The sequence below is a fragment of the Symphalangus syndactylus genome, chromosome 4, assembly GCF_028878055.3.
Source record: "Symphalangus syndactylus isolate Jambi chromosome 4, NHGRI_mSymSyn1-v2.1_pri, whole genome shotgun sequence".
NCBI lineage: Eukaryota > Metazoa > Chordata > Mammalia > Primates > Hylobatidae > Symphalangus > Symphalangus syndactylus.
In genome coordinates, this window is record NC_072426.2 from 17,085,406 (window position 1) to 17,654,728 (window position 569,323).

At 37.5% G+C, this 569,323-nt stretch overlaps 2 protein-coding genes and 2 pseudogenes across 15 annotated transcripts; 2 read left to right on the forward strand and 2 right to left on the reverse strand.

Moving 5' to 3' along the window:
• Positions 1 to 64,333: 64,333 nt before the first annotated feature.
• Positions 64,334 to 406,961, reverse strand: BCKDHB (branched chain keto acid dehydrogenase E1 subunit beta). Of its 12 annotated transcripts, none has more exons than XM_055274173.2 (11): positions 406,685 to 406,961; positions 387,985 to 388,062; positions 386,383 to 386,451; positions 340,987 to 341,120; positions 339,764 to 339,919; positions 337,407 to 337,515; positions 307,697 to 307,794; positions 305,516 to 305,626; positions 231,282 to 231,368; positions 160,441 to 160,589; positions 158,011 to 158,303 (listed from the first exon to the last, which is right to left on the reverse strand). In XM_055274173.2, exons 1-10 carry the CDS (start codon positions 406,875 to 406,877, stop codon positions 160,449 to 160,451), a joined length of 1,176 nt encoding a protein of 391 aa, XP_055130148.1. In that variant the 5' UTR covers positions 406,878 to 406,961; the 3' UTR covers positions 158,011 to 158,303; positions 160,441 to 160,448. The 12 variants fall into 12 exon arrangements, 11 of the variants coding, with proteins under 11 accessions (XP_063493916.1, XP_055130148.1, XP_063493915.1 ...); XM_063637845.1 differs by having other exon boundaries at positions 158,011 to 158,668; XM_063637844.1 differs by having other exon boundaries at positions 158,011 to 159,746; positions 406,685 to 406,956.
• Positions 129,800 to 130,419, forward strand: LOC129480424 (large ribosomal subunit protein uL22-like; annotated as a pseudogene).
• Positions 406,962 to 470,704: 63,743 nt separating the features above from the next.
• Positions 470,705 to 511,556, reverse strand: TTK (TTK protein kinase). Of its 3 annotated transcripts, none has more exons than XM_055274180.2 (22): positions 508,959 to 509,097; positions 507,700 to 507,840; positions 505,651 to 505,873; positions 505,191 to 505,297; positions 502,714 to 502,857; positions 502,107 to 502,221; positions 501,855 to 501,927; positions 501,676 to 501,770; positions 500,284 to 500,371; positions 499,081 to 499,189; positions 491,230 to 491,378; positions 487,204 to 487,337; positions 485,691 to 485,817; positions 482,176 to 482,268; positions 478,278 to 478,435; positions 478,003 to 478,154; positions 476,826 to 476,950; positions 475,433 to 475,513; positions 473,615 to 473,791; positions 473,207 to 473,291; positions 472,499 to 472,596; positions 470,705 to 471,122 (listed from the first exon to the last, which is right to left on the reverse strand). In XM_055274180.2, exons 2-22 carry the CDS (start codon positions 507,836 to 507,838, stop codon positions 471,039 to 471,041), a joined length of 2,556 nt encoding a protein of 851 aa, XP_055130155.1. In that variant the 5' UTR covers positions 507,839 to 507,840; positions 508,959 to 509,097; the 3' UTR covers positions 470,705 to 471,038. The 3 variants fall into 3 exon arrangements, with proteins under 3 accessions (XP_055130155.1, XP_055130154.1, XP_055130156.1); XM_055274179.2 differs by having other exon boundaries at positions 487,204 to 487,340; XM_055274181.2 differs by lacking the exons at positions 485,691 to 485,817; positions 487,204 to 487,337 and having other exon boundaries at positions 508,959 to 511,556.
• A 51,864-nt stretch (positions 511,557 to 563,420) lies between these two features.
• LOC129480427 (glyceraldehyde-3-phosphate dehydrogenase-like) lies at positions 563,421 to 564,527 on the forward strand (annotated as a pseudogene).
• The last annotated feature ends 4,796 nt before the right edge of the window (positions 564,528 to 569,323 follow it).

Here is a 569,323-nt window from a genome sequence, read left to right on the forward strand (position 1 = left end):
GAATGTCCTGAAGGAAAAAAAAAATTTTCAAGATATATCGTAGCCAGACATGTTAGTTTAGGAATAAGGGCAACACTCAGACATTCTGAAATGTAAGAGAACTTACGAAACATTATGCATGAGAACTTCCTGAGGAAAAAAAAATGCAAACAAATAAAGCCCACCAAGAAATGACTGGAAAAGCCATAGCAAAATGACTAGTTCAGTACTCAGTGCCATGAAATGATAATGCAATGTCAAAAAAATTCTAAGGCTGGAGTTGCCAACTCTAATGCCTATAGGGATGAGACGAGATATAAAAGTAATTGAAACAGGTTGGATTCAGTGAAGTGGAGAGCATATGTGTGCTATCAAAACAAGGTAGCCGCAGCCAATTTTCTGTTAAGAAAATGAAAAATGTAGTTAACAAGATGTCATATTACTACATCATTGATTTTTTCAAGAAAATTCAGAAATCCAAATTTTTGTATTAATTCTCCCAACTTTTGAATTCCAGCAACAAAATTAACTTTATTCAATTTTATTGAGGAAAAAATTTCTCTGTTGGCTGGACAAACTGGTAAGTAACCAGTTTGTCACCTATGGAAAATAAAATAAGACCCCAAAATGGTGCTCCCAGTCAGTTTAACTTTGGAGAGAGACAGTAGACCCATAGCCACCAATGTGAAATAATTCAAAAGATAGCAGTACTTATGGACCTGCCTTGAAAATTCTACTTGATGATAGAAAGTGGGCAATAAATGAAATGGAGAAACTATGATAAGACTGTTGGTGAGCACTAAATCAATCCAAATATAGAACTAAACTTAAATGACTATAGGAATTATACTTACTGCAAAACAATATAAATATTGACAGTATAAAAGCACACACACATATATGACTAACAGGTGGTAGGAAGAAGTGTAAGCATACAAGACTAATCTATAATTTTTAGAAAGATATTCCAACATCCTAATGTTTACACAATCACTTTTTCTTAACCCTTGAAAGAAACTCAAAGGTTAAGAGATTATAATATATTTTGGTAAAGAACCTGTTATGGGCTGAATTGTGTATCCTTCCCCTCCTCCTAATCTCAGAATGTGACTGTTTTGATGGTAGGGTCTTTAAATAAGTAATTAAGTTACAATGGAGTCATTAGGGTAGGCCCCAGTACAGTATGACTGGTGTCCTTATAAGAAGAGAAGATTAGGGCACATACGACACAGAGAGATGACCATGTGAGAACACAACAGGAAGGCAGCCATCTGCAAACCAAGGACAGAGGCCTCAGGAGAAACCAAAGCTGCCAGCACTTTGAGCTTAGACTTCCAGCCTCCAGAACTATGGGCAAGTAAATTAAATTTCTGTTGTTTAGGCCACCCGGTCCATGGATTTTTTCCTGGAAGTCCTAATGCAGAACCACAGTCTGATGTTGAGCAATCCATTCAATTTTACTTAATTTATCATCATTTCTTAAATGCAAAGAACAAAGAAAATTAAATAGCATACAGAATATGATTAAAATTTTAAAGGTATTTCTACTCTTTTACTCTATTCCTGATACTATTACAGAACACCTCAGACTGAGTGATTTATAAACAAATTTATTGCTCCACAGTTGTGGAGGCTGGGAAGTCCAAGATCAAGCCACCAGCAAATTCAGTATCTGGTGAAGGTTCAGTCTCTGCTTCCAAGGCAGCACCTTGAACAAGGGGCCAAAAGCTTTGTCTTCATATGGTAGAAGGGATGGAAGGTGATAGGTGGCTCCCTCAAGCCTCTTTTATAAGAGAATTAATTCCATCCATGAGGCTCCACATAATCACCTCCCAGGGCCTCACCTCTTAATAATACAGCCTTGGAGATTAAGTTCCAATGTATGAATTTTGGAGGGACATATACAATATAACCATAGTATCTGCTAATATATCTTTCTAATTATATGTTTACTATACATAAGAGATATATGGAATGATGTTAACTTATTGTTAGCAACGTTCACTTCTGGGTTGGGATATTAGAAGAACTTCTCATATTGAGTATATGCAATTTTTAGCAAAACATCTATAACATCATTTTTCTAAAAAATAATATGAAAACATAATATAATCTGTATTTATCTGGAGAAAACTCATGCTGTAGTTATAGCATAGATCTTTCCAAATATATGTATACACATGCATACACACACACACAGACCCACTTATTCACACACAAATGTGTTCACAGACCTCGAACACTGACATACACACATACAAATGTGCTTTTAATGAGTTCATTCAATATTTACTACTCTTTTACCAAATAATATAAACATATTAGGAAGTATAGCTTTATAACATCATTTTGTCTGCTTATTCTCCATTGGGGATATGTGCCTTAATTTATTTAAGTAATATCTAGTTTGGGACATTCAAGTTGTTCATAAATCTTTGCTTTCATATACACTTCTGCAATAAACAAACGTTCTTGTAGCTACATCCCTGCCTGCATTATATTTAGGAGCTAGTTCAGCAGAATATTAAACAAATAAAAAACTAGGGCCAAAAAAGATTTATCAAGAAATGTAATAATGACTTAATATGAATAAATATATTAATATAATTTATCATATAAGAGATTTAAAGAATAATCATATTATGATTATATAAGCTAAAAAAGCTTTGGTTAAGCTTAATATCCAAATGCCCTTAACCAAAAGAATAATCTTTTCCTGGAATAATATCTCTTAACTGAGTAACTGTTACAATTAACAAGTGAAAATAACTAATAGGTAACTACTAAGTAAATACACAAAATTAATAGTTTTTTATATGCCCTCAATGATGATATAAAAAATTCAAGAGAAAAAAGATGCTTTTCACAATAGCAACAAAATATAAAATAGCCAGAAAATTTTAATAAGAATGTGTAAAACATAAATAAACTATTGAACTTCCCTGAGAGATGTAAAGATTACTTAAGTCATAAAAAATGTAGCATGATGCCCAATAGCAAAACTCAATGTAGCAAAAATAAAAATTATCCCAAATAAATGTATACAATGGGGTTATTTTGGAACCTAAGTAATATCAATCATTTTGTAGAATGTGATTAAACAATAATTCTTATATACCGCTGGTAGAAGTGTACATAGAAATAATCTTTTTGGAAGATGATAGTGAAATTTATATCAAAAGGCCTTTTTAAATATCCATGTGTTTGCCCATCAATGATGGATAAATTTATATGTATGAAGAGAGATTTATTCAAAAAGCCTACTATTGCATAGAATGCAAAAATAAGCATTTCACAGTAGCTATGCTCAAAAATCTCAGATCAATACTAGAAAAGGAGGTATATACATAGTTAATTGATGTATATATGTATGTGTGTATGTATAGTCACACCCTTAAGTATTATAAAGAAAGCAGTGTAAGTTAATTTCCTCTGTAAGACAGGTGCAAACAACATACTATGAAGGTCTTTATGGAGAAAAAAGACCACATCATTAGAGAAAAGGGTGGGTCTGGGAGTAGAGAAGTGGATTTACTGTGAAGCTAATGAAACCAAAACCTCAGGGTTCCTCACACACACACAGGATCCCTCCAAGGCCCTGGCAGGGAGGATTAACAGTGTGTTCACATAGTCATATTTTTTAATAAAATTTGCAAACATGGCATATTTTAACCTCAATTAGTAGGCCTTCTACCTCTTTCTGCTTAGTTTCCCTGCTGGCTAACTTCCCCTCCTCATGGTAGTGGCCGTGAGTATTTGTGGTTCAGTTTGGTTAAGAAGTTGGGGGTGCATTTATTGGGTTTACTAGGCTATATTTATGTGATTCACAGTCACTTCTACATATTGTTAAGAATACTGCTCTCCTTCATTGCATAGAAATGGCGCCCCCAAATACTCCTCTCATCCATCGTGCCAACTCAGTTATTATTCTGACACAAACATGCAGGCTTATAGGATATAAGCATTCCCATGGCCCACAACACAGGAATTATGTGAGTCATATAGGGAGAAGAAAGGCTTCAAATGTATAGACTCAGTCTGCAGTCAAAAATTATACCCGGTTCACTAAGGAGCAGGAATTCAAACCAAACACACACACACACACACACACACACACACACACACACAGACACACTTAACTAGTTATAGAATTATGAAGAGTCGAAGAGTCTCTCACTTATGGTTTCTGGTTTTGCTTTTTCTTTTTAATCCAGGCAGAATGCCAACAACCAACGCAAGAAGAATGTGAAAAAGGATTCAGTATGTTCAGGAACCCCAAGCCTGGCAACTTCCTTAGTGTACACCATTATTTACATAAACATCAATAAATTCAGAAGATTAAAGATTTGAAGCAGTAGTAAAAATGACCATTGTTAAATATGCCTATTAAATTAAAAATAGTTATAGCAGTATTGAAGTTTTTACCTAAAAACATAACAGGAAGTCATTCTAGAACTTTCTAATATAGATACCATTGTAAAGCTCAGACGTAAGATCGCTGCTTTAAATTTTCACTGAAAACTCAATACGTGAAAGCTGGTTGCAATTACTTTAATGTTTTCCAGGATTAAAAAATAATTATTAGTACAAAAAAACTACATGTGCTTATAAAATGTTAACATTTAATATTTCTTAATTATTTAAGACATCAGTAGCAAGTAGGATTATGCAATGCCAGGATATAAATGGCTCAGCTACTCTTTGGTGTATTTTAAACCTATCTCCTACTGTTTGATTAAAAGACATGTTATTATCTAAAAGTCACATGTGGAGGTCTTAAATCATTGTATCTACAACTTCAAAGAATAAGATGTCTATTAGTGAAGAAGTCATTTAATTGTATACATTCCAAGACATGAAGCTTCCAGCTGGAGTTGCCTAGTCCATCACTCTGCTTCAAAGAGCACAGAAGCTCAATATCTAGTCAGGAATGGAGGAGGATGAACAGCAACGTGTTTGGCTAGATGCCACATCAGGAAGCTAGTGCAGTTTTGAAGTTACCTATATCCTTCAAACAACATTCACTAAATAGTAACTGAGCATCTACTATATCCCAAAGACTGAAAGAAGCTGAAACTAAATATATATATGGGGAATGTAAATTTTCAGTTAGCTGGGACTGGCTCTGTCACTTACAACCCTAGTGGCCTCAGATAACTCAGCTTCTTGGGGACCTGATTTGCACTTCATAAACACTGTTAATAATATCTACTAGGGAGTGGTGTTGTAAGGGTGAAATTATTGATATAAGTATTATCAAAACAAACCCTCAAAAATGGTTTCATCTATTTAAAAACTGTGCTTGACTACAAGCCTAACAAGAATCAGACTCAGCATTACATTTGAGTGCCCCCGTGGTTTCTCCAGAGTAACACACTGAGTAAGACCCACACTAAAATTGTTTTCAGGATTGGAGATGCGAAAGTGACCACATCAAAATGGAGAGAAAAGTAAAAGGTGAGTGAGAGAGAGAAAGGCCAGCCATTTTCTTGTGTTCTATCCTGTGCCATTTCAGAGCAGAATACTATGCCTCTAACTGTAGATTATTCTCATCTGTAAAATCTGGAAGGAGAAATGGCAGCCACCTTTCAAAGTCTATTCACTTGCTGTGGTAAAATACATGTATCTCTGTGGGACTGACTGCAGCCTTTATTAATGTGCTCAGATTTCTCCTTGGAGTAAATGCTTATTAATACATAAAAACCTGTTGAAAGCTCATAATTATCCACATATATTGCACACAGTTTGTAGACCATCCACAGAATATTCAGGCTGGCGTTGCTCCAGCAACTTACCACAAATATGGCTAACCAACAACTGGTGCGTTCTCAAGAAACCCAGATTTCCACATCAGCATAAGGCAAAAGAAGCTAAAATGAGTTTTACAAAGCCAAAGAAAAATGATTTGAGAATTATCCATTGATTGTATTTATTATCTATGCCAGTAAACTCTTCTCTTATTTGGACAATTAAGAGTTGTCATTGTTTTGCTTTGTTTTTTCTCTCTAATGTCGAATGCAGATAACAAAAATTACTTCAAAAACTGAAATTTAGAGATGGCCTGTTCGGTTTTCTGATACCCTAATAGAGTTCTTTTTCCTTTTGGACCTCTTCAGATTGTATGTAAATATGTGTGTGCAAATGCCTGTCGGTGGGTGAGCCTACACAACATTTCAAAAGCTTTTCTTAGTCTCTAAGTTCATTATTTTAAAAATAATTAAAAATGACTACTTCTTATTTATCCCAAGGTTTTAGTGCCTTCTTTTTTGGTACTTGATTTCCAAGACGAATGTAATGAAGCTTTTTCACTTTCTTTTACTAGTTGTCCTCTAAGCCTATTGTATTTTCAAAACTTAATTTTAGAAAATATACAACAACAAAAATATCACTTAAATCAGACTCCTGCAGAAAGGATTTCCTGGCTACAGAAGAAATAAATGTAAATTTTGCTGTAAAATCTTGCTATCCTTGAGAAATCACTTGAGTTTGAAGCATGCAAATTCATGCATCTTGTTCAATAGAACCAGTGGCCCTCAAACTTTTAAGGAGCAAAAGTTTACTATCTGAATAGCACAAATTTGCAATAACTACAGAGTACTCAGAGAAGTTGGTACCATTTCTAACCAAATATAATTAGAGGACACACCTAAAGTGATGGTGGAAATATCTTCACTTTTCTTGGAGTAAATTTTAGAGCTGGAAGGCTAGAAAGTACATAAATTAGACATTGCAATGTTCACATTTAGTGAAAACTGAGGCCTCTAAAAGTTAAATGAATTTTCCCAAAGTTGCATTGTTTGTTAGTGTCAAAAATCAGGACTATAACCCAATTTTCTTCCTTCTAGCCCAGTATTTATAATTTAAAATAGTGGAATAAAATATAGTCAAAGATAATGTGAGCCATCATTAATGACAAAGATTAGTGATTGTTAAATTCACTTCTAATCAAGTTTTCCAAAATCGGTTTTTTGAAATTAAACTTGTAAGTACGTATTCTGCTCCAAACCACCCAACTTCTTCGAAAATGTAATATCTGAACACCCATCTTAACTTTTTCTAAACCAAGAAACTTAAGCCTACTAGCTACTGATTCTATTCTTGTGATCTACTCCATAGATTTTCTTTGGCAGCCCAGTAAAAACCTCACATGTTGAAATAATTTATTTCTGAACCTAATATCCCTCTGCAAATTCTTCCATTTGATTAACTTTTTTCTCTTTATCATTATCTCATAGACATTCTAACAGAATAGGAAAATTGCTGATTTCTCCAATTATGAAAATAAATTAAATGAATGAATTTGAGAGAGAGATGGAGAATTAACTTCTATAAATTTCTTGGATATTATACAAGTTTTAACTAATTTAAAGACAGCTTCTTGGGGTTTTTAATTGTAATCTAGTTACAATCTGTTTAAGAAGAGGTGAGGTTCAAAATAGTTGTTTCTCAGCCATTTGTCTCAACTTTTAAAATAAACATCTATAAGCAGTCCCTAAAGCCCTTGGGCGGTGGGTGCTGGCAGAGTTGAGCCTTTGTGGTGTGCTGTAGGTATTTTTTTATACCTGCAAAGTTTTCACGTTAAACATTCGTAAAAGAAACTTTTTTTCTGAGTGCAAACAAGGGACAAGGTACAAGGCTGATCTGGTGGTAATTAAGGGAAATTAACCAGGAACAGATGTAGTCATCAGTTCTCCCCCTTGTCCCTGACTTTCAGAAGCACTTTTCCACCAAGACACTAGTGGGCAGTGCCTTGCACAGAAGTTGCTTGTTTATCTTATCTTCATTGCAGCCACTCAGGAACAAGAATGGAAAAGAAATCCCCTGCAAGCTCTGTCTCCCAATTCTCTAGCTCTCAACATCACTGTCAGGAATGGAATACTAAGAGAGGCATTACTGAGACCAAAGTCAGTCATTCTTGGCCCCTGGAGCACTATGGCAAGAACTGGGTACTTAGCACCAAATGACTTAGTTTTGAAGGGAATGAATTGGCAGTACTGAAAAGGGAGAGGGTTGTTTATAAATAGTTGATGGAGTTAATGGAAAAAGTACTAAAGAGAAGCAAACACTGTCACACAATGCACCCGGTAGACGTGATGCACCACCTGAGGCATTTTCCAGTTAGCTTTGCCTTTTTGTACGTTGGGTTCTAGGAATCAAGTAAGTTCTTTTCTTTTCTGATTACTGTCGGTAGATTTGTTTCACTATTTACATTCCTATCACCAAATATGTTTGGCAGTGCCTTTTTGTGAGAAACCAAGACCACGCATTTTCTGGAGCTGCTAAAAACCTCTCTGACCCAGGGTACATCTGTAGAGATTTTGAAATCTGTATTTACACATAAATGTACGTACACTGTGTAGAGCAGTAACTAAGCAACTATCAGGTAATCTGATCCTGGAAGAGAACAAATGACGACTGTTTACTCTCTCTCATCCCACTTACATTTTTGAAAGCCCAAATAGAAAGTACTTATAAAAACAGCATTGAACCTGAATAGATAGGCTATTGGTGGTAATGACTTATTCACGTGTTGCTCAAACTTAAGAAGACCTTAGAGTGTTTTAAAATGTTTCCTCTACACAAGTGAACTTTAATCTTGATAAAGCTCACAACAATTATTTTATATAATTCAACTGTTCAAATATATGCATAACTAGTATGTGGATGTGGAGTTTAGTATGAGTGACAAATCTAAAAATGCAGCATGCTATTTCATAGAGTGCATTCAAAAGTAAAGCCAAGGAGAACATTCTTCATGGGAGGCCTGTTCAGACATCAAAGTTCTGGATAATATTGACAAGGCTCCTAAATTTGGAGGGGAAACCCAGTGTGTTGCCTAAAAACTAAATCAAATATTTGGAAATAATTGAAAATATTTGTACAACTATGATCGAATATCAAAAATTAATCAACAAAAGAAATAAGAAATTTAGCCAGAGTAAGCAAACTAACATGATTTGAAATTCAGACAATCCCATTTGACAAGGAAAATATAAAAAACAGATTTTAATTCAAGTCCAATCTCTGGGACAAACCTCCACTTTTGATTTATCCATGGAAAGCTCTTCAACTGGGAAAGAGTAAGGACGGAGCAAAAGGTGAAATAGCAAGAAGAGTACTGAGGGAAGAGTAACTTACGGGTCTTCTATACAGTCATAGAAGTCATGGACTAGTGATGGACTGCGCCTTTGTTCTTTGGGTCCCAGAGAACCTAAAAATGGACAAGTTGTGACCAAAGCTTAGCCCTGATTCATTTCAGCACCCTGCTGACACTTCTTGCAGAATAATTCCAACTGTGTTGCATAGGGTTTGCCAGATGAAAAATGTAACATGTCTTCCACATTAAGATCACATGTGCTGTACAGAAGTCATTGAGTTTACTGAAGCTTTTATTAAGCAGATCTGATAGCCCAGAAAGAATTTTCAGTTACCAGTCTCTTAAGGACTGTGCTTTTTTCTAAGCTATGATAACTGAAAAGGTCCAAGGACATTTAGACTTCTCTGGGAAAAGTTCTAAAGGGGAGAAATACAGGTAATTCAGTGCATTGTTGATGTTCCAGCTACAAGAGTTTCCAGATGAGAATGAAAGTATCTACATAGAAAATACTGGTAATTCTAATTCTAGTGTTCAATTTTAGTGATTTTCCAGGCTCAGTGTCTCATCCCTATAATCCCAGCACTTTGGGAGGCAAAGGAGGGCAGATCACTTGAGGTCAGGAGTTCGAGACCAGCCTAGCCAATATGGCAAAATCCCCTCTCTACTAAAAACAACAAAATTAGCCAGGCATGGTGGCACACGCCTGTAGTCCCAGCTACTTGGGAGGCTGAGGCAGGAGAATCGCTTGAACCCAGGAGACAGAGGTTGCAGTGAGCCAAGATGGTGCCACTGCACTCCAGCCTGGACAACAGAGTGAGACTCCATCTCAAAAAGAAAAAACAAAACAAGTTTGAGTGATTTCAGAGCAAACAATTAATTACTGAATAATGTACTTATCTTCTTTTGTTGTGAAGAGATACTGAAACCATGAACACATGGGAAAATATCTTTTTCCTGAGGATACGGCCAGCCATGCTCCTTACATGGGGGCCTGTTGGAAAAATTGTCCCGCAAAAGCCCCTGCTCTGGTTTCCAGAATGTCAGAAGCCATTCTGTGGTAGCTTCAAAAAGAAGCTTTTCTTGGAAAAGAAAAAGAAAAAGAGGCTTTTCTTGGAGAAAAGCCTCATGTGCCAGTGAACAGTTTTTAAAGAGATTTCTTCACCTTTCAGTTTTGATGAAAAAATTCATAGTGTTATAGCTGTGACACCAAGAATTTTCAAACATGCCAATATCCACTATTAGAAAACCTATCATATCTGCTGCTCCTGCTCCATATCACTCTTTGGCCTCTTTTCTGCTTTACATTCGTATGGCACATTTTTAAATCACTTAACATACTACGTACTTTTTACATATGTTTATCATCACAGCAAAGACTTTGTTTTATTCACGTTGAATAAAACATCTCTAGTGCTTAGATTATGGAAGAAACATAATTACTCGATATGCTGTGCATATCAAATTCATATTCTCATTCCTATTTTATAAGAAAAAAAAAACCCTGAGGCTCAGAGAGATTAAGCAATCATCTACCCAAGGACATACAGATGTAGATAATGATGTGGCAGATTCACTTGCTTTTTCCAAAGTGTTGACAACTTTAGCTACTTGGAGAAAAAGGTTTTCAGCAAATTAATGCTGTATTTGGAAGAACACATAGTTTAGATATCTCATATTCACTGCATGTATTACATTTACTGAGCATTTCCTAGCCTATATACGTACAGATAGATATATATATATACACTATGCTTTTATATATATATACTATGCTTATATATACATATTTTCTATGCTTTTAAAAGAGAGATGCCTCAAAAGGGAAGATTTGCAGGAAAACTCTAGAATGATTTTTAGACCTTCATTTTGTGTGCACATCATTTTGTGTGCACATATTCTCATTTATATTTTATACGGAAAAAAACCCCTGAGGCTCAGAGAGATTAGGTAATCTACCCAAGGACATAGAGGTGTAGAATAGTAATCACTGGGTGTCAACATAGGTTAAATAGCAACAGACCATGATGTGATCAGTGTTTGGGGAGGATCACTTGATGATGATTATGACAATGACAATAAGAACACACACTTGGGCAGTACTATGGACTCCATGCTTTCTGAGCACATACAGTTGTCACTAACTCATCTCATCCACACAGAAACCCTCCGAAGTATAAACTATTATTATCCCCACTTTACCGATAAGAAAACTAAGGTACAGAAAAGTAACTTACTCAAAGACATACAGTAACTGTACATAGTTAAGCCAAGATTAAAACTGAGGCAAGCTAGCTTGAAAGTCTGTGCTTTAGCTCCCTACTCTCTTGACTTGAAAATGACAAAAATGCGTCTTTATTCAGCAAGCCACTTGGCAAGTCTTGATCTTGAAGACAACAGAAGATGTGTGGATTGAATTGGAGCAAATTAGCAGGGTTTATATTTTATTAAACAAATTATGGTAAGCAATACTGATTAATTAAAGTGTCACCTTAGAGGAAGGTTCCTAGACACATACCACAAGGTCCATTCTGTTCAGTATTTACATCACTTGACTGGATATACAGAAGACAAGCTCACCCAGTTAGCTGATGACAGCAACCTGCAAGGCTCTGCAAAGGTGTAGAATGGCATAGCTTTAAAATAACTGTGTTGCACCCTCAATGGAAGGAGAGTGACAGTGTTCAGAGAAGGGCAGCAAGGCTTCTCTTGAATCCTCCACCAGTATTAATGCTCTTCTTTTCCTCTCTCCTCCTTCAGCCCCACTTCCTTTTCCTGTTTTAAGCTACAGCCTGTATCATGGTCTGTTGGCGAATTGCCACTTGCAATGGGTTTGCTGTAATTTAGAATCACTGATGATGGTAACCTTTCTGTTACCCTGCTCCCTACCAAATACTGAATAGTCCTCCTATATCCAGGTCGATAAAAATAAAAACAGCTAAGGCAAAGTATCTTTCTAATTCCCCACCTTCTCACAATACCTTTAAAATCATTCTATCGTAGTTACTTGGTAAACAGCGTTCTGCTCCCACGTCATTCACATTCATATTTAACGTTTGATTGATTTAAATGCATAGAGTTGCAAAGTGCACTCACAAATTCTTGGTAGTTTCCATTTGAAAATAGAAGGATGACTCACCAGGCTCTCCTTTTCCTGTAAACAAGCTTAGTGCAAAACACTTGAGCCCTGTGTGTTTTTAATGTCCCTAACTTCTGAATGTTCCTGCGTGATAGGGGCGGATTAACGGCTCAAGCCATATAACAGTAGGTTGAGAACAAGCCTTCCAACTGCAAGCGGTGTTGTGTTTCCTACAGACAGGTCAAAGCCGCCTCGGCTTCCGGCTCAGGGATGCGCCCTCTGCTGGCTCTGGGCCTTCTGCGCCTTTGTTCAAGGGCTTCGGCATCCACAGCTGGAGAGAAAGTGGCAAATACTAAAAGGAAGTAGCTAAAGAGTTCCGGAAATTCTGCCATTTCCTTAACAGAGGTCCGCATACATAATAGAGCTCCTTCACCCCACCACATTTGCCCTGTCCATCTGACCCTCCTGCGCCATGAAAGAAAACATACCCAAGACCCAATGTGGACCGCAGAGAAATTTGTTAGAGCTATTGTTTCACTGGGTTTGACATCGACTTGAGGGAGCAGGACATCTAAGCTACCTTTAACAAATAACATCATTTATTAATGCCGCTCTGTGCCTGAAGCAGCTCATTTGTTACAGTGCCTGGGAACACGGCCGTTGAGCTCATTTTCAAAGAAAAAGGAAGGAGGACACTGGAAAATGTTTCCTCTCGGGCAGACATGCTGATGAAAAGTTGCTTGGTATACATCCAGATTTCTGTCTCTTGCTGAATTTTTAATCTTGTTTCTCTTGGATAAGCCTCACCGCTCTGGTTTTGACCACTGATACATGTGTAGGGGTTATGCTATTCTGAAACTATAGATTTTGTTTGAGAGGGGTAGCACCTGGAAAAACTGGCTAGGGAAATAGTGGTATTGTTTTATTAACTCCCTTAGCACAGTCTCTATTCTTTACAGCTTTCTTGAGAAATTGTGTTAATAATAAAGCACGTTTGCAGTGAGCAATTATAGTTCATAGACTTTTCCTTGCTTTGTTGAAAAGGCATTACCTTCAAATGGATGCCAAATAGCAATGTTGTACATTCAAAGAGGATAAGGGGGTTATGTGTCTTAGAACTACCTAAATCACTCCTGTAATTTGCAGTGAGGAAAAGGGAGTAAATGTCCTCATGTAAAATTCAAAAGAAATGCTGGGACAGTATCTCCCATAGCAACAGCTGTTTTAGAAGTTCCAGCATGATTAACAAGCGTCTGTTTCATCTTTTTTTCCTTTGTTTAAAATCAGACCACAGCCTGCTAAATCAGCAGGTCAAAATAGTACAAAGGCTTTCACAAAAGAAAAATGTGACTTCTATGGATTTGTTTTATTTTTCTGTTGAGATCAATTATTTGCCATATTGTTCAACTGCTTTTAATTAATCATTAGCTAACCATGATTAAGTGAAGAAGCTGATTGTTTTAAAAAATCAAAAAATATTAGTAAAATAAAAATTCTATATCTTCATTAATATTTGCGTCGATTAACTGACCAGAATACATTTCAATGCAATAATAGCTGCTTGAATTTACTGTCGATACACAATGACGTTTGACTTCTGAGTCAGTAGGCACATTCCAAGCTTGAGTTCTTCCGACAGTGCACCCTCAGGTGGAGTGTTTATTTGAGAGAGCTCTTAGTGTCAATACCTGTGGAAAGCACAGGTAAGGAGCAGAGTTTAACAGTGGCCCTGAAATACCAACAACAGCAACAGCCTCAGCAGGCCCCACAGGTTGCTCTGAAGCTAAAAAGCCCTTCAGAGACGGGCTAGGTCTTCCTACTCTACAGTGATCGATGTTTGAATGTGGGCTGCTTCAGACAGGGGATGTGATACCATCACCAAAGAGGATTGATAGCTGATGACCTTCTTCCAGCAGCACTATCAGCAACTGAAAGAATAATTCCTGTAATCCAGAAGAGGGATTGGGGTGGTATGTCACTAGTCCACCATAGTATATATGCATAAAATCTAACACTCATCTTTTTAATAAAAGTCATAGAAATTAGGGAATATAACACAAAAACTAAACGCAATATTACTCAAAAATTATTAAACATTTTGGAGCTGAGAATAAAGCACTTGATCAGAGTTATAGTACCTATTAGTTCCTTAACATATCTGGAAAAAGAAGAAATTTAAACACATTAAATTCCCATGAAAAATAAATGAAATAACTACTTCTGGGAAGAAAAGAATATTCCAATACAATTACTCAAAACATGAAAATTAAAAGATTTCCTGTGTTAGTTTCTAAAGTAAATCTCCATGCAGAGGTTATTTTAATTATCCAGCATCCACATGTGCTATAAATGTACTTAACTTGATAAATGTACCTTCTATAAATGTCTTGCATTAGTGTAATGTCAGTTATATTAATTATCATTTTAGAATCTGCTTTTGATTAAACTGTGTATGCTTAAAATAAAATTAGGATACAAAAACATGTCTCACTTATGAATATTTATAGATGTCATTTTTAGCAATTACTTGTATCTTTATTTGATAGCAATAAAACGTAAGCATTCAAGAACACTGGGAGTTTCTATACAGATTTTTTCTGTAAATAGCATTTGTAAAGACTAAGCATAATAGTTTCATTAACTGTATACTTGAATCATCATCATGTGCGTGATATGATTAAGAATGCATTACATAGTATTGTATTGAATAGTCAATTACATGTAATTAATGTATAAATTGCATTGCAAGATAAAAAAAGACATGAAGAAAATGTGTGACTCTTTTGTAAGCTCCAGGAGGCCAGGGCAGCGTCTGCATCTGTTTTGCTTACCACTGAATCCTTGGGTCTTAAAGCAGAGGGCATATAGCGGGCTCTCAGTTTTAAGCATTTGGTGAATATTGAGGGATTATAAATCTCAGTTTTTAAAAAAGCAAGGTTTCTTCCATTTCCAAAAATGAAGGAATCTGGTTCGTGGTTGTTTTCAGGTTTAGATAAAAAGTTAAGAATAAACATTTTAATGGCAAATTTGAACTTACATATTTAGGTTAATACATTCCTTTCTTTTTGTATTATTTCACAGATTGAAACAGATCCTCCTTTTACTTAAAACAAAAGATATTTTCATTGCAAGATATCAAAATGAGACCCAATTCCAATTTTAATATCATATTGCCTAGCAAACATACTACGCAGCAAGTGCTAAATGTTTTGGAGAAAGAGCTATTAAAATTTTGTCAGCAGGATAAATAAATAAATCCTTTTTACAAAAAGGATATTTTAAAGTTTTACATATTTGCTCTACACTTCCAAATTTCTCCAAATGTTCTTAGAACCCAATTGAGTTTCTCCAAGAATAAGTAGGAAAAAAATTAAAGAAAACATATAGAATGTGTATATAAATGGAATTGCCAAAGCCAGCCATGTTATTACAAAACACCAAGATAAACTCAGAATGAAAATGACCCTAAAAAGTTGCAAATGAGTATGTTTTGCTGATTTGGAAATACCCAAATCCAACCACCCCCATGTCTTAAGTACTATAGTTTACTACACTTTTTTCTAGAAATAGAAACATAGCCACTCTATATTTATGTTCTATTAGTGGCTGAGTTTTGGCAGTCATACCAAGAGGATTCCAGAAATGAAAAAAAAAAAAAGATTTTGTATGAGTCATCTATTATGAGCCTCCATAAATCTACATCATTACCAAAATATGACCAAAATTGCTATGTAAATACCCAAGAATTGGAAGAGATGAGAGAAACAGGGTATTATGTTAGAATTCAATTAGTTCTAATATGGTAAGAAAGCTACATCCATCTTGGAGTCCACGAAAAATTTTTTGCTGTTTTGGGGGATCTTCTTTTTAATGATATGTTGACTCGAACAGAAGGCTGATGCAGGAGAAGATCTGTGGCACAGGCTTGTTAACCACTACCGTAACCACAACAGTATGTGATGGCATGCTCCATCCTCCCTGCATTTCAAGGCTTAACTTTAAATGGTCAATACTTACATAGAATACATGAAGACAAGACTGTAAATCATTTGAATCACAGTCCTCAGAAGAATGGCTTTCCATTATTTTCTAACATATGTTGGACTAATATTCCTCTAGGAGTTCTTTAACCAAATTATAGTCGCACTACAGTTTTGAATACAAATAAATATCTCATTTCCTTGGGTCTATGCCTAAAAGTCACTTTAAAAAAGACATTATTTTACACTATTTTAATAATATTTTACTTCTAATTTTATTTGTTTCAAAGATTTCACTGAATAATCCTTTTAGAAAAAGCTATTCTAGAAATTCAAGTAGTAATATTTCATGTCATTTCCATTAACTAGTTACACATTACATATTCCATCTACTAAAAACCTAATGCCATTTCCCCAAAACACACACATATGCACACATGCCAATCTGGAACCTAACAGGAGGTTAGTAAATGTTACATCAGAAGATAGTGGCAATTCCTGCTAGTAGCTTGTATTAAAACCAATTGCTACAGGCCTAAAAGTAGGAAAAAGAGTTACTTCTTTAACTGATCATCTGAAATGTATCACTCTAAAACAATTTTTTGAGAGACAAGCACTTAAACACAGTTCACTAGCTCAGTTCTAAGACCAGAGCAATGTTCATGAAAATGTGACAGAACCACATATAAAGGGTGATTTTGGAATAGAGTATAAGACTAAATGCCTCATTAAGACAAAAAGTCCTGAGCACTTTACATGTTTGTTAAATTTTGCCATGACCTCCACTTTACAGATGGTAAATCAAAGCTTAGAAGAGTTAGGTAACCTATCCATAAATCCACTGCTTACAAATGGTAGCTTCAATCTAAGCTCAGGCCGTTTGACTCCAGTGCTCACATTTTCATACTGTGGCTATACAATAGAGAGAAAGACACACACGCACACACACACACATTGTCAACCATTTCTATTCTGTGGTATTTTTATTATTCTAGGATTTTAAAAAATAACAGATGAAACTGCCTTTTCATTGGCACATGCAATTTTTTAGAAGATACCACAAATATGTGGAACAGATAAATAAAATATAAAGTACTATATAATTAATATCCATGGTAAATAGTATAGACTAAGAATAACATAGAGATAAGAAAATGAGGCAGTGATGTGGACTGAAATAGTTAGAAAAAGATTTTCCAGAGGCAGTAGACTTGAAATGGATTTTGACATTTGAGTGATAGTTGGACAGTCGTATTTGAGAATGGAGACTATTCCCATCTGAAAGAAAACCGCACAATTAGCTGTACAATAAATAAAAGTTATAGTGGATCACCTTAGTTGTATAAAATGTAAAGAGCACATAAAGTTATACAGCATCATAATAAGATTATTAATACTAATTACACTTAAAGGTTATCTACTTTGAATAACACTAACAACTAAGTGAAAGAATAGTGTGTTTGAATACTTTGTGATTTATGAATATAAAATTCAAGAACAGGCAAATAATTAATCAACTACTAAAATAGAAGTCAGGCCAGGCAGGGTGGCTCACACCTGTAATCCCAGCACTTTGAGAGGCCCAGGGTGGCATATCACTTGAGGTCAGGAGTTTGAGACCAGCCTGGCCAATATGGCGAAACCCTGTCTCTACTAAAAATACAAAAATTAGCCAAGCGTGGTGGTACATGCCTGTAGTCCCAGCTACTCAGGAGGCTGAGGCAGGAGAATCGCTCGAATCTGAGAAGCAGAGGTTGCAGTGAGTCGAGATCACCACTGCACTCCAGCCTGGGCAACAGAGCGAAACTCTGTCTCAAAAATAAATAAATAAAATAAAATAGAAGTCAGACTAGGTGACTACTAGACAAGAGGGTATTGACTGGGAAGGGGCACAGGAAAACCTTCTGAAGTGCTAGAAATATTCTGTCTTGATTCAGGTGATGATTAGAGAGATGCATGTGAAAATTCACTGAGCTCTCCACTTGAGATTTGTGCACTTAACAAACTTCCTCTTTGTGAGTTATACCTAATTAAATAAATCAATAAAGATTTGAGTCTTCAGCAGGAAACAGGGTTATTTAGTGTAATATACATTTAACATTGGAAAAATCTTTACTGACCATATGGACTACAGGGTAAAAAATGAAAATAAGAATTAAAAAAAATCTCTCAAGGTTACCAATTCCAACTCTGGCCTTCACAGATAAGAAAACTGGCACGAAATAGATGCAAAGGGTTGCCCTGGGTCACATGACATTCAAAGGCTAACATGGATTAACATTGTTGAAAGCTTTTCTATCCTTTCATCACGCCTCCATAATATATTTCATGCACCACCTATTTCTAAAAAGAAGCCTGATACACTGTTGAATTCTTAGTAATATTTATTTCCCAGTTTCCATATTATTTCTTGCTTTGGTCACACTTATTTTTCCTCCTTATTCTTGACCTCTCTAAACTAAATTATTTCAATCTTTCCTTGAAATTGAATTTTATTCATTTTATAGAAATTTGGCAACTGTATTTGTTCTGAGACTTCAAAAAAAATTCCGTCCGTTACTGAGGAGACTTTCACCTGAGTCATTTTGTGCTTATCAGCATTCCTTCATGTGCATAATCTTTGCTCCTTTGCTCTATAGGTAGAGAAAGGGGTGATGTCGACATTGATGCAGACAACATTGCTCCAGGTAGATGTGTTCTCCCAGATCCTTTTGCCTAATTTACCTACCACTGATCTCCAGAATAGCTCTTCACAATGGCATTCCCTACCCTCCCCCTAACAACCATCCTCCTGCTATTCTCAACTGCTTCTGAGACTTCAACAATGAAATTTGCCTATGAGAAAACTGCTAAGTGCTTTTTCTTTGTATGTTTTTCATTCATATAGCTCTCAACTCAAAACAGCATTCTCTAAATTTTATATGTGGGACACAAGTGTCTTTTTTGTAGAGATCTTGACACTACTTAGATATGTTAAGGTTTGCTGAAAAACTTCAGGCAAATTCACATGCCATGCCATAATTGAATTGCCTGCAGAGCAATCCCTTGGCATATTAATAAACAACTGTAAATGGCCCAAATACAAATATTCCTGAAATAACTAGATGCAATGTATGGGTACACTTGTTGTCATCATATTCATGGATGAGTACAATCTAAGTTTCTCTTTTTTTTTTTGCAAGTCTACTATTTTACCTATAATTAGAGACATAGCAATCTGGTGAGCTTTAAGCTATTCCAACAATCTTCAGAACGGTTTATAGTCAAAGGCAACAGATCCCAGAACTTTGTTATTCACTGCCAACCTTTCCATGGGCCAACTTGGTTCATATTCCTCTTTGTTGACATAAATATGACAATTCAGATGAAGGCAGATTCAGAGACCTCTGATCCATAACAGCCAAGAAAATTCTGTCATCACTCTAGATGGGCTGTTCCAGAATTCTTCCATCTACCATTTCAGATCAACTTCCACCCTGATCCATCCTGCTCTGTGTTCCAAGAGGCTGATTCGAATGGACCTTTTCAAAGAGTCCCCTTGCCTTCTAGCTTCCTGTTGTATTGGCCAGTGGAGAGCACCAGTAAGACACAGGAGGCAGCTCTTCACAGAAGGCAGCCTAACAGAAAAATGATCTTCATTCATGGGATAGAGAAAGTTGAGCATCTTTTCCCCCGGCTTCTTGGAGGGAGGATCACCTCAGGTTGCTCTATCCCGTGAATGAAGATCATTTTTCTGTTAGGCTGCCTTTTCCAGACAATTTGCTCTGTCTCTAGATTCTGTCACCACTTCCTTCCCTTACTCTTTGGGCCTAAGAATAACAGTCTCCACTAGTTCTGGGTTCTTGACTTCCCATATGGTTTTCCTTGCCCACGTCTTTTCAACTGACCCCTTTATTATACTTTCTTCCAGTTACTCAGTTTGAGTGTATATGTTTTGCGCAGGGAACTTAATGATAATTTAGTTCCAATAAGCCAGTGAAAATAACTTTGGAAATGTGGCCCATCTGGAAAAAAATGTTTTGTTTGCTTTCTTTCCACCTCTAAGCACGCAGAGTAGTGGAGTATGAAGTGAGCACCAGACTGCCACATCAACCTGATTGTCAGTCCCAACCTTCTGCCCAAAGTCTCCTGATAGTAACTGTCAGGCCTCTGAGCCCAAGCTAAGCCATCATATCCCCCGTGACCTGCACGTACACATCCAGATGGCCAATTCCTGCCTTAACTGATGACATTCCACCACAAAAGAAGTGAAAATGGCCTGTTCTTGCCTTAACTGATGACATTATCTTGTGAAATTCCTTCACCTGGCTCATCCTGGCTCAAAAGCTCCCCGCTGAGCACCTTGTGACCCCCATACTGGCCCACCAGAGAACAACCCCCTTTGACTGTAACTTTCCGTTACCTACCCAAATCCTATAAAACGGCCCCACCCCATCTCCCTTCCCTGACTCTCTTTTCGGACTCAGCCCACCTGCACCCAGGTGAAATAAACAGCTTTGTTGCTCACACTAAGCCTGTTTGGTGGTCTCTTCACATGGACGCGCATGAAATTTGGTGCCGTGACTCGGATCCGGGGACCTCCCTTGGGAGATCAGTCCCCTGTCCTCCTGCTCTTTGCTCCATGAGAAAGATCCACCTACGACCTCAGGTCCTCAGACCAACCAGCCCAAGGAACATCTCACCAATTTCCAATTCGGTAAGCGGCCTCTTTTTACTCTCTTCTTCAACCTTCCTCACTATCCCTCAACCACTTTCTCCTTTCAATCTTGGTGCCACACTTCGATCTCTCCCTTCTCTTAATTTCAATTCCTTTCAGTTTCTGGTAGAGACAAAGGAGACACATTTTATCCATGGACCCAAAACTCAGGCGCCGGTCATGGACTCAGGAAGGCAGCCTTCCCTTGGTGTTTAATCATTGCAGGGACACCTCTCTGATTATTCACCCTTGTTCCATTGGTGTCTGATCTCTGCGGAGAAGGCTGCCTTCATCATTCACCCACGCTCCCTTGGTGGCAAGTCAATTGCAGGGATGCCTGCTTTGGCTGCTCACCCATGTTGCAGCCCAGGGCTGCTCCCCATCCCCTTCTCCGTGTCTCTACCCTTCTCTTTAAACTTGCCTCCTTCACTATGGGCAAACTTCCACCCTCCATTCCTCCTTCTTCTCCCTTAGCCTGTGTTCTTAAGAACTTAAAATGTCTTCAACTCTTGCCTGACCTAAAATCTAAGCATCTTGTTTTCTTCTGCAACATCGCTTGACCCCAATACAAACTCGACAGTGGTTCCAAATAGCCAGAAAATGGCACTTTCAATTTTTCCATCCTACAAGATCTAAATAATTCTTGTCATAAAATAGGCAAACGGTCTGAGATGCCTGAAGTCCAGGCATTCTTTTACACATAGGTGCCTCCTTAGTCTCTGTCCCCAGTGCAACTCATCCCAAATCTTCCTTCTTTCCTGTCCACCTGTCCCCTCAGTCCCAACCCCAAGAGTCGCTGAGTCTTTCTAATCTTCCTTTTCTACAGACCCATCTGACTTCTCCCTTCCTCCCAAGGCTGCTCCTCACCAGGCCAAGCTAGGTCCCAATTCTTCCTCAGCCTCCACTCCTCTACCCTATAATCCTTTAATCACCTCCCCTCCTCACACCCAGTCTGGCTTACAGTTTCATTCCTCGACTAGCCCTCCCCCACCTGCCCAGCAATTTCCTCTTAAAAAGATGGCTGGAGCTAAAGGCATAGTCAAGGTTAATGCTCCTTTTTCTTTATCCCAAATCAGTGTTTAGGCTCTTTTTCATCAAATACAAAAACCCAGCCCAGTTCATGGCTCATTTGGCAGCAACTCTGAGATGCTTTACAGCCTAGACCCTAAAAGGTCAAAAGGCCATCTTATTCTCAATATACATTTTATTACCCAATCTGCTCCCGACATTAAATAAAACTCCAAAAATTAAATTCCAGCCCTCAAACTCTACAACAGGACTTAATTAACCTGGCCTTCAAAGTATACAATAATAGAGTAGATGCAGCCAAGTAGCAACATATTTCTAAGTTGCAATTCCATGCCTCCACTGTGAGACAAACCCTAGCCACATCTCCAGCACACAAGAACTTCCGAACGCCTAAACCACAGTGGCCACGCATTCCTCCAGGCCCTCCTCCCCCAGGAGCTTGCTACAAGTGCCAGAAATCTGGCCACTGGGCCAAGGAATGCCCGCAGCCCAGGATTCCTCCTAAGCTGCATCCCATCTGTGCAGAACCCCACTGAAAATCAGACTGTTCAACTCACCTGGCAGCCACTCCCAGAGCCCCTGGAACTCTGGCCCAAGGCTCTCTGACTGACTCCTTCCCAGATCTTCTCGGCTTAGCAGCTGAAGACTGACACTTCCTGATTGCCTCAGAAGCCTCCTAGACCATCACGGACGCCGAGCTTCAGGTAACTCTCATAGTGGAAAGTAAGTCCGTCCCCTTCTTAATCAATATGGAGGCTACCCACTCCACATTACCTTCTTTTCGAGGGCCTGTTTCCCTTGCCTCCACAACTGTTGAAAGTATTGACGGCCAGGCTTCTAAACCTCTTAAAACTCCCCAACTCTGGTGCCAACTTAGACAATACTTTTTAAAGCACTCGTTTTTATTTATCCCCACCTGCCCAGTTCCCTTATTAGGCCGAGACACTTTAACTAAATTATCTGCTTCCCTGACTATTCCTGGGCTACAGCCACATCTCATTACCACCCTTCTTCCCAATCCAAAGCCTCCTTTGCATCCTCCTCTTGTATCCCCCCACCTTAACCCACAAGTATAGGACACCTCTACTCCCTCCTTGGCGACTGATCATGCACCCCTTACCATCTCACTAAAACCTAATCACCCTTACCCCACTCAATGCCAATATCCCATCCCACAGCATGCTTTAAAAAGATTAAAGCCTGTTATCACTCACCTGCTACAGCATGGCCTATTAAAGCCTATAAACTCTCCTTACAATTCCCCTATTTTACCTGTCCTAAAACCAGACAAGCCTTACAAGTTAGTTCAGGATCTGCGCCTTATCAACCAAATTGTTTTGCCTATCCACCCCGTGGTGCCAAACCCATATACTCTCCTATCCTCAATACCTCCCTCCACAATCCATTATTCTGTTCTGGATCTCAAACATGCTTTCTTTACTATTTCTTTGCACCCTTCATCCCAGCCTCTCTTTGCTTTCACTTGGACTGACCCTGACACCCATCAAGTTCAGCAAATTACGTTGGCTGTACTGCCACAAGGCTTCACAGATAGCCCCCATTACTTCAGTCAAGCCCAAATTTCATCCTCATCTGTTACCTATCTCGGCATAATTCTCATAAAAACACACGTGCTCTCCCTGCTGATCGTGTCTGACTAATCTCTCAAACCTCAATCCCTTCTACAAAACAACAACTCCTTTCCTTCCTAGGCATGGTTAGTGCAGTCAGAATTCTTACATAAGAGCTGATACGCACCCTGTAGCCTTTCTGTCCAAACAACTTGACCTTACTGTTTTAGCCCAGCCCTCATGTCTGCGTGCAGCAGCTGTAACTGCCTTAATACTTTTAAAGGCCCTCAAAATCACAAACTATGCTCAACTCACTCTCTAGAGTTCTCATAACTTCCAAAATCTATTTTCTTCCTCATACCTGATGCACATACTTTCTGCTTCCCGGCTCCTTCAGCTATACTCACTCTTTGTTGAGTCTCCCACAATTACCATTGTTCCTGGCACGGACTTCAATCTGGCCTCCCACATTATTCTAGATACCACACCTGACCCTCATGACTGTATCTCTCTGATCCACCTGACATTCACCTCATTTCCCCATATTTCCTTATTTCCTGTTCCTCAGCCTGATCACATTTAGTTTACTGATGGCAGTTCCACCAGACCTAATTGCCACTCACCAGCAAAGGCAGGCTATGCTATAGTATCTTCCACATCTATCATTGAGGCTACCTCTCTGCCCCCCTCCACTACCTCTCAGCAAGCTGAACCAGTTGCCTTAACTCAAGCCCTCACTCTTGCAAAAGGGCTACACATCAATATTTATACTGACTCTAAGTATGCCTTTCCTATTCTGGACCACCATGCTGTTATATAGGCTGAAAGAGGTTTCTTCACTATGCAAAGGTCCTCCATTATTAATGCCTCTTTAATAAAAACTGCTTAAGGCCACTTTACTTCCAAAGGAAGCTGGAGTCATTCACTGCAAAGGCCATCAAAAGGCATCAGATCCCATTGCTGTAGGCAATGCTTATTCTAATAAGGTGGCTAGACAAGCAGCTAGCTCTCCAACTTCTGTCCCTCACAGCCAGTTTTTCTCCTTCACATCGGTCACTCCCACATACTCCCCCACTGAAACTTCCACCTATCAATCTCTTCCCACACAAGGCAAATGGTTCTTAGACCAAGGAAAATATCTCCTTCCAGCCTCACAGGCCCATTCTATTCTGTCATCATTTCATAACCTCTTCCATGTAGGTTATAAGCTGCTAGCCCATCTCTTAGAACCTCTCATTTCCTTTCCATCCTAGAAATCTATCCTCAAGGAAATCACTTCTCAGTGTTCCATCTGCTATTCCACTACCCCTCAAGGATTGTTCAGGCCTCCTCCCTTTCCTACACATCAAGCTCAGAGATTTGCCCCCACCCAGGACTGGCAAATTGACTTTACTCACATGCCCTGAGTCAGAAAACTAAAATACCTCTTAGTCTAGGTAGACACTTTCACTGGATAGGTAGAGGCCTTTCTTACATGGTCTAAGAAGGCCACCACGGTCATTTCTTCCCTTCTGTCAGACATAATTCCTCGGTTTAGCCTTCCCACCTCTATACGGTCCGATAATGGACTGGCCTTTATTAGTCAAATCACCCAAGCAGTTTTTCAGGCTCTTGGTATTCAGTGAAACCTTTATATCCCTTACAGTCCTCAGTCTTCAGGAAAGGTAGAACGGACTAACAGTCTTTTAAAAACACACCTGACCAAGCTCAGCCACCAACTTAAAAAGGACTGGGTGATACTTTTACCACTTTCCCTTCTCAGAATTCAGGCCTGTCCTCAGAATGCTACAAGGTACAGCCCATTTGAGCTCCCGTATAGACGCTCCTTTTTATCAGGCCCCAGTCTTATTCCAGACATCAGACCAACTTGGACTGTACCTCAAAAACTTGTCATCCCTACTGTCTTCTGTCTAGTTATACTCCTATTCACCATTCTCAACTACTCATACATGCCCTGCTCTTGTTTACACTGCCTGTTCACACTGTTTCTCCAAGCCAGCACAGCCGATACCTCCTGGTGCTATCCCCAAACCGCCACTCTTAACTTTTAAAGTAAATAAATGATCTTTGCTGGCAGGACTATGCTGAATCTCCTTGGGCACTCTCTAATTAGATGTCCTAGGTCTTCCCAATTCTTAGACCTTTAATATTTGTTTTTCTCCTTCTCTTATTCCATTTAGTTTTTCAATTCATACAAAACCATATCCAGGCCATCACCAATAATTCGAAATGACAAATGTTTCTTCTAATAACCCCACAATATCACCCCTTACCACAAAATCTTCCTTCAGCTTAATCTCTCCCACTCTAGGTTCCCACACCACCCCAATCCCCCTCGAAGCAGCCCTGAGAACCATTGCTGATTATCTCTCCATACCACCCCAAAAAATTTTCGCCACCCCAACACTTTACCACCATTTTGTTTTATTTTTCTTATTAATATAAGAAGACAGGAACGTGAGGCCTCTGAGCCCAAGCTAAGCCATCATATCCCCTGTGACCTGCATGTACACATCCAGATGGCCAGTTCCTGCCTTAACTGATGACATTCCACCACAAAAGAAGTGAAAATGGCCAGTTCCTGCCTTAACTGATGACATTATCTTGTGAAATTCCTTCTCCTGGCTTATCCTGGTTCAAAAGCTCCCCTACTAAGCACCTTGTGACCCCCCAACACCTGCCCGCCAGAGAACAATCCCCTTTGACTGTAATTTTCCTTTACCTACCCAAATCCTATAAAACGGCCCCACCCCATCTCCCTTCGCTGACTCTCTTTTCAGACTCAGCCCGCCTGCATGCAGGTGAAATAGCCTCATTGCTCACAGAAAGCCTGTTTGGTGGTCTCTTCACACGGATGCACATGAAAGTAACCGCCTAATATAAACTGGAGTGTTTTGGCACCCGATAAAGCAACTGTGACATATTACAAGCTTGTCTGAATTTCTGTTTGAGAGGAAATTGCTTTAAACCATAACCCCCCGAAGTTAAGTAGTATGTTAGTTGTTTAATCTTCCCTGTAGAGTAGATTTATGGACTAACTCATGATGATGATGATTGATGAGAAAGTGAAAATAAACCTTGCTGATAATTAAACTGTGCTTCTCCTAATAGAATGTTTTCAATTATACCTGAGCAAGGTCAATAAAAACAATGTTTTCAGTATAGCTCCAAGTCCGTGAATGTTAGTCATTTTATAGCTACATCTTCTGAGTCAACTGTTGCTTTCCCACCAATGACATCTCAGCCCTACTGCATTCTTTTGCCTCTCAAACAAAGGTCATTGAGGTATCCAATTGCTGAACTGCTGTTGCTCAACAGCATCAATAGAAACATGATGGCCACTTCCCTAAGCCCTCCTGAGAATCATTCAGCACAAGCCTGAACCCTAGAAAGAGCCCCTTCCCATCCTCTCTTATTGAAATACCCCACAGTCCCTTTTGCAGTATGTGTGCCCAGGCTGTGACAAGCCAAATAAGCCTCACTTTTTTGATATGGCAATATTATGGAACCATCAAGAATTGAATCCAGGAACTGATACTCCAGTCTTACTCCCTTGATCTCTTTACCATTATTGTGCAACTCTTGTGAAATGTGCTTTCACTCACAAAAGCCAGTACCCATTTGCCTGTTTACACAAATGGCTGAGAATTTACATTGTACTGGAGGTTAGCCCTTAACAATAACTGCAGGAAGCAGAACTATAACTACTTCAAATCCTTCATGCCAATCAAGACAACTCTGAGGTGTGACCTATACTTTTTTTTCAGAGCTTCCCTGTGAGACTGAGCCAAAGTTACCCTCTGTAGAATTTTACTCAATAACACACTTTTATCTGTCTGCTTCCTTTTCCCTATTAGTCCAGCTCCCTCATTTCTCAGTTGATTTTTCCAGGGAATGCTTCTTAACACTTTTCCATGAATTCTCCTCTGATAGAGTGCTTCTGAAGAACCCAAATTATGACAAATGATAACAGAACTTAAATGGCAAATCAATACAATGAAGACTCCTGGGGGAAGTGATCATCTCAACTAAGATTTAAAGAAGCTGTAGGATTTAGGTATGTGTAGAGGTAAGAAATGGCACAAAAGTCCAAGGTAACAACAACAAAAAATGATACAGAAAAGTAGTTTGCTGTGTACAGAGGCCCAGAGGCTGCTGCATAAAACTGGAGCACCCAGGATGGACCATGAGTGTGCAGTCAGTAGCAGATCATGGAAGGCTTTTTGTGTCACCCTAAGGATTTGAACTTTACCTTATGGCTGAGAGAAACATAAGATTTACATTTCAGATCCACCATTCTGGTGGCTGTGTGGGGAATGGATCTAGTTAGAAGTCTACTGAAAAAAAAAAAAAAAGGATAATGCATGGAAGTTGGATCTAGACTAGAAGGCACAGTTTCAAGAAATAAAAAGTAAAATTGTCAGGTCCTAATGGATGTGGAAGCTGAAGAGGAGGAGAGAACCACAGAGAATTCTAAGTTGAAGAATAGATGCACAGTGATAACACAGAATCTACAGAGATGAGAGTTTGCTGAGTTGGTACCACGAAGATTTTAATGTGACATGCACTGAGATTGAACAGCCCATGAAACTCATTGACAGAAATAATACAACCAGTTGGAATGAAGAATGTGTGTGTCAAGGGAAATATCTGAAAGGGAGATATAGGTGGTAATGAAGATTCTGAGAGTAAATGAGATCATTCTGGAGTGTGTTTAGTGAGAAGAGCAGTGGTTTAAGGAAGGAACCCTGGAAATCCCCATGTTTAATGTTCTGAGAGAGGAACAGGACTCTACAGGAGATGGGCCAGCAGAGTCAAAGAGGTCTGAGGAAAAAAACAGGGACACACCTTCTTTTCATTTGTCCAATCACCACTCTGCTTTGTCCTCCTAATACATTGCCCATATATTTATGGGACATTGACTCAGAATAATGGTAAAGTTCCCTTAACAGTTTTGTACCCTGAAATTTTCTCATGGCCTACAAACTCATTGTCCCCTAAATTGGACAAAATTCAGTCATGTTCTCAAAGTCTAGCTAGGTCAACAAACTGGGTGGACTGCTCAATTATTTCTATATAGGTGGATCCTATGCCCTGAGAGGTTAGGCAGTGTCACTTACATACTAACATGCATGAACCAAAACCAATCCATCTGCTAACATTTTCATACCTGATTGTGAAGACCCAGCTTTCCCTTTATTGTCCCTTTAAAGCAAAGTGGGGACCTATTCTGCCAAAGACCCATGTGTCCTGGGAGGGCTCAGAAACTGCCTTCCTCCCTAGCCATCAACAAATTAATTACTTGTCAAATTGCATCATGACAGAAATACATCAGAAGTCTGGAGAAATAAAGAGAAAAGTAGGGCAATACTAGAGTGGTTCTGATTGCCACAGACTTTTAAAATATAAATTAAAACAATACCGCCACTGAACCAAGTAACTTGTATACGACGGAGTTATTCTTTATTGAGGGCTTGCTCAAAACAAATATTTTCACATTTAACATTCAAAATGATGCTTTGAATAGCAATTTATATAATCCCATTTTTAAAAAAATAAGCAACTGAGGCTAACTAGGAATTCAAAGCCAGACAATCCAGCAGTTCCATGACTGACTCATAATAGGTTTGTTTTTGCATTGCTATAAAGAAATATCTGAGACTGGTATTCCTTTTAAAAGACAGGTCTAGTTGTATTTTTCATACTGCTAGAACAAACATATCCTTACATCTCAGCATAGTTAATTCTGTGCTAGAACTTTTTAAAAGGCAAAAATTTAAAAAAATGGATATGAAAACTGTGAATATATGATGAATACCAAGTCAAAACAAAAAAAAAATGGCTATTTCATTGAGAAGGCAGTGTGAGTTTATGTTAAAGTTAATATAGACCAGGAAATTTCAACCACAAACTTCAATGGTGTTATGAAGAAACAAATTTTTATAATGTCAACTGTACACAAAAAAAGGCATTTAATAAAAGGTTATCAGAATAATAAAGAAGAAAATTAGTTAAATACATTAAAAAGGTGATTGCATATTTTTTTAAGCAATTAGCCATGAACTTCGTATGAGCCAATGATGAAAGAAAAAGGTGCCAACACACTCACTGCCCCATCAGACCAAACGGGGGTTAAGTTATGCTATTTATAGACTAAAGTTCTTGTTTTAATAGTGAGCTCTGTGCTTCCAGTGTCTATATGTAAACTACAAGCCTTCATAAGGCAAGTGGAAACCTTGCATATAAAGGGCAATCACCCATTTATACTCCTGGAAGATCCATCTTGTGAGAACATATTCTACATTCTCACCACTCTGGAGAGACTTTTGTTCTTGTAAAATTTGAGAATACGTTTTTACTGCCTAGAGTCAAGTCCTCCTGTGAAGACGGTGACTTTTTAAGAAACACATCAGCAGTCTGTTGTTTGTCTCCTGCCAGTGCTGACCCTTCTTGGGTTTAGGATGACCATTTTCCGAGAATAGAAAATTTGGGCTAAATAAGAAATACTCTTTAAAATTGCTTTATTGCTATGTTGGTTTTTCTTTGTAATTATGGTTGAGTTATTCCATAAAATTTGCTGCTACAATAGTCTTATAATGGCAATACAGTCCAACCAATTTTTTTTTCACTGGAGTAGATGGTAAATGGGCCACGGAATATAAACTTGTTTTGCTGGAGATGCTGGTTAGGTTTTCCAGAAGCTGTTGGTTGGGTTTTCCATAAGAATTGGACTAGAAGCAAGGCTGAATTTGAGGTATCCTAGAAATAGCATGAGAAAAGTGCCTTTTTAGCCATATTTCCATCTTAAATAATGAGCAGAACCGCGCGTTGAAAGGGAATCGTTTGTGTTGGACTCAAGCAGTGCAGGAGGGAAAAAGAAAAAGAAGAAAACATGGAAAGACCAGAACAAAAGTAGGCAGAGTGCCTGGAAATAAATATGAATATACATATAATTTTAAAATTTTAAAACTATAGACTTGAAGAAATAGAACTCTGAAACTCTGAAGACAGGAGTCAACTGGCATAATTTTGCTTTGCAAAGTGATATTGCAGAAAGTGTGGATCCATCAGTACTTAATTTAAATCAGAATTACAGTATATGAGAAATTTGGATCTGTCTATTTTTATAAAGGCTTTTATTCCATTCATAGACAATATTTTATATATCGAAACTTAAAATTTGTTTTAGTTTGTTTGTCACAAATAATATTTTAATTTTGCCTTCATATTCATATCTTCCTCTGTTCTAATTTCCCTCTGTCCTTACTAAAAGTGAGATAATAGGCTTAATAAAGTGTCTAGCTCAGGTAGGTCCTGAATAAATGTTAATTCATTTTCATTCTCCAAATTTATTTTGCTTCAACCTCTGACATTCAAGTTCATAGTTATAAAGAGAGTGTAGTAATAATTGAACATACGACACAGGGCCAAGTGCCACTGTGTCTAAAACAAGTAATAAACATTTTACCCACACCCTCTCTGAAATTTATAGTCTATTATTATAAAGGCTTTTATTCCATTCACAGACAATGTTTTACACATGAATGAAAAAGTAATAAAAATGCCAACTCAGGCATAAATACAGCACTTGCTGTAAATAATGGAGGAAATAATATGTAGACCAAAACTCCGCCTTCTGAAATAAAGCACAATCAAATGCAATATTAGAGATAATCCTAGATATCAAAGATATCAGAAAACTGTAGGTACAAAAAAGACTTCCCTCTTGTTGTTTTTGACACATCATTTGAGTGATCTTGGGAAATCTATTTAACCCTCTGAGGCTCAGAGTCTACTAGTATAAAATGAGAATAATAATGTACATTGATCAGGGTTGTGATAAAGACTAAGTAACTCATGAATGAGAAATCACTTTATTCAACACTAAAATTACATGTCAGTAGTGTTTGAAGTGAGATCTTGCACCAGCAGTTTCAGCAACATGTTATTAGAAATGCAACTTCTTAGGTCCCACCCCTAGACCTACTGAATCAGAAACTCTGGGGATGGGGCCCAGCAATCTGTTTGAAGAAGCCCTCCATGTGTAAGAACCATTGCTTTTCCAAAAATATATATCTTGTCATTTTTATCATGGTGAATCCATATGTCAGGAAATAATAATAGTTCAATTATTAAAACATAAAATATGTGTGGATTTTTATCATTTAATAAATGTAAGAACTAATACATTGAATTTACCTGATTTTATACAATTTTTTTAAATCAATTTTAAAATTACATACACACACTTGTAGAATTTACTCATTGATTTCACTTATAAATTTGGAGATACAGACCTATTAAACAGTAGAAAATTCTTAAAAGGATCAGGTTGAAAACCCTTTAGCCAGTGTCAGAGCCTGCTGGGCACTATGGTCACTTAGTGCCTATATATCACCTGGAAGATGAAGACCTGCCTAGCTGGCATTTCGTTGTGCTAGAGTTTCCAAATTCTAGATTCCCTCCTCTTTCAGCAGTCTCAATTTGTTTCAATTAATATGATTTTCTCTTGTCCTTAATGATCTCTATGTTTTACTCTTTTTTTAATAAAATAGATTTTATTTTTTAGAGCAGTTTTAGGTTTACAGAAAAATCAAGTAGAAAGTACAGAGTTCCCCCATACCCTATACTCCCACACATGCACAGCCTCCTCTGCTGTCAACATCCTGCACCAGAGTGGTACGTCTGTTATCACCAATAACCCTACATTAGCCAATCAGCACCCAAAGTCCATAGTGCTGTACATTCCATGAGTTTGCCAAATATGCAGTTGACCCTTGAACAACAATGCGTTACAGGTACGGGGCCCCTGCACAGTGAAGAATCCATGTGTAACTTTTGACTCCTCAAAAACCTAATTACTAATAGTCTACTGTTGACCCAAAACCTTACCAATAACATGAACAGTCAACCCATATTTTGAATACTGTATGTATTACATGCTGTATTCTTACAATAAAGTAAGCTAGGGAAAATAAAATATTATTGAGGAAAGTTATAAGAAAAAGAAAATACAGTTACTATTCATTTAGTGAAAGTAGACCATCATAAAGTCTTCATCCTCATTGCCGCCACATTGAGTAGGCTGAGAAGGAGGTGGAGGACAAAGGAGGTGCAGGGGTAGAAGATGTGGAGGAGGTGAAAGGGGAGGCAGTAGAGGCAGGTACATAGTGTCACTTTATGAAAACACATAATTTCTCTCTGACATTTTTCTAAAAATGTTTCAATATGGCACCAATCCTTTTACCATTTGCTTTAGATTTAGTGCTAGTATCATAGAAGGGTCTGTGCTGTAAAAGATGTCAAAGACAGTTTTGAATAATCAGGACCCTTCTGCTAGATTGTCTAATGTCAATTCGTTTTATAGTGCTGCTTCTTTTTTTACATCTTCTTCCCCATCCTCTGCACTGGTTTGGAAGTATTCATCTCTATCAGGGCATCGTCTGTTTATTTTTCTGGTGTGGTGTCTATTCACTCTTGATTTTCTCCAAGATTCATATCTTGAAAGTCTTCACCCCATCCCCCAACCTCTTTTGCTGTCTCCACAATCTCTCTCACGATTTCCTTTACTGGCTCTGTTATAAATCCTGTTAAGTCACGCACAACATCTGGACACAATTCTTCCCAGCAGGAGTTTATTGTTTGGGGCTTGACGGCTTTTATGGATTTTTCTACAACAACGACAATGGCAACTTCAATGGTGTATCCTTTCAAACTTTCATTCTATTCTCTCTCTCGGGGTTCTCCTCTATAGCGTTGGCAATCCTTTCCATAGAGGACCATGTGTAATGAGCTTCAGAGATCCTTATGACCCCCTGATCTAGAGGCTAAATTAAACACACTTGGGAGCAAGTAGACCACTTCGATGACTTCAGTATTAAGCTCATGTGGTTCTTAATGGTCAGGGGCATTGTCCAATATCAAAAGAACTTTAACAAGCAGCCTCTTACTGGCAAGGTACTTTCTGACTTCGGGGAGAGAATCAATCCATAAAAAGCATTCTCATTGTCCAGGCCTTTTCAAGGTACAACCAAAGGACTGGAGGATGGTGCTCATCTTTTCCCTCTGAGGCTCATGATTTAGTAGCTTTCTATAAAGCTATCTATAAAAATAAGAGTAGTCCTGATTATGAACACAACTGCATTTGCTTAAAAGAGTAGAGTTAGCCTATCCCAGGCTGTCTTAAATCCTGGCGTTGGCTTCCCTTCCTTAGTAATAAATGTCCTTCTTGGCATTTATTTTTCCAGAATAGGGCAATGCTGTCTTTATTAAAAACCTGTTCAGGCAGATATCCTTTCTCCTCCATGATTTTCTTAATGGTGTCTGAAAACTCTGCTGCCTCTTAGTCAGAAGAAGCTGCTGCTTCTGTTGCCTTAACATTTTTAAAGCCACCTTTTTCTAAAATTATCAAACCATCCTTCACTGGCATTAAATTCTCCAGCTTTAGATCTTTCACCTTTCTTTGCTTTAAGTCGCCATACAATGACTTCATTTTTCATGTCATATTAGGGTCTCTAAGTATGCCTTTCTTTCTTGCACCCACATAATAGCTGCATTTTGAATATGAGATAAAAAGATGTTTTGCAAAAAGTGCAAGGTTTTTACGCCTGACGGCACAGTGCAGCAAGGGCTTCACAAATTTTCTTTTCTTTTTTTACAATGGCCTTTAAGCTGGACTCATTTATCTTGAAATGGTGGGCAAATGCAGTCACAGACCTCAATCTACAGTATGTATCAAGCAATTCAACTGTTTATTGTAATGTCATGGCTTCGCTTCTTGAGAGCACTTGCAGCATTACTACTGGCACTTCTATGGGTCCCATGGTGTTGGTCAAGGTTTACAGTATTGCACTAAACATGATGAAAAATACATGAGAATGACTAGAAGATACTTTTTACTACAATACACAATTTACTGGAGACACAAACTGCCCAAGCAGAGATGATTAGTGACAAACAGTAATTTTAAGTGGATTCTCTCAACACTTGAGCTCACCAAAATAGCAATAGTCATAGGTAATTTTTTTTTTTTTTTTTTTTTTTTTTTTTTTACACTGGGTCTCACTCCCATTGACCAGGCTGGAGTGCAGTGGAGTGATCACAGTTCACTGCAGCCTTAACTTCCTAGGCTCAGGTGATTTTCCCACTTCAGCCTCTCGAATAGCTAGGACTGCATGCGTACCATCATGCCCAGCTAATTTTTCGTATTTTTAGTAGAGACAGGATTTCACCATGTTGCCCAAGCTGGTCTCAAACTCCTGTGCTCCAGCAATCCACCTGCCTCAGCCTCCTAAAGTGCCGCGATTACAGGTGTAAGTCATTGTGACTGGCCCCAAATTTTTATTTATTTATTTACTATAAACTTGGGGATACAAGTGTAATTTTGTTACATGCATACATTGTGTAGTGGTGAAGTCAGGGTTTTTAGTATATCCATCACTTGATTAATGTACATTATGCCCATTTAGTAATTACTCATCATCCACTCTCCCTCCTCTCCCTCATCCTTCAGAGTCTTTATTATCTGTCACTCCACACTCTACATCCATGTGTACACAGTATTTAATCTCACTTATGAGTGAGAATATATTATATATATTTGTGTATATATGTATATAGGCGTGTATCTATACATATATACATACACATATAAATCACATGCATATTCATGATCTATACATGTATACATATACATATGTATATGTATATATGTATATATATGTATATATGTGTGTATATATGTATATATGTATATATGTATATATGTATATATATGTATATGTATATATATGTATGTATGTATATATGTGTATATATGTATATATATAACATTTTCTTTAATCATATGTTGATAGACACTAAGGTTGAATCCATATCTTTGCAATTGTGAATAGCACTATAATAAACATACAGGTTAAGATGTCTTTCTGATATAAGGATTTATTTTCCTTTGGGGATATAGCCAGTAGTAAGATTGCTGGCTATCTATGCTGGCTACGGTAGTTCTATTTTTAGTTCTTTGAGAAATCTTTATAGATTTTTCCATAGAGGTTGTACCAGTTTACATTCCCAACAATGACATATGAGTTTCCTATTCTCCACATCCTTGCCAACATCTTTCACTTTTTGTCTTTTTATTGACAGCCACTCTCACTGATATAAGTTAAGGCCTCATTGTGGTTTCAATTTGCATTTCTCTGATGATTAGTTTTCTGAGTATGCCTGTTGGCTATTTGTTTGTCTTTTTTTAAAAAATGTCTATTCATGTCATTTCTCCATTTTTAATGGGATTTTTTTATTTTTATTTTTATTTTTAATGGGATTGTTTTCGTTGCTGTTCTTGAGTTCCTTTTAAATTCTGGATATTAGTCCCATGTCAGATGCATAGTTTGCAAATATTTTATTTTATTCTGCAGGTTCTCTGTTTACTCTGTTGATTATTTCTTTTGTTGTGCAGATGATTTTCATTTAATTAACTCCCATTTGTCTATGTTTGTTCTTGTTGCCTGTGCTTTTGAGGTCTTAGTAATAAATTATTTGCTTAGACCAATGTTTACAAGAGTTTATTCTTAGTGTCCTTCTAGTATTTTTATAGTTCCATGTCTTACAATTAAATATGTAATCCACCTTGAGTCGATTCTTGTATATATGGTGAGAAATGTGGGTCTAGTTTCATTCTTTTGCATATGGTGATTCAATTTTTCTTTCCCAGTACTTTATTGAAAAAGGTGTCCTTTCCCCAGTGTATGTTTTTGTTGGCTTTGTCAAAGATCAGCTGGCTGTAAATGTGTGGCTTTATTTCTGGATTCTCTGTTCTATTCCATTGATCTATGAGTCTGTTGTTATAGTATCTTGCTGTTTTGATTACTATAGCCTTATAGTATAATTTGAACTTAGGCAGTGTGAGGTCTCCAGCTTTTTTTTTCAGCTTCCATATGAATTTTAGAATAGTTTTTTCTAATTCTGTGAAAAATGACATTGATATTTTGTTAGGAATTGCATTGAATCCATAGATTACTTTGGGAAGTATGGTCATTTTTACTATTTTTATTCTTCTAATCCATGAGCGTGGAATGTTTTTTCATTTTTCTCTGTCAACTACAATTTCTCTCATCAGCATTTTGCAGTTTTCCTTGTAGAGATTCACCTCCTTGGTTAAATATATTTCTAGGTATTTTAATTTTTTGTAGCTATTCTAAATGGGATTGGTTTCTTGATTTGGTTGTCAGCTAGATCACTATTAGTGTATAGAAATGCTAATGATTTTTGTACATTGATTTTATATTCTGACATTGACTGAATTCATTTATCAAATCTAAGAGTTTTGTGGTGGAGTCTTTAGATTTTTCTAGTTATAAGATTGTATCATCAGAGAACAGGAATAATTGGATTTTGAGAGTTTTCACCTCCTTGAAGAACACCAGATTGCACATTCCTTTGAATGCAATGCCTCTTATGATCCTTGAAGAGGAGAGGGAATTTAAAAAGCTGTTGTAGCTGGGTTCCCCTTCACCTGGGAAGATGCTGTCTCCACCATGAGAGTCCAATCCACTGTAGTCTCTTTCAAGCATTTCACCAACCCTGGATGTTGAATTAGCACCTGTTTACTATGACACAGATATTTAAATATTTTAGTTCTTTATAGTTTGTGGTGTTTGTGTTAATAAAGCATTTCTTTAACAGAAAAAAATAAAAACAATTAAAAGTTGGTGGGGATGTGGTGGTGTGCACCTGTAGTCCCAACTACTCAGGAGGCTGAAGCAGGAGAATCACTTGAACCTGGGAGGCGGAGGTTGCAGTAAGCAGAGATTGTGCCACTGCACTCCAGCCTGGGTGACAGAGCAAGACTGTCTCAAAAAAAAAAAAAAAAAAGTGAAAGGAAGGGATTTGGGGAGGGTCAGGGAAGGGAGGGAACTGGGGAAGTGTACACACAGGCCGACACAGACACATGCACCCACACAGGCACAGAAGGAAAGGGTTGGGATAGGGATAGGGTGCACAGCAGGACAGAATAGGACCCCCATATCTTCTAAAACAGCCTCTCCTTCTCCCTTATATCCCCCTTCTCCTCTCCTTCTGCACACTAGAAACATAGTGTATTTATATTTTATGGCCAAACTATTTTGAATTTTGTTGTCCGGCCCTCAGTGCCTTATCCTTATCCTTACCAGGATCATGGTTCCATTTCTCTTGCCACTGGACCTCTCTTATCTTCTCCATGTTTACTTAATGTAGTTGATTCTTTCCTCTGTAGTCTTCCCCTGACCCCTTTCCAGCCTCATGGCCCCATACCTCTCTCACTCTCTGTGGCAGTTTCATATTTTTTTAGATGAATTTGCTCATCAAGCATTTTTTTAAGTGCCATTCCTGATGTGCTCCCAGGTGCAGATAGGCGGCCACCCAACAAAGGTCCTGTGCCTCATTAATATGGTGCTGCCTGAGGAGCTGCTGAACACTAAGGAGAACGAGGAGATCCTGGAGGCCATGCAAGATGAATGTAGCAAGTACAAAATTATTCCAGTTAATTTTATGCAGTTATAATTTAATACTGCATCTTTACTTCTGTTATCTCTTAGAATGGCACCATGTATGGTCTATAAGTGTTTGTATGCATTTGTTTTTATAAATTTTAACTTTTTATAATATGTTTGTGCATATTTAATGATTGTAAATGATAAAATAGACTGGTATCTACATATATGTTTTATATACTCATAAAATAACGTTTTCTTAATTGTTTTATTTTTAGGCTACACACTTCCCCTGTGAGTTTTTTTCACATTGTCACAAAACTCCAAAATGTTTTCAAGATATTTATTGAAAAAATAGTTCCTATATAAGTGGATCTGTGCATTTCAAACCCATGTTGTTCAAGGGTCAACTGCATAATGATACACATTTGCCATTATAACATTCTACAGGGCAGCTCACTGCCCAATCTTCTGTGCTCTACCTATTCATTCCTCCCTCTCCCTAACCTCTGAAAAACACGGATCTTTTTACTGTCTTCATTGATTTGCCTATTCCTGAATGTCATATAGGTAGACATATAGCATGCAGCCTTCTCATATTGGCTTCTTTCACTTAGTAATACACATTTAAGATTCCTTCATGTCTTTCTCTAGCCTGATAGCTCATTTCTTATTAGCTCTGTGTAGTTTTCTATTGTCTGAATGTACCATAGTTTATTCATCCATTCACTTACCAAAGGACATGTTGGATGCTTCCAAGTTTTGGTAATTATGAATAAAGCTGCTATAAACATTCATGTACTAGTTAATATGTACATATAAATGTTTGACTTATTTGGATAAATATAATGGAGCATTATTGCTGGATCATATGATAAGGGTATGTTTTGTTTTATAAGAAACTGCTGCACTGTCTTCCAAAGTGATCACACCATTTTGCATTTCCACCAGTAATGAATGAGGGTTCCTGTTCTACGTCCTCACCAGCATTTGATGTTGTTGGTGTTTTGAATTTCGGCCATTCTAATAAGTGTGTAGTTGCATCTCATTGTTTTCACTTGCAATCCCTTTAGGCATATGATGTTGAGTATCTTTGCAAATGATTGTTTGACATCCCTATATATTCTTTGGTGAGGTGTTTATTCCAATCTTTTGCCCATTTTTTAATTAGATTGTTTATTCCTGTGTTTTATTTTTAATCTCTGTTTGAATGCCATTTAAACGAGACTATAGAATCACACTAAATGTTCCATATTTTAATACAGCTTGAATATTACTTCAAAAAAGCTTCAGGTAAAATAAATAACACCCATACTTCCTCAATGCTATAAATTTATCAAACTAAGTTTTCACTAAGCAAAGAGTTACTCATTGAATGCTAAATAGGTATTACCATATAATAACCCTTTCCATCCACTTTGTATCATTCTTTCTCAACAAGATATAAATGATTGTAAGGGTTTTTTAAAATATAATTCAGCAATCATAGCACAAACTTGAAAAATAATAATCTGGGTTCTAAATACAGAAATTGAAGTTATGTAGAATTGAATTCTATCTCCAAAATCAGGCAAGAAACAGGAAGAAAATAAACAGCAAGAGAAAAATCAGAATCCAGACTCCTTTTATGCTTTATTTTCTAATGTACTAATAAAAGGAACTTCCAAATTTCTATATATGAAAGTTGAGAAAGTGACAAAATAGAAGATGGATTCAGAATCACTGTAATATATCAAGATTTCTCAATCTTGGCACTATTGACATTTGAGACAGATAATTCTGTGTTAGATGGGCTGTCCTGTGCATTGTAAGATGCTTAGCAGCATCCCTGGCCTCTACCCACTAGATGCCAGTAGCATTTCCTTTAGTTTTGACAACCAAAAATGTCTCCAGACACTGCCAAATGTCTTATTTTTGTGGCGGGGCTGGGAGAAAATTGCCACTTTATTATATTAAATAATTATTTCTTCTCCTAGAAAATAAAGGTCAAGAAGTTAAAGCTTAAAGAAAAGGTAATAAAAAATATACACAACACTTTTCACCTTTTATTCTATATCAAGCAAACTGTATGAAATGCATAAGGAGCAATCCATTAAATATAAATCTGTCATTTGATTCAAATAACTGGTCACAACATGTGCGCATGAGAAATGTGGGTTTTGTGGTTTTTCTATGATTGGTGTCTCAGAAGCACAGCTGAGAGGCATAAATCACCAGATAGTGTCAATCACTGGTTTGGCAGTCCAAAGGAACAAGACTGATCTAATACCCAGACAAAAATGACACTTTTCAAAAATATATCAGTTCCTTCCAGTTCTTTACATGTTTTAATTGATGATTAAACTTTTGGTTTCATCCTCCTCAATTGTTATTACTATATTTTACTAGCATAGCTCCAAGGATGTTTCCTGGGAGAGATTATTAGCATAAATGGAGGAAAGTGAATGGGCTTTCAGGAAAAATAAATCTAGCTTTGAATTCAAAGTTCAAAGGTCCTTGGGTCTCTTCTTTTCTCTCATCAGTTTCTTTTTCCCTATTTGAAAAAAAATAATACTAAAATCATGAGTGTACTCGTCAGGGTTCTTGAGAAACAGAAACAATAGGAGAATTGGCTTATGGATTATGGAAGCCAAGAAATTTTCCAATCAGTTAAGCCAGAAAGGGAGAGATAGCAACACTGGTGTAAGTTCTGAAGTCAGAAGGCCCAAGAACCAAGAGGTCCAATGTCCACAGGCAGGAGAAGATGAATATCCTAGCTTGAAAAAAGGGACAATTTGCCCTTCCTCTGCTTTTTGTTCTTTTCAGGCCCTCAATGGATTGGATGATGTCCAGCTGTTTAGGTGAAGGCATCTTCTTTACCCAGTCTACTAATTCAACTGCTAATCTCTTCCAGATATACCCTCACAGACACACCCAGAAATACTGTTTAACTGGCTATCTGGGCATCTCTTAGGCCAGTCAAGTTGACACATTAATTGACAATCACAATGGACATAACCCAGGACTACTTTAAGGATTATATAAAGAACTATTAAATGCTCTTTCACTTAATAAAATTTTACTGAGAACCTATTAGTTACTAAGCATCGTTCTGCTCTTGTGTGACTTACAAAATAGTATCATGGAGAAAAAAATAAATAAGTAAATAAATCAAGAAATGAGTTTTAAATTAAGGATATAGAACAAGGCCAAGTTCCAGAGAGAGAGGGTTCCAGTTGAGACATGCTTTAGATATCATGGTTAGGAAGATCTACCTCCCTGACGCCACTGACTGGCTACCTGACACCAGGTAAGCTCCTCTCTTTCCTGTGTTTCTATTTAAGTAACTATAAGATGAAATAAACTTGCAGAATTGTTGTTAGCACACAATAAGGGGCAAGTAGCACACACTAAAGTATTGTCTATTATGATTACAGTATTAAATTTTATATAATTCTCAATGTAAAGTTTGGATATCATCACTCCCAACAATCTCTTCTGTGGATTTCATAAAGTTCAAGTCTGAAAAATTCCTCTCTGGACTAAATCAATAATTCTATCTTTATATTTAACAAGACCGATTTCTTTTTCTTTTTCTTTTTTTTTTTTTTTTTTTGAGACAGAGCCTTGCTCTGTCACCCAGGCTGGAGTGCAGTGGCGTGATCTCCACTCACTGCAACCTCTGCCTCCTGGGTTCAAGGAATTCTCCTGCCTCAGCCTCCTGAGTAGCTGGGATTACAAGCATCCACCACCACGCCCAGCTAATGTTTTGTATTTTTAGTAGAGACGGGTTTCACCATGTTAGTCAGGCTGGTCTGGAACTCTTGACCTCAGGTGATCCACCCACCTTAGCCTCCTAAAGTGCTGGGATTACAGGCATGAGCCACCGCACCCAGCCAACAAGACTGATTTCTGACAATGTGTTAGATGCCACGGTAACATTTATCACAAGTTATTCAATGCGTGACAGCCCCCTTGGGGACAGTCCATAGGGTTTACAACTCATTTCTTGAACAGGTTTTTTTTTGTTTTTTTAAATGTTGGTTGAATGAACAAAGAAGGAACCACTGACAAGATGAATTTCCTGCTATATTTTCTTTAAGATCCATCTCCATTCCCCTCTAATTTTCTCTTTTTCTCTCTATTCTCTTCCTCCTTTGCTAGATCTTGCAGGTGAAATAGACTCTATTCCAAAGGAGACAAAGTAATTGTAATATCTAATCTTTCCAAAAAAGGCTTCAGTAACAAAACACACATATTTACTAAGAGTTTCCAGGTACTTCCAACTAAGGCGCAGTGTGATCATTAAAGGAAAGACATCAAAAAGTGTAAAAAATATGAGATAAATACAAATCAGGAGGAGAAGACTTAAAATTTTAATCCCATTTTTATCAAGAGTAATCCACTAGGTAAGGCATTCTATATATCTGTATATAAGATGAGGATAAGTAATTGTAAGATGAACTAAATCTATAGAACTGTTATTAGAATTGTCTCATATTATAGACACCCAAGGACCTGCAGGAGAGTTGACCTGATTTTACACAGTGCAACCGCACAGTTGCATTTTGGCCATTTTGACCCTATGACTCTCAGATGATCCATTCTTCATCTTTATGGACTTGTGACAGGATAATAAGCTTGAATACGTACTGTAGTTAGATACAGGCTGTATATACTCTTTTCTTGTACCAGTCAGCTGACCAAAGGGATAACCTAAACATCCTATCTATACTTTAGAAGAGGGATGTCCAATCTTTTGGCTTCCCTCGGCCACACTGGAAGAAGAATTGTCTTGGGCCACACATAGAATACACTAACACTAACAATAGCTGATGAGCCAAAAAAAAAAAATTCAACAAAATCTCTTAATGTTTTAAGAAAGTTTAGGAATTTGCATTGGGCTGCATTCAAAGCAGTCCTGGGCTGTATGTGGCCTATGGGCCATGAGTTGGACAAACTTGCTCTAGAACAACCAGTTGTTCTCATCAGGATAAAGACTATCTAGATGCCCCCAGAATTGCCCTAAGTATAGCTGACTTGCAGTGTCAGCAAATTTCAGTATAGTTAGATACACGAGTACAGTGCCTGCATTAGTAAACCGTTGTTCATGACATCGCCTCCTCTAATTCTGTTAGAAGTTGTGTATTTGAAGGGGGTGCATCAATCAGTGCAATGTAAAAAAATCAAAACACTTTTGTAAGAAGAAAATTTTTTTAAAGTCATAAGTAGTACACAACAAAGTGTAAGCTGTTATGATTGTAGTATTACATTTTACATAATTCTCAACATAAAGTTTGAGTAGTATTACTCTCAACAACTGTTCTGTAGGGGGCTCATGCGTGTAATCCCAGCACTTTGGCAGGCCAAGGCGGGTGGATCACTTGAGGTCAGGAGTTCAAGACCAGCCTGGTCAATATGGCGAAACCCCATCTTTACTAAAAATACAAAAATTAGCTGGGTATAGTGACACGCACCTGTAATTCCAGCTACTTAGGAGGCTGAGGCACAAGAATCGCTTGAAACCAGGAGGCAGAGGTTACATTGACCTGAGATCACGCCACTGTGCTCCATCCTGGGCCATAGAGCGAGACTCTGTCTCAAAAAAGAAAAAAAATAGCAACAACTCTTCTATAGATTTTATTAATTTCATTTAATTAATTAATTCACTTTTAATTCCTAGAGTATTCTAAGGAAATCCTAATTTTAATAATAATTTTGTATTGGACACATGTAACTTACTATGTATGAGGCAACCTTCTAAGTGCCTTATATTAATTAACCATCATGTGGAAACTATTGTTATCTTCATTGTATAACCAAGCAAACAGGCACAGAATGGTAAATAACTGCATCAAGTTCACATGCCTAGAAAGCAGTGAAAGGGAGATAGATTGAAATCTAAGTAATTTGGGTCCTGAGTCGATGAATCTAGCCCCTATACTATTCTGCCTTAAAAAAGCAAATTACTTCAATAACAACTTCAAGTCTTAGTGTTACACAAATCATAGGACTTTTACAACTGGTAGCAATATTGATATTTTGGTCTGAAAAAGCTCCAAAGAAAACAGATATCAATTTATTACTTTCATTGACAATAAAGCAAGTATTTAAAAATAAATGCCTCTAGTCCTTCAAAGAGACCTTCACATGTGGCTTCAGTTTTGCTTTTTGTTTTTCTTTTAACATGGCATAAGTGTAAAGAAATTACATAGTACCATAAATTCATTGCCTTGGGATAGTTTGGCAGAGTTTATTAAGAGCATCAAGTCACTATTTCAGTGTTTTTGTTAGCTGCTAGTATATAGGATTGCTAGGTTAGAGAGGAAAAGAAAGAAGATGTGAAATTGAGAGGAATACAACAGAAGTGAAATGTGACATTTACCAGCAAAGTACAAAACCAGACACTTAAGACATAAAAAGGAGAAAAACCTATTCATGGCAAAAAATATTATTAGGGAAGAAATATAAACAGTTCACTGAAATAACAGAAACTAAGAAATTTTTTAAAGATACTCAGAAAATACTGAGGTTTTTTGTTGCTGTTGTTGCAGAATTTGTTCTGTTTAGTCACACATGTCTTTAAGGCCCTATAGATCAACATAAAGGCTAAGCAGTGTCTGGTTTCCTCTGCCGCTGACCTCCACCCAGTCGTTACCTTTTATGAACCTTTGGGATGTGAAGTAGGATTGGAATGACAGTGCATCATTTCAACAAATCCTTTGCAATATTTCTGGGAAGAGAAGATACATTGGCATACTTCATTCAAATGATATATTTTTTGCATAAGTAGTTTAGAAAAAGGAATATAAACTGGTCCATTTGAAAGATATTTCTGCACAAAACAGCAAATTTTTATGTTACATAAATATCACTGAAAGGAAAGATTTCTGCTGAAAGTGGAGCAATCCCGATGACTTTGGATGAAAGCACATTTTACCTTTGAGAAAGTTACTATGAAGTTAACTATTGGGAATCTCACTGTTATTTGAGATGTTAGCCTCCAAATGGTTTGAAGAAATTGCAAGGTTGAAGGAAACTACAGTGAAAGTTCCAATTCAGTTAGAAGGAAAAACAATGAAGCATAGAGGGAAGAATATAGCAAATATTTCAAAAGAAGAACATTTTCTTCCAAGCTTGGTAGCCAAAGCTAACTTTGCTCCAAAGATCTCTGAGACATGTGACCTGTGGCCTGTGAAAGATTTATATTAGTTACACTTTTGCAGGTTGTTTGAAAAAGTTTCAGTGCAGTGTCAATCCTGGTCAGTATATAGATGTCTGGGTTTTCTTTTTATTAAATAAATCCCAAACTAATTTTGAGAGTACCAATCCCTACTCCTGTCTTCTATTTTTTCATTATTATATATTGTCTTATATGTGAAAAATAAAAAAGTTAAAAACCAGACAAATATTCTCCACCCCAGATATAATTAACTATTTCAATTATTGCTCAATGCATTTGTCCATGCATAAATGAGATCCCACACCATGAAAACTGAAAAAGTATTTTCTGACATCATCTAATAACTGAATGATATCTCATGTTATTTTAATAGGAAATATTTGGTTATTTTCAATTTTTGACTGTAATGTATAAAACGATGGTGAACATATTTTCACATATATTATTTCCAGCATTGTGATTTATTTTATTCAAATAGATGTATAGAGGTGAGAAAATGCTCATTGAGTTCATTCATCTTAAAATCCTGTATTGATGAGTTAGTGCATAGCTTCAAGTAATGTTTAAAGAGGGTATAGTTTATACATTTTTTTGAACCTATGGGAAAAGTGATGTTTCCCATAGGTTCCCAAATGATTTCCTATGGGAAAATGATGTTTCTCTCTTGTCTTCATTCATAGATGACTCTATAGAGATTACTTCATAGTTTTCTGATATTTAGTGTCAGGGTGGTGAAGTTTGATGCCAGCCTGAGTTTTATACCAAGATGCTTGTAAAAGCCTTTTGTAAAATATAAAATAACATAAACTCTGTAAATCCAAAATGTTACAGGATGAGATAAGGTCTATTTTCATTGATTTTTTTTCTTTTTTTTTTTGGAATTTAACTGGTCTTTTTGATTTGTATTTCTAGGTATTTTTACCCTTAAAAAATTCCACCTCAAATATCTTTCTTTATCCTCTGTCTCAATTGTGACTTCTTCAGAAGTATATGTAATTCTCAGGCTGGATTTCCATTATCTGACCTCTGCATCAGCACGTCCCTTCATATTTTACCTTTTTGTTTTATAGTAATAGTTTCAAGGGGTCCTCCACATCAGTGATTCAAATTTTTTAACACTATCAATTCTGTTGTTTCTTCCAGTAAATGGGTTCATTCATGTAATTAATTCTATTCTTGATTTTTAGTTGTTTAGAACTCTTCCTTAAGTCACAAATCTATAGTGGAAAACTGCATAGGTTCCTGAATCCAGCTTTACTACTTCCTAGCTATGTAACCACAGGAAAAGTTTTTAGAGATAATATAAGTTTTCTCTAAACCTTCTTTGAAGAGGATAACAATAGCACCTCCCTAAATACTTTGTTGTGAGGATTAAGTGAAATAATCTCTGAAAATGCTTAATATAGTGCCAGGCAGTTAATAAACAGCAAATACTACTTCTGGTTATTGTAATCATCATTATTGTTATGTCATCGTATCTTCACATGTCAGTGTATTCTTTCTGTAAGGTTTTCTCCTCCCATTTCTGCTTGAGTTTATAATACAACACAGTGATTCTATACTGTTTCCATTTTTATTTTGGAAGTCTATTTTGGTTGCAAAGTCCAAGAAGATAGGTTTGTAGCCTTTCAGCCTGAAGTGTCTACACATCTCCATCTCAGTTTGCCAGGCTTTGAGTAAAATGGAAGGTCACTTGATTCATTTGACATCTCAGGAATTCATTCTGGAGGAAAAATATTCTGTGGCCACCACTACAATTGCTATGTGAATACAAAGTTTCGAGCAAATTAAAATCACCCATTCTACCAAAATGCATTCAATAGAGTGACAAGGAATACATCTAATGTAAAAAAGAGTTTGCCCTGACACATTTATTAAGAGTGGATAAAAGTATACAAAGTATGCTATTTATTTCATTCAATAATAAATTCAGCTAGTATTTATTAAGCACTTATCATTTGCCAACCTGTTAAAGGAGCTTCCTGACTTCATTAGTGTTTTAAGAGACATGGTTTTCTTGTTCTCAATAATTCCTTGAATGTAAACTTCCTGGGACGATTTAAAGCATGTAACTGGCCACCACAATACTACTTGGGACACATGTTTTCCTAAACGTAGCTTCTCCTGATTCAACTAGTGATATGCACTACTTGTTAGAGAGAGAAGAATATCATCATTCAGTTGATTTATTGATAGCACATCGAAGAAAAGCAATAACCAGAGAAAGCTAAAAAAAAAAAAACAAAACCTGTACTTCTAAAGCTCAGCAAGTGTACATGTCTTTACTTTCAAATGACAGAAATACACTTGCAAAGTGGTGATGAGAAGTAGAAACAGACAAAGCAGAAAGATCATAGTCTGCCTTATGGAATTTAAGAAGCTGACAAAGTGGAGACTACTTTAACAATGATAACAACTAGAATGAACCAGAAGATAATACTTATCTTCAAGGCCCTAAAAGCCTCAAATCTTTCTAAATTTAATGAATGTCTACGATCTAAAAATACGTTAGGTCTGCATTAATTCTGGTTTAAACATCATGGGGAACAAGACAGAAAATCTCATAAGCACTCTATAAAATATTCTGAGGTCGTCCAATATAGGATTATTTTTTGCTGAGTCCAGACTTAAATTTGTAAGTAACTGTTCTCTCAATGAGAGAAGCCCTGTAACCAAAGTATATAAAGAAGATCCATTACCAACAAGAGCAAAGAAAATTCTTCATGAGAAATCTGCCGAATTAGGCAATGTGCTAACAATTTAAAACACTTCACAAAGGAATCAAAGCAAATATCATATATTTATGGGATATTGGAACCAAAAGTGACTTTGTAAAAAACATTTAGTCTAATCCTTTTATTTTGCAGGTGGAGTCCCTAAGTAGCAATTGTAATACAGTGCCTTGCTTAAGGTTCCTGTCACTTTGAGTGAACCAGGACACGTCACAAAGTTTCCAGGACTATGAAGTGTAGAGTACACCTGAAGCCACAACACAATTATATACTTGCTATCTGAGGGCATACTTACCCTGATATATCTAAATGGCTTGTGATTGAAGCCTTTGGCTAAATTATTATAACCAGTTCTTGAACAACTATAGGTTGGTAAAGAAAAACCTTCAGAATAAACTGAAATTATATTGCTGGTCTAGAGTTTCAGTATCTTCTGCAAATAAATAGAAAATGCTTAACAACAGAGGGCACTCTAATAAGTTTCTCTAAATATATGTATGTGCATTATCTCCAATTCAGGCTTCTCTTCTGTAACTCATATTTAGAAATTCAAATTCCTCATCAACAACTTCATGTGAAAACGTCCTCCCCTCTTTCAGGTGGTAACTCAGTTGACATCTCTCAGTAAAACCTTCTCTGACCCTCCTTTCAAAAATTGCAAAATACTCCTAGAATCCCCACCCGCCTTCTCTAATTTATTTTCCTCCAAATCACTGATCACCATCTAACACATTTTATATTTTATTTACTTCTTTTATATATTGCCTTTCTCCCCACCTATATTCCTGCACCTAGTACAGGTTCTTTTGTGAGCATGCAAAAAATATGTTTCTGATAAATACATGAGTAAATTAATTAATTTCCGAGTCATATGTTTACAAGTAAAGAGTATTTGATTCTACCATTCTTCTAAAGATTCTTTGTGAATATTAGTTGATCTGATTATTTAAACGGAGTCATTTTTTCTAGATTGTCATTAAAGCAATATTACTCTGTAGATTGAGCTTTAGTACATGACTATGCTATGTAATTACATGATGATATTGAGCCCTTAAAGAAAAAAATTATGCTCTTGATAGAAAATACATAACTAAAATAACAATTTTTCTAGTGCTTTTCCTATTTGATTTCAGTCTAGAGTTAATCTGTCTTCAAACTAAGATGCTATTGCCCAGCTTAGGACCTTACTCTTCATTTATATACTAAACCTAGAATTATCTTCAAAGTATCAAAATATCTTTGAAGAGGTGGTATGTGAAGAAGTACTTATGCTCCATGACAGCACACAGGGTTTTCTTCATGCTTTGCCCACTAAAATCCACAGTGAAATAACAGGAAGAAAAAAGCCACTTTCTAAAAATAACATAATTCAATCCAAATGTCCATTCATTTTCTTTATTCATGTTACAATTTATTTCAAAGCACAATTTTATTTTAGAGTCACAGGAACTTCAATATGTTGGGACTTAGAAAGTTAAAATTAACTTTTTTCATAATACTCCGCTCCTCGCTTCAAGGTTGTTTTTTTTTATTTCTGAAAAAAAAATGTTTGTGACAAGATTTCTCTGAGTAATAAAAATAGCCAAGAGGGCACTAACTATAGATGAAATCTTTTTCCTCCACCAGAACTTATTATTTCTGTAGCTTTATTATAAAAAAGTTTTTTCTTTTATTTGAAGGAAAAATATCAATATTCCATTTCATGAAATCTGATTTGAAATTGAGAAGCTCTCAGATATATAGTTTCAAAAAATATGGAAAGCTTCAGTGGGTGCATAGCTGAGACGCTGAGATCATGTGGAGAGGATCACGCAAGGTATGAATGAAGGGCAATTAGAGTAAGTTGCATGTGAATATGTATGAGGTATATATGCAGATATTTGGATGTATGTGTGTTGTGCATTTGTGTATGTTTTTGCACTATAAAGAAAATGATCCGGCTGGGCACAGTGGCTCATGCCTGTAATCCGAGCACTTTGGGAGGCTGAGGTGGGCGGATCACCTGAGGTCAGGAGTTCCAAACCAGCCTGACCAACATGGTGAAACTCCGTCTCTCCTAAAAATACAAAAATTAGCCAGATGTGGTGGCACACACCTGTAATCCCAGCTACTCAGGAGGCTGAGGCAGGAGAAGAGTCGCTTGAACCTGGGAGGTGGAGGTTGCAGTGAGCCAAGATCATGCCACTGCACTCCTGCTTGGGCAACAGAGCGAGACACCGTCTCAAAACAAAAAACAAAAAACAAAAAGGAAAGACAAGGAAAAGAAAAGAAACGAAAAAGATCCAAGACTGTCACAGGGATGAGGTGTTTGAAAATCAAATTTTTTAAAAAATAACATTTATTGAGCACTTTTTCTGGACAGACAAGACAAAGTACTTTATATGTAATATATTATTTCATTTAATCCTCATATTAGCCTTTTGAATGAATTGGTATTAATCATTTTACAAATGAGGTTTGCATCAGTTTCCGTGGGCTTCTATAATGAAGTAACACAAACTTGCCTTAAAATAACAGAAATTTGTTTTTGTGGTTCTGGAGGCCACAAGTCTGAAATCAAAGTATCGGCAGGGTCATGTCTCTCTGCAGATTATTGGGGAGGATCTCTCCTAGCTTCTGGTAGTTACCAGCAAGGCTTGGCATTCCTTGGCTTGTAGAAGAATACAATCTCTGCCTCCATTTTTACTCAGCATTTTCCTCACGTGATTGTCTTCACCGCTTCTTCTCTGTGTGTGTTTCTCTTGTCTTCTTATAAAGATAACAATCATTTTGTATTTATGGCCCACTCTACTTCAGTAGGACCTCATTTTGAGTTAATTAATTACATCTGAAAACACCTTATTGCCAAAAAAGATTATATTCTGAGGTTCCAGGAAGCACATGAATGTTGTGGGATTGGTGGAAATTTGTCATTTCAATACAAGGTTACTGAGACTCAGAATTGATAATTCTGTTATCTGAGTATTCAGGTAACAGAATCACCTAAACATGTTTTATATGTTTAAAGAAACAAAATCTGAGATTTAATATATGGACTAGAGAAAAAGAGATTATTAAAAACAAGTCTTGAAAAATAAAAACATAAAACTTTTTAATTTTTAATTTTTTTTTTTTTTTTTGAGACAAAGTCTCACTCTGTTGCCCTGGCTGGAGTGCAGTGGCACGATCTCAGCTCACTGAAACCTTCACCTCCCAGGTTAAAGTGATTCTCTTGCTTCAGCCTCCTGAGCAGCTGGGACTACAGGCATGCACCACCACGCCCAGCTAATTTTTGTATTGTTAGTAGAGATGGGTTTCACCATATTGGCCAGGCTGGTCTTGAACTCCTGACCTCATGATCCACCCACCTCAGATTCCCAAAGTGCTAGGATTACAGCCATAAGCCACCGCGCCCAGCCTTCTATTTTTTACTTCAATAGGTTTTTAGAGAAGAGGTGGTATTTGGTTACACAAATAAGTTCTTTAGTGGTGATTTCTAACATTTTGGTGCACCCATCACCTAAACAGTGTACACCATACCCAGTGTGTAGTCTTTTATCACTCATCCTCATCCTATCCTTTACCTGAAGTTCCCAAAGTCCACTGTATAATTATTATGCCTTTCAGTCCTCATAGGTTAGCTCTGACTTATAACTGAGAACATACAATGAAAAACATAAAACTTTAAAAATAACAACTATATGGTATTGCCTAGGTTTTCTTCTAGGGTTTTTATGGTATTAGGTCTAACATGTAAGTCTTTAATCCATCTTGAATTAATTTTTGTATAAGGTGTAAGGAAGGGATCCAGTTGCAGCTTTCTACATATGGCTAGCCAGTTTTCCCAGCATCATTTATTAAATAGGGAATCCTTTCCCCATTGCTTGTTTTTGTCAGGTTTGTCAAAGATCAGATAGTTGTAGATATGCGGCATCATTTCTGAGGGCTCTGTTCTGTTCCATTGATCTATGTCTCTGTTGTGGTACCAGTACCATGCTGTTTTGGTTACTGTAGCCTTGTAGTATAGTTTGAAGTCAGGTAGCGTGATGCCTCCAGCTTTGTTCTTTTGGCTTAGGATTGACTTAGTGATGCGGGCTCTTTTTTGGTTCCATATGAACTTTAAAGTAGTTTTTTCCAATTCTGTGAAGAAAGTCATTGGTAGCTTGATGGGGATGGCATTGAAACTATAAATAACCTTGGGCAGTATGGCCATTTTCACGATATTGATTCTTCCAACCCATGAGCATGGAATGTTCTTCCATTTGTTTGTATCCTCTTTTATTGCATTGAGCAGTGGTTTGTAGTTCTCCTTGAAGAGGTCCTTCACATCCCTTGTAAGTTGGATTCTTAGGTATTTTATTCTCTTTGAAGCAATTGTGAATGGGAGTTCACTCATGATTTGGATCTCTGTTTGTCTGTGATTGGTGTACAAGAATGCTTGTGATTTTTGTACATTGATTTTGTATTCTGAGACTTTGCTGAAGTTGCTAACCAGCTTAAGGAGATTTTGGGCTGAGACAATGGGGTTTTCTAGATATACAATCATGTCATCTGCAAACAGGGACAACTTGACTTCTTCTTTTCCTAATTGAATACCCTTTATCTCCTTCTCCTGCCTGATTGCCCTGGCCAGAACTTCCAGCACTAGGTTCAATAGGAGTGGTGAGAGAGGGCATTCCTGTCTTGTGCCAGTTTTCAAAGGGAATGCTTCCAGTTTTTGCCCATTCAGTATGATATTGGCTGTGGGTTTGTCATAGATAGCTCTTATGATTTTGAGATACGTCCCATCAATACCTAATTTATTGAGAGTTTTTAGCATGAAGGGTTGTTGAATTTTGTCAAAGGCCTTTTCTGTATCTATTGAGATAATCATGTGGTTTTTGTCTTTGGTTCTGTTTATATGCTGGATTACATTTATTGATTTGCATATGTTGAACCAGCCTTGCATCCCAGGGATGAAGCCCACTTGATCATGGTATATAAGCTTTTTGATGTGCTGCTGGATTCGGTTTGCCAGTATTTTATTGAGGATTTTTGCATCAATGTTCATCAAGGATATTGGTCTGAAATTCTCTTTTTTGGTTATGTCTCTGTCAGACTTTGGTATCAGGACGATGATGGCCCCATAAAATGTGTTAGGGAGGATTCCCTCTTTTTCTATCGATTGGAATTCAGGACATAGGCGTGGGCAAGGACTTCATGTCTAAAACACCAAAAGCAATGGCCACAAAAGCCAAAATTGACAAATGGGATCTAATTAAACTAAAGAACTTCTGCACAGCAAAAGAAACTACCATCAGAGTGAACAAGCAACCTACAGAATGGGAGAAAATTTTCACAACCTACTCATCTGACAAAGGGCTAATATCCAGAATCTACAATGAACTCAAACAAATTTACAAGAAAAAAACAAACAACCCCATCAAAAAGTGGGCAAAGGACATGAACGGACACTTCTCAAAAGAAGACATTTATGCAGCCAAAAAACACATGAAAAAATGCTCATCATCACTGGCCATCAGAGAAATGCAAATCAAAACCACAATGAGATACCATCTCACACCAGTTAGAATGGCCATCATTCAAAAGTCAGGAAACAACAGGTGCTGGAGAAGATGTGGAGAAATAGGAACACTTTTACACTGTCGGTGGGACTGTAAACTAGTTCAACCATTGTGGAAGTCACTGTGGCGATTCCTCAGGGATCTAGAACTAGAAATACCATTTGACCCAGCCATCCCATTAATGGGTATATACCCAAAGGACTATAAATCATGCTGTTATAAAGACACATGCACATGTATGTTTATTGCGGCACTATTCACAATAGCAAAGACTTGGAACCAACCCAAGTGTCCAACAATGATAGACTGGATTAAGAAAATGTGACACATATACACCATGGAATACTATGCAGCCATAAAAAATGATGAGTTCATGTCCTTTGTAGGGACATGGATGAAACTGGAAAACATCATTCTCAGTAAACTATCGCAAGTACAGAAAACCAAACACCGCATGTTCTCACTCATAGGTGGGAATTGAACAATGAGAACTCATGGACACAGGAAGGGGAACATCACACTCCGGGGACTGTTGTGGGGTTGGGGGAGGGGGGAGGGACAGCATTAGGAGATATACCTAATGCTAAATGACGAGTTAATGGGTGCAGGAAATCAACATGGCACATGGATACATATGTAACAAACCTGCACATTGTGCACATGTACCCTAAAACTTAAAGTATAATAATAAAATAAAATAAAATAAAAAATAACAACTATAACAACATGTAAAATACTCAATGCACAACACAGTTGCTATAGCTAAAAATAAAATTAACCAAATAATTATCTTAAATTTTCCATAATGTAGCACATCTAAATATACAAATAGAAAATATGATAAAGAGCTAATAGACATGGAAAATAAAGTAGGAAAGTTCAATATCCACTTAAATATTTGTAGAAAAAAAGAGACAGAAAATTAAATGGAAGAAACATTTAAAGGGATATTGGGGAAAACAATTACAAAACTAAAAATTGGTTAATAGTTACAGAAACGGTGATGGATATCAAGTAACACAAATGCAATGAAAAGCACATCTAGTCATGCCATAAAAAAATCTCATGACCAGCCAGAGAAGAAATACAGATCATCTTCAAATGAACAACAATTATGACAACTGATTCCTTAACAGCAACAGTGGAAGTTAGAAGAAAATAAAATAACTTCACTATGTTAGTAAAAAATTAATGTCAAACTAGAATCATTAGTGTTTATGTGTTACATCTGTTTTAAATTCTTTCATCTTCAACCTTTTTGTGTATTCATATTTAAGGCATATCTTTTTAAAACAACCAATAATTGATTCTGTTTTTCTCTACAGCATGATATTACTCATTTATTAGAATATTTAGTCCACTTAACATTTAATGTAAACACTGACATTTTATTTTAAATCTATCATATTACTATTTATTTTTATTTATTCCTCTTGTTTTGTCTTCCTCTTTTACTTCTTTCTTGCCTTCTTTGAGTTAAAAAAATTTTTCCACTTTCTTTCCTCTATTGTTTTTAGTGGCACATTTATTTACTATTCTTTTAATGAATACTCTAAAGTATATGATTTTCATAGCCCCAAACTGGGAGACTAACAAAAGGTTTGCTCAACTTCTCAGCTTTGGTTCATCAAATGCTTTGAGAAGAAAAGTAGTGAGTAACGTTTGGCTCACCTCAATTCAATTCCCTTCTCTTTGTGATCTTGACTACTCACATTTTGGCTGCTTCAGTACCTCTTTAATGCCTCCAAACACATGTTTTATATTTTACTCAGCTTTTTTAGTTGCTCTCAGAGGGAAGATTGGGTTTATACAACCCAATCCATAATTCCTAGAAATAGAGACTTCAATATAGAATTTGATACCTAACAAGAATATACTTTTAAAAAATAATAAGATTAAGAAAGTTATAAACAAGCAAAGAAGCCTGAGAGCATTTAATCTAAGAGAACTTCATTAAAGAAAATTCTAAAGAATGTGTTACAGGCAGAAAAAAGGTGCTATTTCTTCCAAACTCATAGAAATTAAAAGAATATAAATAAAAGAAAACTTTTGATTTATCTATTTTTAAGGGTAGTAAAGGATTTTAGAAACTAAGAAAAACAGAAATACATGAAAAGAAAAACTAAGATGACATAAATAAATCCAAATTTATCTAAACCACAGTAAATATAAATAAATTTAACACCATTTAGACACAAATAGTTGACAGATTTTTAAAATATATCTATATGCTGAAGATATACACCTAAAAGATACAGAGTGGATAAAAGTTAAAGCACAGGAAAAGATATATTTCAATACTAGCCAAAATAAAGTGGGAATAATTATATTTCAATCAAACAAAATAAACTACAAGGCAAAGACATTATTGGGAATATAAAGTCACTATACAATGAGAGGAGACTAGATTTACCAGGGAAATAAAATCATTCTAAACTTATATGCACCTAAAAATATAAAAAATAGAAATTGAAAATATATTTGTAAGCACCAGAAATACAAGAAGAAATTTGCAAAATTTACTAACAGAGTGGACTATTTTAGCATCTTTTTAGTAATTTCTAGATTTAACAGATAAAATGTCACTGAGGACATAAAACACGTGAACATCACTGTATTACTCAGGCTGTGATAGGTTACAGTGTAGAAACCGTGCAGAAACAGGTAAATCTTGAAGCCTCAGTGACTTACAATAGAAGTTTGTTTCTCCTCATATTAGTCATCAAGAATTAAGAAATTGTGATTTCATCCATTTTATGGCACTGTCATCTTCTAGGCCCCATTGGAATTCTATTGAGCCTACTAGGTCTTCTGCATTACACTGGCCAAAAAGAGATGAGAAAGAAGGAAGAACTTTCATGAAATTATAAAGACAAAGACAAAAGTGCCTTATGTTACTTCTGCCCATTATTCTCATGGACAGAATGCTGTCATAGAATCCTAACTTAATTGAAGGAAGACTTAGAACTGCAGTCTTCCTTTGTATCCAAGAAAAAGAGATAGGATTGTTGAACACTTAACCAGTCTTTGCTACAAACACAATTGATAAGTTTGATGTAATGGAAAAACACAGAACATTTCATCGAGGTAGAGAACACACATTCTTACAAGGACACATAAAGCATTTAGGAGATTTGATCTCATACTTGACCATAAAGTAAGTCAAAAAATTCCAAAACACAATATCATATAGATTATACATTAAGACTTCAATTTAAATAAATTAGAATAACAAAAACACAACTAAAACACTCTAAGCTTTTGAAACTAAGAAATGTAAATAACCTATAAGTTAAAATAACTGTAATAGAAATAAAAATATTTAGAATGAAACAGCAACCAAATATTAACCAAATAGCAACCAAATATTAACCAAATAGCAACCAAATATTAACCAAATAGCAACCAAATATTAGTACAATACACACAATAATGTTTCTAGAAATAAATTTGTAGCCTTAAATACTTCTAGTAAAAAAAAAAAAAAAAAATTTGAAAATGAACCAGCGAAGCATTAAGCATTATATATTAGAAAAAGGTCAGAAATTTCCAAAAAATGAAGGAAAGCATAAAGTATAGAAATTAACACATTAACAAATATATGTACCATGTAAAGATTTAAGAAAGCCAAAAGTTGGCACTTCAAAAAGACTAATAAGACCAGTAAGTTTCTAACATGACTGATGAAGAAAGGAAAGACACAAAAAAGGTATAGCCTGTTTGTGCTAACCAGAGAGCAACTCATACCAACTTATCTTGCGTTCCTGTCATAACACAAAGGGAAACTTCCACAATGTGTGAAGCACTTGATGTTCTGTAGATGAAGGAGGAGAATGTTCTCAAATTCCTTACATCAGGAACCTACTTAGGTGGTATCAGCCTTGACTTGCAAATGGAGCAGTACCCACTGCAAGAGGAAAAGTGATAGCATTTAGGTTATAACTCTGAAGAGGACGTGGGAAGAGTTCTGCTGGTGGCTCATGCCATTGAAAACCCAGCTGATGTCAGTGTCAAATCTTCCAAGAATATCAGCCAGCAGCTGTGCTGAAGTGGGCTGCTGCCACTGGAGCCACTCCAATTGCTGGATGCTTCACTTCTGGAACCTTCACCAACCAGATCCAGGCAGCTTTCCTGGAGATACGTCTTCTGGTTAATGAGATAACTTTTCAATCAATGATGCTAATTTGATATGCAGTTAAGAGAGATAAAATTTAATCTCTGCTTCCTACCATACACAAAAATAAATTCCAGGCAGATTAAAGATTTAAGTGTGAAAGGCAATATTCTAATCGACAACATTTAGAAAACATGTTTCCACCTCTATAGTAATGAAACCATATAAAATTTAAAAATACTTTCTCAGGGCTGTAAATGTATGCTTTAAAATTATAAAGTAAAGCTTAAAGATAACATACAGAAAATTTCAGATGGTGGTAATCATTGGGGCCTAGAGAGGAGAAGGCAGTGGGGAATGACTAGAAACTGGTTTTTAAGTTACCAGTAATGTTCTATTTCTGAAACTAGCTGGTTGGGTCTATAGGTTTCGTAGGCAGGATTATTATTTCTATAGGATTTAATGAGATTATTGTTTTATACTATATACATATATATATTTAGAAATATACCTATCTAATTATCTCCAACAAATATTGTTTATTTTTTATTTTTAAAAATATTTTTTTAAAAAATAAACTTTGTTGGCTGGGCACAGTGGCTCACGCCTGTAATCCCAGCATTTTGGGAGGCTGAGGCAGGTGGATCATGGGGTCAGGAGTTGAAGACCAACTTGACCAACATGGTGAAATCCCATCTCTACTAAAGATAAAAAAAATTAGTCAGGCATGGTGGTGCATGCCTGTAATCCCAGCTACTCAGGAGGCTGAGGCAGGAGTATCACTTGAACCCAGGAGGCGGAGGTTGCAGTGAGCCAATATCACGCCACTGCACTCTAGTCTGGGTGACAGAGCAAGACTCTGTCTCCAAAATAATAATAATAATAATAATAATGATAATAATAATAATAATAGTAATAGTAATAATAATAAATAAACTTTGTTAATGCATACAGATATAAATATACATAAAATGCCAAACCAGTGAACTTCAAGACACTAATGATGACTAACCGGAGAGTACAGTGAGATTTAGAATAATGTGTAAATGAGCCATATATATTTATTTTCATAATTGTAAGCATTCTTTACGACAATAATGTATTCAGAGTAAAAATGTATAATATAAGCACATAATGGAATTTTCATAGATATTAAAATTATGCTGTAGAAGATTATATGAAAGAATATTCAAGATGTATTTTAAAATATAATAAAACAGGTTATAAAACTATTACAATGTGATGACTTTTTTTTAATAGGAAAAAACAAAGCATAATAAACTTCCAACATTCAACAATATGGTGGTAGTTTTGTGTGAGGCCAGCGTCAAAAAGGGGAAAGTTATCCATACATTGCTGAATTTGTATATCCTTAACTCCTATTAATCTCAAGTAAACAAACTCATGCTCATCCTCAAATGAGACATTGGACAAAGCTGAGCAGGGTTTTTCACTTGCATCTGGCAGATTTCCAAAAGTCTAACTAGAAAATAAGAAAGAAATAACATAAAAACCACCCCTCTTGCCTGAGCCTGGGAAAACATTTACTCTCTGAATCTACTCTCTGAAGTTTGAGCTCTTAGAAAGCTGTAGGTCTGATACTCTGTTAAATATCAACCAATGTTTGTGCTTCCCCTCTCTACGAAGGACTGTATGGTTCTATTGCACAGACAGATCTATTAGAGACATAGATGTTATCTAAAAAAATAGATAATATCATATTGACCTCAAGGAGGTGACAGTCTTGTTAGGCAGGCAATGTAGATGCAAATTTAATATTGCACAAGAGATACCTTTAAATTAGGAAAATTGCAGGTCACTGTATTCTCATTGTTTAAATTACCTAGATAGTAAATTAGACAAGCGAAATAAACACAATCGAAGGCAAGTTGAAAATGTAACAAAAATATTGTCAGCTGCTGAGCAAAGTATCACATTTTAGATTCCCCCTTGGAAGTTTCTGATAATGGAGACTAATTTGCTTCCTAAACTATGTGTCCCGTAAAAGGTAGATTTTTACCTTATTCAGTTGTCTGCAATAGGCTTCCAGAGTTTTTCATCAAACCTCTGAACCAAAAATGTAAGTCCATGAGTATTTGGTAGTGAGTCTGTGGAAATTTTGTTCTGAAACATGGCCTAAAATGATTCACCCACAATGGCACCTTAGGTTCTCCTGGGTGTTGATCTTCTCTCTGATTCCTTTCAACCTACACCACTGGCTTCAGTTTGCCACAACTCTGAGGAGCCTCTTTGGATCATCTGAGCTTAGAATCGCACAGTTAGATAAGAATAGCATATGAGGGGCCTTCAGCTATGGCATTTTCTCAATTGAGGACAACCTTCCTTAGCATCTCTATATTTCCAATCCTGTCTTTCCTTCAAGTCCCAGAACAAATGCTGCCTCCTTCAAGAGGCCCTTACTAATCCCTTCTACATGCACAGAGCTACTGTATCCCATGAACACCCACTACACATTTTGTGCTCTTCACTCACAGCCTATTAATATCAGGTATTATACTTAGCACTTGCAAAGATTTGTGCCATGTACCGTTGTATCTCCAGAGCTGACCTCAGGAGACAAAACATGCTCAGAAAGTGTTTGTTGAATGAGTAGACAAACCATATACATGTCTTACCACTCTAGAGAGCAAAATCCATGGCACAGTTACCTTTGTAGAGTTCATGGACTTGACCCAAGTGTTGGATAAATGAATTGAGTCTAATTACCCTCATTTTTATTCTGAAGAGACTACTTGGTTTACCCTGAAATGTCTGCATCAGATGCTGCAATGATTGTGCTCAGTTCTAACACTCATAATTTCCATACATTTTTTATTCCCCTTACTCTCCCTAATTTCACTAACAATGCTTGCATAAGTAACCAGTTAGGCATCTTGCTACAAAAGGAAAAAATTAAGGCATCAAGTCCACTCGATGACAGGTTCACTGGGAACATACATTTGGATGAGGTAATGCTCATGTCAACCACAGTTTCCCTGAGGGATCAGAAGCCTAACACCTTATTGGTAGAGAAAATTACATTTTAATGGGAAGTGAATATGTTACATAGAAAAATTATGAAACAAATCTGATTCTAAAATGCCCTAACCTTTAAAATTTGAGCAAGACCCTTTTAAAACACAGCCAAAAGAAAAATTGTTTCTTGGTTCATTAGTTGATAAGTCAATTCGAAGCACATAAATAAACACATTTCTGAAGCTGACCCCAGACAGGGAATTTGAATTTCCATAGCTACACTGAGTTCATCAGGCAGATAAAAAGGCTTTTAGAGATGTTTCTGGCAAAATATCATTTCTGGAGTCTAACTTTCTCACTGAAGATAGGTTTTCTATGAAGAAGCAATTTAATAATAAAATGAAGGAATGGTGACTCCCTTGGAGTAGGTCCCTGAGAAGTAGATTTTGACAGTTGGAATGAAGTCTTGTTTTTTCCAGCTTTATTGGGGAATGGTTGACAAATAAAAATGGTATGTATTCAAAGCATACAATGTGATGTTTTATGTATGTCTACGTTGTGAAATGATTACCGTAATCAAGCTAATTAACGTTAATCACCTAACATAGTTATATATATTGTGTGTGTGTATAGTGAGAAAATTTTAAATTTACTCTCTTAGAAAACTTCAAATGTATAACATATTTTTATTAACTATAGGCAAGGTGTCAGCATTTACTTACCTCTTATGGCAATGTCTAAAAATCCCTAACTCCCAAATCTGACATACTCTTTCTCCTAAAATTTCAAATGCCTACATGTCTTATTTCTACAATCTTCCAAAAATTTTTTGTTAGTAATGTACGTAAATAAGAGAAATAGAAAGTGTAACATAAATATATGTGTGAGTATAATATAGGGAAATACGGGGTATACATATAATATACCTAAAGATGAGAAAAATACATGACTTCCTCCTGGAACTTCTCTCCTGCTTTGTGACAGAAAGCAGAAATTACCTGGTAGGAACTTAAGACATTTTACAAGATGTCAGCACTGGACTGAAGGTCCAAGACATCAACTTAAGTACCTCTGAGATTCTTCTATCAAAAATAGATAATTATGACAAATTAATACATTTCATATCCTTTTAAAACTCTCCTTTGATGTTCTTCCTGGGTCTTTCCATTTTGCCAGAAGTTTCAACCACAGTGGCTTGTGATGTGAGGTCACATCACAGGAGGCAATGGAGACACAAAGCATCTACCCTTCATAATCTCCCAGTGAAAGCTTCTGTGTCCATCCAATGTGTCTGGGTATCTGCAAAACTTTACTCGGTTTATTGTTTTCCTTATTTCCTCTCCTACTTCCCTATTGGCAAACAGCACTTTCCACACAAATGCAGCAGCAAACTGAAAAGCAAACAGATTTACTTATTTTATTCCAACTCTTGCTAAATGTGCAATTTGTGCCAGAGAGTATCCTCATCACTACTGAGAGATTGCTAATATGTTTACTTGATGGGCTTTGCCTATGGGTGGAAGGAGGGATGGAATCAGAGATAATTCTGAAGTTCTTATGTTTCAACCTAAGTTAATACAAGCATTCATGTCTCCATGAAGAGAAATGACAAAAATCAGAGAAGGAAAAGGTTTTGACAGAACAGTATTAGAAAATTTGACTTTAGACTTGTGCTGTGGTTGAGTTGCCAGCATGCTTTCCTGGTATACAACATTTGGACATTTTGACAAGTTGTACTATAGTTTGGAAAGCTGTGATATTTGTGACAGAAAATAGTGTAAAAAGAGAAATAAATCAGATGTACAAGGTGGAAGTGTGTCTGTATGAATTCATATGCCCCTTCTGAGTTTCTCAGGTTTACCTGTTTTCAATTTTCAGCAGCTTACTTCACTTCCACTATCAATGCAGGGCTATGGAGTCAGCCTTTTAAAACAAACTGCTTTAAGCCCACAGTCTCTGACTCCTCTCATCTCTTCTAGATTTGGGGAAATGCCACCACAGGGAGTGCATCTGGCTTCCCAGGAGGCTGCTAAAGGAGCTGAATGACCCAAACTGGAATGCAAGGTAGTTAACACTCTCTGGTGCCATCTTGGCCAAAGAGAGGCAGGGAAAAAACCTGGGCAGATCAATTTCCTCTGTCTTACTTTCTCCAATCTGCCTGCATAAAGAAGTCCTGTATGACTGAGTGTAGGCACCTACCAAATAACAGTAGGTGCTCTTTGCCCTGCTTTGTGAAGAAGCCAACGGAGGGGTAATGCTTCATCTTTCTTGGCTGCACCACTTGCCTTTTCTCTCGTTCTCACTCTCCTGGGATTTAACTCCCAATAAAGCACTAGCACTTACTTCTTATCTGAGGCTCTATCTTCACTATTCTAGAATACAGAAACTGCAAATGTGGAAGAGTAGTATAATGAATATTGTGGCCTTTCTTCTGAGGTGAAATTTAATGGTTATGTTGGAAGAATAGTATGAAAGAAGTGTGGGGAATAAGGGACAAGCAGTCTCCTTTCAACTGTTCAGTGGATGGCCTCCATTGGACAAGACTGAGAAGAGGAATTTTTATTGGATATTAAGGTTTTCTTTTCAGATAAGGCAATGGAGCAATTATTCATAGAAATTCTAAGGAAGTTACTAATTTAAAATTTTATTTCACAAATATTAATTAATAGAGCTAAGTGAATCACTAAAGATTTAAAGATGAGGCTGGGCGCGGTGGCTCACACCTGCAATCCCAGCACTTTGGGAGGCCGAGGTGGGTGGATCACGAGCTAAGGAGTTCAACACCAGCCTGACCAATATGGTGAAACCCCATCTCTACTAAAAATACAAAAAAATTAGCCGGGCGTGGTGGCACATGCCTGTGGTCCCAGCTACTCGGGAGGCCGAAGCAGGAGAATCATTTGAACCCAGGAGGCAGAGGTTGCAGTGAGCCAAGATCACGCCACTACACTCCAGCCTGGGCAACAGAGTGAGACTCTGCTTCAAAATAATAATAAAAATAATAATAAAGATTTAAAGACGAGAGAGACTCAATGTACTTGTCATCTGTGTTTGATGCAGGCAGACTCGGTCTGATAGAAAGTGGCAGGGCACCTAACTAAGACTGGAGTGGTGATGGAAAACCAGAGACTGTGCTTTGAAGGATATAGGAGTTATTCAGAGAAAGTAGGGAAGGTAGGAGGAATGAGCCCCAGGGAATGCTGGACACAATATTTCAGACATAGGGAAGAGCAGATGGACAAGGCCCAAAACTTACTAACAGCATGCCTTTGTGCACATCACTTTACCTGTCTGAGTTTCATTATTCCCATCTGTAAAGTGAGGAAGATAATACTGTAGTGTGACGAGGCTGTGAAAATTAAATGAGACAATATGTGTTCAATGTTATGGCATAGAATAGATGCTTATGGGTGGTAGCTGTTTTCTTTTAAGCCTTGAACACAGCCAAACCACTTTCTTTCTATTAGTTATGGATAGGAACTTTAAACAAACAACAAGGGCTAAGAAATCCCAGAACCTTTCAAATTTTGGAAAAAAAAAAGTATATTGAAAATCAAAATATTAGAAGTTCAAAACCTCAGAGCATCTAATCAAAGGCATTTCTGTATCTTTTAAAGTCCTCACTTCTTTGCTTTGAGATAAATTTCACTCTCATCTGTTGGTTTCCTCCACATCTACCTTATAAGGTCAACAGTTTGTGTGTGAGCCTGTTTGAAGTCTACCAAGTCATAAGAATCAAACATACTTTTCATTGCCAAAGAAAAATATGTAGCCAAACCCTAACACAGCTTGAACTCACATGGAGTATCTTTTAAATTCTGAGAAATTTTTCAATTTGGCTAGAAAAATTAGTACCCCTTCAAAATGCAATACTTACCAAAGAGAAAAATCCAGCAAAGCAAGTCTCTTTTCACTTTGCATATAAGAATTAAACAAAATGGCTGTTTAATAACAAAACCACAATTCATAACAGATAGTTCAAAATATGTTTGCACTTACTTAAAGCTTACAGATAAATCTAATTTAGGGAAACATGCAATTTTTAGTTCCTCACTTACTCATCCTTCTTTTTTGTTTTAATATCGGGTGGGTGTCATTCCAAGCACTCTGAACAGTCCTGTGGAATTCAGAAAGTTCAGCTCTGCTCTATGTTTGACAAGCTCCATTTATCATGCAATGGCAGAAAACTGGAGACCTGAGGACATGTTCACAGTGGCCTGCTCCCAGTGCATCACAATCTGGAGAGGCCTCCGGCAGAACTATAGACAAATAATTTCAAGGTTCATTTGGAAGAAGAAGATCTATGGAAATATCAAGCCCTCTTGGCACTCTGTAATCACTGACAACCTTGATTTGCTTCCCACAAATTCATGGAGATCAGGTCCAACATTCTGGATTCCACTTGAATTCCCAAAAGCCATGAATGTGGAGTTAAGTATTTCCCTGGCTTCAGAGATTATGGGGGCCATAATGCCTTCAAGAACAATAAAAGGTCTCTCTCATACTCCCTTAGAAGGGCACGGAGAAGATTCCTGAAACACTGGCTACGTGCTTTTAGGGCCCAGTTTGTGGCTACCGTAACCTAAAATTAATTGTCTAGTATCTCTCTATCATTCCCATGTCTGGATGTGAGCTGAAGGTACACCAGCTAAGAAAAGTTGCCCAGAAATCCTCATCTGATGCTTAGTGACTCTGAAATAATGCACGATATTTGAAGCACCTTCTTCTTCTTGGGTTATAATTCCACAATTAGTTAATTCTAAAACATATCTGTTGAGTGCCTACCATGTACCAACTACTGAGAAAGACAGGGATATGATGTTGAAAAGATATAGCTCATGCCCTCAAATAACTCTTGAAGGAGAAAGACAAGTAAATAGGCATTGAAAATATTTTTTCATAAGTATCATGAAATATAAATGCATCAGATCTCATAGAAGTAACAGAAAGAACTCCTAACTTAGGCCTAGAATTGAAAAGAAACAATATGTGTTTAATGCTATAGTATATGCTTAAAGGTAATAGTTGTTTTTCTTTTATGCCTTGAAAATAGTCAAACCACTTTCTATTTTTTATGGATAGGAACACGAAATAAACAGAAAGGGCTAGGAAAATCCAGTACCTTTATAAATTTGAAAAAAAAAAAAGTACATTGGTAATCAAAATATAAGAAGTTCAAAATCTCCAAGCATTTGATTAAAGGCAGTTCTTCTCTCTTGTAAACTCCTCATTTCTTTGCTTCATTTTCAGGTAAATTTTGCTGTCATATGTTGGTTTTCTCCACATTTACATCATAAGGACAACTGTTTGTGTATAAGAAGCCAGACAAACAATGAGACCAACAAAGAGATTATTCCAGGAAGAGGGAAGGGCATAGGCAAAGACCCAGAGGAAAGACAGAAAATGGCTCATTGAACAACTTCAAGTATTTTAATATGGCCATAGGGTAGAGTACAAGAGGAAAGATGGAAAACGCTAAAGCTAGACAGATTAAAAAATAAAAAGAAATCAGAGCATCCAGGACTTCTTTACTTGCTTACAAGTTTGACTTTATGATTAGGATGATAGCAAATTTGGGGAGAGTTTTCATCAGGTGAAAGAAATGATCAGATGTCTATTTTGTAACACTCTGTAAAACTCTGAAGCGTAGAGAAAAGAGTCAGGGAAAACCAGTTAGGAGTCTAAGGCAGTGATCAAGAAACAGACAATGGGAGCCTGAACTGAGACACTGACAATGAATATGACCAGAGATGGATAAGATGAGAGAGGATTAGAATATAGACACAGGCTTGGAGATGGATTATTTGTGGGAAAAAATGAAGGTGGACTCAAGAATGGTTTTTGAATGAGGCAACTAGGTGGTAGCATTTATGGAAACAGGAAGAATAGGAGAAGCAGGGCAGAACATAGTGAGCTCAGTATGGACACATTAAATGTGGGATACCAGAAGAACATCCAAGTAAAAAAATCTAGTAAGGTGTTGGAAATAGAGATTTTGATCTCAGAATATAATTGATTTTTAAATTCTTTATGCTATATGTAGTAGTTGATCTCATAAATTGATGACGTCACCAAGGGACTATGTGTTTAGTGTTTAATTCTAACAAGATCACGACAAAATCTCAGCAATTCCAACTATTAAGAGATTGGCCAAGAGCCATCATAAGGTAGAGTGGAGAATCTCTTTAAGAGTGAGGAATCTCAGATGCCAAGGAAGAGTTCAGCTCTGCTGAAGAGTTTCACAGAGAAGGAAGACTTTCACAGAGAAGAGTTCAGTCAACAATGTCAAAGTTTGCAGAGCAGTCAAGTAAGATAAGGTCTAAAAAGTGTCCACTTAACTCAGTGTAATTTCAAGCCAAGATCAGTCTTGTTCCAAAAGTATTAACTCAGCAGAGTTTTGAGTCACTGTGGGATAGAGCTCATCAGGTTTTTACAATAGTAACAAATGCTTCATATCTCTTATTATTCATAAACGAAATATACCACTAAGTCAGCGAGCTCCAAGTCTCTTCAACTTCAATGTTTTGAGGATAAACCTAAAAACTGAACTTTTCCTGAACAAAAAGGGCTTGGGCTATTTTTGTATTGCTTCCTCTATCAAGTTGTGAGCCAGTGCTTGGGCATTCTTTACTCAGAGATGTAATAAATTTATTCACTGTTTAGGGTGGGGTATTCCAGACAGCTTTCCTGCTGTGTGTCCTTAAAGTGAAGGTCAAATAGAGTTCACTGAGAAATGTAAAGCAAGTGCCTCTGCATTAGTATTTGTTTTGTTCAGCAATATCCATTTATAATTAAGAAAAGTTTTCTCCATGTTTACTCCTAAAGGATATCATGGACAATTTTATTATTGTCTTAAATACACTATCTTTGATTTGGAGTTGTACAAGACATGCTCAGTATTACTTGTGATATCTCAATTGGAAAAATAAAATTTGTTTTTTCCAGAAAGTTCAAAGGTTCTGGCTGTTAAATATTGCTTCATCATTTAGATATATCTTGAAGACTTAAAAATGTATATTTAGTTAAGTATATTTCTTACATCTTTTCTAATATGGAAGCCATTGGGGTAAAATCAATACTCTCAAAGCTCAATATGGAACAATCCTCAAAAACTACGGAAGTACATGAAAAACGTATCTTCTGCCAACCTTTTTTACTGAAATTCCAGTTCTATTGACAGTAGATGATCTTTATCTATTTGGGATGGCTTCAGAAATGGCTTATGGATCCAAGATGTCATAATGAATTGGAATTACTCAAATCATCGAGTAATTCCATGCAGTTACATAAGCTTGACATTCAACCTTTGGAAGAGTCAGTAAGAACCTCAGTTACATATTTGGAAATAAAAGTGATGGAACAATTCTATTTCCATAAAATTCTCAGGTTGCCAACTTTCCACAAGGTGAAGCATTAACAATAGGCCAATGAGAGTGTACCAAATAGTTCTATTTAATTTTAATTGAAGGTTTTAAAAATTATTAATGTGGTAAGAACATTTAATATAATATCTACCCTCAACACATTTTTAAGCATACAATACATTGTTGATGATAGGTACAACATTGTACAGCAGATCTCTAGATTCATCTTGCTTGCCTGAAGCTTTATGCCTGATAATTAGTAATTCCCTATTTACCTCCACCACCAGTCCTTGGTAACCATCATTGCTTTCTTTGATTCTATGGATTTGACTATTTTAGATACTTCATATGAGTGGGAATCATACAGTCTTTGTATTTTGGTGGCTGGTTTATTTATTTTGCTAAATGTTCTCAAGGTTCATGCATATTATTGCATATTAAAGAATTTCCTTCTTGTTAAAGGCTGAATGGTATTACATTATGTGTATATACCACATTTTCTTTATCTACTCATTTGTCAATAGACTTTTGGATAGTTTCCACATCTTGGCTACTGTGAATGGTGCTGCAGTGAACACAGGAGTGCTAATATCTCTTTGAAATCCTAATTTCAATTCTTTTGGATAAATACCCAGAAGTGAGATCACTGGATCCTATGGTAGTTCTATTTTTTATTTTTTGAGAATCCTCCATACTGTTTTCTATAGTGGCTGCACCACTTTGCATTCCCATCAACATTGTACAAGGTTTCCAATTTCTCCACATCCTCAACAACACATTATATTTTGTGGGTTTTTTAAAATAATAGACATCCTGACAAGCGTGACTAATAGCTCATTATAATCATAATTTGCATTTTCCTGATGATTAGTGACATTGATATTTAGCTTAGTTTTGTTCACGATAGGTGATTTTTTTTTCTTTTTTTCTCACAGCGAACTACACAGAAATTCAGGTCAACACTAGAAACAAATTAATATATGAATATAAGTCTCAGTCGCCCCATCCCTCAATGTCCACACGTAATCAAACGCTATTAGTAATAATAACTATCACTTATTGATTACTATAGTTACCTGGCTAAGCACTTGACATTAATTATCTCATTTAACTCTAACCACGACCCCATGAGGGATTTCTATTACACATGCTTGATATATGAAACACCTGAGGCTTAAAGAGGTTAAGTGGTGTCACACGTATTCACTCAGTTTGTATGTGGCCTAGACAGGAATGCATTTCGAATCTCTGACTTCAGAGTCCAAGATCTTAACCACCATACACACTGCCTGCCTTCACAGAGCTCCTGCGGCTTCTTCCATCCACTAAACAATAACCGGAAAAATTAAGACATTCATACACGTGGACAAATTCACATAAAATGCCCAGCCTCTGTCATGTGCCCAGATTCCCACAAACACTTTTCCTTTAAAACTTGATTCTGGCTATTTGTTTGACCCATGAGGTGAAATTAGGTTACCGAAGACTGATTTATTATGCATTTCTTCTGTCCAAGAATAAGTGAAGCCTTCCTTTGATGTGCAGAAATTGTGTGGAAAAAATTAAGATGACTGGCAAAATAGTCCTTCCTTCAACACTCCTGGCTTTTCTACGAGAGTTTGCCCCATTCAATTTTTCAACAAGTCTTTCTAAGGCTGCATTGAACTCAACCTATAACTGGGTTCTGTGATAGACACAAAAGAGAATGGTTCCCTGCTTTTAATGAAGGTAGTAGCTTATATAGGAAGATAGTTAGCTTACGTGAAATCTATGTCTATATACAAGCTTCAGCTAATGCACTCCAAAATACACAAGTGCTGAGAATAGCAGAAAAGGGAGAAAAATTGCCCATATTTCCAGATACACAAACCCTTTGTTTCTCATCTTAAGACGCAGATGAAAGGGGAAACATTTGTCTTTGATTGCCTGGCCACTGGCACTTTTGAGTCTTCGCAATTTGTGAGGTTTCTATACACTGGGAAGCCATAAGAGGGCCACAAATAGGATGAGTATGTTAGCAACAAGTAAACCAAGGTAAGCATCTTTGTCTGACTTCCCGGTAGATGAGACAGGTCTCAGCCTTCAGCAGTTTTATGCTTTTCTGCAGGTCTCTACACAACTGTACATCAGTTCAAGCAATTGCATTAGCACAGGAGTGCTGAGCTGTTCCAAAGAGAATGAGTGAGCCAATAGCTATAGCTGGCAGCCAATGAAGGGAAAATGTGCTCTGAACACTCAGTGACTCACCCAAACAGACAGGAGGGAGTGTGTGCCAATTCAGCCTGGACACGCTGCCAGAGCTCACACACTCAGCAGGGTCAGGATTTGCAGAGGAGGTGGGTTCTGCTGCAATCCAAGAGAGGCAAGCGGTAGCTGCGGGGGACTAGAAGGGTGGCATTTTTCTGCTGGTGTCAGCATTAAATTCCCATACTTCCAAGGGTCCAGGGACTCGCCTCTAAAGAAAGCGTAAGTCTGAAAGGCAGTAGAGGTGGCTGACCATTGAAAGTTCTACTCACGTGTCCCAAGCTCACACCAGGTATGCCATGTTCAGTAGTTCTAGTTGCAAGTCACATTCCCCCTGAGGTTACTTCCTATTTCGTTTTCTTATGTAATTTAAAATGCCACCAAATTTATCTGTATGCTTCATGTTTACTCTCTAGCTACTTATCGGAAAAAGGGGTGTGTCAGATAAGTTTACAATATAAGTGGTTGTGTTCAGAAATCTGTTTATGATGAATACGTCTGACTGATTTATTCTTTTAAAAAACAGTTTATTGTGGCCAACATTAAAACAAAACAGAAATGTGTTTGGCTGTCAATACAGCATAATGAACTCATGTTTTCCTTCATGAGAAGGCAGAAGGATGAAGACAGAAGATGTACTAGTCCTAAGAAGGGAAGAATCCTTTTTGCTCTGAAACACATGCATGAGAATGCATTTGCACTACAGCTTTCACACTTTTAAGCATAGGAATCCCTCAAGGAGCTTATTAAGAACGCAATAAGAATCCTCATAGATTGTGATTCAGTAAGATTCTGCATTTTTAACGAGTACCCAAAGTGATGCTGTCATACAGTACATTGAGCCACTTAGCAAGTGGCATTTAAGGGACAACTGGCAGGACCTTCAGGCTAAATATTATCTTCATACTTACTTAGCTGCTTTACTTTGAATCTTGAAGGCTGTTTTGTTTTCTGGTAGGTGATGGAGAAGCGGAAAGGAGTGCTACACATGCTTTACACCTTTGTAAGATAAACTTTTACTGGGTATTAAGTGGCAACCAGCTAACAACAATAGACAGAAATCTGGGAGCTAGGAAAGGAAGTGGGAATGATGGGGCAGGTGAGAGACACCCAAAGCTTCGTCAGAGACACAGCCTCTTACCTGAGCAGGGAAGTACCTTGGATTTTGTTGTTGCATTTGTTCTTTCATTCAACATATAGACATCCAATATCTACTTTGTGAAAAGCACTATGTGTTGTTGTTTTAGGGTTTTTGGTGGTGGTGGTTTTTTTTTTTTTTTTTTTTTCTTTTTTTGAGACGGAGTTTCTCTCTTGTTGCCCAGGCTGGAGTGCAGTGGCGTAATCTCGGCTCACTGCAACCTCTGCCTCCAGGGTTCAAGAGATTCTTCCGCCTCCGCCTCCCGAGTAGCTGGGACTACAGGCGCCTGCCACCACCCCAGACTAATTTTTGTATTTTTAGTAGAGATGGGGTTTCACCATATTGGCTAGGCTGGTCTCGAACTCCTGATCCACCCACCTCAGCCTCCCAAAGCGCTGGGATTACAGGCGTGAGCCACCGCGCCCAGGAAAAGTTTGTTATTTAAAAGAACAGTGACTGAGTCCCACCTGCCCCTGAGGTAGTACTCAGCATGCCCGCTCTCCAGTGTCAATGGTCTTCTTTTTAGCTTGCCTTCTTGACCTGCTACTTTGGGGTGTGAAAGACAAGACACCTAAAATGTGGTTGGAAATGTGGTAAGAGATAGCTAAATGTTTGTTAAAAAATTAAGGATTTTAAGAATTGGAGAAGGGGAGATTTATGTGGGATCGAAGACACGCAGAGAGGGAAGGGATCCGGTCCTGTAGGGCATATCCCATTGCATAGGTGCATGTCTTGTGGAGTTAGCTAGTGAGAAATTTCTCCGTGGATGGGTACTGAAATAACAGTGAAGAAAAGAAACATCTAGTACGCTGTTTGTACTACATGGTATAAAGGAGTCTAAGCCCTACAAGACTTCAACATAGTCTGCTACTATGAATGCCTTACATGAGCCATATTATCAGGAAAATCCAAGAACAGGAGTAGTTTCCAAGTCAGGTAGGTTCAAAGCTGAGATAAGGCAAAGTCTTGAGGAGATGAGACATGTGTGAGATTCAGGACTAACAGGAAATGGTAATGAGGGTAACTATGAAAAGGAGGCTGTAAACCTTCCAGAATTTGTAGAAATCTTGGAGGGAGGCCCTGAATTTCCCAGAAGATGTGAGATTTTATTTATGTTTCAGTAGGTGTGGTAACCTAGGCTGACAACTTAAATACACAAAAGAATGTAAAATATCTTTACATCTCTACACTTCCTCTCTCACTTCCCACACATATGTCTTGGTCTTTAAGGATATTACTCATGGGAGCCTGAGATACATTCACAGTGTTAAATGCAGGATGTTTCTATATGCAGGAAATAAATGGGAGGGGAGGCCGGAATGGTCTCTGTGTAAAATAGGAAATATGAGGCAAGACATTTTCCAGCAGGAGTGATTAGACAGGATTCATAGACAACGTGAGGTCAAAGCTCAATTCTAAAGAATAATTAGAATCAGAATAGTGTGTTGAAATTGATAGGCAAATGTATGGGCAGGAAAGTTCAAACCACAGTGGAGAGTCATTAAGAAGGACAAGTTGGGCATAAACAAGAAAAGACAAGCCAGGGGTAGACTGCAGAACGTAAAAGTCAACTTTGGAGGACCTGGTCAGACAGTGTAGGGAGGGGCTCCTGATTCTGTGTGGTCTTGCATACAAATTCATACACATATTTTTAAGATCTTCTGGGCCTTCATCTCCTTGGGACCCATCTGGAAAGATAGTTATAGCATCCAATGCCTTGCAAACAATACTCAGCTCTATCCAGGTCTCTATGGAAGATCAGAGGCCATGAGGTCTGCAGCTCTGACTATTTAAAAGATGTATCAAGACTCAGCTCATTACCTCCACAATATTTCATGCCTGAGAATCCCACAGCTTCATTACACAGAAAGTGTAGATCCTCAAGAGTGGAGTGGGTCATGCATATGAGCAGCAGCACTTTCCAGCTCAGCAAGTTCACATACCTCAGTAGTGTGTGGCCAATCTTCTGTCAAGCCACCAAGTAAAAAACAAGTGTGACTAATTGTGGTTGGAAAGAACAATGACCCAGAAACACCCTTTGTGGAAGAACCAGTGCTGATTGTGAAGTTTTGCTCTCAAGAGACAGTGTGTATTTCTAGTCGACTCATTGTGCCTATTTTTCTAGGGACCATGTGCTAATTACCTGTAGCTCTGCTTCTCAAAATTTCGTCTGTGCTTGCAGAACTGGTCTTTCCCTTCCTATGTTCACAGTGTTGGCCTCTGGGACTCCCTCTGCGTCCAATTCTGATTTCAAAGCCACCCTTCAAAGAGTTAAAGTGAAATTGGGTCAGGTAGAGTGTATGAGCATATTCCTTTAAGAATCCATGCCATAGCATGTGAGCCCAAATCCTCATGTCACAGGGCTCAACATTAAAAGAAGAAGAAATATAAGCAGAGCCTTTCTCAGGGTTCTGCCTGTGGGAAAAAAAGGCAGCAGTGTGAAGCAGAGTGAAGAACCAGTTATTCTAGGCAGTATTAGAAGAAGAGAATGAAAATGGAGGGGAGAAGGAAATACAAGAAACTTGTCGAATACCTAACTCTCTAAATAAAGCAGGAAGAACAGGAAGAGATCAGGAAAATAATGCACTACAATCCTCAGCACTTTGAGAACTTGCAACCTCCCCAGAGCTGAGGATGTTCACAGGATTCCCCCATCACACACCCCACACTACTCCTTTTTATCTATCATGCCCCATCAAACCTCACCAACACAGTGTCTCATTTCTTCAGGGCTTTATGCAAATATAATATCATAAACAGTCAAAACAGATACAGGGGACATAAGAATATCTCCTTGCTCAGAGCTAGGCAGGCTATCCAACAAAATTGTTCTATATTTTCAGAAGGCCCAGACACATAGGTCCACACTGGGGTATGTGTATGAACTGTTTTTCACATTGTGGTCCTGTATGTCTGGTCATTAATGCATTCCCTAACTATCTCTAATTTTTCCCCTTGGGCATAAGGGAAATTGCATTTCCCTGTCCTTGAAAGGTCCTGTGTTTTTCCCTGCCCCTTGAAGTGGCTTTGTGATTTGCTTTGACTATGAAATGTGAGAAGTGACATGTAGCACTTCCAGGCAGGGGCTTTAAGTGCCTGTGGATAACTCACCATCTTCCCTTTGCTGCTTCAGTCACAGTAGAGCATTTCATTGGCCGGAGATTTCATTGGCCGGAGGCCATGGGCGACTGTAATGAGCAGAGCCCCCAGTTCCCACTTAAACACGTTGGAAATAAAGCATGAAAAAGAAATAAACCTTTATTATTTTCTTCTACCAAAATTTTGGGAGTTATTTGTTCCTACAGGATAACTTGGCCTGTCCATACTGATATATATTCATATGCATTACAATAGTGATTTTCTGAAAACAGCAACTAAATGCATGTGATTTTTATCTATGCATGTTTCTCTTGTGGGAAGGAATGTAATTTGTGGCAGACAAGAAGACAGGGCACTAACTGTAGAAGAAAAGATAGTTTGTTGCATGCTAAGAAGTATTAGGTTGTACAAAGTCATTTGTTCCTAAATCCTCCCAAATAGCTCTGGTTCCTGAGATTTTATGTATCCTTTATTTAGTTATTCTTAAGACTTCTTTTGCTGTTGACTCTTCCTCCTTCATTTTGTTACTGTTTGCCTCCAGTGTGCTCCAGGCCCACCACAACCTACAACATTCTGCTTCTAATCTGCCTCTTAGAATTGTGAGTAAATTAAGAGCAATTAAATTTTGAATGAAGAACTAAAGAATTCCTCTGTGAGTACAAAAGTTAAATTGTCACACACAGACTCTTTAAAATAATAATAAAATAAACATTTCATAATCCTTTCTGGTATATTATGCATTTTTACGTTAGTGATTTTTTTTCTCCTTTAAGCTCTGTGGGACTTGATAGTGATTATTTTTTATTCTTATATCCCCTGCATCTACATTGACTGTTTAGATATTACGTTTGCATAATGCTATACTCATGTCTCCATGTCTATTATGAAGGTTACCAGATAATGGCAATCAGTGATAGCTTGCATAATTTTTCTCAAGTATTTGTTCTTCCCTTCCCTGAAAGAAAACATTGATTCCCTGCCTTTGCCACGTGATTTGCAGGGCCTCCTATTGGAATATACATCTCTACCCCGCTGAAATCGGGCTTGGTCCTATGACACACTATAGCCAATGGAACATGGGCAGATGTGATGTAAACTATGTATACAAGATCTCAGTGACATCATCATATTCCACCTCTCTCTTGCTCTCTCCCCTCTGCCACCAGACTGTACCATATTGTGACCGCTCCAGCAACCTGGGGGTCAGAAGAAGACACATGGAACAGAACTGAAAAGGAGCCAGCAGTCGTAGCCAATTCATAGCTAAAGACTGTAATATAAGAAAGGAATAGATGTTTGTTTCAATTCACTGAGATTTGGGGATTATTTGACATCACAGATATTGGTTATTTTACCAAGCCTTTGACTGGAATGGCATATTTTCAGATAGGACCAGATTGAGGGATTGAGATTGGCTGTATAGAGCCAGTGAAAAGCCCCTTGAAAAGACTGGCCCAGGACCTTGTCTAAATGGTTGCCTTACAAGGTTTCTGACCTGTGATACTGTGATAAATAATGTCACTTCCTTTTTTTTTTTTTTTTTTTTTGAGACAGAGTCTCACTCTGTCACCCAGGCTGGAGTATAGTGGTGTGATCTCCGCTCATTGCAACCTCCGCTTCCCAGGTTGAAGCGATTCTCATGCCTCAGTAGCTGGGATTACAGGCACCTGCCACCATGCCCAACTAATTTTTGTATTTTTTAGTAGAAATGGGTTTTGCCATGTTGGCCAGGCTGGTTTCGAACTCTCGGCCTTAAGTGGCCCACCCACCTAGGCATCCCAAAGTGCTGGGATTACAGCCTCTGTGCCCAGCCAAGAATGTCACTTTCTAGTGGGCCCAGAAACCTCAAGATATTTTGAGACCTCAAGAAGAGCAAAATTTGTATAGATATTACAAGCACGGTCTAATGGCGAATGCTTGGCTTGGCTTCTAGCCTCAAGGCTTGTAAAAAGTTGAATTAGAAATTCCTTATAAAAGTTCTGGTAAAATCAATGTAAAAAGAGCCTATATAGCTGATCACCACTTTTTATATGCTTTATGCAAATAACCAGGCCAAATATAATAAGACCAAAATTTATTTTGCAAATAAATTGGTCCTACTATGATTTATTCTTGGTAGAAATGAGGAAACTGGGGAAAGAAAACTTTAGATTCTAGCCCTGAGCATTGTTTTGAATTTTTGTTATTTGCCTACAATTTGGGCTAATCCTGAATTATTTCCTGGCTACAAGAAGTCTCTAAAAAATAACCAGGTTTTATTTTTCCTCATGACGCTTTTAGTTGACTTCTTATGGAATAGATTATTTTTATTATTGTTCTGGCATACAAATTCTCTTTTGACTGTAATATTTATGTGCATTATATTTCTACTATTTAAATTATTAATGTTATGTATCTCATTGTTTTACTTTTTCTGAGAAAACGGAAGTCATGGTATTCTGAAGACTAGAGATGATTGAAAACCCTGTGAATCTACCCCATTTGGAATCCCACTGGGCCTGTTGTTTTTCATTGCCAGTGTGTTGCTGCTAAAGCTACAATATATTAAACACCATTCCTAAAAGCTCAGGGACCATCATGGAAGAGGAGGGTACGTGAGATTGTAACAGCTGGATTAGAAGGGTGAAGTGCGAAGGCCAAAAAAATTTCATCTTGGGTGCTGATCTGCCATATTGGCTTCCGATTAACCCAAATTACGGGAGTGCCTCTGAGATTTCTAGTTTATCTATTGCCCTTTGTGTAAGAGCACCTATATACCAATACTCCTGCCCTTAAAGGCAAATTCCTATCCCCTTCCTCTGAAGCACAAGTGCCCCTCCCCTAAAGTATATAATCTGGGGTCTGGGGGGTAATGGTGCTAGGATCCACGATCTTGTCTCACTACTGGCCAAGACACAGACATAGGTTCTGTTCATAAACCCCCATTAAATGTTTCTTTCTAAGAAAAAAAGTAAAGAAAAGAAAAGCTGATTAATACACACTCAAAGCAGGATATCACTAAAAAGCAGTATTCTTATTTTTGAAAGTACTTTTACTTCTACACTTCATTTTAGGAAGGGCTGGGAGTAATGGAAGCATGAGCTTTGGCATCAAGTAGACCTGTCTCTTTAAGAGCTGCTTCATCTTGACAAACATAAAACACCCTCCCAATAGCACTTTTTCCTCTGCAGCTCTATCAGAGCCATTTTTTCTTCACAGTCCACTCAGAATCCTGTTAACCAACTTGGGATCAAGAAGACTACTGACTGCAATTGTTTGAATATAACATTATATGAAAGTCCATGAGTTTATTATAATATTCCACAAAAAGGAAATCCAAAAATAAACTCATTAGTGACCATTGAGATTGCCCTGGCAGCAACTTCCTATTGGAAACTAACGGTAAAAAAAAAAAAAAGAAGAAAAAAAGCTAAATGCTTAAATATTTCAATATGAACTCTATGAACCGTTTTTTAGTAACAAAACAAATAGAACTCGTTGATGACGCAACATTTTTATCATGTGATCATATGGATTAATGGCTAGTTATAAAAGGGGAAATACATCTTGACACTGGAAGATTAGGCTGTCCACATCACCATCTCTAAAAGTGGGACAACCAGACATGACGACCCTCGATATGATGTAATATGAAGTTCACACAACATCTATAAAGGATTTTTGTCAGAAAAGATTAACTTGAGTCTAATCAAGCCTTTAGATCTAACTTTAAATTTATAGGAAATATGGAGAATAGAGAACAAGTTAATGTCTCCTCGACATAACCTTGCCTCATTTTTATGCATTAATTAATATTCTTATTTATTTTTACTTACTTGAGAACTTATTTTTATTATCCATGTTCTCTGTGGAATATAAGCTCCAACAGCAGAAGGCCCTGTACTGGTGAGCCAACACTCCTTTCTCAGTCTATTATCACGTTTGGAACATACTAGGTTTTCAACACAAACGTATTAAATGAACAAATGAATGAACAAGTTATTTTAACCTCACCAAACTTGTTTACAAGTTAGGAAGTAATCATCTGTCTTCAAAATTTAGGGCATTCTACAGTAAAATCAATTTCGTTTCTTCAACCAGCACATAGCATGGGAAAAAGAAAGAGAGGAGGAATCTGCTCTAGATTAAAAGAATCTGAAGCAACTTAACAGTCAAATGGAAAGTATTGATTATGGGATCCTGATTCAAGCAAACATTAGAAAGGCATTTTTCTGCGATAACTGGGGAAATTTGAGGATTAGGTACTAATTGATACAAGAAATTACTACTGATTTTGTTAGGAATAATAATCAGGTTGCAAGTATGAAAGAAAATGTTCTCACATTTTGTTTCCTGGTTTCCACTTTTATTTTAAATTCAGGGGGTACATGTGTAGGTTTGTTGCATGGGTATTTTGCATGACATTGAGGTTTGGGGTACAAATGATCCCATCATGCAGGTAATGAGCATAGTACCCAATAGGTAGTTTTTCAGCCCTGTGTATTTAGGTATGAAATTTCATGTCATCAAGGGTATCTCTAAAATGCTTCAGCACAGACAGATGTGATAGGTGAAGCAAATACAGAAACATGTTGATAATTATTCAATATGATGAAAGATATTTGGGATTAATTTTATTTCTTCCACTTTTGTGTGTGTTGAAATTTTTATAGGATATAAATTTATTAATACAATAAAAAATTATCTGTGAATTATCCTTTTTTCCCCCTTGTTCCACATGTGATTCTGTTGACCCTCACCTCCTACATGATTCCTGGATCCTTCCAATTTGCTGTATCTCTGTCATTGCCATCCTGGCCCCAACCACCGTTAGCTCTCTCCTGATGTACTGAGCAACCTCCTGATTGGTCCCCTGAATTTCTCTCGTCTTCCCTAAAATATATTCTTTACATAGCAACCAAAAACTTAATCAGACAATGTCACTTCCTTCTTAAAAATCTTCCAAAGGCTTCACTCAGTATAAAAAACCTAAAAACTGTCTCTGGTTTATAAGATCTGGTCCCTGCCTTACTTCAACTTCCACCACTTTTCCTGTGTCCACATTATTCCAGCTACACTACCCTAAATTGCATTCCTCCAACATACCAAAGTCTTCCAGTCTCAGGGACTTTGCTATCATCCTTCCTTCCTGGCTTGATGCTGGCATGTCTGTACCACTCAGTCATCTACTTAAAGGTATCTCTTCAGATATACCACCCAGTCACATAATCCCAGCACCTCTGTTTAACTCTCTGCATAGAACCTACCATGATACGATCTATTTTTGTCTTATTTTTATTAATTTTACTTCTATGTTTATTTATTTTTACTATCCATCTATTACCATGTTTGGCACATAGTAAGGATTCAAAACAAATGTGTTAAATGAATAAATAAATGAAAAAGTTATTTTAACCCACCAAACTTGTTTCCATGTCTGTAAAATGGTATGACAATACTTGCCTGAGAGGGTTATAAGGGTTAAATGAGGTATTGAACAGAGAGTGCCTAGTCCAGTTCTTGTCGCACTGAAGATGTGTAATAAATGGCATCTATTTATGGCTGAGCAAAAGAAGTCAGACTTCCCCCACTCCCAAAAAAGAATACATAGTGTATAATTCTATTTACACAAATTCTAGAAAATGTAAGATAATCCACTGTGACAGAAACTAATCCATGGATTCCTTGGGATGAAAGGGTTAGGTAGGAGAGCTAGGCATAAGAAATTTAGGGAGATGATGAATATGCTCATTATCTTAACTGTGGTGATGCTTTGTTAACTATAATGTGTATATATCTACATTGTGGTTATATATATATATAAATGGTATATATAAACTGTATATATGTATATATATATAACCGTATATATTTGTCAAAACATTTCGAATTGTACACCTCTAACGTGCAGTTTATTGCATGCTTATCATGCATTATTGCATTTATTGCATGCTTGTATACTCAAAGCTGTTTTTAAAAAGGCAAAATACAAAAAGTAGCAAAAAATAAAATAAAATAAATGGTATCTACTTCTTTCACATACATCATGCATCTGATCCTCACAGTAACAGTATATAATAGGGCAGGAATTATTACCCTCATTTGGCAGATAAGAAACTGGTGGCAAAAAAGTTCACGAAGATGATTCTGGATTGGACTTTGAACTGTACTACACAGTTGATCATACCCGGAAAAAAACTAGTTTTTACTATTTAGCACTTAAAATTATCCTCGCCCAAGGTCCCAAGCTTCATCACTCTTGCTGACAGAGCAGGGGCATTGCCATCTTGGACAAGCACTGCCATTTTAAAGTTCACCTTGATTAAAAACTGCCTAAATCCAAAGGGCATCAGCCTAATGTCTAAGGTCAGCTTGACCATAAACCACAAATGACATCTCCAACCAGAAACATTTCAACCACAAGATAAACCCCTCCTCGACCAGAGACATTGCAACTGTGCCATAAACTTCACTTCCACATGGAAACATTCCAAGCCTGTGATAAATTATCCTACCGAGATCCCCTAAAGACTCTTAGTCTGTAAGAGAGAATGCTCCTGACCAAAAAAAAAAAAAATCGTCCAAAAGCCCCTCTCAGGTTTATTCTCCAAAATAAACCTGTCTTTGACTGTTGAGCCACTTTTTGTGTTTCTTTCCTCTTTCTTTAACTCTTACACTTGCCCCTTCCTCCCACTCTGTACCTGCTTATTCCTGGAGTAGGAGGTGATGGGCCTTCTGAGACTGGGCAGATTGCCCCTCATTACCGAGTTTGTGCTCCATGCTCCAAGGGCCCAGCTGAGTCCTGACTATTGGACTGAGCAGTTCTCCTAAGTGGAGCAGGTCTGTTGTCTTTGTGCCAACATGCAGCTTTATAAACAGGTGAAACCATGTAAAACGTGTTCTGTACCTTCTCAAGAAGGGATGTGCTGGAGCAGTCCAATTATCCCACTACATCAGACAATGCCCACGTGCCTGGCTGTAGAACTAACCACTCTCATGCATACACAGTTTCAAAGCTGAGCAGTTAAGTCAACTTCTCTGGCAATTGTATAACTAATGATCCATCTAAACTGCTTTAATCTCTATGGATAGTGATCCTGTAACTTACACTGGATTTGACAATCACTTATCATGCCACTAATTCCGGAAATTATTTTCACTCCTAGAGCGCCTTAGCTTTTTGTTGTAATTACAGCTAATAAGGCCTGTAGCCAATGAAATTTTACATAATCCATTTTTCCAAACAAATCTCATTCCTTGGCTCTCTGTATACCTTACACATCAGCTGTACTGTACTGCTCCCTGTTTCCTGAACATCCTCCTGAGCATTTGATTTTCCAGACCTTCGCTCCCTTGAATAATCCAGCACAGAGCTGGCCTATGGTATTTATTTATTCACTTATGTGCACCTACTAGGTCCTAACAGTTAGACCTAACAGTTTAACATGGCAGGTTTACTGGGGGAATAATAAAATGAATGTGTATAAAATTTTAAAGAGTATATTTTGTCAAAGGAAAATGAAATATTAATATGTTTCATTTTGTGGACCTCCTCTCGACATCTCTAAATGTTGCCAGGAGCAGGTAGGGGTAGGCTCGAGGCTGATTCTATAGTCTCTGCTATTAAGATGTGTCTGCTACAAGTCTCTGCAGTTTTATGATACTTTAGGTATATTCTCCTTAAAATCAGCCATGCCAGGTTGTGCATTCTATGGAGTGTTGAAATATCCTTAAAATAATTATAGATACAGATATATTTACAGTTGTGATTAGTCCTCCCGACCTCTGCCTTGTAAGTCATTCTTCCTGGCTTCTTTCAATTGAGTCTCACTCAACTGTGGGAACGAGCACTCACCAACAGTCTTACCCTGGCTTGTAAGCGAATCCTTGTGGGTCTTTTCCTTTAGAAAAGAAAACTCACAGCAAAAACAAACCCGGATCTATTTGAAGCAATGGTTTGATATATTTTTTGATGATGTACAGGTAGTTAAATATTTAACCTTGGCACATAGAGGGTAAAAAATGAGTACAAAATTTCTTCAGTCTTGTATACTGAAAGCACAAGAGTTCCTTGTCCTACTAACTGCAAAGTCAATGGGATGTGCCAGGCAAAGGGGTGAACACTGTAGCCCAGTCAGAAAGATAGAGCCAAACAGGATAAGAATCATTTTTAGTGCCAAGGTAGATATAATCAAGAGGCAAAGAAGTGCTTGCCTCATACTAAGGGTGGATAATACTTTCAAATGTACCTTACAGTTTAGAAGACTCGAAAGATTGTTTTGGGCAATTCATTTCTATAGACAGCCCAACCTCGAGAATTTGAGGCCATCTCATTCTCTTAAAAAAGTCTGTATCAAGAAGGAAAGAAAAATGTAGGTAATGTTAACAATTTTTCATATTTGTTAGGTTATATTGCAACATAAGAATATGCACTAACATTTCTGAAACAAAAATTGAGACATGATTTGACAAATATAACTATGTTTATGTAAATAATAAAACACAAAATTTGAAGATATTATTTACTCTCGGAAAAACTAGGTGTCATGGTGGCCATATCTATATGCAAGACATTTTAAAAATTGTTTGTAAATGCACATATGCAGTAGGCATTTAGTAATAAGTTGTTGAATTCAATTCAGCTCATCAGTCAGTAAGTAGTTATTGTGCACCTGCTGGGATGAAGACACTATATGCAATTTCACACGAATTTAACAGTTGTGTGGTTTTGACTAATATAAGAGACGAGTTATTAGAAAATACTTTGACTATATTAAAATCATTTTAAATAGACTTAAATCTTTATTTTTTGTCATCTGTGTCTGCTATTATTATGTTGATAATGTTAGGCAAACCAGAACTACAGGTTAAATTCTTTTAATAAGTATCAAGAATTATATTCCTGGCATGGAATTTCTCTTCCATTCTTCCTTCCCCATAGATTCCAAAGCAATTTTCTTAAATATTAATTTTATATTAATCTCCTATTTCAAACTCTTCCATGACTTCCAAACATCTACAAGTCAAAGCCCATTTTTAAACCCTGGCATACAAGTTTCTTCACAATCTGGCTGCCACTTCACCTTCCTGCAATCCTTTTCCTCCATTTCAATTCCTCTTCCCACAAAAACACTATTTTCTAGCTAACTAAAAATTGTAACTTTTAAAGATTTTGTAATTAGGTCACCAATTTACCCATATCATAATCTAGAGAGTAGTGAAATATGTAATTTCTTTACTTTGACTTCTAATACTAGACAGAGGGGAAAAATAAGTTTTAAATTTTAAATTTGGTTCAATCAGTCTTATGTAACTAAGTCTTGGCTTAGATGACTCCAGTAGACATGTTCATCTTTCAGGTATCTGAACATATGGGATCTTATACAACTATCTGTTAGATGGACCCTCAATAAACTCATATTAACTATCACATGGCCACTCAATGCAATTTGTGGTGAATAGCCTGTAATCCCAGCATTTTGGGAGGATGCAGCAGGAGGATTCCTTAAGCCAGGAGTTTGAAACTAGCCTTGGCAACATGATGAGACCCCATCCCTACAATTAAAAAATATATAAATAAATAAATGAAATAAATTTATGGTGAAAGAGTAAAAGGCTATAGAAAACTTGCTTAGTGACCTCAACAAATAAGAGTTTGTTTTGCATTACCAAAAAAAATCCAAAGATAAGCAGCTGTTACTGTCAACTTACCTGCTCAGTGATAACATGAATAATGGGCAAGGACTTCATGTCTAAAACACCAAAAGCAATGGCAACAAAAGCCAAAATTGACAAATGGGATCTAATTAAACTAAAGAGCTTCTGCACAGCAAAAGAAACTACCATCAGAGTGAACAGGCAACCTACAGAATGGGAGAAAATTTTTGCAACCTACTCATCTGACAAAGGGCTAATATCCAGAATCTACAATGAACTCAAACAAATTTACAAGAAAAAAACAAACAATCCCATCAAAAAGTGGGCGAAGGACATGAACAGACAGTTCTCAAAAGAAGACATTTATGCAGCCAAAAAACACATGAAAAAATGCTCATCATCACTGGCCATCAGAGAAATGCAAATCAAAACCACAGTGAGATACCATCTCACACCAGTTAGAATGGCCATCATTAAAAAGTCAGGAAACAACAGGTGCTGGAGAGGATGTGGAGAAATAGGAACACTTTTACACTGTTGGTGGGACTGTAAACTAGTTCAACCATTGTGGAAGTCACTGTGACGATTCCTCAGGGATCTAGAACTAGAAATACCATTTGACCCAGCCATCCCATTACTGGGTATATACCCAAAGGACTATAAATCATGCTGCTATAAAGACACATGCACATGTATGTTTATTGCGGCACTATTCACAATAACAAAGACTTGGAACCAACCCAAACGTCCAACAACGATAGACTGGATTAAGAAAATGTGGCACATATACACCATGAAATACTGTGCAGCCATAAAAAATGATGAGTTCCTGTCCTTTGTAGGGACAAGGATGAAACTGGAAACCATCATTCTCAGTAAACTATCGCAAGGACAAAAAACCAAACACTGCATGTTCTCACTCACAGGTGGGAATTGAATAATGAGAACTCATGGACACAGGAAGGGGAACATCACACTCCAGGGACTGTTGTGGGGTTGGGGGAGGGGGGAGGGACAGCATTAGGAGATATACCTAATGCTAAATGATGAGTTAATGGGTGCAGCAAACCAACATGGCACATGGATACATATGTAACAAACCTGCACATTGTGCACACGTATCCTAAAACCTAAAGTATAATAATAAAATAAAATAAAATAAATAAAATATATGGACAAATCTCTAAAAAAAAAAAAAAAGAAGCTCTTCCCGCTTTTCACTTCACATCCTTAACATATGGGCTTTTCATCCTCATGTTTCTTGCTCCATGGACAATGGACGTATGCTTCATTCATGTGTTCACATTCAAGGAAAAAAGAGAGTCAGGGATGGTCCCAGCCATATTCCTACCTTATCAAGACACAAAATTATTACACAAAGGACCCCTGCCCACCACCCAGCAAATTCCACTTTATCTTGTTCATCAATACTTAGCCAAATATTCATCCCACTCTATAAGGAAGATATATTAATAGAAAGAGAGTATCTGGTTTTTTTTTTTTCAGCCTCCCTACTGGCAAGGAGAAGGAAATTGGCAATGGATGTTGGTATCTTTCTTGGTGCTCTTGAGGAGGTAGGAAAAGGAATGCTTAGATCCATATGATGGCCTTGACAGTGCCCTTTGTCTGGCTGACTTTTGCTGACTTCATCAGCCTTTCTGGATGACTTAGGCTCATCTTGACCCTGAACAGGCTTCAGACCCCAGCCACACACTGATATCTGTGTCATCCACTGCCCAGATGGCACAGCCTAATGCCTTTACTGTGGAGTTGCTCATTCCCACTACAATAGCTGCTCATTTCCACATTACACAGAAATCACATTACACAGAAGGAGGTGCTGAGATGCACCTTCTTCTGCCTAATCACACTCTGCTATCATGTTTATTTGTAATATGGATCTACCACTCAATTGATCTGGAGACGGCCTGCAAGTTATGTCCCTTTAGAATAAGACAAAAGCTTCCTGGTTCTTGGAATTCCATATTTTGTCCAGTATCCCAAAGATACTCTCCCCTCACTAGCTTAGCCTTGAGTGTGTTAATGGGGAGGGCAGTGAGGGGACTCTGATATCTTCTTTCCTCAACGTCTTTCTCTCTTCTCTATCCTCTCACCTCTGTAATTATTTTCTTCTTTCCTCCAGGTCACATTCTTCATCTTCCAAATTCCATTCTCATGGCTAAGCTTAAATACTGGTCAGATGGTCTCTTCTATACATGTGGTGTTTTAACTATACGGTTGATATATATACATATCACATACACATATACAGGTATGTTCACAACTATACACATATATTAGCAACTATTAAAGAAACAAAAACTGATATGATAATTTAGTATACTGTTGTATAATTTGATTGTGAAATAGGATGGTTTCCTATAATATAAGTATCATATGGTCTACATGTGAATAAAAGTGTTTCAGAAGTTTTGAACATGACATTATACTAAATATTCAAGCTATATTAGCCAAGTATAATTTAACTGTGATGATCTAAAAGGCCCTATAGGCTCTTTTCTCATCCAAGATTATAATTACGAATACTAACTGTCATTGTGTGGTATATCTGTGAATACATTGTTTAGTTGATGTTTTAGATTGACTGAATTGAAGATAAGTCAACTATACAGTTTCGCACACTTATTTTTGAGTAAATAAGTTTTAATATTAAGGTTAGCTGTCTTTTTCTCAGGGACATTTCCCTGACATATCCAACTAAATTATATTTTTCATTTATATGCTCTTATTGCACACTATATTTGTTCTTGTATCATTAATCATATTGTAACTGAATAATTGTTTATGTAACCGTTTAATATTAAGCTCTCCTATTCCACCGTAAATGCCACAACTGTAGGGACTTTATATGTCTACTTCAGCATTTGTTCCTGTCATCTAAATGCAGTGTCTGGCACTTAGGTGCTATTTGGTGTATATTTTTTGGCTGGATAAATAAGAGGTCAAATCAGTTAAGAACTGAGAAATGTCACTTGAATTTAATAACAAACATGATGACAGCAATTTCAATGAATTAATGGGAAAGACATGAGACCACAGGTAAGTAAACACTGCAAAAAAGCACTGAGGAACCAGAAGGAAAACCAAAGCCAAAGTTACTAACTTTATCTAAAATGACAAAATCTTTGTCTGCTTTATTATATGTTATTTTAATTAAAAAATTAAATCTAAAGTGTCAGGCAAAAAATTACTAAATTATTTTTATTAAACTGACCGTGAACATGTCTCTGAGAATCAACACACAGAAGACCTTTATAAGTGGCGGGTTCTCTTGTGATATTAACCTCTTTCAGTTTTGCTTGCACACTTGTTTTGAGCTCTCTAGAGTTTGACAGCCAAGAGGACATACACATCATAGAAGAAGGGAATATGTTCAATTTAGTTACTATGAAGAAATTGAAGACGTGCCATAGAAACCGTCATTTGGATATTTGAATAAAACTCCCATTTAAAATTGGGTGAAGATTTTTCTTTCAGGATCCTATGTGCACATTTTATTTTCTTTCTGTCCTGACAGAAAGGACACTTCTTTGTATGTTTCTTCTCTGCCTTTACAGGTGATGTTATTATTTTAAGTGTCTGTTTTAACCATCATGTGAAGTTAAAGACAAGAATGGAATGAACTTTAGTTTCAGAGCCATAAATATTTCAAAAGAAATAGACCTTTTGAGTTCAGGAAAGGTGTGTCAGATGAACAGGTGTCACTGTAGGTTAATGAGTTGGCTTTCACCACCAGCCACCTGGACTGTGATTTGGGTTGGGTCACACATGTGCATGAATTTGGCCAATTTAATCCTGGCTCTCTTGGAACTGTCTCCATATTAGAAACCATCAAACAAACAGTCCATTCTGAACCTTATCATCAGTCTCCTAAAGAAAGACTGGGATTGAAATGGCAAGAAAATTACAGCCCAGGTCCTTCGGCGGGCAGTTGGCAGGTGCACAGTTTTCTGTCTATACAGTGCTTCTCATTAACCAGCTAATGAGTCCTTAGGGATGACTGAGTGACTCAACTGAAAGCAGAACAATGATAAGTGAAAGGGAGTTGTAGAGACACACATTCAGAAAAAAAAAAAAAAAATGTACCAAGCTAAAAACAGAAGTAAATTACATCTTTAGTTAACAAACATGGGCATGTGGGGTGTTTATGAACAGAGAAGAGACTGATCGGTGTAATCTAAGAAGGGTACAGGATTGAGGTATGAACAACTTCTCCAAAAAACCAACAGAATTTAAATCCATCAGGGATCTTGCAAAAGGCATATGGTAAAGAAGCTGTCCGTCCATTCTCTTCCTGTGATTCTTTTTGTGTGACATTCACTTATTATTTATGACTGTGCTTAAGGAAGCCACCTGGTAAAGTTAGTCATAAACTACCTGCTCCTCTCTTTTTGTTGAGTACTGAGTCATTGTATTACCTTTTACGCAGTCTTTGGGTCATGCATACATCCCAAAGACTACCTTCTTTATGAGGTCAGAATGAAGTAGGCCACAGGCTGAAGTCCTGAAGTTACCTTTATTGGTATTTAATTGTGGGCTCCCATCTCATCTAACATCCTGCTGCCAGGTGTGGTAGAGAGTGACAGCACCTCAGAAGCTATGGTAACGTCTCTAGCAGTAAATCTTGATCACAGTTATGCATCTTATATTTCTGCCATTGCTGTATTTCCAAAGTGTCCTTTTCACATGGCCATTTTATTGCTCCTTTTGAGTTGCCAAAGTTCTCTGCCTTCATCTCACAGTGCCAAAACAGGCATTATACTATTCTGTTGGTCTTATCATCTTCTACAAAACAATAATGGCTTTGTTGTATGCCTTTAGTTAAATGTGTTCATTGTGCCAGCAAGACAGGAGTTAGGCATGTCTTCTAGTATAGACTTAAGTCTAACTAGAGAGGGTTTTGGCCTCCTCTATTCTCTATCCTAGCCCCAGCTTTAGAATTGATTTCCCCTGCTGTAGAGCATACATTTGGTGAATTTTATTTCTAGACATTAAATTCTTCTTAGGCTTACTTGTGTATACTTTTAAAATGTTAAGTAGTTACAAATTTGTTTTTGTTTAGCCCTTTAAAAAGTAGCCCAGGATTGAAGTAATGAGATGAAACTGCTACAAACTGAAGAAGGAGATATGACAATTTGAGGTATCTTGGGAACTTCATTTTAAGTCATTGCAAGATTTATAGAATATTTCCACAGATAAGGAGAAATGCTTAGTTACTTCAGATGACCTAGGATGGACCAAACAGTTGTAAACCCTTTAAAAAATATTATTGGAAGAAAATTTCTATGTAATTTAAAGCTCATAAAGATAAACATTGCCTTTTGAATATGTCAATTTCTATCTTCTCCTGGATTTGCCTTTATGAAATGCCATCTTTTTTATTTAGTTCAGTTATTTGAATATTACTATGACATTGGGGGCAGTAGTAAATGAGACTGAGTTCCACCAAAATCTGTTCTTCCTTTTTCCTGTGAAAGTAAAGTTGTGATTGAGTCGAAACCTCTGAACTAGGTCATATTTCTCAGCCTCTCTAGCAGTTAAATGGACAAGTTCTGGTTAATAGAATGTACGCAGAAGTGATGTGTCTGGGTCTGGAAATTAAAACATTCAGCAAATCTCATTAAGACTTTTTCTGTATGTGGCAGGGGTCCAGCTTCATTTGTATCCCAGAGGATGAGGGAGCAATTAGGTTGCGGGAATCTATCTCTGAATGACTGCATATAGCTGATCTGTCCCACCCATCTGAGCTATTCAGATGGAATCTGTCTCTGAATGACTGCATATAGCTGATCTGTCCCACCCATCTGAGCTATTTACTTCCGCTCTGTTACACAAGAAAGACACTCATTTCTGTATTTGTTAAGCCACTGTATTTTGGATCCTTTTTGTTACAGGAGCTCATCCTCAAATATAACAAACACAGTTGTAACCCCATTTAATCAGAAAATGATATGTGTTGGTTATGTTAAAGTTCATGTGTGCTTTCAAATTTTCAGTAGCAAACAGGCTTTGAAAATGTTACTTCCCTAATTGGAGCTAGAAACACAAGTGTATATTTTAATTTTTTTATTTATATGTAATATAAAGATTTCTCATTTACTATCAAGTGCTGATGAGGGTATGAGGAATCTTGGAATTTCATAGTGTGAAATGTAATTGTTATGGTCTTTTTGGAGTTATTTAGTGGTATCTATTGAAAACAAAAAATTGTATCACTTTTTGGTTCTACTTAGTGAAATCTGTCTTACAGAAATATTTGTATACATGTAAAAACACGCATGTAAAAAGACATGAATTTCAAATACGTTTCTGTAATAGGAAAAAATAGAAGCAATGTAAGCACCTATCAATACAGTGATGGCTACATAAATTATGAAAAATCTATCCTATGAGATCCTTGTTAAGAAAGATGAGGAATGTTCTGATATGGGAAGATAACTAGGATGTAGTAAGAACAAAAATACGTTGCAGAACAGTGTGCAAATTATGACATCATTTAAGTACAACTGCCTGTGTGTAGGCACTGTGTTTCCTAGTGTGTATGCGATCAGAGGAAGAAATCGAGGCTGAGATAATAGTGCAATTTGCCTTTGTATTCCTTCATTTTCTTCAGTATCCAACACATAATGGAAGCCAGATGTTGACCCAGATATAAAGAGTTTCATCCTTTCTATTATCCAGTGTGTAATAAGCAGCATCCACATGAATAAATACATCTGCGAGATACACAGGACAGGCGTAGGAAGACAGTGCACCAAGGTTATTTCTGGCAAGGAAAAGGGGATTTGCGGCATAGATTGGAACGTGCAGGAGAACTATCACTTTTCAATTCAATATACTTCTCTGTCCTTTGGATTTTTAAATATATCCCGTGACTCCTTGACTCAAATATAGCATAACATTAAGAACCACAAAATATTTAGAGTGTTTGATGAAAATGTATGCACCATAGGAGCTTTTTAAGAGTGTCAGATGCTAATGTTGCTGTGGGATTTATCATCTGAAAACCATGAGCATCAAAGAAATTAGTCTTAATCTAAAAGGAAGGCTCTGGATCAGAAAGAAATTTAAATAAAAATGGAAAATATTACTTATGCTCTTTAAGCAACTTTTGGACTTTTTTTGTGAGAACACTGCAGCTTCCCTATTGGTAAACTTAGGAATAATGAAGAAAGCCTCATGGGATGAGTGAGAGCTTCTAGGATGAAAGTAGTAACTACGGCCGGGAGATTATTGTTCCAAAGAGAATTGAAGCCAACACAAGGTTAAAAAGCCGGCAAGCCCTCTAATTGTGACTTTTGAAAAATAAGGCTCTTTGCAAAAAAAAGGCAGCGGATACATGTTAAGATGTTAGATTTTCAAAGAATGGATACATGAGTAATCTTTAAGACGAATGATAATGCTCTGAAGATTGTTTTCCAGAAATAAAAGTTAAAGTGTAATGATATCTTAAACTATTGTTTTAACCATGTAAGAATTTTTTTTCCTTTACTGAACTTTGTGGTGGTTTTAAAGATTTTATTCTGGGAAGTCTATAAGATGAACACTTCTGAGACAGCAGAATTCAAAAGTTTAGAAATTCATAATCAGTTATATTAAATTAAATACTATTTTAAATACTCAAACACTAAATTAATTAAAATAATGACTAAATCTTCTTTTTCTCATCTAATAATATTATGGGTGAGCATATTAAAACAATTCTAAAAAACTAAAATAAAGCTTATACCCAGCAGTTATTCCATAGACTAATTTGGAAAATATCAGTGCTTGGCATGAATGATTCTGTTCTCCCAAAGCATTCAGTTGAGTAGTGACAATCAACCTGTAGTTTGGAATGTACCAGTACTTAAAAGGAAAACATATTCTTAGAAAAAGCAATCATGCTGTCAGGCATATATTCAACATATAATCATGGATCTCTACATGGATTTACAGAAAGAAGTGAAATAAACTGTAGTTCTTCTTCAAAAGGAAAAGAGTATTAATCTAATATTTATAATATGAAAAGCACCATAAGTAATACTATCAAAATGCCTTGGAATCACAAAGAAAAGGCTGAAAAATTCCTCTAAATTCACAGTGGTTTCAAAGAGGAGGTGACACTTAAACAGAGTTTTTAGGAATGTGTAGGATGATTTCTAAACATGGAAAGGGACAGGTGAAGTAAAAACAACAGTACATGCATATAGCATGCTTAAATACATGGGTAAATGCCATAGGGTAAAAACATGAGATTGTAACAGGATAATATTTTGAAAATAAGAATTTTGGCCGGGCGCGGTGGGAGGCCGAGGCTTGTGGATCACGAGGTCAGGAGATGGAGACCATCCTGACCAACAAGGTGAAACCCCGTCTCTACTAAAAATACAAAAGCAAAATTAGCCGGCCGTGGTGGCGGGCGCCTGTAGTCCCGGCTACTCCAGAGGCTGAGATGCGAGAATGGCATGAACCCGGGAGGCGGAGCTTGCAGTGAGCCGAGATCGTCGCGCCACTGCACTCCAGCCTGGGTGACAGAGCAAGACTCCGCCTAAAAAAGAAAAAAGAAAAAAGAAAAGAAGAATTTTTCAGAAAGAATACAAACAAAGTTAATATTAGGTTTTGGGCATATAAAATAGGATCTTGCCAACAGACAATAAATTTGAGAGAATAAAGAGTATAAATTCTTTTAATTTTCATTTAACATCAAGCGCTGGGTCTGAGAGATGTCGTAGTTTTTTCTCACATTGTCAGCCTCTGCCTCCTAGGTTCAAGCGATTGCCTCACCTCAGCCTCCTGAGCAGCTGGGATTACAGGCATGCACCACTACGCCCAGCTAATATTTTGTATTTTTAGTAGACACGGGGTTTTTACCACGTTGGTCAGGCTGGTCTCGAACTCCGGACCTCGTGATCCACCCACCCCAGCCTTCCAAAGTGCTGGGATTACAGGCATGAGCCACTGTGCCCGGCTGAAATGTCTCTTAAGACCCAGGTTCAGAACTCATGCATGTTTCACTTCAGCTACAGTATGTACACCAAAATGAGTCACAGGGTCAGCCCAGATTTAATGAGTGAAGAAATGAACTTTATGTCTTAATGGAAGAGGCTGCAAGTTTGCATTGCAAGATCATGAAAAAAGGTGGAATAATTTGTGGTAATTTTCACCATCTACCACAATGAAGTAGTGTTATTTCTCCCTATTTTATAGGTGACAAACTAAGACTGGAATGTTGCACAGTGACTAGAACAAACTAGACATTCAATAAACATTATAAAACAAAATAATAAAGTTATGAATGAATTGAATGATTTAATTAATACATATATAGATAGAGCTATGATTTGGTCCTGGATTTTCTGTCTCTATGTCCTGATTCTTTCCCATTACTTTACATTGGCTCCTAAATATAAATTTAAACAACAAATAAGAGTTAACAAATAACATGACAAACTTCAGTAAAATCAAATTGTACCCGGCTGTAGACTCCTGTTGCTCAAGGCCATGATAGAGGTTCATGTGATGCAATTGTTTTAAGACATTAGCTAACAGACAGCACAGGACCATGATCCCTAGGATAGGGATAGATAAATAAATGAGATAAACTCTACAATCGCTCCAGTTTGCTGCCTAGAAATAGTTTTCCAAACAGAGCCTGGCAGTCTTCCTAAGTTCGAGATTAGAATTAAAGAAAGCCAAGATAGCAAGAATTTGCAGAAAAGAGTGCTGAAGAAGAGAAGCTGCACAAAGAAAAAAACTCCAAAGATCTATAGAAAAATACCATTGAGTTTCTGGCTGATCACACATCTATGAGTGCATAAAAGGAAACTGCCCAAATCCAGGGAAATAATCCCTGAAAAGCAGTAGGCTGAACAAGTCGTGGAGCTCAAATAGAGCTGGGCATGAACATATTTCCACCAGCCAGAGTAGAGAGATTTCATAATATATAGGAAATTGGGTAGAGTTCCCGAAGGTACTGCCTTAGTAGCAGAATGAAATTAGCTCAAGACAAGTGGCTTCTATTGAAAACAAAGCCCTAAGAAAGCTGAAAAAGAATTCTACAAAGGGATTAAACTGGTTTCAAGTAAATTAATTAGACATCAAAACAAAATTTAACAATCTTTAATGAAATAAAAAACAGTATTTAATAAAAAAATTCACAATATCTAACATCCTATGAAAAATTACCATCATGCAAAACCCAGGAAAATATTTAATTAATAAACTAGAGAAAAATCAATAAAAAGAAATAGACCTACATAGGACAGAGGTGATAAAATTAGCAGACAGATACATTAAAACAGTATTAAGAGTATTATTAAAATAATACTCTACTTTGTAGAGTCTTATTTCAGTCTACTTTGTAGACTGAAAACTATTATTAAAATAATACTCATAATCTGTTGTATGTTTTTAAGAAGCAGAAAAATATTAAATGATATAGAGAGAAATGGAAGATATAAAAAAATCAAAATGGCTCAAATGAGATGAAGAAAAGCAATATTTGAAATTTAATAAAATGTATCAAGTGTGATTATGTATGAATATAATGGCAGAATATAATGGCAGAAAAAAAATTGTTAACCCAAAACAGTTGACATATATACTATATAAACTATCCAAAGTGAGCTCAAAAAAGTAAAACAATTAACTAACTAAAAAGATGCCTCCCAAATAAACAGCAGAGTATCAGTGACCTGTCAAACAATATCAAGTGGTCAAGCATTTGTCCAACTGGAGTCTCAGAAGTGAAAAGTTAAGAGAAAGAGACAAAATATTTAAAGAAATAATGGCCAAAATATTTCCACATATGATAAAGCCTACAAACCCAAAGATTCAAAAAACATAATGATTCGAAATCAAAACAAAGAGAAAGAAAACTGCACAACTGTGCATCACGTACAAAGTACTGAAAATCAGTGGTTTTTAAAAAATCTTAAAATCAGCCAAAGGACAGACATCGAACTAGCTGCAGGAGTTCTTTTTTTTTCCATACACCAGTGACTCCTGGAATGCCAATAAGACAGACCCTTCACTCCCCTGGAAAGGGGCTGAAGCCAGGGAGCCAAGTAGTCTGGTTCAATAGTCCCACCCCCACAGAGCACAGCAAACTAAGATCCACTGGCTTGAAATTCTCGCTGCCAGCACAGCAGCAGTCTGAGATCGACCTGGGACACTTGAGCTTGGCGCAGGGAGGGGCATCTGCCATTGCTGAGGCTTGAGTAGGCGGTTTTCCCCTTACAGTGTAAACAAAGCCCCTTGGGAAGTTTGAACTGGGCGGAACCAATGGCAGCTCAGCAAGGCCTCTGAGGCCAGACTGCCAGATTTCTCCTCTCTGGGCAGGGTATCTCTGAAAAAAAGGCAGCAGCCCAAGTTGGGTACTTAAATATAAAACCCCCATCTTCCTGGGACAGAGCACCTGGGGGAAGGGGTGGCTGTGGACACAGATTCAGCAGACTTATACGTCCCTGCCTGACAGCTCTGAAAAGAGCAGAGGACCTCCTAGCACAGCGTTCGAGCTCTGCTAAGGGTCAGACTGCCTCCTAAAGTAGGTCCCTGACCCCCTTGTATCCTGACTGGGAGGCATCTCCCAGGAGGGGCCCACAGACACCTCATACAGGAGAGCTCTGGCTGGCATCTGGCAGGTGCCCCTCTGGGACAAAGCTTCCAGAGGAAAGAATAGAAAGCAATCTTTGCTGTTCTGCAGACTCCACTGGTGATATCCAGGCAAACAGGGTCTGGAGTGGACCTCCAGCAAACTCCAGCAGACCTACAGCAGAGGGGCTGACTGTTAGAAGGAAAACTAACAAACAGAAAGGAAGAGCACATCCACTCAGAAAACCCATCCAAAGGTCACTAACATCAAATTCAAAAGGTAGATAAATCCACAAAGATGGGAAGAAACCAGAGCAAAATGGCTAAAAATTCCAAAAACCAGAAGGCCTCTTCTCCTCCAAAGGATCACAACTCCTCGCCAGCAAGGAAACAAAACTGGATGGAGAATGAGTTTGATGAATTGACAGAAGTAGGCTTCAGAAGGTGCGTAATAACAAACTCCTCCAAGCTAAAGGAGCATGTCCTAACCCAATGCAAAGAAATGAAGAACCTTGAAAAAAGGTTAGACCAATTGCTAACTAGAATAACGTGTTTAGAGAAGAACATAAATGACCTGATGGAGCCGAAAAACACAGCATGAGAACTTCGAGAAGCATACACAAGTATCATAGCCAAATCGAACAAGCAGAAGAAAGGATATCAGTGACTGAAGACCAACTTAATGAAATAAAGCAAGAAGACAAGATTAGAGAAAAAAGAATAAAAAGGAATGAGCAAAGCCTCCAAGAAATATGGGACTATGTAAAAAGACCAAATCTACATTTGATTGGTGTACCTGAAATTGATGGGGAGAATGTAACCAAGTTGGAAAACAATCTTCAGGATATTATCCGGGAGAATTTCCCCAACCTAGCAAGGCAGGCCAACTTTCAAATTCAGGAAATACAGAGAACACCACAAAGATACTCCTCGAGAAGAGGAACCCCAAGACACATAATCATCAGATTCACCAAGATCAAAATGAAGGAAAAAATGTTAAGGGCAGCAAGAGAGAAGGGTCAGGTTGCCCACAAAGGGAAGCCCATCAGACTAACAGTGGCTCTCTCTGCAGAAACCCTACAAGCCAGAAGAGCATGGGGGCCAATATTCAACATTCTTAAAGAACGGAATTTTCAACCCAGAATTTCATATCAAGCCAAACTAAGCTTCATAAGCAAAGGAGAAATAAAATCCTTTACAGACAAGCAAATGCTGAGAGATTTTGTCACCATCAGTCCTGCCTTACAAGAGCTCCTGAAGGAAGCACTAAACATGGATAGGTAAAACTGGTACCAATGACTACAAAAACATACAAAATTGTAAAGAGCATCAACACTATGAAGAAACTGCATCAACTAATGGGCAAAATAACCAGCTAGCATCATAATGACAGGATCAAATTCACACATAACAATATTAACCTTAAATGTAAATGGACAAAATGTCCCAATTAAAAGGCACAGACTGGAAAATTGGATAAAGAGTCAAGAACCATCAGTATGCTGTATTCAGGAGACACATCTCACCTGCAAAGATGCACATAGGCTCAAAATAAAGAGGTGGACTAATATTTACCAAGCAAATGGAAAGCAAAAAAAAAGCAGGAATTGCAATCCTAATCTCTGATGAAACAGACTTTAAACCAACCAATATCAAAAGAGACAAAGAAGGGCATTACATAATGGTAAAGGGAGCAATTCAACAAGAAGAACTAACTTTCCTAAATATATAGGCACCCAATACAGGAGCATCCAGATTCATAAAGTTCTTAGAGACCTACAAAGAGACTTAGACTCCCACACAATAATAGTTGGAGACTTTAAAACCCCTCTGGCAATATTAGACAGATCAATGAGACAGAAAATTAACAAGGATATTCAGGACTTGGACTCAGCTCTGGACCAAGCAGGCCTAATTGACATCTACAGAACTCTCCACCCCAAATCAACAGAATATACATTCTTCTCAGCAACTCATTGCACTTATTCTAAAATTGACCACATAATTGGAAGTAAAACACTCCTCAGCAAATGCAAAAGAACTGAAATAATAATAAACAGTCTCTCAGTCCACAGTGCAATCAAATTAGAACTCAGGATTAAGAAACTCCCTCAAAACCACACAACTATATGGAAACTGAACAACCTGCTCCTGAATGACTACCGGGTAAATAACGAAATGAAGGCAGAAATAAAGACGTTCTTTGAAACTAATGAGAACAAAGACACAATGGACCAGAATCTCTGGGCCACATTTAAAGCAGAGTGTAGAGGGAAATTTATAGCACTAGAGGCCCACAAGAGAAAACAAGAAAGATATAAAATCTACACCCTAACACCAAAATTAAAAGAACTAGTGGAGCAAGAGCAAACAAATTCAAAAGCTAGCAGAAGACAAGAAATAACTAAGATCAGAGCAGAATTGAAGGACATAGAGACACAAAAAACCCTTCAAATAATAAATGAATCTAGGAGATGGTTTTTGGAAAAGATCGGCAAAATAGGTAAACTGCTAGCCAGACTAATAAAGAAGAAAAGAGAGAAGAATCAAATAGATGCAATAAAAAATGATAAAGGGGATATCACTGCTGATCCCACAGCAACACAAACCACCATCACAGAATACAATAAACACCTCTACACAAATAAACTAGAAAATCTAGAAGAAATGGATAAATTCCTGGACCATACACCCTCCCAAGTCTAAACCAGGAAGAAGTTGAATCCCTGAATAGACCAATAACAAGTCCTGAAATTGAGGCAGTAATTAATAGCCTACCAACCAAAAAAAGGTCAGGACCAGAAGGATTCACAGCTGAATTCTACCAGAGGTACAAAGAGGAGTTGGTACCATTCCTTCTGAAACTATTCCAAACAACAGAAAAAAAGGAAATCCTCCATAACTCATTTTATGAAGCTAGCATCATCCTGATACCAAAGCCTGGCAGACACACAACAAAAAAGAAAATTTTAGGCCAATATCCCTAATGAACATCAATGCAGAAATCCTCAATAAAATACTGGCAAACTGAATCCAGCAGCAGATCAAAAAGCTTATCCACCATGATCAAGTCAGCTTCATACCTGGGATGCAAGGCTGGTTCAACATATGCAAATCAATAACCGTAATCTATCATGTAAACAAAACAAATGACAAAAACCACATGATTATCTCAACAGATGCAGAAAACGCCTTTGACAAAATTCAACAGCCCTTCATGCTAAAAACTGTCAATAAACTAGGTATCGATGGAACGTATCTCAAAATAATAAGAGCTATTTATGACAAACCCACAGCCAATATCATACTGAATGGGTAAAAACTGGAAGATTTCCCTTTGAAAACTGGCAGGAGACAAGGATGCCCTGTCTTAACACTCCTGTTCAACATAGTACTGGAAGTTCTGGCTGGGACAATCAGGTAAGAGAAAGAAATAAAGGGTATTCAAATAGGAAAAGAGGAAGTCAAATTGTCTCTGTTTGTAGATGACATGATCATATATTTCCCCACTACTCAGCCCAAAATCTCCTTAAGCTGATAAGCAACTTCAGCAAAGTCTCAGGATACAAAATCAATGTGGAAAAATCACAAGCATTCCTATACACAAATAACAGACAAACAGAGAGCCAAATCATGAGTGAGCTCCCATTCACAATTGCTACTAAGAGAATAAAATACCTAGGAATCCAACTTACAAAGGATGTGAATAACCTCTTCAAGGAGAACTACAAACCACTGCTTAAGGAAATAAAAGAGGACACAAACAAATGGAAAAGCATTCCATGCTCATGGATAGGAAGAATCAATACTGTGAAAGTGGCCATACTGCCCAAAGTAATTTATAGATTCAATGCTATTCCCATCAAGCTACCATTGACTTTCTTCACAGAATTGGAAAAAACTATTCTAAATTTCATAAGGAACCAAAAAACAGCTCACATAGCCAAGACAATCTTAAGCAAAAAGAACAAAGCTGGAGGCATCATGCTACCTGAATTCAAACTATACTACAAGTCTACAGTAACAAAAACAGCATGGTATTGGTACCAAAACAGATATATAGACAAATGGAACTGAACAGAGGCCTCAGAAATAACACCACACATCTACAACCATCTGATCTTTGACAAACCTGACACAAACAAGCAATGGGGAAAGGATTCCCTATTTAATAAGTGGTGTTGGGAAAACTGTCTAGCCATATTCAGAAAACTGAAACTGGACCCCTCCCTTATACCTTATACAAAAATTATCTCAAGACAGATTAACTACTTAAATGTAAGATGTAAAACCATAAAAATCCTAGCGGAAAACCTAGGCAATACCATTCAGGACATAGGCATAGGCAAAGACTTCATGTCTAAAACACGAAAACCAATGGCAACAAAAGCCAAAATTGACAAGTGGGATCTAATTGAACTAATGAGCTTCTGCACAGCAAAAGAAACTATCATCAGAGTGAACAGGCAACCTACAGCATGGGAGAAAATTTGTGCAATCTATCCACCTGACAAAGGGCTAATATCCAGAATCTACAAAGAACTTAAACAAATTTACAAGAAAAAAAAAACAAAAAACCCCATCAAAAAGTGGGCAGAAGATATGAATAGACACTTCTCAAAAGAAAACATTTATGCAGCCAACGAACGTGAAAAAATGCTCATCATCACTGGTCATTAGAGAAATGTAAATCAAAACCACAATGAGATACCATTTCACGCCACTTAGAATGGTGTTCATTAAAAAGTCAGGAAACCACAGATGCTGGAGAGGATGTGGAGAAATAGGATCACTTTTACACTGTTGGTGGGAGTGTAAATTAGTTCAACCATTGTGGAAGACAGCATGACAACTCCTCAAGGATCAAGAACTAGAAATACCATTTGACCCAGTGATCCCATTACTGGGTATATACCCCAAGGATTATAAATCATGCTACTATAAGGATACATGCACTCGTATGTTCATTGCAACACTATTCAGAATAGCAAGACTTGGAACCAACCCAAATGTCCATCAATGATAGACTGGATTAAGAAAATGTGGTACATATATACCATGGAATACTATGCAGCCATAGAAAAGGATGAATTCATGTCCTTTGCAGGGACATGGTTAAAGCTGGTAACCATCATTCTCAGCAAACTAACACAAGAACAGAAAACCAAACACCACATGTTCTCACTCCTAAGTGGGAGTTGAACAATGAGAACACATGGACACAGGGAGGCCTGTGAGGGGGTGGGGGGTTAGGGGAGGGATAGCGTTAGGAGAAATACCTAATGTAGGTGATGGTGCAGCAAACTACCATGGCACGTGTATACCTATGTAACAAAACTGCACATTCTGCATGTGTATCCCAGAACTTAAAGTATAATAAAAAATAAAAATAAATCAGTCAGAGGAAGGGGAAAACACATTATGTATAAAGGGAAAAAGACATGAACAACTGCAGACTTTTTGTCAAGAAGTAGGCAAGCAGAACACAGTGGTATAACATCTTCAAAGATTTGAAGAAAATTGTAAGCCTAGAATCTATAGTATGTAAAATTATCTTAGCAAATGAAGATCTAATAAAGATATTTTCAGACCAAAAGAACAAAAATTAAAAGCTGAAAAGAATTTATTGTCATCAGTCAGGAACAAAAAGAAATATTAAAGGAAATACTCAGGCAGAATGAAAATTAGAAACTAAAATCTATAGGAAAGAATGAAAATGCTGCAAATAGTAAACATGTGGATAAATGTAAAGTCTTTTAAAATTGTTTTTCTCATTTGCCAATTTTTTAAAATATAATTGTTCAGCAAAAATAATAGCAATGTATCTTGGGGTTTATAACACGTACAAGTAAAATGTATGACTATACTAGCAAAAAGGTTGGAATAGGGAAAATGAAAATATACTACTATAATATTCTTACAGTATATATGAAGTGTTATAGTATTATTGTTGGAAGATAGACTATAGTAAGTTGAATATGGGTACTCCAAACCTTAAAACAGCCACTAAAAAACAAAAAACATATCCAAGAATTAGCACTAAGAAACCTTAAAAGTGAAAGAACAAAGTAAAATATACCATTTAGACCTAAGCAGAAGAAAGCTAAAATAGCTATATTAATTTCAGATGAAGGTAATTTTTAGAATGAATGAAAAATATTACCGGGAATAAAGATGGACATTATATAATTATAAAAGTATTTATTTATCTAGAGAATGTAATCCTAAATGTTTGCATATCTAATAAATATACAAATACATTAGAATTCTAAAGTATATGAAGCAAATATTAATGGAACTGAGAAAAGAAATACAAAAATCCAAAATTATAGTTTAAAGATTTTAGAAGTTTTCTCTCAGCAAACCATCAGATGGTAGAACAATCATACAGAAAATCAATAGGTTATACAAGATGTGGACAACACTATCAACCAACTTAATCTAACTGATATTTATAGTATACTCTCCCACACAACAGTAGAATACACAATTTTTCAGGTACACACTTAGCATTCACAAAATAAACTATATTCTGGGCCATAAACATGTCTCAGTACATTTTTTAAAGATTAAGTTTATATAAAGTGTGTTCTCTGACCACAAGATAATTAAACTGGAAATTAATAACAGAAAGATATTTTTTAATCCCCAAATCTTTAGAAATTTAAAAAGCTGCTTCCAAATAACCCATGGGTCAAAGAAGACATTGCATGGAAAATTTACAAGCATTTTTAACTTAATGGAAATGAAAATACAAAATATTAACATTTATGGGAGGCAGCTAAAGCAATGCTTACAGGAAAATTTATAGCATTGTATGATTATATTAGAAAAGAAGTTCTGAATCAGTGATCTAAGCTTCCACCTTAATATGCTAGAAGGAGAATAGCAAGTTAAACCCAAATAAAAGAGAAGAAGACAATAATAAAGGCACGAGCAAAGGAAAACAGAAAAACAATAAAATAAATGAAGTTAGGTCCCAGTTTTTAGAAACAACTATTCCCAGCCCAAGATAATTCAACACAATGATAATTCAACCCAAAGATAATTCAGCCCAAATGAATTCAACATCCTATAGAGTGCAGTATCAAATCATCTTCATACAAGCATTATTATTAATTACAAAAACATCCTCAGTCACAGGGAGACAACATTCTTACTGTTTTTCCTTATTACTAGAAAATATTTTTCTTCCTGTTTACAGAAAGCCTGGCAGATATAAGAAGACTCTCTCTACCTAGCCTGACAGCAAAGTGTGGTGATTAGGCAAATGAAGCTGTATTTAGAACACTACTCTGCTAAGTATGAGTTGAGATGAAAAGCTCAGTCTCCACCAGACCCATGTCAGCAATAAGTCTTTGCCAGTAAAATTTGAAATGAAACAGAAAAGTCAGTTTTGGTTTTTTATCTTAGACACAAAGTTGAAAAAACTATTACCCTCAGCGTCTGTGCAAAGAAAGCTTCTTGCTTTGAAAACAACTTAGATAGATGTTGCATTTGTCTCATTTATTTTTTAAAAGTGAGAGAAAGTTTTCGTTTCACAACATTATCCCCCTTTCCAAATACAAAACACAGCATGATAAACATTAAGAAAAGTATACTATCATGAGAACAACTGACGTCGTAGCTGTAAGAACCTTGCAGACGATCATGCTAAAGTGATCAGATGTCTTAGGTTTCATTGTCATCAGCTGCTGTGGTGACTAAGTGTTCAAAACTGTTGGTCCTCCTCTAGAACAAAACAACCTTTTTTCACACATGCTATTTTAGATCTTTCCATTAAATGCTGGTTGTGAAAGGACTTATTATCAGATACTCCAGATGTAATTCCTTTCCTGACCACACATAGTTTACTCTGAAAAATGCTGTAAAGAGCAAATTCATTGAATCTATATTTCTTCAGTTGACAAAACCAAGCTGTTACAATTTCTCAGTGATGTGTGGTGGTTGCATCTGTAACAGCTCATAACCAAAGGAAAATCTGGCAGCTCAGTGGTTGCACAATTCATACTTAACCATTGGATAAGTTAAGTATTTTAGTCTTGAATTCCAGTGTGGCCTAAGGAATGTTAGTTGTCTTTTTTTCCAAAACTGTGGTATACATACAACCTAGTTAAGTCCCTTACACAGGGCTTAGCCATTATGCCCTGTATATTTGGAGAATGTTTTTGTGTGGCTAATTAGTGTAAAGTCATCTTTGTTTGGTTTCTTCCAAGCTGTAATTCATTAAATTCTCTATCAGTGAGCTGTTCCACTTCTTCAGTCTGGGAAAAGTCTTTTTCAGACAGTCATCTATAACTGTGGCCATTCCTCTTCTTTGCATTAATACAATTAGTCATGAAACACCACAGAGGGGTACATCCACACTCAGCAGCTTCAAAGCCAGAAAGACTATGACAAGCTTTCCTTGAACTCTTTTCCACTCTATTCCAGATCCGATGGCTTTCCATGCTAGGAACCTAGCAATGGCACCATTAACTCCTGAGAGGAAAAGTCATCGGTCAACCTGAGAAATTCCCCAAAAATACCCTTTGCTAAAAAATTCTAATTGCTTTCTGTAGTACAATACACAATTTGACATGCCAGGAGACCATGTTGCAATACCTTTTGAGGCTAAAAGAAGGAAACGCAATGAAACAATTCTATATGAGGTGTCAATGTATCACTAATGTGAATAAATCAAATTAAATATTTCAAGAATGGGGGTCTTGTGGTTAAAAATAGTATTAAAAATAAATATTAACACATGAAACATAAACTTAGATTTTTAAAATTTTGAATGTTTATAAAATTGGATGCAAATAGCCAAATTAATTATTAAATGAAATTATATAATATCAAATGATGTAGTTGCATTAATCTGGGTTATATTACCAAAAACTAGGAAGCAATTATAAGAATGAGAAGTGAGTTAGGGAAAGAATAACAATATGCAGTATTCTTTAAAACACTCCTTTCAGTCTTGACATCAGAAAGAACTTTAGAGATCTTTAACTTAAAAGCATGCTTTAAAGTTTAAAGCATCACAAGAACAGTTTCAAATGCAATAAGAATTCTGGCTCAAGAGGACTCTGGGTAGTAATTCCAAAGTCACTCTCTCAACTTCTCACTAAATGGCTTCTGAAAACAAAAATAAATAAAAATTCTCGATAACACTGAAAACAAAGGCTGAAAGACAGTCAGAATCTGGGAGGATTTAGTATTAGCTAAAAGACAGTTGTTAGAACTGTAGTTTCTGACACACTCTCACTTTATGCAACAAAATTTCTAAAAATTAATAGATAGATGTTTCATGCCTGTATCACCATACACTCACATCTCAGCATTCCAGAACTGATAGCAACTGGGACACTGCAAGTATCTCTCCCTACCATTTAAAGATGCTTTCTAAACCAGAGTATACTTTGCCCAACTCCAGATACTGAAAACTCCTGGAAAACAATCAGGCATGAAATCAAAGAAAATGTCTGAATGCAGCACATCTTCTGAGGCAAGCAGTACCCATACATAAAGAACTTGGGTAAGAAAGAATGGACGTGCAAGGCATGGCTATAATATAATTTGTCAGACACTGTTATAAGTTCAGATGAACAAGAAAATAATTAGTAGGTGAAAGGATAAAGAAAAAGACTCAGCAAGAATAGAGCAGAGATATATTCCACAAAATCAACCTATATAGTAATTGGTGACTAATTCAAGAGATGTGGATATTAAATATGCCTTAAAGCTACAGATTTGAACAGTGGTGAGAATACAATGGGATAACTATGTAACCCAAATGGTTCCACCAAGTTACACAATGGGTAGGGAAGGAGGAAAATTAAGAAGAAAGCAACATAGGATGTTAGCAAGATGGCGGAATAAGAGGTTCCGACCCATATCGCCTTCAAGAGAAACACCAAATTTCTCAACCAATCACAGATTAGAATATCTTTGTTAGAGCCTGTATTAGTCTGTTTTCGCACTGCTATAAAAATACTACCTGAGACTAGGTAATTTATAAACAAAAGAGGTTTAATTGACTCACAGTTTCACATAGCTGAGGAGGCCTCAGGAAACATACAATCATGGTGGAAGGTGAAGGGAAAGCGAGGCACTTTCTTCACAAGGTGTCAGGATAAAGAGAGAGAGCGTAGGGAACACCACCACTTCTAAACCAGTAGATCTTGTGAGAACTCCTTGCTATCATGAGAATAGCATGGCGGAAACCACCCCCATGATACAATCATCACCCACCAGGTCTCTCCCTTGACATGTGGGGATTACAATTGGATTATAATTTTGGGTGGGGACACAGAGCCAAACCATATTATTCCACCCCTAACCCCTCAAAAATTTCATGTCCCTTTCACATTTCAAAGTCAATCATGCCTTCCCAACAGTCCCCCAAAGTCTTAACTCATTTCAGCAGTAACCCAAATGTTGAAGTCCAAAGTCTCATCTGAGACAAGCCAAGTCCCTTCCACCTATAAGCCTGTAAAATCAAAGACAAGTTTTTTACTTCCTAGATACAATGGGGGTAGAGGCATTGGGTAAATGTTCCCATTCCAAATTGGAGAAATTAGCCAAAACAAAGAGGCCACCATCCCCATGCAAGTTCAAAACCTGGCAGGGCACTCATTAAACCTTAAAGTTTTAAAATAACCTCCTTTGACTCCATGTCTCACATCCATGGCACACTGATGCAAGAAGTGCACTCCTAATGCCTTGGGCAGCTCCACTACTGTGTCTCTGCAGCCCCCACAGACACTTTCATGGGCCGGCATTGACTTTTGCGACATTTGTAAAAATATGAATAGACCTAGAGAGCATTATGTTAAGTGAAATAAGCCAGGTATAGAAAAACAGTTACTGTATAATATGATTTATATGTGAAATCTAAAATATTCGAACTCACAGAAGTAGAGGGTAAAATGGTGGTTGCCAAAGATTTGGGGAAGGGGGAAATTGGGAGATGACAGTTAAAGGGTACAAAGTTTTAGTTATATAAGATAAATTCTGTAGCTCTAATATAAAGCTTAGTGCCTATAGCTAAGAATACCATATTGTATACTTAACGTATTAGTCCATTTTCACATTGCTATAAAGAACTACCTGATACTGAGTACTTTATATACATAAAAAAGGAGGTTTAATTAGATCACATCCCACCAGGACCCTTCTCCAACATTGAGGATTACAATTTGACATGAGATTTCAGTGAGGACACAGAACCAAACCATATAACCTAACATTTGCTAAGAGGGTATATCTTATGTTAAATGTTCTAAACACAAAGAAAAAAATAATTTAAAAAGGGGTTGGGGGGATCTATGGAACGTGATTAATATGTACCTGGCTTTGACGGTGGTGAAAATTTCACAGATGTGGACTCATTGAGAGGCATATATTAAGTATGAACTGCTATTTTTATGTTAATCATACCCCAATAAAGTTAATTTATTTATTTTTAATTTTTAAAAATCTTTTATGTTAGTTTCAGGTGTACATGTGCGGGTTTGCTATATAGGTAAACTCATGTCACAGGGGTTTGTTGTACAGGGTATTTTGTCATCCAGGTACTAAATCTAGTATCCATTGACTATTTTTTCTTATCTTCTCCCTCTTCCCACCCTTCACCTTTCAATAGGCCCCACTGTCTGTTGTTCCCTTTTTGTGTCTATATGTTCTCCTAATTTAACTCCACTTATAAATGAGAACATATGGTATGTCGATTTGTGTTTCTGCATTAGTTTGCTAAGGATAATGACCTCCAGCTCCATCCATGTTGCTGCCAGGAACATGATCTCATTCTTTCTTATGGCTTCATAGTATTCTGTGGTATATATGTACTACATTTTCTTTATCCAGCCTACCATTGATGGGCACTTAGGTTGATTCCATATGTTTGCCATTGTGAATAGTGCTGCAATCAACATATGCATGCATGTGTCTTTACGGTAGAACAATTTATATTCCTTGGGGATATGTACCCAGTAATAGGATTGCTGGGTTGAATTGAAGTACTGTTTTTAGCTCTTCGAGGAATTGCCAAACTGCTTTCCACAATGGTTGAACTAGTTTAAACTCCCACCAACAGTGTATGTGTTCCCTTTTCTGCGCAACCTCGCCAGCATCTATTATTTTTTGACTTTTTACTAACAGCCATTCTGACTAGAGTGATATGGATTCTCATTGTGGTTTTGATTTGCATTTTTCTAATGATCAGTGATGTTGAGCATTTTTTATATGATTTTTTGGCAGCATGTATGTCTTATTTTAAAAAGTATCTGTTCATATCTATTGCCCACTTTGTAATGGGGTTGTTTCGGGATTTTTTGTAAATTTAAGTTTTTCATAGATGCTGGCTACTAGACCTTTGTCAGATGCATAGTATGCAAAAATTTTCTCCCATTCTGTAGGTTGTCTGTTTACTCTTCTTTTGCTGTGCAGAAGCTCTTCAGTTTGATTAGATCCCATTTGTGAATTTTGGCTTTTGTCGCAATTGTTTTTCACATCTTCATAATGAAATTTTTGCCCATTCCTATGTTCAGAATCTTATTGCTTACGTTGTCTTCCAGGGTTTTTATTGTTTTAGGTTTGATTTTTAAGTCATTAATCTATCTTGAGTTTATTTTCATTTATGGCATAAAGAAGGAGTGGAGTTTCAATCTTCTGCATGTGGCTAGCCAGTTATCTCAGCACCATTTATTGAATAAGGAATCTTTCCCATTGCTCGTTTTTGTCAGGCTTGCCAAGGATCAAATAGTTGTAGGTATATGGCTTTATTTATAGGCTTTCTATTCTATTCTATTCCATTGGTCAATATGTCTGGTTTTGTACCAATACCATGTTGTTTTGGTTACTGTAGCCCTGTAGAATAGTTGCATGATGCCTCCAGCTTTGTTCTACCCTACATCTCTCTGGTAGGGGCAAAATGCCAGTCTTTTTGCATAGCAAGAGTCATCTTTACTCCAGTTCCCAACAAGTTCCCTTCTCCATCTGACATCACCTCAGCCTGGACTTCATTGTCCATATCACTATCAGCATTTCGGTCAAAGCCATTCAAGAAGTCTCTAGCAAGTTCCAAACTTTCCCACATCTTCCTGTCTTCTGAGCCCTCCAAGTCTTTAGGAAGTTCCAAACTTTCCCACATTTTCTTGTCTTCTTCTGAGCCCTCCAAGCTGTTCCAATCTCTGTTATCCAGTTCCAAACTTGCTTCCACATTTTTGGGTATTTTTACAGCAGTACCCCACCCCTGGTGCCAATTTACTGTATTAGGCCATTCTTGCCCTGCTATGAAGGAATATTTAAGACTGGGTAATTTATGATGAAAAGTGGTTTAATTGATTCACAGTTCCACATGGCTGGGAGGGCCTCAGGAAACTTACAATCATGGCAAAAGTGGAAAGAAACATGTCCTCCTTCACAAGGCAGCAGGAGAGATATGCCAAGCAAACAGGGAAAAGCCCCTTATAAAACCATCAGATCACCTGAGAACTCACTCACTGTCACAAGAACAGCAGCATAGGGTAACCAACCCCATAATTCAATTACCTCCCACTGGGTCCCTCTCTTGACACGTGGGGATTATGGGAACTACAATTCAAGATGAGATTTTTGGTGGGAATACAGCCAAACCATATCAGGCAGGGATTAGAGTACCCCCTCACTGAGGAAATACACTTGCCCAAAAGGCAGACCTGTAGGTACTGACAGCTGGAAATCCTCCTAGTAAAAATGGCTTGGTTTCTGGTCAATTAAACTTTAGTTAATACTGTTACTTGACAAGCCTCTCCCACACCACACACAGAGTTCCCAATCAGTCCTAAGTGGCCTAGGATCATGAGAGGTTGATGAGAATCCTAAACATTAAAAAGACCAAAGCATACAAACAGAAACAATGGAGCACAGGAGATGCAGAGACAGCACAGGGAGCAGAAGTAAACTGGAAAAAAAAATGATAAACAATAACTCAGATTGTCAAAAATGGTGAGATAAATATTGCATCCAAAAGAACAAGAATAGAACTCTATTTTAATAGATATATTCAGAATATAAAGAAGCTTTTGGATATTAAAGATTTGATAAAATAAATTTAAAACTCAGTCAAAATGATGAAAGAGAAACTTGAGAAAATCTGCCAGGAAGTAGAACAAATAAAACAAAGAGATTGAAACAGTAGATAAAACATAAGAAAATTAGAAATACAAATAAGGATGATAATGAACACTTTCCAAGTTACTTGTTAGTGACATGCAAGAATCTTAGAGATAAATATTCTAAAAAGCTTCCCAAGTTGGAGGAATAGAATCAGTTTACAGACAAAGTAAATGAATAGAAGATTTCTCAAAAATAACACTGGATTCTATAAGTAAATGGAGTGAGGATGTCAAATTATAAAAGAAAAATATTGTAAGCTATAATTCTATGTCTTTCAAAGAACAAACGTGTTAAGGTAGAATTTTAAAAAATATGTTTTAGAAACTCAAGTTTTCAAAATTTTACTTCACTTACACCTTTTCTCAGGAAGTGCCTGGAAAGTAAGCTCTACTAAAACAAATAAACCAAGAAAGAGGAATACATGAGGTCCAGGAAAGAAGGGGTTCAATGTAGGAAATAAAAGAAATCTCAGGATGTTGACAAAAGGAAGTAAAGCATATTAGTTAATCAAAATCCAAGACGATAGCTGTGCTGCACGTCCAATAAGGAATCAGTCCTGATCAGAGTAGTGGTTGAAGGGTTCCTGATGGGATGTTGTCATAGCCCATTTGGGCTGCTATAACAAAATAAGTTAGACTGGATAACCTATAAACAATGGTAAGATTTGTTGCTCATGGTTCTGGAGACTGAGCAGTCCAAGATCAAGGCTCCAGCAGATTGAGTGTCTGGTGAAACATCCCTCTCTGCTCACAGATGTTACCTTCTTGCTGTATGCTCACATGTGGAAAGGGCACAGGTGCTCTCTCAGACCTCTTTCACAAGGGTGCTAATCATTCCCAGGGCTCTACCCTCCTGAACTAGTCATCTCCTAAAGGCCCCACTTCCTAACACTGTAATAACACAGCGAGGATTATATTTAAACATAAAAATTTTGGAGGGACGCATTCATATCATAGCAGAGGTCACCAAAGAAAAATGAAACTAATATATTGAGGAGAATTAATCTTCTGTGGGAGAATTTGGGTATGAATTAGTGATAGATATATCAAAATAAATCAAATAATAAATAGGCAATTCATGGCTACAGAGAAAGCAAAAGGGTTCTGTTTCTGAAAGACTACATAGCTCATGAGGGAACTCTAGCTAGTTATAACAATGTAAATATTAAATACTGATTGATGCAAAAATTATGAAAAACTCAGGGTATTGGGGGAGACATGTATTAGAGAGACAATATTAGAGAGAAAATCTTCATATTCCAAAGCATAATAATAAATCAAAATTATAAAATCAAGAAATTGCATGTTATTTAAGCCAGCATAAGTACGTTATTTAGACTAAGTAGGTAATTACCAAAAAAAAAAAAAAAAAGTTAAAAAGGTTTGCCTTTGGAGAGTTGGAATTAGAATGACCCAGGTTAAGTGCAGATGAGGCAGAGGACTCCTATTCTTTGTTATAGGCTGTCACTTTAACTAGACTATTAAATATAATTTAATTTAAAAATGTAATTATATAAGAAAATATGGTTTTGGTGACAGAAAAAGTATATCTCTGAAAATGATTTGCTACAGAATCAAAAAAATTACAAGAAAATCAATTTATAAAAGGCAACATGAAATTAAAATGGACTGAAACAGCTAACAACATAATAGAAAAATAAAAATAAACATTAAGAACAATAAGGAGCATACAACCTGTTGCAGAAAATAGAAACAATATTATTGAAGACAAATTTAAACCATAATAAACTAGGAAACGGACAATGGGATGAAAATAATAGGAGAAAAAATAATAAAAATTGAGGTCAGAGAAGAGGACCATATACACGTGTGGTGTTAATAAAGGAAAGTTCAAAATAAATAAAACAAAAATAATACTCACAGCCCTAATAGAACAAAATATTCTGAGCTGAAGAAAACAATCTCTGTATGTTATTTAAAAATGCTTGCCCGGGCGCAGTGACTCACTCCTATACTCCCGGCGCTTTGGGAGGCCGAGGCGGGTGGATCACTTGAAGTCAGGAGTTAGAGACCAGCCTGCACAACATAGTGAAGACCTGCCTCTACCAAAAATTACAAAAATTAGCTGGATGTGGTGGCATACACCTGTGGTCCCAGCTACTCAGGAGGCTGAGGCAGGATAATCGCTTGAACCCGGGAGGCAGAGGTTGCAGCGAGCTGAGATCATGCCACTGCACTCCAGCCTGGGCAACAGAGTGGGACTCCATCTCAATAACAATAATGATAATAATAAAAATAAAAAACTCACTGTATTCCAGAAAGTGATCAATAAAGAGGGGTAAATCCTTGAAATAGTTTTTTAAAAAGGACAAGGAAAATAAAAGGATCTTGCTATCAGGAAGAAAATGTATGTTCCCTTGAAAAGGGAATGGTTGCAAGTAATAATCAATACAACAATGTGCAGATATGCTATGAGACCACCAGTTCTTCTGTTGTCCTTCCCAGTTTCTCCCCAACTTCCCCTTTTCCCTAGTTTATAAGACGGGAGAAAAGAGAGAAAGCAAAAAGTTGGAAAGAAACAGAAGTAAGATAAATAGCTAGACGACCTTTATACCACCACCTGGCCCTGGTGGTTAAAATAATAAGAATATTAACCCCTGACCAAAATTACTGGTGTTATCTGTAGATTCCAGACATTGTATGAGAAGGCACTGTAAAACTTTTTGTTCTGTTAGCTGATGTATGTAGCCCCCAGTCACGTTCCTCACGCTTACTTGATCTATTATGACTCTTTCACGTAGACCCCTTAGAGTTGTAAGCTCTTAAAAGGGCTAGGAATTTCTTTTTCGGGGAGTTTGGCTCTTAAGACACAAGTCTGCTGATGCTCCCGGCTGAATAAAAAACCTCTTCCTTCTTTAATCCGGTGTCTGAGGAGTTTTGTCTGCAACTCGTCCTGCTACACAGAGAACATTTAAGGAATAAAATTGTAAACCCAAAATTTTATGCCTTGCCAATTTGTAGTTTGTATATTAAGGTGGAGAAAAGCATTCTTATTCTTTCCTGCCAGGTTCATAAAGCACCAGCTGTATTAGGTATCTAGGAATGCTGTAACAAATTACCATAACTTCGGAGGCTTACAACAGCAGAAATTTGTTCTCTTATAGTTAAAGGGACCATAAGTCCAAAATGAAGGTGTCAGCTTGGCTGCATTTCCTCTAGAGGCCCTAGGGAATAATCTATTCGTTGCCTCTTCCTAGTTTCTGGTGACTATCGGCAATCCTCGGTGCTCCTTGGTTTATAGTTGCATCACTCCAATCTCTGCTGCTCTCTTCCCATCACCAGCTTCTCTTCATGTCTGTGCCCAAAATTCCCTCTGCCTCTCTCTCTTGCATGACTGTATTTAGGGTTCATTTGGAAAATCCAGTATTTGCTTCACCTCGCAAGATCCTCAACTGAATCACATCTTTGCCATATAAGGTGAGAGTGACAGGTTCTGGGTATTATGATGTGGGTATATCTTTGGAGACACCATTCAACACACTACACCGTCTGTATTAGTCAGGGTTCTCTAGAGGAACAGAGCTAATAGGAGACACACACACACACACACACACATATATATGCGTTTATTAAGTATTAACTTACACAATCACAAGGTTCCAGAGGGAGGAACGCTGCCTGCAAGCTTGAGGCTGCTTGGCTGTTGGCAAACTTGAGAAGAAAGAAGTCAGTCTGAGTCTCAAAATTGAAGAACTTGGAGTCCGATGTTCAAGGGCAGGAAGCATCCAGCATGGGAGAAATCTGTGGGCTGGGAGGCTAGGCCACTCTCTCCTTTCCACATTTTTCTGCCTGCTTTATATTTGCTGCCAGCTGATTGGATGGCGCCCACCCGATTAGGGGTGGGTCTACCTTTCGGAATCCACTGACTCAAATGTTAATCTCCTTTGACAACACCCTCATAGACACACCCAGGATTAATACTTTGTATCCTTTAATCCAATCACATTGACACTAAGTATTAACCATCATAAGTCCACCCCTTTTCAACTTGAACCTATACACATCTCCTGAGATCATAAGATAATCTTCAAATAAAGACAATAGTAAGGTCATAATTGTGCCTAACGTAATACCACTATCCTCCGTACAACCGGAAATGCACCAATCCCCAACCCAAATGCTATTACATAAAGTTAACGACACTCAAATGCTGAAATGAAGTCAATAAATCTTATGTCACATGATAAAGGAAAAAGGAAGTAAAATGAAGATATTTTCTTAGCACAAGTGTATACACGCACAAACATGTTTTTAACAAAAGAAGAAGGAAATACTCATGACAAATACAGTCCCTGTTTCTGCATCTGGTCACATGGTCGTAGTTGGTATTGATGACTACCTTTTTCTACTACCCATTCTGTATTCCCTTTGCCTTCAGCAAGCACCTCAGTAGGTTGTGTTTTCTTTTTTCCTGGCGGAGTGACCCAAACCTTCATTCCTAAAGGATCTGGGCCATTTGTAGTCCTGCCTGGATTGGGCTGTTGTAGCTTCCCATTGACCTTAATCACAGGGCATGGTAATAGTAAGAGATTCCATAATGGATCTCCTGTATTCCATGCATATTCTTCCTTACCTCTGTTGTGGAGTAATAGACTGATTTCATCTTGTTAGTCTGGGTCAATCACCCCAGGCAACACTGTAACTCCTTTGTTAGTCTGTTGACTTAAAAGTAAGAGGAGCCCAAAGTGTCCAGGTTGCAATCTTAACTTCCATTTTAATGGGATTGTTGTGTCTCCTGGTGGCAGCATTCCTCCCTCTTGAACTAATACCTCTAGGCCAGCAGAACACAATGTCACAGGAACAGGAAGCAAAAATTTTGCTAGTGGATCACTAGGGGTGATGGTGAGTGGTGCCACTTCCATCTCTTGATTCCTGGACCCGTGAATCCTGGTTATAGGAGAAACAGTGCTATATATTGGTTGCTGATTCAGAGCATACACGACCTTCTGGAGAACTTTGCCCCAGCCCCGCATAGTATTGTCACCTAGTTGGCATTGTAATTGTGACTTCAAAAGGCCATTCCACCATTCTATAAATACAGCTGCGTTAGGATAATGGGGACATGGTAAAACCAGTGAATTCCATAAGCAAAAGCCCACTGCTGCACTTCTTTAGCCATAAAGTGAGTGCCTTGATCAAAGGCAATGCTGTATGGAACACCATGATGGTGGATAAAGCATTTCATGAGTCCATAGATGGTAGTCTTGGCAGAAGCACTGCATGCAGAATAGGCAAACCCATATCTGCAGTAAGTGTCTATTCCAGGGAGGACAAACCTCTGCCCTTTCCATGATGGACAAGGTCCAAAATAATCAACTTGCCACCAGGTAGCTGACTGATCACCCCCGAGGAATGGTGCCATATCAAGGGCTCAGTGTTGGTCTCTGCTGCTAGCAAATTGGGCACTTAGCAGTGGCCATAGCCAGGTCAGCCTTGGTGAGTGGAAGTCAATGTTGCTGAGCCCATGCGTAACCTCCATCCCTGCCACCATGGCCATTTTGTTCATGGGACCATTAGATGATAACAGGGGTGGCTGGGGAAAGAGCTGAGTGGTTGTCCACAGAATGGATCATCCTATCTACTTGATTATTAAAATCTTCCTCTGCTGAGGTCACCCATTGGTGAGCACTCACATGGGATACAAATATCGTCACAGTTTTTGGCCACTCAGAGAGGTTTCCATCCACGTATCTCTTCCCCAAATTTCTTTGTCACCAATTTTTCAATCATGCTTCTTCCAAGTCCCTGACCAGCCAGTGAAACCATTGGCTACAGCCCATGCATCGGTATATAATCACACATCTGGCCATTTCTCCTTCCATGCAAAGTGCACAGCTGGGTTCACTGCTTGAAGTTCTGCCCACTGGGAAGATTTCACTTCACTGCTATCCTTCAGGGATGTCCTAAAAAGGGGCTATAGTGCTGCAGCTGTCCACTTTCAGGTGGTGCCTGCATATCGTGCAGAATCATCTGTGAACTAGGCCCTAGTATTCTATTCCTCTGTCAACTTATAGGGAACTCCCCATGAGGTCATTGGTGCAGGCTGAGAGAGAGAAGGCACAGTGGCAGGACAGGAGATCATAGGCATTTGTGCCACTTCCTCATGTAACTTACTTGTGCCTTCAGGAGCTGCTCGATCCCAATCATGTATATACTACTTGCATTTGATAATGAAATCCTGCTGCGCATAGCCCACTTTATGGCTAGAAGGGTCAGAAAGCACCCAGTTCATGACAGGCAGTTCAGGTCACATGGAGACTTGATGACCCACAGCCAAATGTTCAGTTTCTACCAAAGCTCAGTAACAGGCCAGGAGCTGTCTCTCAAAAGGAGAGTAGTTATCTGAAGATAATGGCGGGGTCTCGGTCCAAAATCCTAGAGGTCTCCTCTGTGACCAATGGAGGCCTGCCAAAGGCCCCAAACAGCATCCCTATCTGCCACTGACACCTCAAACATCATTGGATCCACTGGATCATATGGCCCAAGTGGCAGAGAAGCTTTCACAGCAGCCTGGACCTGTTTCAGAGCCTCCTCCAGTTCTGGACCCCACTCAAAACTGGCAGCCTTTCAGGTCACTCAATAAACAGGCCAGAGTAACCCACTCAAATGAGAAATGTGTTGCCTCCCAAATCCAAATAGGCCCACGAGGCATTGTGCTTCTCTCTTGGTTGTAAGAGGGGCCTAATGCAGCAACTTATGCTTCACCTTAGAAGGAATATCTTGACAAACCCCACACCACTGGACCCCCCAGAAATTTTACTGAGGTAGAAGGGCCCTGAATTTTAGTTGGATTTATTTGCCATCCTCTGGCACGCAAATGTCTCACCAATAAGTCCAGTGTGTTTGCTACTTCTTGCTCACTGGATCCAATCAGCACAATGTCATCAATGTAATGGACCAGTGTGATGTCTTGCAGAAGCAAAAAGCGACCAAGGTCTCTCCAAGTAAGATTATGACACAAAGTCGGAGAGTTGATATACCCTTGAGGTAGGACAGTAACGGCATATTGCTGGCCTTGCCAGCTAAAGGCAAATTGCTTCTGGTGGGCCTAATGGACAGGAGTAGAGAAAAAGGCATTTGCCAAGTCAATGGCTGCATACCAGGTAACAGGGCATATGTTAATTTGCTCAAGCAATGAAACCACATCTGGTACAGCAGCTGCAATTGGAGTCACTACTTGGTTAAGCTTATGATAATCCACAGTCATTCTCCAAAATCCATCTGTCTTCTGTACAGGCCAAATGGGAGAGTAGAACAGGGATGTGGTGGGAATCACCACCCCTGCATTTTTCAAGTCCTTGATGGTGGCACTAATCTCTGCAATCCCTCCAGGGATGTGATATTGTTTTTGATTTACTATTTTTTCTAGGTAGAGGCAACTCTGATGGCTTCTATTTAGCCTTTCCCACCATAATAACTCTCACTCTGCCAGTCAGGGAGCCAATGTGGAGGTTCTGCCAGCTGTTAAGTATGTCTATGCCATTTATGCATTCTGACACTGGGGAAACGACCACAGGATGGGTCCAGGAACACACTGGACCCAATGTTAAGTCAGAGCTGGGCTAAAACCCCATTAATTACTTGACCTCCATAAGCCTCTACTTTAACTGGAGGACCACAGTGAGGTTTTGGGTCCCCTGGAATCGATGTCAATTCAGAGCATGTCCAGTAGTCCCTGAAATATCTAATCATTTCCCTTTACCCAATGCACAGTTACCTTGGTAAAAGGCTGGAGGTCTCCTTGTGGGAGGACGGGAGAAAGACTCACTGCATAAATTGTCGGTAATGTAGTGGGGTCCTTTAGTGGACCCCTCCTCCCATTCATTCAAGGGGTTCTGGGTCTGTAAACTGTCTCAGGTCTGGAAATTGATTGAGGGGCTGTGATTGTCTGTTTTTACAATTCAAATTAGTCTTTTGTCCATTCAAGCTAGAAGTTTTCTGCTTGTATAAATTAAGTAGGAATGCAGTAGGCTTCCTCTCAATTTCACTTCTAGGAACACCATGATTAATTAGCCTGCCAGAGCTCTACACAAGTCCTACTCTTCTGATTGCCATTTTGCCTCTGCTGTCAATCACAGTAGCTATGCCCACATTGCCTTTGATGGTTGAGTGCCACCACTTGGCCCCTGTCACATCAGGATTCAATTATTCCCATTTTATTTAATTTTGTAGTTGATTGACTACAGTTCCCACCATTAGATCTGACATCCAGAGAAGAGCAATTACAGGGCTCTTCAAAGGTGCAGGTGCTGCCCTCACAAATCTATTTTGCAAGGCATCAGTTGGCTAAGAATAAAGGCATCCAGCCCCATCTATATTTCTGCAAAGAACATGATCTCATTCTTTTTACACCTGTATAGTATTCCATGATATATATGTACTACATTTTCTTTATCCAGTCTACCATTGATGGAAACTTAGGTTGATTTCATACCTTGCTATTGTAAATAGTGCTGCAACAAATATAGGCATGGATTTAAATTTTGTATTTAAGTGACTGCAGTTCCCACCATTAGATCTGACATCCAGAGAAAAGCAATTACAGGGCTTTTCAAAGGTGCAGGTGCCGCTCTCACAAATCTATTGCACAAGGCATTGGTCCCTTCCAGCTGGGATGAGTCTCTCTAAAGTGACTAATCCACTCCACCATCCCAATCCCCTTAAACCTTTGGATCCCTTCCTCTACATTAAACCAAGGGAGATCAGGCATTTCTAGCTCACTCACAGTGGGCCATCTTTTAATCCACATTTCAGCTAACCAAGCAAATAAACTATTAGAGCCTTTTTTAACTCCCCAAGCTGCAACATTAAATGCAGATTCCCTACTTAGTGGGCCCAAATCAATAAATTCAGCCTGATTCAACTCTATGTTGCTTCCACCATTATCCCATACCCTTAATATCCATTCCCATGCCTGTTCTCCAGATTCCTGTTTATATAAATTAGAAAACTCAAGCAGTTCTTTTCCAGTGTCGTGCACCTCCTCATGGGTCACACTATCAAATGCACTTCTAGGGGCCCACCAGGACTTTGGTCTAATTATAGATCTAGAAGCAAATAGAGGTGTAGAGGGTGGCTCCTGAGGAGAATCAATATTATTTTGCCTGGCAACTGCCTCAGGAGAGGCCATCACTGTTGCCTTGGGCAGTGCAGGGTTTATCTCCTCAGACAAAGGTGGAAAGGCTGATGGAATCATGGGCTGGGGAGGGGATGTTGCCACTACTGGGAATGGGGAAGCTGTTTCTTCTGGCAAAAAAGGTTCATTAGAGTTTACAAACTCAGTGGCCCCAGCTTCATCAGGGTCCTCCCACACATCCGCATTCCAAGTTGCAGGGTCCCATTATTTTTCAATCAGTGCCCTCACTTTAACAGTAGACACCTGGTGAGGCTGTGCATGCACCTTTAGTTGCAGGTCAGCCACTCACATGATAAGAGCTTGCATCTGTTTTTTCACAATTTCAGCTGTTTCTCCATGGGAGATAAGACTCTCACTCAGGGCAATCTTAGCAGATTTGATGTTCAGTATCTGCTTCTGAAGCTGGGAGACAGAATCCCTGAGTTCATCATTTTCTTTCATCACTTCGTCCATTGAACTTAGGAGCAACCAACCAGCTTCATTATGTCCTTGGTTCTCCTCATATGGTCAAAGATATTGTGTATAAAATCACTAAACTCCTTGCCCCTCATGAGCAGTGAATCAGCAGTGTCAAATGCATTTACTAAACAAGGACTATCAGTTCCTTGTTCACAGCAAGGACTATCAGTGTTCCCCATACTATTAGAAGTATAGTCCCAAGCATTTTGGGGTCTAATCATATTAAGTAGCCAACTCCAGAAATCCCAAAACCAACAAAAGAAGTCCGTCCTTAATATTTTGTTCCTCTAGAACCACTCCTGGTAGCAAAATCTGCATTAGTCAGGGTTCTCCAGAGGGACAGAACTAATAAGATATATATATAAAGAGGAGTTTATTAAGTATTGACTTACATGATCACAAGGTCCCACAGTAGGCTGTCTGCAAGCCTGAGAAGCAAGGAGAACCAGTCCAAGTCTCAAAACTGAAGAACTGGGCCAGGCACGGTGGCTCACACCTGTAATCCCAGCACTTTGGGAGGCCAAGGCAGGCGGATCACAAGGTCAGGATTTCAAGACCAGCCTGGCCAACATGGTGAAACCCCATCTCCACTAAAAATACAAAAGTTAGCCAGGTGTTGTGGCAGGGGCCTGTAGTCCCACCTACTCATGAGGCTGAGTCAGGAGAATTGCTTGAACCTGGGAGGTAGAGGTTGGAATGAGCCGAGATCGTGCCGTTGCACTCCAGCCTGGGTGACAGAGTGAGATTTCATCTCAGAAAACAACAACAACAAAAAAAAAAAAAAAAAAGAAGAAGAAGGTTGGGAGTCCGATGTTTGAGGGCAGGAAGCATCCAACACGGGAGAAACCTGTGGGCTGGGAGGCTAGGCCAGTCTCTCCTTTTCATGTTTTTTTCCTGCTTTATATTCACCGGCAGCTGATTAGGTGGTACCCATCCAATTAAGGATGAGTCTGCCTTTCCCAGCACACTGACTCAAATGTTAATCTCCTTTGACAACACCCTCACAGATACACCCAGGATCAATAGTTTGTATACTTCAATCCAATCAAGTTGACACTCAGTATTAATCATCACTCCTTCTATGTTAACTTCTTGGGGGAAAAAAACTGTGAAAATTTATTCTAACTAATTTGAGAGTAAAATTAAGAGCTCATGAGTAATGGTGGTTTAAAAGTATTGGCAGATGAAATATGATTTTCTCAGTAATTGTTTAATATCTGTTTTCTTATTCAACTAAATATAGAAAAATAATTATAAGATAGAATGTATATAAAAAACACAATTAACTGTATGTTAAACCCACATTGTATTTAGAAAAACTGGGAATGGGGAAGAGAATATGCCACAAGACTAGCTCCTTTTATTGTTATGTGATGTGGGACAGAGTAGGAAAGATACTGCAATTTTATGCTTTTTGTATTTTGAACCATATGAATGTACTACTGATTAAAAAAACATTATTTTTCTAAAGAGACAAGAGATTGGATATTTTGAAAAAAAAGAACTTGGATTTTTATCTCATACTATAAAGACGCATTTTAAATAAATTGAATATTTAAATGTAAAATGTGAAGCTAGGAAATATTTGAAAATTATTGGTAAGCTAACTGATTTGATTATGCACAGGATCGTTTGAACTATATAGTTATAGTCATTTGAAAAAGTCTTAAAATTTTATTTATGTAATTGGCTACATTAAAAATTGTTTTCTATGCATTTAAAAAATTATAAATTGAATGGCAAAAAAGACTAGGAAAATGTTTTTAAAAATTATAGAACAGTACTAATATTCTTATATGTCAGGAACTCATAAATCAGTGAAATAAATATTTAACATTCTTTAGATAATACAGTAAATAACATGAAAAAAACAATTTACTACAGAAAAAAGAAAACAGAACATATGTGAAATAGTTGACCACATATTAAATCGAAGATATGCAACCCTAAGTTAAAAAGGTGACATTTTTATTATGTCAAGTTGGCTAAAACTTGCCTTTACATTGCTCCTTTCCCCCTGCCACAAGACCAGAATAGGAGCTTTTCCTTCAGCCTGATCCCAAAATGCAGAACACATGGAACAGAGCCAAAGCTGGTCTTCAGCCAACATGTACATGAGAGAGAAATAAAGGCTGGTTATTACTGGCCACTGTGATTTCAGTGGTTATATGTGTTCACAGTATGACTTAGCAAATGCTTACTAATGCGGTAACCATAAATGCAAAGATAACAAATGACTGAAATGAGTTATAATATTGAAGAAAAGAATTTGCTAACTGCTACAAATAAAAACAGGTAATATAAACTCATGAACAAAGAAAATGTAATAATGCAATTTTATTAGTAAGAATGCTTTGATTATATTTCATTTATTGGCACATTGGTTCTTTGGATTTCTTTTTAAGTGAAAGACTATTTCAAATGGAAATGAATATATATATATATATTTCAAGACAGGGAAGACTTCCAGGGAAGTGTGGGAGAAAAGAGAGAATTGGGAGGAATACAACAAATCCCCTGCAGAGTGCAATGAACATTAGGGTAGTTATAGGAGATGCAGGTTAGGGCACGAAGGTTGAATGCAGAACTGAAGCATCTATGGAGGTCCAGTGCAAACCCAAGGAATGAACATCTAACTGATGTCACATAACATGTTTTACACAGGGGTTTTCAGTAAAATTTATGCATAAATTAGATGTTAATAATGACAAGAAAGTATATCTAGAATCTAGTGAAGATAATCTTTGGCTCCATACAATTAGAATCATAATGAGAAGAGGCTGAATGAGAAGAGGCTTCAAATGTCATTTGTTATTTCAATGCTATTTTAGTAACTTTCTTACACAACTCTATCAGGACCAAAATTTATAAACCAAAATTTTTGTCTTGCAATTTCCAAAACCATGAGTATTACAAACTAATACTAGGTCTTCCACATCTTATTAAACTGATTTGATGGTTGAGAGGAATGAAAAAGAGATATTGTTCAATCTGGAGTCCATAATTGTCAAAGATGAATGCATCAAGAATGATGGTAAACATTTTCAACATCTGCTTCCTCTTCCCAGAATATGTCATCATTATCATCAAAATCAATGTATTGGCTATTAAATAGGCTCTTTACTACATGGGTCCCAATTTACCAGAAATTACATTGTATTTAATAAAAATATAACAAATGACATGTAGAAAACTCTCATATAACATGTTTACCTTGTTTAATCAGGTTTTAGGAATTTCTTCATGCCTCAGAGGATTACACTGAATATTCAGAACATCAAACACCCTTTTTAAGAACAGAGCTATTATATTTTAGGGTTGTGAATAAAATAGATGATATAGGAATTAACAGCTCTCCAGGTGGCATCCCTGTGAAATAAAGAAGAAACATTGTGGCTGGTAGTTAGAAATGTCCTTCACAGAAAAGTAACGCAGAATTTATTTTAAAATATTTTGTTATAAAACATAACCACAAAAAGCATAATTTAATAAAATATCTTTTAAAAGTAACAAATATGCTACTGAAAAATGACACACGACATCTCAATGCAGATAAAGGAAAACATTTTTGTTGGAAAACCTGCTGACCTCATCACCTGACTTTAATATTAAAATGTGATGGACTTGAAGAATAATGAACAACAATAACTGCGTCACTGTTAAATAATGGAAAGTGAGAAATAATGCAAGGTGTAAAATTTTCTTCTGCTTATGGCTTTATAGATTGTGTACAAAAGGCAAAATGTATTTAATCTCCACACAGGGAGGAAGAAACTGAACATATTGAGACCTGGCATGATACACATTCTGGCTCAGAAGTTTCGATACATGTTAACATATAGAACTTTTGGCAGTTCTATTCTCAGAGGTGTCATTGAGCTTGATGGAATGAGGCCTATCTGGTATAGGAGGGTATACCCTGTTCTAAAAAAAAAATGCAAGAATAACAGTGAATATCACAAATGCAGGCATCTCTAAACAGGCCATACAAATAAGGTAAAAGGAGATTAGAAAGCATCTAAGAAAGGCAGCAAAATAATACCTGATCATTTTATATGTCTGAATTATATACCTACCTTCCAGACATAAGATATGAATGCTGTCTCCCTGATACAGATATGAAAGAAATAATTAAAATCCTCTCTCTTCACAGATGACATGATCTTCTATAGAGAATCCTGAGGAATCCACTAAAAAATTATTAGAACTAATAAATGTCTTCAGCAAGTTTGCAGGATACAAGATCAATATTTAAAAATTGTGTTTCTATATTCTTGCAACAAAAAATCTGAACATGAAATTAAGCAAACAGTTCTTGGCTGTTTGTACTCCTTTTTTTGAGAAACGTCTGTTCATCTCCTTTGCCCAGTTTTTAGTGGGGTTGTTTGTTTTTTCTTGTTTACTTGTTTGAGCTACTTGTAGATTCTGGATATAAGTCCTTTGTCAGAGGAATAATTTGCAAATATCTTCTCCCATTCTGTGGGTTGTCTGATTATTCTGTTATGTCTTCTGCTGTGCAGGAGCATTTTAGTTTAATTAAGTCTGTTTGTCTATTTTTGCTTTTGTTGCTTGTGCTTTTGGGTTTCATCATAAATTCTTTCCTTAGAACAATATCCAGAAGAGTTTTTTCTAGATTTTCTTCTAGAATTTTTATAGTTTCTAGTCTTATGTTTAGGTATTTAATCCATCTTGAGTTAATTTTTTTATATAGTAAGAGAGAGGGATCCAGCTTTATTCTTCCACAGCTAGCTAGCCAGTTTTCCCAGCATCATGTATTGAAAAAGATGTCCTTTCCCCATTGTTTATTTTTGTAAACTTTATCAAAGATCCATTGGTTATAGGTATATGACTTTATTTCTGGGTTCTCTGTTTCATTTCACTGATCCATGTACCATTTCTGTGCCAGTACCATGCAGTTTTTATTAGTATGGCCTTGTAATATAATTTGAAGTTAGGCAATGTGATGCCTCCAGATTTGTTCTTTCTGCTTAGGAGTGCTTTGGCTATTTGGGCTATTTGTTGTTCCATATGAATTTTAGGATTGTTTTTCTAATTCTGTGAAAAAAAGACATTGGTAATTTGATAGGAACTGCATTGAATCTGTAGATTGCTTTGGGCAATATTGCCATTTTAATAATATTGATTCTTCTAATCCATGAGCGTGGGATATTTTTCTATTTTATTGGGCCAGCTACAATTTATTTCATCACTGTTTTGTAGTTTCTGTTGTAGAGATCTTTGTTAAATGTATTCCTAAGTGTTTAACTTTTTTATGTGACTACTGTAAATAGATTGAGTTCTTAATTTGGTTCTCAGTTTGAACATTATTGGTGTATATAAATGCTACTAATTTTGTATATTGATTTTGTATCCTAAGACTTTACAGAAGTTGCTTATTAACTCTAGGAGTCTTCTGGAGGAGCCTTTAGGGTTTTCTAAGTATATTGTTGTGTCATCAGCAAACAGAGATAATTGGACATCCTCTTTTCTAATTTGGATGTTTTTTATTTCTTTTCTTGCTTCATCGTTCTGGCTTGGGCTACCAGTACTATGTTGAATAAGAGTGATGAGAGTGGACAACCTTATCTTGTTCTAGACCTGAAGTGAAATGCTTTCAACTTTTCTTCATTCAGTATGATGTTGACTATGGGGTTGTCATATGTGGCTCTTATTATTTTGGGATGTGTTCTATTTATGCCTAGTTTGTTGAGGGTTTTTTAAAATCATGAAGTGATGTTATGTTGCATTTTATCAAATACTTATTTTACATCTACAGAGATGATCAGAAAGTTTTTATTCTTTGTTCTGTTTACATGGTGAATCGTGTTTATTAATTTGCATATGTTGAATCATCCTTGCCTCCTTGGAATAAAGCCCACGTGATTTTGATGGATTTTTTTTTTTTATGTTTTGTTGGATTCAGTTTGATAATATTTTGCTGAGGATATTTGCTTCTGCACTTGTCAGGAATATCGGTTTGTAGATTTCTTGTGTCCTTATCTGGTTTTTCATATCAGGCTGACACTGGATTCACAGAATGAGTTAGAGAGAGATCCCTACTCCTTAATTTTTGGAATAGTTTCAGTAAGATTGGTATTAGCTCTTTGCATGTCTGGTAAAATCTGGCTGTGTATCTGTCTGGTCCTGGTCTTTTTTGTTGTTGTTGGGAGATTTTTTATTACTGATTTGATTTCATTACTAAGTATTCCAATAAACATACAAAAAAAAATCCTGAACATCACTAATCATCTGAGAAATGCAAATTAAAACCACAATGAGATATTATATCAGTCAGGGTGGCTATTATCACAAAGTTAAAAAACAACATATGTTACTGTGGATACAGAGTGAAGAGAAGGCTTATACACTGCTGCAGGGAATGTAAATTAGTTCAACCTCTATGGAAAACAGTATGGCAATATCCCAAAGAAGTAAAAATAGAACTACCATTTGATTCAAAAATCCCACTACTGGGTATCTACCTAAAGAAAAATAATCCATTACATACAAAATAACCTGCACTCATATGTTCATCGCAGCACTATTCACAATAGCAAAGTCATGGAAGCAACCTAAGTGTTCACCAAGGGTTGGTGGACACGTCACATTTTCTCTATACACATACATACCACATTTTCTTTATATTATATATATATACACACACACATACACACATACAATGGAATACTGTTCAGCCATAAAAAAGAATAAAATCATGTTCTTTGCAGCAACCTAGATGCAGCTGGAGGCCATTATCCTAAGTAAACTAACTCAAAAGTAGAAAATCAAATATCACGTGTTCTCATTTAAAAGCGAGAGCTAAACAATGAGTGCACATGGACATAAAGGTGGAGATAATAGACACTGGGGACTACAAAAGAAGGGAGCATGGGAGAAGGGTGAGAATTGAAAAATGTTCAATATTTTGATGATGAGTACACCAGAAGCCCAATCTCAACCACTATGCACATAGTACACATGTAACAACCAAGCACATGTATCCTCTGAATCTAAAATAAAAATGTAAAAAACAGTTTTATTCACGACAGTATCAAAAAGAAAAAATTTTGTAGTAAATTTATCAAAGGAGAAAACTTGTACTCTGAAAACTATAAAACATTGTTGAAAGAAATTAAAGAAAATCTAAACAAATGGAAAAATATCCCGTGTTCACAGATCTAAAGACTTAACATTATAATGATGGGAGTACTTTCCAAATTGATCTATAATCCCTCTCAGAATTGCAGCTGAGTTCTCTGCAGAAATTCACAAGATGATTCTAAAAGTCACATTTATTACAAAGGACTTTTATGCTGTTTTAGTTGCAATCCTGATAGAGAAAAATACAGGAGGAGAAATTACACTGCTGTATTTCAAAATTTACTGCAAAACAACAATATCAAAACATTACTGGCATAAGGAGAGACATATAGACTAATGGAATAACTTTGAGAATTCAGAATTAAATCCATACATCTAAGGTCAACTCATTTCCAAGGAGGGTGTCAGGCCATTCATTGGGGGAAAGAAATGGTGGTGAAATAACTGGATATTTACATGCAAAAGAATGAAGTGGGACCCTTACTTCATACCATATAAAGAAATTAACTTAAAATGAGTCAAAGACCTAAGTTTAAGTGCTAAAACTGTAAAACTCTTAGAAGAAAACATAGGGATAACATTTGCATGACCTCGACTTTGGCAAAAAAAACTTACATATGACACTAAAAGCATGACCAACCAAAAAAATTAGATAAATTGGACTTCATAAAAATTAGGCCAGGTGTGGTGGCTCATGCCTGTAATCCCAGCACTTTGGGGGGCTGAGGAGGGCAGATCACTTGAATTTGGGAGTTCGAGACCAGCCTGGCCAATATGGTGAAACCTCGTCTCTACTAAAAATACAAAAAATTAGCTAGGCATGGTGGCGGGTACCTGTAATCCCAGCTACTTGAAAGACTCAGGTGGGAGAATCACTTGAACCTGGGCGACAGAGGTTGCAGTGAGCCAAGATTGTACCACTAAACTCCAGCCTGGGCATGACAGAGTGAGACTTCATAAAAAAAAAAAAATTAAAAGCTTTTGTAATTCAAAGGACACTATTAAAAAAGTGAAAAGACAATCCACAGAATAAGGAAATACTTTCAGATCATATATCTGATAAGGGACTTGTATCTAGAATATACAAAGAACTACAACTCAATATTGAAAAGACAAATAACACAATTAAAAATAGACAAAAGATCTGAATAGATATTTCTCATATTCCTCTGCCACTTCACTCCCTTTAAGAAATCATTTCTTCCTCTATCAAGTTGCTCTTTCAAGTTCTTAAGTTTTCTTATAATCTGCCCATACTCCAACTCTTCATGATTGAACACAGCCTAGTCTTTGTAAATGCTATGTTCTTTACAGCTAAACAAGTGAAAAATAGAAAATGGAGTTTGGGAAAAATGCCAGACAGGAGACAGGACTAACTTGCAACTCCCACTCAGACAGAGCAGTATGTAGAAATTCACATTGTGAACTTTTGCTCTAAGAACTACCACAAGAACATACCAGAAAAGCCATGAGAATTCACAGACCCTTTGAAGGAGGTGGATTGCCACTGCAGGCTCCATGGGACAGCTGAGGAACTGTGAGTCCGCTTGCTTTCTCTGCTGGGAGGCTTGTATGTAGCCTGGGCCAAATTCTCAGCCCTGCCTACCAGTTGCCTGGAAATAAACTTGGTGCTGTTGAGGGAGCACAGCGGGAGTGAGACCAGCCTTTTGGGGTATGGGTTGTGTGGGAGCTGGGTGAGGCCTGTGTCTGCCGGCTTTCCCCCACTTCCCTGGCAACCTGTGTGATGCAATAGAGGCAACCATGATCCTGCCAGGAACTTAACTCCATTGGCCTGGGAACCACACCCCCATCCCCCATAACAGCTGGGGCAAGCCCCACCCAAGGAAAGTCTGAGCTCAGACACACCTAGCCTTGCTCCATCCTGATGGTCTTTCTCTTCCCACCTTGGTAGCTGAAGACAAAGGACATAATCTCTTTGGAGCTCTATGGCCCTGCCTACCACCTGAGAAATCTGAATACTTATCCAAAGGTAATCCTAGGGCAAGATTGTATTCTCCCTACATTACCACAGCTGCTGCATTCTTGGAAGTGCCACCTCCTGGCTAGAGGCCAACCAACACAAAATCAACACACGTAATAAAAATACCACCAATTCTCAGGAAGCCCCATCTTTAGGGGAAGAAGGAGAGCAGCACATCAAGCAAGCACCCCATGGGTAAAAAGAATCTGAACAGCAGCCCATGAGTCCCAGATCTTCCCTCAGTCATAGTCTAACCAAATGAGAAGGAACCAGAAAAATAATTCAGGCAATATGACTAAACAAGCTCTTTAACGCACCCAAAAGATCACACTAGGTGACCAGCAATAGATCCAAACTAAGAATAAATCCCTGAATTGCCAGAAAGAGAATTCAGAAGGTCGATGGTTAAGCTAATAAAGGAGGCACCAGCGAAAAGGTAAGTCCAACTTAATGAAATAAAAAAAAAAAAAATACAGGATATAAATGAAAAAATCTTCAGTGAAATACGTAGCATAAATAAAAGGCAATTATAACTTCTGGAAATGAAGGACACATTTAGAGAAATGCAAAATGAACTGGAAAGTATCAGCAATAGAATCGAACAAGTAGAAGAAAGATTTTAAGAGCTCAAAGACAAGGCTTTCAAATTAACCCGATCTGACAAAGACAAAGAAAAAAAGAATTTTAAAAATGAACAAGGCCTCCAAGAAGTTTGGGATTATGTTAAACAACCAAACCTAAGAATAACTGGTGTTCCCAAGGAAGAAGAGAAATCGTTTGGAAAACATATTGAAGGGAATAATCAAGAAAACTTCCCTGGCCTTGCTGGAGATCTAGACATTCAAATCCAAGAAGCTCAAAGAACACCTGGGAAATTCATCACAAAAAGATCATTACCTAGACACATAGTCATCAGGTTATCTAAAGTAAAGATGAAGGAAAGGACTTTAAGAACCGTAAGGCAAAAGCATCAGGTAACCTATAAAGGGAAACCTATCAGATTAACAGCAGATTTCTCAGCAGAAACCCTACAAGCTAGAATGGATTCGGGTTCTATCTTTAGCCTCCTTAAACAAAACAATTATCAGCCAAGAATTTTGAATCCATTGAAACTAGGCTTCATAAATGAAGGAAAGATACAGTCTTTTCCAGACAAACAAATGCTGAGAGAATTCACCACTATCAAGCTAGTACTACAAGTACTGCCAAAAATAAGTTCTAAATCTCAAAACAAATCTTTGAAATACACAAAATAAAATCTCCTTAAGGCGTACATCTCACAGGATCTATGAAACAATAACACAATGAAAAAACCTAGATGTTCAGGTGACAAATAGCATGGTAAATAGAATAGTACCTCAAATCTCAATAATAACATTGAATGTAAATGGCCTAGATGCTCCACTTAAAAGATACAGAATGGCTCTTTCCCTAAGTAGCCTGAGATAATCTGTGAAAATGGTTCCCTATACACTTGACCAGGAGAACCCCACAAAATCATGCAACTCAAGAGGTTCCAATCTTCGTATTCACCTTAAGAACACTTGTGAAACTGCCCAGGCCATCAAGGGTATGCATATATGAAAAGCCACAAAATATCTGAAAGATGTCACTTTACAGAAACCGTGAGTACCATTCCGACGTTACAATGGTGGAGTTGGCAAGTGTGCCCAGGCAAAGCAGTGGGGCTAGACACAAGGTTGGTGGCCCAAAAAGAGTGCTGAATTTTTGCTGCACATGCTTAAAAATGCAGAGAGTAATGGTGAACTTAAGGGTTTAGATGTAGACTCTCTGGTCATTGAGCATATCCAAGTGAACAAAGCACCTAAGATGTGCTGCCAGACCTACAGAGCTCATAGTCGGATTAACCCATACATGAGCTCTCCCGGCCACATTGAGATGATCCTTACTGAAAAGGAACAGATTGTTCCTAAACCAGAAGAAGAAGTTGCCCAGAAGAAAAAGATATCCCAGAAGAAACTGATGAAACAAAATCTTACGGCATGGGAGTAAATTCGGCATTAAAATAAATGCAATTAAAAGGATAAAGAAAAGACACAGAATGGCAGAATGGTTGAGAATTCAGCAAACAAATATCTGCTGTTTCCAAGAGACTCACCTGACACATAAGGATTCACGTAAACTTAAGGTAAAGGAGTAGAAAAATATATTCCAGGCAAATGGACACCAAAAGCAAGCAGGAGTAGCTATTCTTGTATCAGACAAAACAAACTTAAAAGCAACAGCAGTTAAAAAAGACAAAGAGGCACATTATATAATGATAAAAGGCCTAGTCCAACAGAAAAGTATCACAATCCCAAATATATATGCACCCAATACTGAAGCTCCCAAATTTATAAAAACAATTATTATTAGACCTAAGAGATGAGACAGACAGCAATGCAATAATATTGGGGGACTTTTATCCACTGACATAGCATTAAATGCCTATGTAAAAAAGTCTGAAAGAGCACAAAGAGACAATCTAAGCTCATGCCTCAAAGAACTAGAGAAACAAGAACAAACCAAACCCAGCAAAAGTAAAGAAATAACAAAGAGCCTAGAAGAACTAAATGAAATTTAAACAACAACAACAAAAAAGACAATACAGAAGGTAAATAAAACAAAAACTGGTTCTTTGAAAAGACAAACAAAACTGATAGACCATTAGCAATATTAACCAAGAAAAGAAGAGAGAAGATCCAAATAGCTCAGTTAGAAATGAAACAGGAGATATGTCAATCGAAACCACAGAAGTACAAAAGATAATTAAAGGTTACTATGAACATCTTTACTTGCACAAACTAGAACACCTAGAGGAGATGGATAAATTCCTGGAAACATATAACCCTCCTAGATTAGACCAGAAATAAAGAGAGACTCTTAACAGACAAATAACAAGCAGTAAGATTGAAATGGTAATTTGAGTTACCAAACAAGAAAAACTCCAGGACCAGATGGATTCACAGATGAATTTTATCAGACATTCAAAGAAGAATTGGCACCAATCCTATTGACACTATTCCACAGATAGAGAAAGAAGGAATCCTCCCTAAATCATTCTATGAAGCCATTATCACCTTAATACCCAAACCAGGAAAGAACATAACGAAAAAAGAAAAATACAGACCAAGATCCCTGATAAACATAGATACAAAAATCCTCAGCAAAATACTAGCTAACTGAATCCAACATCAAATCAAAAAGATAATCCACTACGATCAAGTTTGTTTCATACCAGAGATGCAGGGATTGTGTAACATACTCAAGTCAATAAATGTGATACACCACATAAACATAAACAGAATCAAAAACAAAAATCACATGATCATCTCAATAGAGGTAGAAAAAGCATTTGACAAAATCCAGCATCGCTTTATGATTAAAACCCTCAGCAAAATCGGCATAGAAGGGACATACATTGGGGTAATAAAAGCCATCTATGACAAACCCACAGCCAACATTATACAGAAAAGAGAAAGTTGAAAGCATTCCCCCTGAGAACTAGAACAAGATAAGGATGCCTACTTTCACCACTTCTATTCAATGTAGTACTGAAAGTCCTAGCCAGAGCAATCAGATAAGAACCAGAAATAAAGGGCATCCAAACTGGTAAAGGCAAGTTCAAACTCTTGCTGTTTGCTGCTGATATGATCATATAAAGACTCATCCAAAAAGCTCCTAGAACAGGCAAATAAATTCAGCAGTTTCGGGATACAAAATTAATGTACACAAATCAATAGCTCTGCTATACACCAACAGTGACCAAGTTGAGAATCAAATCAAGAACTCAACACCTTTTACAATAGCTAAAAAATACTTAGGAATATACCTAAACAAGGACCTCTACAAAAAAAACTACAAAACACTGCTTAAAAAAATCATAGACAACACAAACAAATGGAAACACATCCCATACTTATGGGTGGGTAGAATCATTATGGTGAAAATGACCATACTGCCAAAAGAAATCTACAAATTCAATGCAATTCCCATCAAAATACCATCATCAGTCTTCACACATCTAGGAAAAACAATCCAAAATTCATATGGAACCAAAAAAAGAGCCCACATAGCCAAAGCAAGACTAAGCAAAAAGGACAAATCTGGAGGCATCACATCGCCTGACTTCAAACTATACTATAAGGTCATAGTCATCAAAACAGCATGGTACTGGTATAAAAATAGGTATATAGACCAATGGAACAGAATAAAGAATTAGAAATCCACCCAAATACTTACAGTTAACTTATCTTCAACAAAGCAAATAAAAACATAAAGGGGGAAAGGATACCCTATTTAACAATTGGTGCTGGGATAATTGACAAGCCACATGTAGAAGAATGAAACTGGATCCTTATCTCTCATCTTACACAAAAATCAACTTAAGATGGATTAAATACTTAAATCTAAGACCTGAAACCATAAAAATTCTAGAAGATAACATTGGAAAAGCCCTTCTAGGCTTTGAGACAAAGACTTCATGATCAAGAACCCAAAAGCACATGTAACAAAAACAAAGATAAATAGATGGGACTTGATTAAATTAAAATGCTTCTGCACAGAAAAGGGAACAATCAACAGAGTAAACAGACCACCCACAGAGTAGGAGAAAATCTTCACAATCTATATGTCTGACAAAAGATTAGTATCCTGACTCTACAAGGAACTCAAATCAGCAAGAAAAAAACAAACAATTCCATCAAAAAGTGGGCTAAGGATACGAATAGACAGGTCTCAAAAAAAGATACACACACGACCAACAAACATATGAAAAAATGCTCAACCTCACTAATGATCAGGTAAATGCATATCAAAATGACAATGTGATACCACCTTACTCCTGCAAGAATGGCCATAATGAAAAAAATAAAAAAATAATAGAAGTTGGCATGGATGTGGTGAAAAGGGAACACTTTTACATTGTTGGCGGGAATGTAAACTAGTACAACCACTATGGAAAATAGCGTGGGGATTCCTTAAAGAACTAAAAGTAGAACTAAAAGTAGATCTATCATTGGATCCAGCAATCCCACTCCTGGGTATCTACCCAGAGGAAAAGAAGTCATTATATGAAAAAGATACTTGAGCATGCATGTTTATAGCAGCACAATTTGCAACTGCAAACATATGGAACCAGCCCAAATCCCCATCAATAAATGAGTGGATAAAGAAAATGTGATCTATACACACACACACACACACATATATATACACACACACGCACACCCTATATACACACACCATGGAATACTACTCAGCTATAAAAAGGAATGAAATAATGACTTCACAGCAACCCGGAATGAACTGGAGACCATTATTCTAAGTGAAGTAACTCAGGAACGGAAAGCCAAACATTGTATGTTTTCACTCATGAATGGGAGCTAAGCTATAAGGATGCAAAGGAATAAGAATGATACAATGGACTTTGAGGACTCAGGGGAAAGGATGGCAGAGGTGAGGGATAAAAGACTACATATTGGGTACAGTGTATGGTGCTCTGGTGATGGGTGCACCAAAATCTCATAAATCACCACTAGAGAACTTATTCATGTAACAAAAGACCACCTGTTTCCCAAAACCCTATTGAAACAAACATAAAATAAAATAAGGGAAAAATAGCATGCAGCATCTACCAATGTCTAAAGGCCCTTAGATAGTTTATTTTCACAAGTCTTCTGAATAGATGGATGCCCTCTCTTGTCCTCATTAATTTTCCAAAGAGAAAGACAGTTTAAGCATCATTTTCTCCTCCACATAGAGATCTGGTCTTTTTCCTCTTCTAACCTCTTTTTTTAACTGGTATGTACCATGTTATATTGTGCTCTAATTATTCATAGGCCTATATTATTATTGCCTCAAAAAGATTCATTTTCTGAAGGTAGGAATTATTCATTTACTTCTATTTGATGACCCACAGTGCTGTGTGCATCAAAAATTCAATGTCTTCATTGACTAATATACTACTTTATTGGCTTTGATATTGCATAAGAAATGTCACAGAACTGTAAATGATGTTTAAAACAATAGTAAGAAAGAGAGTAACTCAAAATTAGAGGATTACTATAACATATCATAAATAAAATATATCTTAGAACAGCCTAGAAGCAAATCTCATTTAAAATATCATTTTTAAATTTCACAAATAACTAGAACTTTAATGTCCACCAGAATGCAGGTTTGAATGGAAAGGTTGATACTGGGTTCTAAGTTGGCTTTCCATTCCTTGGTCACAAAAGCTAACTGTACCACTCCTGACAGCCACAGGTTATTTTGGCATTTCTTTAGATTTATAATACAAGCAACACATTATTTCCAGTGTCTGGGCTGCCTGAAATAAGAAGTTCTACCTTGGTGTTGCAGGCAGTTAGTGACTAGATGAACTCTAGTCAGGCAAGAAGGCAGTTTCAGTCTTTCCACATGCCAAACCTAAAGCAAAGGTGGCTAGAAATGGACCTAGAGAGTCTCATAAAAACACGAACTAACTTGAACCTCACTTAAAGATAAACCAAACATCATCACGTGGTTTGAAATAATCTAAACCCCCATCTTTCTTTATTAGTTCTGTTTTTCTTTTTTGTTATTGCTGTTGTTTTTAATACCCTTCAAACTCGTCTGGGTTACAGTCTAAACTGGAAGTGCCAGAATAACAACACAAATACTGCCATTATTTTCATGGCCTACCCAGAGTGGGAAACACTGGAAATATAAAGACATTATAATTAAAGTTCATCAAATTACAATTTCTGTAACAACGAATACAAATAACAAATAACAACACAAATGTTACCATTATTTTCATGGCCTACCCAGAGTGGGAAGCAATGGAAACATCAAGACACCATAATTAAAGTTCATCAAATTACAATTTCTGTAACAAAGAATACAAATAATAAGACAGTAGCCACTGTGACTTTGACAGAGACTAAGTCTAATGCCCACTAATGGACTTTTTTTTTTTTCTTTTTTTTTTTTGAGATGGAGTCTCACTGTGTCACCCAAGCTGGAGTGCAGTGGCACAATCTTGGCTCACCGCAACCTCTGCCTTCCGGGTTCAAACGATTCTCCTGCCTCAGCCTCCCAAGTAGCTGGGACTACAGGCACGAGCCACCACACCTGGCTAATTTTTGTAATTTTAGTAAAGACAAGGTTTTGCCATATTGGCCCAGGCTAGTCTCAAACTCCTTATCTCCAGTGATCCGCCCGCCTTGGCCTCCCAAAATGCTGGGATTACAGGTGTGAGCCACCATGCCCAGGGCTAGATTTTTTTTTTTTTTAAGTTCATGTATATAGAAATCTGGAAATGGAAAAGAAATGAAACTGCTTATTTGGGAATAACTGAAAAGCAAAGTTGTGAGGATATGTAGATGAAATCTACTCTAAATCTTGGTATCCAATTTAACTATTAATATCATCATGGTTCCTGTTAAAAGTTTTTAATTAGTGTTAGGTAGAAGTGGATAGCTAAACTTTATTTTTATTTCTTGCCTCTGTCCAATGTCTTGAAGCTGTATTATAAGAATAATTTTAAAAAGAAATAAGGATATGGGAAATCTACAACCAGAACAACTAATCTCTGAATGATCTAGGCTGACTCTTACAAATTGTAACTGGAGGCAGATATTCAATTTGGTCAATAAACCAGCAGTGTATATTGAGCAACTACCATGTGATCAGCTTTGTACAGACTGTGGACCAATGACTGAGACTTTTGGTTAACTGAACCAGGAAGAACAGCTTTAGGGGAAAAATGGTGGATTTTATTTTAGATGTGGTATGTGTTGAGATGTATTCAGCAGGCAGTTGGATATTCAGAGCCTGGGAAAAACTGGGAGCAAGACAGGGAGGTGTTAATTGAATTTGTAAAGGTGAATGAAATGCACAAAGAGAAGATGATGACAGAACTACACATGACACTTATTAGATGGACTGGATGACACAGAAACCAGGGAGAGTCCAGGGCCAGTGACATGGTTGTGTGGCCGAAGCAATCTCACACAGTGTCACTCTCAGAAGGGCTCCAAGCTCAGTGTAATGCTATTGCCACAGTCTTATAATTTTTTTAAAAATGTATCTTTGAACTGTGTTTTGTAAGCAAAGTTGGATGGGGCAATGGAGCACATGCATGAGGAGAAGCACTATGTGCAATGTGCATGCCCACTGTTCCTGGCCTTCCCACTCACATATGATGTCTCATGAGCACAGAATTCCAGTGGACTCACAATGCATGGGAGTTCAGCAAGACTCAATATGAGTACCAGGTGCATGTTTCATCTTAGAGTAAGCATGTGCAGGGGAAGGCTGATAAGCCTTGAGAGGCCGTGCTTTCTGTCCAAACCAGAACGTGTTAACTTGTTGGTGTGAAAGGAATCAATGATGTTCTAATAAACGCCATCATGTATTTTCTTACTTGTGTTAATTTCTTACTTGTGTTAATTAGTCAAGCACTTATACTGAAAATGATGACATACAAGTAAACTGACCATAGAGAGTGTTGATAGAATGTGTGCATATCAGTAAGTGACATAAAAAAATAGTAGAGTTTGTTTTGTGCAGTGATTCCACTGTTCAGGTAAGAATGAAATACATACATATGTATGAGCTATAAAAATAATAGCTGTATAATTTTGGTGATTACACATATAAGTTAAATGCTTTTAAATTTGCTTTTAAAATTGGCATTGTACAATATGAAGAAAAGTGGTAAAATTTATTCTAATTAAAAATTTTATTTTTTCTTAATGACATTAAATAGCAAATAAAAAAATTCCATGACAAGTCAAGAGAGAAACTGCAAAAGAAACAGAATTATATTGAGTAACTTTAACAATACTTTTTCTTACTTTTCGAACAAGGGAACTCAAATTTTCATTTTGCTTTGGGCCCCACAAATTATGGAGCCAAGCCTGAGAGGGTCAATAAATGGAAGGGGAACCAGGATAATCTGAGTCACGACAGTCACAGGATAAGTGTTTAAGAGAGACTATTTTTGGTTATTTGTTTAAATGCAGTCCTGTTGCTGGGCCGGGGGTTAGCAGCAAGACTTTTCACGGCTGCCTTCCCAGCTGGCATAGGGCCAGGGCTCCGGGAACATGACTCACCTCCTCATCCTGCCAGATGTCGGTTGAGAATAGACACTGAGCATGAAGGTTAAGTGGTTCCTGATAACCTTTGAGAGAGTAGTATGGGGAAAGTAGCTAGACTGCAGGCGAGATTCCAAAGGAGTAAGGAGTGAAAAAAGAATATTAATGCAGCAAGGATAAATTATACTCTCAGGAAGTGTGTTGGAAGTCTAGATGGATGAATGGATGGATAGAGGAACTGGCTTGTGTACCTTGTTTTCTACTCTCTGTACGTTGGGCTCTACACTATGAAATGAGAAAATGGGAGATTTTTATGGCATAATAAAAGTGAGAACAACACTGAAAATATTACGTAAATCATTTTATGCATAACACATTATCACTTGCAGGGTCAACAGCACACTTGGGTTATAAGTTTAAATTGGATTCTTTAATCCTTCTTTTCTTTTTGGATTTTTTTCTCTCACCATTAAAGAGAAATGTTGCTGACTATGTCGCTGAGCATGTGCTAGGGTTGTACTAGACAGTAAGCCATATTTGGTGTGTGTGTGTGCTTTTTTTCCAGTTATAGTTGTGGCATACAGTATATTAAACATTCAAACTCTTTCCCCAAGATCAGATTGTGTCCCATGATAGGCATCTGGCTGATGTTGCTGAGAGATGGGAATTCAATCTGCATCTTTGAAAGATATTCCTCTCAACATGAAGCCAACTGGCCCAGATGGAACTCGACTCTACAACTTCTGCTTCATTAGCAGCTAATGAGTAGAGCTCAGTGCCAAACAACAGGAAAATTCCTGCTTTTATTATTCCAGGTTCAAGGTTATGGCATTGGTCTAAAGAGTAAAATTGGCCTGCAGAAAATTGAAACACACTCCACACTAATAAAAACACAAACTGCATATACTGTAAGACATCTTTGAGTGATTATACCTGAAAGACTAATATCAGCTGTACTGAGATTATTAGCTTTTCAAATATTTCCAAATGTGTTATATTATAGCCTCCTATTCAGGACTAATTCCTGGGCCCAGCTGTTGCAGGAAGTCAGGGACCCCATGTGGAGGGACCGGCTGGAGCCATAGCAGAGGAACATAAATTGTGAAGATTCATGGACATTTATCAGTTCCCAAATAATACTTTTATAATTTCTTATGCCTGTCTTTACTTTAATCTCTTAATCCTGTTATCTTCAAAAGCTGAGGATGTATGTCACCTCAGGACCACTGTGATAATTGTGTTAACTGTAGAAATTGATTGTAAAACATGTGTGTTTGAACAATATGAAATCAGGACACTTTGAAAAACAATAGAATAACAGCAATTTTTAGGGAACAAGGGAAGACAACCATTAGGTCTGACTGCTTGTGGGGTCGGGCAAAAAGAGCCATATTTTTCTTCTTGCAGAGAGCCTATAAATGGACATGCAAGTAGGAGAGATATCACTAAATTCTTTTCCTAGCAAGGAATATTAATATTAATACCCTGGGAAAGGAATGCAGTCCTGGGGGGAGGTCTATAAACGGCCACTCTGGGAATGTCTGTCTTACGCAGCTGAGATAAGGACTGAGATATGCCCTGGTCTCCTGCAGTACCCTCAGGCTTACTAGGGTGGGGAAAAACTCTGCCCTGGTAAATTTGTGGTCAGACCAGTTCTCTGCTCTCAAACCCTGTTTTCTGTTGTTTAAGATGTTTATCAAGACAATACTGTGCACCACTGAACATAGACCCTTATCAGTAGTTCTGCTTTTGCCTTTTGTCCTGTTCCCTCAGAAGCATGTGATCTTTGTTAGACCCTTATTAGTAGTTCTGCTTTTTGCCCTTTGAAGCATGTGATCTTGGTACCTACTCCCTGTTCTTATACCCCCTCCCCTTTTGAAACCCTTAATAAAAACTTACTGGTTTTGAGGCTCAGGCGGGCACAATGGGCCTACCGATATGTGATGTCACCCCCAGTGGCCCAGCTGTAAAATTCTTCTCTTTATACTGTCTCTCTTTATTTCTCAGCTGGCCAACACTTATGGAAAATAGAAAGAACCTACGTTGAAATATTGGGGGCGGGATCCCCCAATACCCAACTTTGTTTCAACAGGTTCACTGATTGTATGGGGAAAGCCAAAGTAGGAGCAAATCTGTGTTTCTATGAATTGCCAACATTTGTTCCTGTTATCACGAGTCTGTTTTTACAGTCTGAACAAGTTTTGATTTTAATCTCAACTGAAAGCCACAGAGTTTAAGGCTCCCGATAAATGAGTAGTTTTACTCTTTGGTGTCAGTGTCTACAACAAAGAGGCTTGAAGAAAAAAGTGAGAGTCTACTTATCTCTGAAATAGACTAATGAATACATTTTACTTACAGAGTAATACTTGTCTCAAAATTACTTCGAAACATCAGAAAGAAGGGCTGTCCTCTCACCAGTACTTTATGGCTCATGACCTCCCTGCCTGCATCAAGACACAAATAGACCTGGATCTCCTCCCTCTCCCTCCCAGCCAAATGCCCTCTTCAGAGTCAACAGCAATGCCTGATTGAATGATTTGTGCCTCCCTGCAGGCCTCTTGGCTGCCAGTAACCCACTTCAGAGTCTTGGTCATTTGTGGTGTGTCTTGAGGATGCTCGCTAGCTGTTCTCTTCCTCAGTTGGTTCTAGTCATTTCTGGTTTGGGGTAATTGCATGTTTGATTTCACAGTAAAAATATAAATATGTAAGTGATACACACTGTAAATCTTATTGCACATGATTCATACACACGTGAATTTAAAAAGAAAAAAAAACAGGCAGGATATCACTGTAGGAGTATTGTTAGTTATTTCAAACTTTATAAAAAAGAAAGTGTTGTGTGTTTGTTGGAAGTATTTGTGAATTGTTAGCAACTTTTACCCCACTGCCTTGCATATCTGCAAATCAATGGAGTAAATAACAGTGATTTGGTTCTCCTTAGAAGTAGCCCGGGGCTCACTGCAATGCCATTAAGACTATAAGTAAGCATGGTGTTATACAAATGTCAGTCATCTACAAGCCACCTACACAATGTTTGCCATATTAACATATTATTTGTACTCATAATCTCAACATTTTTATGTAGACCTCCTCAGACTTTTAGTGAGTTCAGTCTATTTTAAAAGAAAACTGTAAAACACTGCTGTATTCCTCGTGCTTCACTGAATTGCATATTCTGGGTAGCATGGACATTTCTTTTGTAATCTCCTTGGCCCACAGCCCTGTGCTATGCTCATAATAATAAAGTATGTATGACAGTGTGCATAGATTGAGATCATCTTTTCTAACTTCAATGAGCTTAGTACATGAATAATTTTCTATACAAAAGCATAGGAAATTCAAAATATTAATTTTCTTGTGTGATAGAAAAGGAATGAGAAAAAAAAATTGCACCTAAAGACTCATAGGATTTCAGACTTTGACATTCTGATGATCTTTTATTTGAAAAGACAAGAAAATAATGTTTTCTAAAGATAAGCTCTTGAAAAAACAGTTTCTTGTAACCAAAAACATATTAACCCTTGGAATTGTATGGTAATCTCGGTCGTTTCAGAAATGCCAGTGCCAATATGCTCAATCAAATTCTCATCAGTGGAAAGGATAGCGACGTTGAAAAGGTAGAATAGCAGCAGAAATAAAAGTGACCTTTTGGAAATTACTTCTGCTTTCGTTGTTTCTGTTCAGATTTGAAGAGTATTCACTATTTGTTTTGCTAAAAATCTTCCAAGTGTCATTAAACTGAGAACTTGGGGCATCTTGTCTGACTTTGGGTAGAGAATAATTACCATTTGCACCCTACAAATGTGGGTAAGCTTGCACTGAAATAAACCATCCAAATCCATGACGAACATCAAAATTGTAGACATAAGGAGAAGAGTGGAAAATTGTAGTACGACAAAATAGCTACATTTAATTATGTAAAATTACATAGAATTTTAGTCTTCTTTAGAGGTGCTTTATTTAAACTTACATCTAAAGGCACGTCTTTGGTTAATGCAACTTTCATTTCAAGTCCAGGAGTTGACAGAACATTTATTAAATTTAAAATTCAAGCAGATTGTAATGCTTGCAATTTTGAAAGTTATAGGGCCACTTTTCTGAGAAAAAATATTATTTAAAACCGTGAGGTCCACTTGATCCCCTTTGTTCACATCAAATCTCTCACGTGCCCCTACCTATGAAGACTTTTCTGCTCTTTTGCAGAGAATAAATCTCATCTTGGGTAACAGAGTGAGTCTACTCAAGACTTCCTCTTCCAGCCAGGCAGCATTCTAAGAAATGGTGTCCCTCTATACATGGCCTTTGCGGATCCTATGACCATTCTTGGTTGCCCTTATCTATGAGTCACCCCAGAGAAAGTACAAGAGTGACCCAGCACTATTCTCACAAGAAAAGACACTCTGGGTGGCTTGCTGTCTGGTTAGCCAGAGGACTGAAAAATCAATGCTATCAACTTCTGACTACACTGAGCAGCTCATTAAGCATCATTATGCCCGTTACTTCCCCTGGCTTCTACAGTCCCTTTCTGAAGAAAGCATTGGTGTACACTCTGTAAAACAAGTTCTACTATCCTGGCTATAGGATATTCATTGAAACAGGAACTCAGGGCTCAAGAGTGTCGCTTTGAGTCAAAATGTGATCAGAGAAGAGAAAACCAAAGATATCATGAGAATAAGACCAAGTTGACCATCACAGAGAAGAAATAAGCAGCCGCTTTCCCAGGGCTGCCTCAGAGCCCAGACAGGCTTTCAGTTCTAGTCCATGTTTGTCCTTAAAACTAATCATCACTTCTTCCTTTCTCTAAAGCTCAGGTCAGAGTCTCATTTTGAAGCAACTCAGAGAAAGCCTCTGAGTTGGTATACGCAGATCGTATATCTAAATAATAATACAATAAATAAATATAATGCTTTAATTATACAACTCCCAGGACCACTCTTTCTATAGAAAATATGGACTTTACTCTCTGGAGCAGCTCTCTAGCTCTCTCCCATGCGTGTTCTTTCCCTCAGAATCTGCCTCCTCTCCTATTCTCATTTCAAGCCACAAAATGTGTCCTCTGTGTGCCAAACGGCATTTAGAGATCACAGAGACGGAAACGTGACAATCCCTCTTTCATGTGCAGCTTCCAAGCCTAGGTGTAACAGAGGCTCCATTTTTCCAAACTTGGAACTGCTTGTTAGCTTTTTTTTTTCCAAGCTTGCAACTGCCTTGTTAGCTACCAGTGTCAGAATGAGCACTTGAAGAATTTTGCTGAAGCAGAGGAAAAGTACTAGTTCTGGAGGCGGTGAGTGCTCCTATTTGATCATAGTAAGAGCAGCGTCAGACAGGACAGTCTAAAAAGGACTCACCATTCCCAGCCCCAGGGGGCTTTCCTGCTACACTAGGAGAACATGTCCATCCACATTTCACCTGAACCTTCCTCTACTAAGTTCTGGATAAAATACCTTACTTATGAATAAATAATAACAACAATCAGAACTCCTTTAGAGAGAGGGACCTGTCAAATGTACTGTACTAGAGATCCATCTTTTCCCAGACCTCCACATGCAGTGCACCTGCACACTCTGTCCCAATGGAAGAGCAGGAGTAGTCACCTGACCCAAGCTGGGCCAATTATTCTCCCTCCTGGGAACTTCGAATTAGAATGAACAAATATTGAGTTTGTTAATTATGTGACGCCAAGCTGGAAAGCCAGCAGGAAGAGGCTACCATTTTAAAGCAGCCCAGCCCAAGGTGATGAGTAAACTAAGCCGCAGTCAGCAGAGAGAAAAGAATGAAGCTGGCATGCAGCATAGAGAGATACCGGGAGGCCCCTGGAAGACAGGAAGGGAGAAATAAAGGTGGGGAAATAAAATGAAAAGCTACACGATAACTTTCTAATTTTTTTCTTTTTCTTTTCTTTTCTTTCTTTTTTTTTTTTTTTTTTTTTTTTGAGATGGACTCTTGCTCTGTCACCCAGGCTGGAGTGCAGTGGTGGATCTCGGCTCACTGCAACCTCCGCCTCCCTGGTTAAAGCGGTTCTTCTGCCTCAGCCTCCTGAGTAGCTGGGATTACAGGCATGTACCACCACACCCAGCGAATTTTTGTATTTTTAGTAGAGACGGGTTTCACCGTATTGACCAAGCTGGTCTTGAACTCCTGACCTCAAGTGAGCCGCCCACCGCAGCCTCCCAAAGTGCTGGGATTACAGGCGTGAGCCACTGCACCTGGCCAATAATTCTTATAAGTCCTAGAGTTCTTGCTGAAATTAGATTCCTTAAATAAATTCCAATTTGCTTAAACTAACGAGTAGATTTGGGGTCCTCACAATGAAACATACATGTACCAGTCGATTTCTTCTAACCAAAAAATAGCATCACTAAGTAGCAATCTGTGAACATAAGGCTCTTAGTTTTAGTCATAGCTGACATTAAAGACATTACATTTGGAGATCACTTTATACTTATCACTTATTTTCTTCCATCTAAATTATTGTACTTGTAACAAGAGTACCACAAATTCCACAATTATTCATTGAGCTACTTTTGTGCATGGTGATAAGTCAGGATTCCTTCCTGTTGGGGGCTGGGAATCAATGATGTTAACGAATAATGACAATGATGTGTGAAAAGTCTGTCATAGAGGCATAGGCTGAGGTGCTAGGGCTTTGGAGACACTACCTTATCTGATTTTCACCTACTTCAGAGAGAGTTACAAGCATCAGCACTCGGCAAAAACAATCACACAAGACAGGTAACCATTAGTTTAGTTTCAGTAATTTGTACTTGAAGCCTGAGGAAATAAAGTATTGTTCGCTTGGCACATAATTGGCATTTAATAGATGTAAGCCTCCTCCCCAATGTCTTGTCATCCCTAACCACCTCCAATCACCATTTTAACAGTTAAAAATCAGTTATAAGAAAAGATTAGGCAATTTGTCAACTTGCCTGAGAACACAACTTAATTTAGAGCTGACAACTGAACAACATTCTTTTCACTCTGAGGTCAAATTTCCCAGCAAGATGTCAGAAGAAACATACAGTCTTCTATTTAAACACGTGTGTTGGCCGGGCGCAGTGGCTCACACCTGTAATCCCAGCACTTCGGAGGCCAAGGAGGGCGGATCACAAGGTCACCAGTTTGAGACCAGCCTGACCAACATGGTGAAACCCTCTCTACTAAAAGTACAAAAATTGGCCGGGCGTGGTGGCACGCGCCTGTAATCCCAGCTACTCAGGAGGCTGAGGCAGGAGAATTGCTTGAACCAGGGAGGCAAAGGTTGCGGTGAGCCCAGATAGCGCCACTGCACTCCAGCCTTGGTGACAGAGGGAGACTCCATCTCAAAAAACAAACAAACAAAAACAATAAAAAACAAGCGTATCAAGCCACAAACTGCCTTATCTCTTCTCCCTCCTGAGGTGGCATTAAAATGATAATAAAAGCTTTCTTAAAAGTATAAACCCTAGTGACAAAGAAAACAGGAGGACACAAACACAACATCAGAAGAATGATAGAAATGAGTTTCCAGGGAAGAAAGTCCCCATTCACCACGGGAAGGGTGGTGCAGGGGAGGGCCAGCCAATGGGGAGAGTTGACTGGCTGTGCCAAGGCCTTTAGAGGTTTTTGGTGTGGTACGCAGTAGGTGGAGGCAAGGGAAGAAAGCCTGAAGATTCCCTTCCTGCCCTCCCACGAGGAGAACAAGGTCTCTACCTGCCCAGTGGGGGACCAGTGCTCTGCCTCCGGAAAGACTGAGAGGGAGAGGCTTTGGGAACAGGAAACCAGGTTCAGAGCAAGAGCGGAATGATGCGCAAGGAACAAAACATGGGAACTAATGTCACGTGCAGGCCTCAGACCCACGAAGAACTTAGCGAACTGGGCTGCTGCCCGTTAGGGCAGAGATTCGAACTATTTTTGTGTGAAAAAGCCCCAGAGTAAATCCTCTCATGTACACACTAACAATGCTGGGGCCCTCTCAGAGTGATTGGTTTGCTGCCTAATTATTCAGAAATGAAGTCCACTGCTTGTCATGCCACACATCCACAGGTCTCCCAGGCAGCTCTTTTAAAAAATCAATTTATTTTATGATAGTCACATAAAATTTACTATTTTAAAGTGAAGGATTCAGTGGCATTTAGTAAACTTGTAATGTTTTGCAGCCACCACCTCTATTTAGTCCCCATCGCTACAAAGTAAAACTCTGTTCTTATTTTTTATTATTATTTTTTTTGAGACGGAGTCTCGCTCTGTCACCCAGGCTGGAGTGCAGTGGCGCAATCTCGGCTCACTGCAAGCTCTGCCTCCCGGGTTCACGCCATTCTCCTGCCTCAGCCTCTCCGAGTAGCTGGGACTACAGGCGCCCGCCACCACGCCCGGCTAATTTTTTGTATTTTTAGTAGAAACGGAGTTTCACCGTGGTCTCGATCTCCTGACTTCGTGATCTGCCCGCCTCGGCCTCCCAAAGTGCTGGGATTACAAGCGTGAGCCACCGCGCCCGGCCTCTGTTCTTATTAAGCACTTTCTCTGCATTCTTCCCTTCCCCTGACCCCTGGAAATCACCAATCTCCATTCTGTTTTCATGAATGTATCTATTCTAGATATTTCATATGAAAGGAATCATACAATATGTGACCTTTTGCGTTGACTTCTCTCAATTGGCATAATGTTTTGGAGGTTTATCCATGTTACCACATGTATCAGTACTTCATTCATTTTTATGATAGAATAATATTCCATTGTGTGAATACACTACAATCCAGATCGGCTTTTGATGCCTCAGTCGAATAAAAACAATCGACAATCACCATACATAAGGCAAAAGAGAGAAACCAAAATAAACAGAAAAATGAAAACTGGAGAAAACAATATAATTCAGAGAACACAGTAAAACTTCTTAAAAAGTAACAACTCATACCCTGAAAGATTAAAAAATGCACACCCATATGTGCATCTATTTGTGTATATATGTATATATTTACTGTATACACATATCTACAGATATATGGCATCCTTAAAATAATAAGAGGATGCTGTGAGAAAAACAAAGGTTAAAAAGAAACAGTTGGCCAAAATAAAAATAATAGATAGAAGGTTAGGAAGATAAGGAAATATCCCAAAAAGTCTGATCAAGAGAAACTTTGAGAGAAAAAAAAAATGACATATACAATTGTGAGAAGAAAATTAAGCAACGGCCTATTTTGAAAAACAAATGTTTCTTAGTCTGAAATTTTACACTCAGCCAAACTATTAGTCAAGGGTTAGAGTAAGGACATTTTCTGACATGAACGGTCTCCGAAAATTAGCTTCTCATGAATACTTTCTAAGGAATCTATTTGTGTGCTCCAACAAAGTGCGAGAAGGAAAAAGCATGGATACAGGACACAGGAGATGTAAGGTGGCAAACAGGATGAAAGAGGTCCAGCTCAACAACAGCTAGGTCACAGGCTGAGACATGACCAGTCCAGGATTGCGCAGAAAACTGAAGACTTTCAGAGCATCGTTGCAAATAAAGTATAGCGTATGGACACAGCCATAAATTTCCATCAACAGGGTACACAGTCATCCAAACTCCAGGCCTGCCCAGGAAAACGTAGCACAATTGAAAATAATCTGCACTTTTCAGCAGCTTCAAGGTCGAAGTTTTGTATGTAGTTAAACAGATATTTACCTGTCTCCTATGATATGGAAAAGCTGGGCACTGTGTACTGGTTATTCTCCATTTGCCCCTCCAAATTCATTCTCCACCCTTCTTTGCCTTCTCTATGTCGAGAGAGGCTGACTTCTAGGGACTGCATCACCAGGGTCCCTTGGCCTCCATCTTGCAATTGGGTTTGGCCAGTGGGAAGCACTGGCAGGCAATCAGAAGGCAGGAGGAGAGACTAGGATATACTCACCTCTCCATTCTGTTTCAACAGCTGTGCTTCTTCCTCTATGGCTGCATCTCTTGTCTGGCAGCTCCTCTCCCATGGCTGTAGCTCTCACTAGGTTCCAGGACAATTCCCTCCTCCTCGCTCCTTCAGGCAAGGGATGGTAATGACTTCCCACGGTTGCTAGTTCCTGGGTGCCTCACCCTTCCTTCCCAGTTCCCTTAGTCCGCCGATACCTTTGCAAAGAGTCCCATTATTAAACTGTATTCAATGACAAACCTTTGAATATGACATCTTTTTTTCTGCTATGACCCTAAATAATAAACTTTTTAAAGCTTAATTTAAAAAGTCAAACGTTAAACAGGCACTAGTATATTATTGTAGGTGAATTATTTGTTTTTAATCTTCCCTTCTGAGTTTAACAAATCGTATGTGTCGGGAGGGGGGCGGGGGAGAGAGAGAGGGAAAACGACAGGAAGAGGCAGAGGCAGAAGGAGTCGGGGTCTTGAGAGAGAGACAGAGAGAGTTTGAGACGAAGAAAAAATACCGTATTTTATTGATTCCAGGTTCTTGCAGTAATCAGACAGATAAAAGATCCTTTAGTACTGGTGCTTGGACAGTGTTTTAAAAAACAGAAAGATTATGCAATACTTAATATTTTGTAACAATTTTTAGCACATAGTAAATATTTTATTACTTTGTATAGTAAACATTCTGAAAAATAAATTCTTCCATTATGATATAACTTATGATCCTCACCCTAACACGGCTATGTTCTCTAATTATTCCTTTGTAAATAAGATCATAATAATAGTTGTAATCACAATACTAGCTTTAATCATAATATGCATATAATTTTGAATCCTGATTTTTCTACTTAAAAGTATGTAATGACCATGTTACTAACTTGCTAACTAATTTTCATAATCATTTGAAAATTGTACATTGTACCTAATCATACGGATATACCATAAATCACAAACCACAGCTATACCATACTATCCTAGGCAATGTTCCTATAATCTATTTGAACATTTTTATTGTTCAGAAAATAACATCAAATAAATCTGATGGACATGAGTTCTTCCCTTAGAAGAGTAGGCCAAGCTGGGACTTAAAGTGTGTTTGCTCCAGAATCTAGACTGGCCTGTAGGATTGACAGGCAAGTTGGCCAGTGGTGTATGTGTACTGAGAAAGAAAGCAGCCCCTTCGAGAAGCCCATTCTCTAGGAAAAGTGAGCTTGAGACTCAAATAATGCTTGAGTCCTGGAGAGGGACAAAGGTTCTAAGTATAACAACCGGTCAGTTAATTCACTTGTCTGATGAACAGCTGTGAGGCCTGTTTCACCAAATATTGATGAGATGTTGTGATCACCAGCCACACTAATTTGGGATCCCTGTATCTCAACAAGAGGAGAAGGATTTTTCTACCTCCAGAGAGAACAAGAGCACTGTCACCACTCCAACGACCCAAAGAAGTATAGCTTCAATAGTGAGTGTCAGCTGCAGGCAGCACCTGTGGCAGTAGCAGCCCTTAGGTGCCTTCCATAGCTACTGGCAGCAGATATTTCTGCTGGGAGATGGAGCCAGAGCCAGAGAGAACCATGTACTCCATGTGGTTGTGCAAATTCCTTGTGTTTGAAAGCAACCCTCACACAGTTCCCCAAAATAATTAGGGAAACCCTTGTGGGCTGTCTAGCCTTTGGGACAGATTTTTTTAAAAAAATACTATTTGTTACTGTTAACATAGGGTCTAAATTACCCTCTGGGTTAGGGAAAACTAGGAAAAAATGAATTGAACTTTATAATTTTTATGCTAAGAGGGAGGGTACATAGACATTTACTATACTGTTCTCTGAAATATTTCGCTTAAAAGATAAAATGACGGTGCAAGTAAACATGCTTTAATAGAAGGAGTGTAAATATGGCAAATTTACACAAAGTATTTTCTTTCTTTCTTTCTTTCTTTTTTTTTTGAGACAGAGTCTCACTCTGTTGCCCAGGTTGGAGTGCAGTGGCACGATCTCGGCTCACTGCAACCTCTGCCTCCCGGGTTCAAGCGATTCTCCCACCTCAGCTTCACAAGTAGCTGGGATTACAGGCGTGTACCACCATGCCCAATTAATTTTTCTATTTTTAGTAGAAACAGGGTTTCACCATGTTGGCCAGGCTAGTCTTGAACTCCCGACCTCAGGTGATCTGCCTGCCTAATTGTAGATGACACAAATAAATGGAAAAACATCCCATGAACTGGAATAATTAATATCATTAACATAACCATACTGCTCAAAACAATCTACAGATTCAAGGAAATCCCTATCAAGATACCAACGTCATTTTTCACGGAATTAGAAAAAACAATTCTAAAACTCATATGGAACAAAAAAGAGTCCAAATAACCAAAGCAGTCCTAAGCAAAAGAACAGAACAAAGCTGGAGGCATCACATTGCCTGATTTCAAATTATACTATAAGGCTATAGTAATCAAAACAGCACAGTACTGGTATAAAACCAGACACATAGATTAATGGAACAGAATAGATAACACAGACATAAGATCACGTATTTACAGCTAAGTGATCTTCAACAAAGCCAATAAAAACATACACTGGGGAAAGGACACCCTTTTCCATAAATGGTGCTGAGAAAATAGATTCACTATATGCAAAAGAATGGAACTGAACTCCTATCACTGTATACAAAAATCAACTCAAGATGAATTAAAAATGTAAAAGTAAAACCTGAAACTATAAAAACACTAGAAGAAAACCCAGGGAAAACTCCTCTGCACATTGGTCTAGGCAAATTATTTATGACTAAGACCTCAAAAGTGTAAGCAGTAACAACAAAAAAATAGGGCCAGGCGTGGTGGCTCACACCTGTAATCCTAGCACTTTGGGAGGCCAAGGCGGGTGGACTGCCTGAGCTCAGGAGTTCGAGACCAGCCTGGGCAACACAGTGAAACCCTGTCTCTACTAAAATACAAAAAAATTACCTGGGCATGATGGCATGTGCCTGTAATCCCAGTTACTTGGGAGGCTGAGGTGGGAGAATTGTTTGAACCCGGGAGGCAGAGGTTGTAGTGAGCCGAGATCGCCCCATTGCACTCCAGCCTGGGTGACAGAGTGAGACTCTGTCTAAAAAAAAACAAAAAGACAAATGGGATATAATTAAACTAAATTAAACTAAAAAACTTCTGCACAGTATAACAGATGATCAATAGGGTGAATAGAAAACCTGCATAATGAGAGAACATTTTTGCAAATTATTCATCCAATAGGAGACTAATATCCAGAATCTACAAGAAACTCAATTCAACAAATACAAAATAAAATAATCTCATTAAAAATGGGCAAAAAATATGAATAGACATTTCTCAAAAGAAGACATACAAATTTCCTACAGGTGTATGAAAATTCTCAACATCACTAATCATCATAGAAATGCAAATTAAAATGAGACATCATCATACCTTAGTCAGAATGGCTACTATTATTTTACTTTTTATTTTTTTTGAGATGGAGTCTCACTCTGTCACCCAGGCTGGAGCGCAGTGGCGTGATCTCAGCTCACTGCAACCTCTGCCTCCTGGGTTCAAGCAATTCTCCTGCCTCAGCCTCCCAAGTTGCTGGGACTACAGGCACGTGTCACCACACCCAGCTAATTTTTGTATTTTTAGTAGAGGTGGGTTTTCACCATGTTGGCCAGGATGGTCTCGATCTCTTGACCTTGTGATCCACCCACCTCAGCCTCCCAAAGTGCTGGGATTACAGGCGTGAGCCACTGTGCCTGGCCACAGAATAGCTATTATTAAAAGACAAAAACACACACACACACATTTTGGTGAGAATGAAGAGAAAAAAGAATCCTATACATGTTGATGGGAATATAAATTAGTACAGTCTCTAAGGAAAGCATGGAAATTTCTCAAAGAATTAGAAATACAACTACCATTCAATCCAGTGATCGCACTACTGGATATCTACCCAAATGAAATCAGTGTATCGAAAAGATACCTTCACTCATGTGTTTATCACAGCACTATATAGAGTCAACCAACGAATGATTGGATAAAGAAAAGATGGTGATTATATACACAATGAAATACTATTTAGTGATTGAAAAGAGTAAAATCAGATTTTTTTCAGGAACATAGATGGAACTGGAGGTCATTATCTTAAGTAAAACAAGCCAGACACAGAAAGTCAAATATCACATATCACATGCTCTCATTCATAAGTAGGTGCTAAAAAATGTGTACACATGGACATAGAGAGTGGAATAATAGAGAATGGAGACTCAGAGAGGAGAGGGAGTTGGGAGGCAGTGAATGATGAGAAATCACTTAATGGGTACAATGTATGTTATCTGGGTGATGGAGACCCTAAAGTCTTGACTTGAAGACTATGCAAGTTATGCATGTAATAAAATCATACTTGTACCCCATAAATTTATAAAAATTAAAAACAAACTTCCATGGAGTATGGTTTCTAAAGGACAGCTGCAGTGGAACTGCTCATTTTTCTGGCCTAAGGGAAGGCTGCCAGCATTCAACTTTCAGGCTGAGAGTCTGCATTCACTTATTTTGTGGTTAAAACACTTGACATTAACATAGGGTCTGTGGCTAATGTCATATATATGAAATATATGTCATATATTTTAAAAAATTGAGCACGATATATAAACTAATCCCAAGGTGGAGGGTTTTCCCAAAGTATACTTTATTAAAACATGTAGATTTTCCTCTTTTAAATATACTGCAAACTATTAGAATGGTTGAATTAGAATGCTTTTGGTTGCAAGCAATAGAAACCTAACTTGATTACAGAAAATGGTGGTTCGTTGGAAGGACCTTGGGCTGATGTCTTACAGAATGAGAGGAAGAATGGAACACTTCAGGCTGCATGTGGCTGAAATGGAGCTAGCCTGGGAGTTGATTGACTGTCTAGAGGCAGGGACCTGGCACGATTGACTCCATATTGCATTGCAGCTTTCCTCAATATAGTGGTTTCACCCTTTTTCAGTTAAAGATGACCTCCTCTGTAGAAAAGGTGGCCATAAATCTCTCCAAAATAACAACTTTCAGCTGAGTGTGGCAGCTCACACCTGTAGTCCCAGCATTTTGGGAGGCAGAGGCAGGCAGATGGCTTGAGCCCAGGAGTTTGAGACCAGCCTGGGCAACATGGCCAAACCCTATCTCCAAAAAAAAAAAAGAAGGAAAGAAAAAGTTAGCTGGGTGTGGTAGCACACGTTTGTAGTCCCAGTTACTCAGGAGGCTGAGGTGGGAGAATTGCTTGAGCCCAGGAGGTCGAGGCTGAAGTGAACCGAGATCATGCCACTGCACTCCAGCCCGGGTGAGAGAGTGACACCCTGTCTCAAAAAAAAAAAATTCCAGATTTATTGATATGAAAAATCTTTAAGAAGGGCTCTGATTGGCCCAATTTTGGTCACCTATTCCTTCACCAGTCACAGTGGCCAAGGAGATGGTGTCCTACGACTGCCCAGTCTGAAGTCTGCAGACTTTAATCACTGAAAAAAGGGGACAATACAGACAGGGCCATGGGAAGAATTAACTTGGACCCAGGCCAACTCTCCATTTGTAACTACAAGAACAGAAAAGATGAAAGAAATGAAGAAAAGATGAAAGAAATGAAGAAAAGTTGCCCTCATCACCCTTAAATTGAGTTTTGAATGAGTATTCTCCTTTGTCTATATATATACACACACACAGACACCTTAAGCACAATATTGTCATACAGCTACTTAACAAAGAGATGGTTTTGAAATCTATCTGAAGACTATAGGCCTAAAAATACAGAAACAAAGCTCATCTATTGGGGATCCTTGGAATTTAGCCCTACATGAAGGACTGTTTCTGTTGTACCACCCCATGAGTCTGATGTAATAAATAAGAACTAGTATACAAGGTTAAATGTACATAATATCATTTTAAATGTGCACATTAACCAAAGAGGCCTCTAACAAAGGGTTTTTCAGGTACAAAGTATAACTCAGGGACAAGCCTTCGCTTCCTTTCTTCTGTCCATTCAGCAACATATTGAGAGCCTTCTGTAGACTAAGCGTTACTCTAGGTTCTATGGAATTTGTTGTAAACAAAATGGACTAATGGTTCTTGTCCTGGAACCAATAAAACATTGAGGATGGAAGGCAAAAATAAGTAAACAACAACAACAACAAAAACTCATGATAAATAAGTAGATAAATGTTACAAATGATCAAGAAAACATTTTTGAAATAATTATTCTAATTCTTTATAGCCACTGAATCTTATGAGGGTTCATAGTAAATAAAATACTTACAACAGCCAAATAGGGCTCAGCAAGAAACAAAAGGACTTTTAGCAAATCAAGACGCTGATAATTATTTTATATAAATGGTGGAATAAAATATCCGAATAATGAAGACTTGTTTATCAACACCGTGGGCCAACTATTAGGTTTTGCAAAATTATTTCTTCTCCCTCAAAGAAAGGAGCTTGGCAGTATTAACCAATGAAAACACAACCATACATGGTCTGTATTTGCAGATACCATGATTACATAAAAACATAGCTTAACCTTCATAGGATACAGACACACACAGCAAAATGGTAAAAAACCCACTATTTTTATAAAAAAAAACTTCAATTTTAGTTTTTTCTCATTTGGAACTTACTTTTATTTTTTGTTTTTCTTGCACTTTTTCCTTCTTTGTTCTCGCATTCTTAGATCTTCAGTTTTCTTCTTTAAAATATTTAATGTCTATGAATTTACCTCTGAGTAGAATCTCAGCTGAAGCACATCAGTGATCTCATATTCTAAATATTTTGTCATTGCTTTTACATTTCCTTCTTGGCTCCACAGTTTTTAAGTGGGGTACTTTTTTATTTCCATGTAGTTGGAATATTTACTATTGATCTAGGATGTGGTCAGAAAACATGGTGCTTTTAAAATATTCTTTTCCTTGGGAAATTTACTGTTATTTTTCTTTATTCATGATCAGTAGTTTTAACTACTTATGCATACTTTAAAAGGTGATAAAGTTTCTGTTTGTGGAAATAAAAAGTTTAAAACATATTTCTATTGATTCAATTCTACTATGTATATAACCAAAATATCCTATATTCTTTTACTCTAGTCTACTTCATCTATCAAATTGAAAGTAAAATGATAAAGTCATCTTCTACAACTGTTCTCTCCATATCTTTTGTAACTGTAAAGTTTTCACTTGTATTTTAATTCTACACATTTGTAACATAAAGGATTTAACTGTCATACTTTCCTTCCCTGTGATGTATTCCTTTTGTCAATTTTGAAAGCACATTTTCTTCTATTTTGTCTGATATGAATTATGCCATATTTGTTTTCTTCATTTTCATTTTTGCCTAACATATTTGTCCATTTTCAAATTTTCACCTTTCTAGGTCAATTTATTTCAAGACTTCCTGGTGAACAGCTTTTAATTGGATTTTGTTTTTTAACCCAATCTAAGTTCTTTCTTATTAGTGAATTCACCTGATTACATTTATGTCTTGTGTTTGACTTTGCTTTATCCTATTTTTCTTTCCTTGCTGTCCCCCCACTACCCACCCCTCATTTGTGTTGCAGGGGCTATTTCTTAGTTAACTTTGTACCTAAGAATCTAGCCGGTGCCTGGCCCATAACAGGCACACACTAAATGTTCGTGAAATGAATTAATACATTTAGTATAGACTATTTGTGCAATGATGTGGAAGACACATATGCTGCTTTTAATTCTATTAGTGGTTAAGTTTTTGAAGCATTTAAAAGCCATTATTAAACTTTAAAGGTTAATAGCAGAATAATGCTGTTACACTCTTCTTTCCTAAAGATGAAGAGTTTAGAAGTTTTGAACTCCTTTTGGCAAATCTACTACTCCAGTCTTTATCAACTTAAGTCATATTTATGACCATCACTATTTTCTTATTTTTGCAATATGGAGCCATTACTTCACATAAAAGTGTATTTAAGACAATTATTTAGATACACACCTTTTTACTTGTTTCTATTTTCAGTTCCAGTCCTTCCAGTTATGATGTCCTCATTCTTGTTACTGCTTTACTTCCAATTTTTCTGGTAAATATCTCTAATTAGTATATTCAGAGAGGTGCCAGGGTTTCTAAATCTTTGCCCATATATGAACATTTTCTATTGCTTTCCAAACCTATGGCCCAGGTTTGAAGTATATCAGGATCTCTAAATCTCATGTTGCCCTGGAGGTTCCAATGTGACTTTTTTGGGGTCATGTTCCTCATCCATCAGGCCAAAGATTTCTGCTAAAAGTAACATAGTCTGTGTGCCTAGCTGGTTAACAGCTGTCAGTTGTAGCTTCAGGTGTACTTGGAGCAGGTGAAAATTTGAGACACAGTCTTTTAGACTGCAGTGTCATTGACAAGGCTGAGTCTAATACGTTTTGTTTCTGCATGGGTATCCTCACTTTCTTTTCTGAGGTACCTGGCTGGGTCTGGGTCAGGGCCATCTCTGTGGCTAACACTGCACACTGCTGGGATTGGCAGCCTCTCCAGAACCACATGTGGTGGGGAGAGGGCGTTCTCTAAACAAACAGCAGTGCTGTTTCTAGAAGGTGGAGGACGGGATGCTGGGCAGCCAGAAACCACATATATCCACTCTAGGCAAGCTGATGAGAAAGGGATTACATGAAACCAAATGTGGACCTTCTGAGTGGGTCTTCTAGACATTTTGACCAAGAATTTTTAGATTATGAGATTTAAACCTAAGGTACTGAATTAAGGTAATTTTCTGAATCTTATTCCTCTTTTTTTTTTAAATGTACACAGGTCTTTTAGTTGGCTATATAACACCTTGTTCAGGAAGAATGAGGGAAAACATTCTAGAAGTTCTGAATCTTATTCCTCATTTTTTTTTTTTAAATGTACACAGGTCTTTTAGTTAGCTATTCTATTAGTTGCATAGAATGTAGTTATTATATTTTTTCCTGAAAGAATTAGATATATTAAACCATGGAAATTAAATTAGTTTCTATATCCATGTTGTCACAAGAAGCAGATATTATTAGGTGAGGCTGGGAGCAGTGGAGGATTTTGGACCTGGCATTCATTTAAAATCTCTCAAGTGCCTTCTTGCCACTGTTTTCTTATTTTCATAACATGGACTCTTTCTTTCATGTAAAAATGTATTTTTGGCAATAAATTAAACGTGTATGTATGTCTTACGCTATAGATTAAGTTTAGTGTTAACTGTAAAGGTTTATTGGAAGAGAAGGGAGTGTTTACTTGTGGGGACTGCAGGGATAACTAGAGGTGTAAAGAGGCTCTCAAATACAGGCATTTAGTACATAGATCATCCTCACAGTTATTCTCACACTTGCTATTTCAAAAATAGAGTTAAAGAAAGTAAAATTAAAATAGCTAAGAGAAAATCCTTAAAATACGAAATGAATAGAAAATATAGCATTAGAAAGATACAACAGCCATAACAAATTAGTTCCACTAAAATCAGTATGTTTACCTACAATCCACTGTAGGCCAAGGTGGCAGACCATCATACGTGTCCTGTTCTGCTGGACTGACCGTGTCAGTGAAGAGTTCCCTGTAGGATGCTTTGAGCCATTAGTGGAGAACAAAGACCAAAGCCAAAGTCCATACTGAGTTTTGGCATCTTAAACTCAGAATGTTCTGTATGGTAAGCCAACTGGACTCCCTAAATCTTTTCCAAACTTGTTGCTGACAAACTACATCTTTTCCCTTCCTGTGCTGCACAAGTTTTTCTATTTTTAATCCAAGGACAGGGTTTTATTTTTACAAATGATTGGGTTCATTATTTCAGATCATAGCTATTCAGACTCTGTGATCAAGTGCCTTTACTTTGCCTCCAAGTTTCTGGTAATCTACAAAAGTGACCTTCTGTATCCTCCTTCAAATTGCTGGTAAAAATAGATAGGACACAACTTGTTAATCACAGTTTTAAAGGGACACATACAATTGTAGTTATGGAAAAGTGTTCTTGTTTTTTCTTTTTGCTTTTTTCCAGTGTTTCCAGAGAAAGGAAAACATGACACCCCTCATTCTTTGCTTTATAGGGGTAGAGACCTTTTTCCTGGAACCCATGAGAGGAAACCTTCTGGAACTATGGGAGGGGAGGTGTGTCAGGGGTGAGGGGTTCTGCTGGAGGATTCGTTATTTAGACAGGCTAAGGCTTGTCTAAAATGTGGTGAAGGGCAGAAGAGGCAGAGTAAGAAACAAGCGGACTGGACAGTGTCCCCAACAAGGAGGTTTCCTCCTGTCAGAGTCATCTGTTGCTGCTACTGTTGTTTTTTCTTTTTATCCAAATAATAATATAAAGAACATGGGCAAAAACTGCTTCGCAACATAATGGCACACACTACAGCTACAGCTAAAACTTAGCAGTTTTGTAGTGGACAGGCTTAGGCTGTCCATCTCACGGAAGAGAGGCAGTAGGAAAAATTCTGCCCCACCACCCACCACACACTGGGGAGGTGAGTACATTCATTACGACACCTTGTTCAGCAAGAGGGAAGAATGAGGGAAAACATTCTAGAAGTTCTGTCAACATATAACCATCCTAGTCACAAAGAACCGAACCAAATACAATAAAGCTGAAAAGTCACCGTTTCTATAGCGAATACTGTACTTTAATTCAGATTTAATTAACAAGTTCACAAGCTATTACTCTGAAACAAAAACTTTACTAAAGGAAAAAAAAAAAGAACACATGCAACCCAAAGACAATTTGATTTTACTTTATTGAATACTATCACACACATAATATTTACAGATGTAATTAAACAGAATTTATAAGATTATCATGTAGAATATTTTTCAGTTAATCTGAAACTCTTAATGAAAATCATCAATACATGTGTGTTAAATACAATAATAGAATGTAGAACTTTTCAGCCAATATCATGATGGTTCACTTAATAAAAACTCTCTTTTCAAAAAGAGGTAAGTCGGACGAAATATTAAAAAACATTCAGAAAAAATATTTCCATATCTAGTCATAATCTTCCAGCTTTTCTGTAAAATAAATTATAGACATTCTCAATTGCATACATGACTATTTTCTTTAATACCATATTTAACTTTTAGCATGTTGGAGTTGTTTTTATTTTATCATATTTTCAGCATAGGTTTAAATGTTTTTCTTATGTTTCAAAAGGAATACATAATCTAAATTTAAAAGCACATCTGAATATTACTTTAAAAATAGCAACGAGGCACGTGGCCACCATCATTACCTTGGCTCTTTATTACAGCTGGTCCATGGAAGGGAACCACATGGACAACAAAAGTGAGGGAGTCCTCTAACCAGTTCTAAGTGTGATTTATTGTAGATGCCAGTTGCTTTCACGGACATTAAGAAGACATCAGAAATACAGCATCTACAACGGTATGTTTGAGAGAATACAGGCATCTGTCGGCTAATGGTCCTAACTTCCACTTATAACAATATTCTTAGACTAGAACGGACAGAAAATGTAGGGATTATGGTAGCACAGTGACATATGAGGGAGAGTTAACTTCTCTATCAGCACAAATGTAAAGGCGTTTCACTCTGATTTTTGGTGAGCTAGATTTACTACCCATACACAGAAGTCAAGAATTCTAGCATTTCTGATCTTTAAAAAGTAGAGAATGTGCTATTATACAGAGTTTATTTTCCTTTGGAAAAAAATATGGTTCTTCAAAAGATATTACTATCATTTTTGGAAAAACTAGATATTAAAAGGTAAATGATCTAATCATATCTACTCATTTTGAAACATTTCAAAATCAGTGTGTCAGTGATAGTAACTTCTATATTAAAACTCCGAAAAGCTGACTTAGTAATTTGTAATGTATTCGTTTGGTTAGAATAACACCACTGAAGGGGCTGATAAGCATTACTTAGAAAATCATAATGAATAAATACCATTTATTATCCATTATGTAAAAAATATTCATGTGCTAAAAAAGCTTCTGGAAATGGTAGTGGTGCTGGGTTTTGGGGTTTGTTTCTTTGTTTTCAAGTAACATTTTCCCTTATATACAATAAACAGATCTTTTGCTCAAGAAATCCATTTTTCAGATAATATATGGGCAAATTTCAGAATGTCATGAATTATCATGTAAATAACTGGAATGTAAATTAATGGTGCTTGAGGGGCCATTTTTAAATATAGAAAGTACGCCTATTCATGAACAGTTTAAGAAGTTGAAAAAACATATACAAAAATAAAGGCTGAAGTCGAAACAATGGTATAAAGCACACTTGCAATCTAAACCATGGTAGAAAGCATCTTCATCTAGTGATTGACTATTCAATGTTAACATATGCATGCATCTATTTTTCAGAAATCACATATACAGGCCAGGTGCGGTGGCTCACGCCTGTAATTCCAGCACTTTGGGAGGCCAAGGCGGGTGGATCACAACGTCAAGAGATCGAGACCATCCTGGCCAACATGGTGAAACCCGTCTCTACTAAAAATATAAAAAATTAGCCAGGCATGTTTGTGCACACCTGTAGTCCCAGCTACTCGGGAGATTGAGACAGGACAATCGCTTGAACCTGGGAGGCGGAGGTTGCCGTGAGCCAAGATTGCGCCACTGCACTCCAGCCTGGTGACAGAGTGAGACTCCATTTCAAAAAAAAAAAAAAAAAAATCACGTATACGTATGCTAGATATGTTTCTATTAAATGTAAATATAGCCAGGTGCAGTGGCTCACGCCTGTAATCCCAGCACTTTGGGAGGCTGTGGCAGGTGGATCACTTGAAGTCAGGAGTTTGATATCAGCTAAGCCAACACAGTGAAACTCCACCTCCAATAAAAACACAAAAATTAGCTGGGCATGGTGGCGGGCGTCTGTAATCACAACTACTCAGCAGGCTGAGGCAGGAGAATCGCTTGAACTCGGGGGTAGGGGGGAGGTTGCAGTGAGCGGAGATTGCACCATTGCACTCCAGCCTGGGCGACAGAGTGAGACTCCATCTCAGAACAACAACAACAAAAATGTAAATATACTACTATAAATTTGAATTTTCTAAAGCACATTATGTTCTTCTGAAAGTTGCCTTTTACCAAAATACAAAACACTGATGATTGCTGTGTCTTGGTTAACAGTACGTTAATGCCAGGGGCACGTAATAGCTTTCTCAAGATGCATACCTACCTATATGGTCAATAGTTGATCATTTTTCGAAGGGCATCATAACACTTCCATTTGTCTGGGATGTAGAATGGTTCAAAAATGTGAGGAAATGGCGTGTCATAACCACATACTCTTGATATAGGGGCCTCCAGGTTCAAGAAGCATTCCTCCTGCACACAGAATCAGGATGGTTAACTTCAAGAAGTTTTTTTATTCACAGAAATGAAATAGTGCAACTTAAAATATTTCACTCACTCAAAATACAATTGCATCTAAGGACATTAAAAATATTTAAGTATACTGTAATATGAAAAAAGCAGGTAACAGCATGGTAGCATGATCCCAGTTTTATTATGTGTTTTCATGTACGCACATGCATTTTATACCTGTATATATATCTATCGTCTCAGCCAAACTGGGATAATATCAAATATGCTGTTCTATGAATATAAATGGAAAGAATTATAAAAATGCAACAAATCTTCACAGTAGTTAACTCTGCAGCATGAAATGGGCAATACTATATACTTTCTCATTTTCTGTTTTTCTCACATTTTATACAATGAACATGTATTACTTTCATAATAAATGTTCGTAATTCCTCCACGCCCCAGCCAGACTGAACTTCTATCAGTTAGTTGACTGTGTTCTCATCTCTCTCATAGTCTGGCTTTTGTAGATGCTGCTGGGTCTCTGGCCACTCACACCCCAAGTCCACAGTTCTTTGCCTGACTGATGTGTGTATAAATCTCAGGTTATTACCTCAGGAATCACTCCCGTTGGGAAGCCTTCCTTGACAGCACCTCCCCAGCCCTACAGGGCAGATGAGGGAGAGGCTTCTGCTCTGAGCTCCCAAAGCACTGAACTCGGCATAATCCATTGTAGTTGCCCAGTTATCTGTCTTCCATGAGAGACTATGAGCCCCATGAGACTAGAGATCTGGTTTAAACATGTAAAACCTCAACCACAGTAGAACACTGTAGAAAATTATTTTCAGGAGAAAAAAAAATGTTACTCAAGTAAAATATTCAAATTTCAATTTATTTTGAAATAGGGTCTCACTCTCTCGCTCAGGCTGAAGTGCAGTGGTGCCAACATGGCTCACTGCAACCTCGACCTTCCAGACTCAAGCAATCCTCCCACCTCAGACTACCAAGTAGCTGTGACCACTTGTGTGCATCGCCGACACCTTCCTTTGTTCCTTTTCTTTTTTTTCTTCCCTTCCCTTTCCTTCCTTCCTTCCCCTTTCTTCCCTTTCTTTTTTTTTTTTTTTTTTCAGAAATGGGGTCTTCTTATGTTGCCCAGGCTGGTCTCAAACTCCCAAACTCCTGGGCTCAAGTGATCCCCCCAGCCTCAGCCTCCCAAACTGCTAGGATTACAGGTGTGAGCCCCCAAGCCTGGACTGAAAATAAAATGTTTAAAGACTTAAAAAATTTAAAAGGGATATGTGATTAAACTATTCTAAGGAAAATAATATTACTTTTAACACTCACAGCTATTACTTAAAATCAAACCTAGGTATTTATTCATATGTTTACACATTGCCTTGCTTTATAAAGGATTTAAGGAGGTCAAATTTTTTTTACATATTATACTATGTTCACATTTTAATTAGAGCAAAATTTTTACATGAAGGAATCATGATACCTCATGCTTTATTCCTACCCTCTGTGTGATTTCTTCCAGTGACAAGTGTATTGGGGCAGAAAGAAAATGCAAACAGCACAAATTAGCTCCAAAGAGAACCTATTGGACATTTACAGACCTCCCCTTGGCCCCAATAACTATCATGATTTACAATATCAAACACCAAATAAGTGTTGGTATTACCTAGCAACTGGAAATCTCCACAAACAACTTTAGGACTTTTAATACACATGGTTTAAAGAGCCACCTAAGAGATTCCACTCTAATAAGCTGAAAAGAGATGACAGACTGGGTGGATTGTTTCTTGTTTGCAACAAGTAATTTTAAAGGGCTTTAAATTGTCAATTTGGGATTAAGTCGCATTTATTGCTTCAGCTGACACAGGGCTGTTTTTCCATCTTCCCTGAATACTGAACTCTTCATAAACAAGCTATCCATGGAAAATTAAGGGCAAAATATTTTACTAAACGTCTTTGATTTTATACCTGTTATAAAATGACTGTTCTCTTGAACTAGTAACTTGGAAAGCTGGCCTACCACAAGAAGATCTGTTGGTATTTGTTAAAATCACTCCTTTCAGCATAATGACTAACATCATCAAACTGGATTTTTATTTTTTCAAATAGCAATGCTCCTAACTCCTCAAGAATGCAAGCATCGCTCTTTCCAGGAATACATCTATATGTCTGCACGAGCATAGAAAAACATCTGCTGTGAAGACACACTTGAACTGTAAACAGTGGTTACCCTTTGAGGCTGGGAATGACAAGGAGGTGAGAGAAGACTCCACGTTGTGCTTTATAATATATTGTTTTGGTTTTTCGAAAACAGTATTAATTTTGTAATAAATGATGCTGAAATAAAGGAAAACAGTAAAGTGAATAATGATTTTCTTATATGAATAAAAGTTTCTGTTTTATGTTACATAAATTTGTGATTTTACTCATAGGGCTTCCTTAATTTGAAGCGATTACTGTAAATTATGTAGCATTAAGTTGTTATAATACACCATTATAAGTATATAAAATGTAGAAACCATGGAAGATAATTCAAGGATATATAAGAGCAGACTATGAATAGGGTATTCAGTTTTTTAAAGAATATATGCTAACTGACTGAAACAGCTTGAAATTCTCTTTACCAACAAAAGTATATTAAAGAGCCTTAAGTTATTTCTTCCACGAACTTCAGTTTACACTTATTTTTAAGCAGTTGGAAATAAGCCCCTTAGGTCAATTAAGCAGCTGTACTTACTTCTCACTGAATTGGTTCACATATAAATAATTTATGTGTGAGTATGTTTCTCTGCACCACCAAAACAGAACGCCCTTGTTCAGCCTCAGTGTTTTCATGCAGAAGCTGTATACATGTACGTACGTACACACACACACACACAGAAAAAAAATACCGAATCCCATTGGCAAGTTTGTAGATTAATGAAGACAAAGTATCTCTCCATTATAAATACATGACGCCATAACCATAGCAACCATGTGCACTGAATTTTCATGACAATTCAGATTAATCATATTCTTCTGTTCCATATCCTAAAAACCATATTTGATGACTTTTCATTCAGAAAAAGTAAGCCACATAAATTGGGAATTAAGTAATGGCATAGCCTACAGGGCTGTTGAGAGACTTACATGTATTATGCAGAATGTAGGCTAGAAACGGGGAGTGTTCGTTTATGGTCTTTCTCCCTACAGAGCTGTGTATGTAAGCTGGCTCAGTTCACGTGGAACAATGACAGATGTGGCTGTGAGGCTCCAAAGCAGATTATAGTGTAACATGTAACCAGAGGCAACAGACAGGCACCTAGAGAAACTTTTCTCTAGCTACTTGGGGTCTAAAGTTGCACCCAGGATTCAGTAAGAAGGACTGAAAATGAACCCCAAAACGATTTAGTACCGCCTACATATATTCTGTTGTCATATGTGCTTTCACATTGCCAGGTGCTTAAAGTAGCTATTTTTTCCAAAAGACACATGTGAAATTTTAGAATATAGTATTTGAATTTACTTCTGAATATGCCTTTTTTGCAACAGGAGAATTTTCATTCTAAATTATGTTAATACTAAACCAGGCATGGGCTAAATGAGTTATATTTTATCTCATTTAACCATTTTAACAAATCCATGAAGTCAGTATTATACTCCATTTCACAGGTGAGGAAACCAAGATAAAGGAGGTTGCCCAAGATCAAATCACTACATACACAGCCAAGTAAGATTCAAACCTGACTACAAAGCCCATTTTCTTAGTCATTCTTCTGCAAATTTTAAGACCCTACTACTGAGAATAGCAATGATAAGGGAAAAAAATGAATTAGGAATAAAGAAGAATGTAATGTGGAAGGCAGGCTTGGATTATCAAGGTTTGACAACATAGCCTTGAGGGGCATATGAGTTAAGTTCAGTCTTAGAAGCTTCTTTCACATATAAAGAAAGGTGGAGGCTAAGGTATGTGAAGGAGCTGAAAACACAAACTTGATCATGAAGGTAATACACAGAGCAATGAACAGATGGTCCTGGGTACTGGGAACCTCCTAAGCCACACTAAATGATTCTAATAAGCATGACTCCAATTGTTTATATATTAGCCATCTGGATTGCTATGCACATTATAGCCAGAAAAGAAAGCAAACAATGTGAAATAACAATTCCAAATCATTAAAATCATAGACACAGGCAAAATATCTTCATTTGACTATTTTCTGTAACAAAACGAAACAAATTTATCTTTTTGTTTTGTTTTATTTTTGGAAAACAAAGTATCTTGTTAAAATTAGGAAGGACAGAGAACCTTTAAATTTTCTAGCAGGTAAGAGAGGACAAGTACAAATTAAAAGAATAAGATCCATTATGGTTTTAAGTAAAATATATTTATGAGGCTTTTAAAAATTAAGAGTATGTCAATTTCCATGTTTTGATGAACATAATATGTTACATATTACGTGTACATAAATACACATATATTAAGGTTTCCTTGGGATCTCTCAATATCTAACCCTATTTCTCCATTCAAGTTTTAAGTATGTCAATCCCTAATTCTCCTTGTCACAGTGTCACTGGAGTTATATCACTGAAATCTCTGTCTCAGACATTACATATCGTGGCTTCACTCACCCTCAACAATTTTTTTTTTTTTTATGGCAAGGTTTCATAATATAATTGATACAGCATGGAATTTGGAATTCTATCTGAAGGGATCTTTGTTCCATTGTGATTTAACCTCCCCGAGGTTTATGTTGTTTATTCAACATCAAAATAGAAGTATTACAATTCCCCATTATTGCATTTTCCTATTGTTTTATGACTATTGTTATCTTGCCTCTATGTCTACTTAGATTCTGCAGTAGCATATAAAAAGTACCTGGTTTCACGCCTGACATGTCATGGTGCTCAACAATTGCTAGATTTTACAAGTTAAAGGAATCCCATATTTATAATAAACACAAGATATTTTAAATAATAGAACAAATTATCATTAAAGACAAAATTCAGGTACACAGAACGGTCAAACCTGAAAAGTAGCATCCGTATAGCACAATGCGTAAACAGCTAACATTTATTAAACACTTCACTAAGCCTAAAATGTGTAAGAAAATACCAAAAATACGTAAGGGCTGTATGAGGAAGAGGGGTGGAGAGCGCTGCCAGAAAGCCTTAACGCACTCAGGCCTCGAGGAAAGGCAGTGTCCGGTGCTGCCCCCTGGTGGGGAGCAGGACGCCCAAACGCTAATTGCTGGTTCCGGGGCGGGGGGGGGTTGGAAATCCCTTCGCGCACACAAGGCGCCTATTTTCCCACTATAGAAAAGTGGCCTGTCAGTCAACTTCCGAAAAGTTAGAGTAAAACAGCCCAGTAGACAACTGGATGTAATGAACGTATACACACTTTAAAAAGCAGAGTCAAGAATAAAGACCATCCCATATCATTTGGTGTGCTTTTAAAGCAATCATTTGCCTTTTGTTTTTTAATGCAAGACAATTCCAGGCTCAGATTTATTTCTAAGAACAATTTTGGAATAATTTTTACTCAGTTCTTCTGATGGAAAGTTGGCTACAGCCCATTGTGCAAGACTATATACCATCTTGAGTTGGAAAACTGTGAAGAAAAGTTCAAAGTGAGATCGGAAAATTATAGGTCTTTTATATATGTTCCTACTTCTTATATAGCTGGTATAGACTGATAAATTTCCTTTCTTTTCCTGCAAAACTATTAACTAATTTTTCTAAACATTTAATGGAAAGCCAAAAAAGCAGGACATTGTACTAAGAAACATATCATAAGTCAAAACAGACATACGTTTCCTGTAGGATTATCTGATAAATCAGGGTTTTATGTTGCTCCTTGGACCAATGAGAAACATCACTCCACAACTTAATTTCCAAGTAGCAACTCAGAAAATTAACATTTAAATTACTTTGCAAACAACAAGGTCCAGGTTATTTCATGTAATCATTATACTACCACAACACACTTAACTATGAGAATATATTTTATTTGGACAGGATTAAATTATAAATATAATGAATAAATATATATATAACATAAATTATAAATATAATGAGTATTGAACAGAACATACAGCGATCATGGAGCTATCATTTCTTCTCTAGGAAAAAAACATTAAGGAATAGTTTTAAATGCTGTGTGAATGTGCTTACTTTTAAACCTAAATTGGAACACCATTTAATCCTTAATTATTAAATTAATAAAACAGCAGATATTTTGCTTCTAAATGCAATTACCTTCTAGAGGTCATAATTAGTAGTATAAGAGTTAAACTCTAAGAATCTGAGAAAAACAAAACCGGCATTCTAAAATGATGTATAGTTGATACTTTTAAAGTCCGTGAACTCACGGATTTATATTTGTCCTAGTTATGTAAGGCTAGACATCACTCAGCTTCCAAATATTATCACAGAATATTTACTTTAAATTTGTTTTAAATCTGCCATGAACATTTGCCCATAGTCAAAACATGAGTTTTAGCAAATGAGAAAAAAATGATTCTGGTCTCTTGAATCACACTTTCTCAGCAAATGAGTCACAGAAACCTGTGAAGGCAGTACGCCAATAACTCCAAATTAATTTCATTACTGAATTAAATAAACAGAACTTTATGAATGTAAAATATTATTTTTCATTTAAGCTAATGCTTTAAACAATACATGTCATGTTTGAAAAATAAAGTTTAAAAATATATTAGTATGTACCAATTTTTCAAGAGCATGGATCTATGAAATTAATTATTTGGAAAGCAGAGTCCCTAACCTACCCCCAAACTAATAGGATGCTCCCCCAAATGTCAGACGTATGCTTATTTTATTTTGTTAAGACCATGCACATGACATGCACAGAACAAACACTCATTGATATAAGGTCTCTCACTTTTAAAACACAGTTGAACCAATGAGTAAGACAGTAGATAATATAATTTCATCCAGATTTGTATAACACTTAAAACATTATTATCAAGCCTATTTCAACAATGCTTCTATGTAAAATCATAATCTTGACTAAATTAAAATCTGAGATCTCTATTACTTAACTTCACTGAACTATCTTCAATGTCTGCTGACTTCAAAAAAATCCATCTCTTCCTCCTTAATGCAAATTACTGGCAATTTGGTAAATTTGGTTTTTTTTTTTTTTTTTTTTTTTTTTTGCTAAGATTTCTTTCTGCTAGTTAAAGAATGGAACTGAATCCTAAATTAGGATTTTTATTTAAATTCAGATTCCATTTTTAAAGTGGATGCTTATTTTTTGAAGTTAGAAAGAAATGTTATTTCTGATCTAAATGGGTTTCCCTGGATACAATCTAGCTACCTAAAACAAAGTTGGAGAATGGTATTAACAAATTCTTAGAAATAATTAGTGGTTCAAATTCAACAGCTGTGTCAGAATAAAATCATACATTAATATAAAATTGTCAGAACCTCAATATATTACCTGTAGAAACTGAAGTAAATTTTAAAATCAAAATTTAACATTGAATCAATAATTTATGTATTAATTTAGAGATTATAACAATTATAAGAATAAGAATTACTACTATTTTCTCAAAACTATAGCTTTATAAATTTTGCTATTTTAAAATCAGAAATAAGTAACAACAAGGAAGTGACAACTCATTTCTGTAATTTATAATCTTATATAAAGTCACTTTTTAAAAAAGTACACTGTGCTTATTGTGGTCCAGAGACCGTACTTAAATATTTTAAAATATTAACTCATTTCGATTTTTATAAAATCTAAATTAGCAATCATAAAGGTAAGAACTAGCACCTCATCTAAATCACTTTGTTTTTCCAGGTAAAATCTGTAAAAGCTTGGTTCTGCTCTCAAATTCTCCCCTGCATACAGTCTTGAACTATCACTCAAAGTTTCCTCACTATTTTCACCTGCAGAACACTGTGAGAAACAATGGCAAAAAAAAACTTTCTTCACTACATCTCTCTGCAAAACATTCTGTTTATTTGCTGTAGTCAGCCTCTAAAGAGGTTTGAGGCTTTAAATTTAAATTCTTTATGAGATACACTATGTGCAAGTTTTGACATTTAAAATGTACTGGGCTACCATGCTTTGTTAAAACACTTTACATTCAATAAAGAGGAAAAAAGGCAGTGCTCTCAAATTTCCACAGACGCTGAAGCTTCTCAAATTTTATAGTTCAAATTCTTCCTATAGAAGAAAGCACTGACGGCACCGTTTGAAAGTGGAATTTCCTTAGAATGTGGAAGCATAATGATAAACATAAGCGACTTGCAGCACTGGGTCATCTCATGAACAAATCGCTCTCTGTAAGGTAGGATTTCTGATTTGCTTGGCACCAACAAACGTAAAATACTCCTGAAAAGTAGCTTTTGATGATCACACAAAGCATTCAATTTTTCTTTTCTTTTTTTTTTTTTTTCCCCACAAAACTCTTCATCTAGCAGTCTACCACCACCAAATGGTGTTCTGAAGACAGAAATCAATCCTGGCTAAAGCAACCAGACAATTCCTTTGTCTCACGAAACAGAAAACATATTCTTTTAGAATTTGAAAGATTAGAGCTACATTAAGATTTCTCCTAAAACTTGTCACTGTCCCAATTTTGCAACCTGATTTTAAGTTTGAAGACTAATTACAAAACGAAACTACTAGAAGAGAGTGATTTCTCCCTCTCTGGCACCATCTTTCTAAAAAGTATGAGAAGCCAGATAGTTTTTGAAAGGATTAAATTAGACAAAATAAAAAGTATATATATACATATAAAAAAGATGACTGAAATATTTGCTATTTTACAAATTGTAATCTTTTGATAAAACACTGTTTTATTTTACTGCTTTTTCCCTTCTCTTTAAATATGCTAAATTTCTTTTAGTGTATGTTTAAAAGAATGCAAAGGACTTGCTAAACATAAAAAAGACAAGAAAAGGGGCGGGGGGGAATCTATTTTTATCTACACACTGCCAAAAGAGATGTACCAATGTTTTTACTAAAATTAAACTTTTTTTTTTTAATAGTTAACCTTGGGTGCCATAGCAACACAGCCTTTAAAGCTTGGTTTTGCTCAGTGAATAAATCAGACCAAGTCATTTTTCAGCAGTTTAATTCCAGTCACCAGATCACTGCAATTTTACTAATAAAGCACAGCAGAAATAAATGTTCTATACTATCATCAATTATTAGGGAAATGTAATCATAAATTTGTTAATTGAACCCCATTAGTAAATTTATCTTTGTACTCTCAAAGTTTAATAATTGAACAAATTAACAAAGCAAACAAGTTTCTGGCAGGAATATCTGACCTAAGTAAGAAAAAATTGCTTGAAATTGCTCTATTATTTATATGCAGATGATTTTTGCTAGCATGATGAGTTCAAACTATTCATTAAAACACATCTAGCAATTGTAATTATTGTTTGTATCCAATGGAAATAAAATTCAGAATTCAAAATATACTTTTCTACTATATTTACCCTATGGTTCAACTTTAAATTTGGTTAGTATTTTATACAAAGAAGCTTTTCAGATTGAATTTCTTAATTTGCATGCACACATTTTCACATTGAAGTTTCAAGAACTGGGAGACATTTCAGAATTAGGGGAAAAATACACACGCCTCCTTTTTTACTCCCATAATTGGGTAAATGGTATGCTGATAAGATGAGCCCAGTTTTATACCTATTTTCACAAAGTACATATTACATGCGCAGTTTAGACAAATTTCTAATAAATCTGATAAAACCATTGATCCATTAATGAAGAGGTCGTTAGTGACTGGAATCTGGTTCTGGATACTTTCATAGTTAAGTATAAAATATAAAATTAAAAATGCTGAGAGATACTATTTATTAATAAACCTAGGTAAACTAAATGTATATAGTTCATATAAAAAGCTATTAGTCACATATTTTGTTTAGATGAACCAGGGCATTTACTTAATAATTTTTATCTACTTACTTGGGGCTAAACTACAGGAATTCAATCATGTCGCTCAATTAGGAATTAGAGGCTACCAGAGATACAGGAGTTTGTGTATTTGTCATACACCAAAGATAATGACTTATGTAAGCACCCACGGACACGCAAACAATTCCGTGCATAATTGGCACATCCCACCCTGGTGGAAATCCAGAGAAACAACATGGAGGCATATAGAAAAAAATGTATTTGCCCATATGCCTGTTTTAAAAAAGGAATATGTGCATGTATACAAAGAACAAAAAAACCCAGCTATTTAGTTACCCAGACTAAACAGTAACCACACAGATATTATTTAATTATAAATAAAAATAGCTATTTATATAGTCTCCTTTAATCCTTTCAACAACTTTATGTAGTAGTAAAGACAAGTAAGAAACTGAAGCTGGGAGAGGTTAAGTGAGGTGACCACTATCACACAGGTGTACAACATTTGTTGGTATATGTACCAAGTCTCCTGGTTAATTTTAGGTGCACTGCATAAGACTTTAGATTTAAGTTTTCATAAGAGTCTTGCTTGGATACAAGGGGAATTCTGTACTTAGTGCTATTATTGTACCTATGAAAAAGAAACTAGTGGAATTATCTGCATGTTTATGTCAAGTCCAGTAAAGATTTTAAAAACATTTATGAAAAGCTTAGCCATTTAATTCCTTTTTGGGGGAGCTAGGGGGTCGGTCATTCGGGAATACAGGATCTCTTTAATCAGAGTCACAGTAGGTTCCGTACAAATTTGTACTTTTCTTTTTTTTTCTTTTTAGTGCTTGCTGGGAAGATGAGCAAATAAGAGGAAGGATGGACACGGGTGGAACTTTCTGATTAATTCCTAGCCGTCTGCCTGCATGCAGGGCATCAGCTGCCACTTGAGTTCTAAAACCGGTTTTGAATTGATTTGAACCTGATTCTGACTCGAGATTTGATGGTGAACCTATGGTAGGATGTAAGTTTGATGATTTTTTTTTTTTTTTTACTATAAGGGTAAAAAAAATCATCAGAGTGCTTCATCAATAAATTAAACTTGTTCCCTCTCATTTATTTCCTTATTTATAGCTAGACAAATTTAGGTAACTAAGTAATTTGATTAAAATGTGACAACTTTTTGATAGATTAGAAAATATTTTACATAAACATAGTTTACAAGTTTTATCCTAGCCTTAACTTAAACTGAATTACAAAATTTAACCTCTCCTCTCAGTAAGTATTTTACAGCTATTCTCCACAGTTAATTCAGTTTGTAGAACTCTGATACTCAAGAACAAACTTCAGGAGTATTTAAAGAAATGTCTCTTGACTATAAAATTGAATTCATTTTTTTTTTGCAATTAAAGCAACACATACTAGAACAAGCCATTGCAATTAAATTAACCTTAAAATGTAAATACAAGTGCAGTACAGGATCTCACTGTCTCCGACTGCACTCTCCAGCTTCCAGTGGTGGTTATTGGCACAGCCCTCACGGCTGGCACTGGGGTGTTTATTAAAGAGCTGTGGGCTCTCATGAGAGGTGTAAAGCTAGTCGTACACACATAAGCGCCATGGCACATGCAGATGGATCAATCCCCTTGCACAGGTCTCAGTTGTCTGAGACAAGCATTTCAGTCATCCCTGCAAAGCATCGCTTTTGAAAACTCTTTAAAAAATTATATATGCATATAATACATCTGGGTTTATGGTGCATTAAATTTCATCATTTTCAATTCCTAGTCCCCCCTAAATGAGCATGCTTACAATTGACATAACAAATAACCAACCCCCAAGGATTTTCTTTAGGTTTCTTCAAATGCTAATTATGTAGCAAATCTAATTAAGCTCAAGTGAATCACTTCAGCAGTAGGTACTTTAGTTACTTCATAACTGCCAAAAGGGATGAGAAGCGTCTATTCTCCCTCCAAAGCAGTCATGCTGTGTGCCAAACTGATAACCGTTAAACATAGCTGCAGAGCAATGTGCAGTTTTGGTCTTGTAAATACAGTGTTCACACATCAACCTGCGCTGTGAGCGATGTAGAATTCAGAACCGACTGCAGATTGGCTCTTGTTACATGAGTATTACAGATGAGTGCTGTTTCGCCCAGCACAGCTCGAGCAGATTTTGATGGGCCATGAGAGTTCCCTCCACCTAAGAATATATATTGAAACTCTAAAAACCCCAAATATTGATAAATTTATTGGACCATCATCTGGTCGAAGTGGTTTGCTTTTAAGCTCCATAGCTCACAAGAATAAAAGTATAAAGGTCATTTTGTGTGTTTGAGAACACACTTATGGAATGGTTAACACAAAAATCTATTATTTAATGTCATCCCTGAAGAAATATATGCTGTCTTTATTATAAATGTTCTTCCTTTAATTACAGTAGGTAAAAGTGCAAAACGAACCTATAAGCAAATCTAAGCTAAAATAAACTCTTTTTATTTTAGAAACTCAATTCCCATGGAAGGAAATCCTTTTCAGAGGGGCTCTCTCCACTGGGTGGGTTGCCGGATGCTTAAGGCCATGACTGCATTCCCTCCAGAGGCTGTTAGATCACTATGGCAACTAACTTTTCCCTATCAATAAGCAAGAGCTATGAACGCTAACATTCTGAAAAAGCCATTTCCTTTTCTGTGGCATTAACAATATAACCTAGTTTCAAGATAGAAATATACCTCTTTTTGTGCAAAACGATTATCTTTGCTGATAATTACTAGAATTCAGCTTTGCAAATAAATGCAAAAATAGCAAAATCAGCCATTGTACTTCACTTTCAAAACAAGGTAAAATTTGTGACATAGTAATCTAAGGATGGTACAGCTAAAGTGGGTTGGGTGTGTGGGTCTGGGCAGAAAAAAAATTGGGTATTTCAGGAGCAAATGGCATATGAGAAGGAAAACTGACAAGAAAACAACACATGCTTCCATGTAGCTCTTGGCGTTTCTTCAAAGAAGCATACATTTCAACAGTTATATTTCATACCTGTAGTTCTTTCTAGATATCTAATTCTTACTGTGTAGGGTAACAAATAAATTGACATTTTCCAAATTAAATACATATCCTTCCTATTTAGGGAGGTATTTGCCAGCTTTGTCTTCACTGGTTCGAGTATCAACAGCTAAATCTCTTAAGTGGTGTCTCATTTTAGGTATGCAAAAACATCACCAAGTATTACGTACACAGATTTACAAGCCCAAATGGATCAGCAGTACAATGACTGACATGGAGCAGGCATCAGTAAATATTTGTGAATGCATAAATATGGATTAAACAAAAAATTCCAGTTTGTATTTCTATTCTGTTTCATCCTGGAGTATTAATGACCTCTGTTACTGATGAGGCCAAATATATATATATGTCAGCAAGACAGGAAGTAGGGTGTGGATGCTTTTACTTCTTAGCAATTCCTGAACCTTCAACTCATCCACTAGATGCCACACTGGTGCCATTTTGATCATGTCCCTTTCCTAGATAAAAGGTTTTCCTGGTTCCCCAAAGTTTATTCTTTATCCCTATTTTCTCCACAAAGCCCAGTAAAGACATGCACATGCGCACCTTCATACCAAAGCTTTTTTTTTTTTATAAGATCACCTTGACACAAGCCTCTCTCTTCTCAAACCCTCGTTTTCCTACACCCTGCTATCTTCACATATTCCACTTTTCAAAGTCAGCTCAAATGCCCTTCCCCAGGAGCCTTTAGGATGCTGGTACTCATCTTTTTAAAAATGCATTCATGTTTCAATCACTTATTAATATGTGAGTGTCCACTACGTCCCTGTCCTCATAGAGTTTTATGTTTTAGTGGGGGGAAGGTGTTTGAGGAGTGCTAAAAAGGAAGTAAGTAAGGGGTCTGTGATAGAGACTAACAGGGAGCTCTGAGTTGCATAGTATGCTCAGGAAAGGGCTTTGTAAGGTGGTGTCATTTGAGAAGGAGAAACCAGATCTGCAAAGAACCCAGAAGAAGCACTCCTGCCAGGTCACACAGCAAGTACAAAGCTAGGAATGCAGAAAGGAGCCTGGTGAGATCCAGTTATTGAGAGAAGGCCTATGAAAGGGCAGCACCAACACAGGGAGGAGGGGGAGACACCCAAAGAGGGACAATGGAGCAGTAGGAAGAAGGGGACAACCAGATACAACCAGAGCATCTGATGGCCAGTTGACCAGCCCTGGCAGGAGGACAGTAACAGATGGTCTTGATACTTTACATGGCTATATTTTATAGAACATATACAAGAGTAGCTAGGGAGCATTACAAGACTCTCCACGTACCTCTCAGGGTTCATTTATAGGATACCCAGAGTAAATATTTTTGCTGGTAATCTAAGTGAGACACAATACAGTGAGTGGTAAGTCAAACACACTATCAATATGAGCAGATCCTATGTTTTTGTAATTTCATGAAAATTATTTTATTCAGTAAAAAACTTCTTAAGGAGCAATACTAAAACGCCCATTTCTCAGAAACTTAGAAAAATTAAAATGGGGGATTTTAGAATTGAAAGTCGTCACTGTAGTTTGTAAGTAATTGGAATCCTTTCTTGGCTACTATTCAAGTATTTTTTCTCTTCTAGTAATCTAATATATTTATTACCATATCTAGTGCCTTAAAGATATCAATTTCCCATTTATTCACACTACTGGCTTCCACTCCCTATTTCTTACCTCTTTCAGTATTTTTTAAATGATTATGTATTGTAAAGAAAAAGGCTCAAAATTGAGTAACCTAGCAACACGCACAAAGATTGTATTTTCATAAATGTTATCCATTGTTCCTTTGGCAAGGAGTAGGAATCTACCGTGGAGAGAAACAGATTTTCATCTGCTTTATCTAGGGGCAGTAAAGGAAAACCTTTCTCCCTCATTGACATTCTCTCTGTGTTTTCAGTCACCAAGGCTGATTAAAATACAGCAAATTCTGAGCTAGTACCATAAGAATTTTGCTACCTAGCAACTTGGGGTAATTGCAAGTTAGTCTAAAAATGAAGGCAAAGTAAAATTAGAAAGTTTTCTATATACCCAATTATACAACATTCAGGAGGGTATATTTGTTTTCCCTTAAATTCTGATTTATGAGATTTCTGATTGTTTGAAAATTCTACTATGTCGCCTCTAGATATGCACTGATCTCTTATAAAGTATAAGTTAATTCCAATCAGCTATCTTTTTATGTTGTGAAAAATGTTCCCTTTGGGAAAAACTAAAGAATGACAAAACATCTCAACTTCTTTGGGTTTAGGGCTAATACTGTATTAGAAAGGAGACGAGAGTCCTTGTCTTGAATCTGTTATCGACTAGGTGAGTGACAAGACAGTGTGGCTCTCTCTTTTCCACTCAATCAGCCACACTGCCAGTGTACACTGATCAGCATGATAACAAAGAAGATCAAACTCCAGTAGCTAAAAGAGTAAATGCCCTTCCTGAATCCTTTTAATAGAATATATCGTAGCATACAATGTCTGGCACAAAGCAGGCATTCAACAAATCCAAGTTTACCTGCAAAATCTAGTTTTCCCTTATCTTAATATCTCTCAGGCTGGGAGAATGAGAAGGGCTTGAAAGTCCTTAGTCCCTCAATAATGGTAACAGAAACATAGTCTGAACAAAAATAACTCCAGCCCTTAATTCTTGACAAAGCTCAACTCAGATGGTCATCAGGTGACCATTGTAACACTAAAAGGCAGACAAAAAGAAAAGAACATACAGATGGTCACAGAGCAAAAATGAAAGGAAGGAAGGAAAGAAGGAAGGAAGGAAGGAAGGAAGGAAGGAAGGAAGGAAGGGAGGGAGGGAGGGAGGGAGGGAGAGGGAGAGGGAGAGGAGGGGAGAAGAGTGGAGGGGAAAAGGGGAGGGAAAAAAGAGAAAAGAAGACATTAAGAAAAACCAAGGACCTTATGAAATCATTAAACACTTTTTTAAGAGGCATTATTCTGAATAAATGCTGAAGGGGGCTAACTTCATAGTAGCGAGATCACAAAGTACATAAAAGCTGGCCATATTGGTGTAATCTTACCACCATAAACAAAATGGGTGGGGAAAGACATCCTGAAAGAGAAGTATGAGAATTCCTCAAATACGAGGTGCAGAGAGGGTAGAGAAAACACTATTTATTTTGTAATAAAAACCTAAAAAGTTAGACGAACTCTTTCATGGTGAAATGCAAAAGATTATAAATTTCCTGAGACCTTCCCAGCCCTGTGGGATTGTGAGTGAATTAAACCTCTTTCCTTTATAAATTACCCAGTCTCAGGTATGTTGTTATAGCTTAAGTTGGGGACTGTATTCGTTGTGAGAATGAACTAATACAGTCCCCAACTTAAGAAATGTTCGACTTAAAAATTTTTTGATTTTACAGTGGTGCAAAAGCAAAATGTATTCAGTAGAAACTGTACTTTACTCATACAACCATTCTGTTTTTCACTTCCAGTATTCAATAAATTACATGAAGTATTCAACACTTCATTATAAAATAGGCTTTGTTAGATGATTTTGCCCAACTGTAGGCTAATGACCACAGGTAAAGTATACAAGGCTAAGTTACAGGTTAGGTGTATTAAATGTATTTTTGACCGACGATACTTTCAATAATGAGTCTACTGGAAGGTAACCCCATCATAAGTTGGGGAGCATCTGTACTGTTTTTGCAACTTCCTGAAGGCTTATACTTATGTCGAACTTAAAAAAATTTTTTTTAAAACATAGGCACAGGTTAAAAAGCGTATCTTGCTAATCTGAATCTTATCATAACAAAGAAGGCATATATATGAGAAGGTAGAAAGGCTGGAAATTGGAGTCAAGCAATAAACAAGGCTCTCATGCAGTCTGTCAGTAAGCATCTGTGTGACTCTGGGCAAGTTACTTACTCTTCTTCTTTTTTTTTTTCTTTTGAGACTGAGTCTCGCTCTGTTGCCCAAGCTGGAGTCCAGTGGTGCGATCTCAGCTCATGGCAACCTCTGCCTCCTGGGTTGAAGCGATTCTCTGGGATTACAGACACAAGCCACAATGCCCCGCTAACTTTTGTATTTTTAGTAGAGATGGAGTTTCACCATATTGCCCAGGCTGGTCTCGAACTACTGACCTCAAGTAATCTACCTACCTCGCCCTCCCAAAGTGCTGGGATTACAGGTGTGAGCCACTGTGTCTGGCCAAGTAACTTACTCTTCTGAGTCTGTTTTTCTCTTTTGTAGAAAGGGTAGTCCTATCCTACAAGTTTCTAAAAATTGGATGTGTTAATTTTAGTGAAATCCAGTACATGCTTGGCATACAGTGGATCTTGAAAGAAAAATCAGTTTTCTTGCTCCTATAACCTATACTATACTATGGTGAAACAAAGTGAGAGACAGACATAAAACAGAATTTCATAGGTCAACAATAAAGGTCTCAAATGCTAAATCTAAGTGATGCCTCAGCCCAGAGGACTACACAGAAGCTCTCCAAGATACAGGACTTCTTTCATTCATCAAACAGTAGCATTCAGGCTCTGCTATAGTAACCTTATGGCCGAGACTCTTTCCTGAAAAATGTATCCCCACATCTTTAAAAATAACTTTTTATTTTGAGGTATTTTAAAATTTAGATAAAAACTATGAAAATAGTACACAGTTTTCCCATATATCCCACAACCGGTTTCCACCATTGTTAATATTATTAACATCCTACACTAGTATAGTGTATTTGTCACAATTAATGAACCGGTATTGACACATTGACTAAAGCCCAACCTGTATTCAGATTTCCTCAGTTTTGCCCTAATGTCCTTTTTCCACTCTGGGATCCCATCCAGAATCCAAATTACATTCAGTCCTCTTGTTTCCTTAGTATCCCTTGGCTGCGACAGTTTCTCAGACTTTTGTTGTTTTTTGATGACTTAGACAGTTTTGAGGAGTACTGGACATACATTCTGTAGAATATCCCTCAATTGAAATTTGTCTGGTGTTTCTCTCATGACTGAACTGGGGTTATGAGATTTTTGCTCATGCGTTTTTAATCCCAAACTTTAATCCCAAATTGAACAGAAATAATTGAAGTTTGACAATTTAAACTTCCAAAACTAGCAACAGGTTTTCTGCTCACTGTCTAGTTCAGAAATTGCTTTGAGATACCAAATCATTTCTTAAGATCACCACCATCAAATGTAAGATTAACTCAAATGTGTCATTTACATTGTACACAAAACAGTCCTAAAATCAATAGCTATGGGCTTTATCTTCAACAGTTTTTAGACTGTTAACTATTTTATTTCAACTGCAAATGTCATTTTGCAGGAGGCTTTGAGAGTCATTTAAAACTCTTACTGGCATTTGTTCCATTTTTCAGACAGATTGCAGGGTCTTAAATGACATAACTAGCAATTACATTTTTCTATAAAATAGTAACCAGAAAAGGTAAAGCCACACATTTGCCTGATAATCTCCAGAAATGTAATTACAGAAGTCCTAGATTCTGTCACAACATCAACAATGTGAAGTAATGATTTTTTCAAAAAAGGATCAGTCAGTAAGATGTGCTACAGATTGCTATATGCTACAGTGTTTAAGTTAATAAACCATGTTTGATCTAGTAAATTATTTGATGTTATATTATATTCTAAAATACCACAGATGTTTTTTTCTCTGAAATATTTGATGCTCAGAAAAACATCAGTACTATATAGTACTTTCTATATGTTATTCAAAACTGTCCCCATACAAGACCACTCATAATTAGCACATGTAAAATAATTAATTGCACTGAATCACTGTGACTTTTACATATATAGTGGGTAGTATTGGCTGTCTACCAGCATCCTTTCCCATTTTCCTATGTACTTTCTTGACTGACTTCACAAATGAGCATATTCCATTCCCCCAACCTCAGTTACTAGTTGAAATACGACCTTAATGGTCTAATCAGGGTGAATTAAGAACTCTTGCTGAGAACTGCTGGAGCCATATGGCCACCATGAGGGAAGTTAACTTTGAGATGCTCTGTCACCCAGTTTAAGAAAGAAAAGGACGAGGTAACCACTAGCAGAGGGAGCAGGATAGCAGTATTGTAGACAGAGGCTGGGGAGAGAAGAGAGAAGAGGGAGGGTAGTGAGAAAGGGAAAGGTGTATCAAAATGAGGAAGTTCTACCAAATGCATGTTCATCTCTAGTTCCTAAATTGCTGATACACACTGCCCTAGGGGAGTAGCTGAGACTCACTACTGTATATGCTAATGTATATATGCTACAATGTTCTTTCTGATGTATGTTGTGTTTCCTGCAAATTCCTTGAGTTACAGTCCCATCTCTTTTCTGCCTTTCACTACCAAAACCTATCAAAATAAGTCTACATTTCCTGTCCTGATTTCTTCCTCTCCCTCTCATTCCTACCTAATCAGACCATACAACACTGTCCTACAGTAGCTCTCATACTTAGCTGCCCATTAAGATCACCTGAAGGGCTTTAAAAACAGATGCCTAGGTCCCACCTACAGAAAGTCTGATTTAATTATTCTTGGGTATCGTCACGGTATCAGAATTTTAAATGCTGGGAAATCGTAATGGATAACCAGGACTGAGAACCAGCTCACTGCTGAATAGCTATTATAAACGACCTCTGAATGACTTAATTCAGTGATTTTTTTCTGAGCTGTCTCTACTGTAAGATGAAAGGGTGGGGGAAAGTCACCATATATAAAAAATAATTTTGGGCTGGGCATGGTGGCTCACGCCTGTAATCCCAGCACTTTGGGAGGCCAAGGCAGGTGGATCACGAGGTCAGGAGATCGAGACCACCCTGGCTAACACGGTGAAACCCCGTCTCTACTAAAAATACAAAAAATTAGCCGGCTGTAGTGGCGGGCGCCTGTAGTCCCAGCTACTGGGGAGGCTGAAGCAGGAGAATGGCGTGAACCTGGGAGGCGGAGCTTGCAGTGAGCCAAGATCACGCCACTGCACTCCAGCCTGGGCAACAGAGCGAGATTCTGTCTCAAATAATAATAATTTCGCTTTTTCTCACTAATAATTCCATAAGGTTGGAAAAATTGAAAAGGAGCAGCACAATCAGTGTGAAGAAAAGAGCTCTAGGAATACGAAAGTGAGTTATGAGGGCAAAAGTGTGAGAATTCTAAAAGAAATACTGGATGAGAAAGTGTATGTTAGGGAAATACTGAAGGGGAAAGAGTTAGAAATCACCATATGAAAAACTGGCCAACATACAAATTCCTCTTTACTGTAGAACAGTTTGAATTGGTCTATACGCTAGAATTAAGCCCATTTACTAAACACCGATTAAGAAAAGATCTTTAAGGGGTTTTTAGTGTCTTAAAATTCATGTATGTTGGGAGGCGATATCTATGTATTAAAAGAAAATATAAGCTCACAATTTATCACTTTTCTGTGCAGTTACAGAAACCAAAGTGATAATTAAAAGAAAAGTCAATTTGTACTATGCGTTCACAAACAACACAATACTTCAAAAGGCATTAATAGCAGAAAACAAATGAAGAAAGTGGGTTTGTGTAACCAAACACAAAAATATATTATTACAAACAGACAGCTAACACCTATGGAGCATACAAGATGCTGGTATTAAGCATGTGACATTATCTCATTAATTGTCATGAGCCCTATGAGAGGGATGAACCTTCATCATCCCCTTCAGAGATGAGGAAACTGAGGTTCAGAAAGGTAAGTGACTAGTCCAGTTATGCACTTTGCATATGGCAGAACGGTATTTGAAATCAGCTCTGTCCAATTCCATAGCATGAGCTCTTAACTGTTATGCTCCACTTTTATAAATTACAATTGATTCATCAAGATTAGTTAAAAATTTTTAAACCCACAGGCATTCTCTGCTGTATTCAAAAAAAAAAAAAGAATCATTAGGAGAAGTAACAGAGAACATTTGGGTAATTATAAAACAGCAAGAACAGAATGCAAAAGTTAGTTTAACATAAGATGTAAAATCCAGAGTCAGTCATTCTGGGGATTCTCCATAAATGTTTATTGGTGATGATGGAGGAATTAAAATTTTATATTATTCTTGATGCATGCTATTTTTGCAACTTTAAAGGCCTTCTTTTGTGAGTATACTTCCCATTCATTTTGCTTTTCATTTACACACAACTGTAGGCCACTAAGCCAAAGTCTCCTCCTAAGTCAAGTCTCTCCTAAGTAAAGATGGCTAAGGGGGTCCCAATTTCTAATAAATCCACTTCAGAAAACACACATGTCTGCTGGGTGTGGGGGCTCATGCCTGTAATCCCAGCATTTTGGGAGGCTGAGGCGGGTGGATCACGAGGTCAGGAGTTCGAGACCAGCCTGATCAACATGGTGAAACCCTGTCTCTACTAAAAATACAAAAATTAGCCAGGCGTGGTGGTGCGTGCCTGTAATCCCAGCTACTTGGGAGGCTGAGGCAGGAGAATCGCTTGAACCTGGGAGGCAGAGGTTGCAGTGAGCCGAGATTGTGCCATTGTACTCCAGCCTGGGCAACAGAGCAAGACTCTGTCTCAAAAAAAAAAAAAAAAAAGAAAACGCATATGTCTAAGAGAGACTGTGTGAGAAGCTGGCTTCCATGGACCTGATGAATGGTACCATTACAGTAAAGAAAAGAGCAATGATGGCAGTATTCTGCATAAGTACATACCTTTTAGTTGTTAAGTAATATACATATAAATGCTTTATACAGTGAAGACCCAAATAGGAGCATCCCTCCTCTTAAATGAATGCTCCTTGGAGCAAGTACCACATTCTATTAATCATTGCTTCTCTTGTGCTCAGAAAAGGCAGTAGATTCCACGTAAGTATCTTCTGAGCTTACTTAATATTAAATACTATAATACATATATGAAGTCAGAAAACACATTTGATTTCATGATGGTATTTTTCCATCAATTGCAGGTGCAATTGTTTACATTTTACAAAATGTAATTGGAAGTAGAGAATAACAGAAAGACAGAAAAGATTCATTTTATGTTTTGATTACTATTGAATATTTTATAGTTCCCAAGGATATTAGACATTAGTTTCCTGTTTCATATTAGTTGGGATACACTTAAAACTATTTTTCATTTAAGGGATTTAAAAAATTCCTGTTTTAAACTTTAGGCAAAGTTCAAGTCTGGAAGTTTCAGTGGATTCATGACAAATAAGTTATGGGCATGTTAATAAAAAATATAAACAGGTGTAGGTTTAAAAGGACCACTAAGAATTGAACATAGGGCCCTTATCAGCCTCACACATGAGGAATCCAACACCACCCTCATGACCGCATGATGGCAACTTGTCAGTGTCCATGTGAATTACATTACCACAACAATTCCACAGCAGTCCTGTTCAGATAATCCACCTGGACAAGGGACAGGACTACAGAAACGTGGTTTTCCACTACAGGTTATTCAGTAGAATTGAGGAAAGATCCCAAGTTATGAGTCAGGAGATACAAGATATTCTGTTCTCTAGATCTCTTCCCATCCAGATACTTAAGGATGGAAAATGTGTACTGCTCCTAACCACTACTGATATTCTGCACCCAAGGCAGACATCACTAATTATAGCATCCTTCTCAACACACATTCTAGGAAGCACCTCCCAAGAGTGACAACAGCTTCATGGGGAGAAGCTATCAGCCCCAGATGAACTATATTGTCTAATTTATAATCTGTTAAAAAATAACACCACTTTCATAATATAAGCTTGTTTAGGTCAGGATAGAATCTACCCTGGGTGTTCTTGATATTTTTTACTGGCTCTGTACTACTTTCATTATTTTTTCAGGGGACAGGGGATATCAGAGGTATAGCAGGAAAATATCTCATTTTTATGAGATTACTGAAGGTTTAATTTACTCAGTGGTCAAAATAAAAATCGAAGAAGGCATTATACTTTCATTTACATTTCAGAAATATGGCCATTGTTGTACATGTATAAGTGACATAAGAAAATATTTGCTTTCACTGTTTCTTCACCATTGCTACCATAACCAAATGTTGATAATTTGTATTAGAATGTCATTTACAAAAATCATATCATAATTGCCTATCAATTTAAAATTGTAAAACCAATATAACTTTTGCAATTTTACAACTATGCAAATATGAGGAGCACAAATTTCTCTGTTTTTGTAAAAATAGGACTGATTCTTCTACAGGCCTCTACCCTGGAAACGGTCGCTGAATTGTGAACTCTGGATACTTAGGTAGAGCCTGAAGTTGAGAGACTTAGATTTGGGTCCTATTAGTGAAGAACTAGAAATGAAGTTTTAATAATGTTTTGCAAACTTGGAAAGATAGAAAATAGAAGCAAACATGAAAAACACTACAATTATCAAGATGTATGAAAAAAGAGAAAGGACATAAAAGGCTGTTTAGATGATACAAATTCTTAACTTTTATGTCAGAAATGGTCAATCATAAGGTAGAAGAAAGAACATACTATTGCGACTGTAACCAACAGGTGAAGTAAGAAATTATCAAAATCTGTTGCGTCTGTGGAACGCAAAAATTTTTTTAAAAAGATATTTGTCTATGTACATTATAAAGCAAGAACCCAGAACTATATAACGACATATTTGCTACTATTCACAATATGACACTGTAACTAATAAAACTAAAATTTAAAACATGTAAACATATCCTATTTAACTTGGTAGGAAAAATAACTTATTTATAATGGTTTTATAAAAGCTGAATACATGCTTTCATTTTCATATAACTCAGATTTCCTTTTGCTTATTTGAGACTAAAGAGAAAATACTCAAATTTTAGTACATTTTAAATTTAGCAGTATTTACATTAGGTAACATTTATACAGTGTTTCCTATTTCACTGAAGATTTCTAAGCAGATCTAACATGTGGCTGACAAACCAGTCCCGAAAGAACTGATCTTATGTTTTGTCTATTAATATTTTAAATGAAGTTACTTTGAACTTCACTTTTATTTAAGATTATAATTATACACCTTAATCAGAGAGAAAAATCAAAGTTTCTTTTAGATTTACAAATACATGCATAATTTACAGAAGAGAACAATGTGAGATCTTCCTAATATAAATTAAGTATTATAAATTATCTTATTGGAAACTGACAATGCCTACACCTGAATACACATATTCCTACTCTGGAGGTTGTATACACCTGCCTTCAAAATGCAACCACTTTTGCAATACAACCAGAGGGCTACACGTTTCCTTAGGCATTAGAGGCAACTCCTAAACTGTAAGTAAGAGGGAGAAGCTGGCATGAATTAAAAAACTTGTTTCATACGATGCTGGCAGAAAAGTGATGAGTAATTCAAGAGAGATTGTAGTAACAAATGGTGACGGTGATACATTACAATACTATTGTTAAATATTTTCTGGGTAGTAGGTCCCATTCTAAAAGCTTAACCTTAATAATTCATTCAAACCTCACAATTCAGCAAGTTGGGTACTACTAATGGAAAAACTAAGGATTAAAGAGCTAAAAAATTTATATAAGCCCACATACCTAAAGAGTCAGCCAGTATTCCATTCCTACTGACTCCCTCTAAAAGCAGTGAGAAGAACAATGCAGACTGTTTCATGTAATTCTTTTCCACATAAAAAATTCCACAAACATAGCTTATTCCATAAGGCCTGAGTGAAAGGAGAAGACTTATCTGGTCGGTAGTGTCATGACATCTGCTGCTCAACCCTAGCTGCCTCTGGACAACTTTCCCTGAATCCCTGAGGGAGATTTAAGGGCTTATCTTTCCTGTGCTCCCATTATAACAGATACTAACACACATATATAAATATACACATATGTCAACCCTTGGTATCCATAAAGGATTGGCTTGAGAACCTTTCATAGATACCAAAATCTGAATATGCTCAAGTCCCTTTTATAAAATAGTGTAATATTTGCATATAATCTATGTATATCCTCCCATATACTTCATCATCTCTAGATTATTTACAATACATAATATGATGTAAATAATTGTTACACTGTGTTGCCTAGGAGACAATGACAAGAAAAAAAGTCTGTACATGTTCAGTACAAGTGCAGTTTTTTTTTTCAATTTCTTTTTTTTTTTTTAGAGAGAGAGTCTCACTCTGTCACCCAGGCTGGAGTGCAGTGGCACAATGTTGGCTCACTGCATCCTCCACCTCCCGGGTTCAAGCAATTCTCCTGCCTCAGCCTCCTGAGTAGCTGGGACTACAGGCGCATGCCGCCATGCTGGGCTAATTTTTATATTTTTAGTAGATGGGATTTCACCATATTGGTCAAGTTGGTCTCGAACTCCTGACCTCAGGTGATCCACTTGCCTTGGCCTCCAAAAGTGCTAGGATTACAGACATGAGCCACCACGCCTGGCCCCCAATTTTTTTGATCTGCGGTTGGTTGAACCCACAGATGAAGAACACAGGGATACATACAGAGGACCAACTGTATATACAGACATCCGTCCCACAAAGAGCAATGCTTGTATTTCATGTCCTTCTCCCTGTTTGACTATTAATTTCTTGAGGGCAGGAGCCATATCTCTATATCCAATTCTCCCCACATCTTACACATTTGAATGATTAATTGAACAAATAAATTTCAGATCTGGTTTTAGGAGCTCCAAACTTCTCTTTATAGACGAAAGCTACAATGGGAAGGGTGTTGGGAGTGATAAGGTTGTGGATTATTACCCAAAGACTCACAATTGTTGGGGTTCCACTGCCATTTCTATAGAGTACGGTGTATATCCTGACACACAGAGATAAAGTTATAGGAAGAACACTGGCAGACTGAGGACCACAGGAGGGAAAACATATCAAAACAAGACCGAAGGCTGCTGGATGAAAGTAGAGGGAGAGACAGCCGAAATCCAGTCTGTTAAACCAATAGAAACAGTCAGCTGAGAAGCCCCGGCCTGGAGCCTGATACACTGGGTTTTATGTTTTTAAAATGACTATATCCTGGGCCCACTGTGGTGAGGTAGAAGAGAAATGGCTAGGTTCCTTCAAGTCACCAGACTAGTGTGGTCTACTAAGGAAAAGAGAAAGGGATTGTGGTAGGCACAATAATTGTCCCCAAAACGTCCACTTCCTAATCCTTGGAACTATGAATATGTTACCTTACATGGCAAAAGGGACTTTGCAGGTGTAATTAAAAACCTTGACATGGGAATAGTAGCCTGGATTCCCCAGATGGGCCCAACCTAATCACATGCCCTTAAAATTGGTGAACTTCCCCTAGCTGTGGTCATTGAGCAGATGCTGTGACTATCGAAGAAGGGTCAGCGAGATGCAATTTCTGTGGCTTTGAAGACAGAAGAAGAGCCATGAACCAAAAAATGTGAGAGGCCTCTAGAAGCTAGACGGGGCTAGGAAACAGATAGTCCCCTAGAGAATTCTCCAGAAAGGAATGTGGCTCTGCTGACACCTTGATTTTAGACCATTGATATGTCCCCTAGAGAATTCTCCAGAAAGGAATGTGGCTCTGCTGACACCTTGATTTTAGACCATTGATATGTGTGTTGGACTCTAAACCTACAGAACTGTAAGACATTAAATCTGTGTTGCTTTAAGTTGGGGGTGTACTCGTTAAGTTTTGGGTATTTTGGAACGGCAGCAATAGAAAACACAGTTATCTCTGAATTTTAGTCAAGTCTGCCCCTTAAGGGTAAAGGAGAGAAACTGCACAGGCCCTAAGTGTGTATCAGAAGCAAAATCAGAGAGAAAGGCCACATCTGATCCAGACAGCTCAACCAAAGATGAAAGGAATTGGAATACAAATATTTTAAAGAATTAGAGCAAGCCCAGTGAGAGTACTAATTTATAAAAGGTTGACAGCGTAAATCTTTCTGGAGAAATGCTGCTCTAATTCTAAACCCCACCCTAAGATTCTGTTCTGGGAAGCCTGGTTTGAGCCAACTAAGCACATTTAAAAACACTCAGAATAAAAGCCACACTGTTGGGTGCATCTAAATAGCTTCTGCCCTCCACTGCGATCCAAAGTTGGCATAGTCTATGCATGAAACAAGAAGGCAATCCACAAAGCTCTGTAACAAAACCCATGTTCAGGCTGCAGGGAAATAATAGCTAGCCACTGAGAGAGTAAAACAAATGAGATCAGTTTCCTCTCATTTCTTCCACGGCTTCTAGGCAAAGAAAACAGAAGTCACAAGACAAAAGTTATTGGTATAAAGCCCTTTAAGAATTCCTTGTGGGAAGTACCTTGATTTCATAATTTTCTCCATTAATTAAAAGTAAGGTTAAATAAAGAATGGATATCATAAACATATTTGCTAATATTGTTACCCACCAAATAGTCATATGATATGAACTTAGTGGCTGTGGAAGAAAAGTTCTGATGAAAAGGAGTATATTTTATATTCTTATGAAGAACTGAAATAAAGTCGATGCAAAAGGAAAAAAAGGCTTTGAAAAATTAAAAAAAAAAGCAGTTTGAGTTTCACTGAATATTTTGTCTCATAATGATACAGAATTGGAATTACTTTTCTTATGCAAACAAAATCATTATGATTCAAGGAAATCTAAAACAAGCATGGCTTAAAATCTTAAGATAATTGGACTGTGAATTAAAAAATAACTCATTGAGGTTTATAAATGTTTTAACATCTGTTTTATGATCTGTCAAAGTAAATTATCCTAAACTTGACACTGTACTGCCTAATGAAGCATACCAGTTATTTTCACTGTTTCGGAATCCTAAAATCACAGCACAGGAATGAAACCTTAGAAGTGACCCTAGTCCAACAACTTGCCTGATGGGAGGAAGATCCCTGAAAGATATTTTCACTTTTTACAAGGCTCTAACTGATACAGCATTTTTCTTTACAGAATCTTTTACAGACCAGTTAATACTCTAAATTGCGGTGTAAACAGGAAGAAAAGAGAAGGAATTGGTTATTTATTCTGTGCTTACTATATGCCAGATATTGTGGTAGGTGCTTTACATATTTTCCATAATTTACTCCTTACATCATCCCAGTGAACTACTAAGAGCCTCATTTTCTAGACGCAGAAAACAGGCCAGGTGTGGTAGCTCATGCATGTAGTCCCAGCACTTTGGGAGGCAGAGGTGGAAGGATTCCTTGAGCCCAGGAGTTTGAAGATACAGTGAACTATGATTGTGCCACTGCATTCAAACCTGGGAGACATGGCAAGATCCTGCCTCTAAAAATAAATAAAAATAAGTAACTTAAAAAGAAAAACAAGGGATCGGGGGCCAAGACGGTGGAACAGAAGCAGCTGTAGTGCATGGCACTCACAGAGAGCAACAAAAGGGCTGAGTAAATACAGTACCTTCCACTGAAATATCCAGGTACTTGCACTGGGACTGATCAGCAAAACAACTCAACCCAGGGAGAACGAAGAAAAGCATGGTGAGGTGATGGCCCAACTGGGAGTGACATGTAGTCAAGGGAACCCCCACCCCCAGTTAAGGGAAGTGGTGAACGAATGTACAACCCTAAGCAACCACGGATCTTTGCAACCCTCAGATCTGGAGATCCCCTCATGAGCCCATGCCACCAGGGCCTTGGGTCCAACACACAGAACTGTGTGGAGTCTCAACAGAGCGGTTGCTCAGGCACGCACAGAGACCCAGAGCTTTACATACTCTGGCCCCGGGATCCCCGGCAAGGCAGGAGGTCCATACATACCCCTAGGAAGGCGGCTAAATCTAGGGAGCTGAGCAGCGTCAGTTCTACAGGCCCCATTTCCATGGCACCTCACAAGATAAGGCCCAGTGGCTTGGAATTCCAGCCAGCTGGAAACAGGGTGGAGGCTGCCTAAGAGGTGATGGAACCCCAGTGGGGAGAGGCGGGCCGCCATCTCTGCTATTTAAACAACTCAGCCATTCCAGCCCGTGGGCTTTACAGAGTACAAACGGTCTGGATGAGGAGCGAGTCCCGCGGCACAGCACAGCTGCTTTGCCAGAATGTGGCCAGACTGCTTCCTTAAGTAGGACCCCGATCTATTCCTCCTCGCTAAGTGGGGCCTCCCACGAGAGGCCTGTAGCTCCCCCTACCAGCCCATATTCTATGGACAGAGGTCTGGTCTCTCCCTCCGACGGAGTGCCTTGGGGAGTGGCAGGCCACCACCTTGCTTGTTTTGACGACTCAGGGGTTCCAGCCTGTGGGCTTTGAAGAGTCCAAGCTGACCAAGGCAAAAGTGGTTCCACAGCACGGCACAGCTGTTTTATTGAGGCGTTGCCAGACTGCTTCTTTAAATGAGACTCCCGAGTTACAAATCCCCCTCGAGGGTGGGTCCTCCCACCTGGGGTCTCCAGCCACCTCTCTCTGTGTACTACAGCTGACAAGAGTTCTAATTTCTCTTTAAGACAGCGCGCATGGTGGGTGTAGCAGGCCACCACCTTTGCTGTTTGGGTTTCTCAGCTGGTCCAGCCTGTGGACCTTGGACAGCCCAAATGGATCAGGGACTAAAGGGGTCCTCAATAAAGTACAGCTGCTCCACCAAAACGCAGCCAGATTACTCCTTTAAGTGGGACCCTGATCCCAGTTTTCCTGACTGAGTGACAGCTCAAGTGGACCTGATAGGTATCTACAGAACTCTCTACTTAAATAGAAGAGAATATACATTCTTCTCATTGTCACACAGCATATACTCTAAAATGGATCACATAATCAGAAGTAAAACACTCCTCAGTAAATGCAAAAGTACTGAAATCATAATAAACAGTGCAATCAAATTAGAACTCAAGATTAAGAAAATCACTCAAAACCATACAACTAAATGGAAATTGAACAACCTGCTCTGAATGACTTTTGGGTAAATAACGAAATTAAGGCAGAAATCAAGAAGTTCTTTGAAACTAATGAGAACAAAGATACAAAGCACCGCAATCTCTGGGATGCAGCTAAAGCAGTGTTGAGCAGGAAATTTATAGCACTAAATGCCCACATAAAAAAGCTAGAAAAGATCTCAAGTTAACAAGCTAACATCACAAGAACTAGAACAGAACCAGAAAACCAAGAGAAAACAAACCCCAAAGCTAGGAGAAGACAAAAAATAACCAAGATCAGAGATGAACTGAAAAACACAGCGACACAAAAAACCCTTCAAAACATCAACAAATCTAGGATCTGGTTTTTTGAAAAAATTAATAAAATAGGTCGGGTGCGGTGGCTCAGGCCAGGTGTGGTGGCTCACACCTGTAATTCCAGCACTTTGGGAGGCTGAGGTGGGCAGATCACCTGAGATCAGGAGTTTGAGACCAGCCTGGCCAACAAGGTGAAACCCCGTCTCTACTAAAAATACAAAAATTAGCCAGGCATGGTGGTGGATGCCTGTAATCCCAGCTACTCAGGAGGCTGAGGCAGGAGAATCGCTTGAACCCGGGAGGCAGAGGTTGCAGTGAGCTGAGATTGTGCCACTGCACTCCAGCCTGGGTGACAGAGCGAGACTCCATCTCAAAAAAAATAAAATAAAATAAAATAAATCACTAGCTACGCTAATAAAGAAAAAAAGACAGAAGATTCAAATAAACACAATCAGAAATATTGGGATATTAAATAATCAGGATATTACCACTGACACCAGAAATACAAACAACCATTAGAGAATACTATGAACACTTCTATGCACATTAACTAGAAAAAACAGAAGGAATGGATAAATTTCTGGACACATACACCCTCCCAAGACTGAACCAGGAAGAAACTGAATCCCTGAATAGACCAATAACGAGTTCTGAAATTGAGGCAGTAATAAATAGCCTAACCACAAAAAAAGCCCAGAACCAGATGGATTCACAGCTGATTTCTACCAGAGCTACAAAGAAGAGCTTGGTACCATTCCTACTGAAACTATTCCAAAAAATCGAAAAGGATAGACTCCTTTCTATGAGGCCAGCATCATCCTGATACCAAAACCTGGAAGAGATACAACAACAAAAAACTTCAGGCCAATATCCTTAATGAACATCAGTGCAAACATCCTCAATAAAATACTGGCAAACCAAGTCCAGCAGCACATCACAAAGCTTATCGACCATGATCAAGTTAGCTTCACCCCTGGGATGCAAGGCTGGTTCAACATATGCAAATCAATATATGTGATTCGGCACATAAACAGAACTAACAACAAAAACCACATGATTATCTCAATAGATTCAGAAAAAGCCTTCAATAAAATTCAACATCGCTTCATGTTAAAAATGCTCAATAAACAAGGTACTGAAGGAACATACCTCTAGTTACTAAGAGCCATATATGACAGACCCACAGCCAATATCATACTGAATGGGCAAAAGCTGGAAGCCTTCCCCTTGAAAACTGGCACAAGACAAGGTTGCCCTCTCTCACCACTCCTATTCAACATAGTCCTGGAAGTTCTGGCTAGGGCAATCAGGCAAGACAAAGAAATAAAGCATATTCAAATAAAGAGAGAGGAAGTCAAACTATCTTTGTTTGCAGATGACATAATCTTATATTTAGAAAATCCATCATCTCGGCCCCAAAGATTCTTAAGCTGATAAGCAGCTTCATCAAAGTCTCAGGATACAGAATCAATGTGCAAAAATTACTAGCATTCCTATACACTAACAAAAGGCAAGCCAAGAGCCAAATTATGAATGTGAACTCCCATTCACAATTGCCATACAAAGAATAAAACACTTAGGAATACAGCTAATAAGGGAAGTGAAGGACCTCTTCAAGGAGAACTACAAACCACTGCTCAAAGAAATCCAGAGATGACACAAAGACATGGAAAACATTCCAGACTCATTAATAGGAAGAACTGATATCATTAAAATGGCCATACTGCCCAAAGCAATTTATAGACTCAATGCTATTCCCATTAACTATTGACAATCTTCACAGAATTAGAAAATACTATTTTAAAATTCATATGAAACCTGAAAAGAGCCCAAATAGCCAAGACAATCCTAAACAAAAAGAACAAAGCTGGAGTCATCATGTTACTCGACTTCAAACTATACTACAAGGCTACAGTAAACAACACAGCATGCTACTGGTAGAAGAACAGACACACAGAACAATGAAACACAATAGAGAACCCAGAAATAGAACCACACACCTATAACCATTTGATCTTTGATGAACCTGACAAAAACAAGCAATGGAGAAAAGATTCCCTGTTTTATATGGTGCTGGGAGAACTGGCTAATCATATGCAGAAAACTGAAGCTGGACCCCTTCTTTACACAATATACAAAAATCAACTCAAGATGGATTAAAGAGTTACATGTAAAACCCAAAACTAGAAAAACCCTAGAAGAAAACCTAGGCAATAGGACATAAGCACAGGCAAAGATTTCGTGACGAAGATGCCAAAAGCAATTGCAACAAAAGCAAAAATTGACAAATAGATCTAATTAAACTCAAGAGCTTCTTCACAGCAAAAGAAACCATCAACAGAGTAAACAGGCAACCTATAGAATGGGAGAAAATTTTTGCAATCTATCCATCTGTATTAGTCCGTTTTCCCATTGCTCATAAAGGCATACCCGAGACTGGGCAATTTACAAAACAAAGAGGTTTAATGGACTTGCAATTCCACGTGGTTGGAGAGGGCTCACAATCATGGGGGAAGGAAAGGAGGAGCAAGTCATTTTACATAGATGATGGCAGACAAAAAGAGAGAGCTTGTGTAGGGAAACTCCCCTTTTTAAAACCATCAGATCTCGTGAGACTTATTCACTATCATGAGACCAGCATGGGAAAGATCTGCCCCCATGATTCAATTACCTCTCACTGGGTCCAACCCACAACGTGAGATTGGGTGGGGTCACAGCCAAACCATATCACCATCTGAAAAGAGTCTAATATCAAGCATTTATAAGGAACTTAAATTTACAAGAAAAAAAGAACCTCATTAAAAAGTGGGCAAAGGACATGAACAGAAGGACACATCTCAAAAGAAGACATACACGTGGCCAATAAACATGAAAAAAAGTGCAACATTAGTGTTATCATTAGAGAAACGCAAATCAAAACCCCGATGAAATATCATCTGACACCAGTCAGAATGGCTACTACTAAAACGTCAAAAAACAACAGATGCTCGTGAGGTTGTGGAGAAAAGGGAACGCGTTTACATTGTTGGTGGGAGTGTAAATTCAACCACTGTGGAAGACGATGTGCCAATTCCTTAAAAGACCTAGACACAGAAATACCATTTGACCCAGCGATCCCATTAATGATTACATACCCAAAGGAATATAAATGGTTCTGTTATAAAGATACATGCACACATATATTCAATGCAGTACTATTCACAATAGCAAACACATGGAATCAACCTAAATGCCCATCAATGATAGACTGGACAAATAAAATGTGGTACATATACACCATGGAACACTATGCAGCCATAAAACAGAACAAGATCATGTCCTTTGCAGGGACATGGATGGAGCTGGAGGCGATTATCCTTAGCAAACTAATGCAGGAACAGAAAACTAAATACCACATGTTCTCACTTATAAGTGGGAGTTAAATGATGAGAACACATGGACACACTGGGGACAACGACACACACCAGCCTGAAGCAGGGCTTTGGGCTGGAGGAGGAAGAGCATCAAGAAGAATAGCTAATAGATGCTGGGCTTAATACTTGGGTGATGGGATGATCTGTGTAGCAAACCACCATGGCACATGTTTACCTATGTAACAAACCTGCACATTCTGCACATGTACCCTGAACTTGAAAGTTGGAAATTAAAAAAAAAGAAAATGTTGTATATATACACCATGCAATATCATGTAGTCATAAAAAGGAATGAGATCATGTCCTTTGCATCAACATGGATGGAGCTGGAGGCCATTGGCCTAAGCTAATTATTTCAGGAACAGAAAACTGAATACCACATGTTCTCACTTATAAATGGGAGTTAAACATTGAGCACACATGAACACAAAGAAGGAAGCAAGCCACTGAGGCCTACTTGAGGGCTGAGGTTGGCAGGAGGGTGAAGATCGAAAAGCTACCTATCAGTTACTATGCTTATTACCTGTGTGGCCAATAATCTGTACACCAAATTCCTGTGACACGCAACCTAAATAACAAACCTGCATATGTATCCCGATCCTAAAATACAAGTTTTAAAAAGTAAAACGGTAAAGAATAAAGCCATTTTAGTATGGAAGAGAAACATTTCACGAGATGGTTAAATAAAGATGGCAAGCCACAAGCTATTCAGCAAAAAAAAAAAACGACAAAAACCCCACAGGCCAAAATACATAAATACTTACTCTCTTGTTAAAATAACAAAGTTATTATTACACAAGTAAATATTTCAAAGATAAATATTTTTATAAAATTAATGATGAGACTATAGAAAGTATGAGACAGAAAAAGTACACAGAATGCACTCTGAATAGCTCCCAATATTAAAATTTACTGTTGATAATCTATACTTTTGGCTGGGCATGGTGGCTCACTCCTGTAATCCCAATACTTTGGGAGGCCGAGGCGGGCAGATCACCTGAGGTCAGGAGTTCGAGACCAGCCTGGCCAACATGGTGAAACCCCTGTCTCTACTAAAAATACAAAAATTAGCCAGGTGTGGTGGCAAGTGCCTGTAATCCCAGCTACTCGGGAGGCTGAGGCAGGAGAATCACTTGAACCTGGGAGGCAGAGTTTGCAGTGAGCCGAGATCGTGCCACTGCACTCCAGCCTGGGTGACAAGAGCGAGACTCTGTCTAAAACAAAAAACAAAAAACAAAAAAAAAGATACTTTTAATAGTAGACCCCCCAAAAACACAATAGGTTTATTATAAAGAAATACTTTATAGCAAATAATAGCAAGTACACAATAAACTATATCATTTGGGTACAATTATGAAAATCTATGTGTGGTAGGTATATACATGTGAATGGCAAGCCAAGTTAAGAAGAAAATCTACGGCCGGGCGTGGTGGCTGACGCCTATAATCCCAGCTCTTTGGGAGACCAAAGTGGGCAGATCACGAGGTCAGGAGATTGAGACCACAGTGAAACCCCGTCTCCACTGAAAATACAAAAAATTAGCCGGGCGTGGTGGTAGGTGCCTGTAGTCCCAGCTACTCGGGAGGCTGAGGCAGGAGAATGGCGTGAACCTGGGAGGCAGAGCTTGCAGTGAGCCGGGATCACGCCACTGCACTCCAGCCTGGGCGACAGCGCGAGACTGTCTCAAAAAAAAAAAAAAAAGAAGAAGAAAATCTACCTGTGTTGGGGTTTTTTCCCCATTTAATCTGAGTAGTACTGTTTAATTATATCTACAAAATTATATACAATAATATAAGATCTGATAGTAACTTTGCTTAACGTATGTAGTAGAAAACATGTTTGAACACACTTTACATTAATAATAAATGTTTAGGGATATTTTTGCTCTTTTATTTCTTCTGAGGCTTATAGCAGCGAGTAAGCAATCTAAATGGTCAACAACAGAAGAATATTTACATTACTATCATATGATGGAATACCTTATGGCCATGAAACACAACTTTTGAACATAGTTAAGAATATGAAACAATGTCCACGATATAATGAAAAATGAAAATAAGCTGGAATCAAAACATACAGCACAATCCCGAAATTGTAAAAATAATACAAATAAACACTTGTGTACATAGGGGGGAAATGAAAAAAAAATAGCCACTGCTTAGTGGACCCTATAACTTAGTCTTCCAATCTGGTTCATCTTATTTTGTTTTATATTATAATTAATTCATGTATTTGTTTTATTTCTCACTAGACTATCAGCTCTTCCAAGGTCAGTCACCATCCCCTTAGTTGTGACTGTAGAATTCTTTGCAGTATCTGGCATTCAAAATTTTTTGCTAGATTAAATTGAATAAAATGCAAAGCAGCCCATGATTTTACTTTTGGGAATAATTTTTATGTTTTTAATTTAATTATTTGAAGTTGCATTTGCAGTGTTAAGTAGTCCAAAATACATATAGACACATTCCATTTGAATGGATTATCTACAACTTTGGTAAATTTTATACTCCATTATGAAGTGTTTGCTTCATCTTCTACTAAAATAAATCTGACAATATGGTCTAACAAAAGTCATTTTGGACATTTACACAGTGTTCTATGTTAAAATAGGCCTAATGTGAATACAAATAAATTTTTTTACATTTCCTATAATGGCTAGATATATTTTATGTTTGTCACTTTTTCTGTGATGATCTTGTTATTTTTCACTAGAAGAATTTTTTTAGTCATTCATGGACCAATCTGGAGACTTTTAAGTTTTAATTTACTGAAAATTTAACAGAGGTTCTTTCATGGGGGTATGTCTGAAAAAAATGTAATAGAGGCCGGGCGCGGTGGCTCACGCTTGTAATCCCAGCACTTTGGGAGGCCGAGGCGGGCGGATCATGAGGTCAGGAGATCGAGACCACGGTGAAACCCCGTCTCTACTAAAAATACAAAAAAAATTAGCCGGGCGTGGTGGCGGGCGCCTGTGGTCCCAGCTACTCGCAGAGGCTGAGGCGGCAGAATGGCGTGAACCCGGGAGGTGGAGCTTGCAGTGAGCCGAGATTGCGCCACTGCACTCCAGCCTGGGCGACAGAGCGAGACTCCGTCTCAAAAAAAAAAAAAAAAAAAAATGTAATAGAAAATCATTAGCACTGTGAAGCACAGAATATTGACAGGGGGGTAGGTGGATTTAATATTGGATACAGTTCAATTTTAGAATATGGAAAAAGAATATAAACAATTTATTACATTCCTATTAAATATCTGTCAATGCACAAGGCACTTTGTATATGTTAGCTCATGGAAACCCTATATGTTAGCTATAATCATCCTCAGTTTACAAATAAGGAATTGAGATTTATATTTATACATGAAAATAAGTTTCTTAAGAAAACACAGCTATTAATAAGTAGGTTCTAACTGCAGTCTGTATGATTAAATAAAGCTGTTACTCCAAGGCCATTATGCCTCTTGGGAAAGAAAAGATGGTGGTGAAGCCAAGTTGAAGGACTAGGGAGCGAGTCTCAGACTTAGCTACTAGTTAGGTAACTTAAATGATGAGAGAGGCTTGAGGACCCTGGCTCAATATGAGGAACATATCTGGGATATGCTGGAGGTTTGTCCAATGAATACTTCTGGAAACTGACTCTGACCTCACCGTAACCACCATCTAGGACTGTATTGTTCTTTACATGTACCAGTCACTTGCTCTCAGTTACCAGGTAGCCTCATAGCAAGTCTCCAGAAGAAGAGCCTCCAGGAGGCATCAAGCCAACTTCCACAAGGAAGCTGGGGTCAGGATAAAGGAAATGAGAGTACTCAAGCCTGCTATGAATCCACAGCTGTAAGACTCCATGAAAAAAATGAAAAGATATACCTCCATGTAAGAGTATGCTGTGTCATCATCTGATTTATCTGTTTCCATAATTTTCTGTATCATTTGCCATTAAGGAAATGAAATTATTGATCTGATTTGTTGGTGTCTATCAACACACACTGTTGCCACACCTTGCAAAGGTTTTTAATTAACTGATTTCTGTGAATGGCTGGCTTATATGTTTATGTGTCCAGGACACTTACTCATTCATCAATCTCAGAGAATCCTATATTCTTTATGAAGTCTTCTGAACTGATTTGCTTACGTTCACTCAGGCACCCTATTTTTATGTTTAGACTGTACTATTTACATATTCCCATTGTAGTGGATCTCAGTAATCATGCTGTTCATTGAAATATATCTCCCTGATAAACTGATAGTTATTTGACCTCCTAGACACTTTAAACCTCAGCCTATACCAGGTGTTCACTATTCACATGTTAAATAAATGTTATTGTCTTTATCACTTAAGGTATGTACTGTTTGAATACAATTTAACATTAAATTAAACTTAATGCAAAGTATTGTCAAAGAGTAACACAAGGATGAAAGCATTTTGATGAAAAGAATAAAGGTGTAAAGAAAATGAAAACAATAGCTAATACTTGCTGAGCACTATGTGCCAGGTGATGTTCCAGTTTTACGTGTATTAACTCACTTAATCTTCACGATAGCCATATGGAAGAAGTACTGCTATTTTTTCCATTTTCCAGATGAGAAGACTGAAGCAGAGAAAGATTAACCACCCAGCAAATAAGAAGTAGAGCTGGGATTTGAATTCAGGCAGGCTGGCTCTAGAGTCACTGCTGAATCACTGTCAAAGTCCTCCCTGTATTAGACATTATTATATTCCTTGTCATTTAATCCCCAAGAGCAGTTCAGTAAGATAGGAGGAACATCCTAGGAGGACAAGTCAAGTTAAATCAACCTCATCTGGTCCCATGGTAGGTGAGAGGCAGAACAGGTGCCATCAGTGCTGTGTGTCTTGGGGTCTTTTAAGGGACAGAGACAAGTGATGTCCACATCATCTACATGTGGCTGGCTCCTTTGCTTCAACATGTAGCAGAAATCAGCCCTCACTCAGTTCTTCTTTGGAGTATCTTGGCTATTTTGGGCTCTTACTCGTCTACATTTTAGAATCAATTTGTCACGTTTCAAGAAAAAAAGAGAGCTTGATTTTGTTAGAACCTGGACAGACCCTAGAGAGCCATTAAATAACAACTTAAATTGCAATAAATGTCTCTACCTATGAACACAGTCTTTTAAAAAAATTTAAAATTGTTTTTTAATTATTTTAAGTCATAATTTTAAAAAAAAAAAAAACCCACTTGGTTTTCTTAGAAATTGGACTGACTCTAGAGATCCATTAAGCAACAACTTATACTGCAATGAATCTATCTGTGCACAGTCTTTTTTTTTAAAAAAGTCATTTAAAAATGTTAATTATTTTGTCATAATTTTTCCACAAAGGTCTCAAATGATTTTTTAAAGATTATCCCCAGATACCTATAGTCACTACCATAGATACTGATGTTTTTTAAAGTTTTTATTTTCAGTTTGTATTGATGTTTATCTATAGCAACATTGTTAAACTCCAATTAATTCTAATAAGCAATATATATATATGGCCTAAATTAGATTTTCTATGTAGAAAATCATATTCTGTCAATGAACGGCATTTTTATTTCTTTTTTCTCCTGTCCTAGGACATCGAGTACAACAATAAATATAATTAGTTTCAGTGGGTTTCCTGGTTTCTGATATTAAAGCTAATGCTTCCAATATTTTACCATTAAATATAGTGGTTGTTATAGGTTTTTGGTAGATAACCTTTATCGGGTAAAGGAAGTTTCTAATTTCTTCTTTTAATGATAAGCTGGTACTTAATGTTGCTGAATGCTCTTTCTGCATGCACTGAAATGATGATGTAGTTTTTTTTTTCTTTTTAGTCAATTAATATAATAAGCTATATTAATACAATGTCTAATGTTAGGTCAATCTGCCATTCCTGGAATAAACCCAACTTGGTCTTGAAAACTTCTGGATTCAGTTTGCTATAAAAACTTTGCACCTATGTTTCTGAGTGAGATTGATTTATAGTTTTGTGTTCTTCAATTATCCTTGTCTGGTTTTGAAGTTACACAAAATTTATAAAATGAGATGGGCTAGGTTTTCTCATCAATCTTCTAGAACACTGTATAAAACATTGAGCTCCAGTAAAACTTACCAGTAAAATCAATTGAGCCTAGTGCTATCGTTAAGGAAAAATAAGCTAATGGTTCAGTTTCTCTCATGCTATAGGAAGATTTGAGTTTTCTTTTTCTTCTTGAGTCACCTTTAACAGTTTTCACTTTGCTAGGAAAGTCAGAAGTTTTAGGAAACATTAGAGAATAAAAATGTGTTGCAAACTTAACCAGATTCAGAAATTCAAAATCCAAAATGTAGCAATGGCAAAAGGTATTAAGCAATCTCTACCCCACCCCAACTCTGCCTAGGATAACAATGACCCAGATCTGCCAAAAGCCTACTACAAATGAAGAATCTTCCAACTGAAGAATGTACAAAAATACCACAGTATTGCTCACATGTCTACTTTCTTATACTGTGTTCAAATTTTCACAAGCATAAAGTATTTGATTTTATCAGGATGTAACTACTTCTGAATTAATCACTTACTACCATAGACTTATCTTCAGCAAATTATAGACAATTTCCTAAACCCTATTTCTTTCTAATATTCCTCTGTTCACAAAAATTCACATAAAATAATCTTTCATTTCATTCCATGTCTTACTTTTTCCTTATTAAATGACTAATAAAGGAATATGGTGATAAATTTCCTAAAGCTATGACATTAAGTAAATTCATGCCTCACTCTGAATTGAAATGACTCATTTAAGGTAACAGACCACTTCTCTAGTGGTCTCCATTCTTTCAAAGGAGAGGGAGTTAATTAGAGGTGTCATAAAGTGATGCTTTGTAAATTTTTAACTCAAGTTCCTTAGGTCTATTTGCTGTGCCCTACCTTTCTTTTCAGAAATTTAAAGGAAAAAATGATGAGTTGCTGAAGCAGATCACACACACACACACACACACACACACACACACGCACGGATTTTATGTGCTTATTTTTAATTTCACACGGATTTATAATCTATTTCTGCTTGACACAGATGAATGCTAAATGCTCAATTTCAATTGTGTCAGTATCCTTTCTGGCTCTTATGTAGAAGCTTGTGTCCATCCATGTTTAGGTTGGTATGGGCATGTTGCCAGGCATTTGAAGAAGTTGCAAGGAGATCAGGAGAGATCAAAGCAGATGAGATGGGAAACTGTGTTGGATGTTCTCTAAAGTTCTATTTATTTTTAATTTTATATTCTGTGCCCTAATTTTAGTTTCTTTTGCCTGTCATCTATTTTTTGCCAGACTTATTCAGTTACAATATGTAAGTGAACTTAACTAGTTAAATAAAAAAACTTTCTTTCTCCATCTAGCCTGCAGGATTTATTATAGTGGCTCCACCTCGATACCAGTGGATACTGACATAAGATTATGTAAATCCGCTTCCTAGAACTTCAAGTATAATAATATATATATATATATATAAAGCATTTAATACTAAATTAAAAAATAAAAGATTATGTAAATCCAACGAACTGAAGCCCATAGGATACAACAGAATTACCCTTTGAGTTCAGGTAATATGTGAGGACTTTTCTTTATATGACTTGACTTTACTTCCTACTTTTAATAAAATCAAGTCTTATCAATATTTTTCTCTGTGCACACTGGAAATTCTGCTCTTTTTTTAAGCATCATTATCTCACTTAAGCTAACACTAACATTTGTGAATCTCAAACACGAGTGCTGCCACCTCCACAGATCTGAGTTTTCCAATAAAGCTGCTTCATTCCATATGTTCATATTGCAATGTTTGTTTTACAGCATAGTTCATATTTCATTTTATTCCAAAATTTTGTCTCAGCAAAACTTCATGGAATATTTTCTCTTTTTCCTTTAACAGTGTAATGGGACAAAACAACAAATCCAGAATATGGTTTAAAGCTAAACAAATGTATAAGTGCAATCAATGATAGAAATAACTGGTTGTTGTGTTTAAAATTTGACCAGCTAGAAAACTCAAGCTCATTCGGTTTGCATTGACATATAACAAAAAAGCACTGTGCTTGTTTTATTAGAAAACACTTTTATCACCTACTTGACAACATAGGTTTTGCCAGGAAAGTCAGCATTTTGAACATCCAATCCTCTAACATGTCTCATGTTGATTATGTCATGATTACAGAAGTAAACATTTTGCAAAAGGAAAAGGTATGTAATAAGCCTTTTGCAAAAGGAAAGCATCCTCACAAGATCATTGCAAAAATTTGTAAGAAAAAATCTAAAAGTTGTTTTAAAAATAATTTGGTATATATTTCAATTAGACATTACTGTATACAGAAATGCTACTGATTTTTATACATTGATTTTGTATCCTGAAACCTTGCTAAAATTGTTTATCAGTTCTAATAGCCTTTTGGCAGAGTCTGTAGGGTTTTCTAAGTATAAAATCATATTTTTAATGAAGAGAGCCAGTTTGGTTTCTTCATTTCTTATTTGATTGCCTTTTATTTCTTTCTCTTGCCTGACTGCTCTGGCTAGGACTTCCAGTACTATCTTGAATAGGATTGGTGAGAGTGGGCATCCTTGTCTTGTTCCGGTTCTCAAGTGGAATGGTTCCAACTTTTGCTCCTTCAGTATGATGTTAGCTGTGGGTTTGTCATAGATGGCTTTTATTGTTTTGAGGTATGTTCCTTCAATGCCTAACTTATTGAGGGTTATCATAAAGAGATATTGAATTTTATCAAAAGCTTTTTTTTTTTGCATCTACTGAGGTAATCAGTAGATTATCTCAGTATTCTTTTAATTCTGTTTGTGTGGTGAATGACATTTATTGATTTGCTTATATTGAACCAGCCTTGTATCCCAGGAATAAAGCCTACTTGATCATAGTGTATTAACTTTTTGATGTGCTACTGAATTCGGTTTGCTAGTATCTTGCTGAGGATTTTTGCATCTATGTTCATTGGCTTGAAGTGTTCTTTTGTTGTTTCTCTGCGAGATTTTGGTATCAGGCTGATGCTGTCTTTGTACAATTAGTTAGGGAGGAGCCCCTTCTCCTTGATTTTTAAGCAGAGTTTCAGTAGGATTGGTACCAGTTCTTTGTATGTCTGGTAGAATTTGACTGTGAATCTATCTGGTTCAGGGCGCTTAATGATTCAATTTCCTAACTTGTTATTGGTCTGTTCCAAGTGTTCACTCTCTTCTTGGTTCAATCTTTGGAGGTTGTATGTTTCCAGGGATTTGACAATTTCCTGTAGATTTTCTAGTTTGTGTGCACAGAGTTGTCCACAGTATTCTATGAGGATCGCTGTGGGATCAGCTGTTATGTCATCTTTGTAAACTCTAATTGTACTTATTTGGATCTTCTCTGCTTTTATTCTTTGTTAATCTAGCTAGTGTTCTGTCAATCTTATTATTTTTTTTGAAGAACGACCTCTTGCTTTCATTGATCTTGTGTATGGATTTTTGCATCTCAATTTCATTAAGTTCTCTAATTTTTGTTATTTCTTTTCTTCTGCTAGCTTTAGGGTTGTTCTTTTTTTTTTTTTCTAGTTCCTTTAGGTGAAAAGTTAGATTGTTAATTCGAAACCTTTCTAACTTCTTAATGAAAGCCTTTGAGGGCTATAAACTTTTCTCTTAACACTGCTTTGGCTGCATCCTAGAGATTTTGGTAAATTGTGTCCCTATTTTCATTAATTTCTAATATTTTTTTTCATTTCTGACAATTTCTATGTTCACCCAGGAGTTATTCAGGAGCAAACTGTTTTAATTTATTTTGTGTAGTTATTCAGGAGCAACTTAATTGTATTTGTGCAGTTTTGAGAGCTCTTTTTGATATTGATTTATATTTTTATTGCACCGTGGTCTGAGAATATGCTTGGTAGGATTTCACTTGTTTTTAAATTTATTAAGATTTGCCTTATGACTGAGCATGTGGTTGCTCCTAGAATCTATGTCCCACGTGCATATGAAAAGAATATACATTCTGCAGTAGTTGGTTGGAGTGTTCTGTAGATGTCTATTAGGTCCAGTTGGTCACATGTTAACATCCAGAGTTTATTAGTTTTCTGCCTCAGTGATTTGTCTAACACTGTCAGTGGGTTGTTGAAGTCTCCTACTATTACTGTGTGGTTGTCGAAGTCTTTTCATAAGCCAAGAAGAAACTGTTTTATGAACCTGGGTGCTTCAATGTTGGGTATGTATATATTTAGGACAGTTAAGGCTTTTTATTGGATTGTACCCTTTATCATTATGTAATGCCCTTCATTGTCCTTCTTTTTATTGACTTAAAGTCTGTTTTACTGATATAAGAATAGTGCCTCCTGCCCAGGTATGGTGGTTCACATCTGTAATCCCAGCACTTTTAAAGGCTGAGGCATGTGGATCGCTTGAGCCCAGGATTTCGAGACAAGCCTGGGCAACATGGTGAAGCCCTGACTCTACTAAAAACAACTAAAATTAGCTGGGCATGATGGCACGGCCTGTGATCCCAGCTATTTGGGAGGCTGAGGTGGGAGGATCACCTGAGCTCTGGAAGTCAAGGATGCAGTGGACTGAGATCGTGCCACTACGCTCCAATCTGGGCAGTGGGAATATGATCCTATCTTAAAAAAAAAAAAGACTAGTGGCTCTTGTTCCTTTTTTGTTTTCCGTTTGCAAGATAGGTCTTTCTCCATCCTTTTCTTTGATTCTGTCTATGTCATTACATGTGATATGGGTCTACTGAAGACAACAGATGCTCGGGTCTTGTCTTTATATCAAACCTGCCATTGTGTCTAAGTGTGGAATTTAGCCCATTTACATTCAAGGTTCGTATGTATTAGTTTAACCCTTTCACCATGTTGTTAGCTATTTGTTGTGTAGTTGTAGCTATTGATTTGTGTAGTTGATTTATAATGGCTGTGGGTTATATACTTATATGTTTTCGTTGTAGCAGGTTTTGTTCTTTTGATTCCATGTTTAGCACTCCTTAAGGATGTCTTTAAGACTGGTCTAGATGAAATGTATTCCCTCAGCAATTGCTTGTCTGAGGAAGATTTTGTTTCTCCTTCACTTATAAAGCTTAGTTTGGCAGGATATGAAATTCTTGGTTGGAATTTATTTTCTATAAAGTTTACTTTCTTAATAAACTTGCTTTCACTTTATGGAGTCACCTCAAATTCTTTCTTGCACGAGATCCAAGAACCCTCTCTTGGGGTCTGGATTGGGAGCCCCTTCCAGTAACATCTTTCTGGTGACCCAGATTGAAAAATACTGAGGAAACTCCCGACCCAAAGGCTAACTTGAGGTAAGTGGTGGCGTCTGGTAACATCTTTCTGGCCAAACATAGAAGGGACCATATTGAGGAGACCCTCCAACCCAAAGGAAAAATCATCTGCACACACACACCAACTGGCTGAATTTTGGGTAAGTGGGGTGCATTTGCCCGGGTAAAGAATGGGATTGGGTTAAAGACCCAATTTAGAGTTTCTCCTAAGACAGAGTGGGTTAAAGTCCCCTCTTAATAAAAGGCAAGGACGCTTGAGCGAACTTGGTTTGAGGTTCAACTTAGGAAGGTTAGAGTCCTTCCTAAAATTTAGGGAGTTAGAAGACCCTTTCAGTAAAGTACCTCTCAGCTAAGAATGGGTTTGGCACCATGGGATGTTAACTGGTACTCACTTTGGATTAATCTGCCTTGCAATCTTTGTTGATGGCTATGGCTGACAGAATTAGGCATATACGGGACCATAAGACATGGGGCGCTTTTTCTCTCCCTAAAGGGGGAAACTTAAGAGCTGATGGGACTGCCAGAAAAGATCCTTTCATGACCGACAAACAGCAGACTGAACTTCTGATTCAGCATTGGCTGCAATGAGTCTTTGGCCTCACTGAACTCTTCATCTTCCCCACCCTGCCACAGGCAATGCTTTTCTCTCTCTCCTTTTCTTTTCCAATCTTCTCTGTTACTTAGGGTGACCATCTTGCCCAGAGACCACATGTTGAGAAATGTCCTTGGGAACATGAACTTGTAACCATGTGGCGGTACTTTCTTTTGGTTTCTATCATCACAACGGTGGCCTGGCTTAGGGAATGAGTCCTTTCTGATTTGATTTCTGTTTTACCTTTACCATTTGTTAATTCTCCTCTCCTCCACAAAACTTGAATTTTTCCATTCTCTGAGCACTTGGAGGTTACATTTGGTAAAGCCCAAAAGCCAGACATATTGGACACTTGGTATGGCTAAAATCAGGTAATAAGAAATTTAAAAGGGGCAGGCATGGTGGCTAATGCCTGTAATTCCAGCATTTTAGGAGGCCGAGGCAAGTGGATCACTTGAGGCCAGGTGTGACCAGCCTGGCCAACATGGCAAAACCCTGTCTCTACCACAAATACAAAAGTTAGCCAGGCATGGTGGTACATGCCTGTAGTTCCAGCTACTTGAGAGGCTGAGGTATGAGAATCACTTGAACACAGGAGGCAGAGGTTGCAGTGAGCAAAGATTATGCCGCTGCACTCCAGCCAGTGCGACAGAGTGAGACTCTGTCTAGGAAAAAAAAAAAAAAGGAAGAAATTTAAAAGGGCATTTTTTAAGGAGCGCTATGGTTAAATATCAGCTTAATTAAAAGCATATATTCAAGCTCTAACAGCCTGGGACTCCTTGAAAAAAACAGAGGAGGCAGCACAGACCCTATTTTGGGGGGAAAAAAAATCCTCTGTTTTTCTCATAAAAGCCCAGGAATTGGAAGTGGATAAATCCCTCTCAAAATTTAAGGCTCTGTTCTGTTTTGCACCGTATTGTGTGACATTTTTGACATTGGGGGTATCAGAAATTACTTTACATTATGAGAGAGCTTTGGTAGGTAATAACTAGGTGGGAAATATACTTTTGGGGCTAGCTAATGGCAGTTATGGGAGATACTCATCTCTGCAAGTATGGATCAGAGAAACATGCTCTCGGCAACCTAGAAGTTATAGAAATGTCCTCACTCTCCACTGAGAGATAAGACTCCCATGGGAGGTTGGTTATTTCCATCTTTTTGAGATCTAGGATCTGGTATAAAAATGGGACCCTTAATTTTTGGAAATCAGTTTTGCTTTCCAGCTGTGTCAGCTTATTAGACCCTGGAAAAGGCATGCTTTAAAGAGAAACTTAAAAACTGGAAATGAAAAATCTTACAACTACTGGACCTTCTGTCTCTCTATGTATTTGTACGTGGTGTGTGTGTGTGCGATGTTTATATATGAAAAAACTTTGATTAGTTTAAAAATAGTAAGTGCTTAAATCAAATAGTTTGTCAGAAAAGTAAAATGTGTAATGTCATTTACTTCATATGACTTTAGGAATCTTTTGGAAATGAAGGCAGTTTTAAAAATTATTGACAAAATAAAGATGTCTTCAAAATTTAAACATTTGGTCCAAATTAGGCAGGTCAGATATTAGGTTTTCTAAATGGTTTAGGGTCATAAACTGCTTCTTTGACTTTGGAAAACTGTTCAATTTACCTACATTGGATCATTGTATATTAGATAAGACCTGGGACATGTGGAAAGCCATGCCCCCTAGCTATGCTGGAAACAGTCGCCCTTATCTGCACTTCTGTCTGTTGTCCTAGACTCCACACCTAGTACCTAATTAAAATCTCTTACCAAAGTTTTCATCAAAAGTAAAGTCACTAAGAGTTAACACTGTAACACATAATTGAGACTACTAAAAACAGTTTTACATGAAAGGTGTGTAAAGAAAGTGAAATGTGTTTTTTGGTAAAAGATTACAAGAAGGCAGGGGAATGTGGATTTTTTTTCCCAAGATTAAAAGGTTAAATAATTGTTTTAAGTTAGATAAAATAAAGCTGAAGGTTTAAGCAAGTTGTGGAAGGTTTGTGAAAAATTAATTGTAAAAGAGATTCTGTGTGTGAACATATTGGCTAAAGTTAAAAGGGTATTATTCAGTTTTTCCATAAATTAAACATTGGAATAAAAGCACGAGTTTTTCATAGCACTGGTCTGCTCATTAAAAAAAAATGTAAAGGATTATAAAAGGTTTATGAGACTATTACCTTATGGTCAAACTAATTAAGGTTAAACAGATTTGTTTATAAGTTTTTATTAAAAATTTGGTTTATCAATAATAGCACACTAATGTAAAGGTAAAATTTGACTTATTTGGTATATTAAAATCATACAGGAAGTGACGTTGTCTTTGGACTGTATTTGTATAAATATGTTTCATATGTGTTCCAAACTTACGGGAAACTCCTACAATTCTAATATGAATAACTGTATGTTATTAATAATTATAATTGCTACATAAAATCACTGTATGCCACAGAGGTAACCAAATTTCCTTGTCAATTGTGTTTTTGACTATGGTTTCTTCCTAAGACATTTTATCATTCACAGACAATTGCTGTCTTGTTTTAATCCTCTTCAAAAGGTGGTTTATAATCAGCTATAGGACTTTGACAGGTGCAGTTAAATGCAGGTTTCTGAAAACTATGGTGATTGTGACATTAGAACAGAGGTAAAAAACTTTCAGGACTCTCATAGAAAGGTAAAATGTTCATAAATATCAAGCAGAACAGGAGTTAACTGCATGAACTCAACTAATAGAATGCTAAAGTAATCTTTTTGACTTTGCTTCAAACATTGCTGATCCTTTGTTTTGTTTTGCAGCGTCAAGGAAACTTTCGAGGTATTAATAGCTTTTAACAATTGAGTAAAGTATACTCCTGTACTTTACATTACTGGTTTGGCTGTGCCCCCACTCAAATCTCATCTTGAACTGTAGGTTCCATAATTCCCACGTGTCATGGGAGAGACCTGGTGGGAGGTAACTGAATCATGGGGGTGGGTCTTCCCTGGACCATTCACATGATGGTGAATAAGTCTCACAAGATCTGATGGTTTTATAAAGAGGAGTTCCCCTGAACAAAATTTGGAGCATATTTGTTTCTACCTACTTTCTCCAAATTTGCAAACTAGGTTTTTTGTTTGTTTGTTTGTTTGTTTGTAACAGGACACAATTGGAGAAACTGGTTATTTTACCAAGTAATACGATTTGGCTGTGTCACCACTCGAATCTCATCTTGAACTGTAGCTCCCATAATTCCCATATGTCATGGGAGAGATCTGGTGGGAGGTAAGTGAATCATGGGGGCATGTCTTTTCCATGCTGTTCTGTGATAGTGAATAAGTATCATGAGATCTGATGGTTTTATAAAGAGGAGATCCCCTGCACACACTCTCTCTTGTCTGCTGCCACGTGAGATGTGACTTTGCTCCTCCTTTGTCTTCTGCCATGATTATGAGCCCTCCCCAGCCATGTGAAAGTAAACTGGGTATAAATTACTCAGTTTCAGGAATGTCTTTATCAGAAGTATGAGAACACACTAATACAGTAAATTGTTACCAGTATATCGAGGGAACCCGCCCCCAATATATCAATGTAGTTCTTTCTATTTTCCATAAGTTTTGGCTGGCTGAGAAATAAAGAGAGACAGTATAAAGAGAGGAATTTTACAGCTGGGCTGCCGGGGGTGACATCACATATCAGTAGGACTGTGATGCCCACCTGAGCCTCAAACCAGCAGTTTTATTAAGGGTTTCAAAAGGGGAGGGGGTGTAAAACAGGGAGTAGGTACAAAGATCACAGGCTTTAAAAGGCAAAAAGCAGAACAAAGATCACATGCTTCTGAGGGAACAAGACAAAAGGAAAAAGCAGAACCACTGATAAGGGTCCAACAAAGATCACAAGCCAAAGGGCAAAAGGAGAACTACTGATAAGGGTCTATGTTCAGTGATGCACGTATTGTCTTGATAAACATCTTAAACAACAGAAAACAGGGTTTGAGAGCAGAGAACCGGTCTGACCACAAATTTACCAGGGCAGAGTTTTTCCCTACCCTAATAAGTCTGAGGGTACGGCAGGAGACCAGGGTGTATCTCAGTCCTTATCTCAACTGCATAAGACAGACACTCCCAGAGCGGCTGTTCATAGACCTCCCCCCAGGAATGCATTCCTTTCCCAGGGTATTGATATTAATATTCCTTGTTAGGAAAATAATTTAGCGATATGTCTCCTACTTGCACGTCTGTTTATAGGCTGTCTGCAAGAAGAAAAATATGGCTCTTTTTGCCCAACCCCACAGGCGGTCAGACCTAATGGTTGTCTTCCCTTGTTCCCTAAAAGTCACTGTTATTCTGTTCTTTTTCAAGGTGCACTGATTTCATATTGCTCAAACACATGTTTTACAATCAATTTGTACAGTTAACACAATTATCACCATGGTCCTGAGATGATGTATATCCTCAGCTTATGAAGATAACAGGATTAAGAGATTAAAGTAAAGATAGGCATAAGAAATTATAAAAGCATTATTTGGGAACTGATAAATGTTCAAGAAATCTTCACAATTTATGTTCCTCTGCCGCAGCTTCAGCCGGTCCCTCCATTCAGGGTCCCTGACTTCCTGCAACACCAGTAGAGTGAGATGCTATGTGAACATGTGGAACTGACTTTGGAAATGGGTAACAGGCACAGGTTGGAACAGTTTGGAGGGCTCAGAAGAAGATAGGAAAATGTGGGAAAGTTTGAAACTTCCTAGAGACTTGTTGAATGGCTTTGACCAAAATGCGGACAGTGATATGGACAATAAGGTCCAGGCTGAGGTGGTCTCAGATAGAGATGAGGAACTTGTTGGGAAATAGAGTAAAGGTTATTCTTGTTATACAAAGAGACTGGCGGCATTTTGCTCCTGCCCTAGAGATTTGTGGAATTTTGAACATGAGGGAGATGATTTAGGGTATCTGGTGGAAGAAATTTCTAAGCAGCAAAGCATTCAAGAGGTGACTTGGGTGCTGTTAAAAGCATTCAGTTTTAAAAGGGAAACAGAGCATAAAAGTTTGGGAAATTTGCAGACTGACAATGCAACAGAAAAGAAAAACCCATTTCCTGGGGAGAAATTCAAGCCAGCTGCAGAAATTTGAATAATAAGGAGCCCAATGTTAATCACACAATGGGGAAAAAGTCTCCAGGGCATGTCAGAGACCTTCACGGTGGCCCCTTCCAACACAGGCCTAGAGGCCTAGGAGCAAAAAATGGTTTCCTGGGCCAGGCCCAGAGCACCCCTGCTGTGTGCAGTCTAGGGACTTGATGCCCTGCATTCTAGCCACTCCAGCCGTGGCTAAAAGGGGCCAAGGCACAGCTTGGGCAGTGGCTTTAGAGAGTGCAAGCCTCAAGCCATGACAGCTTCCACGTGGGGTTAAGCCTGTGGGTGCACAAACATCAAGAACTGAAGTTTGGGAACCTAGGCTTAGATTTCGGAGGATGTGTGGAAATATCTGGATGTCCAGGCACAGGTGTGCTGCAGAGGTAGAGCCCTCCTGGAGAACCTCTGCTAGGTCAGTGTGGAAGGAAAATGTAACATGGGAGTCCCCATACAGAGGCCCTACTGGGGTGCTTCTTAGTGGAGCTTGAGAAGAGGGCCACTGTCCTCTAGACCCCAGAATGGTAGATATACTGACAGCTTCCACTGTGGACCTGGAAAAGCCACAGACACTCAATGTTAGCCCGAGAAAGTGGCCAAGAGCGGGGCTGTACCCTGCAAAGGCAGTTCTGCCTAAGACCATGGGAACCCACCTCTTGCATCAGTGTGACCTGGATGTGAGACATGGAGTCAAAGGAGATCATTTTGGAGCTTTAAGATTTGACTGCCTTGCTAGATTTCAGTCTTGTGTGGGCATTATAGCCCTTATGTTTTGGCCAATTTCTTCTATTTGGAATGAGTGTATTTACTCAATGCCTGTAGCTCCACTGTATCTAGGAAGTAACTAACTTGCTTTTGATTTTACAAGTTCACAGGTGGAAGGGACTTGCCTTGTCTTGGATGAGACTTTGGACTGTGGACTTTTGAGTTAATGCTGAAATGAGTTAAGACTTTGGGGGACTGCTGGGAAGGGATGATTGGTTTTGAAATGTGAGGACATGGTATTTGGGAGGGGCTGGGGTGGAATGATATGGTTTGGCTGTGCCCCCACTCAAATCTCATCTTGAATTGTAGGTTCCATAATTCCCACATGTCATGGGAGGCACCCGGTGGGAGGTAACTGAATCGTGGGGGTGGGTCTTCCCCAGGCCGTTCACGTGATAGTGAATAAGTCTCATGAGATCTGATGGTTTTATAAAAAGGAGTTCCCCTGCACATGTTCTCTTTTGCTTGCTGCCTTGTAAGACCTCCCCTGCTCTTCCACCATGATTGTGAGGTCTCTCCAGCCATGTGGAACTGTGAGTCAATTAAACCTCTTTCCTTTATAAATTACCAAATATCAGATATGTCTTTGTCAGCAGTGTGAGAACAGACTAATACACCGGGGCTTTAACTGAAATGGTGTGCTTTCCTTTGAGGAATCAAACTTAACATATAGAGCCAATAAAAGACCCTTGGGAAAACTGGCCTCATACCTTGTCTACACAGTTCCTGTACAGGGTTCCTGACCTGTGGTAAGTAACAAAATGTCACTGTATGACAGGCCCAGGAGCCCCAAGTTATCTTCAGACCACAAAAGGAGAGGAATTTACCCAACTCCTAGGTCCTTGAGGGTACAAACCCATGGCAGGGCTCAGCTTTTAAGAAGTCTTATCTAAGATTCCTTTCATGGAACAGAGTTCCATCAAAGCCAGTTTAAAAGCAGCTTATGTGAAAAATATTCTTGCTGCACTTTATACAAATAGGCCAAGTATAATAAAACAACTTGGTCTTACTATTATGTCTTAAGTAAAAATAGAAAACTGAAGAGACGAAAAAAATTATGTTGCAAGAACTGTGGTACACCTGTTATTAAATTCTAGTCTCATCAGTTGTTTTTGTGGTTTTTCCTACAATTTAGACTAAATCTGCTTACTCCTGTGAACCAACCAGTGACCTCTGGCTGCCACTCAGAAAAAAAACAAAAGGGATGGATAATGTAGAAATTAGATCAATATTCTAATTCTGGACACATAGTGGAATCAGCTAGTAACCCCATATCAGCGTGGTTCCAGCAGTTGCCAAGTTCACGGAAAACCTTCTTATTTAGTTTACTTGGGATAATTTTGCTGATCTTGCTTTACCATTGTGGAATATATTGCTGTTGTACTCTTTGTGTAGGAATGCAGAATAGGCTTACTGAATGTTTTCTTAAATACTTATTAATATTCCAGATATCACATTCTGTCAGAACTCAAGAATTATAAATGGCCCTTGACGTACCAATGATTTCTGACTGAGCTCCTCTCTACCCTGAATGCAAGACACCCTGACAATTAGGGAGGAATGTCATCACTTCTATTCAGCATCAAGAAGTTACAGAAGATTGATCTTCATCCCTCTGTAACCCTTAAGATTAAGCGTTCTCTTAAGGGAGGGGGGGAATGTCAAAGGCGTTTAAACCAGAGCAACTCCATCTTGAATAAAGGCTGGGTAAAATAAGGCTGAGACCTACTGGACTGCATTCCCAGATGGTTAGGCATTCTAATTCACAGGATGAGACAGGAGGTTGGCACAAGGTACAGGTTATAAAGACCTTGCTGATTATACAGGCTGCAGTAAAGAAGCTGGCTAAGACCCAACAAAACCAAGATGGCAATGAGAGTGACCTCAGGTCATCCTGACTGCTATACCCTCACCAGCACCATGACAGTTTACAAGTGCCACACAATGTCAACAAGTTACCCCTATGTGTTCTAAAAAGGGGAGGCATAAATAATCCATCCCTTGTTTAGCATATAATCAAGAAATAACTATAAAAATGGGCAACCACCAGCCCTTGGGGCTGCTCTGTCTATGGAGTAGCCACTCTTTTATTCCTTTACTTTCTTAATAAACTTGCTTTTTCAATTTACGGACTCATCTTGAATTCTTTCTTGCAAGAGATCCAAAAACCCTCTCTTGGGGTCTGAATTGGGACCACTTTCTGGTAACAAATTCTAGTGCTGGATTTCAAAGGAGCATATAGTAGTGGGATAAATTTTTGGTGCTGTAGTTTCAATGCAATCCATTAGATGGTGCTTAAGAGTAACGGCCATTAATTAGGTAAGTTAACACCCCACCATGAGGCTCTTTTGTTCTTCCTCATGTTCCCAGGCATGTTCCGCAGTGGGCGGGGGAGAGACATGGCCCCCTCACCAGGTCTGCTCCTGGGCCTTGGGGGAGCCTCCTTCCAATCACTGATGCTGTGCCTGTGTTTCTTTTGTTAGGTGTTTCAGGCTCTGGGGCCTTCTTAATCAGGGGCTGCAGGAGGAAGATATGCCTCACTCGCTCTGGATCAACTCTGTGGAGGTAGGCATACCCTGCTCCCCTCCCACCCCAGCCCAGTAACCTGAAGATCTTGCCCCCTTCTACCTGACTTGAGTGCTGGCCACAGATCTTGGCTACCTACTCCCAAAATGCTGCATGAAGCAGCCCTGGGGGCACTGGGACAGCCTGTGGATTGAGTTGGCATTCCAGCTGTACTGGGAGGATCCAATGTGCTTCCAAGTCACTGGGAAAGTACTCAGGTACAGCAACATCTCAGGCTGTGCTGCAGGGGCTGTGCTGTGCACCCACTCCTACAGGGTGGCTAAGCGTGACCCTGGGTGGGGCCAGCAGGCAGGAAGGCTTGCAGAATAGATATGCCCTAGTCCCAAAGGGAAGCTGGTTTCACTCTCTCCTAGCTTGAAGGTCAGCTGGGGTCCACACCTCCCAGAAAGGGATGAAGAGCCCTTCCCACAGAGCAGCTCTATGGCTGCTCTCTGCTGGAGCTCCCCAGTGCACGAAAACTCTCGGGCTCCATGCTATCCAACGACCTGTCTCTGCCTGCTCCCCAGGGAGATGCCCCTGCCAGCTCACACATCCATGGGAGACATGGAGTTCGGTAACTAGGATCTAGGATCCCAGGGGCTGGTGGTGAGACTGAGCCTTCCCTCAGTTCCTCATTCACCCCTTTCCCAAGAGCCATTTGGGGCTGGGAACTAGCCCTGGTATTCAGGTACCCAGCACAGGGCTCCCAGCTTCCTCCCTCTTCAGCCTTCATTTTAGCATTGCCTCTCAACCCAATCTGAGCATTTTCTCTCCGAAGATCTGCCCAGATTATGGTGGTTTACTCTAAAATTTGGTGTCTCTCAGTGGGAGCTACACTTCCTGGCTGCATCTAGTCAGCCATCTTAACCTTATGTCTCCTTTGATCTTTTCGCTATTAATCAGTGAAGTTTTTGATAATCACTTCATCTCCTGATATACTTGGCAGTCTCATTATTTCAAAGAAGGGAGAAATTCAACAATTTACTATGTATAACCCATAAAGTACTCATGGAATCAATTTAAAATGGCTATTTTTAGCTCGAATTTTAGATTCTGCAAAGAAATTTTATATGCAACCACACTGTCTAAAATGCCTTACCAGAACCATAAAAAGAACAATTAAAAGAACTACTCTTTCCTCACAAAAAGCGAGGAAATTTATGAGTAAGTTCTAGAAATACATGAATTGGCCGTTCAATAATCTCTCAATGAGGGTTTAGCAAATCTATGTTTTGAGAAAACAGCTCTGTTTATTAGAATTTTAAAATGTGACATCAATTTATATTGGCAGAGATATGTTCTGTCCCCTTAAACAAAAGGACACTCACTTAACCATTAATGCTCCCTATCCCTCTATCCCTGCCCCTAAGCTTCCCAATACTATGTGTTACTTACTCAGCCATTCCATACATGAACAAACACCAGGCAATGAAAATCAACCCTTAAGCCTCAGAGTAATATCTGAAAAGGCTGGGCATTTTCACAGTATTTAAGAAAAAAAAATACACATATATATGGTATATATTTATATATACATATATGACTAACTTTTATTATATTACAAGTTAGTTTAAAAACCTTAAGACAAAGTACAGTCGGCTTAGGCAATCACATATTGCAGCATTATTTTATGAACAGAAGACCACTCAGGGGAGGGGTATCTACACAGTTGGCAAATACTCATTATTCCAGTTTCTTTAGGAAGTCATGCCCTTATTTTAAACATACATTTTAAGTATATTTAATGTCATATTTATTTGCTTCTAAATCCCTGTTTTCTATGAGATCCTGATCTTGCCAAATGGGCTTTTCTCATCGTATTTTTCAAAAACATAGAGCCTAAGGTTGATGAATAACATGTCAGTCTGCCATTAAACAAATTTTTATAGAATTTCAAGCCTTTAACAATATGACTTAATGAAAATAAAGTTTACTGAAATAATCAAATGAAATGCTTAACAATTCTCCCTAGATCCTTAATTCACTATTAAATAACAGCGTAATTTACCCCTTTAGCAATTATTTGAAAACACCAAGCTTGTAAAACTTTAAAAGTTGTTATTAATAGAAAGGATCATTTTTTCACTTACTCGAGCAGCTAAAAAGTAAAAGGCATATTAAATGATGTAATTATATTTTATCTTCATTTTGTGCATAATACTAACTACTAACACCCAATTTGGAAAAAAAAAAAAAAGCTTTTAAGTTATTTAGGAATCATTGATATTATCAAACTACTGATTATTTAATTTCCACACAACAAATTCTAAGTCATTCAATGATTCTCAAGTAGTTTGTCACTAACTAAGAATAAATTATAGAAGTGAACAAGAAGCAGTAGCTAGTGGCGAAGAAACCTCAAATTTTTCTTTGACATTGAAAGGAGTTAACCAGCTTGCTTTAGGCAGAAAGTAAGGGAAGGGTCCCCGGCAAACCTCTAACCCATGTTTTGTGCAGATAAGGGAACGTGCACAGGGGGCTTACCTAAACATGCCCTCAGCAGACTAAGTGCCCACATGCGTCCAGGGGGAATGGGGTGGAGCCACCAGGAATTCGCACCTTATACAAACAGGGAATCCAGCCCTATCAGCTTTTATATAAAAGCCCTTGTATTCAAAACTGGAAGGGAACAACCAGGAACCTGCTTTACAGGACCCGTCTCTTTGCTGAGAACTTTCCTTTTGCTTAATAAATTCTATTCCACTCACTCTCTGGTGTCTGCACGCCTAATTTTTCCTGGCTGGGAGACAAGAACCTGGACCTAGCTGAGCTAAAAGAGCAAAAATCCCGTATCAACATTACATTTAAAAAAAAAAAAATCACTGAACCAAGGAATAGCATTTATGCTCTTGATCTTTTTTAAAGTTCTCAGACATCAAGAGGCCTAAATTTGATTTAGAAAAATTGCTATACAGTCCTAACTCCATTATCACTATCTCTTAAATTTTAATTGCATGTTATGGTGGCTGACATATTCCCATTAAGTAGCATGAAAACTACGTAAGTGAACATCTTGGTTTACATCAAACAACCTCACTTTATGTCTGTTGTCCCACTACAGAAGACAAAGTATATGGTCATCATTATTCCATTACTAGCTTGGGATCTCTCTGACTCTATGCAGCTTCCTATTTAGGCAAGTAAATAAGAATTTAGGAGCTTGGTGGAAAAGAGAACAATGTTTTTAACAGTTGGATCAACAACAAGTGGGTCTAATTTACCCACTCCCCACCAGTTCACCTCCCTTTGGCCTGACATGGAAGCTGAAACTATGGTCACTTACTGTATATTTCTGAACATTTCTTCTTGAAAGAAAATTATTGTAATATAGATGCCAGCTCTACTTGATAGACAGATGACCAAAGACTGATGAACACCAATGCAAATGTAATAAAATTACACTTAAATGCTTGCCTTGCATATATCATAAAAAGATAAATATAAGTAATCATACTCTACTTCTGTGACACCAAAAAATAAACTTTTACTGATGAAAACCTTCACTAATAACAAAGGGCTTCAGACTCTATCTATGAAACACTTATCCATTTAAAAATGCTGTACTGCTGGTTTCATAGTTGAAAGGCAAAAAACTTTCAACGAACCAGTCCTGAGAAGCCCATCTATCCTCCCCATTAACTCAAAGCAATTACCCATATGTGTACAATAAGGAATTCTACCCTCTCAGAAGACATTAACTTAAGGCTAAGAGTTTGTCCCTAAGGAAAATAATTCAATAGCTGGTAGTCAGTGAGCCAAGACTCTGGTTCTAAAGGAATCTTTTAACTTACATAATGTGAAGTTGATGTTAAAGATAATGCTGCTTTACATTATTAACTAAATGTGTCTTCATCAATAAACAAAATATTTTGTCCCAATTTTGAGTAACAAGGCAAGTAGTAAGAAAATTCATACAAATGAATGTTTAAGTACTTAGCAAATCTCTTCAAATAGCATAACCAGCATTTCAAAATAAGACATTTGTTCTAAAGAGAAAAATTAAAATTGGGTTTACTCTAAGGAGAAATTGTTTTTAATGTTTTTTCTAATTCCCACTTGTTTTTTTCCTTAGTTTATATTTGAAGAATATCTTTCTTAATTATGTATGTACTGATCACCCAAATATCCCCTAGTAGCATCAGTAAAGCTACAGTTAGCTATGATATCCTTGGAGAAAATTAACAGCATAAGCAAAAATTCATGTATCACACCTCATTTAATTACACTGTTTAAAAAAGTATTAATTTAAAAAGTTAATTCATATATTCTTTAGGTTGAAAAGTTAATGTAGGGAGAATCAACATCCCTTACTACACACACACACACACACACAGAGACACACTTATCCCTTATACTGACAGAAGATCCACTTTACAAATGCTCTTCAAATGTATTAAGCAATTTCATAGTACTTTTAATGAGTATCATCTTTGATCAACCCCAAGGGAGGAAAAAAAGATTTGCCTACATCAAACTTCATTCCCTTACTTTCATCTAATATTACAGGATACTTCTATTTTAGTCTACTAGGATGAAGAAAGCTTTCATAAGCACAAACTACCCAAAATAATGCTTACTTTACCCATGGTGACAAAAAATATTATAGTTTTGCTGCAAAGGTCCACATGTTCACAAGACTGGCATGACACTGTCCGGAAAGTTGTTTGTTTGTTTGTTTGTTTGTTTGTTTTTTAAAGGCAGAAAGGGAGAGCAGCAAGAGAGCAGGCAGAAAGGAGAAAAGATATTGTGGTTCTCTGAACAAAGAGTATCCATGCTTACTACCAGAAGGATTTACCCACGCTACTGTGGCTCCCATGACTCAGTATAGATATAGGTTAGTAAAGGTCCTATTTTTATAAAGTACATGGGTTTTATTAAAATGGAAACTGCATTTAATTTATTAGGTAAATTGATAACAGAATACATAATTAGGCATTCTATCATATTAGAAGACTATTTTATCAACATTTATGCAGTACTCCATTATTTTAATGTACTTACACTGTGTATTGGAAGTGTCATACAAAAGCTGGTTTTAATAAAATTTAGAATTGTGTGATGTTGGAATATTACTCACAAAATACACTCAAGTTGTTCAGCTATGTACACTTAGGTAGAAATCTATGCCCAGAAAAGTTCATGGTTAAAAAATAAAGCATAAATTTTGTGTCAGAGTGCAGAGGCAGGAGATTCTTCAGTAATGAGCTGAAAAGGCAAGATTAAGTTTCAACTTTTTTAACTGCTAATATAAATTAGAGTTAACCATTGCTATTAGAAAAAAGACTAGCAGAACAAGAAGGAAAATGCAACACTTAAAAATACAAGCCATCTCAGAGAAAACATTGTCTGAGTGGTTCTGAAGGCACCTAACAATACAGGCATGGTGATGATTTTATGCTATTGCTTTTTGAAGCCCAGAATTTAAATCAATCCAGAAAAGAAATGAAAATGTGTTACAATTAAGAGAGCAAACTAATCCTATCAAAAGACAGGAAATAATGAGGACTTATTTTAAGCAATGGCACAATTACAAATGTGGATGATACAAATGTAGGTTTAGAAATGTTAGTCACCTTAAGGCATTTTTAAAAACATAAATATTTAGATCCCCTTTAAAGAACAGTCATGAATTATATCTTTTTCAGCTAATAATTTTGATAAAGACAAATAGACTCTTCGTGCCATCTGAAATATAAACTGAATTAAACAGCAAATGTCATTATCTGATCCTCTAAAGGATTAAAACAAAAAAGTTATGTCTCTTCAAATAAATCAAGAAGTAAAAATAAAGTCACTTCTTTAAGTTAACTTGAAAGAAAATGATCAAACATTCAAGATTTTCCAATCAAATGGAAATTTTCAGATATCTTGAAGACACATTAATATTGATAGATTTGAAAAATCAAAACAATTATCAACTAGATGATTTCTGCTTTTAACCTTCATTTTCAACTTCTTGTTTTTTGCAATAAGTGCTGATTTTATCTTGTCTTAATTTTCACAAGTGTTTAACTTCAAAATGAGGAGAAAATGCATTAGCAGTAGGTGAATCTCTATTTTAATGTCTATTTTAAACTCGACTATATTTTGGTGAGCTGCGAACTCATTCATGAAAATAGACAATGGCCCTCATAACAAAACACAAACTGATTTGATCTGTAAGTTTAATTACCCTAAATTACCAAACCAAAATGAGCTATCAACATCACCAACATTACTGCCTACAAAGGGCAGGACAAAATGAGAAATTTCGTTCTGTCTCCAGGAGGCGGACCCATCCTGTTACTGATTGTGAATACAATGCTGACAAAACATGGCTAAAATTTCTTGGCAAATTTAATATGTATCTTCATTTTTGCCTAAAATGTTGTACAAGGTGGCCAAGAGAGTCAGCCAGGTTATGGATACATTATCTGCTGTCTTTCATGCATAAAATTTTAAATAACCTTATCGTAGTCAGAAAATTTTGAAGATAAGGCTGTACATTTTAAAATATGCATACTGAAATACAATCACTTAATACCAAGTAAGAAAATAAAATATTTTAAATCCACTATAATTTTCTTTGAGGATACAACTGTCTTTTCAAGGATCACTGCAATGAATGGAAACTACAACTTTTAAGGTACTAAAAAAACAACGAAAAGGGACCAAGTCATAGAAATCACCGTAACTTTTTAAATAAAGTAATGCTTTCCTTCAGAGAATCTATTTTACTAATTAATAGTCCATTCAGTCTACGAAACTTCACTGGTAAATATGTAAATATAAATGTCTTCCTTAGCTTACTGGGGTGACAACAGAGAAAGAGTAGAGGAGCTTGGTATGAATGCCCCTTTGAATTCAAGGGGAACTACTTATGACTACAGAAATACCAAGAATTGCATGAGAGAAACTGGCGCACTTATTATTCAGGGAGATGAAATATGATCTTTTTTCTGACTGGCTTAAATCCAGAAAGACTTCAAAAAGAATGATGGCAATTCATGATAAATTTAATACGAAAAAGAGAGAAGGAAAATAAGCAGTGAACCCAGTGTTAGTATCAATTACATGCTAGTAATGTCAGTTTCAGTACAATTAACTGATTAATACAGAAAAATTAAATAATCTGAATACCCCAATATAATGCTGTTTCACTTCTGTAATAAGAGCAATGAATCAAAATATGCCATACCTGTAGAAGACAGACACTAATCTGCGGAAAAACCAAATCTTATGCGGTGAGTTGGCATTGGTTTTAAAATCATCCACATCACAATTCTGAGTAAGTAACCACCATCACTATGAATGGTAAATCCCAAAACTCAAATGCACATGATAAAGGAATTATGTCAAAATAAATGATATGAAATCTTTGCAAAACAACTTTATAAGCAAAATGGGTTTTTTTAATTTAAAACAACTAGGAAGATTTAAAAGAATAATCATGTCATGTCAGAGAAACATCTACATATAATAAAGCTTTTAATTATTAAAAAAGTGATATGTATGTACATAACAATGAAGAAACAATGAGAAAATACAAATCAATAAAAGACTTATAGTGCAAGTTTCTTTCCCTATGCCTAGATGTATGTATATATAAAGTTTTTTTTTTCTTTTCACAACATTGAGCAAATAAAGTACCTGTAGGTTTGCATACAGGTGAGTTTTCATTTACTATTTTATTCATACAAATATTACAATGCTATCAACTACTCTTAATGATTTTCATAAATCCATAACATTCATCAAGTGGATAAATCATAACTTATTAAAATATATTCCTGTTGTTGTCATTAATAATGTGTCTGATATTTTCCTATCAAACAAACAACACTGAGAAGAATACATATTTTTGTGTTTAACTCGTAAGTGAGGATTCCTAGAATTCCTGAATCAAAGGAAATCTACACTTTGAAGAGTCTTGATACACATTCTCAATCTGATATCCTGGAAAAGTGAATCAATTTCTACTAATACATTCACATTCTACATCAACTCAGCAGAAAATAAAATTCATTTTTAGGTAGTCCCACTCTTATAAGTAACAAACAATATTTTATTTTTAAAATTAGCATTTTATCAATAGTAAGTGGCATATTTTTTCATGTTTGCTGGCTATAGTTATAAAACTAATCTGTTTCTGACCCTTTAAGTAAAGGCCCTATTAATTTCCATATTGACATTTAAGAATGCTTAATAGAGTACACGTTAGTTTTCTGTCATGTGTTACAACATATTCTCATTTGTCATTGTTTTTAAAATCATGCTTGTTTTTGCCATACAAAAATTTCCATTTTACGCAAATATATTTCTCTGTAACAGTATGACTGAGTCTGTTGCCTTTTAATTTTCTGATTAAAAATGTCTTACCCATCCCAATATAAGCTATTTTCTACCTTTTCCTTTTAGATTTAGTGGTTTTCTTTTTTTTTTCTAAGTTCATTTAGAGTTTATTAGGAAAATAGAAAAAAGAGGTCAGGTTTGATAGATGTTTAAAAACCTACTGATAGATGGTTTGGAGGGGAAGGGAGAGAATGAGGACAGGGAGAGGGGCAGGGAGGAGAGGGAGAAGACAAGGAGGCTGCCAGGGAGGACTGCAAATTCAGGAAATGGCATTCTATGCCATGTGAATAGCATTAAGAGATCAAACCTAGCTCTAACTACTTCATTCCTCTCCTTTCCTTGAAAGTCAACTTTCTTGAAATGGTAGTCTATATTCATTGGTTCAAGTCTTCACTACTTACTCACCCACCAGTCTAAATGTTGTCTGGCTTCCTGGCCACCCTTCTGTTTTCATCAGTCACCAGTGTCTTCCAGTTGCTACATGCAAGGTAGGACCGTTAGTCTTTAGCTGTCTTAAATTCTGGAAGCATTTAATATTCTTGGCCATATATGCTATTGTCAAACTCTTCCGCACTTGTCTCCTGTAATGGCTCTCTCCTACTCCCTTCCTTTTCTGAAGCCACTCTCTCACTCTGCTTCATAACTTCCTTTCTTTCTCTTAAATGTTGGTGTGGCTTCTTCTTCAACCCAGGCAGCTTCTTCTTCAGAAACTTTCCCTTCTTAAGATTATCTCTTCCTATGTGACTCTATCTATACCCATGAACACAGCCACCAGTATATCAGTATAAGAGAATGAATCCTTACCCATTTCCTACACCTTAGATTCTCTCCTGAGCTCCAGAAACACATTTTCATCCCCATTTCAGATACAAATCCAAAATGCACTCATTATCTTACACACACACACACACACACACACACACACGCACGCATAAACCTGTTCTCCAATGATATTCTCCATCTCAGTGAAACTGCACCTCTATTCAAAAATCATCCAACCTAGAAACCAAGCTATGCTTTATTCTTGACTTCTGTCTGCCTCTCCCTCATCCACTTCAATCCCCACCCCACTCCTGTCAGTCAGCAAGTCTTTCATTCAGATTCTCTCTCCTACTATCTGAAAAATTCACCTTTCTCTAACCTACTCACATGTCCTTGGTTTGGAAGACCGTCAAATCTCACCTAGTTTAATCACATACAGTAATGAGTCACAAGGACAGGAACACATTCTGAGAAAGGCATTAAGCAATTTTGTGGTTGTGCAAACATCACAGACTGTACTTTCACAAACCTAGATGATATATATTTTTTATTTATATACATATTTTTTCACATGGAAAACCAAATATCCCAGAACCAGCACTGAATGTCAATCATTTCGCATACTTGATCTGCAATGCCCACATCAAGCACCATATTATCAGGTTTCTATTTATGCTCCACTATGATCTCATGGGACCAACATCTTATATGTGGTCCACTGTTGACCAAAATGTTGTTTTGCAGTCTGTGACTAGCTTTTTAGCAATTCTCCATCACTTCCTCTCTCACTCCTCCCCAGTGTATCCTCTACACAACTACCTAGGAGTTTTTTTAACTTTCAAATCTATATTAATCTCCTGCTTAAAATTCTTCACTTATGTTCCTTTGCCTTAAATAATGATAGTAATATTTTTAGCTCCTACTACTTTCTATTTGCCAAGAACTCCATAAAGTATATTTTATATATATTATATGAGAAAACTGGAAGTTACATCTATATGAGCTGGCTTTACTCTGTCATATCTATTTCCTCCACATAATAACAAATTCCTTAATATTTAAGATTCTTTAGGATCTAATTCCTACCTACTTGTCAACCCTTACCTTGCGCTACAGCCTCACATGCTAGTCTTCAACCACACAAAACCACTTTAATTCCTTCAATAGCAAATCCTTTGCCTAATTCCTTATTCATATAGTTCATTCTGCCCGAAATACCCACCTACCTTCACTCCCAAGTTCATACTTATCCTTCACGAGTTAACTTAGCTGCCACATCTGGGTTAAATGAGCAAGTATTTTATAATCCTGTAGTTCTCTGAATATTCCATTCTAACATGTACTATAATTACCTGTTTATCATCTACTTCTTCTAATAAACTCTAAGTGTCTCTAAAACAAGGACACCAATTCTTGGATGAAATGCCCATATTAAGGCTATCCCCATAATACTTAATAAAGGATGGTTATAAGAAATAATTATCATTCAGGAAATAGCCAGTAGGCCAGTGTGATCTGCATACTGGAGTCAAAAAGGGATGTGAGAAATAACACTGGAAGACTGGTTTGAGTAGATCAGGATCTTGAATGCCAACATAAAGATTTCTTTTGCTAGACCCAATGAGGATCCATTGGATGCTTTCAAACAGACAATGGACAAAATTTGATGTGTGTTTTAAGAAAATAATGAATAGTAATTAGACGTGAGGTGAACAGCTGGAGACAAAGATAAGGAGACAGTTTAGGATGGGTCCGGTGGCTCACGCCTGTAATCCCAGCACTTTGGGAGGAAGAGGCGGGAGGATCACTTGAGGTCAGGAGTTCGAGATCAGCCTGACCAACATGGTGAAACCCCTGTCTCTACCAGAATTACAAAAAAGTAGCTGGGCGTGGCGGCAGGTGCCTGTAATCACAGCTACTTGGGAGGCTGAGGCAGGAGAATCACCTGAACCCGGGAGGCAGAGGTTGCAGTGAGCCGCGATTGCACCACTGCACTCCAGCCTGGGTGATGGAGCCAGAGCAAGACTCTGTCTCAAAAAAACAAAACAAAACAAAACACAAACAAACAAACAAAAAGGAGACAGTTTAAAAGGTCCAGAAAAAGTTGAAGAGAAAGAGTTCATTTTTATATAAGCTGATTTCCATAAACTAGCACATAACCATGTGCATATGCCTACCTTTTCTCATTGTTTCACATTCAAATTTTTCCAGATAAATCATGTTATCACACAAATGTTTTATCTCTACCAAAGTAAGCATAATGTTGGAATTTTGCGTCTAAAGCTCAACAGGTCAAATCTTGAAAGTTTCAAATTTGAAGGTTTCAAGAGTAACCATGCAAATGGTTGAGACGTCCCAGGAAAGAATGGGGAAAGGCACTTTGGGAAGTCGAGGTGGGTGAATCACAAGGTCAGGAGTTCAAGACCAGCCTGGCCAAGATGGTGAAACCCCATGTCTACTCAAAATACAAAAATTAGCTGGGCAGGGTGGCAGGTGCCTGTAATCCCAGCTACTCAGGAGGCTGAGGCAGGGAATTGCTTGAACCCGGGAGGCGGAGGTTGCAGTGAGCCGAGATAGCGCCACTGCACTCCAGCCTGGGCGACTGAGTGAGACTCCATCTCAAAAAAAAGAATGGGGAAAGGGTTGAAGGTAGAAACTAAACAAGCAAGGAGAAGATGACATGGAAGCAGACCAGGTGTGGTTAGGGCAAGGAGGAGAACCAACAGAGTATAACATGGATTTAACTACAAACAGTAATGAAGCAGCCCAATCCACAATATAGCCCCAGAGTGATTTAGACTTTGGTTCCTATCTGTGGTCACAGAAGCTGTTTACAGAATACTAAACAGGCTTCAGGAAGAAACTACAGTTTTAAAATGCCATCCTATATCCAAACACTCCACATTAAACTGTTTTTCTGATGCTCTGGCTCCATCTTTTAGTATAGAAGTATACTTCTGATTGTTTTATCTTTGCTATTAGGAAAGGTTTTGCATTACTGGTAAATTTTTTATTAATTGAGATTATAAAATTGCAGCTAACTACTCATCAAATTACTAATCTGATAGTTTTCTCTGATGACAATTTATCAGCACAGCAATTTTAATTACACATGTTTTCCAGAATGGTAAAAATTCAAGACCCTATAGGACCTTTTCCCCTCTTTTCAGATTGATATCTTTAAACAAAGTGCTTGGAAATTTAGTAGTAATAAGTTTATAAGAAAAAATCCTTCTCCATAAACTATTCTAACATGAAACACTGAGAAAAGCAAAAATTCCTTTAACCTGAAAGTTATTAAAAGTTTTCTTTTACATAATGACTTGTGTAGGCCCTATAAAAATCCTTTGAAACTATTAGAATCTGATAATCTTAAAAAAATGTATGTTGGTATCCACAATTTCTGAGTTCTTATGCTAAGAAAAGAGACCGCACAGAAAGGATGTAACAATGGTATGGAAACTTACCATCCTCTCCAATTGGACTCTTTATTGCAGACTTATTGCTTCCATGTGATTTAAAAAAAAAAAAAAAAAAAAAACTCAAATCTTTAAGCCAACCACATCCCTAAAATTTCTGGCACTCTTTTTAAGCACTAAATCCAAGGCAGGAGAAAAAAACAATAGCTTTAAAAAAAATTATCACACAACTCTTATCAGACTCAGGATTTGTTTTTTCATTACAGAGGTGTGTTGGAAATTAATAATAAAGGCTGATTTACAATCCTTAAAAAAATTTACTCTATTTAAACCAGCCAAAATACCATAAATTATTTGGTCTTAATATTTAAATAAATAATAGCTATGTTGAACATTACATTCTAGAATATATAAATCAATTTGGGGGATATTAAAATAGATGAGGTTAACACTTTTGCACACTAAAGGCTTTCTTAAAATACCTGGGGTTACATTAAGCTGAAGAATACAAGCATCAAATAAAATTCATTCATATAATTTTCTGAAACAATAAAATCTTTGCTTAAAATACACAATAAAAAGAACAATGAATTATCTAAACTCTATAGTCATTGCACTTTTCCACAAATTACGGTGCACAATTCATGACTCCCTAAAAGAAGCATTTTAAGTTATAGTATGTGTCAAGTAAAAGAAAAGAATGAAAAAGTTCCCATACCCTAAAGTGAGAACAGATGGGAATGTAAGACAAGAAGAGAGAGTGAAGCTTTAGATGACTGACCAAGAAATCTTCCCAAAAGTGGGGCCAAATATACCAGACCTCAGCTTGCTCTGCCTTCCAGTTAATTTCCAAATTAAATCCAATAGAAATATAAAGCACTTCGTAGATTAGATGCACTGTTTTTTATTTTTGTAATCATTTATTTCTCTCTCTATATATAAGTTTTATGAAGAAACTTTAAATAAATAAGTTTAAAAATTATGTCTAATCAATATAGTCTTCTAATCACTTTTGTGAGTTTACCATTATTTCAAACTAAGACTGTTAACAATAAATTTCTGTAAAATGGTAAAATAAATAGGCTTACAAAAAAAAAGTAGCAGGCATGAAACAAACCTAAGATGTGGGCACTGAATTCCTCGCACGATGAAAGGGCCATCTGCTATAAACTAGAGTTTTGTAAATAAATTATGACTCCATCTTATATTCATTCCTTTCATATTTGATCTGTACACTAAAATAAGCTTTAAATAGTAATGTCAATACTACTTCTTATAAAAAATATTCCTTTATTTGATATTTAATTTTATATAGCATAATTTTTCTATCTAAAAATACCAATTATAAACTTAAAAGAATACGCTCCATAGTGCTGGATTCTCTTCAATATTTTTTATTTTAATATAGGTAGTAACTTAAACTTTTGAATGAAACAGATAGTTCATATTTTCAGGTGTTTTCAGATTTTAATGTATTCAAAAACAATAATTTTACTATTAATATTCATTCTCTTAAAATATTTTAAAAGCAATTTTGTAGGATTAACCATGAGCTTTTAAAATGCTACCAGATATCTTCTATCAAAAATCGCCTGTGGAGCAAATGTTTTTTTCATTTCCTTTGACATAAAATTTGCATTTGTTGAAACAACAAATAACTTCATATTTAATCAAAAGTACTCAAATTTATACATCATTCTCATCCATGATTTAAAACATCTTTTCCAAGATAACAATGAAAAAGTTGTCCGTGTACATTTTCTCTGCCGTCCCAGAAAGTTGGCTTTCAATATGTTAACCCTGTTTTATCTTTTTTAACGTTACAAAATATACCCCAAAAAGAAATAGAGAAATATGAATCATGCTAAGTGGTGAAAGCAGTTGTACCTCAAACTTAGGTGATTTCAGTTTAAACAATCCAAGGCACTGGTAATTTGATACAGGTTTCACTTATAATATGGAACAAGGCTTATAATATGGAAGCTCAATACAGCATATTGCATAGTTGAATATCTGCATGAAAGAGTTACTGAAAGGTATATTTTATTACTGAGATTACTCAACATTATATGGGAAAATTATCAATGAAAAAAAATTTTTCAAGTGTCTAGTTTTTTTTCTAATCTTCTTTATCAGTAGATAAAAGCCATAACAGGCAAACATTTATGGATATTATGCTCATTAAATTTTACTAACATTCATTTTCTATACTTTCTATTTGTGCAAATAAAATCTGAATTAAGCAAAAACACTGTGTACCCTTCAAATTTCTCATAGTAATAAATCCAAACTCAAATTACCCAAAATATTAAATATAATTCCTCCATCAAATATTACACTATTGTCTTAAGTCATTCTGTGGTTAGCTGGTGAATAATTTTACCATGAACAACAGAACATTTTATAACGGGTCCAAAACTTCTATTATCTTCCTCGTGGAAGGCAGGGGATTTTGAATAAAGAGTGCATGTGCACACACTTAACATTTATTCAAGCCTCCTGTCTAATCCCAGATATTCCACTGTCTTTATAAAATGGATAAGTCACAAACACTCTGGATGACACTCATCTGTAAAAAGAATGCAGTTGGTTCAGATCAATATTTCTCAAACTATAGACTAGGAACACCTGAGGATCTATGAACACATTCCTGGGAGTCTGAGAGTGTTACAAGATGCTTTGTTTTGGTGTCTTCATATTATTATATAAATATGATTATATTCTGATACTCTCATTGACAATTTTTGCAACTGATTATTATCACATAATTTCAGGATCTTATTTTGATATTATGTTTATGATATTTTATGTTAGTTATAGTGACTATGTTTAATTCTTAATATACTGCTTCTCAAACTGGGATTCACTAATGTATTCTTGGGGCCAGAGAGACATTTTTCCATTAACACGAGACCACATATTATTTAAGACCAAGAGACACTAGATTAGATTATCTTTCTAATTCCATTCCAGTCTAAAAAAATGTTGTATTCAATTGCAGTCTACCAATAACTTACAGAGATCAAATTTTAAAAGCACACTTAGAGAAAGCAAACTTCACAAGAGGAGTTATAGTATCTAATTCCAACTACGTTCTACTTGTTTTCCTTTTTTAATTATATGCAATTGAAACTTTTGAGATATCAACAATGAGTGAACAAAACACAACAAGGCAGTCAAAGTTTCAATTAGCAACAGCCACTATCCTTTCAAATGGTTTAGTAGACTACGTATTAACTGTAAGTCAGAAAATCCAGTTTCTTTTTCCAGTTTTGCCTCTGGCTTGAAATGATTGCCCTAATCTTTGTATTATGCTACTCAATGTATAAAATACACAATAAATACTAGGTACTCATGTTACATAATAATAATCAGTATGTTTTAAATTTTAATTGATATAGTAACTAGGAAAACAACAAATCTACAAAACTCAAATATTTGCTTTTCTCACTATCAGTGACTATATATAAACTGTAAAAATAATTTCATTTTTGACTATAATTATGTATTACTTTGATCTAGTTTTTAAAACATTTATGTTTAAATTGGGTTCATCTAATTTACAAATATTTGTAATTTTGCAATTAGCACTTAAGATATTTCATTGGTAAAAATCATTGTTTACTGATTAAACATCTAAAAATAAAAACTTAACCATTATCCATATGTCATAATTCTATAACAATGTAGTAAGCCATATACTCTTAAAGGAATTCCCTACTCATGTATCTTAATAATTAAAGCATCTTCACACCAGTAAAGAGAAGTAAAGTGTTTGCAAACTGCAAAGATATTCTGAATTTAAAAGACATGCACCTTCCATTTAAAATATGGCTACTTAATTTTCAATTTAAAAATTAGGAAGAATGAAACTACCTTAAATTATCTTATACATGTCTATGATATAAATTTGAATACAGGTTTTAGATAAAACTTGCCAGAAAGAGCTGTATAAATTTTTTTCCTGTTATGTGGCATCTTAATGAGCATTTTTCTTAAAAAAACATGAGTTTTTAAATAATTTCTAAAGCATTTCCAATACCATAGCATAATTTGAATAACTAAAATAAATAATTTTAAAATTACTTATTAAATTTAAATTATTGACTTTTGAGAGATTCATTTTTAGAACGTGAAGGCTGTGAAAATCTAAGATCAATTCCACAATCAACCAATTCCATAACAACCTCAAGTCATATAAACAGGGAATGGGAACAGATTCAAATTAAAAAGATTTTTCTTTTTCTGTTAACCTAGCAAATACAAAGCTAATTGAGTAGACTCATTCCAAACTTTCTTCCCATAAAAAATTTTTCAGCTTTTACTATTTTAAGATATCTGTTCTAGAAGATTAATTAGACCATTAACTAACTAACAGAAAGTGTGGTCAGAATAAAAAATGAAAAAAAATTTACTTATCACAGTATATGAAAGCATGCACTACATTTCCATAAAGTATATGCTTTCACATATTGTGATAAGTAATTTATTTTCTTCTGGAATTGGCATGTGCAACTGCACAAGCATTGAAATCAGTTCCAAGAATTACTCTACCTGAACTGTAGAGCTGATTTCCGATGCAAAGCCGCCTGTCAAGGGAGCCTCGTGACTGATGAGCAGTCGCCCCGTTTTGATCACAGACTGAAAAAGAAAAGGAAAACCTGATGTTAAAAAGAATATCTATTTTATGTATATGATGGTAGTTTTAATTCGGTAATAAAAGTAAATTATATACATTCAATAAATAGTGTAAAAATCAGTAATTCAATTGTATGCCAATAAGTTACGATTCACTTTCGACAGGTCAGTCATCTGATTTTTGAACTGTAAAAATTTTTTCAATATGGTTTATAATCCCAGTAGAAAAGAAAAATGAGATTTGTAATTCTATATATGCAATTAAAAATGCATACCCATTATTGTAAGATATGTTTGTGTTATAAACTGAATTGCTGTATTTCATATTTCAATGTTAATATTTTTCTTCATGTTAAAGAGTGAAAGATTTTTTTATTCATTTGTTTGCATATAAATAACAATAGCCTTAAGAAATACTGTTTTATGGAAAAGGAAAACACAAAAACAGTATGTGAAAGCTATAGCAAAGGAAAAATTTGGCAGTAAGAAATCCCTACAAAAGTAAATCCCCTTCGTTACTGTGTCATCTGGTTGATGACCACACTCTATTTTAAGGGTAAAATGTCACAAACAATGAGTACGTATTCTCAATAGTTGTTCAATGTGGTTGTCCACACTGTGCATGATACACTCTGTAAAATATTAAATTAAAAAGTACAGCAATGATATCATAGCAGGATGGCAGCTGTGTTGGCAGGTAAAACTATTAAAATCAACAGCAGGTTATTGCTTAAAATATGTTGAAAAATTATCATAGTACCAAAGAGAAATGGCAGTTTTGTCTTTAGATTTCTAACCATTTAATATCACCTTTAATAAAATCTGTTACTATTTCATAAATATAAAATGAAACCTTTCAAGCAAAAATATCTATTGAAATAAAAGATTTCATTCATTCTAGGCAATTATAGTTCAGAATTTAAAAAGTATGCAGCAGTTTCAGCTAGCATATGTTAAACCCCAAGATATGGCCAGTAGCCATGACAAAAATAAGTTACCATATCTACTAGGTAAATAGTGACTTTAGAACATAAAATTTTATGAACACCTTAATGAATACCACTCAAACCCCAGTGAAACACTAACCTTAGGATATTTGTACTTGGCTGTGACTGTGATTAATTATGCCATTTGTAAGAGTCACAAATTAAATTTCAATATACCTGTACAAAAATATAAAAAGACAAAAATATTCCACAATCACAAAACAACATACGTATTTTCAAAGTGTTTTCTAAAAGATGTCCTGACTTGAAGAATAAACAATGAAAAAAAAAAGATTTGATAATCAAATCATTCTTTTTTTTTTTTTTTTTTTGAGATGGAGTCTCACTCTGTTGCTCAGGCTGGAGTGCAGTGGCACCATGTCGGCTCACTGCAACCTCCAAATCAGACCACTCTTATAGCTCTGAAACTCAGAACTTGGCCAACATAAAAGTATCTAAGGATGACAGCCAAAATCCATCCAAGCTATCTGGTGCCTCTTAAATTTTGAGCAGGTAGAAATAAGAAACTTCTATAAAAATGCTGTTACCCTAAAACCCTACACAACCAAATTGGTCCTTTTTGTCTGACCTCAGGCCTATCCAAAATCAAATGACAACCTTTAGAATAATCTCTGAAAGCAAACAAGCAACCACGGCAGGTGGCCTATGTATCCTATAGCCTATGCAGATGGCCACAGAGTGGATGGTGAAATCAAGCACAGATGACCAAGAATAAAAGCTTCCAACCTTTGAGGTTGATTCAACATGATTTGTAAGTAGATAAAATTTGGAGCCCTTCTGAGCACTCCTCAGCAGGGGAATGACTAAATAGACCAATATGCATCAACATAGTAGAGTATTATGCAGCCATGAAAAAGACTAAGGACATGTAAAGACAGCCATGACAAATTAACTGGTAAAATGAGCAAGTTGCAGGACGATATAATCTTATATTTTGTGAAAAACAACCACCACAGCAGTGAGCACACCAAGCAACATATCTTTTCAACATGTACATCGAGCCAACATGTATAAACAGTCTAGAAACTTTCATTCCAAAACATCAAAAGTTGTTTCTCCCGAGCAATGCAGTGAAGGAAGTATAGGAAGGAGACTTTTACTTTTTGCTTTATGTACGTTTAGATCACTGAAAGTATTCTAGTAAGTTTAAAATAAATAAAAATAAAGGGAAAGCCCTTGAATTAGTGCCAAAGATTTAAAAATACATGTTATTTTGTAGTTATAATCTTCTCAAAAAACATAATAATGTTTTTGTGATATCTTAGGACTAGCTTCAGAAACAAGGGAATCCTGAGATCCAAACTCCAGCAGCGAACAGGCACACTAACAACGCAGGGAGCCAGCCTTCCCATCCCACTCTGTGTGATCTGCTCCAGGTCAGGACCATATCCAGCTCATCACTTGGCCCTCAGAGCCATTAAGATACTCGACAAAATGAGCAATAATAAACTATTGGCATCAGACAAGTTCAAGTTCTTCAACACCTCTGTATGTGCATTACAAAAATTGTGTGTTCTCAGATGAGGAGTTATGCTGACAGATATGGAAATAATTCCAGAAATTTCTAAAACACCAAGAACTAGAGGAAAAATACAATAAAAGTAATCACACTTTGAGTGTGTGGAAATTGCCATTTGTCTACAAACAAGTGGAACAAAAATAGTGCAGCAAGAAGAGAGGAGTCAGAAGTAACAATCACAATCATAAACAATGATCGTCACAAAAATTGCTATTTGCTAGGCTCTGAGCTGAATATTTTACATTCAATTACTTCACTTAATTTGGAAAGCACTTACGATTCATTTTTGCTTCTTAAAAATCATTGCCAATGTCTAAAAGTATTAAAATGTATTATGTCAAAATTCTGAAAATGCAAAAATTTAGAAGACTGATACTTTCAGTCACACTCAATTAGCATATATTGAACTGTCTGAAAACAGTTCAATCATTTTGTGAGATATAGTAGAAATCTGTTATATGCTTTTTATCATTCACAATTTTAACTTGATAAAATTCCTGAAGACTGCTTTTCTATACTACTTTGGAAATTATTAACAATGTTAGTATAGTGAAATGAGATCATTATAAATCTACAAAACAAGAGAATGTTACTTCTTTCTATTCTTTCTATTTTAATTAGATATTCTGATTAAAGTACATATTTTTGTCCCCTTTAACAGGCTTTTAATGTTCACATATCTAGGCAAAATAATATGTAACTGTCAAGAAATTCCCCTAACCATATTTAGCATTTTGATGTATTTAGTAAAAATTAATACAGTATGTTTCAATGGAGATGGCCATTAACCTTTTTAAGATAAATGATTGTAGATACAATGCTAATAATCATTTAAAAAATATTTTCTTCCAAAGAAAATAAATTTTAAAGTTTTTAAATTTTCTTCTGAGATAAATTCATTTCATCACTTGAAACAAATTAAAAGTGTTTAAACAACTTTTCAGGATGAAAGCTGAACCTATCAAAGCCAGGAAAGATCACGTAAGGCTGGATTTGCAAGTATCTACTTCTCCAACTTTTTACCACTAAGTACTGTTCCTGGATTCCGGCCTATGGCAGATGGAGCACCAATGAGTTACGGGTGACAAATGGCATCAGGGAAAGCTAAGCCAATTGAAGATCAGGACTCTGAATAACTCCTCTACCATAAAACAAAAGGACTTTGTTCCCTGCAAACAAACAAAATATTTGTTCTAAAAGATTCGTCAAAAAAGCATTAAAAACAGTCCTGAAAGGCTCGCAGTTTTCTCACCACTTCAGTTAGTCATTCCGTCCAACAGAGCATTCGTGGCATACTATCACAATAGGAGCAATCAGAATCCCAACCCTGTACACACGGCATTGCCAAAGGCAGATCTATCAAGGCATCCCTGTTCTGCTGGAACCCTGAACTTCTTTCTTGTTTGGCCACTCCATGACTTTTCCCCATTACCCATTTTCTTTCTACTCAAATATCTTTCTGAATGACCATACATTAACCTATGTGGAATGTCTAGCACAGTGCTCTGAACATTGTAGACACTCAAGAAAAGTTAACTAGATAAAAACTCCATTAAAACAAAGTGTTTAACTTTATTATGCATGTCCTCTTTTAATTTATTTATGCTATTGCATTCTTAGCACAATCCATTTTTAAGGTAGTTCAGAAGTATATACTTGACCACATCCCAGAATGATTTAATTATGAAGTAGCAGGGTCCAAATTGATGATATTTTAATGTAATTTTAACAATAAGATATTTGTGGTAATAAGAGAGCTGCTAAGTTATACTCTGTTAAAATGATTGCACAGACTTTGGCTGCCCAAACATTAGACATATGTTTTAGTGAATATAGCCTTTAAAGATTTTAACACAATCCAACCAGGAAAACTGTTAAGTTGTCATTCTAAGAGAACTGATACAGATAGGCAAACCATAAAGCTTCCATATGCCTGAAAATACAACATCGACATTTGAAAAGTAAAACATTTATCATCTATCTATATTTTTTACTTTTATTTCTTCCTCAAAATCTATAGCAAGATTGTTTTCTTACAGACAACTGAACCTTACCTACACCAAGTATAGCAACTATTCTGTCTGCTGATAAGGTTAAAAAACAGCAGTATTTTGGATAGGCGATTTATAACCCTTTTAATATTTTCTATCCGAATATAAAGCTAATAAAAAGCAAAAGAAACACCAAAGCTGGTCTGTATCAGTTCCTTCTGAAATCAAGAGAACCTCATATATGTAATGCATACATATAAGTACAACTAATGGTAAAATCATAGCACATATACTTCATTAATCAAGAACATATTATTTATACAATTTAGAATCATTAAGGATAGGATTTTGATGAACTTCGAATATCAACGCCAATGAATTAGATACATTTTTTGAGATGTTTTCTTGTTTTGTAGCCAAGTGCATGTAACAAGTTAGCCAGAAAAACCTCACAACTAATCAGAGGTTAACAAACGTATTAATATATGCCTAGTAATTTGTTAATCAGCATGACCTCCTCCACACATGACTGGACCACTGGCTAGTATTCCGCTGGAGAAATGCCAATGCTAAACAATCACAAAAAAACAGTCCTGAGCTTCAGAGAAAGTCTTGAAAACTCCGTTTTGGCAAAGATGTTAGTGAGGGGGTTACACACGTTTTAGTATTGTAGGAAAGTGTAAACCAAGAAAAACTAAATTGTCAGGGCTTTATCACCCGTGTGGAAAAAGTACAAAAGGGAATAAGCAGAGCACAAAGACAATTACATGAAGAGCTGAAAAATAAGCAAATAATGTTGACAAAGAAATAAAACATTTGGGAAATTTTTGTACATCCTCACTGGTTCATTTTTTCCTCAATGATGTGTATAATCAGAACTGAAATACTGAAGAACCTAAGAAAACTGCTTTTGCAAAATTAAAAGTGGACATCTTTCTGAAAGCTACTTCAAAATATTTCAGATAAACATGTTCCTGTCAGTTAATCGACCTTACCTTTCCAACTTGCTTTCTAATAGTCCCTCTATGCTCCAGGCATGTCAGTCCCCTCACAACTCTGAATGTGATCGATGGTTTTCCGCCTCAGACTTCCTTCCCCACATTGGCAGACATTCTATCCCTCCCTCAAGACCCATCTCACACAACTCTTTCTCCTTGGTCCCCCCAACCAGCTGGGCTTTCCCCTATATTAAACCCCATGGTACCTTTCCTCCTTTTTCTTGTCAGATTGTCTACATACTAGTAACCATTTCCCAGTAGAATTTCAGGGAGCTGACAATGCAAAATGTATGAAACCTAAAACCAGGTTAACAAGGGCAAGAATCAAGTACAGTAATAAGGTGAAGGCAGCACACACTGCTTCAACTCTCTCTCTTAGGAAGACACACAATTTACCTCATAGTACAGCACTGTATAGATATGTCTAATCCTCCAACCTCACTCTAAATTACAAGTTTGAAGACAGAAACTCTTACTTACAATGCCTACTGAAGAACACGGCACATGGCAAATAGATATTACATTGAGCAAACTATGCTCTTTGTATATTAGTAAAAGATAAACAGCTTAAAAAAGGACCTAAGTATCTTTGTTTCTTTGTTTTGAGGAATTTTTTTTCACAGGCGGGGGGTGGTGGTGGTCTCCATACTATCTCCTTCAGCACTCCAAATCATTCGAGAGCATGAAATTCAGAACTATCAAATATTCTGTACCTAACTAGAATACCTAATACATCGTATATGCGGCCGCTCAATAAATGTTGCTTATATTGATCCCCCCAAAAACCACACAGACACAGTAATTTACATGAATAACTCTTCAAGACTGGAAGTTTCTGATGCCTTTCATATCTTAGAGGGGACTAGTAATGTTATTAGGATGATGAAAGAGAAGTCCTAAAACCTAAGCTCTAATCGTTCTAATTGTAATACAGGACTGCCCTGGGTCAAATCTCTCCACCTATTTTTTCCTACTCCAGACTTGTTTTAGAATAAGGATTTTGCAGTACAATACATGCTTCTATGTACCTTTTTAAACATGCATGATGGTAACAAATACACAAACACTGAGTTAGTACTGAACACAAGTTCCCCATTCCTACTGAAAAAAGGTCACAATGGTGGCAAAGGTATTGGACTGGACTAGAGGACATTTATTAGAGATGTAGTTAAATACGGGTAAATAGTAAACAAATGCTTTCAAAAGTTTTTTGCCCCATTTCCCTGTCAGCTTAAACATCAAACAAAGCATAACCACCTGTAGGTAGCAACATAATTATTTCTGCCAAAACAATATTTCAAAGATTGAAGTGGCTGCTTGTCAGGTTGCTTTTGTATCTTCACTCTTTTCTAATAGTTTTTAAAAACATTTTCATGAACGTATTCCTAATCTCCACCTCAACTCAATCTGTGTCTATGAAGAAAAGAAATTGTAACATGTGATTTGGCTATTAATACTGTTGACTTCCATTCATAGAATTTTAGAAAACTGTTGAAGAGGTCTACTACAAAGCCAAGTTGTACTTTTGAAACACAATCAGGGTGCTGCATCTTCTACACCTTCTATCCTCAGAAGACCCTTCCTGGCTCTTCCAGGCTTTTTCTTTGGAGTTGGCAATGGCAGGAGGCATTTGGAAGTACCACCTAACTAAAGCCTTACTGTAAATATGCTTATGCTCTTCTAATAAATAAATAAGTGAGAGTTCAAGAGCCACTGCACAGTATTTGGCAAATTCAGAACCTGAACCAACCATAAAGACCATTGTCAGCATCATTCCACTACATTTATCATTCATTAATTCCAGCAGTTTACCTTCATTCAAGTGTTGTTACTATGGTGTTAATACGTATTATATTGTTCCAAGTTTAGCATTCAGGTTATAATTACAAGCTGACTGAAAAATTCCATAGAGATAGTTTTGTTTTCCCATTTTAATCATTTTTAATTGTACAGTTCTGTGGCATTAAGTACATTCACATTATTACACAACCATCACGACCATCCGTCTCTAGTCCTTATCCATCTTCCCAAGCAAAACTCTGTAGCCATTAAACAATAACTCCTCGTTCCCTCTTCCTCCAAGCCCTTGGTGTCATTCTACTTTCTGTCTCTATGAATCTGACTGGTTTAGGAACCTTATCCAGATGGGTTCCTACAATATTTGTCATTTTGTGACTGCCTTATTTCACATTGCATAATGTTTTCAAGGTTCATCTATGCTGTACCATGTGTCAAAATTTCCTTCCTTTGAACCTGAGTAATATCCCACTGTATGTATAGATCACATTTCGTTTATACATTCATCTATCTATGGATGCTTAAGTTCCTTTTACCTTTTGGCTACTGTGAGCACCGCTGCTATGAGCAGAGGTGTACAAATATCTGTCTGAGTCCTTGCTTTCACTTCTCTTTTATATACACCCAGAAGTGGAATTGCTGGGTCATGCCATAATTGTTTAATATTTTCAGAAATAGTCATAGTAATTTCCTCAGAGGCTACACCATTTTACATTCCCACCAACAGTGCACAAGAGATGCAATTTCTCCACATCTGTACCAACACTTATTTTCTGTAGTTTTGACAGCAGCCATCCCAATGGGAATGAGGTGGTATCTCATTGTGATTGTGATTTGTATTTCCCTAATAATTAGTGGTGTTGAGCAATTTTCAGGTGCTTAATGGCCACTGGCATATCTTTTTTGGAGAAATGTGTATTTGAGTCCTTTCTCCATTTTTTAATCCCCCTGTTTTATGTTTTGTTGTTGATATAGTGCTTCAAAGGTGCTTAATACATCTAATTTCTTAAACTGGTCCCTTTGAGGATTGGAAAGAAAATCTTTTCAGAATATGATATTCCATATGGAAAAATATATAATCAAATCTCAATTGTTTACCATGTCCTCTTTCCTTAAAGAGTATCACGTTCTGGTTTCCTCACCATCCTCCATTCTGAAAGACATACAGGGAAAAATTTTCCTGACATCATCAATGTCACACATCCTCTGCCAGACTGCTTATCCATGACAGCACTCCTCTCCTGAAAAATCTTCAATGGTAAATCAGCTAATCAGAATCTTAGAGAAAACTTATACATGGTAACAGCACCTATAATTCACTGCTACAGGAACAAAACAGAGAAGTTACACACTAGAAAACCTCTGAGCCTCATAGCTTTGCTCCATATTGTGCCAGTAATTAGGAGATAAATAATGCCAACTAAGGAAATCTGAACATTATATTAGTACAAACCGGAAAATCACTTTCATCACCTTATTTATTACATGCAATCTCTCAATTAACTTTTAATGTTGTATAAATTCCAAAGGTCATCAGTTCATACTAAAACAATTTCTTGAGCCACATGTGCTAATACTGGGGAAGCAAAGACAAGTTAACTCAAGTCCCTAAAGGGTTGTACTATATATATTGCCACAATGCCCTAGGGCAAAGCATACCCAAGAAAGAAAGAAATTAATTTAAAGATTATTTTAAGTGATAAGTAACAAGGAAAGGCATGATACTGGTATTAAAAATCAGTTAATTTTTGTTAGAAACAAGTTTTCCTAGAATTTTAAATTTCAACTCCTTTGTTCTTTTCTAAAAAATATTGAAAAATGAATTTTTCTCTTCTTAAAACAACAATTACTAATATCCTCTGCTTTTCAATTCGTAAGTCTCCACTTGGCAAATTTTTCTCAAGTGTTGACAACAGAGGGAAATACTATGTCTGGCCATCATAAGAGTTCTAAAGGGTAGAAACTGACATCATCCCTTGTACTCCCAGCATACCGTGAATAAGAAGAAAGTGACCCTAACCAAAACCAAGATTGTCAGCCAGTTACATTTTACACTGCTGTTTTAAGCACGTATCAAGGGTACAATTTTCCCTGAAGCCAGCTGGTTGTCTACCAAGGTCATGCTTCCCTAAGGAATGATCAAAAGTATAAACACTGCTACACTTCTGTATCACCATGGATAAATGGTCCTATTTTCTAAAACCTGGTCCAATTCTGTTGGAATAAATGAATTTTTGGCCCATTACGAAACAAAAATTATGTGTAGTTCATAATACATGGGCAAGGCTTAAAATCTTTTGGGTTTTTGGGTATGACTCAAAAAAGTGCTGGAGTAAAACTGAAAGGATAGTTCAGCAAAAATTACACGTCTTTTTTAGTGTACATAACTAAGATGGCACAGAGAGAAACAAAACATATAACTTATGTGCTTTCATTAAAACCAAGATAACAGAGTTTTAATTATGTATTTAAGTTATTAATGTGACAAATGGATTCGGGAAAAGAATTCTTTAGCAGAAATAGTATTATTTTTCCATAACATATTCATTGATTATTTAATGGAGACGGTAGGAATACAGAGGAGAAATTTATTGTGTTTTATTCATTTGTTTGTTTTGAGACAAGGTCTCGCTCTGTCACCCCCAATGGAGAGCAGTGGCACAACAGAGGCACAAAAATCTTAAGGTCAAAAATTATATTATTGCTAATAGGATATTAGTGAGAAGATACAATAATAATAGTTCTCCAGAAGCACAATTTAATATTTAAAAATCAATTTTTATCTAGATTTAAATCCTTTTGTTCAGGGAAAGAGCTCAGTAATTTTCTTTCCTCATAATGCACAAAAATATCGACAATCCATTCCTATTTGAGTTACAATCCTTTATTCTGCAATGCTTGCATTGACAAGGACTGTACAGTAACATGCTTCTGTCTATTATACCAGAAGAAGTGAGATATACTTACAATAGCTTAGGTTGTGAATGACAGTATTTTATTGTTTTAAGGAGTGATCCAAGAAGATTCTGTGCTTGGCTCACTTTATCATAAAAAGTTGATCACTTTGCTATATTGTCTATGAATAAAATAGTTATTATAAAAGAGAAAATACCACTACTAAACAAAGAAAATGTTCTATTGCTCTATTAATTTTTAAAAATAAGTTTAAAAGTAAGGACAAAGAGGCATTTCACCCATTAATGTCACAAAGTAATTTAAATTTAAATTCTGACAAAGGTATGTAGTTAAAATCTTCCTTACGTTGCCACAGGCAATGTAAACTGGCGTAAGTCTTTTGAGAAATATTTTGGAAATATATTTGCCAAAAGCTACTAAATGTTCAAACCCCTGAAATAAGGAATCTCAGTTCTGAGAGTTGATTCTCAGAGGACTCCAAAAGATGTAAAATACTGGACTTCTGGTTTAAAATAGTCATACATGTGTGCGTGTGTATTTGTGTGTTACCAGGGTCAAAAAAATTCAGAAAAATTTAAGAAACACTGTTTTAGAGGCAGGACATCATACTAAATACCCAAATACCATATTTGGTCATGGGCAAATTCCACTTAAAAGGACAAAGCACTTTAGAAATACTGCCTTTAAATCCCTTCCACAGCTACCATAGGTTGCATACTGCTTCACTAATTTTGTTTCATCTGCCTAATCTCTGCAGGCCCTTCAGTGTGTGACCCTAGCTCCGTGGCAGAGAAACAAGTGGAAAGCTGGCAGCACAGGAGAAGACCTTACCTGTACAGCAGAGCTTCTACACCAGGGATCAAGCTGCAGGGAACTGCAGGCTCTATTCTTTGGGTGGAAACCTGAGGAGATTCCCGCAGCAAACAAATTGAAAGCAGAATCAAAGCGAACCCCACACTCTGGTTATGGGCAAATGAGCCTGTACAAACTTATACCACCCTATTCAAAGATTAGTAAAGGAAGCAAAACATAGACTAAAGCTAATAGAGCCTACTGAAAAAAAAATGCTGAAAATTACCCTGATCACTCAAAAGAAAAGCAGGTCTCTAAGAATAATCTACTTAACATCCAGAAGAAAGTGTTAAGCAACCACTGTGTACTCTCAACCGAAGAGCTAACCTTTAAGAAATAAGAATAATTCTAGGGAGATAATAAGGCTGGGTAAGAAAGGATACAGATGAAACGCGAAAGTCTCATAAGTAAGCTAAAACCACACTCGTGAAATGAAGACCCATGAGAGTGGTGGATTCGTGTCTTCTCATGGTATCTTCCCCTACTGCCTAGCACTCTCAGGGTATGATGCTCCACATTCAGCAGACCTCAAAACTATTTGTTGAATGAATGAGTAGGGATAAACTGGCCTCAGCTGCAAATGTCTGAAAAATACAGGGACAAGAAGCAAGCAAACAGGAAGGCAAGTTGAGTAACAAGTTTTCTTTCCCCCCCGTCCCCTGGCCACAGACTGGCAGTGAGGAGGCTTTCCCCTAGTTGTCTCCACCCCTTCTGACGGCCAAGGACCACTGCTGGAGAGCATGGACGTGCTTTCCTCCCATCCTTCCATTTGTCCTTTCCCAAGGTCCACTTGAGGCCTGCTATTGCCCGAATTGGAAATGAAGCCAAGAGTAACAAGAAGAAAGAGGAAGAAAAGGAGGTTCATCTTCCCAGTGTGACAACAACTTAAAGGATGAGGCACACAAATCACAGACTGCAAACAACTTGCATTTAGCAAGAGTCACAAAACAAATATCTCATGACCTCAAGAAGTAATGGGACTAACTGAGGCAACAAGCAGTGGAAGGTGGTGTGGACAACCAGACAACACAGTCTCTGACTTAGGGGGCCAAACTCATTTCCTTTTTATTCTTTTTGAATACTGTGAAAGCCAAGCGAAACATGTCTCCCCAGGCCAGATTCTGTCCAAGAGTTTGCAACCTATACTTTAAGGAAACATCTTTGGCAAAACGATCTTTTTTTCCCAAATATCAAGATGTACTTTCTGTTATGTTATCTTTGCCCACAAAATTATACACCGAATTAGGCAGACTTCCATTCCGGCCTTCCCAAATATTTTGTGGACATTTACCAGCATAAACATCCATTTTGTTGTAAAGTTACATTTAGCAAAGCAGACCCAGTGGTTCAAAAGAACTTTGAGCCATATCTTCACCACGTGTTTCTAAAACCCAGAAAAACAATGAACTAGTCAAGATAATGTGTAAATTTAAGCATTCAGTAGTCTTGCTATATGTTCCAAAATGACATCATAAGTGGGCAATTATGGCATTTGGAATTTTAAATATGCAGGAAAAAGGATTCTATGGCTCTGAAGCTCTTCCCCATATTGTACTTGGTGATGTACTGTACTTCTGAAGCACTCCTGGGCCCTTACCAGGAGCCCTCCAGTGTGTTTATATACTACTGGAAGAGTGAGAGTCTGTTTCCAGTTTCAAGAGACCCAATAATTTTTAGTCCCTCATAGGAGAAATCTTGTACCAAGAACATCTGCAATAGATGAGATGCAGTTTTATTGACTAAAAGAAGTTTTAGTCAGTTATCCAAAATACAGTTTTCTTAAAACATTACATAAAAGATAAATGGTAAGATTGTATTTTATTACCACACACACACACACACACCATTACCACCAGTTTTTACTAACTTGCTTATTTTGGCCATCAGTATTGGCAGCTGGGCCAGGCAACTAGCGGTGAGAGTGGTGTCTAGAACCAGTATATCAACAGGTATGAAGAGGAAGTAAAAAAGCCACAACCAATGTTTTAAAGCAAAGGAAGAAAATAAAGCTGATACCATGAAAGTAACCAGGTTTAATTCAGGACCAATACAAAATAGGGGCTGGAAAATCCAGTGACCTACATGATGAGGATAAGACTAGGAAGTTCTTTTCATAGAGTCATGGTGTGGGGTTGGAGTTGTAGATATTTATCTCCTCATCATCACTACTGTCATGGTCCCAGAGGTTACCTACATCTCCACCTTCACTTGGTACATCTTAGCTACATTCAAAAATAAAATTCAGAATTGGGTTTTTGGCTTTACTCATCATAAATTAATTTCTATTAAGCATATAAATTGGTGTTTTTGAATCTACTTTACAGTATTCCTTTAGTTCTGATGATGATTAATGCCATCATTATTTCCAATAAATTAAAAGAAACATGTTAGGGTATCATTATTCTTTTGGCTACCTAGAGTCCCAAATAACTTAAGAAATCATTTATAAATCTGTCTCAAAGAAAAATGACCATTTCTCACATCTACTATAAAATTTTATGACCTATAAATATGTGTGGTTGTATTTATAAATGCACCCTTTTCACACATTTTTACCTATACTATGTGAAGTTCATGTATTCTAAACCATAGCCTCAAATGTAACCAGGAAACCTCCATGAGAGTGGAATCTTGACATAGCTTTCAATGTTATTGCTCCCCAGTCCTACAGCTTTATGATGCCAAAGCGTATCACTTTAACCTGGGACTGCCAACCGTAATTCTGAAATCGGAACACAACTGACTGCATCAATGACACTGAAACCATAATACTGTAGCTGGCCTGGAGCAGCAGCAAGCTGCTGATCCAGTAAGCAAGACGGTGGGGAGGGAGGAATGGCTGAAGAAAAACATTCAAGACATAAATCTCCAAATTCTTAATAAGCTGCAACCATCAAAGAGTCCAATATCTAATCTGGAAAATGTCAAAGGTCAGGTTTTTTTAACAAAATTAAGTGGGGAGATTAATAATATTAAGTATACCTACTTCAATACTGAACTGTTTCAGGACCACTTTTAGAAACCACAATATGATACCACTCCCCATGCCAAGACATCTTACAGCAATGGCCTCATATTGAGGAAAAAACATTTGCAAATAAAGTAGCAAACAGTAACTTGAGGCATAGACCTACATTCTAACTACAGCTTGAAAGAAAGAACTGGGGAGGAGTCTGGAAGGAAATTATAACCCCAAGAGTTATAGTGTAAAGGTGAAAAATATAATTTAGGTCTTCATGTTGTTAACTTGAGCATCAGTGATAGAATGCATGAGTGCTGCTAAAATGGATGCTTTTTTTTTACTAACTCTCATCAAATAATACATCAAGGAATACATGTACGCACCATGCATTGTCTACTCCCCTCATCAGGATCACTGCTTAGATAGTAGCCCCCAGATCAGCAACCTGGGACTGGGAAAAGGCAGGTACTCACTCTCCCGGTGCCTGGGGGAGCCTCAGAGTCATCTGGGCATCCTGCCCCCTTGGGCTGCTCCCCTGATCCTTACCTTTAATCCCAATGCATCAGACCCAGTGTTTGCTGCTTTAGAACATTTTACTCAACAGAACTACAGGCCAGTGATGAAAAGATGTTTGTAAGGTTGATGCTTTTTAAGGAAGAATAACAAAATTTTGTTGAATATTTCCTCTGGTACATTCTAAACAGAAAAGGGAGTGTTTCAACCCACTGCCCCTTCAAACTCCTGAAAATGTGAATCTCTGACTCAGCTTGATAACCGTTTCTCCTCAGGCAGAACCATGAAAAGCTGACGAGGAACAGGTGAAAACAGAACCTGTCAGTGATCTTTGAATGCTTCTGAACTTTTCAGCAGAAACAGTGCCTTGTCAATCACTGTGTTTTGTTTGTTTTGTTTTAAACAACACAGAAGCAAAATTCTATGATAAAAATTAATATGGCAGACATAATACAGAACCAGAACATTAAGTGGGAAACTTAGGATACACAGTACAGCGTATTTAAAGGCAGAATTAAAATTCTTAAACTATGTATTATATATAAACAATTCATGTCCTGATTTATAGATTTTATAATATATATATATATATATATATATATATATGTTGTGATGGTTAATTTGAGGTGTCAAATAGTTAAGTTGAGGTGTTAACTTGAAGATCTGTCTTACTGCGGTCAGGCACCATTCAATCTGCTGGGAGTCCGAAGGAAAAAAGGAGAAAAGGTAAATGTGCCCCTCTATTTGCTGTGCTGGAATATATCCTTCCTCTCCAATCCTTGGGCAACAATTCTAGGCTCCGGCCCTTTGGACTCTGGGACTTACACCAGCACCGCCTCCCTACGCCCTTGCCCTGCGTTCTCAAAGCAACACTATTGTCTTCTCTGGTTCTGAGGCCTTTAGACTTAGTCTTAGCCTCTCTACCAGCATCCCAGAATCTCTAGCTTACAGACAGCCTGTCGCAGGACTTCTCAGCCTTGATAAGCACATAAAACAAACCCCTTAATAAATCCCCTCTCATCTATCTATCTCCTTTTGATTCTGTCTCTCTGAAGAAGCCTAACACATAATATGTATTATCCCAAACAAGATACTTATATATATATATATATATATGTAGATATATATATATATATATATATATGTAGATATATATATATATATATGTAGATATATATATATATATATGTAGATATATATATATATATATATATATATGTAGATATATATATATCTATATATAGATCAGCAACCTGGGACTGGGAAAAGGCAGGTACTCACTCTCCCGGTGCCTGGGGGAGCCTAAGAGTCATCTGGGCATCCTGCCCCCTTGGGCAGGATGTATATCTGCAAGATATATATAGATTATATAGATATATATAATATATATATCTACTTTTATATATATATATATACACACACACATAGCATGTGTGTATTCACAGAGAAAGAAAGATGAAGAGAGACAGACAGACATTAAAGACAAGAGAAACTAGGATTTTAAACCAAAAGTGGTGAATCAGCCCAATATCAGACTAGAAGCCCTATGACAGGACAGACTGTTTTTTCACTGCTGTGCTTCAGGGCATCAGTGCATAGCAGCTACTCAATAGACTAACTTGTTGAAAGGCTAAACATTATTATTTCTTCCCTTTTTAAAGAAGTCTCACATAAATAATATTAAAGAAGCTGTAACTCCAGTAAGCAAATTTATTCTTAATAATGTGGATATGGTATGTGTAACTAATGACAGAAAACTATAAAACTGCATCAGAAACTACTAGATTTTAGAGTACAACCATAAGTATACAAATTTGAAAACATACTTTCCTGTTGCTCAATAATTGTCTAATTAGGAGTCTCTGTTTTGAACCATATGTTGCCATTTTTTAAAATACATACTCCGAGACAACTTCACTTATTATGGCTAAATATTATTAACAATTATACCTCCTGACTAAACAGCTAAGCCAACATAAGATGTCAACCACAGTATATTTAGCTTAGCCTAATAAGGAGTTACTAGATTTCACCAGCACAGAGAGAAGTGCTATGCAATTGAAGCAAAGAAGAGCTACCATGAGACTGTTTACTTTCCAAATAAAATACGAAAGTATAAAAAAGCTTTATAAAAATGGATGATTTTATGAATTTGGATCAAATTTTCCTAGTCAAACAACTTTATATATACGTGTGTACATACAGTCATGCCCATAACTAAATTTTGGTCAACAATGGACCACAAGTACCCCAGTAGCCTCATAAGATTATAAACCGTATTTTGACTGTACCTTTTCTATGTTTAGATATGTTTTGATACACAAATACTTACCATTGTGTTACAACTGCCTACAATATTCAGTACAGTGACATGCTGCACAGGTTTATAGTCTAGAAGCAGTAGGCTATACCATATAGCCTAGGTGTATAGTAGGCTACCTAGGTTCTAGATTCAGGTAAGTACACTCTGCAATATTTGCACAACAAAATTGCCTAACAACATGTTTCTCAGAATGTACTCCTGTTGTTAAGTGATGCATTACTGTGTACATACAAAGAAACATGCAAATACATACAAATGTGACATTAAGAGAGGAAGTTAAATAACATGGATCATTTTCTTTCTAACTCTGCATTTTATTGACTTAAGTTTATTATTTGCAGCTACTTTGACGATCCAAAGGGAAATGAACAGTTTCTCAATTCAGAGACAAGCATATTGTAGAACTTTCAGCCTTTGGGGGGAAATAACCAAAGGCAAATAGCCTCAGGCCACAAATCACTTCACTAATGGCACAGTCAGGCCACCAGGAACCAGTAGTCAAATTTCTACTGCTGGCTTTTTGTCTTATCAGTTGTTCAGAAAGAATTTTAGTGACCAGGATAATACATCTGACGTCTTTATATCCTTCACATTTTCTCTAATAACAAAATAAGAAACATTAAACACATTTTAACTTTAGTGACCAGGATAATACATCTGACATCTTTATATCCTTCACATTTTCTCTAATAACAAAATAAGAAACATTAAACACATTTTATATTAGGCATATTCTTTATGCTCAGGAGGCTAAGATATAGTCCAGAGGAAATTCCAATTTGAGAAACTAAATTTCCATTGTTCTCTAAACACATGGACCCAAATCCATGGCTTGCATCCCTGTATGTTCTAAGATAGTGGTAAAATCCTCCTGGTTGTACGATCCCTACAGCACAGAAAACTGCTTGTTCTCTCCACATTTAGTTTCTCCCACTGTGTGCTGTTTGATAAGAGCAGGTTCCTTAGTGATCAGCTATTAGTGGTGATCTGAATTTTTTTCTTTTTTTTTCCCTTCTTTTCACAGGTGTTGATGAATTTTTGTCCTTTTATTTTTTGTAAATGGAAGTATTTGAGAATTTAATACCAAAATGGTCTTAAACAGAAAAATAGAAGCCACTATCAATGGAAACAAAGCAATGAATTATGAAAAGTCTTCCAGGGATGACTCATTTTTGAAAAACAGTAGAAACATTCCTACATCTAATAGGTTTTGAAAATATTAATAGCAATCTGTATATTACAGTCCTCATAAATAATTATGGTACTTATCTCTTTTCCATATTATAGTTTATGGAGGTGCAATGTACTGTTAGTAAAAGTACAATAAGGTATAAAACCAATACAACTAAGACTTCAGCTCTGTCTTCAAGGAGTATACAATCCAGAAGATATTTTTTAAAGTATATAGAAAAAGCAGATATAATATGTGGTGACAATGTAATCAGACTCATTTTAAACAATGAACATTCCTCTTCAAAACACCCAAAGAAAGCATTGTTCTAACAATGAAGCTGTTGTTTCATACATTTTGGGATATTTGAGAGGGAATGATCCTTTCGTCACAAACAGAGAGATAATTTTATCTATCTATCTGTCTGTCTGTCTATCCAGCTGAAGATAACAGAAATGTGTTCTCTCACAGTTCAGGAGGCCAAAAGTCCAAAATCAAGCTGTCGACAGAGTTATTTCCTTATCAGAGACTCTGAGAGGGAAATCATCTATGCCTCTCTCAGTTTCTGGGGATTTCTGGCATTCCTTCGCCTTCTTTGTCTTGTAGTTTTTTGTTTTGTTTTGTTGTGTTGTGTTTTTTTAAGAGACAGGATTTTACTCTGTCAGTCTGCCCGGAGTGCAGTGGTGTGAACACAGCTCATTGTAACCTCGAACTCCTGGGCTCAAGTAATTTTCCAGCCTCAACCTACAGAGTAGATGGGACCAAAGGTGGACATCATCAACCTGGTTAATTTTTTTACTTTTATTTTTGTAGAGATGGGGTCTCGCTATGTTGCCTGGGGTGGTCTTGAACTCCAGGGCTCAAGCAATCCTCCTGCTTCGGCCTCTCAAAGTGCTAGGATTACAGGCATGAGCCATGGCACCCAGGCTGCTGGAATTATCTTTAAAAATTAGTGTACAGACAACTTTAAAAATCACTCACCTTACAATCACACTTCATAATATAGAATTTAGAGGGAAAACATTTAAATTCTCAAAAAGAATCTTATTAAAAAACTATGACATGTGAAAAAAGAAGAATATATACCTTAAGAGGGATGGGGATACAATCAGGATAAAATAGAAATAAAGTAAATAATAATAAAATAATAAAGTAAATAAATTAATAATATATTAGAATACCAGGAAGCCAGAGGGGAAATTTTCACCCTTTGGGAGTTGATTATGAAAAGGGAAACAGTGATTCGATGCCCATCCCTGATGACACCTGAGGCACACTGCACATGCCTCGATAAAACATAAACACTAATACTGATACAACATCCTACATAGTTATTTTATAATAAAGTAATGATAATAATTATTTCAGCATAGAATTTATTATGAAATGTTGCCTAAAGACAATTAATTCAAGTTCTGTAGATTTTTTAAATTTCTATTTTAATAATAACTTATTTAAAATACAAAAGCCATGAAAAAATTAGTGGCCTATAAAAGCTAAAACTTATTACCTTCTCCTATAGGATTAAAAACAAGTTATGGTTAAAAAATCTTCTTTTACCAAGATTCATTAAAAAAACTAGATAATATTCAGAAAAACATCATAAACATAGCTATGACTTTGGGGGCAAAAGATCTCCTGTGACTACTATATCAAAGGAAAAATATTTTTATTTATTATTTCTATGCATGGTAAAGTGATATGACATAATATGTTGCTTTTTTCCCTATCATCCATGTCTTCTCCTTTAGGTAATTTTTTTTATTTTATTATTTACTTTAAGTTTTAGGGTACATGTGCACAATGTGCAGGTTTGTTGCATATGTACCCATGTGCCATGTTGGGGTGCCGCACCCATTAACTCGTTATTTAGCATTAGGTATATCTCCTAATACTGTCCCTCCCCACTCCCCCCACCCCACAACAGTCCCCGGAGTGTGATGTTCCTCTTCTTGTGTCCATGTGTCAATTCCCACCTATGAGTGAGAACATGTGGTGTTTGGTTTTTTGTTCTTGCAATAGTTTACTGAGAATGATGTTTTCCAGTTTCATCCATGTCCCTACAAAGCACATGAACTGATGATTTTTTATGGCTGCATAGTATTCCATGGTGTATATGTGCCACATCTTCTTAATCCAGTCTATCGTTGTTGGACATTTGGGTTGGTTCCAACTCTTTGCTATTGTGAATAGTGCCGCAATAAACATACGTGTGCATGTGTCTTTATAGCAGCATGATTTATAGTCCTTTGGATATATACCCAGTAATGGGATGGCTGGGTCAAATGGTATTTCTAGTTCTAGATCCCTGAGGAATCGCCACACTGACTTCCACAATGGTTGAACTACTTTACAGTCCCACCAACAGTGTAAAAGTGTTCCTGTTTCTCCACATCCTCTCCAGCACCTGTTGTTTCCTGACTTTTTAATGATGGCCATTCTAAATGGTGTGAGATGGTATCTCATTGTGGTTTTGATTTGCATTTCTCTGATGGCCAGTGATGATGAGCATTTTTTCATGTGTTTTTTGGCTGCATAAATGTCTTCTTTTGAGAAGTGTCTGTTCATGTCCTTTGCCCACTTTTTGATGGGGTTGTTTGTTTTTTTCTTATAAATTTGTTTGAGTTCATTGTAGATTCTGGATATTAGCCCTTGGTCAGATGACTAGGTTGCAAAAATTTTCTCCCATTTTGTAGGTTGCCTGTTCACTCTGATGGTAGTTTCTTTTGCTGTGCAGAAGCTCTTTAGTTTAATTAGATCCCATTTGTCAATTTTGGCTTTTGTTGCCATTGCTTTTGGTGTTTTAGACATGAAGTCCTTGCCCATGCCTACGTCCTGAATGGTATTGCCTAGGTTTTCTTCTAGGATTTTTATAGTTTTAGGTCTAACATGTAAGTCTTTAATCCATCTTGAGTTAATTTTTGTATAAGGTGTAAGGAAGGGATCCAGTTGCAGCTTTCCACATATGGCTAGTCAGTTTTCCCAGCACCATTTATTAAATAGGGAATCCTTTCCCCATTGCTTGTTTTTGTCAGGTTTGTCAAAGATCAGATAGTTGTAGATATGTGGCATCATCTCTGAGGGCTCTGTTTTGTTCCATTGATCTATGTCTCTGTTTCGGTACCAGTACCATGCTGTTTTGGTTACTGTAGCCTTGTAGTATAGTTTGAAGTCAGGTAGCGTGATGCCTCCAGCTTTGTTCTTTTGGCTTAGGATTCACTTGGCGATGCGGGCTCTTTTTTGGTTCCATATGAACTTTAAAGTAGTTTTTTCCAATTCTGTGAAGAAAGTCATTGGTAGCTTGATGGGGATGGCATTGAATCTATAAATTACCTTGGGCAGTATGGCCATTTTCACTATATTGATTCTTCCAACCCATGAGCATGAAATGTTCTTCCATTTGTTTTTATCCTCTTTTATTTCAGTGAGCAGTGGTTTGTAGTTCTCCTTGAAGAGGTCCTTCACATCCCTTGTAAGTTGGATTCCTAGGTATTTTATTCTCTTTGAAGCAATTGTGAATGGGAGTTCACTCATGATTTGGCTGTTTGTCTGTGATTGGTGTACAAGAATGCTTGTGATTTTTGTACATTGATTTTGTATCCTGAGACTTTGCTGAAGTTGCTAATCAGCTTAAGGAGATTTTGGGCTGAGACGATGGGGTTTTCTAGATATACAATCATGTCATCTGCAAACAGGGACAATTTGACTTCCTCTTTTCCTAATTGAATGCTCTTTATTTCCTTCTCCTGCCTGATTGCCCTGGCCAGAACTTCCAGCACTATGTTGAATAGGAGTGGTGACAGAGGGCATCCCTGTCTTGTGTCAGATTTCAAAGGGAATGCTTCCAGTTTTTGCCCATTCAGTATGATATTGGCTGTGGGTTTGTCATAGATAGCTCTTATTATTTTGAGATACGTCCCATCAATACCTAATTTATTGAGAGTTTTTAGCATGAAGGGTTGTTGAATTTTGTCAAAGGCCTTTTCTGCATCTATTGAGATAATCATGTGTGCTTTAGGTAATTTTTCCTTTGGAAGTTTATGCTTTCCTAATAAGATAAAATGTTATCTTATCAGTCAAAGAGTCAATCAAAGAGTACCACATTCCCTTGACCAAGGAATGGATACATAGCCCAAGAATTATAAACAAAACTATCTCCAGAAAGCGTGACGCATGATTAAACAGCATGTGTGCACAAGATCCAAAAACTCGTTTAACTAAATGGTGAAACCTGAAAAGACCATCTACTGCTTTCTGCAACCTTCCTTTCTAGATCTGCTGTTTCCTCCTCTTCTAAGGTACTTCCCAGATGTTTGTAGGTCTTACCACACACAAAAATTTACATTTGCATGGCACCCTGGTGTTACAGGACTAGGCTGGTCTCTCTGCCCCAGAGCTCAATCAACTGACCTTAGCCCTAAGTGATGAATATCTGCTGACATCTGTTCCCCATCTTAAGCCTAGCAGCCTGTCTTGGCACAGCTCTACAAGGCCTCATTCTTCAGGTTGTCCTCAAACTAAAAGCTACAAGATATCTTTCTAAATAAACTGCTCCTTAATTTCTGTTGCTTACAATTAAATTACTGATGCAGATGTCTTGAGGAAAACAATGTAAAAGATAGCCATGATAATTATGATGACAGTGGTGATGGGGATGATGATAATCATTATGATGCTGAGAGGAGGAGGGGGTGAAGAAAGAGAAGGAATAAGAAAGAAATCTAGACTATAAAGAACTTTACAACCTATTTAACTGACTTTTGTTTAAACTGTGTGAGAGTAGGTTGTAATAGTCCAATTAAATCTTTTATGCTTAATATTTATGTTACTCATTTAGTATCTCTTGTTGTAAGATAGTATCAGATTTATATATAACTGTACTTTGTAAAAATTTTAATGTTAAGAAATTAGGTTTAGATTATTTTAAATATTATTTTAAACATTATCCTTTCAAAGATAAGTAACCGTCTTAGATGGTGGCCATATGTTTTCAAAGTAAATAGCTTTACTTAGGTTTTAGTTCACTCAATGCTTTTAAACATAATCTAAGTTTTTCTCAGCATTTTATTAACTTCAGAAAATTAAGTTTGGAAAAGCTATTAAAATAACTTATGACCAATAACCTTGTCAAAATGTGGTTTTACAACGAAGACACCAGTGAATGGAGAATTAAGTTACCTTCCTCTAATTCTTTTATAAATATGTTTGGTGCAAGACACAGTCTTATTCATTAAATGCTAATGTTGAAAATGATATGAATGATCTGAGTGATAACATTGTTTGGGCCTGAATTTCTCCAGAAATCTCTCAATTTGCTACGTCATTTGATAGAGAGAAAAAAAAAAATTAGTCCAGTGTTGTATGAAGGAAATTTCTGTTACTTTAAAATGCAACTTCAGCACAGACTTTGTCATCAGGTGGCTTGGATTCAACCCCTGGCACTTCTGCTCACTAGTTGTGTGAACATGGGAAACTTACTTAACCTGTCTGAGACAGCTTCTTCGCCTATAAAAATAATGAAGTAATAACACCCAACCAAGTAGTAAAGTTGGGATGCTTAAATGAAATAATGCACACAAAGCTCTTAACGTTAATGCCTACAGTAAGCATGCTATAGTGATAGCTATTACTTTGGCATAAAATTGAGCCTTTCTTCTGTGTTGACTCATATTCTCCATTTGTTTATATTAGTTTTTAAATTTATATGATAAAGTCCCCACAGCAGCAGCAATGTCCAATAGGTTAATAACTCAATAAAAAATTTGTACACAGCTCATGCTCAAAGTATTTTTGTGTGTTAGATTTGATTCTTAATAACTTAAATCCCTACCATTACCTTGAAAAATGAGGGAACAAACCAGCTGTTGATGTTGGTTGCTGCAAATACCATACACAAACAGAAATACCTAAAAGAAAACGATGGTCTTTCAGACCCTAAGAATAATTTTTATGAGAACAGAGTATGAATAATATTTGAAAGTTTAGGCCGGGAGTAGAAGTTGTCTCTTTATAATACATGATCTTCTTGGTTTATACAATAAACATATGGCAGAAGGGATGAATTCTAAGCACAAAACAGACACATGATTTACACCCCCTTCAGGGACAGACTGCTTGGAAATGAAGAGCACTTGCTTACAAATAATATCTTAATACAATTTTGCCTTTTTCCCATATCCCTGTGACAGACTGTGTTCACTAGACATTTTAAATAAGTTTATACTGTCCTCCAACCTTGAGCAGGATGCTTTAATACCTAATTGTAAAATGTCAATTAAGTAATTTGCTCCATTTGCATGTACTTATCTGAAAAATCATAGCATTATTTGTGAAAAGCTTCACATTCCCACGGCTATTTAGATCTAGCAAATGAGTCAGAACTCAAATTAGTTAATGGAGGTATTGTTAACAACAAGAGGCCTAGGTTTTAAACAGCAAAACAAAATAGAATTCCCAAGCTTACCAAATGAAAGATCCTCAACTTCAGCAGTTGTGAATAAAAGGAATCCAGGGTCTACAAAGTTAAATGACTTAACTATTAATACTATCTAGTCAGTAGTGAAGCCAAACAAGAATCCTAATCTCCCGGGACAACTAGAAGTACAATTCTTAAATAGTTATCACATAATTCCTTAGCCAATAAACAATCTGTTCATTCACCATTTAAACCATAGCAATTGCTTCTATAACTACTAAGCACTTTATATCATAATTACATTAAATCTTCATAACCCTAAGTGGGCTTCACAGATGAGGGGTTAGGACTAGAGAGGTTAAGTGACTTGCCCAAGTACATAAACGGAACCAGTAATTAAGCTTAGATAAGCATGCTGTATATCCACTGTATCATGGACTCTCATGAGATGGATTCATACTTACCACAGGATAGTCACTCCATCTTCCCCCTATGTTGTATAAGCCTGGATGATCCCAAACCCAATTCTGCATTCAGTGATAAAATGCAGTTTCTGGTTTCAAAATGGCCTTAGTCATTCCAATCAAGTGACAACAGAAGTACACAGAGGAGGCCTCCCGCCTTCCTCAGCTCTCCAGATATGACTCTTCCTGTCTTCAAGATGAAAAACCTTTTTTCTTCTCTCCCTCTCCCTTTTCCCTCCCATTTCTGTCAATCAAGGGCTGTGATCACGGTTTGGGAAGGTAAGAATTGGCCTCTGAGTGCGGACTGAATACATGTTGCAAAAGCTAGAATTCATCTTTTTTTTTCTTCCTTCATTTGATAGAAGATTGAGACACAGGCTGGGATTTTACAGCCACAATTCTAGGAGTCATATAAAATATTTAATACCACAATTTTTTGAGAGTTAGGAGTAAAGGCCAGAAGTAAAGATTCATCTGTGAGAAGTGATAGCACCCTGATCTAAATTCCTAGGCTTCAGTTATCTCCTCAACCAGAATATCAAGAATATTGGCTGTGAGGTAGTGGCAGTGGCTGTTGGGGAGGCCGGCAGAGGTCAGAGAAGAAGGAGAGCCAACTAAAACAAGATACTAACTACTCTCTGAGGCTGCAACCCAGCCCACACTGTACACCACTGGGTACTGTAACATGAAGGAAGTGTGGGAAGTGGAGAAAGAAAAGTGAAGAAAATGGGCAAAATCCTTCCCCTCACAGAATCTACATTCTAATAGAATAAATAATAGCACTATTTCAGAGCAACACACATACAGACAGGTGCTTAGAACAATGCCACAACTTACCCTATAAATGATTCTTTAAAATCTGAGTTATTTTAAGAGGAGGTTTTCAAGGTGCAAGTTAATTTCGCTTCCATGGCAGGTAATTAAGTTACTTTTATATTCTTTTGCTTTAAGGAATTTATAAATGAAGTTTAAAAATATTAAGCACTAGCTCTTTTAAAACTTTTTACATTCAAATCACTATTACAAAATTCACGTTCACCTCACTTGGACTCCACCCTCTTACCTCCACCCCAAGAGTACTCTTTGGGATGGTCTGCCTTAAAATGTATTTGACACATAAAGAAGCGACAGCAATTCCTTTGAAATGACTGAGTCATAACTACAGGCTATTTCACTACTTGGAGTACAACATGCCCTGGTCACACCTTTTCATTTATATATCATATACACATAAAGTAAAACAAAATTTAATTTGCATCTAGCAGCTATCTGTACTTTTATGTGAAGCAAATGATTTTTTTTTAATGGTAAAATTACTCAATTGATCCTCCAGGATGGAGGAGTAAGCTGTTTCCTAAATATCAGTCAGGATAATTGCAGACATGAATGTGTTTTTCAAGCATTCTGGAACATAAAAGTTAATGTGGCTCCTCCCAAAATGCGGTACACAAATTCAGAGAAGAACTCACTCAGGTGGCATTATCTAGCCCAAGGAACATTTAGCAATGTTTAAAGACATTTTTGGTCGCCACAACTGGGGATGAGTATTGGGTGGGCGGAGATTATTAGCATCTAGTAGGTAGAAATCAGGAATGCTGCTAAACATCCTACAATGCACATAACAGCCCCACAATAAACAAACTGTAAATTCATGTTAACATGGTTAAGAAGTTCTAACCTATGGTTGTCAATCACTTTTAAAACTGTAGTTTCCAGGAAGCCTACCAAATACACTGAAGACATACATACCTCCACATCACTATAGCTATTCTGGGACGCACACACACAATACACATACAGACACATACACATACACACACACACAAACTTCCAACCAGGGTATCTATCTATAGAAAAACATGGCAAGTCTGGTGATCATTCAACAGTGAATTCATCTCCATTCTCTTTCATTCACTCCCTGGGCTTCAATCACTGTATTTATACTAATGATACATAGATCTGCCACTTGGAGTGAGAGCCTCTCTAAGGTATCACACCAGCCACTGGATACCTCAAACTTTCCCACATGCAAAGCTAACAGCAATTGTCCAACATCCACTCATTCTGCCCCAACTCTCCCTTCCACTTCAGCTCAACCTCCAGCAGTCCCAGCCTTGGTGAATGACAGCACCACTGATCCTGCAGTCAAGCCAGAAGCCTGGGCATTCTGGGCTCATACCATATCCCAGCAATACCACTGTATTTTGCACATAATTGTCACTTGATTCAAATGTTGAACACCGAGTGAATTAATCTTTTTTTCAAACCAATTTATAAATGATAAAAATAAACCCTGAGCTCAAAAAATACTAGAGAAAAGCAAAGCAAAACAAAACCATGCAATGCAGAATGTAGTCCAGTATAAAAAAGCAGTGTATCTGGAAATATATCCCATGTTCAGAAAACAGAAACAATCACAGATCCAAAAAGAACCAAAGAAGCCTTAAGACACAGATTAAACAGTGGAAAAGATGCTAAGACAACAGATGACCTTGGACACTTGGGTGCTGACTCTGAGAAAAATTTGCTTCATTTAAAAATCAAGCTTTATGAACATGAATTTCCCAAAGCATTGAAAAGAGAGCAGGAAAACTAGATGAGGGAGAAAAAGAGTAGAGTAAGAGAGTTAGTAAAAATTAATAACAACCACCTAACATTCAAATAGAGTTGAAGTTTGCAACAATCACATGTATTATTTTGTTCTTTCAAAAACTCTGAGGCAAGCAGGTCTTTTAATTACCAGGCAATAATAATTGGAATTCCCACTCGCAAAACCATGTAGATTTTTAATAGTAACTAAGCCTCAGTTATGGATCATTCTGAATGTTAAGTAGCAGAAAGAATCAAAACCACCCCAATGTTAAAGTGGTCCTCATCACAACATAGACTTCCACTAACGTGGCCATTAGTAGCAATTCACAATGGTGATTACCTAAAGAGCTGCTATTTCTGGACTGAAGAGGGGTCACCCTAAGAACCATTTCCATTCACTATGTCTCTAATAATGAATTTAGTTGGCTGCTGACATCCTTCCAGAGAGCATCCAAAAGTACAGACAATATGCTGCACTGTCATAGTGAATTGTTATGCCTGTTTTAGAAATAAGATTTTGGAAAGTTTAAATGAATTGTAAAGACATCCAAGTGAACCAGAGGAATCAGAATTTAAACTTTGATCAACAGTTTCCCTTCTACATCTAACATTAGCTCACCTGTAACATATCTTTGAAAAACTAATAATTCTGGTTATAAATATGTGTGGCAATCAGCCTGATTTGTTATGACAACCTTAAGGATGTAGCTGATTGAGTATTCTTCTTGTGTGAAATAACTCAGGTCTAGGTAATAAGATTTAACAAGATAATATTTTTGAAATATTATGTGATTTATTTTTATTCTTACTAATCCTGTTGCTTTACCCAGTAAAGCTGAAAGCTTTGGCTTTGAGAGACAGGCAGATACAGCCAAGGACAAAGTCATTATTGTTCAGTTATAATTTTCCAAATGGCAATTTAAAAATTAGCTCTGCAGAAGCAATTGTTTTGCAACCCACACTCTCTAAGAGCTTGAGAGAGAAATAGTTTTGTTTTGATGGTCCAAAAGGACTTTGCTTGGACCATGCAGAACTGTAGAATTGAGAGCTTATATGAAAGTTACTCATAGATATGGCAAAAGCAGAATATTAAAGCAGTGTCCCTGGCTCAGAGAAAAGAAACATAAGATTTATTGCCTTCTAGGACGAGATAAGGACCAAAGTGTCTAACTAGAGATTAAACATTGTCTGGGCCCTTGAAGGTGTGTCTGTATGTGGGGGGAGAGGGGTGGGTGAATGTGTGTTTGTCTATGTATGTGTGTATGTATGTGTGCAAGTGTGTACAAGTGTGTGTCAGCATGGGGCTGGACAGAAGATGGGGTGGTAAGATGGTAAAACATTCAGAAAGACTAAGGGGGTGTCTCCACAAACATTAGGAGCTTCTGCCCGGCTTCTGAAGCCCTCTGGGAGAGCCATTTTGGATTCTGTAAGCCAGTGTCAGGTAGACAGCATACAGCTGCAGTGGTGAAGAAGTTTGCCAGGTTAGAATGAGCTGAAAGCTTTGCACTGCCCTGTCTTTTCCTGATTTCAGTAGGACGTCAATGAGATCAAAAAACATTCTCATGTCTCCTCCCACCAAAGGAGGTCTGGAGGGCTTTTGTAGTAGCAATGGCAGGAAGGGGGCCAGAAAGCATAGAGAACTGCAGGGCCAGCCAACGGAACAGTAAGGAGTAACCATGGTTTTATTTTACCTTAAAACGTCAACCACAAGATGCCCCAATTGTTGTACAGCAATGGAAGATAACATGATGACAAAGGTCAAAACCTAAGCAAGACGAGACACATAGGCGAGGCGAGGGAGGACCAGCGGACCACAGACTGGATGGACACCTTCCTTCTCCCAATGCTTCCCATGCACTGAGAAACTCCCATTTCTGCATATCCACAAGTGTATTTTCTATTTATTGCTTAACAAATTACAATTTTCACAGGTTAGAGAATCATAAATTATTACAATATCAAGGTTATCCTGAAGTGTGATTCTTACATATTGGTTTAAAATGTCTTTCTCTCATTCATTCATTTATTTAGTGAGATAGGGTCTCACTCTGTCACACACGCTGGAGTGCAGGGGAGTCATCTCAGATTACTGCAACTTCCCCCTTCCAGGCTCAAGTGGTCCTCCCACAGCAGCCTCCCGAGTAGCTGGGACCACAGGAACATATCACCATGTTTGGCTAATTTTTGTATTTTTTGTAGTGATGGTGTTTCATCATGGTGCTGAGGCTGGTTTCGCATTCCTAAGCTTAAGTGATCCACCTGCCTCGGCCTCCCAACGTGCTTGGATTGCAGATATGAGCCACCGTGCCCGGCCCTCTCTTTTATTTCTAACTGGATAGTACTCACCTCTCTTCTGCTTCACTCAAATTGACAGAGAGTAGAAAAGAAGGGCCATGACATAAAAGTGCTGCTCCTTCTTCGTGGTGTTCTAACTCAACCCAGGAGTCAATATTTTGTCTAACAGCACAGAGCACTACCCTTTGGAATAGTAGTTTGCTATTCTGGTTATTCTAATTCCATTAGTCTCAACTAGACACTGTGACTGAGAGTACACATGAAAATAGTATCAGAACTTAAAATGATCTCTATCGTGTTTTTACCAAGTATCTAAAAGGTGACCAGATGCAGTGTTAGGTCCAGCAAGGAAGGAAGCTCAAAAAGCTACAAATCAATGTGTCCCAGCCTCTCACTTTGTCTACTTTTTGTTTCCTGAGCTTTTGGGGGATTTTTTTTCCTATTGAAAGCCTTTTTTGAATTTTATTCCAGAAAACTATCCCCCTAAGGTTGTTATTTCTTCAATCCCTGGGTTCCCGTAGCAACCTTTTGATAAACATTTTATTGGTATTATCAGAAAATACTACTGAAATTGTTGGGTTTCTTAACTGTCTCTCCCACTACGACAGTATAAGCACCTTTCAGTTTCCAGTCTCTAATTCAGTTAGAGAATTTTGCACACTGTGTGTGCAAAAGTGGCAAACAGTGTTCTAAGTACTTCACATATATTAAAATTCTGTTTATCCTAAAAAAAAATCACAGAGGATAAAGACTACTATTATCATCTCTGTTTTATAGATGAGGAAACTGATAGAGAGGTGGAATAGTAGAATCAAGAACCACACTCAGGCCATCTGGCTCCAGAGTAGATGCTCAATAAAAGTTTGTTGAATTGAATTGAATCCAAGCTGGGAGAACTATGATTCAGAAATCCTAAGTTCCTGTCTTCCAGATACTGCCTTTGGTCAGCATATTTTAAACCAATATTCCATGAAAATCCAATTAAAGAAACAGTGTATCTTTTGTTCAAATAATTTGTTTTGTTAGTCATCTTTTTTCTGCTGCCGTACTCCTTTACTTTTTCCAAGCTATCATTACTTTATTGAGCCAAAAATCATTATAATATGACTTTTGTCAGCTTCCACAAGGCTAGCATTTTGCTCGAAAAGAAACTAATTTCTTCCATGAGCTATTAGAAGACATTATCTGTTACTATTATAATAGATGCACACATACATAAAGTACAAGCCACATGAGCAAAATGCCTGTTATCCATTTTTCCCTCAGGGCAACAACAGTTCTGTTCTTTATTTAAATAACAACGAAACAAAAAAAAATATGCTAACTATTTTAAGGGTAATTTTAACTGTGTTTTTTTTTTCTTATAATTAAGTTGGAGCTCCTCACAATTTGATTTATGAGCAACCTCTTTTAGAATCGCCTATGGAATATTACCTCAAAAGGAAACTTAATTTTCTAACATGTTTTTGAAACCATTCATTGCCTAGTTATTACTTCTACAACAACATACACTTCTAGTCATGTTGTGCTGTGGTTTAAGACACCCACCTACATGCGCACGTGTGTACACACATACATGCACACACCCACACACACAGTCTCCAGACTGCCCTTCCATCTCCTGCTTCACCAGCCTTTCTTCACTTTCATCTGTCATCAAACACCTCAGTCTTTCCTACACATCAATACTTAACATGTTTCCCAATCAGTTTCCTAACATAAAAACCCAGTGGCTTCTTCTGTCATTTTATAGACTCGGGATTATACATCAGCCCTCAAGAAATAGTGTATTTTATCTTAGGTACTTTGAGAGCTTGCGGCTTCTTATTTTCAGTTTACTGAAATAAAAAGGTAAGTGAGCTGTTGATTCATCTTTAGATAAATTATTTATTGAAATAGACAAACATAAATATAGCCTTCACATTCTAAGTCTCTACACTTACACAGAAACACTTTTAAAGTGAGATTTTTTAAAATGTAGATACTTGGCCAGGCACAGTGGCTCATATCTATAATCCCAGCACTTTGGGAGGCTGAAAAGGGAAAATCACTTGAGCTCAGGAGTTCAAGATCAGTTTGGGCAACATCATGAGACACCATCCCTACAAAAAAGTAAACAAAAATTAGCTGGGCACAGTAGTGCACACCCGTGGTCCCAGTTACTTGGGAAGCTGAGGTGGGAAGACTGCTTGAGCTCTGGAGGTCAAGGCTGCAGTGCACTGAGATCACACCACTGCACTCCAGCCTGGGTGACAGAGTGATACCCTCACTCAAAAAATATATAGAGAGAGATACTTGAGGACTTTTCTCATTAATTCTTAGCTGTTGTCAAACAATACTTAATTTAATACAGTTTTATCCAGACATTACTTTAAGATACTCTTTCTATCTACATTGAATCTTCTTATATCAGCTATATACTGGTTCAGCTTTCTATTACCTCATCAGGGAGCAAAGTGTGTCAGGAACCACAGGGCTCCCCACTCCTTCCCTCTTCCTCCTGATTGGGACTCTCCTACCTTTGGGTTTATCTCCACTGATATTCCAGCCTTTGTGCTGGTGCTGAAGAACGAAACATAGCAAGCCTTTGCCTGGGAATGAGCTGGCTCCGTAGCACTCTCTTAATATCCCTGTACTTCTAGTCTCAGTGCCGGGTGGTACTCCCTTTTACTTTGTCTCTTTGTACCTTGTTTTATCCTATTCTCCAGTCTTTCAATGACTAGATTCTGGCCATACTGTCCAGTTAGTCTGTGGCTGGGATATGACTACAGAGTCCTGATGCTCTATGCCTGAGACGTTTCCCCATTAACCCCAATTGAGAGATAGAATCCTTTGCCCGATCGAGAGATGTCAACCTTATCTGCCTGCCAAACCATCCTACTGATGGCAATCTGAACACTCAAACTACAGATTTGCCTTTAACCCAAACAGACTTGGGTCTCTGGAAACCTACCCAATTTTTATACTTTATCTGTTCTCATCCATTTAGCCTGAGGCCCCAGTACCAGTAGACTATTATACCCCAGATGTAGCAAAGATGTTAGTCAATAGTCCCCACCCTGGTTAACAGCCAGCACCACACTCCTCCCCATGATGCAAAGATTAATTAAGAACACAGGAAGGCTTGAATAAATAAAGACAATCCAATAATGGAAAGGAATAATCAATACTGCCATGATGTCACATTCCTCAAATTATCTATAAATTAAATGCAATTCCCATCAAAATTTGAACAGTGTGTGTGTGTATGTGTGTATGTGTACGTGTGTGTCACTTAACAATTAATCTTCAAATTCCTAAAGAAAATAAAAGGACTAAAAATATCACCACTCCTCCCTGCCCCCACCCCACCAAAAAAAAACTGAAGAAGAGCAAGTTGGGGAGATTTGCCCTATCAGATATTCAGATTTATTACAAAGCTATATTGTTAAGATAGAGAGATATTGTAAGGCTCTAGAAAGACACAAAGAAACATAAAATGGACAGCCCATGAACAAATCCACGTGTACATGAACGGTGGATACTGTTAAAAGATGCACAGTGTAGGGTCAAAAATAAAACAGAGCTCTTACCTTAAATCACCCTAAAAATATCAAGTACGATTAAAGGTGATTAGAGACCTAAGTTTGAAAGGTAAAACTTTAAAACTATTCAAAATATTTTAAAATATCTTCATGATCTTGTGATAAGGAAGGATTTAAGTGAGACAGAGGAAGTAGAATCCATAAATGAAAAGGTGAATAAATTTGACCACAGAAAAATTTAAAACTTCTGTGCATCAAAAGACAACATTAAAAGAGTGAAAACACAAGCCACAGACTGAGAAAGGATACTTGCAATATATACATAACTCCTAAAGGTTTCTTAGCCAAATAATACAAAGAAATCCACAAATCAGTAACAAAAATTTTCCCCCAATAGAAAAAGGGAAGCAACTTTACAGACAAGATGTTCAACCTCATTAGCAATTACAGAAAGGCAAATTTAAACCCAGTAGGATACCATTTCACAATCGGATTGATCGCAACAGGACATCTCACATACTGCTGGTGGGAGTGTAAATGGTACAACTACTGTAAAATCATTTGACATTACCTACTAAAGTTCAAAATGCTGATAATGTAGGAATGAGAAGTTTCATTCCCAGGAATTTACTAGAAATATTGCATATATACATAAGGAAATATGTATAAAAAATTGCTGTTCTGCAATATTTGCTGCTCTGCACCCTCCGCTGGTGATACCCAGGCAAACAGGGTCTGGAGTGGACCTCCAGCAAACTCCAACAGACCTGTAGCTGAGGGTCCTGACTGTTAGAAGGAAAACCAACAAGCAGAAAGGAATAGCAGCAACATCAACAAAAAGGACACTCATACCAAAACTCCACCTGTAGGTCACCATCATCAAAGATGAAAGGTAGATAAAACCACGAAGATGGGGAGAAACCAGAGCAGAAGAGCTGAAAATTCTAAAAATCAGAGTGCCTCTTCTCCTTCAAAGGATCGCAGCTCCTCACCAGCAACGAAACAAAGCTGGATGGAGAATGACTTTGACGAGTCGACAGAAGTAGGCTTCAGAAGATCGGTAATAACAAACTTCTCTGAGCTAAAGGAGGATGTTCGAACCCATCGCAAGGAAGCTAAAACCTTGAAAAAAGATTAGACAAATGGCTAACTAAAATAAACAGCATAGAGAAGACCTTAAATGACCTGATGGAGCTGAAAACCATGACACGAGAACAACGTGACACATGCACAAGCTTCAGTGGCCGATTCGATCAAGTGGAAGAAGGGTATCAGTGATTGAAGATCAGATGAATGTAATGAAGCGAGAAGAGAAGTTTAGACAAAAAGGAGTAAAAAGAAACGAAAAAAGCCTCTAAGAAATACGGGACTATGTGAAAAGACCAAATCTATGTTTGATTGGTGTACCTGAAAGTGACGGGGAAAATGGAACCAAGCTGGAAAACACTCTTCAGGATATTATCCAGGAGAACTTCTCCAACCTAGCAAGACAGGCCAATATCATACTGAATGGGCAAAAACTGGAAGCATTCCCTTTGAAAACTGGCACAAGACAGGGGTGCCCTCTCTCACCACACCTATTCAACACACTGTTGGAAGTTCTGGCCAGGGCAATCAGGCAGGAGAAAGAAATAAGGGATATTCAAGTAGGAAATGAGGAAGTCAAATTGTCCCTGTTTGCAGATGACATGATTGTGTATTTAGAAAACCACATCATTTCAGCCAAAATCTCCTTAAGCTGATAAGCAACTTCAGCAAAGTCTCAGGATACAAAATCAATGTGCAAAAATCACAAGCATTCCTATATACCAATAACAGACAAACAGAGAGCCAAATCATGAGTGAACTCCCATTCACAATTACTTCCAAGAGAATAAAATACCTAGGAATCCAACTTACAAGGCATGTGAAGGACCGCTTCAAGGAGAACTACAAACCACTGCTCAACAAAATAAAAGTGTACACAAACAAATGGAAGAACATTCCATGCTCATGGATAGGAAGAATCAATATCGTGAAAATGGCTATACTACCCAAGGTAATTTATAGATTCAATGCCATCCTCATCAAGCTACCAATGACTTTCTTCACAGAATTGGAAAAAATCAACTTAAAACTTCATATGGAACCAAAAAAAGAGCCCACATTGCCAAGACAATTCTAAGTCAAAAGAACAAAGCTGGAGGCATAATGCTACCTGACTTCAAACTATACTACAAGGCTACAGTAACCAAAACAGCATGGTACTGGTACCCAAAGAGAGATATAGACCAACGGAACAGAACAGAGCCCTCAGAAATAATACCACACATCTACAACCATCTGATCTTTGACAAACCTGACAAAAACAAGAAATGGGGAAAAGATTCCCTATTTAATAAATGGTGCTGGGAAAACTGGCTGGCCATATGTAGAAAGCTGAAACTGGATCCCTTCCTTACACCTTAAACAAAAATTAATTCAAGATGGATTAAAGACTTACATGTTAGACCTAAAACCATTAAAATCCTACAAGAAAACCTAGGCAATACCATTCAGGATATAGGCGTGGGCAAGGACTTCATGTCTAAAACACCAAAAGCAATGGCAACAAAAGCCAAAATTGACAAACGGGATCTAATTAAACTAAAGAGCTTCTGCACAGCAGAAGAAACTACCATCAGAGTGAACAGGCAACCTACAGAATGGGAGAAAATTTTTGCAACCTACTCATCTGACAAAGGGCGAATATCCAGAATCTACAATGAACTCAAACAAATTTACAAGAAAAAAACAAACAACCCCATCAAAAAGTGTGCAAAGGACATGAACAGACACTTCTCAAAAGAAGACATTTATGCAGCCAAAAAACACATGAAAAAATGCTCATCATCACTGGCCATCAGAGAAATGCAAATCAAAACCACAGTGAGATACCATCTCACACCAGTTAGAATGGCCATCATTCAAAAGTCAGGAAACAACAGGTGCTGGAGAGGATGTGGAGAAATAGAACACTTTTACACTGTTGGTGGGACTGTAAACTAGTTCAACCATTGTGGAAGTCAGTGTGGCGATTCCTCAGGGATCTAGAACCAGAAATACCATTTGACCCAGCCATCCCATTACTGGGTATATACCCAAAGGACTATAAATCATGCTGCTATAAAGACACATGCACACGTATGTTTATTGCGGCACTATTCACAATAGCAAAGAATTGGAACCAACCCAAATGTCCAACAACGATAGACTGGATTAAGAAAATGTGGCACATATACACCATGGAATACTATGCAGCCATAAAAAATGATGAGTTCATGTCCTTTGTAGGGACATGGATGAAACTGGAAAACATCATTCTCAGTAAACTATCGCAAGTACAGAAAACCAAACACCGCATGTTCTCACTCATAGGTGGGAATTGAACAATGAGAACTCATGGACACAGGAAGGGGAACATCACACTCTGGGGACTATTGTGGGGTGGGGGGAGGGGGACGGACAGCATTAGGAGATATACCTAATGCTAAAGGACCAGTTAATGGGTGCAGCAAAACAACATGGCACATGGATACATATGTAACAAACCTGCACATTGTGCACATGTACCCTAAAACCTAAAGTATAATAATAAAAAAATAATAAAAATAAAAAATACTTAAATGAGAAAAAAAAATTAGTTTAAATAAAATGTAGAAATCTTAAAAACAAACAAACAAACAAAAAAAAAAAAACAAAAAAAGAGCCCACATTGCCAAGACAATTCTAAGCCAAAAGAACAAAGCTGGAGGCATAATGCTACCTGACTTCAAACTATACTACAAGGCTACAGTAACCAAAACAGCATGGTACTGGTACCAAAACAGAGATATAGACCAATGGAACAGAACAGAGACCTCAGAAATAATACCACACATCTACAACCATCTGATCTTTGACAAACCTGACAAAAACAAGAAATGGGGAAAGGATTCCCTATTTAATAAATGGTGCTGGGAAAATTGGCTAGCCAGATGTAGAAAGCTGAAACTGGATCCCTTCCTTACACCTTACACAAAAACTAATTCAAGATGAATTAAAGACTTAAATGTTAGACCTAAAACCATAAAAACCCTAGAAGAAAATCTAGGCAATATCATTCAGGACATAGGCATGGGCAAGGACTTCATGTCTAAAACACCAAAAGCAAAGGCAACAAAAGCCAAAATTGACAAATGGGATCTAATTAAACTAAAGAGCTTCTGCACAGCAAAAGAGACTACCATCAGAGTGAACAGGCAACCTACAGAATGGGAGAAAATTTTTGCAATCTACTCATCTGACAAAGGGCTAATATCCAGAATCTACAAAGAGCTTAAACAAACTTACAATAAAAAATCAAACAACCCCATCAAAAAGTGGGCAAAGGATATGAACAGACACTTCTCAAAAGAAGACATTTATGCAGTCAACAGACACATGAAAAAATGCTCATCATCACTGACCATCAGAGAAATTCAAATCAAAACCACACTGAGATAACATCTCACACCAGTTAGAATGGGATCATTAAAAAGTCAGGAAACAACAGGTGCTGGAGAGGATGTGGAGAAACAGGAACACTTTTACACTGTTGGTGGGAGTGTAAACTAGTTCAAACATTGTGGAAGACAGTGTGGTGATTCCTCAAAGACCTAGAACTAGAAATACCATTTGACCTAGCGATCCCATTACTTGGTATATATCCAAAGGATTATAAATCATGCTATTATAAAGACACATGCACACGTATGTTCATTGCAGCATTATTCACAACAGCAAAGACTTGGAACCAACCCAAATGTCTATCAATGATAGACTGGATTAAGAAAATGTGGCACATATACACCATGGAATACTATGCAGCCATAAAAAAGGATGAGTTCATGCCCTTTCTAAGGACATGGATGAAGCTGGAAACCATCATTCTGAGCAAACTATCACAAGGACAGAAAACTAAACACCGCCTGTTCTCACTCATAGGTGGGAATTGAACAATGAGAATACTTGGACACAGGGTGGGGAACATCACACACTGGGGCCTGTCATGGGGTGGGGGAAGGGGGGAGGGATAGCATCAGGAGATACACCTAATGTACATGACAAGTTAATGGGTGCAGCACACCAACATGGCACATGTATACATATGTAACAAACTTGCATATTGTGCACATGTACCCTAGAACTTAAAGTATAATAAAAAATAAAAATATATAAATAAATAAAAATAAATTAAAAAGACTGAAAACACAAAATCTTCCACCACTTGGCTGCGTTGGAGTCTCTGAGCCTACTCTGGTTTCCGAGGCTGCTGGATTCGCGAGTTGTTATTTGCTCAATTGAACTCTATTAAACTTAATGTGGCTAAGATTTTTCTCTTGACAGTTGTTTACTGAATAATTTAAAGATAAGGCTGGGCACGATGGCTTACGCCTGTAATCCCAGCACTTTGGGAGGCCAAGGCTGGCAGATGACCTGAGGTCAGGAGTTCGAGACAAGCCTGGCCAACATGGCAAAACCCAGTCTATACTAAAAGATAGAAAAACTAGCCGGGTGTGGTGGCACGTGCCTGTAGTCCCAGATACTCAGGAGGCTCAGGCAGGAGAATTGCTTGAACCCAGGAGGCGGAGGTTGCCGTGAGCCAAGATGGAGCCACTGTACTCTAGCCTGGGTGACAGAGCGAGACTCTCAAAAAATAAAATAAAAATTTAAAAAAGATTAAAATCTCCCCAATACTCTTTGGAAGGAAAGAAGGGAAGGAGGGAGGAAGGAATTTTGCTTTATAAATTTATGCCACCCAAAACAGAACTTTAAAAAACACATTTAAGTTTTATAACACATTTCAACTAGACATGAAATAGTTCCTATACAACATCCTTGCTCCCTTTCCTTTCCCTCATTCTTCTATTTCATTCTTCCTTTTTTTTATATCAGTCTGCTCCAGCTGATAGGGATGGCCTGAACCTTTTCTACTTATGTAAATAACAAAACTATCATATTCTGAGAACCTTGCCATGTTAATTACCTTGATTTTCAATTTCTGATCTGAACTAGAAAGTTGAAAGGTTGTGCAGTAGTTAAGTGTATAGGTTTTGGAGTCAGAAAGCCTCGGGTTCAAGCTCTGGCCATGCCAGCTTACTGGTTAATGTGAACATGGGCACATCTGACCCTCTCATCTAGAAGACAATAATAGTTCTCACTCCAGAAGTTTACTGTGAAGAGTAAAAAGGTAATAAATGATAAGGTGCTTAACAAGGTATCTGACACATCATAAACACTAAGTATGATGAGTGAATTTCCATGAGCTTATTATGAATAATTCTGTAACAGGCATTATTTTTCCACAACCACTGGTATTAATGATCATAAGTTTCACTAGAAATCACCTACATAGTAAATTAATAAAATAGAATCCCTTCTAAGTTATTAGAATCTTTAAATTGCAGGTTTAGAAGGTAACTTAAATGTGGTCACCTAGTTCAGTTAATCAGCCAAATGCTTGATTATCCTCAGTGACATCCTTGTGAATTTCAGCCTCTATCTAAGCATCCTGATAGAAAAATGCTCATTATTTCCTAAGGCCATCTTCCACGCAAAAATTTCCTCCTTAAATGGTGTAAAATCCTATTACTCTAAAGCATCTGCCAAAGACTTTAATTTTGTCGACCAAAACTATAAAGAACAAAGCCAAACTCTCTCAATTTCTACTTCCAAATATCTGAAAAACATTTTCAACTCCCTTATAAAATGCTCTCAAAATGAAATGTTTACAATGTCTTCTACAATAGCATGATTTACATTTCCTTATTCTTCTCTTGGTCCTTTTCCAAACCCATTCCACTGCATCTAAATGTCTCTCAAAGTATATCTACATGAACATTTTTTAAAACTATTTTACTTGATGTTGAAAGTTGACCTTAGAAAACTACACATTCCTCTGCAAAATTCTGTATTTTTCCAAGAAGTGATAATAACATTCACTACAAAATATAAGATAAAGTCTCTTTCAATCTCTCTGTACATATTGACTTACATACATACCCATAACAGATAAATGAGGCTGCATAGAATATTGGTTAAGAGCACAGACTCTGGAATTGGACTGCCTGGGTTCAAATCCCAGCTCAACCCTTGTTAGTATGTGTCTTGGGGCCAGTTACTCAACCTCTCAATGCCTGAGTATTTTCAATGTAACTACCTCTGCTAATGTAAGGAATAAATGAGTAAATACATGTAAAACGTTGAAATAGCTGTACAGTGAGGGCTTTAGCTTTTTACCCATGTAAACAATACAGAGCCTCAGAAACCTAAACTTACATTTATTTTCTTAGATAAAATTTTCACTTTTCCAGCTAAACTATAGGTTGAGTTAAATTTAAGTAAATGAATATTTACATTATGAACAAGAGAGCCAAACAGTGGACTTTCATTTGACAGTTCAAATCAGTTCAACATTGACTGATCACCTAAAAGTCTATTACCTGTTAAATACAAAACTGTATAAAACACCCCTGCCTTCAAACAGTCCTTGGTTAAGCTGGGAATATGCATGTAATCAAATAACCATAATATATGTAATGCATTCATTATATGGATAAAGTACTTTGGGAACACAGCAACACAAAGTTAAAGAGAAGAGGCAGTCTGATATTTTATTAAAGAATAACAGCATACCAAAATGACTAAAGAACAGCTGTTTTTAATAGTATTCTGAATAAACTGAGATTGAAAAATTAGTTTTACATTTTACATCCAAACTTAAAAGGCTGCAAAAGCAGCCTTTCCACATGGAGCACAGGTTAAGTTGCCTGGTTGACCAGCATTGCCTGATCTTACTGGCAATTAGTCATTAATATCTGAGTTTCAAAGTTAATGAGAGCCACTCCCATCTGAATGATATGACTGACCAGTTGTTCCCAATGCCAGTGCTCACTGAACAAAGTTTCACTGCTCAGTCAGACTGCCTGACCATTGTTCTGTTGCCATCTGCTGTTCATAAAACTCAAAGATGACAAAATAAGATTGTTCATGAACCGGGCTATGATTTTAAATTATCCTAGCCACTACACAAGCAACTGCAAGGAGAATTGGTGGAACACAATTTTATTCCACACAAATATTTCTATAGAACCTAAGTGCCACTGGCCTTTGGACATAATTAATGTGGCAATCAAGTGAGAAGAAATATACCTCAAAGATCAAGAACATGGGTTTAATATCAGATTAACCTAGATTTTTAGTCCCAGCTCAGACACTAATTCAAAAATAATCTCTTCTACTTTGTAGAAGATATTATTCTGGGAGCTGGCTTTTATGTTTTCAGTGATTATCCATAGGTTAGTTACTTAACTTGTCTAAATACATGTTTCCTCAAAAGTAAAATGGAAATGATAATAGCAACTATCCCTTTAGGTTATGAGGTTATAAAAAGGAGCAAGTATATTTGTTTGACCAATGCCTGATATTAGAAGAAACAGCTATTTTTGTTTGTTTTTTATTGACACATAACAGTTGTACCTATTCATGGGGCACATATGCTATTTGGATACATGCATACAGTGCATACTGATCAAATCAGGGTAACTGGGACATCTATCACCTCAAACACTGATCATTTCCTTGTGTTAGGAACATTGCAGATCTTCTAGCTATTTTGAAATATACAATAAATTCTTGTTAACTAAAGTCACCCTACAGTGTTACTGGACACTAGAATTTATTTCTTCTAACTGAATTTTGATACCTATTAACCAACCTCTCTTCATTCTCCACTCCCCCTACTATTTGCTGGCTCTGGTTACCATTATTCTACTCACTACCTCCATAAGATCATTTTTCCAGCTCTCACATATGAATAAGAACATGTATCTGTCTTCCTTTGCCTGGCTTTCCATCCATGTTACTGCAAATGACAGGATTTCATTCTTTTCTATGGCTGAATAATATTCTATTATATATATGTATATAACATTTTCTTCATTCATTCATTCATCCATTGATGAGCCCTTAGATTGATTCCATATCTTGGCTATTACGAATTGTGCTGCAACACACACGGGAGCAGAGATATCTCTTCCATAAGTTGATTTCTTTTTTTAGTATACACAGCCAGCAGTGGGATTGCTCGGTCGCATGGTAGTTCTATTTTTAGTTTTCTGGGAGTCTCCATGCTGCTTTCCATAATAGCTGTACTAATTTATGTTCCCATCAACAATGTATGAGCATTCCTCTTTCTCCGCATTCTTCTCAGCATAGCTATTGTTACTGCTGTTAGTATAATCTGCTCTGAAAACTAAAACATAAGTTTAAGACACCACTTGTTATTAAGTTCAAAACCTTTATCCCAATCTGTATTTATATACAAATATAAACTCCCACCCCTCCAGCTGAGCACATAAACATTCCTATTCTATCTGTGATAATAGCCAAAAAAAAGTTAAGTCTCTACCTAGCACATTGTTCTAAACCAAATAGCTGCAATCTTCTTTTAAATCTATTTTCTTGGTTTCTTCATGGAATAGTAAGGCAGGAGACTGTGGTGACTGATACTATGTCCATTATACCAGGGGTCCCCAACTCCCAGGCCATGGACCAGTATGGTCCCTGCCCTGTTAGGAACCTGGCCACTCAGCAGGAGGTGAGCAGCAGGCAAAGGAGCATTAGTGCCTGAGCTCTGCCTCCTGTCAGAGTAGCAGCAGTGGCATTAGATTCTCATAGAAGTGCAAACACTATTGCGAACTGTGCATGCGAGGGATCTAGGCTGCACGCTCCTTATGAGAATCTAATGCCTGGGGATCAGAGGTAGAACAGTTTCATCCCGAAACCATTTCCCACCCCTCCAGTCTGTGGAAAAATTGTCTTCTATGAAACCAGTCCCTGGTGCCAAAAAGGTTGGGAAGTGCTGCTCTATACAACTATTTTTATTTATGTTCTGTTTGGCTTATTGGGGTTTGGAATTTCAGAAACTAAAAATCATAGCTCCTTTTAGAAGTCTCTGAATAAAACCTGATGTATATAGAGGATCATGAGAGTATTCAGTCTAACAAATTGAGTCCCTACAGTAGAGCTCCATTTCATTGAACATTTGACATGCAAAGTAGATAAAATGCAAAGATGAAGAACTACAAATAGGTGTGACCTTTACCTAAAGAAATTCTAAATAATCCTCAGAGCCACGGAGGCCTAATTAAGATTAATAAGGTTCAGAGAAATAAGGAGCACTTGATTCTGAAAACGAGCAGGAAACTATCGATCCAGAGAGAAAGAATTTAGAGGCAGATAAGAGCAATGATGTGAACTTTCCCAACACATAAAATAATGTGAATGTTTAGGTAAGTCACTAATGTCGATTCTTAGCTGGGAATGATCTCAAGAAGGTTTCATAGTATATTTACAAAATTCATTTTGTAAAGTTATACTAAAATGATTTGAGAAAGGCCACTGCCCTAGAGACAACTAGGGTAATAAAAATCATTAGCCACTTTAAGAAATGGATTAAGGTAGAAATCCAAACCTTTGAATATAAAATGGAATGGAATTTTTATCTGTTCCTGGAATTAGGACATTTTAGGCTTACTATGCTAATGAGATAAGGACAAAAATGGTGCCAAAATGGAAACAATGATTAAGTCCAAAAAAGTCTTTTGTACCTGAAAATATAAAAACAAGCACATTAAGCACGAGTATTGGACATGTCAGTTGTGCACAGGGAGTACTGAGAGAAAGGAAGAAACAACTTTAAAAACAAAAGACAGCAGAAAAGCATTAACTGAAAATATAAAGTATTCAAATCTACTCATGATATTCCTATATATTACTATGCAAATTATGCATCCACATGGTGACACGAATGAAAATGAAGATAATGGTTTGATTAAAAGACTCAAGCAATTTTTGTCTTGGATTTCTGTTATTTTTTTAATATGCTTGCTATTAAGAAAGAGAACACACAAACATACACACGCACTCTCATACATATATAACACAGATATAGATATATCTATATATAAAACATACATATCTCTAATATAATATTAAATATATTAAATATTTACATTTATAAATATTTATATTTATAAAATAATTTTATTTACAGGTGATTTACATAGTAACCATATCATAAGAATTTAATACATGTAGTATATATATGGTATATATATACACATACATATACAAATGTATATGTGCTATAGAGAGAATATAAACATGTATGTATATAACTGAAAAGGGGGATTCTACTATTCAAAGGAGCCCCACAGTAGATTTCTCTGAAAAAAGAAGAGATGTTTGGAAAAATACTGATACATATTTAGATTTATAAAATAGATCTACTACAAAACCATAATTAGTTTATTAATTGTAAGGAATGCCTACTTTCCTCTCTCTGTTAACAGTTCTATGGTTGATCTTGATCGACTTTAGCTCTCTGGTTTCCCAATCAGAAGTAGAGATAAAAAAAAAAAAAAAAAGGGGGTTAAAGAAAGTGCTATAGTGCATTAGACTAAACAGCCAGCACAGGGAAGTGACAGGTGACAGTCTGCCAGTAAAGGAGAAAAGAGGCACTATAATAAGCAGGTAGGATATATCCAAAATCCAGGGATGCTGTAGGAAATATCCCTATACTTTAATTCTCTGAAAGCATTTTGGTATTATAACCTACACCAAAAGATTATGCTATAATGACAATGAGTTGAAAAAAACAGAATAAATTTTAAAAGGTTTATTGGAAAAGGCAGTGAACTATATGTACTCTGTTTTTAGAAAGTTTGCAGCAGTACAGTGATTTTGTTGTTGTTGTTGTTTGAGAGAGACTCTCACTCTGTCACCCTGGCTGGACTGCAGTGGCGCAATCTCGGCTCACTGCAACCTCTGCCCCCTGGGTTCAAGCAATTCTCCTGCCTCAGCCTCCCAAGTAGCTGGGACTACAGGTGCGTGCCACCAGGCCCGGCTAATTTTTCTATCTTTAGTAGAGACGGGGTTTCACCATGTTGGTCAGGCTGGTCTCAAACTCCTGACCCCGTGATCCGCCTGCTTCAGCCTCCCAAAGTGTTGGGATTACAGGCATAAGCCACCGTGTCTGGCCCCGACCACTTTCTTAATACTTTATTTGTATGATTTGATTTAATCCTTCCAACAGCACTAAGAGGTGGGTACTATTACTATCCCCTGTTTTACAAAAGCTTACAGCTTCTATGATACTGAGCATCTTTTCCTACAGTCATTGCCCATTTGGCTTTTCTTTTCAGAAACTGTTCTTTGCCCTGTTTTTACTAGGTCATTTCTAGAGGCACACTGGATGTTAAAGATAATAGCCCTTTTTCTGTTATATGTGTTGCAAATATTTTTCACAGAATACCATTTTTATTTTTGTTTATAAATGTTTATAATACATAATAAAATTTCCTTTTTATGTAGCTAAATATCTATCCTTTCTTTATAGCTTCTGTATTTTCCGCCTTGTTTAAAAACTTTCCTTCAACACTAGGTTATAACAATATTCTCTTAAATTTTTTTCTATTGTTTTACTATTTGGTTTTTATATTTAAAGCATCATACATTAAGTACGTATAATTAAGTGGAATTTACATAAACTGTCAGCACCATTTATTCAGTAAACTATCCTTCCCAAGTGACTTGAAATAGCACTCTTGTCATATATTATCTATTTCTGAGCACTATTTTCTTTTAAGATCTACATCATGAATTGGCCAACCACTACCAACGAAGAGATCCAGTCACATCCACTGATTTATTTATTATTTACAACTGCTTTTGCACTTGCAATGGTTTGAATGTGTCCTCTGGAGTTCATGTGTTGGAAACTTAATTCCCGGTGCAATAGTGTTTGGTGGGACTGTTGAGAGGCTATTAGACGAAGCCCTCACGAATGAAGCTCTCATGACAGAGCCCTCATGTCACTACAGAATGACTTTATCATGAGTGGGTTCTTGAAAAAGGAGGAATTTGGCCCCCTTCCTTCTCTCTCACACATGCTCTCTTGTCCTTAATCATGGCACAGCAAGAAGGTCCTTGCCAGATGCAGGCACGTCAACCTTAGACATCCTAGCCTCCAGACCCATAAGAAATAAATCTCATGCTTTATAAACTACCCAGTCTGTGGCATTCTGTTACAGCAACACAAAATGGACTAAAACACCGCTTTAAGGGCAGAGTTGAATAATTAAGACAGACCATATAGCCGACAAAGTTGAAAAATTTACTATCTGGCCCTTTATAGAAAAAAAAATTGCTAACCCCGTTTCATATGTCAAATCCCAGCCATAGCTTGTTTACATGGCATTGCAGTAAATTTTAATTTCTGGCAATAGAAAATCTTCTTCACTGTTTTTTTCTTGGCTATTTGGGGCATGTATTCTTTTATATATAGTTTTAAATATTTTTAGGTAGTTTAAAAAAAACCTAAAAACTCCTTTGGAATTCAAATTGGGGTTGTATTAAATGGTGTTATGTGCTACTGTTTAAGAATACCTAAGAACACAGTATATTTTAGTCTGATATTAACACCCTTCCTAAGATTTTATTCTTTTCTTTATGCATCCACTGTCTTTCTTGTAAAATTTATTCTAAAGTATTTTACAGTTTCAATTATAAATAGGATATCTTTGTCATTTTCCATTTCTGGCTATTTCTTACTAATAATATGAGAAAAACCTATAGATTTTATAAATAGTCATTGTATTTCAAGCTTCTTTTCTCAATTATTTCATTGATTCTCAATTATTTAGTGAAAGTCTTCTGGATCACAAAAGCATAAACTCATGTTCACTAAAATACAAATAATTTTACTTTTTCTTTTTTTTTATAATAACTCTTTAATTTTCTAGTCTAATTATTTACACTCTCCAGCATAACGTTGATTACTAATGATAAGAACGGACATCCCTATTTTGTTCTACTGGTTACTTTCATGACTTCATCTCTTACAATCTTTGCTTACTCTACTACAACCACACCAAGCTTAGTGCTGTTCCTCCAATAGGACAAACATATTCCTGCCTCAGGCCTTTTGCACATGCTATCATGCTGCCAACTCTTCTTCTCAGATACCAAGTGTCTGCTCAAAAGGCACCATCTGAGAGCAGTGGTCAGTGACAACTATCATCTAACCATCTATCATAGCCCTTCCCTTCACTCTGCTATTTCTGTAAGCTGCTTCATTTTTCTTCATAAAATTTATTGGGATCTGACTTAAGTATGTATTAGCATATCTGTTTACTGATTGCCTCCTGCAATAGTATCTAAGCTCCAAGAGGGCAAAATATTTTCTACTCTGTTTACTTTGTCCTCCATTTCTAGAACACATGGTCCTAGAAGGTGCTCACTGAGTATCTGTTAAATGAAAAAAACAATGGAAGGAATACACAGTTTTAACAAGAATGCCCTCAGGAGATGCTAGTTTGGCAGGATGTCTTCCGTTGTGTTTCAGTCCTTGCTATAGACTGCTGGGCATGTTCAGGCATACCTGAGGAGTTCTTAGTCTCCCAAGCCCAGCTCTCCCTGGAAGATTGGAAGTCCAGGCCCTCACACTAGATCTCTCCACTGCTATACTTTTTAACTCCCATCGAGCAAAGAGAAGAACAAACTTCTGAAACCTTCTGAGAGCCCAGGCTGGCGACAAGTTGGGTCAATACACCTCAAGTCTCTACACAAATGCCTGCACATGTGGCTCAGGTATGGTTTGAGAGCAGTAGAAGCACCAAAGGTTGGCTATCACAAAACCCCCCACCCCAAGCCCACCTAAATAAACATAAAACTCACCTCAAAGCACTGTCTGTGAAAAAAAAAAAAAAATGCCATTTCAAGACAAGTTCTCTAGCTATCTCCCACTTCAACACCCACATTCATCCTCATAGAAATTCTGAAGCTGCTGTTTTAGGCACCTGAAAGGAAGCTCAGAAACTAAAGGTGATTTAGATTGCCACCTGTCAAGAATCCCCAGGAACTGGTGCTCTCTCTATTAGATGTAAAGTACAATTCAATTTACAAAAATTAGATCTGTTACTACACACTCAGGGAGATGTCCCCACGCTTCTCTGAGTACCATCTGCTTAAATGTTTTTGAATATTGGAAGCAAAAATGCAAAGCAAGGTTCAAACAGTTCAAATAGACTTTTAGTTCACTGGAGTTTTTGGTTTTATACATGCATTTTCTAAGAAATCCCAGAAATCACAAAAACAAAATTTAAATGAACCATCATATATTCTCACCTGAAAGGAGGAAAGGAGTTTGCTTATTTCTAATGGCATGACTGCCTTCTTGGTCCATCCAGGCATTTCCCAAATTTTCCTGTGGGAAGTCACTTTAAATTTATTCCTCTACTATTGAAGATTACATCTGGCTGGGGGAAACGTCTTACATACTTTATTTATTATAAGTTATTTGGAAGACTGTTGCTGTTTGCTCAGTGTGTACCCCAATGTCATTCCGAAAAGCCTAATCACCACATACGGTGGTTGGAAAAAGCAACCACTCTCTCATCCCACAATCATAAGAAAGAATATTTCTAACCCCCTACAGTGGGTTATTTCTATGGCTCACAGGAATAAAAGGCAAGGGAACTAAAATGAGTCACAGAATTACTCTTATTAGAAAACATCTCTACCATTAGTAGATTATTATAATTTTTAAACCCTCACATCAGACGTTAGCCCCACTGTTACCTCAAGCTCAACACTTTCAGATTCATAAACACAGGACTCTCTTTAAGGAGTTTTATGGTCACATACCTAAGAACAGATTGTATTATTAACTTCAGATTGCAGCTCAGGTAACTCAAGTATACAGATTTATAGGGCACTCAAATATGAGAACTGGAGTGTTAATGAGCTAACTGAATTTTAAAGACATAGCATACTTCTGGGACTCAAAACTGGAATTAAATTTATGTAAACTGGAACCCAAATACATTTCAGAGTGAGCATAATTCATCCACTAGTTTTTTTAAAACATAGCAAAATTAAATTGAAAAGTAAAAATGCCCTAAAAAGAGGAAATAATCCCAATGCAATTTTAAAATTTGGGAAACGAGATAATTTGGAGGGTCCACATGAATCAACTGGACTCCCTAAAGGGAGTTTAAGGGTTTAAGTGACTAAACAGTTCTTCAGTGTCCCCAGAAGTTCTCTAATGCTGTAATACAACTTACAGGGACAACATAAATAACTACACTGCTTTCCTCCAAAAGAGACTGAAACAACTTCTACAAATTAGACACGACTTACATCTTTTATTTAATATAGACAATCTGTAATACATGTTAAATGCATGTAGAGTATTTTGTTTAATTTACTTTAGTAATCCAAGAAGTAATCCTATCTGTATTAACTAAAGTATCCAGAGAGGTGTTAACTCACTCAAGAAATTCTTGTTTACCCTTTATATTTAATGGTTGCAAACTTTTTTTTAAGACTAGAGAAAAAAAAGAAAGTCTCAATTTTACAAAGTGGAAAGAAGACAAAGAAGAGGTTGACTCACTTGCCCAAGATCATCCAGCAACCAGTGGAAAAGCCAGGGCCAGAGATCCCTCTCCATGCCTCAGAGCTCAGTGCAGTAACCAGACTACGGAGTCCGCCTTATAGTCTGGGGGCCTGCCTACAAAACGCAGCATAATATGCTTAATGGTAGCAAAAGAAGAAAAGAGTGTATCGTGTTATCCTCAAAAACGCTGAAGGCAGGCGCCTGCTGCAGAAAAAAACCTGACAGCTACAGCTGGAAACCTTTCTCACCCATTCGCTAAAACAAGTTAAGTAATCCAAGAAAATTCAGCTTCTTACTGTATATTTCTGGTGAGTGACTTTAGGGACACAATTGGAAAAATCAAGAAATGGGAAATATTCATGACTGTCACTCAACACTTACTTGTCAAAGAACCTAATCTATTGTCCATCCACTCTTACCATCTTCATTTTCACCAGTGGGCCAAAAAGGGATGCAAAGTTATCCGACTTTTGTAGCTCTGGCTTGATAAGATGGCTAGAGGCTTCACAGTCCAACAAGACCATGCATGCTGTCTCTCAAGATTAATAGTCATGCAAGTTTCAATGTGCCACCCTTCCCCAGGGATGGAATTGTTACAGACCACAATTTACTTGAGAGATTCTGGTTTTTTAACATCCTTTCCTTGTAACACAAGAATCTTCTCGTTGAATGCCCCTATATGGAACGTATTATTGGACTAAATATCTTTCAATAGCCCTGTAGTTTTAAAAATTACTTCATGGAAAAACAAAATAAGACTCTACGCAATGCAGTGAAATGTTAACATAGTCACTGAAGAATTACTTGACATAAAATAGATAACATCAAAACTCTCACTGCCATAATTTGGCAAAATCTATCAGTTATACAGCCTTAAATTTACAGTAAGGTCAACAGATATTCCAAAAACTTGATTTTAAGATTAAGAGTAAACAATATTCCGTTTACAAAAATTTCATTGGTAAATATCTGAGAGCATCTAATAAAGCACAGTTAACATTATCCTAGGAAAGGAAACGGGTGAATGGTTGGTAATGGACAAAACAATGTTAATAACAATACTGAGTAAGGGTTTCTAAAAAGTTTCTAACAATCTAGTTGTATTGCACCAAATGTCAACTCTATATAGAACAAGTAAACACTGCCTCAAAGGAAGCAGCAGAATGAAGAAAAGTGGGGAAAAAAAATAAGTAAACAATGTGGCCAAACGTGGAGAAAATTAAAGCACTATCATGTTGCTGTGAAGGGAAAATGTTGATGGAATTTTTGTGAAATTGAAAGTTTTTGACAAAGGATGCAATCTTTCACAGATACAAAGTACTCTAACAAGTTTATTCAGGAATTGTTCAAAAAACAAAAGCACCTAAGTGACCTTCTAAGAAAAGAATATTCACTCAGACATTATTACCAACATTATATACTGTAATATGCCCTATATTTTATAGTTGATATTTCATAATAGTGCTGTTAAAAATTAACAGCCATTTAAATTTATTCTTGTAAGGACACCACCCTCGCAACATACTTTTTATTCACTTTTTGTCTACAACATCCCCAACATATGTGCATCCGCTTAACATATCCAATGCCAAGAAACTATCTTTTCAGGTATTCCAAAACAGAAGCATAGCAAGAATATATCTCCTTCTAGGAAAACAGCTCTACTAGGCATTCAGCTACTCAAGCCATATCTAAAGGACCATTTCGATGTCATTTTAAGTTAAAGGCCATCAGAGATACAGACTATGTCCAAAAAATGGTAGTCAGAATAGTGGTGAATCTGCAAACCAGGAGATTTAAATAACACCTGAAAGGAATGGATGGAATACTTAACCTAGATATAAGAGGACTATGAGGAGGCTGCCTTTGAATATTCAAAGGCAAGTTACATACAAGAGGGAAGAATAAGAATCAATAGGTCGAAGTTAGAGAAAGGCAAATGGAAAACTGTAACAACTAGAACTGCACAACAAAAGAACTGGTTGCCTCACTTTATGGGAAAAATCCAGTGGGGGCTCAGCAACCATCTGTCAGGGTGTCATCTTGAAGTGCACAGGGAGATGAACTGGGTGGCTTCCAAAGTCTGTGCACTTTTGGCTACTTCACTATTTTCCTACAGGATCTTGGGCAAAACTGACTCTCAGTTGTAAAACTGTGGCAATACAGTAGCATTATAATTTTATGGTGGTATAAAAGAGGAAGAAAATATCTTTTTTGGGGTCAGGCACAGTGGCCCACTCCTGTAATCCCAGCACTTAACTTGGGAGGCTGAGGTGGGCAGATTGTTTGAGTTCAGGAGTTCAAGACCAGCCTAGGCAACATGGCGAAAGCCCATCTCTACAAAAGAAAAATACAAAATTAGCTGGGGGTGGTGGTGTGCACCTATAGTCCCAGCTACTCAGAAGGCTGAAGTGAGGGGATCACTTGAGCCTGGGAGGCAGAGGTTGCAGTGAGCTGAGATTGTGCCATTATACTGCGCCCTGTGCAACACAGTGAGATCTTGTTTTAAAAAAAAAAAAAAAAAGGAAAGAAAAGAATCTCTCTTTTATAGATAATGAAATGCTTGTAGACATATGTCTGTGGTAAACATCAACTAACCTGATTAAAATGCATAAATATGAGATGAAATATGGTTATTTCATCAGATAATTATACATGATAGAAGAATAAACCTCATGGGAGCCTTCTGGGCCATTGGGAAGGAAGGAGCATTAGAGTCCCATGAACAGTACCCTAAACGGAGCCACTGAGACCTGAAAGTGGAAATATGAGTTACCCTGTATCTAACTCCCAAAGAACAGCTTAGCCACTGGAAAATCTGGCTCTAACTCATAATTGTGAAACACTTTTCAGCTGCCAAACATTTTCAATCACATGGAAACTGAGGTTGTCAGGCTTCCTTAAAATTCCATTCTTCAAAATAAGCCTCTCATCCCTAGAGGGACTAATTAAAAACAAAAGTCCACATTTCCAACCATCTATTCTTCTGGTCAGAAATACTAATGAGAAACTAGACTCACAGATAAAAGGCTATTTAACAGATTAGTCAACCCCCCTCCACCCTTTGGCATCACCAGCCCAAGCTCCCCTGGAAGAGTTTAACCACACGGAGAGACATACGAAACATGTCTCAAATGATTCACACCAAGATTAATAGTTCCAAGCCCCAGCACAGGGACTCGCAGTACTGTTACTACATATCATATCTGTCACACCGTAAAATCTCAATCTACCGAAATGGAGGATTAATCGCCTCCATTTTTCCTGCCCATCAATCCAGTTAAAGCAATGTCTAGAAAATATCACAAAGAGTTAATGCAAAATAGTATCAGAATTAACGGTATACTACGGCTTCTACCATTAAAATTCATAAGTAGTTCCATGATTAAAATAATTAAAGAAAAAATAGTAAGAGCCAAGAGAAAGGGGTCATTTTATTATTTTCCAAAACTGACATAAGAAATTAGAAATTTATAGAAAAATGCCCTAACAGAAGATGACTTAATGACATTATTAGTAATGTGAATGTAATCAAAGGAAAATTAATGACTAGAAGCAAAGCACCAGTACCCTGCAGCTTTCAGAAAGAAACCAACAAGAACTCATTTATCTAGCACTGGAGGGGGCTGAGTTATTCAACACATTTGAGAGTTCACCCCACTCATACCTTAAGCAATAATATTGTATTTCAAACACAGCATATAGAACAGAAATTAGGCCGGGCACGGTGGCTCACGCCTGTAATCCCAGCACTTTGGGAGGCCGAGGCGGGCGGATCACGAGGTCAGGAAATCGAGACCATCCTGGCTAACACAGTGAAACCCCGTCTCTACTAAAAATACAAAAAAATTAGCCGGGCGTGGTGGCGGGCGCCTGTAGTCCCAGCTACTCAGGAGGCTGAGGCAGGAGAATGGCATGAACCCGGGAGGTGGAGCTTGCAGTGAGCCGAGATCGCGCCACTGCACTCCAGCCTGAGCGACAGAGCGAGACTCCGTCTCAAAAAAAAAAAACAGAAATTAATCTCTTCACAATGATAGATATAATTTGGAACATCAATTATAATACTATGTTATCAAGGTAGATATTTACCTTGTTTCTATATTAAATGAATACGAATGGCTGTGATTTTTAAAACTATATTCTTTTGTACTTTTAACAGATTTTTCTTTTCCCATCAGTTACCTGATTTTCAGGCTATCAATATATCATCTTTAGATCTTGCCAACATCCCTACCTTCATCAACGTAACTTTTCCCCATCTTGTAATGTGTTGCTTCCAATCTAATGTGGGCTACGAAACTAAGTAAAAAGTTTGTTAGAATTCTATGTAAAGTAACAGTTGATGGGATATGATTAAGGGCCTAGTAGCCACTCTTATAGACTAAATGTATGTGCTTTTATACATGGGTTTATGGTAGCACCTCAAGCTGCTTAGAAGTCTTCTTCTACCTACTTCAAGATTCTTAACCACATCCTAAAAAACAGATTCCAAGAAACCCAATCTCTTGGAGAGAAATAGATAAGGATATTAAAAACTACAACAATAAGGGATCTCTACTCTGAAACAGATGGATGGAAAATGCCATGGGAACACTAAGACAACAACTCCAAGGCAGACTTAAAAGACAACGGGAAAAAAAGATCAGGAACAGCTCCATGAAGGAAAAAACCTGCAAACTCAGTGTTGAAAGACTTATCAGATCTTAGACCCATCCAGGGAAAGAAGGGACAGAGGAAAAAGCAATGAGTCTGTTTTTGCAATGAGTCTTTGTTTAGCTGTCAATCAGGAGAGGCATATTTTTCAAATGCAGTTATCTTTCTAGTAATCGTTGTTTCACTGGGTCTTTATTGGCTTCAGAGTTGAAGATTCATAGCTGCCAATTAAATGACTTGTTTTTAATTGACTTATTGCAATAACATTAATCATGTTGCCCAATAATGATTTGCCAGCTTTGTCATATAAACTTAGGTAAACTTTAAGTGAACTAACTCAGTAACAGAAAATCAAATACTGGATGTTCTGACTTATAAGTAGGAGCTAAACAATAGGTACACACAGACACGAAGATGGAAATAATAGACACTGGAGACTCCGAAAGGAGGGAACCTGAGGGTGGGGAAAGGGTTGAAAACCCACTGGGTACAATGTTCAGTATTTGAGTAATGGGTACACACACTAAAAGTCCAATCCCCAACAGTACACAATGTACCCAGGTAACAAACATGCATGTGTACCCCCTGAATCTAAAATAAAATAAAACTTTTTAAAAAAAATAATAAAATTAGGAAACGCCATTGGAAGGATACACTGTTTTAGGAAGCCCAATTCTGAATTGTGGCTATTGGAAAAAGAAACATATAAGATACTCAGTATTTGGCTATAAGTGCCAAATTCTTTTACTCAAAAACACTAATAATGCAGAAAATTTCTGATACATTTCTCAGTAAGCCAGAAATCTATATAATGAAGTTGATACTTTCAATTTTCTACTTAATAATTCAATAAGTTCAAATTGGACCTTATAAATATCACATTAAATGTCTGCTATCATTTTTTTCATTCATCATTCAGTCGTTCTAGACAAATGAGAAAAAATAAGAATATAGATTAGAAAAGAAGAGATGAAAATAGGTTTTACTTACAGAATATGATTACCCACCTAGAAAATCTCAGAAAACCAATAAAGAAACTATTAGAATACATAAGATTTTGGTGAAATGACAGTACACAGACTAAGATACACACATTATGCTGCCTACTAAAAAATAAGAAAATGTAATAGAGAAAACTTTCCAGTTCAAGATGACAGACTGAGTATACGCTTTCATGTCCCTTTTCTCTCAAGACAGGACATGAATACAAAAGGAAAAACCTGTAACAGCAAAAACAACAAAGTCAGGAAGGGGTAGTGATTATTACACAAAAGAGACTGAAACAAGTCTTTTGTGGGTGTGTGATGAAAATATAAACAAAGAGTAGAGGAAGCTAATGCTGAGATAAATGGAGGTACAGTGGAAGAAACAGCTAATCTCCCAGAGGGAAGATGAGCTCATGCGCAGGTAGAGAGGTGAGTATCAGAATTGAGAATAAAAACAACAGAATTAAATAACACAGTTGTATCAATTGCTCCACTTCCCCCAAATAAAACCCAAATAAAAAGGATGATGCCACAGACAATCAGGCAAACAGCCGGGTGTGGTGGCTCACACCTGTAATCCCAGCACTTTGGGAGGCCAAGGTGGGCGGATCACAAGGTGAGGAGTTCGAGACCATCCTGACCAACATGGTGAAACCCTGTATCTACTAAAAATACAAAAATTAGCCAGGCATGGTGGTGGGCACCTGTAATCCCAGCTACTTGGGAGGCTGAGGCGGCAGAATTGCTTGAACCCAGGAGGTGGAGGTTGCAGTGAGTGGAGATTGTGCCACTGCACTCCAGCCTGAGTGACAAGAGCAAAACTCCACCTCAAAAAAAAAAAGAAAAAGAAAAGAAAAAAAGCTAGTCTCTCATAAAAATCATTCAAATTGCCTACAAAGACAGGCTTATCCTATGAGCACTGATGTCCAAGAATCAAGAGTATCCCATTTGCTAACCTAGTGGCAACCCCTTCTGCCTAAGGATGAACTTCTCATTCATTTACCCTAAAGCAATGTCTCATCCATGTGCACAGATCTATGCAAATTTTCCACAGTGGAAAAGCCTAGAGAAGAAAGAGACATAAAGGAAAGCTGCACCAGTCAGGTATCCAGAATAATCAACAATCAAAAATGAAGAAAAGAACTATGACAAAAAAAAAAAACACTACTAAAGAAACAGAGATAATCTATAGAATATAACTTGAAAAAAATGTATATACCCATAACAATTGAACGAAAATACATGACAAAAAAAAAAAAAACAAATAGCATGATACAAAAATAACTGAGTACAAGGGGGACATTTTGATTGATGAGATTGAAATATTCAAAAAAAATTAAATGATACAATAAAGGAAATATGCAAAACACTGTAAAAACACAACAGGACAAAAACTACGAGAGAAAAAATGAGAAACAGAATCAACCTAGCAGGTCTATCATACAACTGCTAAGAGCTTTTTGAAAAGAAAATATACAAAAAAGAAAGAATATAATTATCCTTAAACATGTAGGCCATTCCCAGAGGAAAGTCATGAGAGGCAAAACAAGATGAGTCAAACAGACTCACATTTAGATTCACACCTGTAATATTCCAGTATAAAATGTACCAAAAAATCACAAAAGCTTCCAGAAAAACAAACACACAGAGAGATCATGTATAATAGAACAAGAATCAGGGTGGCATCAAAATTTTCTACCCCAATGTGACACTAGTATATAATGAAGCATTATCTTCAAAGTCCTAAGTAAAAGTTACTGTGAACCTAGAATACTATACGCAGTCAAATATCAAGCAAATGTGAGTCCAAATAAATACATTTTACCTAACACAAGCGTCAGAAAACCTCGTGCACTCAATATGCCCTTTGCTTTAAAAAGTTAATTATGAATGTACTCCAACAAAATGAGAAAGACAACCATGAAAGAGCAAATCACAGGACCCAGGAAATGGTGCCTTTAAGAGTGAAGTGGAGAAATCCCTGGCGATTGTTGGGCAGCAGGTGTAGAGAAGGGTAGTCAAGACTGGAAAAGGAAATTAGAGAACTAAGAGTAGCCTGGGTGCGGTGGCTCATGCCTGTAATCTCAGCACTTTGGGAGGGCGAGGTGTGTGGATCACCCGAAGTCAGGAGTTTGAGACCAGACTGACCAACATGGTGAAACTCCGTCTCTACTAAAAATACAAAATTAGTGGGGCATGGTGGTGCATGCCTGTAATCCCATCTACTTGGGAGTCTGAGGCAGGAGAATAGCTTGAACCCAGGAGGCAGAGGTTGCAGTGAGCTGAGATCACACCATGCACTCCAGCCTGGGTGACAAGAGCGAGACCCTGTCTCAAAAAAAAAAAAAAAGAGTAAATTTCAAAAAAGAATATGAGTGATCTTCAAGATATTTCAAAGGCCTGTCTTGATTTTTCAAAGAGAAAATGAAAGGTAATTAAAACTAAAAAATCCAAAAGGATCTAAAAGAATGCCATGGCCCAAATATGACATTCAGAATGTGGCAAGACATTGAACAGTTAAGGCACTATTTAAAAAGGCAAACCATTTGATCTAGATGCCAAGAGAATCTCTTTTTAGGGTCCCAAAGACGAAGTAGTGGACCTCAAGTGAAAAAATAAAATAAAATCTTACCCCCAACAGTGGTGAAAAATATTCATTATCATAATAATATTAACAGTGTGTACTGCTTTTCAACTTTTAAAATCAAGGGTTTAATTATTTCATTTCGGTTATAAAACAGAATGCAATGTTCTCAGTCTTGGCAATGTAAAAATAATCAGCTGACAGAAAATGGGAATTGGAAGGGAGGAAAGAGTAGCGGATATAGGAGTAGAGGGCATTAACATCATCTTCATACATAGCGAGAGGTCAAAAGATTCTAAGAAAAGTTAATGGAGTAAGATATAGAAATTGAAATAAATTACAGTAAAGAGGTAATCAGTAGAAAACATAAAATACTGGTAACATCGTAACTCAAAACTGAGGAAATATGAGATGAAGACAGCAGGGAATGCAAGCCCACTGAACTGTTAGGTGTCATAGTGGTGAATAAATTATGTTAAAATTTATAAATCAAAAGTTACAGACGTATGTGTGTGTATACACCTATATGCATGTGTGTGCATGAGTGCATGTGTGTGTGGTGGGCTTCTGATTCCTGAAAAATCTAAAAGTTTTTAACATATTCTCCACATTTTGATAGTTCTCCTAATTATGAATTCCACTTTCCCAAGGTAGAGTATAAAAAAACTATGTTGTCCAGCCTCCATTATAGCCAAGATAAAGATGTGACCCAGGCTCCACCGACAAAACCTAACTCAGCAGTGAAACACATGAGGGAATGGACTGAGCAAGGAAAAGTCCATTTTCCTGGCACAAGCATGAAATGTGTTTCCAGTGAGAAGTGGCAGCAACCAACCTAGTCAAGTTGGCATATGTACAATCTGCCCCAGCACATTGTTTTATGCCACTTAGGAACAAAGCAAAACGCAAAGCAGAGCCACAGCGCTGACTCAAGCCTCAGAGAAATATAGTACCATGCACTACGTCTCTTGGCTCAGGCTGGCCCATCTGCTCTGATTTAGAAGTGTTTATTACATCTTTCTCCCCAACTTTGATGCATTTGCCCTGAACTCCATAACTCAACAGGCTCAATCCTTCCTGACTCTGGTTAAAAACCCTTCTTCGCTCTAGTTACCAAGCTGTTTTAAGTGGTTTGCTACACGCACTTTTTTTTTCCATAAACCCTGTTATTTTTAGTGAGCATGCATACAGAATCCAATTTACTCTGCAGAAATGTATATACTCCATTACAGCAGAAATATCTGTGCAATGTATTGCTAGAGATATGGAAGTAGCCTTCAGAAGAATAAAATACAGAAATGGTTAAAAGTGGTTGTGTTTAGGGAGGGAAGATGATACTTTGCATTATAAGCTCCATTGTACTGTGTGTTTCAGTGCTATGTTAATGGATTGCTTGAATTTTTAAATCTCTTCTGCCACATTCAAAAAGGAAAAAGGAAAGGGAAATACAGAAAAAACTGTAATGATACGATCACAACACCAAATATAGAATATTAAAAAATAAACTTGAGATGTGAAATAGTTATGTAAGAAACTATATAACTTAATTAAACACATAAAAGAAAATACAAACATGTAAAGAAACAAACCAAGTTTCTAGAAGAAAAAAAATAAAAGCACAGAAAGTATATGTGTTTGGAAAGATTGACTATTCATGACTGGTAAGAGTAGCCCCAGTTTTGTTTTCTTTTTTTCTTTTTCTTTCTTTTTTTTTTTTTTTTTTCTTTTTTTTTGAGATGGAGTTTCACTCTTGCTGCCCAGGCTGGAGTACAATAGCACAATCTCGGCTCACTGCAACCTCTGCCTCCTGGCTTCTAGCGTTTCTCCTGCCTCAGCCTCCCGTGTAGCTGGGATTATAGGCACCAGCCACCATGCCCAGTAATTTTTGTATTTTTAGTAGAGGTAGGGGTTCACCATGTTGGTCAGGCTGGTCTCGAACTCCTGACCTCAGGTGATCCACCCGCCTCAGGCTCAGTGCTGGGATTACAGGAGTGAGCCACCATAGCTGGCCCCAGTTTTGGAATAAACTAGAAAAGTAATATCCTTTTGTTAAACCTTTGTACATCACAGTTTCAATAAATTTTTAAGTTAAATTATCACAGCTCAGCACTGCAAAGCCAGGGTGTTATAATAGAAAAGATAAGAAATTCTTAACGATTACAGAATAAATACAGTTTCGTAAACAAAGTATCAGTTTAATGGGAGAGAGTTAAATGCCATCAAAGAAAAGAACAGAAAGTCAACACATTTAGATTTCTTATATTACACCTAAAATGTTAAATTAAGAACATAATGTACCTATAATCTTTTTTCATTATGAAATGAGGTAATGGATTTCTTTCTTTTCACTGCTATTCGTAACAGGGAAAGCAAACAGTTTAAACAAAATGAAAACTTGAGTCAAACTCAAATAATTTAAGTGTATAAGAGGACACCAAAAACACATCAGGTGGGATATGAAATGGAACAATATAATTATATAATTTAATCTTGCTTTCCCCAGTTCCATGTGGAAGGAAAAAAAATGCTAAATGAAAGAAAATATGGTAGTGTGATTTACAAGGTCTATACAGGTCACATTTGCCCACCTGTAAAACACATATCTTTATATTATAAAGGTGGGCAAATGTGAAAGAAAATTCCTGACATGTGATAAAATATGTTATAAGCTGACATTTAGAAGCATTTGATCGGCAAAACTCTCAAGTGACAATTTTTATTATCCAGCAACCTGGGTTGAAGCCAGTGCTGTCCCCCACTGGCTGTAAGCTGCTCCACCTTCCCCAAACCTCAGTTTTCTTCCCTATAAAATAATGACACTGATGTCTAATTAGAAGAACTGTTTGAATACAAAAGGAAACATGCATAACATATGTAGTTTTAACTTTTTTAATTTACCATTTACCAGGAACTAAATCCTATTATGTAAGATATATTGGCCGGGTGTGGTGGCTCACGCCTGTAATCCCAGCACTTTGGGAGGCCGAGGTAGGCGGATCACAAGGTCAGGAGATCGACACCATCCTGGCCAACATGGTGAAACCCTGTCTGTACTAAAATACAAAAAATTAGCTGGGCATGGTGGTGCATGCCTGTAGTTCCAGCTACTCAGGAGGCTGAGGCAGGAGAATCGCTTGAACCCAGGAGGCAGAGATTGCAGTGAGTCGAGATCGTGCCACTGCACTCCAGACTGGCCACAGAGCGAGACTCCGTCTCAAAAAAAAAAAAAAAATTATATATATATAATATATATATATAATATAACATTAGGTCAGAACCCATAGTTATTATTTTAATCTTCCTTAAAATGTGCCTAAAATGTAAATCATAATAAAAATAGACCCCATGGCATGACTGACAATCTCAGTGTATTTTCTTCCTAGAGGATTTACCAGTTCCTTCTTTAATTTCTTTCACTGAAAAACCAAATGCCACATGTTATTTTTTAGATGGTTCAACAAATATTTACTGAGCATCTACTATACTCTAAACTCTTCAAGACTCTCATGGATATAGCAATGAACATAATACACAAAACTCCCTGCCCTCACGCGACTTAAAGGAAGTGGCCAAGGGCTGTCAGGCAGGACAATCAATGTAGTAGCCACATCCCAATACAGCATCCAACAGCCTAGAACTTGTTCCAATTAGTACAACAACTAACTACTTGTGATCATGACAAAGAAAATCCTACAGGAAGAATGACTTGGCAAGAGGGACCAACTTTCAAATTGTCAGCCATCCTGTTTTGGAACAGAAAAACAAATTATTCTCATCAGAGAGGAGGACACCGCCCTACCTGCTTTCTCTGCAAGGTCAAACCATATCCAAAATAATTCCAAACTAAAAATGAGACCATTTTTCCCTACGCCGAAGGAAAAGCATTTTAGTCTCACAGATTTTTGAATCATTTCTTAGTTTTTTTTTATATTAGAGGCTTCTTATAAGCATGAAAGAAATACACACAGTTTTTAACATATGACTTGAAACGACTTTACTAGAGTCTACCATCAGAAATATAAACTACTCTCAACAATTAAACACAACATGTAACAAGAATAATCTTAAACCCATATATCCTTGTACTGTCAGGAAGACATATAATTTTACCTAGCAATAGTCTTTAATTACATTTTTAACTAAAGGTTTGGAGAAAAAGAAGAGAGAAAATATTTCTAATTTGTTGTTTTCAATTCACGAGATCATCAGTTATTCTGATATATAAGCTAAACCATTTAGGTTACATTGTAATAATGCCCTAGAATAAAACTACTGTCATATTATTTATTCAGAATTATAACATATGTTTAATTTACAATGGCAGAGCCAGGCCCCGCTGTGGAAACCTAGTGGTATTAACCATGAAACTTGGCCTAAGAGAGGCCTCTAGTGGTTATAGGTAGTTACTAGCTCCCTTTCCATCCCAACCCCTCAACTGTTTGAGGATGTTCTTGATTTCATTAGCTCACTCTCTGTCCCCCTCTGCTCCCCTCAAACAGACATAGCCTCAAGCAAAATAGCTAGTATTCAGTCACGGAATTATTCACTTAAGTTCAAGTAACCAATTTTTAAAATGTATATTTTAACTGGCAATACTTAAATATTAGAGATTTTCTACAGACAAATTCTTCAACTTCTCCATAAAACCAGTTTAAAGCTATTCAGTCTAACAAATTAGAATTAAATTTCTAATTTAATCTATGGGTCTTCAGAACATCTTTTGCACCATTCACAAATACTTAGTGATTAACACCCAGGTGCAAACGCAAAGAGTAAACAGACTTGGTCCTTCATCCAATTACTAAGGTTTGACTCCTTCCCCATTCCAGTTCTACAATTTCCCTTTCCTTTTTTGCTGAAGACCTCTGCTCCCTGATCCTCTCCATTCCCACTAACTCTGCCAGCCTTAGTGCCTGTCTTGCTATTATCCAGTTCCTCCAATGAAGTCTTCTATAGCAAGAATGGAAATAACTGGGGTGAAAGGATGGGAGGAAAGAATGCTAAATCTAAGGACACAGAGCCCTCCCTCCCAGCTACAGTCACTCCCTCATGCCACAGCTGAATTACTTCTAGCTCCTTTCCCCTAAGGCCTTGTCCTGCTCCTATGATAGCCTACCCCTAAAATATCTTGAGACTAGAGATGCCCAATATGTACCTAAAGAACTATTCATTTCTATGAGTATGTCTTCATCTTCTACTACATAACCTATGTTTAAAAGAGAAAAGAAAGGGAAAGCAGGAAAAAGAGCTGGAGAGAAAAACGGAGGGAACAGAAATGAAGATCTTTTCTCTATCATTTCCTAATTTTGTTAAAATTAAAAAAAAAAAAACACTTCCCAAGAACTTCAAAAAGGTAGGAGATCGCTTTGGGCAGAGAGTGATGGGGAGGGAAGACTGGGAGACAGTATCTTGTAACAGGGTGTATCTGAACAGAGAAGAACCCTCATCTAAAGCAGTGCACAGTGGCCGTGAGGCTACGAAATTCAGCAGGACAGACCCAGTTTTAAAAGCTGCTATACAAATAGTAACTCCCATCTATTCAGAAAATGTAATTATCCATAAAACTCATTTCTTAGAAATTAAGCATAACTGAAGTTTACTGTACAGTCAGTCAATTTCACTTTGCCTTTCAAAGTAGATAAATTGTTCCTATTCTAATAAGATTCAAATAAATAATTTCTATATGCCATTATGAAACATAGACAACCATTAAGAAAAATCAAATGCAAGGTCAAAGCAAAACTTAAAACTTTTAAATAAATATTTCAATTTAGAATAAACTAATGTATTTATTCACAGAATACTATTCTAAAGTTACTTTTTAAACTTTTTTATGAGCACCAAGAATAAGAAAAAGCACCAAATTGAAAACATTTTAATATTACAACATCTTTCATAGCATTGTTAAACTTTCTCTTGCTAATATTTATTACTTTTCAGCAAGTATTTATTGAGCACCAATCCTATTACAGTCATTGTTGCAGGTACTGGGAATTTTTAAACCAAAAGACAAAAATTTCTGCTGTCATAGAACTTGGAAGAAAGATCAACAATGTAAATAACAAGAGTACATAACATTTTAGCTCATGCTAATCGCTACGGACAAAAGGAAAGAAGGAAAAGGTGAAAGGAAGTCTTGGTAGGATTCAGTATCAAATAAGCTGGTCAAGGAAGGCCTTAATGGTATTTGAGTAGTGCCTAACAGAATGATGTTGCAGGAAGTCAGGGACCCCGCATGTAGGGGCCAGCTGGAGCTGCAGCACAGGAATATAAATTGTGAAGATTTCATGGACATTTATCAGTTCCCAAATAATACTTTTATAATTTCTTAGCCTGTCTTTAATCGCTTAATCCTGTTATCTTCGTAAACTGAGGATATATGTCACCTCAGGACCACTGTGACAATTGTGTTAACTTTATAAATTGATTGTAAAACGTGTGTTTGAACAATATGAAATCAGGTCACCAGAAAAGGAACAGAATAACAGCGATTTGTAGGGAACAAGGGAAGACAACCATAAGGTCTGACCGCCTGTGGGGTCAGGCAAAAAGAGCCACACTTTTCTTCTTGCAGAGAGCCTATAATGGACATACAAGTAGGAGAGATATCGCTAAATTCTTTTCCTAGCAAGGAATATTAATATCATGGGAAAGGAATGCATTCCTGGGGGTAGGTCTATAAACGGCCACTCTGGGAGTGTCTGTCTTATGCAGCTGAGATAAGGACTGAGATACGCCCTCGTCTCCTGCAGTACCCTCAGGCTTATTAGGGTGGGGAAAAACTCTGCCCTGGTAAATTTGTGGTCAGACCGGTTCTCTGCTCTTGAACCCTGTTTTCTGTTGTTTAAGATGTTTATCAAAACAATACATGCACCGCTGAACATAGACCCTTATCAGTAGTTCTGCTTTTGCCCTTTCCCTTGTGATCTTTGTTGGACCCTTATCAGTGGTTCTGCTTTTTCCCTTTGTCCTGTTCCCTCAGAAGCATGTGCTCTTTGTTAGACCCTTATTAGTAGTTCTGCTTTTTGCCTTTTGAAGCATGTGATCTTTGTACCTACTCCCTGTTTTATACCCCCTTCCCTTTTGAAACCCTTAATAGATAAAAAACTTGCTGATTTGAGGCTCAGGTGGGCATCACAGTCCTACTGATATGTGATGTCACCCCTGGTGGCCCAGCTGTAAAATTCCTTTCTTTGTACTCTTTCTCTTTATTTCTCAGCCGGCCGACACTTATGGAAAATAGAAAGAATCTATGTTGAAATATTGGGGGCAGGTTCTCCCGACAGAATAACAGAGTGAATGAAGGGGCGTTCTGGAGAAAGAACATTTTCTAAACGGTGGATGGGTGGTGGGAGGTGGAAAGCGATGAAATCAGGTAAATTCTTGTAGGCCATGGTAAGGAATTTGACTTCTCTCTCAATGGGAAATCACTGAGGCCTTTTGAGACTAGAAGGAATATGATATGACTCAGATTAAAAGTATCAACTCTGCCTATGGCAAGGAAAGGTCAGAAGCACAAGACAGTTGTTAGGTGGCTATGGCCAAAACCCAGGAGAGAAATGCTAGTAGTCCGGAGCAGGATCAAGCAGTGGTCAGATTTGGGACATATTATGTAGGCAAAGCCAGCAGGATATGCTTCGGAATTTAATCTGGGAGGCAGGACACACCAGAAAAAGATAAATTAAAAAGACTGTATGGTATAAAGGCAAATTCTTATACATTTTAATAATTAGCATAATTTAATCTTCAGGTAGAGTTTAAACATGTCAGAATTATAAGTGTCAGTTTTTTCTTCTCTATAGATATGTGAAAATCACCTAGACCTTATAAATGAATGTGCTTCAGTTCTTTTTTTGCAGTGTTGTTATGTAGTTGATTCTAGGTTGAATGACAATGATGCTTGAGAATCTGAGTTTCTTTCAAAGCCTTTTGTGCCAAAATCAAGTTCTTATTTTTGAAGGCATTGAAGGCAGCTTCTCTGAATTTCTCCTTATTTAAGAAAAATCTTCCTTTCAAGCTTGACAGCACCTCAAAAGCTATTCGGCCTGGCCACTGCTTTGTTAACAGTGCAGCTCACTTTTTAACTCATTTTGAATGTGGTCTGCATGTCAGCAGGAAAGTCCATTAAAGCCCATAACCTTAACCACTGTTCTTACTCCTGGGAAGGCTTGGGAGAGAACAGCCCTACTTATGAGCTCCTGTTTCACATCAGCATGACAGCTGAGCTGAGTTGCAGGGAGAAACTGAACGAAGGGTGTGGACAGAGCTACATGATAAAAGGAAACTCTTCCTAGCTAAGGACACCAAGGCTCTCCCTGAGTCCATAAAAGGGCTCACTACAATGTGAAGTAAAGGAAACGAATTAAACACAAGATAGTACTTCTTTTTATTTCTTTTTTAAAAATTTCATTCAAGTTTAACATACATACAAAAAAGGTGCACCAAATGAGTGTTCTGCTCAATTTTCAAAAATTTAACCTGAATAATCAGCACTCACAACAAGAAACTGTTATCAGTAACTCATAGCCCTTACACCCTCTTCCAATTATTAACCACTCTCATGATAATCACTAGCCTGACTTCTAACACCATCAATTAGTTTTGTCTATTTTTTACCTTTATATAAAAGAAATCATTCAGTATGTACTTACTTGAGTCTGACTTCTTTGTGTTTATGAGATGAATACACAATATTCCATTACATTTTTAGTTCATTTATTCTCATCGCTCAACAATATTATATTTACTTATTATTGATCCATTCTCTAGTTGATGAGTACTTCAGCAGTTTACAGTGTGGGGCTACTAGAAGTAATGTTCCTATGAACACTTTCGTATTTTTTTTTTTTTGTATATTTCTTCATACATACACATACAGGATTGGAATTGCTAGGTTATAGGGTTCAGGTAGATACTGCCAAACAATTTTCCAAAATGGTTGTACAAATTTATATTACCAACAATAGTCTATGAGAGTTGAATTGCTCCACATTCTTGCCAATACTTTTCAAGACTGTACAAGACTGTACCTGTACCTCTTCAAGACTTTTACCCATATTTCTATTGGATATTGGTCTTTTCTTTTTGATTGTATAAGTACTTTATATTTCCAGATATCAGTTTCCTTGAGTTTCTCCAAATCTGTAGGTTATCTATTTACTCTCTTATTGGCGCCCTTTTGATGAATAAATTTTCTTAAATGTAATGAAGCACAATGTTATCAGCCCTTTTTTAATGTTAGTGTTTTATTAGTGCACAAGATCACATGAACATATTCACCTATGCTTTCTCCCAAGAGCATTATTTTTTCCTTTCACAATTAGATCTGCAACTCAGCTGTAATTGATGCTTGTGTGGTAAGAGTTAATATAATTATTTTTCATAGTACCCAAATGAATCAACATCCTCTATTGAGAAAACTACCTTGTCCTCTCAAAATTGCAAAGTCACCTTTGTCCTGAATCAAATAACCAGCATGTCTGTTTCTAGACTCTTATTTTATTCCATTGGTCTATTTGTGTATTTTTATACCTATATAATGTTATAAAAACTACAGCACTAATAACACATCTCAACATTTGATAATTAAGTCTTCCAGTTTTGTTCTCTTCAAGATTGCTCTGGCTCTTCTGGGCCTTACAATCCACTAACATGCTATATGCTTCAGTTTATGGGCCTTTAATTTTCCTGAATAATATTTTATGATTTTCTGTGTAAAGTTCTGACATATGTATCACTAAATTTTTCCCTAGATAGTTCTAATATCAAGAGGAAAGCTGTCAAAATTTCACTAGGAATTATAATTTTTGCTGCAGGCATTTTGCAACTACTCTTCACCAGAGTAAGATAATTACCTTCCATTTCTAGGTTGCTATGAAATTTTAATCATGAATAAATATTGAATTTTAATAAATACTTCTCTTGCATTATCAAGGTAGTCAGGTTTTTTTTTCCTGTTTTCTGTTAATATGAGGAATTGTATCAACTGCTTTGTGAATATTTATGAATATTATGTGATCTACATTTATTTTAAAAGCTGTCTATAATTTTCCTTTCTTATACTGTCCTAAATAGCTTTGATACTAAGATTATGCTGGCCTTATAAAAAGAATTTGAAAGTTTTCTCTTTGATTCCACTCCCCGTAAGGGTTTGCATAAGGTCTATATTTTAGCGAATTCACCAGTAAAGCCATTTAGGCCTGGGGTTTTCTCTGTATGAGAGTTAACAACATTAAATTTAATTTTTTAATAGGTCATGACTATTCAGATTTTCTAATTCCTCTTGTATCAACGTTGAATGACTTATATTTTTCCAGGAAATTGTCAACTTTACTCAAAACTTATTTGTAAAATTATTCATAACATCTTGTTTGTCTTACCATTGTCTGTGGGCTCTTCATCATACAAACAAATATTTGTCATTTGTTTCTACCCTATTTTTTCCATTAGTTAAAAGTTTATCAATTACATTGATCTCTTCAAAGATCTAAATTTTACTTTATTAAATTACTCTACAGATTCAACTTCAGTAATTTCTGCTCTTGATTACTTCATTTCTTCTACTTTCTCTAGGTTTGATTTTCTTTCTGGAGATGGAAATTCAGATCATTAATTTTTTTAATTCTTATTCCTATTTCCTAAATTTATATATTTACAGCTATAAAGTTTCCTCTGAGTATGGCTTAAGCTGGTTCTTGAAACTTTTGATATATTGCATCTCCATTAACATTCAGTTCAGTGTCTTTTCTAATTTTTGAGTTTCTTCTGTAATCCACGGTTATTTAGAGTAAGTTACTTAATTTGGAGGAAGCTGAGGCTTTTCTAGTTGTCCTTTTCTTTCACTTATTTCTAACTGAATTCCACTATTGGTAGAGAACATAATCTCAATGACTCCAAGCTTTTGGAATTTTTTAAGGTTATATTTATGCCCCAGCATTTGGCCAATTTTGACAAATGCTACATATTCTATTGATAGTTTGGTGCACAATTAGGACAACTTTACAAATTGCTTTGTTCAGATCTTCTATACACTTAACAATATTTTGTCTGCTTGATTAAGCAAGATTTAAGAGGGATGTCTTAAAGTATCCTACTGTAACTGTGAATATGTTCATACCTCTTCTGAGTTCTGTGTTTTCTTTGTTTAGTTTATGGCTTTATTTATTTTCAAACTATGTTATTAAGGATGAAATAGACTTAGGATTATGGTATCTTTATGGTGGACTGGACTGGTCCCTTTGGCATTATGAAATGCTCCTCTTCACTTCTAGTAGTACTTTTTGCATTAATGCTTTATTTGAAATTAGTATATCTACACCAGCTTTTTTTTTCCATCCTTTCATTTCCAACGTTTTGATGTCCTTATATTTAAAGTATGCCTTTTTTAAGCTACATGTGGTGGTGGTAGTTGTTTCTCGTGAAGTCTGAGGATCTTAAACTTTTACTACGTTTATTTAATCTTTGTGTATTTAATTTAATTACTTCTATATGTGAGTTTATATCATCTTATCATCTATTATCTATTGACCCATCCATTTTTCATACTTATTTCTTTATTTTGGATTAACCAAATATTTTTATTAATTTATAGTTCTCTTATTAACTTGCTAGATACGCATTCTTTCCCTGTTATTTCAGTTGTTACACTGGAGATTATAACTTGTATCCTTGATTATAACCTAATCAGAACATTACACTTCATAATAATCCCAGAACAACAGAATATTTTAACTCCACGTAAGACCCCCTAGCTTTTGTGTTTTTATTGTCTTACATTTCAATTCCATATATTTAACTTAAACTTCACTAAACTTAAACTTTCACAGAAAATTATCTCTACTGTTTCGGATAATCAATACTAAGCTATAGTGTATGCTCTCCTCCATATTTTCTTTCAGAATCATTTTCCTTCTGCCAAAGGGAGCTCCCTTGCAGTACCTTCTTTTAGTGAGTGCCTGCCAGCGATAAATTCTCTCAATTTCTGTTTGCCTAAACTATTTTTATTTCATCTTAATTTTAAAAAGATATTTTCACTGAGTATAGAATTGTAGGCTAGCACAGTCAGCAATTTAAGATGTTATACCACTGTGCATACACGTGTGGTTTTCTTTGAATATAATCTTAAAAGTTAACAAAGCTTGTGTAATGATGTTCTGAAATCTTCATGAGAATTTTTTTTTTAGATATTGTTAGTGATTTTCTCTCTCATCTTTTTCTGGAATTCAAATTGTATATAAGACAGATCTTTTGGCCAGATCCCAAATGTGTTTTATCCTCTTTTCTGACTTGTGCTTCAATTTGGACATTTTCTATTAACTAGCCTTCCAGTTCATTATTGCTATCATCTACTGAGTCCAATATGTTACAAGCCTATTCACCGAGTTCTTATTGTCAGATACATATTTTTTTCATGGCTCCACAAAGTTTACTTGATCCATATACATACATGTACACACACACACACACACACACACACCCAACTTTCCAGGGTAATTCTCCACTCTCTTACCTCTTTTGTTTCTTATTTTCTCTATGTTCCTAAGCATAACAATCAAGATGTCCTTGTCTGCTAACTCCAATATGTGGATCAGCTGTGCTTCTGCTTTTTATTGTTTCTTTCCCCTTTGTTATTATCAAATACTCCTGTCTCTTCATCTACTTAGTTTTTTATTGAATGCTGGTTTATAGAAGTTCCAGATAATGAGAGGATTGACTCCTTGCTCTGCTGGGCAAATAGAGTAAAAGTACATAATTCAATAAAAAACTCAAAGGGGTAGAGGCTGTGTCATGGGTTTGAGATGACCTGGTCTACATCTGGTTTGCCTCTAATTGTAAGACCTAACTCTCCATGGCTTTCAATTGAGAGTATGATTGGTCTTTGTTACTTCATTATCAAGTGATAGCCTCACTTTCCAGATATTTTCTACTTACCTTTCACCATTCACACCTTTAGAATTTGGCAAATAAAAGGTCAAGTATGTGTTTAAATCCCCTCAAAATTTCAATTTTGTCACTACAGCCCCACAAAATATGAGTTCTATACACCTGGATTCTACACACCTGGTTGAGACCAAATAGCAAGTGTAGCCAACTAAAAAGCAGCTATAGGTCATCGGTGTCAACGTGCCACTCATTTCAGGGCTTTGAACTCACACAGCTGATTCTCTTAAGCCAATCCACTTACTTACACACACACACACACACACACACACACACACCTATGGCACAGGGTAGGTCTCCTTTTTTTTTTTTTTGAGACAGAGTCTCGCTCTGTCACCCAGGCTGGAGTGCAGTGGCACGATCTCAGCTCACTGCAAGCTCCGCCTCCCGGGTTCACGCCATTCTCCTGCCTCAGCCTCCCGAGTAGCTGGGACTACAGGCGCCCGCCACCATGCCCAGCTAATTTTTTTTTTGTATTTTTAGTAGAGACGGGGTTTCACCGTGGTCTCGAAATCCTGACCTCGTGATTCACCCGCCTCAGCCTCCCAAAGTGCTGGGATTACAGGTGTGAGCCACCACGTCTGTCTCTTAAGCACTTCAAAACTCAAGAATTTTCTACTGTGCTTTTCAGAAGTCTCCAGCTTAGCTTTTTAATATCAAGTTCAGAATTGAGTGGAAAAACCAGCTGTGGTTTCTAGGACCATTAAGTCTCTAATTTCTTAATTCCCTTGAGCAACATTCAAAGACTCTGCTCCTTTCTCTATCCCCGAGCAACTATTTATTTTGGTTTATAACTTCCAAACCATGTATCAAGGATTAAGCAAGAAGTATGAATCCTCAAGTGTCCCAGAGGCATTTTAGTGTATAGAGTATGATAATGTGTGTTCAACAAATCATTTTTGCCTTTAATATGCTTTCTTTTCTCGATGAGGCATTCCAAAAGATACATATTGGGGTTTAGTTGACACATAATGAATAAAACTCAGGGATCTAATGAGTCATAAGACAAAAACAACTGATAAAACACAGCTAATTAAAAGAGATTATAATATAAATTTTGGTTACTATAGAATTCATCAAGATGAATTAAAAAAGCTTCCCTCTGGGGGGAAAAAACCCCTCATTTTCCATATGAATACTTGGTTATAGGGCCTTCTTCTTTAAAATCATCTCTAAATCCTAGGAGGAAAAAGCTAAGTATCAAAATTTTACCTCTTTTGATACATCAAAAGAAAACAGGAGAGGTACCATCATCAGCAATGAAGAGAGTCTCAAATAGACACACAGCAATCAAGAAGCTGGCTTTCACTGTCACAACCGGATGACAGCATCCCAAAACAAGACAAAATAATGACGCTAATAAGTCAGAGGTCTGATGCATCACTTTCTCATTCAGTAGGCATCGCTTGTCTCCTCTTTCATCTTTCCCAGTAGGATAGAGCCCTAAGGAAAATGGATCTGCATTCTAGGATCAGACAAAGATGCAACCAGTAGATTTAATACAGTGATGCAAAAGCAAACTGATATCGATGTAAATATAAACAACTTCACCCTTCTTTCTGCCCCTAACTCTCCTCTCTTTGCTTCCACGGTTGCCAAAATGAAGTATTAGTATACTTGTGCTTTACCATAAGCTGCTACAAATGCTTTTTGAATGTTTAAGGTATTATATATAGAGAGAGATATGTAAATAAAGTTCTAAAAGTGCTTGCCCTGACCATATGTGAATGCCCTCCGCACTGCACCGTGACAAAACATCATATCCCCATACAAAAGCACTGTCTACACTAAAAATACAAACCCCGGGATAAGTGGTGGATACATGTTGCAAACAAGAAGCCAACTCTAGTTTAACTATAATTTGGAACATTTGGCTATTTGAAAGAAAACCCGGTGTCTGACTTGATTTGAAAATGCCTGCAAAAAGCATTAAATTATTTTCATGAAGCTATGAATAACTCAATCTGAAATATTGCACTTAATTACAGCAACTACAAATAGAATGGCTCAGGATCATTTGTAAGCATGTCAAGTGTTTAGATGGTGTCAAGTGAGTCTTCAGAAACATTTACTATAACAAATCTTACATCTTCTACTAAATTATAAAACTCTCTTCACCTAAAAACATCCTAGGCTACACTTTTACAGCAGTAGTATCTGCAGGTTATTTTCATGTAACTAACCCAAGAAATAGCCTGTAAAAGCTATGAGAATGCCAAAGCTCTTAAAAGTGGTAAATATAAAATGCCCTATGTCTTAGGACTATAGCAGTATATCAAGAAAAAATAATACACGTCATTGTTTCCTACAATTTTACATGTAATTCTACATGTATCTATTAATCATACATATATCTATTGTACTTATCTATTAAGACTAGGTACATATAATTTACAATACATGTAGCCAGACTTAATTGATAAGACTATTACAAACAGAGTGCTTAACCTTCTTTGTATCAATATGAAAATAGATGCTTCTTAAATTATCTTCACATTGGTGTGAAAGATACTGGATATAAAGAGGTAAATGAGAGCTAAACTATATTCTTAAGAGGGAGCTGGCTATAGAAATCTTAATAGTAAAAACAAGATCAATGTAATCAGGCCAAAGGTCATGAGGCTACTTAGATAGAAACTGTAAATTAGAGCACCAGAATCTCCACATAACCCTTAGACTGTAATCCACAGTATTAAGGCTATACACAGAGTTATGTTTTTAAAAAATCCATTCCCATTACTTTTGGAGAGAAGATAAATGAAAATTCAGCCAAATCACTTAATTTACCTGACTAAATTAAACCTAGCTTACTGAACCATAACTAATAAGAAGTCAAAAACACAGTGCCTTCGGCATCCTTGATATGCTCTATGACTCACACAACTCAACCCAAGATGACTGCATAAAGGACCCCGTTTTGTAATATTTTAAACAAAGGAAACTACAGGAGGAAAAATAAATTCTATAGTGATTTGTTTCCTTGAGCATGAAGCTGTTTATACAACTTTCTTTCATGCTGCAAATTTAAAAGTTTTAAATCAATTGAAAATGCTCACGTAGCTCACAATTTCAAAAGAATTACTTGCAAATATACAACATATTTGGCCAAAGGTTTCAGGGAAATGACATTCTATCACCATTATATTCATACCTTACAAATTGTGTCCACATCCCAAGGTATTATAGTCCTCAGATCAATGACTTCACAAGACACTCCAAGCTTTTCTTTTGCCATGGAAGCTACCTCTCGGATCACATGAACCTGAAATAAAGAGAAAAATACGCAGAGAATGACTACAAAGGTTCTAGCCTCAAAAACTAGTTGAATTCGGACATCGCTATTAGAGATAGTATTTAAAGTCTCAGGAATTTATCTGCATGGAGAATTCATAAATTTGTTTTAGGTATGTTGAATCCCATATTCTGCGAAAATAACAAGTATAGATGTCTAGAAAACAGATGGAAAGAGGTGCTTAGAGAGAAGTCAGTGCCACAGATACTGATTACAAAGATGGCACGCAGAAGGTAAATGAAGTCACACGAATAGGTAGAAAGCATGTAGAGGGAGAAGTAAAGGGTAAAAATCACCAACATTTAAGGAAAAAAATGGACCAAGAGGAGAGGAAGGAAGAAAGAGAGGGAGGAAGGGAGCAAAAAATGGAGGGAAGGAAAGAAAAAGGAGATAAAAAGAACAGTTACAGAGCTAGAAAGAAAACCAGGAGAGACAGTGTATTGCAGAAACTTAAGAGGAAAAGATTTCATGGGGATAGTAGCCAGTATCACATACCACAGCAGGAATAAGAGCTGAATTTAAACAACTAGAAGATCAGTAATGTTGACAAAAACAGTAAATTAGTGGGAATAGAACTCACAGCTACAAAAATATAATGAATTTAAGAAATATAGACACTAGAAGACAGTTGTTCAAGTTCAGTGTTAAAAGGAGATGTAATGGTATTTAAGGAGAAAGGAATTCTTTAAATAGTGAAGAGAGACATACTTTTTAAATAAGAGCAAGAAGAAATGGAAAACTGAAGATGCAGGAGAGAGAGGGACTAGCTAACAGACTACCGTCCTGGAGAAGGTAAAATGGAACGCAGTCTGAAACCGATTTGCAGAGGTTGCTATGTAAACCAGACACCTCTTCTTCAAAGACAAAGAGAAGATGGAAAGAATTAGAAGCAAGAGGAAGAGCAAGTTAATGTGAATTAATATCTAATACACCCTAACTTCCCTATTAAAAAGAGAAGTAAGGTCATGAGCCGACAGTAACAGAGATGTGGATTAAAAAGTGGACAGAAGGACAGCAAAAAGGTTTGCCACACCCACCAAGGACACTATCAATGGGATACAACTCGCCAAGCAGCAAAGTTACCCCACCGAAGGTGAGAAACCATGAGGACTCTAGCTCTCCATGCAAAAATGAAAAGGAAAGGAGAGTAGGAGCTTGTGATATTGAAAACTATTTTTGTTATCTTCTTTATATTGTGTTGCCCTAAATTTCCTAAAATAAGGATTTTCTTTATACAGAAAAATAAAAACTGACCATATCTTTAAAAGAAGGAGAGAGAAAAGTAGAAGAGATAGGAGTTCGTGGCCAGAGAAAAAGTTAGGAGGTAGAGCAAAGTGACAACAAGCCTGGGGGAAAATGAAGTGGATCAGTAGAGAGGGTCACTGGAAAAAAAGAAAGATATGGAATTTTGAGGCTGGACCAGTGGATGAGTCCACATGACCATCAAAGTAATCATGAGAGACGGCAGGAAATGTGATGAAAAAGATTATAGCCATTTGCAGCGAAAGTAACGTGAGTATACATGTATTCCAAAAGAAATGTGTTTTTAATTAATACATTGTTGTAATATATTTATGGCCACCACATGCATATACATTTTAATATATATAGACACCTCACCTTCACTCAGAAATCAGTACCACAGACTTTCAGTTGTAAGATGAGGAAGTTCTCAGGATCTAATAATATACAGCACAGTGACTAGAGAAAATAATAGATCTGAGGTGTCCTCGCCCCCACCCCCACACACAAAATAGTAACTATGTGTGGTGATGGATCCATTAATTAATTTGATTACGGTAATCATTTCACAATGTATGCATATATCAAATCATCACATATATACCTTGAATATATATAATTTCATTTGTCAATTACACATCAATAAAGTTGAGGGAAAAAAGAAATTAGCATCAGTAGCACCAGACTCAATCTGAGATATAAAGAAAACATCGTTTTGAATTTTTCATGTATCAGGATTTAAAATGAGAGCTTCCAAGCACAACGTAGGTTTTAACAGTTGGGATCAATGCTACTCACCTGAGTGCCCCAGGCAACTAGAGTAACATCACTCCCTTCCTGTATGACTTCAGCCTGGGACAGTGGGATGTTGTATGGTTCTATAGGAACCTCTTCCACTAAATACAGAACAGGAAAAAAAAAGGTCATTTTTTCTGAGGTGACACTTGTGCATAAAATAACTTAAGAAGCTCATTGTAGCAAAGCTTTATTTTATTTTTTGTTTCTCTAAATTCTATATTACTTAAAACAGAAATAGCATTTATGATATGGCTCCATGACATCACTGCACAGATGAATAAATGCAATATAAATGTATAAACTATATCAGCTATCTTGGAACAAAAAAATAAACTTCAGAAACTAAAGAAATCTTAATAAAGAAGGAACATTAGTCAATAAGAATGTATCAATACTGGTTTATTAACTATAATAATTGTATCCTACATGTATGTAAGATGTTAATAATAAGGCAAACCCGGTGTGTGGTATCTAAGAACTGTGTACTATGTTCATACTTTTTCTGTAAATCTAAAATTGTTCTTAAAAATTGTTATTACATGTGATAAAACTTTATTAAACCGAATTAAGTTCTCAGATCAATTTTCTAAAAAGTAGCAAATTTATGGGGGCTTGGAAAAAATAGTAGGGCCAAACTTTAGATTGTATTTTTTCACCTTAAATCTATGAACACTTCATCAATGGGAGTCCCTGACAACACCTTAATTTTCAAAGCTGAATACTGTAGACCTCAAAAAGATAAACTGAATCAGCTCTACCAAGCCAAAAGGAAGCCACTGGTATCTGAGAGAAAACCATTTTATGAACTTCTCTGCCCAACCAAGTTATATAGATATGACTGAATCTGGGAGAAAATTATAAACTGAATTTCAAAATAAAATTGAGTACGAAGTTGATAAAACTGCCCAGTTATGCTGAGAAGCCTTCTTTAGTTCTTTTTTTTTTTTTTTGAGACAGGGTCTCACTCTGTCACCCAGGCTGGAGTGCGGTGGTGTGATCTGCAACCTCCGCCTCCCAGGCTCAAGTGATTCTCCTGCCTCAGCCTCCCGAGTAGCTGGGATTACAGGTGCACACCACTACCGCCAGGCTAAATTTTGTATTTTTAGTAGAGGCAGAGTTTCACCATGTTGGCCAGGCTGGTCTTGAACTCCTGACCTCAAATGATCCAACCACCTTGGCCTCCCAAAATGCTGGGATTACAGGCACGTACCCGGCCTTTTTTTTTTTTGTTTTTTTTTTTTTGTTTGTTTTGAGACAGAGTCTCACTCTGTCACCCAGGCTGGAGTGGAGTGGCACAATCTTAGCTCACTGCAACCTCTGCCTCCTGGGTTCAAGTGATTCTCAGACTCCCAAGTAGCTGAGATTACAGGCACGCACCACCACACTCTGCTAATTTTTGTATTTTTAGTAGAGACAGGGTTTCAACATGTTGTCCAGGCTGATCTCAAACTCCTGACCTCAGGTGATCCGCCCCCCGAGACTCCCAAAGTGCTGGGATTACAGGCGTGAGCCATCGCACCTAGCCATTCTTGAGTTCTTATGTGAAAATACTATCAGTGGAAATGCTGGAAAAACCTGTTGTTCCCTTTTGTTCATTTTCCCCATGGACTTTTTTATTATATATGTATATTCAAAAAGGACAGAAGAGTAAAATTAAAGTAAAAGCCTCCCTCTGGAAGGCTCCCAGTTAGCCCTTCCAACTCCAACGTCCAGAAGTAACCAATGCTAACAATTTCCCAGGTGTCTGCTGTGGACAGCTCTCATTCTTTCTGGCATCCACGATTCTGAATCCTCTTCCTACATTTGGTAAATCCACTACCTTAGGAGGCAGGGCCCTTTGTCCACTACAGAAGTGAGTTCCACATGCTTCCCCGCTAAGGTTCCTCTGCAGCCAGGGCACAAAACTTGGGCTCTGGCAATCCAATGCACCCACAGCAGACTCTGAATTGGAAGCTGATGACACGGAAGAGCAGTAACTGTCTAGAATTCATTCTGGAACACTGCTAACAGTGGAGGCAAATCCTGCGTCTAGGCTTAGTAGTATCAAGGATTCAGACTGACAGTTGCCAGGGCCTCTTTGCAGAACCAGTTATTTAGGGTATTGCTTCTAGATATATGGCCTCTAAACCTGATTCTCAGGGACTCCAGAAATCTGTGAGTAATGTATTATCCTTCAGTAAATTTCTTCTGCTTATATTGGAGAGTTGATTTCATTTGCTTGAAAACTAAGAACTGATTCCATATCTATTCAGATATTTACCATATGTTAGTGTACGCATATATAATATATTTTCTTTACACAAATAGAATCACATTGTACACACTGTTCAGAACTCTTCTACAATCTGTATTTTTTTCATTCATCAATATATCTTGATCATATTTCCATGTCAAAGTAGTTTTTAAAATCATGTTTATAAGTAAAAACTATTAAATGTAATGGGTGCTTTATGGGTGACACAGTGGTGAATTTTATTCCTTGTTTTTTTGTAGATTTCCAATCTAATGACATTTATATAATCAATGTCAGTGAGAGCTGAATATCATTTAAATTATTAATATGTTTAAATAAAAAAGAAAACAGTAAAATCTATAAAATCACATTTTTAGATAAATCCCAAAATAGACAATAATTAAGCTAACAAACCTGGAACATAAAGCAGTGCTAGAAAATTTATAAGCATTAATACACTTCTTTAAAAGTTTTTGTGTAGCTCCCAAACTATGGTGAGTCAGATACTTCCACTGTCTAAATGAGGGGTGGGCTAACGATAGCTGCAAGTTGATTTTTTTGTAAACAGAATTTCATTGGCTCACAACCATGCCATTGATTTACACAGTGTCTATGGCTGTTTCTACCCTGCAACAGCAGAACTGACTAGTTCCAACAGAGACAGTATGGTCTGCAAACCTAAAATATTTACCATCTGTTCATTTACAGGAAAAGATTACCAGCCCCAATTGTAAACAGTGCTTTCAGAGGTTAATTCTAGCACATTCATTGATGGCTTAACCCCAGTATTCATTGCCTGGATAGATGCACAGACAGATGGATGGATGGATGGATGGATGGATGGATGGATGGATGGATGGATAGACAGATGGATAGACGAATGGAAAGGCAAGTGGACAAACAGGGAGGCACACATATATCACTGAAGCAGCATATTCTACTTAGCAAGTCTTAATTGTTAAACTAAAGTGAGAGTCAAGAACAATGCTGATGACATCGGACAAACGCACCAAAGATAGCACATAGGCTCTTTGCCATCATCAAGTCTTTCCCCTGGCAGCAACATCTGAATGCCAGTAGACAAGGCTTAAAGCCAGTACACATTCCATCTTACTTATAAGTGGCCATGATTCAAGAGTCCTCCTGTCTTTCCCGCCTTGTAAATCAGTTACTAGCTGGTGATTAGCAAATCCCTGGAACACACAACTCTAAGGGCTGGCAGACCACAAGAAATGGGTTGGCATCTTGGCCCACTTCCTTTGTCAGGTTGCCAATGAGCAATTAATTGCTCTATTGTCTTAAATAAATTACCCCAAATAATAAGGCCTCATTATTTTAACAATTAACTAAGGAACAACAAAGCAAACAAAGTTTTATTCTCTATTTAAAAACACCATACTGAGAATAAGAAAAAAAAAAAAAACCCTTCTTAGATTTGCTTAAACGTTATCCTGAGAACAGGAGAGTAAGAATTAATTTTAATGTGTTTACTTATTTAAATTTGGCAAACAAGTCACCTGGAGAGCAAGCTAGAATTCATAGGTACTTCTTAGTTAAATTTAATTTAAAACATATTTATTCCAGGAAAAGGTTATTATTCCAAGTTAGCTTTCTTGCATTCCTACCCCACGGCTATGTGCTTTCTAAAAGAGAGCAGGTGACAAGAGTTAGAGCACAAATCTTCAGAAGCTAAAGAGCACCATACACAGTCATATTACAGATTCCTATTTTCACAGAAGTGGGACTAACTGATGCCGCTCCATTTCACCACACGCTGATCACATTAGAATCTTAGGACTAATAAGCATTCCTCAGAGAAACACTTCAGCATCAGATGAATAGTGACAAAATGAACAACTCAGAAAAATAAGAAATCTTTTCGAGGCCAAAATTGTAAAAATGCAAATATAAAACAGGATAGATTTTTTTAATGTATATTGTAAGTTTCCACATATACACTTCCGTGTACATGCAAATGCACTCATTCATACTACACATTCACTTAGAGATTCATGCTGTGAATTTGCTCATCCTTGGCCCCATTCTATTTCCCATCCTCCTCCTTTTTTCTTCCAGTTGTCTTCTAATTTGCTATATTGCTTATAATACATCTTAAACACATTTTTGGAAGAGGTGAGGTGTGTAAATAATATATATATATACCAAGTTTAATATACATTTTTCATTTCATAGTTGCTGCATACTCAATATATGCAGGCATCATGCAAGATGCTGGAATATGAATTGAAAAACTGAATTGCCATTGAGAAGCACACGCTCAACTGTGAGTTACAAAGATGGAAATAGATTTATAAGCCAACAAATAAAAACATAATACAGCAATGGGAACAAATTGCTCTGGGAATCTAAAGGGAAGTAACAACTTGGTTACAGGGATAGAAGGTTTCATCACGGAGGATACAACTGCTGTGGGTCTTAGAGACAGAGGTACTTGACACAAGAAAAATAGAGAGGATATTCCATAAAGAAGGAAAAGGTATACACAAGCGTGAAACCATGTTTATGCTTGTGTATACATCTACAAAATCAAATTTACATGGTATTTCAAGTAAAGGTGAATACTGAAACTTATAAATTATATTCCTAAGTCCATAGATAGCACTTTCCAATCCTTCTGATTTAATATAATAACTTGTGTAGAAAGCATCTGCAACAAAATAACAACTCACTCTTAACAACACAAGTTTCCCTGTGAAGCACACTATTGCCATTACAGAGATAATAAGGTCACTTCTCTGCCCTGTCACTAATCTGCAGTAATGCTAGTTTCCCCACAAACGTGAAACTCGGATAGGGCTTTATTCATATTGCATTACACATGAAATAGTGAGAAAACATAAATGTTCTCTATTTAAAATGAAGTCAAGTATATTTCTAAAATATGTTAGCTCATGCTGTCTGATTACGACAGCATATTTGAAGTCTCCGTACCTGAGAAAGCCTATCTGGTTTGTTAAAATTCAGTCTAATGGGGAAAGGTAGGAGCGGGGTAAATCTACCCAACCAGAAACCCAATTCTGGCTTTGTCTCTGCATCTAATGAGTTTGGTCATCACTGACGAAATATTGTATTATTTTTGTGTCCCAGTATTCCACCTGTAATCTTAGGACCATTATTGGAACAAAGTGTGAACACATTAATCAGCTCTTAAGAAGAAAATATCATCACAATTTGAAGTAATTCAATGACAGAGTCATTAAGGCTAAAAAAAGAGTTATTCTTATCACTATTATTTTCTGCATAAAACTGATAATTAACTATAAACTAATATTGGATTTCTATATTACAAATGTCATTTTCTGAATTAGTGATCTCCTTTCAGCTTTGAGGTTATTAATAAGTCTTTTTTTGACAATTTTCACTTCTATACCAACACTTACTTTTAGCACTGATGCTAGAGATAAGAAAGAATATATAAAAAGAAAACTAAGTGCACTTTCTTCTAGTAATCACTTTAAAATTATTCCCTAAACACGGTTCTACCCAATCTTTTCCTCCCCTCTTCACCTTAAATTATCGAAAAATCTAAAGATTAACAGTCTATATTAGAAAGACTAAATCAATTAAAAATATTTGTTTCTCTCTCCAAGTAATCAAAAAAAAAATCTGTAGAATTGTCCATGCTGGCAAGAAGATACCATCTAATTAGAAGATAAAATTAACTTTCAATAAATAAAATAATAATTAAGTGCCAAACTTTGATAGTATTTAACCCATAGTGATTATTGAGAGCATGTTTGGACAAAATAAATTGGTATAATAAGTCTCAGTGTCCCAAGGGAATAAACCAGAGAGGACTCCTGGGAGGAACAGTGGGTGAAGCTCCTACAACATAATATAGACTTTCAAGCCATAAGCATGACAAGGTTTTAATGAGTATTATGGCAAAAGGAAGGCAAAGAAGTGAGAGATCAAATGAAGTGCAGCAAATAAAGAAAACCATTTAAAAAGGGAAAATTTTGAAAAATAAATATAATTAGATGCACAAAGGCTAAAAGCTGGCATTCTTAGCAGTGGGGTACATATTCATAATAGAAGAGTAAAAATAAGTAAACATCATCTCATATGATGCACTGAAATGGACACTCTGCCACTTCTATAATACTCTTGCCAAAAAGACATAGCTTGAGTTTAATCATGAGGAAACATCAGACAAACCCAATTTGAGGAGCAGTCTACAAAAGAGCTGACCAAATGTGGTGACCATGACAAACAAAAAAGACAAAGGAACTGTCTTCCCCGGAACAAAGGAGACTAAGGAGAAAGAACAATAAATAGACTCTGGATAGAATCTCAGTCCAAAGAAAGGACATTAGTGGGGCAATTAACGAAACTGGAATTAAGTGAATAGAGCAGTTAATAGTATTGTATCCATGCTAATGTCCTGGTATTGATCAATACTACCGTGGTTATGTATGAGGTTAACATGGGGGAATGCTGAGTGAAAGGTACATATGAATTCTTCATACTATTTTTGCAATCTTTTTGTTTGAACTACTTCAAAATAAAAATTTTAACAAAATTTTTAATATTAAAAACAAAAACAAAAATGAGGTTGACCCACCTTAACAAGTCTCCCTTAGATGGCTGGGAAAATAAGTTGTGATATAATAGAAAGTACATCAAATTAGAAATGTCACTGAAAACTATGAGAAACTGGCTTAATGCAAGGCCTGACAGAGACACTATACATTGATACTTCCTTGTGAAACAAATTCTGTTTGGAAATGCTAGTACAAATGAAGAAAATGAGGATATTAACAAAGCCCTCTAACTGTAAAAGAAGCAAAACCACATTTGGTATTCTATTTATGACCTCCTTATCTTCCTGGATACATGAATATGTGAAGATGTAAATTCAGTGTCTGCATATGCCAGTCAGCATTTTGCTAGACACTCTTGACCACTAAATGAAAACCAATGACCAATCAACAGTCTAAATATATCAAGTCATAATCAGCTAATATCTTGCATGTAACCAGAAGACTTTTTTTTTTTCTTTTTCTTTTTCTTTTTTTTTTTTTTTTGAGACGGAGTCTTGCTCAGTCGCCCAGGCTGGAGTGCAGTGGCGCGATCTCGGCTCACTGCAAGCTCCGCCTCCCGGGTTCACGCCGTTCTCCGGCCTCAGCCTCTCCGAGTAGCTGGGACTACAGGCGCCCGCCACCGCGCCCGGCTAATTTTTTTGTATTTTTTAGTAGAGATGGGGTTTCACCGTGGTCTCCATCTCCTGACCTCGTGATCCGCCTGCCTCGGCCTCCCAAAGTGCTGGGATTACAAGCGTGAGCCACCACGCCCGGCTTTTTTTTTTTTTTTTTGAGACAGAGTCTCACTCTGTTGCCCAGGCTGGAGTGTGGTGGCACAGTCCCGGCTCACTGCAACCTCCACCTCCCGGGTTCATGCAATTCTCCTGTCTCAGCCTCCTGAGTAGCTGGTATTACAGGTGCCTGCCACCACACCCAGCTAGTTTTTGTATTTTTAGTAGAGACGGGGTTTCGCCATGTTGGCCAGGATGGCCTTGAACTCCCGACCTCAGGTGATCCATCAGCCTCAGCCTCCCAAAGTGCTGGGAAAACAGGCATGAGCCACCACGCCTGGCCAGGAGACTTCTTAAACTGAGATACTTGCACATATAAAACATGATTTTAAGGTCATAAATGTTTTATACTGTTATTGTTTCAGAGGGTAATGTTTTCTTATTATCACTAACACTGAAAAATTTAAAAAAAAATCACCTGTTATTTTTAAATGAACAGCAACATTACTTGAAACAAAGTCTTGGACCCATTTAAACTCAAATGCAGTCTAATTTTTTTCTTCAATAATTAACTGGTAAGTCTCACACTTCAGTTCTTTTGCATAATGAGATAAATTAGGAATCTTTTCAAAATGGTTGCCAAATATTTGCTGGGTGCAGTGGGTCATCTCTGTAATCCCAGCACTTTTGGAGGCCGAGATGGGCAGATCTCCTTGGGGTCAGGAGTCCGAGACCAGCCTGGGCAATATGGTGAAATCCAATCTCTACTAAATATACAAAAAAATTAGCCAGGCATGGTGGCACGTGCCTGTAATCCCAGCTACTCGGGAGGCTGAGGCATAAGAATCGCTTGAACCTGGGAGATGGAGGTTGCAGTGAGCTGAGATCACACCACTGCACTCCAGCCTGGGCAACAGAGCGAGACTCTATTTCAAAAAAAAAAAAAAAAGTTGGCAAATACAAGTCACAAAAGTAATGATATGATAAGGCGCCTTCATATTTCTTACAAAATTTCCAATTAACTTCATTACATTTCCCTGTCTCTATTAGGATAACCTGTGATCAAGTAACTTAGCTGTTTAAACAAATCCTTAAGACTCCCTGTCTCATTTAATGTAAACAAAAAAAGAAGCTTTGATGAGACTGACATTCCATAATAGGCATCAGTATATTTAATACACAACACATTAAAATTTGGCCACATTTATAACACAACTTGTTCAATCTTTGCAATTACCCTTAGGGTTGTTTGTTTGTTTACTGTACTCTCCAGTATGCAGCATTTAATAGTGTAGCAACAGTTCTCCTATCACCAGTTTCACTGGCAATTGTCTTTCATGTTTAATACATCCTCTCCAGCACCTGTTGTTTCCTGACTTTTGAATGATGGCCATTCTAACTGGTGTGAGATGGCATCTCACTGTGGTTTTGATTTGCATTGCTCTGATGGCCAGTGATGATGAGCATTTTTTCATGTGTTTTTTGGCTGCATAAATATCTTCTTTTGAGAAGTGTCTGTTCATGTCCTTCGCCCACTTTTTGATGGGGTTGTTTGTTTTTTTCTTGTAAATTTGTTTGAGTTCATTGTAGATTCTGGATATTAGCCCTTTGTCAGATGAGTAGGTTGCAAAAATTCTCCTCAGCTGCCACTACCAAAGTTGCCTCAAAAACCTCAATGGCTTCCTTTCTACCTTCCTCCCATCCTCTAATGAAACTCAGCTAGCAAAGGGGTGAGGAAAATACAGTTTACTTGTTTCCAGCCCATGAATTACAGAAGAAAACACAGAAGGGCAAGTGTGAGGATGACAACTAACAAAGACCTAACAGAGATTTAAATTATAAATAGCACTTAGATGAAAAGGTCACCTTTGATGAGAAATAAAGAAAACTCCAATATATTAATAATAATGAGAAAAGCTAATATTTAGTGAGCCCTTTCAACATATTAGGCATGTTTAAGCACCTTTAAAGTATCTCACCTTTTATCCTTACAACTCAATGTGACTGATACTAGATTTATCCCAATGCTACAGATGAGAAAACAGGCAAAGACAAATTAAAGAACTCGGTTATAGATACTGTGGCCACTCTGCGGTTCAAGCTCATAACCACTGTAATAGTAGATAGAAATCTGCCCAAAATGGGTTTCAGAAATATTAAATATAAACATATATCAAGCTTGATCCTTTCCCTAATTCTTGAAAAATTGCAAAAACTGTGTATTTTTAAAAGGGAGGTATTATGCTTCCCATATTTGTTTAAAAATAGAAAATATAACCTAAGATTATATAATGGCTGTTTTTCCTGAGACTAATCAAAGTGTTAAATCTAGAATTCTCTCACAGACTCCCAGCAATTCCCTACCATTTTCTCAAATTAATTTTTTTTTTTTTTTTTTTTTTTTTTTTTTTTTTTCTTGAGACAGAGTCTCGCTCTGTCGCCCGGGCTGGAGTGCAGTGGCGCAATCTCGGCTCACTGCAAGCTCCGCCTCCCGGGTTCACGCCATTCTCCTGCCTCAGCCTCTCCGAGTAGCTGGGACTACAGGCGCCCGCCACCGCGCCCGGCTAATTTTTTGTATTTTTTTTAGTAGAGACGGGGTTTCACCGTGGTCTCGATCTCCTGACCTCGTGATCCGCCCGCCGCGGCCTCCCAAAGTGCTGGGATTACAAGCGTGAGCCACCGCGCCCGGCCTCAAATTAATTTTTTACACACGAATCAAGCTTTACATTCCATAAAGCAGGTGGGATCTATACATACTTACCATCCACCATCTGCCTCAGTGCATTGCTGTATATCACTCCTCCATTAGAAATCTGTATTTTTCTTGAACATAAATTCCTTCATATTAAATCATGGATTAATACTACAAAAAATGAAGAACTCCAAGTTTACTTACATAGCCAGAAACTATTATTTGTAGTCCAATATTAATCACTTCATACCCTAGCTATATTCAGTGCTAGAGATATATAAATTAGCTAGAATTCATAAATTCAAGTTCAACACTGAGAGATGCTGAAAGGGTATTAATAAAATTAATAAATGTTCTAAATTATATATTACTGAGAAAATTTTCTCAACTGTAATTTTTATAAGCCTACAACTTTATTTCTAGCTTTAAAAAGTAAATATACATGAAAATTACTAAATACCTAATGGCCTTAAGAGTTTAGTGTTTTCTACCTATCTGCCTCTAAGTATGGGCAGACCTAAATTTTCATATTTTCAACTTATGGTCAACACACACTTATATATATAGTGTAGATGAAAACTCCTAAAGGGCTTATTTTATGCCTTTTGTTCTAAATTTGAAATTCTGAAGATAAGCTAGCTATAAGAATGGAAGCTCAACACCCTTTCTGCTAGTTAAGTGTTCAGTTTGGGCATTGTTAATGTCACTGCCTGTATAGCAATGTTTCTTTTTTTTTTTTTTTTTTGAGACGGAGTCTCGCTCTGTCGCCCAGGCTGGAGTGCAGTGGCGCAATCTCAGCTCACTGCAAGCTCCGCCTCCCGGGTTCACGCCATTCTCCTGCCTCAGCCTCTCCGAGTAGCTGGGATTACAGGCGCCCGCCACCACGCCCGGCTAATTTTTTGTATTTTTTTTTAGTAGAGACGGGGTTTCACCGTGGTCTCGATCTCCTGACCTCGTGCCTCCCAAAGTGCTGGGATTACAAGCATGAGCCACTGCACCCGGCCCAGCAATGTTTCTATAATATTAGAATTCTTGTTTGCCCTTAATACTTTATAAGTAAAAAACAGAAAAGTGAAAACACTCTTATCACCAAAGAGAATAAGTAACAGTCAAGTAAGAAATTATTTGCTATGTTGCACACAGTAAATGTTTAACCTCAGCTGGATGCTCAGTGCATTTAAGTCACTTGAATTAATCAATTCAAAAAGAAAAAAATTAAAGGTATATATAAAATGTTGGAAATTATATCACTGACAACCGTGTATAAAAGGCGAAGTTTAAATAGAATTTTATTTTAGCTCTCTTGGTAAAGAAATCTATTTATTAAATGTAAGTAAGTATTTGACTTCCAGATATTTGACGTTGCACACATTCTGAGAAACACATTAGGAATGGCCTGTAGTCAAAAAGTGGAAGATTATGGCTTGATTTAAAATATAAAATACACTCCCATATATGTTAGAATATGTTGTAAATAATTCTAAAGAATCTGTTAAGAGTCCCAGAAAGCCTAAAAATGTACCACAGTGGCCCTCATATGACCATAGACCCAGCAACTGTTTCTATCCACCTCTCTTGCTAAATCTGAACCACCCCATCAATGGCTACTAAACTGCAAAAACAATTCCTCTCTTTTCAGAAAATCTTTTTTTATTTTTATTTTTATGTTCAAGGGTACATGTGCAGGTTTGCCATATAGGTAAATTGCATGTCAGGGGGGTTTGGTATACAAATTATTTCATCACCCAGGTAATAAGCATAGTAAGCAATTGGTAGTTTGTTTTTTGGGTTTTGGGGTTTTGGAGGTTTTTTTTTTAACACTTTAAGTTTTAGGGTACATGTGCACAATGTGCAGGTTTGTTACATATGTATCCATGTGCCATGTTGGTGTGCTGCACCCATTAACTCGTCATTTAGCATTAGGTATATCTCCTAATGCTGTCCCTCTCCCCTCCCCCCAACCCACAACAGTCCCCGGAGTGTGATGTTCCCCTTCCTGTGTCCATGTGTTCTCATTGTTCAATTCCCACCTATGAGTGAGAACATGCGGTGTTTGGTTTTTTGTCCTTGCGATAGTTTACTGAGAATGATGGTTTCCAGTTTCATCCATGTCCCTACAAAGGACATGAACTCATCATTTTTTATGGCTGCATAGTATTCCATGGTGTACATGTGCCACATTTTCTTAATCCAGTCTATCGTTGTTGGACATTTGGGTTGGTTCCAAGGGTTTTTTAAGACAGGGTGTCACCCTGTTGCCCAGGCTGGAGTGCAGTGGTGCAATCTCGGCTCACTTGCAACCTCCACCTCCCAGGCTCAAGTGATCTTCCCATCTCAACCTAGCAAGAGTCTGGCACTACGGGAGTACACCACCACGCCTGGCTAATTTTTGTATTTTTTTGTAGAGACAGGGGTCTCACCATGTTGCCCAGGCTGGTCTCAAACCCTTGGCTCAAGCGATCCACCAACCTCAGTGATAGGTATTATTCTGATCCTCACCCTCCTTCCACCCTCCACCCTCAAGTAGACCCCCAGTGTCTGTTGTTCTCTTTTCTGTGTGTACTCAATGTTTACCTTCCACTTATAAGTGAGAACATGTGGTATTTGGTTTTGTGTTCATGCATTAGTTTGCTAAGGATAATGGCCTCCAGCTCCATCCATGTTCCTGCAAAGGACATGATCTCATTCTTTTTTATGGCTGTAGAGTTTTCCATGGTATATATACTACATTTTCTTTACCCAGTCTATCACTGATGGACATTTAGGTTGATTTTATGTCTTTGCTATTGTGAATAGTGCTGCAATGAACATAAACGTGCATGTGTCTTTATGGCAGAATGATTTATATTCCTTTGGGTATATATTCAATAATGGGATTGCTAGGTTGAATGGTAATTCTTTTTTAAGTTCTTTGAGAAAACACAAAACTACTTTCCACAATGGCTGAACCAGTTGACATTTCCACCAGCAGTGTATAAATGTTCCTTTTCTCCACAACTTCGCCAGTATCTCTTAATTTCTGACTTTTTAATAATAGCTATTCTGACTGGTGTGAGATGGTATCTCATTGTGGTTTTGATTTGCATTTCTCTAATGATGGGTGATGTTGAGCATTTTCTCGTATGCTTGTTGGCTACATGATTGTCTTTCTTCTGAAAAGTGTCTGTTCATGTCCTTTGCCCACTTTTTTGCTTGGGGTTGTTTTTGGCTTGTAAATTTGTTCAAGTTCCTCAGATTCTGGATATTAGACCTTTCTTAGATGCATAGTTTGCAAATATTTTCTCCCCTTCTACAGGTTGCCTGTTTACTCTGTTGGTAGTTTTAGACTAACCCTGAAACTGGCTAAGTATCAGCTGACCCCGCTTGCTAATGTTTTATAGACCCTTACCTCTACCCTCTCTAATGAGTTAGAAAACTTCTTCTAATTAGTTCTCATACCTCAACATTCTAAATAAAAGCTTAGGTTTAAGAGTTAATATTAAATCACTGGAGATTTTTTATGATAATAATAGCAACAACTTTTAATAACACCATTAAAATTTATTAAGCATTTACTATGTGTCAGGCATGATTCTAAATACATGTATTAATACATTTAATCAAATGATACTGCAAAGAAAATTTTATGCTACTAAAATTTTAAAAGCTAGAGGAAATACAAAGATCTAAATTACCAACATGGAGAAAATGGTAGATACAAGATAGGACTAACACGTAGCTCCCATTTGGACAGACAGAACAGTGTGTGGAGACTCACACTGTAAACTTTTCCTCCAAGAACCACCACAGGAACCTACCAAGAAAACCAAAAGAATTCACAGGCCCTTTGAAAGAAGTAGCCTGACACTGCAAACTCCATGAGACAGCTGAAAAACTGTAAGTTCCCAAAGTGTGAGTGGGGGAAAAGTCTGCCTCTGAACAGACATCCCCACTGAGGAACCTAAAAATCCAGATCACAGGAGAAGAATTTAACCTCATCTGAAGTTAAAATGGATTTAGGCAGCCAGGTGAAATATCAAAGTAGAAGAAGGAGAGGGAAGTGTCCTGTAGGCACTCCCAGTCCCCGGCTCAAACCAGAGAAAGCCATCCCTGACTTATCTCACAGGGGTCCTTGGGGAAGGCAGCCAGTGGAATTAGGGAGGGGCCATAGGATGAAAGAAACTTCTAGCTGAACTTCATAATACTTTCAACTGAGTACAAATTTTCCTGAGCACAGTCCAGGGGGCAAACGGGAAGTGCAGATCCAACTTGCAGATACAAGCACAGAAGCCACAGCTGATGGTGCAGGCAGACGGAAAAGGGCAAGGCCTGAGAGCCCTGCTTGTTTTCTCAGCAGGAAGGCTTGTAGTCTGGGGCAAGATCTATCCCCTTTCCCCAGCTGCCTGAATACACACCAACGTGTGCTGTTGGTGGGGCACGGCAGGAGTGAGATTGGCCTTGCTGGCTGTGTGGGAGCTAGGTGAGGCCTGTCACTGCCGGCTTTCCCCCCTTCCCTGGCGACCAGTATGACACAGCAGAGGCAGCCATAATGCCCCTGGAACATAAATCTATTGGCCTGAGAACCACACCCCATCACCCACAGTGGCCTCAGCAAGCCCTGCTCAAGGAGAGTCTGAGCTCAGACCTGCCTAGGCCTGCCCCCACCTCATGGTTTTTCACTACCCACCCTGGTAGCCCGAGCCAAAATACATAAACCCTTGAGAACTCTAGGGCCCCATCCATGGCCTGAAGAACCCAAGTACTCATCCTGGCCAACGAAGAACAAATTTGTGTCCCCCTTCTACTACCACAGCTGGCACTCTTTTAAAAGTGCCACCTCCTGGCTAGAGGCCAACCAACTCAAGACATAACAGAATAACCCTGCTCCAAAAAAGGAGAAAACAGCTAATTCTACCATGTACAACATCCTGACTAACCAGAGGTTCTAAGTCTGTCCATATAACAACTTCACTGCTGGCATAACCAGCATTCGAAAAAACCAGCACACTAAAGAAAACGACAACCAAGGACTGTCATAGAGTACACTTAACTCCCTTGCCATCTATACTGGGGCAGGTGCTGGCATCCACAGCTAGGAGATATGAAGACATATCACCTCAAAGGAGTCTTTGCAAACATTCCCCAGTATCAGCCCAGAGCCCAGTAGCCCTGCTGAGTGGCTAAAGCAAGAAAGACAATAACAATCACTGCAGTCCAGCTCTCTCAGGAAGCCCCATCTCCAGGTGAAGGAGAGAACATCACATCAAGGGATCAGCCCACGGGACAAAAGAATCTGAACAGCAGCCCTTGAGTTCCAGATCTTTCCACTGAAGCAGTCTACCAAAATGAGAAGGAACCAGAAAAGTAGTTATGGTAATATGGCAAAACAAGGTTCTGTAACACCCCCAAAAGATCACACTCGCTTCCAACAATAGATCCAAACGAAGAAAAAAAACCCTGATTGCCAGATAAAGAATTCAGAAGGTTGATTATTAAGGTACTCAAGGAGGTACCAGAGAAGGTAAAAAAACAACTTAAAGAAAATTAAAAAAAAAAAAAAAAAAACAGTGCAGGATACGGATGAAAAGGTATACAGAGAAATAAATATCATAAAGAAAAAACAGTCACAAGTTCTGGAAATGAAAGACACACTTAGAGAAATAAAAATACACTGCAAAGTTTCAACAATAGACTAGAACAAGTAGAAGACAGAACTTCAGAGCTCAAAGACAAGGCTTACAAATTAACCGAAAGACAAAGAAAAATGAACAAAGCCTCCAAGAAATTTGGGATTATGTTAAACGAGCAAACCTAAGAATAATTGGTGTTCCTGAGGAAGAAGAAAAATCTAAAAGTTCAGAAAACTTACTAGAGGGGATAATAGAGGAAAACTTATTAGAGGGGATAATAGAGAAAAACTTCCCTGTCCTTGCTAGAGATCTAGACATTCAAATACAAAAAGCTCAAAGAATACCTGGGAAATTCATTGCAAAAAGATCATCTCCTAGGCACATGGTCATCAAGTTATCTAAAGTCAAGACAAAGGAAAGAATCTTCAGAGTTGTGAGGCAAAACCATCAGGTAACCTATAAAGGAAAACCTCTCAGATTAACAGCGGATTTCTCAGCAGAAACCCTACAAGCCAAGAGGGATTGGGGTCCTATCTTTAGCCTCCTTAAATAAAATAATTATCAGCCAAGAATTTTGTATGCAGCAAAACTAACCTTCATAAATAGAGGAGAGATAAAGTCTTTTTCAGATAAACAAATGCTGAAAGAATTCTCCACTACCAAGCTAGCACTACAAGAACTTCTAAAAGGAGCTCTAAATCTTGAAACAAAACCTTGAAATATACCAAAATAGAACCTACCTAAATTATAAATCTCACAAGGCCTATAAAAAAAAGACAACTTTAAAAAAAAAGGTATTCAGGCAACAACATGATGAATAAAACAGTACCTCACATCTCAATGCTAATGTTAAATGTATATGGCTTAAATGCTCCACTTAAAAGATACAGAACAAATAAAAATCTACCAACCAAGTATCTACTGTCTTCAAGAGACTCACTTAACACATAAGGACTCACATAAACTTAAGGTAGAGGGATGGAGAAAGATATTACATGCAAATGGAAACCAAAGCAAGCAGGAGTAGGTATTCTCAGACAAAACAGACTTTAAAGCAACAACAATTTAAAAAGTCAAAGAGGGATATTACATAATGATAAAAGGACTACTCCAACAGGAAAATATCACAATCCTAAATAATATGCACCTAACACTGGAGCTCCCAAATTTATAAAACAATTACTGCTAGATGAATAAGTTGAAACTTATTTGCACACAAAAACCTGCACATGGATGTTTATAGCAACTTTATTCATAACTGTCAAAACTTAGAAGCAACCAAGATACCTTTCTGCAGGTGTATGAATAAACTGTGTTACTTCCAAACAATGGAGTATTATTCAGGATTAAATAGAAATGAGTTATCAAGCCCTGAAAAGACATGGAGGAACCTTAAATACATATACTAAGTGAAGGAAGCCAATCTGAAAAGGTTTCATACTGTATGATTCCAATTATATGACATTCTGGAAAAGATAAAACTATGGATACAATAAAGCTATCAGTGGTTGCCAGGGGTTGAAGTGAGGGGAGACAAACAGATGAAGCACAGAAAATTTCTAGGACAGTGGAAATACTCTGCAAGATATTATAGTAGTAGATACATGTCATTATACAACCCACAGAAGATACAACACTAAGAGTGAACACTGATGTAAACCATGGACTTTCAGTGATGACAACGTGTTAACACAGGTCATCAATTGTAAAAAATGTACAACTCTGATGGGGATGTTGACAATGGGGAAGGCTATGCTTGTTTGAGGTCAGTGGGTATGTGGAAAATCTCCATGTCTATCTCTCAATTTTGCTGTGAACCTAAAACTGCTCTTAAAAAAATAACTCTTTTAATTAAAAAATGGCAAATTCTGATACACAAGTGAATAAAAACACAAGGTTTTCACTCTTACAATTGCCAAGTTAAATGTCTGACAAATATTTCCTGTTTTCATTTTTAGATTTCAGTTAACAAATAGTTACTTTATTGAGTCTTGCCTCCCCACAGTACCTGTGGCAATGATTCCCTATCCTTCCATAGTTTTTCATTAACTGCTGTTTAAACACACAGCATCTGGTTTCGTCAATCATGCATTACTCAGGGCTAAATCGAATATACGGGGCTTAGAGAAAGCAAGAAAGGGATTAAGAGATACAGGTTGTAGAGTTTTTACAATAAAGAACACAGGCGTTAATTTTCTTCTTCTACATACACATATATATACAAGCAGAGATGTTTTCTTCAACATTGTTTAAAATAACCAGAATTTAGAAACAACTTGTTGTTCCATAATAGGGAAAGGATACAGGTGAATGTATATGTGAAGAAATTTTATGACTATAAAATGAACATGATTTTATGAATATAAAAACCAGCTAAGGCTATGTGAATAGATACAGAAATATATCAAAAATATATTGGTAAGAAAAGCAAGTTATACAATATTTGTAACATGCTCTTATTTGTATTATTTGTGTGTGTACATTTTATACACTCACATACTTGACTAAATGGATAGAAAATAATTTGCAAAGCAAGTTATAAAACAATGTTTATAATACAATATCTTCATGTTACATACACAAAATCTGTTTACATGGAAGTAAATGTATTCTATATATTCACATATGTATGTAAATATAAAAGCACAGAAAAAGGCTTAAGGAAAGGAGTTCAAAGTAAGCCAGTAGGGAAAGGGAACTTTCACTATATTATGCTATACAGTTCTGTGATGCTGGAACTTTTTACAAAGAAAACACATGACTCATGGTATTAAAATTTTATTCAGGAACAAAAATAAATCACTCTACCACATAGGTTAAGCTTAGTCATTGACAATGTAAATACCTTAAAGCTAATGATCAAAAATAGGTATCTGCTTATGGTCAAACTTAGCCTGAAAAGTGAATAATAGTCAAAATATACCATAATATAAGAAAATCCCACTGGGTCCTATTCCACGAATAGTTCAGTTTATTAACTCAGTCACAGAAGATATACAAACAAATTCAAAGGCAATTGCACTGTCAGTTGACTGAACACGTTTTGATTCTTCCTGCTACTCAATACTAAGTCAGGGCCTTCTCATCACAAAATAGAATAATTGCCTATTAGCTGAAGTCCTGCTTGCTTTAGATATCTGGAACTGTAGATTTACAATAAATGCTACCATGCAATTTTAAGAACGAAATAGAAATCTACTTGACCACTTCATAAAAGAATAAATATGAAATAAACAAACATGACTTGTAATCAAATGGAAACTGAAATTAATAACATACGTTTAAAAATATAGATTAAACAGTCTTACAGTATATACAACAAAAAGTCAACAGTAATTAGAGGATGGACTTATGAGTTCCTTTTATCTTTGTTTGTACTTTTCAGTACAAACATATATAAAAGACTAAACAATAGATACAATCCAAATCTCCCTGTATTCACACCATTCTGCAATATGAATATGCATCTCTTCCCATGAAGAGATAGTGTCTATTTGTCCTGCTCTTCAACTTGGGCTGACTTTGTGACTTACTTTGGCCAAAATACTACAGCAGAAGTGACAGTATGTCAATTCCAAGCCTATGCTTCAAGGGCCTTACAACCTCTGCTTCCATCAGGTGAACAAGCTTGAGCTAGCCTGCAGGGTGATAAAGGGACAGATAGACCAAAGCCTACCAGCCATTATTGGTGAAAAAGCCCAACTGAAATCAGCAAATCCAACCCACACCTGACCTGCAACTGACTATAGACCTATAAGAGAGCCTAGACAAGACCAGAATTGCTAAGCTGTGACCGGCCTAAATGCTGACCTGCAGATGAGCTATATGAAGAGTGTTGTTGACTTAGCCACTAAGTTTTAGGAGTGGCCTGTTAAGCATCGATGGCTGACAGACAGAGTATGTGTTACCTTTATAATGAGAAAAATAAATATTTTTAAGAAAATAAGGTAAGCCATTGTAAACCAATGCCTTAATTATAACATTGTGTACAACAAAATAAAATTATCTGATTTTCAGCAGTTGTATACATTTTTAATTTAAAAAGAAGAAATTAAATAGACTCAACAGGGTATCAGAACTACTTCACTGTAGTTAAGGATCCAGCTGACATTTAGCAAACCTAATTGTCTTAGTCCACTTTGTTTTGCTAGGACAGAATACCTGAGACTGGATGATTTATAAATAAAATGCATTTCTTAAAGTCTGGAGTTCAACTCTTTCAACTAAAAGAGTTGAAAGTTGTTGCCTGTGGGGAAAGATGCTTGGATTTGGTGAAGGGTAAGGTAAGGAACTGCTATTTTTTATTAGAAGCTATCATTTGACTTTTTAAATTATGTATAAGTATTATTTGAATTTAGAAACTAATTTAAAAATCTAACAAATGAATTCAATTTCTCCCACTAATGGATCCAACTTACTCTTGTGAGTGTATCTAGTATTAAATACACTAACCCGCACAAATTAATCTGCTTAATGTAAAATACAAGATATTAATTTCTCTCTTTAGGTACACTGATACTTGTCAAAAATATTTGAAGTCTTCTACCATTAAAAAGCTACTTTAAATAATGTTTGTCTCTTCAAAATATATGAATTTATATACAATTAGTACATCTGCTAAAAAAGTTCCTCAATATCATTATGGCCTATTTTTACCTATTGTTGGATTATCCAGAAATCCTAGAAACAAGACAAACAATACAAGGATTTTAGTCTTTTGGTCTGTCTTGATTTCCCACTAGAAGAATCACAGATGAAAATCATATTTAATTCAATATCACTAATGTCATGTGTCATTCAATTAAATAAAACCAAAAGACATTAAAGAATATCTTCTTCACAAGATGCCTATATGTGATAATGTCACACTGACTCACTCTCTTTTTGAATCATCACTCTTTTCTACATTTTTACACCAGCTAGATTGTTCTGCCTTACCTACCTTTTCTAAACATCCTTCTTCCATTTCTAAAAAGATTCATTGCACTCAAATGTCATAATTACAATAAATAATCAGGAAATCAAAAATATTATTAGGTTACTTTCTCCTTCTGTGTTCAGGAAACCTAAAGTTTTATATATATTGATTGCATATTCAAAATAAGGAGAAATAAAATTCAAGAAAATTGCTGCATAAAGAATATATGACATTTTCATTTTCATCTGTACAATTTATAAAGTTAATGGCTGAATTGAAAGAAATCATTTCTAAAGGCTGGATATGTGGGAGAGTCACCACAGCCCAGAGGTTTGCACAGAGCGCAGTTTATGAGCACAGGCCCAGAAATGATGGAGTCAGAGAGATCAACAGGAGCTGTGACTGGCGCAATGCTGCACAGGGGCCAAACGACCTCATCTCTTCTCGCCCAAATGCAGGAAGACCACATTTCCCAGCTGCCTTTGCCTCTATCTGGGGACACAGGACTAGGTCCCTTAATGACTAATGATTACAAGGTGCAAAGGTTCCCAAACCCCCTACCTGTAACCAGACCAGACTGTGACATGTAGTTTTTATAACTTTCAAAGAAGCAAATTAATCCTATGCCAATCGAGAAATTAATGCAATATATATATTCAAACCTTGGACTATTTACTACACAGGGATGTACTACCTTAATGCATGACTATGAATAGTGCAGTCACCCCTTGGTATGCCAGGGGGTTTGGTTCAGGACTCCCTGAAGATACAAAAATCCATAGATGCTCAGATCCCTGATCTAAATGGCATAGGATTTGCATAGAACCTATGCACAACCTCCCTTATCCTTAAAATCATATCTAGATTACTTATAATGCCTAATGCAATGTAAATTCTATGTAAATGGCTGCTATACTGTATTGTTTAGAGAATAATGACAAGAAAAAAGGCCTGTACATGTTTAGTACAATAATGACAAGAAAAAAGGCCTGTATATGTTCAGTGTAATTATTTTTTCAAATATTTTCAACCTATGGTTGGTTAAACTTACAACTCTGGAACCCACAGATAAAAAGCGCCAACTGTATATATTTCCATTCAGTTAAAAAGTAGATCATTTTATCAGCCTGGGCAACGTGGAGAAACTCAAAAATTGAGTTTCTCAAAAACTCAAAAAAAATTGAGAAATACGAAAATTAGCAAGGCATGGTGGCCCATGCCCATGGTCCCAGCTGCTTCAAAGACTGAGGTGGGAGAATCACCTGAGCCCAGGAGGTTGAGGATGCCATGAGCTGTAATCACACCACTGCACTCCATCCTGGGCAACAGAGGGAGACCCTGTCTCGAAAAAATAAAAAATAAGATCATTCTAATTATGTGGGAAACTTTTAAAAACTAGACAGCTATTTCCTGACATGAAACTAGGACACTGGAGGAAGTTATATTTCATTTATGTCCTCCATTCAATAATAATTAGGTGGGATGCAAAATAGGGTAGTATTAGAAAGATGGCAGCCTCTGGTGTCAAAATGTGTTGGTTTAAAACTTAAATCCATCGCTCATTATTTCTGTGAGCTTGAGCAAGTTTCCTAAAGTCACTATCTGTGCCAAATATGCCCAATCCTGGTTGTGTGACTTTGGGCAAGTTGTCTCATTTCCCTAATCCTTAGGTTCCTCATCTATAAAATGGTGATAATGACAGAATTTACCTGATATGCTGGTTGTGAGGATTAAATGACATAGTCCCCATGTCTACACAAGATAGCCCAGTGTCTAGCACGTAAGTGTTCTAATGGCACTTAAAGACTAGGCAGGTACACACATGGATAATCTCACTTAAATCCTCTCAGCAACCTTATGAAATATGATTATGAGTAAATAGAGGGGGTTCCTACTTCACCTAGTAAGACAAAAGAAGTATCTATGTTAAATCATGACAGCTGCAGTTTATTGTGCTATTAATGAAGGATATTTTCATCTTAAAAGAGGCATCTCTTCTCTAGCCAAGATTATGTATTCGTCAAAATTACCTATTATATTAGTAAAATCTACAGGAGACTGAAACTCAAAGTACGTTAAACTTAAAATGAGATTAAATGGAGAGATGTGAAAGAAGCTTACTAATCAAAGGAAGATTAAAGAAGTAAGAGTAATTTGGAGCCCCAGCTTCCCATCATCCCAGGCAAACCACCCATAGAAAGTTAAACTCTGACTCCACATAGAAAATATCAGAAAAGAAATCAGAATGGCTGAGATTGAGGCACATGGCCATGTCCTGAGATCATGGAGGTCAGATGAGATGACTGTCAGCCCCTTCAGAACCACACTGGGTAAGATAAGGGCAGCAAGCATGGAAAGAGTATGTTCTACAATGAAAAGAAGAAACCCAGAGGTGCCCAGGTTAACCAGTGAGTGAGAGCTCTGCACTGCAACCATAAGCAAAAGCCTTGCATTTACCTCTGTAAGTGAATCATTCTTAAACAGGATTTAGTAATATAAATGATATGGATACAGATTAAAATTATACACTACAGGTAAATTATTTTTAAAGTTGACAAGTTAACTTGTTGATGCCTACCTTTAGCTTCCTAAGGAACCTTTTACATAGTATCCTTTACCTACTTTATTTTAGAGATTATATATGGACTACCGTTACAGACTTGAGAAAATAACATCTCTACCCTGATAGTACTACAGGAGGGAAAAGCAGGCAGTAGTTGATGCTTCCCTGAAATATTTCCTACTGCACTGGTTTAGTTCTGATGAGGCAAAATGGCAAAAATATGCCAGGGAATCACTTTTTTGTCAGCAAAATTTTGCTGATGAATATTATTAGGAAATACACTCATGTTTGTTTCCTTAGATGTATTTAGACCTTCTCAGTATCCCTCTACATTCAACCTCTCTTTCCTTTCTCTTTATCTCTCTAGATTATATTCTGTTTATTGCTTTGGTTTTATCTTCCAGTTTATCAATTCTCCCATCATCTGTTTATAAATTTCTGGGCTTAAACCATCGGAGATTTTTATTATATTTTTCTTTTTAAACCTTCTGTTGTTTTTCTTCAACTTTACCTGTCACCTTCTTGTATTCTCAAGTGTCTCCTTTTTTTTAATATGAAACCCATGTTTTGCTTTTTTTTTTTTTTTTTTTGAGACAAGGTCTCACTGTCAACCAGGCTGGAGTGCAGTGGTGCCACCATGGCTCACTGCAGCCTTAGCCTCCCCAGGCGCAGATAATCCTCCCACCTCAGCTTCCCAAGTAGCTAGGACCACAGGCACATGCCATGACACCTGGCTACATTTTGCATTTTTTGTGTAGAGACAGGGTTTTACCATATTGCCCAGGCTGGTCTCAAACTCCTGGGCTCAAGCGATCCTCCCACCTCAGCCTCCCAAAGTGCTAGGATCACAGGCATGAGCTACCACGCGCGGCCTACATTTTGCATTTCTTATAAAATAGTTTTAATATCTAAAGTCTACATGGGTTTATAGCTGCCTTTTCTTGTTTCTGCTCAAAGGGATTCTATCTTTTACTTGGAGCTTTATCCGTGGGAGTATTTGGGTTGTTGCTCACCTAAGTTGAAGTGACTCCAGAGAGGATTTTGTTTCCTTCCAACAGTTTTCATGGACACCATCTACACAGAATCACTTTTCATTATCTGCTTAAGTGCTTTCAGACTGCACTACTAGCACATATTCAAACTGTAATCCTGTATAAGGTTCATCTTGTGATAAAAACTCTCAGAAGAGATTTTTTTTTTCTTCTCCAAGAGGACAGAGAAAGACAGGTAAGTTTCCATCCTGCCACCTTTGCACCTCACACTGTGGATGGGTCCCACAGGCTTTAACCAAGGGCTCCTAGCAAAGTCGCTACCTAAAGTGAGCTCTATACTTTATCTCCTGTCCTCAGTGCCCCCAAGGAGTCATCAAAGAAAAGTTAAATGTGTCCAGGACCTGGAAGATGACTGTAAGGAAAAAGCCAGCTTTGGCATTCACTTACCTCCCAGAATTCTGAGCTCCACTTTGCTTTTGAACTCTGCAGAGTTCTAATTTTCATGCCAGCTCAGTATATATTTAAAATCAGCACACACACAATCACACACCATTTATATCAGGGTATCTAATCTACTATTCCTCCATTAACACCAGAAAAGAAAATCTTACTCTACACTAACTCTTAACACCTCCTTCTCCTTTCCCCTCCTTAAATTCATTTAGACACCAAATATTTCATATAATCTAAAAAAATTTCTAACCCATTTCCTTCTGCTAATCCAGGCCTTCTCCATGACATCACATAAACAGGCCATTCAAACAGCCGCCTGCCCGGTCTCCTAGCAGCCAGCGTTTTTCCTACACTAAATCTTGGAGGTGGTGAGAGATGGGCCTAAGTTCCAATCCACTGTAACAAGTTCTATTTTGTTCTTGTTCCCCCCTACTTTATTTCCATCTTCCCTTCCTCACAGTCTTCCTCGTGGACTTCAGGTTATAGCATCAAACACAGAAGCAACAATCTTTCTTAGACTGTTTAACCAGTTTTTACAGCTGCAAATGGTCAGATGCTTAGAATATATTTCTTATATCTTTCAGTTTTGCTTCTTCTAGTTTTGGTCTCCAATCAAACCCTGACTGTTACCACAATATAAAGAGATCTGTCTCCTTCTTTTAAACAATGCAGTGTAACCCATCAGATGGATGGAGCTTAGCTTATTCAACTAACCTAAAATCCTCTAGTGATGGGCAAATGTGTTGTTTCCAGTTCTTGTTCGTTTAAAGGGCACTGCAATGACCAGTAACATTTTCTACAAATTTTTGACAATGTATCTCCAAAATGGATTCCTAGAAGTGGACTATGAGTCAAAGGGTAAACAGCCGAATTATTTCAAACAGATCTCTTCCCTCCTTAAAATTTATAGCTTCTTTTAGAAACCATGCAAGTAATTGTGGTAGAGACTGGTAGTTGTCCCTCAATATCCATTTCCTGTCATTGTGTAATAATAAAATTTTTAGTTAGGCACTTAAGCCAAAGTCTAGCTTTCTCAGCCTCTTCTGTGGTTAGGTGTGGTCATGGCCATATGATTAGATGTGACCCGTAGGAAGTGAAACTTAATGCGTGCAATCTTCAAGTTATTCTTTAAAGAGAAGGAGAATACCTTTTCCTTTCCTCCTCCTCCCTTCCTGGTAGCTGAAATACATATGTGATATTGGGAGCTGGTGCAGCTACCTAGGACGAGGAACTGAAAACTACATGTTGAAGACAGCACAGCAACCAGAGAGAAGAGGCCCGGTACCTTGATGACTGAGGAACTATCACACTAGCCCTGGACTGCCAACTTAGACATTTATATTAGAGAGAAATAAATTTCCATATTACTTAAGGCCTTATATTAGCATAACTAACATATCTAACTTTATGGAGTTATATAATTCATAAATGTATTTATGTGTTTAAGATACCATTCCATAAATAAAATACAAGGTCTTAAATGCATAAATTTTGTAAATATTACCTTAGACTATTCCAAAGTTTGCACCTCACACTGCAGATGTGGTTCCACAGGCTTTAATCAAGGGCTCCTAGCAAAGTCTCTACCTAAAGTGAGCTCTGTACTTTATCTCCCATCCTCAGTGCCCTATAGAATCATCAAAGCAGAAGATCAATGTGTCCAGGACCTGGAAGATAACTTTAGGGAAAAAGCCCAGCTTTGGCATTCACTTACCTCTTTATGTATCCTTACTTATACTTGACTATGTTCCATTTGGTTAAGATTACAGTTGATCTTTGAACAACACAGTTTGAACTGGAGGGGTCCACTTATACGCAAATTTTTTTCAAATAAATGTGGGTGGAAAATATATTATTCATGGCCTATGAAACGCATATATATGGAGGGCCAACTTTTGTACATACACGTTCCACAGGCCAGCCATGGGACTTGAGTATGCTCTGGATTTTGGTATTGGGGTAGAGGGGCTGGAACAAATCCTGAGTATACTGAGGGACGATCGTACTGCATAATTAACCTAATGGACCATTATGTAAAAACATAGCTCCCAATTAACTCCCAATTATTTTTATATAAATGTCAGCCAGTATTTATAATTCTACATCCATATTTATTAGTCCATCCATGAACCATTATGAGTCCCAATATGAACTCTTTTAAAAAACTTTAAATGTAAAATTTTGTGTTTTCATCCACTCAATTTTAACTATTCCCAAATGTACATACGAAATTTAAAAAGAAGGGATGTAGGGGAAAAATATTAATCTATTAAATTTTTACTTATGGATACTGCAAGTATACTACCACTTAGAAATTATCAGGCTGCTCTGGTCTTTGAAATGAATGTAAAGCACCTTCTTTTAACCGTCTCTTTGATTCCTTCAATACAGAATGTCTTCCAGAGGCCTTCTCAATCAAATGCTGAATCACAATGCACCATTCCTTTTATATCATTCCAAACAACTGTACATTTGGAGTTTACACCACCAGTGCAAAGTACATCTGAGACACAGGGCGAAAAAGGGTGGGCTAAATTACAGAATCAGGGTCAGAAGATCCAAAAAAAAAAAAAAAAAAGGAAAAGTAGAAACCAAAATATGGTCTTAGTGATATTGAACCAGAGGTCAAGTCTAAGAAAACCGTAAGTCAAAAGCATCCTCTCTATATAAGAACTAAGAATCAAATAAGATAAATGGACATAGGCAACATTAGTTATTGTTTCAGAACTGACCTCAGGCAATGTTTCGCAAACTTGAGCATGGATCAGAATAATCTATACGGCTACTAACACAAAGAGAGCTGGGCTCTGCTCCCAGAGGTTCTAATGCCGCAAGTCTTGGATAAAAACTGACAATTTTCATTTCTAATAAGCTAGCAGTGATGATTATTCAGCTGGCCCAGAGAACAACTTAGACAACCACCTAGAGAAGACTAATATGAAGACTTTGGTGGTTAGCCCTTTTTTCCTACCCTAATTTCTTCTGCAGAGAAGCTTTCTAGCTATGAAAGAGCCAATATCACTGTGACCTCTATTGAGCCACTGGGAGTCAAGAAGAGATTCAGAGTTAGAATCCTTGAAATGATACATGATCAAGCATGGGGAAATTTCTGGAAACCTTTTGAATGCTGAACCTCATCAGGGTCTCTTATAATCTCTGCCAGGGCCAAGCCTAGGACAAATTTTTCAAACGCATTCTCTTAGCTAGAATCCTGTAAATTTATTTGCCTGACCAATTCTGGTTTCAAAATTTGCAGCGAAGTAAATATTACTTTTTCAAATGTTTTTTACTCAGTCGCCATTTATTAAATACTGCAAAATTTCTTTACTGATTGGCTAAAACAGCTGGCTGGCATTGCAACTATAATAGCCACAGGATATCCAAAGTATTAGAAATCCTTTTCATCAAAAAGCTATTCACAATATATCATTGATATTTTCCTATTCACTTCAAAATTTTAAATTCTTACATTCCTTTTTATTACATAATGGGATACAGACCATAATAGAGTCCATATAAATCTAGAGTCAATTTAAAATCTGTTTTTAAACTTAAGAGCAATAGGAACTCTGAAAAATCTCCAATGAAAGTGTAAAATGACACATCCGGAGGAATGGATACATTGAAACAGAAGCCCAGTTGCATGGGCCATAAATTAATTGTGATCTATTCATACAATGAAATGCTACTTATTAAACAATATTGTACATGCCTCAGATTTTTGGGTGTTCTTTTCCCCACAGCCAAGAAGCATTTATTGGCAGGCTGGCTCCAGAAACATGGTTGTAATATGCCAATGCTATTCACAAAAAATTAGCTTAATGAAGAGGGGCAAGCTACTTTCCTTAGTAACTAGAATACTTAGAAAAATAAGAATAACAAGAAAAATTATTATTACTTAGTAATAATACTATCAATGAACAATAAATATTCATATGATGTAATGACAATGTTCATTATTTAGTAGTAATGTTCTAATATTGTATAGTTGTAAGACATTATTGTAATAGAAATGAACACTGAATATTCATCCAATATAATGACCATGTTCCTTACTAAGTAGAAATGTTCTAACATTGTACAGAATTGTAATATTATTGTAATAGAAATGAACAATAGATATTCATACAATGGACTACTAGTAACTCAGCAAAGAAAAGTGAATAAACTACTGATACAAGCAACAACATGAATGAATCTCAAAAGCATTAGGTTGAGTAAAAGAAAGCAAACACAAAAGAACATATGCAGTGTGCATGGATTTATATGAAGCCCAAACACATGTACACCTAATCTGATGGCAATCAGAAAGTGGCTGATTTTGGTGTAGGGAGAATGGATCCATTGTGAAGAGTGAGGAAGAAGCTTCCAGGAGTGATTAAAATGCTTTAGACAGAAAAAATAGTTTGCTATTTAAAATTTCCATTACACTGAAGAAATTAGCAGTCACAGATGTATGTTTATAAAATCAGGATTTTGAGCTAAAAAGAGGATGACCAAACATCTCTGTTTGCTTTACACAGTCATCCCAGCATAGACCTGATAGCCCAGCATAATTGTTAACAGCACTTCCTTCACAATCAAAGATATCCTGATTTAAATGAAGGAAGACCTTTATGGTCACTTTAGTTAAAAGGAAACATATACTATTTAGTAAAATGAGCTCATTTACTTTTCTGTTCAATCCATATTTACTAAGCACCTACTATGTGGTGAAACATAGTCCCTTTATTGTTGCTACCACTTCACATTTCCTCTTTGTTTCCATAGTCAAAATATAAAATGGCTAGATGAATTTTTCCCAAACATAAAATTTATACCTGAGGACAAACTAAATACCAAAAAAGAAATCAAGATTCTTTCTACAAGAAAAATATAAATCAACCATATGGAAAAAAAAGATAGAACTTTTAGAGCTATAAAAAAACAAAGTATATAAAGATATTCACAAATATAAAATAAAGAAAACCTTTACCTGCTGCCCTGTAAAGTATTTTAGGTTCAAAAAATATACAAGGATTTTTATCCTCTATGCATGACAAAAGAAGTCCTTTGGCCTGGAAAGGGCTTCTGGGTATAACCACCTGCAAAAACAGATTTTTTTAAGACAATTTTAGTAAAAATATATCCCAGTAAACTCGCTTCTAAGAAGGGCTGATATTTAAATAACCAATTGTTACTAATTAAAAATAGATATTGGCTATTTATTTTAAGCCTAATTATCACTTATTAAGTTTACATATTATATAAAAATAAAAATGCCTCTTATTCAACAGATATTTATCAGATGCCTACCATGTTCTGTTAACTAAGATACTACTCTTAAGAAGCTAAACTTGCTTATATAAAAAAAAAAGAATATGCAAAGATCATTCATCAAAGCAAAAAACTGTAATATTGTTAATATCTACCTGTGTTTATCTATGAAGAAATCTCTTCTACTAATAATCTGTTTCTACTTTCAAAGTACATGCAACTCTCTTCTCCAGTTTTAACATGTCAAAATCTCCTTTCCCATGAAAAAAAATATGGTCTTCATTTCATAAGTGAAAAATTAGTCCACTGAGTTTTATGATCCAGACACCATAGTGTCCAGTTATAGCAAAGCAAAAAGAAAAGTGTTGATAGTCCACACTTCCACTCACAGCAAGGGGCTCCAGGACCTTCTCGAGAATGAGGGTGATGATGAGGAGGATGATAATGACAGTAGGAAGTACATGTGTAAACTCAGCCAAGCACTCTGTGAATTAATTCATCTGTTCATAGCAACCCCACTAGGTAGCTATTATAATTTTCCTCATTTTAGAAATAGACGCTGAGGTTTAGAGAGAACAAGTAGCTTGACTAAGGTCACACGACTTGCTTGATCAAAGAGTCTCACCCAATTCCCACCGATACCAAAGCTCAAGCTCTTAACTTCCATCACGTTGCCTTAAATCACAAACTTTGTCTAATATTAAATGACTATAAAATACTTGTTTAAAGACAAATATTATATAGGAAGAGTTATTAAAATAAACCTGAACTTATCACAAAGACTCAAGATTCCCTGAGGCAAACTATATTTGGCTTTCAAAGCCATTTTTATGCCATTTTTATTGAAGGGTTTTATTTTAAAAATAAAAGCAGCAAAAATGTCACTATTTTATTTTCTATATAAAAAATTTTATTTTCTGTTCTGGGCCTCTGAACACACTAATAACCATATCACACAATGTCTTTATCTTATGTTCCTACTTTTTAATTTCCCTTCATCTGCTTTCTTCATATTAGCCTTTTGTACTTTCAGTATATTTTCATTTCAGCTGAAAAAAAAGGAAAAAGGAAGAGGAAGAAAGAAAATGAAGGAGGAAAAGAGAAGATAGGGGACAGACAGAAAAGATCTGTTCTTAAAAACAATATAATGTTATAAATATTAAGTGTGAATTAATGTTTAGCTCAAGCACAAAAATAACTTGCCTCGCACATGGTTTCTTTCCCAGTCTACAACTTCTAGCTCACATTCAAAAATCAGGCAACATCTACTCAACTAAGATAAGCTTATAACTTTGATCTGGTACAAAAAACAAATAAGAAAAAAAGAATAAAACATAAACACATGCTCACAATCAATTCATGTGGTCAAAAAACAAATATACATCTCTGGATTCACACATCTACGGGTTTCTACAATGATCTCCTGAAAAGCTTATTCAGTAAACAGAAACAGAAAAGATAATACAAAAAATTAAGACATAAAATACTCAAAATATTTTTACCATCAAAAGACCTAAGCTTTTGTGAAAGACAGGCTATAAAAAGGAGATGCTTCAAAATTAATTGGTTGAGCAAGTATTAACTAACTTTAAACAGAAAAAAAAAAACTAGGTAACAGTCTTCTCTCAGTCTTTTTAACAAGTAAGAAATAGATTAAAAGCAAAAGTCTTATCCCTGTGACTTTGAGGTAAATACAGACTAAACAGAAGATTTATTAAAATCACCCCATCATCAGTTAAGTGAGAAAGACTTAAGTTAGAAAGAAATATAAAGCTTTGAAAGAGAGAGGAGGTAAACCAACTATGTTCTTGGTCTTACTCTTTGAAGTCTATAAAATTAATCAATGCCAGAGTTTATAAAACCAGTCCTCCTTCAAAAAGAACTTTCTGTAAAACTGGGCATTGGATAGCATACTTAAAAGAACTGCTAACCTCCCTTTCTTAAATACAGTTAAGTTCACATAAATTCCAAGAATCCTGTTTGTTTTCTTTCCTCTAGATAAGCATAGATATTAATAGAATGAACCAAAATGGACACATCAAATAGAAATCAAATAAAGTACATAAATGAACATACCTTGATTCCTGGGCAATGGGCAAAAAATGCTTCAGGACTCTGAGAATGATAGAGAGCCCCATGGCCAACACAGCCCCAAGGGGACCGGATAGTGAGGCTTCCACAGTTAAAAAGATCCCCAGAGCGATAGCGATACTTGGCAGCTTCGTTAACAATCTGAGGGGCAGAAAGACAGGGCATGGCACAATGAGTCCTTCCCTTCCAATCTCCTTCCTTTCTTCCTCCCTCCCTCCCTTCTTTCCTTCCCTTCCCATGGCACAATGAGTCTTTCCCTCCCTCCCTGCCTCCCTCCCCCTCTTCCTTCCTTCCTGCCTGCCTTTCTTTCCCATAGCACAGTCTTTCCCTCCCTTCCTTTCTTTCTTAAGACAGGGTCTCGTCCCTCCCTCCCTCCCTCTCTCCTTCCCTCCCTCCTTCCTTCCTTCCTTTCCTGCTTCCTTTCCCATGGCACAATGAGTCTTTCCCTTCCTTCCTTCCTCCCTCCCTCCTTTCCTTCCTGCCTTCCTTTCCCATAGCACAATGAGCTTTTCCCTCCCTCCTTTCCTTTCTTTCTTGAAACAGGATCTCGTCCCTCCCTCCTTCCCTCCCTCCTTTCCTTCCTTCCTTTTCTTCCTTCCCTCCCTCCCTCCTTCCTTCCTTCCTTTCTTTTTGAGACAGGGTCTTGTCTTTCCCTTCCTCTCTTCTCTCCTCTCTCCCCGCTCCCTTCTTCCCTCTCCCCTCTCGCTCTCTTTCTTTCTTTCTCTCTTTCCTTCTTTTTGAGAAAGGGTCTCGTTCTGTCACCCAGGGAGTGCAGTGCCACGATCACAGTTCAATGTAGCCTCGGACTCCTGGTTTAAGTTAACCTCCCACCTCAGCCTCCAGAGTAACTGGGATGACAGGTATGTGCCACCACACTGGGCTAATTTTTGTAGTTTTTGTAGATACGGGTTCTCATTATCATTATGTTGCCCAGGATGGTGTTGAACTCTTGGCTCAAGTGATCCTCCCACCCTGGCCTCCCAAAGTGCTGGGATTGCAGATGTGAGCCACTTCACCCAACCCCAATCTCTTTGCTTAAACTATTCTATTAGATCTTTAAATATATGCTCATAACAAAATTCTAATTGTAATACATTAGTAAAAGGATAATAAAATGTTTAGAATGCAGGTAAGGGTGGGTGGAAGGGTAGCAGCAATACTTTCATATTTCAATGACTGAACAACCTTAGAAATATTCATTCACTTACCTGATCAAATGCAGGAAAAATATAATCTGCAAACTGAATTTCCGCAATGGCAGTAGCTCCAGTGACCGCAATTCCAATTCCAAATCCAACGATTCCTTGTTCACACAATGGGGTATTAAAAACTCTATCTTTTCCTTAAAATAGAAAAGAAAAAAAAGGTAATGTGGCAAATGAGAGTAATGTCATGCATAATACATTTAAAAATTCAGTAAGCTAATAATGGGATGGAGAAGTATAGAACAGGTAGAGGAAACAGAAAATAAAGAGTATGGCTAGCCACAGTGGCTCACACCTGTAATCCTAGCACTTTGTGGGGCCAAGGCAAGAGGATTACTTGAGACCAGGAGTTCAACACCAACCTGGCCAACATAGTGAAACCCTGTCTCTATTAAAAAAAAAAAAATAGTAAGGTGAATTATTTAAATCCAATTAATAATTGTATTAATTGTAAGTAATCTAATGTTTCAATGAAAATAAAAACTGTCACACTAGTATAAAAGAAAAGAAAACCCAACTATTTGAAAGGAAACACAAACTCTAAAGACAGAGAAAGTTAAAAAAAAAAAAAAGGATAAAATAGACAATAAAAAACCTAACCAAAAGAAAGTTGATGTCACTATATTAATAGCAGGCAAAGTAGACTTTCAGGAAAAAAAACATACCAGAGATAAAGAGGGAAAATGCATAGTGTTAAAGGGTTCAATTCACAAGAAATAAATAATTCTAAATCTATACTTATCTAACAATGGGCTCCAAACAAATGGAAAAAAGCAACACAACTAAAAGGACAAATGGACAAATTCACCACATAGTGGGAGATGATTTTGTAATGTACTAGTCTTAATAACTGACAAAAAAGGCATACCAAAAAAAAAGGAGGGAGTGTAAAAAATAGAGATGATTTAAACATGTTCAACAAACACGGCCTAACTGACATACAAAGGACACTGCGCCCAAGAGCAAAGAATACAAATCCTTTGCAAGTAAACAGAAAACACTGACATCAATTGACCATATACTGGACTACAAATCCAATCTCAACAAATTTTAAAAGATTAAAATTACATATATTCTCTGACTATAGTGTAATTAAGTTAGAAATCAATAAAAAAGATCATTCAAAAATTCTTACATTAGAATTTTTTTTTTTTTTTTTTGAGATGGAGTTTTGCTCTTGTCACTCAGGCTAGAGTGCAACGGCGCAATCTCAGCACACTGCAACCTCTGACTCCTGAGTTCAAGCCACTCTCCTGCCTTAGCCACCCGAGTAGCTGGGATTATAGGCGCCCACCACTATGCCCAGCTAATTTTTGTATTTTTAGGAGAGACGGGGTTTCACCATGTTGGCCAGGCTGGTCTCGAACTCCTGACCTCAGGTGATCCACCTGCCTCGGCCTCCCACAGTGCTGGGATTACAGGCATGAGCTACCGGGCCTGGCTAGAAATTTCTCTGAGCTGTGAGTTAGCTAAATAACTCACAGCTCAAAGAAGAAACTACTATAATGAAAATTAGAAAGTGGTATTTTAAATTGAATAATAATGAAAAAACTATACAAAATATCTTACTGAGGTTCTGAATGTAATGTCAGAGTTGCCTTTTTCAGACTGTCCTTTCCACATTTAATGATTATAAACTCCGGGCAAAATAAAATAAACAACTATTTAAAGGCATTGAAGGGCCAAAAGTAGGCATAAACTGGAGTCTTGACTCTTGAAAGAAATTAAGCCCAGTGGATGACCATGACGTTCATAAGGCTTGTCCTGCAAAAGGACTCCCCAGTCTATGAGTTGGGACAGCTAAACTTCAAACAAATAGACTCAGTCTGGTTGATCTGAGGTGTCAGAAAATAGTCTGGGGCTACCAGTGGTTGAAAATTGAAAGACTAAATCCCTAAAAGAAGGGCACAGCATGCAGGAGCCCCAAAATCTGTGCATAAACTGATCAAATCCTTGCCAACACCTGTGCCTGCAGGACACTCCAAAAGCCCAGCAGCAAATAATCTCTGCCAGTTAAAAGAGCTGTGCCCACCAACAAGGAGGCAGATTTTGGAGTTTGAGACTCTTCAAATTACAGAAGTTTGATAAACCCTTTAGACAATCCATTCAAACCACTAGGTAAAATTTTATTAGCGTATAATTCAATTCTCACTTGACGTTTCACCACCTCTGAGCTCATGCCAGAATTTCATTAGAAATTATAATTTCAGGATTCTGGGTGGACAAAGACAATAGCCACAGTCTGGCCATGTACCCAAATGTTTTGGGAGAAACCTGGTATTCATATTTCACTTCCATAATCCAAGGATACCAGTTCTTTTTCATATACAGAATTCACTTTTAGCTCAATCATTTCCTTTGAATACGAACGAAACATGGGGCAGGTGTTGGGAAATGCCGACCAGACACATCCTGTAGTTTGCCAGGCTATAAGCAGCTGCAAAAACTGAAAGCATGATTCATACTCATCATGATCTGTGACTATCTTCTGAAACTGTGACCTCTATTCCTCATCAATTCCCTATTTGACTGTGAGTAGCTTGATAATCTTTGAAAATCTATGATTCCATTGAACCAACAACTCAGTGGTAGAAAATGAACGTAAATTCCAGCTGTCTCCCATGGAATTAACAGCCCTGGAATACCTGAACCACCTTAACCAAACTAGCAGCATTCTTATTGATTCCTTGCTAGTTCATGGGATTTAGATATTTTTCATCTCAGTAAGAAATATAGCCTTGTTGCCAATAGAAAGCAGAAAAAAATGAGTTTCTTAGAACTCTCTTACCCCAAACATGTTTGGTTTGAGGAAACAGTTTAACAAGTCTCTCTGACAAGTTTCTGCGATGTAGCAAAAAGTGCTTCAACATGAACTGTCAAAAATCGGTTTCTATTTTCTCCCAGATACTGATTGAGGAGAAGAGCACAAATAAGACACACAATATTGATGACTTCCTCTATCTTATAATGCAATTCATCCAATGTAAAGTTCCTGTACTACCCTGTAAGTGTCCTGATAGATGAAAAAATACACGAAGTGACTGTGCTACGAGCCAAGACAGACCTGGGTTTAAGTGTTATCTCCACGGATTACTAAACACTCTAAGGCTCCATTTCTTATGTGTAATAGAAAAATTATAACACTTAAAAGACTATAATAATTCATACATTTATTCAACAAATGTTTTTAAAGTACTTAATATTATACAGACACTTTCCTAACAGCAGCAAACAAAACGAAAACATTCACATCCTCATGAAGCTTACAGTCTAGTCACAAGAAATGCAATAAAAACAAAATAAATGAAGGAAATATTTAGTTTGTTAGATGATGAACCAGGGGAATACGTGACGGAGGGAGGGAAACTACTGTGATTTTTAAGGACATTGGGAAGACCCCACTGAGAGGTGACAGTTAAGCAAAGGGTTTAAATAAATGAGGATGTGTACCATGTATGTATCTGAGAGAATAAATATTCTGGGCAGAGCGACCATCAAGACAAGAACCATGGGGTAAGAAAATGTTGAATACATCAGAGGAAGGGCAAGGAGTCCAGATTGCCTGGTCTAGAGTAAAAGAAAGAGTAGTAGGAGATAAAGTCAAGGAGTTATAGGATGGAATGGGGAGACGACAGAGATCAGGCAGGGCCCTGGAGGACATTGTAAACCCTCTTTAACTGTGAGAGCGAGTCAGAGAGCAGGTGAGTGAGAAAAACAGGAAGTTCTTGAGTAAGGTCATGCCATTCTCCGAGCTGCATTTCAACAGGATCCCTCTGACTCGTATTTGGCGAACAGCCTGTCAATAGCAAGGGTGGACACAGCAAGATTGATTATCTGATACTGCAATAATCCCAGTAAGAGATAACAACGCATAATAGCAGAGAAGGTGGAGAAATGGTGTGAGACTCTGGATGTATTCTAAAGATAGAGCTAAAAGGATCTGCTGATGATAGTATGAGTCACAGCAATACTAAGGATGATTCAAAGTCTTTTGGCCTGGGTAACCTGAAGGACAGAGTTCCCAGTAACTGAGAAAGGGAAAACTGTGAAGAAGCATGTTCAGTGAGAGATCAGCAGCTCAGGTTTGGAGATGTTTACTTTGAGTTGCCCTCAGATATTCAGGTAGAGCTATCAATTAGACTGTTGGATATAAGTTGGAAGTCTTCAGCATAAAGACAGCATTTAATAACAAGGGATGGGATAAGATTACCTAGCAAATTTAAATGGAGAGAAAAGAAGAGATCTAAGATTGTAGCCTGGATACTCCAATGTTAACAAGACAAGCAGGTGAGACATAATCAGCCAAGTTGAGAAGGAAAACAAGCCAGAGTTTGGAGGAAAACCAGGAGGAGAATGTGCTGTCCCAAAAGGAAGCGTTTCCAAGAAAAGAGTGATTAACTTGTGTCTATACTGCTATTAAAAAGTGAGATGAGGGCTGAGGATTTTATCATTGGTGACCTTAACATGACCATTTCTACAAAGTAAGAGAGAGAGAAGAGAAAAAAAAAAGCTTAATTGCAGTGACTTCAAGTGAGAGAATAGAAGCAGAGAAACACTGCTATAAAGGAGAGAAGAAGCCAGGCGCTATGGCTCACACCTGTAATCCCACCACTTTTGGAGAATCACTTGAGCCCAGGAGTTCGAGACCCTATGGCAAAACCCCATCTCTACAAAAAATACAATAAAAAAAATCAGCCAGGTGTGGTGGCACGTGCCTGTAGTCCCAGCTACTCAGGAGGCTAAGGTGGGAGGATCACTTGAACCCAGGAGGTCAAGGCTGCAGTGAGCTGAGATGGCACCACTGCACTCCACCCTGGGCAACAGAGTGAATTCTGTCTTAAAAAAAGAAAAAAAGAGAGAGAGAGAAGAGAAGAGAAAGGGAACAGTCACTAGAGGTGAATATGGGGTCAAGAGAGTTTTGGTTTTTTTTGGTTTTGAGACGGAGTCTCGCTCTGTCACCCGGCTAGAATGCAGTGGCACAATCTCCACTCACTGCACCCTCTACCTCCTGGGTTCAAGTGATTCTCCTGCCTCAGCATCCTGAGTAGCTGGGATTACAGGCACCCACGACCACGCCCGGCTAATTTTTGTATTTTAGTAGAGATGGGGTTTCACCATGTTGGCCAGGCTTGTCTGGAACTCCTGACCTCAGGTGATCCACCCGCCTCAGCCTCCCAAAGTGCTGGGATTACAGGCGTGAGCCACTGCACCCGGCAAGAGAGGTTTTTAAGATGGAAAAAATAACAGCATATTTGCTGGCTGACGGGAATGATCAGTAGAGAAGAGAAGATTATTTTGAGAAAATTAATAAAATGGAGAGAAGAAATAATAACTGGAACCGTGTCTTTGAAAAGATGACAAGAGAAGAAGGGATCTAGTGTGGAGGGGTTGATAGGAACCCTTACATTCTTTCAGAGTGCAGGAGGAAAGAAGGCATATGGGCATTGATGGTGGTACATGGATATATGCAGTGATAAGAGCTTATCCAAGTTCTTATTAGGGGCATCTATCCTTTCAGTAAAATGCAAAACTAAATTATTACCTAAGAATAAGGATGGGGGAAGCTGTTTTGAGGAGGGGGAAAAAAAGTATGAAATAGTCATCTGGAGGCCGGGCGCGGTGGCTCACGCTTGTAATCCCAGCACTTTGGGAGGCCGAGGCGGGAGGATCACGAGGTCAGGAGATCGAGACCACGGTGAAACTCCGTCTCTCCTAAAAATACAAAAAATTAGCCAGGCGCGGTGGCAGGCGCCTGTAGTCCCAGCTACTCGGAGAGGCTGAGGCAGGAGAATGGCGTGAACCCGGGAGGCGGAGCTTGCAGTAAGCCGAGATTGCGCCACTGCACGCCAGCCTGGGCGACAGAGCGACACTCCGTCTCAAAAAAAAAAAAAAAAAAAAAAAGAAATAGTCATCTGGGAGAATGGAAGACCAAATGGACCCAGAACATGCAGCATGATGGCAGGCAACATGAGTGCTCTGGAACTTCCCAGCCTTGAACTTAAAGATCAGTTGCATGATGGCATGTTTTGCTCCAGTGACATTCAGCTCAGGATTCACACAGAGAGATGGATTTAACTAGAATTAGATTTTGCCAAGCAAATATTGACATGAAATTCAAACTGGATGTAAAGGAAAGAAAGGTAATCAGGGAAATGAAAGACAGCAACAAGGTGGTAAAATCCATGGCTTTTAAGACTCAATAAGGTCAAAAGATTATTGGAATGGAGGTACTAGAAGCAGTGAGCTAGAGAGAGATTCAAAGTGCTAATCAGAGTTGAGGATGCTTCAAACTGAGATTATGGAGAGACCACTGCTATTGCTAATGACAAGAGTATGGCTGTAAGAATGAAAAGCTGATGTAGGATGGAAGATAAGATCACCAGAGAAGAAAAGGGTAAGAAGCTGAGAAGCCAGAATATTGAAAAGACCATCCATGTGGACACTGACAGGAACGCTGGAGAGAGTGACAGTGAGCCAGGCTGGGAACAAAGAGGAGCAGCCTGAGGTCCACAAGGACAAGGAGGGGGAGCGTCAGTGCTTAGCACTTACTTAGCCGGCACACTGACAGTATTTAACATATTTTTAGTTTGAAAGGATAAATTAGATAACGGGAGCTAGTTTCTTTGGATTTAGAAATCACATTTTTTTTTCTGCCCCATTCTCAGCAACTGGATTAAGTCTTTTTCTACTTTCTACTCAGCTATTTGATACATGGAACCAACTTTCTCAAATTCAATATATTAAATAGTGTATATGTCATAAGATAATTTCACACAGACAGTTTAGCTCAGGTAGTATAAAAAATGAATATTCCTAAAATATATAATAATTTAAGTCATTCATCCAAATGATGACTAAATTGTAGGATGTTGAAATTCCTATCTTTTAAAGGCAGTTGGGGTCTACAATGACACAGTATTTCGGAGGCTCAAAGAAGTGGCAAGAAGGAATCTATATCAATCAAAGTGCTGCAAACCAAGCTCCGCAAATGTTTAATTCAGTGGTTAGTGGCTTTGACCTCATGTGAAGGAAAAAACTATGCCTACTCTGAAACAGTTCCTCAATGCCCAGCAGCTTTGATTGGGCAAAAAAAAGTAAATACCATCTGAATTACTTCTTTCTAAACTCAGATAGCTGAATAAAATGAAAATTTCTGATAAACTTGTTGCTGACCAATAGTATAGATAACTAAAATAAAAGAAATAAATATTTCTATAACATGCCATTTTCTTATATTGTGCTACTCCTGCTTTGTATAACTCCATGATCTCCCAAGTCAATGAAAACATGTGTGGAATGCCACATGGCTGACTGTATATTGGACTTCTCAACTTCTCACTTGTTGAAGATCAAGCATAAAATCATACCATCGCTTTCTAATAGTGTTCTTCTTTTGTAAAGGGAGCATGATTAAGAAGTTCTACATCACTGGCAGTGCACCATCTGTTAAAGATATTGTCCATTACATAATACTAAACTTCATATTAAAATCAGCAGGTGACTCCTCTTGCTAAGTAATTAGAAATGGGTAAAATTGAGTCCACCAGTGAACCCTGTTCCCTATCTAACATTCAGCCACAACTATAGACCAGAAAAATAGTGAAAAGAGGGCAGAGAAACAATTAAGAAAAAGAAGCCGGTGTGATGGTTCAGGCCTGTAATCCCAGCACTTTCAGAGGCTGAGGTGTGCGGATCACTTGAGGCCAGAAGTTCAAAACCAGCCTGGCCAACATGGCAAAACTCCATCTCTACTAAAAATACAAAAAATTTGCCAGGTGTGGTGGTGCATGCCTGTAAACCCAGCTACTTGGGAGGCTGAGGCAGGAGAATCACTTGAACCCAGGAGGCAGAGGCTGCAGTGAGCCAAGATCACACCACTGCATTCCAGCCTGGGAGACAAAATGAGAAAAAAGAAAAGAAAATGAAAAAGTATGACTTCAGGTGACAGCCTGTTACCTCCTGGTAGATTAAAGGAATCACTAAGAATCTCAGTTTCTTCTGTCCCTAGACATTTTTCAGAAGCTTTAATTAGTTTTAGAGTTTATCTGTGAACAAAGTAGATCTGCAAGTTATTAAACCTATCTGGGATAAAATTAAATTTTCTTCTTTCCATTATGGATTTCTGTAAAAGCAGATTTAAAACTGTCTATTTCTAAGCAACTTGTGTTTCCTTAGGACCTAGATTTGAATAGGTCGGAATATCCTTCTGGAAAATGATCGACTCCATCAGAGAAACAGCTCAGGTCCCAGAGTCTCTGAGCAGAAAGATAAATAAGAACATAAATATTTGTGACTAAGCTACAAAATAAACCAGGGAAATAAAAGTCATTATAGACACAATTGTAACAGTGGGAGACAGAAATAAATAAAACATCCAGTAATTTCAGTCATAGTATACTTGATAGAATATGTTGTGATTTCACAATATTTTAAAGCTTGATGGTGAAAGATTTGATAAAGATAAAACGCATCTGTTTTAGGGTCAACTAAAGCAAAAATACAAAGCTAATCCAGAAGACCATTTCTGCCTCTTAAAAAATGGAAAACAGAACATTCTATTCATTAGACAGACAGGTCAGAAAAATGCTTAAAGAATAAATATGCACGCAAATTTAAAAGATTACTAAGTAGAATGACAATACAGTTTATCTTGTATTGGGATACAAACTGGGATACTTCTGAGACTGTGAGGAGTTACTAAAAATAATTAACAGATGTTAGATGCTAACTGATTTTTTTTTTAATCTAGTCTCTGTACTAGTTGAGAAGATAGTTTTTTTGTTGTTTTTTGGGTTTTTTTATACTTTAAGTTCTAGGGTACATGTGCACAACGTGCAGGTTTGTTACATATGTATACATGTGCCATGTTGGTGTGCTGCACCCATTAACTCATCATTTACATTAGGTATTTCTCCTAAGCTAACTGATTTTCAACAGGCTTAAACTGGGTATTTCTAGGCAAACAGGACTAACCTGGGTAAACCAAGAGTTATAGTCACTTTATTATTAGAGTTACCAAATATTAACACCTAAGTTGAAAGTAGTAAGGGGAAAATTACTCATACCTAATCCACCACATATTAGCATCCTAAATTAGGCTACTCATGATCCAGAGGTAGAAAATGAAAAAGAACACTGAATAAGCAATCCTGTCATCAAGGTAATTGTCACAGTTTACTGCCTAAGGTGAACACTATGATGTATGCAGCCCAGATCACCCATTTGTGAAGATCACCCAACATGTTGCCTTGGTTACTAAGAATTCTGTTGGCTGACAGATATCAGCATTTCAGCTATCACACCCTTTAGGGTCTGTTTTATCTGCAGTAAACCTCCTAGACCGAGGCCATGCTTGGCATCTCCCATCCACTGATTGATCAGTGTGAGAGTACAAAGGCCTGGTCATTTCAGCCCAACTAGGGACAACTAGTTGGCAAAAGAGTCATTCCGATTGCACAGATCCCACAGGGTTGGCCAAGGCTGTCATTGGTCTTGCATCTCTTCTGGACATCTCCCTCTATCTAATTCTGCTTTTGCTTTAAAGCAGCACTATTTTTATGGTTCTAGAATATGACAGGTTCTAAGGTTTCCAGATTTAGGAAGTTTATCTATAATTATAATTATCCTATAACAATATTCTTCAAATTGTTACCTCCAAGAAGCATTGTTTAGAAATAGCTGTTTGTGAACCTTGTCCTACAGATTCTACCCTATTATTCTGAACACTCCAAGGCAAGATATCTGGGTCATCATAATGGCTAAGAGACAAATTAAAGAAGATAAAAATCAACCAGGAACAAATGTATGTGCTTAGTAAATGCTTACTGAATGAATGTTTATTAAATGCAAAAGCCCCTCTGTAATCAATGAGTCTGCAATTCTGGGTATAGATACAACAATGTTAACACACAGCAAAGCTCAAATTAGTTTCAAGGATTCGGTGACTAGATTAAAATTTCTAAGCTCCTCTGCTAAGAACACAGACTGTCTCATTCATTTCATCAGTATTCCAATAGTGCCGCCTACTACAACCTCTAGAATTTACCAGTCTTTCAGTAATATCGTTTGAATGAACAAGTTTCAAAGACCCATCATTTTGGACTAAAGAGACATTTATGTCTATGGCAATCATGATGTGGTAACACCAAGTACTAAGATGTCTAGATATGTCAGCAAGACAGATTTAGTTTAGATGAAATAGATATGTACTATGTAACAGAAACATGAAATTTTTCATTTAAACAATTAGAAAATCTGACAGTGAAGAGAGCCTATAGGCCCACCCAAATATAAAGATTCTCAGCCAGGTGCAGTGGCTCACACCTGTAATCCCAGCACTTTGGGAGGCCAAGGTGGGTGGATCACCTGAGGTCAGGAGTTCGAGACCAGCCTGACCAACGTGGAGAAACCCCGTCTCTACTAAAAAAAAAAAAAAAAATACAAAAAAATTAGCCAGGCGTCGTGGTGCATGCCTGTAATCCCAGCTACTTGGGAGGCTGAGGCAGGAGAATTGCTTGAACCTGGGAGGCGGAGGTTGCAGTGAGTGAGCCAAGATCGTGCCATTGCACTCCAGCCTGGGCAACAAGAGCAAAACTCCATCTCAAAAAAAAAAAAAAATTCTCACCCAATAATCTCCAGTGCCTAGAACAATCCCTTGTACATAGTGGAATTTTAAAAACATTTGTTCAATGTATGAATGAATGAAAAGTGAACCCAAAATAGTAATATTAAAATAGAAATGATAGTCAAAAATCACAGAAACTAAAAATCAGGCCAGATAACAATATTTTGAATATCCAGCTACCCACACACAGATCAGTGGATTATGTCATGATTTTAGGTAGCCATGTATTAGAGAAATTAATTGTTTTAATGACAGAAAAGGAGAAAAGTCACAATTTTAAGCAACCCATAGAAAATGAAATAGAAAACATCTAGTTGAAGGTTAGCCATCATGATTACGATACAGTAATGTTCAGTATCATAGACTGAGGTTTCTCAAACCAAATACTAGATAAACAACTTTTAAGGGAAAAATGTGTTCTTACACTCCTAATGCCAACTTAAACCACTTTTAATATGTTATTTTAATACATACAAAACTTAGCATGTATTACCCTGATAAAAAGACAAAGCCAAAACAAATTTATAAATTAAATACAAAAATAACTACATAACCAATTAAATTCAAATTAACAGTAAAAAATATGGCATAATGAACTATGGTTTTCTGCTAAAATGTCAACACCAACAAAGCTTTGAGTTTGATGATATATTTAATCTCTTTCTGTTTTTGTTTTTACTTTAATCATTCTAATGAAAAGAATACCTATTCACCTAAATGCACTGTACAAAACAGTACTGATAACCTCATGGCTTCCTTAACCAGTTAAGGATAATCAGACCTTGTACCAAACAAAACCACTAACAAGCAGTCCTTGAACGCTAATTTAAGGAAGTCACTTAAAGATATGGTTGGTATCACAACCATATTGAATTCTGCATTATATGTGTGCCTTATTCAATTATCACTAGAAGCAGGTATAGAAAATTCTTTTTGTACTTACTGATATACTTACTTCTAATGATTGTTACAAGTTGCTCTATTAAAAAATGGAATCTGTCATCTGCCTCCAACTAGAATGTTATCTCTATAATGCAGGTTCTTTTGGGTGTGGTAAGCAAGGATGCTCCTAGCACTGTTTGTTATTTGAATCTCAGTGAAAGCTTCATACACTTCAGATAATATGAAGTAGTTGGCCTTCACATTACCATGAACACAATAATAAACACCAGCACTAATTTTACCATGTGGTAGTATCTAGTTACATGGCAAATGATTCAGATGACCCAGAAAAAGCTTATATTACCTTCTCAAGATCATCGTTGACAGTAAAACCCCAAATTCTAAATCTCATAGAAAATGTGAGAACTCTCAGAATACATTCAGGGACACATAACTGGTGTTAACTAACACCAGTTAAAGAAACAATACCCCAGGCGGGGAGAGGGTGGACAAATAAAATAATTGACTCTACTGTCCAATTTTAGAAGAAAAATTCTACTTAAGACTAAGTTGGGGGGAAAAAGTACTTTTTAAAACAGACTACCCATGGAGGCTGTGGAAAATGTTTAAAAGCACTATTTTAGAAACCTCTCACGCATCCCACCAAAAAAACAACTAAGCTCCAAACAACCAAGCACTCAAAAAAAGAAAACCTAAAAAAAAACAAAACAAACAAACAAAAAAAAACCTTTCCGTTATTATGGGGTAAATTAATCTTTTATTTTAAAATGAATTTCTAAATTAAGGAGAATATACGTACATTCCTATATTGTATCTATTGGGGAAAAAAAGAAATTCAAGGTTATATTTACCAGTAATCCCACAAGGGGTAAAAATGTGTTCTTTAAGTAAATTAAGAACAAAAGAATTAATGTGATAGAATCAATGTGATAATTTAATGATCCATAAAAACTATGGTTGGGTATGAGAAGAGCACATAGAAAAACTAATTACAAAATGACAAAATCCTAGTGCTATTGAAAACCTTCCCACTAACCCCATAGTCTTCAAATAAGGATGTCAAATTGTTACTTAAGTGCCTAGCCCAAAGTCAATAGCCAGTAACTGGCAGCTTGACACTCGAATCAACAATTGCTTCCCTTTCTTTCTGCTAGAGAAATTTCTTCCCTACATTGTCTCTTACAAACTACTCAATTCACAAATGCTAAAATATATTAAATTAGACCTTGTTATCTGGCACCACAACCACAAATACAAAATAGTTTTAAATAGCTAATCTGAATGTAATAAGTCTTTGAGGACAATGTCCTAAAATTCCATCATATGTTCTCCAAAAACCTATGCAAATAAGATAGCTACCAGGAAACTGTCACAGTGCATGACCTAGCTACCAACAATGAAATAAAATAAAAAGCATGTTAAGAAAACAGGAAAAAAAATGATCCGGAAAACTTCCTTAATCAGGAATATGTTTTTTTTTTTGTTTTTTGTTTTTTTTTATACTTTAGGTTTTAGGGTACATGTGCACAATGTGCAGGTTTGTTACATATGTATCCATGTGCCATGTTGATTTCCTGCACCCATTAACTCGTCATTTAGCATTAGGTATATCTTCTAATGCTGTCCCTCACCACCACCCCCACCCCACAACAGTCCCCGGAGTGTGATGTTCCCCTTCCTGTGTCCATGAGTTCTCATTGTTCAATTCCCACCTATGAGTGAGAACATGCGGTGTTTGGTTTTTTGCCCTTGCGATAGTTTACTGAGAATGATGTTTTCCAGTTTCATCCATGTCCCTACAAAGGACATGAACTCATCATTTTTTATGGCTGCATAGTATTCCATGGTGTATATGTGCCACATTTTCTTAATCCAGTCTATCGTTGTTGGACATTTGGGTTGGTTCCAACTCTTTGCTATTGTGAATAGTGCCGCAATAAACATACGTGTGCATGTGTCTTTATAGCAGCATGATTTATAGTCCTTTGGGTATATACCCAGTAATGGGATGGCTGGTTCAAATGGTATTTCTAGTTCTAGATCCCTGAGGAATCGCCACACTGACTTCCACAATGGTTGAACTAATTTACAGTCCCACCAACAGTGTAAAAGTGTTCCTACTTCTCCACATCCTCTCCAGCACCTGTTGTTTCCTGATTTTTTAATGATGGCCATTCTAACTGGTGTGACATGGTATCTCACTGTGGTTTTTATTTGCATCTCTCAGCAGAAACTCTACAAGCCAGAAGAGAATGAGGGCCGATATTCAACATTCTTAAAGAAAAGAATTTTCAACCCAGAATTTCATATCCAGCCAAACTAAGCTTCATAAGTGAAGGAGAAATAAAATACTTTACAGACAAGCAAATGCTGAGTGATTTTGTCACCACCAGGCCTGCCCTAAAAGAGCTCCTGAAGGAAGCACTAAACATGGAAAGGAACAACCGGTACCAGACACTGCAAAAACATGCCAAATTGTAAAGACCATAGAGGCTAGGAAGAAACTGCATCAACTAATGAGCAAAATAACCAACTAACATCATAATGACAAGATGAGATTCACACATAACAATATTAACGTTAAATGTAAATGGGCTAAATGCTCCAATTAAAAGACACAGACTGGTAAACTGGATAAGGAGTCAGGACCCATCAGTGTGCTGTATTCAGGAAACCCATCTCACGTGCAGAGACACACATAGACTCAAAATAAAGGGATGGAGGAAGATCTATCAAGCAAATGGAAAACAAAAAAAGGTAGGGGTTGCAATCCTAGTCTCTGATAAAATAGACTTTAAACCAACAAAGATCAAAAGAGACAAAGAAGGCCATTACATAATGGTAAAGGGATCAATTCAACAAGAAGAGCTAACTATCCTAAATATATATGCACCCAACACAGGAGCACCCAGATTCATAAAGCAAGTCCTCAGTGACCTACAAAGGGACTTAAACTCCCACACAATAATAATGGGAGATTTTAACACCCCACTGTCAACATTAGACAGATCAACGAGACAGAAAGTTAACAAGGATATCCAGGAATTGAACTCAGCTCTACACAAAGTGGACCTAATAGACATCTACAGAACTCTCCACCCCAAATCAACAGAATATACATTTTTTTCAGCACCACACCACACCTATTCCAAAATTGACTACATAGTTGGAAGTAAAGCTCTCCTCAGCAAATGTAAAAGAACAGAAATTATAACAAACTGTCTCTCAGACCACAGTGCAATCAAACTAGAACTCAGGAGTAGGAAACTCACTCAAAACCGCTCAACTACATGGAAACTGAACAACCTGCTCCTGAATGACTATTGGGTACATAATGAAATGAAGGCAGAAATAAAGATGTTCTTTGAAACCAACGAGAACAAAGACACAACATACCAGAATCTCTGGGACATGTTCAAAGCAGTGTGTAGAGGGAAATTTATAGCACTAAATGCCCACAAGAGAAAGCAGGAAAGATCCAAAATTGACACCCTAACATCACAATTAAAAGAACTAGCAAAGCAAGAGCAAACACATTCAAAAGCTAGCAGAAGGCTAGAAATAACTAAAATCAGAGCAGAACTGAAGGAAATAGAGACACAAAAAACCCTTCAAAAAATTAATGAATCCAGGAGCTGGTTTTTTGAAAAGATCAACAACATTGACAGACTGCTAGCAAGACTAATAAAGAAGAAAAGAGAGAAGAATCAAATAGACGCAATAAAAAATGAAAAAGGGGATATCACCACTGATCCCACAGAAATACAATCTACCATCAGAGAATACTACAAACACCTCTATGCAAATAAACTAGAAAATCTAGAAGAAATGGATACATTCCTCGACAAATACACCCTCCCAAGACTAAATCAGGAAGAAGTTGAATCTCTGAATAGACCAATAACAGGTTCTGAAATTGTGGCAATAATCAATAGCTTACCAACCAAAAAGAGTCCAGGACCTGATGGATTCACAGCTGAATTCTACCAGAGGTACAAGGAGGAACTGGTACCATTCCTTCTGAAACTATTCCAATCGATACAAAAAGAAGGAATCCTCCCTAACACATTTTATAAAGCCAGCATCGTCCTGATACCAAAGCCTGGCAGAGACATAAACAAAAAAGAGAATTTCAGACCAATATCCTTGATGAATATTGATGCAAAAATCCTCAATAAAATACTGGCAAACCGAATCCAGCAGCAAATCAAAAAGCTTATCCACCATAATCAAGTGGACTTCATCCCTGGGATGCAAGGCTGGTTCAACATACGCAAATCAATAAATGTAATCCAGCATATAAACAGAACCAAAGACAAAAACCACATGATTATCTCAATAGATGCAGAAAAGGCCTTTGACAAAATTCAACAACCCTTCATGCTAAAAACTCTCAATAAATTAGGTATTGATGGGACGTATCTCAAAATAATAAGAGCTATCTATGACAAACCCACAGCCAATATCATACCGAATGGGCAAAAACTGGAAGCATTCCCTCTGAAAACTGGCACAAGACAGGGATGCCCTCTCTCACCACTCCTATTCAACATAGTGCTGGAAGTTCTGGCCAGAGCAATCAGGCAGGAGAAGGAAATAAAGAGTATTCAATTAGGAAAAGAGGAAGTCAAATTGTCCCTGTTTGCAGATGACATGATTGTATATCTAGAAAACCCCATTGTCTCAGCCCAAAATCTCCTTAAGCTGATAAGCAACTTCAGCAAAGTCTCAGGATACAAAATCAATGTACAAAAATCACAAGCATTCTTGTACACCAATCACAGACAGAGAGCCAAATCATGAGTGAACTCCCATTCACAATTGCTTCAAAGAGAATAAAATACCTAGGAATCCAACTTACAAGGGATGTGAAGGAACTCTTCAAGGAGAACTACAAACCACTGCTCAATGAAATAAAAGAGGATACAAACAAATGGAAGAACATTCCATGCTCATGGGTTGGAAGAATCAATATCGTGAAAATGGCCATACTGCCCAAGGTTATTTATAGATTCAATGCCATCCCCATCAACCTACCAATGACTTTCTTCAGAGAATTGGAAAAAACTACTTTAAAGTTCATATGGAACCAAAAAAGAGCCCACATCACCAAGTCAATCCTAAGCCAAAAGAACAAAGCTGGAGGCATCACGCTACCTGACTTCAAACTATACTACAAGGCTACAGTAACCAAAACAGCATGGTACTGGTACCACAAAAGAAACATAGATCAATGGAACAGAACAGAGCCCTCAGAAATGATGCCACATATCTACAACTATCTGATCTTTGACAAACCTGACAAAAACAAGAAATGGGGAAAGGATTCCCTATTTAATAAATGGTGCTGGGAAAACTGGCTAGCCATATGTAGAAAGCTGAAACTGGATCCCTTCCTTACACCTTATACAAAAATTAATTCAAGATGGATTAAAGACTTAAATGTTAGACCTAAAACCATTAAAATCCTACAAGAAAACCTAGGCAATACCATTCAGGATATAGGCATGGGCAAGGACTTCATGTCTAAAACACCAAAAGCAATGGCAACAAAAGCCAAAATTGACAAATGGGATCTAATTAAACTAAAGAGCTTCTGCACAGCAAAAGAAACTACCATCAGAGTGAAGAGGCAACCTACAGAATGAGAGAAAATTTTTGCAATCTACTCATCTGACAAAGGGCTAATATCCAGAATCTACAATGAACTGAAACAAATTTACAAGAAAAAAACAACCCCATCAACAACTGGGTGAAAGATATGAACAGACACTTCTCAAAAGAAGACATTTATGCAGCCAAAAAACACATGAAGAAATGCTCATCAGGAATATGTTTTTAAAGTCCTTTTAAAAGGGGCTACTTCAAACTTTGATTTAATGATAAATTGCATAGCAAAATAGCACTGTTAACACTGTTCCACTATTACTCTGTGGAAATTTACATACGTTTCTGTCTCAAAAAGGTAGTGTAAAATCTCCAAACTTGTAGATAAAACTAAGATGTCACTGGTAACAAGGTGTCAAGCTGTTTTTACATAATCCACTTATTAAAGAAATGGGTAGGGCCGGGCGCGGTGGCTCACGCTTGTAATCCCAGCACTTTGGGAGGCCAAGGCGGGCGAATCACGAGGTCAGGAGATCGAGACCATGGTGAAACCCCGTCTCTACTAAAAATACAAAAAATTAGCCGGGCGTGGTGGCGGGCGCCTGTAGTTCCAGCTACTCGGAGAGGCTGAGGCAGGAGAATGGCGTGAACCCGGGAGGCGGAGCTTGCAGTGAGCCAAGATTGCGCCACTGCACTCCAGCCTGGGCGACAGAGCGAGACTCCGTCTAAAAAAAAAAAAAAAAAAAAAAAAAAAAAAAAGAAAGAAATGGGTATGGGGAAGGGAAACAATTAAATAGATAAGAGCCCTCCAATCAGTTCAGATTCAAGTGAAATTTCAAACTTATTATATCAATCTTATAGTTCAACAAATTATCTTAATTATCACAGTTATCAAAAAAATTAAAATGCTCTTGAAGCTGGGCATAAATTTTTAAAAGTACTTTTACTTTTTAATACATTATAAAAGAAATCTTAAAGTGTAAAATAAAAATAATTTTGATACCTAAAATTTAGGTCTTCTTTTGTTTGCCAAGAAATTCAATTACTACTATCAATTACTAGAGACTACTAAAAATATGGAACATTGGAATGAAATTATCTTAAGATGAACAAAGTGCTGTTTGTCACAACTTCGATAAGATCTTTAATGAATTAAAGTATCCTAGGAGGGGGAGCAAACTGAAGATAGAGTCTCTCAAATATACCTTCCTAATCTTATTAGATAGATGTTGTAAGAGATAGTATCAAGCTCTCCCAAATCACCTCTTGCCACCATCAGAGGCTCTGATTCTGACCCAGTAAAAAATATCAGTTGATATAATTTGTTTTATATTTACTTGACCATGTACAAAGCACTGTAGTTAGTTGCTACAAATGATAAAGGGATAAATAAAACACCATCCTGTCCTCACGCAACTTACAATGTGATAAGAAGATAAGTCAAATATAATTATGATGTAAGACAATGACATACAAATAAAATGCTATTAGAGGAGAGGGGAATTCTTTTGGGCTTGGAGGACTAATACAAAGTTTTATGAAAAAGAAGACACTGAATTAGGCACTGAAGAATGGGCAGAATTTCGACAGGCACAGGTAGAAGGAACAGTGTGACCAAAGGCAGGAAATAAGGGCAAACTCTGAGTTGGGAAGCCAACCAAGAAGGCTGAACTATAAGAGGATTAAAAACAGTAGTGGGAGATAAAGATAGAACGTTTGTTGTATATAAGCAAGTTACTACAGTGCTTAAAAGCATGGGCTCTGGCATCACGATACATGGGTTTAAATGTGGTTCCACCATTTACCAGTTGTGTGGTCTTGGATTGTGCTTCAGTTTCCTCATCCACAAAATCAGGATAAAAATAACTAACCTGGCTATCAATCAGAGCTGATCTGAGGATCAGATAAGATAAAGCACATTCAAGTGCTCTGCAAACCATAAAGCATTTTATAAGATGTATAAAGCTATTATCAGGATAGCATTGAGGAAAATAAGAAGGAGAAAGAATTTGAGAAACACTATAGAACAAACAGGACTTAATAGTTGTTAGTTGAGAGGCACGTAGCAGCCGAAAATCCCCTGACAATTGGCACTGAGAAGTACTGAGGACATTGCATGGTCTTTAAGAATCCCAGACCATCAGCTGTCAGACCATCAGCTGTAAGATCTCACTAGGCATGTACTGTGCTCATTCTCAAACTCTATCCACTATCCTCAAACTCTATCCACTCCAGCTGGAAGATGTCTACAGTACGTTGAATCACTCAACAATAAGCATTATCTCTCTATCTGGGATGAAGGGTGGGGTGGGGAAGGAAGTTCAGCCATGACAGCGGGGCTGTGACAGGCAATTCTAAACTACGAACCCAAATCCTGTTCCATTAGCAAGACCATGAAAGGGCACCAAGGAGGCACACATCCAAAGACCTTCATCCAAAAATCCTGAGGTTTACCACTGGACAGAGGGAGGCTATAAACAGGAAGCCTGGCCACTGCTCACCTTCTGCAAAAAAGAGACCCCAAGAGTGAGAATGAATGGCTGAAGATCAAAGGCAACTCCTGGATTAAAGAACAATGTTACTGCTACAGCTGTGTATCTACAGCAACTTACAGACGACACAGGTCAAGGACTGAACCCAATCAAGGGGGCCCAAAGCCCTCCAAGCACTGCTTGGAAATGAGGGGCAACTGATCCTAAGAGATCACAGTTCTTTTCAAGCAAGCCTCCACTTAAAAGCCCTGACTCTGCACTAGTCCCCTCAAGGGTCCCTGAGCTGTGTGCTATGTGCTATTTGCCATAACATTTGAGTAAGGTCCATATGACAGACATGATGCTCCACAAAGGTACCAGCATGAACCTGGAAGTACAGGACCAACTCAGCATGCCAAGAGCCCCAGATATCTTCAGGAATTGTCAGTGCTAGTTTTGATAAGGCTACGGGCCCATAGAAGATATATTACAACTAATAATAAATCAACTACTAGTGTTTCTTAACTTTATGTAAGCTGAAGTTTGCTTCTGTGCATGCTCAATGTGATTCTAAGAGATAAAATTTCTGTACTTTGGAAATCACCCTGTCATGAATGAAACAAATGATTATGACCTGAATGGGTGTCAGGGAATATGACTACATAACTAGTTAAGCTTAAATTAGACTCTCCTTTAAGTGACTATTTAAGCTTGACAGCCTCTCCTTTAAGTGACACTTGAAGAGAAAAACACAAAAACTCATTTCAGGCAAACTGATATTTACTATGTCCTTAAAAAAGAAAGAATAACGGTCTTGTCATGTAAGAAAGAAAAACTATTTCAGTCTTCTATCTTTTATTAAAATCAAGTTTATTTATGTACCTGTACAAATTTCTTAAATGGAGCAATCTAAAACCTAAGAGATTAAAGTTAGAGTTTGGAGGAATACACAATAAAAATGCAGTTTTTCAAATTAATGTACACATAGCTGATGCTGAATAAACAGATTCAAAAAAAAAAAAGAATACAAAAAGATTTCTGAATAAACCTGTAACGACTCCACAGTGCTTGAATACAACCAAAGCTGTTTTTCCAGAAAATCAAAAGAAGTATTTTCATCATCCTTGTGATGCCAGCTTCAATTTAAGGGCAAGCCATCTAAATTTTTCTTTTTAATCTTCCTTCATTTATATGGAAATGAGATGTTTCCTAAAACATATCTGTACCCAGTACCTACGTCAACACCAGAGCTCAAAGCACACAAATTCCTCCAGCTGATTCCTGACTATAAGTGAAAACAGCATGCCAATATCATCTAAAACCCTTGTGCGTCATTCACCAAGGATGACATTACCAAGCTGTCAATTTCAATTAACCTGCCTAGCTTTATAAATAGCCTAAACTTCCCTATCTAAATAGGCTGGTGCCCTTTCTCAGAAACAAAGGGAACAATATGACAAAGCATGAAAAATAAATGAGCTTTCCCCTTTGTAAACAAGAGAAGGTTGACATTAAATGAATTCTAAGTCCAAACTGAGGACCTATTAATAAAATAAAGCTCAAGAGAATGAAGAATCAGTTTTAACCAGAAAATAAGCAATATTCACTAACTATATCTGATATTGTTCTTTCAAAATATCTGAGTCTCACTGCTACTGGAACTAACTCAAGGCCCACATACAGGCGGTCCCAAATGCAATACAGTTTAAAAGCCCCAAATGATTAATGTTTGGCCAAAAACAAAAAAAAAAAAAAACAAAAAAAAGTTAGTTTTAAAAATTAAATAATATCATTATATTCTAAATCTGAAATGTTTTCTAATTTTGATAACTTACAGCATCATCATTTCTTATGCTAGCTCTAAATGTTTCTTCATCTAAAATCAATTATAACAAATCCTACACACCACTTCTACAACCGAATTACTTGTGTACAGCATTTTTCTAGTTCACACTCCAATGAGTAAATAAAAATAGAAACAGAAAACACATCAATGAGATGTATCAAAAAGCAGAAATTAACTGGTACAGATCATTAATCAGGCTAGTGAATCCATTAGTCCATTTAATAATATTCCATTGTATAGAAAACACAGTTGGCCCATATTAATCTTAGGTAAAATACATGTGAATTCATGTGTGAATAAGTATATATATATGCACATGTATCATCCAAGTGATGCTTAAGAAGCTTGTCAAAAATGGCCTAATATAACAGTGACATTTCACATATATTAAGGACAGTATTCAGCTCACTGAAATATCTAGGACTCAATTAAAAGCTAAGAAGTTAAATAAAAAAGATTTCTGAATAATCAAAAAAGATGAGGCTGGGTGTGGTGGCTCACGCCTGTAATCCTAGCACTTTGAGAGGCCAAGGCAAGCTGGTCACCTGAGGTCAGGAGTTCAAGACCAGCCTGGCCAACATGGTGAAACTCCATCTGTACTAAAAATACAACAATTAGCTGTGGGCAGTGATGCATGCCTACAATCCCAGCTACTTGGGAGGCTGAGGCAGGAGAATCGCTTGAACCCGCAAAGCAGAGGTTGTAGTGAGCCAAGATCGCACCACTGCACTCCAGCCTCGGTGACAGAGCAAGGCTCCATCTCAAAAAAAAAAAAAAAAAAAATGACGAACTTGATTGACTATACTTAAAAGAGGTTCCTACTATCACTCATATTAGCTTTAGAAAATTCCATTAGACATCATTCACTGATATGCAATATATTTACTGTATCAGTTAAATGAATCATCATTTTATTTCCTTTATTTGCACTATATCATAACTGGTTTCCCATTCTTCATTCATTCAACCAATCTTTGTGTTTGGCACTATTATGGGCATCATGGGAGACAAGAAGGTGAATATTATATATAAGTAAATACATGGTTGAAAATAAGTACACTGAGTTACAGGTACAGTACTAGATGGAAATAGACAATCGTTAAAAGGAATTCTAGATAGCAAAGGCTACAAGAAGATGAGCAGGGTCCAGAATAGAGGTTGGATTTGAAGTGGAAAGAGAGGGCTTTCTGAGGGACAGAGCAGCATAAGAAAGGCAGACAGGCAGCGAAGACTGGGGACAACTGGCGGGTAGTGTGGGTGCAGCCAACAATATGGGGGAAAAAGCTTGAAGCTAGAAACAAAAGTCTTATACTAAGCTATGAAAACTGGACTTTACTATTAAACACTGAGAAGATTTTAAGCAAAGAAGTGTTAGGATCAGAGCTTTATTTTGGAAAATCAATCTCACGGGTATTTTTAAATTAAATAAGCCTAGGAAGGAGAGTGAGAACAAAGACTCATGATAATTACTACAATCATTCAGATCAAAAGCACTGAGAGCATGAACTATGATAGTGGCAATGGGAACAACAGTGAAAGAAACCCCAAAGTAAAACCAGCAGAGCTTGATAGCTCTGACGTCTTAAATCTGAGCTGTTTTGAGGACCCAAAAGCAGGATCCAAGAGAAAGAGCTCAAAAGTCACCATAAAGAAGAAAATGCAAGCAGAAAGGTTTCTACACTGATCTGAAACTAATAAGCATATATGCAGAAGGATGAGTTTCACTTGAAATAAAGTAGATATGGACACTTCTTAAAAATTGTCAGGACCATTTTTAAGCAAAAGGTGAGTGGAAAGCCAGAAAGTATCATGCAGACAATGGAAGCATTAGTTTGGTAAGTATCAGATGGCCTGCTAAAATAAGCTGGGATACAGAGTATAATCAAGTATTTCAGAACTAAATAAATCTAAATGTATTCTACAATATATTACAGTATTTAACCTATCTCCTCAAAACCTCAGTTTTCTCACCTATGTCTGGCCCTACTTTTCCATGAAAATTGCTTTTATTGAGGTCAGCAACTACCAATGGCCTCCTAATTGCAACATCCAACAGGAATTTCATTCAATGTGTAACCCCTCACCACTGCTCTGGATCCTTGCCTCTCCATTCACCTCAACTTCAAAGAATCACAATCCTATCAATTCTCCCTGACTGACGCCTCATCACCTACCCCTCCCCTCCACTACCACAATTTAGACTCTCATTACCTCTCAGATAGGTGCTGTGGTTCTCAGACCTGCAGCAGCTGCTGCTTCTGGAAACTTCTTAGCAGTAAAGATTGTTGGGCCCCATCTCAGACCTACTAAATCAGAAATCTTGAGGGTGAAATCCAGCATTCTATGATCTAAGAAGCATTCCAGGGGCCTCTGATGCACACTGAAGGTCACAACCCCTGGACTCAGGCATCACCTCACCCCCGTCTCCCTGCTTTTAGTCTCAGCTTCTCTACGCTGTGGCCAGAGTTATGTTTTAAATTACAATTTAATCACTCAACTTGCCACCTTCTGTGATAGTCTTCAAAATGTATGAACCTCTTTTAAACATAAAAAGTTAATAGACATCAAAGGTTAAATTATGTGTAATCTAATGCAACTTGAATTTGTACAAACATATAATAATTTTATAAAAATAGCAATAACTCCTTATATTTATTGAGCACATATATCACTACTATTTTCTTCAAAGAGAACACAAAACCAATACAATGAACAACATTAATTAGCAATCAGTTTCTTCAAACTTAATCACAATGTCAGGTTTAATCACAGAAAGACGAGGTCTCAGGCCTGGTTTCAGTTGTGAAAGTTGGGGAAGTTATTTTACCTCTTTGTACATTAGTTTCTGTATCTGCAAAGTGGGATAAGAATAGAACTAACTTTACAGGATTGTTGAGAATTAGGTGAGTTAATATATGTAAAGTTCTAAGAACAGTGCTGGGCACGTAAAAAGCACTCTAAGACTTTGCTGCTACTATTATCACCATCAATATATTATCAATATTATTACATTAATGTAGCAAGTATGTGTGTATGTAAGCATAGTGCCAACTGCTAATTGTCCCCCAATATTTATTCTCCCCTTCTCCCGCAGTAACAGAACCCCAGAGCTTTAGCTGAGCACACGTCCACACAGAACAAAGACTACATTTCCCAGCCTTCCTTCCCTCTCGATGTATTTTATTAATATATTCTCCTTGGAGAATTAACCTCCAGATTCTTCCAGGTGGTAGAGGGAAGCTAGAGATCTGAGGGGCTCTTAAAAAGATTTTCAACCAATTCTCCCTATTCTAAAGCCCTACTCCATTCATCCCTATTCCCAGAAGTACCCGATGTTGCCAATTCCTAAGCCTTTGGGCAATTCTTCAATGTAAACCAGGTTGGTTCTCGGCTGCCCCACTGCTCACTCCAGGTTCTGTTTTTCCAAGTCTCCTAAGCCCTTTACCTTCCAGCTTCCAATATTTTCTTCAGGTTGTCTCCAGTCCCATTCTCCCCATCCCTGCGGATTTAGGCCTTGACAAAAGAAGATCCCTTGATATTTTAGTGGGGTTTTGGGAGGAACAAAAGTAGATGCCTATGTTCAATTGCTTCTTTTTCCAAAAGTCTCAGCTGCCATTTTCTATCAAAACTCTCAATGCACAATTTAATTCTGTCATTTAAATTCTAGCCTAAATAAAAGAAACAAAGTTACTAGGCATTATTTTTATCATTTTATATTGTTATTTCATTCTTACGCTGTTATTTTACTTCCATGTAATTTCGCTTTGGCCTATGTATACTGTGATTTCCTTAAAGGCAGGGACCACATCTTTAAAATTTTAGTACCTTCCAGAGCAGTAGTTCTCAAACTTGGCTGCAGATTTGAATCACTTGGGGACCTTTTAAAACTCCAACACCCTGGCCACATTCCATACCAGTAACTCCTAATCTCTGGGGTGAGACTGGCATGTCAGTATTGCAGCATATGGGCAAGGTAGGGAAGCAGTGCTGTGAAGCAAACAGTGTTGTAGCTGTCTGAAACCCATTTCAAATATTTATTCCACATATATACACACATACACACAACTGGAAGGCATCTACCTTCCTAGGATGGCATCTCCAACAAGCTCTTAGAGCTAATAAATTGGTCTCTGCACCCAGGAAAATAACCCAAGTGATCCCAGGGCATACTAAAGAAGTGCCTTAGCCTAGACAAAGCCTGGTGGTGTTTATTACACTTTAACAGTAACTACCTACTTCCTGTACCCACTGGTCAATGTGGTAATGGTATCAGTCAACACCAGCCTTTCTCTACTGAGCATATTTCAGCCCACTATTGTCTTGTAATCTCTTCACAACTTGTGAACAGTTGGTCCAGCAATCACATCACATGTGTGAGTGGAACCAGGGCTATTTTAAATGGCCAGCTTCCAGTTCTGCAGAAACTATAAAACTGACCCAACCAAATAAAACCGACAGAGTTGCCAGGCAGCAGAAGCTCCAAAATATCTATATAAGAGGAGCTTAGAGAACCATACTAGTTGGAAACAAAAGCCAGTGAGCTTGTGTTAAACTTACATGTGCATAGCAAGCCCATTGTTTTTACTTAGATTTGATGTATGGATGAGGTGGTTTGGGGGAAAGTCCCCTCAAGCACTCCTGATACCACAATGCTAGCAAAGGCAAGGACCACTGATCCATATGTTGCTGCACCATCGACACAGGCTTTTGTGAGTGTGCTCCAGCGGATGGACAACAGTCTACTCATGGCTGTGCACAACAAAGAAGAGGACGGGCAAGGCAAGACCCTGCCCAACTAACTGCTGAAGCCTGCGCAAGAGGGATTCATAACAGAAAGATAAGAGTCCATGTGGTCTGCAAGGGAGAAAATACATCAAATGCTAACAGTTGGATCAAATCCCTTAGCAGTTCGGCAGAAATTAGAAACCAAAACAGACACAAATAACAGCAGAGGGGGATCTACAAAAATAAAACTGAACAAGAAAATCCTGATATGTTATGTAACTGTGTACAACTCTCAGAAAGAACGCTGCTTATTCTCTGATCCTGTACTTCCCTGGAACATGGAGATATTCTAGGAAAAATGAAAGGTGGGATGGAAATAACAACAGCAGTGGCACTATACTGCTACAAGAAAATTTAAACAGTGAAAGACGGTGCAGTAACTTGGCTGTTGCTCCCTTAGTAAAATGAATACTGTGCAGCTTAGGATCACTCAGACTGGTAAAACTGGGAACAAATTTTACTGAAATTTTACTTTACTGAAATCTTTAAATGTAATGGGAGTTTAAGCTGGGTCATGAACTACCTTCTACTTTGTGCTTTAAGAAAGAAAGAGGGAGGGTGGAGCCAAGATGGCCGAATAGGAACAGCTCCGGTCTCCAGCTCCCAGCCCCAGCGACACAGAAGTCGGGTGATTTCTGCATTTCTGCTTGAGGTACCGGTTTCATCTCACTAGGGAGTGCCTAACAGTGGGTGCAGGACAGTCGGTGAAGCGCACTGTGCGCGAGCCGAAGCAGGGCGAGGCATTGCCTCACTCGGGAAGCGCAAGGGGTCAGGGAGTTCCCTTTCCTAGTCAAAGAAAGGGAAAACAGACGGCACCTGGAATATCGGGTCAGTTCCGTCCTAATACTGCGCTTTTCCAACGGGCCTGGAAAACGGCACACTAGGAGATTGTGTCCCGCACCTGGCTCGGAGGGTCCTATGCCCACAGAGTCTCGCTGATTGCTAGCACAGCAGTCTGAGATCACGCTGCAAGGCGGCAACGAGGCTGGGGGAGGGGCGCCCGCCATTGCCCAGGCTTGCTTAGGTAAACAAAGCAGCCAGGAAGCTCGAACTGGGTGGAGCCCACCACAGCTCAAGGAGGCCTGCCTGTCTCTGTAGGCTCCACCTCCGGGGGCAGGGCACAGACAACCAAAATCTCAGCGAGAACCTCCACAGCCTTAAATGTCCCTGTCTGACTGACAGCTTTGAAGAGAGTAGTGGTTCTCCCAGCACGCAGCTGGAGATCTGAGAACGGACAGACTGCCTCCTAAAGTGGGCCCCTCACCCCTGAGCAGCCTAACTGGGAGGCACCCCCCCAGTGGGACAGACTGACACCTCATTCAACCGGGTACTCCTCTGAGACAAAACTTTCAGAGGAACTATCAGACAGCTGAATTTGTGGTCTCACGAAAATCCGCTGTTCTGCAGCCACCGGTGCTGACACCCAGCCAAACAGGGTCTGGAGTGGACCTCTAGTAAACTCCAACAGACCTGCAGCTGAGGGTCTTGTCTGGTAGAAGGAAAATTAACAAACAGAAAGGACATCCACACCAAAAACCCATCTGTACATCACCATCATCGAAGACAAAAAGTAGACAAAACCACAAAGATGGGGAAAAAACAGACCAAAAAAACTGGAAACTCTAAAAAACAGAGCACCTCTCCTCCTCCAAAGGAACGCAGTTCCTCACCAGCAACGGAACAAAGCTGGATGGAGGATGACTTTGATGAGTTGAGAGAAGAAGGCTTCAGACGATCAAACTACTCTGAGCTACGAGAGGAAATTCAAAACAATAGCAAAGAAGTTAAAAACTTTGAAAAAAAATTAGAAGAATGGATAACTAGAATAACCAATGGAGAGAAGGGCTTAAAGGAGATGATGGAGCTGAAAGCCAAGTTTCGAGAACTACGCGAAGAATGCAGAAGCCTCAGTAGCAGATGCGATCAACTGGAAGAAAGGGTATCGCTGATAGAAGATGAAATGAATGAAATGAAGAGAGAAGGGAAGTTTAGAGAAAAAAGAATAAAAAGAAATGAACAAAGCCTCCAAGAAATTTGGGACTATGTGAAAAGACCAAACCTACGTCTGATTGGTGTACCTGAAAATGATGGGGAGAATGGAACCAAGTTGGAAAACACTCTGCAAGATATTATCCAGGAGAACTTCCCCAATCTAGCAAGGCAGGCCAGCATTCAGATTCAGGAAATACAGAGAACGCCACAAAGATACTCCTCGAGAAGGGCAACTCCAAGACACATAATTGTCAGATTCACCAAAGTGGAAATGAAGGAAAAAATGTTAAGGGCAGCCAGAGAGAAAGGTCGGGTTACCCACAAAGGGAAGCCCATCAGACTAACAGCTGATTTCTCAGCAGAAACTCTACAAGCCAGAAGAGAGTGGGGGCCGATATTCAACATTCTTAAAGAAAAGAATTTTCAACCCAGAATTTCCTATCCCGCCAAACTAAGCTTCATAAGTCAAGGAGAAATAAAATACTTTACAGACAAGCAAACGCTGAGTGATTTTGTCACCACCAGGCCTGCCCTAAAAGAGCTCCTGAAGGAAGCACTAAACATGGAAAGGAACAACCGGTACCAGCCCCTGCAAAAACATGCCAAATTGTAAAGACCATCGAGGCTAGGAAGAAACTATAGCAACTAACGAGCAAAATAACCAACTAACATCATAATGACAGGATCAGATTCACACATAACAATATTCACGTTAAATGTAAATGGGCTAAATGCTCCAATCAAAAGACACAGACTGGTAAACTGGATAAGGAGTCAGGACCCATCAGTGTGCTGTATTCAGGAAACCCATCTCACGTGCAGAGACACACATAGACTCAAAATAAAGGGATGGAGGAAGATCTATCAAGCAACTGGAAAACAAAAAAAGGCAGGGGTTGCAATCCTAGTCTCTGATAAAATAGACTTTAAACCAACAAAGATCAAAAGAGACAAAGAAGGCCATTACATAATGGTAAAGGGATCAATTCAACAAGAAGAGCTAACTATCCTAAATATATATGCACCCAACACAGGAGCACCCAGATTCATAAAGCAAGTCCTCAGTGACCTACAAAGGGACTTAAACTCCCACACAATAATAATGGGAGATTTTAACACCCCACTGTCAACATTAGACAGATCAACGAGACAGAAAGTTAACAAGGATATCCAGGAATTGAACTCAGCTCTACATAAAGTGGACCTAATAGACATCTACAGAACTCTCCACCCCAAATCAACAGAATATACATTTTTTTCAGCACCACACCACACCTATTCCAAAATTGACCACATAGTTGGAAGTAAAGCTCTTCTCAGCAAATGTAAAAGAACAGAGATTATAACAAACTGTCTCTCAGACCACAGTGCAATCAAACTAGAACTCAGGATTAAGAAACTCAGTCAAAACCGCTCAACTACATGGAAACTGAACAACCTGCTCCTGAATGACTATTGGGTACATAATGAAATGAAGGCAGAAATAAAGATGTTCTTTGAAACCAACGAGAACAAAGACACAACATACCAGAATCTCTGGGACACGTTCAAAGCAGTGTGTAGAGGGAAATTTATAGCACTAAATGCCCACAAGAGAAAACAGGAAAGATCCAAAATTGACACCCTAACATCACAATTAAAAGAACTAGAAAAGCAAGAGCAAACACATTCAAAAGCTAGCAGAAGGCTAGAAATAACTAAAATCAGAGCAGAACTGAAGGAAATAGAGACACAAAAAACCCTTCAAAAAATTAATGAATCTAGGAGCTGGTTTTTTGAAAAGATCAACAAAATTGATGGACCGCTAGCAAGACGAATAAAGAAGAAAAGAGAGAAGAATCAAATAGATGCAATAAAAAACGAAAAAGGGGATATCACCACCGATCCCACAGAAATACAATCTACCATCAGAGAATACTACAAACACCTCTATGCAAATAAACTAGAAAATCTGGAAGAAATGGATACATTCCTCGACAAATACACCCTCCCAAGACTAAACCAGGAAGAAGTTGAATCTCTGAATAGACCAATAACAGGTTCTGAAATTGTGGCAATAATCAATAGCTTACCAACCAAAAAGAGTCCAGGACCTGATGGATTCACAGCTGAATTCTACCAGAGGTACAAGGAGGAACTGGTACCATTCCTTCTGAAACTATTCCAATCGATAGAAAAAGAGGGAATCCTCCCTAACACATTTTACGAAGCCAGCATCGTCCTGATACCAAAACCTGGCAGAGACATAACCAAAAAAGAGAATTTCAGACCAATATCCTTGATGAACATTGATGCAAAAATCCTCAATAAAATACTGGCAAACCGAATCCAGCAGCACATCAAAAAGCTTATCCACCATGATCAAGTGGGCTTCATCCCTGGGATGCAAGGCTGGTTCAACATACGCAAATCAATAAATGTAATCCAGCATATAAACAGAACCAAAGACAAAAACCACATGATTATCTCAATAGATGCAGAAAAGGCCTTTGACAAAATTCAACAACCCTTCATGCTAAAAACTCTCAATAAATTAGGTATTGATGGGACGTATCTCAAAATAATAAGAGCTATCTACAACAAACCCACAGCCAATATCATACTGAATGGGCAAAAACTGGAAGCATTCCCTCTGAAAACTGGCACAAGACAGGGATGCCCTCTCTCACCGCTACTATTCAACATAGTGCTGGAAGTTCTGGCCAGAGCAATCAGGCAGGAGAAGGAAATAAAGGGTATTCAATTAGGAAAAGAGGAAGTCAAATTGTCCCTGTTTGCAGAAGACATTATTGTATATCTAGAAAACCCCATTGTCTCAGCCCAAAATCTCCTTAAGCTGATTAGCAACTTCAGCAATGTCTCAGGATACAAAATTAATGTACAAAAATCACAAGCATTCTTGTACACCAATAACAGACAAACAGAGAGCCAAATCATGAGTGAACTCCCATTCACAATTGCTTCAAAGAGAATAAAATACCTAGGAATCCAACTTACCAGGGATGTGAAGGACCTCTTCAAGGAGAACTACAAACCACTGCTCAATGAAATAAAAGAGGATACAAACAAATGGAAGAACATTCCATGCTCATGGGTTGGAAGAATCAATATCGTGAAAATGGCCATACTGCCCAAGGTAATTTACAGATTCAATGCCATCCCCATCAAGCTACCAATGACTTTCTTCACAGAATTGGAAAAAACTACTTTAAAGTTCATATGGAACCAAGAAAGAGCCCGCATCGCCAAGTCAATCCTAAGCCAAAAGAACAAAGCTGGAGGCATCACGCTACCTGACTTTAAACTATACTACAAGGCTACAGTAACCAAAACAGCATGGTACTGGTACCACAACAGAGACATAGATCAATGGAACAGAACAGAGCCCTCAGAAATGATGCCGCATAGCTACAACTATCTGATCTTTGACAAACCTGACAAAAACAAGAAATGGGGAAAGGATTCCCTATTTAATAAATGGTGCTGGGAAAACTGGCTAGCCATATGTAGAAAGCTGCAACTGGATCCCTTCCTTACACCTTATACAAAAATTAATTCAAGGTGGATTAAAGACTTATATGTTAGACCTAAAACCATTAAAATCCTACAAGAAAACCTAGGCAATACCATTCAGGATATAGGCATGGGCAAGGACTTCATGTCTAAAACACCAAAAGCAATGGCAACAAAAGCCAAAATCGACAAATGGGATCTCATTAAACTAAAGAGCTTCTGCACAGCAAAGGAAACTATCATCAGAGTGAACAGGCAACCTACACAATGGGAGAAAATTTTTGCAACCTACTCATCTGACAAAGGGCTAATATCCAGAATCTACAATGAACTCAAACAAATTTACAAGAAAAAAACAAACAACCCCATCAAAAAGTGGGCAGAGGACATGAACAGACACTTCTCAAAAGAAGACATTTATGCAGCCAAAAAACACATGAAGAAATGCTCCTCATCACTGGCCATCAGAGAAATGCAAATCAAAACCACAGTGAGATACCATCTCACACCAGTTAGAATGGCCATCATTAAAAAATCAGGAAACAACAGGTGCTGGAGAGGATGTGGAGAAATAGGAACACTTTTACACTGTTGGTGGGACTGTAAACTAGTTCAACCATTGTGGAAGTCAGTGTGGCGATTCCTCAGGGATCTCGAACTAGAAATACCATTTGACCCAGCCATCCCATTACTGGGTATATACCCAAAGGACTATAAATCATGCTGCTATAAAGACACATGCACACGTATGTTTATTGCGGCACTATTCACAATAGCAAAGAGTTGGAACCAACCCAAATGTCCAACAACGATAGACTGGATTAAGAAAATGTGGCACATATACACCATGGAATACTATGCAGCCATAAAAAATGATGAGTTCGTGTCCTTTGTAGGGACATGGATGAAACTGGAAAACATCATTCTCAGTAAACTATCGCAAGGACAAAAAACCAAACACCGCATGTTCTCACTCATAGGTGGGAATTGAACAATGAGAACTCATGGACACAGGAAGGGGAACTTCACGCTCCGGGGACTGTCGTGGGGTGGGGGGAGGGGGGAGGGACAGCATTAGGAGATACACCTAAGGCTAAATGACGAATTAATGGGTGCAGGAAATCAACATGGCACATGGATACATATGTAACAAACCTGCACATTGTGCACATGTACCCTAAAACCCTAAAGTATAATAAAAAAAAAAAAAAAAAAAAAAAAAGAAAGAAAGAGGGTGAGCTAGAAATGAGGGCAAATTAAGTTAATCTGGCCAGAACTGAATGAAGAGAATGCTTCATTGAGACTATTTGGCTCAAATTCTGCTTACAAGTGTCTAAGAGAAATCAGAAGAGGCTGGGTAGGTTGGAAGTTCCCAAGATCCAGGTTCCCCTCCTGATTCGCCTTCAGCAAATTGCAGGATGAATTCAGTCACTACAGAGAACACAACTAGTGCATTAAATGTCTGTCAAGATATCAAACTTTCTCTTTTCATATAAAGAGTTATGCATTGTAATCAGAGTTGTAACTTTCTCTGACATATTGTATACTATAAAAGCTAAATAGTTCTCGGACAGAAACTTTGCAGAATCTTTATTTGACAAAAGAAAAAGTGCCTTCTTCATGCAAATAACTAAGTTGCCTTACTGGACTTATGAATTTGTTGAGAACACGATAAGTTTTCCTTTTTCAGGTCCATCCTATTCAGTGCTTAATTTAGATCTGAATAAATCTCCAGTGGGCTTATGCCATTTAATATGCTGTATTTCTGCCTTTAAATACAGAATTAAGATGTTCCTGAAGTGATTTCGAGTTTCCTTTTGAGTTTTGAGGAACCTCCACTTTTTTAAAGAAAGAAATGCTCAAATTCATTGTCTATTAGGATATTGATGAAGGATGTACTACTCGGTTTGTGTGTTTCCTTTTGGCTTAGAAACAAGTTTCTTTGTTTCTGCTAAACTCCCAGCTGGCAAAGACCAGAAAACAGAAAAGATGGGTTAAATGAACAGTGTGCCCAGAAACTAAGAAGAAATTCCTTATTACTAAAGATACCAGAGTTTCCAAGAGCCAGTACTACAGAATAAGAATCCTCTGACTAATTTATGATTGGCTAGATGCCACCACTTCTGGCTGGTGGCCAGAGGATCTAGAGGGGAGGGATGGCAGAATGCCACAAGAGAAGGTCAAGCATTTCACTGCTAAAGCTGCCTTTGGGTGTAGCTGCTCACCGGGAAACTGAAAACTTTTTGTCCAACAAGCTTCACAAGTGATTTCTTAGCACACGACATTTGCCAACCTTTACCTAACTGATCCTTCATCAACTCTGCCAATCAAAGCAACCGGGAAATCTCATCTATGTTAAATGGGAACAGAAAACAAAGCGCTGTGCTCTAATTCTCTATGACTTTTGCACAGGCAGTCTCACTCAACAAACATCTGGCAAATGACAGTAATACTGTCCTCCACGTAGAGCTGTTTTTATTGGCTCCTCCTAGTCTGACTGGAAAACAATTTTTCCTAGTGAACTTTATGATTATGTGACTTTATAACTGCATTAAAGGCGATAACAGTGGATTTCCAAGACAGAATTAGAGGCACAATGTATTGCTGTGTAATAACCTACACATTTAGATTCAAACTTCCTGAGACAGTTAAGTGACTTCAGGTAAGTGACAGTATCAACTCAATGTCTGAGCACAGTGTCAACATGAAGTTGCCATACAGCTGCTATGGCTATCACACATGCAACTCCTAGAAAGAGGAGCAGTTGAAATTTAACAGACTTTGTGATCTGTTTTAAGATGAACAAAACAGGGTGGGAGAATCCAAGCATCCCCAGATATTGACCAATCTGAACTGCTCCATAAAATTGTTATACTGACCCTTTTGCAGCCCTGATAATTTTAGGAATCTAAATTGTATTTATTGATACTCTTCACTGGATTTCTTTTTAATTTTGAGAAATTTGGTAGAAATGTTACACTGATAATCTCCCAGACTTCTGAGAAATTGAAATCAAGGAATATGTGGCACTTTTGAAAGAGAAAAAATTTTTTTCATAACTGGACTGATCTAAGCTACTCTAAGAATCTCCAAAATAGCAGTGCAGCAGGCCCATTTTTAATTCCTTCACCGCATGTGGTTTTTCTTTAAAAAAGAAAAATGACTCTGACAAAAGATAAATAAACTTAATAGTCTTAAAGTGAGGTCAAAGAAACACAAAAGCAAAATTTTTTTCAATACTCCTCCGCCCCCAACACAGCCAATATTGCAGCATGGTAATCAAAAGCATGAATAGAGAGATTCAGAGTAAGCACTACTATATTTTTCAAATTCGTAAAATCCTCAACTTTGTATTATTTTTATATGTTTTTATTCCCATTCCTGTGTCCCAAAGGGACTCCCTATGGCCTTCTAAAAGGTATTATTAGATCTGAAAGAAAAGGGCTAAACATATAGCTATAGTACTTAATAGTTCCATGTTCTACTCTACCTTTACGTATGGGTCAGCTATACCTAGGAATGGCAGCAAGTCACACATTACCTGACATTCAACCTGAGCAATAATAGATAGACAGTATTTATAACTCATATTAGGATTAACATAATTCATCTTTTTAGTGGATAACATTTTACGTTAAACTCTCTTAAAATTTCAATATATATTTGTATTTTATTTGATTTTACAATCTAACATTTATTACTCAGTAAAATAAATTTCAACTATGTACACAGATTTCCCCATGATCTATGGTTGAAATGGGAAGTTTAAAGCAAAAAGAAAAGGCTTGTAATCCAAAAATTATATCTGAATCAAAAAATAAGCAATTCCAAATACATAAGAAAATTCACTGGCTTCGATGTGCAAAAATTAGAAAGAGAGCTGTCAAAAATAAAACAATTAAAATATCTAGGGTGCACTAATTCAAGAAATTCTAAACACTGAAGGGAAAAAAATGTCTGGGTTCCTCCCCCTGTTAAAGGTACCAGTCTGGAAGAGAATTTTCAGAAGACTAAGAATCAGGTTTGGGAAACTAATTTAGCAACATCTTTCATATTACGTGGATGTGTGGCTTGAGGATGTGGATGTCATATTTGATAATGAAAATATAAAACAAAGATCTTTTACTTTTCTAATACATATTGTTCATAATAAAATATACATGGTCTCATTTTCTAATTCTTGTGAAGCTTAAAAGATACATGAATCAACTTTATACTTTCTGACAATAATTACCTATAATCCCATTTTTCCTTGTTCACTTTAATCCAAGCCTATCTTCCAAGCCCCAATTGGTGCTCACATTTGAACATTTTTAAAAGCATGCCATTGTCAAATAAGACTGAGAAAAACTGGCTTAAGGTCATTACATTCTGACTGATGCTTAAAATGTCAAAGAGAACACCTGTTGGCAGCTCTAACCTTTATTGTGTAATCAATTAAGTTGAAAACAATGGTTAGAGCAGTAGCTCCAACCCCAGAATAACCTAATGCACTCAGAAAATCTCGTTCACAAGAGAATCACAAAAATAGATTTCTTTCAAACTTTTTAATATGGGTTTCTGATCACAAGCCTCTGATTTCATGACTAATCAAAACCCATGACCTTTGTTTCATTAGAATTCCTTATTTTTATGTTTTTACATAAATTAGCTGCTCATTTATAAATGAGGGAAAAATATATAGTACAAAAAGCCTAGAACCAGGTTTTAGGAAGCATGAGCTCTAGACCACTTGCCACTGAGCAACTCCACCTCTCAGAATTTCAGTGTCCACATTACATGGAAATAGATCAGAGTTTCTCAGCCTTGCTGCACTATTTTTTTTAGAGTCCGGGTCTCCTTCTATCACCCAAGCTAGAATGCAGTGGTATGATCACAGCTCACTGCAGCCTCAAACTCCTGGGCTCTCCTGCTTCAGCCTCCAAAGCAGTTGGACTACAGCTGTGTGCCACCCTGTTCATCTATTTTTTTTTTTATTTTTTGTAGGGGTGGGGTCATCTTGCTATGTTGCCCAGGCTGGTCTCAAACTCTTGGCCTCAAGCAATCCTCCTACCTTGGCCACCCAAAGCACTAGGATTATAACTGTAAGCCATCATGCCCAGCCAGCTTCAACAGTATTGATATTTTGGTACAGACAGTTATTTGGTGGGGCTGCCCTGTGCATGTTTAGCAGCATTCCAGGTCTCCATCCACCAGATGCTAGTGGTACCCCCCAAGGTATGACAACCAAAAATATCTCTAGACATCGCCAAAATCACCAGCAGTTGAAAACCACTAGACTAGATGTACCCTCCATTTCTCCCCAGCTCTGATATCCTACAAAATATATTAAATATCTTATTAAATGGTATTTGTTAAGCCACTGGTCAACAGGCCAACAGTGAGAATACCGTGAAAGGCGGGAGGATTGCTTGAGCCCAAGAGTTCAAGGCTGCAGTGAAGTGTGATTGTACCAACGCACTCCAGTCTAGGCAACAGAGCAAGACCCTGACTCTTAAACAAATAAATAGAGAAATAAATAAATAGTGCTGACAGGCTGAGAAATTCTTATGCAGTCTATATCCACGTCATATAGAACTAAAGTTCTGAGAGGTCAGTGTTATAAATTAGAGAAAGTAAAATACAGTGACCATTTGTACCCATTCTAATTTTAGTAGTATCTAAAATCTTTATTTGGAAAATCACAAAAGGTCATCAAAGCAATAAATAAGAAAAACCAAAGTAAATGAAGCATGCATCAATATTTCCATTCCATTTTCTATGCTAACTCATTCAGCTGGATTTTTTAAATGAGATAAAAAGAAAGGCATATTGCTGCATCATATGGAAATTCTAATTTTTTGAGGAAATACCGTACTGTTTTCCACTGTGGCTGCATCACTTTACATTCCCACCAACAATGCATAATGATTCCAATTTCATCCTCAGCAATACTTGTTATTTCCTGTTTTCTTGATAACAGCCATCCTAATGAGTATGAAGTGGTATTCCACTGTGATACTGACTTGCATTTCCTAATAATTAGTGATGTTGAGCATCTTTTCATTGGTAATTTATATATAAACTATCAATTTGGGAGAAATGTCTATGCAAGTCCTTTGCTTATTTTTTTAATTGACTGGGGTTTTTTTGTAGAGTTTTAGAAGTTCTCCATATATTCTGGATATTAATCTCTTATCTGACACATGATTTGCAAGTATTTTCTCCCATTCTGTGAACTGCCTTTTTTCCCTGTTAATAGTGTCCTTCAAAGTACATGTTTTTAATTTTGATGCAGTCCAATTTATCTATTTTTATTGTTGCCTATACCTTCAGAGTCATATTTAAAAAGTCATTATCAAATCCAATTTCATGAAGCTTTTCCCCTACATTTTCTTCTAAGAGTTTTATAATTTTACATTTAAGTCTTTGATCTATTTTGAGTTAATTTTTGTATATGGTGTTAAATAAAGGTCCAAATTCATTCTTTTGCATGTGAATATCCAGTTTTCCAAGCATCATTTGTTGAAAAGACTGTCCTTTCCCCTGTTGAATGGTATTGGCATCATTGTCAAAAATCAATGACCAGATATTCAAGGGTTTATTTCTGGGTTCTCTATTCTATTCCATTCGTCAATGTTTGTCTTTTTGCCATTGTCACACCATTTTGATAACTATAGCTTTGCAGTAAGTTTTGAAAAAAGGAACTATGAGTCCTCCAACTTTGTTCTTCTGAATTAAAAAAGCAGTGACACTACCAAATATTTGCACATCAGTATTTACAGCAGTCTTAGGACACAATAGGCAAAAGGCAGATGCAACCCAAACATCCATCAATAAATGAATGGATAAACAAAATGAAGTATATGCATACAACAAAATATTATGCAGCCTTAAAAAGGGAGGTAACTTTGACACATGCTGAAACATCGATAAACCTTGAGGACATTATTATAAATGAAATAAGGCAGTCACAAAAGGACAAATACTATATGATTCCACTCACATAAGGAGTAGTCAAATTCATAGAGATAGAAAGTAGAATGGGTTCTTGCCAGGGACTGCTGGAGAGAAAATGGGGAGTTATTGTTTGATGGTTATAGTGTTTCAGTTTTGTAAGATGAAAAAAGTTCTGGTGATGGATGGTGGTAATAATTGCACCACAATGTGAATGTACTTAATAACACTGAACTGTAAAAATGGTTAAAACAGTACATGTTATGTATATTTGGCCATAATTTTTAGAAATAAATTAATGTTTGTGAAAAAAGCACTGTGGGGAAAAAAAGGCATATTAAACATGTTCATCTAGTTCTGCCAACATGTGCACCTTTGGAAAACAAAAGAACTTTGTAATATCAAGAGCAATTTAAAGCTACTAACAATCCTTTAAAAATATTTTAATAAATATATTAGAAAACCAGATTTACACCAACTTATTAATACCTGTTTTCACTCCAAATTCCTCAGTTAGACATCTCACAATCTATATCTGGTATTCAATCTGCTTGTATGTCATAAATATCCATACTTCAATAGGGGAAATAAATCCTGTACATATTCAATTTCCCTAAGGAATTTTCCTGAATTTTATCCTGTTTTTTTCTGCCGCAAAATTAGTTTCAACAACCCAGAGACCAAACCCCCATCTCACAGATTGCTATTCTATAATGGAACCCTGACACTAAATCCAAGAGTATGAGTATCACCCAAATAACCCTTTCTTTGCAACAAGAACATATAATGGAAGGTCACTTTCTCTGTTAAAGACATTAATTTCATAATTCACAAAAAATATATAAGAGAGCAAAGATTTTGCTAACACCCCTAAATTTAAAACTTATGCTGGAAAAGCAGCCAAGTGCGGTGGCTCACATCTGTAATCCCAGCACTTTGGGAGGCCAAGGCTGGCGGATCACTTGAGGTCAGGAGGTCGAGACCAGCCTGGCCAACATGGTGAAACCCCATCTCTACTAAAATTACAAAAATCAACCAGGCATAGTGGTGTATGCCTATTATCCCAGCTACTCAGAGGCTGAGGCACGAGAATCACTTGAACCCAGGGAATGGAAGTTGCAGTGAGCTGAGATCTCGCCACTGCACTCCAGCCTGGGTGACAGAGTGAGACTCCAACTCAAATAAATAAATAAATAAATAAATAAATAAATAAATAAAATAAAATAAAACGCTGGAAAACGGACATCTTAAGAAAAAATTAAATTAAATGCCTAAGGTACCCCATGGTTCCAAAATGCTGTAACAACTATATTCAAAAAAACCTCTAAATGTAAAGGGAATCAAAGCACGAAAAAATTGTGTTCCTCTTTTTAAAAAACAAATAAAACCATAAAGATTACCTAAATGTATGCTCTGGAAGAATCCCGGAGGACCACCTGGTCCTTTCCCTTCAATTTACTGATGAGGATACTGAGGCCCAAAGTCAACTCCCAAATACTGGTATATTACAGACAAAAACTTGCCTTCACCGCATGCCTGTCCTAGTTTTCCAACCTGACTTCAGTGTATTAAAGTATCTGGTTATACAATTTCACTGATGTTTACATAAGAAAACAAGTAAGTGGTTATATTAGTTTGCCCAAGCTGTTATGAGAGGCCACACTTGTGGTGTAAAGGAATGGATACAGTAATGGAAAAACATCAAGTCCCACGAAAAGGCACATGTTTAGGCCTGCAGACTCATTCAGGAGGTTCTCAGCTATTCCTTTCCTCACCTAAATTTCCTCCAATAAGTGGGCCAAATATACACTAAGAACCACAACCAGGCAAGTTGTATCAGTAGAGAATAATGTTACAAACATACCTTAAACCTGACACACCAAAATCTTATTTTAATAACATACATGCACACACACACTGTTTCTCTTTCTCTCTCTCTCTCTCAGAGAATGACAATAAGTATGGATTTTGTATATGCCATGAGGAATCTGTCTCATTACTCATATGAATGAAAGCATGTGTGACACCAGGCACAGTGGCTCACGCCTGTAATCCCAGCACTTTGGGAGGCCAAGGGAGGCAGATCACCTGAGGTCAGGAGTTCGAGACCAGCCTAGCCAACATGATGAAACCCCATCTCTATTAAAAATACAAAAATTAGCCAGGTGTGGTGGTGGGCACCGGTAGTCCCAGCTACTCAGGAGGCTGAGGCAGGAGAATCGCTTGAACCTGGGAGAGACAGGTTACAGTGAGCCGTGATCACATTACTGCACTCCAGCCTGGGTAACAGAACAAGACTCCGTCTTAAAAAAAACAAAAGAAAGAAAGAAAGCATGTGTGGCATTCAACATAAAATTACACATACCCTACAAATCAACTACCTTTAACTGCCCTCTCCCATTCCCTGCTTCCCCAGAGGTCCAGCTGTTGCTCCTAATCAATACAGCTCATTACGTACAGTGGTTAAAGCTGCCATTTGGAATGAAATGTTGATAAGGACATACTATTTTATTTCTTTTAATTTTCAAAGCACTCATACTATTTTGTTCTATCAAAGGACAAGGAAGAGAACCAGTTTAGTGGTACTAAACCCACACTCATCTGGATCGTCTGGAATACAAAATGCTCTATGTCTCTCTTCCTTTTCTTATAGCATTGCCTTTAATTATGCAATTCCTTCTTTGTCATATCAAGTAGAATTCAGCTTTACAACATATGTCAGTAACCCACAATCCTTCAAATTCCGTCTTCTGACGGAATATAAAATGCTTTGCAGCAGTTCAAGTGCTGGCACAATGCCAAGAAGGATGTTCTCATTTCAAAGGGTAGGCTGCCACCTACTGACTTGATCCTTTCCAACTCAACATTCAGCAATCCCCAGAAAGCGAAGTGATCTGGCACAAGGGTTTTCTTTGCTATGTCATTTAATGCAGTGTGACTTGATTGTTATATTGAACTATACCAACATAATCTTTTACTTATTTTAAATACAAATTATCTTTAAAAAATCCTAAGCAGACAGTTATGCTTCTGTATAGCTAAAAATTCCTGCCCTATATTCAAAAGGGCAGATAATTTTTTAAGTATGTGTTACTTTTTAAATAGGCAAGAAAAATGTATTTTAATATATTTCTCTTCAGCCTTTCCTTTATTCTTCACTTCTGAAAACAGAAGCTCACTTATTCTCAGTAGAAAGTATCAGCGATTTAATTTTTCATCTTGATCAACATCCTCAACCTGAAATTAATAAAGTGTAACTTCACTGCCCTAAAACTACTGTAAAAATTCACAGCAGCTGCTGACAATAAAGCTAAGAGTTACTTAGCCATTAGTTAGCTCAGGCCCCTGCCATGACAGGAAACATAAATTTGCAGGTGCCCTCTAAGAGCACTGGACTTTTTCAAGTTAAGAGTTAGTTTCTCCCCATTTTAACCTATTTTTTAAGGAAAATAAAATCAGACCAACCTAAATAATTAATGTGAGAGAGGGAAATCCCCTTCCTGAGACAGTAGGACACTAAGTGAGAGCAAAGGGTAAATTCACTCAACAGCACGCACTTCATAAATACTGTCTGATACACTATTAGGTCCTAGGGATCCATTCTGTGGAGCAGCTTAAAGATCTGCTGCCTTTGACCACTTTCTGGTGTGGAGTTATGGATTACAGTACAACTTTCATGATTTAAAAGGTGAAGCGTGAATAGTGATAAACAACTGCCTGAGTCTGCTTGGAGGGTCCAGAAGAGTTTCACAGGGGAATCTTCTGAAGAAGAAATAGGAGTCTACCAGGTAATCAGACAGGGGAGGGAGACCCAGATAGCAAGTGCAAAGGAAGAGAGAAGAAAAAACAACAGGGGGCTTAAGAGAAACAACCATTAACTCAACATTAGTTTTAATAAAGATTTTAAAAAGCTCAAGTTCCTAGGTCTGTAGAGTAAAAAATAAAAAATAGATAAAATAAATAAAAATAAAAGCGGATGAGGTCAGGTAGCTACGTAGGTAATTCTCAAAGTCTTTGGTAGCCAGGCGCACTGGCTCACGCCTGTAATCCCAGCACTTAGGGAGGCCGAGGCAGGTGGGTCACAAGGTCAGGAGTTTGAGACCAGCCTGACCAACACAGTGAAACTCCATCTCTACTAAAAATACAAAAATTAGCAGGGCATGGTGGCATGCGGCTGTAGTCCCAGCTACTCAGGAGGCTGAGGCAGGAGAATCACTTCAACCCAGGAGGCAGAGGCTGCAGTGAGCCGAAATCGCACCACTGCACTCCAGCCTGGGCGATACAGCGAGACTCTATCTCAAAAAAAAAAAAAAAAAAAGGTATTTTGTATGTCCTGCTAAGAAATATGCATGTTAAAATCATCACACTGGCAACAAGACAGGGAATGGATTGGAGGGAGGGTAAGACTAAAGCAGTGGTACTGCTAAGAAAAGAAATAAAATTCTGCAGGCAAAGAAAAATTAAAGATCTGAAGTATCAGGGCAGTAAGAATGGAAAGGAGGGGCCAGATTAGATATAACTGTACAACTTCACTGGATGTGGGGAACTAGAAAGAAGGAAGACACTTAGAATTTCCCCAGTGTCTGGCTTAGGTAACTAGATGGATGGTGATATATTCACCAAAATAGGAGATGCACTAGGAGGCATACATTTGCTGGGTGCATGTAGCAACCTTAGGTGTGGAAATGCTGAGTTTGAAGTGACTGTGGAACACTGAGGTGAAGATGTGCAGTAGAAACTGAATACACAGATCTGAAGCTCAGAACAGAAGTCTGAACAAGAGACAGAAATTCAGGAGTCACCAGTGTGTAAGCAGCAGATGGCATCGATAAAATGCCCCAGACAGAAGGGGTAAGCAGAGTATTATGGATGAGAACCTGGGCAGACAGCCAACAGAAGACTCAACAGCCTACACAAACCCCTAAATGGATTTTTTGGGAGGAATAAATGAAGCAGTACATGTAATACACTCAGAACAGTACCTGACGCATGAGTGCTGAATAAATATCAGCTATTCAGAAAGCACATGGCATGCTACTACACTGCGTCAGGCAAGATGGAATCATGAGGTCTAGACACTGCTCCACAGCATAGCTATACCAGATACAGAAAAGACTCAGTTACAGAAGTATAATTCTGTTTGAAATATTAGTTAATGTATACAAACATATTCAAATACAGTCTAGAAGTATATATACCAAGATGTGTACAGTGGTTATCTCCAAGTTATCTCTGAAAACATGAGCAATTTTTATTTTCTTTATGCTTTTCTATATTTTCCAAATTTTCTACAATGTATATGCATTACTTTTGAAATCAAATGTGTAAAGATTTTTAACTGTTTATTAAAGATCTAAAAGTTTGTAGCAGGAGTCTAAATGATCAGGAAAAATAATCTTTTGCCCAACTACCTCAAGCTCTAAGCAGGTATTGGAAGTAGGAGAAAGCAGAGGGGCTGGATCCAGAAACTCCACCTGCTATAAATGGAAGAGAAAAGACTAAGATGGAAGTTCCCAATAAGTGAGATGGAACATGTATGGGTTCTTGGATTTAAGTATAACATAACCTCAGAAACAGTGGAACAGAAAAAGAGACAACAATTAAAAAAAAAATTTTAAAGACCCTCACTCCTCTTGCCCTGTATGAACACACAAGCAATATAGAGCAATGCCAAAGGAAAAGAAGAGAGGGAGATATCAGCTCCTCCCAGCCCTCACGTGAACTGCTTTGCTGAATTCTAAATCAGATAAGACTAAGAGAAAAAATAAAATGTCAAAAGCACTTCAAAGGTATCCCTAACAACAGGAGGTCAAAATACATTCCTTACACAGCAAGTCAGAAGAGTGGGAATTCAAAGATGGACCAAAATGCATTCTGATTATTTTAACTGAGTCAAATGAAATTAATAAAAGCAAGGCGCAGAAATCAATCACATGCCAATTAAAGACATCAGCTGGGATAAAACATGTAAGAAGGATAATGTGATGGTTCATTATATGTCAACTTGACCAGGCTATGGCACCCAGTTATTAATATTTGGTCAAACACAGGTGTAGAAGTTGTTGTGAAGGTATTTTTTAGATGTGATTAGCATTTAAATCAGTAGATTTTGAATAAAGCAGATTACCTTTTATAATGTGGGTAGGCTTCATACAATCAATTTAAGACCTTAAGAGAAAAGACTGCAGGTTCCCAAGCAAAAAGAAATTCAGCCTCAAGACTAAAACAGAAACCCTGCCTGAGTTTCAAGTCAGCCAGTTTGCCCTGTGGACTTGCCAGCCTCACAATCACATGAGCCAGTTCCTTAAAAACTAAACCCCTCTCCCTCTCTCTCTCTCTCTTCCCGAAAAGATAAAATTTGCTAATAAAGACCCAACAGGCAGAATCTTGAACTGGAGGCAATGGAATTGAAATTGGCTAAGGCAGGTAGCAATAAAACACCAAAGGTTCTTGGACAGAAGAATGACACAATAAATAATACATTTAATGATGATTATTTTGGAATCAATTACACTGTATGTGTAATATGAACTAGATCAGAGGGACACTAGAAGACATGTGAGGAAATATAGGCCAAAGGATTCTGCGGGTGGCGTTGGAAATGAAAAGGAATTCATCCATACGATGAGGATATGACAAAAAATTTAGTAGGAATATTTGTATTTTTAAGATCTTTTGGTAAAAGTTCTATCAGAATACTATTCATATAGGTATTTACTTACCATATTTGTCTCGCAAGCCAACAGTGCATCTAAAGACTCCACCAAAGGCAACATCTTCACCAAATATTACTGAAAAACAGTATTTAAATAATACATTTTATTTAATAATCCCTAAATAATACTAACAATGAGAAATAAGTAATTTAAATGTTTACATTTTAAATCACAAAAGATAAATGGACCATAGATCTATATCAAGGTTTCTCAACTTCTCCATTATTGACATTTTAGACTAGATGATTCTTTTGTTGTGAGGGCCTGTCCTGTGCATTGTAGATACATAGCAGCATCCCTGGTCTCTACCCACTGGATGACGGTTACTACACACATACACACACACACACACACACACACACACACACAGTTGAGACAACAAAAAGTGTCTTCGCTTACATTGTTAAATGTAAAGAGAGTTGTGGGAGTGGGGACTAAGATCATCCCCAATTGAGAAAGAACCACTGATCCAGAATCTCATTTGTTTTATCCATGAAGAAAACAAGACCAGAGAAGTAATAAATTGACTGGCCAAGTCAGAAAGCTAGAGGCAGAACTATAACTCATGCTCCAGACTTCCAGGCCTGTGGTTTTTCCTGAGACACAGTATACAGTAAGTAAGCCATCAGAAGAGCATTCCAAGCTAAGGGAACAGTCACAAATAGGAATGGGATTTAGACTGTGTGAAGCAGAAAGGAGGCAAGCATGACAGACACAGTAAGCAAGGCAAAGAATGGTGTAGGTGGAAATTGGCAGGAGCTTTAAAATAGGGAGTACTCATAGAGCTGAATGCTAGTCTCATAAATGTACCTAACCAGTTTTTTTCGACCCCAAGAAAAAACTCACCCTTCTCTATGTTTGAATTTACTTCTCTAGTTCAATCATTCGCAAGTAGCATTCAAAACAAATCAAGATCTAATCATCCTTTAGTCCAGCTCCCATTTCTCCCTAAAAAACAACCTGTTTTTCATTTAACCTTAAAACTACAGATTATCAGGTGGAAGCCCAATGTATAGTAAACATATATGCACACACACATATATAAACTGTATATATAGATGTATGTTAAATATATATGTATATACATATATGAAGTAAAGCCAATAAAATTTGAAAACATACAGTGGAAGAACAATTGGTTTTGTATCAATGATTTAATAAGATGGAGATTAAGATACTTATAAAATTATATATAAATATTACAATTATTTCCAAAACATATTACAAGTTGAATGACAATGTATCCCAAAAGGAAGCATAAAATCAAGTCTTCATTTTATAAATAAATAGCTGAATGAAAAGGTATTTTGTTTTTTTCTATATGCCAAAGAAACAGGAGTACACAGTAGGTTTTAATCCAGAAGTTATTAATATAATATCAGGACCACACACACTGTAAGAGAAAGCTGACTTGATATTAAATATACATGAGAACTAACTGGTAATAAGTGGACTAATATTGTGATTTGATTATTTAGCCCCAATCACACCTTTGAAAATTTCAGGTAGATACAATGTTAACCATTGAGTTCCACATAAATATTTTAAGCAAATCTTCAATTCTGGAATTAACACAGCTACCACAATTCAGGCACATATCAGGGTTACCTGCAGTAGGATCTTTGGCCAATGAGTTATCCAAGGCACTTGTTACCGACTGGAAAAGATTCATTTTCTGAGTTTGCCCTGTGAAAATAAAAACAAAAAATAATTTCATATGTTGTAAAATATGTAAAAACAACCAGTTTCTTAACAGTTAATTACAACTTGACTAAAATCAAGGTACAAAGAAAAGTATTATGCAAATTGCTGAATTATTTACGATAATGCTATAAGATACAAAAGCAATACAGACCTGGAGAAGCTCGTTAATGGGGCAAAATTTACCCATATTAAACAATTTTTTGTAAAAGTATAAAAAAGGAAGAAGGAATATAACCAAGTGACTCAATGTGTGTAGACAATAAGACCTATGGAAAGTCAGAAAAGGAGACCAGTCAAAGTGAGTGGTCTGGGAAGAAGCACAGACAGGTGTTAGGAACCTAAGCCATAAGAAATGGATAAATTCCTGGACACATACACCCTCCCAAGACTAAACAAGAAAGAAGTTGAATCTCTGAATAGACCAAAAACAGGCTCTGAAATTGAGGCAATAATCAATGGCCTACCAACTAAAAAAAGTCCAGGACCAGACGGATTCGCAGCTGAATTCTACCAGAGATACAAAGAGGAGCTGGTACCATTCCTTCTTGCTGCAGAAGTCAGGGATCCTGAATGGAGGGATCGGCTGGAGCCATGACACAGGAACATAAATTGTGAAAATTTCATGGACATGTAACGGTTCCCAAATAATACTTTTATAATTTCTTACACCTGTTTTACTTTAATCTCTTAATTCTGTTATCTTTGCAAGCTGAGGATGTACGTCACCTCAGGACCACTGTGATAATTGTGTTAACTGTACAAATTGATTGTAAAACATGTGTGTTTGAACAATATGATACCAGTGCACCTTGAAAAAGAACCAAATAACAGCGATTTTTAGGGAACAAGGGAAGACAACCATAAGGTCTGACTGCCTGCGGGGTCAGGCAAAAAGAACCATATTTTTCTTCTTGCAGAGAGCCTATAAATGGACAAGCAAGTAGGAGAGATATTGCTAAATTATTTTCCTAGCAAGGAATATTAATATTAATACCCTGGGAAAGAAATGCATTCCTGGGGGCAGGGGCGGGGGGGAAGGCCTATAAACGTCTGCTCTGGGAGTGTGTGTCTTATGCGGTTGAGATAAGGACTGAGATATGCCCTGGTCTCCTGCAGTACCCTCAGGCTTATTAGGGTGGGGAAAAACTCCAAGCTGGTAAATTTGTGGTCAGACCGGTTCTCTGCTCTCCAACCCTGTTTTCTGTTGTTTAAGATGTTTATCAAGACAATATGTGCAAAGTTGAACATAGACACTTATCAGTAGTTCTGTTTTGCCTTTTGTCCTGTTACCTCAGAAGCATGTGATCTTTGTTCTGCTTTTTGCCCTTTGAAGCATGTGATCTTTGTACCTACTCCCTGTTTTAAACCCCCTCCAATTTTGAAACCCTTAAAAAAAACTTGTTGGTTTGAGCCTCAGGTGGGCATCACAGTCCTACCAATATGGGATGTCACCCCCAGTGGCCCAACTGTAAAATTCCTCTCTTGGTACTCTTTCTCTCTATTTCTCAGCCAGCCGACACTTATGGAAAATAGAAAGAACCTACGTTAAAATATTGGGGGCGGGTTCCCCCGACACCTTCTGGAACTATTCCAATCAATAGAAAAAGAGGGAATCCTCCCTAACTCATTTTATGAGGCTAACATCATCCTGATACCAAAGCCTGGCAGAGTCACAACAAAAAAAGAGAATTTTAGACCAACATCCCTGATGAACATCAGTGCAAAAATTCTCAATAAAACACTGGCAAATCAAATCCAGCAGCACATAAAAAAGCTTATCCACCATGATCAAGTCAGCTTCATCCCTGGGATGCAAGGCTGGTTCAACATATGCAAATCAATAAACATAATCCATCACATAAACAGAACCAATGACAAAAACCACAATTATCTCAACAGATGCAGAAAAGGCCTTCGACAAAATTCAACAGCCCTTCACGCTAAAAACTCTCAATAAACTAGGTACTGATGGAACATATCTCAAAATAAGAGCTATTTATGACAAACCCACAGCCAATATCATACTAAATGGGCAAAAACTGGCAGCATTCCCTTTGAAAACTGGCACAAGACAAGGATGCCCTCTCTCACCACTCCTATTCAACATAGTGTTGGAAGTTCTAGCCACAATCAGGCAAGAGAAAGAAATAAAGGGTATTCAATTAGGAACAGAGGAAGTAAAATTGTCCCTGTTTGCAGATGACATGATTGTATATTTAGAAAACCCCATTGTCTCAGCCCAAAATCTCCTTAAGCTGATAAGCAACTTCAGCAAAGTTTCAAGATACAAAATCAATGTGCAAAAATCACAAGCATTCCTATACACCATTAACAGACAAACAGCCAAATCATGAGTGAATTCCAATTCACAACTGCTACAAACAAAATAAAATACCTAGGAATCCAATTTACAAGGAATGTGAAGGACCTCTTCAAGAAGAACTACAAACCACTGCTCAACGAAATAAAACAGGACACAAACAAATGGAAGGATATTCCATGCTCATGGATAAGAAGAATCTGTTCATTAAAATGGCCATACTGTCCAAAGTAATTCATAGATTCAGTGCCATCCCCATCAAGCTACCAATTACTTTCATCACAGAATTGGAAAAACCTACTTAAAGTTCATATGGAACCAAAAGAGAGTGCACATAGCCAAGATAATCCTAAACAAAAAGAACAAAGCTAAAGGTATCACACTCCCTGACTTCAAACTATACTACAAGACTACAGTAACCAAAACAGCATGGTACTGATACCAAAACAGAGATGTAGACCAATGGAACAGAACAGAGGCCTCAGAAATAATGCCACACATCTACAACCATCTGATCTTTAATAAACCTGACAAAAATAAGAAATGGGGAAAGGATTCCCTATTTAATAAATGGTGCTGGGAAAACTGGCTAGCCACATGTAGAAAGCTGAAACTGGATCCCTTCCTTACACCTTATACAAAAATTAACTCAAGATGGATTAAAGACTTAAATGTTAGACCTAAAACCATAAAATCCCTAGAAGAAAACCTAGGCAATACCATTCAGGACATAGGTATAGGCAAGGACTTCATGACTAAAACATCAAAAGCAATGGCAACAAAAGCCAAAATAGACAAATGTGATCTAATTAAACTAAAGAGCTTCTGCACGGCAAAAGAAACTACCATCAGAGTGAACAGGCAACCTACAAAATGGGAGAAAATTTTTGCAATCTACCCATCTGACAAAGGGCTAATATCCAGAATCTACAAAGAACTTAAACAAATTTACAAGAAAAAAACAAACAACCCCATCAAAAATTGGGCAAAGAATATGAACAGATACTTCTCAAAAGAAGACATCTATGCAGCCAACAGACATATGAAAAAATGCTTATCATCACTGGTCATCAGAGAAATGCAAATCAAAACCACAATGAGATTCCATCTCACACCAGGTAGAATGGTGATCATTAAACAGTCAGGAAACAACAGGGGCTGGAGAGGATGTGGAGAAATAGGAACACTTTTACACTGTTGGTGGGACTGTAAACTGGTTCAACCATCGTGGAAAACAGTGTGGAGATTCCTCAAGGATCTAGAACTAGAATTACCATTTGACCCAGCAATCTCATTACTGGGTATATATCCAAAGGATTATAAATCATGCTACTATAAAGACACATGCACATGTATGTTTATTGTGGCACTATTCACAATAGCAAAGACTTGGAACCAACCCAAATGTCTATCAATGATAGACTAGATTAAGAAAATGTGGCACATATACACCATGGAATACTATGCAGTCATACAAAATGATGCGTTCACGTCCTTTGCGGGGTGACGGATGAAGCTGGAAACCATCATTCTCAGCAAACTATGACAAGGACAGAAAACCAAACACCACATGTTCTCACTCGTAAGTGGGAATTGAACAATCAGATCACTTGGACACAGGGTGGGGAACATCGCACACCAGGGCCTGTCAGGGATTGGGAAGCTGGGGAAGGGATAGCATTAAGAGAAATACCTAATGTAAATGATGAGTCGATGGGTGCAGCAAATCAACATGGCACATACCTATGTATCAAACCTGCACGTTGTGCACATGTACCCTAGAACTTAAAGTATAATAAAAAAAATTGGAAAAAAAATAGGAAAAAAAAGATTAACATTGTTTCCATGCCTGCTAATACATCAATTCTGTGGCTCACAGATCAAGGAGTAATTTCTACTTTCAAGTCTTATTATTTAAGAAATACATTTTGTAAAGTTATATCTGCCATAAATAATGATTCCTCTGATGGATCTGGGCAAAGTAAATTGAAAATCTTCTGGGAAGGACTGACTATTCTAGATGCCATTTAGAATGCTCATGGTTCATGAAATTTCAAAATGTCAACACTGGCCAGGCGTGATGGCTCACACTTGAAATCCCAGCACTTTGTGAGGCCAAGGGGGGGGCGGATCACTTGAGGCCAGGAGTTCAAGACCAGCCTGGCCAACATGGCAAAACCCCATCCTCTACCAAAAAGACAAAAAATTAGCCCGGTATGGTGCACACCTGTAATGCCAGCTACTCAGGAGGCTGAGGCACAAGAATCACTTGAACCCAGGAAGTACAGGTTGCAGTGAACTGAGATTACGCCACTGCACTCCAGCCTGGGTGATAGAGTGAGACTCTGTCTCAAAAAAACAGTAAAAAAGAAGTCAACATTTATAGGAGTTTGAAATAAATTGATTTCAACCCTCATGGATGACTTTATTTATTCATTCATTCGTTCGTTCTATTTTTTTTTGCAACCTCCACCTCCCAGGTTCAACCAGTTCTCACACCACAGCCACCCCAGGCATTACAGGCATTCGCTAGCATGCCTGCTAATTTTTTTGTATTTTTAGTAGAGCCCAGGTCTCACATGTTGCCCAGGCTGGTCTTGAACTCCTTAGCTCAGATGATCCACCAGCCTTGGCCTCCCAAAGTGGTAGGATTACAGGCATGAGCCACCATGCCCAGCCTCATGGATGACTTTGCTTCAGAGGAGAACGTAACTGCAGACATGGCAGAAATGGCAAGAGAACTAGAAGTGCAGCCTGAAGATGTGACTGAATTGCTACAATCTCATGATAAAACTTTAATGGATGAGGAGCTGCTCTTTACGGATGCAACCTGAAGAACTCAAAGAAAGTGGAGTCTTGAGATGAAATCTATTACTTTCTATGAATTCAAAAGAAAGTGGATCCTTGAGATGAAATCTATTGCTGATGAAGATGCCATGAACACTGTGAAATGACAACAAAGGACTTACAATATTACATAAACTTAGCTGATAAAGAAGTGGCAGGTTTGGGAGAATTGATTTCAATTTTGAAAAAAGTTCTACTGTGGTAAAATGCTATCAAACAGCATCTCATGCTACAGAGAAATTTGTCATGAAAGGAAGATTCTATCAATGCAGCAAACTTCATTGTTGTCTTTTTTTTTTTTTAAAGAAGTTGCCACAGCCACCACAACCTTCAGCAACCACTACCCTGATCAGTCAGCAGCTATCAACATCAAGGCAAGACCCTCCGCCAGCAGAAAGATTACGACTTGCCAAAGTTTCAGATGATTGTTGGCAATTTTTATCAATAAAGTATTTCTTAATTAAAGTATGTACATTGATCTTTTAGATATAATGCTATTGCACACTTACTAGACTACAGTACAATGTAAACATGTTTATACGCACTGGGAAACCAATACATCTGTGTGACTCACTTTATTGTAATATTCACTATATTGCAATATTCATTTTATTCTAGTGGTCTGGAACCAAACCCACAGTATGTCCGAGGTAGGCCTGTACTTTCCTTAAATCCTTCTTGATTTTGTAAATATTCTTCAAGTATTTACTGGTGCCCAGCTTCAGAAGATAATAGTTTTGGGTAAACATTTTTCCCAATCACAGTGACATCCCACTGACTCTCCTATTGCATACATTTCATAAAGTAAGATCTTGACTTGTCTATGAGGATTTCCATAGCTAAGAACCTAGCCAGAATAAAAATGTGCTGAGACCAGCTTGGTTGGGGAGACCCTAACCCAGCGGTGCTAGAGGAATTAAAGACACACACACAGAAATATAGAGTTGTGGAGTGGGAAATTAGGGATCTCACAGCCTTCAGAGTTGAGAGCCTCAAACAGAGATTTACCCACATACTTATTGACAGCAAGCCAGCGATAAGCATTGTTTCTACAGATTATAGATTAACTAAAAGTATTCCTTATAGGAAACAAAGGGATGGGTTGGGCTAGTTATCTGCAGCAGGAGCATGTCCTTAAGGCACAGATTGCTCATGCTATTGTTTGTGGTTTAAGAATGCCTTTAAGCGGTTTTCCACCCTGGGTGGGCCAGGTGTTCCTTGCCCTCATTCTGGTAAACCCACAACTTTGCAGCGTGGGCATCATGGTCATCACGAACATGTCACAGTGCTGCAGAGATTTTGTTTATGGCTAGTTTTGGGGCCAGTTTATGGCCAGATTTGGGGGCCTATTCCCAACAAAACGTCTAAATATCTAAGTTGCTATTTATTTCAAGTCTGCCGAACATTCAGATTAATACTGAATGACATGACATCTTATCGCACTGATGCTCAGCAAGTTATTAGTAGGGAGGAAGCAAAGACTTTAATAATAAAAATCATACAAAGTAAACATTTCAATTATTGCTTGATAATCACAAAGAATCTATTCGTCTTGTATAAAATAATTTACCAGTAAGGGTATTTAAAGGTAATTATTTCCATGTGAATACCTAAACTTTCACTCCTGAATAGTTTTTCAAATCGATTCAAAATTTTAGGGTTTTAGATTAATTGCTATTCTACCAGATACTTTTCTAAGTTTTAAATGACAAATTTTAATGGAGCAGCATTTACTTTTCAATTCTTTTTTAAAATTACAGCATGATTTGTGGACAAGGCAAGAAGAAATCACAAGTTATTCACAGGTAATATTTTTTTAATATATATTTTCCTTAGAGTTATTTATTCTCCTAGAGGTTACATCAAAGACTATTCATAGACTATGCTTATGTCTGCCATATTAAGATAAACCTACTTACAGCATGTGCTAACCAAAGCTGTACTACTGGTAAGACTGTTAAAAAATAATCTATATACATCACTAAAAATTTATTAAGCACAGCTACCAAATTATGCAATCACACAGTACTAATAAATGACTGCTACATTTTAAAACCAGACTGGTAATTCTTTTTCAAGATAAAAAGGTATACCAAAACAAACAACAACAAAATACAGCAGCACACTTTCTCCTGTATCAAGGATGCAAGTTAATGGTTGCCTATTATTAAAACAGGGCTCTGTGGCTGGCATCGAGTTGTTTACTTGAAATTGTACTAAGAATCATGAATATGCAGGTTATCAGCATTGCTGAAAAAATGAGGTGACATATAGGCAGAATGTAAAGACCATAATGGAACATAAGCTCAAAGAGGACTGGTATCCCTAAATGCTTTTGATCAGCTCTGTATCAACAGTGCTCACAACAGGGCCTGACATGTAATAGGTGCTAAATAAATATTTGTTGAATGAATGAATGAACAAACACATGCAAACACTGTTTCAATAAAGGTTTAAGGAAACTAAAAGAAAAATGTTAACCAACAATTTAAAGGGAAAGAAATGTGTAAGAAAAAAGACCTACCAATGTCACATTCAAAGACAAACTGCAGAAAGAGGGGGGCAAATGAGAGGTGTTATTGCATCAACAGTCTGATGGGGTAGGTCTTTAATAACTATGCAGTATGCAGTAGTGTTAAAGGGAAAGAGAAGACTCCCACAGGGATAGAGCATCCGAGGAAAAGGGCAAATGTCAGCAATCTCCAGAAATAAATAAGGCCAAGAGCAGAGCACATGGTAAGTGAGGTGATTTATAGCTTAGACCCAAACACATAACAATATACAGCTATGATAAAGAAAATTAGGGACTACTTGCAGAAAGTGAAGGTTGTGCCAATACGTTCAGCACTGGCTTTCCTCTGTGCTGCCTAGTTATTGATATAGACCTGTGCGTTACAGCACATCCTCATCATATTCCTCTTAGAAACCCCAGCATTGGGAGGCCGAGGTGAGCGGATCACGAGGTCAGGAGATTGAGACCATCCTTGCTAACATGGTGAAACTCCGTCTCTACTAAAAATAGAAAAAATTAGCCAGGCATGGTGGCAGGTGCCTGTAGTTCCAGCTACTTGGGAGGCTGAGGCAGGAGAATGGCGAGAACCTGGGAGGCAGAGCCTGCAGTGGGCCAAGATCACGCCACTGCACTCCAGCCTGGGTGACAGAGCAAGACTCTGTCTCAAAAAAAAAAAAAAAGAAACCCCAGCATTTATCACAGTGCCTAACACACAAGTGACAATCAGTATATGCCTGGTGAAGCATGATGAATGATGTCAATGAAACAATCTGGCACTAATTCATATCATGAAATAACAGGATACTAAGAAACTACCTGTTTTCCCCAACAAAACCTCTACCCTCCCTCCAGATACCCTAGTCTCCAGGAATCCCTCTCTATTGACCAGGTATGTATCTCTATCTTATTCTAAACTCTGCTGAAGAGTTAGCCAGCATCTACTTCATAAAATAAGACTGAGGGAGAACCCAAACGTCAGGGACTGAACATTTTGTATTAAAATGTAAATGGGCCAGGGAAAGTAGTACGTGACTATAGTCCCAACTACCCAGGAGGCTGAGGCAGGAGGATCACTTGAGCCCAGGAGAGTTCAGGGTTGTAGTACATGATGATTGTGGCTGTGAACAGCCACTTCAGCCTGGGCAACATAGCAAGAGCCCTTCTCTTAAAAAAAATGAAATGAAAGATCCATAAAGGCAATTGCCTTTGTAAGGTGCCAGTGTATATCACATATCCATGATAAGAAAGGAAGTAAATGGTATTGGCGGAGGATGAGGAAGGGTCAACTAAAGACAACAAAAGTGAGAGGAACAAAAGTGTAAAGTTGAAGGGACTGGATCTAGAGTCCCTGGGTTGCCCCATCTCAGGGCACCTGGTAACTTCTGTCAAGAAACAATGGTGCTTCCCTTCCTTTAAGCTGGTTCCTCTACTCAATCTCTAAGTGGTTTTAAAACCCCCTTTATATGTTGGTGACTCCCAAATGGTTATCTCCAACCCAGCCAGGCCTCTCCTCTGAACTCCTGACTTTTATATCCAACAGTCATCAGTTCTCCACTTGAGTTTCTTGAGCTTTTCAAGAAGCACAAACTGAACTCTTGTGTTGGCTCCCAAAACTAATCTTTTCCATCTTAGCAAACAGCACTACCCTCCACCCAGGTTCCTGTGCCACAAACCAGTGAGGTATCTTCAATGTCTTCCTTTTTTTCATCCTTCACATCCAACCTATCAAATCCTACTTCCAAAATATAGCTTAAATCTAGGAGCACTAGCCAGGCGTGGTGGCTCATGCCTTTTATCCCAGCACTTTGGGAGGCGAAAGCAAGAGGACTGCTTGAGCCCAGGAGTTCAAAACCAGCCTGGGCAACATGGTGAAATCTTGTCTCTACAAAACTACAAAAAATTAGCCAGGCATGGTGGTGCATGCCTATAGTCCCAGCTACTCTGGAGGCTGAGTACGAGGATCACCTGAGCCTGGGAAGCAGAGACTGCAGTGGGCCATGATTGAGCCACTGCACTCTGGCCTAGACAACAGAGTGAGACCTTGTACTTAAAAAAAAAAAAAAAAAAAAAAAAAAAAAATCTAGCACTACTATATTCTATTCCAGAGCTTGCCATTTCTTTCCTTTGAGGCAGAATAGGGTCTGGAGGCAGGGAACCTAAGGCCAACTCATGCTGACTTCGTAGAACTAAATCAAAAGGAAAACCCCAACCCCAACTTCCCATGCCCAAGTAACAAAAGGACCAGAGGCCACTCCCTTTGCAATCCTCTTGCCCCTTTTCTGCGTGGCAGATGAAAAAATTCAAAGTACCTTTGATTGATCCCCTCCCACAACGAATCAGGCTAGTCATGGGCCAAGTCTTCATTTGCATAGGAGTATAACTTTGTAACTTCACTTCAGCCTCTGAATGGCTGCTTTCTGAGACCAATTCGACATTTGCATAGGGTGTAAATTTGTAACTTCACTTCAGCTTCCGATTGGTTGTGGAAAGTGACCAACCCCAGAAAACTCTGTAACCTGCAATCTTCAGCCACTTGCTCCAGCCGGCTCCCACCCTGTGGAGTCCACTTGTCATTTTCAATAAATCTCTGCTTTTGTTGCTTCATTTTTTTCCTTGCTTTCTTTGTGCCTTTTGTCCAATTCTTTGTTCAAAATGTCAAGAACCTGGACATCCTCCACCAGTAATGTATTTTGGAAAGCCAGCCAGGAGGTAAGCCCAAAACTGGAGATTTACTTTTCTTCTCCTTTTCCTCTCTGCTCCATACAGGGGAATGCTTCTTTCTCTTTTCCCTTTCAAACTTGGGCCCTTCAGCCCACAATGCCTAAGCACAGAGGCAACTGCAGGTTTCTGGCCGGGGCCACTCTCCAGTGAAACCGAGAGTTTTCTATGTGGAAGCACCTGACCACCACTGCCCAGTTTGGGTGAGAGGCTTGAGTCCTTTCCCTTTTTCCTTTTTCAGTCTTTCAGTGGCCATTTCCTAGTAGCTCCCTGATAACTGTGGGCAACTGGCCGGGGTCACTTTCCAGTGTTACCTGAAGGCCAAGGGGGATAGCTGCCCATACCAGGAGGCGGAAGGAGAGGACTCTTTTCTATCTTTTCCAGCTATAGTCCATGATGCTTACGTGTGTTGCTGTTGGCCACGGCAGCTCCTCCAGGGTAAATTCACACATTTCAGGTGACTTAAACTTTGTTTTCTTATGCTAAATTCTCCTACAGGGTTCTTATGCCAAATTATCCTATAGAGTTAACCAGTAATGGCAAACAATAATGTCTCTTAGGAGTTTTGACCTTTCTCCTATTCTATCTGACTTGCTAAGGACAAAAGAAATGCACCCAGCCTCCGGTTCCTATCACTAAAGTTCATGGCTAACACTCTAGTGGAACAGGAAGCAAGGGAAAGCATGGTCTTATCAAATTATAAGTATGCTAGAAGTTGAGGCTTTCATCCAGGGACAAAACAAATTTCATAGTAGGCCATCACCTCTGGAGGGAAAACATACAAAGCAGCACCCATGCCCAACCAAGGTCAGAGACATCTGACACTCTAAGATGAGATCCCAAAGGGGAATTGGGGGATCCAACTCCAGACCTGAACCTCTCTCCAAAGGGGGCGCCCTCAGCAGAGGTTCTGAGGTCTAGCACAAAGGCCTCCTTGGAATTTTCTCTCGCAGGTGACAATGGGACAGTTTGGACACTCTTGGGGCTTGTTTGTTGCTGCAGCAGTTGGACTGTGCTCCAGTCATTGTTTGTGTGTGTTTGATATAGTCATGGGAAATAAGGATTCAGTAAACTTGATATTCTTTTGCAATACTGTTTGGCCCAGTATTGCTTGGAATTCTGGAGTTTGCTGTTGAATGGGAAGGTGGGATGGAGGTGCATGTATCCAGGCTTTTGTGCTGCTGTTCTAAGTAGGGTTGGCCTGGTTAGCATGTGGTGTTCTCCTTCGGTGCTGTTCGGCCCCAGTGTTTGGAGTCTGGGGAGGTTTGGCCTTTAAAAATCAAACTACCATGGAAACTGCTAGACCTGAAATTTTCGTTCACAGCCTTCACTGGATTACCCATTGGGTCAAACAGTAAAACCAGGGGGCTTGTATTGCTATCTCATGGCTAGAGTTCCAAGGTAAAAGCTATCGGATCTTCATTTGTGTTTGTGTATACACGTCTAGATGTGTTTATTTGTATGTACACTTATTGTTATATATTGTGTCTACCAGATTGGCTTATAATTAAAGGAGCACTCATAAATTAATTAAGTCTAAGCAATTTTCAAGTTCACGTGACTTAAGTATAACTTTACTAAACAAGCTGGCACTGGAGTACTTACTGGTCATGTTCCTAGAGTGAATTTCTTCATTGCACAGTATGTATGGTGATACTGGTGGAATTAAAGATATTGAGTTGTGTGGTGGAATTAAGGATATTGAGTTGTGTATCAGGAATAAAATATTCACTATGTGGATTTCTGGGGGGCTCTGGGTAACACTGTAGCCCCCAGGGTAGACTAAGTAGGAAAAATTTAGAGATGGTTTCACGTCTATTTGTTTTTCCTTCTAATTTTCATTTGTTTGCTATTTGTTCTCCTTTGGGTTTTACTTGTGTATGCATATATATAAAACCATAGACTTTTTTAGTTTCTAGTGGAAGGCTTTTATTTTGTTCTGAGAATAGTTATTTTGTTTCCTGCAAATTTCCAGCAAGTCATCATGTGTTCTATTTATTTGGAATTCCTAGGCTACCTATTTCAGGCCTGCAGGAATTGATGGAGCACACCAGCCACTTGGAATTTGGTTGATTTGGCTTGCCTCTGATAATCTGGACAGCAAAGACTCTTGCTTCAAATGCAAGAAAAACGAGAATTGGATAAAAGACCGTATTAAGCCTCTGCCAGTCCCCTGCCAAAAATGCGAGGGCATCAGTTATGACCCCTGGCACTGGAAGATTCATTGGCCCTGCTCCCACCAAGGGGTTCAATAAGGCAAAACTCTAGCAGTGCAAAAGAGAAATTAGATGAAGACTGAAGCAACCCAGGGTCTTCCTCACTGCCCCTGTTCAGGAACATCGTAATTACTACTGAGGAGCCCCCAGGTAACTCTGGACGTCATGGGCACCCAAATTCAGTTTCTTTTCAATACAAATTCAGTTTCTTTCCTTACTACTTATGTAGGAAAACTTTCCTCCCAGTCCACGACTATTATGGGAATGGAAGGAAAGCCACAAATAAGATCCCTTACTCCTCCTTTGATTTGTCAATTTGAGAAACAAATCTTCCAACAGTAATTTCTAGTAGTATCAAGCTGCCCAGGCCCCCTGTTAAAAAGAGATATTAACCAAAACGCATGGTACTGGTACCAAAACAGAGATACAGATCAATGGAACAGAACAGAGCCTTCAGAAATAATGCCGCATATCTACAACTACCTGATCTTTGACAAACCTGACAAAAACAAGCAATGGGGAAAGGATTCCCTATTTAATAAATGGTGCTGGGAAAACTGGCTAGCCATATGTAGAAAGCTGAAACTGGATCCCTTCCTTACACCTTATACAAAAATTAATTCAAGATGGATTAAAGACTTACATGTTAGACCTAAAACCATAAAAACCCTAGAAGAAAGCCTAGGCAATACCATTCAGGACGTAGGCATTGGCAAGGACTTCATGTCTAAAACACCAAAAGCAATGGCAACAAAAGCCAAAATTGACAAATGAGATCTAACTAAACTAAAGAGCTTCTGCACAGCAAAAGAAACTACCATCAGAGTGAACAGGCAACCTACAAAATGGGAGAAAATTTTCGCAACCTACTCATCTGACCAAGGGCTAATATCCAGAATCTACAATGAACTCAAACAAATTTACAAGAAAAAAACAAACAACCCCATCAAAAAGTGGGCAAAGGACATGAACAGACACTTCTCAAAAGAAGACATTTATGCAGCCAAAAAACACATGAAAAAATGCTCATCATCACTGGCCATCAGAGAAATGCAAATCAAAACCACAATGAGATTCCATCTCACACCAGGTAGAATGGCCATCATTAAAAAGTCAGGAAATAACAGGTGCTGGAGAAGATGTGGAGAAATAGGAACACTTTTACACTGTTGGTGGGACTGTAAACTAGTTCAACCATTGTGGAAGTCAGTGTGGCGATTTCTCAGAGATCTAGAACTAGAATTACCATTTGACCCAGCCATCCCATTACTGGGTATATACCCAAAGGACTATAAATTATGCTGCTATAAAGACACATGCACACGTATGTTTATTGCGGCACTATTCACAATAGCAAAGACTTGGAACCGACCCAAATGTCCAACAATGATAGACTGGATTAAGAAAATGTGGCACATATACACCATGGAATACTATGCAGCCATAAAAAATGATGAGTTCATGTCCTTTGTAGGGACATGGATGAAACTGGAAATCATCATTCTCAGCAAACTATCAGAAGGACAAAAACCAAACACCACATGTTCTCACTCATAGGTGGGAATTGAACAATGAGAACACATGGACACAGGAAGGGGAACATCACACTCCGGGGACTGTTGTGGGGTGGGGTGAGGGGGGAGGGATAGCATTAGGAGATATACCTAATGCTAAATGACGAGTTAATGGGTGCAGTACACCAACATGGCACATGTATACATATGTAACAAACCTGCACATTGTGCACATGTACCCTAAAACTTCAAGTAAAATAATAATAAAATAAAATAAAATAAAAAATTAAAAATTAAAAAAATTAAAAAAATTAATAAAATATGTGCTATCCCTAAAGAGTAACTATCCTCCACCCCCAGGGAGTTGCATTAAAAAAATTGTTTCAAAAAAAAAGAGATATTATGGTTAAAATAGGGGCATTACTACAATTTAAGCATCATCTGGTGAAATTGCTAATAGTCAAAAATACAGACACTGTCCCAGACCACATTAATAAACAGGTTAACACACTGGCATGGTATACCAGAAAACCAAGGAAGGCTAAAACAGCAGTGCCAGCCAAAATACAGCTTAAAGACCCCTAGCTATTTATTTTCCCAATCAAAAACAATACCCAATTAAGCTGGAAGCAAAGAAAGGCCAAGCATCCACAGCTGAGGTATTACTTACCCACGGGCTCTTAAGACCCACTGGTAGGTCCACCCATTGGTGACAGATCCATATACCCTCCTGGCTCAGGTGCCAAGGGATGCTAAATGGTTCTCTGTCCTAGATATAAAAGATGCTTCCTTTTCCATTCCTCTGTCCCCAGAATCCCAATACCTTTTTGCCTTTGACTGGGAAAATCCTAATACCAGAGAAAAACAACAATACACTTGGACAGTTCTCCCTCAGAGTTTTCAGGACAGCCCCCATTGCTTTGCCTGGGCCTTAGAGAGGGATCTGAGGGGTCTGCAATTAAGAAATGGGAGTATACTCCAGTATATGGATGACCTCCTTGTGTATAGCCCAATCCTGGATGAAAATACTACAAAAAGTTTGAATTTCCTGGCAGACAGGGGATACAACGTGTCCCAAAAGAAGATTCAGATTACCCTCCGACAGGTCCATGATCACATCCTTAGCAGCTAGCAGAGAGTCTGGCATCCAGGAGAAAATAAAAATGCAGAGAATGACTGAATAAACAAACTCACATCCATACAATGCCCAAGAATCAGGGGCATGGAGAAGCCAGGATGAACTGTTCTCAGAGAACAACACGGTGTAATTAAGGGAGCAAACATGCCAGCATAAAGCAGCATAAGTGTCACCAACTCAGAGTCTAATCTGACTACCTCCTATTTAAGCAGTACCTTTTATATGTCAAAACAACCAAAATAAAAGAGTGAAAAGTATTTGCAGGACATGTGAAAAGCAGAAAGTTAGTATGTTCTTCAATATTTTTTAATAGACAAAATCTTCGTATATAAGTAGTGTGGGAGGCTTTGGAGTCAGACACATCAGGATTCAAACTCTGGCTCTGCTACTTACCAGACTTGGGTAAGTACTAACATTTCTGAGCCTCAATTTTCTCATCTTTAAAATGAGCATAATATTGTCTAGTTTACAAGGTTACTGTGAGGATTATAAACTGATGTCTAACACAACACCTGGAAAAGAGCAGCTATGCAATAATGGTAGATGGTATTGATAGGAAAATACTGAGTATACTTTTAAAAATATGTAAATACATCTAATATTCAATTCTTAAGTAAAAATAAATCAAGTTCACAAAAACATGGGAAAATATTCCTCAACGGAAATGAAACAAATAAAAATTAAAGTATAGTTGGCACAAAATATCCAAGAGTGTACATGAACACACCTAATTTTAGCATTAATATCCAATACTCACACTATTATACATATTATGGGGTATAAACTGGGGTATAAATTTGAACTATGCACTTAAAATCCATTAAAGTATTCAGGACTGTATACTAAAGAAATAATCTCAGATATATAAAACTCATATGCATGAAATGCTTGTATCTGCATTATTTATAAAATTGCAAAATTTTAACAACAAAAACATAATGGTAATTATTTAAAGGTTCCATTTATTGACTGAATGCTTGATTCTCAGTTGTCAAACAGTGTTAAGTATATTATAGACATTGTTTTATGTAGCCCTCATAACAACCTTCTGAAGAGGTATTATTATTAACCCCTTACATATAAAGAAACTGAGGCTTATAGAGGATAAGTAGTAACTCCAAAGTTATAGACAGCCAAGACAAGATCAAACTTAGCACAATCTGATTCCGGGGTCAAGAATTTAACTTGTAAAACACTTGTAGCATCTCTACTCCATGGAACATTTCTTCTAAATTCTCAAGAAGGTTATAAAAACTCCAGTGAATTGTAGGATAATCCTTCCGACTAAGTAAGTTCTATTTGTATTAAAACGAAAAGTATGGAAAATACTAAACTAAAAGGAAATACCAGTAAGCATACACCCAAAATGTTAGCAATATTTACTGCAGCGGGTGGTGATTTTTGTTTGTTTGTTTTTTGTTTTTTGGGTTTTTTCTGAGACAGAGTCTTGCTCTGTCACCAGGCTGGAGTGCAGTGGCACGACAATATCAGCTCACTGCAACCTCTGCCTCCCAGGTTCAAGCGATTCTCCTCCCTCAGCCTCCCGAGTAGCTGGGACTACAGGCGCGTGCTGCCACGCCCAGCTAATTTTTGTATTTTTAGTAGAGACGGGGTTTCACCACGTTGGCCAGGATGGTCTCGATCTCTTGACCTGGTGATCCGCCTGCCTCCACCTCCCAAAGTGCTGGGATTACAGACGTGAGCCACTGCGCCGGGCAGATTTTTTTTTTTTTTTTTTTTTTTTTACTTTTTCTCCATTATCCAAATTATCTGTAATATGTTTGTATTATTTTTAAAATAAGAACGTTTATATATATCATGATATATATCATGATAACATGATATCATTTTACTTAGATTTTAGTAAGTTTACAACTATGGAAAGGTGGAAATATCTCAAGTATTAGGCCAAAATTTCTTTGCCTTGAAGACAGAATTGAGGGCTCATCTTGGTGGTGGAAAAAAAAAAAACACCTACTATTAACCTTTATGGTACCTACTGTTTCACAACACTGGGACACCCTCCAAGTAAATTATATCTACACGCATTTTAGTACACTGTTTAGAATGGAAGCTCTGGAATCTGATCAATTAGATTCCAAAGCTGGAGCTTTGGAGCTAACACTAACTTATCTGCGTAATCCTGGACAAACTGTCTCAAGACTTCCATTAACCTAACTGCAAAAAATGTGAATAAAAACTTTACAAACCTTTTAAGGTTGTCCTAATCCTTAAATGAGATGATGAAACATACACACAGTGCCTGACCCTGGTAAGCACTCAATAACTGTTCATTCTTATCCACAAGAAAAGACACACTTCCAAAAATGTCAGCTCTAGCATGCACGTGAGAAGTTATTAGACAAGGAAGCAATACATGTTTCCCTACAGTTTCCTGATATTCTGATGAGAGACACTGGATCTGATACTCTGATGAGAGACATTACATGAAACTTGCAGAAATGGTAAAAATCATGCAATAGTCATACTATGAGGAGTTTGCTACATGCCCTTCCTATGACTTCCTCCTCCCATCACCTTCACCTCCTTGGCTAAGTGGCAGCATAGCCCAGGACAAGCTCAGTACTAAGCTCAAGTAGAAAGTCTGAATTCTTTCTCATCTCTAGGAAGGACCTGTTCTGTGACCTTGGGAAAATCAATTCAATTACTCAGAATTCTGTAGGTAAGAAGAAACCAAGGGACATGTGTGTGTATATATATATACACACACACATTACACACACATATTTCGGTAGGTAAGAAGAAACCAAGGGACTGAGTAACTGAACTGATTTTTTATATATATATTATATATATAATATATATATTTAAAATACATAAAGATATATAAATATTTAAAATATATATAAAGATATATGTATTATATATAAAGATACATATATTTAAAATATATATATAAAGATATACATATATATATCTTTTAAATGCCTCTACCTAAGCTAGTGGCCCAGTCCCGGGCAGGCTGGAACAACACCTAAGGCCTGGGTTGAGAAAGCAAGGATGGAGGACAGAGAAAGGGGGGGGGCGTTCCCTGGGCACCACCCCTCCACCCTCAGGCTCTTCCAGGTGGCAGTAAGGCCTCTCACCCATCTCAAAGTTGCGGGGGAGGGGGAACTGCGTCTCGAGGGCGGAACAGTCACAAAAATAGAGCAAGAAGTGAATCACAGTTAGACCCTGGGGCAAGGAGGTTCCAGAGGGTCAGGCAGTTAATAAGCTGGGATGCAAGGACTGCAGCCTGCCGGCCCCTGCCCCTCGCGGGCGCCTGCGAGCCTGGGAGTCCGGGCTGCAGCGGGACCGAGTGGGCAGTCCCTGGCTCACCGTACTCCCGGGGCTCCGGATCTGGCTGGAAAGTAAAATGAGCCACCTGCCGCCTCTGGGCCGCATCCTCGACAGTCGCGGCGGGGTGCAGAAAGCCCGGCGCCAGCCCCGCGCCACGGAGCCGACGCCAGCGCCCCTCAGCCCCTGCCGCCCTGAGCCTGAGTAGCCAGCCGGCAGCCGCCACGACCGCCATCCCCGCTCACCACCGGGGTTCTCAGGCTGTGCAGCCGCACGCCGCCTGCGGGGAGGGCGGAGCACCCGAGGAGGCTTCCACATTGGTCGGGCCAGAGGGGCGGTCCCATGAAACGTACCAATCGGAACTGGAAATTTAGGGGCGGGGAAGGCGGCGTGATGAGCTGGCCGGCTTCTGCTCCTTGTGCGCATGCGGAAAAGGGGAAGCGTGGGGCGGAGGTGGCGCCAATGAAATAGTTTCTGGGGTGGAGCCTCCCCGAGGTCAGCCATGCGGGCCTCGGGTGAGGACCGGAGTCTGCGAAGTTCCACACAGTGCCTGGAGGCGATCTTTTCCAGTGTCATTTACAGTGCCATTTCCAATGTTTTTTTTTTTTTTCATTTTAACATCATACTTTTTTTTTAATGTAACCCTTTTTTATCCTCTCCTGTCTCTATTATTGTGTGAGAGGTGAAGAGAGCTACTGACTGGCATTGGTTATTGTTTTGACTTTCGAAAAACTGCTGTAGTCACTGCTGAAAGCTTTCGCTCCTTATTCACACCCTCCTTAAAATGCTTAATAAGCATATATCGATTTTTATTGATTTCGTTTTTCCACATTTAAATGAGAGATGAAAGAGGTAAACTTAGATTTCATCCTGCAAATCCACTGAATAGGAATTCAGATACATTTTGCCCAGAAGTAGCAAAAATTACCGGATTGGCTTAGTCTAAGTAGCTTAGAAACCTTGAGAATTTGAGTCACTAATTTTCATTTATAGTTATCAACTATGTAAATTTGTTTTAATCTAAGTGTTTACCAGGATACATTCTCTGTCCATGAATTTACCAAAAAAAAAGCACGTAAAACATGAAATATCATAAAATCAAATATGACAAGAGACAACAGAGACAGTGTATCCATCAGACGAAAATGGGAGGGTGGGGAAGGATGGTCCCAAATCAGAATTTGAAGAAGAAAGTGGGAGAGAATGAAGCAGGAGTGGAGGAGAAGAACGTTCCTCTTCCATTATGCCTTGCCTCTCAACCCATCTTTGGTTTTGCACAGGGGCAAGGGAGGAGAGAGTAGAAATGGGGTGAAAGGAGAGGCAGAGAGATGTGTTTTCTGACTGAGATTGAGAAACAGCAATTGAAAACTGCCAAAGGGAGAACCAGAATTATGTCTCCATTTTTCCTACTCCCACACTAAGTCCAAAAATTCAACGTTAGGGAAATTTTTTATCTTGGCTTTTGTTAGTGTTCATTTCTGCTGTTTTAATAGTGTGGGGTAGAGTGTTTTGCATGTGCATGAAGGGTATTTTTGTTTTAATGAAGGAAAGGGGTAACAAAATGAAATTACATTTACATAGTCAAATTTGGGTTTAAACTAAAGAGAGTAAAAAACAAGGATAAAAATGAATAGAGCTTTTTTTCTATTTGTTGATAGTTTAGGGAGCTGGGGGTACTGCGATTATTTAGGTCGGGGAGAAAAAGAGAAAAATAATAACTGATGAGAATTTTATTGAACCTCTGCTACGTACAACCCAATGACAAGCCACCATTGAGACAAATAAGATCAAGGCATAGTTTTACTTTTAAAATGTCCAAGTTGGTAGAGAAAAGAGACAGATTAGGCAACTCCAATCCAATGTGATAGGGGTCCTAGAATAGTGCAAACAAAGTAAAACACAAAAAGAGCAATAAACTCTTACTTGAAAGTCAAGTGTTTCCAGATATAACTCTGAGCTAGACCTAAAAGATGACTAGAAGTTACCAGGCAGACTAGGGAGAAAATGGCATTCCAAACTAAGAAGAAACCTGTACAAAGGCTGATAGGCATGAAGAGCACAGTGCATTCCAGGAAGAGAAAGTAGCTTGGTGCTTCTAGATTCAGGGTGTAGGGAATGATACAGGGTTAACAGAAAAAGGAAAAACAGATTAAAGGGCGATTTTGAAGGTCTAAGAGGTTTGAACTTTCAACTACATGCAGCCAGGAAAAACAAAGAGAGCACCTGCCAGATTCACCTGTTTTGCAAACTAATTTTTTAAATTTTCCCCATCTCTACCACACCATTTGCCTGGTAACCATGAAAATGTCTGTGTTATTACAGTGGGACTTTCCTCCATTCCCCTAGCCCTGGCCACATGTACTTAATTTGGGAAACTGTCCTTTTCTGGGAATTTTGGAAGTGTAGTTTAGAAAGAAAGATCAGATTATCTTTAAATGCCACTAGGAACTGCAAAAAATGGGAGTTTTCAGTAATTTTGTGAACCAGAAAAGGTGAAGAGTGTGATTATATTTGAGTTCCTGATTCCATTTATTCCCAAGGCCTAACTGCTTTCTGGTCCTGGGGTTCTATGAGACATTACCATATCCTTAAAATGTATTCCCCTCTTTGCTTAAGCTACTGCCAATTGCAGAACCCATGACTATGGAGTTGGAATACAAAGCAAAGTTGCTGTTCACTCTTCAGAATGACTCTTGTATCACTTGCTCTCACTGAGCTTCACTACCTGTGCAACTTGTACCTGTTTAGTCTCAGCTTGCTTTTAGACAACCATCTTATATAGCAAGATGATAGTATTGCAGTATTATATCCTGGCGTCTGCCTCCTTTCAAACTCAAACAGAGGTATCGTGGAGGCAGAAAAAAAAGAAATCAAATTCTTGCTTTTGAATTTTAAAATAGATTTTAAACTTGAGAGCAGAGACAATAATTTGAGAGAAAAGTTTGAATTCTACAGACTGGTTTCTGAGTATTAAACCTCAAAAACCTGAATGAGTTAGGACACAAAGCTTAGGGCTAAAAGATTATAGATCACATACCAGTGTAAGAGATGGTTTGTCTCACCTTCCATGGAGGTAGAGCCATAGATTAGAAAGACCTGTAGGTATCCTTCTTTGTAGATGAACCTAGAAAAGTATCACTAAATCCTCAGGCTACCCGGCATGTCATGGCATTTGAAACAGCAGGATGCTTCTCCCCTGTGGCCAAGAGAGATGCAGCTATGCCAACAAGATTCAGGGAACTTGAGGAGACCCAGCAATCAGAATGATAAGGGACTTGTGTCTAGAATATACTTATTAAAAGTCTTAAACGCAACAATAGAAAAGAAAAATTACCCAATTAGAAAATGGGCAAAGAATTCTCATTCATTGATGGTGGCAATGCAAAATGGTGTAGCCACTTTGCAACACAGTTTAGCTTTTTATAACACTAACGTATTCTCACCATGTAATCTAGCAGTAGCACTGCTTGGTATTTGCCCAAATAAGCTGAAAATGTATGTCCACATTAAAACCCGTGCAGAATATTTATAGCAGCTTTATTCATAATTGCCCAAACTTGGAAGCAACCAAATAAACTTAATGGAATATTATTCAGCACTAAAAAGAAATAGTAAGCTGGGTGTGGTGGCTCATGCCTGTAATCCCAGCACTTTGGGAGGCCGAGGTGGGCGGATCACCTGAGGTCAAGAATTTGAGACTAGCCTGGTCAACATGGTGAAACCCCATCTCTACTAAAAATACAAAAATTAGCTGGGCGTGGTGGTGTGCACCTGTAGTCCCAGCTATTCAGGAGGCTGAGGCAGAAGAATCGCTTGAACCCAGAAGGCGGAGGTTGCAGTGGGCCGAGATCGCACAACTGCGCTCCAGCCTGGGCAACAGAGTGAGACTCTGTCTCAAAAAAAAAAAAAAAAAAAATTTAACCATGAGAAGACATGGAAGAAGTTTAAACTTATATGACTAAGTGAAAGAAGCCAATCTAAAAAGGCTACATACTGTATGAATCCATCTATATGACATTCTGGAAAAGGCAAAATTATGGAGAGAATAAAAGAGATCAGGAGTTGCAAGGGTTGGGAGCAGGAAGGGATAAACGGAAAATCACAGAGGATTCCTAGGGTAGGAAAAATATTCTGTATGATATTATAATGGTGGACATAAAAATATGTCATTATACATTCATCCAAATGCATAGAATGTACACCACCAAGAGTGAACCCTAATGTAAACTATGGGCTTTGGTTGACAACTCTATGTTAATGTAGGTTCCTTGATGGTGACAAATGTGCCATTGCAGTGCAAATGTTGATGATTAAGGAAGCTCTGTATTTGGGGGAAAGTATATGGAAATTCTCTGTACCCTCCTTTCAAATTTTTTGTGAACCTAACACTGCTCTAAAAAAAATAGCCTATTTAAAGAAATGGACAAAGGATTTGAATGACATTTCTCCAAAGAAGATATGCAAGTGACCAATGAACATAAGAAAAGATTCTCAACATCAATAGTCATTAAAGAAATACAAATCAAAACCACAATGAGATACCACTTCGTATCCACTAGGATGATTAAAATAAAAAGAAATCTGTAACATGTGTTGGTGAGGCTGTATAGCAACTGGAACCATTGTGCATTGCTGGTGGGACTGTAAAATGATGCAGCTGCTATGGAAAACAGTCCCTCAAAATGTTAAACAGAGTTATCTTTTTAATTTTGTTTTTCTATTTCTCTTCCTTTTTTGTTTTTTTAAATATAGTTATCTCGTGACCCAGCAATTCCACTCGTAAGTATGTAACAAAGAAAAATGAAAGGGTGTATACACCGAAGCTGGTACACAAATATTCGTAGCAGCACTATTCATAATTGCAAAAAAAGGAAACAATCCAAATACCCATGAAATGATGAATGGTTAAACAAAAGTGATATATCTGTAAATAGAATATTATCTGTCAATAAAGAGTAATGAAGTAGTGTTACATGGATGAACTTTGAAGACATTATGCTAAGTGAAAGAAGCCAGTGTAAAATACTATATATTATACAATTCCATTTATAAAAAGTCCAGAATAGACAAATCAACAGAGACAGGAGGTGGAGAATGACTGCTAATGGATATAAAGTTTATTTTTGGGGTGATGAAAATGTTCTAAAATTAAATAATGTTGATGGTTGCACAACTTCGTTCATATGCTAAAAAACCAGTGAATTGCATATTGAAAGGATGAATTTCATGATATGTAAATTATATATCGGTAGCACTATTATTTAAAAATTAAATTACAGAAAAATAGTTATATTTGCACATCTAAATATGTTGATTAAGAGATTCATTCCCCCTACAGCATGTTTAACTTCAAGTGTATTAGTTCACAGACTCTGTTTATATGAAATTGGTTTCAACTAAGGACTTGGGATAATGGAAAAGCTCCCTGATTTTCCTTACTTCACTGAATTACTACGTGGAATGATCCTGTTGGAATCAAAAGAAAGTCCAGTATATACTTAAAGCCAGTGTATTTGTTTCCTAGGGATGCTGTCACAAAGTAGCACAAACTGGTTGCAGAAATGTATTGTCTGTGATTCTGATCAAATCCCAGATCAAGGTGTCAGTGGGACCATGGGCCCTCTGAAACCTGTGGGGAAATTCTTCCTTTCCCTTCTGTTGGTTCTCTGGAATTCTTTGGCATCCCTTGGCTTGCAGTTGCATAAATCCAGTATGTGCCTTTGTTACCACATGTCGTCTCCACATCTTTGCATAGCTATCTTTTTTTAAGGACACCAGTCATACTGGATTAGAAGCCCACACTGCTCCAATCTAACCTCATCTTAACTTAATCAATTACATCTGCCATGACCCTATTTCCAAATAAGTTTAAATTCTGAGGACCAGGGATTAGGTACTGGGTTTGGGGGTAGGGGAGCGTCAAGCTCAACATATCTTTCGGGGGACAGGGGCATAACAGTCAGAGACTTGGTTGCAAGAACAGAAGCTAACTGGATGAATGCTTTTGATAAACTATGGATGCTTTTGATAAACTATTAGGAGGATGTTTACATGGTTAAAGAGTTTTTATAAAGTGTTTGGTGGATTTCTTCAAATACGACCTAAAGTCATTTGGAGAAGGGTTAAAAACCTAGAGATATTTGGTCTAGATAAGATTTTAAAAGTGATGTATTAACTCTCCCTCAAAGTTTGATGGGCTCCCTTGTAGAGGGGTTAAATTTACTATTTAGCTCCAGAGGGAAGAATAAGAAACAGGAAGAAGCAAATTCTAGTGTAATATAAAGAACTTCTTATTAAGTAGACTGTCATGGGAATTAATGAATTCTCTATCATTGAAATAGTCAAGCACAAAATGGATGAACACTATTGAGGGAGCCTCTTGGGAGGATTTATGCCTCATTTACAGGTGGCTTAGGGTACTTCTAATTTTAAGAATTCTGATTCTACTATTCACTAGTGTGTACTGAGAGCCTTGCATGTGCCAGAGACAGTGTTTTAATCAACATTATTTTAAGCCAACCCCTGGTCTAAGCCAGCTGTCCCATCCAGCATGTGAGTTATTCCTTCTTCCCCTTCCTGGGCATCTTGGCAGCTTCTCTCTGGCTTCTTGTCTCCTGCAGGGGCTTGAGATGCACTGTGATCAGTCTTTCAAGCACTTTGAACCATGCTATGTAGACAGAAGCCATGTAAGCCAGTCACTGAAGAAAGGGCATCAAAAAGTGACATTATTGGAAGTTTGGGCTCAGCCCAGGGGAAGGATTCAGATACAATCAATGGCTCAGAAAACAGCTACAAATATTAATATCTGCCTGTATGTATAACGGTGTTTTAGAGAGAGCTACTCATCTGTAAAAATACATACCAGCCCAGCAGTAGTGATTTTTTAAAACTCCCCCAGGTAATTTATGAGTACCGCCAGGTTTCTCAAAGCTTAATTAAAACTATGGCTTACATAATTGTGAATATTGGGACCAAAGAAATTTGAGACCCATATCCTACCTTACCTCCATCACAAACTTTATTGGGAACACCAGGGGGTGACCAGTGTGGAAAAAGAGAGAAGAGCACAGGGGCAGACAGGCAGTGGTCACCACCAACGACCCTTGACAACGAAATTTGATTTCCTCACCATGTAAAGCCACTCCTAAACACAGGTAAAATAGAAATCAGCTTATGTCACACGATGCACACATTTAACCTACGCAAATTCACATGAGACTTTAAGTAGAGCAATTGATTCTTTCCTTTTTTTCAAACAGTATAAGCCCTGGACCAGTGGTGCTCCACCCTGACTTCACCTTAGGATCACCTAGGGAGCTTTCAAACATACTAATATCCAGACCCCACGTGGAAAACAGTGTTGATACAAATGTTTTTATTCCCTCTGCTTTTAGGAACTCAGGTAGATTGAACTTCCCTAGCCACCTGAAATCAGGCATAGCAATGTGTCTTGCTTTGCCAGTCAATGAATTTGACCACAAGTATAGACGGGCATTCTTGGGTAGAAGAATTTAACACCTGGTAGCCATGTCTCTAATTCTCTTCCTGTGCCTCATCAGATAGTAACATTTCAGAAACTAGAGCATCCATAAGCTGTTACTGGAGTGACACTACATGGAGAATCACCTGTCCTTCTTCCATACTTGTTTGACTTGGAGCATGACTGGGAAACAATTTAACAATGTATATTTTTATCTTTTAAAAATAGAATATGGCTTCTAATCACAAACCTACTTTACATGGTGTTCAACTATTCTAACATATCCTAACTCTTCAGGAAACATTCTCAGTAATATAGTTACTAAAAGTGCATTTTTATGCAACATGATGCACAAATGTAGCTACATATTATTGTGGATTTAAACTGTTGTCAACTGTAATTTTAACTAGTCACAAGTTTTATCTTGCAGTTAGGTTTTGGAATCTAAACACCTAAAACTGATGCAACTCTCCTCTACTGAGGAAACACCAAAATCTCTTCTATGCACATTTTAATCTCTTAAAACAACTTGATGACAAGGTCTTGCTACAGTCACTTTACAGATGAGAAAACAGGATCAAAGAGATTAAAGTGACTAAGCTGAGTTTAGGCAGTTTAAAGTTTTCCAGTCTGTATTTTTCATATTTCAAAATGTGTGGCCTTATGCCGTGTTTCTCAAATTTATTTCTCAGCGTAATCCCTGAGAAACTTGTTCAAATTTTAGATTCTCTAGGCCCCACGCTGAGAAATTCCTATTCAGTAGGCCTAGGGTAGACTATCTGCATTTCTAATAAGCTTTCCCCCATCCAGTGTCTTTGATGCAAATAGTCCACATATCATACAAACAAACCCTATAAACAACAAACAGCCTTTATATACACTGTGTTCTCTGTCCAGAAAAGAACAGCCACCACCTTTCCCCACTTGCTCTTTTATCAAGTAGGGTTATTAGGTTACAACTACTGAAATCACTTCTTGCTAAGTTACACAGAATTATGATTACTTTTCAAAATACAGGATGGCCCACAAAAATTGAAGAAAAAAACAGCCTCAGAAAGAACAGAAACCAGGATGGCCCCAGAGATTCAGGTAACAGGAGTTAATTTGGAGATGTGTGAGAATATTAAAACTCATAGGATGAATTGGCTCCAATGTCTTTATGTGATTCTGCTCAAGATTCAGTTTTTAGGAGAGAGAATCTGACTAGCCTGGATTAGTTCATTACTATCCCTTGACTAAGGAACAGTGGGGTATCCTACTGACCAAGACTATATACAAAGTAAAAAAGATTTCCCAGACATAACTCAAGGGGCTGCTACCAACCAAAGGGAGAATTGATGCTTGGAAGCCAAAAAAAGACCTAATGACTATATAGTTATCCTGCCCAGGAAGTACCCGTGTGGTCCCTCTAGTCATTAAAAAAAAGAAAAGAAAAAAAACTCACTATGAAAGTACTTCCTCTGAATTCTTCAACATAGACTGGAAAATTGCCACTAGAAGACTACTTAAATATACTTAGGAATTTCTGTAGAAAATGGTGGCTTCGTAAATTTGAATATTCTTATATCCTCTCTTTTAAAAAGAAAGAATAAAGGGGAGCAAATTAAACACACACATTTTACATATACAGCATAGTTAGGACAGAGACATCTACGAACTAAAAATTTATGGGAAAATGAAAAATAAACAGACAACATTCGGCTCACACAGGTAGAGGGAATCTAGAGAAAGCTTTATTTGGAGCAGAAAGATCATCTGAATAGTCCTAAATCTACAAAAGAAGCTAAATTTATACCTTAAAATGTCCCAACAAACAAAACTTCGAGCCCAGATTGCTTCATTGGTGAATTCTGCCAAACATTTAAGTAAGAAATAATGCCAATTATATAAAAAATCTTCCAACATATAGAAGAGAGGGTAATATTTTCCAACTCATTTTATGATATTAACCTAATATTGAAATCAGATAAAGACACTATAAGAAAACTATAAATATTCCTCATGAGGATAGATGCAAAAATCTTTAAAAAAGCAAATAAATAAAGCAATATATAAAAATAACAGTATAACAAGGCCAAATGAACATAAGAATTCATAGGAATGTAAGGTTGATTTGACATTTGAAAATCAAGCAATGCAATTCACCATATCAACAGACTGAAAAAGGAAAAAGTAATCATTTTAACAGAGGTAAAAAAAAGAACATAGACAATAAAAAGCAGAGATTATTAGACTGGACGAAAAATCAAGATCCAACTAAGTGCTGTCTACAGAAGACACACTTTAGATTCAAATACTTAAACGTAAAAGAATAGAAAGATATATCTTGCAAGCACCAGCCATGAGAAAGGTAGAGAGGCTATACTAATATTAGAAAAAAAAATAGACTTTAAAGCAAAAATACGGTTTCTACAGATAAAGAAGGATATTTTTATGAAGACAAAAGGGTCAATTCATCAGGAAAATATAAGCAATTATAAACATATATGCACCTAACAACAGAGTACCAACATACATGGAGCAAAACCTGACAGAAATGATGGGAGAAATGGACAATTCTACAACAATGGTTGGACCTTCAATAACTCACTTTAATAGTGGGTAGAACAACGAGGCAGAAAAACAGCAAGGACATGGAAGACTTAAACATACTGTAAGCCAACTAGACCTAACAGGTATTTATAGAACACTCCACCTAAAAACACCAGACTATACATTTTTCTCAGGTGTATATAGAACCTTCTCCAAGATACAGTATGTGTTAGGCCATAAAGTAAGCCTCAATACATATAAAATAATAGAAAGAGTTGGGCATGGTGGTGTCCACCTATAGCCTTAGCTACTCAAGAGACTGAGACAGGAGAATCACTTGAGCCCAGGATTTCAGGTTGTAGTACACTGTGATTACACCTGTAAATAGCCACTGCACTCCAGCCTGTGCAATATAGTGAGACCCCATCCCTAAAACAAAAAGGAAAAAGAGAATAGAAATAATGCAAAGTGTGTCCCCTGACCACAATGGAATAAAGAATTAAATTAAAAATCAAATGGGTCAAAAAATAAATCAAAGGGAAATGATACAGTTTGGGTCTGTGTCCCAGCCCAAATCTCTTGGGAAATTGTAATCCCAAATATTGGAGGTGGGGCCTGGTGGGAGGTGATTGGATCGTGGAGGCAGATTTCCCCTTTGGTGCTGTTCTTTCACGACAGTGAGTTATCACAAGATCTGGTTGTTTAAAAAGTGTGTAGCACCTCCCCCCATCTCTCTTCCTCTTGCTCTAGTCATGTAAGATGTGCTGGCTTCCCTTCACCTTCTGCCATGATTGCAAGTTTCTTGAGGCCTCCCCAGCCATGCTTCCTGTACAGCCCGCAGAACTGTGAGCCAATTAAACCTCTTTTCCTTATGAATTACCCAGTCTCAGGTATTTCTTTATAAGAGTGTGACAACAGACTGATACAAGAAGTTAGAAAATACTTACAGATGGATAAAAATGAAGATACAGCATATTAAAACATATGTAACTAAAGTAGTGCTTAGGGGAAAATTTACAGATGTAAATGCCTGATTTAAAAAGAAGTAAGATCTCAAACCAATAACCCAAATTCCTGGCCTAAGACATTGGGGGGAAAAAAGAATAAATTAAGTCTAAAGCAATCAAAAGGAAGGAAATAATAGAGATTACAGTAGATATTAATGAAATAAAGAATAGAAAAAAAGAGTAAATTATGAAAACAAAAGCTAGGTATTTTGAAAACATCAAAAAAAAAATTGACAAACTTTAAGCTAGATTGACCAAGAAAAAAAGAGAATAATCAAATTACCAGATCAGGAATTAAAGAAAGGAAATGATTTTTAGATGAAAGGAGTGAAAAGGATCAAAAGCCATAAGTAGGTGAGGAAATATAAAAGGTATCATCTTTTCTCATGTCTTAATTCCATTAAAAGACAAATGAGTATTTAAAGTAATAACTATAGGTGGGCGTGGTGGTTCACTCTTATAATCCTAGTGGTTTGGGAGACTGAGGTGGAAGGATTGCTTAAGCCCAGGAGTTTGAGACTAGCCTGGGCAACATAGCAAGACCCCATCTTTAAAAAAATAATAAAAAATAAAATAAATAAGGTAAAAATTATATCACTGTGTTGTGGGGTTTGTAATGTATTTAGATGTAAAACATAAGACAATAATAGGATAAAGGATGGAGTATAAATAGAATTTTACTCTCCAAGTTTCTTACAGTTTGCATGAAGTAATATGATATTAAATCTAAGTAGAAGTGATATGTTAAGAATGAGATCCCTAGAGCAATAATTTCTTACAATTCCTAGAGCAACTACTAAAAGGTCTTTCAAAGAGATATAATTAGAAGATGTAACTAAAAGATAAAACTTAAAAGAGAAATTAAAATGGAATAAACATTCAGCCCCAAAGAAAGCAACTCTATTAAAGATTCTTGATAGGGTTGCTATAATCAAAGGATCATCTTGTAAAAGAAAACTGGCTGTACAAATAAGTTAGCGTAAATTAACTGTTATGTGCTATAATAGACACAGTGAGATAAGTAATTGGTTTAGATGCCAGTTCTGTTTCTAGCTGAATGACCTTGAGTGTATCATTTAACCCTTCAAGTCTCATGGAGAGAACATTAAAACTACCTAGAAGGATATCATGATGACAAAATCACATGATACATGCAAGTTACTTGTACATACCAATCGCTCAATAAGTGTTTGTTGAATTAATTTACATGTGTAAACACACGTAAAAGATGTATATGTGCCAGTTCCAGAAAAAAAGTCTAGTAATATTAACTAGGATTGTTTTTATTAAAAATTCATAATTATGGAAGATGCCTTATCTCTCTGGAAAACAGAAGAAAACAAACCCCACCACCCACCCAAAAAAGTCACAATTACGGATTGTAGTAACTTGGTGAAGACACCAGGTGGCATGAGATAATAAAAATTATTACCACTTGCTACTAATCTTCAGAATACAACTGTACAATGATTTGCATACTACATATTTAAGAAAAGTTGCAATTTAAATTTTCTAAATCAATGTACAGATTTCAAGGTGCCTTTTGATTGGTTCACTTTCCAATAGCAATTCCATTTCAGCCTTTCAGTGTATCTGCCTTTGCATCTGCCAAATAATAACAGGCCAAGCCCCATACATTGCATACATTATTTTATTTTATCTCCACTCTCCTAAGAAGCAGGTATTAACTCCAGTTTATAGACAAGAAAGCTGAAGCTTAGGGCAGAAAATGGGGTTCGAAACAAGACTTGACAGAAATTTCTTTTAAAATTATGTTACCTGGTCTGCCATTGTCCTTAATTTCTCTAAAAAAGTATGATTAAGGAACTAGCTAGAATAACCCTTTTCAAGCAAAATGCAAGAAGCAATCATCAAATTTATTATTCTTTATAAACTTGGATGTGGATTTAAAGTATTGAATTTAGCAGACATAACTGAATTGTAAGTAAAAGCTTATTAATAATGCAAAATGTTTATGAAATACACATAGCCAAGAGGCTTAAAATACCTTATGGTTTTTCTTAAAAAGTAAAATACATAGTAGACAGGCATCACAAGTTTCCATTTACAAAAAAAGAACAGAGCACATGTGGGGATAAGTCATTTAATCAAAGTCACTCCCTCCAAACCCATCTTGGAACTGGCTTCAGAGTACTCATGTGCTTGTTTTCCCAGATCAAAGCAGTATATATTTACTCTCTTTTTCATTCAATAGAAATGTGTTGAATACTATGTGAAGACTAATACAAACCAGACACAAATCCTGCCCTCAAAAGTCTTCATCTCCAAGGTAAAAAAGTTATGTAGAATAGTTTCTGGACTGGCTCACCCAAACTCAATTCCACTGACACAATTACACTTGCACATTTCCACTGACACTACAGCAGGATTTTCCTTCCTGTTCAGATGATTACATGACCATCTTTGTGGCTCAAGTCATCACCGATGTCTGTCATGCTGAGCAAGAGGCATTCTTGCACCTGTTAAGGTCCTGCCCTGGAGCCATAGCTGGGAGGAGAGGAAGATGGATAATTAATGCTGCTTCCCTCTTTGGATGTGGTTCACCAACCAGCATAGATCCCCTTTCCAACTTCAAAACCCTTGATGCACAGAAATGTCAATTCATCGGAAACATGTGTAAGCTAGGACAGATACAGGCGAGTTGTTCCAGAGAGCATTCTGCGAAACATGTAGTGTGTCATACAAAGTAGAAAGAAATAACTCCCTTAAAGAATACAAAAATGGGTCAGGCATGGTTACTTAGGTTTGTAATCCCAGCACTTTGGAGGCCAAGGCAAGAAGATAACTTGAAGACCAGGAGTTCAAGACCAGTCTGTGCAATATAGCAAACTCCATCTCTACAAAACAAAAATAAAATAATTTAGATGGGTGTGGTGGCATGTGAGTGTAGTCTTATCTACTCAGAAGGCTGCAGCAGGAGAAATATCTTGAGCCCAGGAGTTCAAGGCTGCAGTGAACTATGATCACGCCAGTGCACTCCAGCCAACCTGGGTAACAGAGCGAGACCCATTTCTAAAAAAAAAAAAAAAATTAAATACAAAAATGTTTCTCAGTGCGGTCCCTTACTACTGCATCATTATCAGCTAGGATGCAGGTCAAAATACAAAGTCCTAGACTCTACTCTAGACCACTGGAGGGATAGGGCCTGAGAATTCCCAATACATTTTTTTTTCTTATTTTTGAGACAGAGTCTTGTTCTGTTGCCCAGGCTAGAGTGCAGTAGCCAGATCTCGGCTCACTGCAACCTCTGCCTCCCAGGTTCAGTGCTTCAGCCTCCTGAGTAGCTGGGACTACAGGTGTGCGCCACGATTCCTGGATAATTTTTTGTGTCTGTTTTTTTTTTTTTTTTGTATTTTTAGTAGAGATGGGGTTTCACCACATTGGCCAGGCTGGTCTTGAAAGACTGAAAATGAAACACTGAATATTTCTTTTAGCCAAGAAAAGGAGGGCCATGTGAAAAGAGTGGCATTGGACCAGGGCCTTGAATATAGGGAGCTAACATTCCACATAGGTAAACAGTAGCTTGAGCAAAGGCAGAGCAGTGTGTAAGAACAGGTTCCTCTGGAATGGGGCAAAAGATACATAACAAACAGTGACAGGGAATGAAGTTGAGACAGTCCTTGGGCTCAGATCATGAGGGTTATAGATGTCGTCTTAGGAAATCTGGACTTTGCTTTTGAGCTGGGGGATGAGTTGTAGCAGTGGTCCTGAAGACTCTCAAGTTGGTGATGGCTGATGTTGAATTGACTTTGGTTTCTCACAAACAGTCATAACATATGGATACACACAAGGTCAGTTAAAATAAACAGGCCAGTAAGAACAAGAAAATGGAGTTAACCAAGATGACACTTTCCTGGCTCCAGGACAGGCATAACCCTGAAAATGTCATCTTAAAGGAAGTAAAAGGTGACACTCTAAACACTAGCTTCTTCTCAGCACTCATCTCTCTGGACTGATGCAAGACATTTGACGCTATTGGCTAATCTTTTGTTTCCCCCTTCTTTAGCCTGCCACTTCTTTTTCCCCTCTTCTAACATTCCATTATTTCTTTCAGATTCCTCTGCCTCCTTCTACTCTTCTAAATAAAGTATCCTTCAAAGCACTGTTCTTGGGCTTCCTCTTCTCTCTGCCCCTCACAAACCTCATCTCTTTCCCCATCATTCAGAAGCCAGCGATAATGGTAGCTCTTCTCTTTGTGCAGGAAAGAGTAGCAAGCACTCTCTATGTATTTTCTCTGGTCTTCCGAGCAATTCTGCCAGTTAGGAGTAATTCTTATTACTCTTCAGATGAATAAACTGGGGCTCAAAGAGGGTCCATTCACTTAGTTATGGACATACCCCTATAAGTGATACAGCCTGGATTCAAACCCAGTAAGTCGGAATCCAACGCCTGACCTTTTCCCATGCTGACCATGATGATTTTCATGTGAAGTCCAATACTGCCTACAATAGAGCGGAACTGGCAAAGATGCAGCCAGACAAATTGATAGACAAAAAGGGAAGTTCAGAAATAGTCCCAGGCATATGTGAGGTGGTATATGATAGAGCTGGCACTTTAAATCATGAGAAAAGGATGAGTTTTCCAGTAAATAATATTTTGATATGAATATTTAAACACCTAATTCAAACCATATACCAAAATTCCAGTTAGATTAAAATCTTTGTTAAAAAATTAAGCCATAAGTATTTATCTATATTTTCTATGCATGCCATATATGTTTACTTGCATTCTCTATATTTACTTGTATTTTCTCAGTACATGTTTACGTGACATGGCGGAGGGGAAGGACTTTCAACACATGCCATTAAAGGTGGAAAGCATAAATGAATTAGCGAGACATTTGGTTACCAAAACAGAAAAATTTCCTGAAGAAAACTAAATCTCTTAAACAATTTAATAGCTCCGGGCTGACATTTCCCTTTTCCTGCTGCTCATGCTGCTAGTTTCTTATTTCTATTTATAGTTTGTTCTCTTCCCACTACCTTCTAATCCATAATCTAGTAGGAGAAAGATCTCGGAGGTAGATTCAACAGTTAAATGCAGGTATGTCAAACTTTCTGGAACTCAGTTCCTCTTTGTTTAAACAGAAGGTGTTGACCTGGATGATTTCTGAGGTTTTGTTTTGTTTTGTTTTCATTTTAAAATTCTATAATTCTCTTTTTACAGCCTCTATTCCTTTTAGTGCTATTTGAAGGGGATAATAAATAACCACTCTTTCTTCTCTTGAGTTCAGAGCCAGTTGAGAAATAAGACTCATGAAAGTCACATATGGTAACTAGGTAATAGCTTTCTTACTGATAATGGTGAGTTTAAAAATGTGGCTTGTTTTATGGCCACATGAACATGCTAACACTCTCCTCCCTGACACAGAATCAAACTCATCCACGCAGTCAAAGCTAACTTTGACCACCACAGTCCCTCCTCACTGCACAGCAGAGGAGGAAAATAAGGAGAGAGAATGTGATGTGAAGCTACACATGTTCATTTTTTCCTCCCAACCTCATCAGAGGTAGGAGTATAATTTAGCTGAATTCCTTGTATATGGAATTATGAAGGAATGAGAAAGAACCCTCTAACACCAATCACATAATTATCTGTTTCTCTTAATAACTGATCTAATTCAGAGTCCTTCCTCTTTCATTTAGAAAAAAGGATATCCTCTAAATTGGGCCCCCCATTTCTGGTCTCCCCACCATGGTATCCATGCTGTGCACCACTTCCAGATTAATCTTCCCAAATCATGGGGTAGCTGAACGAATCTGAATTTAGAATCAGAAAATGGACTTTAAACTTGGTTCTTTTACGAATTAGCTATATGGCTGTAGGCAAGTCTCTTTACTTTGCTAGGTTTGGGGAACACTTACCCATAGCATGGCACCGTTAGACTATCCCTTCCTATTCCGTATTATCAGTTCAAGTTTCAAACACTTTCAGTAAGTTTGTCCATAGTATAAACCCCTTAGAATGGTACGTGTGACGCTCTACAAACTGACTAACAAAGATTTTCAGTCTTTATTCACAGGACTTCCCAAAGGGCCTGTCCGTTTTTTTTTTTTTTGAGACGGAGTCTCGCTCTGTCGCCCAGGCTGGAGTGCAGTGGTGCGATCTCGGCTCACTGCAAGCTCCGCCTCCCGGGTTCACGCCATTCTCCTGCCTCAGCCTCCCGAGTAGCTGGGACTACAGGCGCCCGCCACCACGCCCGGCTAATTTTTTGTATTTTTAGTAGAGACGGGGTTTCACTGTGGTCTCGATCTCCTGACCTCGTGATCCGCCCGCCTCGGCCTCCCAAAGTGCTGGGATTACAAGCGTGAGCCACCGCGCCCGGCCAGGGCCTGTCCTTTTTAGCAAAATAAATCTCTAAAACATTTAGTCCTTTGTTATTTCTGTGCTCTTCCTTCATCTGCAGGGTAACTCGTCACTCCCAGCACTGCTTCTCTAGAGACTGTTCAATCTAGATCCCACAAAAACAATTCTTCTTTCCCAGTCCAGGCGAGGTGGCTCACGCCTGTAATCCCAGCACTTTGGGAGGCCAAGGAGGGCAGATCACTTGAGGTCAGGAGTTCAAGACCAGCCTGGCAAACATGGTGAAACCCCGTCTCTATTAAAAAAACAAAAATTATCCGGGTGTGGTGGCGGGCGCCTGTAATCCCAGCTACTCGGAAGGCTGAGATGGGAGAATCACTTGAACCTGGGAGGTGGAGGTTGCACTGAGCCAAGACCATGCCACTGTACTCCAGCCTGGGTGACAGATCAAGACTCCGTTTCAAAAAAAAAAAAGAAAAAAAAATACTTCTTTCCCAAGCCTTTTTGGATCTTCCCAGCCAGAAGTGATAGCAGATTCAGATCTACGGTGGGGCTACATTTGTCATATACCCACCTGTGGCAGAGACATTTACTGCTCACTGAATAGCCGTGAGCATATACGTAAAAGGAATACATCCTACTTCGGGACAAACGACCTTCCAGTTCTCTCCTCCTCTGCAGTGGCAACCTGAAACATACTTGTTTTGATGTCTATTTCACAAGCTCTTATAACATGAAAGACATAGAGCTTGAGTAAGCAAGCGAGATTTGTTACCACAGCATAACCCAGCCTAATCTGACTTAATACATCACCTGAAAGAAGGCTGGGGCTCACAAGGCCTACTGCTGCTTTGTACACAGAGCTATCAACATGATGGTGGGATATCAATATTTATTATATGTTTTATATTGAAAATTATAATAACCTACAGGATTATCATCGATATTTATAATATTCTGTTAAAATAATTTTTGTTAATGTTGTATACTCTTATGTATCATGTCATTATTTATTATTATATCACTTATAATAAACACCAAAGTGTTTCTTATACCTGTTTTTAGTTGTTCTTTTTTATGTAAACATCTGCTTTTTATTTAATGCTTAAACAACTACTTTAACGTCTGCTCTAAGTAACAGGACAGAGACCCAAATAAAGAGTTCCAATCTTTTAGAAATTACACTCCTTCTCATTGTTTGTTGGATTTCATGACCTATTTACCACTTCCTAAAAATATAGGTGACCGTAAAACAAGTGATGAATAAAACTAAGACTCAGAGAGTAAGTTCACATTTCTATTATAAAGAATAAAATAAACATACTCAAAAAAGTAGAAGCTGGAGAGCCTTGGAAATGACACTGTTGCCTTCTCTACACATCTTACAGGCTCACCCTTTCACATTTTAAATTATTGTTATGAAAAATGTCAAAAATATAGACAAAAGTAGAACCAACAGTAAAATTAACAACCAGAGTCAGTGATTATCAAGATTTTTTCCTACTTGCTTTTGTCTGGTTTTTTGGTTGTTACTGTTGCTAGAGTATGCTAAAGCTAATATAACATTTCATCCATACACATTTCAGTATACATCTCTTTAAGAACTTATATTTTCTTAAATAACCACATCGCCATTATCATACCACAACATCCTCAATCCCTACATTCACTTTTAAAAATTAAAATAGACAAAAAAATAAGTTTGTTGAGAAAATTATTTTGAAATGCAATGCAATACAGTACTCCCTTGTGAAATGTGGATATACCCTTGATCCAACAAAGATGCTGCAACTGTTTGGCATCCTTGACAGCTTCCAAGGCCTGCAAGTTCCATATCAGGTCAAAGGGGACACGGAGCAGTCAGCCAGCCAACTCTCCCACCAAACAAAAGCACCCACTCTTGGGATAAAAGGTTCTCTCTGCTCCTCTCTACCAAAACACAGCCCCTGCCCTTAGCCACATGGCAGGATGCTTTTTCCTCCAAAGGAAACCTTAGATGAGTGAGACTGTCATGGGAGAAAGTGTGAATTTGGAAGAAGGGGCTGCTGAGGCTCAAAGTTAGACTTTCCCTAAATCTTTGGGGTGTGGAGGAGCTGGTATTGGCATCATTTATTGTATAAGAGCTGTGTGTGTGTGTGTGTGTGTGTGTGTGTATTGTTATGAGTTTTGATCTGTGTGGAAAAGGGAATTTGAAAACAGCGTTGGATGATGAGAGAGGCTGCATATTTCTGTGAGCTAATTTTAGAATAGATGTGAATTCTACCCACTTCTTTTGTATCCTCCTGCATATATATATGTGTGTATATATACGTGTGTGTATATATATATACAGATATATACACATATATACACACGTATATATACACATACACGTGTATGTATATAAACACATTGTGTATATATATATGTGTGTGTTTGTGTGTATACATATAGCTCCTGACAAGCAATATCTCCTGACCAAGAGCTGTGGTTGAGAGGTCAATTGGGTGTCAACTGCTTCTTTTTTGTGAAATGCAGAGAGAATGTCTTCTATATCTGGGTAAAATTCAAAATCAATTACTGAGCCATAGATTGAAGTTTATTCTGTAACTGGGGGATTAGTGTAATTTTCCTCACTATTCAGGGAGCAATTCAGATTGAGGTAACTAATCATTCATAGCTCAAGTACACTTTGTTAACACAGTTTCAGCCCAATTACCTATGTAATATAATCTTATAAGGGACAAAAATTGTTTTTTTTTTCTGTTTTAGGTTTTTTCCTGAACGTTTATTTCAAAATAATTTTATACTTCCACAAAATTATAAAAACTGTACAAACAATTCCCATATACTCTTCATCCAGGTTCTAAAAATGTTAATTTCTTTTTTTTTCTTTTTTCTTTTTCTTTTTCCTTTTTATTTTTTTTATTTTTATTTTTTTTTTAGACGTAGTCTCGCTCTGCCGCCCAGGCTGGAGTGCAGTGGCGCGATCTCGGCTCACTGCAGACTCCCCCTCCCGGGTTCACGCCATTCTCCTGCCTCAGCCTCCCGAGTAGCTGGGACTACAGGCGCCCGCGACCACGCCCGGCTAATTTTTTGTATTTTTAGTAGACATGGGGTTTCACCGTGTTAGCCAGGATGGTCTCGATCTCCTGACCACGTGATCCGCCCGCCTCGGCCTCCCAAAGTGCTGGGATTACCGGCGTGAGCCACCGCACCCAGCGGAAATGTTAATTTCTTATATAATCATAGTATGATGACCAAAACCAGAAAAGTAATATTGATAAAATTTATTATTTAGTCTACAGACCTTATTCAAATTTTGACAATTGTCTCATTAAATATCCTTTTTGCTTATGTAGGTTCTAATTTAAGACAGGATCACACATACATTGTCATGTTGCTTAGCTAATCTAGATTATAGAACACAGTTCAGCACACTTGTTCTATAAAGGGCCAGATAGTAAATATTTTTTTGTGTTCGTTAGGGCAGACAGTCTCTATGAGAACTACTCAACTTGGCCAAAAGTAGCCATAGAGTATACACAAATGGGCGTGGCTATGTTCCAGTACAATTCTATTTAGAAAAACAATTGACAGGTTGAAGGTAGCTGATGGGCCATAGCTTGCACATTCTAGAACATTGGTTCTCAAAGAGGGAGATCCCCCAGCTCACCAGCATGTGTTGTCACCTAGGAACTTGTTAGATACGCAGATTTTCAGACCCCATCTCAGACCTACTAATTAGAAACTCTGAGTGGGGATTGGGGGGTCAGCAATCTGTGTTTTGTTTTATTTTGTCTTTTGAGACAGGGTTTGGCACTGTTGTCCAGTCTGGAATGCAGTAGTGGGATCTTAGCTCACTGCAGTCTCAAACTCCTGGGCTCAAGGATCCTCCACCTTCAGCTTCCTGAGTAGTTAGGAGTATAGGCTCATATCCCCACACGCTGCTAATTAAAAAAAAAAAAAAAAAATTTGTTTTTAGAGACAAGATCTCACTATGTTGTGTTACACAGGCTGGTCTAGAACTCCTGGACTCAAGCAGTCCTCCCACCTTAGCCTCTCAAAGTGCCAGGATTATAGGTGTGAGCCATCATGCCCAGCCAGCAATCTGTGTTTTTAACAAGCTGTCCCAGGTGTTTATGATATATGCTAAAGTTCTAAAGCACTGATCTAGATAATTTCTGTGTGTTCCTTTGCTTTTCAAGACCTTGACATTTATGAGGAGTACAGTCCTGTTGTTTTGTAGGATATCCCTCAGCTTGGGCTTGCTGATGTTTGCTTATGATTAAATTCAGGTTATGCATTTTTTAGTAAGAATACAACAGAAATGATTTTGTGTCCTCTTCCTTGGGGCTTATTAGAAGACACATGGTATCAATGTGTTTCTTCAGCTTTGAGACTAACTGATCATTTGGTTAAAGTGGTATCTGCCTGGTTTCTCTACTGTAAAGTTACTATTTTTCTCCTTGTAACTAATAATTGTCTTGCAGGAAGATACTTTGACACTATGTAAATACTTTCAGGAATTAATTTTATCACCCACTGATGAATCTTGATAATAAAACAATTATTACTGTGGTGTTTGCCAAATAATGATTTTTCTATTTCCATCAATCTGTGCATGTTACTAAGAATTCTACTTCAAAAAATGGATTTTCATAATCCTTCATTTATGTATTTGTTCAATGATTTATTTATATCAGCATGGATTCTTATTTTATTCATGGATTATAACTATCGTCATTAATTTTTTTGTTCCAATTGTCCCAGATTTAGTCAATGGGAGCCCCTTCAAGTTGGCTCTTTTGTCTTTTTGGCATGTCCCCTCATATCTGGAGTCTTAAGAACTTACATCTTGGTTATCTGCTTTCGGCATTCCACTCTCCTAGTGACGGCTTCAATGAGTATGAACCACTTTTAGCTATATAGCTTTTTTTTCTGAGACAGAGTCTCACTTTGCTGCCCAGGCTGGAGTGCTGTGGAACAATCTTGGCCCACTGCAACAATCTTGGCCCACTGCAACCTCCGCCTCCTGGGTTCAAGCAATTCTCATGTCTCAGCCTCCCCAGTAGCTGGGATTACAGGCATGCACCACCAAACCTGGCTAATTTTTGTATTTGTGGTAGAGACAGGGTTTCACCATGTCACCCAGGCTGTTCTCGAACTCCTGACCTCAAGCAATCGTCTGGCCTCGGCCTGCAAAAGTGCTGAGATTTCAAGCCTAAATTTTTTTTTTAATAAAAGAAAGATAAACATATTTTTGAAAAGGTATAGGGCTGGGTGTAGTGGCTCATACCTGTAATCCAAGCACTTTGAGAGGCTGAAATGAAAGGATCACTTGAGGCCTGGAGTTCAAGATTAGCCTGAGCAACATAGCAAAACATTGTCTCTCTCTACACACACACGCACACACACACTTAACATTTAAAAAAAAAAAGATTTTTTAAAATCAGCACAAGAGAACAAGGTGAACTTGGCCTTCTAAGAATGACTATGGAAGCCCATCTTCCCAATGTTTGGAATTAATGATTCATCTGTAGACGAATATAAACATTTCTATTTCACCTAGTCTCCCAAATGTGTGAGAAAAGATGGCCCAAGGACTACCAAGAAGTTATTATTGCTAATGCCAGATTCTGTAATTCCATACCATCTAAGCAACAGACTAGAGTCTTCTTTCAAAATTTTCATTATAGAATAGTTTTCACACAGTATACTGGCTGTAGATAAAATTCATCTACATTTTTCTATGTTTGGAATTACACATCGCATATTCTTTCCAAAATGAGTAACAGTATTATTCAGAGAGGTTGGTAAAAGAGAGATTGTATTCAGAAAAGAGGCATTGTCTTCTGTACATCTTTGTGACTTAGTCTTGACATTCCTGGGGACAGAATTACCAGCCAAAGCCTGCAGGTGTTAAGTAGGGTATGTGCTTTAAGTCCACAGTGATGCAAGACATGGTCCCAGCTGCTTTTCATTGCTACAGAAGGCTCAGGCTGGCCCTGTTGGACACCTACCTGTACGATTTGTAACATAGGTGAAAGTTTAGGAAGTGTGAGTGACAAAATGCAGAACAAGTAGGAAGGATCACACAGTCTGAACCTCTTTGACTCAGGCAATCAGAATTGATGGCAATAACTGATTGATTTAGTTATGTATTTATTTACTGTATATTTATTGAACAGGTTCAAGGCCCTGAGACAGGTCCTCATGGAAACCAGCTTATGTGAGACATCTCAAAAGAGTCATTCCTACAGATTTAAATAAATTTTTTCTCTTAAAGAAAAAGAAAATATGTTTAAAAGTCCAAATAATTAAACACATACACATTTGAGTGTACATATATGCACACTCAAATAAGAAATTGCTAGGCAATTAAGAGGTGCTTTTCCATTGGTTGCTGCTCTTTTGTGATTCAGTGAGCAAAACATTTCATTAGAAAAATTTCAGGGAAAAGCTCAAACTATTAAGAATAGAATTAAATTACATAATTTTATTTTTAATAAAACATAGTATGATTCTATTTATATGACATTCAAAAGTAGGCAAATTTAATCATAAGGAAAAAATCAGAACAGAGATAGCAGGGGTTTAGTAGTATCTGTTGTTACATAACAAACACCCCAAATTTAACAGCTTGAAATAACAAGAATTTATTATCAAATAATTTCTGTGGGTCAGAAATTTCGGACTGGTATAGCCCAGTGGTTCTGGTTCAGGATCTCTCAGAAGACTGAGGTCAGTACATTGGCTGGTCAAGGTTTGACTTGATTTGGGCTGGTTTATTCACTTCCACGATGGCTGTTGGCAAAAGGACTTGGTTCCCTGCTAACTGTTGACAGCAGGCCTCAATTTCTTGCCATGTGAGTCTTTCCATTAAGCTACTTGAGTGCCCTCACAATTTGGCGGCTGGCTTCCCCTAGAGAAATTTGCAATGGTGGCCAGGCACAGTGGCTTGTGCCTGTAATCCCAGCACTTTGGGAGGCTGAGGCAGGCGGATCACCTGAGGTAAAGAGTTCGAGGCCAGCCCGGTCAACACGGCGAAACCCTGTCTCTACCACAAATACAAAAATTAGCCGGGTGTGGTTGCACACGCCTGTAATCCCAGCTACTCGGGAGGCTGAGGCAGGAGAATAGCTTGAACCTGGGAATCAGAGGCTGCAGTGAGCCAAGATCATGCCACTGCACCCCAGCCTGGGCAACAGAGCTAAAAAAAAAAAAAACAACAAAAAAAACCCAGAGATCTGCAATGTCTTTATAAACCAATCACAAAAGAGAAACTCCATCATTTCCACCGTATCTTATTGTTACCCTGGTCAACATTATTTAATGTGGAAAGACATTACACAGGGGCATAATATTAACAGGTACAGGCCATCTTAGAGGCTGACTACCAAAAGAGATGGAGGAAATAACACAAAGGAACTTTCTGGTGAAATCCTCTATATTATAAGTATGTGGGGCTGGGCATGGTGGCTCAGGCCTGTAATCCCAGCACTTTGGGAGGCCTAGGCAAGCGGAACACTTGAGGTCAGGAGTTCAAAACCAGCCTGGGCAACATGGTGAAACCCTGTCTCTACTAAAAAAACAAAACTTAGCCGGGTGTGGTGGTGCATGCCCGTAGTCCCAGCTACTTAGGAGGCTGAGGCACGAGAATCCCTTGAACCCAGGAGGCAGAGGCTGCAGTGAGCCGAGATCACGCCACTGCACTCCAGCTGGACGACAGAGTGAGACCCTGTCTCAAAAAAAAAAAAAAAGTATATGGGTTTCATGTGTATATGCATTAGTGAAAACTGTGCTGCTAAGATTTGCACATTTCTATCAGTGTGTGTGTGTGTGTGTGTATATGTATATATTTCATTCAATGTATATATACAATGTATATAAGAAAAACTATAAATAATAATAATCAAGGAGGGGTAGAGAGGGGATAGAGGTACAGATGATAAAAGAATAGTAGACAATAGTTTTTGAAGTTGAATAGATTGGTGCAGGTGAATTTATTAGACTAAAATATTTTATATTATGCTTTATAAACATTCAGTTCAGAGGGTCACATAGAAAGAATCAGGAATTTCACATTCATGATGTTTACCCAAAGATGCATCAAAACATCAATTTCTTTGACTTGATATTAATGGAAATATTTTAAAGTAGATCACATACATCTTTGATGTCTTAACTTGTATAAATGTGTACATATTCACGTGTGTGTTTGTTTATACGTGTGTGGGGGAAGGTTCTTGTTGACTCAGGGTCATTAGTATGCATAGTTATTACTGTTTTATTTTGTGATAAAGTGTTTTTGGACTAAAGGCAGCAAAGAATAACTTGGATTGACTTACCTAATGGGATTTCAAGGCTTTTCTCTTACAAACAGCTTTGTAAATATTAAATAACACCCAAAATTTCCCAGTAGTAATTAACTCTTTCTACAGAAGAGAAATGTACAAAAATTGACTCTAGAATACTTTGTTTTGAAATCTATTAGCTTTTATTACATTACTTTTGTCTCCTTTCTTTCTGTTGAGCCACCCTGATGTTCAGCTGATGTTCAGTTCTAGAGCAACCCATTTCCTCCCTCCAGTTGCTGATTCTACCTCACTGAGGACAAAGGAACTAGATACTTGGTTTAACCCAGAGACACTTCAACCTTACAGCAGTGCAAAGATACCAGAGACAAGCTGCCTGGGTTCAAACACTCTTTTCACCACCATTAACTCATTGTTTTGCTTTGTCTATGTTATTTAACCTCTTTATGCCTCATTTTCTTAGGTATAAAATGGGCTTAATAGTACAACAGAAGATTGTCGTTGTAAGGACTAAATCGGCTAATACTTGTATAATGTTCAGAACAATGCCCAGCATTACAGACATAGTACTTCTGTGTTTAAATAAGTTCTGAGGAATTTCTGCTATGCTTCTTCATTTGGTGAGTAAAGAGCCATGTTACATGAATAATAAATTACATAGAGCATGCACAAATAGGATTTCCTGTTGAAATCACACACAAAAAAGCACAGGTTAACTTGATCCATGCAAGCATTATTATGCTGCACAGCCATATACCATTATTTCTAAAACTGTAAGCAGCTCACATAAATAATTTTGTAAGCAGCTCACATGAATGATTTTCTGATTTTGTAAGCAACTCGCAAAAACAGTTAGGGTTAAGGTTAGGGTAAAATAGACTAACCCCAAAGGTAATTAGAATTCCTTTATATGCTAAACCTTATTTACAATCTTGCTCATTTAATTTTACTAATTTCCAATATCTGAAATAAACATCAATAATGTTTTTCTAATACCCCATATTTATCATTATCCATCACAAATACCTATTTTAAATGCCAAACAGCCTGCACTCCAGTAGCTAGGATTCACAAGCTTTTGACACTTTCCCCACCTTCTTCTTAGTTTAGGCTCCCCTGGATTTATTTCTGCATTTCTATCTTGTCAGTCTCTTTGGTCACACTCTCTTTGGGATTTTGGGACATTTGTCCTCAGTTCTTGCCTTCTCCTGCGTACTACTAGTTCTGAGAATAGGGGGGTTGGAGATAACTAAGGTTTCAAAGGCACTCAGCAACAGAAACACACACATATGTGTGTGTGTGTGTGTGTGTGTCTGTGTGTGTGTGTGTGTGTGATATATATATCACAAACCTATTGTGATACCTGGGTCTTCGGGTGCAGGTTCATTCTCTGTAGCAGGGTTGGAAGACCAGGTAGCCTGCAGGACCAGAATCTATGACTCTGAGGCACAACCCAGCACTGCTCATGGAACTGGATTGTAGCTACAATTCCTATCTTTTGGGAGCAGGGCACAGCACTGGCCCACCTCCAGGGAAGAAGCGGTGCTTCATATACATATATATATATATATATATATATATATATGCGCATGCCTGGATCAGGCAAGAGACTCTTTTATTCTTCTCCTTCAAGAGTAAATTAATCTCTGCCTATTTAATTTTGCCTTGTTGCTTACATTTTTGTGAGGAGAAAGAGGATTTTGTTTGAATCCTTGGAGTATCGGGTGCTCCTACAGTGTGATTTTATGCCTAAGAAAAAGGCATGTCTACTCTTACAAAATTACCTACCATGTCTGCCCTAACTTTCTGAAATGTCTTTAAGAATTGAAAATAAAAGGTCAGCCTGCAGGGTCTGTTCGTGGCCTCCTGGAGTTCTGCCTCCAGCCAAAGGGCGGATGGCTGGCAAGTTCCAGTGTGAGCAGAAGGTGCCAGAAGTAGAAGCCAAGAAACAAAACTCTCCGGAGCTCCCTCTGGGACTGCTATCTGGGCTGCGCATTTGGCCACCCCCTCCTAGCAAAGGCAATGGCTTCCAGACTCCTGTGCGGTCATCCTCTTGCTGCTTGCCTAGGGCAAGGGCACCTTGTGCGAGAGGATTGCCCAGAACTCAGGCCTCCGACATTTCTCTAGTAGCCACTGCTTGCGGGAGAACATCAAGGCCAACACCGGAGTTGGTGACATGGCCAAGCAGTACAGAGAGAAAGGTCTTTTGGTTCCAGACCTGTGATCACATGCCTAACGCTGTTGGAGTTGGAGAATAGATGTGGCAGCACTGCCTCCTAGATGGCTTTCCTAGGACATTAGGGCAAGCTGATGTCCTGGACAAAATCTGTGAAGTGAATCTAGTGATCAGGTTAAACATTCCACTTGAAACACTTAAAGATCCTCTCCTAGCGGAACGGTATATAACTGGAATTTAATCCACCTCGTGTATGTGGAATTGATGACATCGCTGGTGAACCATTAGTCTAGCATGAGGATGATAAACCCACAGCAGCTGCTGCAAGGCTAAGAGAGTACAAGGATGCGGCGAAGCCAGTCACTGAATTATACAAAAGCCACGGAGTGATCCACCAATTTTCTGGGATAGAGGCTAACAAAATCAAGCCCTGTGTTTACAGGCTTTTTTTGAACAAGATCACAGCTATTTAGTCGAAGACACATATTGACCCTGTGCAATGGAAGAATCAGGAAGATTTAGTCATTCATTCAATTGTGTCTATAGTATTGGTATTGTGTCCAAATAAGAAGCTAGCTGAGATAGCTTGCAGCTACTTTTCTAGTTTTAATGGTGAAGTGCTAGGAAAACTAATGAGTAGAAAGAGTTCATGAAGAGTTCCTCTTCTGCCTTTCAAAAGGGTCACCTTCACATGTTTAAGGTGTTTCTGCACTTCTCAAGCCCTTCACAAGAAAGCAAGTGGATTCAAATGGGTCCGAGGTGGATTTCAAATGGTGTACAACCTCAACTCTAGCTGATTTTTGCAGCTTTCTTGTTGCTATAGTATCCTTTTTACACATGATGGTGGCGGTCTCTGGTTCTCTCCAACCCCTCAAAGACTGTTGAACCACAGCACCAGTAAGCCTAAGAATGCTAAAGGCTCTATCCCAGGCTTTGTCCCAGGTTCTCTGGTATGTGCCCTCCTGGTGACAATGAAATTGATGCTAATTGCTCTTAGTGGTTGTTTCTCTGGCCTTGAGAAATTGTGCCCAGAGTTTATTTTTTTCTCATAGGCATAACTCCTTCTTTTCTGCATCCATGCTCCATACAATCTCTCCTTTTCAGACATCCTAGGATGAAAGGAATTGGCTTCTGTTTTTTTAACATCTATTTTTTGACATCTATTTTCTCTGTTCTTAGGCTATGAAATAATACAGGTAGTCATTGCTCTTTTTCCTCTCAAATTCTTCTAAGAACTGAGAGCAAGAAGGCTAATTGAATCTCTTCATGCACCAGAAACTGAGCTAGGAAGAGGGTCTTACTTAAACTGCTGGTCTGACCCTCACGGATTGACACTGCTCCTTTCTTTTATTGTGAAAAAATTAAACACTTGAAATTATTTGGGGAACTTCCTGAAGTCTTTTGAGAATCCTCAAAAAACATGGGAAATATTCACCTACATGAATGTTGAGAGCTCATGTCTTATGTACAGAAGTAAATAAGACTGTATGAGATTACGGAAATAACAGCATAACGTCTAAGACAACAAAATGCATTTTGAAAATGTTGCTAACTACTGATGTTGACAGTATCTTTCTCCTGTGAGTGACCCAAGAGTATTACAAGTAGTAAAGGGAATGGAGCCTGTGGGGTTGAAGAAAATGTTGCATTAGCTGTGCCTAGACTAAGATGACAGTTTTACAGTTATGAGAAAACAAAATCTTTATTTTTCTTCTATTCCAATGATTCATTCTAGAATCTAATTCTCAATGTCTAGAATTAGATACAAATATTTTGTCACTCGTTGTAATGTAATATTAATAAATCATTTGTTGAAATATAAAAAGGGATTAAACCTAGGAGAATTAATATGTTAATATAAATGAGTTTTAAAATGTAAATGATGCTCTCAGATCTTTGATTGAATTGAGAGAGAGCCTTAGAAAATGAGGAAGAGTTAAGGAAGCAGAGGGAAAAGGGAGAGTTTGACAGTGAAGAGGACTAAACATAACACAAAAATTATAGACAAATACTTCATAGTATTTCACCAGGACTTGACTCATCTTCATCAGTTAGAGATGAAGACGATCCCAGGAACACCCATCAACACCTTGGACACCTACAGACCTTGGTCCCCTACGGTCCTCACCAGCTCCTGGGGTCTATATACCTATGCTGTCTCCAGAGAAGGCGCTAACACTGTCCCTGCCCCCTGTGGCCAGTGGTTCCTGTGCTGTGCCATCTTGGAACTGGAACTACTACAGAAGTGTGTCTTTCTCCAAAGACAAATAGCCATGGCTTCTTCTCACCCCTGAGACTAAGCTACCACCGAACCACCCTAGCCTGACATCCCCATGTCAAGCTGTGAGCAGCTGTTACACTTTTTCCTGTGAGACCAAGCAGATGTGGAGCTGCTCCACCTGCTCCTTCCTTCTCCTTGAGCTGTAGCCAAAGCGGAACTCTTTCTCCTGGGAAAGCAGTACCTTGGCCACTCAAAGGAGCCCCACCTCCCCAGTGCCTAAGTTGTTGCAGCTCCTTGCATCCCAAGAAACAGTGTCTTGGCCACCCACAGCAGTCACACACTCCAGTATCTAAGCTAAAGCAGTGCCATGCATCTCAGGGAAGTGATGCTTGGGCTGCCCAAAACAGTCACATCACCTGGGCCTGAACTGAAACAGCACATCACCCCCTGGGGAAGTGGTGCCTTGCCAAGTTGTTAAAAGCTGCACATCTCAGGGCTGAGCTGACATAGCACATACCACATCCCAGGGAAACAGAGCAGTGGGTGAACTCAGAAACCTTGCCCAAACTCTAGGACCCTGCTTTCCTGGAGCATAATTAGTTCTCTGGTGTCTGAGCTGCTGAAACACTGTTCTCCTTGGAAAGAAGAATCATTGCTGTGCTATTTCTTCCCTATATCCCAGGGCCCAAATGATAGCTGTGCTCCCCCACTTTAGGGTACCTGCTGCCACTGCATGTAGCCTCATAGAGTCAGGATACTGCTGAGCCCCACCATTCGAGAGTCTAGAGTCACTATATAGTGCCTCATCCTCTGGGACCCAAGTTGACACACTGAGCCTTATTGGGTCAGACACCCAAATTGCAGCCATACCCTGCTCCAAAGGCCCAAACATCCACAGCACCCCTTCTTCCCTGGAGGTGGGCCAGTACTGTGCCCTGCCCCCAAAAGATAGGAATTGTAGCTACAATCCAGTTCCATGAGCAGTGCTAGGTTGTGCCTCAGAGTCATAGATTCTGGTCCTGTAGGCTACCTGGTCTTCCAACCCTGCTACAGAGAATGAACCTGCACCTCAAGACCCAGGTATCACAATAGGTTTGTGAGACTCTGAACCTTGGATCCTGGCCCCACAGCTGCCTCAAGCACCTGCACCTGGAATCCAATGCTACTGCAGCTGCTATTAATAGTAAGCCATGTCACACTTGATATCAAGAAGGATTCCCTCCTCTAAGTCTCTTCATTGTAGGGAAAACAAGGAGGACTTCAAAAGCCCTTGACACTGAGGAGCTATTAACAACCTACACTGCCACTGCCATCCCACAAACTTCTACAGCTTATGCTACTGAGGTGCTCACAGTTATTGTTGACTTTGAACAGCTGCAGAAGCTATTGAAGGGCAGCTTTGCTGTGTATAATGTTCTTGACTGCACTGTACCTGTCTGAAAATAGAATCACTACATCCTTCTAAACTGGCACACCAAAACCCAACTGCAGATGAAAGTTTTTCTCTACAAAATCCACTCTAGAAGTTTTGCAAGAGGTGATTTTTCCACCAGATGCACAGACATCAACATAGGAGCACACACACACAACATTAAAAAGCAAGAAAAATCTGATACCACCAAAGAAATATAATAACTATCTGGTTACAGACCCAATGAAAGTGAAATCAACAAACTGCTGGAAAAGAAATTCAAAATAGTGATCTTAAGAAAACTCAATGAGACACAAGAAAATACAGACAGGCAATTCAACAAAATCAGAAAAAAATTTATGATACAAACGATAAATTCAACAAAGAGTAAAAATCATTGAAAAAGCCAAGAGAAATACTGCAGCTAATGATTTCTATGAATTGAAGAAATAATAGAGAGCTTCAACAGCAGCCTTGATCAAGCCAATAAAAGAATCTCTGAACTTAGGCCTGGTGCAATGGCTTATGCCTGTAATCCCAGCACTTTGGGAGGCTGAAGTGGATGGATCACAAGGTCAGGAGTTCAAGACCATCCTGGCCAATATGTGAAACCCCGTCTCTACTAAAAATACAAAAATCAGGTGGGCATGGTGGCATGTGCCTGTAGTCCCAACTGCTCGGGGGGCTGAGGCAGGAGCATCGCTTGAACCCAGGAGGCAGAGGTTGCAGTGAGCCAAGATGGTGCCACTGCACTCCAGCCTGGGCAACAGAGCAAGATTCCATCTCAAAAAAAAAAAAAAAAAAATCTCTGAACCTGAAGATAGGTTATTTGAAATTACCCAGCCAGAAAAAATAAAGGAAATAAGAATGAAAAAGAGTAAAGAAAGGCTACAAGACTTATAGGACCCCCACAAATATTCTCATTTATGGGAGTTTCAGATGGAAAACAGAAGGAAAATGGTGTAGAAAAACCTATTTAATAAAATAATAGCTAAAATCATTCCAAGCTGGGGAGAGATATGGATACCCAGATCTAGGAGTTCAAAGGTCTCCAAAAAGATTCAGTCTAAAAATCTACTCCCTGTGGCATTTTATAGTCAAACTGTCAAAAGTCAAAGACAAAGAGAATTCTAAAAACATCAAGATAAAAGCATTGAGTCACACATAAAGGAATCCCCATTAGACTAATGCATATTTCCTTGCAGTACCCTTACAGACTAGAAGAAAATGGGATGAATTATTTGAAGTGCTGAAAGGAGAAAAACCTGCCAGTCAAGAACACTACACTCAGCAAAGCTACCTTTCAGACATGAGAGAAATAAAGCCTTTTCTAGACAAGCAAAAACTGAGGGAATTTATCACCACTATCCTAGTTGACTGGCAAAGATTTAAATCATTAAGTTTGTGCGTGGGGGTGGTGGGCAGTGAGGAATTCTATTACTTTTAACTAACCAGTTGCACTTTCAGTAGTTTGGTGCATTACCAGACCCAGTGATCACCATATTGATAGTAACCAGCATAGACACCAGCATAGCACACTGAAATTCAGAAGAGTTGGACTCAAGCCACTTTTCAGCCTCAACTTCTGACTTCAGCAATATATTTGTGTCCGAGAATATAAAGGCAAAACACATAGCCTGACTAAAGAAATGTGATACACTTTCTTACAGTCAAATTAGGTGTAGTTTAAAGTGTTATTTTCAGGACCTTGACTTTTAAATAATGATGATAAGTGACAGTATTTCTACTTTCACACATAACTACTTATGTAAGGTAGTTATTTTTACGTATGAATTCTTATTTCATTTTGGTCTTCTGTGTTCCTTTTTCCCATAAATGTCACTCCCACAATGCCCAGCGAGAAACCAGTAACTGCCCTAGGCATTTCCCTGTTCCATCTTCTTCACTTACAGTGACCATTCTGTTTATTTTACCTATTTACTTAATCTGTCCTTTCCTCTCCATCCCTTATCCACTGCCATAGTTTAAGCTCTCACTATCTCCCTCCTGGCCTTTTGCAATAATCTACTGGTTTATATCTCCACTATTTCATTTTTCTCAAAGAATTAGAACATTTTAAAGTACAAATAGAGACAAGATCTTGTGTCTATCCTGCTTCAAAGGCTTTAAAAATTCCCCACTGGTGACAGGGAAAGAACCATCTCCTTAGCATGATATACACAGTTCTTCATGTCTGCACTCTACACCCAACTCTACCATCAGCTCCTGCTGTGCTCCCATTAGCTTTCTGGACATAGATATTGTCTGTCTTATTTTTGTATCACAGCATTTATTCTACTTCTAGAGTCAATAAATGTTTGCATAATGAAGGGATGCACACATGCATAACAACAAGCATGACTTTTTAAAAGCTGGTATTTATCTCTAGGTTTTCTATAAAGGATTCAGATTTATTTCATACTAAGAGTGAAACTTAAAGATTCAGCTAAAGCTCGATTTTGACACTTAAGAGCTTATCATAGAAATCATATTGTATAATAAAAATACACACATATATATATACATGTACATCTATATCAGTATACTGTGTGTGTATATACACACATATAGGTATTATATATTATATATGTATGCATATAGGTATATATACATATAATATACATATATGTATATGTACATATATGTATTATAAATTTTATATATATACATATATATGTATATATATAGACACACATATATAATACATATATATGTATAATCATTCCTTGGTATCCATGGGAGATTGGTTCCAGGACTTCTACAAATAAAATCTTCTCAAGTCTCTTACATAAAATGGCATCGTATTTGCATATAACCTATGCATATCCTCCCACATACTTTAAATCATGTCTAGATTACTTTTAATACCTAATACAATGTAAGGACTATGTAAGTCATTACTATATTGTATTTAAAATTTTGTTTTATTGTATTTTGATTTTTTATAAGTTTATTTTTTCAAATTTTTTCAATATGTGGTTGGTTGAATCCATGATGTGGAACCCATAAATATGGAAAGCCAACCGTATGTAATTTCAGACATATTTCATAGAATATAGATATTTATATATCCTAAAAACCTATATATCCTTTAAAATGATTATCAGGTTGACCTCTACATCTTTTACCAGATAAAATATGAGATGCTTTTATTAAACAGTGGCAATCAAAAAATAACCCTTAAAGCAAGCAGCTAGGCTTTGAGATTAAAAATAACCTTAATCATTAGGAAAATAAAAAATAAAGGTGGGAGGCTGAGGTGGGAGCATCACTTGAGGTTACAAGTTCGAGACCATCCTGGTCAACTTGGTGAAACCCTGTCTCTATGAAAAATACAAAAATTAGCATGGCAATTAAGAGCACCTGTAGTCTCAGCTACTCAGGAGGCTGAGGTAGAAGAATCGCTTGAACCCAGGAAGTGGAGTTTGCAGTGAGCCAAGATCACACCACTCACTGCACCCTAACCTAGGTGACAGAGCCAGACTCTGTCTCAAAAAATAAAAATTAAAAAATTAAAAAAGGGACCAAAGTAAGGCCAAAAACAACAGGCAGTAAGTTTTTATAATTGGGAGCCCAGGGAGTAGAGATCAAACCAAAAGAAAGCATTCCTGAACAGCATGTGACTGTGACCTGGGGAAATGTCTTGTTGACCTGTGCATGTGGCAACTCATTGGACATCTTTTCAACCAGCTGTGTTCGCTCATTGTGAAAGATAAACTGGGTATCTCCTATAAGCTAAGCACTATAATAGGCCACATCAGGGCCTAGATGACCAAGTAATAGCCAAAAGCTTAAGGAGTTCACAGTCTATCAGGGGAGATAAATAAGCCAATAATAATGGTGGCATTTTCAAAATCTTACGAAGCATAGAGAAGACGGCTTCTGATTGAGTCATCTGATCAATAAGGAGCCGAAATCAAAGTAAGTTTCTTAAGAGAGATGACATGAACTGGACCTGTAATGGGAAGTAGTGAAAGGGAATCCATCAGAGGACTCAGTGTGGGTATTAGCTAGGAAGTTTGTGAATCTGTGGAATGTCAGATGCCAGATGGGAAGTGGCAGGAGAGGGATGAAGCTGGACAGGTGGGTCGAGGACACATGATCCAATATGAAGGGCAATCCATATAACGAATGGAGGACAGAAGTCACAAACTCAGTATCTTAATTTCATGCTCAAAAACCAGGCCGCTCCAGAGTAGTTGATTTCACTGGATGGCTGTTCTTTACCTGTAACACAATAAGGCATACTAAACTAGGCTCATTTTGATTTGCTAAGTATTAAAACCTAAAATCATCCTTTTTACTCAATGGGGTTCTAGAGATTTGTCCTCTCATTAATCATAGTTGTCCAAATACTAATTAAATCATATATAATCCAAACACAGAGATTTTCTAAATGTAGCCAGGCTCATTAGAGCTAATTATCTGATCTTCTTCCCAAGAAGCAATGCTTTATTTTAGTGTTGTGAGGATTTTTTTTTCCTTTTCTTTACATTCATGCATTTATCTGTACTCCCGTCATTGTCCAGTGTAGCCTATAGTGGCTCTAGAATAATATAAGAGTAGAAATATACATAGAAATAAATAATTATGACCAGGAAAAATAGAAAAAAGTAAAAGCTTAAGACCAATGCAAAAAGGACACAAATATGCAGATGATAAGAAGTTGTAATTCTTTCACAAGAGCTTCAAATCTGGCTCTGAACTTTCTGGAAATAAAGCAAAATGACACATGACCCAGTTAGCTGTATATTCTCATGAGGAGAGAGAAAAGAAACATACCAGTTCCTCCAGAGAGATGGGTTTTAGGCCAGATCTACTAACTTGTGTGACATCGGGACAATCACTGAGCTATGCTGTGTTTCACAGTCTTTATCTGTGAAGTGTATAATAATATCTGACTCAGCCACCTTTAGGAGAATCAAAGAGGATTGTAAATAAAGTGCTTTGAATAATATAAAATGTACAAATGTAAGGTGTCGCTCCCCATAGAATGCTGAAAAAATTACTTTGGACAAGCATTTGATATCTATGTACAATGATGCAAACTGCATGGTCCTCAGCAATACCTGCCAGGATGACAATCATGTTGATATTTACATCTATTTGCCAGATAAGAAGGTTGTTACTGGCTGTAGGAGATGTTACTTATCTGACAATTCTTGGGATGCATCAAGTCTGCCCCTTTATGGAAACAGCATTTCTGATTCAAACCAGCTTAGTCAGAAACATCTCTCAAATGCCCCATTTGGAGAATTCCCCTTAATAAAGGTATTCATATCTTTATTTGAAACCTCAAGTACAGAGAGTTGAGTTCATCCATACTCATCACATTATTATCACATTAATGGAGCAATATTATTGCTGACACATGCAAATGCCTTCTCTTTATTTTTACATCAATTTATTCCTGTCTCCACTACCATTGCCTTCCCCTTAAATATACATGCATTTTAATTTTTGACATATCATTTTATTTGCATGTCTCTGAAAAATACACATTTTCTTGTGTGCATTTATTTTAATTTACTTAAGTCTTACTGTGCTATAGTGCTCTGTTTCTTACTTCCTTAGCACTATCTTTAAGATCTATGCATGGCCGTACATGAACATCTAGATCATTGTCGACAGCACTTCCCACATTACTTTCCCATTTCCACCATGACAGATACCAAGATTACCTCCAAGTTCTAGCCTATAAATGTGTTGTCATAAGTATTCTTGAATGTGTCCCTTCATGAAACTGGATGATCATTTCTCTGTGAATATTTGTTTAGTCTCACATAAGCCAACCTTAACAATTCTACTTACCATTATTGAAAAACAATTTAAACAAAAATATTTCACTGTAATAAAATAGTTGAAATATGACCTCTATAATCTAATGTAAGACAGGAAGAAGGAAGCAAAGAAAAAATGTAAGTAAAAGAATTTAAATGGTTGAGTTTAAAAAGAAAAAATATATATTTCAAGTAAGGAAGATAATAGAAGAACGTTCAGTATATATGTGAGTCTGGAGAGTACACGACAGGAAGGAGTATGGAGACAAGAGGCTGAATTACAGGAATGCCCAAGTCTCTTGATTTTTAGTCTTTCTGGGATATGCATAGTGGGAAGGAAGGAAGATGAAGATTGGCAAGATTCCTGGCTGACTCCTGGAGTTGATTTTGTAACTTAAGCATGAATATTGTCTCCTGCCATCACGTATATGGCTCACCTACATAATCATGTACTGTGATTTACTCTCTCAAAAGCCACCTCGTGACTAGGTATGTCAGCTGCCAAGACTCCTGTACTTCTCTTCTGGGGACCCAAGACCTACTTGGGCTTCTTTCCCTTCTCTACCTTAGCAGTGATTGGTCTCAGGACATAATGTTTATGTCATGGCGTCTGAGTTTAGGAATATATTCTGTCTCCTAATACAGGCACACCTGCTGTACTGAATACACAGCCAAATGAACACAAAGTCTAATCACTGTTTTATCTACAAATCCTACTAATCCTGGATCACATACACAAAAAAAGACTGAGTATTCTTTTGAGTAAATTTCAATAGTGTCATGAGTTGGAGCAAGTCAACGTCCTGTGGGGTGTTTGACTTAAAGTAAATTTAATGGTGACCAAAGCTTTGAACATTCTTCTTTTCCTTGTTTCTACTCTTCTTCTTTCATTTATTGTGACTTTTCAAATAACAGAAAATATCACTTAGATAACAAAGCCATGTATGGATGAAGAACACAACACTAAATGAATTTCTGAGATTATAACATCTATGATAGTATCAAAATTAGAATGGAGATTATCCCCATCACTCCTTATTCTTTGCGTTGGTTAATAGTTCACATTCCCAAGTTTCACATTGTATCTCTTGGGAAGAATGATGTGATTTTATTCAAATCTCCCTGACAAGTACTCTCTTACCTAATTCCATTTGGCCTGGTCTTGAAAGTGTTTCTATTGACACTTCTCTCTTTGCCAACTGACCCAAGTTCTAATGTTGGTAGAAGAAACAAAGTTTGAAAGTAGATATATCTTAATCATCAGAATCACATGTTCTGGGAAAAGAAGCTAATTTGTATACATAAAAATACAGCAAGGAGAAGTAGGGCTTTGGACAAATCTTAGAGAACTTCTGAGTCTCTGTTTCCTCATCCGTACAATGAGAATGTTAAGGAAATGGTGTCTAAATATCTTCCAGATCTGATCAGACCCTCCACTTCTTCCGCTGCCCACTGCTCACTGTGCTCTTTGCATATGTTTTCTTCTTCAGCAACCATAAATAAAGAAAAATTTGTGTATATAGATACACATGGGTAGTTATTACATATGATGTTACTGAGTGTCCATTATATCCTAGGCATTTTACTTGTGTTGCCCCATTTAATCCTCATTTAATGCTGCAATGTATTATTAACCATATTTTATATATGAGAAATCATCTATAAAGGTTAAGCAATTTACATGAAACCTACAGTTAGTAAATGAGAAGCCTGGAGTCAAACTCTGATTTATAAACTCCAAAATCTACTCTTTACATTAAAATATATTGCCAATCATACAAATGAGTACAAACCGATGTACAGACTAGAAAGACCAAAATTGTTCATTGTTCTCCTTCCAACTTTAGTACTATAGAAGATATGTTAAAGTCTTTGTGCTTTTTGGGTGGTATGCTTGTAAATTGTAAATACCAAAAAGATCTAATTTAGGGTCTTAACATTTACAGGATGAAAAAGAGAGGTGGGGAGAGTGGAGAGAGAGAAAGAGAGGGAGGGAAGGAAAGGCCAAACTGAGTCAATAAAGGAGTTCAGCAGAGAGGAAAATTATTCTGAACTGAGACTTTTCTAGGTTGCTTCGCAAACATGGTAGAACTTGCAGTTCTAGAGACCTAGAGAAGAAATGCCTTCGTTAGTGCAAAACAAGGGTTTGTATGTTATTTAGGGTACTTGTAACTACAAATAACAGATAACATACAATTCAACTTGGCATAAATAATAAGGAAAATTTATTATCCCATCTAACAAGAACTCTCAAGGTAAGATGGCTTCAGGATTGGATCACTTCATGCTTTACATCACCAGGGATCCATATACATATTTTTTTTTTTGCATCATTTTGCTTTGCCCTCCTACTCTCAGTTCTCCTCATAGTTGCAGGAAAGCAACCGCAGTTCATGATATCAAATGCAGGCATAATTACATCCAGTAGGAACTACTTCTTCCCACGAATTTATTTTTAAGATTAAGGATCTATTTCCTATAGTCCCCTGGCATGCTATTCTTCATCTTTCATTGGCTAGAATTAAGATATATGCCCATGCCTAAACCAATCACTGGCAGGACAATGAGACCACCATGATGCATTTAAGCCAATCAGGACTGACCGCCTGAACAGGGAATAGAGCCAGCCTTGTCTGAATCCCACAGGGAAGTGATGGATACTCCTGCAGAAGCAGATCTCTGCCCCTGGACAGATGGGGAAAGGCTACTGGGAAGGCAGGTAGTGTCTCCTGCAGTGCACACAAAAATGGGAAGCAGTATGTGCAATGCTCTAGAAAGATGATTGCTGCAAGAGCTTCACCTAAAGGACTAGTGAGGACAGGATTGTACCAACAGGTAAGCAGACCAGAATGAGAATTTCTAGAGCTAACCATGGAAAATTCAGAAGGAAGAAAGGAAGGATAAAAGAATTTATCTCTGGGCTAGTAGAAAGATGCTACATTACTTTCTTCTCATGTTAGGAAAAGGGGACTAGTTTCAAGGGATTTTAGAATAGTTCCTAGTCTTCTAGATCATTATTAACTCTTTTTTTGATAGTTTCTACTATTTTCTCTAGTGTTTTTTTTTAATTTTCAAAATTGCTCTAAACTAATATATTGCCAGTGTTCTTCCTGTTCCCTTCCTGCTGGTCATTTCTCTTATGCCTAATTGTTTATTTTCTGACCATTGGGCAAAGGGTCCTCCAACCTTAAGAGGCAGAAATGCAGAGATGAATGACAAACTTAAAAGTGTCCTAGAAATAGACAGACAAAAAGAAAAGAGTGTTCTCAGTTCAGTCTTGCCAACAGGAAGAGATAATCTCTTCAGAGTTAGAAAATCTGAAGGCCAGTAAGTGCACAGAAAGAGATAATTAATGATAACAAATATTATTAAATATTTATGTTGTGTCAGGCACTGAGCTAAGCACTTTTTATGTACTAATTTACTCACTTTCCACAATGACCCCATGAGTTAGGTACAAGGTCTTCATCTGTAAAATAGAGGTAATAATTGAGGCATGGAGCAGTTAAATAACATTTCCAGGATCCCATAAGTATTAAGTGGTGGTTCTAGGATTCAGTCAGGTAGTTGGCTCAGGTATCACTCTTTCCATTATTTCTTTATAAGAAGGTACTCATCAGACTAAAGTGTTGCTGAAAATCAATAATACAGTAATTCATTAATTGAGTACGTACTAAATGTCTGACATTGCACTTAGCATTTTCCAAGCACCACTAAACTACATTTAATCTTCAGGGCAATCATGCAAGGCATTATTATTACCACTTTGAGGTAAAGAAACCTAGGCTTAGAGAGATAAATACATAACTATGAACATATTTATTATTAATATTAGATATTAAATAATTACGAACAAAATTACACAGTGTGTAACAAGACCAGGATTCAAACTCTAATCTGAATAATTCTAAAGCCAATGAATACACTTAATTATTAAAACAATGAAAATGAAGGAACTTTCAGGTTAGGGTCTGAAGTCATAATTCAAAGACCAGGAGAATAGACAGATATTAATGCCAAGTATACTCTAGTCACTGTGATTGTTGCTTTTACATCATTATTTCCATTTATCTCAGTTATTAACACTTTTTTAAAAAAATTAGATATCACTTCTTAAAGTTTGGGATCAAGTTATGTATTATTCTTGTCTTTACATAAAATATTCATAAGACATGCCTTTTTAAAAAGTAATATACTTGTTTTTAAAAGTTATATATATTATATATATATATATAATTTATATACACATACCTATATATACATTTTTTTTATTTGGGACGGAGTCGCACTCTGTTGCCCAGCCTGGAGTGTGATGGCGCGATCTTGGCTCACTGCAACCTCGACCTCCCGGGTTCAGGCGATTCTCCTGCCTCAGCCTCCCGAGCAGCTGGGACTACAGGCGCGTGCCACCATGCCCAGCTACTTTTTTGTATTTTTAGTAGAGACGGGGTTTCACCATGTTAGCCAGGATGGTCTCGATCTCCTGACCTCATGACCTGCCTGCCTCGGCCTCCCAAAGTGCTGGGATTATAGGCGTGAGCCACCGTGCCTGGCCTATATATATATATAATATTTATAATATATATAATAAAAAAATATTTTTTTAAGAGGCATAGAATGTTGAGTCAGAGTTATACTCATCTCTGACAATAAACAGCCATCTATTCTTGGTCGAATTGTTAAACTTTCTGGGCTCAGTTTATCTACAAAATGACACTGGTTGGTCTGAACGATACCATTTTAAAAACACAACTGCCCTCTTAGGGAATTCTGCAATGTAGGATTCAGGGGGAAAATTCCCTGGCTCTTAGTGATTCATGAATGTCAAAATCTCTCAGCTCACAGAGTCAGACAGGATAAAAAAGATTTTCATTCTAGATTCCCCATAAAGATTATACGCTTCTTGATGTTTTATAACATTAAATCTCTTTGTATTACACTCACGATACCTGATTACTTCCTTATACCCTATATCAGTGTTTCCAAAACTAGCCCGATAATAAGAATATCTGGTGTGTTTGTGGAAAATATAGATTCCCAAAGCCCTACCATAGGGCTTCTAAATTGGAATCATCAGTGGAGGGCTCTGAGAATCCATGGTTTGGTCAAGTACCCAAGTATTCCTATCACCAGGCATGTTTGGGAAACACCTTTGTAACAGTAAATGCTCAAACGTTTTTTTAAAATGGTGACATTTTGATTAAAAGAAACAAACAAAAGGGAAAGAATATCTGTTAGACACCCTATTCCTATGGGGAATCTAGATCCATAGACATAAAATAATGATTTTCATTGCAAGGTAAAGTGAATAGGTGCTAAATGATGCATTAGACCATATAAATGCATAAGACAATAATAAGTTCAGAAGAAGAAGAAAACTGTGGGCTGGGCTTGGAAGTAAGGCTCTGCTTATGCTGCTGCAGATGTATAGTATACGAGTAAGTATGAAGAGCATGGGAGGAGGTGCCCTGGGAGGGCAGGAACATTAGAGAACAAGGAATCCAACTGGAGCAAAGGAAATGCAAAAGAACAAAAGCTAATACAGTTCTGGGGGGCCTTGAAAATTCCAGCCAGGTCCAGGATTATGTTTGAACTTAATCCTGTAGAGAATGGGGAGCCCTTCAAGATTTCTGAGCCAGATGCAGTGGCTCATGCCTGTAATTCCAGCGCTTTGGGAAGCGAGGCAGGAGGATTGCTTGAACCCAGCAGTTCAATACCAGCCTGGGCAACAAAGTGAACCCTTATCTCTACAAAAAAATTTAAAAATTAGTCAGGAATTGTGGCATGCACCTGTAATCCCAGATATTCAGGAGGGAGGCGGGAAGACCACTTGAGCCCAAGAGTCTCAGGCTACAGTGAGCAATGATCACGCCACTCTAGCCCGAGTGACAGAGGGAGACCCTGTCTCAAAATATATATATATATATAATGTTTAGCAGATGAATCTGCTTATAATATTCCTCAGTGGTTAAGAGGCTTCTCCTCAGAGGGCTTGTTAAAATACAAATTGCTTGGATTCAGGAGGTCTGGGAAGAAGGCTGAGAGTCTGCATTTCTAGCAAGGTCCCAAGTGATGCTGATGCTGCTGGCCCGGGGATCACATCGTGAGAGCTAGAGTTGTACATGATGGATTGAAGACCACTACAAAGACTGAGGTGGGATGGCTGTGTGCCAGGACAAAGATGGTGGTTTGAAAAATGGAAGTGAAGGAATAGGAAGGAATCATTGAAAGAAACTAGTGAGCAGTTGGAATGGGTGTAGGAGAAGTACAGAAAGAGGAAGACAACAGTTTTAGAATCCAAATCTGTGGATTAAAATGGCAAGAAAAAAAAGGAGACGCCTGGATGCAGAGCCATCTTAATTATAAGAGGAAGATGAAAAATTCTATCTTTATCATAATGAACTGCTGCTTGAATTACATCCTTTCCACCTTGTTATACATTGCTCCTGGTCACAGAAAATGAAGCGACAAGGAACAGCTAGTGAGGACAAAATGACAGGAGAGATTGGCAAGATTGCAAAGAGTGTGTTCTGGGCACTCACAGGGTAGGTTGGGCAACTTGTGATTGACACTGTCCTCCACACTGACCTGACCCACTTAGCATGCCTGTCACAGTCTGAGCCTTACAGCATGGTTTCAAATCAGTCATTTACACAGACTCAACCCAAACCAGAAATTCCTGCTTAGGATCTAAACCACAGCTGTTGTCACTGCCACTCCACACCCACCATGGGGGCTGGAACCCGTGAACTCTGACTCACTAGGCCACTGGATGGGATTCCAGACTTCTGTGATGGGTGGCACTCTCAGTACCTCTGGCCCTTACAACAAGGGGGCTTTTTCCAGCCCTATGAAGAATTTGAACAAGCCTAAGATTGCCCAGGGGAACCCCAGGTTGGGGTGGAGAGAATATCTGGTTATTACAAAGAGCCCTTGGCAAGTTCCCCACCAGTGAGAGGAGCCAGGGATTTTCCTCAGAGATGGCAACAGGGTGGAGAGCGAGGACAGCACTGCTTGCATCCCACCCTCAGTGGCTTCCCAGAGCTGTGAGCACACATCAGTACACTACTTGCCCCTTGGTGTCTTGTTAACATTTCCATGAATGTGCTCTATTATGGTATGAGCAAGACCAGACAGTCGATGCCAGGACATCTGGACTATAGCCGCAAACGAATAAAATTGCTTCCCTTCATAACACAGGAAGAGGAGAAACACAGAAATAAGCATGTGGGGCCGGGCGTGCTGGCTCATGCCTGTAAACCCAGCACTTTGGGAGGCCAAGGTGGGCGGATCACCTGAGATCTGGAGTTCAAGACCAGCCTGGCCAATATGGTGAAAACCCATCTCTACTAAAAATACAAAAAATTAGCCGGGCGTGGTGGGGGGCGCCAGTAGTCCCAGCTACTTGGGAGGCTGAGGCAGGAGAATTGCTTGAACCTGGGAGGCAGAGGTTGCAGTGAGCCGAGATCATGCCACTATATTTCAGCTTGTGTGACAGAGGGAGACTCCATCTCAAGAAAAAAGAAAGAATGAAAGGAAGGAAGGGAGGGAGGGAGGGCGGGGATTTCAGTTTACTTAATTCATCTGAACATGGAAATACTTCAGTTAGAACCATCGTTCATGTGATGCCTCTGTAGAAAGCCAGACCCCTAATGCTGTATGTTATCCACCCTGTCAGCCAAGGGCATTTCTAGAGAAAGGGTCTGCCCCTGGGAACATCTTTCATTCCTAATATCCCAGTGTTACAAACTAGGTCACTCAGAAAGGGTGGTACCCATAAAGGATGTCTCTTCTTGTCTAGCACTTCACAGGATACATCAGTCTGTTGAGCTACCCATGATTTGCTAATAAGGCTAATGATGCTTCTCCATTTTTAAAACATTATAATTTGTTCTTTCCTTCCAAAAAGAAATTGTTTTTATTCACATATTTAAACAATATGTGTAAGTGTCAACTCTGGACCAGGCATTGCATTAGTCACTGGGAATACAGAACTGAACAAAACCAATATAAAATTTGCAAGCTGGGTGCCGTGGCTCATGCCTGCAATCCTCTCAAGCACTTTAGGAGGCCGAAGTGGGAGGATCACTTGAGGCCAGGAGTTCAAGATCAGCTTGGGCAACATAGTAAGACACCCCTGTCTACAAGAAATAAATAAATAAGTTGTGCATTCTGGGAACTGGCACTGGGGAACTGGCATTACAATGAGGGTAGACAAAAAAGTAAATTAAGTAATTCATGTATAGAGAATGTTAGAAGGATATTATAAAAAGTAGTAATGCAAGGAAGGGGGTTATGAAGTACGGGGAGTAGGGAAATTGTATTAAGTGTGCTATTTAAAGAAGGCCTCACTAAGAAAATGACATTTGATACACACAAGGAGGTGAGGGAACAGGCCTACAGACTATTAGGGAAAAGGAATTTTAAGAAGAGGGAACAGCAAGCCCAAGGCACGTAAGGTAGGAATGTGCCTGACACGTTCATACAGCTTCTTAGAGCAGGGGAGACGTATCCTATACGAACTTGGGCGCTTACTCTACATCAGAGGAGACTCAGTTGGAGCGTATTGAGCAAAGGAGCAACAAGATCTGACTCATGTTTGAACAATTCCCTCTGGGTGCCCTGGGAAGAAGTGAGTCCAGAAGAACAAGAGTAGAAGCGTGAAGAAGAGTTAGGAAGTTACTGCAATGATTCGAACTGATAGGGGTGGAGGTGGTGAGAACTGTTAGAATTCTGGATATCACTTGAAAATGAAACCAACAGGATGTTCTAGTTGGATAGCCTTTTTCTCATCTTTAAAATATCATTTAATTACATTTACTGACAATGGTATTGGGCTGGCCACCACACACAACAGATGGCTTTAAGGGACAACTTAAAGTAAAACCAAATCTCAGTTTCCAAAGCTAATATCAAAATGCAGTAAGTTTTAAAAAATCCATGATGGTGTCATGGTTTTTATTTGTGGATTTAATGTTATTACTTACGTTTTAGGATAAACATTAACTTCCATTCTCCAAAAATGGAAAAAGGTAGCAACTTTTAAAAGTGGAAACTTATTCTAAATTATTTTACACAAAAATGAAAAACAGAGAAATATTCTGGTACATTCTTATGATAGAATATTTCATAGCTATCAAAATGATATTTATGAAGGAAAATACGTATGAGAAAGGTGGAAAATAAGAATATAAAATTGTAAATACATTATCTCAATTGTATAATTATGCCAAATGTTAAGCTATTAACTCACAATTGTGGGATTAAAAGTTATTAATGCTTATTTCTACTATACTTTTCCAGTAAAGTAAAATAAACTGTTTTCCTTTTATACCAGCACTTTAAAAAATCCATTAACAAGAGATTCAAAACCAAAGCCTCCACCTATGGTTACTTTCCATTTATCCAAGATGGAGGAGGCAATTCACTAGGTTTATCTGGGCTGGTTAGAGTCCTACCAAAGGGAAGAGAAACAGGCAGCATGCTCAAGATTTTCCCAATATGCAGTCACAGTGTGTGCATTTGATATACAACTGTAGCTCTTCTATAAATACTTACTTTTTAAAATCTCTTTTCAACAACCTCACCCCTCTTCCACCACCACCATCTCCACCTCCATCACCACTCCCTCCTCCACCGCCACCTCTACTACCACCATCTCTACCTCCACCACTATCACCTCCACAACCACTATCTCCACCACCACCAACACACCTCCTCCACCATCACCACCATCTCCATCTCCACCACCAACACCCCTCCTCCTCCACCACCGCCTGTACCACCACCATCTCCACCTCTACCACCAACACCCCCCCTCCTCCACCACCGCCTGTACCACCACCATCTCCACCTCTACCACCAACACCCCCCCTCCTCCACCACCGCCTGTACCACCACCATCTCCGCCTCCACCGTCAACACCCCCTCTTCCACCACCGCCTGTACCACCACCATCTCCACCTCTACCACCAACACCCCCCCTCCTCCACCACCGCCTGTACCACCACCATCTCCACCTCTACCACCAACACCCCCCCTCCTCCACCACCGCCTGTACCACCACCATCTCCACCTCTACCACCAACACCCCCCCTCCTCCACCACCGCCTGTACCACCACCATCTCCACCTCTACCACCAACACCCCCCCTCCTCCACCACCGCCTGTACCACCACCATCTCCACCTCTACCACCAACACCCCCCCTCCTCCACCACCGCCTGTACCACCACCATCTCCACCTCTACCACCAACACCCCCCCTCCTCCACCACCGCCTGTACCACCACCATCTCCACCTCTACCACCAACACCCCTCCTCCTCCACCACCGCCTGTACCGTCAACACCCCCTCTTCCACCACCACCTGTACCACCACCATCTCCACCTCTACCATCAACACCCCCTCCTCCACCACCACCACCTGTACCACCACCATCTCCACCTCTACCATCAACACCCCCTCCTCCACCACCACCACCTGTACCACCACCATCTCCACCTCTACCATCAACACCCCCTCCTCACCACCACCTGTACTACCACCATCTCCACCTCCACCACCACCATCTTCACCTCCACTATCCTCACTTCCACCACCAAATTCCCATTAGATTTTTCTCCAGAATAGAGATAGCTAGCTAGTCCACTTGTTGCTCTGTGACTAATGATTCTTTTCATCACTTGCATATGGCTTTTTTCTTTATTATATCCTTAAACTAAGTGGAGACTTTGTAACTGGGGCCAGTAGAGTTTGTGCTAATCCACTGCTCCACTTGGTCGAATGCCAACTGTGTCCTTGACAATCACTCTTGTTGTAACAAAAATTTAAACAGCTGTCCACAGTCACCTCTTCCTTCCTCACCTGTGTGTACAGGGACCTTTCTGACCTTATTCTCTCAAATATGCTAATTTAGGATATTTCTAATATCATGGCATACAAATATATTTCATGCAATCTTACAAATATTTTAACATAATAAATTTTACTTATTATTTTAAATATTTAATAACAATTAATGTAATTAGTAATACATTTTCCTGTTGCAATAAAATACACTTTCTTTCTGGGGTTGAAAGTGGAGGAAAGACAAGAGAGGATAAAAAGAAGAGGATGGTGGAAGAATCATGGAGAGCAACGCAAAGTTATTTGTAACTACTTTGGGAAAGTAGCATCAAATAAAAATCCCCCAAAATGATATGGCAGGAAAAATAGAATATTTTTATTGTCCATATCTTAATATCTAACAGCCCCAGGAGACAACAAATCATAGGTTAGGAACTCCTGACTGAAGCATAGTAAGAAAGACTATTTATGAATATGAATTTGTGCTCTTCATCAAATATTATTAGCTGTTCTCTTTCTAGACAAATGATCATTGCATGAAGCCATGTAATCACTTTGGCCAGTGAATCATGGGCAGACATTCAGGGTGTCACTTTCAAGTGATAATTTGAAGAGGCAGTGCTTGATTTGTTGTGCCTTCTTTCTGTCTGCCATACCAACTGGCAGTGGGGTACTAGAAGCCTAGCACAAGAGTGATGGCAGCATAGCACAGTGTTCACCTCTTCTGTAGACATTAATGAGAAATAGTCTAAAGCTACTAATAATTTTTGAGATTTTTGGTTACCATGGCAAAACCTAAATAAACTGGATTGATACTGATACTGGCTTCAGTTAATAGCAAATCCTAGTACCCTCTGGGATTCCCAATAATTGAGAGCAAGCAAATAGGAGATCACAAAGATCAACGAATTCACTAGAAAGTAAGTGTGTAGAAAAGAGTTAACACAGTAGGCCTGAGACTGCCATCCTGAAAAAGACCTGCTTGCAAGGTTGGCCCTTGGCTTGTGTCTGGGAACTTACAGTTTCAAGAGGCTTCCCGCAATTATCTGAATGCTGAGTGGCCCACTGTGCCTAAACAATATGATTTATGCTAAACATCTGTGTCCCTTCTGGAAGTCTGGAATTTTGGTACATGCTAGGCAAATGGTACCTGCGTGATTAGTTCCCAATAAACAAATCCAGAATGCTAAGTCTCTAATGAGCTTCCCTTGTAGACAACATTTCACAGGTATTGTCACAACTTATTGTTGGGGGAATTAAGCACATCCTAGGTGAACTGGGAGAGGACTCTTTGAAGTTTGTGCCTCATTTCCTGCAGACTTTGCCCCATGCACCCTTTCCCTTTGCTAATTTTGCTTTGCATCCTTTCACCATAATAAATCATAACTATATTCTGAATCCTGTGTATTCTAGTAAATCATCAAACCTACGGTGATAAGAAACTATGAGCCAGAGTTACAAGAAAAAACAAAATAACAGATTTCAACTCAAAAACTTTAAAAATACTGGAATTGTCAGATATAGAATTTTTAAATTGTTCAGTAGGAAATTGTGAAAGAAATAAATGATGGAATCACACATTAGAGAAAAAAGCAAGAAACCATAAAGGAAGAACAGACAGATTTTAAAAAGAATCAAATGGAATTTCTAAAAATAAAAAAGTTCGAAGAGACAATGGCTGAGAATTTTTCGGAATCAGGAAGATATGTGACTCCATAGATTCGAAAACAAAATATATTACAACTAGGATTAAAAATTTGAAAATCAGTGATTAACCACATTGCAGTGAAACTTCCGATCACAGAAGATACATAGGAGATCTAAAAATCAGTCAGGTGGTTGCTTAGAAAACTAAACATACTCTAACCATACGATCCAGCAATCATGCTCCTTTTTCAACAAAAGGGAGCTAAAAGCTTATGGCTACATAAACATCTTCACATGGACTTTTATAGCAGCTTATCCAGAATTGCCAAAACTTGGAGGTAACCAAGATATACTTTGGCAGGTGAATGGATTAATTAACTATCCAGACAATGGAATATTATTCAGTGTTAAAAAGAAACGAGCCATAAAAAGACATGGAAGAAATGTAAATGTGTAATACTAACTGAAAGAGGCCAACCTGAAAAAGCTACACACTGTATGGTTCCAACTATATGACATTCCAAAAAAGACAAAACTACGGAGAGACAGTAAAAGAATCAGTGGTTGCCATGAGTCGGAGAGAGGGATGAATAGGCAGAGCACAGGGAATTTTTAGGGCAGTGAAACTACTTTGTGTGATACTATAATGGTGGATACATGTAATTATACATTTGTCCAAACCCATAGAATGGACAATACCAAGAACTCTAATGTCAACTATAAACTTTGGGGGATTATGACGTGTCAATATGGCTTCATCAATTGCAACAACAAATATACCATTCTGGCGAAGGATGTTGATAAAGGGAGAGGCTATACATGTGTGGGCAGGGAATATATGAGTTATTGCCACAACTTCCTCTCAAATTTTCTGTGAACCCAAACTGCTCTAAAAAAATAGTCTTTTCAAAAAGTAGCCAGAGAAAAAAAGATCACCTACACGGAAATAATAACCAGAAGAATAGATGACATCCTTTTTTTTTTTTTTTTTTTGAGACAGAGTCTCACTCTGTCACCCAGGCTGGAGTGCAGTGGCGTGATCTCGGCTCACTGCAAGCTCCGCCTCCCGGGTTCACGCCATTCTCCTGCCTCAGCCTCTCTGAGTAGCTGGGACTACAGGCGCCCGCCACCACGCCCGGCTAATTTTTTGTATTTTTAGTAGAGATGGGGTTTCACCGTGGTCTCGATCTCCTGACCTCGTGATCCGCCCACTTCGATAGATGACATCCTAATAGCAATAATGGAAACAAGAAGTCAGTGCAATAAAATCCTTAAAGTGCAAAGAAAAAATAACTGTCAGTCCGATATTGAGAACATGAAGAAAAGAATCTTTCTAAAAACAAGGATGAATTTAAACAAAAATGAGTAATTTACTATCAACAGATTATTGCTAAAGAAATTTCTAAAGAGAGTACTTAAAAAGAGAGGAAATTGTCCCAAAAGAATAGACTGAGATACAAGGAGTACATAAAATGGAAATGTTTATGTGAATTAAATAAATATTGTATGTACAAAATGATAATATATCTGTGGGATTACAATAAGATTAAACTAAAACACTAATATCATGCGAGTTGCACTAATGCAGTTAAGATACATTAATCAAAGTCTTTGTATTGTTTGGTAGGGAGGCTAAGATAGCTGTTTAGGTCTTTGTTAGGTTATGAGCATGGTAAGTTTTAAGATTAATCACTAAAAACAAATAGCCTCTGAACCTTCCAAACCAGTAGAGGTGAAAATATGGAATAGGAAAACAAACAACAGACTAAACAAACAAAAAAGAAAAGGCAAGCAAAGAACAAGGAAAGAGAAAAGTGGATTAGTAGAAATAAAATATATGAAGGTAGAAACAAATTTATAGCAAGACAAATATTATTTATATGTGTTGCAGAGAAAATTATATTTAAAGAGAAATGTATAATTTTGACAGCTTATTTTAGAAAGGAAAAAAGGCTGAAAATTAATTAAGCATCCAAATTAAGAGGCTAGGAAAAATAACAAAATAATCCCAAAGGAAGGAAGAAAATAATCTGGAAGGAAGGAAGGAAGGGGAGAGAGAGAGAGAGAAGGAAGGAAAGAAGGAAGGAAGGAAGGAAGGAAGGAAGGAAGGAAGGAAGGAAGGAAGGGAGGGAGGGAGGGAGGGAGGGAGGGAGGGAGGGAGGGAGGGAGGGAAGGAGGGGAGGGGAGGGGAGGGGAGGGGGAGGGAGGGGGAGGGGAGAGGAAGGGAAGGGAAGGGAAGGGGAAGGGAAGGGAGGAGGGAGGGAAGGAAGGAAGAAAGGAAGGAAGGAAAAAAGAAGGAAGGGAAAGCAAAAGGAAAGAAAAAGAAAGAGGGGAAATAACTATATATAGCAGAGAGGTTAAAAAGTTAATTTGAGTTTCCATTCCAAGATGGCTGAACAGGAACAGCTCTGGTCTGCAGCTCCCAGTGTGATCGACGCAGAAGATGGTTGATTTCGGCATTTCCAACTGAGGTACCTGGTTCATCTCACTGGGATTGGTTGGACAGTGGGTGTAGCCCATGGAGAATGAGCTGAAGCAGGGTGGGGTGTCACCTCACCCAGGAAGTACAAGCGGTTGGGAGATTTCCCTTTCCTAGCCAAAAGAAGCCGTGACAGACTGTACTTGGAAAAATGGGACACTCTCACCCAAATACTGTGCTTTTCCCATGGTCTTAGCAACTGGCAGACCAGGCAATTCTCTCCCGTGCATAACTCGCCGGGTCCCACGCCCAGAGACTTGTTTACTGCTAGCGCAGCAGTCTGAGATGGACCAGCCTGGTGGGGGGAGGGGCGTCCACCATTCCTGAGGCTTGAGTAGGTAAACAAAGTGGCCGGGAAGATCGAACTAGGTGGAGCCCACTGCAGCTCAAATAGGCCTACTGCCTCTATAGATTTGACCTCTGCGGGCAGGGCATAGCCAAACAAAAGGCAGCAGAAACTTCCGCAGACTTAAACGTCCCTGTCTGACAGCTCTGAAGAGAGCAGTGGTTCTCCCAGCATGGCAATTGAGCTCTGAGAACTGACAGACTGCCTCCTCAAGAGGGTCCCTGACCCCCATGTAGCTAACTGGGAGACACCTCCCAGCAGGGGCTGACAGACACCTCATACAGGTGGGTGCCCCTCTGGGAGGAAGCTTCCAGAGGAAGGATCAGGCAGCAATATTTGCTGTTCTGCAGCCTCTGCTGGTGAAACCGAGGCAAACAGGGTCTGGAGTCCAGCAAACTCCAACAGACCTACAGCTGAGGGACCTGACTGTTAGAAGGAAAACTAACAAACAGAAAGGAATAGCATCAACATCAATAAAAAGGACATCCACACCAAAATCCCATCAGTAGGTCACCAACATCAAAGACCAAAGGTAGATAAAACCACAAAGATGGGGAGAAACCAGAGCAGAAAAGCTGAAAATTCTAAAAACCAGAGTGCCTCTTCTCCCCCAAAAGATTGCAGCTCCTTGCCAGCAATGGAACAAAGCTGGATGGAGAATGACTCTGACGAATTGACAGAAGTAGGCTTCAGAATGTCAGTAATAACAAACTTCTCCGAGCTAAAGGAGCACGTTCTAACCCAATGCAAAGAAGCTAAAAACCTTGAAAAAAGGTTAGATGAATGGCTAACTAGAATAAACAGGGTAGAGAAGACCTTAAATGACCTGATAGAGCTGAAAACCATAGCACGAGAACTTCATGACACATGCACAAGCTTCAATAGCTGATTCAATCAAGTGGAAGAAAGGATATCAGTGATTGAAGATCAAATTAATGAAATAAAGCAAGAAGACAAGTTTAGAGAAAATAGAGTGAAAAGAAATGAACAAAGCCTCCAAGAAATATGGGACTATGTGAAAAGACCAAATCTACATTTGATTGGTGTACCTGAAAGTGATGGGGAGAATGGAACCAAGTTGGAAAACACTCTTCAGGATATTATCCAGGAGAACTTCCCCAACCTAGCAAGGCCAGGCCAAGATTCAAATTCAGGAAATACAGAGAACACCACAAAGATACTCCTCGAGAAGAGCAACCCCAAGACACATAATTGTCAGATTCACCAAGGTTGAAATGAAGGAAAAAATGTTAAGGGGAGCCAGAGAGAGAAAGGTCGGCTTACCCACAAAGGGAAGCCCATCAGACTAATGGCAGATCTCTTGGCAGAAACCTTACAAGCCAGAAGAGAGTGGGGGCCAATATTCAGCATTCTTAAAGAAAATAATTTTCAACCCAGAATTTCATATCCAGCCAAACTAAGCTTCATAAGTGAAGGAGAAACAAAATCCTTTACAGACAAGCAAATGCTGAGAGATTGTCACCACCAGGCCTGCCTTACAAGAGCTCCTGAAGCAAGCACTAAACATGGAAAGGAACAATCGGTACTAGCCATGGCAAAACCATGCCAAATTGTAAAGACCATTGATGCTATGAAGAAACCACATCAATTAATGGGCAAAATAACCTGCTAACATCATAATGACGGATCAAATTCACACATAACAATATTAACCTTAAATGTAAATGGACTAAATGCCCCAATTAAAAGACACAGACTGGCAAATTGGATAGAGTCATCAATGTGCTGTATTCAGGAGACCCATCTTACATGCAGAGACACACAGAGGCTCAAAATAAAGAGACAGAGGAAGATCTACCAAGCAAATAGAGAACAAAAAAAAAAAAAAAAAAAGCAGGGTTTGCAATCCTAGTCTCTGATAAAATAGACTTTAAACCAACACAGATCAAAAGAGACAAAGAAGGCCATTACATAAGGAGAAAGGGATCAATTCAACAAGAAGAGTTAACTATCCTAAATATATATGCACCCAAAATATGAGCACCTAGATTCATAAAGCAAGTCCTTAGGAACCTACAAAGAGACTTAAGACTCCCACACAATAATAATGGGAGACTTTAACACCCCACTGTCAACATTAGACAGATTCACAAGAGAGAAAGTTAACAAGGATATCCAGGAATTGAACTCAGCTCTGCAGCAAGTGGACCTAATAGACATCTACAGAACTCTCCACCCCAAATCAACAGAATATACATTCTTCTCAGCACCACATCACACTTATTCCAAAATCGACCACATAGTTGGAAGTAAAGCACTCCTCAGCAAATGTAAAAGAACAGAAATTATAACAAACTGTCTCTCGGACCACAGTGCAATCAAACTAGAACTCAGGATTAAGAAACTCACTCAAAACCACTCAACTACATGGAAACTGAACAACCTGCTCCCTAATGACTACTGGGTACATAATGAAATGAAGGTAGAAATAAACCAATGAGAACAAAGATACAGCATACCAGAATCTCTGGAACACATTTAAAACAGTGTGTAGAGTGAAATCTATAGCAATAAATGCCCACAAGAGAAAGCAGGAAAGATCTAAAATTGACACTCTAACATCATAATTAAAAGAACTAGAGAAGCAAGAGCAAACAAATTCAAAAGATAGCAGAAGACAAGAATAACTAAGATCAGAGCAGAACTGAAGATACACAAAAAACCCTTCAAAGGCCAGGCACAGTGGCTCATGCCTGTAATCCCAGAACTTTGGGAGGCTGAGGCAGGCTGATCACAAGGTCAGGAGATAGAGACCATCCTGGCTAATATGGTGAAACCCTGCCTCTATTAAAATACAAAAATAAGACGGGCATGGTGGCAGGCACCTGTAGTCCCAGCTACTCGGGAGGCTGAGGCAGGAGAATGGCGTAAACCCGGGAGGCAGAGCTTGCAGTAAGCTGAGATCGCACCACTGCACTCCAGTCTGGGCAACAGAGCGAGACTCTGCCTCTAAAAAAAAAATTAAAACAAAAAACAAAACAAAAAAACCCTTAAAAAAATCAATGAATCCAGGAGCTGGTTTTTTGAAAAGATCAACAAAATTGATAGACTGCTAGAAAGATTAATAAAGAAGAAAAGAGAGAAGAATCTAATAGACACAATAAAAAATGATAAAGGGGATATCACCACCGATCCCACAGAAATACAAACTACCATCAGAGAATACTATAAACACCTCTACGCAAATAAACTAGAAAATCTAGAAGAAATGGATAAATTCCTCGACACATACACCCTCCCAAGACTAAACCAGGAAGAAGTTGAATCTCTGAATAGACCAATAACAGGCTCTGAAATTGAGGCGATAATTAATAGCCTGCCTAACAAAAAAAGTCTAGGATCAGATGGATTCACAGTCGAATTCTGCCAGAGGTACAAAGAGGACCTGGTAACATTCCTTCTGAAACTATTCCAATCAATAGAAAAAGAAGGAATCCTCTTCTTCCCTAACTAATTTTATGAGGCTAACATCATCCTGATACCAAAGCTTGGCAGAGACACAACAAAAAAAGAGAATTTTAGACCAATATCCCTGATGAACATTGACGCGAAAATCCTCAATAAAATACTGGCAATCTAAATCCAGCAGCATCTCAAAAAGCTTATCCACCACGATCAAGTCAGTTTCATCCCTGGGATGCAAGGCTGGTTCAACATACGCAAATCAATAAACATAATCCATCACATAAACAGAACCAATGGCAAAAACCATATGATTATCTCAATAGATGCAGAGAAGGCCTTCGACAAAATTCAACAGCCCTTCATGCTAAAAACTCTCAATAAACTAGGTATTGATGGAACGTATCCCAAAATAATAAGAGCTATTCATGTCAAACCCACAGCCAAAATCATACTGAATGGGCAAAAACTGGAAGCATTCCCTTTGAAAACTGGCACGAGACAAGGATGCCCTCTCTCATTCAACATAGTGTTGGAAGTTCTGGCCAGGGCAATCAGGCAGGAGAAAGAAATAAAGGGTATTCAATTAGGAAATGAGGAAGTAAAATTGTCCCTGTTTGCAGATGACATGATTGCATATTTAGAAAAACCCATCGTCTCAGTGCAAAATCTCCTTAAGCTGATAAGCAACTTCAGCAAAGTCTCAGGATACAAAATCAATGTGCAAAAATCACAAGCATTCTTATACACCAATAACAGACAGAGAGCTAAATCATGAGTGAACTCCCATTCACAATTGCTTCAAAGAGAATAAAATACATAGGAATACAACTTACAAGGGATGTGAAGGACCTCTTCAAGGAGAACTACAAACCACTGCTCAATGAAATAAAAGAGGACACAAACAAATGGAAGAACATTCCATGCTCACAGATAGGAAGAATCAATATCATGAAAACGGCCATACTGCCCAAGGTAATTTATAGATTCAATGCCATCCCCATCAAGCTACCAATAACTTTCTTCACAGAATTGGAAAAAACTACTTTAAAGTTCATATGGAACCAAAAAAGAGCCCGCACTGCCAAGACAATCCTAAGCAAAAAGAACAAAACTGGAGGCATCACACTACCTTACTTCAAACTATACTACAAGGCTACAGTAGTAACCAAAACAGCATGGTACTGGTACCAAAACAGACATATAGACTAATGGAGCAGAACAGAGGCCTCAGAAATAACACCACACATCTACATCCATCTGATCTTTAACAAAGCTGACAAAAACAAGAAATGGGGAAATGATTCCCTATTTAATAAATGGTACTGGGAAAACTGGCTAGCCATATGTAGAAAGCTGAAACCAGATCCCTTCCTTACACCTTATACAAAAATTAACTCAAGATGGATTAAAGACTTAAATGTTAGACCTAAAACCATAAAAACCCTAGAAGAAAACCTAGGCACTACCGTTCAGAACGTAGGCATGGGCAAGGACTTCATGACTAAAATACCAAAAGCAATGGCAACAAAAGCCAAAATAGAAAAATGGGATCTAATTAAACTAAAGAGCTTCTGCACAGCAAAAGAAACTACCATCAGAGTAAAAGGGAAACCTACTGAATGGGAGAAAATTTTTGCAATCTACTCATCTGACAAAGGGCTTATATGCAGAATCTACAAAGAACTTAAACAAATTTACAAGAAAAAAACAACCCCATCAAAAAGTGGGCAAAGGATATAAACAGACACTTCTCAAAAGAAGACATTTATGCAGCCAACAGACACATGAAAAAATGCTCATCATCCCTGGTCATCAGAGAAATGCAAATCAAAACCACAATGAGATACCATCTCACACCAGTTAGAATGGTGATCATTAAAAAGTCAGGAAACAGATACTGGAGAGGATGTGGAGAAATAGAACACTTTTACACTGTTGGTGGGAATGTAAATTAGTTCAACCACTGTGGAAGACCGTCTGGCGATTCCGTAAGGATCTATAACTAGAAATACCATTTGACCCAGCAATCCCATTACTGGGTATATACCCAAAAGATTATAAGTCATGCTACTATAAAGACACATACACACGTATGTTTACTGTGGCACTATTCACAATAGCAAACACTTGGAACCAACCCAAATGTCCATTAATGATAGACTGGATTAAGAAAATGTGGGACATATACACCATGGAGTATTATGCAGCCATAAAAAATGATGAGTTCATGTCCTTTGCAGGGACATGGATGAAGCCGGAAACCATCATTCTGAGCAAACTATCACAAGGACAGAAAACCAAACACCACATGTTCTCACTCATAGGCGGGAACTGAACAATGAGATCACTTGGACACAGGGTGGGGATCATCACACACTGGGGATTGGGGATCGGGGATTGGGGGGCTGGGGGAGGGATAGCATTAGGAGAAATACCTGATGTAAATGACGAGTTGATGGATGTGCAAACCAACATGGCACATGTATACCTATGTAACAAACCTGCACATTGTGCACATGTACCATAGAACTTAAAAGTATAACATTAAAAAAAAAATAAAAATGAAAAAAAAACAAAACCAAAACCCTGACCTGCCATCCATCGGGGAGGTCAGGACTTAAGTGTGCACCATCGGGGCCCCCCTGCTTGGTGCCTGCAAATAAACACCCTCCTTCTCCCACTAGAAAAAAAAAAAAAAGTTAATTTGAGAACATGTGCATAACTTTTGGCCCACATAACTTAAAAATTTTGACAAAATGGAGAAATTTCTATAAAACAGCAAAAACAACTCAAAATGAAATCAAAAGCTTGATTTTTATATAGCTATTAAAGAAATTGAATCCATAATATCTGTAAAAATATTTCCAAAAGAAAAAAATTAAGCCTAAATAGTTCTATAGGTAAATCTTACCAACCTTTCAAAGAAGAGATGATTCTAATTTTACAAAACTCTCCTAGAGAATACTTTTTGTAGAAATATTACTCAAATCATTCTATAAAACTAGTCTGAAAATCAGTACATAAAAGAAAAATTACAGGCCAGTGTCATTCACAGAGATGCAAAAATTCCGAACAATATATTAGAAAAATGAATCCAGGAGTTTAGCAATTGCAAAAATATACTTACAAATTCTTCCTGTGGGTGTGGGCACACTCCTTTACAACATGACTGTCACTTCTCCCATTAAGAGGTGAAGTCTGTCTGTTCAAGCTTTGAATCTGATATTGACTATCTGACTTGCTTTGGCCAATGAGACATTAGCAAATAAAAGGTTAGTAGATGTTTGGAACGTACTTGCACATTATGCTTGCCCTATCTTTATGCTACAAACCCTTCTGCCACCATAGGAACAACGAGTCAGGGTTAACCTCCTGGAGAGAAGGCTGTGGTAGACATGGAGATTTGTTGTCCAATTTCCTTTCAAAGAAGGTCTGGTTGTCCAGCTGTAGGAAATGTGGTCAGCAGTCTTCAGCTGTCAGTTCCTCAGGGTCCACCTGAGCAGCAGAGGTCACACCCTTGTGAATGAGGTGTGTGTATAAAGACTGGCCATTTCAGCCTGACAATGGACATTGTACACGGGCAATGTTCACTCCAGAGCTCCCTACAAAGTGTGCCAAGTCTTTGTGAAGCCTGCATCACAGTTCAACTTCTCCCTCTGCAACAATCCTTTTTCTCCTTTTCTTTCATAGGTATTGGCTCCTAATAAACATCTTGCACCTCAAATTCCATCCCAGAATCTGCTTCCAGAGAACGCTATCTATACCAAGACCCTGATGATCCCAGTCATCTCAGTTATTCCTGCTGAAGTTCCACTCATGTGAGTGAGGCCATCCTGGATCAGCAGATCAGCTGCGCCAGCTCCAGTGTAAAAAACAACCAACTCAGATAATCCTGAAAAATAACAAATAACTGTTGTTTTAAAATACTAAGTTTTGAAGTGGTTCTTTACACAGTAAGAGCAAGCTGGTACATCAGCATATTAAAAAGATAATACAAAAGTTAGACTTACTCCAGAATTCACAAGAGAGTTGACATTAGAACAATCTATGCCATTCACTACCTTAACAATTTAAAAGAGGGAAAAATATATTATCCCAATAGATGAATTAAACTAAGTGATAAAAATAATAACCTTCTATTACTTAGAAAAGACCTTTCAGTAAAATAGAAAGACACTTTCTTAACATGAATAAGGGTGTATTCCAAAAGCTTCAAGCAAGAATCAATTGAATAGTGAAACACTAAAATCATCTCCTTTAAAATCAACAACTAGCACTATCGCTAGTTTCATTCAATATTAAAATAATTAGTGCACTCAAAAAAAGAAGAAAAAGGAATGTGATTTAGTAATAAACAAATAGAGCCCCTCTGTGTCTGATGTGATGATCCTACGTGTGATGACTATTTATATAGGAAACCCTGGAACCTTTAGGTTAATTAGGAAAATAAAAATCTTAGCAAGGTGGCTGGCTATAAGTTCAATACACAAAAACCAATTATACTCCCTGATGAAGTTAATTGCAAAAATTATATTAAATTAAAAAACCAATTATGGTGCTATAAAAGAACAGAAAATTAAGAAAGGTAATTTTTAAAAGATACTATTTACAAAAGCAACAGAGCTTTTGTAATAAAGCCAACAAAAGATGTGAAAGACCTGTATGAAAAAAAGTATAAAGTTTATTGAAAGATAAGACCTAAATAAATTGAGAACTATAACATGTTCATTGATAGGAAGACTCATATCCTAAAATAGCAATTATCTCTAAATGACCTAAATGTTCTATGAAACTATAAATACAATCTCAGTATGATTTTAAAAATTATTTTATTTATTGTATTTTTTGTATTTGCCTCCTGGAGGCAGGAGCTCACTCTGTCACCCAGGCTGGAGTGCTGTGGCATAATCATAGCTCATTGCAGCCTCAAACTCCTGGACTCAACTGATCCTCCTGCCTTAGACTCCCAAGAAAGTAGGACTACAGGTATGCTGCACCACCACACCCAGCTAATTGTTTTTTATTTTCATTTTTTGCAAATAATGGATCTGATTATGTAGCCCTAGCTGGTCTCAAACTCCTGGCCTCAAGCCGTCTCCCTGCCTCAGCCTCTCAAATTGTTGGGATTACTAGCATGAGTCACCACCATGCCTGGCCTCAACATGATTATTTTGTCTATGGAATTTAATGAACTAATAAAATTGATATGAAAGCTCAAGGGGCCAAAAATAGTCGATACTCTCCTAAAAGTATTTTCAACACATTAACTGATTCTGATTATAGGCAATTATAATACAAAGAACACTTATAAAGAAATAAAAAAAGTAATCAAAAAATAAATATGACATGAAACATATGAATACCAGAGAGTAAGGACCTGGCTTTTCAGTGATAGAAAAAAAAAAAAGAATGGTCAATAAACATATGACAAAATGCCCAACCTCATTACTAAACAAAAAATTAAAGACACTGCAAAAATACTATTGTATACCTATGAGATAGCAAAAACCTTTAAATTCTGACAATATTAAGTATAAAAGATGTTGTACGTAGACCAATGAGTTCTTAATACTGATAGTGGGAATATAAATTGGCATGAATTTTAGTTTTTCAAATTAGTGGGAAATTATGGAATCCAAACATTAATGAAGATGAGAACCCAGAGAGATAAGCATAACTGAGCATTTGTCTTTAGAAGAAACATCTGTGAAACTGAGGTATAGGTTTGGCAACCTGGTAGAGTACGATAAACAAGACTCAAAATCCAGGAACTTCCTAAGGAGGAAAGACACACCTGACATTTGCTTTGAGCTGGAACCAGAAGGGCTGACCTCCCTGGACAAGTGTCCTCTAGAAATAAACCAAGTGGATTTTAACCCGATTTTGTATCACCTGGTTCTGAGAACCTCAAGCTTTGAACTTAGAATATTCTAGCCCTAGGTAAGCCTCTGGGATCTGGTATAAGCAAGCAAAAATCTTCTCTGCACCTGGAAATCCATCTTTGGAAGATGCCATTATAGGAAACCTCATATGCTTGCTTTTTTTCCCCCAAGTACCATGACTAGCACAAAGACAAAGATAATATTCCACACACAAAATAATCACAACATGATTATTTTGTGTGTGGAATTTAATGAACTGATAAAATTGATATGAAAGCTTAAAGGTCAAAAAATAGCCAATGCTTTCCTAAATATGCATTTTCAAAACATTAACTGATTCTGACTATAGGTTAGTAATTGTAACACAAAGACACTTTTATCAACAACCCATTGAAGCAATAGACAAAATGATGCTTTTCCCCATAAGAGAATTTCTAACTCTAAACATGAGAAGTATTAAAAAAATTGTTTATATGCACAATAAATTTCAAGATAATTTTAAAAAGAAAAAAACAGTATTCTCAATGAACACATGTAGACAAATGCCTGACTTCCAGGTTGAATTTTTACCATGTTTTCTCTGAGTGTGGTTTGCAGAATTCCTGTTTAAGCTTACTACTTACCTATTACACTACATTAACTTAAAACCAATAACCCTGAAAACTAATAACCACAGTTACAAATTTGGGAATGAAGAGAATGGGAAGAAATGTCACAAGTGGGAGAAAATATGTGCAAAAGACATCTGATAAAGGACTGTTATTCAAAATACACAAAACTCTTAAACGTTAATAAGAAAATGAACCAATTTAAAAATGGGCAAAAGAAGATATACAGATGTAAATAAGCATATAAAAATGAGATGCTCAACATCATGTCATTAGGGAAATGCAAATTAAAATGAGATACCCCTACCAACCCATTAGAATGCCCCATATCCAAAACACAGACATCAAATGCTGAAAAGGATATGGAGCCACTGGAACTCTCAAACATTGCTGGTGAAAATGCAAAACAGTACAACCACTTTGAAAGACAGTTTGGTGCTTTCTTACACAACTAAACGCTCTTACATAGAATTTAGCAGTCAAACTCCTTGGTCCCAAAGGAGTATTTAGCCAAAAGAGCTAAAAAATTAGGTCCAGACAAAAACTTGCACATAGCAACTTTATTCACAATTGCCCAAATTTGGAAGCAACCACGGTATCTTTCAGTAGATAAAGAGATAAACTGTGGAACATCCAGATGATAGAATATTAACTAGTGCTAAAAAGAAATAAGCTAGCAAGCCACAAAAAGACATGTTACTAAGTGAAAGAAGCCAATCTGAAGAGGCTATATAGACTGTATGATTCCACTTACATGACAGTAACATTCTGGAAAAGTAAAACTACAGAGATAGTAAAAAAATCAGTGGTTCCCAGGCATTAGGGTAGAGGGAAGGATGAAGGGACAAAGAACAGAGGACTTTCAAGACAGTGAAACTATTCTGTATCATGTTACAATGGTAGATAAATGTCATTATATATTTGTCAAAACCCAAATAATATACAATACCAAGAGTGAACCCCAATATAAACTATGGACTTTGGGTGACAATATGTTAAGGTAGGTTTACAGACTGTGATAAATGTACCACTGTGGTGTGGAATGTTGATATGGTGGATGCTGACAGCAAGGGAGGTTATACATGTGTGGGGGCGGGGTGGGGAGACGATACATGGGAACTCTGTACATTCTGCTCAATTTTGCTGTGAACTTAAAGCTCCTATAAAAAATAAAATCTCTTAAAATCTTTTTTTAAAAATTGAGAAAAGGATGCTATGTGAAGATACTTTAAGCTATGAGATTCAGTCAGGAGACTCTGGGGCCACATTTACAATTATCCATTACCTAGCAAGTCATACAGTGAGGGCATGCCCTATACAGCTTACAACACAGAATCCAGCATGATATTCTAAATACCAAAAACAACAGATGTTATGAAGAATATCTGAAAGAGCCAAGTTCAGTCCTAAAATTATAGACTGTTATCCGTGCCAGAAATAATTAGGAAGTCTATTTTGGAATTCAAACCCTTCAGGATTTGTTTTTCAAAGTTCATTTACTAAGGTCTAGTCTCACATCTTCCCTAATCTACTTTTTACCATTAAGAATTTTGCTGCCATGCCAACGATACATTTGCTTAAAGACAACAACCTTACAACTTTGAAATGTTAGTGTCATTTTTATGCCACAAAACTTTATTGACAAAGTTTTTTAGAATATACTTGCTATCCACCCACTATTCCAAGAGTGAAATGATGTCAAGTAGATTACACAAGAGCATAAAACAGAGAAAACAAGTCTACAATATATACAGTGCCATTAAGTGGTTGCTATTTTTACAGTTTTCTTTTAAAGATAATCTACTGAATTTTTTTTGCTGGTAACACTTGAGAGAGATGTTGTCTTCAAATGTAGATTTCCACAGGGATTCAAGAGTATAACAGTCAAGTATATTTTATAGGTGGTATTTGACAATTTACGAGTAACTGCAAATCATTTTTTTCCCCTTTTTTTTTCAAAAGTCTTGGATGATGAAGAATTATGACTTTCACCACCACTATAGTGTTCATATAAAGTCTGAAATTAAAAAACACAAATCTTTTAATTTTTTAGTTCAATGTACTATCACATTAGTAGATGTATTTTGATGTATTCTAAATATAATACATTTATTTCTCTCTTGTTCTTACAATTGGGAAACTATTTTATAAGCTATTAGAGATAATAAAGAATTTTAAACACCAAGCTTGTCCTTAAGCATTACCTATCATGAGATATAACTCAATCTTTCTATGAGAGAAATATAACAGAGCTACTAATAAACATACATATGAGCCTTCAAGGCCTTCTTTATCTCTTTACTTTTTCTTAAATAAAGCCAGTCTTAGGTAAATTCCTATACAAAATGTCTTTATTAGGAAACTTTATATTCTCAGATGATAATAAACTAATAGAAGACATCACAAATTATTATATAAATATAATAATTAGATGTATATTAAAATCCATGTATTTAAAAATGATTTAAGACTCAGCTAACATCTAACTTATGAAGATGGCAGACATCTTTGCCCTCAAGGAACATACAACTTCAGTTATAAAAATAATCCACCTCAATTATAGCTATAAGAGGCTTTGAACAATACATTAGTATAAATTTAAAACATGGAGATACAAAATACAGAGCAATTACAAAACAAATTTGGTCCACCTTTAATTACTAATTGATTTAGCCATGGTACCTCATATCATGTAAATGCAAATATAGTGAATGTACAGTAAATTCCTTCAGAAATGTATTCAAGTTCTTGGCAACTTAGATGGACTTTATATGTATCCAGAGAGCTACGAGTATGGATAGTTTAGGTTCCCATAATTTTATGATAACGTTGTAACTGAAATATATAATTAGTAACTGCTTGTTGGCTAAACCAGTCGGTCAATAAGCATTCACAGGGTTCTAGAAATAACTAGATGTTTGAAAAATCATGGTATAGACATAAATGGACATTGGGAAGCTAAAAAGCTTGAGACTTGTTCTTTGAGAATTGTGTTGACTGCTGTGTACAGCTTCAAAAAAGCCATTACATGTAATGTCTCTAAGGAAAAAACTGGCTGAAAGGAATGAATTCAAAAGCTGTGTTAATAATGGTGCTGAATTAAAAGATACATTATATTCCTATATTAAATGTATTCCAGTTGAGACCTGACAGCAATCTTTTGAATGCACCTATGTGATGATCTACTTTGAACTGTACTGTATGCAGAAGAAGAATATAAATCAAGTAAATTCATATTTGTCAAAATGCACATGTTAAGTATCTAAATGTAGAAACATGTTTCATAACTGATCTGATGACTGGACCAACTTTTCTTCAGACTACCTGTTTCCTTAAGTGTTGAATTCACTATATAAAACAGTTAAAATTAATATAAAGAATAGACATACTTACTTTAGCAGCTTTCAAAATGGAATTAGGAGAATTCAGACCAACAAGTTGGCCCAGAACATATTTCATTTCTTCAGTGGTTCCCTTGGCCATTTGGTTACCTATAAAATAAATCAATAATACACTAGTACCAATAAGAAAAATATAAGTCCATTATAAATACACATTTTGTTTAACAGCACAAGTGATATTCTTGTAATTTATCACTGATTATAACCCGTTATCTCGAATAAGTAAACATAAATACTGGAAGTAAAGAAAAAAAAATTTACTTTAGGCCGGGCACGGTGGCTCACGCTTGTAATCCCAGCACTTTGGGAGGCCGAGGCGGGCGGATCACGAGGTCAGGAGATTGAGACCACGGTGAAACCCCGTCTCTACTAAAAATACAAAAAATTAGCTGGGCGTGGTGGCGGGCGCCTGTAGTCCCAGCTACTCAGAGAGGCTGAGGCAGGAGAATGGCGTGAACCTGGGAGGCAGAGCTTGCAGTGAGCCAAGATTGCGCCACTGCACTCCAGCCTGGGTGACACAGAGCGAGACTCTGTCTCAAAAAAAAAAAAAAATTTACTATTTATAATAATGGAACTTCCTTAAGGAAAAAGGCAGGCTGACAAAGGGTAGCCAATTTAGATTCTGTCTTTGTTATATTAATAGGTAACAGACTGTTTATATTACCAACTAGTAATAAACAAATTTTTAAAAAAGTGGTACCTGGATGAGTTTGAATTTGAACATATGGATGAGCCAGGAGCTCAGGAATGGATATCCTCTGTTTTGGGTCCCTTTTTAAACAACACTATTAAAACAAAGATATTTTAAAAGAAAAACAAAGCAGGTTTTCATATATGATATTGATAAAGTATTTTTCCAGATTACATTATATTATAAAAGTTGCTTTTTAGATATCCCACTCAAGTAATGACAAGATTATTTCTCCTAAGGCACTTCTGCAAAATCTCCAAATATTTACAAGCTTTAAAACATCTTCAAAGTAAAAAAACTAAAATTCAGTTAGTAATTCTTTTGAATAGAACAGTTATATCTAAGCCAGTTACATAATTCCAATTATTTCAACTCTTTCTTTTAAGTAAATAATTAGTTACATGAAATTAATATTACCTTTAACACATCTTGAAGATCTTTCTCTGGAATATCGGGAAATTCAATTTCATGATTAGGATCAATTATGGCATGCAATTTAGAAATCTGATTAATTATCTGCTGAAATGGTGTTTTCCCATAAGTCATATAGTACAAAATACATCCTAAGGACCAAACATCACTTTTGGGGCTTATCTAAGAAAAAAACAAACAAACACAAAAAAGTTGCTGTTATTTTCATATAAAATGGAAAAACATATACATTAAATATATATATTTAAAATCATAATTAAATCTCAATGAATGTGTACTACATTATGTTAACATGACAAAACATCTTTTTCTAGTTTTCATTTCAGTTGGCTATTCCATCAGAAGATATGAGCTTTACTTTAAATCTTTCTATAACCTCAAATTAAAATATTTCAATTAAGACAAAGTATTAAATTCTTCCCAACTTGTGAAAATACAAAACTAAAAAATGTAAGTTTTTACTTGTTTTCCCCAGAATTATTGGATTATAATAAATTTTTATATAAGTACAAAGCATGTATACAGTTTCAAAGGTTGTTGAAATTATGCAACCCTTCAGACAAGACCATTGGAAATAATAAATAAGCAATACAACTTTAAACCCAAGCGCGTATACTATAGAACTATGCTGAGCTTGTGTCCAAAATCCTCAAGTATTTACAAGCTTTAAAACATCTTCAAAGTAAAAAACTAATTCAGTTAGCAATTCTTTTAAATAAATAGTTATATCTAAGCCAGTTACACAATTCCAATCATTTAAGCTATTTCAAGTAAATAATTAGTTATATGAAATTAATATTACCTTTAACATATCTTGAAGATGCGTTACTAACTGGTAATGCTATGTGTCTGTTTCCTCACCTCTGATATAGAAATTATAAAAGTACATTGTCATGGGCATTAAATGATAAACCATAAATATGGTTAATCATAGAGAAAAGTTTCTGGTTATCGTAAGTACTCCAGTTGTAAAGCAAATGAAAATAGAATTGATAAATGAAGTCAGGAACTGCTTATTTAAGAAGAACAAAACCACAGAAAGTCTAATAGAAACACAAGAAATTTAAGTTTTAGAACAGTGGAGGCTAAACAAATACAAAAAGAATTTTATGAAAACATTTGGCAAAATTGTATGCCAGTTATTTGAAAAACACTTAAAAGCCAGATTTTCTAAGGAGGCAAATATAATTTAGTAAATAAAAACACATTTATCAAGCAATGATTCTGAGCTGGATAAATGTACTAAGTACTTTACATATTCTTTCCCATTTAATCCTCAATGTATTTTACAATAGGCACTGTCTATAGTCACAATTTGGAGACAGGGAAACTAGGCAAGTCACTTGGCCAAAGACAGTTGTTAGTGAAGAGGCAGATCTATGACTTGAATGAATGCAGGTCCCTGGGACAACGTGTGCTTGCACCCACTTGGTTACACTAATGTAGAGAAAGAAGGGTTAGCCGGGGAGCCCAAAGCATCACAGTAGGCAAAAGGAGCCCCGGACAAAAGGCACTCATGAGGCTAACACAAACTCATCGAGGTAGTGAGATAAAGTCAGTGGAAAAGTAGCCAGTGGCAGGCCAGAAAACACTTACATTCTCCAGCTGTACTTGGAAATGTAGAATTCACAAATGAATAAGTGGTGAAAAATAATAAGAATTGGAAATGAAAAAAACCAGCAATGTCTCTGTAATGGCCTAAAAAGTTTTAGAACTTAAATTGTTATCTGGTAAGTTTAATCAGAAAACAGTGCATTCCCTACTGTTGCCAGATAACTGTGATGTAAATAATCTTTTCAGTACCTTTGACTTAGATTTCCCATTCTCTCTGGAGGAAGACATATCTTTGATTGCTTCTGGTGGCATATAATTAACTGTGCCAACCTATATGCCAAGTCAGAGAAAACACAAATCAATGAAAATGTTTCATTCTGCTTTAGATCCTTAAAAATACAAATGCCAGATCCTTGGAAACTTGGGTAATTATAAATTTCAATGATATCCTTGCAAGCTTCAAATAATTGCTGACAATGTTAAGATATATATATCAAATTTCTTCACAATTGCAGCAAAATGAGTTGGGTTCATAATCAGCAAAGTGACTCCTTTCAGAATGCTGTGCTTTTTCTATGATTATAGTGGACAACTAGTAAAGTCTGCCCTAAAAACTCTCCAGGCTAAAATCCTATTAATGGCCATAAACTTTGAGGCCATTGAGGGACTTACCATTCGTTCTGTGTTGTAACATACTCAACTTTAAAAAAATATATTTTTTAAATAAGCCAACCAATATATAAATAAAAAGACCATCTAGCTTTGTCTCACAGTAGTCCTCTGAGTTTCTGCAGTAGGATATGTCAACCTTACAATGAACTCATTTTCTTCTAAAATAAATGGTTTGCTTTAAACACAGAATATATCTGCTTCAGGGCCTTGACATGGAAGATACTGTGAAGCTGATTTACAACTCATTGTTCTGCCACACTTTTGATATAAAGAGACATGACTGTCAAATAGGGCATGTCGTTCATCATTCCTCCTAACAAAGTCCATTTTACTCCTGGGATTAAGGTGGACTCACATCAAAAATCTGTAAACATGGAACATATCATCTTGGCTCCAAGCAAGAATATCTTTTATATATACTTTGGTGCCATTGCTTTAGTTTTTATAGAACAACTTCATTAAGTTTGCTGTTGCAATATCTATTATAAAAATGTTGCTTATAATACGTATGGCATTTGCAATATGAAGGCCCACTTAAGAATTTTTTTTCCAATTTCGGTGATAGGAAAAGGTCTGCTTCTCTAGAAGAATAAAAATAATTTTACCTCATAGACAATGAAAAACATGTAACTGCAACTCCCTCTTTGCTACAAGGAAACTCTGAGCCAAATTTTCAGGTCAGTTTTTGATCATGATCAAGTGATTTCCAAGGAAGATATTACACTGTTTCTCTGCTTCAGCTATAGGAAAACCATTCATAAATGCTGGAGATATTACTGTTTGATCTTGACTTTCTGTTCTAAATTATAATGATCATGGCTTATATTTTTAAATCTATTCTTATTAAAAGACTTCAAATCCTTTGAAGAATGAGGTGATTAAAAATATAACACTCATTTGCAATATAATACTTCATAGGTAAAAAAAGAATTGAACTCTACTGTGAGAGAACCAACATTAAAAGCCTTACCTGAGAATCTTTAACAATACTTGTTGTATCTGGTTGCATTTGGTTTGCGATCCCAAAATCAATCAGCTTTAGCATTCCATCAACTATCAGAAAGTTAGCTGGTTTAAGATCACTGTGAACAATGCCTTTAAAATAAAAATCCACTGTAATATTAAACAATGCAAAACATTCTAAGGACCAAAAAATTCACAGTCTACAGGTCAAGCTGTATCTATTCCTTCAATTAGTGAATCCAATTCAATAAATTTTTTTATATATTCTGCAAACATTTACATAGCACTTGTTATGTGTCAGGCACTGTTCTAAGTTCATTGTTTATACAGTACTGAATCATTTAATCTTCACAACAATGCTGAAGTATTATCATCATCCCCACTGTAAGGCAAGGAAGCTAAGGCAATGAGTTTAACCTGTACAAGGTCACACAGCCTAAGTGACAGTGTCATGAGTTGAAGCCAGACAGTCTGGCTTCAGAATCTATCCTCTTAACCACTATGATTCACCGCCCACTAGAGAGCATCATAAATTATACTGCCAGACAGTAAGACCCTAATGCTCCTGACATCTCCACCCCTATAGCCTGATCTGGATCACTGGTGAATTATCCTTTAACTTATAGAGAGATATAAGGAGGAGATAAATTACAATTAACTAGGGTAACAGTTATTAAGAACAAAAAAATATATAGGATAAGGTAAAGGCAGAGAAAAACCCTAAAAAGAACCAAGGACAAGTAAAAACCAACCCAGAAGGTAGGCCTAACAGTAAAAAACAAACAAACAAAAAAACCAACTTCTCACAAAGGGCATACAATACAAAATGATTAGGAGAATGAGTAAAGTAAACATCTCATATTTTTAGGATGCCTGAACCCCAAAGTCTTAGACTTGCTATAATCCAAGTATTTGGAGATAAGGATGACAGACTACGTTAATACTGAGAAAAATACATTTTGTATTACAGATGTGGGAACTTGAGTTCATGTCCTATATCCTTTGGGTTAACAGTGTTTTAAGAAATGGTTTTGTTCCTTTATCTTTACGTAAACTTCTAATTATTTAGTTCATCTTGTTAAAGATACCAGTAACCAATGCCTTAAAATTATAGGTATATTTCTCTAAGATGACACTATTAACAAATATTTTAACCTTACAAATATAAAAAAACTGTTAAATACCATGTTGATGGATTGTGTGAACTGCCTCTAACATATTTTTCCAGTAACTCTTGCGTTCCCATGGATCAATGGATTTTTTCTTTTTAAGCCAACTATTAAGATCAATATTTCCACACTCCATTACCATGTAGATATACTGGTCCGTGATTTCACTGCAATTAAACAAATAAAAGCAACAAAACAATAAATGGCTAGGTTATATTAAAGTTTACTAAATATTTATCTGAAGAATTATGGCAGAAAGTTTTCTTTTTAAATTTAAAAACAATTCTTACTAATCATAAAGTCGGATGATCTTATCACTGTGTTGTTGTAGTTTATTCAAATAAGCTATTTCGTTCCGGTAACTATCAAGAGTTTGGTTATCTGCTTCTTCTAAGTTCACATATTTTATAGCATATATCTGTTTCTTTTCATTCAACACCTGAAATACCTACAGAGTAGAACAAAGAGAAGTTTAGAATATACTATTTATACCCTATCACAAAATGATTCTAAATTTATTAGAATTTTAGGTTGAGAAAATTATTTTTTTTTTTTTGAGACGGAGTCTCGCTCTGTCGCCCAGGCTGGAGTGCAGTGGCGCGATCTTGGCTCACTGCAAGCTCCGCCTCCCGCCTCCCGGGTTCCCGCCATTCTCCTGCCTCAGCCTCCCGAGTAGCTGGGACAACAGGCGCCCGCCACCATGCCCGGCTAATTTTTTGTATTTTTAGTAGAGATGGGGTTTCACCGTGTTAGCCAGGATGGTCTCGATCTCCTGACCTCATGATCCGCCCACCTCGGCCTCCCAAAGTGCTGGGATTACAGGCGTGAGCCACTGCGCCTGGCCCAGGTTGAGAAAATTCTAAAGGAAATACTGACATGAACAATTAAAAGTTTCTGGGCCTATTTTGAGTGCAGAAGGAAGACAAATAATTCTGATAGCAGGTAACAGTCCATTCCCAACGACCTATAATGATGGGCATTCAATAATTTAAAGGTATAAATCTAAAGTTTCTATATCAACATGTAAGAAAAGTTTAAATTTCATATATATAACAATCTGTTGGATGCCCTAAACAGGGAAACAGCATAAAGAAAAAGACATTCCAAAATGTTAAGGACAAGCCTGGTGCAGTAGTTTGCTCCTTTAATGCCAACTACTCAGAAGGCTGAGGTGGGACAATTGCTTGAGCCCAGGAATCTGAGTCCAGCCTCGGCAAAATAGTGAGACACTGTCTCAAGGAAAAATTAAAAAATTAAGGATGACTAAAGGCTATGATATAGAGTCAATTCAATTCACAGATGTTGTTTTCTCTATTGTGCCTAGATTTAGCAATTTTTGCATGAATGAGTTTATTATTGCCCCCACTGTCTCTGCCCTGGCAAAACTCTTACAATCTGGTTTAGGTAAGCCTTATTTCAATTTCATAGAGATAGTGTCAGAGTTATGATTTGTTAGTTTTATGGGAAGTTACCAGTGTCTTGACCATTCTCATTACCCCATGACTGTTCTAGGTACTCTCAATAGTCTCCTTAAAAGTTGGTCACTGCCTAAACTCTGAAACAGGCAAAGCATAAAGGCTATTAGTTTCATAACGCACGTTACTTTCTTCGAGGCATTTGAGTTTTTCAACTCTATCATAATTAACTTAAATGATAATTTAATTGAATTCAGAAAATATGGGTCAGCCATTGCTTTATCACTTGGCCCTTGACTTAAGGAAGCTTACACTTTCATTATACTCCAAGGAAAAAAATGTTAAAATGCCATTAAGACTACTCTACATTCTCTGAAAACATACCACTAAATAAATACCTCTATTAAGTGTCAATACCTTGATACTACTAAAATATAGCCAAATAACAAATAAATAATAAATATTAACCAAGTAATTTCTATGAAAGCAATTAAATTAGGTAATTCAAATAGGTTGATAAAAGGAAGTGAATAATGAAACCAATATTTATTGAAGAGTTGATACACATGGTAATGCACATACCTTATTTTTAGTAAGTTAATAAGACGGCCTTATGCAAGTCTAATTATTGTGAGTGGGATTAGGAAATTATAGTAAAACTTAAAATGAGTCCAACAGTGTTTGTTTAATGTGTCATCCTTAACAACTTATAATAGCAAAAGAGCTAAGGACAGACAGTTTACTCAATTCAACTAATAAATTCAATCCCTATCTGTTCTAGGTACTGTTCTGGATACAGGGGCTAATATCACTGAGCAAATCAGAAAAACATCCCTATCTTCATGGACCTCACATTCAAGTGCAGGGGGACACAAACAACAAACCAAATAGGTAAATTACAGAACATGTTAGAAGGTAAGATAAAAACAAACCAGGGGGGAATGGAGAACACTGGTGATTGAAAGGTGGGAGTTGCAGTTTTAGAGTGTGGGCAAGGAAGGCCTAACTCAGAAGACACATGAGGATATCTAGAGGAAAATAGGATGTCATGTTAAAATAGGCCAGGAGGAACTGAAATAAGCTAAATACAGAAAGACAAATACCTCATGTTCTCACTTATATGTGAAATCTAAAAATTAAACTCATAGAGCAGAGCTCATACCACCTTTGACAATGGTGGTCACCAAAGGCTGGAGGTTGAGGGAAATGGGGAGATGTTGGTGAAGGGATACAAAGCCTCAAATAGGAGAAACAAGTTTGATTTTTTTTAGATGATTAGCATAACATGCTGAAAATAATAATTGGATATTATACATTTCAATATTGCAGAGAGTCAATTGCTAATGTTCTCATTACACACAAAAAATTGAGGTAATAGATGTTAATTAGCTTAATCACTTCATATTGTATTAAAAAAGCTAATACCACCTTGTACCCCATAAAAATATACAGCTATAATTTGTCAATATACGATTTAAAAAAATAGACCAGAAGGGCAAGGACTGAGTCAATGAAATCCTTTAGGAGGCTATTAAAGTAATTTAGGTGAAAATACAAAAGTTGCCTTGACCAAAATAATAATGCTGGAGATGATGAGAAATAGATTCTGGAGACACTTTGAAGTAGAACTAACAAGATTTGCTGATTGGCTAGATGTGTGTATGAGAGTAAGAGGCACCAATTTTTTGGTAAATCAGTTGGAAGAACAAAGCTGCCATTTACTCAAAAGGGAAAAGCTATGGAGCAAGAGTTGTGTTTGGACATACTGTTTTAAATGCCTGGTAGACACTAAGAAGCGACATTGAATAGTCAAGTTGAATATACAAGTCTGGAATTCAAAGGAGAGGTATGAGCTGGAAATACAAGTTTGGGAATTGTCAGCATATACATGGTATTTGAAACCACAAGACTGAAAGAGAACACCAATGAATGAGTTTAAGAAAAAGATGAAAGAGGATTGAGGACTAAGCCCGGAGCACTGCTTCACTGAGATCAGGAACATGAGGAAGACAATAGGTATGGCCAATTTGAGAAGAGAAAAACACAAACCAAGTGTGGAAAGCTTCATTGAGAAAAAAAAATCAGTTGTCCCAAATGCCAAGTAATCCAAAATCTAAGCTAAGAATTAGATTTGGCAAAAAAAATGGACGTCATTAGTGGTCTTGATTACAGTTATTTTGGTGAGTGATGAAGGCAAAAATCTAATGGAAGTAGATTTAATTGAATGACAATTAAAGATGGTAAATTTAGATAATGCTTAAGATGCCTTCTATCCAGAGATGTAAAACAATATAAATTTAGAACTCAGGTAAATTTAGAAAATAATCTAATTCCAGAAATTCATTTGTTACTGAATTCTGTTTCTGAAATGAATAACTCAAAAGAAAACAAAATCCATTAGTAAAAATCCTTGCTGAATGATTCTAAACATATTAGCAATTTACATCACATTCTGACTGAGAAATTTCTGATTCTTTTGTGATAATACATAGTGGTCATTCGCTACCCCATGTCAATGTTTTTGTTATTAAAGGAGAAGTTTAGAAGCATAGGACATTGAAAGGAAAGGCAGGAGACTGGGAATAAGAGATCGAAAGAGGATATGTCACCTGTGAGGAGCAGTGGGAAGAGAAGGGCAGGTGTGAAGATGGCTTTTTGGCTCAAGGGCAACATGGCCCCTAGAAGTTAAGGAAAAGCAGCCCTCACAGGTAAAAAGACAAAAAAATAGAAAGTTTAAAATATTTTTATTTCTTAAATATTTTAAGATACTTACCTTGCTTGAACCTCCACTTCCTATCTGCTTTAATATGGAATAAATTCTTCCTTTAACCGAAATGCATTCATTTGCTGAAGAGGATGCTAAAACCTAAATAAGTAAAATATATAAATAAAAGTTCAATCAATATGCCTAAGAAACTAGCTTACATTTGGTACAGTCAACTGCTCCCCATTTTGAAATTATCTTAAATCTTAATTAGAAATGTTACAATATTTTTAAAAGGACTTGTTCTACTTAATCAAAGAAAAAAACCCTTAAAAAATAATGTAGACAAACTTACAAGGTCTCCCCTTTAACTGGTTTTGACTTAAGAAAATTTAAGGAGAAAAAAACCACTTAATATGCAATCTGCAAACTTACAAGCTTAAAAAAATATAAAAAATAAAATATAAAATTATATTTTTCATTTTTATTTTCTATTCTTTTTCCTTATACCTCTTTACTTACATATATACATATATACACACATAATTATATCTGTATTTTTTTTTTTTTTTGAGACAGGGTCTCACTCTGCCTCCCAGACTGGACTGCAGTGGCATGATCTCGGCTCACCGCACTCTCTGCCTCCCAGGCTCAAGCGATTCTCCTCCTCAGCCTCCCGAGTAGCTGGGATTACAGGCATGCCACTACCATCCGGCTATATCTGTATTCTTCTTTCTCATTTAGCCTTATATTAGAAAGGAAGCAATGTGCTAAGGTGCTAAGAGCTCCAAAGTCAATGAGACAAATGCAAATTTCAGCAACGTCCCTGATATGGTTTGGATCTGTCAAATTTCATGTCAAATTGTAATTCCCAGTGTTGGAGGTGGGGCCTGGTGACACATGACTGAATCATGGGGGCAGATTTCCCCCTCAGTGCTTCTCTGAGAGTTCTCAAGAGATCTGGTGGTTTAAAAGTATGTGCCATCTCCCCCCAAACTCTCTCTCTTCCTCCTGCTCCAGTCATGTGACATTTGCTCCCTTTCACCTTCTGCCATGATTGAAAGTTTCCTGAGGCCTCCCTAGAAGCCAAGCAGATTGCCGGCATCATGCCTACTGTACAGCCTGTGGAACCATTAGCCAATTCAACCTCTTTCCTTTATAGCAGTGTGAGAACTCATTAATACAGTCCCTCACTTTGTCCTGAGTGATGTTCAACAAGTTAGTTAATTTTTCAGAACCTCAGCGTCTTCCCTAGCAAACTTTCCGCTGATGTACTATACAACCAGCCCCATCATTCCTTCCTTTATATTGGAGGATCTCTCTGTGTACCTATAAATGCTTTGAACAGATGGAGTGCTGAGAGGACTTATTCTGAGCTGATAAAGAAGTTGAAACAAAAAGAGCTCCTGATTAGCTGATTAACCAAGTTGAAACAAGGTCTGAATAAACCTCAATTTAACTAAGGCCTGCTTTAGGTTCCAAATGGTAGAATCTCTCCTGTAATCTCCTATTTAAATAAAAAGATAAGTATTCTAATTTTTCCACCTCTAGGATTGAGATACATTGTCTATATATATTTCCTGTAACAAAGTACTGGGCTTCTAAACACGTACGTGTTGTAATTTCATCAAGGTTTCCCCACTCCTTCCTTTTATGCCTCCTCTCTCTTCTTTTCATATTTAAAACTGTGAACATTGCCAAGGGAAGAAAGCAGTTCAATGTCCTTTCTCCATGGCTGCTGACAGTTTTTAGAATAAAATAATTCTTATTTCTGATTCAACGTTAATGTGAACTCCAGTTCCCTCCACAGGACTTCCCACATCCCCCTTAATGCTAAGGGGGTTAGAGTTTCCAAAATGCAAATCAGATGATTTCACTTCCCCGCTTCAACCTCTTCCAAAGCTTCCCACCCTCTTAGGGTAAAACTTAAGAGCCCAGCAAACCTTGGGCCTCACTCCTTCCCCTTCCTGAGCTCTAGCCACACTGTGGCCTCATTTCAGTTCTCTTCTGACACTGGCCTCTTCTAGAAGGCTCCACCAAGCCCCTTTACTTGTCATCTGTGACTCGTCTTCTGGATTGCAACCCAAACAGGCCATGACACTAGTAATAGCTAAATAAATGTGTTTTGAATCAATGCATGAACAAACTTGATCATTTTTCTTTTTCCTTTGTAATATATTATATTGTTTCAATCCTCAAAACACTATCACCTCTTTCCAGTTAGTATCTACTGTCAGCTCATTGTTTTGTCCATTATTCTTTCAAATTGTGCAAATTATACATAACACAAAATTTACCACTTTAACCATTTTTGGGTACAATTCAGTGGCATTAAGTACATTCAGTATGTGATGATAAAAAAGTTCTGGTGATGGATGGTGGTGCAAATATCACCACTGAAACTCTATACCCATTAAACAGTAACTCCCCATTCCTCCTTCTCCCTTCCCTGAGAACCACTGTTCTTATTCTGTCAACTAATTTTTTTATCAGTTGATTTTTATAGTTAATTACTCATGAGTTTTTTATTGTTTTATTTAAATAACAATCGCTGCTAACATTTCTGATTTACTAAGTGTCATGCTCTGTATTAGGAGTTACATACATATTAACTAATTTAATCTCCACAACCATCCTAGGAGGTAGTTAGCTTTATTAATTTTAGATGATGAAATCGGCACAGAAAATTTAGGTAACTTGCAAAAGATCACACAGACGGTAAGTAGTGAGGCCAAGATTCATGCCCAGTGTTTCCAAGGCCCATGTTTTCTACCAGTATTAAGCTGCCGCAGGACAGTTATTAGAAACCAACTTTTGCCTCATCAGCAAAAAATCTTTCCTCTTAGTTTACAGTTATTAGTATAATACATTCTAGCAATACCTCATATTGTTATTCTGATATTTTTGAAAATTTGCATTTCCAAATTAATTATATACTAACAAACAAAATGAAGCTGCTCACTAGCAGCTGACAAAACACAACAAAAAGTAACGTTGGCCAGGCGCAGTGGCTCATGCCTGTAATCCCAGAACTTTCAGAGGCTGAGGCAGGCAGATGGCTTGAGGTCAGGAGTTTGAGACCAGCCTGAGCAACATGGTGAAACCCTGTCTCTAGTAAAAATACAAAAATTAGCCAGGTGTGGTGGTGCGTGCCTGTAATCTCAGCTACTCGGGAGGCTAAGGCACGAGAATCGCTTGAACCTGGGAAGCAGAGGTTGTAGTGAGCTGAGATCGCGCCACTGCACTCCAGCTTGTGCAACAGAGCGAGACTGTCTCAAAAAAATAAATAAATAAATAAAAATAAAAAATAAAAGGTAACCTTGATTATAAGAGAAATTTTATCCAGCTATTCAAACTGGATCCTTTGGCCTACTTATTAAGAGTAGCTTCATTAGCTTCTTCAGTAATGAACGTCTCAAAGCCACAAGGCACACTCTTATTAGGATATCAAAAAAGTTTTGTCTAGTGGAAATAAGAATGGCCAAATTCTTAAGACCTTTCTTGATAACTAGATGCTATAAAAATAAAAGCTATAAAACTGACTGTATCTTAACATATACCATCATATATAAAACTTATCGAACCTGTAAATTTTGAAGTGGAGTAGCAAGTATTTGCTGCTGTCGCTGCTGGAAACAGGCAGGTTGACCATAAGGTGTTGACAACTGACAAGCAGGTGGAAAGTCATTCTTTACAACTGGAGTTCTAAAACTAGGAAATATGTTTTTTTTTTTTATTTAAAACATTACAATTTAACAAATAAGATTCTGTTTCAGTTTCATGTATTTTAGGCTGATATAAACTTAAAAGTGTTACATCAAACAGAACCCAAGTTAGTTTTCATGATATAGCTGACATTTATTCCAGATATGCCACCACCGGATGTTTAATTTTGGGGAATTCTTTCTGAAAGTAAATATTTGTACACAGACAAGAAATCTTTGTTTGTAAGATAAAAAAGATGGCATTTAAAACACAAAGTAGTTAGGGTTATTTTATATGAATTTAGCAAACATCAGCTTATGGCCGGTCATAGATTTTGAGTGTTTTTTTAAACAATAATGTTCTATAATGGCTTGCTAGAAATATCAGAAAGCCAATTACATCAGAGGAGTTCGGCCTTTGAGCTTAAATCTGTCCAATATACATTTGTGCTTTGTTTGCCTTGTTTGCTATTAATATATCCTCAACACCTAGAACAATGCTTGGCACAAAAGAGCTCCACAAATATTTGTTAACAATAATTAACCTAATATCACAAGAAATATCTATTATCGCTATTTTAGTTAGCAATCATTCTTTAAAATATTCTACATATAATAAAATGAGGCAATATATAGCAAAACTATATTAAGTAGGTAAGAGGCTGGGTTATAAAATCTTTAAGACCAGTTCTAATTAAGATCAAGGATTACATTATGAAAATGAAACGCAAAAGACAACATGCATTTAAGCTATCCCCTACGACATTAAAGATATAGCCACTGGTTGAGGGTTATAATGTATCACATCCCTTTATTTCCTTTCTCTGAAATGTTATTCATTTTCTTTTGTAGTATCCCTTGTGTTCCCTGTCAGTCAGCACACTCATCATCAAACTTCTTCACTTATCCATCATTCCTATTCACTCAAGTACTACAACTTTGAATACCCCCAGAACTACATGAACTGTAACAACCAATCTCTTCCAGAAGCTATCACTTTCCAATTAACACCACTTATGTGAAAAAATTCATCTACTCTTTATCTGCTCTAAGAATGCTAACCTTTAAAATCTCTCTCTCAATAGAGAGATACCTGTATGGCAATACATGATTATCAAGACGTTTTACATCCTTAGAATATTTATAGGTTGTAGATACAGATTACAATATGACAGAAACTATATTCACAACCATCCTTAAAAATACGCATTATTGCAACCACTTTCCCCTTTCCATTTTATAGATGAAAACACTGATGCTAAGAAAATAATATGAAGATGGAAAGTCTTTAAATAAAAGAGCAGGATTTAATCCCAGATTTATTTGGCCCAGAAGCCCATGTTAATTCTATCATACCACCCTGCCAATCAAGCAAGGGGCCAAAAGTAATTACCAGCTCATGTAATCATCCAAGGTATTGCTGCTTGGTGTCTTACAAATAGATTTTGGGTCAAGCCATTTAGATGCTGATATTGGCGGTGACTGTTTTGAAACTGAAAAGACAGGTTGCTCAAAAGTGGTATGTTTCTGCTAAAACAAAATAAAGAACACTATGATTTAGAGTTTTTAAATTAGTTGCCTGTTCACTAGTTTTTACAAATATTATAACTTTTAAAATAAAATAATAACATATGATATACAAAAGCATACTAAAAGAGATAGGCATATATACATTTTAGATTTTCAATAATTTTTTAGCATAATTTTACTCCAAATTCTTAAGCCTAGTACATTCTGCTCAAACTGATGGCAAGTATAGGGAAGGCACACAAAACTGTTTAAAACAGAATTTAACATTCTCTTCCATCAGAGCTATTGTAACAGGTATTAAATTCTTATCATCTAAAATAGTACCGTGTTTCTGAAAATTAGCCTTTCTTTAATCAATAAAACTCTATTCCCTTCTCCTCAAATGTAGACAAATACTAATTACTTAGCAAAATGTGGAACGACAAATGCCTATCTTGTGTCCTCCATAAGAAGAGACAGAACCTATAGAAATTCTTTTTCCAAAAGCATTGTTGGGAAAAAAAAAAAAAAGAACCTGTAGGATTCATCCTGTACAAACCCCAAGCAATGATGAAGGAACATCCGCTGCAGCAGAGATCAGCAAATTACAGCCTACAGGCTCAAGCTGAATGTGGCCTGCTGCCTGCCTATTTTTGTAAACAAAATTTTATTAGAACATGGCTATGCCCATTTGTTTACATATTGTCTATGGCTTTTATTTTCATGCTCTAATGGCAGAGGTGAAAAGCTACAACAGAGCCCATCTAGCGTGGAAAGCCTGCTAACACTTTATATAAAGTTTGCTAACCCCTGCTGTAGCACATCTCAATTAAAGAGAGAACCAAGTTTTGCTTGAATACTTTTAGTAACTAAGCACTCACTAGTCTACAGAAGTTCACTTCAATTTCAGGACAGCTTTAGTTATTAGAAAATATTTGCAGATAATTTGGATTATATTGGTTTATCTATTATAATTTCAACACACTGGTCCTCATTACGCACTTGAGAATTACAATGGCTAAATCTATCCTACTTTCTACATTTCAGTCTTGGCCAAGAAGTTTTTTTTCCAGGATAAATTTTCCCTCTTATTTAAGACTTTGTGTGTCTGTGCTCTCGTGCAAGCACGCACATATTTTAAGATTAGTGGTAAAGATGTTACTGAGCAACTGCTGTAGTAAGATTAATGAACAAGGAAAATGAAAAAGATCATGATCACAGAGTGGAACGTTAGCATTTGCGATTTTGGAGGTCAGAATTGAGGATATAAGGAGTAGGTGGCTAAAGTAAAATTAAGGAAATGGTCATGAGATATGAAGTTAGAAAAATGAAGGCCAGCTGTAGGACTGGTAATACACAGGGGTGTAGAAGCCAACAAAAACAATGACAATTGTTGGGATCTGGTTGATCCAGAGCCTTATATCTTCAAGGAATGATGGGGAGTTACCAGGACATTCAGAGATGAGAGTAAGTCAGAAGTATCAAAAGAGCAGGCCTTTTGCAAGAAAGAGGAAGAAATGGTTTGGACACATAACAGACAGCACACAGCCATATGGTAAGTGAGATGTGAGACAAAAACAATCCCCCTCGAAGGGACTGCTGGACAAGCAGTATCCACAAGAAACTGCCTAGATTCTATACTTTTTCTTTCTACGTGTACTATTCAATGGTTTTTAGCTGCACAATGGTTCACAGCTGTGCAACCATCACCACTATCCAATTTTAGAATATTTTCGTCTTCTAAAAAGAAACCTCATACCCATTAGCAATCACTCCCCACTCCCCACTGCTCCCAGCCCCTGGCAACCACTAATCTACTTTCCACCTCTATGGATTTGCCTATTCTGACCATTTTATCTAAATGAGATCATAAAATATATGGGCTTTTGTGCTGAGCTTCTTTCACTTAGCATGCTGTAAATGTTCACTTATGTTGTAACATATACTAGTACTTCATTACTGTTTATTGTTGATTAACATTCCATTGTATGGATGTACCACATTTTGTTTATCCATTCATCGGTTGGATATTTTGTTATTTCCACTTTTTGGCAATTATGAAAATGCTGCTATGAATATTTATGTACAAATATTTGTGTGGATATATGTTTTCAATTCTCTTAACTACAAACCTAGGAGTGGAATTACTGGATCATATAAAGGTACGTTTAACCTTTTGAAGAACTCCCAGACTGTTATACAAAGTGACTGCACCATTTTACATTCCCACTAGCAGCATAAGAAGATTCTAAAATTCTCCAGATCCTCACCAACACTTGTTATTGTCTCTTTAATTACAGCCAACCTAGTGGGTGTGAAGTAGTATCTAATTATGGTTTTGCTTTGCATTTCTTTAATAATCCATATGGTTTTCAGTTCCCTTACAATCCTATTAGTGTACAATTTTCAAATAGAAAAAAAAGAGGAGATGCTTGTTTGATACAATCTATGACTCAACCTGTCAGGATCCTTATCATCTAGTATTTGTTATCTACATCTACTACTTAAGAGATCTTACTATGACAAGATTTACCTTTCTCACTTTTATTTTCTCATGAGTATATAAGGAGTTTTCCAGAGACTGTATGACATGTAATAATGAAATACATACAAAAGCAGACATAAGAATCTAGTCTTCTGTTAAGCCAACCATTAGATTTGTAAAAACTGTAAAAGAATGCTACCCTTCTCACTGTAGTTATTTTGTTTCAGAAAATACAACGTTTTTCATAATAGTACATTTATATTCACATGAGTTAATCAGTTATCTTATTTCTTTTTATTTTTTTTGAGACGGAGCCTCGTTCTGTTGCCCAGGCTGGAGTGCAGTGGCGTGGTATCTGCTCACTGCAAGCTCCGCCTCCTGGGTTCACACCATTCTCCTGCCTCAGCCTCCTGAGTAGCTGAGACTACAGGCGCCTGCCACCACGCCCGGCTAATTTTTTGTATTTTTAGTAGAGATGGGGTTTCGCCGTGTTAGCCAGGATGGTCTTGATCTCCTGACCTCGTGATCCGCCTGCCTTGGCCTCCCAAAGTGCTGGGATTACAGGCGTGAGCCATCGCGCCCAGCCCTCAGTTATTTTTAATAAATTAATAAACATTTTTAAAAAGTTTCTTGGCTTTACTTCCTAATATAGTAAATAGAGATAAATATAATCAACATAAACAAAAGCTCTTTAGGGGCATTGGTAATTAAGAGTATAAAAGACCAAATGTTTGAGAACCACTGAATTAATAAAGCCTTTACTGTATTTACTATAAGTCACTGAAAAGAAATGGTAAGGAAACTATGGCCATGAATTGCAGCTATAGCTCTTTAGTATCCTACTTGATCATTCCTTCTGAAAATCCACCAGGAATGATGTCTCAGTATGTTACAAATTCATGTACATTGTCTAGGCTATATTTTTCTATTTTTATCAATGAGTATGACCATAGGAAACTGTTAAGTGCTTGGGACAGCACTGCGCTAGTTCAGAGATCAGCACACAGTTTTCTGCAAAGGACCAGAGAGTAAACATTTTAAACTTTGCAGGCCAGGTGGTCTCTAATACAACTAACCAACTCTGTTCTTATAATGCAAAAGCAGCCATAGACATTAAATGAATGAGTGTGTCAGTGTTCCAATAAATATTTACACAATCAGGCTAGGAACTAGATTCGGCCCATAGCACCAGTCTATCGGCAAGCTAGATACACTATTGAAGATAGAAAACAGTTTAGCCTGACTTACTGAACGTATGACTGCTACCGATCACCACTTTATAAATGATAAAAAAAAAACCTTTAAATAAACTATTCTACTATATATCATACACATTTAATAAAAGAAAACATTTAATATGATCATCAACCTTCAGAAATGCATTATGAACAAAACAGCAATGTTGTACTTTAGTGGAAAAGTTACCTCTGTATTAACCTTACGGGCTAATTCTGGAATCTGCCACTGATTTGAAGATGCAGCAGGATTCTGGTTAATACACTCTGACTTTCTCTTAGATTGCCACTGCTTCTGGTTACTCTCTGGAACCTCTGGTTCTTGATACTCTTTAGTTTCTGAAATTGTATTTGTTGTCATTAAAAAGCAAGAATATTTGATCATAATAAACTAAGCCTAAACAACAGAACATATTACAAACTATATATTTAGTTCTTAAAAACAATCTAGGAGGGAGAGAAACTAAAAGCTTTAAGCCAGCTACTTAACAATTTGCTTTTAGCAAGTCAATTTCACAAAGTTGCACTACAGTCATCTTCTTAAATTGTTACTAAGAACGTTGTCAGAGACCCTGCCACATTTAAATGCTTCTTTACCGATAAATAAGTAAAAATTTAAAAACATATAGATGTTATAAAGTCTTACTAATAGAGAAGCTAATTCATCACTTTTCATAGACGGAGTATCCAACCCTCAAAATGCAGTTTAGAACATTTTTTTTCCTTTTTGCTTTCAGCCTGGAAGCCCTACTTTGAAACTCTTAGTTTCTCCCTTTCCCACCAGGCATGTCCATGAACAGTGTTCACTTATCTAATTATGTACTTGCTTAGAAATTTCAGGGGCCAGTTTTGAAACAAACCAAGCAGAGATGGAGTTGCAGACTCCTCTTGCTTAGGGGGAGTTTCGAACAGTTAGCCTAGCACTACCCAGCTGAAGTCAAGATGACACAAACCATACCTCCAGATGGGCGATTACTCAATATAACTATCAGAAAAAGACATTCAGACCTGCACCACTCCTGAATCTCTTCCACACCTTTTCCTTCTTAAACCCCTTCACTCAGCCCAAAAAGTTGAAATGGTCTTTTGAGGGCATAAGCCTGGCCAGTCCCCAGCTGCTAGCATTTGATTAATAAAACTGCTTTCCTTTCACCACACCTCACTTCTCATGTTTTTGGCCTCTGTGTTGTGAACAGCCGGACCTGAGTCAGTTACACATGTGGTGCCCTGTGTGAGGAACCGTGTGTTCTGAGGGGCTCAGTCTGTACGCCTGGTTTCCAACAAGTGGAGCAATTGGCTGTGGGAGCAGGCCGACGCTCACCCACTCAGGCTACCAGGCCAAGGTAGGGGCCACTTGCAAACGCCAGCTGCTCATGGCTAGCTGACCCTGCAGCTGGGACCTTAAGGAATTCCCAGCAGCTAGGGAGACGACCCTTGTCTCAAGGATTTTTCCTTCCCTTCGTGGCATCAGCTGCTGTAACAGTTAGTGAAAGGAAAGTGGCATCTGGGAAGTCAACAGAATTCAAGGGTTGGATAAATTAACCAAGAGTGTACTGGGAAATCCTCCGTCTTAGCCATCTGCGCTTTCTAGTTATCTGCACCTAGTATAGGTCATCTATGGTGCCATTTGGGCCTCTGCCATCTGGACCCAATGCAGGTCACTCTGCAGTGCTGTCTGGGTTTGAGACAAGATCTCAGGACTTTTCTCCAGTCTCTCCTTCTTGGGGATGGGTTTGGAGTGCTCCATCTGCATTGGATCCGCCTGTATTTGTGTCTCTGTTTAGCGTTATCCCTCTCTCCGAGGGTGCTTTGAAACCGTCTCCGTCCCACCCAGCAAGACTAGAAAGCAGCAAGATAGGCTGCTCCTCTCCTTGCTAGGGAAGAAATGGTTTCCAACAACCTGGCCTCTGATTTTTGTCATCCTCTTTTGGACTGCAGAATATTTCTTGTATCTGCGTCAAGCTTTGTTAGGGGAGAAAGCATGTGAGCTCTTTCCTGGACTATCAGGACTCCAGCTAGTTACATATTATGGCCCATTTTTCTGCACATTTTAAAACTATGGGCAAATTACGGTAAGAAAAATTCAGAGCTCAAATGGTTAACCTGCAACTACAAAATTAAAGTCTTCTAAAGCTAGCTCTCTATTTTCTCTTTTCTTTTCTGCCTGCTTTGAATGTGCTGTTATTAAGCTGCTTTGAATGTGCTGTTATTAAGCTGAGATAAAACTCACTGTTTAAACATCACTTGGAGATTTTTTTTATTTTTCTTATACAGTTCAGCCAGTTATGGTTATAACAGAATCATTAGTAACTCATTTGAAACTGAAGAAAAAAGGGGAAAAAAGAGGTTTTTAAAACCAAACTGCCATAGAGACTTCTTTACCCAAATTTTGGTTGACAGCTTTCTTTAGATTACCTATCAGGGCAAACAAGGTTTAACCATGAGAACAGGTTCCAATTTCATCAGAAAAATAATTAGGATCAGCTTCTTTTATAAAGTGGTGAGTTTGTATTGCTATCTTATGGCTAGATTCTGAGGTAAAAGCTATTGGATCTTTGTGCCTGTATGTATACATGTTTAGACATGCTTATATGTACATACATGTATATGCTGAATCTAGCATGCTACCAAATTGGCTTATAAGTAAATGAGTACTCATAAATTAAGTAAGTCCTTATGCTTTTCAAGTTCATATGAATCTCTGGTAAATAAAAGTGATTTTAAAATTATTAATAAAAATAAAATGTCTTCAGAATTATCAGCATACATTTTTGTCTGAGTTTACTGACCAAATGGTTTTATATTTGTCTATGTCTATATATTAAGATGTCAGGGTTTGACATAAAGGTTATAAGACTATAAACACAGTCAAAAACAGACTAATCTTCATGTGATGTTTTTTGACAAATAAGACTAATTTAATTTAGATTGGTGGTTCAACGAAAACAGCTCGATCTTCTGAGTTATCAGCAAAATATATTTAACTCTAAGGTTCTTACTTAGGTTGTTTACCTGTTACTCAGACTTTAAAAATGGTTAACAGGGAAACAACTTTAAATAATGACTAGCTTTGTATAACATCTCAGTTTTCAGAAGTAATCTAGAAAAATGGAAAAAGCTCAGGGCATGTAAATGAGATAAATGCCTGTAGTGGACTTTCAAATTATTTTGAATTAATTAATTGATGCTTATGAGATGTCTGGGTCATTTCCAATTAAGAAAAAATTATATGGGAAAGCATGTTTCAGAAATTACAGAATAGTCTTTTGAAGGTAAGAGCCTGGGCATTCTCCAACTGCCAGCATTTGGTTAATAAAATTGCTTTCCTTTCATCACACCTCATTTCTTGTCTTTCTTGCCTCTGAGTAGCAAGCAGCCAGACTTAAGTCAGTTACAAGACCTCTAGTTTAACATAAAAATTTCACCTTATGCTAGTTTGTAATTTATTCTCTCAAAGGCCTATAAACAAAAATGCCTCAACAATATATTTAACATTCTATAAATATACAATTCCATTCCTTTCATTATAATGGATACAAAAGTCCTAAACAAAATATCAGCAATTGATAGACAAAAGGGATAAAAAATTATATCCAAATTGGGCTTATTCCTAAATGCAAAGTTTGCTTAACATTTGAAAGTCAATGTAATTTGCCATAACAGAATAGAGAAGGAAAATATATAATTAACTAAATAGATGCAAAAAAACATCTGATAAAATTCAACACCCAGTCACACAAAAAAAACTATTATTAGTAGCCTCTGTATAAAACAGAACTCACTCAATTTGACAAAAAGTAGGGACAAAACTCTACAGCAATGATCATACTAAGCATAAAATATTGACAGCTTTCCCTTAAAATAAGGAATGAGACAAGAATGGCACCTATCATCCCTTTCTATTCACTGTTATACTGGAGGTCATAGCAATTATAACAAGGCATAGAAAAGAAAGTTAAAAGGATTCAAAAGGAAAAACGCTATACTTTTTTTTTTTTTTTTTTTTTTGAGACGGAGTCTCATTCTATTGCCCAGGCTGCTGGAGTGTAATGGCACAATCTCAGCTCACTGCAACTTCCACCTCCCAGGTTCAAGCGATTCTCCTGCCTCAGCTTCCCGATTAGCTGGGATTACAGGCACCTGCCACCACGCCCGGCTACTTTTTTTTTTTTTTTGTATTTTTAGCAGAGATGGGGTTTCACCATGCTGGCCAGGCTGGTTTCGAACTCCTGACCTCAGGAGATCTGCCCACCTCGGCCTCCCAAAGTGCTGGGATTACAGGTGTGAGCCACCGTGCCCACCCAGCTATACTATTTTCAAACATAACTGTGTACCTGTTAAAATCCAAAAAATGCATGGAAAACTATTAGAATTACTCAGTAAATTTAGCAACGCATGAATAAGTAAAAATCAATTATATTTTTTATAAACTAACAACCAAGTTTTTTTTTTTTTGAGACAAGGTCTTCTGTCACCCAGGCTGGAGTGCAGTGGCATGATCATGTGATCATGGCTCATTGCAGTCTCGACCTCCTGGGCTTAAGTGATCCTTTCACCTCAGCCTCCTGCATACCTGAGACCACAGGTACATAACACCACACCCAGCTAACTGTTCTGTAGAGACAAGGTTTCCCTATGTTGCCCAGGCTAGGAAAGGTTTTTAAAAAGATACCATTCATTATCATAGCATCAAAAAATATCAAGAATATCTGATCAGCATTAAAAAAAATATTCAAGAATAAACCTAGCAAAAGATACACAAGATCTCTACACAGAAAATAATTATCTCATTACTTTAAATGAATGAAAAGATATGCTAGGTTATTGAGCTGTAAAACTTAATTGTAAAGATGTCAATTTCTCCCCAATTTCTTTATAGGTTCAGTTGAATATCAATCACAATCCCATGTTTTAAAAGTGGTAACCAAAAGATAGATTCTAGTGTTTACATGGAAATCCAAAGGCCAAGAATAGCCAAAATAGTCTTGAAGAACAAAGTTGAAAATTTAAACTGACAGATACCAAGACTTAGTGCAGCTATTAATAGAGCATTAGGCCTGGTGTGATAGCTCACGCTTGTAATCCCAGCACTTTGAGAAGCTGAGGTGGGCAGATTGCTTGAGCTCAGGAGTTTGAGACGGGCCTGGGCAACATAGCAAGACCCCATCTCTACAAAAAAAATTAAAAATTAGCTGGGCATGGTGGCATATGCCTGTAAGTCCCAGCTACTTAGGAGGCTGAGGCAGAAGGATCACTTGTGCCCAGGAGGCAGAGGTTGCAATGAGCTGTGATCGCACCACTGCACTGCAATCTGGGTTACAGAGCAAGACCCTGTCTCAAAAAAACAAAAAGACAAAAATGAATATGGAACAGAAAAGAATCCAAAGCCAGACACCATACATAGAATCACCTAATTTACAACAGGTCAGAGAGGTAAAGGAGGATCTTTTCAATAAATGGTGCCAGGTCACCTGGATAGCCACTACGGGAAAAAAAATGAACCCTGACACTTGATCTTACACATATGTAAACATTAAACTCAGGAAAGATATAAATCAGAAGGTGAAAGGTAAAATGATAAATCTAAAAAATATGGAAATATCTTGCCTGACGGCAGGATATAAATCTTTCCTTACTGGAGACAACACTTGCTTTTTGGCCCAGAAAGCACTAGCAGGCACCAGAGGAATCTGGAAATAGATTTTACTAGTTTTCCACATTTTCCTGCTTTTAAAGATTGGAACTGTTCTGTCCTTTGTCTTGCCAATATTTAAGATTTATGGCTCTTTGTTAAAATACCATTTAAGCAAACCCACTGCTTGGAGAGAAAGAAATAATTCTGAACTGAACCCACCCAGGTGATGGGTAGAACACATGTTAACAAACTTCTGCTTGTTTTTCTATTGTTAATCGTTCTTGTGTTTTCAGGAGAGTGTCTCAACTAAGAAATTAAAAAGAGAAAGAAAAATAATTATGTGTTTTCCCTTACAAACACATATTCCAACTAATGATTTATATCTAGATCATATAAATACCTCTTAAAAATCAATGAGAAAAAGAAAGAAAAACCAATAGAAATATTAGCAAGATTGCAACGTGGGTGACAGAGTTGCAGTATGTTACAAGAGAGTATCCACATGGCCAATAAATATATGAAATGACGTTCAAAAGCAGACATTAAGGAAACGCAAAATGCAAATTAAAACCACAATGAGATAGATACCACTAGATAGCATCAGAATGCCTAAAATTAAAAGCCAATACAATGATTGCAAAGAACAGGAGCAGGAGCAACATAATTGCTGGTCTAAGGTTAGCACAACCACTTTTCAGACTGCTTGGCACTATCTTCCAAAGCTGAACACATGCATATCCTGTAACCCAACCATCCCACTCTTGGAATACACTCAATACAAATTTGTACATATGTGAATCAAAAGACACCAAAATATTCATAGCAGCATTATTCATTAGACAAAAAACTGTTATCCATGTACATGTGAATAAACAAATTATACTATATTTATACTAAATAGTATATGGCAATAAAAATCAACAGACTATACATCATAAAAACATGGATAAGTGCCATAAACAATAGTGAGTAAGCAAATACAAGAACACACACTGTATTATTTCATTCTGTGGTGTTAGAAATCAGAATAACGATTACATCTGGAAGGAGAGAGGTATTGACTAGGAGGGGAATCAAGGTTATTGAGGTGCTAGTAATGTTCTATTTTTTGATCTGGCTATTGGTTACAAGTATGCATTCACTTGTGTTATTTCATTGTGCAGCACTCTTGTGATTTGGGCAGTTTTCTGACTGTATGCTTTATTATATTAATAAAGTATTACTGGTATAGTATAGACAACAAGTATTCATTTAAAACATTAAATTAGGTATTGAGAGTACTATTAACAAGGATATTTAATAAAGATGATTTTCTCAATCATACTAGTTACGACTGATGCCAAGAAAATATGAAATGTAAACACTTTCCACCAAACGCTAGGAGTAAGAATCTGTTCCCAACCAAAATAATGTTTTTTTGTGTGTGTCCCTGTTTGCCTGGGACTGAGGCATTCTTGGGATATTGGACTTTCAGCAAAGTCCCTGGCAAAGGCAAGCCTCACTTTGTCCCAAAGTTCCTCCTCAGTCCTATTAAAACAAATAAAAAATTAATACATCCAATCTGGCAACCTCTATCTGGACAATGCTCATCCTATTAATGATCTGTTTAAATATCTTTAATGGTACCCTGCATTCTAAAAATAAATACAAAATCTAATGGCATTCAAAGTCTACCTAGTCTTATTTCCTATTTGCACACTACCCATGTTACAATCTGCAGCATAACTAGACAGTCTTTTGTTACTGAAACATTTTATTCGTTGTCTGTGTTATCCTCTTCATCTGAAATACTCTATTATTTCCCCCATTTAAATCCTAATTTGTTTCTTCAAACTTCACCATCATCAAAATATTTCCTTATTTCTCCTAAACCAAATTAGTTCCTTAATTTCTCCCTCTTCTGAATTCTCACAGCATTTCATTTACGTGGCTCTCATGACAATCTCCACATTCTATCCAGCATTACATTTATATATCTCTGTATCTCCCACACTGAACTGCAACCTCCTTGGGACACTGTTTTATTCACTTATATATCCCTAGAACATGTATCACAGTACCCATGCAGTGGAAAACCAAACGCTTGATAAAAGATGAGAGTTGTCATACAAAAACAGCTTCTGTATCCCTTCCAGAAAGTATTTGTCAAGCCAACTGAGAAAAATTACTCAGTTCCATTGCATTTTCCCTCCTCTCTTTCTTTTATGCAGCTTTTAAGTAAATAAATTTCCTTTGCTACGGGATTCAATACTTTTCATATACCCTACATAACTGAACTGAAATTCAAGATAAAAGAACATAGACACAGTTGCACATCATAATTCTTAAGTGGCTAGTCTGCTTTCTCAAGCTATCAAATGGTTTTCTTAACTAAACATACAAGTCTACTGATTTTGTCACTCTTACCTTCTAATTTAGCTAGAAGACTTGATTCAGTTTTATTCTTCAGGGTTACTGAATCAGAACTCTTTTCATCTGACACCGGAGGTTCCTTGAAATGACTATTTTGAACAGACTACATGAAAAAGAAAATCAAATAAAGTCCCATAAATAGTAGTACTACTAATTTGTCTTACTGTTTAATATACTAAAGTCTTATCTATATATAGATTGCTCATAAAATTTTCTATTATAATTACATGTAGACTCACAAACCCCCGGCAAAGGTTAACTGCCTGAATTATTAATTAGAGAAATGGGAAGGGTCATAACCATAAATCTGGCCAATTTGCTTTCAGTGGATGTATTAATCAATTGCTAAAATATATTTCACTTAAAGATGGAAAGGGTTAGAAAGTTTGAATTCAACATAGAGTATGCCTCATGACAAGAAAAAAGATTTAAGTATTCTGTTACTGTGATGGCTATTTTATCACCAAAAATAATAGTCAAAATTAATAACTGTATAACTTAAGACAGTTGTTACTCTAAATCCAGAGAGCAATCTTTTTGACACAATTATGTACTGTTCTCTAGGACAGCCAGGATTAGAAAAAATTAATACTTAAAGCATAGATCATGAAAGAGGGAGGCATTACAAAGAACATAAAATTGAAAAGACACCATGATGCCAGGGGTTTAACTCAATTATAATAATAGTATAACCACTAAAAATCACAGTGTACCAGGAACTAAAATTATTTTAAGTCCACGCAAAGTTGCTGTGCCATGTCAGGAGGTCAGTATTGATTATTTATGTCCTCATCTCTGCCCTAACTCAATTTACTCTCTCATTTTTTTTTCTAAGACGTCTTACCAGAATCATATGATTAAACATAACAAAAAACAAAACTTGGGGGCAACAGCTCCCCCAGTCACGTATTCCCAAACCCAGGCCAACTATCTGCTTAAATACATGCATAATAAATATTACTTCATGATTCTCTTAAGAGATTGTTGATCCTTGCTCTACCACCTTAATCTTGGAGAAACAGTCTAGGACTTCTGCACCAACTTCCCACTGGTAGTCCCACACCTCTTGGGGTATGAGGAACGCTGTTGGAGATATATGAACTATTTATAAACCCTTTCCCCAGAAAAAGCTCCATGAATCCTGATCCTCCCAGATCAGGAACCCTTGCTTTATATAATGATATAGAATTAAAATACCTTTAAATTTCTCAATTCACAGGAATCATTTCCACTTGGTTTAGATCCGGGCACAACCAAATCTCGGCATTCTGATCTAGAGGTTTGTCTTTTACCCGTGAAACAAAATAATTTTAATATTAAATTTGAAAAAAAAAAATTTTCAATGTATTTTTTTATCTTAAGTTGGATTTTTAATAATAGACATACCTTTTATTGAAAAAATCTCTTAAAAAGACATTTTTTAAAGTGACATAATTCCAATACAAAGGTGACTTAGCTAACAAAGTTACCTGCTGGGCAATGACAAAAGTGACAGAGATAGGTGATCGCCTACTTCTTCATTATCTAATCAGTAACAATTGGAGTTAGGGTTAGACTGTGGGAAAGGCAAAGTACGTAGATGAAACTACATTTCCAATTACAAATAGCTAAAGGATAAGAACCAGGGTATAGCACTTCTGTGGACCTCCTGTCTATCAATAATAAGAACCAAGAAAATGGCTGGAGTTTTTCTGTTTTTGTTTTTAATTTTTTGGAGTGGGAGAAAGTCTCCTTTATTCTTGAGCTCGGTATTTGAAATAGAGATGAACAAGATGAAATCATAGTGATAAGACTTTAAAGCTTAACCTTGACAATCAAAATGTTCTTTTAATGTCAATATTTAGTCAAGTCTAAATATAATAGAAATGTAATTATAAAAGATGCTAACTAAAAATAATCGTTGTATTTCTAAAGTTTATTTGCAAAATGATTCTCCGGACTGTAAGGAGCCTTTTCCAATATAAATATTATAAATGTTGGTCAGAATTAAGAATAAGCCAAAATAACTCTCCTTTAGCTGAGCTAGATGCTACATTCCCATTTCTTAACAGGGAATAAACATGCAAATTGAGGGAACGGAAACACACTGGATGTGATGAACAGTATTTCATCTGTACCTAACCTGCCCCACTTCTTGAAGCCCTGAAGCAAAAGAATAATCTGAAGACTCTGAAGCAAAAGAATAATCATCTTTCCCACTGACAGCGATTCTCCCCTTGAACTATCTGTTCCCAGACCTCCTTCTACCCGTTATGGAGACTCTCAAACAAAACAGGAAGAGATTCTTAGCAGACAGCCTACCCATAAGTGAGAAATCCTCAAGTATCAGTCTTTTAAGCTTAATGTTGACTTAATATTTTTTCCTTTTAAAGTTCCCTTAATGAATATTTTTAATGAGAGAAAAAGCAAAACAAAGCTATTTTCCCCACTCATTCCTTTGTTCCTGACAACATTTAGAGACTCAGTATCTTCTAAAACTGAATAAAAATTTAATCATAATTACTATTACTCAGTAAAAGACTTTAAGACCATTCTGCCATCAATCTTCACATATGGACAACAAATTTTAAAAATTAAAACTCAACATACCTTTTTATAAAACAAGGTACAACTGAATCATCTGTCTTCACATCACAATCTGGGCTATCTAGACGGTTAACTGGGACTCTTCCAAACGGGCATGACTAAAAATATTTTGAAAGATTAAATAACCAACTAGGAAATGAAGACTATCACCACCTTAATCAAGCACATTGAAAGTAACTTACCTGCTTAGTTTTGTTAGTTTGTTTCAATGAATTCCGATAACCTATTTCTGCATCTTGTGGTGGCATGTTCTCTCTAAACAGAAAGAAAATACCCCCAATTTTTCAAAGAATAATATGAATATGTATTTCTACTCTACTGCTAAACATTATCACAAAATGAAAACATGTATGTGGATACATGTAATTACATTAAAAAACACAGATGTACTTACATAGAAGATGAACATTTAAAAACTGTTTCCGTTTCCTTACCCATATAAAAACCTGGCTTTAGTAGTCTGTCCTCTGGAATCGCAACTGTTGTTCCTATTCTGTAAATGCCCAAGTGAACTGGAAAATGATTCTTGGGCAGTTAATACCGTAGATGCTGTAAAAATTTTGAAACTATGTTAAATTTAGGAGAAATAAGAAAAGTACAAAAAAGTAATCTTACAAATAAGAATATTTTAAAAGTCAATTCATAGCAAATACTTGTCCCCAAGTAAGATATGCAGACATGAAGATGTTACCAAGATGTTACTTCTCTAACCTCTTCTTCAAATTCTTTTAAATTATATAACTGTTTCCCCAGGGTAAAAGCACATTCTCTACTTCCAAAAGCAAAAAAAAAACAAAAAAAACAAATTCTCTTGCTTAGGGCTGTTTTTCATGTGTTAACGAAAGTTTAGTTAGCAAAAAAGACAAATTTGCACAGGGTTGTAAAGACTTCTTTACTTCTCAGAGTCTTAACCTCCTTTACAATTTAATCTTAGATTTTAACCATTCTACATAAATAATAGTTTTCTATAAAATATTATCCTGAGTCTTTATTTGAAGTACTACCTACCACAGAAAAGTATTAGTATACATTAATAGTTACCTGATAAATTCTTCTTTTCCTCCTCTGAAAGCAGCTGCTTTTTTTGAAGGTTCAAATTCCGTAGGGCAATTTCCAGCATTTCTAGTGGTACTGCTCCACGTTCTACAGCTTTTTGAAGAAGTTGTTTACTTTTTTTGACATTACCTAACAAAGCAAAAGATAATTGTCATTTTTAGGCAGTAATCTTTATCCACGACCCAGACCACCCAGATACGTATTCATCAGGACCTAGAAAAAAAAATCAAAAAGACTTAAGCAAAAATATTTATTCCAAGGCTCATGTACTTTATTTCATAGGCAAGTAAGCAATCTCTCACTTCTTATGCAGATAATCAACTCTCTTCTGATAACAATGCATACCAAATAGTTTCCTTGCAACATGTAGCTGACATAATTGTGCATTAGTTTATCACCACTGTCCACTTTCAGAAGTAACAGAAGTGTAACAAAGCAGTTACCAAGAGGGGACAGCAAAGGCCAATCACAACAGTTAGAAACAGGAGGGTGTTCTAGATGTTAGAAAAGTGCCAAGAGCATCAGTCTCTTACAACATGCTGTAATAAGTATCATACATAATGACATTTAGTTAAGGGAAGGATGACATCTTTTGTTAAAGAGCATCTTCCATCAAAAGGATTTTCAGGGAAAAACATAATAAATACAGATTAATCTTTAGCTATCACACTCAGCGTATAGCTGAATACCAGCCTGAAAAAGAATGCAGAATAACTGAGGAACGATCATAATTACCTTTCTGAGTATGGACAGATTACCAAACAAATTGGTAAACTTATCCCTAGCATTTGGCTTATAAATATTAAATGTATACATCCCATATCTTACAGAATATTATCAACATTTATGGGAGCCACTGAGCTATGCTATGCACTTGGCACTGAGGGTATAAAAATGCTTAAGAGATGATCTCTAGCTTCTGGTAGTTTATAAATTTTTAGAAATATCTTTGATAGTGGTTAAGTCTACATTTATTGAGTAGCGGTAGAACTTCATGTATTGTGTATTTTAGCACAACAAAAGAGAGAAAGGCTTAGATTAGAATTAAGATGCTTAATTAATCAGAGAGCTTAGTATTGAGATCAGAGATTTCTTTAAGAATCTGGTGAAAACTGAAATGTCCTCCATCCCTACAAAAATAAACACACACCAGACTGTGCATAGGATTTCAGGGATGTTGCATTATTTCCTGACAGCCAAGCCATCAACTGTGCTCAGAATAATCATAATTTGACCACACTGCATTACTGTGCAATGCATTTGACCACACTGCATCACTGTGCATTACTACCACATTGCAGATAAAGTGGTGCAGATAAAGTTCGTCTTTTTTACAGATAACTCAATTTAAAAGTTTCAATATTTATGTGTTCTAAACATGTAAAATTTATGGTTGTTATTGAGAGTCCACAATACCTCAAGAAATTTTCAAGTAGAATGGAGAGAAAGAAGCCTTGCCAAATTTTCTCTAACAAGCGAGGAGGAATCCATTTTTCTAAAGAAGAAAGGGATAGTAGTTCTAAAAAGTAACCTGATAGAGCGAAGGACATATTGGAGAAGACAATTACTAGGACTCAGAAATCATCTGAATGGGTAAAAATTCAGGGTTCTCAAATCATTTCTGAGTCATATAATTCTTTTCTCCAGCCTCAATCCTGGGGAATACTCTCCAGTGACCAATCCCTGCTATGGAAACCATCATGGGGATTCTTCCAATAGTGTTAATATGTTTATCACTGGCAGTAAATTGGATCACAGTTGTAGCAGAAACAAAGCAGTGGGAGAATGGAAACAGCTGGCCAGTGGGCAGACTGAGGGTATATCCAAAGGCTCCGGAAAATGAGAAAAGACTAAGGAATGGCCAGGTTAAAAATGTCTTAGGAAGAGATTGTCTTGGTCCTACCCAAAAAAATCCAGACTATGAAGAACCAAGTGAGCAAGAAACAGTTTCTACAGCAGTTTACTTTTTTTATTTTAAAGAACTACCAATTAACGCTACACACACACACACACACACACACACACACACACACAGTTTACTTGAACACCAAGTTACATAGCTACACTTTAATGTACATTTTGGTGCTATGAAACCATAGCGTAAGAAAAGTTTATGTAAGCTCTAGATATTTAAGTTGGAACTTAAATATCTGATATCCTGTTTCCTACAAATACTCAGTGAAACAGCTACTGTCCTTTAGATGTTTCCTGAATCTAACTAGTAGCACGTACACAATGTTCATGCTCATTTCCCTGGACTACTCTTTATACATGGAAAAGCCAGTATAACAGATATTCTCTACATTTACGTTTAGGTGGCATTTTCCCCCCATATTCTCATCTGATCAAGTTTAATGCCTTTTGCCTCAAATTTCCACTTCATATATATGATTTAATATTAGGATGTAAGTTGTAATAAGTTATCATTTATTTAAAATTTGAATTTGACATTTTCAGATTACCTTGTGAAAGTTCAAATTGCGCAAAAGATATATGAACAAAAGCAAATTTCTTGCAGTTTGCTCTGGTCATTTGAAAGTAGTCACGTGCATCATCTGGGTCTTGAATACTGTAATAAAAGATTTGAGTCAAAATTTAAGAAAAAGAACATAGCTACTTAAACTTGATAATGCTTCATTCAATTTTCCAAAAGACATGGGATATTGCTTTTTTCTGTGGATAAAATTAAATACTAGTAAGTTATTTTAAAAAAATCTTTTTAGGCAGTTTAAAATAAGTAAACTGTTGTGGAAACGTGCATAGAAAAGAGTTTACGTTAGTCTCTTGTTAACTATAAGCAAAAACATTTGGTAAAAAAATATTAATTTTCTCATAATACTGACATGTTTTTATTTTCTCTCTTTGCAATGTAGTTACATATTATGTAACATAGTTAAACATAGTTAAAATGCTAATACTTACGCTTTTAATTCAGCAAATCTCACTTGAATTCTAGCAAAACTCTCATTTTGGCCATATTTATCTGGGGGAAGGGCTTCAATTGCTTGACTGTAACGACCAATCAACTTATTTAAAAGAGCATCACTTAGCGGAACACTGTTTCTCTCTAGTTTGAGCAACAAACTCAACCAGTCCTCTGGGCTGTTTGCCATCATCATAATTTGGTTAACAGTTCCCGAGTTATCTAAATAAGGGGAACAAAATATATCACAAGAAAAGACATAAAACAAATGCCAAATTGCATTTTTCCTTCAAAATATAGTCAAGCATTTGTACTCTCAGTATCAATGTACATAAAGTCCTTGTAATACTTTTTAAAATTGTAAAAGTTCATATAACTAACTTATTTATCGTATATTTGTCTTTTATGAAGGTATACTTTATCCAAAAGCTATATATTTTGAAGGAAAGAAAAAATTTGAAAATAAGTGAGTTTTTTTGTAAGTAGCCTTTAAAAATTGTATGTAGTTTAAGAAAATTTTATGCTGTTGCAGGATAACTATAATTTTAGCATCCTACCTATCCATAGAAAACTAAATCTCTCCCAATACCACCTGTACTAATTAACTTAGAAAATTCTCCCATCAATGATTTATTCATTAAACTTACTGCTCCAGTCCTAACATAACCTTCTTTACAACCTTACCCATTCAACATTATCTCTGTATACCTCTTACTTACTTGTAAAACCAAACCAGCTTTACAAAAAATAAACAAATGATATAATCATCTTCTTCTCTCCAAGTAACCTATATTTCTCCTAGAGGCCCTGATAATTTCTTGGTCCAACAAACTCATAGTTATCATGGTCTAGACCTTTGGAATTTATAGGACCTCTCGTGACTGTCAGGTTTCTCTCTGTGGAACCCCAACCAACAGAAACAGCAAGAATAACCTTCAGACAAAATGTTCACACTGTAATGTACTTTCTACTTTCTTGAGTGTTAGTTTTTTAAAAAGATAACTTGAATGTCAGTCTTCTGTTCAGGATATTTTGGTTATTACTGAGCAATATTAAATTCAGATTTCCAGAGAAGCTATCATTCCTTCTATTAACTTCAGTCACTTTCAACAAAGCCTACATCTTTACTTTTAAAAATAAAATTTGTTTCTACTTTCTACTAAAATATAGTGCATGCATAACTTTGCTTTGTCGTTTTAAATTTACTTTGGTCTGACCTTAATTTTTCTATTTTTATCTTCTATTCCTTTCCTAAGAAATTAGTCTGTGAAATGTCTAAAAAACACACATTGCCATCTGTGGCTTTGCAGATGCATTCCTCATGCCTGAGTACCCTATTCTTCCTCTAATCAACAAATAAAACATTTGTGTTTTATCATGCTAGTATTCCTATGATGCCCAGCATACATTACAATGTAGCATAGTGAATATATAAATTCTCATCTAGAAAGAAACTATGGTTTTAAGCATCTTTGAATCTTCCTCAATACTTAAAATACTCAATTGCCTTGATGTACAACCTTTGTTAGTGTGACATAATTAAGTACAATTATACTCTATTAAGATTTTGCTTAACAGTAAACCTATCATTTTCTAGGTTTTTTTCAAAGTGAACACAGTCAGCCACCATGATTAGATCACAGGTTCTTCCATTTATTTTCAATTCCTCATCTATTTAATGGTTAGTATACATGTAACAAAATTATCCAAAGATCACCATTCAAATGACCAACCATTTGAAATACAGTAAAGAATCAGGCTTCTGAGCTAATACTTTTAGAAGAGCTAGAGTATTAAACTCTGGGCATTTTCACCCATTAATCATTGTTCAATAAATGTTTAAGTGCCTACCTACTATGTGCCAGACACCATTCAAAGTTCTGTGGATAGAACAGATAAAAACCCTGCCTTCATGTAGCCTGCATTCCAGTGGAGGAGAAAGACAATAAACCCATGAGTAAATTATAAATAAATTGATTAGTACTATTTCTTTACCTTAGAGGATATCCAACTAACAGTTACTAACTTAAAAGAAAAGAAAAACTCACCTGTAGTATCAGCAGAAATTTTATTCAAGCTTAGTTCATCAGTAAGGTCTTCATTTTTAAACTTATTTTTAATGTCTCTCACTTTGTTCATTATGGAATCAATTGTCAATTCTCTGCCACTTAAATCCTCGGACTCCATTTCTAAGAAAAAAACTGAACTAGTCATAATTCCTACTTTAACTAGCATCAAAGAAAAAAATGCATTCACTTTTTAGAACCCAGACGACTAAAGCATTCGTTTCGTGAACACATCTAAACGCAGCTATTACTAGGCTAGTATTAATGGAGGTAAGTGCACAACAACAAGGTACACATCTTTGTAATTTATTCAGCAAGGTTTCATAGGCTAAGTATACTTTTTTCCCCAATATAACATCAATGACGTCACACTCTAGAAATCTGCAAATTTACTGTCACTTAAAAAAATATGATGGAGTGTTTGCTTGGATTCTGGTAGCGACATACACATAAAGATTGCTTGGATTCTGGTAGTGACATAGACATAAGGAATTCGTTTGGCAATGGGAATAACAATTCCTTTATTCGCCTGCTTTACTTGAGTAAATCTTCACGGTGCATGTGCTTTCAAAGCAGAATATGAACATGATGGGGCTTTACTGATAATTAGGAAATCCGCAGGTTTATTCTTGTGCATATCTAACAGAATCATGATTTGCTACCTTAATCTAACACTAAGAAACTACTGTACTGGTACTGAGCACTTGCTTATCTGCATTGTGGTGGTGTTTGTTCAATAAAGTGTCTGCAGTCTTATTGTTAATCGTATCTTTGTGACTCTCAAACACCAACTCAGTGTCACTGATAACAATGCTGCCCCGTCTTCAGGCTTAACAATGAAAAAAAGTCATAAAGTTGCAGCAAGGTATCACTCCACCCCTTAAGTCAGGTTTGAAACGTAACTGTCAGACCACGGCCACCCCCTTTTTTCCCAGTTCTAACCCGCAAAACAAGAGAGACTGTCCTTTGGAAAACGATCTTGTGCGCAGGTACCCCACCACCCCTTCTTTCCAGCGTGGGCCACACCCACTTCTTACTTCAACAAAACCTCCCGCATCAACCCACCGGCCAGACGCGCTGAGGCAGCGAGACATTCCCTCCCCCTCCAGCTCATTTAGCCGCGTCGCATACCTGGCTTCGAGCTGCCCCAACCTCGCCCCACCCCTCACCGACCAGCGCTGACAATGAGCCCCTACACCGGCTGCGGCCGTTCCTCAGTGCGCCGGTGAGACAGAACTTACCTACAGAAAGCGACGCTGGGGAAATGAAAAGATGGAACCCAAACTCCTTTCCGCAAACACGTTTGAATTTCCCCGTCGCTATCACTGTGGTCTCCTATTGGTCAATGCTAGCCACGTAGAGCGTCAGTCGTGATTGGTTCGTGTGCGACGGGACCGCCCCTCCTCCTGCGTCAGGCGAGGCCCGCCCCGGAAGAGCCCGCGGCCCGCACCCCACCCGTGCGGCGCCTGGGGTGGTAGGGTGCTGGCGCTTTGCAGGCGTTCCCCGGACGCCAGTGGGCGGGCTTTCCTGCTTTTTCCAGTTTAACCAGGGCGAATTTTTGCCTGGGAGGTAGCCACTGCCGGGCAAACCTACCCGGTGAGAGGAATATAGGGGCGGGGACGGCTGCTCCCAGCATCAGGACCTAAAAGATGCACCTTGGGCCTGCCCTTTGCTGACCCCACCGCCACCGTTCTCCTTCGTTTCCCGCGGTCCTCACAGCCTGGCTTAGAGAGGAGGTGGCAAGAAAGGATCTTTCACTGAGCTACGTTCAGCCCTGCCGCCAGCTCAAGAATTTCAGTGCTTTTTATCCTTGAGCTTCCGCTTATGCCCTTCCATTATCCTTAAATGACTCCTTGCTCTGTCTTCAAGCCAAGACCCTCCTCCCCCTTGTCAAAATTCTGCGCAGAACTCAAGCGCCCGTCATGATTGCCCTGCCTGAAGTCGCCTTATCGGCCCCCCTCCCTCCAAGCCTGCCCCACTTAAGGGCTCAGGTGTCCTCAGGGGTAAAAACATCTCCGTAGTAATCTTCGCGGGTGCGAGGCTCTGCCGCTAAGTGGCTTTGTGGTCCGGGGCAACGGTTACTCCTCGTCTGCAAAACTAAAAGGGATGTGTCTGTTGTGCCAGCATTATGACATATATTCTGTGGTAGGACGGGTTGGTTTTGTGTATGTATAGGAAACTAACTGCAGCTGTCACTTGTTAACTCCAAAGCTGTCCTTAGAACCCTCACATTCCCAACTCTGGATAGCCACCCAGCTAGCATGAGAGCCCTTCGCAATCACTTAATGCATCTTTCTGTGTCAGCTAGCTAGTATTTCTGCTTCAGCAGAGCAAAATGACTTGCTATACCATGGTTGGCTAACCACTTACCTTTGCACCATTGCATCTAATGCTGCTTTTGCCTGGAAAGAGTTTATTATTCCTCCAGTTCTTGTTGATCTGTTTGCGGCCTGATCTCAAAGCTTGCATTTTCCTGAAAATACTGTTGCTGGATGACCTAACCCTAATACTTCTTTCTGTACTTTCGTTTGGTAGTCTCCTTCAGTCTTCTGTCTTTAAATACTATCTATATGTTGATGGCTCCCAAATGTGTATCACTAGCTGAGCTCTCCTCAACTCCATACTCAGATATCCACTGCCTACTTATTAACATCTTCACTTACATGTGTCATATGCATCTTGAACTCAAAATGTCCAAAACCAAGCCCCTGATCTTCCTACCCAAACCTGTTTCTTTTACAAAATCTATAAAAGACAAATTCATTGTCCTAAATTTTTTAGCCCCAAAACCTTTGTGTCATCCCTGATCCCTTATCCAATTCATAAACAGATTGAGTCAGGGCTAGCACAAGAGATTCCTGGACTCCTACCAGTTCTCCCCACCTCCACTGCCACCACTTTAGTCCAAGGCACCTTCATCACTTACCTGATGTTACCTGCAGTAGCCTCCTGGCTGGTCTCCCTGCTTCTGCCCTTGCCTCACCTCAATTTATTCTCTGACATAGCAAAGTCATCTTAAATCAGATTATGTCACTACTTTGCTCAAAACTCTTCAGTGCTCCCTTTCTAGCTCGGAATAAAATCAAAAGTCCTTATGATGGTCTGTGACTATTGAGCACTTGAATATGTCTAGTGCAACTGGGAACTGAATTTTTAAATCAATTAACCTTAATTGATTAATTAAATTTAGATTTAAATTTGAAAACTGATATCTCATGGGATTATTTTTAAACTTTTTAAAGTAATTTTTTTTTGCTTTCTTTTTTCTAAACTTGCATTAGTCATGAATTTATTGGAAGACTTTTAAGCATACTTGGAACAACCTAAGTATATGAACCTACTTTTTCAACTGTAAATTTTGTGAGATCCAAATGCAGATGAAGTATTTCCAATGAAAGTGTCTGAGTATGAAATGTGATGCACTGTTAAGTATAAAATACACTCTGGATTTTGAAGACTGAATAAGAAAAAGTAATAAACATTGATAATTTAAAAAATATCAATTACAGGTTAAAATATTTTTGCTATATTGAGTTAAATAAAATATATTATTAAAATTAATACCACCCCATCACAGACCAGAGGAGACTAAGAAGACATGACAACTAAATGTACTGTGATATCATAAACTGGATCCTGAAACAGGAGGATGACATTAATGGAAAAATTCGTAAAATTCAAATAAAGTCTGAGGTTTAGTTAATGATAATGCACTAGTGTTGGTTTCTTGGTTTTGAAAAATGCATCACAGTAATGCAAGATCTTAACAACAGAAAAACTGAACAGTATAATACATTTGGAATTTTTTTGTAAATTAAAAATTATTCAAAAATAAAAAGCTTATGAAAATTTGATTTCACCTGTTTCTTTTTACACTTTAATATGGCTAGTAGGAAATTGAAAATTACATATATGGCTTACCTTGTGTTTCCATTGGACAGCGGTGATCTGTAAAATCCTAGTTTTACCTATTTGACCTATTTATTTATCTTGTTTATTTTCTGACTCTCCAAACTTAACCCCCACTAGAATGTAAACTCCATAATACAGAAATTTTTGTGTACTTTGTTCATTACAGCATCGTTAGTGCTTAGAACAGTGCCTGGTACATTTGTAGGCACTTAATAAATGTTAGCTAAATACTAACATTTACAACCATTAGAGTATTTAAGAATCCTATTTTATTTAACACATTTGTATACTTCTTGCATCACAATTTCTCATTTGGCTTTAAATCAACTGCATCTGACAGTGAATAAACTTGTTCATTTTCAGAGTCAAGCCTTTCACAAAGCAATAAAATTAGCCATAAGATTATGATTTATTTTAAGATGGTAAGTTTCACATTTTTGTCACATAAACAAAAGTTTGGACTGTTTAACTTTGTCATTGTCATCATGTAACTTTTTTGCTAATCTTTGACTTTTCTGTCAGCACAGCTGCCTTTTTCATTCCATTATTTATTTATTTATTTAAATCCCCCCTAAGGAATTTTTTTTTCAATTATTGAGGTCATTGTTACACAAGCTCAGTAAGGCCCAAACTTTGATTTTAGAAACTAATTATTATACATGAATTTATTTTGTGCGTACACAAAAGTTAAATTTCTGATCAATAATAAATCCAGTTCTTACAGCATGCAATCAGTTGTGTGCTGCTTTATGGTCGTTTATTCTGGATAAAACATTACTAGTGTATGCTGATTTTAGTGCATTTAGGAGTGATGTGAGCCCATAAGAATGTTGAGACCTGTATGAATACTGTCAGGAAAGCTAACTATCACAGAATGGACCAAGCCATACCCAAAAGAAAAGAAAATAATGCCAAGGAGAGATAACAACGTACCTCATAGATCACAAAGAAAAACAGCAATGACAGCTTAGATTATGTTCTACAAAGGAAAACAGCAGTGACAAGTTAGGACCACTACTTGGACATCAGGTATTATTTAATCATGCAGGCAACAAACTATGCCAACACATAACAGAAGAAAAGTAGGAGTTTCAGTGCCTATTTTTCTTTTTTCTCCAATTTGAAGAATAGCAGTCAGACTGACAATCTTAAAAATAAATACAGGACAGGCTATATAAGAAAGACATTAAATTCCATCCAAATTCTCTGACACAAATGAAGTGTGTGTGTGTGTGTGTTTGTGTGAGAGAGAGAGAGATAGGCTCTGGCTCTGTCACCCAAGCGGGAGTGCAGTGGTGTGATCTTGGTTCACTGCAACTTCTACCTCCTGAACTCAAGCCATCCTTCCACCTGAGACTCCCAAGTAACTGGTACTACAGGTGCATGCCACCACACCTGACTAATTGTTATATTTTTTGTAGAGACAGGGTTTTGCCATGTTGCCCAGGCTGGTCTCAAACTCCTGAGCTCAAGCAATGCACTTGCCTCGGCCTCCCAAAGTGCAGGGAAGCATTGTGATGGTCTGTGATTACCATCACACCTGGCCATAATTTTTCTTAAAAATGTATCCAGGTTGGGTGCAGTGGCTCATGCCTGTAATCCCAGCACTTTGGGAGGCTGAGGCGGGGCAGATCACCTGAGGTCAGGAGTTCAAGACCAGCCTGACTAACATGGAGAAACCCCGTCTCTACTAAAAATACAAACTTAGGCAGGCGTGCTGGTGCATGCCTGTAATCCCAGCTACACGGAAGGCTGAGGCAGGAGAATCGCGTGAACCTGGGAGGTGGAGGTTGCGGTGAGCCAAGATCTCACCATTGCACTCCAGCCTGGGCAATAAGAGCGAAACTCTGTCTCAAAAAAAAAAAAAAAAAAAAAATGTATATATATATATCTCCATACATTTTCAGTCTCTGCTATATAGAAAGAGCCTCACATAGTTGGTTAATATACCAAAATATCCTGAAGAAAATAAGCAGGATATTGAAAAAAACGTGCAAATATAATCTCAGAAATATTGCTGGCAATATCTGAAAAGTCATAATAAGTAGAAGCAATGACAGAAAGCCAGAAATGGATAGACAAGTGTTACCTTTTTGGAAATGGTAGAATTTGGAAGCTATTAATCTCTATAATCTCAATGTAGATTTTAGACCCATTCTGGGATCAATTACCAAACTGTTTGGAAGCAAAGATCTCTAGAAGTCAACATGAACGCATTAAGAGCAGGCTATATAGAATATACTAAGTTCTGATTTTGATCGTTTCTATATTTAGAAAAGGGAAGGCCATAAATAACAGACTATCTTAACTTTGGCAAATACAATGATAAAGGCTCTCTTATTGCTTTTGTGGAAGAAAGGAGCAAGTAATTCCCATACAGTTAATGTGAAGAGGTTCTGCAACTCTGGGTCATTTTTCTCCAAGATCACTTGTTAATGGTTTGAGGAGAACTTCAGGTTGATCCCTAGTAGAAGGTCTCAGAACTCTGTCTGTGGTTTTATTCTAAACTACATATCTTATCCGTGTCACAAACATATAAAAATGATGCTTAACTTTTCATATGAATTAAAACAAAAAAAGACAAAATTAGAAAATACTTTAAAAGGACAAATGCCACAATATGCAATTTACAGAGATAAATGCAAGTCTGTACATTTAGATTTCTAAAAATAATAAAATTCTCAAATACACAGAGTCTAGCCAAGTTGAAGAAACATGGTTCAGATTTATTCTCTGGAAACAACAGTAACAACAAAAACAATACAAAATAAATGAAATAGTGGTTTTCAAGCATCAGACATCAGGCAATACAGTACAGTGATCCTTAAGAATAGTGAAACAAACAAGTGAGTCATAATGTTGCCTCCAGATTACTTACTGGTGAGAGTTTCCAAGCTTCAGTGTACAAAGTGAGAACCCAGGCATTGCCTGGTATTCTAAAGTTAAGATGGAGCTCATAGTCTGGAATGGCCAAGACAGGTGAAGTTCACAGGACAGAGTACCAGAGAAAAAGAGCAGAACAGAGAGAGAATTCTGGAAATCTGCAGAGAATGTCCTTGAGTCTCCAGCTCTGTACTGGTAAGTACAAGTGTATGTGGAAACTATCCCAAACCAGAGGAAAATAACAACCAGGGGAAAGAATAAAAGGGAGTAATACCAAGAACTCATAAAGGGCAAGAAACAGTTTTTGTTCACAAAGCAACAAGTAGAAGACTCATGATATTGCCTTAGAACTGGGGCAAAATTAGCCCTACAGCATGCAATGGCCCAGTCTATAAAAGCTTAAGAGCAAACCTTAAAAGGATCAGTATTTATAGAAATATAAGAAAATCCAACTGGGTCAAATTTACGATGTCTGGCATGTAATTAAAAAATTACTAGGCATTTAAAGCAGGAAAATGTAAATCTAAGTGAGGAAGTGGGGGTGGAAATCAGTCAATTAAAACAGATGCAGAAGTGGCACAGAGTACCCACTTAATAGACAAACAGTAATTGTTAACTGTATTCCATATGTTCCAGAAAGTAGAGGAAAGTGTAAACATGTTAAAAAGAAATATGGAATATATGAGAAGACCAAAACCAAATGTATAGAGATGAAAAATGCAATACTTGCAATAAAAATTATATTGGATAGGATTAATAGCAGATTATAGTCTGGAAAACAAAATATCCTAAACTTGAAAACATATCAATAATAAACTATGCAAAATAAGGCACAGAGAAGCAAAGAAACAAAAATACAAAGAACTTCAGTGAGTTGTGGAAAAACAACGTGGCATAATGTACATGTGATTGGAGTTTTCAGAAGAAAGAAGGGAGAATTGAAGAATATATTTGAAGACAAAATGGCCAAAATTTGTTTAAATATGTTGAAAACCATAAACAAACAAATTGAAGAAGTTCAACAGATTCTAAACACAATAAACTTTATGAAAACAACACCTGTGCACTTTATTACATTGGACAAAACTAATGATAAAGAGAAAATATTAAAAGCAACCAGAGGAAAAATACATGTTACATATAAATGAACAATCATAAGAACAGTAGACTTCTTGCCAGAAACAATGTAAGCTGGGCAACAGTGGAGTGACATCTTTAACCCTTTTCCCATTTAGGAGAAAAAACTACAGTTGCCTGCCAGCACACATTTAATTTTACATAAACATTCTTTTTGAGGCTGAAGCAAATCTGACTGATTTTCAATGTGAAAATAAAATCTAAAAACTGCTCTTGGAGTTATTTCTAAAAGCAACTAACATCAGAATTGTCTGAATCATCAGTATTGTCAGTTTTGAAAAAATTGGATTCATCAAATCAATCTTCAGCCAACAACTGTTTGAGAATGATGTTAACATCACACGTAGGAATGCCGTTTTCTAGGATTTGACATTTTCAGCAATTGAGAATTACTATGTTTTGTAAATGGAAATACAAAACACCACTATTAAAAACAGAATATTGTAACACTGTTATTATTTTACTTATTTTTTATTTTTTTGAGACAGGGTCTTGCTCTGTTGCCCAAGCTGGAGTGCACTGGTGTGATCTCAGCTCACTGCAACATCTGCCTCCCAGGTTCAAACAATTCTCCTGCCTCAGCCTCCCGAGTAGTGGGGATTACAGGTGTGCACCACCACGACTGGCTAATTTTGTATTTTTAGGCTGTTCTTGAACTCCTGACCTCAAGTGATCTGCCTGCCTTAGCCTCCCAAAGTATTGGGATTACAAGTGTGAGCCACCTCACTTGGCCCAGAATGTTGCAAGTAGAATGATGTCTTTTGTTTCCAAAGTCAATGTACTAGAACGATGCAAAAATAATAAAAGTGAGATATTTTGTGGCAAATTTATCTCAGGGTAAACACAGCAGCTACAGGCATGTATTCTTGGGGCAAACAGGAAAAGGGTTAAAATATTGAAAGAAAAAGAAAAAAGAATTCTATAAACCTGGAATTGTTATTTCCAGCAAAAAATATTGTTCACTATGAAGGGAAAATAAAGATTTTTTTTCAGACATACAAAAGCCGAAATAATTCATCACCAGTAGAATGGCACCACAGAAATTATTAAAGGAAGCCTTCAGGCAGAAAAATTCTGAATCTACATAAAAGAATAAAGAATATTGGAAATGGTAAATATGTGGATATGTAAAAAGATATTTTTCTTATTTTTGAAATCTCTTTAAGAGATAACTAAAGCAGAAGATAATAACAATGTACTGTCAGGTTTATAACATATAGAGAAGTAAAACATGACAACACTCACACCAGTGCTGGGAGGAGGCAAATGAAAGAATATTATTTAAGGTTTCTTTCTACTATACATAAGTTGGTATGTTACTTGTGATAAGTTAAAGGTGAACTCTATAAACCTCCATTGTCTATCCTGGTAACTAGCCACATGTAGCTCTTGAGCCCTTGAAATGTAATTGGCCCAAAATGAATGTGCTGTTAAGTATAGAATACACACCAGATTTCAAAGACATAGTGTAAAAAGAATAAAATTTACCATTAATATTTATATACTGTTGCAAATTATTAATATTGATTATTATTATTAATTAAAATTACAATAATTTGGGTATATTACATTTAATTTCATCTGCTTCTTTTAACTTTTAAAAAGTGTGGCTATTAGAAAACATATAAATTCCATATGTGGGTCACATTATATATCTATTGGACAGTGTCACTAGAAACCATATTCCATATGTGGGTCACATTATATATCTATTGGACAGTGTCACTAGAAACCCTGAAGTAGCCACTAAAATCAAACAAACACAAGTAAAAACCAACAAACAAACAAACAAATAAAACACAGCTACTAAGTGAACAAAAGACAGAAAACAAAAAATATTCATTTAATACTAATGAAGCAGAGAAAGAGGAAAAGAGTAAACAAGAACAGATAGGAAAATGGAAAAAAGATAGCACAACGGTAGATTTAAATCCAACCATATTAATAATCACATTAATGTACATGATCAAAACTCCCGGAAAATGGTAGAGATTTTCAGATGTATAAAAAAGCAAGCTTCAACTATCCACTGCCTTCGCCAAACCCTTTTTCAATATGAAGGCACAAATAGGATAGAAATAAAATAAGGAAAAAGATATACCATGCTATCATTACTAAAACACTAAAATCAGAAACACCTAACATGGCATAGGTCTCTGAAAACAGACTTAAGAGTGTTTGGTTATCTGGGTAAATGGCCTTTGATCTCTGATCTCGGGTACATTTTGAAAGCATCCTCAGAAATGGATCTAGAGTGGAAACTCATCAGAAGTGAGTATGTCTGCTGGAAGTCTAGATAAAATGCTTTAAAGTTTAATCCTAGATTTTATATCACAATTCTTTAGAAAGCTGTGAAAATAGACATTATTTCTCTATGATTAACCATCAGAGAGAAATAGTTTTTGACACATTTCATGGAACGAGCTATGAAGACAGGTCCCCAGATAGTTCAGAGTAGCTAATAAACAAAACATCTCTGCCAAAAACTACAGAGTGAAGAAATGAGATCTCATGGAAATAATTGGCCTAATCATTAGATTAAGTCCTCTAACTGCACAGCACTGTCACCATTTCTACATTCTTCATGCCCCCAGGTCACAGATCTGGATAAGAGGACCAAAAGTAAAACAAGACAGAGAAACAGAAAATAAAAATGTAAATTAAAATGCTCTCCCATGATGTACTCTCTTAAGAGGTAAGTTGATATCCCTTATTATTAGCCCAGTTTTGCATTGCTATAAAGGAATACCTGAGGCTGGGTAATTTATAAAGAAAAGAGGTTTAATTGCCTCACGGTTCTACAGGCTGTATGAGAAGCATGGTGCCAACATCTGTTCAGCTTCTAGTGAAGGCCTCAGGAAGCTTATAATCATGGTGGAAAATAATGAGAAGCCAGAACGGCACATGGAAGGAGCAGAAGAAAGACAGAGAACGGACAGGTCCCAGACTCTTCTACACAACTAGATCTCATGTGAACTGAGTAGGAACTCACTCATCACCAAGGATGTGGCACTAAGCCATTTATGAGATATCTGCCCCCATGATCTAATACCTCCCATTAGGTCCTCCTTCCAACATGAGGTATCACATTTTAACATGAGATCTGGAGGAGACAAACATCCAAACTATATCATTCTGCCCCTGGTCCCCCAAGTCTCTTATCCTTCTTAAGTTAGAAAATACAATTATCCTCTTCTCAGTAGTCCCCAAAAGTCTTAACTCATTCCAGCAATTCCAGCATTAACTCAATCAAAAGTGCAGCATCCAAAGTCTCACCTGAGATTCAAGGACAAGCTCCTTCCACCTACGAGCCTGTAAAATCAAAACAAGTTATTTACTTTCAAGACAAAATAGTGGTACAGACATTGTATAAATATTCTCATTCCAAATGGGAGAAATCAGCCAAAAGAAAGAAGCAACTGGCCCCACACAATGCCACAGGGAACACACTGCATCTTGAAGCTCCATAATAATCTCCTTTGACTCCATGTCTCACCTCCAGGGCACATTGGTACAAGGAATGGGCTCCCAAGGCTTTGGGCAGCTCTGACCCTGTGGCTTTAGAGTGCAGCCACCCACAACTACTCTGATGGAGCTGAGTACCTGCAGCTTTTCCAGGCTTTGGATACAAGCTGCCAATGGCTCTACTGTTCTGAGGTCTGGTGTATGGCAGCCCCCTTCCCACAGTTCCACTAGGCAGTTCCCTGGTGGGGACTCTGTGTAGGGGGTCCACCCCCACATTTCACCTTAGCATTACCCTAGCAGAGTTTCTCTGTGGGGACTCTGCCCCTGTGGCAGTCTTCTGTCTGGGCATCCAGGCTTTCTGATACGTCCCCTGGAGTCTAGGTGGTAGCTGTCAAGCCTTCTTCACTCCTGCATTCTGCATACCTGTAGAGTTAACACCATGTGGAAACTGCAAAGGCTTACAGCTTGTGCCCTACAGAGTAGTGGGCCGAGCTATACCTGGGTTCCTTTGAGCTGAGGCTGAAGCCAGCATGGCTGGGATGCGGGGAGCAGTATCCTGAAGCTGGGCAGGGCAGTGGCACCCTGGCCCTGGCCCCTGAAACATTTTTTCCTTCTAGGCCTCTGTGTTAGTCCATTCTTGCATTGCTATAAAGAAATACCTGAGACTGGGTAATTTATAAGAACAGAAGTTTAATTGGCTCACAGTTCAGCAGGCTGTACAGGAAACACAGTGCCAGCATCTGCTAGTGGGGAGGCCTCAGGAAGTTTTTACTCATGGTGGAAGGTGAAGCAGGGGCAGACACCTCACATGGAAAAAGCAGGAGCAAGAGAGAGAGTGTGGGGAGGGAGGTGCATATACTTTTAAATGACAAAACCTTGCAGGAACTCACTATTGCAATTCACTTGTTGCAAAGATAGCAACAAGCATGAGGGATCCACCACAATGAGCGGAACACCTCCCACCAGGCCCCACCTCCAGCACCGGGGATTACAATTCAACATGAGATTTGGGCAGGGATAAAATACCCAAACTATATCAGCCTCTGAATCTGTGATGAAAGGGACTGTTCTGAAGATTTCTGAAATGACTTCAAAGCCTTTTTCCTTTTGTATTGGATAGTAGCGCTTGGTTCCTTTTTAGTCATGCTAATCTGTCTAGCAAGTGGTTGCTCCACAGCTTGCTTGGATTCCTCACCTGAAAATGCTTTTTCTTTCTCTGCCACATGACCAGGCTGCAAATTTTCCAAACTTTTATGCTCTGCTTCCCTTTTATTTATTTTTTATGTTTATTTTATTTTATTTTATTTTATTTTTGAGACAGGGTCTTGCTCCATCATCTAGGCTTGAGTGTAGTAGTGCAATCTCGGCTCTCTGCAGCCACTTCCTCATGGGCTCAAGCAATCCTGCTGCCTCAGCCTCCCAAATAGATGGGACCACAGGTGCACCACCATGACCAGCTATTTTTTTTTTGTATTTTTGTAGAGATGGGGTTTCACTGTGTTGCCCAGGCTGCTCTCAAACCCCTGATCTCAAGCAATCTGCCCTCTTCAGCTTCCCAAAGTTCTGGGATTACAGGTGTGAGCCACCATGCCTGGCCTCTGCTTCCCTTTTAACTGTAATTTCCAGCTTTAAGTCACTTGTTTTTTTGCTCCTGTATTTGCTTGTATTTGCTCCTGATCATAAATTGCTAGAAGCAGCCAGGTGAACTCTTTAATATTTTGCTGCTCTGAAATTTCTTCTGCCAAATAGTCTATTAAGTTCAAACTTCCACAGATCCCCAGGACATGAACACAATGCAGCCAAGTTCATTGCTAGGGCATAACATGGGTGACCTTTACTCCAGTTTCCAAAAACTTCCTTATTTCTGCCTGAGACCTCCTCAGCCTGGTTTTCACTATCCCTATCTCTATCAGCATTTTGGTCACAATCATTTAACCAGTCTCTAAGAATTCAAAATTTTCCATCATCTTTGTGTCTTCTTCTGGGCCTTGCAAACTCTTCCAAACTCTGCTTGTTGTCCAGTCCCAAAGCCACTTCTACATTTTCAGGTATTTTTATAGCAACACTCCACTCCTGGTACCGATTTTCTGTGTTAGGCTATTTTTGCATTGCTATAAAGCAATATTTGAGGTTGTGCAATTTGTAAAGAAAAGAGGGCTGGGCACGGTGGCTCACACCTGTAATCCTAGCACTTTGGGAGGCCAAGGCAGATGGATTGCTTGAGCTCAGGAGTTTGAGACCAGCCTGGCTAACATGGTGAAACCCCGTATCTACCAAAAATAAAAAAAATAGCAGGGTATGGTGGCACACGCCTGTAGTCCTGGCTGCTTGGGAGGCTGAGGCAAGAGAATCACTTGAATCCAAGAGGTAGAGGTTGCAGTTAGCCAAGATCATGCCACTCCACTCCATTCTGAGCAACAGAGAGACTCCGTCTCAACAACAACAACAACAACAACAACAACAACAAAATAAAAGTAGAAAGAGGTTTAATTGGCTCATGGTTCTGCAGGCTGTATGAAAAGCATGGTGCCAATATCTGTTCGGTTTCTGGTGAGGGCCTCAGGAAACTTCCAATCATGGCGGAAGGTGATGGGGAGCCAGCATGTCACACGGCAAGAGCATGAGCAAGAGAGAGAAGGGGGAGGTTCCAGACTCTTTTTAAACAGTTGATCTCACATGAACTAACCGAGTGAGAACTCACTCATCACCAGGGGTATGGCACTAAGCCATTTATGTAGGATCTGCCCCCATGATCCAATACTTCCCACTTTGCCTCACCTCCAATATTGGGAATTACATTTCAGCATGAGATTTGAAGAAGACAGACATTCAACCCATATCACCCTTCTTAGTTTGCCTAGAGTAATCAAAATTTCAGATGAACCAAGTAGACATGGGAAGAAATGTCTTCAGAGTAAAGATATATATTAGTCAGCTCAAGCTACCGTAACAAAATATTACAGACTGGATGGCTTAAAAAACAGAAATTTATTTTCACACAGTTGTGGAGGCCGGAAACCCAAGGTCAAGGTGCCAGCAGGGCCAGTTTTTGGTAAGGCCTTTCTCCTTGGCCTGCAGATGGTAACTTTCTTTCTCTCTCTCTTTCTTTTCTTTCTTTCTTTCTTTCTTTCTTTCTTTCTTTCTTTCTTTCTTTCTTTCTTTCTTTCCTTCTTTCTTTCTTTCTTTCTTTCTTTCTTTCTTTCTTTCTTTCTTTTTCTTTTTCTCTCTCTCTCTCTCTTTCTTTTTCCTTTCTTTTCTTTCTTTCTTTTTTTATTTTTTAGGAGGAGTTTCACTCTTGTCACCCAGGCTGGAGTGCAGTGGCGCTACGTTGGCTCACTGCAACCTCAGCCTCCCGGGTTCAAGCCATTCGCCTGCCTCAGCCTCCCAAGTAGCTGGCATTACAGACACGTGCCACCACACCCTGCTAATTTTTGTATTTTTAGTAGAGACAGGGTTTCACCATGTTGGTCAGGCTGGTATCGAATTCCTGACCTCAAGTGATCTGCCTGCCTCAGCCTCCCAGTCTTTCCACGTCCTCATGAGTCCTTCTCTTTCTGTGTCACAGTGGAAAGTGAGAGATGTCTCTGATGCCTCTTCCTCTTCTTGTAAGGTCACTAGTCCTTTTGTCCAGCACCCCACCTTTATGACCTCATTTAATCTTAATTTCCTCCTTATAGGTCTTAACTCCAAACACAGGCACATTGGGGTTAGGGCTTCAACATATGAATTTTTGGGAGACACATTCAGTTTATAACAAGGGATGTCCAGGGAGAGTAATAGAATAAGTCTAGTGTCTGAGAGCTGACTGTTCCTAAATAATATTTATTAGCTACTATGCAGATGTATAGACAAACACTATGCAGATGCTGTTCATGGTCCAAGAATGTACCAGAAATCTAACAAACCTGAAAAGGAAACAATTCGAAAGTACCCCTCTGGTCCTGATTTTAATGCTATCCTCAAAACTTCTCCATTTTTGAGAGGTCCTAAATTAATACTGAGTTATTTTAATTCATGTTCCTATGTTCTTTGACTCCACACACATTTCTCCTTTTCTCTGTAATTACTCTGATGAAGCCATCATAATCTCTTCCTTACAAGTATGATAGCAATGCTTCTCCAATTTGTCTTTTCACATTTACTCTTATTTGCTTTCAAATTATCTTTTAAAAGGGATACATCAGACAAAGTCTTTGGTGGTTTCCTATTCTTTAAGCATGATATTCTTAATTCAGGCTATGATGCTATATGATCTGGTCCTTACCTCCCTCTTGAGCCACATTTTACAGCAGTCTTCCATGGCTATTCACTATGTTTTAGCACATATGCTATAGCTACACTGGACTTCTGGTTCCTCCAACAGGCATCTTTTCTATACGCAGTTCCTTCCACCTGGGATAATCTTCCTCATTCTCCAGTGCCCTCTAGTTCTTTCGTTCTTCAGCAAGTCTTTGTTTCAGATCTTTTCCTCAGAGAAGATGCTCTAGGTTAGGTTCCCTCATTACACTGTCTTTGCACACTTGACTCTGGATCTTAGAAAAAGATCCAAGGCCTAGAGGTCAGATACTTAGTTTCTCACTGTAGTTCTTGGCCCAGTCACTACTTTTCTGGGGTTCCTTGTGCCATGAACTGTATGAAGGACTGAATACTATCACAAAGATATTTTGTAAACTCCCTCAGACTGTCAGGACTGACACACCAAAACCTATAGCTGGGGATGCAATGGGGGAGAGTCACCAATGGAAACCATCACTCAGAGTTTTATAGTCTTTTTTCTAGCATGTTGGGGTTGAAACAAAGAAGTACAGAATTTTGCATTAAGTGCACTTGTGGTGGGGTAAGGAGAACTGAAGGGCAGTGTGTAAAGGACTGACTAGGCTGGTTATTGTGGTTGAAGTTATAAGCCATATGTTTTAGGTTATATGCTGTTTGTTCCTTTATAATGTATGTCAATTTAATAGTATCTTTTTGGAGGAAAAAAATAAATATATAAATTATGCACAATTTAAAAAATAGTTTTATTCAGGCATTGTATACAGCAAACTATACATATTTAAATTGAACAATTTGATAAGTGTTGACATATGTATACAGCCGTAAAACTAAAACCACAATCGAGATAGTGAACACATCCATCATCCCCTCAAAAATGTTTCTTTGTGTCCTTTTGTTGTCTCTCCCTCCCAAACAATCTTCTCCCTTGTGCCTCCAGGGAGCCACTAGGCTGCTGTTAGTATACCTTAGCTTATATTTCCTATAATTTCATATAAATGGAATCATGTAATATGTATTCTTTTTCGTATGACTCTTTCACTCAGCATAATTATTTTGAGGTTCATTGATGGTGTTGCATGTATGAATAGTCCATTCCATTGTATTGCTAAGTAGTATTCCACTTTATGGTTATATCATGATCTGTTCATCTATGTACTCTTTACCTGTTGATGCACACTTGGATTGTTTTCAGTTTGGTGTGATTACAAGTAAAGCTGTTAAGAACATTCATATAAATTATTTTAAGGACCATGTTTCCTCTTCTGTTGAGTAAATACCTAGGAGTGGAATGGCCGTATCTTCTGCTAGGTGTATATGCAACTTTTGAAGAAACTGACAAACTGTTTTCTAAATATATATATATATTTATTTATATATAAATATATAAATTTATATAAACTAAACATATATATTTATTTATAAATAAATATATATATTTAGTTCTGTCCCTCTAGAGAACCCTAATACAACAACCACTTTAGAAAACAATTTGTCAGTTTCTTCAAAAGTTGCATGTACACCTAGCAGAAGATACAGCCATTCCACTCCTAGGTGTGTATATATATATATATATATAGGAATTTATTATTAACTCACATGATAACAAGGTCCCACAATTGGCCGTCTGCAGGCTGAGGAGCAAGATCACATTTTTCTGCTCGCTTATATAATATATTATATATATATTTTATATTGTATTATATTATATATATAAAGGGGAGTTTATTAAGTATTAACTCACATGATCACAAGCCACAGTTAGCCGTCTGCAGGCAGAGCAGCAAGATCACATTTTTCTGCTTGCTTATATTCTAGCTGTGCTGGCATCTGATTAGATTGTGCCCACGCAGATTAAGGGTGGGCCTGCCTTTCCCAGACCACTGACTCAAATGTTAATCTCCTTTGCCAACACCCTCACAGACACACCCAAGATCAATACTTTGTATCCTTCAATCCAATCAAGTTGATACTCAGTATTAACCATCACAGTTGTAATTGGTCTGCATTCCATCAACTAGCAGTGTATAAGTTACAGTTCTTCCACATCCTCTCTTACACTTAGTGTGGTTAATCATTTTTAATTTTAGCTACTCTAATACGTGTATAGTAGTTCATTTTGGTTTTAATTTATTCTGATTTATTTATTTTTAATTAACTAATCCTGATTATTACTGATGTTGAGTATCTTTTCAACTGTTTATTTGCCATGGCATTTTTTGAGGGGGATGAAGTGTCTGTTCAAAACTTTTGCACATTAAAATATAATTGAGAGGCCTTACTGTAGAGTTTTGAGTGTTCTTTGTGGATACAAAATCTGGATACGAGTCACTATCAGTTATGTGATTTAAAAATTTTTTTTCATTCTGTGGCTTGTCTTTTTGTCTTTTCATTCTCAAATGACAGGGTCATTTGAAGAGCAATTTTTTTTCTGAAGTCCAAATTTTTCTTTTATAAGCATTATAAATATTTGCTTGTTCAAGCTTACAAAGATTTTCTTCTATAAATGTTACAGTTTCAAATTTTACAGTTAGGTTAATGGTCCATTCTGAGTTAATTTTTATATAGGATATAAAGTAATGATCCAAATTTATTTTTGCATATGGATATAAAATTGTTATAATCTCATTTGTTGAAAATTCTTTTATCGGTTGCATTGCTTTTATACCTTTGTTAAAAATAATTTTTCCATATATATGGATTTATTTCTGTACTTTCTTTCTATTTTGTTCTTCTGATATATTTGTCTATCTTTACAGCAAATTTAGCTGTTTTTGTTTACTGTGACTTTAAAAAAAATCAGTTATTGTTAGCTCTCCAACTTTGTTCCATTCAAAACAAAGTGGCTGTATTGAAATCAAAGTCAGCTTCAGACCAAATAAAATGACTATAGTTAGAAAAGTATATGTATTATATACGTATACATATATACGTATATAAGACATATATTATATACATACATATGTATTATTGATTGTGTTACTCCAGTCAGGCTACTATAACAAAATGCCACCAACTGAGTAGCTTATAAATCACATTAATTTATTTCTCACAGTTTTGGAGGCTGAGAAGTCCAAAATCAAGGCACCAACAGGTTAGGCATCTTGTGAGGGCCTGTTTCCTGGTTCATAGATGATGCCTTTTCCCTGAGTCCTCATATGGTGGAATGGGCAAAGCAGCTCTCTGGAACCTCTTTTATAAAGGCAGTAATATCATTCATGAGAATGAAGCTCTCATGACTCAGTTATCTCCTAAAGGCCTCACCTCCCAACACCATCGCATTGGGTATTTGGGTTTAGGGAACACATAAACATTCACTCCATAGCATATATACACTATAATAGATATATCAGTCACCATATAATAAGAGTTATAGCTATATGTATATATATAACTATATAGCCATATATATATATGCACACACACACACATATATACACAAACATGCACATACACATATATATTTGTTTAATGATGGGTGAATGGACAAAGGTGAAATAAGCACAAATGAATGATTCTATTGGGCAGACCCAAATATTTCCAAAATATTTAGAAGATATTTTGAAGATGAACTGGTGTTCCATATTTTAGCCTGTTTGTGACTCACTCTTCTCTACCTGTTAATGCAGCTTGCCATTTCTCTGAAAACATCACATTTCCCTACTATTTCTGAGAGTCTCTGGAGTGATTCACATGTTCATGTCAGAGAATATGCAGCTGTGGCGTAGTACTGCAATTGTCTTTTCTGTCTGCTTAACACTCTTCTTTGAGTTCTATGAGGTCTGCAGGACATCGCTATCATTTTCCCTGTTGCATTACTGTTATTGAGACTCTCATAAATCACGTTTGCCAAATTTCTCAATATTAGGTTGTTTCTAAGGAGAAAGGCAGGACAACAGAAGTTTGACCTTCATAAACTTCCTAGGAGAAGCAGTAACTGGAGATTTAGTCTCATTTAAGAAATTTTTCAGCAGACAGGAGGAGACCAAAGCCACTCCAGTGTTTCAGGAAGTGTCTCATCCAAAGTCCCCTAGAGTAGGCCGGAGTTGAGACATTTGAGTCAAGGTAGATACATCACACATTAGTGTAAAGGGTAAGCTTTGTGGCAGCTTCTGAGTAGTGCCACTCTACCTTTTCTCAGGTCCAGATCTAAGGAACTTATTTTAAGTTCCTCAAGAATGGCCCACGGGGTAGGGGTGCTATTAAAAAATGGGAAGGAAAGCTCTCATCACATGTCATCTTAGTTTCGCGGATCGTGATAGGCCCCTGCTTACAACCATTCAGAGCTTTCCCAGTAACTTAGATAGGACGCTGTGCTTACCAAAGGCCCTGCCTGACTTGGCCCTTTCTAATTCTCCAAGCTCATCTCATTCCACTTTTTCTCCTTTCTCACTAAGCTCTAGCTCACTGGCCTCATCTCAGTTCCTTGAACACAGGGAAATTTTTCCTGCCTAAGGGACCTTCATCTTACTGTTGCATCTGGCTAGAACATCTACCCACAGATCCTCAGTGGTTGGCTTTTTTTTTTTTTCTTACCTTTTAGGTACCTATTCAGACGTGGCCTCTTCCACAATGCCTTGCCCAACTACCTGACCTAAAATAGTCCCCAATTCCAGTTGCTCTTCATCACATCACCACGCTTATTCCCTTCACAGTACTTATCACTATCTGTAATTATCCTGTTCATGTATTTATTTATGTGTTATTTTCTGCCTTTCCTTACCACATAAGCTCTTTGAGAATGAGATCCTTGCTATGTATACGTTGTTATACCAAAAACATTGAATGGTTTATTAACTACCGTATTGTAGATAGTTAATAAAAATTGTTGAACCAATGAATTGGTCTGTCTTGTGCACCAGGCTATAATTTCTGAAAGGACTGGATCAAGGTTTGTTTTGCTCATTACTGTATCTCCACACACAGAGGACATACTTAATAAATACGTGCTGAATAAAAGTGAAAGAAGAATAATAAGTCAAGAGTTATAAAGCCAGGAACACTGTAAAAAATCCAGACCAGACACTTTTGACCAGGTAGTAGTTAACTGTAGCAGTATACACCATATGTGGGTTCAGAGCCTGCTCTGAGGGACCAGGCAAATGCAAGTGAAATGCAAGTTTGCCAAGGTTTCACCAGCCTGTAGGTACATTCAGGGTCACATGAAGACTGCCTGATTTCAGGACTTATTTCCTTTATTTGTATAATGCTTGTCCTCAGTCCTTAAGTTGGTCCCCTTCAGCATTTCTGAGAGTCCCCAGGGAGTGTCTCAGTTGTGATTAAGAAAAAATCTAGCTTTATTAATGCTCTCACTGCCTTGTAGACACCACATTTATCCTCCAAAGATCACTATTACTCTCCTAGGTCCTGTTCCTCCAATCATACCATTCTTCAGCAAACCCCTCACTGCTGCCCCACTGACCACAAAGGACTTTACCACACTCCCGGCATTTCTGAAAATTTCACAGCAATAAAGCTCGGTGATCTATGGCAAACTCTCTGCTGTGGTTACCTCTCTCTCCCTTGTAACTTTTAATCTGAGGTGTTAAAAACAGTGCACTGTGTGTGTGTGTGTGTGTGCCTTAATATTTTATACTGTTCATTGAATGTTTTTTCAGTTTTTACCTACGGCTCTCACTTTGCCTAGGACCCACACATGAATCTGTGGAATTTGGCTGGGAACAGATATGAATCACAGTCACAAAGTTATACTCAGAATCCATATTCTCCTCTAGGAAGAAACCGGGGGGCTCGTTATGGCTCCCACCTTCCACCCTTAGGATGAGTTCTCTCCCAGAGGACTCTACAGCCCTCCTTCAATTAGACTGCTGTCAAAGTATCTCATAATTTATTCAAAATGCCTAGTGGCCCAAGCAGGAGACAAAGCTCAAGCTCTTTCCTATAGGCTCTTCAGGTTCCAGGAAAATAGGCTGGCTTCACTAGTTCCCTAGACATGCTTGGACAGGCCCAGATTCAAGCTGAAACTCTGCTATCTTGATACACAAGAAAATCTTCAAATGAACTCGGCTGTAACAAACCTTCAAACCACGTAAAGCCATCCCACACCCTTGGCAATAAACACAGCCAACAGCAACAGAGGCCATGAGGCGGCAGCAGGAGCAACTTAAAAACCAGGAAAGGGAATACAGAAGCCAACCACCTCACAGGATACTCTGCCAAGAACAAGAAGGAATTTGGGCTTTTGACAATTCTGCTGAAATTCCTCCATGATACTCCTCAAACTGATAACACAGGTTACTTGTTATTATACAAGTATATAGAATGATAGGATATATAAATCATTAAAATAGTTGTGTTTGGATGAGGAAATTGTGATGCTTTTTCTAAATGAAGTTTAATTTGTATATTTTGCTACTCTGTTTTTACAATTAAAGGACAAGGGAAAAAGTGAAGATTGTTCTTATGTATCTGTGAACCTAACCGTTCTAAGGTCGGCCAAAAAGTAACCTTTTGTTCAAGCTAAGAGTTAATAATTAATTATCTCTAAACCTTGTTCAGTTTGTAAATTTGTATGTTGAATGCCATAACATAAAAATAGCAGAATCTCAGTTCACAAATTCAAAAGTTCAAGAACCATCATATTTGTTTATAATCTGTAAATCACTTGAAATCCAACTCCATGCCCCATTCCTATAGGCTAGTGAGAAATTTAGTAGTAATTGAGGCTCCACCAGCCCAAGGCTGTACCCTGCACCTCATGTATCACTAAGATTCAGGAAGACCCCAGTCATTAATCATTTGCTCACGCTGTTTTCTGCTGAAATGCCAGGACATTTTCAGGGGCTCTGCTGCTTTGGTCCACATTCAGTGACGGGAATCATCAGAAGGCTCATAGTACCTGTGCTGAAGGTGTGGCCTTCTGAGTGCCCCCAGAAGTAAGCCTGCTCCTCTAGTCATCATGCCGCCTCTTGACTCTGCAGAAAGGAAATATAAAGTAACCGGCCACCTGTTGCAAATAATATTTCTCAAAATGTAATTAACATGAATCTCTAGAGAACATTTATAACAACTAAAACACACACGCAATTGACTTAACTAACATAGAGCTGTGATAATAAAGCTAAATAGCATTTTGAGATTCTAAAATAATTTCTGCAGATTAAATAGAAGGCGAGGAATGGTCAAAGCCTTTTCTAATATGTATGTGTTTCTCTTTCTTATTTTAAATTATATTTTAATGGTATCTTCTATGAGGGGCCTGAATTACTTGCCACCTGAATACAAAAAGTTTCAAAATCTTTCCTGAGTTAGCTATAAAAAAATACCTTATTTTATCTAATATGTTGAGGCCTGAAGTTTCCTTCTCAAGTAATGAAATGGGCATCTTTTGTGATAGGACCAATGTCCTAATACTTTCATATTCTTCTCTTTTATTTCAAAGGTATGTAAGGATTTCATTTGCTTTGAGCACACAGATGCAGTAAGTCATTCATCTGGGGTGGAGGATAGACGTCGCCCACACAAAGTCTTTGCACAACATTGGTCTGATTAGAGTTCCACTTGCGCCATGGACACACAGGATAGTGACAGATGTACCTGTCAGAGGCTCACTCCCTGCTTTATCTGATAGGGAAAGGCTACTCAGGGAGTGTCCAACAACTGGACTAGTCCTGTCAGAACCCACAGGTGCCTCTGGGGCAAAGAGGGGGGCAACAAGGGTGCCTTTCCTCTAAAATCAAGCAGGCTGAGAAAAACTAAGAAGCTCCTTCTCCATCATCACTGTAGGTGAGTGCAGGATGGAGAGACACAAGAAAAGCACACAATGATAAAATGGTAATATTTATTTTGACAACATAAGTATCTTATAGAAAATAAACCATTTGAATTTTAAAAATCAAAGGTGAGGGAAAGAGTAATAGGAATTCAAGGGAAAATAGCATTCCTATATTAGTGAGTAAAATAGATGAGGTTTTAAAAAACAAGTATCTCTGGGACAATAACAAAGTTTTGCTATTTGCTAGTTGGTGATTTAGAATTCAAAATTATAGTCATTTAAAATATATATCTTATTATATAATCACATCAAATAAACTCATATCAATATATAATGGTAATAGTAACAATAGTAATCAGTCCTAACTTTCTGAAGGAAATATCACAGAGTGAAACAAAAAATGACAATGTTTTATATTTGTAAACCACTTTACAATTTTCAAAGTGCTTTCACTTAAATGGTCCCATTTGATCCTCATATCAGTCTATGAGATGGGCAGCACAATTTTTTCTTTCAGCAGTGTGCAGGTAGGAGATTGAAGCCTAGACCAGTTTAGTGATTTGCCCTGGGTGATATGGCTTGGATATACGAACACTAGAAATAGAATTCTGGACTTTTGCTTCCCAGTGCATTTTTATTTTTTATCAAATTGTTATTCATAGCTCTACAGTTTCTGTCATTGAAAATAGACATCAATTTCCAGAGGTGAGTAAAGCTTGTCCATAGATAGGTATAATTCCCAGTATTTATCCATACTGGATTGATACATTTTAGGGTTGACCCTTTTCATGTATTATTGAAATAATGAGAATCAACCTAATAAACAACTCAGCTTACAACTTTCCTTTGTACTCTCCAAAGTCTCTTCGATTGTAGTTCAGTTGGCAGATGTAGCTTTTGAAGAGCATCGCTTCTACCTACTCCACCCTTTGACCCAGTTTCTACCAAAAGCTGGCACCACAGCTATTATATTGCATATATTGCAGAAGCTTTGAGCTTCTTTAAATCTGTCTCAGCAATTTTCAACCAGGCTATTTAATTCACCCAGGAAAGGGCAGAAGTAAGGAGACATATACGCAAGGACATTGTCAGGTTCATTCTCTTTCCCACCTATTTCCTAGGTCCATCCCTTTCCAACCAGGCTTAGGCGTAAATATACAGATGGGTTAGGAGAGAGACTGTATTTTGTTTCACACAGACCTTGAGAGGCCATACCACCACTGTCAGCTCTGAGGGATCCTCAGAAGCCATGGAAGCCTCAGCTGTGATGCAATTCCATGGAGAACATCTTGTTTCACTGAAAACTTTCTGGCTACCCTGGGCTCCGCTTATGAACAGAAAAGATCCATCTAACATTTGTGAGATCCAGGGCAATAGTGCAAATAGAGGTCCACATACCATTTGTCTAAATATTTAAATGTCAGGCAAACGAGCTATAATATTAAATATGTTCTCTCCTCCTGTGCAATAATGGTACATCTGTAATAACAAAATTGAAATACATGTTTGACACTACAGTTTAATGTTATGGATAGTTGCCAAAAAAGAAAAGTTATTTGAATTTAATTATTACTCTATTTTTGGAATTTTTTTTTTTTTTTTTTTTTTTTGAGACAAGGTCTTGTTCTTTCACCTCGGCTGGAGTGCAGTGACTCACTATAACCTCGAACTCCTGGACTCAAGTGATCTTCCCACCTCAGCCTCCCAAGTAGCTAGGACTATAGGCACATGCCACCACACCAAGCTTTTTCATTTTTTTCTGGAGAGAGGGGTCTCACTATGTCACCCAGGCTGGTCTTAAACTCATGAGCCCCCATGTTCAGCTGGGATTTCTGTTGATAAGCCAATCATTTTTGAATTATAACATGAAACAATAAAATTTATAAGTTATTTATAAATTGACTTATTTCATACATTTATTTTTACTTTCATTAGAAAAATATCACTTACTATGTTGTGTTAATTAAGACTTTCAGACAATTTACGTTCTATTGAGAGTACTAACCTAAAGGACTAAAAATTTTTATTTATTTATTTATTTTGAGATGGAGTTTTGCTCTTGTAGCTCAGGCTGGAGTGCAATGACGTGATCTCAGCTCACTGCAACCTCCACCTTCAGGGTTCAAGCAATTCTCCTGCTTCAGCCTCCCAAGTAGCTGGGATTACAGGCATGTACCACCATGCCCGGCTAATTTTGTATTTTCTCAGTAGACATGGGTTTCACCATGTTGGTCAAGCTGTTCTCAAACCCCTGACTTCAGATGATCCACCTGCCTTGGCCTCCCAAAGTGCTGGGATTACACGCATGAGCCACCGTGCCTGGCCAGGGCTAAAAATTAACTGTAACCAGGCAAGGTGCCACCAGCCTGTAGTTCCAACTATTGTGGAGGCTGAGGCAGGAGGACCCCTTGAGTGCAGGAGTTCAAGGCTGGAGTTTGCTATGATTGTGCCTATGAATAGCCACGGTAATCCAGCCTGGGCAATCTAGTGAGACCCATCTTTAAACCAAATAAAGCAAAATTAATTATAATTACGAAATTTCAGCAAAAATTATAATAAATATAAAATTAGAATTATTTTTCGTGTTTTTTCAAAAAGTCATTTTTTATATTCAAAATTATGTATTAAACTAAAAGTCAAAATACAAACTCTAATGCATATACAAAAATTTAATCAACATTATCTAAAGTTAAATTTTAAAATTCATTTTTGAAAACTTAAAACTTATTAGATATTTTCATAAAAATAAAACTATTCACAATTCTAGCATTAAATGTTCTAGTTTTCAATATGAGAATCAATATCACATTTTATATAAGTCATAGCTAGATCAGCATTGTCCAATAGATACAGTGCAAGCCACATATACAACTTTTAATTTTTTTACATTAAAAGTTCTTCCACATTAGAAAAACTTAAAAGAAAACATTAACATGTTGTTAATATTTATTTTAATAATATATTTTATTTAATCTATATATTAAAATTTTTGCATTCTTTTTTCATACTGTCTTCAAAATTCAAAAACATACAAAAGTATATTTTACAATTATAACAGTTCTCAGCCGGACACATTTCAGGTGCCCAAAAGTCACATGTGGCTAAGGTTACCATATTGAACCACAACGTGAATTCTTTAATATTTCAAGTATTACTCTGTTGCCATGTGCAACTATTGCAAATACTACATTAATTGAAGGCTTTCAGACCCACAGATTGACACACAAAGAGAAGTAACAAAATGGATTTTCCACACAACTAGGAATAATAGTAAGAGGAATAACTTGACATGTTAACATGTCCAAGTAACTTGTCTTTTCTCTAAGCACTTCTACCACTCTAATCCTCAGAAGCAGTGTCCATCTCCGGTGGTGGTGCAATCCACAAACCATCATGGATGCAACTGCCTTTTGTTCCAAAGGACACAAGACAAGAGGTTGGAAGCAGCATTTCCTTGGGTCCCAAAGGAGGGTTAGGCATAAGAGTGGATCTTTAGGGATTACATGCTACATTGTGCAGTGTGGAGCATCAGACAACGAGTAACAGAAATACCATTTGTTCATTAATTCATTTGTTGGTGCATTTATGAAGATCAGGGCTGAAGGAAGAGGCTGCACTTGCTCAGATATGAGGAAGATACTGGATCAGGGCAGTCCCAGAACTAACCTGGTTTCCCAGGAGCGCATTAGAAAAGGCAGGGATCAAGATGGGCCAGGTCTGTCAGGACTGTGCTAGATGAGGGAAGATGGGCTGGACTGTGAATCTTCATGTAGTAATAGTAGTGTTCCAAGAATGAGAGGAGTGGCAAGGTCAGGTCCGAGAGAGTAAGGGTGGCAAACTGCAGTGACCTGGAACGCACATACTCCATCAATTACCGCCAATCTTCTAGTTTTTCCAAAGTGGCCAAATATCTAGATACAAGATGCAAATGTTTCTAGTGATCATTATTATTCTGCATACATCTTTGGTATCTACTTATCCATCCATCTATCCATTCATTCATTCATCCATTTAATATTTGTCATCTATATTGAACAGCTACTCATTGCCAGACACTGTTCTTAGTACCACAGATACAAGGATGAATAGGATACAATCCCTACCCTTAAATAACTCTTACTGCTTTATAGGACTTAATCCTCTGCTACGGCCTTCTTTCTTTTCTCTCCTAGTTATTTCCTCAAAAATGTGAACACCTGTTTGTGTTGTCGTCCTCAATGCTGGTGCAGATCAAGGATCCATTGGGGGCTGTTGTCCATGTCAGCTTTTTCTGGGAGGCTGAAAATTGCTGTGCAGAACTTCTTGGGCTTTCCTTCTAAGACCACTTGATAGAGGAAGTATATATTTCCCTCACCTTCTATAAAATATCTGGATAGAAAACATAATATACACTGCCTGTGGTAGAACGTGCCTGTAATCCAAGCACTTTGGTAGGCTGAGACAGGAGGATAGCGCGAAGCCAGTTGTTCAAGACCAGCCTGGCCAACATAGTTAGACCCTATCTCTACAAAAAAAATTTAAAATAGCTGGATGTGGTGATGTGCACTTGTAGTCCTATCTACTTAGGAGGCTGAGGTGAGATGATCACTTGAGCCCAGGAGTTCAAGGCTGTCATGAGCTATGATTGTGCCACTGTACTTTAGCCTGGGTGACAAAGTGATACACTGCCTCTATAAAAGGGGGAAGAAACATGATATAGGAAGAAGAGGGAAAAGTATTTGCTCTCAGGGGACAGAGATAAAATACATTTGTGGTGATCAAACCTGTATGATCCTTTTATATTATTTTGGTATTGGGAGAAATTCTTTCAACATGAGAATATACTATACAATACCTAAGATGACTTTAATTTTTCCTCCATGGAAAGAAATACTTATCAATGATTATTTCTCTTTCATACATACCAAGTAAATTTTAGAACATTACCTATGGTTACTAAGTTCAAGTATTAATGAAGAGAGAAATACATCTTTTAAATATGTTTTTCAATTTCCAGTGGAGAACTTACTCTCTTTTAGGTAAATTTGGTAGTGAACTATGTCAGTGGTAAAAAAAAAAATGCCATGCTTTAAACATATTTTAATATTCTTTATTTCATTTGACCCACACAACAACTATATGATGTAGATAGGGAATGCATTATCTTCATTTATCAGATAGAGCTGAGCCATAAAGAGACTAAAGACTTGTACATGCCCACACACATTAGGGCCAGAGATAAAAATAGAGTTGAAGTCTCTGGATTTCTAGTCCAGGACACTTTCCATTATAACACAGTACCTTCCTAGTTGCTCTTCATAAAATCTGTGATCTGGTACAGACAAAATGCTAAAGGAAAATCCTCATAAGTAAAAAATCCAACCTGCTAACTAGGATCTAGTAAAATGCTCAGAACATGTTGTTTTCCTTTGTCTTACCCTTATTTATTCTAGATCAAAATGTAATACATAAATATACACAACCAGAAATTTACTGAGACCAATTATTTCACAATTTTATGGATGTTGTGCCCAACCTTAATTCACATGTCGTCTCTTATTTGGAAATATTTTGAATGATTCTGGGCAAAAACTTACTAATAATATAGAAAATCCTGCTGAATTTAATTAGCCTTTGGCAATAAAAATTTGTGAGTTTGCTGATCAGTAAGTTAGCTCTACCAGATAGACCTCATTATTTACAGACTTGATTTAGTTTCTCAGTAAAATGGTCTTCTCGGTAGAGCATGAGGGAATAATATTTCTTTCCCTTTCTACTTTGCTTTATAACTAGGGAAGATTTTATAATCATTTAGATCTTACTTCACTGCCAACCCCTGAAATTTAATCCTATGTATGCTCTGCCACAGACAAAACTTTCCACTTTACAAAAAGCTTTTCTCCAAAAAATACCCATTGCCTCCAGATGTGAAATTCGCTGATGTATTTGTTTTCAAAGAAAAGATAAAAGTTGTGGAAAGCAGCAATGTGGTAGGAAAATCACTCTTGATTAATTCTCAAAAGTGACGGGGTAGTGGGAAATAAGGTGGTAGTGGGGGTGGTGGGGAGGTAGGAAGTAGGAATGTATATATATATTATGTATATACATACAGGAAAAAAAAAAGATCTAACCTTAAAGAGTGTGGTGAGGTACTAAGAGTGAAAAACTGCACAATTAGGTCTCTAAAATAAATTACAAGACATTTAAATTACTTTCTTCCTTTTGACTTCCTTGGATGAAGTGATGTAGACAGCAATATATAGAAAATATACATAGAAAAGCACCTCTTGGAATTCATTTACTAAAGTTTTCAAGTAAACTCAATGTACTCTGCAGATAATCACAAGTTTTTACAATGGTTGAAATAGGTTGTTTTTCCAAGTAGCTAGAAAGACAGGTTTCAAAATGATTAAGGATACAATCTTTCAGTTCAAAATTAAATTCACTTACCGTATTAGTCTGTTCTCACGCTGCTAATAAATACATACCCAAGACTGGGTAATTCATAAAGGAAAGAGGTTTAATTGACTCACAGTTCCACATGGCTGGGCAGGCCTCACAATCATGGCGGAAGGCAAAGGAGGAAGAAAGTTACATCTTACATGGCGGCAGTCAAGAGAGCATGTGCAGGGGAGCTCCCCTTTAAAAAACCATTAGATCTTGGGAGACTTACTCACTATCACAAGAATAACACGGGAAAAACCTGCCTCCACAACTCAACTACCTCCCACCAGGTCCCTCCCATGACATGTGGGGATTATTACAATTCAAGGTGAGATTTGGGTGGGGACACAAAGTGAAACCGTATCACTTGCTAATTTTATAATTGAAAAATTTTTAAAATTTCAATAATGTAATTAAGAAGCCCAGAAAAATTCAAGTGTAATAATGCTTATCAGCTTCATCTTTTACTCCCTGGCCAAAACTTTATTTGGCTATCTTGTAAAAATTATGAAATTATCAATTAAAATATTATCCATTACTGAGAGGTAAAAAGTTAATACATACAATACAGCATATAAAATTGATATGAACGTAAATTTAGTGTAATAAACTCTTCAGCTTAATATTTCAAAGAAATCTAAATCTAAGTTCTAAACTCAGTTGTTTCTTCAGATCTATTCTTCCATTCTCTGCTTCGGTTGAATCTACTCATCATCCAAGTTAAACCTTATAAGTATCATTTATGCTTTCATTCTTCAAATATTTGTTGAATAGCAGCAATGCCTCAGACCAGATGCTAGGCACAGGAGATACAGAGGGGCTAAGACAGACAAGGAGCCTTCATTCCAGTAGAAAGATAATAAGCTTTATGAATTAGTTAATCAAACAAGATAATTTTAGCTAATGATAAGTACTGTGGAGGAAATAAACTAGGTAATGACAAGTAGAGTTCAATTTAAATAGCCTTCTCTGAGGAGGTGACACAGGAGCTGAGACTAGAAGAGCTCAGAGAATATTCCAGGCAGAGGGAATGATGAATAAAAGGATTAGAGTGAGGAAAAGTTCAATGTGTTTGAAGAACAGCCTGGGGAGTGAGGTGGTGTGAATAGGCAAGAGTCAGTATATGCACACACTTGGTCGTGATGGTGAATAATTTATTATAAAATGATGGGAAGCCATTTAAAGCATACAAGTATGGGATTGATTGGCTTGATCTGATAGTCCTGGTAGAGAGGGACAAGATTGGGAGCAGAATGACTCATCATAAGGAGTCCAAGCAGCAGATAATGGTGGCTTATTCCAAAGTAGTAGAAATGCAGACCCACGATATATGTTGGAGATGTAACTGATAGGTCCGAATAATTAATTAGATGTGGGGGGTGGGGAGCAGTGTTGTGCTGGAACAGACTCTCAGTAGCTCATGTGAGCTGAGTGCAAGCATATCCTTCCAACTCTGCATTCAGTGATGAAATGACACCTGGCTTAATCAGCCATGGAGGGAGTATCCATGATGTATCATAAAGATTGGCAAATGCTACAAATAAGGCCTTCCACCCCCTTATCCCCAGACTCAGTTGAATATCACCTGCACATCCATGGCAGGGAGGGAAAGGAGAATAATCAATAGTTGATTTGGACACAAATGTTTGAGTCACCTGTTGAGTCCTTTTTCTGCTCCTTCATGCTCATCAGGTTTTCAAATTCCACAAGTTACTTTTCAAATCTATCTCTTCACTTTCTCAACATCTGATGGACTGTTGACAGCCTCATCAACTCTTTCTTGCACTATTGCAAAAACTTCCTGGTTTCTCTGTAAAGAGTGTTGCCGCCTCAAATTCATCTTTCAAACATCAAATCAAAATTGTCTAAACTACAAATATAATCTGATTACTGTTAGGTTTACTATCATTTAAACTGTTTGTATATAGGAAAAGTCCAAGCTCCTTAACATGAAGTCCCAAGGCTTTTATCCCTGAATTCTATCATCGGGTACTCCCTGTCTTAAACTTGACCAACATTCAACTGCTTCTTATTCCATATATATACCATGCTACTTCTCACCTTCAGGATATGCTTTTAAATGTCTCCACTATAGGAACTGTTATTCCATCCTCAACTGGCACACATAGATAATCTCTTTGGGAAGTCTTCCGTGATTACTTCCTCCCCACACTGGCTAGATTGTGAGAACTAACATCTGGGCTCTTAGCCATTCACTGCACTTATTTCATTGTGTTGAAAGTGTTGAAATTACTGTATGTATTGCTGTATCTGTCTTTCCCTCTAGACTATGAGAAACTTCAAGGCAAGGATAGCACCTGAAGTACACAGCAAATTCAACATACATAGAAACTCAATGAATGTTTGTTGAATGAACAAATGAATTTGTTAATACTTATATATGGCATACCTTTCAGCCATTACCTTTTCTAGTAAGCCACAGACATCTTCAGTCAAAATGAAGAGATTATTCTGTTTTCAATGCACCCCATCAGATCTCTGCCTTCATATTGTCATTGAGGTTGTTGTGGAGGTTAATATCATCAATACCATCATTATTGCTACATGTATTGGGTTCTGGAGGCAGAGGCAGTGAGATTAATTCATTTGCCAAGGTCATACAGTAAGTAAAGGGACATTTATCATCACTTACTACACTTTATTATACTCATCTTTTTACTTATCTTTACTACACTGTCAATTCTTTGATGATTGTGCCTGAATTGGAGTCAGCTTTGAATAATAAAAACACTAGCAACCAATATTTATTGAGTACTTATACTACTTTATATGGCTGACCTCATTTAAGGCCTTACAACATGCATATGCTGTAGGTGCTATTAATAAACCTATTTTATAATAAGATATATATTAAACCTACTTTACAGTAAAATGTATAGTAGTTATTTCTTCAAGATAAATTCCCAGAATTGAAGGGGTGGAGCCAAGATGGCGGAATAGGAACAGCTCCGGTCTCCAGCTCCCAGCCCCAGCGACACAGAAGACGGGTGATTTCTGCATTTCTGCTTGAGGTACCGGTTTCATCTCACTAGGGAGTGCCTAACAGTGGGTTCAGGACAGTCGGTGAAGCGCACTGTGCGCGAGCCGAAGCAGGGCGAGGCATTGCCTCACTCGGGAAGCGCAAGGGGTCAGGGAGTTCCCTTTCCTAGTCAAAGAAAGGGGAAACAGACGGCACCTGGAATATCGGGTCAGTCCCGTCTAATACTGCGCTTTTCCAACGGGCCTGGAAAACGGCACACTAGGAGATTGTGTCCCGCACCTGGCTCGGAGGGTCCTATGCCCACAGAGTCTTGCTGATTGCTAGCACAGCAGTCTGAGATCACCCTGCAAGGCGGCAACGAGGCTGGGGGAGGGGCGCCCGCCATTGCCCAGGCTTGCTTAGGTAAACAAAGCAGCCAGGAAGCTCGAACTGGGTGGAGCCCACCACAGCTCAAGGAGGCCCGCCTGCCTCTGTAGGCTCCACCTCTGGGGGCAGGGCACAGACAACCAAAAACTCAGCGAGAACCTCCACAGCCTTAAATGTCCCTGTCTGACTGACAGCTTTGAAGAGAGTAGTGGTTCTCCCAGCACGCAGCTGGAGATCTGAGAACGGACAGACTGCCTCCTAAAGTGGGTCCCTCACCCCTGAGCAGCCTAACTGGGAGGCACCCCCCCAGTGGGACAGACTGACACCTCATTCAACCGGGTACTCCTCTGAGACAAAACTTTCAGAGGAACTATCAGACAGCTGAATTTGTGGTCTCACGAAAATCCGCTGTTCTGCAGCCACCGGTGCTGACACCCAGCCAAACAGGGTCTGGAGTGGACCTCTAGTAAACTCCAACAGACCTGCAGCTGAGGGTCTTGTCTGGTAGAAGGAAAATTAACAAACAGAAAGGACATCCACACCAAAAACCCATCTGTACATCACCATCATCGAAGACAAAAAGTAGACAAAACCACAAAGATGGGGAAAAAACAGACCAAAAAAACTGGAAACTCTAAAAAACAGAGCACCTCTCCTCCTCCAAAGGAACGCAGTTCCTCACCAGCAACGGAACAAAGCTGGATGGAGGATGACTTTGATGAGTTGAGAGAAGAAGGCTTCAGACGATCAAACTACTCTGAGCTACGAGAGGAAATTCAAAACAATAGCAAAGAAGTTAAAAACTTTGAAAAAAAATTAGAAGAATGGATAACTAGAATAACCAATGGAGAGAAGGGCTTAAAGGAGATGATGGAGCTGAAAGCCAAGTTTCGAGAACTACGCGAAGAATGCAGAAGCCTCAGTAGCAGATGCGATCAACTGGAAGAAAGGGTATCGCTGATAGAAGATGAAATGAATGAAATGAAGAGAGAAGGGAAGTTTAGAGAAAAAAGAATAAAAAGAAATGAACAAAGCCTCCAAGAAATTTGGGACTATGTGAAAAGACCAAACCTACGTCTGATTGGTGTACCTGAAAATGATGGGGAGAATGGAACCAAGTTGGAAAACACTCTGCAAGATATTATCCAGGAGAACTTCCCCAATCTAGCAAGGCAGGCCAGCATTCAGATTCAGGAAATACAGAGAACGCCACAAAGATACTCCTCGAGAAGGGCAACTCCAAGACACATAATTGTCAGATTCACCAAAGTGGAAATGAAGGAAAAAATGTTAAGGGCAGCCAGAGAGAAAGGTCGGGTTACCCACAAAGGGAAGCCCATCAGACTAACAGCTGATCTCTCAGCAGAAACTCTACAAGCCAGAAGAGAGTGGGGGCCGATATTCAACATTCTTAAAGAAAAGAATTTTCAACCCAGAATTTCCTATCCCGCCAAACTAAGCTTCATAAGTCAAGGAGAAATAAAATACTTTACAGACAAGCAAACGCTGAGTGATTTTGTCACCACCAGGCCTGCCCTAAAAGAGCTCCTGAAGGAAGCACTAAACATGGAAAGGAACAACCGGTACCAGCCCCTGCAAAAACATGCCAAATTGTAAAGACCATCGAGGCTAGGAAGAAACTATAGCAACTAACGAGCAAAATAACCAACTAACATCATAATGACAGGATCAGATTCACACATAACAATATTCACGTTAAATGTAAATGGGCTAAATGCTCCAATCAAAAGACACAGACTGGCAAACTGGATAAGGAGTCAGGACCCATCAGTGTGCTGTATTCAGGAAACCCATCTCACGTGCAGAGACACACATAGACTCAAAATAAAGGGATGGAGGAAGATCTATCAAGCAAATGGAAAACAAAAAAAGGCAGGGGTTGCAATCCTAGTCTCTGATAAAATAGACTTTAAACCAACAAAGATCAAAAGAGACAAAGAAGGCCATTACATAATGGTAAAGGGATCAATTCAACAAGAAGAGCTAACTATCCTAAATATATATGCACCCAACACAGGAGCACCCAGATTCATAAAGCAAGTCCTCAGTGACCTACAAAGGGACTTAAACTCCCACACAATAATAATGGGAGATTTTAACACCCCACTGTCAGCATTAGACAGATCAACGAGACAGAAAGTTAACAAGGATATCCAGGAATTGAACTCAGCTCTACACAAAGTGGACCTAATAGACATCTACAGAACTCTCCACCCCAAATCAACAGAATATACATTTTTTTCAGCACCACACCACACCTATTCCAAAATTGACCACATAGTTGGAAGTAAAGCTCTTCTCAGCAAATGTAAAAGAACAGAGATTATAACAAACTGTCTCTCAGACCACAGTGCAATCAAACTAGAACTCAGGATTAAGAAACTCAGTCAAAACCGCTCAACTACATGGAAACTGAACAACCTGCTCCTGAATGACTATTGGGTACATAATGAAATGAAGGCAGAAATAAAGATGTTCTTTGAAACCAACGACAACAAAGACACAACATACCAGAATCTCTGGGACACGTTCAAAGCAGTGTGTAGAGGGAAATTTATAGCACTAAATGCCCACAAGAGAAAGCAGGAAAGATCCAAAATTGACACCCTAACATCACAATTAAAAGAACTAGAAAAGCAAGAGCAAACACATTCAAAAGCTAGCAGAAGGCTAGAAATAACTAAAATCAGAGCAGAACTGAAGGAAATAGAGACACAAAAAACCCTTCAAAAAATTAATGAATCTTGGAGCTGGTTTTTTGAAAAGATCAACAAAATTGATGGACCGCTAGCAAGACTAATAAAGAAGAAAAGAGAGAAGAATCAAATAGATGCAATAAAAAACGAAAAAGGGGATATCACCACCGATCCCACAGAAATACAATCTACCATCAGAGAATACTACAAACACCTCTATGCAAATAAACTAGAAAATCTGGAAGAAATGGATAAATTCCTCGACAAATACACCCTCCCAAGACTAAACCAGGAAGAAGTTGAATCTCTGAATAGACCAATAACAGGTTCTGAAATTGTGGCAATAATCAATAGCTTACCAACCAAAAAGAGTCCAGGACCTGATGGATTCACAGCTGAATTCTACCAGAGGTACAAGGAGGAACTGGTACCATTCCTTCTGAAACTATTCCAATCGATAGAAAAAGAGGGAATCCTCCCTAACACATTTTACGAAGCCAGCATCGTCCTGATACCAAAATCTGGCAGAGACATAACCAAAAAAGAGAATTTCAGACCAATATCCTTGATGAACATTGATGCAAAAATCCTCAATAAAATACTGGCAAACCGAATCCAGCAGCACATCAAAAAGCTTATCCACCATGATCAAGTGGGCTTCATCCCTGGGATGCAAGGCTGGTTCAACATACGCAAATCAATAAATGTAATCCAGCATATAAACAGAACCAAAGACAAAAACCACATGATTATCTCAATAGATGCAGAAAAGGCCTTTGACAAAATTCAACAGCCCTTCATGCTAAAAACTCTCAATAAATTAGGTATTGATGGGACGTATCTCAAAATAATAAGAGCTATCTACAACAAACCCACAGCCAATATCATACTGAATGGGCAAAAACTGGAAGCATTCCCTCTGAAAACTGGCACAAGACAGGGATGCCCTCTCTCACCGCTACTATTCAACATAGTGCTGGAAGTTCTGGCCAGAGCAATCAGGCAGGAGAAGGAAATAAAGGGTATTCAATTAGGAAAAGAGGAAGTCAAATTGTCCCTGTTTGCAGATGACATGACTGTATATCTAGAAAACCCCATTGTCTCAGCCCAAAATCTCCTTAAGCTGATTAGCAACTTCAGCAAAGTCTCAGGATACAAAATTAATGTACAAAAATCACAAGCATTCTTGTACACCAATAACAGACAAACAGAGAGCCAAATCATGAGTGAACTCCCATTCACAATTGCTTCAAAGAGAATAAAATACCTAGGAATCCAACTTACCAGGGATGTGAAGGACCTCTTCAAGGAGAACTACAAACCACTGCTCAATGAAATAAAAGAGGATACAAACAAATGGAAGAACATTCCATGCTCATGGGTTGGAAGAATCAATATCGTGAAAATGGCCATACTGCCCAAGGTAATTTATAGATTCAATGCCATCCCCATAAAGCTACCAGTGACTTTCTTCACAAAATTGGAAAAAACTACTTTAAAGTTCATATGGAACCAAAAAAGAGCCCGCATCGCCAAGTCAATCCTAAGCCAAAAGAACAAAGCTGGAGGCATCACGCTACCTGACTTTAAACTATACTACAAGGCTACAGTAACCAAAACAGCATGGTACTGGTACCACAACAGAGACATAGATCAATGGAACAGAACAGAGCCCTCAGAAATGATGCCGCATAGCTACAACTATCTGATCTTTGACAAACCTGACAAAAACAAGAAATGGGGAAAGGATTCCCTATTTAATAAATGGTGCTGGGAAAACTGGCTAGCCATATGTAGAAAGCTGAAACTGGATCCCTTCCTTACACCTTATACAAAAATTAATTCAAGATGGATTAAAGACTTATATGTTAGACCTAAAACCATTAAAATCCTACAAGAAAACCTAGGCAATACCATTCAGGACATAGGCGTGGGCAAGGACTTCATGTCTAAAACACCAAAAGCAATGGCAACAAAAGCCAAAATCGACAAATGGGATCTCATTAAACTAAAGAGCTTCTGCACAGCAAAAGAAACTATCATCAGAGTGAACAGGCAACCTACACAATGGGAGAAAATTTTTGCAACCTACTCATCTGACAAAGGGCTAATATCCAGAATCTACAATGAACTCAAACAAATTTACAAGAAAAAAACAAACAACCCCATCAAAAAGTGGGCAGAGGACATGAACAGACACTTCTCAAAAGAAGACATTTATGCAGCCAAAAAACACATGAAGAAATGCTCATCATCACTGGCCATCAGAGAAATGCAAATCAAAACCACAGTGAGATACCATCTCACACCAGTTAGAATGGCCATCATTAAAAAATCAGGAAACAACAGGTGCTGGAGAGGATGTGGAGAAATAGGAACACTTTTACACTGTTGGTGGGACTGTAAACTAGTTCAACCATTGTGGAAGTCAGTGTGGCGATTCCTCAGGGATCTCGAACTAGAAATACCATTTGACCCAGCCATCCCATTACTGGGTATATACCCAAAGGACTATAAATCATGCTGCTATAAAGACACATGCACACGTATGTTTATTGCGGCACTATTCACAATAGCAAAGAGTTGGAACCAACCCAAATGTCCAACAACGATAGACTGGATTAAGAAAATGTGGCACATATACACCATGGAATACTATGCAGCCATAAAAAATGATGAGTTCGTGTCCTTTGTAGGGACATGGATGAAACTGGAAAACATCATTCTCAGTAAACTATCGCAAGGACAAAAAACCAAACACCGCATGTTCTCACTCATAGGTGGGAATTGAACAATGAGAACTCATGGACACAGGAAGGGGAACATCACGCTCCGGGGACTGTTGTGGGGTGGGGGGAGGGGGGAGGGACAGCATTAGGAGATACACCTAATGCTAAATGACGAATTAATGGGTGCAGGAAATCAACATGGCACATGGATACATATGTAACAAACCTGCACATTGTGCACATGTACCCTAAAACCCTAAAGTATAATTAAAAAAAAAAAAAAAAAAAAAAATTCCCAGAATTGAAATTACTGCAAAAGGTTATAACTATTTTTTCACTTTTAATTTATTATTTATGATTTTAAAAATAATCTTCATTTTTAGAACAGTTTTGGATTTAAATAGAAATTGCAAAGATAAAAGAGTTCTCATATACCTCACGCCAATTTTCCCCTATTATTACCATCTTACATTAGGATGGTACACTCGTCACAATTATTGAACCAATATTGGGTCTGTACTTTATTCAAATTTCCATAGATTTTACCTAATGTTCCTTTCGTTTCCAGGATCCCCTCCAGAATACTAACTACATTATTTTAGTTTTCATGTTTCCTTAGGCTCCTCTTGGCTATGACAGTTTCTCAGACTTTCTTTGTTTTGGATGACCTTTATCATTTTTAGGAGTATTAATTATACATTTGTAGAATGTTTTGGGAACTTGTCTGATGTTTTGACATGATTAGACTGGGGTTGTGGATTTGGGGAAGAAAAACCACAGAGGTAAACTGTTATTTTCTTCAAATCATATTAAGGGTACATACTATCAACATTTTTTATCACTGTTGATGTTGACCTTGATCATGTGATTGAGGTAGTATTTGTCAGGTGTATCCATTTTAAAGATACTCTTCTTTCCCTCTTTTCATACTGCACTTTTTGGGAAGAAGTCACTGGGTGCACCCTACATTTAAGGAATGGGGTGTTATGTTCCACCTCCTTGAAGGTGGAGTATCTACATAAATTATTTTGAATTCTTTGGCAAGGGAAATTTATCTCTTCTTTCTTTCTTCTCCCCTCCCCACCTCACTCCCTCCCTCCCTTTTTTGGTTCGTGGCTATTTGTTTTACACTTTGGGCTACAGTGCAATACTACCTTAATTTGTTTCTCAAAATGTTTCAGCTTTAGGCATTGGTTCCGGTATCCCTTTGCCATATCCATAAAATTTGGGAGGGTTTCTCTGAGCACTTCCTTACTTTCTGGCATAACTACAGAAAGTTATACCAGGCTCTTCCTACACGTCCTGCCCTAGTCCTAGAGCTAGTCATTTTTTCAAGGATTTCTGGTTACTTCGATTGGAAAATGGTATTAAAAACCAAAATCTGGGCCAGGCGCGGTGGCTCATGCCTGTAATCCCAGCACTTTGGGAGGCTGAGGAGGGCAGATCACGAGGTCAGGAGATCGAGACCATCCTGGCTAACACGGTGAAACCCCGTCTCTACTAAAAAATACAAAAAAATTAGCCGGATGTGGTGGCGGGTGCCTGTAGTCCCAGCTACTTGGGAGGCTGAGGCACGAGAATGCCATGAACCCGGGAGGTGGAGCTTGCAGTGAGCAGAGATCGCGCCACTGCACTCCTGCCTGGGAGACAGAGCAAGACTCCGTCTCGAAAAAAAAAAGAAACAACAAAATCTGGATGCGACATGTGCTTGTTGCCTGTATAGTATCATTTACTCTTAGCCCTCTCAGCTGACAGGGCAAAAGAATACATGTGAGTATACTAACCTGTGTATTTACAGACAATCCCTGACTTATGATTTTTTAACTATATCATGGTGCAAAAAATCATATACATTCAGTATGCTCCCCAACTTACAATGGGGCTATATTTGGATAAACCTATTATAAGTTGAAAATACCTTAGTCGAAAATGCACTTCTGACTTACAATATTTTTACTTTATGATAGGATTATCTGAATATAACCCCATCAAAAGTTCTGGAACATCTGTAAACATATCTACATGTAAAACTCTTTGCATCTATATTAAGCCAAACGGGAGTTTATGCTGGTGTGTCCAACTCTAATCTACTACAACAGGGATCATCCTAGCCTCCTCCCTTCGCTTACCTTTAAATTTACACTTTAATAGTAAGAAACCTGGCTTCCACCATTTGCCATTCATTTACTTAATTGTTCAATTCTAGTATACATACACAGCAGTATCAGAATTGTTGACTCATAACACTGTAGGAAATAACTATATCAACTAGAGTACATTACTTATGTGCTGTTCCTTTCTCTTTTAGTCTTACAGATTACTCATTTTCAAATGGACTTAGGTCAGCAAATTTTATCCCAACACCTTTCAGTGAAGTTGTTCTATATATTTTGAAATACAATTAGATTATATTGTCACAGTCTATATTTCATCCTGGAATCCTCCAAATTCCAAAGTAATTTTGGAAATTTTGCATATATTAAGGTTTACTCTTTGCTGTAAAGTCCTATGGGTTGTGAGAAATGCATAGTGTTGGCAGGGCCCGGTGGCTCATGCCTGCAATCCCAGCACATTGGGAGGCAGAGGGAGGGGTGGATCATTTGAGGTCAGGAGTTCAAGACCAACCTGACCAGCATGGTGAAACCCCGTTTCTACTAAAAATACAAAAAAAAAAAAAAAAAAAAAATAGCTGGGCATGGTAGTGCATGCCTGTAGTCCCAGCTACTCAGGAGGCTGAGGCAAGAGAATTGCTTGAACCCAAGAGGCGGAGGTTGCAGTGAGCTGCGATTGCACCATAGCACACCAGCATGGGTGACAGAGCAAAACTCCGTCAAAAAACAAAACAAAACAAAACAAAACAAAACAAAACAAAAAACATAGTGTTATTTATCCACCATTGCAGTATCATACAGAATATTATCACCACCCAAACAAAATCCACTATACTTCACATATTCAACTTTCTCCCCTCCCCTTTAGCCCCTGGCAACCACAAATCTTTTTTTTTCTTTTTTTTTTTTTTTTAAAGAAAGCAATCAGCATTAACCAAAATGCACATATAAAAGGAGAAACCTTGCAGATTTTTCAAATTTCTATATATCCTCTTTATATTATGATTTATAGCCCTCATTATGCTGTACCTTTACTCCCTTGATTCTATCATGAGACTTAACAGGAAGAAAGAGTGAAACTGATCTCCACAGGCCCACTATCATGTTTTTTAGTCTAGTTTGTGCAGTCCTATGCATATGCTGCAGGAAGGGATGACTCCCCACAGTTTCACTGATAGGAAGACCATATGAATAAGGGAAGAGAAATATAAATAAAACATCCATATAATCTAGCAAGCCTTTCTTGCTCTTTTTAATTTTTATTTTTATTTACTTATTTTTATATTATTTATTATTTTTAACTTTTACTGTAGGTTCAGGGGTACATGCGCAGGCCTGTCACATAGGCAAACTCACATCATTTGCTGTACAGACCATTTCATAACCCAAGTACTAAGCCTAGTACCCATTAGTTGTTTTTTTCTGTTCCTCTCCCTCCTCCCACCTTCAACTCTCAAGTAGAACCCAGTGTGTTGTTCCCCACTTTGTGTCCATGTTTTCTCATCATTTAGCTCCCACTTATAAGTGAGAACATGCAGTTCTGTTCCTGTGTTAGCTTGTTAAGGATGATGGCCTCCAGTTCCATCGATGTTCCTGCAAAGAACATGATCTTGTTATTTTTCACGGCTGTGTAGTATTCCATAGCATATGTGTACCACATTTTCTTTACCCATTCTACCACTGATGGGCATTTAGGTTGATTTCATGCCTTTGCTATTGTAAATAGTGCTGTAATGAACATGTGTGTGCATGTGTCTTCACGGTAGAATTATTTATGTTCCTTTGGGTATATACTCAGCACTGGAATTGCTGGGTCGAATGGTAGTTCTGTCTTTAGCTCTTTGAGGAATTGCCACACTGCTTTCCACAATGGCCGAACTAATTTACACTCCAACTAACAGTGTATAAACATTCCATTTTCTCTGCAATCTCACCAGCATCTGTTATTTTTTGACTTTTTGCCAATAGCCATTCTGACTGGTGTGAGATGGTATGTCACTGTGGTTTTGATTTGCATATCTCTAATGCTTGGCGATATTGCATTTTTTTCATATGCTTGTTGACCACATGTATGTCTTCTTTGAAAAGTATCTGTTTATGTTCTTTGCCCACTTTTTAAAGGGGTTGGTTTTTTCTTGTAAATTTGTTTAAGTGCCTTATAGATGTGGGATATTAGACCTTTGTCAGATGCATAGTTTGTAAATATTTTCTCCCATTCTGTAGGTTGTCCATTTACTCTGTTGATAGTTTCATTTGCTGTGCAGAAGGTCTTAAGTTTAATTACATCCCATTTGTCAATTTTTGCATTTGTTGCAATTGCTTTTGGCATCTTTGTCATGTAATCTTTGACAGTTTCTATGTCCAGAATGGTATTGTCTAGGTTATCTTACAGAGTTTTTATAGTTTCGGATTTTACATTTAAATCTTTAATCTATCTTGAGTTGGTTTTTATATGTGGTATAAGAAAGGGATCCAGTTTCAATCTTCTACATATGGCTAGCCAATTATCCCAGCATTAATTATTGAATAGGGAGTCCTTTCTCCATTGCTTGTTTTTGTCAGCTTTGTCAAAGATCAGATGATTGTAGGTGTGTGGCCTTATTTATGGGCTCTCTATTCTGTTTCATTGGTCTATGTGTCTGTTTTTGTACCAGTGCCATGCTGTTTTGTTTACTGTAGCCCTGTAGTATAATTGTGATGCTGGATTCAGTTTGCAAGTATTTTGTTGAGGATTTTTGCATCAGTGTTTCTCAAGGATATTGGCCTGAAGTTTTCTTTTTTTGTTGTGTCTCTGCCAAGTTTTGGTATCAGGTTAATGCTGACCTCACAGAATGAGTTTGGGAAGAGTCCCTCCTCCTCAATTTTTTGGCATAGTTTCAATAGGAATGATACCACCTCTTCTTTGTACATCTAGTAGAATATGCCTGTGAATCTATCTGGTCCTGGGCTTCTATTTGTTGGTAGGCTATTTATTACTGATTCAGTTACACAGCTTGTTATTGGTCTGTCCAGAAAATCAATTTCTTTCTGGTTCAGTCTTGGAAGGTTGTATGTGTTCAGGAATTTATCCATCTCTTCCAGGTTTTCTACTTTGTGTGCCTGGAAGTGTTTGTATTAGTCTCTGTGGTTCTTTGAATTTCTGCGGAGTCAGTGGTAACATCCCATTTGTCATTTCTGATTGTGTTTATTTGGATCTTCTCTCCTTTCTTTTTTATTAATCTAGCTAGCAGCCTATCTACCTTTTCAATTTTTTCAACAAACCAATTACTGGATCCATTGATGTTTTGAATTTTTTTGTATCTGGATCTCTTTGAGTTCAGCTCTGATTTTGGTTATTTCTTGTCTTCTGCTAGCTTTGGGGTTGGTTTGCTCTTGCTTCTCCTGTTCTTTGATGTTAGGTTATTAACTGGAGATCGTTATCCCTTTTTGATGTGGGCATTTGATATTATGAATTTCCTTCTTAACACTGCCTTAGCTGTGTTTATGTGGTTATTTTATAGTATCACTGGTCTGTGGTTGCTTTATAGTATCACTGGTCTTAAGTGTGTTTTTATATTGGCTGATAATGGTCCTTCCGTTCCACATTTAGAGCTCCTTTCAAGAGCTCTTGTAAGACAGGGCTGATGGTAATAAAATCCTTCAGTATTTGCTTACCTGAAAAGGATCTTATTTCTCCTTCACTAACTAAGCTTAGTTTTGTTGGATATAAAATTCTTGTTTGAAGATATTTTTCTTTAAGAATGTTGAATATAGGCTCCCAATCGCTTCTGGCTCATAGGATTTCTGTGGTGAGGTCCACTGTTAACCTGATGGGGTTCTCTTTGTAGGTGACATGCCCTTTCTTGCTGGCTGCCTTTAACATTCTTTCATTTTATCCTTGGAAAATTTGATAATTATGTGTCTTGGGATGATCCTCTTGTGTAGAATCTTGCAAGAGTTTGCTGTATTTCCTGATTAACATTCTTTCTTTTATTTTATCCTTGAAAAATCTGATGATTATGTGTCTTGGGATGATCTTATTGGGTAGAATCTTGCAGGGGTTCTCTGTATTTCCTGAATTCGGCTGTTGGCCTAATGAGGTTGTGGAAATTTTCATGGACAATATCCTGAAATATGTTTTCCAAGTTGTTTGCTTTTTCATCGTCTCTTTCAGTGATGCCAGTGATTTGTAGATTTGGCCTCTTCACCTAGTCCCATATTTCTCAGAGGGTTTGTTCTTTCCCTTTCATTCTTTTTTCTTTATTTTTGTCTGACTGTCTTATTCGAGAGAGTCAATCTTCGAGTTCCAAGATTCTTTCCTCAGCTTGGTCTACTGCTGTTAATACTTACAATTGCATTGTGAAATTCTTGTAGTGTATTTTTCAGCTCTATTGGATCAATTAGGTTCCTTTTTATAGCTGTTATGTTGTCTATCAGCTCCTGTATTGTTTTCTTGTAATTCTTAGTTTCCTTAAATTGGGTTTTGCTTTTCCCCTGAGCCTTTATGATCTTCGTTTCTATCTGTATTCTGAATTCTATTTCTGTCATTTCAGCCAACTCAGTCTAGTTAAGAATCCTTGTTGCAGAATTAGCATAGTCATTTGGAGAACGTAAGACACCCTGGTCATTTGAGTTGTTGGAGTTCTTGCATTTGTTCATTCTCATCTCTGCTTGTATGTGTTCCTTTAACTGCTGGGCTGTCCCTGATTGAAGTAGTCAGGTGGCGGCATGGTGGTTGTACTGGAGTCCCAGGTCAGGTGGCCCTGCCCAGTGAGAAGTGAGGACCAGGACCTTCATGGAGAACAGACAAGACACTTTTACATGAGGTAGGTGCTCCTCTGGGGGTCTGGACCAACACCTGGTCTCATGGATGCCCCAGAGCCTGGACACAGCAAGGGTGAGGGCTGGAAGACAGCAAAGATGGCAACCTGCCCCTTCCATTGGGAGCTCTTTCTGAGGAAGCTGCAGAGCTACTACTGGCTCGATAGTCCAGTGTGGGGTGGCTGGAGACCCAGGCCAGGAGAACCTGTCCAGTGAGGAAATATGAGATCAAGGACCCATGTAACAAAGACTCTGGCCACTTTTCCACAGGGCCGTAGCAGTATGCTGGGGTTCTGATACAGTGCCAAAACCTCAGGTTTTCCAGTACCTGAAGGCATCCAATCTTTTTACTGTCTCTAGAGCTTTGCCTTTTTAGAAATGTTAGATAATTAGAATCACATATTATGTAGCCTTTTTAGACTAGTTTCTTTCATTTAGCAATATTCATTTATGCATTTAAGTTTTATTCATGTCTTTTCATGGCTTGACAGCTCATTTCTTTTTATTGCTGAATAATATCCCACTGTATGGATGTGCCAAAATTATTTTATCCATTCACTTATTAAAGGATATCTTGGTTTCTTCCAATTTTTGGTGATTATGAAGAAAGCTGGTATAAACATCTCTGTGCAGGTTTTTTTTTTTTATTTTGTTTTGTTTTACAAGAGAACAAATCCACTTATTTATTTACTTTTCATTAGTTTAAGTCCTTGAGGGGTATGGTATTGTTACTGGGAATTCCGTGTTGGAATGGATTCTTTAACCCAGAAGATCAATAGAGCTGGAGCTCTGGACCAGTAATCTTGGTTCCTGTGATACTGAGCAAAGAATTGCAAACTAACACCAAAATGCAAGCTCAAAGGAGAGTTTACTGAAGAACAGTAATAGACTCTCAGAGAGAGAGTGGGCTGATTTCTGCGAAGTGAAATCAGCCCCTCTTTACAAAACTCAGAGGGATTTGATACAGCTTTTGTGGGAAGGAGTTAGGGTTTGGCCTGTGTCTGAGTAACAAGATGATGTCATTTGATTGGCAGTATATGGACATGTAGCTAAAATTAAACTGTGCATGTTCTTACTCATATTTTGTTAACAAAAGCCCATGGTGGGCGGCTGTAAAAGCACATGTAAATTTTATTATAACGATGGTATATGAGCATGGGGTGAACTTGAGGACACAGTTCTGTGTTACTGGGCATGTGCCACTTTAAGTAATTTCCACCTGTGCCCTACTTTCTCCTTCTCCAGGATGTGTTGGCCCACAGACTTTACCACAAACTCCAACTGTTAGTGTGGAGTTAGGGCAGTTCTGGGGCTGAACTTAGGTGGGCCATGGGCTGTCTTAGTGACAGCCTTTTGGTTCTCTTTTCTTACCCCCTCCCAGCTGCTAATATCTATCTAATTACCTAAAAGTATCACATTGATTTTGTGTTCAATGGCCTTAGCAGGAAAGTTGTTTTGGAATTTATTATGAACGTTGTCACTTTTTTCATGGGCACAAGTTACCTTTTCCACATTACTCTGGTTTTGTTTGGTTTGCTGGCAGAAGTCACTGTGTTCTTTGCTTCGTACACAGAAGCACATCTCTTGGCCAAACAGAATTCAGTTTCATCTTCGACACAAATACCTTCAATTTTAAGAAGAGCCATGTGCTCCCTTTGGTTCCAGAGATCCCACTTAAAGCCATCAAAAGTGGCCTTGGAAAACAGCCTTCCAAACAGATTTATCTTTTAGAAGTCCTTTTCCCAGTACGCCTCCACAGACTACAAAATGGTGGAAAGAACCATGTTGAGGTTTTGATATGGATATACATTTTCAAATCAGTTGGGTAAATATATAGGAGCATGATTTCTGAATTGTTAGGTTTTCTTTTGAAATTTAGCCATTCTCATAAATGTGTAGTGGTATGTCATTGTTATTTTAATTTGCAGTTCTTAATGACAAATGATGTTGAGCATCTCATATCCTTATTTCCCATCTGCAGATCTTCTTTGCTGAGGTGTCCAGATCTTTTGATTATTTTTTCAATTGAGTTGTTTGTTTTGCTGTTGTTGTTATTGTTGAGTTTTAAGATTCTTTGTATATTTTAGATACAAGCCCTTTATCAGATATGTGTTTGCAAATATTTTCTTCAGTTCTGTAGTTTGTCTTTTCGTTCTGCAAATAAATAGTCTTTCACAGAGCAGAAGTTTTTAATTTTAATGACATCAATTTTTTTCTTTCATAGATTGTGCTTTTGATGTTGTATCTAAACACTCATCACTATAATGAAGGTCATCTAGATTTTTGCTGATATTTTCATACAGAAGTTTTATGTTTTGCATCCTACATTTAGGTCCATAATGCAATTTGAGTTAATTTTTGTGAAAGATGTAATTTTTCTCTCTAGGTTTTGTTTTGTTTTTGTTTTTGCATGGACATCTAATTGTTCTAGACTCTTTGTTGAAAAGGCTATTCTTTCTCCATTGAATTTTCTTTGCTTCTTTGTCAAAGATAAGTTGACTATATATGTGTTGGTCACTTTCTGGGCTCTACATTCTTTCCATCGTTCTATGTGTCTATTCTTTCCCCAATATAACAAGGTCTTAACTACTGTAGCTTTATATTAAGTCTTGAAATCAAGTAGTGTGAGTTCTCCAACTGTGTTCTTCTTTGGTATTGTGTTAGCTATTCTAAGTCTCTTACATTTTCATATGAACTTTAGAATCAGTTGGTTGATATTTACAAAATAGCTTGCTGGAATTTTATTGAGATTGCATTGAATGCGTACACCAAATTGGGAAGAATTGGCATGTTAACAATATTTAGTCTTCCAATCAGTGCACATAGAATATCATATCTCCCCATTTATTTATATCTCCTTTATTTCATTAGAGTTTTATAGATTTTCACTTATGGATTCTGTGCATAATTTGCTAGATTTATACCCAAGTATTTTCTTTGGTGCTATTGTAAATAGTATTGCTTTTTAAATTTCCATTTCAAGTTGTTCATTATTGACAAAGCAATTAACTTTTGTATACTATCTTTGTATCCTATAAACTTCCTATGGTCTCTTATTAGTTCTAGGAGTTTTGTTGTTGATAACCCTTTGGGATTTTCCACATAGATAATCATGTTATCTGTGAATAATGACAGTTATATTTTTTCCTTTCCACTCTAAATCCATTATTTCCTTTTCTTATCTTATTGCACTTGTTAGGAATTCCAGTATGATGCTAACTAGGAGTGGTGGGGCAGGGTATCTTTGCCTTATTTATAATTTTAAGGAGAAAATGTTCAGTTAGTCATCTTAAGACTGATGTCTGCTGTAGGCCAATTTTAGATATTCTTTATCAAGTTAAATGTGGTCTATCTTGGTGAATGTTCCACATGAGCTTGAGGAAGCAGTGTATTCAGCTGTTGTTGGTTGAAATATTTTATGTCAGGTAGATCAAGGTGACTGAGAGTGTTCTTTATATCAACTACACTCAGTGATTTTCTGAATGCTTGACCTATCAATTACTGAAATTAGTGTTGAAGTCTCTAATACCAAAGTTGTTTATTTTTCTTTGCAACTTTATCAGGTTTTGCCTCATGTATTTTGACACTGGTATTGGGTATATACACATGAAAGATGTATTATCCTCTTTATATCTCGTTGAATTTGATTTGATAAATTTCTTTTTTTTTTCAGATTCATTCACATTTTTATGGGAAGTTTGGCAAACAGATAATTGGTGGTTGCTTTGTTTCAGATTGTCTACCCAAAAAAGGGGGACAGGGTCCAGAGGACACTAGACTCCTCTGCTGACTCAACACCTTCCATTGGTAAGGCTCTTGCCTCTTTCCATGACCAATAAAGCACAGATAATGACTAGAAAACAGTGGCCATGAGTAGAATGGGCCACTGGACTGGTGCTGAGCAAGTCCTCTTGCTCACCTACTCTTCTTTTTTTTTATTGTATTATTATTATACGTTAAGTTTTAGGGTACATGTGGACAATGTGCAGGTTTGTTACATATGTATCCATGTGCCATGTTGGTGTGCTGCACCCATTAACTCGTCATTTAGCATTAGGTATATCTCCTAATGCTATCCCTCCCCACTGCCCCCACCCCACAACAGTCCCCAGAGTGTGATATTCCCCTTCCTGTGTCCATGTGTTCTCATTGTTCAATTCCCACCTATGAGTGAGAACATGCGGTGTTTGGTTTTTTGTCCTTGCGATAGTTTGCTGAGAATGATGATTTCCAGTTTCATCCATGTCCCTGCAAAGGACATGAACTCATCATTTTTTATGGCTGCATAGTATTCCATGGTGCATATGTCCCACATTTTCCTAATCCAGTCTATCGTTGTTGGACATTTGGGTTGGTTCCAAGTCTTTGCTATTGTGAATAGTGCTGCAATAAACATAAGTGTGCATGTATCTTTATAGCAGCATGATTTATAGTCCTTTCAGTATATACCCAGTAATGGGATGGCTGGGTCAAATGGTATTTCTAGTTCTAGATCCCTGAGGAATCGCCACACTGACTTCCACAATGGTTGAACTAGTTTACAGTCCCACCAACAGTGTAAAAGTGTTCCTATTTCTCCACATCCTCTCCAGCACCTATAGTTTCCTGACTTTTTAATGATGGCCATTCTAACTAATGTGAGATGGTATCTCATTGTGGTTTTGATTTGCATTTCTCTGATGGCCAGGGATGATGAGCATTTTTTCATGTGTCTGTTGGCTGCATAAATGTCTTCTTTTGAGAAGTGTGTGTTCATATCCTTCGCCCACTTTTTGATTTGGTTGTTTGTTTTTTTCTTGTAAATTTGTTTGAGTTCTTTGTAGATTCTGGATATTAGCCCTTTGTCAGATGAGTAGATTGCAAAAATTTTCTCCCATTCTGTAGGTTGCCTGTTCACTCTGATGGTAGTTTCTTTTGCTGTGCAGAAACTCCTTAGTTTAGTGAGATCCCATTTGTCAGTTCTGGCTTTTTGTTGCCATTGCTTTTGGTGTTTCCGACACGAAGTCCTTGCCCATGCCTGTGTCCTGAATGGTATCGCCTAGGTTTCTTCTAGGATTTTTTGGTTTTAGGTCTAACATGTAAGTCTTTAATCCATCTTGAATTAATTTTTGTAAAAGGTGTAAGGAAGGGATCCAGTTTCAGCTTTCTACACATGGCTAGCCAGTTTTCCCAACACCATTTGTTAAATAGGGAATCCTTTCCCCATTTCTTGTTTTTGTCAGGTTTGTCAAAGATCAGATGGTTGTTGATGTGTGGTGTTATTTCTGAGGGCTCTGTTCTGTTCCATTGGTCTATATCTCTGTTTTGGTATCAGTACCATGCTGTTTTGGTTACTGTAGACTTGTAGCATAGTTTGAAGTCAGGTAGCATGATTTCTTTTGGCTTAGGATTGACTTGGCAATGCGGGCTCTTTTTTGGTTCCATGTGAATTTTAAAGTAGTTTATTCCAATTCTGTGAAGAAAGTCATTGGTAGCTTGATGGGGATGGCATTGAATCTATAAATTACCTTGGGCAGTATGGCCATTTTCACGATATTGATTCTTCCTATCCATGAGCATGGAATGTTCTTCCATTTGTTTGTGTACTCTTTTATTTCATTGAGCAGTTGTTTGTAGTTCTCCTTGAAGAGGTCCTTCACATCCCTTGTAAATTGGATTCCTAGGTATTTTATTCTCTTTGAAGCAGTTGTGAATGGGAGTTCACTCATGATTTAGCTCTCTGTTTGTCTGTTATTGGTGTATAAGAATGCTTGTGATTTTTGCACATTGATTTTGTATCCTGAGACTTTGCTGAAGTTGCTTATCAGCTTAAGGAGATTCTGGGCTGAGACAATGGGGTTTTCTAGATATACAATCATGTCATCTGCAAACAGGTACACTTTGACTTCCTCTTTTCCTAATTGAATACCCTTTATTTCTTTCTCCTGCCTGATTGCCCTGGCCAGAACTTCCAACACTATGTTGAATAGGAGTGGTGAGAGAGGACATCCCTGTCTTGTGCCAGTTTTCAAAGAGAATGCTTCCAGGTTTTGCCCATTCAGTATGATATTGGCTGTGAGTTTGTCATAAATAGCTCTTATAATTTTGAGATACATCCCATTAACATTTTTAAAGAAAATAATTTTCAACCCAGAATTTCATATCCAGTCAAACTAAGCTTCATAAGTGAAGGAGAAATAAAATCCTTTACAGTCAAACAAATGCTGAGAGATTTTTTTCACCACCAGGCCTGCCCTACAAGAGCTCCAGAAGGAAACACTAAACATGGAAAGGAACAACCAGTACTAGCCACTGCAAAAACATGCCAAATTGAAAAGACCATCGATGCTAGGAAGAAACTGCATCAACTAACAAGCAAGATAACCAACTAACATCATAATGACAGGATCAAATTCACACATAATATTAACCTTAAATGTAAATGGGCTAAATGCTCCAATTAAAAGACACAGACTGGCAAATTGGATAAAGAGTCAAGACCCATCAGTGTTCTGTATTCAGGAAACCCATCTCACGTGCAGAGACACACATAGGCTCAAAATAAAAGGATGGAGGAAGATCTACCAAGCAAATAGAAAACAAAAAAAGGCAGGGGTTGCAATCCTAGTCTCTGATAAAACAGACATTAAACCAACAAAGATCAAAAGAGACAAAGAAGGCCATTACATAATGGTAAAGGGATCAATTCAACAAGAAGAGCTAACTATCCTAAATATATATGCACCCAATACAGGAGCACCCAGATTCATAAAACAAGTCCTTAGAGACCTAGAAAGAGACTTAGACTCCCACACAATAATAATGGGAGACTTTAACACCCCATTGTCAACATTAGACAGATCAATGAGACAGAAAGTTAACAAGGATATCCAGGACCTGAACTCAGCTCTGCACCAAGTGGACCTAATAGACATCTATGGAACTCTCCACCCAGTATCAACAGAATATAGATTCTTCTTAGCACCACATCGCACTTATTCCAAAATTGACCACATAGTTGGAAGTAAAGCACTCCTCAGCAAATGTAAAAGAACAGAAATTGTAACAAACTGTCTCTCAGGCCACAGTGCAATCAAACTAGAACTCAGGATTAAGAAACTCACTCAAAACCACTCAGCTACATGGAAACTGAACAACCTGTTCCTGAGTGACTACTGGGTACATAACGAAATGATGGCAGAAATAAAGATGTTCTTTGAAACTAATGAGAACAAAGACACAACATACCAGAATCTCTGGGACACATTTAAAGCAGTGTGTAGAGGGAAATTTATAGCACTAAATGCCCACAAGAGACAGCAGGAAAGATCTAAAATTAACACGCTAACATGACAATTAAAAGAACTAGAGAAGCAAGAGCAAACACTTTCAAAAGCTAGCAAAAGGCAAGAAATAACTGAAGGAGATAGAGACACAAAAACCCTTCAAAAAAATCAATGAATCCAGGAGCTGGTTTTTTGAAAAGATCAACAAAATCGATAGACTGCTAGCAAGACTAATAAAGAAGAAACGAGAGAAGAATCAAATAGACGCAATAAAAAATGATAAAGGGGATATCACCACCGATCCCACAGAAATACAAACTACCATCAGAGAATACTACAAACACCTCTACGCAAATAAACTAGAAAATCTAGAAGAAATGGATAAATTCCTCGACACATACACCCTCCCAAGGCTAAACCAGGAGGAAGTTGAATCTCTGAATAGACCAATAACAGGTTCTGAAATTGAGGCAATAATTTATAGCTTACCAACCAAAAAAAGTCCAGGATCAGATGGATTCACAGCCGAATTCTACCAGAGGTACAAGGAGGAGCTGGTACCATTCCTTCTGAAACTATTCCAATCAATAGAAAAAGAGGCAATCCTCCCTAACTCATTTTATGAGGCCAGCATCATCCTGATCCAAAGCCTGACAGAGACACAACAAAAAAAGAGAATTTTAGACCAATATCCCTGATGAACATTGATGCAAAAATCCTCAATAAAATACTGGCAAACCGAATCCAGCAGCACATCAAAAAGCTTATCCACCATGATCAAGTGGGCTTCATCCCTGGGATGCAAAGCTGGTTCAACATACACATGTCAATAAACATAATCCAGCATATAAACAGAACCAAAGACAAAAACCACATGATTATCTCAATAGATGCAGGAAAGGCCTTTGATAAAATTCAACAGCCCTTCATGCTAAAATCTCTCAATAAATTAGTTTGGATACTTTCTGTTGCTGTTGTTGAGACAGGGCCTCACTATGTGCCCAGGCTGATCTCAAACTTCCGGCCTCAATTGATCCTCCTGCCAAAACGTTGGGATTACAGGTGTGAGCAACTGCGCTTGGCCTTAAAAATTTTTATAGCTATTTCATTGTTATTGATTTCCCATTTAATCCCCTTGTGGTCAAGTTCTATATTATTTCATATTTGAAATTTATTAAGAGTTATTTAACAGCCCATAAAATTATAGATCTTTGTGATTGTTTCATGCCCATTAATTTGGCCTCCACCAGGTCAAATGATTTACAGTGTAATACATCTATTCTATATTATAATTTATCTTTGCCTATTTATTATGTTAATTACATAATAGGAGTATTAAATTCCCTAACAATAATCTTGAATTTGTCTAATTTTTTTCTTAGTCTGTCAAATATTTCTTTGTGTATCTCAAAGGTCTGTTATTATGTGCTTACGTTTTACTGGCTCTTTTATCTCTACTAACTTTGGTCTGTTCACATCCTGACATCCTTTAAGGAAGTGAAAAATAAAAAGCTTCTATTTTGTTTTAGGCACTTTTCTTTTGGGTTTTTCTGTAATATGTAATCAGATCGAATGCTAAATGATACAAATACTATGACAAAAAATACAAGGCACCGTGAACGTGTGTGCAATGGGGATCTAACCTTGTTATGGGAGTCAGAGTTTTCCTAAGTCATACATTTAAGGTAAAGAGGGTATTAGCTCTAGTCAGAGGTTGTGAAAGAGTATTCCAAGAGGGAGAAAGTTATGTGCAAAAGTCCTGAGTCAAGGGAAGCTTGGCTCTTTGGAGAAACAGAAAGAGGTCCTGATTAGCTTCCCTGTATACTAAAAGCAGACGTGGTAAAGGAATGATAGGCATTCTAGATCACATTTTCATTAGGCAAGAAGAAAGATTTACAATGTTCTAAGCTTCTAGATGTGGAGGCTTTGGAGCTTCCTGAGAGTACCAGAAATATTAAGAGATTTTAAGACGAGAAATGCCATGATCTGACATGCAATTTTAAAAGATACTCAAAGTGCTGTGTGAGAATAAATTGTAGGAGGAAATAAATGGATGCAGAGAGATCAGTTAAGAGGTGATTGAGGCCAGGCACGGTTACTCATGCCTATAATCCCAGCACTTTGGGAGGCCAAGGCAGGCGAATTACGAAGTCAAGAGTTCGAGACCTGCCTGACCAACATGGTGAAACCCCACCTCTACTAAAAATACAAAAATTAGCTGGGCATGGTGGTGAGTGCCTGTAATCCCAGCTACTCAGGAGGCTGAGGCAGGAGAATCACTTGAACCTGGGAGGTGGAGGTTGCAGTGAGCCAAGATCATGCCACTGCACTCCGCTCTGGGTGACAGAGCAAGACTGTCTCAAAAAAAAAAAAAAAAAAAAAAAAAAAAAAAAAAGAAGAGGTGATTGAAGTTTGAAGTGCTTAAGGTGGGAGAGAAATGATGGAACTTTTGGTTTAACTATATGCAGTAGAGCTGAGGGAAGTGGAAAAAATCAAGATATATTTTGCAAGCAGAATTAATAGGAGGTGGTCATGAATTGGATGTGTGTTGGAAGGGAGAATATTATAAAATGTCATTGATCACTTTTGGCATGTGTGGAAATAGGGAAATATGAAAGAACAGATTGTGGGGAGGGGAAGATAGGTTTTTAACATGTTGATTTTCAAGATGCCTGAGTTACATTAAAGAGAAAGTACCACACAAGCTATGAGATATATGAGCTGGAAAGAAGATCTAGGTTGAACATATATATCTGAGAGTTATGAATGCAGATGGCAACCAACGCTATGAGAGTGCATGAAATAATTTAGGCAGGGGTCTCTGCTCCTCCTGTTTGACAGACAGCTGCATCTTCTCTTGCATTGCCAGCCACATCCCTGAGACACCATGGGGAAAGTGAAGGTTGGAGTCAACTGATTTGGTTGTATTGGGCGCCTGGTCATCAGGGCTGCTTATAATTCTGGTAAAGTAGATACTGTCACCATCAATGACCCATTCATTGACCTCAACTACATGGTCTACATGTTCCAGTATGATCCCACCCATGGCAAATTCCATGGCACCGTCAAGGCTGAGAACGGGAAGCTTGTCATCAATGGAAATCCCATCACTCTCTTCCAGGAGCCAGATCCCTCCAAAATTAAGTGGGGTGATGCTGGCGCTGAGTATGTCATGGAGTCCACTGGTGTCTTCACCACCATGGAGAATGCTGGGGCTCACTTGCAGTGGGGAGCCAAAAGGGTCATCATCTCTGCCCCCTCTGCTGACCCCCCCATGTTCATGATGGGTGTGAACCATGAGAAGTATGACACCAGCCTCAAGATCATCAGCAATGCCTCCTGAACCACCAACTGCCTAGCGCCCCTGGCCAAAGTCATCCATGACAACTTTGGTATTGTGGAAGGACTCATGACCACAGTCCACGCCATCACTGCCACCCAGAAGACTGTGAATAGCCCCTCCAGGAAACTGTGGCATGACAGCCATGGGGCTATCCAGAACATCATCCCTGCCTCTATTGGGCTGCCAAGGCTGTGAGGAAGGTCATCCCTGAGCTGAATTGGAAGCTTACTGGCATGGCCTTCCGTGTCCCCACTGCCAACGTGTCAGTGGTGGACCCGACCTAGCATCTGGAAAAACCTGCCAAATATGATGACATCAAGAAGGTGGTGAAGCAGGCGTCAGAGGGCCCCCTCAAAGGCATCCTGGGCTACACTGAGCACCAGGTGGTCTCCTCCGACTTCAACAGTGACACCCACTCTTCCATCTTCAATGCTGGGGCTGGCACTACCCTCAACGACCACTTTGTCAAGCTCATTTTCTGGTATGACAATGAATTTGGCTACAACAACAGGGTGGTGGACCTCATGGCCCACATGGCCTCCAAGGAGTAAGACCCCTGGACCACCAGCCCCAGCAAGAGCACAAGAGGAAGAAAGAGGCCCTCACTGTTGGGGAGTCCCTGGCACACTCATTCCCCACCACACTGAATCTTCCCTCCTCACAGTTTCCATGCAGACCCTTGAAGAGGGCGGGGCATAGGGAGCCCCATGTTGTCCTGTACCATCAATAAAGTCCCCTGTGCTCAGCCAAAAATAACAACAATCATAATAGTTTAGGCAGAAAGGATAACATAAGTAAAAAAAAAAACTTGTAAAGCAGCCAGAAATAATTGAATTTTAACATTCACAGGCCACAAAGAAGAGGAGAAACCGACAAGGATGAGACGGAGGGAACAGATATATAAGTGATGTCACAGAAGCTCATGTTTCTCCTCAGTTGTTACTCACATTTGCTTTTGTGTATAGTGTGTATGGATGCTTCAGGTTCAAGACAGTTTCTCCAAGATCAGTGGGAGGTCATTCATCTTTGTGTGGTTCACAGGCAGGTGAGTCCTACCGCAAAGTTGCTGAGTCCATAAAATTACAGTTCATTTACTGGAAATTTTTTAAGCATTTATTCACATATAACCATTTTCCTTAAGAGGCATTCCTGGATCATCAGCATGGCTGGTAAGAGATAGCTTCTGGAATCAACTAAATGCTTGCCTAGAACCAAGTATTTTTCTGATGTCTTGGGTTTTTAAAAGTAAGTCCTTGAAATACAGCCAGTTTCTTTCCTCTATCATGGTGAGTTTATTTCCTCTCAGGGGCTCTTTTTATCTTCTCCTACCCTGAAACCAGATTGCTCTTCAGTAAGAGGAATATAAGAGCAGGGTGAAAAGGCATTCCCCATTAACACTTGGAATTTATTACCAGATTTCTTGGACCAAAGTTTGTTGATATCCATGAAGACGGAGATGTTAGAGTAGTAAGCGAAGGAAATCACAACTCAGACAATACTCAATTAAGAGTGACAAAACTTTTCTTGGTATAACCAAGCCGGGAAAAATGGGCAGAACCACCATGGTTTGGCCCTCTTATCACTATATGCTTGAATGTTTGACTAATGTGTGGGATATGGCCTTGAAATATGGCTATGTGAAGAGAGACTGGGCTAATGGCTTTGACCGGTAAAGAATACAGATTGGGTGTACATATTGGGTGACACCAAAACAATGAATATCCAATGTAAGTAATTTGTAGTTGTCATTCTTAGGAAGGGAGTAGCATACGTACCTTAGAAATATGCATCAAGGGTTGCAAAGCTGAGAAGGCATTCTGATATATGATTCTGGTGGAGGTGGTGGTGGGTGAACCTAACTTATTCCCAGCATCCAATATGCCTAGTTGAAAACCATTATAATAAACTTAGTAAGAGACAAATAGCAAACTGGGAAAATATATTTGCAACATATGCAGACAAACCGTTAATAACTTTATTATATGAAGATGTCTTATAAATCAATAAGAAAAAGTAGACACAACTAATGGAAAATGTCTAAGGAATTCAAACAGGCAATTCTTTTTTTTTTTTTTTTTTTTTTTTTTTTGAGACGGAGTCTCGCTCTGTCGCCCAGGCTGGAGTGCAGTGGCGCGATCTCAGCTCACTGCAAGCTCCGCCTCCCGGGTTCACGCCATTCTCCTGCCTCAGCCTCCCGAGTAGCTGGGACTACAGGCACCCGCCACTACGCCCGGCTAATTTTTTGTATTTTTAGTAGAGACGGGGTTTCACCGTGGTGGTCTGGATCTCCTGACCTCGTGATCCACCCGCCTCGGCCTCCCAAAGTGCTGGGATTAGAGGCGTGAGCCACCGCGCCCGGCCTCAAACAGGCAATTCTTAAAAGAAGGCTAAAATTGCAACAAACATGATAATCTGTCAAGCAACAATGAAATATCAATATTTACCTCTCAGACTGGTAATGATTACAAAGCATAAATTCAGTAAAGAGAATGGGGTGGGGAAATGAGCACCTTTTCATAAATTTTGGTGGAATTGTGAATTGGTACATTTCTGGAGGTTAAGTGGGCATGATGTATCAAAATTTGTAAACTTAAAACCCTTTGGCCGGGCACAGTGGCTCACACCTGTACTCCCAGCACTTTGGGAGGCCAAGGTGGGCAGATCACATGACACCAGGAGTTTGAGACTAGCCTAGCTAACATGGTGAAAGCTGTCTCTAATAAAAATACAAAATTTAGCTGGGTGTGATGGCACACGCCTGTAATCCCACCTACTCGGGAGGCTGGGGCATGAGAATCCCTTGAACCCGGGAGGCAGAGGTTGCTGTGAGCCGAGACTGGGCCACTGCACTCCATCCTAGGCGAGAAAGTGGGATGCCATCTCAAAACAAAACAACCACCTCCCTATCCCCCAAAAAAGTCCCAAACCTTTGACCCAGAAATTTCCCTTGTAAAAATTTATGCTAAGAGTTATAAACAAGTGCACAAAATTGCATATTGTGGATACTAATAGCCCAATTGATACAGTAGTTCAAATTTGAAACAATCTAAATGCTAATCTACAGGGTAAATGGCTACATAAATGAGGGTATACCCATATAATGGAATATTAAGTACTTGGTATTATGTTGAAAAGTATTCCTGATGTATTAAGTTTTTAAAAAAGCAGATTATAGAGTAGCATTATTTAAAAAAACCATCTGTGTTAAGAAAAAAAGGCTTATATAGGCATGTAAAATTTATTTAGAATGGGAGATGAAATTGTGGGGGGGATTTTCATTTTGTTACTTTTTTTGTTATTTTATCTGTGCTAATGTATTATCAGGATAATCTATGACCATTTAAATAAAATAAAAATAATTCATACAAGCTAACAAAAAGGTAAACATCCTTAAAAGTTTGAATGAAACATATCTCATGGAAAACATTGCAATTCCAAGTTAGTCAAGCACCTGTGTTATATGATGGCTATAACATGAGGGAGGAGTAGTGAGCAGAATAAAACAAAAGACTGGAACTAATAAACAGTAGTTAGCGTTATCAACAATTTTCTCCATTTTCTTTAAGTAGCATCCATGTAGCAAAATTTACTTCTAGAAGATTTAAAGTCTTTCTCTACAACTCTTTAATTAGGTTATTTCTTTTTACTCCTGACTCAACAGGCTTTCAGGTTCACTTTTCTTTGAAAGCAGAAGTTGCTGACAATATTACCAACATGGAAAGGTGGACTAGGAAAAAAAGGTGGATAGCTTGATTTATGTTGCTAACCTTGTATGGACTGTAGGACATTTAAAAATATTTTGTACTGGGCATGGTGGCTCATGCCTGTAATCCCAGTGGTTTTGGAGGCCAAGGCAGGAGGATTGCTTGCAGGCAGAAATTTGAGAACAGCCTGGGCCACACAGCCAGTCCTCCTTCTCTATCACCTATTTAGGAGGCTGAGGCAGGAGGATAGCTCGAGCCCAGGTATTCGATGTTGCACTAACCTATGATTGCACCACCGCAATCCAGCCTAGCTGATAGAGTGAGACCCTGTTTCTAAAAAGAAAAAAAATTGCTATTTTATACAAAAAAAAATTATGATAAAATGTCCTCTCCTTTAGGTTTTGTAGGTAACTGTATCCTAATTGCATTTGATCCACATGAAAGAACTCTGTTCTCAAAATTTGCAGATGCTGTTGTTGCTTGTCTTTGCTTTTACTCTGTTCTGATGCTACCAAGATTTTGGTTAGATGGCTGTTATTCTAGGTGGCAGACATGCGGGGTTCCCTCCCTTTGTACAACTAAACAAGCTAAGCTTTGGTTCCGGGCAGTCACTGGTATTTACAAACCACTTATTCATGCCAGGTAATAGGGTTCCAGATTGGGTAAGTTTTATGTTCTGGTTCTTGGTATATGTTTAGACAGCTTATAAATGTAAATAAACATTCTACTCTTACAGGTGGAGTGTGGACACGGTGATACCTGTGTGACAGCCATTCCCAGCTGAAGGTTATCGCATCTATGATTTTCTTATACGTGACTGGCGCCCCCTAGAGAATAGGGACTTAAGTTGACCTCCACTGTAGAAGAAATATCAGGGAAATACCTGAAGCTGTTTTAACAATGTCTCCTTGTATTAAATATTATGCTGCAGTGTTGCGTGTGTGAATGGAAGTATGGGTAGAGATCTGTTCTCCCTAAAAAATCCAGGATTCCACAATATAGAAATAGTAATCAAACTTTTAGGTGAAGCTCGAACTAATCCGAACTTTGCTAGATCATCACCGTAAATGAATGGGTATTTATCCACTCCCTAAATGAAGAGACTTGACTGGACTCTTTTTTTTTTATATAGCTACTAGAATCTGTTACACATAATTTAGGATTGAGACTTGAGAAATTGTCATTCCAATCCAGAAAACTTTAGTTTTGCAAATATATTTACAAATTAACAAATTACATTTTATTTGGTTAATTTCAAGAATAGGGCATTTAAAGAAGTCTGTGTTTGCTTTAGTTCGGCAGTAAAGTTCCTGCCACTCACAATAATCCTTATTATTCTCTGAAAGACATGTTATATTTTTGTCATCATAAATATTTATTAATTACTGTTTATAGCACGGGGTTAGGTACTCATCAAGCAACCAAACATAATTCTTACCATCTAGGATGCTTCCAATATAAAATATAGACAATATATAACCAGGTCAATTGGGAAATAGATCATTTCAGTATGATAAAAGATAGTATTCACATTAACAGTATGAAAGGGCAGGAACAATAAGACACTTGACTCAGCGGTCTTTAAAATGTAGCATCCAAAATGAGCAAGTGGAGAAAAGGTTAAACAAGTAGGTGACACATTCAAAAAACAAGTAGATGAAAAGGTTATTGGACTATTCTCAAAAATCTTGTTTTATGTGAGAAACCATCAAATTATGAATTGCAAGTAGTGTATTCTTTTTA

Bases quoted from the DNA above. Each gene is read 5' to 3' on its own strand.
- BCKDHB (XM_063637842.1), bottom strand. From the start codon at position 406,877: ATGGCGGTCGTGGCGGCTGCCGGCTGGCTACTCAGGCTCAGGGCGGCA. The intron at 305,627-307,696 runs GTGAGTAGCATT...TCTTTATTTCAG, and splicing joins TAGTTGCCTGGGGCACTCAG to GTTCATGTGATCCGAGAGGT. The intron at 231,369-305,515 runs GTATGAATATAA...TTTCTTTTTCAG, and splicing joins ATGTGGACACAATTTGTAAG to TCTGTGATCAAAACGGGGCG.
- TTK (XM_055274179.2), bottom strand. From the start codon at position 507,838: ATGGAGTCCGAGGATTTAAGTGGCAGAGAATTGACAATTGATTCCATA. The intron at 476,951-478,002 runs GTATTTAACAGT...TTTATTTTAAAG, and splicing joins TCACACAATCCATCAACATG to GCATTGTTCACAGTGATCTT. The intron at 475,514-476,825 runs GTAAGGCTTTTA...CTTGGCATATAG, and splicing joins GTATTGTTAAAGATTCTCAG to GTTGGCACAGTTAATTATAT.